At 40.6% G+C, this 513708-nt stretch overlaps 29 protein-coding genes and 1 long non-coding RNA gene across 60 annotated transcripts; 16 read left to right on the top strand and 14 right to left on the bottom strand.

Moving 5' to 3' along the window:
- The first annotated feature begins 519 nt into the window (after positions 1 to 519).
- hoatz (HOATZ cilia and flagella associated protein) lies at positions 520 to 3532 on the top strand. The gene has a single exon (XM_044181653.1). It carries the CDS (start codon positions 520 to 522, stop codon positions 994 to 996), a length of 477 nt encoding a protein of 158 aa, XP_044037588.1. The 3' UTR covers positions 997 to 3532.
- A 16434-nt stretch (positions 3533 to 19966) lies between these two features.
- Positions 19967 to 58535, bottom strand: gsg1l (gsg1-like). Its single transcript, XM_044181642.1, has 5 exons — positions 57896 to 58535; positions 41728 to 41775; positions 30209 to 30361; positions 25891 to 26002; positions 19967 to 21742 (listed from the first exon to the last, which is right to left on the bottom strand). The coding sequence occupies exons 1-5, from the start codon at positions 58230 to 58232 to the stop codon at positions 21370 to 21372; spliced, it is 1023 nt and encodes a 340-aa protein (XP_044037577.1). The 5' UTR covers positions 58233 to 58535; the 3' UTR covers positions 19967 to 21369.
- Positions 58536 to 109983: 51448 nt separating this feature from the next.
- Positions 109984 to 117810, bottom strand: si:ch211-76l23.4. Its single transcript, XM_044181641.1, has 4 exons — positions 117787 to 117810; positions 114650 to 114781; positions 112888 to 113017; positions 109984 to 111272 (listed from the first exon to the last, which is right to left on the bottom strand). Exons 2-4 carry the CDS (start codon positions 114765 to 114767, stop codon positions 111038 to 111040), a joined length of 483 nt encoding a protein of 160 aa, XP_044037576.1. The 5' UTR covers positions 114768 to 114781; positions 117787 to 117810; the 3' UTR covers positions 109984 to 111037.
- Positions 117811 to 120053: 2243 nt separating this feature from the next.
- Positions 120054 to 139003, top strand: flr (fleer). 2 transcript variants are annotated; one of them, XM_044181637.1, is made up of 20 exons: positions 120054 to 120246; positions 120817 to 120882; positions 121755 to 121964; positions 122639 to 122695; positions 122855 to 122990; positions 124216 to 124320; positions 124451 to 124579; positions 125853 to 125902; positions 126451 to 126603; positions 128006 to 128071; positions 128288 to 128341; positions 129132 to 129197; positions 129606 to 129682; positions 130346 to 130553; positions 130791 to 130838; positions 131444 to 131515; positions 132655 to 132758; positions 133365 to 133443; positions 134426 to 134555; positions 136087 to 139003. In XM_044181637.1, the coding sequence occupies exons 1-20, from the start codon at positions 120199 to 120201 to the stop codon at positions 136221 to 136223; spliced, it is 1995 nt and encodes a 664-aa protein (XP_044037572.1). In that variant the 5' UTR covers positions 120054 to 120198; the 3' UTR covers positions 136224 to 139003. The 2 variants fall into 2 exon arrangements, with proteins under 2 accessions (XP_044037572.1, XP_044037573.1); XM_044181638.1 differs by lacking the exon at positions 130791 to 130838.
- Positions 136664 to 148066, bottom strand: lg21h16orf89 (linkage group 21 C16orf89 homolog). Its single transcript, XM_044181639.1, has 8 exons — positions 147298 to 148066; positions 145487 to 145639; positions 144772 to 144922; positions 143682 to 143799; positions 142093 to 142255; positions 140765 to 140869; positions 139627 to 139716; positions 136664 to 138627 (listed from the first exon to the last, which is right to left on the bottom strand). The coding sequence occupies exons 1-8, from the start codon at positions 147473 to 147475 to the stop codon at positions 138524 to 138526; spliced, it is 1062 nt and encodes a 353-aa protein (XP_044037574.1). The 5' UTR covers positions 147476 to 148066; the 3' UTR covers positions 136664 to 138523.
- Positions 148067 to 149739: 1673 nt separating this feature from the next.
- Positions 149740 to 159953, top strand: alg1 (ALG1 chitobiosyldiphosphodolichol beta-mannosyltransferase). The gene is made up of 13 exons (XM_044181632.1): positions 149740 to 150070; positions 151276 to 151353; positions 152210 to 152313; positions 152676 to 152824; positions 153094 to 153183; positions 153796 to 153909; positions 154253 to 154374; positions 155629 to 155667; positions 155772 to 155831; positions 155962 to 156072; positions 157460 to 157574; positions 158545 to 158620; positions 159302 to 159953. Exons 1-13 carry the CDS (start codon positions 149782 to 149784, stop codon positions 159431 to 159433), a joined length of 1479 nt encoding a protein of 492 aa, XP_044037567.1. The 5' UTR covers positions 149740 to 149781; the 3' UTR covers positions 159434 to 159953.
- eef2kmt (eukaryotic elongation factor 2 lysine methyltransferase) lies at positions 159921 to 165937 on the bottom strand. Of its 4 annotated transcripts, none has more exons than XM_044181633.1 (8): positions 165798 to 165937; positions 164848 to 164910; positions 164662 to 164742; positions 164153 to 164254; positions 163522 to 163701; positions 163165 to 163435; positions 161085 to 161234; positions 159921 to 160060 (listed from the first exon to the last, which is right to left on the bottom strand). In XM_044181633.1, exons 1-8 carry the CDS (start codon positions 165888 to 165890, stop codon positions 159960 to 159962), a joined length of 1041 nt encoding a protein of 346 aa, XP_044037568.1. In that variant the 5' UTR covers positions 165891 to 165937; the 3' UTR covers positions 159921 to 159959. The 4 variants fall into 4 exon arrangements, with proteins under 4 accessions (XP_044037568.1, XP_044037570.1, XP_044037569.1 ...); XM_044181635.1 differs by having other exon boundaries at positions 163165 to 163409; positions 163568 to 163701; XM_044181634.1 differs by having other exon boundaries at positions 164153 to 164251.
- Positions 165938 to 166631: 694 nt separating this feature from the next.
- pigq (phosphatidylinositol glycan anchor biosynthesis, class Q) lies at positions 166632 to 184878 on the top strand. Of its 2 annotated transcripts, none has more exons than XM_044181630.1 (14): positions 166632 to 166721; positions 169042 to 169239; positions 169433 to 169619; positions 170175 to 170371; positions 171423 to 171619; positions 172951 to 173082; positions 174142 to 174262; positions 175139 to 175265; positions 175449 to 175602; positions 179596 to 179707; positions 179798 to 179878; positions 180843 to 180957; positions 181412 to 181473; positions 182550 to 184878. In XM_044181630.1, the coding sequence occupies exons 2-14, from the start codon at positions 169087 to 169089 to the stop codon at positions 182700 to 182702; spliced, it is 1791 nt and encodes a 596-aa protein (XP_044037565.1). In that variant the 5' UTR covers positions 166632 to 166721; positions 169042 to 169086; the 3' UTR covers positions 182703 to 184878. The 2 variants fall into 2 exon arrangements, with proteins under 2 accessions (XP_044037565.1, XP_044037564.1); XM_044181629.1 differs by lacking the exon at positions 166632 to 166721 and adding an exon at positions 167885 to 168018.
- A 2052-nt stretch (positions 184879 to 186930) lies between these two features.
- Positions 186931 to 209810, top strand: LOC122869067 (ras-related protein Rab-40C). 2 transcript variants are annotated; one of them, XM_044181628.1, is made up of 7 exons: positions 186931 to 187255; positions 188063 to 188412; positions 194771 to 194831; positions 198702 to 198762; positions 198959 to 199036; positions 202345 to 202567; positions 203968 to 209810. In XM_044181628.1, the coding sequence occupies exons 2-7, from the start codon at positions 188271 to 188273 to the stop codon at positions 204240 to 204242; spliced, it is 840 nt and encodes a 279-aa protein (XP_044037563.1). In that variant the 5' UTR covers positions 186931 to 187255; positions 188063 to 188270; the 3' UTR covers positions 204243 to 209810. The 2 variants fall into 2 exon arrangements, with proteins under 2 accessions (XP_044037563.1, XP_044037562.1); XM_044181627.1 differs by having other exon boundaries at positions 186931 to 188412.
- Positions 209811 to 210754: 944 nt separating this feature from the next.
- On the top strand, positions 210755 to 219995 carry LOC122869066 (gastrula zinc finger protein XlCGF26.1-like). 2 transcript variants are annotated; one of them, XM_044181625.1, is made up of 5 exons: positions 210755 to 211091; positions 213215 to 214652; positions 216365 to 216463; positions 217816 to 217902; positions 219860 to 219995. In XM_044181625.1, exons 1-5 carry the CDS (start codon positions 210896 to 210898, stop codon positions 219870 to 219872), a joined length of 1833 nt encoding a protein of 610 aa, XP_044037560.1. In that variant the 5' UTR covers positions 210755 to 210895; the 3' UTR covers positions 219873 to 219995. The 2 variants fall into 2 exon arrangements, with proteins under 2 accessions (XP_044037560.1, XP_044037561.1); XM_044181626.1 differs by lacking the exon at positions 216365 to 216463 and having other exon boundaries at positions 210758 to 211091.
- A 4985-nt stretch (positions 219996 to 224980) lies between these two features.
- Positions 224981 to 234887, top strand: LOC122869498. Its single transcript, XM_044182597.1, has 6 exons — positions 224981 to 225376; positions 225542 to 225801; positions 228071 to 228595; positions 229575 to 230069; positions 233021 to 233086; positions 234236 to 234887. The coding sequence occupies exons 3-6, from the start codon at positions 228081 to 228083 to the stop codon at positions 234759 to 234761; spliced, it is 1602 nt and encodes a 533-aa protein (XP_044038532.1). The 5' UTR covers positions 224981 to 225376; positions 225542 to 225801; positions 228071 to 228080; the 3' UTR covers positions 234762 to 234887.
- A 1527-nt stretch (positions 234888 to 236414) lies between these two features.
- Positions 236415 to 257332, top strand: LOC122869497. Its single transcript, XM_044182596.1, has 8 exons — positions 236415 to 236924; positions 237798 to 237890; positions 246042 to 246559; positions 248552 to 248792; positions 251743 to 251808; positions 252955 to 253460; positions 255464 to 255542; positions 256679 to 257332. Exons 1-8 carry the CDS (start codon positions 236425 to 236427, stop codon positions 257196 to 257198), a joined length of 2523 nt encoding a protein of 840 aa, XP_044038531.1. The 5' UTR covers positions 236415 to 236424; the 3' UTR covers positions 257199 to 257332.
- A 3374-nt stretch (positions 257333 to 260706) lies between these two features.
- LOC122869063 (xylosyltransferase 1-like) lies at positions 260707 to 303709 on the top strand. Its single transcript, XM_044181621.1, has 11 exons — positions 260707 to 261296; positions 275204 to 275753; positions 278705 to 278877; positions 279317 to 279519; positions 283521 to 283601; positions 284287 to 284503; positions 286113 to 286289; positions 291565 to 291833; positions 294772 to 294967; positions 296152 to 296488; positions 298578 to 303709. The coding sequence occupies exons 1-11, from the start codon at positions 261012 to 261014 to the stop codon at positions 298898 to 298900; spliced, it is 2811 nt and encodes a 936-aa protein (XP_044037556.1). The 5' UTR covers positions 260707 to 261011; the 3' UTR covers positions 298901 to 303709.
- A 5474-nt stretch (positions 303710 to 309183) lies between these two features.
- On the bottom strand, positions 309184 to 314313 carry kat8 (K(lysine) acetyltransferase 8). Its single transcript, XM_044181622.1, has 11 exons — positions 313896 to 314313; positions 313257 to 313331; positions 312865 to 313043; positions 312724 to 312777; positions 312319 to 312483; positions 311858 to 311947; positions 311496 to 311636; positions 311164 to 311257; positions 310358 to 310508; positions 310044 to 310198; positions 309184 to 309434 (listed from the first exon to the last, which is right to left on the bottom strand). Exons 1-11 carry the CDS (start codon positions 314203 to 314205, stop codon positions 309370 to 309372), a joined length of 1479 nt encoding a protein of 492 aa, XP_044037557.1. The 5' UTR covers positions 314206 to 314313; the 3' UTR covers positions 309184 to 309369.
- Positions 314314 to 315595: 1282 nt separating this feature from the next.
- On the bottom strand, positions 315596 to 322577 carry rnf25 (ring finger protein 25). The gene is made up of 10 exons (XM_044181624.1): positions 322368 to 322577; positions 322042 to 322113; positions 320715 to 320811; positions 319778 to 319845; positions 319590 to 319659; positions 319363 to 319434; positions 318236 to 318382; positions 318066 to 318155; positions 317738 to 317875; positions 315596 to 316514 (listed from the first exon to the last, which is right to left on the bottom strand). The coding sequence occupies exons 1-10, from the start codon at positions 322382 to 322384 to the stop codon at positions 315840 to 315842; spliced, it is 1446 nt and encodes a 481-aa protein (XP_044037559.1). The 5' UTR covers positions 322385 to 322577; the 3' UTR covers positions 315596 to 315839.
- Positions 322578 to 324672: 2095 nt separating this feature from the next.
- On the top strand, positions 324673 to 335102 carry anapc2 (anaphase promoting complex subunit 2). The gene is given in 15 exon segments (XM_044181614.1): positions 324673 to 324992; positions 324994 to 325053; positions 326048 to 326297; positions 326377 to 326698; positions 327766 to 327898; positions 328004 to 328220; positions 328646 to 328765; positions 328888 to 329005; positions 330065 to 330243; positions 330336 to 330477; positions 331361 to 331436; positions 332201 to 332404; positions 333117 to 333249; positions 334078 to 334319; positions 334412 to 335102. Coding segments are annotated over 15 exon segments (2439 nt in total). The 5' UTR covers positions 324673 to 324959; the 3' UTR covers positions 334622 to 335102.
- A 1097-nt stretch (positions 335103 to 336199) lies between these two features.
- Positions 336200 to 346584, bottom strand: si:dkey-16l2.16 (ras-related protein Rab-35). 6 transcript variants are annotated; one of them, XM_044181616.1, is made up of 7 exons: positions 346443 to 346584; positions 343211 to 344139; positions 340987 to 341037; positions 339399 to 339522; positions 339163 to 339287; positions 338525 to 338649; positions 336200 to 338164 (listed from the first exon to the last, which is right to left on the bottom strand). In XM_044181616.1, exons 2-7 carry the CDS (start codon positions 343263 to 343265, stop codon positions 338015 to 338017), a joined length of 630 nt encoding a protein of 209 aa, XP_044037551.1. In that variant the 5' UTR covers positions 343266 to 344139; positions 346443 to 346584; the 3' UTR covers positions 336200 to 338014. The 6 variants fall into 6 exon arrangements, with proteins under 6 accessions (XP_044037551.1, XP_044037550.1, XP_044037552.1 ...); XM_044181615.1 differs by having other exon boundaries at positions 345754 to 346477; XM_044181617.1 differs by lacking the exon at positions 346443 to 346584 and adding an exon at positions 346303 to 346374.
- A 1116-nt stretch (positions 346585 to 347700) lies between these two features.
- On the bottom strand, positions 347701 to 361079 carry srrm2 (serine/arginine repetitive matrix 2). Of its 3 annotated transcripts, none has more exons than XM_044181611.1 (14): positions 360861 to 361079; positions 359456 to 359707; positions 358652 to 358747; positions 357932 to 358114; positions 356700 to 356783; positions 356553 to 356621; positions 356430 to 356462; positions 355973 to 356089; positions 355318 to 355456; positions 352803 to 355123; positions 351362 to 352051; positions 351093 to 351167; positions 350133 to 350240; positions 347701 to 348222 (listed from the first exon to the last, which is right to left on the bottom strand). In XM_044181611.1, the coding sequence occupies exons 2-14, from the start codon at positions 359701 to 359703 to the stop codon at positions 348168 to 348170; spliced, it is 4218 nt and encodes a 1405-aa protein (XP_044037546.1). In that variant the 5' UTR covers positions 359704 to 359707; positions 360861 to 361079; the 3' UTR covers positions 347701 to 348167. The 3 variants fall into 3 exon arrangements, with proteins under 3 accessions (XP_044037546.1, XP_044037548.1, XP_044037547.1); XM_044181613.1 differs by having other exon boundaries at positions 350169 to 350240; XM_044181612.1 differs by having other exon boundaries at positions 356553 to 356618; positions 360861 to 361078.
- A 3302-nt stretch (positions 361080 to 364381) lies between these two features.
- Positions 364382 to 372613, top strand: arl6ip1 (ADP-ribosylation factor-like 6 interacting protein 1). Of its 2 annotated transcripts, XR_006376236.1 has the most exons (7): positions 364414 to 364578; positions 365615 to 365748; positions 366433 to 366552; positions 368620 to 368737; positions 369278 to 369362; positions 370778 to 370899; positions 371596 to 371674. XR_006376236.1 is itself a non-coding variant. In XM_044181610.1 (6 exons), the coding sequence occupies exons 1-6, from the start codon at positions 364543 to 364545 to the stop codon at positions 371712 to 371714; spliced, it is 612 nt and encodes a 203-aa protein (XP_044037545.1). In that variant the 5' UTR covers positions 364382 to 364542; the 3' UTR covers positions 371715 to 372613. The 2 variants fall into 2 exon arrangements, 1 of the variants encoding a protein (XP_044037545.1); XM_044181610.1 differs by lacking the exon at positions 370778 to 370899 and having other exon boundaries at positions 364382 to 364578; positions 371596 to 372613.
- LOC122869056 lies at positions 372195 to 376816 on the bottom strand. Of its 2 annotated transcripts, XM_044181608.1 has the most exons (5): positions 376658 to 376816; positions 376377 to 376587; positions 376116 to 376286; positions 375319 to 375511; positions 372195 to 374250 (listed from the first exon to the last, which is right to left on the bottom strand). In XM_044181608.1, the coding sequence occupies exons 2-5, from the start codon at positions 376524 to 376526 to the stop codon at positions 374102 to 374104; spliced, it is 663 nt and encodes a 220-aa protein (XP_044037543.1). In that variant the 5' UTR covers positions 376527 to 376587; positions 376658 to 376816; the 3' UTR covers positions 372195 to 374101. The 2 variants fall into 2 exon arrangements, with proteins under 2 accessions (XP_044037543.1, XP_044037544.1); XM_044181609.1 differs by having other exon boundaries at positions 372195 to 374257; positions 376377 to 376816.
- Positions 376817 to 379572: 2756 nt separating this feature from the next.
- On the top strand, positions 379573 to 401091 carry fus (FUS RNA binding protein). Of its 2 annotated transcripts, XM_044181588.1 has the most exons (15): positions 379573 to 379825; positions 381987 to 382011; positions 382097 to 382275; positions 382379 to 382559; positions 383980 to 384203; positions 385624 to 385819; positions 389975 to 390009; positions 393840 to 393875; positions 394620 to 394729; positions 395369 to 395498; positions 395867 to 395965; positions 396563 to 396713; positions 397045 to 397142; positions 397670 to 397802; positions 398589 to 401091. In XM_044181588.1, the coding sequence occupies exons 1-15, from the start codon at positions 379594 to 379596 to the stop codon at positions 398626 to 398628; spliced, it is 1869 nt and encodes a 622-aa protein (XP_044037523.1). In that variant the 5' UTR covers positions 379573 to 379593; the 3' UTR covers positions 398629 to 401091. The 2 variants fall into 2 exon arrangements, with proteins under 2 accessions (XP_044037523.1, XP_044037522.1); XM_044181587.1 differs by lacking the exon at positions 397670 to 397802.
- A 6300-nt stretch (positions 401092 to 407391) lies between these two features.
- Positions 407392 to 421462, top strand: LOC122869043 (transmembrane protease serine 9-like). Of its 2 annotated transcripts, none has more exons than XM_044181590.1 (10): positions 407392 to 407443; positions 411622 to 411642; positions 412542 to 412704; positions 414290 to 414558; positions 416400 to 416545; positions 416627 to 416897; positions 417334 to 417505; positions 418409 to 418662; positions 418809 to 418900; positions 420467 to 421462. In XM_044181590.1, exons 1-10 carry the CDS (start codon positions 407407 to 407409, stop codon positions 420764 to 420766), a joined length of 1725 nt encoding a protein of 574 aa, XP_044037525.1. In that variant the 5' UTR covers positions 407392 to 407406; the 3' UTR covers positions 420767 to 421462. The 2 variants fall into 2 exon arrangements, with proteins under 2 accessions (XP_044037525.1, XP_044037524.1); XM_044181589.1 differs by lacking the exon at positions 407392 to 407443 and adding an exon at positions 408433 to 408560.
- On the bottom strand, positions 414973 to 420560 carry LOC122869055. Its single transcript, XR_006376235.1, has 3 exons — positions 420433 to 420560; positions 417315 to 417547; positions 414973 to 415203 (listed from the first exon to the last, which is right to left on the bottom strand). It is a non-coding gene; the product is annotated as an uncharacterized LOC122869055 (long non-coding RNA).
- A 1898-nt stretch (positions 421463 to 423360) lies between the features above and the next one.
- si:ch211-198p11.6 (keratin-associated protein 4-5) lies at positions 423361 to 427192 on the bottom strand. 3 transcript variants are annotated; one of them, XR_006376234.1, is made up of 6 exons: positions 426514 to 427192; positions 426113 to 426135; positions 425491 to 425553; positions 425276 to 425386; positions 424484 to 424618; positions 423361 to 424148 (listed from the first exon to the last, which is right to left on the bottom strand). XR_006376234.1 is itself a non-coding variant. In XM_044181606.1 (6 exons), the coding sequence occupies exons 1-6, from the start codon at positions 426528 to 426530 to the stop codon at positions 424062 to 424064; spliced, it is 432 nt and encodes a 143-aa protein (XP_044037541.1). In that variant the 5' UTR covers positions 426531 to 426987; the 3' UTR covers positions 423361 to 424061. The 3 variants fall into 3 exon arrangements, 2 of the variants coding, with proteins under 2 accessions (XP_044037541.1, XP_044037540.1); XM_044181606.1 differs by having other exon boundaries at positions 425495 to 425553; positions 426514 to 426987; XM_044181605.1 differs by lacking the exon at positions 426113 to 426135 and having other exon boundaries at positions 425495 to 425553; positions 426412 to 427188.
- An 815-nt stretch (positions 427193 to 428007) lies between these two features.
- eif1 (eukaryotic translation initiation factor 1) lies at positions 428008 to 430109 on the bottom strand. Its single transcript, XM_044181607.1, has 4 exons — positions 429923 to 430109; positions 428947 to 429110; positions 428633 to 428734; positions 428008 to 428478 (listed from the first exon to the last, which is right to left on the bottom strand). Exons 1-4 carry the CDS (start codon positions 429951 to 429953, stop codon positions 428434 to 428436), a joined length of 342 nt encoding a protein of 113 aa, XP_044037542.1. The 5' UTR covers positions 429954 to 430109; the 3' UTR covers positions 428008 to 428433.
- Positions 430110 to 435274: 5165 nt separating this feature from the next.
- Positions 435275 to 440447, bottom strand: srsf2b (serine and arginine rich splicing factor 2b). Of its 9 annotated transcripts, none has more exons than XR_006376230.1 (5): positions 439831 to 440435; positions 438869 to 439223; positions 438126 to 438372; positions 436820 to 436891; positions 435275 to 435490 (listed from the first exon to the last, which is right to left on the bottom strand). XR_006376230.1 is itself a non-coding variant. In XM_044181601.1 (3 exons), exons 1-2 carry the CDS (start codon positions 440196 to 440198, stop codon positions 438890 to 438892), a joined length of 702 nt encoding a protein of 233 aa, XP_044037536.1. In that variant the 5' UTR covers positions 440199 to 440447; the 3' UTR covers positions 435275 to 436891; positions 438869 to 438889. The 9 variants fall into 9 exon arrangements, 2 of the variants coding, with proteins under 2 accessions (XP_044037536.1, XP_044037537.1); XR_006376231.1 differs by having other exon boundaries at positions 438217 to 438372; XR_006376229.1 differs by having other exon boundaries at positions 435275 to 436891.
- A 158-nt stretch (positions 440448 to 440605) lies between these two features.
- Positions 440606 to 452822, top strand: mfsd11 (major facilitator superfamily domain containing 11). The gene is made up of 14 exons (XM_044181592.1): positions 440606 to 441267; positions 441891 to 442057; positions 442155 to 442210; positions 442918 to 443025; positions 443115 to 443194; positions 443277 to 443373; positions 443489 to 443547; positions 443672 to 443831; positions 445750 to 445793; positions 445901 to 445966; positions 446067 to 446192; positions 446344 to 446518; positions 448364 to 448499; positions 449701 to 452822. The coding sequence occupies exons 2-14, from the start codon at positions 441962 to 441964 to the stop codon at positions 449860 to 449862; spliced, it is 1365 nt and encodes a 454-aa protein (XP_044037527.1). The 5' UTR covers positions 440606 to 441267; positions 441891 to 441961; the 3' UTR covers positions 449863 to 452822.
- A 1446-nt stretch (positions 452823 to 454268) lies between these two features.
- LOC122869040 (glutamine-rich protein 2) lies at positions 454269 to 477881 on the top strand. 3 transcript variants are annotated; one of them, XM_044181580.1, is made up of 20 exons: positions 454270 to 456137; positions 460781 to 460861; positions 462090 to 462167; positions 462452 to 462565; positions 463456 to 463930; positions 464551 to 464636; positions 464798 to 464931; positions 465488 to 465584; positions 467086 to 467355; positions 468691 to 468813; positions 469249 to 469317; positions 470683 to 470847; positions 470959 to 471077; positions 471901 to 471966; positions 472195 to 472296; positions 472571 to 472765; positions 473787 to 473937; positions 475441 to 475552; positions 476042 to 476171; positions 477391 to 477881. In XM_044181580.1, exons 1-20 carry the CDS (start codon positions 455742 to 455744, stop codon positions 477500 to 477502), a joined length of 3075 nt encoding a protein of 1024 aa, XP_044037515.1. In that variant the 5' UTR covers positions 454270 to 455741; the 3' UTR covers positions 477503 to 477881. The 3 variants fall into 3 exon arrangements, with proteins under 3 accessions (XP_044037516.1, XP_044037515.1, XP_044037517.1); XM_044181581.1 differs by lacking the exon at positions 472571 to 472765 and having other exon boundaries at positions 454269 to 456137; XM_044181582.1 differs by lacking the exons at positions 464798 to 464931; positions 465488 to 465584; positions 467086 to 467355 and having other exon boundaries at positions 454271 to 456137.
- A 6633-nt stretch (positions 477882 to 484514) lies between these two features.
- Positions 484515 to 496946, bottom strand: ubald2 (UBA-like domain containing 2). The gene is made up of 3 exons (XM_044181603.1): positions 496625 to 496946; positions 490809 to 490865; positions 484515 to 486507 (listed from the first exon to the last, which is right to left on the bottom strand). The coding sequence occupies exons 1-3, from the start codon at positions 496892 to 496894 to the stop codon at positions 486154 to 486156; spliced, it is 681 nt and encodes a 226-aa protein (XP_044037538.1). The 5' UTR covers positions 496895 to 496946; the 3' UTR covers positions 484515 to 486153.
- A 7497-nt stretch (positions 496947 to 504443) lies between these two features.
- Positions 504444 to 511654, top strand: foxj1a (forkhead box J1a). Its single transcript, XM_044181591.1, has 3 exons — positions 504444 to 504672; positions 505394 to 506022; positions 508308 to 511654. Exons 2-3 carry the CDS (start codon positions 505462 to 505464, stop codon positions 509172 to 509174), a joined length of 1428 nt encoding a protein of 475 aa, XP_044037526.1. The 5' UTR covers positions 504444 to 504672; positions 505394 to 505461; the 3' UTR covers positions 509175 to 511654.
- The last annotated feature ends 2054 nt before the right edge of the window (positions 511655 to 513708 follow it).

The raw sequence follows: 513708 nt of genomic DNA, 5'->3' as shown, positions 1-513708 counted from the left end.
ACTCTTTAAAGCTAAACCTCTTAAATTTTACTTTAAAAAGATGTCATGTTACTCAGTGTATTGGTGGGGGGGTGCTAGTATTCATTTGGCAAATTTTAAAGCCTGTAGATACTTAAAATCAAAATTAATAAATAAGTAATTTGTAAGAACTACATTTAATAAACACATAAACACATTAGCCCAAATCTGGGTTGACTTATGCAACCATACTATAAATAGGCTCCTGAAAACACATTCAAACATTTGTAATGTACCTTTTCAGTAAATACAGTTTTCTTACGGGGGCATCTTCCTCCAGTTTAACCTAACTGTGAACAAGGTGTGGACCTGCATTCATTAATTTTAAGGTTTATGCGGGAGGTTTGACTTTTGATCATGTTGGCTTGCCGTAGAAGTCTCGTTTCCATGGTGACCATACCAAACAACAGCGCACGTCACTCATGTCATTAATAATAATTGAATAATTGAACCTGGTCCTGATTTCCGGTGTTGTTAACAGTTTTCTGTCCTGACAGTAAAATGTCTGCCCAGGCTGCCGAGCAGGAGGAGCTTGATAAATTCTTCACCGTGTTTGACGGCTCTTCTCCGGAGGATGTGTCCCATGCCAGGCAGCTGTGGAGCTCGCTGTCTCTCCTGCCGCCGGCGGAGTCCCGGCTGGTGACGGCAGATGTCCGCCAGAGGCTGCCGGTGTCCCGGCCGCAGCACGGCGGCAGCACCGCCCCTGCCCCCGGAGCCAAACCCTCAGCCCCGCAGCCGCCGAGTGTCCATGCTCTCCGGCAGAGACAGGAGGAGAGACAGCGGTACGTGACTATGGCCGACCAGAGGAGGGAGATCCTGGCTCTGCTGAGGAGGCAGAGAGAGCAGAGGATCCAGAAGGAGCTGCTCTCTGTGGCCTTTAAACCCAAGGTGAAGGTCGGCCGAGAGAAAATGTCGAAGCTACAAAAACCTTCAGACTCTGAGAAGATGGACAAGGAGCTGGTCAATCAGCTGCAGTAGGCAAAGGGCCGTGATTAAGTGACAGTGTTGATTTAAAAAGGTTTCACACATTTGGGGGGGGGGGGGGTTATAGAGGAACAAATATGTCACACTTAAAAATCAGTTTATAACTGTTAAACACTTTATTGACCTGTTCAATTTTAAGCAGATTAAGTTCGGCCTTGTTCTGTTTCCAAATAGGAGAAACTCTCTGCTAAGTCTGCTTTTGATCTGGTCTCAAAAGTTAATACTTGTCCCAACTAAATGCTATCCATATTTTAACTGTAACTGTAATATTTTAACTGGACAAGTGAATACTGTAGCCCTACTTATCATGCCAACATGCAAAGCTCTTGATCTTTGAGTGTGTTGTTGATTGTCACTGTTGTTAACAGGCTGATGTTCAGCTGGTATGATGTTTGCCACGTCAACACTCTTAGATTTATATGAGGTAATTAACACAGAGTACAGTTTAGGCTGATGGGAATTGGACAAATTGAGATTTTGATCTGTGGATGGCACTAGATGAAAAGTCAGGGGACCACCGAAGTCATCAGGATATGTTTTTGGCCACTCTGCACACCCACACAGGTGTTTTCAACTACACCGGCTGATTGGACCTCTAGTCAGGTGTAAGTTGGGTGGAGCTTTGTTTGGAATAGGCCTTTTTCACAGCAGACATTTCAGCTTGTCACAGCAGGTAAAGCACAGGTGTAACTGATAACGTTAACAACAGCTGCATTCCAGTTAGGTGAGCTCGTTACAGGGTCTCGATATTGTGCGTGCAGGATCGCTGTCCTGACTCACTGGGACTTACTTACTGAGCTATCGTTTGCAAAATACAACAATAACAAGTTGTTTCACCTGTGCTTTTCCTGCTATGACAAGTCAAAATGTCTGCCGTGAAAAAGGTCCATTGCGTGACGTCACCTGAACGATAACAGGGTACAGGGTAGGTCAACGCATGCGCCCACACAGTCCCGAGAAGAGGTTTAATCAGGCGACATAAGTGAAAGCACCTGTGTGGGTGAACTATGGCTGTGCAGGGGCTTCCACATGTTTTTTTGCCTGATAGCACTTGCTGGTTCATTTTTCTGGTTCCAGCTTCTTGATTGTGAGAATCAGCTGTTTTTCTTTGTCTTATGTTAGTACACTGAATATCTTTTAGGCTTTGGACTGTTGGTCGGACAAAAAGAGACATCTGAGGACGTCACGCTTTTTTTTAGACAAAATGATGAACTGAAAACAATAATGGGCAGATTAATCGGTAATGGAAATAATCATTACACGCAGCCCTTTCTCTCAGTGTGACGTGAGAAAGGTTTGAGTCTATCCCAGCATGCAGTAGGGCAGCAGTCAGATAAATATCTCAGGCAGGTCACCAGTCCATCACAGTTAGAAATAAGAAGCCCAAATGCACTACTTCATAAAAATAGCTTCACCTTAATGATTATATTTGTCTCATTTAGACTGGAGCTTACTTCACTCTGATTGTTTATTTTTTAATATACATATATACATATATATATGTGTGTGTGTGTATTTTAAATCACCATGATTTGTTGATATGTTTTGACTGCAAACCACATTTTTTTAGATTTAAATTAAGCATAAGGGAGCACTCTTTTTCCATATTTATGTCAGATTGAATTATCTGGTTGTATTTCATGTCTTATACTCAGCTGGAGCCAGTACACAGTAGTTTGCTTCAGACAGCATTACGTAACGTGAAGTGAAGCCTGTGTGGATATTCAAATTCCAAATATCCAGTGAAGAAGGCCCAACCATAATAGGATAAGAAGAGGCCTGCTGACTGTTGACTTTAGCTAATTTGGTTAAAGTTTTCAAAGCACAAAGAGCACACAGAAGCACGTCATCTATAAACGCTCTTTAACCTCTCAAACCTCGGGTATCCGTGTAATTCACCCTTAAGTAGCTTTAAAGTGATCCTCCACCTTAAATCTATCTTGAGTATCAACAGTCCAGTCTTTGCTGGCTGTAAGAAGTTTATAGTTTCCTCACTGTTGAAGAATAGCATGTGATTAACTTGAGCAGCAGTATGTTTAGCCATATTCATCCAGTAGCCTATTAATTTTCATTTATGATCCGATTCCACCTGTCGCCAAGTGCTTGCTCGTGGTGGGATTTGTTGGGTCGCTGTAAATAATATTATAAAGAGTTCGGTCTAGACCTGCTCTGTAGGAAAAGTGCAATGAGAAAACTTCTGTTATGAAAAGGCTCTATATAAATCAAATTTAATTGAATATTCTGACAAAAATATGACAGTGTGGAACATACTGAGGATATGGACGAACAGCAGAAAAAGTGTGTTGTCGTTCTTCGTTCTGGAGAAACTTTTTACAGCCGCCTTTAATGCAAAGTTTATAGTCTGCATAAAAATTGAAGCGGTGGTCAGGGAAGATTGATATCAGTTATAAAAATTAGTTCTCATTGTAAAAAGAAAGTATCAAAACATCCACCGAAACTTCCATAAATTAAACCTGCAGCATAAAGCACTTCTCTGTTCATTTGTACGTTCAAGATGTTGCCAACATTATGCACCTGTCATGACATTTATTCATTGTTTTCAGTTATTCTATATTTGTCTTGTTGTCAACCAACCACATGAAAAGACCAACACCAGCAGTGAATGTATCCACTAACAAGTACTGTGTGTGTTTCACAGCCTGATGGATCTTCTTCCTCCGAGCCACAGAGCTCCACTGTTGTCCAGAAACTATTTGCAACATTAAGAGTCCACAGCCATGCTAGCAGCTCTTTGAGCTAAACGCTAATGTCAACATGCTAACATGCCCACATTGACAATGTTATCATTCTGATGTTTAGCAGGTATAATATTTACCATGTTCACCATCTCAGTTTAGCGTGTTAGCATGCTAACATTTGCAAATTAGCACTAAACACAAAGTACAGGTGAGACTGATGGGAACGTTGTTGCAGGTATTTAAATGTTGTAATTTTGACCTGATGATGGCGCTGGATGATAAGTCCGACGTCACAAAAGTTATTACAGTTCATCCAGAGGGGAACATGAATGTCTGAACAAAATATCATGACAATCCATCCAAAAGTTGTGGAGACATTTCACTCTAAACCACAAAAGTCAACCTGCTGGTGGCGCTAGAGGAATGAATAGTTGTTGTTGAGATATTTCAGTCTGGACCAAGGCTGTGGACGGACTGACAGGCTCGATCGATATGGAAATCTGGAAATAATTACTGGAGCATCAAATGTGTATTACAATAATCCACACTTCTGCTGGTCACTCTCAGCTGGAGCCTTCTTCAATAATTTGGGAACTAAGACCAAATCTTAATATTTTGGAACATTTATGCATCATATTTAGTCTTAATTCTGAGAATAAGAGCAAACTGATGTTATTCTTAAGACCAATAAACATACTGGTCCCGTATACGTACAGTACTGGGCCGGGTTTTAACATACCCAGTCTGTGTTGGAGGTTTGTGTAATGATATGAATTTGCCATGAGATGTCAGTAAAACATCATTTATGGACTTCACTTGATCTACAGCAACCTTAGTGTGTGTGAGTAGATGCTGCTACTACTAGAAGGCAAAGATTGTAAACTGTATTCCACAAATAAAACTGAATTTAAGTTGTTTACCTTCCACAACAAGCTGTGTGCTTCTGAGTTGAACCCTGACTGTCTTCACTCAAACACTCCACCATAAAATCCAGAAACCGCCGGCCGTGTTGGTGTCTGAAATCTCAGCCCAGCAGTCTCTTTTCTCAGAGGTGGAAACAGATCGCTGTAATATCTGTATGCCAGCTGTTGCTCGCTCAGTTTGCTGCACTTCATCACTGCTCATATGAGGGACGGAGCTCTGAGGGAGTATAATGGTCAGAGGGAACTGATGTTCCTGATATTTAACTGACATTTCATACAGAGCCTCAGGAGACTTTACAGGCTGATGCAGAGCTGATAAGATGAACGTTCAGCTGCACAACATGTTGCTTAAAGTCCAGCAGTATCTCTTCCTGTTGAAAGTGTGCACAAGTTTTAAAAAATACATCAAGGTTTCATTAATTCTTAAAGTGTGTAAACAAAATTTGCTGATAAGTCAAATGTTGAACTTGTTTTTTGGTAAATATTGTCTGATGTTTTGGATCAATGATGTTTTCTATTCTTTATGTTGTGAATTCACACTGGCACGTATGAGGTCTGGACTTGATTGATTCACTCTACGAAATATTTATCATTTTACAGTTTACAGACATATTAATAATTTAAAGGAGAAGGCTGGTGTTATTCTATATTTTTGTTATTGTCAACAAATCCCATGAAAGGACCCAAACTCACAATGTGTTAGTCCGTCCCTCAGCACTTTCTCACTTCCTGTCTGTGGCTCTCAGCTCCAAGTCCATTGGTTCTTAATGAAGACATGAATCTTTAAAAACAGCTCACAAATATATAGTTTCATTCTTTCAGAAGTCTCAGTAATTTCCTAAAACAGCTGCTCACTGTAGTTCTTATCAAATGTTACTTAAACAGGAGGAAGTAGCGCATTTGTTTGGGACTATTTCCAGCGGCGGATGAATCCACATGTGGTGCTGTAGTGAGTGTTTGGGGCAGCAGGACGGTGTGTGTGGGGCTGAGTCAGAATAAACTACAGTGTGTGTGTTCATGGTGATGAAGGAACATGTCACCCAGTGCAACAGAGCGGCTCACTGATGTGTTTTTAATAGTTTTTGACAACAATGGATTTGACAATTGTTGAATATAGAATATCGTCAGCTTTGTCCTTTTAACATGATGCACTGGACAATGTGTCAATCATACGCTACGCTAATAGTTTTGCTTTGAAGAACGCATTAAATTAACTATTTGGGCAGAAGGTTCAAAGGTGAAAATGTGAAAACCTTAGCGAATCAAACTCAGATTATACAAATGAGTAAATACCACCTGGTTTAAAGTGAGATCATATATTTGTGATTTTGGTGCAGTGGCCATTGAAATAATTCTCATATATAAAGTTAACTACCAGTGGACGTGAGCAGCCATTAGTTTACCCATAGTCCTGATACTACTAGTATCACGGTCCCGGATTAGCGTAAGCTTACTCATTGCAATGATGGTTTCCAAAAAAAAAATAAAGGAAGCAGGTCTGTAAAATAACTACTTACTAAAACGTTTTGCATGTTCAGTAGTTTTGACTTTTCTGGGGTAATAATACACTTGCAACTCAGCAGTACAACCAAGTAGCTGGTACAGTTTCACTGTGAGAAGGGCTTAGTCTCAGCAAAAGCAAAGTTTGTAGATAATTAACTCACTTCTGTGTTGTTACACCGCTCAGCTGTGGAACTTGCTGCCTGGGCTTTTTCTTAACTATTGGTATTTGTTGTAATTATTTTATCTTGTTTTATATCTTGTGTTTTGGATTTTATTTATTTACTTTTATTATTTGTTTTTATTGTAAAGCACTTTGTAACTTTGTTTTGAAAGGTGCTATATAAATAAAGCTATTATTATTACGCAGGCCGCCAATGTAAAAGAGTTAAAATCAGTCGCTGGACCACATGGCCACTGAAACGGAACAAACAAGTGAGTTAAAATCAGAAAGGCAGGTGCTCATTATAAACAATAACTACTGACCAGTGCAAACATGAATGATAGTGAACAGAGGTGATGAATGATATAGAGCTTTGTCAAATCAAGCTACGTTCCCAAAAATCAGTTCAAATCAGTGCAGTTGTACCTATAATCATCTGTTTCTGACATCTTCATCCCTCGGAGACATGCAGGGAATAATAATGACCTGTTGATCACAAACACTTAATTTCCAAACCGTCACCACAACAATGGGGCTGTAATTAAAATGGATGGTGTGTGTGTGTGTGTGTGTGTGTGTGTGCTGGTCTAACAGTGTCAGCCATTACTCTATGTGTCATGGTGGGGCAGCTGCTCTGTCAGCTGACATCTATGAAAAAAAAACCCACATTTACTCTTATTTATTTAGCTTTTTATTGAGTAAACTTTGGCATATAGTCGTTTGTATCCAATAGACACAAGTAGACATACAGACAGACACACACACACCAACCAATCAGGTTATCAGACGGCCATCTGAGAGGCTCGACACAATCAGCTGGATTTGTTTATAAATGACAGGCAGTCAGAACACACACACACACACACACACACACACACACACACACACACACACACACACGTTTATACTCGTGAGGACCCTCATTTACATAATGCATTAACTTTCCCCTTATTTAGAGGAAACAAGGACCCAACAAAATCCTCACTGTCAAGGTCTGAGGCATAATTGGTCCTAACAAAGGTGGAAGGACAAGAATCCACAGACACACACACACACACACACACACAGGGCTAACAATCAGTCCCCTTGTTGATTCATTTGGCTCTGAAGGGAGTGTGTGTTATCATTCGTTAATGTCACAGACAGAGGACTCTGATTAACAAACTGGCATTTCGCTCCATTTACACACAGATGAGGAAAGTTTGGTAAATGTATTTAAATACCCCAGTGTCCCTTCAGTGGCTGAATTATATTACATTTTTATTTCCAGGTGAAGTTTAAACCTGAAAACTACATGTAACACAAGCCAACGGAGCTCAACTGGAAAGAACGAAGTGTTCACTAACCAGAACTTCTTACTTTTGTCTGTTCCAAATGTGCAGATTTGAGTTTTGGTCCATGCAGGCGTAGTACAGGATAAGTAGCTCTAAAAGCTCTTAATCAATATTTTTTACTAACATTTAATCAAATGACTGTAATGTGAAAGGGCTCTCCCGTAGTGACAAGAATTTTCGCCATTTCTGCAGCTCTACGGAGCTTTTTGGCCTCTTTTAGCTCACACTTTCTCGTATGGTTCAGTCTCAGTGTTTCCAGCAGCAGCAGGCAGCTGTTTTCAGCAAACAAGCTCGGATAAACTCATTGTACACTACCTGCCCGGCACCAGCAGACGGACACAGTTAGAGACCAGCTGGTGAAGAAAGTGGAACATCTATCAGCTAACGAGCCACACAAATTTCTCAGCAGTTAGTTGAGACTAAACCAGAGCTAAAAGAAGATTGAATATTGGACTTGCATTCATCAGGTGGACACAAACACGACTCCAATGGGATGATAATGTTGCTGTATGTCTGCTGGATGTGGAAATACTGTAAATAGACTTTATTTACCTCAGTGGCAAAGAGAACCAGGCATTTATTTGGAACAGGCTGATATCAGAGACCCTGGTTAATGCAAACGCAACACTTCCTGAAAGTTCACCTGTTGTATTGATGAATTCAGTATAATGCTCACCTACATAACACTAATTCTATCAGTACAACAGACTCATGTCATATTAACCACTCTGCAGCTTTATCTTTAGTTTATCTTAAGTTTATCTTTTTAACAGAAATATTGTTTTCATTTGCTAATTATTTCCAGTCACTTCCATTTTGCAATTTTTATTGATCTGTGTCAAGAGTGAAACTTTTCCTGCAGATTTTTCAAATTAAATGTCTTTCCAGCCATCCCTTTATTGATAGCCTTTTAATGTAATAAGTACTCCAGTAAGTACTGCAGGAAGTAGCCTGTTGAGTTTCAATGATGGCAGCATCGATGGTGAACAATGTTAGGACTTAACTGGTGAATGAAAACAGTATTTGTGTTGCACTGACTGAAATAGCGCTGCGGATATGTAAATTATACTGAATTTACCATGTGAGCTGTCGCAGGAGACTACAGGTAATCCCATCCACCTCAGTGTGTTGGTTTTTAGCATTATTAGCGCCCATTCTTTGTTTATCCTTGTCAGCCATTAGCTAATGATTATCTTAATGCCAGCTTTTACGTGAGAATTTACAGTAGGCAATTGTTTGCTAACAAGTTAGCCATGACAACTTTCTCGGCCAGTGATATGTGATGGCAATGCATCTGTCAGCTTTTAAAGTTGTTTTTCTGCCCATTAGTGGCTGAAAATTGACAATCGCAGCTTTAAATCGATTTAATTGCTACGTCAGAGAAACAGCTTTTATCTGTCTGAATCCTCTGCTGTCAATTTTGGATCCAGATTAGCATGCATTTTCTCTTCACCTATATATAAAACACTTTCCCTTCCTGTTTTGACCTTTCAATGCTCCTCTGTGGTTAAATAATGCAACACTTAGTGCATCAAAGGGCTGCTCCCTGATGCAACCTCACAGAAATATTCGAGTTAAGTTGCCAATAAGCCTCTCAGAGCTCTGTAGGGTCCAGACTGTCGGTCAACTTTTGGGGTTGGGGCCATCTGTGGGGTCATTTGATAGGCAGATTGGGTCATAGACATTTCTAAAACAGATGTTTGTTTATGTATTTTTAATGAAATACTCACTTATATAGTAGATCCAAATATCTAAGCATGTAAAGGCTCCCGGGTTTGAACCTGAACCCAAAAGCACCACTCTGAGATCAGGCCTGTAAAATAAAGAGTTCAAGTTTAATCAAGGCCGAAAACCAAAAGGCAGGCAGGCAGGCAGAGAAAATGGCTGGACTGCTAAGGCAGAAGCACAATAGACAATCTATAAATATAAATGGAAGTGGGCCGTGGGCCAGTATATATGCTACTAGCTGATGGGGAGGTGGGAACAAGTGTGCAGGTGGGCGTGGGAAGTTCAGGTGATCGGGAATGGCTGGAACACAGGGGTTCCTGACATTGTGCTAAAGCAGTAGTAACAAGTGTTTGCCATTTAGTATGAACACACACCTGCATACACCAGTACACTGAAGTGCTTTATTTGCTCAGGTGGAGAAGAACACTGAGGATATTTATGGATCTGTCTCTGGTGTCTGTGACAACCTGTTGTGTAATACAAGAACAAAGACGCATGGAAAATAACACTCAATGACAATAAACTGGAGAGGGACACAAATCACAGTGACACATAAGCTTTCCAAAGGCTCGTCCCTGAGGTTGAGTTTAAAGGGAGGTGATATACAACTGTCTCCTCTCCAATAAAAGCTACGCACCCAGTGGGATGTTTTACAGTTGATAAGTACCAGGAGCAGTCTTGTAAAAAGTCTCACTTTTAATGAATGAGCTTCTTGGCTGCTCCCTGACTTTGAAACGTCCTGTGGGATTTACCAGCTTGGTCTCAAAGCTGTGTTAAACTGCTTCACTGCTCTTTTCTCTGCTGGATGTTTGATCGAGCAGCCTCACTGTACCTGCAGAGGGCTGCGACAGCTGAGACATTCAGACAGTAAAACATTTCACTGCTAATAAAGAGACATCTTTGATATGATTGGCTCAAGCTACTAGAACTGGTTTTGACAAGAAACCCGTCTTCCTGGTCCGCCCGAACAAATCATTTGCTCATCGTTAACACGAGAGCTAAATGTGTAACAAGACGTTTACTTATCTTTACCTCAGCTCAAGCTAGATTTAATTAACTTATAACTTTAACCAACTGCCTAAACACAACCTTAAAAAGTGTAGGCCTCCTGTAGGCCCATCATGCAGGTAAGCAGGTGGTTTGGAGCTCCGTGCACCACGAGTGAGCTAACGAGCTTGCTAACAGCCAGTTAGCAAGCTTTTAGTGATAGTGAGCAACTTTTTATTAAACTAAATGATGTAAAATGGTGAGCAAAATGCCAGGGGGGAGTAAACAGAACAGCAGAGAGAAAACAGAGCAAACCTCCGGTAGCTACGACTGAATTTATTCGCAGATTAATTTTTCTTTATGTTGAAAGAAAATGTAATTAATTCTTTCAAAACTCAAATTTTCTGTTGCAAATGAGTTGTGTATAGTTGTGTAGTTTTTAGGAGACAGTGCTGGACAACAGCATCATCTGAATCAAATGTTCATGTTCAATCATAACTATCATAACTTTACGTTATAATATCTACATTATCTGCATTATTTTAGTCTGTACTAAACTCTCCTGTTGGATGCGTGATTCATCTTAAACTTAACGTGTTTTGTGTGTTTTCTTTCACTATTATTCAACTTTTAGCAGTTAGGAGATTTTGTATTGAAGGGAAAATAAATCTCCTAACTGCTAAAATCTTCGTCCATGGTTTTAGTTTGTGAGTTGCTGTGAAAGCTGACATGAAATCAAACTGCGGGGATCAAACACAACAGATTCAATTTGATCCAGCACTGACCAGATACATAAAATATCATTGTTAATGGCAAAGGTTATGCATTGATCACCCTCTGAAAAGCCTGAGTAGTGGTGAGTCTGGGATGAAGGATGGGCAGTTCAATTCGTGAGAATAAAGGGTATTGATCGCTGGGATGTCCCATTGGATATGAATTGTATCATTATAAATGCCTCCTATTTTCCGATGACAACAAATAACCTGTTTCCCTTCTTCTTCTAGATGTTCTGTGACCAATTTATTTGTTTTACTAATGCCTGATTCACTGCAAACAATGCCCAGTGACATATATCCAACCTCAGTGCAGTGAATAAAAGCACTGTGTTGTCATTATTAGAGAAGGTCGTGCCTGTTTGTACTGACAGAAACATCCAGGTCCACCTTGAGATGAAGCATTACTATCATCAAGCCCCATTAAGCCCAGGAGCAGCACAGAAATATGCATCTAATGTATTCTCCAAGGACTGAAACTGTGCTGTACCTCATTTAGTGTCAAACAAGAGGTTCATACCATTATTTGGAGGCTGTACAAGTGCATCATGTTGTGCTATGAAATTAAATAAAAGTTTTAATCAACATCTCATCAAATATGTGACTTTTTGTCATAATTTAAAGCTGCACCAATCAATGATTTTATATTAACAATGAATCAAATGACTCTGTTTAATGCGAGAGGGGTCTCTTGTAGTGATGAACCTACAGAAAAAGTACCCCTCAGCTTTTTAGCGTCTTTCATATCTCATAGTCTCGTAGTTTTGGTTTAATGGCCCTCAGTTTTACTGTTTTGGTTCACTCTCTTATCGCTCTCATCTCCTGTTGACACAGTTAGAGAGCAGCTGGTGAACATCGTGGAGCATTTAGCAGCTAAAGAGCCAGATGTTTTTCTCAGTAGTTGGTGGAGACGAAATGTAGAGTGTTTGTCCTGCTCATAAAGCTCGATAAAATAAGTGACGCCGAGGTGGAAATATTTGGGGTGGCTGCCCCGTACCTCCGCAAATCAGAGCGGGAGAGAATCGCAGCGCAAAACATGCTGTTTGATGCCAAAACAGCCATGTTTGTGCCTGACCCGAAGCAGGAGTATGTGAAGGGAAAAATCAAAAGCCAAGACGGCTCCAAGGTCACTGTGGAGACTGAGGATGAAAAGGTGGGTGTATTTTGTAGTTTACTTTTAAATCTGCTGTATCTGACATTCACCAGAGGGCCAGAAACGTGACTCCAAATGAATGATCATGTTGGTCTATGTCTCCTGCATGTGGAAGCAGGCAGCCGCTAACTGCCACAGCAACTTTTTAAAGGTGATCATGTTGTTTACAGCTTTTTGAGCTGGCCAAGTGGCCAGAAATAAATTAATGCTGCTTTAAAAGGTGCCACATGTAGCATTTTGTGTCTAACAGCCAATTTACTGTATTTAATTTGTGTGCCACAAGGTAAAATTTGCTGTATTGTGTTTCAATTTTAATCTGACCTGTTGAAATCAACAAATTCCAGCTGGGTTTGTACAATATTTTGTTTGACAGGTTAAATATAAATATCACTATTAAACATCAAAAGTTAGTGTTACAAGCACTTTAAAGGGATGAAATTAGTACAACTGTACATCTACTAAATGTAAATGATAATGTTGCTCTGTGTCAGCTGGATGTGTAAATATGCAACTACATTTGCCATACCAACTTCATACTGTGAAAACATGTCAGTGTTAGTGCACTTTTAGTGTCACTTTAGTGCACTTTTAACAATTCTTATAAGCAAACTAATTCACTACTGAGAACATGACAGGAAACTTGTTGTGATTTCATTCAGCAGCCGGACTTGTCAAGCTTGACTAACTCATGCCGGATTATTTCCACGTGCGTGTGTTTGTGACAGGTTTGGGCCTAAAATATAAATATTAACATCCATCCATCCATCCATTTTCTACCGCTTGGTCCCGTTAGGGGTCGCGGGTGACTGGAGCCTATCCCAGTGACTTTGGGCCTTAGGCAGGGTACACCCTGGACAGTGGCCAACTCGTCGCAGGGCTAACACAGACACAGACAAGAACAGACAACCATTCACTCTCACATTCATTCAATACGGGCAATTTAGAGTTATCAATTAACCTACACATGCATGTCTTTGGACGGTGGGAGGAAGCCGGAGAACCCGGAGAGAACCCACGGTAACACGGGGAGGACATGCAGACTCCACCCAGAGAGATTGTGTGATGTTGGTCTGGTCCGGGAATCGAACCCACGAACCCACGATCTCCTTATTGGGAGGCAGGAGCTTTAGCCGCTCTGCCACCGTGCACTAAATATTAACATTAAACATCAAAAGTTTGTATGTTATGGTACACGTGGCTGGACCCAAAAGCACGACTAGCACAGAGGTAGTTGAAGTAATAAGTTTCAGTTTATTGTAAAATCCAGTGAGTAACCAGGAGTGGGGGTAATCGCTGTGAGCCGGTGGACTGGGTGAAGACAGCGGGCTGACGTGGAGCAGTGGAGATCCGAGGTGAGGTCTTCCTGGAAAGCCGGTGAGTAACTTGGAGGCAGGTGAGAGGAACGAAACTGAACACAGGGAGTCACAGAGTTAGTCAGGGTTTCAGATAACATGAAGGTAAGTCAGAGGCCGAGGCCGAGACGTAGTACCACTTCAGCAAACAGACGATCTGGCGAAGACTGGTGAGAAGAGCCGGGTAGACATACTGCCAGGTGTTGATTGGTGGATGGAGAGCAGGTGAGCAGCAGCAGATGAGTAGCAGGTGTGTCAGTCTCTGATTGGAGGTTCACCGGAGGCGGCGCCCCGCAGCCCGCACACACACACACACACACACACAGACAAACACGGGAGGGGAACCAACAGGGGACAGACAGACAGAGACACTAGGAATGGTACAGCTGAACCACGACATTCAAGTTCATTCTTGACCCAGGAAACAGCAGTTGAGAAAAGAATCTCACTAAAAGGTCCGTTGTTAATTTTAGTATTTGTACTTTGAATATTAAAATAACATTCAAAATTGAAATTACAGTTGAGATATTAGCGAAACACTAATTCGATGATTGACATCAGGAAGACTGTTAACACCTGTCAACACCTGCTCTGCCGTCAGCCTGTCCGTGATAAAACGAGACAATGTAGATTAAAAGGTCCAGTATATTCATCATACGCTGTAAAACATCTCCAGTGCTACTGTTCACTTCATTTGTCTTTAATGAAAACATGAACTTAATAAAGTGGGTCACCACGATGGATAATCAATGAGTCTATATTGATATTTCTCTGTCTGTGACACAATAGTGACGGAACCAACGGCCAGTTTGGAAGAGATTTAACATTTAGTGTTTAAAACACAATATCTGCTTGTTCCTATGAAGAAAACTATTCTTTGGTGTGATGTGTTAAATGTTTTACATTAGTGTTGAATGTTTGATAAAACATCTTTGATATATAAACTAGAAAACATTATGAAAGCCAGCTTTAGCAAAAGGTGTCTCCAATCTCCAAAATCTTGCCTGCCTGCAGATGAAGTTTCCTCACGTGTCAGTGTGCAGCTCTGCATGTTGTAACGGGGAAGGTAGAGACTCTCTCTGCGTCTCTTCTTTGTTATAAATCGTACATCTCCATTTACAACGGCCAGCGATGCAGCGAAACAGAAGCATTAACTGCTCAGCTAATCTTCCCACTCTGCATCTCTGCCAGCCATTACGGTTCAGAGAGTCCATTCATCACGTCTGTCTGTGGAGATATTATGGATCAAAGCCATTCTAGTTGACACATGTGTAAGAGATGGGAGGGAAAGGAATTCATAACTGCAGGTCAGCACGGAGCTCGATTCATCTTCAGGGGTCGCTACAAATCAGAAACGTTCAGGTAACAGTGCTGGTTTGTGTTTAGAATTCAAGCAAACAAATTATGATTTCATGCACTCAAATGAGTCATTTGTGAGCTCACATTACGAAATTCATTCCCTTGAATTAATCATTTGTGTGCACAAATTACCAGAACAGAAACGATCTGCTGTGTTTAACAGCCAAAATTTGACTTACATCCATGCACCTCATGAAAAGACCCAAACCAACAATGTGTTAGTCCGTCTGTGGCTCTCAGCGACCAAAGCCCACTGGTCAAAAACTTTAAAAACAACTTACGACGGTGTGTGTGGGATTGAGTCGAAATAAACTACAGTATGTGTGTGTTCATGGTAATGAAGGAACATGTCACCCGGTGCAACAGATCACATACATGATTGTCTCTGAGTTCGACTGAAAAGTAAGCAAAGAACGCCGCCATCTAGATCAGCTATTGTTGCTAACTGTACAGGGATCTACTTTCGAGGCACCCTGACTAATGTAACTAGCTATTTCTATAAAACTGAAGTTTATTTGGAAAGCTTTGGGAGACTCACGCTGCTTTCCCCGATATATGTTGTTTAAGAGCGTTTCCCAAATCTATATAACGGAGGCGGTTAGTGCAAAGTGAGCACGACCAATAGTCATAATGGAGCAATCATAGAATTCAGCCCAAGCTGAAACATACTGGAATTTCCCTGTAAGGTCTTTATCATGTTTGTTGATATTGTGTTGTGGTAGTGCATATTAGTATTCCCAAACAAATTTACAATAACCACAAACCAACTGCTACACAGTAAAACTGGGGCTTTTGAGCATCCGGGTCTGGGTCTGGGATCTTGCTTATTGCCCTTGGGTCTCGCAGCCTAACGAGGCTGTGATGCTCATTAAACGTGAGAAAACAAAACCGTTAGATGCTCATTTGATGACAAATTTGGGACATTTTATAGACTAAATACTAAATCAGTTAATTTGTATAATACTCAATTGATTCAATGATAATTAGAAGCTGCAGCATCAAGGCAGTTAGGGCTATTTTTGACCTGAAGCGACACGGGAGCACACAGAAAGCAAAGCTTACATTAGAGTTGATTACCTTGCGTGATTTGCAGCTCTATCTGAAATGTGCTTGATGAGCTGGAGAAATTAAATCGAATCCAGTCGGAAAAAAGACAGGAAACGGCATGTGTAATACATAGATAAATATATGTAAGTAAATACATTCAAACAGAACAGACTGTTTCAGTTGTTGTTTACATCTGCGTACAGAGGATTCATGACCTGCCACAAACCACCAGTTTACAGACAGGCGGCACAAAGATTTAGAACTTGTATTTGGATTATGTCGACCCCCAAAACCTCTCCGTTGCTACTGCAACTCTCCAATTTAATCCCTGCTGTTTACAATCCACCATGCTTTACATAACACACAGAGTATTCCCAGGCAGAGAAGTACACTGTAAGCATCCAGGAGAAACTGCAGTGACCAGAGCAGTAGCTTGGATTTCTGTCCATCTTACAGTATATGTCTGACTCATAGCAAATTTGATTACTTGATCCTAAACATCACAAAAATCCCAGACATGACTCATCTGTGTTTGTGAATGTTAGATTACTTCTCAGGGCAGTACTTTGCTTTTGTAATTGCATGAAATAAAATATGGCCGACATTAGCTAAAACCAAAGTGAAGAAACAACCATGTCGGTCTTTATCAAGTCTTGAAACATCATTTCCTCTATCGCTGGATGTTTTTTCTTTTTTTTGACAGTTGAAAATCCTTTTTGTTTATTTAACCCCAGCTGATGAACACACACCAAATCGACATCTACATTACATTTAAATTAAAATGACCCTCTTCACATTTAGTCCAGTTTTAACATATCGGCCTTTTCCACTGCAGGAACTTAACGACCTGTAACTAAACATGTAGTCACTTGTTCTGCTTTTGTTTCCACTGTTCTCCACCCTCTTTGGGGACAAGGTCTTGGAACTAAATTTCAGCACTACTCAGGAGACAATACTCAATCCAAGTTCCAGGTACTTTCAGGGGGGAAAATGCAACAACAATACGGCAAACACAGCAACTAATAACGCAGGACTTGTTTAGATAAGCCGGGGTGATATTTTGAGTATCTGTAGTTTGGCTGCCTTGATATAATTTTGTCTGTAAACTGTAGATTGTGGGCACAGTGCTATTTTTGCATTTTATTTTTGCTTCTGGCTCTGGAGAGCTGGTCAGCTGGGTGGGAGCTGTCTCCTGTCTGATCCATTCTGTTGATGTCCTACTGCGGTGGGGCCCTTCCTTTAATTAAATGATACTGATGTTTATCACATGAAAATGTGAAAGAAAATAATATTAGCCCCATTTCTTATTTCGTTGTTTCGTCTGTCCCAATAGCACTCGCCTACCAAACATTTGTCCTGCATTTTTAAAGGCGTATATCTGAAACATTCCAGTTTGTAAAACACAGTGAAAATGCAATGCAGAACCTAGCCCCATGTGTGACCTTAACACTATGTCCGTTACTCTGTGACTTGGTCACATAGCGTTCCCTATGCAAACCATCAAATTTTTGTCCTGTTATCCATCAAGAGGATTTTTGAGATGTTGCAGGTGTCTTTTTTCAGCCCAGAATGATGAAATGTTTGCCCGTTTAAATTCAGTATTTCAGAATACGGCACAGTTCCGCTCTGCTCTTCTCTCCTGCTGCGCTAGCTACGGCGGGCCGGGCCAGCGGCCAGCGCAGTCTGTCGAAATACTGAATTTAAACATTTTATCATTTTATCATTCTTGATAGTAGACATTTGTAAGATCACGAAAATAGCTTTGAAGATGCAAAACATAGGCCCTAATGTTTAGATTTGCCCCCTGTAGTTTGCTAACGAATGCTGTGAATAAGTGCTGTGGTTACAAATGTTCTATGTAGAACCTTGCACCAAAGCCTCACCGGTTCAGGTTTTGGGAGGCTCCAGGTTACAGGTCATTAAGTTCCTGCGGTGGAAGAAAAGCCTTTTCGACATGTCAGTGGCGCACAAAATCCATTTTACTTCAGGCCAGTGATTCACTACCTTCTGAACTAGGGACCAAATAGAGAGACATTCATAGATCATCTTTTAAATATCCACTTCGTAGTTGAAAAGAAACAACGCTACAGCGTCCGTTCAGCTGTGATCTATGGGTGTCAGCTGCCAACACAGCTGCTCAATTTCAGCTCTTTCTTTTTGAAATCTGGAGCACATAGGATTTATTTCCTAGGCGCAGTGCACATCCCTGTGAGACTCACATACAGTACATTCATGCTGTTAATTTTCAGAGAGGTCAGAGGTGAACGGTTCCCTGCAGCAGCCGGAGGTTCAGCAGCTTCCCCAAGGACACTGTGATGGTGGAGCACATTAACTTTCTGAGAGGATTGACCCTCTGACCTCTGGCTGTCAGTCATGTGTTTCCACACACGTGTGGTCCATCGGTTAAAAATGTAAAACCCACAGCTCTGCCAACAAACAGAACTTTCCATGAAATATGTTTCCGGTATAAGAATAGTTTGGTACAAGATTAATTAGCTTTGTCCTCTAATAATTTATTTTACAGGTGCATGGTGTCAATATTTGCCCAAAGCCCTTTCAAAACTACTGCATGTGAAAGGATCTACTACTAGGATAGTAGTAGAGGATAACTACTTTTAATATACAGAGACGATATGAATGAAGACAATGGGTCTCATACAAGAACCTTTTTGTATTCTCATCCTAAACCTTTCTTATTTTATTCCCTGTGCCTTGCTTGTAGGAGTGCTCTAAGTCAGATTCAGCAAACTCTCTTAACTGCACAGCAGGTGCCCATTTGTGCGGTTTGATAATTAACATAATAGATGCCCCCAAATTGCTCCATTTGTGGGAAAGTTTCATTCCCAAAAATGTCACCAAAGAGTTAAAAGAAGAACTTCACACTCCAGAGCTTCAAGTCCTGCTGTCAGAAATCAGCAGACAAACAAAAAACTAATTTAGCAGTGACAGGAGTGATATTAGGGGACCCGAAAAATGAGAAACTGTTATTAAAGAGGGAATGGTTTGATGTGATGTTAGATGTCAAGAAATGTTTTGCTAAATCAAAGTGGTCCACGATTAAAATGAAAGGCGGTCAAACTGAAGTGATGCAGAGATGGATGATAGATTCCACCATGTTACACATGTTGTCAGGTCCAATAACTGACGATGTTCACCTGGACGGCGACCTGCCAGGTGACTGTTGGAGTGTGACAATTTTAATGACAGCTACTGAACTGCAAGTTGTCATTCCAAAATCCTCATGCCAATTAAATTTTTTTTTTTAAAGTTCACGACTCATACGACAGGCCTGGAGCATACTTAAATTTTGTTTGTTGAGAAAAATCGAAATTCAACAAAACTGGTGATTGATTTCTTAAATCATCCATCCATCCATCCATTTTCTACTGCTTGGTCGTTAAAGGTACCTGGAGCCTATCCCAGTGACTTTTTAGGCAGGGTACACCCTGGACAGTGGCCAACTTCGCTAGTGACACAGACACAGACAAGGACAGACAACCATTCATTTCTTAAATCACTTGAACGTTAAAGGTACCCTGAGGAGTTTTTGACCACTAATAGCGCTAGTGACGCAATCCGCATTCTTGCCAATGATTTGATGCTATCACCACACACCGATCAAACAGTGGTGGTAGTGCGTCGAGAACAGTAGCAGTCCGCCAGGCAAATGCAAGGAAGAAAACTGCAAGCTAGAAAAATTGGATGTACTGTAAACAAAGCAGATTTAAATGTTTTATGAGGAAGGAAATGCATTCAACACATTTGTTAGGCCACAAGGATACACACAATGTTAGAAACATCAATTTGTTTGCTTAGAGGAAGACTCCACAGGGCACCTTTAGAGTGAATGAAATGAATTGAATTTGTTCTCACAAGGGATTCTTGCATGGGGCCCAGTGTGTTGTAATTGTTAAGCAGTGTGACAGAAATAATCCCACAACCACAATGCTGGCATGATGTGCATTTTTCAAATGGAGTTGTTTTACAGTTGTCAAATGGCTATAGGCAAGTATTCACACCTACACTCACAAAGTACACTATTAGAGGACAGAAAATATCAGCAGTTGAAAATACTAATCTTTGTTTTGCTCTGTAGGTGTTCGCTCTTGTCCTGAAGCAAGAACAAGAATGAAATGTGAAAACCATCACAAAGTTGCTGAGGACTGAAGAAGCACGTTGTCATTCAAACATTTTGTCATTATGCTCCAGTTTTACCAACAGGATCAACACAGCTGAAAAGCTAACAGACATGTAGTTTTAATAGAACTCTTAACACTAGTTTTCACATTCAGCGTCATAAATAGGGCATGGCCTGAACACGACCTGCTCAAAAGTGCTGTGTGTAGTATTTTGTGTTTGTCAGAGTTTCCTGTCCCGAGGCAGATCATGCTCCTTCCTTGTTCCCTGCTTCCCCACCCCTGAATCAGAGGAAGGATGAGCGATAATAGCCTAAATGGATCCAGACTGTGAAACCACAGTAAAATATCTTAAACTGCAGTTCTTCTAATGGCCACGAGACGCTGGCTTAAATAAACTTGTATAGAAAGCAGAAGTCCTGCTGTCAAATCTGGGCTAGCTCCTGTTCCTCTAACCTCTCACTGAGGTTTTCTTTTGTCTCTCTTCCTGAAAAAGTGTCACATGTTCCTGTGGTTTACTACCCATATTTGGATTTAAGATGAATGAGTATCTCCTTCGTGATTTTAAAAGACGATTAATTTGTCAGCAAACAAAAAAACTACAGCTCCCATTAAGTTTTTCCAACGAAACAGCATGCAATCGTTGGTTTCTCCCTTATCCAAGATATCCAAATGTGGCTAATGTTAGCTAACTTAAGATAGATATTGCTGTGGAACTGACATTAGTGAGTCTGTTTGCTGACTTTATAACGGTTCTCTTCCTGTGCCACTGATACGCTAATCTTCAGCATTCAACATTATTTTGTAACTGCCACTTCTGGCCACAGTGGGCGCTGTCCAGCAAAAGCTAAAATTGATAATATCAATGTTAAATACTACACATAGCACCTTAAAATATGCTGGAGAACATGTGCACAAAGATTCTTAATTCCCAGCTCTCAAAGTCAAAGATCTCAGTCTGTTTTTCACACTTCATATTGATTTCATTTAACATATAAAGAACAAAGCCGTCTGACTTCATTAATTTCCTCCGACTCTTCTTGCCAAGTTAATAATCTTCTTCAAATAGAAAATACGGGCTGCTGTGCTTTCGTGTTTGGTGGCAGAACCTGTGGCCGGTTCAGACCTAAAGGAGCAGTTTGCCTCATCATCTCATCACGGCTCATGTGGCCACACCCCCATCCCACATGACCCTCCCATTCCCGTGGATGGCTCAGCACTGCTCCTCCCCGAGCGAGTCTGTGTTCTCCCCCAGGTCTATGGAGGCTGGCGTGGCTCTCATCTTGCCTCGTCCAGGACCGGGACCCGGACCCGGACCTGGTCCTGGGCCAGGACCCGGGCCCCCTACAACGAGCCCGGCTCTGGTTCCACCGTGGCCGGGGTAGACCTCCACAGTGCTGGAGATGGACTGGAGGGAGCGGTCCCGGAAGTAATGGAAAGCTTCCTGGTCCAGGTAGGTCTGCTCCTCGCGCAGGCCCTGCTCAAACAGCTTGCGTTTGTGTCTGAACTCGATCACCGTCTTGGTGTAGGAGTTGAGGGTGGTGACGGAGGCGGCCATGCAGCAAGTGAAGGAACCCCAGGCCATGCTGGTCGGAGAGAGACACAGAGACATGGTGTTGATGTGAGAATGGAGGGAAGAAGAAGAGAATCGACTCACACTGAAGTATTTTAGCCACGCTAGTGACGTGGCTCTGGATGGAAATGTCAGTCTGTTGGTCGACCCACCACTTTGGTCCAGACTGAAATATCTTGGCAACTATTGGACAGATTGCCAAGACATTTGGGACAGATATTCATGTTCCACCGTAGAATTAATCCTAATGACTTTAGTGCTCTCCTAATGTTTCCTTTATCACCACCAGCAGGTCAGAGCTTTCACTTATTCAGCGAAATATCTTGCAACTGTTGGATCGAATGGCAACATCAGGTAAAATCTGACCAATACCTGCAGAATTAATGACATTCCCATCAGTCTCAGGTTTACTTTGTGTTTTCTGATAATTAGCAAATGTTAATGACATTTGACATTGAGCTATTTTGTAGCTACAAACGTTTGTTTTGAGGGTGTTGCTGTCTGATTTTGAGTGTTCATTTTGGCCTGATGGAGGTGCTGGTGAAAAGGGCAGGGGTTCCCAAAATGATTAGAAATCATCCACTGGGGATCATGAATGTGTACTGTGTGTTCTTACTTGTATTTTTCCTTCCATTTTCGTTTCCCCCAGTTGGAGAGACAGTTAACCAGTCAGAGCTTTGGTGGCGGGATCAAGAATTGGAACGTCACCTTTCTACATAGCTAGCTAGCTACAGTCATGAAAAGTAGCAACAGAAAAGTGGTGACAAGCACGGCTGAGATCGACGCAGCTGTGCAGGTTGTTATATCAGAATATTTCTTCAGTCATTGTGAAAATTTGATCCTTGCCATTAACCTGTTTATATTTTTCGGATTGCGTATATTTTGGATTTTCAATTTACAGTTAACCAGTTTATATGTTTTTTTGTTTTTTTTGGACGCGTCACTACTGATTGGTATTTTGGTTTGTGATTGTGACACAAACGTCCATGGTAATCTGGCCAGTAGTTGTTAAGATATCTTCCTCTGGATAAGAGTGTTGGACGGACAGAGGACAGAATGGAGAAATAAGACAGTTTCCTCAAGGAGTAAAACCACTCAGAGAAACATCTGTGGCGATTCAGTGAATACTCTGAGCTCTTCAGCCTCGGGCTCTGCTCCAATTAACGTTAGCGGACACATAACTGATGTAATGCTAATTGAAAGTTTCTCGGCTCTGAAGGGAATAGGTGTGATATTAGGTAGTTAAAAGACCCTCTGTGCCAAACACTGTGCGCCGAGAAAAATATCAAGCAAAGATCCATAAACATGCCGAGCAAGTAAACCATGAAGAGAGACAAGAACAAAACTCCAAAATGAAGCAAAATGACTGATGCAATCCATCACTCTTTATCTCACAAAACAGGAATCCAAACTTTGGTATAATTTGATATTTCGTGATTTAATGTCAGTCACAGCCATCCGTCACTTTTTTCTTTTCTGTTCATAATTTAACCATTATTGTCTCACAGAGGAAGTGTTTATAATAAAACACAATAAACAGAATAAAAATACAATAATAAATCATAAAGCACCAACACAGTAAAACACAATACAAATCGCCGCTACATATATTACACAGACAAACATCAGTCGATGACACTCAACCAAAAACTTTAGTTTCAAAAAGTGGACGGACTTTCTTTTCTGATATGAATATGATGCAGTTTGACTGATTACCTATTTATTATAAAATTGATTAGCGTGTCAGCTGTTGTCTCAGACAGGTTGTCTCAACTTTAATGCCATTGAATATCAGAAATGGATTCCTCACAAGCATGTTCACTGTTGTCAAGCTGGTTTCAGACCAAACACACAAGTGCGGATAGTTTGAGCAAGGTAGTTCTGTACATAATCCTATAAAGTAGCTAAAAAGGATGCAGCTGACTACTACTGTGATTTTAGCCATTTTCTGCCTTTATTAGACAGCCGACAGTGGAGAAATGACCAAAAATGAGGGAAAGAGAGACAGATGGGGACAGTTGTTGTGGAAATCAGCATTTTTGGGGTCAAAGTTCAATGTAGTCAAACTTTGGCCACAAAACTGCACCCTTTCTCTCTCTTTTGGAAATAATGGCTTTGTAATTCAGTGAGACACAGTGCACTTAATTGAATCTAAGTGATATTTATTCTTTTTGCAAAAAAATAAGGCAGCTTAAATGCAAAAAATATTCATTATTTAAATATTAAATGCCATATGGGTTGAAATTATATGGCAAATAAATTAAAGGAAAATTAAGGTATTTTTCTACCTGGGTCTTATTCTTTATTTATCTCCTCCTCTCTGTACTCTGCTTCTAATAAATGCGGTCGGCCATCAAAGTGAAATGAATCAAGATCGTCCTCATAGTCCACTGGATAACCATCTGTAGCACTTAGTTTTCTTGAATTTCCATTGAAGACAACGACGTAAGCTAACATTTTCTCATACAACGTTACTTCTCTAGCATGTATATAAATCAACAGTGACCCACAGCCTCACACATGTAAAAACAACCCTATGCAGTTAGCTACAATAGCTAACCCAGGGGTCTAATTTCTGTTTACTCTCAGTTGGACGCAGAGATAAGCGTTTGAAATGATTTACGTAAAACTGAAGTGTATTTGAAAAGCTTTGGGGAGACTCACACTGCTTGCCTTAGTGTTTTCCAAATCTGGACCTCGAGGTGGCGATTGCATTTATTATGACCTACAGTCAAAATTATGAGAATAATAGTTTCCCTTAACAGCAGCTAAATAAATATGGATTTTAGAAATGCAGTGTGAAGGAACACAACATACACAGCTACATGAGGAAGGAAATCCCAGCTTGTGGTGAAGATTTGTGGTGAAGATGTTGTAAAATATTCTCACTGAGCCTGTTTTCACTTCTCTCTGGCTGAAATGAAGCTAAAGCTCAGTTTCTAGAGAGCTTTAAACAGAACACGTGCACGCGCACGTGTGCTGTTTAAAGCGCCCATCGCCCTCAGAATAGAGCACATTAACGCTTTTTATTTGCCCTGAAGGAGCTTTTTGGCCTTCTGCTCCAGTAGGGGTTAATCATTCCTGCTGAATTTATTCCACTTTAAGGACCTGAATGACTCCCTCATGGTGTTGAATGAGAGGCCTTCACTTGAATGACTGACAGAGAAAATATCTTTTTAACAAATATCTTTTATTCTTATTTTCTCATCTTAAAATCCTTGTTTGTCAGTTTTTACAGTTTTCTGTCTTTTGTTGTTTTTGTAATCCACGTGTAATGCTGGCTGTGGTAACTACTATATACAGTAAATAAACATTATTATTATTGGAGTTCAAAGTACACTGTTGACTGGGAAACAGCAGTAAGGAAAACTATTTCACCAAAAGGTCCATTTAGTAGCTGTTCTGGAGCCTTTGAGCGTCTCACACGATCTTCATCAGCAGAGAGCCTGAAGCTCAGCTTTTAAGCCAATGTGGATGAGAAGTCCTTAAAAGTCCTCAGAGAAAATGGAAATATGAACGTCAACAATTCCATTACAACTGCTGAGGAAGATCATGTGATATGATCGAAAGCTCAAGAACAGCTACTGGTGAGATTATTTTTTCAATTGCAATAATAATAATAATAATAATAATATTGCTACTTATACGTGTGATTTATTAAGTTCACACATTCACAGAGACGTGATCGTCTGATGCTGTTCTTCTCTTAGACTCTCTGTCCTTGATCCACAAATGAGAAAAGTGAACTCAGACAGCAGCTGCAGCCTGAAGGGAAGGTCAAGGTGCGGCTTGTCTGGCTAATTATCCCAGAAACAACAGCCCCGTCGCTCCCTGTGCACCTCGACACCACCTGCTGAGTGCTGAAACACTCCTACAGTACATGTCTCCAGCAACATCCTAAAGAGGTGATTTATGGCTGAATAAATGGAGGGATGATGGGTCTGTGTGTTCCACATGTCGTGTGTGTGATGGACACCATTTGTCTGATTTTGCTGAAACACTGGATAATTATGTATTCTGTCATTTTAAAACAAGTGAAACATTCGTCCTTCATTAATAATGCCGGGGGCTTTTAACACAACAAGTTTTATCAAAATTAGGGCGTGTGTGTGTGTGTGTGTGTGTGTGTGTGTGTGTGTGTGTGTGTGTGTGCGGACTGACCAGAAGGACCAGCCGTAGTCCCAGCTGTGAGGCCTCCAGTCTTCAGGACCCAGACTGACTGTGATCTGGAACACCTGAGTGTACATCATGTGGGCCACCATACCCAGAAGACCTGCAACACACACACACACACACACACACACACACACACACACACACAATCCCAAATGGGCACAAACAACATTAATAATTATTCTCTATACATTTATGAAGCAGAATCATACAGTCCCGGGATAGGTGCACATTTTTGCGCTCAAGTTCAAACATTTTTGACTCGCATTGATGCATCTTTGTGTCTAATCACGCCGCCCCGGGTGAATTCACATTTACTCGCATCTTTTCATTGACTATGTATGCAATCACTCTAAAATTCACTTTGTGTTCTGTCTGAACACAGTGACAGCTTGTCTCCCGGTGTAAACTACTTTCAAATGTTTGTATGGAGACAGTGACCCACGCATTAGTATTGGAGCTGCTATTATTCTACTGTTGGATGATAATGCCATGTTCTTTTTAGCCATGTTAGCAGCATGGCTAGGGATGACAATGTCGATCCACCACTTTGGTCCAGACTGAAATATCTCATCATCTATTTGATTTAATGGTATGAAATTTAGTTCAGACATTCATGGTCCCCAGTGGGTGAATCCTACTGACTTCCCTGATCCTCTGACTTTTCATCTAGCGCCACCATCAGGTTAAAATTTTCACGTGTCCAATACTTTGGTTTATGACCAAATACCTGCAAAACTAATGACATTCCCATCAGCCTCAGCTGTACAACATGTTGACATAGTCATTGTGAGCATATTAGCATGCTGATGTTAGCATTTAGCTACAAGCACTGCTGTGCCTAAGTAAAGCCTCACAGAGCTGCTAGCATGACTGTAGATCCTCTTGTTTATTTATGCTCACTGTTAAGACAAAATTTTTGTAATTGCCATTTTCCCACCGACTAGAGCCTTTTTCTCCTTCTTACAGAGCCTCGGCTGGTTATGGACCTGTAAAGCCAATTGAGATACATTTGTAATATTTTTCTGTGAGTCTGCATTTGTATGCCTAAATTAAATTCCCCTTTTGCCTGGAAGTGGCTCCATCATCTTGTGTCTCTCAAGGTGAGACTAGCAGCTAGCTGGGTGAGGGTCAGCAAACAGCTCGGTCTACAAAACAACCAGAGAAAGAACTGCCACAGAATTTGTTATAAATATTCATGGTCCCAAGATGATGATTCAAAATGGTGATCCCTGTCCTCCAGTGTCATCATCGGGTAAAAATTGTCCCTTCGCCATGGCAAGGCATCTCAAAAACTAATAACTGGATTTCCATAACTGGTGCTGTAGATACTCATTCCCCCCAGAGGATAAACCCTTCTGATTTTAATGACCCTATGACCTTTCCTCTAGCACCACCATCAGGGCAAACTTACACGTTTAACCCCACTAATGGAAAGGCTCTAAAATAGTGTAGCTACATCCTCGGTATGCTTTCTTGTTCTTACATAACAACACTAACCCTCAGCACAACATAATCTGCCATGATAATTACCATTAACAAAGCAATAGTAAATCACATCACCTCTAAGTTGCAGCTCAACATAATATCAGTAATAAATCAGAACACATGTAACTATTATAATTAGTCATTATACAGTACCAATTGATTTAACTTGCCAGCTATGAGACATCTAATCAATTAGAGATCGGGATTTGATCACTCAAACACAGAGTAAATCAAAAAGACACAATGTAAATGAGTCAATGAGAAAGACATTAATTGAGGTTATACATCACCATCCACAGCAGACAACGCTGTTTGTTTTCTGTGTGTGTCACGTGGGAGTGTGTGATGGCTTAGAGCCACATGTCTGTGTTTGTAATCAGTCTTACCGAGGTTGTTGGTGTGTGTGTGTGTGTGTGTGTGTGTGTGTGTGTGTGTGCAGCATCGTGCCACAGCAATATAAAACTCAGCTGCTCCAGATTTACAGTTCACCATAAAGAGAGCATCATTTCTCCTCGACCTTGACACCCTGACACAGAGATTTCTAGGAAATTTCCATCATCTGCTTTACTGTATGTTTGGCTGTCAAACCAACATAGAGAAAGCAGTTTGACATTATCACTTTTAGCAGTAATGAGAAATAGATTTTGTGGTAATAAGAGTAACGTTACTAATCAAAGAAATCACTTTGTGATTACCTCCTCTACATTACATTAGTTCAAACAAAATCAGGTGTGACTATGACTAACAACACAGCGTGGTACAGCTCTAATTATTTTGATTAGAATTGTAATTTAATTTGATCTCACTGATATCAGACTCACTGTTCAGTCTCCCACAGACGAATCTGAGCTGTATTGAGTTACTGCTAATGCTAACCCAACATTTCCTACCTCTGCTGCTTCACATTAATAGCATTCAACTGGCAAAACACAGGGCGGCTTTTATGATGAAGAAGCCAAAGGACATGTAAAGTAGTTGTCATTGAGGGTAGCTCTTATCACTAATGCTAGTCTACAAAACTAGACAAGCCATTTCCGGCACTTTTCATCTGATCCTTTTTAATATTTGCAAGGGAGGAATGGAAGAAGAAGAAGCAGCCACAGTGGACAAGCTATTACTGCAGTTTGTGAGATACAGCACACCTCGAACTCGTCATCAAGGTAAACAACTCCTTTTACAGCTTTACATGCTGTTGCAGCATATATCAGATCGTGGCTGCTCACGGCATGATGGGAAGCGGATAATTATTGACTCTTACTTTACTCAAACGAGGCAATGAATCCTGTCAGCCCAGTTTGTTTAGCTGCGTTGTAAACACCGGTTCCTAAAAGCACTTGCCACTGTAAAATTAACCAGGATTGTAATCTTAAATATTTTAACTGTACGATAATAGATATATTACTTCAGCAACGGAGTCGAGAAAGTGAGTTCTTCATCTCTTTCAATAAAAAGGGGAATCTGTTTGTCCACTTTTAGAAAATAAAATACATTTATAAGTCACTGATGTTGATACACCCATAAATTATTTTTGTCTGCCAAAATTACATTGTTATGAGTTTTTTGTTTTAATTGCTTATAGTCAGCTAATTGTTTTTTTTTTCAAACTGTACGTGTTGTATTGTCTTTTCGAGCCTTGATCCTGTTTCACTAATAAAGAATGGGCTCCCCATGCCGCCATGATATTGATTTTCAAAACGTTGATTAACATTTTCCTGATAAAGGATATTCATTAGCATCTCATGTCATTAAGAACTGTGATTTAGATCAAATCTATCGCTTGTGGTGTGATGTGTAAAGAACAGGAATTGTGATCACAGCTTCTCAGGTTAGCAGTGAAAAGCCTGTAAAATGTCTGTCTGTTGGAAACATCCTCAGAGAGGCCTGAGGAGGAGACACAGAGCCAACTTCTTATGTAAGAGGTTTAATATGAGTTGGGAGAAAAATCCCTGGCATCCCACCCAGCGAGGGCTTCCAGGGGATAACCTCTGACCCTGGACGACCTCACAAATCTGCATCAGTCCCTGTCCACGCCTCGTTATTCTTAGAGCATTTCTGAAAGTGGAAGTGCGTTAGAGGAATATGATGTCTCATGGTGGTGATTTTGTAAACTCCTGCTGCTAAGTTAATACTTTAAATCATTGTTCTTATCGTTGATTATTATTTTTGTTTAACCAGATCCTTCTGAGATTACAAATTAATCTTTTACAAGGAAGATGTGTTCAAGACCGAAACCTCTACATGTAGTAAGTGACAGGACAGGACACACAGTGGGGATTTCTTGCAAACCTTCACCTACTTCCACAGTGGTGGAAGAAGTATTCAGGTCCTTTACTTCAGTAAAAGTACCAACACAACAGTGTAAAAATACTCAAATTACAAGTAAAAGTATTGCATTCAAAAGTCCTACTTAAGTATAAGTAGGAGTAAGTAGTAAGTATTATCTGCAAAATATAAACAAAGTAACTTTGGTGGAACTGCTAACTACTCATAGACATCTGAAACATGACAAGGAGACACAATTAGACACTTTTCTGTAAGGGTCACAAACTGAAAAGGCTGAAAACCACAGTTTTAATCTTTAACAATGTGTTTAACAATGTATTTTATGAGCTTATCAAATGTTTTAATGCAAAATCTTCAATTGAAAAGTAACTAGTAACTCCAGCTGTCCAATAAATGTAGTGGAGTAAAAAGTACAATATTTACCTCTGAAATGTAGTGAAGTAGAAGTATTAAGTAGCAGAAAATGGAGGTACAAGTACCTCAAATCTGTACTTGAGTACTCCTGAGGCATGGAGAAGGGAAACGGGTGTCTTACCGGACAGCACGGTGAAGACAGCGGCGAAGGCGTTGAGTTTGAGTCCGTCGATGACGTTGCTGGAGTGAAAAAGCTCGAGACACATCAGACTGAAGCCAACCACCAGCAGCAAGATGTAGAGCACCTCCGACACCACCGACAACCACAACACACCTGCAAACACAACACACACATCTCAGTTATACACAGAAATACACCAGTAGAAACACACAGAGGCATGGTAACAAAAAGAACTCTTTCCAGTGTGGTGGAGAAGTCTAATATCTGAAATGAGTGCTGCCTCATCTGCTATGAAGAGTTACTCAGGCTACTGTCAAATGCATAAATTCTTTAAACTCGAACTATTTCACTTCTTTTTTTTTGCCTTTCAAAACCAAAAACACAAGAGGGGATTTCCACAAAAGGGAATAGGAATCGATTAAGTCCAGTCCTGAATACTTTCAGAGTTTAACGTAATGTTTGTGGCTCTGTCCTGATCTGGGGAAGTTGACACTCCAGCAGCCCCAGCCCAATCGTTACCCGAGATTACATTCACCAAACACAGTACTTTTACTATCGTAAAAGCTTTTTCTCTTAAAAGTGAACATATTCTTTGGAAATACGAACATGAAAGCAGAACTTGAACCTCTGTCTTGCTTGTCCAAGTAAGTTTTTCTGTAGACATCTAAACAGGGTTATGACAGACAGCGTGAACTTACATTTTTCCTTATACTGTGCTGTCATTTTTGAATAATAAATCTAGCTGCCACCGTTATCATTGTAAACTGCATATGTGCCGTGCTAGAATGGACAGCTTGACAGTCGTAGCACCTAACTAGCAAACGGTCAATTATGATTTTTGTTTATTTGAATAAACGTGAGACTCTTCTACGTTTTGGGGCATAAATATGGTAAAATGTAAAGGTATCAAACAGGGCTAAAACAATAGATTAATTTGTCACTTATTTATTCTATTAATTGAATTGTCCATAAAATGTCTAAAATAATGCAATTCGTTTCATGCACCCGGGTACCTTTTGGTTTTACAGTAAATGTAAAAGTGTTTTTAATTGTTTTCCCTTTCTTTAGAAGTGATCATTTTGAGAAAACACGATATTCTCTGCTGCACAGCAGGGATTGCCACAGTGTGAATGAACCACAACGTTCAGCATTATGGCTTAGTTTAAAATGAATATGTTCTCAAATTAAAATCTTTTATTAAGAGTCTGTTCGGAGCAGGCATTGTCCTTCAGATGACACACAAAGACTGGGATTGGTGCCAGAAGAGGAAGTACATCAAACTGAATGCAGCAATGACTTGTGGGATAGCGCTCCTCTTATCCTAACTACATTTTCCCTTTAGCTCTGTGTCGCTTTCTCAGACATGCACACTGATACTGAAGTTCACAAAAAGAAACACAAAGTTGTGTTGAAAGAACTCCTGGACTCTGGAGGTCATGGTTTCGACTTGTCAAACATCTGAGGCTTTTCCACTCGGCGCTCAGGGAGAAAAAACGCAGAGACCTGCTGAGGAACCATGAGGTGAAATGTGTCTGCGACTGGATTCAGAGGGCTCATAGTTTGGACTGAAGGAGTTCATTTGAACAAACAGACAGCAGTGTGTCAAAGTGAATATGGACTGTTGTGTGACAGTATTCAACTCTATAGATGACAGAATATAAACAGAAACAGGAACACAAAATACTTTTATCATTTAACAAAACATGCCAAACTTCTCAGTGCATCAGTGTGTGTGGTGACTACTCAAAGCCATTGATTGATTGCTAGACTGGGTATAAACTAGTTTGCTCACCTATATACCTTCCTGCTCCATATGCCACCCAGTGTTAAAAAACTATTACAAAATATAAACAAATAATCCATACATACATAATGGCTGCAACAGTGTGTAATGCAGTCTTATAGAGACCTACATAAAACAAAGTGAAGCTGAAGTCCTGAAGCTAATCAGTTAAAACAAATCCATCACATCCACAGCTGACACAAGATTTCTATTTTTGTTTCAAATAAATGTTTGCCTGAAATTGATTTGGGCAAGATTTCACTTGACAACTACGCATCCAAGAGGACGAACAGGATGTGCGTCCACAGCTAAATCTTTGCGCCTCTTACTTATTATTTATTTGCTTCTATTTGACCAAATTATGCATAATACAAAAATCAACTATCTCAATTATGCAGACGACATCCACATTTACCTTGCTCCTGCACCAAACAATTACAGTGTTTTTGATTCTATATGCACTGAACAAATCATTGATTGGATGTGCCTGAACTTCCTTCAGCTAAGCATAGACGAAACTGAAATAATTGTCTTTGTCTTTGTTTTCATTTGCATTTTAATGTTTAATGCTGTATTTACTTGTTAATGTTTAAAAGTAACTTTGAACTGCTTTGCATATGAAATGTGCTCTACAAGTAAACTTGCCTTGCCATATCTTTTTTTCTAATAAAATGTCAGTGTTGACCTTCACTCCTGGTCCATTCATGTGCAGAGACGGATGTGGATATTAGATTTCCATTGTTGTATTTTTGTCCTCCAGGCACAAACTGAGGGCGGGGATGTTGAATTGTCCCTCCATTAATTCTGTCTTCATTCATTCATCCAGTGTTTGGTAACCCAGAAACTACTGATGAAACTTTGACAATGATGATACATTTCTCCACTACAGGCAGGACATGACACTTAGAGCTCAAACCAAGGTGAAACATTTGTTTCTGTTCAGCCCACAGGAGGAGGGGAGTGTGTGTTTGATTTCACCACCTGCTTGTTTGACACAATGATTGGCTCTTTATTGTGTCGGAGGGGCCCTCTGGTCATACAGGGCTGTACACCGAGAGGAAAAAAAAATCCCATCAGAGCAGAGAGAGACATTATGCAGGATGATGAACAAGTTTTACAACCTTACTGTACTTTTTCGCGCTCTGGAAATGTGAACATTTTTAAAGCAGAGTGGAGCTGTCATCCTGCACCGAAGCTGCCCTCGGGATCCACTCTCACTACTAGAACTCAGACTTTTTTTTCTCCACAGCTCTCCACATTTATAATTTCTAAAAGGCAGAAGCTCCTCTTAAATCGGTGAGGCTCACAACACAGCATTAAACAGGATTATCTACTCTGCTCCGCTCTGTTGCAGATGTAGATGAGTTGGAAGTACGACCTCCAGGCTGAGTTTTCAATTTGAACATCAGTGAGTTTGGGGGAGCTACAGGATCCTTGAGCAGCTAAAATTGATAGCTAATTTTGTGTCACACTTCTCTCTAGGCAAGGCAAGGAAACATTATTTTATATTAAACATGTTTTACATAAGACATTGAGTGTAATAACAAAATATAATGGTAGATTTTTTTTTAAAAAGAAGAAAAAATATGGTGCAGCCAAAAATGTAATTAAAAGCAATGGCAAAGAGATGGCAAGTCTCAGATTGTCTGGAAGTTTGTTCCAGTTTAGTGAAGCTTCGTGAGGTTGTGTTTCAATTCTAGGAACAATAAGCAGACCAGTGGCAGATTACCTGAGATGTCTGGTGGGTTGATATTGAAAAATATCACAATTTTCACAGACGTACCATTACAGACTTGTAATGAGGGGAAAATCAATCTCTAAGTTCATGTGTAAAGTTTTTCAATTACTAACTGGTTTCAAATGAGTGATTTAATAAATTAGGCTGCATCATTAAAACTTAAGAAATGTCTTGGCTAGTAACGACTTTAGTAATGTGTAAGCTTGTTGCTAAGAAACATCTGTAGAGCCATCCAGTCAGAAGCAATCAACTATGTAAACAGTCACTGTAGTGTCACAAGAAGTAACATCACAAGAATACCAAAGTACTGGACAAACTGAAATTTTGACCTGATGATGTATGGGATTATTTTCCTATCTTTATTCAAGAGCATGTTCATTTAATTTGAAAGCATGACTTATTGATTTCAGTTCAAATTTTCTTTCCCTTAAAACCCTGCCCTCAAAACCCTGCCCTCGCACTCAAATAGCCCCTGCTTGCACTTAGAGTTTCTCAAACTGTGTGCTTGCACTCAGATATATTGTTGCTTGCACAGATTTCCTGCACTCTAGCTTCAGCCCTTCTGCTTGCAGGCACCCAGGAGGTCAACCAAACACAGTTGTAGGAAGTGGGTGAGGGATCACTTCCTTGTCGCCACACTAGTAACTCCGTCTACACGGTCTCCTTCAGTCTACACATCCACAGGACAAGAGTTAGCAGCAACAAGGACAGACAGAAATGGCACACTGATTTTCTAAATATAGCCTAATAATCATGCCATTTTGGTCACTTGTGGATAAGTATTTTTGAGGATAAAACATTTTATTTTCAAGAAAGTGTAACTGTACCTTGACAGGTTATTGCCCCACAGGGATAAGCTTTTACACTCCAGGTTCAAGAATCAAGTTTGCTTCGACTCTGGGACAGTGAAGACATTGGTCTTCTTATTGAGTCCTAAAATCAAATTGTCTCTAAAAACGTAAAGAATATAACTAAATTCATTGCAACAATTTATGGATCAAGTGTTCTTTTGTTATTCTGAGATCAGTGAAACACTGGTGGATGTCTGTTTGTCAGGAAGAAATCATTGCCATCACACCCTAATTAGCTCCTGCATTTTGCTGCAAAACTATTGCTACCAGTTAAAGGACAGTATTTACAATTTATAGGCCGAGGTGAACAGTGCTTCAGCGTGAAAACAGACTTCCTAATGAAAGCAGACAGACAAGCGGCAGACAGTCAGAGGGAGCAGTGATGGATGTGAAACAGGCGAAATCGACACTCGGTTTTATGATACCAAACAACAAAGTTAGAGTAAATTAAAGATGGATGAAACCACTGAAAAATGATAAAGAGAAACAGGAGAGGAGAGAGGAGTGAGAGGATGAACAGAAACCTCTGGGGGCATCAGTGATAAAAGCAACACTAACCACTTTACGATGTCATGGTGCAAGGCTGCTCAGATCAGGCCATCTGAAGGAGAAACTACAAACCTGCAGAGTCTCAGCAGCTGAAACCTTCAGAATGACAAACAGTAACTGAGCCGTGTTTCGTCATGATGTTGGTTTTTTAGCCATGCTAGCAGCATCTATGGATGGCAATACTGGTCTGTCTGTCTGTCTGTCAGTCCACTGCTTTGGTGCAGACTGAAATATTTCAACTACTGGATGGACTGCCACAACATTTGTTACCTACATTCATGTTCCCATCAGAATAAATTATAATAACTTTGGTGATCCCCTGACTTTTATTGTAGCGTGATGTTGGCATTTTCAGATTAAAATATCTCAACAACGATTGGATGTATTGTCATGAAATTTGGTGCAAACATTCATGTTCCCCTCAGATCGAAAACTTTGGTCAATCATCAGGTCAATATTTTTATTCGTCCAATACTTTGTGGTTTATGACCAAATTCCTGCAAAACCAATGACATTTCCATCAGCCTCAGCTGTACTTTGTGTTTACTGCTAATTCACAAATATTAGCATGCTAACACACTAAACTAAGCTGGTGAAAAAGGTGACCATTATACCTGCTTATCATCAGCATGTTAGCATGTTGATGTTAGCATTTAGCTCAACGCACCACCGTTCATGCCTCACAGAGCTGCTGGCATGACTTGTCTTACATTCTGATTTGTTATACAAACATTTTTACCTTGTACAACATGCGTAGGCAACACTTTAATTATAGTCATGCCAATTAAACATATTTGAAGATGAATTTGAAAGAAACCTGTAACAAAGAGCTTGTTCCAGATTTGATATTTAAAATTAGGACCCTGCAAGTTACATGAATTACATCTTTGACTCCACTGACTGTCAGGACGTCTTGGTTTTGATTTTTAATGAAGCTACATCAACCTCACTCTCTGGTTTCTCGTTAGCTGCAGCTTTAATTTCCAACCAGTTGATGGAAACGAATTCCAGGGGTATAAAATGCCTGTAAGGGGAACTCACAATGCAACAATATTGACCAAAATAATTTTCTCCCCTGTTTCTATCTTATTGAATATGTATTAGTAGACGGAGCAGGCTGAGACTTCATTAAACCGAAGACCAGCAGAACTGATAACAGGAAGGAGGGAGCTCATCAGACCGAGCCTCATCTTAAATAATTACATCTTTAATTACTCTCTGTGCGTGTCAGTGGTGCGTGATGTCGACAGTTTCTGTCTGTTACACATTTTTGACACCATCTTTCTCAAAACATTTCCATGTCAAGAACGCAGATTTAATAAGATTTAGACCCACAGGGAACCTCACTGACAAGATTATTGATTAATTGATTCAGTGCTTGGATTTATGATAAAAAAATGAATCACAGGGACATTTAAATACACTGAGGTCATTTCTAGTGAATTTAATTAGGGCTTCAACTGATTTACGTCAATACTTTTTAATATTTCAATTAATTTTGAGAATAATGAGTTAAATAATTTACATTAAAAAATAGTGTATATATAGGAGAAATAGTTTTTTCTCAAATTACTTAATTTAATCTACAGTTATAAAAGCTCATAGGGATTCAATTAACAATATGAAACAGAGAAAAGGAGCAAATCTTAACAGTGAAGCTGCAATCCCCTAATGTTTTTTACTTGATAAATGAAAAACAAAACCATTAATCAATTCTTAAAACTGTCATAGATTAATTTCATAATAGAGAAATTAATTTATGCAGATGTTGTATGTCAGACACCAAGCTCATTTTATGTTTATTTAATTTTATTTACAGGAAAGTTTTTTGAGCTACTTCCATTGTAGTCCTTTTCTTTTCTGACTTTTTCTCTTTTCATTCACAACTGCACAACATGGCTACCAGAAGAAACTAAACACTTATTTTGTTACTGTAATTTCTAGTTTGCCTTCAATCAACTTTTTTTTTTTCAGCTATCGTAAGACAAAACAGACAGACGCACCTTGCTGCCACTGGATGGATGCATCTTTTGTTTAATTTTGGATTTCCTGATGATAATTCCAGTTTAGTTTTTTGTCTTGTTGTCTTTAACTGTCTTTGCCAAAGAGATCGTGTTTTCTGTCCCTTTTGTTTGATTGTTTGTTCGTCTGCAGGAGTTTGGTGAAAAGAAAAGCCAAGGGGAAAGTGATTTGTTTCTGGTGAGGATCTACAAACCAAACTAACTACTGCACTTGAATGAACCAAATCATGCACAGATCCAAATAAAGATGAAACATTTCAAAATATTTTCTAGGAACACAGATGTTTTCTCAGTAATATTTTTGTTTTTGGAATATTTTTGGTCGGTTTGACGACATGAAGAGGAGTTTCACATTCTAAGATTACACATATTGGGTTTTCAAGGGGGATAAATATCTTGAATATCTTGAAGCAGCACTAATCAATATCTCTATACTAGCAATGGATCGAAAGACTATGTGCAATGTGAAGAATGCTGCTCATAGTGACGAATCCACAGAGAATTATCAACTGACTCTGGCGTTCCCCACAGCTCCTAAAAGGCTTTTTAGCCTCTTTCTTCACATTGTTTTGGTTTCACAGCACATTTACTGTTTTGGATCAGCTGTTTAGAGCAAGAAATCTATGATAAACCCATAAATGATAAACCCATTGTAGACTGCCAGCCCAGCACCAAACAGCAGACAGACACAGAGACTAGCCGGTGAACAGAGCGGATAATTTAGCAGCTAAAGAGCCAGATATTTCCCTCAGGCGTTGGTGGAGACCAGAAACAGCTAAAAGGAGAGTGAATATTTGACTTACATTCATCAGGTGGACACAACCAAGACTCCAGTAGGGTGATCATGTTGCTCTGTGTCTGCTGTGTAAATAGGCAGCTGATTGCGAACACATTTGCCATAAGAACTTTATAAGGTGATAAAATGTATGTTTTTACAGCTTGTTGCGCTGCCTCCAAGTGGCCAAAAAAATCACTTAGAGCAGGTTTAAAACTGGACTTGTTTTTAGGCAAAAAAATGAAATAAATGAAAATAAAACAGATATAGTGTTGTCCACCAGAGTTACATACTGTAGCTGGCAGTGAAGAGCGAGATAAAATGTACAGAAAATGCAACTGAACGGTTAAATGCATAAATAAAAAGTGAAATTTAGTGATATTTTAAATAAGAGTCTGGTTGGTGGCATTTCTCAGGTGCACTCATGACCACAGTATTTCTAAAATCCTGGCGATGACCCTGGCTCTCTGAGTGTTTTCTTGTAATCAAATTCAATTTTGTTTGTTTCAGTTTTCATTAAGAACCAACTTGAATCTGGCTGAGGAGCAGCTGCGTGTTATAAAACACAGCAGTGAGCATGTAGGGCTCAAAGGAAGGCAGATTAACATATTGTATCCTTGTGTGAGAAGCAAGGTCGCCCCGCTCAATACATCATATCATCCACCACTGCTCCGTGCAACACTCCTGCTCTTCTTCCAGATGGCATTAACAGATGACACAATCAGAGAACTTTCATTATTAACTACCTGCTCTGCATGAAACAGCGAATTAGAGGCTACGCCCACATGCAGCCAAAATATTCCCTTTCTTCTGGACGCTCAAATATTCCTTTTATGAGCTGCAGGATATAAACACCAAGTGCTGGTAGAAATAACCTGCTCTTATCCTCAGTTAGGAAGAATCTGGAGGAGGTAACTGAGATATTCTTTCACTAACCAGCACCTGATACATAGATACATAAGGGTTCATATTAATGATGACAAAAACATGATAAGGAAGCAATAAAGAAGAATACAATACCTGGAAAATGAAGACACACTGATTTGTTATGGTAGAAAAAAAAACTGAATTACCTTTATAATTAAGAACAAGACTGACATGTATCAACTGTACAGGGTCAACACAGAAGAAATCAATTAATTCATGAAGGTAACATCATATCAGCTTAAAACAGTAATGAAATACTATGATGTAAAGAAGACCTGTGCTGCTCTAATAAGGTTAAATCTCTTTATGTATGTATATATACTGTATATATATATATATATATTTATGCTTACTATATTGTTGATGGAAACATACAATGATTTTCTTGTGACAAATTTGAGAAATTGGCTTAAAATCTGCTTAAAAGTTAGATGTGAACATGAGGAATCATCCTCATTTTTGTTAGGGTATAGGTTCCTATAACTTCCATAAATCATAAAACTGAAAACACCTGAAAACACTGAGCTTGTTCATATCAATTAATACATGTCACTTTCCTTCTGCTGCCTCCTCTGTCAATATAATCACAAAGAAGGCCTCAGGATGCCTCAAATGAAGTGCTTGTAGAATCGCCTGAGAGCATCTGAAACCATTTTTCCGATGACGGAATCAGAGGTTACGTCCACATAGTTTAATGTTAATTTGTGAAACAGAAAATCTGGCACTTTACATAGTGATTGGCCAGGTGTGTGGAGGTGTGAAAGTAGGCTGGATTTGAGCTTTCCTCTCAAGCTCTCTTTTTTATTCTTTACACAACACCATGAGTGTCTCTGAGGAGAGTCGGAAAGAATTGATAAACTTGAAATTTCTCCGTGTTTTGGTTTTTCAAGCGAACCAAAATGCAAACACAGGAAGACGGTCCTGAAGAAGCTCCTATCTGCAAATTAATAGGCAACATACTTCTTGTTAGTCCAGGTCAGACCTCACTTCGTTGTTTTGGTCTGTAGCCGAGTACAATTGCTGTGTTCAGATCTGCCCAAACGAATTGTGCCAAGGCGTAAAACGAGTCAGATTCAACCGGACTAAACAATGCAGGTTTGAGACACCCATAGACACTTTTTATGACAATCTACTACTCAGTTCCCCTCGGCCCCTGTCTCCAGCCTCTGCTTCCCAGGTTACGTTTTCATTGTGTTATTCATTCATCTATTCATTGTTTCCTGTTACTCACCTATCCTGTCGTTACTGATCAAATAACTTCCTGCCTTTGTGTGTTTCCCGCCAGTTTTGATTGTCTGCCCCGAAATGATTAGTTTCACCTGTGTCTAGTTATCCTCCCCTCACTAGTGTATTTAGTCTTTTTGTCTGTATGTCAAGCAGTCCAGCCAGATTCCCTGTGTTTGTTAGAGATCGCTGCGGTTCAGCACTAATGGCAGCAGCTCAGGACCTGCTCCGCCCTCAGCCGTCTGCCTGAGGTCTCCTGCTCCACCCCTGTCCAGCCCTGAGGCTGTCCGCCTGAGATCCACAACTCCAATCTTCAGCTTCTAGGTCACTTGCCCCTGAGGACTTTGTTTTCTTGGACCTTGCCTGTTCTTTTGGATTTTGGATTTTGCCTGCTCCCTGTCGGATGTGTTTGCCTTTCTGGACTGCCATATCTGGTTTTGACCTGCCTGACCATCTCGTAAGCCTGTTCATTGACATTGTTCCTTATTCCTCGTGGCACTGGTTACCCGGCTTGCCTTTAAATGTGGTCGGACGACATATTGTACAAACTAGTTTGTTTGAAGAATACTGAGACCTTAAAGCCGACTTCATCTTCTTTTTGTCCTATAAAATCAGGACAAACAGGGAAGCAGCAGCACACACTGCGCCTGTACGTTCTGGACAGTTGGTGGCTCAGACCAAAATAAAACTGTAAATGTTGAGACACCAGAAAACGACAGCATTGGTCATAAAATGGATTTATTTTTCAGCAGTGATTTGTCAAGGTTGTGCGACAGACAAATGACGTCAATAGGGGCGTCAGATCAGAAAACGCTTCCATGTGTCGTTCTGAAGGGCAGTTAAAAATTATGCATTTTGTTGTTTAATTTGGAGGACTTGTTGCTGAAATGACCGATTGTTTTTTTTTTTTCCTAACAAGTGCCACATTTGATCGAGCAAATTAAGACTACTGTCGGTCAACAAAGCATGTGACTTTGACACAGCAGACTGGTTTCTTTTATCATGACCACCATCTTTTGTTGACCTTCACCAAGTAGTTTTGTTTTTTTAACCAAAACCACAATCTGTCTTTGAAATTGACCGTCTTCTAAATTTAGAACTTCACCTATCATTTCTTGTTTTGGAGCTGATGTTCTGAAGTAATTAACCATGTCCTTGTTTTCATTTACATTAAGGACACGTCACACCATTTCTTTACAATCAGACGTCTTTACAGCCGGACACAAAACTACCCACTACTGAAGCAACATCTGCCTCATCTCGTTTGGATAAGATGACTATAACAGATTAATCAGAAAACTTTGTGTATATTAATATTTTTGTGAATTGTTAGATTATGAATTCTTAAGTAGGTTGAGGTACACCCTTGAGGTGAGCCAGTAGATGAGAGAGGTATATCTAAAAAGAAAACTCTTTGTTACATAATCCAGAATCAAACAATATGAACATCTTTTCTGCTGGTAAATGTGGCTAAATAGTGTTAATGCAGATGAAAATAAGCTTTTGAGAGCTCCTAACAAACACAGAAAGAGTCCAGAAAGGAGATGTGTATATATATTTTTTTGTTTTTTCCATGGTTTCCCCTGGGCCTGATGAACAGGTGGGGAGCGGCAGGGAGTGGCGGCGATTCCTAATGACAGTCATTACTCACCTCTCTCCGACGCCGGGGCCAAATCAATGAAGCTCCGACACTTCTCACCTGAGAGAGGGGAGAGGGGGGAGATGGAAGGGAGAGGTAGAGAGGGATGTAAAGAGGAAAAGAGGTGGGGAGAGGTGAAGAGCGCAAGGTGAAATGAGCTGGGAATGAAGCAGAGAGGAGGAATGAGAAAAGAAAGGGAGGGGAGAAAGGAAGGTAGCGAGGGGAAAAAAGATGTAGAGAGGATGAGGTGATTAATGAGAAGGATAAAAGGATGAAAAGATGAAAATGAGTGCACAGGGTGGAGAGAAAAGGATAAAATGAGCGTTAGTGTCAGTGCGTCAAACCGATAATACAAGCTAATAATGCGTCAGGCTGCCAAACAAGACTCCTGAATGTCACTCGGCTGTTATTCTAGTATCAACACTTTATTTTGTTGCAGATAATGTTCTGCTGCCAGGAAGGAGTTTGTCATTGCTGCTTATACTGACATTATGTGACAATATCATCTTCAGCCATGATGCCAGAAAGATGACAGACTTTTGTTTTTACCCACACTAGCAGTCATTTGGTTGCTCCACCCCTTTGGTCCAGACTGAAATATCTCAACAACAATTGGATGGATCTCCATGACATTTTGTACAGCTATTCATATTCCCCAGAGGATGAATCCTACTGACTTTGGTGATCCTCTGACATTTTTTCCTCTAGCGCCACCATGAGGTTGACATTTGTGGTTTTGAATGAAACATCTCAAGAACTATTGATTGGACTGCCATGAAATTTGGTTTAAACATTCATGTTCCCCTCAGGATGAATTGTAATAGCTTTGATGATCCTCTGACTTTTCATCTAACGCCATCATCAGGTCAAAACATTTTATTTGTCCAACACTTTGGTTTATAACTAAATACCTGCAAAACTAATGACATTCTCATCAGCCTCAGCTGTACTTTGTGTTTAGTGCTAATTAGCAAATGTTAGCATGCCAACGCACTAAACTAAGATGGTGAGCACGGTAAACATTATACCATCAGCATGTTGGCATGTATAGTGTGCTGAAGTATATCTTCACAGAGCTACTAGCTCGGTTGTATACTTTTTATATTCGTTTTCCTTCATGCTTTCTTCTCATGTATAATTCCGTTGTTGGTGTTGCAGATCTTCTTCAATTTTTCTCACAGATGTATTTTTAACCTGCTGATTGTTGATATAATGATGTGTCTTTTAAAAAAGAACTGATGCCTACGTGTCATGTATGCTCTGATTAAGGCTTCATCAGTTGTGAATAAAATGATCAAGACATTAGAATTACCTTAAAGTGTCTGGTAGCATAGTTACTTTACAGTGACCGTAACACATTTTAAATTACATATTGTCTCTATTGTCACCATAATATCATTGACTTGAATACTATAATCTTCATGTAGGGAGTGTTTTGCATAGTGCAGTATCATCTTGGCTTTCATTAGGTGTTTTCTGGCACACTCAGGCTGCAGAGGTTTGATCAGAGCTCGGTGGGACCCCGCAGGTCGCAGATCAGCGGCCACAACATGAGCCATAACTCTGCCTCTGCAGTGTCGCAGGCAGCAGGCAGACCCATCCATAACCAGCCTGAACACCAACACCCTCACACTGAACTCCCAACCCGCCCCCCCAAACAACAGATGAAGATACTCTGTTTGTCTCCCGGATACTGAGGATAATTTAACTTTCAGAGACTAAAATAGACTTGAACTGAAACTTGAGTCTATGGTGAAAACTGCATTGAAATACAACAGATATTGTCATTGCTGTTCACCCAACTGTATCTGCTCCGTATGATCAGATATACATTTTTGCACTAAATCAGTTGTACTCTCCTACTCCTATTCTGTGTCCAAGTCCCATACTACATACAAATTAGGAGAGGTTCTGAGAATATAGTGTTGTACACAGGAAACTGACCAGCTCCAGGAAGATCTCAGAAAACAAAAAATAAATATGAAATCTTTAAAAAGAGTTTCCTTTTTCTTTGTGTTTAATTTGCATTGGCATTCCAAAGTTACAGTTTAATTGAGATCTGTTGGTGCTTTTACTATATAATTTATCGTTAAAGCGGCAATATGTAAGAATTGAGACTACTCTCCACCTGTCAAATTCATACTCCAAAAAACTAGGGGGCAGCATATCACAAATCAGGTCATAACTGCTGTTAGCTAGTTAGCCATGCAGCTAACTTAGCGGTTCTATTAGCTGACTGAGTCCAGAATGTGCACCAGAACCGGAGCTGGGTGAGCGAGCAGACAACGAAACCAGGTTCAGCAGCCTCCCAGTGAACACGGCCAGACCGGGACCGAACACAGCCCCTGAGACCGACGGAGGCCAGTTTGACGACAGTGAATACAGTACCGAGATGATTTACAGCAGCTCCGACCGGGACTCGGACTCCGGGGGCCGAAGGAAAACGGCTGCTTCGGGCGGAGATAGGAGAGGCGTCAAGCAGGAGAGGAGTCGAGAGGAAGGTCGGGCATCAGAGGGGCAGCGAAAGCGTGTAGAGCCAGAATATTTTCCACATCTAACTCGGTGAATTAAGGATTTATTTCAACCAAACCAGAGTTGGTGATTATTGGAACAGTGGAAAGACTAACAAACACGATTTTGGTGAGTTTTATTTTGTTTCTGTCGAGCTTGAATGAAGTGTGTTTTACGATGAGTTAACAAAGCCGGACTTAGTTCGGTGAAAGAGAGAACAGTGAATTCAGAAGGTGTACGGTTGTATTTTGCTGTTTGATAAGGAAAATAGGTGTAAGAATATTTCCTGTTGTGTCCCTTCCAATGTTGAGACCAAACCTACGCCCTTGGAAGAGGACACGTGTGCTCCATCTTAAATCTTCTTTTAAGTGGCCACATGGTGTCAAGGCAGAGTGGTGGAGGACATGGCAAGCGATTATTGAAACACTGAAACACACCACCTGTCATGTCACATGTGCCCTCTGGTTTCCCTCAGTGAGTTTCCGTCCCGTAGACGTGACCTGACCCTCTCACCTTCCCGCTCAGCTGTCCGTCATTCCCTCATCAACCTCTCATTATTAACAGAGGCAAGCTTTCAGTGCCACATTTACAGGTCGCTTGTTGCTGTACTGGTCCAGCCTTTGCTGCCTGTCTGTTACCTGTTGCCCACATGTTGTTTATGTCCTGCTGATTCTTCTGTTTGTTTGCCTGATTCCACCTGTCTGCCAGGTGCAGACTGTAATCCAGGTAAACCAACTTTCACCATCTGATGTGTCTAAATTCTCTTTGAGTCATCCTTCTTGTTTGCCAGTTTCCCAAACTGGGACAACTTGACTTAACTAAAATTAAAATATAATGATAATAACCCCAGCTAAAAGTTGGTCTATGACCTCCCTGTTATAAATGCAGAACGCTATTTGACAAATACCTCAGAGAAACTTATCTGAGGTAGAGATAATTCATGTTTTCCAAGGTTAAAACTCGAGGGAAGTGAAGAGAGAATCGGGGAAACAGACGAATGTGTACATGACTTGGTGTGCTGCAGTGAAAGCGTCCCACAGCCAAAAAGTGAGCAGCACAGCGTCTGGTCAGGACATGAATCTAAAATGTAATTAAAGAGTGAGCGGGCTTGTCTGCGACCTGACAACAGCACTAACTAACAGCACAATCAGTATTCCTACACCTTCCCACTGCACATAGGACACAACAGTCCTCTAAAATGTCAGTTAACCAAAAAATCATTATCACGTTCCCAGTCTACCAGGTTGTGATGGAATAGATTCATTTTGAAGAGGCTTCAGGTGGTTTCAAATTTCTTTTTCCCGTATTTTTAGTTCACAGACCCAAATCTCACTTGCACACCACTCATTCATTATTCCCTTGCCCTGCAGCCAGCAGCTCTGTAGTCTATTTAATCAGTGATCCGATGTCATTTGGGGCTAATTGCAGCTGTAATGAGTATGAATGGTTTTGTGAAACAACGGCTAACGTACCATTACTCTGCTTTTATTCAGCCGGATCAGAGAGAACTAACTTGAACAGAAGAAAAGGTGTCGGTCTGCAGTCTCCTTTGATGTACCTTGATTTATTCACAGACAAACAAGTATACTTTACTATTTTGTGTTGCTGCATTTACAGGTTTTAAAAGAGAACTCCACCGATTTGTCATCGCACTTCTGCAACACTGTCAGACTCACGATGGACTGTTTAAAAAAAGGATCAAAATCAATGCAGCAGAACCAGAGATATTGTCTTTTTCCCACACATTCTTCTTCCTTGGCACCTACATTACCCACAATGCAACTCAACTCGACTGTTAATACGATTCAGGTGTGTTATGCTAGTAGCTACTAATGTAGCCTGGAGCCTCTAGCCTGCAGCAGAGATGAGGATACAGAGGTCTGGGAAACTTCCTAACTTTTTTTCATTTTCAAACTTATAGTCTTCAGACTCAACTCAAGTGACTCACTCACTCATACCATCCTGCCATTCACTCCTCTGCCACATGCTCACTCATCGTTTCCTGCTGTCATTTTCTGGGGCTGTCAATTTTGATATCAGCTGTTCTCATCAGCTGGTCACATCTATCCAATAGCACAGCGACACACCTACATATCATCTTGCTGCTGTCTTTTTATAATATGATATATATCATATCAGCGGAAGGCTCATCCCACCAAAAAGCACCACAGAGCGCCGCAGGAAGTCGTTCCTGCCTGTGGCCATCAAACTCTTTAACTCCTCCCTCTAAGTGTCAGTCTGTATGACCCGAAGTCACTAAACTGGACATTGATCATTAACATCTCCGCCATAATTGAATAACTGTGCAATATTCTGTGTACTACTCCCGTGCAATATTAGTTTCCCCATGTTAGTTTTTCTTATTTATTGTTATTGGTATTATATACCTCTATTACTCTCGACAGTACATGCACCTCTGCTTATTACTTATTACTTATTTTGTTACAGTGTATTATTATACTGTACTATCATCATCAACCGGTAAACCCACTTGGTACTTGGTACACTTAGTTTATCTTATACTTATACCGATCTGATACTTAATTTATTTTTTGTTTTTATAGTGTTTATAGTTTTATAGTGTTTATAGTGTATCATATTGTTTGCTAGTATTTTCTCCTGTGTGCACTGACGTAAAGGCGAGCTACTGTAACAAAGAGTTTCCCCACGGGGATCAATGAAGTATTTCTGATTCTGATTCTGATAATATAATATGATTCTCTCCCTGCTGCTGTTATGCGGGCCCCTCCACTTCCCCATCACTGCCCAATCTCCATCAGCTTCATCATTTCATCAGCCTCATCAGCCACCACCACCACCAGTGTCTGGGCTCCATGGGGGATTTATCTTGCTGCTGCTCAGGGCAGACATCCCTCAATTACAAAAACTCTCCCGGTAGAGTCTAAGCGCCAGAGACTTTCTGTCAAGACTTAATTATCACATATCATCTGTTATAATAAATAATTATCTTCACTTCGTTCACTTGTCTCTCCTGATTGAAATGTTAATAGAAAACGTAATCCGAGCGGTGTTATGTTTCCGTCAAAATGTTTTTGCTGTTGCAAATTGGTTGTATATAAACTTCATTCCTCGCAGACAGGGTTGTGATGTGGGGTTAACCAGTCGGAGTTTGAAACAGCCAGACATGGGGGACACGTGATCTGATGAACTGGGTGTACTACGCTGTCAGATAGCTGCAGAGCTGACGTTAGATCTGTAAGATGCCTTCAAACATGTCAAAAAATAATCCCAGTAAGCAGCAATATCAGGCCGGCTGCTGATTTTTAATATAAAATTAGAAACAAAGCCTCTTAAAAGGTAAAGCAGAGCAGGTGGCCTGATTTAAATAGTTTTAAAATGTGGGCATCGTGTTGATCTACTAGATTACAACACTGATGCCACTCTCATGTTTGTGCAGTAAATATGACGCTACAGCCAGCAGCCCGTTAGCTTAGCTTAGCCCAAAGACTGGAAACAGGGGGAAAGAGCTAGCCTGGCTCTGTTCAAAGGTAAATATATAATATATCACCTACCAGCACCTCTAAAGCTCGCTAACTAACACATACCTTGTTTGTTTAATCCGTACAAAACCAAAGTGGAAAAATGACACGTTGTGGGTTTAAGGGGGGTTGTGAGCCAGCACATAACTTCGGGGTCTGTTCGAGCTGCTCAGATCAGTTCAGGTTTGTTTGTTTGTTTTTTTAACAGTCCATCTCTTTTTTTCCTCACTTTAATTTTCACAAAGATATAGACAGAACAGCACATCAGCATCAACCCAGAAAATATACAATAAGATACATAAACAAATAAAAAATAACAACGAATAGTTGGCTGGAAATCTTTCAGTATTCATACAAATATATTTTAAGTAGGTATTCATTTAGTCTGTGTCATGTCTCATATAAATGTTTTTTGCAGTTCTTTTTAAATGTATTCTCTTTGACTCTCAAGAGGATCATCACAGGACAGGTATTTGGGATTTCATATCCCAAAATATTTTTAACAACTGCATTACCTTTTTCCCAACATAGCCTTATCTTTGTACAGTTCCAGAAAATATGCGAGTGGTCAGCCTCCAACAGTGCAGCAAGTTGCCTGCGTTTTATTTTGGGTGTTGTGAAAAAGCGAGTTGAATTCTTCCAGCAGAATTCCCTCCATACTAGTGAGTTTGTGGATGTCACATTATTTGAAGTTTCATCTGGTTTCGACCTTATCTCTTTTGTAAAGTAGTCTCTTAACTGCACATATCTAAGAAAATCTTTGTTTTTGAGACCAAACTTTGCCTTTAAATCTTGAAAGCTCATAATTTCACCATTTTCTGAAACCGTACATGTTGCCGTTATGCCTTTTTGTGCCCATGCTTTGAATACCGGATTATACACCCCTGGCTTAAACTTTGAGTCATGCAAACCACTTCAATGTGCATGACTCTCTTTAATTTTTATTTTTTCTGCTATAACATTCCATGTTTCTAGCGTAAATGCCACTATTGGATCCATAACATGTCTCAAAGCGCCTATCAAATGTTTGTTTGCCATCAAGATCTGGATGTGGTAACCCTGTATCTCCCTTTCCATTTCTTTCCATCGAGACTCGCAGTCAGGTCTACACCAACAGGCCAGGGGTCTGCGTTGAGCTGCATAAAAATATTCCCTAAGATTTGGAAAAGCCATCGCCCCCTTACTTTTAGGCAGTTTGAGTGTAAGTCCATCTCAAGCTCGGGTTAGATACTCATGGGTTTCCTCACATTAGAAAGACCTGAACTCTTCAAATTCTACTCATTAAACGTATCTGCAACTGGACCTACCAACTTAAATCTGTCCATTCAGTTTACAGCATGTGAACTGGAAAGCCTCCAGTTAGCAGCTTGACCTCATTTTGCTGCTGTCGACCAATCAGAGTCCAGTATGATTTCCCTGTGAAGACTCAATTGTCATATTATACAGTTAATACATATATAATTTTGCGAAACTTCATGAAGGAACCAATAAAACAGCAATTACTGCAGACACAGCCAAGTAAATGAAATGGTACCTTTTTAAAGAACTGTCAAGAAATTAAACTGGCTGCTGAAAGGTGCATTTAGTATGAAGAGTTTAGAAAAAGCTCCGCCTGGTGTAAAAGTGAACTTTCTGCAGACTAAAGCCTCTTCTTAGAGCAACAGACTCTGTTCTCATTACTGCCGCTAAAACAGTATCGAGCTGAGCTGCTTACGAGTTTCTTCACCCATCGTGCCAGATGTAGTGATGTAATGAAGTTAGTAAGCCTCACTGAAGTGATCGTGACAGCATGACTGTGTTTTTTAATTTAACCTTTAATTGCCCAGGTCGCTCTCTCTGCATTTGCAGATATAATATCACAATCAGATTCATACAGTCAGTCTACTTACAGTCACAGGAACAGAGATTAAAAAGTTCGGGACCTGGACAGAGAGAATCCGACTTCTCTACACGTCTGACTCGAGTTGTTTAATCATCCTTTTAAATTCTCTAAAGGACACGAAGTTGAAGCCATTTTCAAAGCAGGCTGCTTGTAGAACAGGAGAACAGGGACAATGAGGAGCAGCACAGTGACACTGGTGAATAGATGCAGTAAAGTCGTACAACATCAATCAGCCTGACCAGGCTTCAGTAACACTGGGACACTGAGAGAAGATGCTCATACTGAAACCCAGCGGCAGGATGTCTTTGTGCCCAAGGTGACATATTATTTTGCGCCACTTCCCCCCAAACTCACTCACCTTCCCCTGACTCCCTTTGTTTACAGGCTTTTGGCAGAGTCATGTCTTATTTGGGCATGTCATATTTTGTTATTTTTAGGATACGTTGGAGTTTGTTTAAGTAAACAGCAAATATCAGCAAAAATGTGTAGAGGGGATTGTCAGTGTGCCAGCGATAGAAGAACCATGTTAATGGGACACAATGAGCCTTAATAACTTAAAAAACAAACAAAACACTGATTTTCATGATTTTCTCACTATTGTATTGTTCTTTTTCTTACTTCTATTTTGGATAGAGTTTTGGAGCTACAGTTCCCATCATGCTTTGGGGATGTAAGTCTAATGTTGCCACATGTTGTAAAAATGAGAAAAAGAAAGTTTACTCGACTTTAGGGCCAGCTAGTTGTGTCACCTCAGTTTAAGAAGGTACACTGTTTGCTGATTCAGACTTCTGTTTTTATCCAAAATGACTAGTTCTGTCAATGGATCATTTTTGTTTTGTTAAAGTAGACAAACTTTAGCTGTTTACCTATCAAGAGTTGTTAGACTTGATTTCCAGTTCTTTTCACTGTAAAACAGGTTTGATTCCACTTGCAGCACACCGCCTAATCACTACAGCTTTTGTTGCGCTGCTGTTTGGATGTGCCCGATGGGTCTTATAAGTATATAAGTTCTAAAATGTAAGAACACAAGTTAAGAGAGCTTTCTAACTTTGTAATGAATCGCAGCTAAAGATGAACATGATGAGTATGAGAGTCTTTTGTTCTATGATTTTTAACCAGATTTAAAGACGTCTATCCACTATAACCATTGAAGACACACAATCTCTGTAAAGTGTAAATCATGCTGATTCCAGGAGTGTGTGTATAATGTCTGCATGTTGATTTAGACTCTGAGAAGGAGTCTCTGCACACCCCTCTTAAAAACAGAATTGTTCATTGTATTTGGGCCCGTGATCGTTGGTGTGATGGTTTACCTTTAAATTCAATTTGAAATCTTTCCTCACGCTGTGTCTGTTTCCAGCAGCCAGACATAATGGTGGAAAGTTGGGTGGAGGCCAATTAGAATCAGCAAATGAAATACGTACGAAACATAATGTCAGCTGGTGAAGCATAGAAATGTAAAATAATTTTGAAAATATGTAATTGTTTGTGTTTTACAACAGTTTCAAAAATACAGAATGCCCCTCCAAAATGGACTCTGCTAAGAAAGCACACTAATAATTAATTGCTGTGTAGTGTTTGCACATTTTTCAGGCAACCACAAAAGCTTCCTTTCATCTGGAATAATTAAAATGTGTTTAATATTTAACAGCAGAAATATCTGGAGCACCAACAGTGATCGAAAACCCGGATGGTTTTGTTCATCATGCGCCAGATAAAACTGTAAAATATACAGAAAATCGCTTTGTTCTTAAAGATAAAAGACACGTGCAGTGAAATTCTCTGTAAATATCTACAATAAAAATATTGGATTTTGGACAGCTGGAATCAAAACAGCTGGCATGCCACATCACTGAAAATCCAAAATTTCAAACTACAGTGGAAACTTCCAACAGTTTCAGATGCTTTGCAGTGTTTCTTTCTTACATTAGATCAGTGTTGAATTTATATTGTCAGCTTTGAAAGTTTATTTTGGTATAGGTGCATTTTAATTGGGAGATGGGGAAACTTACATTAGAGTTACGTTCATATGCAGCATATTTGCACTCGCTAAAATGTTTTAGTAAACGTAATGATGCCCAAATAATTTTCACTGGGTGCACAAAGCACATGACTTTAGTGTTTGGAGTTCATATCCTGTCTCATGCTTTAAGTTAGTGTTTACTTTTTCAATATTTAACAAAGACCACAATCTTTTTCCTGTCTTTAAACAAGTTATTTGTGTAACCATAACTTTAAAAAACATAAAAAATGTATTATCCGAGGCACATTAGTTGTATCTGAGCTGATGCATGAGGCAGGAGGTAAACTCTTTTTACTGAGAATGCCACACTTTTTGCTTATATTGTTAAATAACTTATGTTGACCAGGCAGGTTGGAAACAAACTCCCAGAAACGCAGGTGAATGGTAAAATGATGTCCCAAACTGTCAGTTGGAAACATCCATCACATTTCACAGTTGGACCTGTAAATATTTCAGATGGTTTGTTTACAACCTGTACGATCGTCTGACTGCTCGTGTTTTTGACTTCTTGTAGCGAAGTCACCGTGTTCCCAGACCTCAGATATTAACTTGGTGATGTTATCATTACTGATAGGCAGTGGTGGAATGTAACTCAGTACATTTACTCAAGTACTGTACTGTTCAACTTTATGTGGCTATTTCCGTTTTATGCTACTTTATACTTCTACATTTATTTGACAACATTAGTTACTTTTTAGATTCAGATTATTAACACAAAACATAAATCAACTAATAAATGATGATGCATTATTATAGATTAAGCAACCAGGCAGTATAAAGTAGTTGTAATCAGCTCCACCTTTATCAGCTGCAAAATTAAAGTGATGAACACATTAATGCATCACTAATTATAATCCAGTGATATACATTATCCTGAAATGGCCCTTTTCTGCATAATGACTTTTACTTTTGGTACTTTAAAGTCCCCCTCCACTCAAAAATATGTTTTTCTTCTTGTTCCTACAGTTGGATGGTTGAGCTTCAGAATCATGTCCGTGCAGAGTTTGACACTAGAAGGCTGAAAGTGGAAAGTTTCTCTGCGCTCATTGAAAATCTGATTTTAAGGGGTGGAGCCTACGAGCATGATTTGTGACATCACAAATAGTGTGGAAGCCAATCCTGATCCAATTAGCAAATTATACAAGTGTGATGTAGAAACTTGAAGCTGCCAGTGCACAAACACTGAGAAAGGACTTTACAGTGAAGGAGGAGACATCTTGTGTCCAGCAGGAAAACTTCAGAAATGAACTAAATTTGCATATTCATAGATCTGGAGGTAGAAGGAGTAGATGCATTTTTAAGGATTTTAATGTGGATATTCAGTACAATAGACACACATTATTGTTCCAAGCAGACAATTTGTATATACTGTATGTATTAATGCATGTCTGGAGGGGATCTTTAAGTATATTTTGACACCAATACTTGGCACTTTTAGTCAAGTAAGGTTTTGAATGCAGGACTTTTACTTGTGACTTGAGTATTTTTATACTGTGGTATTTCTACTTTTACTTTAGTAAAAGATCTGAGTACTTCTTCCACCATTGCTGATAGGAATGAAGGACAAAACTATGAACATAAGACCCTGGTTGTGATAAACTTTGAGGCACCATCTGGACCAACATTTCTTCTGCAGGCTCAACTGTAACGACACTGTGAATTCAACCTTACAACACATATTCTCTTCATTGTGTTTCTTATTATTGTCTTGAGTTAAAAGAATAGTCTGGAGAGTGAAGTCAGAGGAGAAGACGAAGGACAAATGAATGTGAGAGAGAGAGAGAGGGAGTCACACTGTAAAATGTTAATTAACATAACTCTCCGCTCTGTGATGTATGTGACGTCAAAACCATCTTTATCCTGCAGTGCCAATAAAGACACTGAAGAATGCTGTATAGATGAGAACTGACAGGTACTCCATATTTATTTAGTCCAGAATAAATGTTTTATCTTCATCAAAACGTTGTGGACTCGCAGGACAAAAACTCACCTCAGGTTAATCCCACAAACCTGATCTGAAACCGAGCTAAGTAAAGCGTGTTATCTGACAAAAATAGAAATTCACAAAAAATAGTGCCACCACTTTTTGTGTGATATATTACAAAAATGTATGGTTTGTGTGGGATATTATCATGTGAGCAATAACACAAGATGAATCCTTGATAAAATAACAGATGTGTTTGAGGCATGAAACATATATCAAGACCTTAAATACGATTTGATTTTAACAGACACCTGCCAGCCAGTGGCCATAGGTCAGACTAATCTGGGTTGAAGGAAGTAAACAAGCTGCTATTACTAAACTTGTGCAATAACACTGTAAAGTAGGAAAGGATTTTACTTTATAGCCAAGAAATATTAACAAGAGATCATTTCGAGCCTGTTACATCTTGAAAATATAGTCAGCAAAATGCCAGAACAAACGTTATCATCTAGACATCTTTCCACTTTTCAAATCCCCAAAACTGGAGGCGAAATCCAGCATCTGCCTCATAAAATTCACTTCATCATCATAACCTATATGCCAAACAAACGTTCTGACCGGTGTAATAAACCATGGCATCCAGGGTGCATATAGAGGTTATTCAAAATAGCAATAATAAATTATGTATACCTGCTTCATAACGGTCCAGACACCCACCATCATATATTTTGAATTTGTTCCAAAACTAGGAAAACAGCTGAATAAAACATATTTTCTCCTGGTGGGCTTCCTGTAGAGTTCCTCACACACCAGCAGGGAGAGAGGACACACACACACACACACACACACACAAGCGTACCAGAATCATGATCCACACACGTTCTGCCTTTCTTTTTTCCTAAACCTAACCAAGTAGTTTTGGTGCCTAAACCTCACCCATGTGCCATTTTACAGCTCTGTTGCATTAACAGGTAAATGTTGTCATGTTGTTTAAAGGCCCTGCACTCCCACACAGATGTTTTCAGTTATTCTGGCTGATTAGACCTGATCTCAGGCTGACGTTGGGCAGAGCTCTGATGGGAATTGTGGCTGCGCTCTATCTGGCCTGTTACGTAGTGGTAAGGGGAAAAATGGGGTGCAGGTGGCATATGAGGCGGTAGGTATGGCCTCATATCTTTATCAGCTGATAATTAAACAGCAGCAGGGAGTGGAGACACTGTGAACTTTAATCTTTTCACTGCTTTTACCTGTTGGCAGAGACACAACAGAACCTTTTCCATTTGGATTCAGCCATGAAATATACGTTTATTAGTCTGTGTTGTTTACGCTGTTGGTACACGTGGTATTGTTTTGCAGCACAAATCATCGATACAAGTCGGCACAAACTGCATGTGCAGTTGTACCTAAATCAGTGTATCAGCTGATCAGACTGCAGGCAAATCAGATTTGTTTCTCAGATCAGATCTTTAAGACAGACTGTCTGCACTGTTATTATTATTGTTATTTGCAAGTGATCAGATTTGTGTGTCCAGACATCACCAACCTGTCTGCATGGATTCTGCTCAGCCACTCTGGTGCAGTTCCGTCACGACGTCGTCATTGTGTGTCACGTTTGCTGTCCAGACTTTCTAAAATCAATCTGGATACAATCTGGATATGCTGGCAGTCTGAACAAGGCCTTAGAGTGATCACTGGAGAGTCAGTCAGGCGCTGTCTGTACACGCCCACACAGTTCTGAAAAGAGGTCCAGCCTTTAACTACATAAGTGAAAACACCTGTGTGGGTTTAGTGTGCAAAATCTTTCTTTTTAATGTCTTCATTGAAGAGTTTATAGTAGAGAGATGACAAGAAATGAGCGGAGAAAGAGACAATGGAAATGCAACAAAGGTCCCCGACTGGACACAAACATGCAATCACAAGATCGGCGAGGCCACCAGGTGTGCCTTGGGTCTTTCTTTAAAGAAACCAGTGACCTGCCGTGGCGCTCTGCAGGTTTCAGTCAAGGATCCACAAAAATACACAATGACCTCTTTGGATCTAAAGGGACATTTTACTAACCTCTTTGCTGAAATATAAGCACAATGAACATTTCTTTCGCAAAACACTACTGACAACAAACAAGACTGACAGTCTACAGTCCTGTGAAGGTTTTAATGTTCATTACAGCCACAGTATGTATGATTACGTACCACTCTGCTAATTTAGCTATTCTTACAGGTCTTCACAGGATGCCACATTTTTCAGTCAACCGCATCTACGCACGGCTGACAGAGCATATATCATTTTTAATGATGACAGCTGTCTGCACATGCAGCGTAAGGACTCGCGGTTCACTTGTGCTTCACGCACATAACCTCGACCTGAAGTCTTTTCAGGTTTTAAGTCTTTTTCTTTCATCTTCATATATAACTAAAGTGAGTGTGTTGGACTGTAAGCGCTGCTGAAACACTTAAAAAGTTTGTCTTGAGGCTAGAGCTACAGGTCATGGAGTTAAGAAAATCAACAGGGTTCATCCTCTTAATGTATTATGTCTGCTGCGTGTTATCACACCAACTTTCGCAACTTCACGCATCCACCTACGAGCCTCCGCAATCACGTAATTGCAGCTGCTGTGGATCTTTGTTAATGATTGACCCCCGGGCCACTCACCTCCTCTATCGCCTCCTCCAAAAACACACTGGCCACCAGGTAGCCAACGTATTTTTAAAGACAAGAAGAACATGCTCAAATCGCTTCACAGCCCTGCGCTTTTTAGTTTTAACCATCAGTATGTGCCTTCAAGACTCTAAACTCAGAACTCACATAGCCTTAATTTATCTGTCACACACACACACAGTTTTTTATACCCTTTATCTCTGTCTGTCTCACTAAGCTGTTTATTTACTCTCATACACTGCCAAAACACATCTTAACACACACACACACACACTCATTCTCCTCGTCTCTCTCTAGTTGCAGAACAGAAGCAACAGATCATGTTTGTTGTTTATCAGCAGATGAATGTTCAGCTTCATCCTCTCAGATGGACAAAATAACAGAAACCCTTACAGCACTACAGTGTAACCATCACAGAGCATCAAATGTAGATTCATCCGCTGCTGAAAAAGAAAACAGTCCCCAACAAATGCTCTATTTCCTCCTGTTTGATTAATGTTTGTTAAAAACTACAGTGAGCAGCTGTTTTAGAAATTACTGAGCATAAAAAAGAAAAAGAAACTATACATTTGTGACGTGTTTTTAAAGATTTCAGTAGGAACCAATGGGCTTGGAGCTGAGAGCCACAGACAGGAAGTCACGGTATTGAAAGACAGGACTAACACGTTGTTGGTTTGGGTCTTTTTATGAGATTTGTTGACAATAAGAAAAATATTGAATATCAAATATCCTTTAATAACACTTAAGAGAAAGTGACTAGTAGGGCTGCAACTAACAAATATTTTCATTATTGATTAACCTGACCATTATTTTCTCGATTAATCAATTCATCGTTTAGTCTGTCAAATGTCAGAAAATCGGGGGAAATGCTCATCAAGTTAAAGGTGACATCTTGAAATTAGTAGTTTTGTCAGTCCAAACCCAAACAATATTAAATTTATTAGAATGTAAGATGCAGAACAGCAACAAATCATCATATTTTCGTACTTTTGTATTTCTGCTTGAAAAAATAGCTGCCAATTAATTTTATGTCAATCAACTAATCGATTAATCTTTTCAGCTCTAATTAGAAGCCAGCACTTTCCATCTCTGAGTGTAATTTCCACTTTTTTTTAGATCCACATCGACCAGCTGAAGGACAGTCTCGGCTGTGTTCAGTACAGTGCAGTAGGCTACCCACAGTGTTCAGAGGACCTTAACGCATCAGAACGACCTTTAGAAACCTCCTGAATATGTTTGTTAAAACAAAACAAAAATAAACAAGAGTTTGGTTGAAACACAAACTAAAACTATGTCGATTTTACGCACAAAGATTTGTCTTTTGTGCGTGCGTAAAAATGACATGACTGACCAGTTTCATTTCATTTCTTCAGGAGGGACAATTCAGGAACCATAGTGCTCTGATTTAAAAGCATATAAACTAAACTAAACTTCTGGGAACAAGAGCAACAACTGTTGACAGACAAGTTGCCGAATTATTCAAAGTAAATCTTATTTTCACATGTTTAGAGCCAAACCTGGTCCTAAATGCGTCAAGGACACACTTTTATCAGTTCTGGCCTTCAAAAAGACTTGATCTTTATTTTTTTGGAACAACTTGTTGTGAGCTTTGCTGCCTTTAACTGCAGGATCAGTCCTAAACGCGTTTGATCTTTAGGGGACAGGCCCTGGACTGATGTGCCCACCTGCCTCATGGATGTTCTCCTCGCAGGAGTACCAGATGCCGGTGTGGAAGCGGCGGAAGAGAAAGCGGTCGTCCCCGGTCTCCCAGCTGTAGTGCACCTTGTTCTGGTCCGTCTCGTTCACGCCGTAATCGATGCAGTTGTGGCGTCGCTGCTTGCTGCAGTTGGGCTTGGGGACGCGCTGGGTGCCCTCGCACCAGTACGTGGTGATGAAGGCGGTGGTGGAGAAGAACAGGGCCACCAGGTTCAGACCCACCGACAGCAGCGCGCGACATTTCCGCGTCGTCTTCATGATCGCAATTCGAGCGGCCGCGTCCCCGCAGGCGGCGAGAAAGTTCATCCAAGAAGGACGAAGCAGGAGGCGGTCAGAGGAGGAGGAGGAGGAGGAGGAGGAGAGGCATGGCGCGGCACGGGCGCACAGAGAAATTACGCGCGTCTCTCTGCCTCGTTTCTCCTCTTTGTGCCAGTTTGTCCTCAGAGTGGAGAGAAGTGACAGGTGGTCCGGACTCTCCGAGAGAAGAGAGAAAACCGTAAATCATAAATATCGTCTTCCAGCTACTTCAGCATCACATCCAGCACCTTTCACAGAAGACCGTTCACTGTCAGAGAGCTGGACGCTCACTGAAGAAACGTGATCCCGAGAGCGGAGTCTCTCTCTCTCTCTCTCTCTCTCCCGGTTCCTTGTGCGTCATCACAGTGACCGGTCTTCTTTAAAAATAAACTCGAAGGCACGCAGAGAGCTGCTACAACTTGTTATCATTATCGATTTTTATGTTGATTAATCACTTGAATGTCAGAAAATGCTAATAAGTTCCCAGAGCCCAAGATGACACCTTCAGAATGTCCAAAACTTACTTTATCATATATGACAAATAAAAACAACAAAGGTTCACTTATGAGAAGCTGGAACCAGCGAATTTGTAGCATTTCTACTTGAAAAATATGAATTGATTATCATAATTGTTGCCAATTAATTTTCTTTTGATTAACTAATAATTTCAGCTCTACTTATTTTAATGGTAGAAAATGCTTTGAAAGGCGTGTATGTACACCTGAGCCACACAGTGACAGACTTTCGGGACCAGATTTAATTTCGTTTCACTAAGTGCAGAATTTAATGAGAACATTGTTAAAATGAAAATAGATAAAATTTAAAAAATCATCTAGCAATGTTAAAAATGTGGCATCACAGCTCTCAGGCTGCTGGCTCCTCCTCCTTCAGTATCACTTGTTTGTGTTTTTAGTGGCTCTTTAATTCTTCTGGAAAAGAGCTGCAGAGCATCTGGGCCAAAATCTCTGAACAGCTTCACATGTGCACCTGCAGACTGTAGGGTTTATAAGAGCTTACTAGCTTTTATTAGCGGCCCACCAACATTTGTAACAGCATTGTTATCAAACAGAAATGATTAATGGCAGCCAAAAGGATTTTTCACAACCTGGCAACCCATGTTCTTATTAATTTGCTTATAACTGATCTATAAAGAATGCATAACATCTTTATTAACCATAATAATGCCAATAGTTACAACTTTATAATCCTTTACAAAGTGGCACCAAAATCTTCCAAATAAATCCTGGTTCTGCACCACAACTAATCAGTTCTTCCTGTCAAATCTGTGAACGTCTTTTTCCTGCTAACTAACTAACAAGACACTGACAAAACCACTTTGGTGGAGGAAAAAGCAAACATTAATCTCCTCAGCTGTCATCTGTTAATGTTTATAGCGTTATATTTCAGTTGACATTGCTTTTACAAAACATCTTCAACTAAACGTTTGTTATAACAACACAGGGAGGGATTGGTTTTCTTTCTATTGGACACATAATGCACAGCACAGGAGCGATACAGTTTTGTTTCAGCCTCTTCTGAACACTAGCAGGCTTTATACTCCATGTCTTGTTTTATGAATGTTTAATATACGGTATCAGTCCAGCCCTACAGGAACAATACTGAAATGTAAGGTTTGTGCTCAAATACATCAATCAAATGCGGACAAATCTCTCACAGAAGGAGGATGAAAGATATTTCAGGTCTCTACTTATTAGGGAAACCCCCTGTCCACCATGACAGACCTGCATATCTGTTATAATGGAGCACACCTCTCTGTTATTTGTTTTTCCAGGTGGGACGTGCTCGATGGATATGTAGAAACCGGCCGGCCCTCTTATCGATCAGCCAGCAGAGAGCTCATATGCCCAGGCATGAAAATCGCCAGCGACAAGGCCGAGCCGCCCACCACACCCATCCATCACCTCTCATTTTATGGCTCCCACCTCCAGATCAATACAGCCTGCCTGTGTGTGTGTGTGTGTGTGTGTGTGTGTGTGTGTGTGTGTGTGTGTGTGTGTGTGTGTGTGTGTGATGTATGTTAGCTCAGTCGGATTCAGAGTGACAAAGTACTTCAGGAGAGTCAATAAACAGAGCAGAAAACGGTGCGTTGATAAATGTGTGACAATGCTGTTGGATTTATCTGCAAAACTCTGAACAGTTCAAATATTAACACTTACAGGACGTATAATGGCTCCAGTCAGGACTGTAGTAACACCAGTTTAAACACCGTGAGTCCAGACTGGGACTTCAGGGAAAGAAATTGATATATTTTAGTTTCAGAGAACATTTTATCTTCTGGATCAAAAATTTGAGGAGCATTTTGGTCTTTTTCACAGGCAATTTACAGACGGATGCAATAAACACTGTATATCACCCAGCTTATGGCTTGTTTAAAGGTACATTTCTAAATTTCACTTGATCCTTGGAGCAGGTCACTCAGTAGACTCTCTGTCCTCAAACACTTTGACCACCAGGGACAACGATGGAAATACGTATATATTTTAATAAATATATTAGAATGTTGTCAATAATCCACAGTAACTTTCAAACTCAAGCTGTGGAAGGAAATTGCTGCCTGGATTGTGTTTTCTAGTGACGGAAGCACTACATCTTTGTACTGCATGCTAGTTGTAGGGAGGTGGTCGGGGTGGATGATTGGTGTACAAAGTTCAGGACTTTGACACTGAAGACCAGGATTCACATCCTGAGTCCTGCGTGATTAGGTTTAGGCTTCTAAACCACTTTGGTAAGGCTGTATTCACAGTACAGGTGTTGCGGCGAAAACGCCAGTCCTCCCATTCATTTGAATGTGGGGAGTGCGTGCAGGCTGCGGCGGTTGGGACTGCAGGGGATGCCGAAAATAACAGAATCAACTTTTGAAGAAACGCAACCCGACGTCACTCAATCACTTAAGCTGGCGATCAGACCGGAAGAAGAACCTAACATTTTCCAGATATGCTAATTACAACGTTTCTTCATTATGTTGATAAAAACTTAGGATTGATGTATTCATGTGTTTACCCCCCTTCCCGGAAAAAGTCACTTCCGTGCCTACAGTACGGTTTGTGTCCTGGTGGACTTTTGACTTTGGCTCATTTTGTCATGCTGTGCTGTGCAGCGTGAAGCCAACATACATCTCCCTTTACTTTACCCATAATACCTTGCTTCCATCAAAGCTTGCAGTTGACCTCGATGACTCCTAATGAAAGACACTACGTTAATACGTAATATCGTGAGAAAACTTCAAATGAATAATGTAAAGTGGTAAATCTTTCCAAAAGGAACATTAGAATACATACACACAATATTTAATGCTTTTAACAAACACACACAAAGAATAGAAAATATATTTTTGTTGGTTTCTATTTTTACGTCAGCGTATAATTTCTTAGTTTTTAAGCTCCTGAAATGAGAGCTGTGAATCACTTTTTCTGTGTGACGATTAAATCCCCTTTCTGGCTTGAAAACACACACAAATATACACACACCTGCACATACACACACACACACACGCGCACATATTTGTTGCTGTGTTGTTGGATAGATGCCCCTGACAAGATTTCCCACTGGATATATGGGACCATCTGTGGGTTCGCCCCAGCTTTGTTTGCCGTCTGAATTAAATCCCGGCACCAGCCAGTAGATCACGACGTCCGAGTTAACACAGCTCACTGCAGCAGCAGTCTGTAACACGATACACCTCAAGCAACAACAACAACACACACCCCTGCTGCACCAGCTAACTCCTCTTCAAGTGCGCACTCAGGATTTTAAATGTCAGGAACAACAAACTTCAAGCACCTTTTAATGTTTATGTTGTTTTTTTTTATCGTTTTGCAGAATCTTTTGCTGAAGGGAAGGATTTACTTAAACATTATCCAGGTCCTTTTTGTCAGTTCTCTGCCTTCTGCAGGCTGCAGATAATGTTGATGAAAAAGGGGCAGATTTTCTACAGTATCTGTGAATGGCATCTACAGTACGCACAAGGTTAAGGAAAGACTGTGATTACGGCAAATTAACCGAACAATCACCGAAGAACTTTCCACGAGGAAAAGAGACAAAAACCAAATACAAAGTAACCTTTGAAAACAAAAATTATGACAAAATGTATTAAAAATTTCATCAACAAATGGACAAATGGAGAAATTAAATAATTACTGTTTTAATACAGTCAATCTGCATGCATCTGTGATATCACACATTGTAGCTCCTGATTGGTAAAATTATACTCACAATGTTAGATATCTTATTTTCCGACATACGTATGTGTTGGGGGGTGTTTTAGTTGCCTAACCATAACCATACCTTAACCATAGCACCGCATAATCTTTCCCTGTCGTTAAACATATTGTAGTTACCATGCACAGATATTGTGGAAAGCGAGAATTTTAATCAGCGTTTTGCAGAATCGTCCATGTTCAGCAATATTGTTGCTATTTGTGCACGTGTTTTGTTAAGTTGCAGTGCGTGGACGTTTTTCAGCCACATTATGGTTCCCATAGTCCTTCTCATCGTGTGTGTGTGTGTGTGTGTGTGTGTGTGTGTGTGTGTGTGTGTGTGTGTGTGTGTGTGTGTGAGAGAGAGAGAGAGAGAGAGAGAGAGAGAGAGGGAGCGAGTGAATTCCCTCCAGCTGTTCCTCACTGTGTACTGTGGGCTGTTATAGGACTCTACTGATCCTATTAGGACTCAGTTTATACACACACACTCATTAGAGGGGAAAATGACTCCACTCTTCAGATTAAACACACACACACACACAAACAAACACACACTGGTCTATTAGCCAAATTAAAGTTGACATTTTTATCAAACACAATCACTCACCGAGATAAAGATGCCTGAACATGCAAACATTTTATGTTTGGGAGACAAAGTTGGTTATTAACATTATAATTTTGACCAGTAAAGGCAAACAAAAAGTCTGAGGCCAAACTCACCAGAAAATAAATAAATAGTGTAATAAATATGGATATTTGCACACAGACGCCCCATGATTATCAAACTACTGCATGATCATTAAAATTCACAGTAATTAGATGGAAGTCACAAAATGCTAACAAGACCTGTCTGCCAGCCACGAGGTGTGTTGGCATTTTAAGATGTCAAGAAAAAAAGAAATTCAGTTTTCTGACAGTCAGAAAGCTGCAGCTGAATATCCACAGCATATAATGTGTTCAACAGATAATCAGACCTCAGAAAAATCTACACCAGAAAATACAAATCTTTGCTTTTTCTCATAGAAAGTCTGAAGGACTGAAGGCCCTGTACACTCACACGGGTAGTGGTGGAAGAAGTATTCAGATCCTTTACTTAAGTAAAAGAATGTAAGTAGTATCAACAAAATTCAATCAAAAGTAAAACTACTCACTCTGCAGTAAAATGTTCCCTGTCAGTGTTTTCTTATCATATCTGATGTTTCTGGATTAATATTCCTGCTGCATTAATGTGTATGTTGCATTTTACTGCTACAGATGTTTAAGGTTGAGCTAATTTTAACTCCTTTATATACTGATGGGTAGTTTAATCTACAGCAATGCATCCAAAGGGGGTTTAAATAGTTTATTTAGCTTAGGAAGTAGGAGAATTTTCTAACCACATATGGGAACACTTCATCCTTCAGTTTATCACAAATATTCACATTCAAAATCACCAAATTTGGAGATACGTGGTTTTCACTGGACAGGAAGGGTATGAAAAATTGTAATCTGAATGGTTAACTAGTAACTAAAGCTGCCAGACAAATGTAGTGGAGTAAAAACTACAATATTTGTATCTGAGATGTAGTAGAGTAGATGTATAAAGTAGCATAAAATGAAAGTACAAGTACTTTGAATTTGTATTTAAGTACAGTACTTACACCACTGCACATAGGTGTTTTCACTTATTCTAAAAGTACCTCTGCTCAGGTTGAGGTTTGGTGGAGCTATGCCAAAATTTACATGAGGTCACCAAAGTCCATTTACTGATTAAAAAAAGGAGAATCAGTAAAGGTGTCGGTTATCCAACAGATAAACACCTGTGGGGGTGAATCTGGCCTTTCCGTCTGTGTTCTTGCTGAGTCGTGAGACGTCATCAGGACGTCATCAGGCACTGACCCAATTCAAAGTCTGCATTTTACCAAGTACAGTCCACATGCCCACTGTGTTCTTTCTCACCAGTTTTTTTGAGGATACTTTGGGAGCCGACTTGTATCCCAGTATGCATTTTGTATCAACCAGGGTCAATGCTGCAGAATTTGTGGTCAGATACAAAATTGTTTTCAATTCTACAACTGTTGTTGGGACACCAAATTAAGTTTAGATATTTTTTGAGATCAGAAAGTTTACATTTCACATATGTGGTCGATTTGTCAAAATAACGGCTGTTGAAAATGTGCTCCGATGTTTTCAGAAATGTGAGGACTTGCAGGCAGGATGAGGCTGGCTGGTCAGCAGGTCATCTCAGGGAGAACAGTCTAAAGGTAAAGTTCAGGTTCATGCTTTTATTTAACAGCTTAATGTTGGACAACAGCACTGCCTCTGTGGACATTTAACTCCTTATATGTACAGATCTCAATACATTTCAATAAAAAATTATAAATATATATATACATGAAAACAAACAGAGGCAGTGAAGTGTGTGATATCAGATTGTGTATGTAAGTATACATAACAGTGAGGATAACAGGCAGATCTGCTGACTGCAACTTACGGTCCACATGGTTGAAAGCGTGGTGGACCTTTGAGATGAGATTAGTTTGTCACAGTGTAATCACCTGAGCCCAGCTGAGCCACTGATGTCAGCAGGAACACTGTTGTCCCAAATGTAAATTGAGCATATTGTTCTTGGGAGATTTTGTAAGTGTTCTGCTTCATGTGTCTTGTTGTAGTTTTACTTCCTGTCCTTGTTTGCTTTTCCGGTCAGTTTTGATTGTTTGCCCTGCCCTGATTTGATTCACCTGTGTCTCGTTATCTCCCCTCACCTGAGTGTATTTAAGTCTGTGTGCTTCCTTTGTTCTGGGTCAGTTCGTCATTGTCTACTTGTCCAAGCCTTTGTTTCCCAGTTTGTTGGATTTACTCTGTTTTTTTGTGGACCTCGCTTTTGAAAATTTGGGATTTTGGATTATTGCTTAACCCCTTGGACCTTTGCCTTTGTTGGACTCCATTTCTGATTGCGACCACTGCCTGCCTGACTACTCGTGTAAGCCCTTTTCTTTAATAAAGCATTGATCTGCACCAGCTCTGCCTCCGGTGTCTGCATTTGGGTCCTGTTCCCTTGTATTTCCCCTGCTACCCTGCTTGACTCATCGCAACAAATCTTGGCATTGCAAGATCAGTCAATGAAGATTGTCAGTGCAAGAATTTACCCCAAAAACTGTTGTTTTCCTCTTCACTCCAAAACTCTTATTATGAAAAAGCTGCATACTGTGTTTCAGACAGACGGGAGGCCAGGCAGCAGGTGAGGGTTTGTATGGAGGTGAATGGGGCTCATGGGAAAAATGCAGCCTGTCACACAGACGTCTTCACCACAGATTAACACCTCCAACAGGAAGTGATCAACATCTGGACTCCCTGCTGGAGACGTCAGAGGTGAGGAAACACACTCACTGCCTCTGACTCTGTACTCAGGTGTCACATTTCTACCTGACACACACATACACACAGGCTTCTGCAGGGAAACACACTGCTGGCCGCCACCCACCGACCTTGGCTGAAATTGACTGCAGCCTGTGAACTAAAGTGGATGTTGTGTTTAATCAAAGTCAGCGGTTCAGCTCTGTGACTCTGTATGACTGACAACAGGTTTCATGACTCAACACTGTGAGGCTGCAAATACTGAATACAAGCTTTCATTTACATAAATTATTTTCTGCTCTTTCAAGTAAAAACACAATCTGCACAGTTTGGAATTACTGTCGATATAGTTACATGTCATACAGTTTATTGTACAGTATAATATAGTATAGTGTATATACAACCAATATTGACCAGATACATATATATATCAGCTACTGAGGTTTATATTTGAATTGATGGATATAGTTCAGCTGGATTACATATTTACTAAAGCAGTGGTTCCAACCTTTTTACCTAATGACCCTTTACCCTTTGTGACTCCTCATCACATGCAATTGTCAATTAATTGTAGCAGTTCAACAAAAGAGTGATTTCCCCTACTAAATTGTTTCATCTGGATAATTTTTAGAGGCTTGAAATAGCAACAATCTAGTATTTAACAGAAAAGTTAAGATCAGATAAAAGTCACAAAAAATAATACAATTTTGTGTATTAGTATTTTGTGAAAACTGTGGACCATGTAGACTGATACCCTACCAAAGATTTATATATAACCAAAATATTTTAGCATACCCTTAAGCCCAAAGACCTGAGCCAAAACCATAATAATTTTATGGTATTATTACTTTCTACTAGGGCACCCATTGTGAAAGGTTGTTAAGTTATAACAAATGTCTTTTTTCATGGTTATTAAATAGTTTACTAATGCTTTTAAGCAGTGCTTCACAACTTTTTTTGGCTGGTGACCCCTTAAAATGACGCATTGTCTGTGTGCGACCTCCTCCTCAGAGGTTCAATATATCTTTGAGTTGTGAGTAGTTCAACTAAAGACTGATTTCTCTAAACCTCTTGATAGTTTCATCTGAATAACTGTTGGAGGCCTGAAGAGGTAAAACTGTCCAGTATTTCACATGAAAGAAGCACAGATTACAGAAAAGTCAGAAAAAGTCATCTGAATTTGATAAGCAGAACAATATTGTTCTTCTTCTGTTAATCATCTCTAGACCCCTGAGGTTTGTTCTGTGACCTCCTGGAGGGGCTCCAAACCCCAGGTTGGGAACCACTGCTTTAAAGTTCAGTTGTAAGCTGTTAATAAGAACAAATTTTGGGTTTCCAAGTTGTGGAAAATCCCTTTGGCTTCTGTTTATCATTTCTACTTGGTAATAATGCAGTAATAAATGTTGCTAATACATTAATAAATGCTCATGTGTTTCTCACTTTCTATTAAACCATCACCTCTGCAGTTAAAAACAGTAATGAGTTGTTAATAAATAGATTTTGTCGAATGGTCCAACCAGTCAAGATTTTCCACAACTTGGCAACTCAAAATGTAATCTAATTAAAGATTTAGTAAATGATTTATGAACTGTTTATAAAGCGGAGCAGTAATATTGATATTATGGAGTTTCATGCAGAGCTTGTGTCCCGTGATGAACTCTGAGATGTAGTTTTTTACTTTCACATGAAATAACCAGATTAAAGTGTTGTTCAAGTTTGTCCTGACGGTGGCACTAAATGAAAGGTTAAAGGGATTAACAAAATCATCAGGATTCATCGTCTGGGAACCGTGAAAATCCCCAGAACATTTCATGGACGTCTGACAGGTAGATGTTGAGATAAAAGTGTTGGATGCAACAACAGTGTTTCCATCCTTTCTTCTCGCAGGAAAAATAAATAAAAACATTTGAATTCTCCATCCTCATACAATTTACATACAGTGACTCAGAGCTGAACACATTTACATCTAATCTATTATCTCTCTGTCTCTGAATTCTCTGTAGAAATGTCCCTTTGATCACCTCAGAGATCTCTGAACTCGCAGGTTTGAAACTTCTTCAGGTTAATAAATAAAGATTGATGGTGTGAGACTGTTAAAGCAACCGACTGTTTAGTTTTGTAAATATTTGAAGCTCATCCAGGCTCATGCTTCAACAGTCCCATAACATCTTGCATAATGGATAAAAAGTAATTTCCTTTATCCATTCTGCCTGTTTGAACTTGTATTTAATTAAATCCAGAGTCTCACACTGCAGGCCGACAGAGGCACCGCTTTTGGGAATATTGCAAATAAATGTTTATAGTCTTTTTCCACCACTCACTGTCTGCAGCCACACACAGGTGGAGAGTAACAAAACATTTACTGTGATTCAGTGCAGTTTAAATGTTCTGGTATTTTACTGGAACTTTATTATTTTCTCTTTTCATTTCAATATATCTGACTGTGAGTTACACATACATCATTCTTTCTTTAGTTCTTCTTTATTTCCATGATCCTGCTGATCCGAAAGCTTGAAAATCCCCCAAAACTGCAGATACTTACGAGGTTTTCACTGACAATGAAATTATAGTCTTGAGATAAATGTGAGTTTAATAATAAATGTGAGCACAATGTACAAAATTACAAAAAGGCAACTTTTATTAAATGTTTACAATCAACAATTAGTGTGGTTCACTTGATATTATCAAATATCATTGTTTATTCAATATTTCTGTTTTTAGCTGCATTTAACAAACAGCATTTCCCATGAGCCCACAGACCATCGCAGGTTAAACGTCCCGCCTCCACAGGTGAGTTCAGACGTCTCTGTAATAACAGCAGGACGGAGCGGACTGAATGGTGTAGAAGCAGACATTACAGCAGACATTACAGTTAAAAGTTGAAAAGACGACATTAGAAGAGAACTTGAACTTGGGAGCTGTAGTTTTGGTAAAACTTTCACAAAATAGTTACAGCGGAACAAGTGAGGAACGAATCAGGAACGACATGATAACTGATTAATCCCCAGTGGTGGAGGAAGTATTCAAATCCTTTATTATAGTACAAGTACTAATACCACACTGTCCTGCATTGAAAATGTTACTTAAGTAAAAGTATGTAAGAATAATCAGGAAAAAGTACTTAAAGTATTCAAAGTAAAAGTACTCGGTGCAGTAAAACGTCCCTGTGGCTGCTGTGCTGTTATATATTCTATCATCAGATTATTATTCCTCGTGCATTAATGTAAAGCAGGATGTTGCTGCTGCAGCTGGTGGAGCTGGAGCTCATGTTGAACCGGTTTGTATCGGACTGCAACTGATGATGCTTTTCATTCTGGATCCACCTGCTGATTCTTTTCTCCATCAATCGATTGAGTGTTTGGTTTGTAAAACTTGTGAAAAAAGTGAGAAATGCCGTCACAACGACCCAGAGCCCAAAGTGACGCCTTCACAATGTTGTTGTGTCTAACCGACAGTCCGAACCTCAACATTATTAACCAAACATTATAATTATTACAATCATTCAAAGGAAAAGCAGCACAGTTAATGCTGCTAGTTAATCTACCAGTTAATCGTGAAGCCCTAAAAAGCTGCAAACAACACCCTTCGTCCCCAAAGACTGCAGAGAAGCAGCAACAATATGCTCTGACTCCAGCATCGGCTCGCTCTTTTCAGGTTAATAAATAAGACTCTCTGAGTCTCTCGCGGCGTTTGCAGTCACACCTGAATTCTCTTCAGTGTGTCCTTGAGTCTGCAGCTTATTTACATCACACTCTTCTTAAGTATCAGTCCTTATGAGTTTATTTCACTTCTAACACTGCCTTAATTTTATTTTACTACATTATGAATGCGGCACTTTTACTCCACTACTGTGCTATTGCTGCCTTTACTTGAGTAAATTATCTAAATCCCTCCTTACTGTTGTTGGTCGCCTTGTTGGGTACGATGCCCCCTCCAACTCTCAGCAGCCATCACAAAACATAAAAATAAATAAATAAAATGAACAGCAGTTTGCAGTGAAAATAACCTGCGAATCAATTCCACGCTCAGCAGATTCCTCCTGGTTGTGTTTTTCCAATTAAGTGTCTGGATGGGTGTATGCAGGGGGGAGGTGTCTGAGAAGAGGTAAGTTGTTTATTTTGGCCAGTAAATGACATTTATGCAAATTCCCTCAGGATGGATTGCTGACAAAGGTGCATGGTGTGTCGAAGCAGACATTTTTACAATCAGTTTGCTCCTCTGGACCTCAATATAGAGGCTGGATTAAGTGTCGGAGCAGCTGCGGTGCTGAGTCTTCAACTGTATGACACCAGGAGCTGAATGAACCACATGATGTGCAAGTTAGAGACTGTGATGAAATAACCGTGTTCATCAGAAAAGCCTCAAGTTCTAAAACCTAAGGCACAAAATAGGTTTGTCAGTGCTTTCTGTAAAGTCACATGCTTTGTAGAACCAACGTCCACCTTGACCTCCTCCCTAATGAGTCAGACCAGATTTCACCTCCCATGTGAGGACAGTGACAGAGGTTAATGACAGTAAAATGTCATTAAAACAAATGTGTGGACTGCTGCTGTTGTTAGCCTGATAGCCATGCTGCAGAGCTGCAGAGTCTGCTGGCAATTGTTGGTTTTGGAAAGTTACAAAAATTGTAGCACACAGATTCTGACGTCAGAAAGGTGCGGGGGTTTCAGGCGCTGTTCGACGATCTGACAAACAGTTGGTTTGAAGCATGATGAAGCCCTAATAATGTCACACTACCCTTTGCTACTGAGAGAGCCTGAGAGACAAAACCCAGGACAAAAAAAGTTAGTAAATCGCTTGCGCCACCACTGGCTTCTGCTTGTTAAGTTTATTTCTCTGAGCACATGGTAATAACTGAACTGAACTCCTCTCTTTTCTTCATTATGGTGGTTGGACAGTAAAAGGACGATGTTTACAGAGATTTCAGTATGAAAATGAACCTGAAACAATAAAAGTGAGGGTAACAAAAATGGGATTTTGAAAATTGAGGGGATATGTTCCCAGGTAATAATACATTTGTGAATCTGTCAGAAGTTTTTCTGCCCCCTAGTGGCCAAAGAAACGATTAATGCAGCTTTAAGGTTATGAAATGTTGTGAGGGGTATTTACTCTCAGAAACAGCTGGTGAACCTGAATGTTTTTAAAGAGAATGAGATTAAAAAAGAGAAACAGAGCGATGGCAGTCAGATGGCTTGTTAATCCTCTCAGTGACCAGCCGCTGATTTCTATAAGCTGCAGAGGAGCTGTGTGTATGCATGAATATCAGTCCATCTGTCTGTCTGTTGGCCTGTCGACACACTATAACTGTCAAAGTGTGTCTGTGTGTGTTTGCATCCAACACCCCAGCTCATCCCCACTTTTTCCTGATTTCCCCTCGGTGAAGAACTGTGGCTGTGTGCTGACCTGCAGCTCATTATACCCTCTGTTGAACCTCCTCTTCATTCTTCCCTCTCCTAATCTAATGGGACGTTCTGTCTGTCTATCTGTCTCCGCCAGCCATCCGTATCAGGGTTCCACCAAAATGACTTTCTGAATGCCAATGCCAGTATTTTCATTATCTTAAGCCATTATCTTCGACTGGTTTTATGCCAAAAGTTCCCCCAAATTACAAATATGATTCTCTGAGAATTTTTATTCTTGTCGAAGTAGAGAAGGCCTCTGAATCTGAATTTAAATCATAATATATGTATCAGTGTAACTCGGGGGCTTGTGCAAGGACATTTAAGGTCTGGGTGGAGGAAGTTAAATAGAATCAGTGTGACACAAACAAATGCAAACTAACGATGCAAACTAAATGTTGCCTGCTGTGGGTCGATAGGAAAGAAACAGACTGTGTGGATGGTTTTAATTGGTTCCACATAACTTTTATTAGCTTTAAAAAGGTCAGTGGGAGTTGCACACACACTGCACAGAGATTATAAACATTTAATAGTATGTGATGGTTTTGGCCTAATTAGGGTCATTAAATTTATGGTCAGACCTACACATGGGCTTCAGTGGATCACATGCACGTAATTTGGGCTGCAACTATCGATTATTTTTATGATCAATTCCACTGAATACTTAAGATGTCTTGCATTCCAAACCCGTACCTCACCAAACCTTACCAAACAAACGTCACCAAAAGTCCCAACTTTTGCATAAAGGAACTACATAAACCACAAATGTTGACCTGCTGGTGCCGCTAGATGAAAGGTCAGGGGATCACCAAAGTCATTAGGAGTCATCCTCTGTGGACCATGAATGTTTCTACAAATTTTCACCTTAATTCATCCAGTAGTTCATCCAAAGTGGTGGACCGACCGAACAACAAAAACATAAAAATGTTTAATAGTGCAGCTTTAGGTATTAGACATAAATAGTGTCAACAGCCGGCTAGCAAAGATACAGAAACATAAATCAAAGACAAGAAGATGTTGCAGTACCTTGTTGTGGCCAGCAGAGGGTAATACACCAGCAGTTCCTTTAATGCCTTATTAAAGTGTAATTTTCTTCTGTCAATCATTTTATTTTGCAGATGGCTCTGCATTTATACAACTGCGTCTCAGTTATGTCTTTCTGCTTCAGGGCACGATGTGTGGAGTTTGACAGCTTAACCTGCCACATAATAAGCTAGTTGTGTAGTGACGCAAGCGCTGTGGTGTCCATGTAACTCCAGCAATCAATCCAGCCACGCAGACTACCTTCAGAGAGCGGAGCGGCACAACAGGCCCGTGCTTGTACTTCAAATCACTGAAGCCATAATTTCATTTCACACCTGCTCCTGCTTTCATGGTATACAGATGAGCTCTTTCTCAGGTGGAAAGGGACTTGAACGGCTTCAGCACCTGCTGCCCCATCTCGTCTCAGCTCCAACTCGACTCATTTATTCAGCTCCACAAGAGGAAAACTTGTGCTTGAGAATAGGGGTGATCCCTGAGGGACCAGCATCAGCTCAGGATGGACCGAGATATCAGTAAGCTGGAAACACTCCACCGATACTGGTCTGTTTTAATTAACAGGAGTGGAAGAAGTATTCAGAGCCTTATGCTACTAAGGTCAGATAGCAGCTGACTGAGGGTGTTCACTCTTCCATTTAAACCAATCAGATATTGCCACGATCTCTTTGAGCCAATCATCTCGTTGCTGTCAAAGTTTAAAACTGTTCCTTTCTCTGCTGCTGTCAGCTGTCATTTCAGTGTCAGATCGACGCAAACCTCCTCCACACCATTCACCTCCGGTTTTCATCACAACCAGTCTTCCCAGTTGGTCCAACCGGTGAGCTCATCAGAAGTCTTACTGTAGTGCAAACATTTGCAAGTCAAAGTATTCAACCGTCACTGAAATTCACTCTAATTTGGTTTTGTTTGCCAATAGTGACTCTTTTTATTTGAAATGGGCGTCAAAGATAATTGACGCTTTGACTTGCTGTCTGCAATGTGTTTCAGCTGCAAATGTCTGCTTTAGGTGCACCAAATCTATCTGCTGTCCGAGGTTTTTTATAATGATTATATCAATGACTTGCATTTTTTCTCGAAAATCATCTGAAGGTTGTTGCTGATCCAGCAAGTATCTTCAGCAGGAGGAGAAATCTGGATCTTGTGAAAAAATTCTTTAAGGGAAACAAATCATGAGAAGAAGGAAAATGACAAGTGAGATGAATGACAGGATGGATTCATCAGTCAGCAGCATGGATCGATAGATGGATGGAGGCGCAGGAGTGGAACGTGTGAAAACTACATTATAGTAAAACAGAGTGTGTTAACTCCTTAGAGATGATGGACAAAACTCGGAGACTGCACAGGAAACGAAGTAAGCAGATCCTAATTACAACAGCTTTTACACAGCTGAGACAGCTGCAAACCAGCACAATGTAAAACACACTGTCAGTGGCGACCTCTTAAATCCCACGCTGGTAGTTTGTCCCAAAGACGACCTGCCTCGTGTCCTGTGATCCTCTCACAGACATGAACCTGCCATCGAAAGTAAATAAAGGTGCTGAGATAAAGGAGAGTTATTTTCCCACAACACAAAGAACCAACCTCAGGTCGATCACACCTCCTTCACAGCTGATGCACTGAAAGCTTTGCTCTCTCAGAGATTTATTTGATTTGGAATGAATAGATGTATTACAGCGTTGTTGCTCTGGTGATTTGATGTGTGGCTGGTTCTGCACTGGAGTCAACATCTAGTACTGTTTTTGTTTTGTTTTTTTGTGGTGAAGCTCAGTACTCATATTTGCAGATAATATACTTTTTCAGGGCAGAAGTATTTTTCAAGTCCTGAGGACAAAGATCTGTAACTGGAACAACACATTGCATGTATGATAAGATCAGTAGAAAAAGTATTCAGAGCCTTTACCGAAGTAAAAGTAGTAATACTGCACTGTGAAAATACTTAATTACAAGCAAAAGTCCTATAGTCAAGACCTACTTAAGTAATGAAGTATTATCAGCAAAATGTATCAAAAGTAAAAGTACTCATTATGCAAAAAAAAGGCATATTCAGTGGTGTTTTATTTTATATATTATACATGCATATATATATGATTGTGTCCTGCAAACCTCGTTTTCTTAAAATGAAAGAAACTAAATATCTGTTGTTGCATTTTTGTTTTTAATTAAAATAAAACTTCCTCTAGAAAGGAATTCCTGTGGATTTAAACAAGAAAGAAAAAAGCAGTTTGCTTCACTAGAATTGAGAAAATACTTGTATCTCGTTTGCTGAATCTGTAAACAAACAGAAATGTAAAAACAACTAGTTGTGGTTTTACCAGAAGTTACATGCTGGTCACTTCTTGGCAAACAAAGATACTGTGACTTCTGGGAGTCTTGTTGTCACCAGGACGTGAGGCAACCAGTGCACAGAAGTACTGGGCGGATGGATAAACTGTTGCTTGATCAATCAATTGATCTTCTCATTTCACTCTCAGCAAGAACAAGCGTTTTTCCCAAAATGTTGAGCCTTTCCTTTAAATTCAATTAGCACATTCCTGCTCTGAAGAGGATCAACCCTTTCAACGTCACTGACAGTATGAACTTGGAGCGTCTAGAGGACGTTAGCAGGACTAGACCGTTAATCTTATTTGTTGGCATACGGTATGTTTTGCATCAACCACTTAGTCTTCTTGAAATGTCTGCAAAACTTGCATGAACAAAATGTGAAATTGGTTATTTTCAGATCACATACACATCCGTGTGTGTGTGTGTGTGTGTGTGTGTGTGTGTGTCTGTACTTGTACTTGCTACATAGTGAGGATATTTTTGGAAAGTGAGGACATTTTGGCCGGTCCTCACAACTTCAAAGGGCTGTTTGAAGGTTAAGACTTGGTTTTAAGGGTTAGGTTAGAATTAGGTTATGGTTAGGGTAAAGGGCTAGGGAATGCAGTATGTCATTGACGGTCCTCACAAAGATAGAAGTACAAGGTTGTGTGTGTGTGTGTGTGTGTGTGTGTTTTGAAGCTCAGACAGCAAGGCTAAAGTTGTAAAACTGCAGTCTCCACTTGGTGCACAGAGAAAGTTGGCCATTACAGTAGAGGCAGATGTGATTGATGGCTGCAGCTCTGGAGAGAGGGAGAGGGGAAAGTGACAGACGAGGCACCGACAGCAGGAACTAGAAGGCAGATAGATCGTCCGTCTGCTCTCCCTTCAGTCTCTCTTTACTCCCAGAGCTCTGCAGATGTAGAGGCTCACCTAAAGCTGATGGCACACCAATCAGATATTCTCCAACAACAGGAAACAGTCTAATGTTGGCAGTTTTCTTAGGATGTGTTTTTAAAACTAACTACCCATGGCACACTGATCAAACAAATCCAAATAAAATTGTTGACCAAAGCCTTTGTCTTAGTGGTAGAGCGTCCACCAGTCGTCCACCAATCGGTGTGTAAGTGTGTGTGAATGATTAGTTAGTTTCTTTGGCCTGATGAGCAGTTAGCATCTGCCATCAGTGTGTGAATGGGGTGAGTGTGATTTGAAGTATGTGAAGCGCTTTGAAGACTAGAAAGGCGCTATACAAGTACAGTCCATTTACCATCAAGAAAATAAAGTGAAATAAAAAAGTACAAGGTGTTAAATATTGAGAATATGACAACGTAGCTGGGACAGTTTCAGGGGGAAAATCTCAGAATAAGGTCAAAACCTTATGAGGAAAAAGGTTGTAATATTTGGAGACAAAAATCTTAATATTTCCAGAATAAAGTTACGGAGGTGAAAAACCCACAAAGACCTGATCCGGGACCCAGACTGGTTACAAATTGCACTGAGTCTAATTGGGTCACTTGGGGTCTTGTTTAAAGGAGTTCAGGATTTTGGGAAACACGCTTATTCGCTTTATTGCCAAGAGTTAGATGAGAAAATTGATACCACTCTAACATCTGCATGTGAAATATGTAGCTGGAGCCAGCAGCTGTATACTGGTCTGAGCAAAGTGACACTGTAGTTGAAACCCAAGTCTTTGTACAGTATGGACAGTCAGGAAATGCAAAAACATGGACATGTAATCAATCTACCCAAATCAATCATAACAGACAACATTTTGTTCTTGATCTACTATGACTTTATTCTCGTAATATGAGATATTAGAAACGATATTAGACGACAAATAAATCTGATTGACAAGAGCTGTGACACTGTTTACAAAAAAAGGTTTGTAAACTTTTGAAGTAAAAGGCCTGGACTGGCCGTCCACCTCAAGGTGTAATTGTCAGTCTTTACAGCTTGAGCACTTGGTGTGGAAGTTAGTATGCTTTTCTGTATGCTTTTCTTGTAAAATTACAATTTTTTTCTCATAAAATTGTGACTTTATTTTCAAAATATTCAGACTTTTTCTTGTAATATTATAACTTTTTTGTCATAAAATTACGTATTTTTCCTTTAAATATTTCAACTTTATTCTCAAAATCTACCTTTTTCCTTAACAGTGGCCACTGATACCAACATGTCTTTGGTATCAGTGTTGAAAGCATCAGTCGAACCCTGAATGTTGCTGTGAGTCTCTGCAGCATTCATGGAAACCCTTACTTGAAAAAGTCTCAGCTCATTCTTGAGCCTTTGAGCTTCAATTGAAATTCACAGGGACCATTACCGCCCGGGGGCCTCGTCCAATTCAGAATCCATGCACCCCGCCGGGACCCCAGCATGAAGCCGGGCCATCCTTCTTTTCGGAGGGCACCTCTGTCATATGTCAGGATTAGTCAGGCGCTGAGGTGGACCTTGTTATTGAAAAGCTCACCTGTCTCGTTCACCTCTCTCTCTACTACCTGATCTCCAGGAGAGAGAAATGTCCAATTTCCGTGATATTTTACTTTGTAATGAAAGTGTCAAGGGGATGTGAAAAGGGGGCGATGCACCATAAATCCCTTCCTTGGGAAAACAGGGTGGCGTGCACACGCGTCTGAGCCGGTCCGACTGCTCAGTGAGTCGATGTTTAATTCACAGTCTGTCTGCGTTCACCTCTGGCTTTTGACGTACATGAAGAAGGTCCTTCAACTGGCAGGTAGAGGAAGACAGACAGTCCATGATGTTTCTGTTTTTTCTGCCTTCAACTAGAAGTTCTGTTCATACAATTATTCTAATCCCTCTACAGCAGGATTTCATAAAAAGGAAAGGCTAAAGGAATTGGTATTTACTGGGTATCGGGATTAGAAAAGGAGTGTGTAATTTGAAGTGGGCACTGAGTGTGCAACAGTAGTTACTCTTAGCACTAACTGTTAACTAGATAGTTACTGAATTACTGTTTCTTCAGTGTAACTTGTTCTAGAGGTCTTCACCGGTCCACTCACTTCCTAGGAACCAAGACCTGATCCAGGACCCAGACTGGTTACAAATTGTACTGAGTCTAATCGGGTCAGTTACGGGTCAGAGTTCAGCATTTTGGGAAACATGCTTAGTTGCTTTATTGCCAATTGAGTTAGATGAGATAATTGATACCACTCTAACATCTGCATGTGAAATATGTAGCTGGAGCCAGCAGCCAGTTAGCTTAGCTTAGCATAAAGACTGGAAACAGAGGGAAACAGTTATCCTGGCTCTGTCTAATTTTGTGTTGCGAACACACCCGTGGAGACATGGGCAGATGCTGAAAATGTTGCAGATACGGAACGTATCATTTGAAGTTAAGGCGTAAGAACCTACATGGCATCATGCTCTACAATCTGATGCTGGGGTTGATCACAGCCAAGAGACAGACTCATCCCATTTTATCAAAGCTGGATGGCTGAAATGGTGTTCATCATACATACAGAAACTGAAACTTTTAGACAAACTGTGTAGCACTTTCAGTGTTGGCAGCGTGTGTCCAGCTGTTGTATATTATAATTTCATCGTGTCTTTGGCTTCTTTTTAATGTTTGTTCATTGAAAAAAGTTCTCAAAATAAAGTATCTGGCAGAGAACTGCTGAACTTTGAAAAGAATGAACCTTTTAGCCAAAATGCAAAGTGCTTTATAATTTGCTGCTATTCACATCAAAAACGAACTGTGTTGATTGGCCCATGGCCTGCCTTTTCATCAAATTTCATTGAAACCTGTTAAGTTGTAGATGCATCCTGCTAACTGAAAACAAGGAAATCGATCAGGACTAAAAACAGAACCTTGATGGAGATAATGACACAGCAACCCTCCCCTGCCTTTTGTGCAATGCATGCTGGGATACCGTAGGTCTCCAGCTCCCCCCCGTGACCATGAACAGCAGAAAGCAGGTAAATCTCTGCTCTGCTCCGTAATGACACTGTCTCAGCTGTCCTGGCGTGTTTCCAGCAGACGGCCGATTGGTCAATTTCAATTACAGCCTTCCTTATCAGCCTCCAGAGAGCCGGATCTCTGCTGCTGATTGGACGGGACGTGGCTTCATCAGCTGATGGGAAACACAATCAGTCCTCACTTTCTACCAGTGTTCATCTCTGCTTTTGTGACGTGTCAGTGTGAAACCAGACTGGAAGCAGTGAAATATGAGCAGAAATAAAGTGAGAAAGAGTGAGAGAAGTGAGAATAGGAACATGTTTGTTTCAATGAACGATCAATAGCTAATCCTGAGCTTAATCTGGTGTCTTTGGTTCACAGCGTATCTGTCCTCCCTCCCTGCTGCCGGCTGCTTCCTTATGAAGAGAGCAACATTGTTTGTGTCTCACAAAAAGCTCCAGTGATTTAGGAGCTAATGTCTCCACCAGAGGAGTGTCTGCACACAGAGAGGAAGAGAGAGAGACGGCTTACCTCAGACTGAGCGAGAGGTAGACGTCTGAAGAAAAGATGATAACCACACAGAGGCTGTTAAAGTTTCTCACACTGTGAGCAAGCTGAGTACGTCACCGTCTGCCTGGTGGTCTAACTGGACGGCGTGTCAACATCACAAATTATTTTACAAAACTCAAGGTCCACTTAGTGGCTTCCTCTGGAGCTGTCAACCATATCACACTGTATTCATCAGCAGATAGAATTGCTCAGTTGTCCCTGAGATGGATCTATTGACACGATTTCATCCAAAGCACTTTAGGGCTTCTCGTCCATAGTAGTTTTGTAGTTACAATAAGTCAGTGCAGCACTTCTTATCGAAGGCCTCTCCTTCATCTACTGTGGCTGGAAAGATGATGTTTTAATAATATTGGGCAGCAGAGTGCAGCTCTCTTCTCTGTTCTTTGACAGCAATCAGTAGATTTCTCTTTCGCTCCCATTTTCAAAACTTGTCATACATATAGCATGGCCACTTTGTTGGAAAGTGGCTCTGCTATATGTTGGATAATATCCTTCAAGTTCTGCGGGGGCTAAGAAGGGAGGGTGGTTTGCCTCCATTACAATAATGGAACGTACAACTTGTCAGGTATTATCCCTTAAATATTCTAAGACACATTGTTCATAGAAACTGAAACCTTCTGGATTTTAACGAAGACAAAAAGTGATTACCTGGTGAGCGTACAAAAAACATGAAAACGTACCTGTGAAGCAGTTACGTTATCGTAACTTGGTTTCGCTACCAACGCTCTCTTCAAAATTCAATTGTCAAACTTTTTAGCTGTTGTTAAAGACACGTCTGAACTAACTACAGACACTCGACTCGCTCATGGACTCATCTGTGGGCTCATGGGAAATGATGTTCTTTAGGCTGCTAAATACAGAAACATTGTATTAACAACATTAGATCGTTTTTGATTTTTTTAATTACTATCCTTATGTAGACATATGGAGTGAAACACCCAACATACTCTTGAGAAAGACTTTGTTCCTAGGCTGAAGTTTTAGCTGTTAGTGTTTCACTTCAGCTCTTTATTGATTATTCTGATTAATCACGTAATCAGATAAGAATACTGGACCTGGTCTCTTATGAAACCAACTGCAGCGTCAGCTCTTTATACAATTATTACAGATTATTGATTGATTATTGTCTGTCTGCTATATAATAGTTCCGTGGATTAAATGCAGCTTTGTGGCAGAGGATTTGAATCAAAAGATTTTTATTATTCAAATTACTCGACTACATCGATTCATTGTTTTTCAAATTCTTTCTTTCTGCTACATCTGCGCACATGCCTATCCACCACCTCGTCCTCCACAACCTCTCTGACTGCCTCGCTACATAAAAGGCCTCACTACTTCCTGCATCAACACTGAATGCTGACAATGGACATAAATCGTGAGGTGCAGATTCATCCAATAAAAACATAATTCCTGGATACCGAGCTGTTTCTTTCACATATATGCATGGACACTCAGATTCACTCAGACATTCTCCCACACATGTATCTCCACCTCTCATATTATCTTTGAGTTGGTCTCTCCTCAGATCCAATCCAGAGTCAATGCTCCAGTGCTCAGACTCATCCCCCGGTCTCCTCCGTCACCCTGCCGCTTCAGTCCGTCTGCAGCTCGGAGGAATAACTCACCCACCGATCCACAGTAATATCAGGCTGGCTATCGATTAGAGAGCCGGCCGGGGAGAGATCGACTTCTTCAAACACAGACAGAGATGGAGTTGTTTTATGTGGATGTGTTGGAGGGGCACTTGAGCGCTGCAGTGGTGAACCGTAGAGTAGATGTTAAATGAACCGCGCTGAGGTCCCATCGTCATGTGGTGGATCACTTATTGATATGCCTCTTATATGTTCTGTGTGGTTCTCTTACTTTATTAAAGACAACACTTTTGGGTTAACAAACAAAGTCAAGGTTTAATCAGTCAGGTTTTAACTGGCTCTTTCTGTTTCCCCTGTTAAGGTCAATTGTTTTTCACAGTAAATAAATGCTGGACAGTTGGGGTTAGGTCAGTGTATTGTATAATATACCACTAGTCTGACAAAGACTGACAGGTCTGAAGGCTGTCACCTCTAACCCATTTGATTTGGTTCATTTGAGTTAGTGTGAAGGCTGTTAACCGAACTCTGTGTGAACATGAAGAAGTCCAGAACTAAAAGCCAACAGTGGATCCTTATTTGGCCAAAGGATAAACAACATGATCAATACTCAAGCCAAGTTTGTGTTAAAGATCTAAAAGAGCAAAGTTTTCTGGTGTCTAATGACCATCGCGGCCTTATAAGGACATTTGCATAACTACTATGGATGTTTAAGAGAACAGGATACCATGTTCCAAGATGTTGTAATGTTATGTTCACGAACGAGCCGATTCTTTTCAGCTCTTTGGTACGAACGAAGGGAACCGAATCGTACTTGGTGAGAGCCGTTCTTTTTATTGTTGTGCCCAAATTTCACTGCCTGCCCTAAATCCACTCCCCTTTAGGTGAACAATGCACCAGTAATGTTACCACTCTAGTCACAGACTGTCTGCTACTCACAGTGCAATAGTGGGTCGACTCGATTACTATCCCAGTGTATGCTGGTGTCGCATCTGCTGAGCTGAGTTAAAAGGTTTTCTAATATTAAGTGTTGCATGTATTGCATTCAAGGCAAGGCAACTTTATTTACATAACACATTTCATACAGAGGGTGAATTCAAAGTAATAAATTCACTGACGAAGCAGAGGGACATGGCGTCACCATGTGTAATGTTTACAAAGCAGATCATTGACATGAGGAATGGCAATACGAGTAATTAAGTGCTGGTAAAGCTTGTCCACACATGCAAAATTGAATTATATTGGTGGGATGTCTAAGTTTGAATCTGATCCAAATTTTATCATTAATCTAGTGATTATTTCGCAGATAAATAGTAACCCCCGCCCCCTAAAAACAAGAAAAAAGAACGATGAGCAGTTGGCCTTTTGAAAGGAACAGAGCAGTAAGATCCAGCTCCCTTCAAAGAGCTGTAACTCTCATCACTAAGATGTCGCGCCATTCATTCCAGATAAAGTTGCTCACCTAACACACCCCCCAAAGAAATTCTTCAGGCTTCCATGTTTGTGGACCCATAGAGCATTAGTGTACTTCTCGTGCCAGACTGACACCATCAGTCGTCCGGGTCACCAAGGCGTTGGACTCTGACACAGAGACCGCTGTTTGTTTCCCATTTCCTGTACCATAGTCATAGGTTTCATTTAACCATGACAACAACAATCATCTATCTTAACTTTTACACGCCTTCATCTCATCACGCCTGGATTACTGCAACAGCATTTTTACTTGCCTGAACCAAAAATCTATTGATCGACTCCAGACAGAACTCAGCTGCTAGGCTTTTAACCAAAACCAAGAAACATGACCGCAGTACTCCTGTTTTAGCCTCTTTACACTGGCTCCCATTATGCTTTTGAATAGATTTTAAGATTTTACTGGTTACTTTTAAGGCTCTTCATGGCCTCTCTCTCTGCTATATCTCTGACCTCTCACGCACCGGTACGTACTTTGAGATCCTCGGGCAGAGGTCTTTAATCTGTTCCAGTGGCCCGGCTGAAAACTAAATGGGACAGAGCGTTTGCAATCAGGGCCCCGAGGCTCTGGAACAATCTGCCCGAGGAAATCAGGTCGGCTGAGTCAGTGATCTTCTTTAAGTCCCTTCTTAAATCATACTTTTATCGGAGAGCCCTTCCTGATTTGAGTTGTTTTCATCTTCTTTGAACTGTCTTTTACTTCCTTTAAAAATGCTTTTCTTTTCTTAATCTTGTCTTTTCCTACACTGTATTGGATTTTGTACACCAAATTGTTTTTATCTGTTTTCTGATTTCATGACTTCTTTTATTTTGCTGCCTTTGTGAAGCACTTTGTAACATGGATTTTGAAAAGTACTAAAGACTATTATTAGTAGTAATATTATTATTATTACTGTATGTGGCCACTACACCAAAATTGCCATTCACTTTATGTCAAAAACTCCAAAATATCTCTTTAAATAATATAGTTCATTTAGATAAACTCCTCTCTGGTCACCTGTCACTACATGTTTGTATGTTGTCACTTGACTTGACTCTTTGAATCAGTTCGCCTGAATTAAACTGAACTCCTCACAAAGATAGACGCACACATGCACATGCACTCCACAGGTTGCACGGTAAGTTTCAGATGAAACTTTTGCTTCAATCGTGTTCAATCAGGATCACACTCGGCCTGATTGAATGTCATCTTTGTCGAATCCTGAGGCTTCATTAACCTTGGTCGGGCGTAAGCACAAAAACGAATCAGTGGAACTTGTCATCCTCCGCCGTCCGTCACCTTCCCTCTTTACATCTCCACAGAGTACAGAAGATGTGTGATTGTTTTCAAGGCAGAAACACACATACACACAGCTCACACAGCTGACACTCATACTTCATGTCAGGCATCCTTCAAAAAACAGAGAGAGTGTGTGTGTGTGTGTGTGTGTTTGTATCCTTCCCCCTCCCATTTCACCTTGTTTAGATTAGACCTTCCAATGCCACGGGGGCAAAATTAATCAAATTAGGGCTGTGATGTCCGATGGACCAATGACCTCCACTTTGTCTACAGACACACACACACAAATATATACTCTCTGCTTGCATACAGTACAAACACACACACCTCCCCCCCATCTCCTTCTCTCTCTAAACTAAATCAAGCCCCACTCTGATTATTAGCTCAACCAATTGAAGCTGGAGTGAAGGGAATGGCATAGACTGTATTTCAAGAGCTTGGCAGCATTCAGAGTTTTATTTACTCTGAGCAGTGTGACAGGTAATATTTAACCACTATATTCATTTATAAACCTTGGTCGTATTTTCCTCACTCACTTTATTGCTGACATTTGTGGACAGAGGATTGGACTTTAGTAGGGCAGCGACACAAACGCTCAGATGATCTTACAAAAAAAACAAAAACAGTTTCAGCATATTAGCTACACCAAGTTAAAATAAAGGTTTGTTGTAAATGTAAAAATCACTTTGCAGAGCTCCTGTAACTATGACCCTCTGTAGTTAACGTAGTATGGAGCACAGGTTTTCAATGCAATAAACTGAAATTGACATGGTTGGGTTCACTCATGTATTTACTTTGTTTCATACAACTTGGGTCTTATTTTAGTAGTTTTGTACATCATTTCTATGAGTTATAATAACATTGTACAAACCATGTTAAAGAATGAGGCTGAAATTATTCTATATTTTATTTTTGGCATGAAAACACCCAAACCAACAATGTATTAGTCTGTCTCTCAGTACTTTCTGACTTCCTGTCTGTGGTGCTCAGCTCCAAGCCCATTGGTTCTTAGAAGACACCTCACAAATACATAGTTTCATTTTTAAAAAAGGCTCAGTAATTTCCTAAAACAGCTGCTCGCTGTAGTTTTTAGCAAACAAACAGGAGGAAATAGTGCATTTGTTGGGGACTATTTTCTGCAGCAGATTAATCCACATTTGGTGTTCTAGTGCGTATTTAGGGCAGCAGGATGGTGTATGTGGGATTGAGTTAAAATAAACTACAGTGTGTGTGTTCATGGTGATGAAGGAACATCTTTTTGGACAACAATGGAGCTCTATGGCATAGAGGAATAAGATATATCAGGCTTTGGATACACACACAATACTTGTTAGTAGATACATTCATCAACTGCATCACACACTGACTGACTGATCAAAGAAGATGAGTTCAGACTTCCTGTGATGACCTTGTAGTGTTACTGACCAAAGACTGATCAGGAAGGGCAAAATGCTGGTTGACCGAGCTCAAATATGAGCAAAGAGGAGACACAAAGGGATTTATAGAAAGTAATTAGAGTAAAGAAGGAAAACCATTCAGGAGGGAGAGAGTGATTCGAGGTACTGATTGTGTGTGTGTGTGTGTGTGTGTGTGTGTGTGTGTGTGTGTGTGTGTGTGTGTGTGTGTGTGTGTGTGTGTGTGTGTGTGTTTTTCCTGTATCCCCATGTTTGTGTACTATAAGCTGATGAGCTATAAGCTGTACAGAGCTGAACACACATTATTAGACTATTTTAAAAATACAAGATTAAAGCAGACGGCCCTCCTAGTGTCCCCTAGGGTCTGCAATGTTTACTACACCCCGCAATACGCTTTGGGAAAGCGCTCTTTGAAGTAAAATTCAGCACTGCTCAGGAGGAATGTGATTTATGATAAACTGCCTATTAAATCTAATATTTCTTGGCCGGAGGCGACGATAGAGGAAAGGTCTGTGGCCACCACCATCATTAGGATTCATCCTCTGGAGACCATGAATATCCACATCAAATTTCACAGCAATCTCTTCAGCAGTTGTAGAGATGTTTTGCTCTGGACTGAAGTGTTGGACAGACAGACTGACATTTACTCTTGCAGTAAAAAAACAAAAAACACACACACGCCTAAAATAAGTCATCCTGACATGATTAAAACTCACCTGAACCCACACACACGCATGCAAATACATTGCAGACACAGACTGCTGATACTGTCTGCAGGGAATAAAGCAGTAGGAGGCGGGATGTTTGACTTCACCCACCCTGAGGTGTTGGTGTTGTTTGGGGCAGGACAGCAGGGTGCTGGGACCCAGCAAGGGGTCACAGCAGGGAAAGGTCGAGACCCTCCCGCCAACCGTACCTGACTGACGTGAATCACAGCCTCTCTGACTTCCACGAGGGATTCCCTCACACAGCACGACACAAACACAACCGCGTACAGACACCGTCGTGTTACAGAAACTACCTGATCGCCGCTGGATTTTTGATTTCCATAAGAACAAAGGTTACAGCCCACACTCAGCTGCTGCAACGCCTGAAGGAAATCATCTGCAAAAAGAAGATGCTGTATCATTTAAAAGGTCAAATGTGCAAGATGAACAATATAGTCTTTTTTTGGCAATATGCTAGTTTGTTTGTTGTTACCTGCAATTGTGTTGTTGCAGCAAATGTTAGTGTTGTGTTTCAAATGTTGGACTACGAATTTAACTATGCAGGACTGTGAGGAGCATCGCTTAGCTCACTCCTTGTGTTGGTATGGTTGTTCTTTGACAGGAAATTCACTGGATGAATTGCAATGAAATCTTGTAGATATTTATGTTTCTGAACAAATTGTAATAATGTTGATGATCCTGTGACTTTCCATCAAGCGCCATCATCTGGTCAAAATTTATATTTCTCTAATAATTTGGTTTATGACCAAATACCTGCAAAAGTAATGACATTCCCATCAACCTAAGGTGTACTTTGTGTTTAGAGCTAATTAGCTAATGTTAGCATGCTAACACACTAAACTAAGATGTTGAACATGGTGAACATTAGACCTGCTAAACATCAGCATGCTGCATTGTCATGTTGCCATGTAGAGCAGCGGCAAGGAGAGGGAGGGCGGCTGCTGCTGTCGTGAACGTGTGCAGCTCTTTCCCGCTGCATTCAGAGTTGATGACGGGTCAACGATGCTGCCTCTCAGGTTTAAGGCTGAATTGCACCGATAAACGAAAGTCCGGTTTTACTTGTCAAACAGTTGGTTTGCACTAAGGTAGTATAATGGGGTGGCACTCCCTGGACACGCCCTCTGTGTGTTAGGAAACCCACAGCAGCAAGGGGAGGACTGACAAACATCTTTTCCACTCTGAGGGGCGAAGCTGGTGAAATTCTGGTTACAATATTCAGGTTCTCAGCCCAGTGCGGTGTTTCAGCTGATCGTCAGCGAGCCGTGAAATCTTTCCACATTAATGAATCACCTCCTACGGTGCAAAGACAACGGACACACACACTTCCAGACCTCATGGGGACAATAATAAAGGGAGATGATTTCTAGGTGAGTTCCTGCAGTCTCACACCCACCCACACACACACACACACACACACACACACACACACACACACTTACAGAGTGCCACTTGCAGCAGGAAGCATCTGGTCTCACCGATGACACAGGTGGTGGAGTGTGACTCTGACCACCTGGCACTCTTTAAGTATCCTTTTATAGATGAAATGAATGACATTATGTCCGTGTGTGTGTGTGTGTGTGTGTGTGTGTGTGTGTGTGTGTGTGTGTGTGTGTGTGTGTGTGTGTGTGTGATCTCATCAAAGCTCTCACCCTGTGGAGACTCTTTATTAAAACACCTGTTGGGTTTTCTCTGTAAGATCACACCTGTCCATCATTGGCGAAAATGACCAAAGCTGCCGGGTGCAAGTGTGTGTGCTGACACATTTTCAGGGTCTGTGTGTTGTGTGTGTGTGTGTGTGTGTGTGTGTGTGTGTGTGTGTGTGTAATGGAAGCTTTTACTTATATACTTATACTAGGTAATACTACATTAACCAGAATTTGATTCGCCATACATTGTTTTTAATCTTAAACTGAAAAATTATTTGTTATTGTCATCCGGCGAGGCTTATGCTACGTTTATATGGGATGGAAGTGTTTAAGTCATTAGACATAATCCTTAAAATATAGATAGATTTCATTATATTATACCCTGTTTTTGATGCTATTGATGGTCGGCATGTTTTCAGTTGGACTTCTGCATCTCTGCCAGCCTTACCCCTTTTGGATAAGCCTGTTTTGTCTGTTTTTGACCACAAATAAACGTAAACTTTTACCTAACCTGCTTGTGTCCTGCATCTGGGGTTCAAACCTGGTTATCACCTGAGCCTTTACAGATCCGAGGTTACCCTGAAGCGGCGAGTGCAAAGTTAGCATGACTCAATTATGAGAGACGCTGGTTAAAAAATACTGTAATTTTCCTTTAAATTCATGATATTTGACATATATGTTGGAAAATGTACTACACCTTGTGATGATTTCATCCATATTGCAGAGCCCAATGCCCTTGGTGCATTTTGGGACTGGCTTGGAGGATTGAAAATAAACAAGATGACGTGAAACTGTCTTAATGAAGATCTGAGAATCTGTGTTGAGGAACACTCAGATTATTGTTTAAAATGAACTTTTAAATGTGACTTTACTGCGAGCAAAAATTCTCCTGAAAGAACTTTGACCACTTCACTACTGTAAAGATTTAGTCAAATAAAAGTTATTAGTTATTTAATATTTATTTAGAATTATTTTCATTCCTCCTTTGTGAATCAGGTAAAGAGGCTGCAGTGTTTATGAAAATAATGCAGAGAAGATGCATAATGTGGGACTTCTGCCATGACCGTTATTTTATATGACTCATCCTCAGCATTTTTCAAACCATATGTCGCAGCACTAGTGTGGCTCCATGTCAGTGTACTGTGGCGCTCCCGGGACACCCAGGGGTGCTGCTCATCGGCAGAATAAATGGATTATTGTTTGGAGAGCTGGAGGGTCCAGATGGAGCCCAGAACTGTGGAGAGTTTGGTTCTGATTATGAGAGACATGGACCGAAGACAGATGCCTGCACATATAAACTACAATGCACAACAACTTTAATGAACTAATTCCCAGTTAAGAGCAGATTATTTGTCAGATCAACAGGATGATGCTGTATTTTCTTGAGGGGACACAAAAATAATAACTAGTATATTTGTTATAAGGAAGTATTGATTAGTTTGTTTGGTTATTTAGATCCCCATTAGCTACTGCACCTACAGTAGCTACTCTATATTTTTCTTATTGTCAACAAATCCCATAAAAACAAAATCAAACTAGCAGTGAACGTATCCACTAACAAGTGTTGTGTGTGTGTCACAGCCTGATGGATCTTCTTCCTCTGAGCCACAGAGCTCCATTGTTGTCCAGAAACTATTAAAAACACATCAGTGAGCCGCACTGTTGCACTGGGTGATGTCAGCGTGTTCGTTTATTTGCAAAAGAAAAGTCTGGAGAGAAGCTATTCCTTAATTTGGCATTTATTAAAGCATTGGAGGATCGAAAGCATCTTGTACAAGGATCTTTTCTATTCAGAATACCACAGTCAGCAAGCTGTTAATCTGTAGCCATCATCCTAAAAAAGAACATCTTAACATTACACAGTTTTAAATGAGAATGTACAACTATCCGATAGGTTTCTACAGAGGTGGGGAGGAGCTGTGGTTTAGACTTAGCTCTCCCTTCGGTGGTGCACAGGCTGGTCCAGCCTCTTGGCACACGAGTCCACCCTTCGTGTGGAGACAGCGCCCTAATGGAGGACTCCTACACTTCCTCTGTTTGTAAGTTGCTAAAGTCTCTGCTTCGTTCCCCAAAACTGATACTTTTCCTCTCATGGCCATTACAATACATACTGTCCTCAGTACATGATGTTCTTTCTGATATCCCTGTTTCTTTGTATAAGTGTAAGCCTGTTTGCAACAGCTAATCAACTTTTCCCTGCAGTCAACAAGTCTGCAGGACAACACTTTGAATTGTTAAGCCTCATGCCCTGTGTGTGTGCATGTGTGTACAAAAGTTTCAACATGGTATTAATATAATAAGCAAGCAACCTTCATTTAAATAATTAATTCTCACAGTGACATCTTCCTTCATCACCATGAACACACACATTGTAGTTTATTCTGACTCAGTCCCACACACACCGTCCTGCTGCCCCAAACACTCACTACAGCACCACATGTGGATTCATCCGCCACTGAAAATAGTCCCCAACAAATGCACTGTTTCCTCCTGTTTGTTTGATAAAAACTACAGCGAGCAGCTGTTTGAGGAAATAACGGAGGCTTTTTTTTTTAAAAAAAAAATGAAACTATTTATTTGTGAGGTGTTTTTAAAGATTTATGTCTTCATTAAGAACCAATGGACTTGGAGCTGAGAGCCACAGACAGGAAGTGAGAAAGTATTGAGACTAACACATTGTTGGGATTTCTTTTCACGTTGACAATAACAAAAATATAGAATATCAGCAGCCTTAATACATCCTTTAACTTGGTATGTAGCAGTCTGTTCTCAAGTATTTAGGCAACTACATCTTAGCTAGTCGTTAATTAGTTAATAGTTAGTAGATCTACGAAAGTAAGACCAAAGTTGTAATAAACCAGAATGATCCTTTAAGTTGAGTTTTGGTGTTTCTGTTGGTACTTTGTTCCCTCTTATCTGAACAAACTCACACACATGAACACACACAAGGATATTCAGTGATGGTGGTTTATTGTGCGATGTGATGTTTGTGTAACACATTTACAAAAATGCACACACTCTGACATCCAGACAGGCCTGTGGATGGGCTGCGGTCCCACCGCCTGTGGGGCCCACATGGCCTTCAGTCCAGGGCCAACACACACACACACACACACACACACACACACACAGACCTCACCATCAGTTCCAACCTCCACCGTCTGCTCTGTCTTCGTGACTGGCCTATGAATGAGAGATACACGTGTGTGTGTGTGTGTGTGTGTGTCTCTGTGTGTGTGTGTGTGACTGTGTGTACATGCAAAGACAGTGTGTGTCTACATGTGTGCATGTTTGTGTGTTACTGTGCTCAGTTTGAAGGCAGCAGGTGCTGTTTATGTGGACTCATACAGTACAGTTAGCATGAATTCAGGTGTCTGCTCCAGCACAGGTGTGTGTGTTTGTGTGTGTGTGTGTGTGTGTGTGTGTGTGTGTGTGTGTGTGTGTGTGTGTGTGTGTGTGTGTGTGTGCATCTGTCATGGTTGGCATCAGATGACAGTGGAGGCTCCTCTGTGTCCCACTGGGAGGAAGAGTTTACCTCTGTCTGAGGTCTCACACACAAACACACTGATTTAATGAGAAAATTGAACTTAATTAATAAAAATAAATGTTTTCTGTCTGATATGTATGAAAATAACTTATTCATGGTGGTTCTTTTTCAACAAAAAAGTAGCGTATGCACATGAACATTTTTATTTATATCGCACCTTTCTAGTTCAGACGTCACAGAGTCCATCACAATAAAAGACAAAAGCAGGACATAAAATAGAGACACAATATAAAAGGGATAAATAAAATAGAGATAGAAATAAATAAAGTCTGAACAGGTGGGTCTCGAGCTGCTTTTTAAAGGTGTCCATCCAACAAGACCTGATCAAAAGACCTTGGGGACCTATTATTGACATAAGGCTGCGATAGATCTCTCATCTAGGCAGGTGTTTGACCACGCAGACCTCTAAAAATGAAGAATTTTGAATTGGATTCTGAATTCGATGGGGAGCCAGTTAGCCTGGCATCGCCAGACTAACTCATGAATATTAGTCTAGTTCATTTTCGATTTCCAAGGGGCGTTATCGACAGGCGCAGACCAAACTGCCTCTTGACGCAATCGGATAGACCTACAACCAATCAGAGCAACGAAACGTGTGACGTAGCCCCGAGCAACACATGCAAGTTGGGGCAGTGCTTGGTCTGTTTTCAAGCAGGAAAAAAATGGCGGCCTGGTCACAGACTTTCTCAAATTACAGCTAAACAGTACACTAAAATGTGTTTCTGAAAACATAACAGAATCTTGATTCATAGTTGATCAGCACTGCCTAGTTTGACAGTTTGATCTGAGTTTCATGAGCCTGGTACTTAGCACTGGATGGACCTGCAGACTGGACACAGGTCAACCAATGTGACTTCTAATCTGGACCGGTGACGCTCCTCTGTCAGTCATCGTATCAAACCCGCGCCATATTAGATGACGGCTGTGATTGGCCCGACCAGATCCAACGACGGGTGGAAATCTGTCTGAATGGGAGAGGGTCCAGACGTATCTGCCAGAGCAAATGAAACATGAGCTAAGCAGATTCGTCTGGTTACTAGGCTAGGAGCCAGTATAAAGAGATCAAGATCTGAGTCAAATGAGATCTTCTGTGGACCTGGTCTAAACGCTTGGCAGCGACATTCTGGACAACAATCAAAGGAAGTCTTGCTCAGACAGGTGAACAGGGAGTTACCTCAAAAAAGGATTTATTTAATTCTGTGTAACTGTACAGTTTATCCTCTCCTTCATGCTGCTCCTTTATGCATGCTGCCTGTTGCCGTAGCTCCGTCTCGTCGTCTGCAAAAGAGTTTCCCCTCGGGGATCAATAAAGTATTTCTGATTCTGATTCTGATTCTGACATGTGCTCCTATGTTTGTGCCCCTTTTCTAAGATACCATGACCATGAATAATATTTTCATTTCACATTTAAACATTTCTATATTTGTCTTTATTTCTTTCAAAAGAAAAGAGTAAAAAGGGGGGGGGACATAATATGTAAATGTGTGTGCACCTTCTTCCTTATCAAAACCCAAAAAAACAGAACTAAAGAAGAAAAAAATGTGTTTCACTACTAATCAGATGAAAATACTAATTTGTATTTGTTGTAATCTCTACATCTGTGTGTTCATTCATATTTTTGTTGCTGACAGGTGGAGTTTTATTGATCACAGACTGGGATTTATGTTGTTTCCAGTTCACCCAATTTAACACTCAAAGGACTCAGCAGCTTCGGTTTGGACTGATTGGACTCGGATAAATCCGTTCCTGCTGAGACGCTCCAAACAAAGCTAACAGGATCACAGACAGAAACGTGCCCCAGGAGGCAGAACTGTGATCCCCTCCCTCTAAACTCACTCATATTGTTTCCAGTTTTATAGTTTCCCTAACACTGGAACCAGTATGGGTTTTGAATGGAAGCTGGTGATATCTGTAGAATCAATGATTTGTGAATGTTTATCAAATCATCAACTCTGTAGTTAATCAGTCACAACCATTCCTACATTTTAAGTATTTTCTTCCAGTAGAGTTGGGAAGTGAGGAGTTAGTTAGTCTGGTTTATTTTCTCCAATGTCAGGTGACTCAAGATGTGTTCAAACAGATCTCATCATTTGTAGGAATTTGGCCGCTGGACCGTTTTTTTTTTTGCCCCAAACATCCAATTCACCGACTGTACGATAGCCAGTTAGCTACCGAACACTGACCGTGTGTGTTTGTTCAGCTCAGCCTCTGACTGATCACCGAACTCACCAGAAACTCCAGTTATTTCAATTTTTTTCTTTATTTCTCCTTAGATCTCCTAGATTAATAAATCCCCTGGATACACAGGAATTTGCTGCTCAAGTTAAAGACACAGACACGTCTTTGCGTCAATTTGAACCGCCTCGGGCAAATTCATGTGGACTCTAAAATTTCCTTTGCGTTTCTGTTGATGAGACATCTGAGACTCAACCAGGCAGTAAATGTGCCATAAATCCAAACCTAGGAGCTAAAAGAAGCTAAAAAAGCGCCGTAGGGCTGCAGAGATTAATGTGTCAGTTCACACATTATCGTTTTCACATGGTAAGATTTCCATTCACATGTATAGCTAAAAACATGTATTTTATCGCGTGAAGATACACGTCATATACTCTTATATCTCTTTCATATGTGAAAGATTGTATTAAAGATTGCTTTTTTCGTAAGGGTCTCTGTGGGTTTGTCACAGCAAACAAACCCCTGATTCATTCTTCATATAACAATATTGATTAGTGGAGGTTTAATATCAAACAAGGTATATAACTCCATAATTAGTGTCATACTTACGCAGTATGTTACATTTCTACGTTCTTCATGGCGAAAGCTCAAACTCAGGAAAAACAGATAATCTGCTTGGATTGTAGTTTTTCGAATGAATGAAGAGTAAACAGCCCAAACTCTTACTTCCTGAAATGATTTTGTTTGTTGTTGTGTTCATCCACAGCAGCAGCATCATTTACTTCCCCCTCTGTATCCCAGCAGAGGAATATGTGCTGCATATCAGGACTGTCTTAAATCAAAGGCAGTGAATCCCTGGCAGGTCAGTTACTGTCTGACCTTGCGAGTTCAAAGTTAAACACAGAGTGAATCACAACACAAGTCTGTGCTGACAGCTGACACTACATGCTCATTGCCACTTCTGTAATTTATTAGGATTGGAAAAAAAATGCTGTGTCTTGCATCACGCCATTAAAATGCATCTAAATGTCCTGTATGCAGTGTGTTTTCTCCCTTCCCACTTAGTTTATGTCAATGTTTTGATCCTTTTTTCCCCGTGATTCTGGGTTGCTGTTGGAAGCCATTTTAATTCATTTGAAGTCAAGTTGACCACCGCCATCCTAGTTGCCCAAACATAACCAACACTACCAGCACAGAGGTAGTAAATTAAAAAAAACACTCATATGAATCAACAGTAGCTGGGTTTCCATCCGAAAATCTCACAAATCTGATGTTTGCGTCTGCCACTGTTTTTCGTCTCTCCAGTGGAGGCTTCAGTGGATGTTTTGTGATTTTGTTAAGAGGACTCACTTTTCAACCGTATTTTGTTTAACCAGCCGTCCAGACATCTTTTGCCTTCAAATCACCAATGTGTGATTCTCAAAACATAGGTTTTGTTTTTGTTTTAAGACCATATTGTAATGTTACTTAAGACATGAAGATTTCTATCAGCCTAAAAAGGTTGTAAACCTGTATGTTCTCAATAAAAAAAGGTGTTTGAAGAGACTTATATTGAGTTTACCCTCAGCTACATCACAGATGGGCTCCAGCGGGCAAGAAAAGGTGGATGAGGTTATTATAGGGCAGTCACGGCTCAGTGCTTTCTATCAGGACCACAGTTAAGGCATTATTAGACAGGGATGACGAGAGAGAGCGAGAGAGTGTGTGTGTGTGTGTGTGTGTGTGTGATGAGAGAATCTAATTGACAAGGGAAATTTTCCGCTTCAGGTGTCACCTACTTGTTTATCAAAGTGTCTGTAATCAAACTGCCTCCGCAAGAAAATGGAGCTGCCATCGTATCTGACTCCTAATCACACTAACCGGTCTGTCTGTCCGCACAATCTCGACATCCTGCACATTTTTGGCCTCCAGATCACCTGTGACAGATGTGTCGTCCTGTTGAAAGACAGCCCCGTGCCCCGATGTCACCGGGGCCCCTGTAAATGTCAGCTGAGCCGTCAAGGGCCACTCCCGATGGGAAATACATGACGTGTGTAATGATTGTCCTCTTCTTCTTTTTTTTGGCTAACATTTTCAGGTGTCCTCTGATGAAAAGAGCCTCCTCCGTGCTTTGGCCTCACCTCTGTCATCTGACATTTCTCCTCAGTGTCCTTTGAAAGGCGTCTTGTCATGTTGTGTTTTCAGCATTTAAAAAGCAGACCTGTCACTTCAGGAATAGCTTTGGAAAAATCCCTGCAATTAATATTTTTTTGCCACCAAAGCTTTTAAACCTGCTCATGAAACTGAATCATTAAAGTGTACAAAAAGGATGGAAAATTGCATACAGACCCATCGCAAACCTAGTGACAGAAATGCTATGTTACTGTTTTCATCCAAAGTTTCCAAAGTGTCATCCAAAATATTTTGGATAAATTAGAGTCAGAATCAGAATCAGCTTTATTGGCCAAGTGTGTGAACACATACAAGGAATTTGACTCCGGTTTTTCGTTGCTCTCAGTGTTACACACAGGACAATTTACAGGAAGATAGACAAAGATAAGACAAAGCTGAACAAAGATAGGTAAACATAAACACAGAACTATTCTGTACATACAAGTAGGTGATATATAAAAAGCAACAACGAACAACAACGTACAATGTCTAAATACATGTCCAACTGTTTCTGTAAATTAAGAATGTAACAAGAATACGGTGCAGAGTGCAAAGAGTGCTGGAATAAATATTGAATGACTAATATAATAGATTATAAGTTGGTGTTTATGTACATGTTAAAAAACAGTGTGTATTTAAACTATAAAATATATTAGTTGTAGGTCCAGTGGATGTTTTAGTGTTTGACATAAAACCCTTCTTATAAAAACAATGACCTAAAAATGTTATTTCCTTCATCAACATTTTTGATGATATGGTTGCAGACCTAGATGTTTACTGATGAGTTTCTTCTCATGTATAGTCTCTATATTGAACACGTTTTCTCTCTTTAAAAAAATAAACAAAAATATGAATCACATACACGCCCGAGCGCATTAAAAGTAGAAAAGTCCTGCAGGAAAGTGCAGTTAAAGAGAAAGGGACATGGTTAATGTTTGATGATGGTGTTAGTATCATGATGGCTCTCCCTATATATATATATATATATATATAAAAAAAGTTAGATTTAATAAATACAACAGGTGTGTCTTTTTCCTTATTGGGATTTGATCTAGCTAACTTTTTATGAACATGAATTTAAGATTTGTTCTCTTTTACCTCTAACTTAATACAGTATACTTTTGAACGTAGGCGATGTAGAGTCATAAAAATGGGATGATGAATCTGATATAATGTTTATATATAAGATATATGCTTGATATTTTGAAGGATGGCTTTTGTATTACAGTTGTTCTCTATGTACCTTTTTCTATGTACTTTATTGAATTGTTAATGGTTTTCGGATGGACATTCCTTCCTTGGATGGATTGGACATATCACTCTGGCTGGTTTGGATGGTTAAACACACCTGCCACCATAGAGCTTGACAGACAATTGGTGTGCATGAAGTATAAATATGGGTGTGGTTTCCATTTCTCAAACATTCTGATCAGACAGAGATCAAAGTAGGATCGAAACGTTGTCATTATTAAACTTTTGTGGCATGGAGTAAGTGTGCAGGTGTTACTTTTTCTCATTAGTGTTTGATGATCAACACAAGTCCAGTCAGAGCTCTGAGGAAATGCCAGGTGCGAAACAAACAGTCCAAAAGTGCACAAAAATGACATATATGAATATTTATTCCTGTAGCTTTAGTTATGGACTCACATATGTCCTGGTTATAGTGGTTTATTCAGGACATTATATGTTTTTTTTCTGTCCTGTAACACCATTCTAGCAGGGCAGCCAGCATGCCCTGCTTCAAACCTCTAAATCCACTTTGGTAGTTACACTTATAACACCTTACACCTTTAGCTTTTATACTTATATCCACTTTGTACTTAATTTATCTTATATATTATAGTGTATTATATTTTGATTTGCTTAGTACTTCTGTTACTGTGTGCACTGACATGACAGTGAGCAGCTGTTACAAAAGAGTTTCCCCTCGGGGATCAATAAAGTATTTCTGATTCTGATTCTGATTCTGATGCACAGTAAAACCTTTGCAAATAGTCCTAAATGCAGCAGCACGTCTGATCTTCAACCAGCCAAAAGAGCAGCAGAAACACTCTATGTCTTCAAAAATCACTTGAAGACCGACATACTGTATGTGTTACTTCATGCACCTGCAGCCTTGTGGCATTTTCTGTCAGGTGGAACTTCTCGAAGGCTTCTCCTTGATCTACTTTGGCTTGGACTGAACCTTATTTGTACGTCGCTTTGGACAAAAGAATCTACCAAATTAATAAATGTAAATGTGTCTGTGCATTGTAGATCGTTTTGATGGTGGGTGTTCTTTTCTATCGTGATCTCCTAATTGTAGGTATAGCTGTCTCTTTTTTTTTTGGTCTGTATATATAACCTGCTTTTTGTTCACATGGATGTTTGTCTGATTTCAGTGGATGACCTTTCTTTTTCCTCTGTAAATATGAATTTATTGACTGAAGCGGGCCCCGTAATGCACCACATCTATTACACTCTGTTCTTCTTTTGCTGCATCATGATTCATCTCATCTTACCTGACAGTGAGCCAACTCGTTTACCAGTTTAACATGAAAGTTAACAATTAGCTGGTCTGTGCTGCTCTAACACCTTCTGCTGTTTGTGACTCGCATCCAAAGGTCTGCAGAGTCTCCAAACAAATTAACAAGATACTCAATGATTCCAGCTGTTTCCTGCTTTGTTTCCAAACAAAATCCCTCTGTTTGTGTGTGCTGAGCTACAGCTAACCAGCCAACACACACACAAACACACATGTACACACACAGAGTTGGCTGAAGAGCCCGGGGCATCTGGGACATGGATTAGAAGCCATGACAGGGAGATGGAGGAGGGATTACTCTGCCTGCCTCGTTTCAGCTTTCCTGCCTCAGTTTGTTTGCATGAGTGAGAAGGAAGAAGAAGAAAAAAAAAAAGATTCAGAGATTGAATGTGTTGACCCGATCGTCTGTTCCGTTATTGGAAAATAACAAAAGAAAAAAAACAAACTAAAGCTGAGAAACAGCAAAATTTAAACTGTTTCAAACCAGAAATGGTTGTAGATTATCTGTCAGTGAAACAACACCAACTCTCTCCAAATCTCCTGACTGCTGATCAGCACTGACACCACTGAAAACACAGGAAGTGTTTGTAGAGGAGGGGAAGCAAAATGTAGACAGAAAATGTTTGAGAGAGCCTACATATCAACGTAGGTTTATTTATAGCTATATTAACAGCGTTTATATGTTATCCTCCTCTCCATCTCTGATTATGGGAAATTGCCAGACAGAAACATCGATTTTGGGCAATTCTGAAAAACCCTGAATTACATTCTGTTATGGTATACCGGGGCTGGACCCAAAAGCATGATTAGGACAGTGGAAGTGAAGTAGTAGGTTCCGTTTATTTAGAGGAAACACAATGAGGAACCAGGAGTGCAGAGGTAATGCTGGAAGCTGGTCGGCTGGAGGCAGACGGCGGACCGACACGAGGCTGAGGAGAGCAGGCAGGCTGAGGCAGGAACAGCGGTCCGAGGCAGGGCAGGTGAGAGCTGTGGTGAGGTCCTCCTGGAAAGCCGGTGGGCAACTTGGAGGCAGGTGACACGAGCGAACCTGGGCACAGAGAGTCAAAACGTTAATCAGGCGTTCTGATAGCATGCAGGTAATCTCTCAGAAGGGGTCGTCAAGAGCCGAGGAGTTATACCACTGAGGTAAACGGACAATCTGGTGACTGGTGAGAAGAGCCGGGTAGACATACTGTCAGCTGTGATTGTGGATGGAGAACATGTGAGCAGCAGTAGATGGGTAGCAGGTGTGTCAGCTGCTGATTGGCAGTTCCTCGGAGGCCGCGCCCCGCAGCACAAACACACACACACACTTACACACAGGAGGGGAACCAACAGGGGACAGACAGACAGAAACACTAGGAATGGTACAGCTGTACCACGACACATTCAGTGACAACATTTTCTTTACGTCTAATACCAATGTTTTTCAAGTTCTTGCTTTCTGGCACCTGCAGTATGGTTAACGTTAGGGAAAGACTGTGGTTATTGTTTGATAAAAAAGGCTAATGCAGGTCTGTAATGGACCGTGAAATCCAGTCTCCTACATGAAAATCATACGTTCTTCATGTCCATTCCCCACCCAGACCTCCACACCCTTATATTCATTGACCATTAGCATGGGATGTAAATTGTGACGTAGCGAATCGCCCAAACTGGACGTACTGGAGAAATACAATATGCATACATTCAATTTACAAAAATATAAAATAGAGAAAAGCACCAAATGCTCACATTTTGAGAAGCAGGAAATGATTAGCATTTTTAGCCACACTAGTGGCCAGGCTCTAAAGAGCGCAATGTTGGTCCGTCACTTTGGTCCAGATTGAAATATCTCAACAACTGTTGTATCACTTTCCATTTAAGTTTGTACAGAAATTCAGTTTAGCTCAAAGCAACCATTGTGGCTCAGTACAGCCTCACAGAGCTGCTAGCATGGGTGTAGACTCTTATTCTTTTTACTTAATGACTTAAATGATTAATTATAAAAATTGTTGACTATTAACTTAATTAACATAATTAGCTAATCGTCTCAGTCTTAGTTAAAAGATCACTATGTGAAAAACTATAATTTTAATTTCTATTTGACATTTCAAAATCATAAGCTGTTCATTTATCTAACCAGTGCTGTGTCATTAATGGTCTTGTATCTTGCGTATTCACAGTAACAAGTGAAAAGGTGTGTAGGCATACTGTAAAATCTACTTACCTCATCAAATATATGTTATAGAAGTTAAAATATAAATTTACAATCGTGGTTAGATGTTGTTAGAAAATGATCAAATCTCTTAAAAATTTATTTTTAATTGTTCAAGGTTCTGACTCTTTTCAGCAAATCTCATATAGTTTCTCTCGCTTCACTAGGTTTAATAAAGCCTGTCGTTATTACAGTGTTTCACTGTTTAACCAAGCAGCAGAAATCTCGTTTCCTTATGGCCAACATAAATATTAATATTTGCTAATTCTTCATTATCAAAATTTAATTCCTTTAGGATGCTTCCGCTTCTTTTCACAACAATTTTGTGAATAATGAAAGAAAGAGTGTGAAGCTGTTTGAATGGGGCTGCTAACATTTAATTACTTTCCAGTAACTTGCCAAGCCTGTTGTCTGCAGGGCGCTAGTGGCTGAGGATGTCTGCAATTTTATCATTCCTGATCAGAAGAGTTGTTCCCTTTAATAACCATCCTCAGTGTCACAATGCTCATTATTCATCAGAGCAGCTTTAAGACAGCAGGTGCCTAAACAAACGGGACGAGGAGTTTCGGGCGTCCCTGTTTCCTGATGTGTGTGACGAACACAGAAACAAGGGAAATAAATGACACATGATCATTATACCTTCCAAAAGCGATGCTTCACAGAAATTCAATCATTTGAGTATCAAAATGGATTCTATTATTGACCCATTTCATCCCAAATAAGTATAAAAGTGTCCACTCCAATGTCCATCTGTTTCATCAGTATGTTCCAAACACTCTCATTTTAGCCTAAATGTGTCTAAATACACAGCTTCTGTCTGAATCCTCATGCACGACCCTCCTGAGCTCATAAGCAGGCACTGGCACAGAGAACGGTGTGGACGTTTGTAGACAGTTTGCAGAGACTACAGATAAAAAGTTGGAAAATGACTGCAGAGGATAGGGTTTCATTATTTTACTTTATTAAGATGAAAAAACGTCTAATAGCAAGTAGAGTTAGACTTATAAATCAGCTTATTACAGATGAATCAGCTTCAGTGTATGTGGCGGTCGATACATAACATGAAAATGTCAGTACAGAAATGCCAGACTAGGTTTGAGGTCATTTAGAAACAATGTCGCCATTACACCAGAGAGCACTGACAAGGTGATTTTTCACACAAAATATCCTACTTAATATGTATCTTAGTCACAATTTTAAAAAAGTCAAATCAAAGGGATCTGAATAAATATTGTTTATGTGTGTATGTTTCAAAAAAACACTATCATTCAGGCTATAATGGCAAGTGCCGTATTAGGTGGCCATTTGTAGAATAGAAGAAAATGGATGTTAAACCACAGAAACACGTTTCATTTTTGCAGAAAGACCACAATAAATACTGTATGAGAGATTGCATTAAGAAGAAAAGCAGCTAGCCTGGAGGTGATGTCAGGAATCTGGCTCTCTGCACATCATAGCGCCCGTCTCCTGCTCCTCCACTGGTCAGGACAGCTGTATCTCAGGTCATTAAAGCTGACATGAAGTTCACTGCGATGGACTTACTTAAACCACTCACGTCAAGTCTGCAAGTTGTTTTTTATACCAAAAGTTAAATGAATGAATTTTCTTTTATCTTGGTACTGAGGTTGCTCATCGATTATTTTATGTTTTCAGTGTGCATGTGATATAGCTGCTTTTGGTGATCATCAGTATGCATGGGAGTGCATGGGAAAATGCTGTCAGAACCTCATCTACATCCTTGACTTGAGTGAATTCAGACAATAAAGAGAACTGTAGATCTGCACCTGATAAATAATGAAATCAGAGCAGGATATTGATGTCTGTGCAGAGCTGAAACTGTGGAGCCTTTAGTAACTTCATGAAGTCAGGGCAGAGAAAGAGTTGGTTGAGGGAAGAGAGGATGAGGTGAATATTTATCCTCATGGCAACTTTCATATAAGAAATGCAGCTAAAAATGCTTTACATCAAAAGCAAAACAAAACTATTAAAAGTGAACAGTTAAAGAAATGTACACTAAAGGGGAAAAGACAGCGGACAACGTAAAGAGCTGTTATTATTTAACAGGCAAAGAAAAAGGTAAACATAAAACTGTAATATTTAGTAAAAATCGGAATAATTGACTAGATATTCCATGACCAAATTCAAGTTGCAGAAGATAATGGAGTGATGAATGGACAGTCTCTGGAAACAGGGAGGTGTATTTCAGCCAGTAACTGAGTGTATGCTGCCTCAGTGAGACTCACACTGACTGCAGTGAATGCAAACGAAGCTGACTCCTCCTGCCTTTGATGCCGTACAGCTGCTGCTTCTGAAGTTGCAGTAAATGACATCAGAGAACTGGAAAAGAAAAAACTCCAGAGAAGACACTTTGGAGCTCAGTGGAACTAGCCCGATTAGAAAAAGTCAGAGAAAAGAATCACTTGCATATAAATGATTAGAGCGGTTGTGGTTGCTAATCATTTTTAGCCATGCCAGCAACATGGTTGTAGAGATGGCGGTGTTGGTTTGTTTCAACAATTATTAGATTTCCAAAAACAAACTGGCATGCTGAGAAGCTAACATACTAAATGTGTGTTAGTTAATAAAGCCTATGAAAGGAATGTTTATTAATTAATACAACATTAGAAAGGAAGAGGTAACCCACAGCTTCTTAACAGATACACCTTTATCACATTCATGCAGCCACGGACACACAAGATGGGCGGAGATTCTCACCTGACCACCCCACTCAGGTAAGACACACAAGGAAACCAAATCCCATTCAGGTTCTGCAAGCAGAAAAATGCACTGCAAATAACTACACCGCAAACACAAACATGTTTTAGGAGCACACACGGATGACAAATAAGGGTCGGACCAATCCTACCACCCCAGTAACTCTATTATGCTGCTATATTATATAACCACTGACTAATAACAATTAACAATTATTAATATAATAACACATGGACAAACAATGAAAAGAGTCTCTGCTTTACTGGGGGGAGTTTTTCCTCATCTAAATTGAGGATCTGAAGACAGAAGGTGTTGTATGCTGTACAGATTGTAAAGTTCCTTGAGGCAAATTGTGATTTGTGATATTGGGCTATGTAAATAAAACTGACTTGACTTGAGCATCAGTTGGGGAGGCGGCAGTGTGAGGCCTCCAAGTGCAGCCGGAGAGCCCCTTCTTTGGCCACCAGCCCAGCCCTAACCAACTAACCAAGCTCCTCTCTGTGCGTGTTAACTATCTTCACCACCGCCACCCGTAGCATGCAAACGGTCCCCACCCTCATCAGTGAGTGCACAACACTGCGTTGCTAACGGCATGTTGCATCAGCAATTTAACATTTACTAGTTGCTAACATGCATGACAAAAGGTCGGTTTAACCAAATCACAAAAAACATAATATCCTACAGTGGTATCTAGTTCTGCAGATAGTTTTGTTTTTCTTTATCAAGTTATCAAGTTTTCTAGTATCTATCTTTACATTTACACATGGTGTTTGCATGCGTTCACGTTATCTGAAGTCTGCATGCTAGGGCCACCTCCAGATGTTGATTCCCTACTAACAAGAAGCGTTTATTTCACAAGTATCCTACAGAGCAACACACATTAAAATGTATTTTTAATATTATCCATACTAAGCCAGAACTGTGGCTTAAAGAGTTCCAGGTCTTTTTGTACCATTTTCTGATTTGACACTGTTGGATAGATAAGTAGAATTCAGATGAAAGCAGTATCAGCTAGTTTATTAACTTCATTTCTCCCATTTATGTTGCATTTGGGAGAGCAGAGATGTCCCTATGAGTCAGAATGGAGAGATTGTGGGACAGTTGCTCTGCAAACAGTTTGTAAAGCGTCTTCCAACTCACACAGATTAAGATCTTAAAATGAAGGGGGGCAGCTCGTCACATCCCTCCCACAGGCGAGCTGAAGATTTACCCTCTGATTTAAATGTGGTTCAAACGCGAGCCAAGAGCTGCAGCATCCCCTCTCTCTTAAACTGCCTGACTCTCTCTGTCACTCTGAAACTACCTCTCACTGTGGGAATCAAACAGGATGACAGGAAATATATCAAGACATTTAAGAGACAAACAGAGCACAAGACTAGCTGCCCTTTTTCCCTCCGAGTGCTGCCTTTAATTTATACATGCAAGACGTTGCTCCTCAACCTTTCAGAAACTCAGAGTACATTACAAAAAAATATGTCTGTGTTGACTTTTACATCCCCCTGTACACTGAGGACTACGTTCACTGCAGCTGACAAATTGACCTCCAGTGCAATATTCCCCTGCTTGAGTTTATGAAAGTTCAATCTTATCTTTCACCTGGTGTTTTTTTCTGTTAAGTCATACCCCAAGCTGTCAAGAAAATTCTCACCATCAAGCTATATCTAATAAAAATCTGTTTACTTTATCGGACAAGGGAACTGTTCTTGATTTCAGGAAATGCAAACAGCTCCACAGGGGCATGTCACCGGGAAAAATGATGCAATCTCCCCGTTTCCTGCAGACAGGTAAGACTGAAAGCATGCTCTGCTTTACAGCCAGTCGTACAAATGCTGTATACATCATCAGCTCACCTTTGGACAAGAACTTCCTGTGCCAGAAGATTCATGAATATAAGAACAGGTAGGTTTTTGAGAGCTTTGAGCTGTCAAAAGATGTTGTATTAGTTTAAATTTTTTTATGAATAAAACTGAGTCTCAATCAACAACTGGTCAGATCGCCATTAAAGGATAAGTCTGGTGATATTATATATTTTTCTTCAAAAAACAAATCAACAAATCCTATGAAAAGACCAAAACCAGCAATTAATGTGTCTACTAACAAGTGTTGTGTGTGTATCACAGCCTGATGTATCTTCCTCCTCTGAGTCATAGAGCTCCACTGTTGTCCAGAAACTATTAAAACACATCAGTGAGCCGCACTGTTGCACTGGGTGACATGTTCCTTCATCACCATGAACACACACACTGGAGTTTATTCTGACTCAGCCCCACACACACCGTTCTGCTGCCCCAAACACTCACTACAGCACCACATGTGGATTAATCCGCCGCTGAAAATAGACCCCAACAGATGCACTATTTCCTGGCCAGTGGCCAGCTCTTTAAGGAAATTACTGAGCTGTTTTTAGAAATGATTGACAAATTCTTGGTCCCCAGTGAATGAATCCTAATGTTTTTGGTGGCATCCTGTCTTTTTGTTTACTGCCACCATCAGATCAAAATTTGCATTTGTATACATGAAATATAAAAATCTAATGGCAGGTTGCCATGAAATATATATAATTTTGTACAGTACAAATACCTGCAAAACTAATTATATTCTCATCAGCCTCAGCTGTAATTTGTGTTTATTGCTAATAACTTATAAGCAAATGTTAGTGTGCTAACATGCTAAGATAAGATGGTAAACATGGCAAATTTAAATATGCTGCTAAATCTAAATCAGATAAAACTGATATCCATCCTCTCATCGGACTCCAGGGAAGACGGCTAACAAGGCACATTCTAACATTTCAGACTTTAAATCTGTTATTAAGAGCATCATTTACCGCCCCGTTCCAGCAGCTGATTCAAGGTGAATCCAATAGTGTTGAGTTAAGACTCGTGGCCATGGCTGAATTAAGAGGAGGGCAGCTTTTCAGATGGAGGTGGCAACTCTATTTGACCTCCAGATCAAGACGCCTTGAGCGATGAGTTTTAAAATCAATAGCCACACCTGATTGGTCCGATTTGATGGAGACTTGTGACATACAATGACGTATGACTGCCTTTCAAATGAAGGGTCAGAGGTCAACTGTGTTAACAGCGTCACAGAGAACAACGAGACAAAAAGAACAAGCTGTTTTCATGGTTTGTGTGGGATGAAAACAAGAAGAAAATTTGTTTAAACAGCTTCAGAAAATCATGTTTTATCACCACTGATCTCTCAGCAGGATTTCATCAGATATCAGACATTAAAGTTTAAAAGTGGTTCTTCTTCAGTCATATCGCCACCAGTGCAGCGTGTCGCTGACACCAGAAAGCATGAAATGTGTTATTGATCTGAGTGCCCCTTTGACACAGAAATGTGAGGACAGCTGAAGAGCTGCAGCCGGTGAATCTGCTCATGAACTGGTCAAGTGAGGCAAACCAATAACACTGTGTGACTATGAATTATGGCATGAAAGTGATTCCTGGGTTTGAGTTTTTCTTTCCACCACCTGCCTTCATGTTGTATTCATCACATGATTTACTGTACAGTCAGTTTATCAATGAGCCACCAGAATCTGGAGTTCATGGTTTAGTTTTGGAGCTGTCACACAATAAACATCAATAAAAACATCACACAATTTAGTTTGAGAACAATTCAACTCAAAACGTCACGGTAGCTTCTATGACTTCTGATCTGTTAGCATTAGATATGCTCATTTTTGTTTGAAGTAATTGGATAAATGCAATATTACGACTGACATACTGACTGTTAAAAAAGTTAATGATGAACAAATGGAATAAGAGATTATTCTAATTCAACAAGAACATAATAGACATAATCAGTTACATTAGAAAGTTTGGGGGGGTTGTATTTGTGTTTTTTTGTGTATTTGTTAGTTTTTAATAGTTTATTTTCCACTAAGTTTAAAGCTGCAATAATACTTTTAATTAACAGTGGATCAAATGACTATGAGAATGAGAATTATCACCTGACTGTAGTTTCCCTCAGCTTAAGGAGCATTTTAGCAAATTTTAGCTCATTGTTTTGGTTTTACAGCCCACAACTTTATCTGTTTTCAGCTCTGATAAACCCACTGTACACGACCTGCTCAGCAGCAGACAGACAGTCTGAGACCAGCCGGTGAACATAGTGGAGCATTTAGCTGCTAAAGAGCCAGATATTTCCCTCAGGAGTTGGTGGAGACCAAAAACAGAGCTAAAAGGAGAGTGAATATTAAGCTTAGTTTGATCTGATGGACACAAACACGGCTCCAATGGGATGATCATGTTACTCTGTGTCTGCTGCATGTGTAAATAGGCAACTGTTCGCATTTATTAGGTGGCCACAAACACAACTCGAAATGAATGAAAATGTTCACCATCATGTTCCACTTGCCGCCGAATGGCCAAAAAAACAAATCAATTATTGCTGCTTTGTCATTTTTGATAATAAAGTTTGTTGTTGAATTGTAAACTATCCTGGCATTACTATCAAATATTTGCTTACAGACTGAACTTTGTCTCTACCAATAAGTTTTGAAAACACTGAGTCTGAATCAAATTCCAATTCTTAGTCTTATGTATTTATTGTTTAATCAGATTTCCTGATTTAAAATCCCATTTTGCATATTTTGTCGTATATTTTACCTGTAATGTAAATCAGTATCATTACTGTACATGTTGGTGCCAGAAGAAGTACTGATGGTTTACTTAAGTATGAGTACGACTACCTCATAAAAATACATTCAAAATAAAAGTCTTGTATTTCACTAAAGTAGAAGTACAGAACTATTGTTAACAAAATGCACTGAAAGTATTGAAAGTAATAATACTCAATAGGCAGCAGAATGGTCCCTGTAATGTTATACTATATTATATTGGATTACTGCTGATGCATTAACGTGTAAGCAGCATTTTAATGTTGTATACTGTTGTAAACAATGCATCATATTTTATAAACTCATCATGTTTTGTGTGTAGAATCTTTAGCTGCAAAGTAACTAGTAACTTTCAAGCTGTCAAATGTAGTAATGGAGTAAAAAAGTACAATTTTGCCACTCAATTGTAGTGGAGTAGAAGTAGAAAGTAGCATAAAATGGAAATACTCAGTAGAGTAAATTTACTTATGTTAAGTTATTTTCCACCGCTAGTGCTCTGTCATTTTAACATTTTGTCAGCTCATGTTTTATGCTCAGCCTTGTTAGTGCTGTTAATTTAATGATTATAGTCTATTATAACAGATTTGATAACAACCTATTTATTTTAACTATGCTTGTGATGCTTCATGGCATGTTTATCAAAGTGACGAGTCAGTGACGTGTACACCACAGTTTTGTCACTTTTCTTCTTTAACGTTCACCTTGTTTCACCTCCTCTGCTGCCTCTGTGGGATCTGTCCCACATCATCTCCTGCAGTTAGTCAGAATTGAGAGCAAGGACAGATTACACACAGTATGTTACAGTATATGGGATTACTGATTTCTCTCAGTTGCGCTGATGTAATACAAATTGGGTCACAGCTCATGGACCCAGATACAGTAGAGTTTGGTTTGAGGTTTTTGTTGGGAGTATATTTTGAACTCATGTCTCTGACAGATAAGATTTCATGCCCACAGATCTTTATGCTTCATTTTTAGGCCACAATATCCACAAATTTCAGGCATTTAGTTCTTTACTTATTCTATCTAAATGGTTCTCTCATCAGGATATAAAAGCCACTAAAACAGCTTTGAGATCTTCACTGGACACGACGTTGTCATCGGTCAAACTACACTTTACAACAATAAGGTGGACAACACTAGACAATATCAGAGCATATTAAACTTCTGAGAAACGGTCCAAAACTTTGACTCAAGAGTCAAAATATTCTGAGTAAAAGAGGCTTTGTATAAAGAAGCTTATTGTAACTTTTACCAAAGTGTGATTCTTCAGCGCTGAATATAAAGACTACAGTCATGTCTACCCAAAATGCAATTCTTCAAGCACTGACTCAGCCAATAACAGGCCTCCAAAAGGTGATGTGTCATTACTGCACCACATTAGTCGTCACAGCTTCATGCACCCCTTTTCATGATTTTAACTAACCACCATTCATTGTATCCAGCAGTATAAAGCTTCAGTATATTAAAACATGCAAGAGGAAAGGTCACAGAATATACTTCCTCTATAGATATGTTGACAATATCAAAATATTCTATTTGGGATATTATTTACATTTGAAATCTTAAATAAGTTAAGGATATAGTAACCATTTTTTTAAAACAGAAAACAGCGACGACAAACTGGAAAAGAATAAAGGAAGCACACAGACTTAAATACACTCAAATGAAGGGAGAAAACGAGACACAGGTGAAACTAATCAGGGCAGGGCAAACAATCAAAACTGGCGGGAAAAGCAAACAAAGACAGGAAGTAAAACTGCACAAGACACATGAGGCAGAACATTTACAAAAAAAAACAGGAAATAACACAACTAAACCCCAAAACCACAACACACCTGAATTCTTGTGTTTCACAGCTCAGCTAATGTAATTATTGCTCTCATTAATAATTGATATAGATGTGGTGAGAAAGAGTCACATTAACATGTGAACATTTCATTGTATTCATGTTGAATCCATCATGAACTTTTTTAATGTTGTATATGTATTTTGGGTATATTGGGACAAACCTCGTATCTTTTGACTCATCATCATACATTTCCAAAATAAGGAAAGTTTGTCGCTGCTGCCTCCTCCTAACTGACTAATTAACTAACTGAATAATTTGGGAGTTTAGACAAAGTCGTAACATGTAGGAAAGTTTCTGCATTATCCTACTTTATTTATTATTTTATTTTGACACATTTAAGACCAAAATTTTACTCTCAGCAGCATTATTCACACCGGCCCTGATTCGTAAATAAATCAAATAAGAAACAGTATTAGCCCCATATACCCTACATACCTTGGCTAAAATCTGTATGAAGTAGAGCTGACCTTACAATCTAAAGCCAGGCCAGTGTCCACTAGAGAACAATATTTGACAGAACAAACAATTTTCTGATTATTTCACTTTTTTAGAGCCTTAGCAGAAGCAGGGATAAAGTTTGCCCTGAGGGTGGCGATAGAGGAAAGGTCTTGAAGTCATTCAATTCAAAAGGAAATGTTAGGGGTCACTAAACTCATTCATATTCATTTTCTAGGGACCATGAATAAAACATTTCATGGCAATCTGGCCAGTAGTTGTTGAGATTTCTCACTCTACCACATGGACAATACTGACCAGACCACATGTGATCAGCCTCACTGCCATAAAACTTTTTGCAAGTTCGAATCAAAACAAAGTTTAATATATCTTCCCTCCCTATTTACCGACACCAACATCATTTTAGAATTAAGAAACTTTACATGACCAATAAAACTTTACATGTATTATATGTCAATAATGAATGGGCAGGATTATTTTAAACACCCTTCATCTTAAAAAGGAAATCTGATATTGATCAAAATCCTGTTGGCATCATTAACCATCTAAAGCTGTTCTCTGTTCAGATCAAAGTGAAAGTTATCTTGAAGAAACAATAACTGAAATACTGAATGAATGCAATAAGTGAGTTTATTTGGAGCTCATATAATGCAGCAGTAAACCCAAACCAACAAGCATGTTTGTCCAAAAAGCATCCAGAACAAACAGAACAAGTGCTTTCTTACCAGCTCAACTATGCTGCAAGATATCATTCAGCATGTGTAGTTGAACTCGCCAGGCGCTTGAACAACAACAACAACCGGGAATGAGAAAATCTTTCAAATCATTGAAAATGTTTGTTGAGTTTTGGTGAGATACAACGTTCCCAGGCCTCACACTGTAAAAAAATAATTTTTCATGCGGTAAATGGAAACCGTGGCTGTGTCCGAAATCACTACATAGTTTACTATATTTTCCATTTTTGCCATTTTATTTGCATCTCTGAATTCTGAGTTTGAAATTTAATGGAAGAGAGAAAAGTTGTGTCAGATGGTATGGACTGCTTTCTGCTAACAATCCCACAATGTAATGCATCACATTTTATAGATAGAGAAAATTTCAGTCTCGTGGACTTTCACCTGTCAGCAAAATATGCGTTTGAAATCTCAGTTTACTGCTCAATCATTATTCAGTGTCTGTTTTACACAGAGGAGTGAGTGAGTCAAGTCATTTCAGACACAGCAGGTGTGTGGATTTCTATAACAAGTGCATATCTTACCAGTCTGCGTACACCAATTACACTCATTAGAAAATCAGGAATAACAGGAAAACAATATTTATTTGGAAAACTATGGAAAATATGAAACAGTGCTGGGTCATGGCAACACGCTGAGTGCAGCTGTCTTACATCTTCTTATATAATGGTCCACACTAAATGTGAGTGTCATCTTATTTACTCTTTATTTTATATTTTTAATCTTTTACTATATCCTATGTTTTAATTTTAAATGTTTTGTTTTAAATGGAGAGCACCTTGGTACAATTTCATTGTATAGAATATGATTATTATGAAATTAAAAGTGTATTAGCTTCAGAGTGCCGGCACTGTCAGATAAGACAAACAGAGACTTAAGACAGCCACGAGAAGAAGCAAACATCAAGATGGAGGAAGCGCATCATTGGCTGGTTAGGAGGAAGGGGTGGCCTTCTTCTTTAGCACCCTCCTCCCGGCCTGTCTGGGGACGGGGGCCGGAGCCGGAGCAGGGGCCGGGCCAGTGTTGGCGTTGCTGGCGCGGCTGGCCTTGACCTCGTCAATGAAAGTTTCTATGGCGGAGAACTTCTCGGTCAGGTCGCCCAGGTGAGCTTTGAGGGCGTTGAACTCCTTGTAGAGGTCGTCTAAGGCCTCAGACAGCGGCTGGATCCTGAACAGGAACACAGAGAGCAGTTAGTTCATCTGGTGAGGGTTGGTTTCATGAGGCAACCAGGCTTTTTGGTACAGTAGTATTCCTGATTCTTTCATAATAGTTGTCTGATTTGGTCCCAGAACACATCAAGTTCATGTTTTATTCTCATCTGAACTTCTCGTGCTTGGATCGACGGACAGAATTGCACAACTTGCCTTCTGGAAATTTTAAACAGGAGTGAAATATTCAATGCTGTTGATTCAGTGGCATTTAAATTTCAACTGGAGTTTTTTTTGTGGAAGACATACTGCATGAAGAGGCAGTATGGGGCGGAGAAATGTGAAGAGGCACTGTGGTAAAGAGGGCAGCTGAGTTAAGTGGGAGTTTAGTTCAGTAACTTTTGTCACAATTGACAGAGCACACGTCTTTGTCCTCCCATGTGCTTTGAATGAGCAGAATATTCCACATGAGTGAAACAAACAGTCTGGGTGGTGAGAGTCCCCACGGGAATTTGGTTTATCCTTCAGGCTGAAAATAAATTCAGTTTGTTGGGCACGCTCTGTGGCCGACGCCAGCAAAAGAAACTGCAGCTGAAACTGCAGTTTAAAGCCAAAATAGAAACGGGCAGGGTGAATGAAACAGGCTCCAGTTTTCCACAAGGAAGTCTGGTGTTTCCTGCATCTCGCCACAGTTTAGAGGACCAGACATCATTATGGTCTAGTAGTTACATAAACAGTAGTGTAGTCATGTATAAGGGATATTCTCTGCCTTATTTTCTTTTAATTTGGCCTCTCAGCTTAAATTTTTCTTTTTCTCACTTTTTCCATTTGCCTTTTCTGTTTCTACTTCACAGTCAACAAATTTTACTCGAATACTTTTTAAATGATAATTCTGTAATTAATTATAATGCTGTTACATAAAACAACAATCAGGTTTTTTTAAAAGTAAATCAAAGAACTGTTTTATATTCAGACTACCCGAGCTGTTGTTGGTATTTAATAAAAGTCTAAAAGATATGATCTTTTGATGCAGTTTGTTTAATTATAGGACTGATCAGTGCGACAATGGTTGTCTTTGAGAATCCCATCTGAACTGACTCTAATATGACACAGATTTTACATGTATGACTTCTTATTGAGTCTTCAGTCCTCCAGTCGCTTCTTCTTGGAAACCCTCATGGGTCAAACCAAAGGCTTTTTGCGAACGTTTCAGTCAAACCTCACTGAAACCGATTTTTTTAACAGCAGAGAGACAGAAAACATGCTCTGTGAGCAGGGCTACCAGGCTACAGTCTGCATGTTTGGTCCCAAAGGATAAAAGGAAATGAACATTCAATTTCATGACAATCTGCTGATAAAGATTATGTGATATGATTGAAAGCTCCAGAACGGCTACTAAGTGGATCTTGTGGTGAGATTATTTTGTTAACTGCTGTTTCCAAGATGAATCTCAACATGCCAGAACGTTAACAGAACTGTTTATATGGTGACCTGGTGTATTTTACATCTATCTCTAGTGCAAGAAGCGCTACATTAATGCAAAAATGTACAACTCGTCGGTTTATCCCACTAATAACCTCTGACACAGTTCAAACTCTGCCTTGGAGGCCCCCTCTTGCCCTCTCGCTCCCTACCTGGCGTAGTCGGGCAGGAGAGACTGGTGGTCATTCTGCAGAAGTCCTTTCATCTGGTTCAGGATGTCGAACCTCCAGTTATCCAGAACCTGAGTCAGGTTGGCCACGCCGCGCATGTTCACCCTCTCAGCTGGGACAGAAAATCCCAATTAAAACACATCCATGTTCATGCACAACTGATGATGAGCGTTTGATCTGGTGACACATAGTAAGGCACAACAGAGGCTATTCCTTAGGCAACACTGAGTTCACGTGTTCTGCTCTATCTCACTGAAAAAGAGTTTAAGGATAAAGAGCTACTATCTCCTGGGTCATTTAAAGAGTTTCTCTCTTGGTGAGCTATAAATGGTAATGAAAAATGATTCGCTCGACTCAACGCGAAAAAACATTTTGATACATTTAAATTTTTAGTTTAGTATTACCCTGAGTCAAATGAGAAAGTGAGGTGCATCACATCCTTTTCTGCCACAAAAATATAAAAGCAAAATACAGCTGAGGCTTATGGGAATGTCATTTGTTTTGCAGGTATTTGGTCATAAATGATAACTTTTAAACTAATGATGGTGCAAGAGGAAAAGTCAGGGGATTCATCTTCTGGAAACCCAGGTTATCTGTGCCAATAGTTCAGTCTGTGGACCGACAGAGTGACATTATCATCTACAGAGCCACGTCGCTAGAACTGTAAAGTAAAATAAAATTAGATCTGTAAGAATTCCACACAGAAAGTGTAATGTTCAAGTCCTACTGGGCAAAACTTTATCTTCAGTCTTTTATAGACAGTTGTAACTAATGTTAGCGTTTCAACATTAGTGAGGTGAGAAAAAGTATCCAACTTAGTGCTAACGTTAAAAATCAGTCAGCTAGTAGCTTGTTTTATATGGTGATACTGCGCCACCAAAGTTATGGCACATTTATCTTCTCATCTTGAGCTGGAAGTAATTAAAAAATCCTGTAAATATTTTATTATTTTTGTATTTTATGTATAAGTTTTAAAGGCTGTATGAGTTTAGGCACAGGTAATTCACTAAATTAAAACACTGACATTACCAACACAAGAGAGGTTTATGTTATCAGTTTTATTCCAGAGGATATATTATATTATAATCTGTTTTACATGCAGTCCTGGACTAACATATCTTCTCCAACAGGCTAACTTCACCTGCACTTCACCTAACATCAAGCAGGTAGTATTTATTCAGGTAATTTAGCAGAGTATTTCTTTCACACCAAACATACTACAAGAAAGAATATTTAGCTATTTTTTATATTATCATTACATGAATGCTAATGCTCTGTGAATGTTTTCAAATCTGGTTAAATAAAGTTCTTAAGAAAAAATGCACTTGATGCACCTGATGCACCTCACTTTTGGGGGACCTACTCTCTTCCCATTGGCTCAAAGACCTGGGGTCCCCAAACAGGTCTGCAGTTGGACCTTACTGATCACAGGACTTTTAGCTTGACTTAGCACAAAGTCTCAAGGCAGGGGGAAACTGCTCGCCTAGCTCTGTCAGAAGCATTTCTGCCAAAAAGTTCTGTTCATTGTTGTAAGTTGGTGGTCTGCACGTTTTCTGCATGTTTTCCTATATCTGCCTAAGGAGACCAATAAAGCTTAAAATCAAAACAAAGAGGCATTCACAGATTTACAGACAGGTTTGCTCTGAGCAGCGACGATCTTTCACCTCTAGCTTTGATATCATCATGATGAGACCTGAATTTGACCTTTGACCCAGAATAAACAGAGAGTAATCTGGGTGCTCACAGCCATCCCTGTAGTTCCACTCGTCAGTGTTCGTCGACGTCGGGCGCCGCCTCTGGGCCAGAACCGTTACTGTGGCAACAGCCAGTAACAGCAGCAGCACACTCAGTTTGGAGGCCATGATCAGACCAGCACCTGGGGGAAGAAAATCCCATTAAATTACCATTTTAAACACACACAGATCACATATCTGGAACAAATTTCCACTATTTTCTCAAATTCAAAGCCTTAAACTTTTCTGTTTTCCACTGCACTTTATTAAATTAAATTTGGGACCATTCATTCATGTCTTAACTAATTTTTGTCTTAAATCCTATTTACATGTTCGTTTTATATTTTATGTTTCATTTATATCTTTTACGTGCAGACACTCTTTTTTTATGTCAACTCATTTTTTGTTGAGCTCTTTGATTTACACCTTGCATAAACTGTGCAATGTAAAACTGATTGTTTTACTGACTGTTTAAATTTTAGAAATAATTGCCATCGTTTCAATGACGATTGAGCCCAAAGTAGCTTCTGTAGCAGAAGCTGGGCAAGTATATTTGTATGTTTAGTTATTTGCACTTTATTTATACATTAGTATAATTAAATCATGTATCTAAGTTCATTTTTTTAGCTTCAGTCTTAATGAATACTCCTCTTCTGTGCTTGAAGTGCCTATTATCCTCTCAGTTCTGTATGCCAGTCTTTATTTTAGTCTATACATATTGTTCTGCACAGCCTGAGTCAGCATGCTGCAGGGATTACACTATTCCTCAACACTGTGTTAAATCTTGTATGGCTTTGCTACCACTGTGGTTATCACTCCTAATAAAGCAGAGAAAAAGGAAATTTAACTTTTCTGAGTACAAACTTCTAAGCCTTCCAGGCGTGTCTGAGGGTGGAACAGGAGAAGAAGCCCTGAGGCTAAACGCTCAGCTCCTGCAGTCAGCTCACATTAAGGAATGAGTCCGAGCAGCAGTCAGAGAGCTGATAGACAAAACCGAACTGACAGAGAGACTTGGAAAACTTGAGGGAGAGCTGCAGAGACATGCCGAGTACAACCTACCTCAGCAACTTCAAATTTGTTCCAGTGATACACCCACACACACACACACACACAATCTCACACACACCTACAAAAATACACAGAGGCTCTAGAAGACTAAACAGTTGGTCATCTTGGACATGTGTGTTTAAATGAATTTCACATATTTGAGACCAGCTGGTCAGCTCAAGCTTGGAACTGAATGTGACAAAAAAAAAAATGAAAGACCTGTAATCTCTTCAGATTTCTGGTATTAAAGTGGCATTAAAAAGTTTGTAGTTTTGTCACTAAAAGAGATAGGTCGCTGTGGTCGGCTTAGCTTCAGTCATTTAGGATGGATTCCAAAAAGACAAGGAGGCAAAAAGTCAAATCAAAACATTCACACTTCTCTTCAGTCCATCTGTCTGATTAGTATGTTCCAAACACTCTATTTTAGCCAAAATATAGATAAATGAGTTTCAAAGCTCCAGAACATTTGGCCAAATTGTAGTATTATATTACAATAATGTAAATATACAAGCCCTGTAATGAAAAATGCAAATCACTTTATATTGCTACAGTCTGCTGACTTTAATCTCTTACTATTACTTAAAGGAGCAGTGTGTAGGATTTAGTGGCATCTAGTGGTGAAATTGCAGTTTGCAACCATTTGAATACCGCTCGCCTCACCCTCCCCTTCCAAGCGTGTAGGAGAAACTACGGTGGCCGCGAATCTCTCGAAAAATGTGAACAGCCCTATCTAGAGCCAGTGTTTGGTTTGTCCGTTCTGGGCTACTGTAGAAACATGGTGGTAGCAACATGGCGACCTACGCGGAAGGGAAACCGCTCCTGATGTAGATATAAACGGCTTATTCTAAGGTAGGTAAAGCATGTTCCTTCATCACCATGAACACACACACTGTAGTTTATTCTGACTCAGTCCCACACACACCGTCCTGCTGCCCCAAATACTCACTACAGCACCACATGTGGATTCATCCGCCGCTGAAAATAGTCCCCAACAAATGCACTATTTCCTGGCCAGTGGCCAGCTCTTTAAGGAAATTACTGAGCTATTTTTAGAAATGATGAATCCTAATGTTTTTGCTGACATTCTGTCTTTTTGTCTACTGCCACCATCAGATCAAAATTTGCACTTGTATCCTTGATTCATCCGCCGCTGAAAATAGTCCCCGGCAAATGCACAATTTCCTCCTGTTAGTTTGATAAAAACTACAGTGAGCAGCTGTTTTAGGAAACTACTGAGCCTTTCTAAAAAAACTATATATTTGTGAGGTGTTTTTAAAGATATACGTCTTCAGTAGAAACCAGTGGGCTTGGAGCTGAGAGCCACAGGCAGGAAGTCAGAAAGTGTTGAGACGGACTAACACATTGTTGGTTTTGGTCTTTTCATGAGATTTGTTGACAAAATGAAAAATATAGAATTGCCAGCCTTATCCTTTAACACAGCATATGCACAAGATATAACGGGAACACCTTGATGATTTTGGTGTCATCACTTACCTCATCACTTAATGCCGAATCAACCATCTCCCGAAAACTTGTTGTACTCAAATAAACACACAGAAACACCTACTGTCCCTGCTGGTATGCACACTCACACACAGACCCGGAAACATATTAAAAAAACACATAAACAGCCACAATGAGACTACAACTTCTCCTCTGCAGGTTTTCTCTAAAGGATCTGCAGTTTTTTAAGTAACCAAAATCTCATCAGCTCTCACCAGGCTCAATCTTGCAACCATGAAATAAGTTTGGCTCTGCGGTGAAAGAAGGCAAATGGAAGAATTACAGAATTTCCCAGTCACTCAATATTTTAACGACAGATGCCTTATTCAAATGCTCAACATTAATAAAGAGTCCCATTCAGTTTCATCTCAAGCATGCATTACACTTGTGCTTTTATGCAGCATGAATGCAGTCATATTTTCTTTCAAAGCAGCAACAATGCTTAGATTGTTAAGATTTTATGTCATAGCCATTTATTTAACTTTGATTGTTTTGGCTACAATCAAAACAAAACAAAAAAAAAGGAGAGCCCAGAAATCAAATTTTTTTTAAAGTAAAAGTACAAATGTGTAAATAAAATCCTGCTCTCTGCACATACCAGTGTAATAATAGTGTATACCTGTTGTTGTTCAGCTCCTCTGCTGCAAAGCTTCCCAATAGTCCCAACAGAAGGTAATGACAGGCATGCAAAAAGTGCAGAAAGAGAGACAGAGAGAACACACACCCCTGCTGCACACAAGCATGCATCCACATGCATATACACACAAAAAAAACATCTCACGCTTTCACTTTCAAACACACACATACAGATAGACAGACACACACACACACACAGGATCCCCATCATTATGGAGGCCCGGTGGTCAGCACAGTGTGGTTTAGGTTTGAGGCAAAGCTCCAGCACTGGGGTTGGTTTCCTCTGTTTTGACCACTGTTTGTGTGTGTGTGTGTGTGTGTGTGTGTGTGTGTGTGTGTGTGTGTGTGTGTGTGTGTGTGTGTGTGTGTGTGTGTGTGTGTGTGTGTGTGTGTGTGTGTGTTTTCTTTTTTTCTGTGACCCTTGGATGAAGTCACGTCCTGGATCCTTCAAATATGAGATCATTGGTGGATTTTACCAGTCTCTGCTTGTGCTCTGAACTCTAAAAGAAAAACAGAAAGAAAGAAGACATTATGAATATGATTAAAGACAAAACATGTAACCACAACATTGTCACGTCACACAGGAGAAGAAGTACTAATAGAATAGAAATAGACATAATAATAAATAAGTCTGCAATCAAATCGAAATATGATACACTATAATACACCTAATCAAAATAAATACAAGTGGGTATGAAGTATAAAGCTATGTAAGTGTACAGTACAATGTAATAATATAAGTAAGTAATAGTGCAATCATGTGTACTGTCAAGTTGAGTGTAGCAGATTTAACCAGCTTATTAGGTGGTGGATATTGCACAGCAGTAATATAGTTTAATAAATATCAACAAACATGGAATAATTAAACTGAGAACAGAGTATATTGCACAGCAGTAAGAGAATATTGAGAATATTGCACAATATTTCAGGTATTGCAGTGATGTTAATGGTCCAATATCCAGTTGAGTAATATCAGAGCCAGTTTCCCCGACACTTAGAGGGTAGAGTTAAAGAGTTTGATGGCCACAGGCAGGAATGACTTCCTGTGGCGCTCTGTGGTGCATTGTGGGAGGATGAGTCTTTCGCTGAAGGTGCTCCTTTGTTTGACCAGCGTGTCATGGAGCGGGTGGGAGACACTGTCCAAGATGGCGTGTAGTTTGGCCAGCATCCTCCTCTCTGACACCACCGCCAGAGAGTCCAGCTCCACCCCCACAATGTCACCGGCCTTACGGATCAGTTTGTTGAGTCTGTTGGCGTCCGCTACCCTCAGCCTGCTGCCCCAGCATGCAACAGCATACAGGATAGCACTGGCCACCACAGACTCATAAAACATCCTCAGCATTGTCCGTCAGATGTTGAAGGACCTCAGCCTCCTCAGGAAACAGAGGCGGCTCTGGCCTTTCCTGTAAAGAGCTTTAGTGTTCTTAGTCCAGTCCAGTTTATTGTCCACGTGTAATCCAAGGTACTTGTAGTCCTCAACAATGTCCACACTGACCCCCTGGATGGAGACAGGGGTCACTGGTGCCTTGGCCCTACGTAAGTCTACAACCAGCTCCTTAGACTTTGTCGCATTGAGCTGCAGATGGTTCTGCTCACACCATGAGACAAAGTTCCCCACCACAGCCCTGTACTCCGACTCATCACCACCGCTGATACATCCCACCACAGCAGAGTCAACAGAAAACTTCTGAAAGCGGCAGTACCATGTGTTGCAGCTGATGTCTGTGGTGTAGATGGTGAAGATGAAGGGAGAGAGGACAGTCCCCTGAAGGGCCCCAGTGTTGCAGACCAGGCAGTCTGACACACAGTGCTGCAGACACATATGCTGTGGTCTGCCAGTCACACACAAATACACACTAATATTGATAATAATAAATAAAAACTGCAGGAATGAAGTAAAACTGACCTGCAACACTATTATTGTGAAGATGAAATAACATTTAATATAAGGAACTGAGTTTTCTTATTTCTTAATTTAATGGTTATATTACATATTTTTTCAGTTGTTTTTTTAGGCCTATACAATTGTTTATTTCATTATAGCTTATTTATTTATTTATGTAACACCACATACATAGACTTGAAAAAGAAAGAAAGTAGATAGATAAAGTGGTAGATAAAGTTGTGGTTGATTTAATGTCTCTGTTTAACAGTTACATAAAGGTTGAGTTTAAAAAAATAAAAAGTTGGGTAGTAGATTCACCCTCCTATGTGATTGGCTGTTACACATGTCTGTCATTTTTTTAATTTCCGGTCTGTTACGTTGCTAAGTAACAGCTCCTAAGCATACGCTAGCTAGATGCTATATTTAAGAGTTTGGGAATACGCAACGTTTCAAGTAATTTGTTATCGTTAAAACTACTCGTTTAAAGCCATGACAGCTATAAAAGACGGGGAGTACACGGCTACAATCTACAAACTGGTGAGAATATTGTTGTTGTAGTTGAGGTCAGCTGCATAGCGCACTGTTAAAAGCTAACGTCGATACAGCAGATAACGCTTAACGAAACTCCATTCAAAACTCGTTCAATTTAGTGTTTTCTGCTTACTGACAAACATACACACCACTGACCACACTTTTCCGGAATTGTGAGGGATTGCTGGTAAATTCTGCTTACATTTAATCCAACGTCTAAGTAATTTCATAAAATTTAAACTTTTGTAATATGCTCAACCATTACATCTCTAAATAGTTTTTTGTCTGTCAAATAACGTTTTTGTTAACGTTATCAGTGCTGCAGTTCAGCATATAACAGTGTAACGTTATGCTGAACTGCAGCACTGTTAAATTGAAATGGTTTGTTAAATGATGCTTGTGGTATATTCCAGTAACGTTAGACCCAGTTTAGCATATAGCTTCAGTTAAACAGCTTGTTTAACAACAGCTGGAGTCAGTAGCGTTTTCCCTGCTAGGTTGTTAAATAATGCTAATAGTGTGTAATAGAAATGCAGTATATCAGACCATCACGGTTCATTCTCATCTGTCTTTTAGATTAAAGACTGCCAGTATGTGGAAGCAATTCACATCCTAAACGGCCAACTTCAAAAACACACAAAGGTAAGTGTGGAATACTATTGTTCATTTGTAATATACTGTATAGAGTATATGTTTTTGAGATGTCTTCAGGTCTTTTATAGTGCTTGTTTTACAAATATTGGACCTGAAAATTTATTTAATTGTCTTGAATTTTAATTAAATGTATTGAAATTATGAACTAGAGCTGATATGATTAGTCAATGAATCGATTAGTCCATTGACAGAAAATTAATCTGCAACTATTTTGATAATCAGCAAATATACCAGGGGCTGCAACTAACAGTTATTTTCTTTATCAGTTAATCTACTGATTTTTTTCTTTCGATCAATCAATTAATCATTTGGTTTATAAAAAAAAAACTTCCCAGTGCCCAGGGTTGTTTTGTCTGACCAAAAGTCCAAAACCAAAGGTTTTCAGTTTACTATGATATTTGACAAAGAGAAGCAGCAAATCCTCCCATTTGAGAAGCGGGAACCTGAAAAATTGAAAAACAACTAATCGATTATCAAAATAGGATTATTTTTCTGTCAATCGACTAATTGATTAATGGACTAATCGTTCAGCTCTAAAAATACAAAACATTCTCAGGTTCCAGTTTCTCAAATGCGACATGATCTAAAAACAACCACTTCATTAAAAAAATGGTTTATGTTGATTTACATTTCTGTATTGATTTATGACTTTAGTTTTTTCTTTGTTTTTAAAAGTACATTACATGTTGTGATAACTGCAGACACCCTGATTGATATTTCATTGTGTCTTAGTTACTTTGGGAAAGGGTGAAACTGGTGTTTCTGTCTATCTATACAACAAGGCTTTATATTACAAACATTACAAATGTCCTACAGATAACTGCCAGTTTAACACTCTCTTGAATTCAATTGTGTCCCAGTCCAGGGCAGCGCTGTCTCTGCTGGGTTACTGCTACTATCACATCCAGGATTTCACCAACGCTGCAGAGTGCTACGAGCTTGTCACCCAGCTGCACCCGGAGGTGGAGGAGTACAAGGTGTACTACGCCCAGTCCCTGTACAAAGCTGGTGCTTATCCTGAGGCCACAAAGGCCTCCTTCATGCTCGACAACCCCAGCAGTCACACCAAGGTACAGCACACACACATACACACACACACACACACACACACACACACATATTCACTACTGGGTTCAGACAAGCTTGATGATGTGAAAACCTTGTATCTCCAAAATGCCAACTTTTCAGCAGCTCCACTTAGACTCACTGCTTTGTTTTATGGGGAAATGAAAGTGTTTGGGTGCAGGTGCTTCAAATTTGCAATGTAAGAACTCCAACTTATTTACATTTAAATTTTTCACTCTGTTCCTCCATCTGTTACACACTTTCTATCACTGGGAGCACTGTTTCCACAGAAGTGCTTTAACAAATGCATATGGGCCATAAATGCACAATAAATGAAATAAAGCAAGCATAAATCTGTATAGCTCAGCAACAGGGAACACATTTTTATTAACAGATAGTCAAAATGTCAATGATGCTGCTTTTAAATTGAATATAAGATAATCTTGTCAATATGATAAAATCAAGTACAAACATTATGTAATTTTCACAGAAATTGTGTGAGTTAATTGTGGAAAAACAGGTTGCCGGTCATGAAAAGGAATTATGGATGACAGTTTGGAGTCTGTAGTTCATGTTAGTGCTTCATTTTTAGCCCCAAAGTCAAACCAGCACCTGGCTCGTCACATCATGTCCCTGTTTTACCTTTGGTTTATCCTCTCTCTCTCTCTCTCTGGCACAGATGGTCAAGCTGCAAGCCTGTATCAAATATTGTGAGGAAGATTACTCAGCTGCCAAGGTGACAAGCTCTCTCACATCATCTGTTAATACATACAAATTATACCATTTCTGTTCAATATGAAGGCAGTTTGAATCATTATTATCTAGAGCCAAACACACACATTCGTTCATTTTCAACTGAGACTAACTGCACCTGTTTGTGTGCGTGTGGGTGTAGTCAATGCTGGAGCAGCTGCCCCAGGACGACCCAGACTACGTCTACAATATGGGCTGTTTGCTTTACCAGGACGGCAAGTATGAGGAGGCCTGCAAGAAGTTCGTGTCTGCCATGCAGGTGCTGGGATACGTGCCAGGTAATCATCCAAAGACACACACACACACACATCACCTTCAGTGACACTGGCTCTTGTGTGGTTTTCTTATACACTGATTCAGTATTGTCTTCTGTGAGCTGTTACAGTATTTTACAATTCATTTGGCTCAGTTTTCACAACAGAGTTTCAATGTGCGAAACTGAAACCATCTGTTAAATTAGGTAATTGCATTATGTAGTGACTTTATCAAAGCATTACAACTTGGTGTATGTTTATCACTGAATTTTAATCAATGTTGCATTTTAAAATAAAATGGTCATCATCAAACGTATCTAATTCTCGTCAAAGTAGAGTGTGCAGTGGTAATTTCCTTAGAGATTATAAAATAGCACACACATGTGCAATATATGCAGAAGTCAGTATTTTAAATCATGTAGAGTAAAAATACATTTTTTAATTTTGTTTATTGAATTTAGAGATAATGTAGTCCAGAGTCTGACTTTACGCTACAGTTACAGTAAATCCTACATTCATACAAGGCAAAATGATGATTGCGTCTGTTCTTCACTGCATCTGTTTACTGTTTCTGTTCTGTGTTAAACATTTACATCACCTGTGAGTTTAATCATCTAAAATAAAGTAAGCTACAATCATACTGCAATGCTGGACACTCAATGCACTGCAACATTTTTACAGTAATCAAAAGGAAATATTATTTATTTTTATTTATTTATTTTTTTCTTTCCATCACTGCCATACATTTGAATTACATGGCAGTTTTGGTGAAGTCATTAGCAAGAATGTTCACCTTGGTAACGACTGAGGAGGAGTCTCCTGGTGGACAAAGATCTCGATCCGAGATGTCGGGAATAAGGTCCCAACAGCCAAAAAGAGATAGGAGAGGGGTTTTGTGTTATAGTTAATATTGTAACAGCACTACTTTTGGTTTCAGAACAAGATGTATTTATTCTGTTTCGTAAGATCACTGCAGGAGGTTCTAATTAAACGCTCAACAAGAAAATATACTTCAACACAAGTAGTTCAGCGATATAAAACTGTCTGAAAGACTAGGGTATGTTTTGCAGGTAAACCTTCTGAATATACAACCTCCTCGACTCCTCTGGAAAAGACTAAATTTGCTATTATCACAAATGTAAAGAGAAATTCAGTAGGCTGTCAGATTGGGATTGAGTTAAAAAAAAATGACTGGCACCATTATAGTTCATCTTGGTTTCTTTGTCTTTCTGCCTCTTCTCTCTGTCAGCGTTGTCCTACAACATCGCCCTGTGTTACTACAGCCTGAAGAACTACGCTCAGGCCCTCAAATACATCGGAGAGATCATAGAACGAGGCATCCGGGAACATCCAGGTAAAACCACATCTCAGTGAACTACCAGTTTTTGGTTTCAGCCACTCATACTGTAGTGATATGTTTGTGTTACATTATTTGATGATCTTAGAACTATTTTTTTGACCGACATGGTTTTTCTGCGTGCCAGAGCTGAGTGTCGGGATGACGACTGAGGGCATCGACGTCCACAGCGTGGGCAACACGCTGGTACTGCATCAGACAGCCCTGATCGAAGCCTTCAACCTCAAAGCTGCCATCGAATACCAGCTGAAGAACTGTAAGAACCTCACTCAGTGTCTCTGTGGCTTCATGTAGCATAAAAACAGGAGGATGGAGAGAGAGAGAGATGAGAGAGAGGCAGGATAGTGGACAGGAAGTAATGTATTTTATGTTTGACATGAACTAATGTCAAACTAAGTAAATTTGAGCTAAAAACCTTGCAAGTTAGTAATGGGTTGAAATCAGTCAAAAATAAATGTTTTTTTGCTAAATAAAAGGGTAGATTTCCACTATAAAACCCAATGATGGGCAGGAAAACGCAGGATTACAATTTACAGCTTAAGGTCTTAAGCCACTCTAATCAATATTCTTATATCATCAATGGATGAAATGACCATGTGTACTGTAATGTGAAAGGTGTCACTCGTAGTGACTAACCCACAGAGAATTATCTCCTCACTCTGCAGTTCTTTTCAACTCTACAGAGCATTTTTGTGTCTTTCAGCGCACTGTTTTCATTTTACAGCCCGCAGCTTTACTGTTTTCGTTCACTCTCATCAGGGTTTTTTCCAGCAGCAGACAGACACAGTTAGAGACGAGCTGGTGAAGAAAGTAGAACATAGAATTTGTCAGGGGTTGGTAGAGCTAAAAGGAGACTTAATATTGGACTTACATTTGTCAGGTGGCCAGAAACCCGAATTCAAATGAATGAAAATGTTAATTTGTGTCTTCTGAATGTGTAAATAGGCAACTGCTAACACGTTCACCATATCAACTTTATAGAGTGAAAGTATGTTAATGTTGTTAAGGGACTTACCATATAACCGCAACGTCCCCTTCTAAATGACTCCCTCTCTCCCCACGTTTCCTGTCTGTATCTCCACCATCAGCTGTCTATTAGAGACAAAAAAAGAAAAGTTCAACAGTGTTTAGAAAATGAATTAGACAATGAGAGCTATGGAGCAATGTTTTTACAAGGCAAGGAAGAGGAAGATTACAAGCTGGCAAAAATGGATGTAAACAATGCAGGATTTTAAATATTCATAAAATCAGCTTTGCAAATGTTTTATTAGGAAGGAAATGCATTCAGCACCTCAAGGATACAATGTGTTTTTGTGAAAAACACTGAATGTAGACATAACTTTTGTTTGTTTACAAGAAAACTCCACTGGGAACCTTTAAGTGTTGATTATAGAGTTTCTCCATAATCATTTTCAAGACTTTTCTATTGAATTTGTTCATCCAGCTAAGAAAAGTCTGTAGGAGAAATGCTTATACAGACTAAAACTAACAGCTTTCTTTTCTGTTGTGTTTCATGTGTTTTCCTGCAGTGAAAGGAGCTCAGGAGGCTTTGACAGACATGCCTCCCAGATCAGAGGAGGTAACCATCATCACCCATTCATTGTGTGTGTGTGTGTGTGTCTGTGTGTGTCTGTGTGTGTGTGTGTGTGTGTGTGTGTGTGTGTGTGTGTGTGTGTGTGTGTGTGTGTGTGTGTTTGTGATTATTCTGCTGTAATCTGAACTAAGGCTGCCTGGGCCTGCCCCGCTAACAGCCTGGAGATAACAGATTAATAGAATATTAGAATAGAGACATAGGTGTGAAGGCTCACATGGAGGTAATGATGATAGTTTTATCATCTTGCAAGTGCTTCATTAAAATTAATGTACAGATGGGGCACTGTCCTTGGTCCAGTCTGTAACTGCCACTGAGTCATGACTGTCTTTTTAACCTGAGAGAAGTGAGAGAAGTGTACAACTAGTGCCCCCTACTGGAATATTGAGTTATCCACCAAAAAAAATCAAACTTTTTTTCTTAATCTTAAAATGACCTCTCTTTCTCATCATATAGTGTGTATATAAACATAGTGTATCCCATACTATATACTATGATGTATGTGTGTGTGTGTATGTGTGTGTGTGTCTTGGCAGGAGCTGGACCCAGTGACACTCCACAACCAGGCTCTGGTCAACATGGACACGAAGCCGTCGGAGGGTTTTGAGAAGCTGGCCTTCCTGCTGCAGCAGCCCTCCTTCCCCCCCGTCACCTTCGGAAACCTGCTGCTGCTCTACTGCAAACACGAGGTACACAACAGACCGGCCTGCAGGCTACAGGCTGTCCTGAACCTGGAAGACTCCAGACTGGATCAGCTATGGTTTTAGATGTCGTTGAGCAAGGAATCCTAACCTGCCCAAGGACTGCTGTTGACCAATCCAGGTTGTAGGCGAAAGTAAACAAGCTGCCGTCACTGCTGTGGCATCTTAATTGTAAACCTGTGTAGTAATAGTGTAATGTAAGTGAAGGATTTAATGTTTTTTAACCACGTTTGCTAAGTAATACTGTATGTCCAGGAGATCCTGTGGAACAGTTACATACTAAAAGAAATGGCATTATAAAGGTTATAGGTTATAATCTATTAATCAGTTTTTAGTAGACCAACATCTTTTCATCTGCAAATCACCAAAACTAAACTTACTGGGCTCCAACAATAAACTTTGAAAAAAAGGAAAAGCAAACTGCAGAGGCCTCTGCTCCATGAAATTACTTTGGACAAAAGTGTCTTCCAAATGAATAAATGTAAATGTGATTCACTGCTGAAAACCAAGCGGCCTACCAACAGAGAGCCGATGTTGAGCTGTAGTCGATCCAGCCAGGCAAAATGTCTATTTTACAATTTCATGTGTTTTAGATTTTTACTAAATGATTAATTGTGTCTGATCACAATCATGGATCCCAAGTTTGATTTATAACCAGAAATTTGCAGGTAATGCAGGCTGAGCTTAATTACTACGCAGAACTTTCACGTCCAGCCTGTGGCGATTGGACAAAAGTGTGGGGTTTTTGTGTCATAACCAATTTCACAGTATGTTTCGAGACTGGAAAAACATCCACATTTACTCAAAATACCTTAATCTGTCAAAGGAAATGATTACTGACCGCAGTCAAGCCAAACATCTGCTTTTACTGTCAGTGAAAATATGTTTAGTTCGACTCCAGAGAGCTACTGAGCTTAACGTTGATAACATCCAACATCAATATACAGTTCTACAGCGAAAGAAACCCATGTTTCAAGAGTTTCAGTTTTTCCCTGAGTAAATGAAAAGTTTACTTCCATTACATAAACCAACAACTCCATGTAATAACCTTGTTTATACCAGGGTTGTTATACTGAATGATATTAGATTGAACAGGTCTTCATGACCCCGTGGAGCTGTCTTCATTATACAGAAAGTTATCATAGTGTTCTCCTTCAAAAACATGACACCCCTCTGTTACACGAGGGACCATGTCAGCATTTTCCACCATACGGTAGACCAGTGAGGGTCCATGCAGAGAGTAACAATGTTTTTAGAAGGATTTGGAGTCATGTGGTGTGAGTCTTAGTGGAAAGAGCTAAAAACACACAGAGAGCTGCAGAGAGGTGTGGGTCTTTCATTAAAATGGTATTAATGTCACTGCTGGATTCAATCTCTCTCTCTCTCTCAGTACTTTGACCTGGCAGCTGACGTCCTGGCAGAAAACGCCCATCTCACCTACAAGTTCCTCTCCCCGGTAAGTTACACATTCACACGAGCACTGGACGGATACATATGTTTTTGATGTTTTTATTAAAAATCACATGAGGTCCTAATTCACACTACATTATTGTTTCTGTCTCTGTTCTTCCTTAAGTTTCTTGTTTGCCTGCACAAATGTCCTTAATAATCAGGAAAGGTTTCCTATAGCTGGATCCATCTTTAAGTTGACATTTGTTTTTGTCCTTTCCAGTACATGTATGAGTTTCTTGATGCCTTCTTGACCTGCCAGACAGCACCAGAGGAGGTACTGCAAAGAAATGAAAAACATTTAGTGTAGCATTTGTAATTACAGTCGCATTAATCAATATTTTTATGTTAACAATGGATTAAATGACCATGTATAATGTGAAAGTAGTTGCTTATAGATTTTTTTTGCACCTTTACTTTATGAATCAGTCTCAGCGCTTTCATTGACTTTGTTGAAGCTTGTTTAAATAGGCAGCTGTTTGCTCACAAATTCACCATAACAGCTTTATAAGGTGATGATATGTCACTGTTGTGTTTACAGCTTGTTCAGCTTCCCCCAGGTGGCAGAAAAAATCCTTAATGTTGCTTTAAAAATAGTTAGTACATTTACTGTAGCTGTGAGGATGTCCACTGGTCCCAGTGATAAATCATTTTATTACTAACAAGCCTTTCAGTTTAAGTTGCATAAAACCTTAAACACTGGTGATCCCAAGAAGCAGAGATAAATCGAATTTTAGACAGTTTCATTTGGTCAAACATGTTTAAACTACTTGGGCTGGAATACAAGTATCAGGAGGAAGCCGCACACTGACATTTCATATGTAAAATAGGCTGTACAGGTGACATTTCGACTAATTTGGTCAAAGTCACCAAAGAATTACATAGGAGCTTTAATTCTCAATGTGCAGGTACCTCTTTATATGTTTATTGCATTGTATTTGTATCCAGCTTCTGACCCACTGAGACTTCATGGATGCGTACACAACTATCTGTGCTGATGAATAATAATCACTCATAATTAAGATCACGTATAACCTTTTTTCACCTGCTGCCTGTTTATTTCACAGGCTTTTAGGAAGTTTGATGAGATGAACGGCAAACTGACAGAGCAGTTACGGAAGCTGGCCAAGCAGGTTGTTTACCTCCCTCCTCCTCTTCCACTGTCCTCTTTTATAGAGCTTTCTTTATTTATTTCTTATTTATTATGTATTGTACTAAACTTATGTTTATTTTTCTATATTTCATGTTGAGATATTATGTATGAGACATACAGTATGTCATCCTGTAATTGGCTGCAAACGCCTGCTAATGCAGCCTAATCTGTCAGCTGATCCGCTTCCAGACAACTCAAACACTGACCTGCATCCTGAGTCACTGTAGCTTAAAGAAATTGTGAAAGACATATTTTACACTTAAAAGTGGACTTCTCAGGGATGTTTTCTAATATGTTGTAATTATTATGCCAAAATAAATGGTAGATTTTGATGTAAAGAAGCTCAGAGAGTTTTGGCTGAATGTTGTTTTTGTTCGTCTTCTCTAAGGTGCAGGAGGCCAGGCTGGCTCGAGACGATGAAGTGCAGAAGAAAGCTCTGCAGGACTACGACCTGATGCAGGAGAAGTGAGGACACACATTCTCACACACACACACACACGCAGATGTGAGAAGTAAAGCATTTGAAAGGAATTTGAAACAGATGGCAAAATAGTTAGGAGGCTGCTCGCTGATATTATTGCACACTTGTCTTTTTAGCACAACCTCAAGAGCATGCCACCCTGTATTTCACTGCACATATTGTATGTGCACATGACAAATAAAACCTTTGGATCTTGAATCTTTAATGTAGCAATTTTCGTGCCACATAAGAAAAAATGTGTTTGAAAAATGCTTGAAAAGAAACTTTTGACTGATCATGAGACATCAATACCCTCTACATATTATGCTTACGGTTTTAACCAAAGGCATCAATCCAGTTAAATTACAGCAAAGAATTATGATAAATGGAGAAATACAAAAAGCTATTCACCATCAAAAATCAAATCAGCTGTTCCTCGCCCTAAGGTTCTTCTATCTACAGCTTTATTGAAATTCACTTTAAAAATGTCTAAGATATCTAGCTGACATTTTGGGAACTCCTCTTAGCTATTACACATTTTTCAATATCCTCTCACACTCCCTTCTTTTCACTCACATGAAAACACTGCCAGTTCTTTCCTCTGCAGCGCTCCACCTGATTATTTTCCTCTCCATCCTTCCCGTGTAATTGGCCCGGTCTTATCCCAGGTACATCGTGGTCCTGATGGCCCAGGCCAAGATCTACTGGAACCGGGAGAACTTCCAGATGGTGGAAAAGATCTTCCGCAAGTCAGTGGAGGTCTGTAATGAGGACGATACCTGGAAGCTGAACGTAGCCCACGTGCTCTTCATGCAGAACAAGTACAAGGAGGCCATCGGCTTCTACGAGCCCATCGTCAAGAAGCACTATGATAACGTGAGTGCTTCAGGATGACTGGTCACATTCATGAAGAAAATAAATGTGTGGAGGGAGACTTAGAATATTAGTGTGACCTTTTATTATTGAGAAAATACATGTCAGACATCAGACACTTTCATTTAATTTATTGTATTTTGAAATAAAAGCTTAAATACAATGCTGTTAATCAGCACCACTGACAGGTGGTGACAGTCAGGTCAGGACTAAACGTTTACAGTTTGCCTTTCTGTCCAGGTGGAGCAGTGTAACATTCAGGAGTGTCCCTGCAAGTGCAAACCCTCGGTAAAAATAGAGACCAAGCAGCTCTGTACTGATTCCTCTGCAGTGTCTTCACATCAGTGCATGACTGTTTTGATAATTTTCTGCTGTTGCTGTTTTTGTGTGTGTTTTTGTGATTTTGATTGTTTGTTTGCAGTGGTGCCTATGTCATATCTGAAATTTCTGACGTCACAATAAATTGGTGAGGGCAAGAAATTATCAGAGTAGCATTGTTTAGCAGGGTTTATTCACAACCTAGAATAGTCTTAAAATGTCTGAAGTTAAGTTATGGTCTGGAGTACAGTCTGATATATCTTTAATTCAATTTTTAAATTTTTAAATTGTTATATCTTGTTGCTGTTCTGATGAAAAATAACACGTGTCCCGTATCCTCTGAAACCTCAACAGTTGCTTTCATTTTCTAATGTGAATGATTGTCATTGAAGAAATTTTCTGTACTGAATAGCATTAAAAGAAGTCTAAAATCAGCTTAAGGAAACTTGCATGCTCCCTGGGTTAGTTTCAACAAAGGTTTCTTAGAGGTCCGAGTGCTGTCTGGAAATGTTCTGTAAAATGAGCCAAAAATGAGTTGTTTAATGTTTAACAAACTGGTGTGTGTGTGTGTGTAGATCCTGAATGTCAGCGCTGTGGTCCTGGCCAACCTGTGTGTGTCCTACATCATGACCAGCCAGAATGAAGAGGTACTGTACAAAGAGGTTAACACAGTGCGGTCAGTAGTATCCTGTCAGCACTGTATATAACCATATCACACTGAAAGGGGTCATTCTGTGTAGTAACTAAGTACATTCATTCAAGTACAAACTTGAGGTACTTGTACTTTACTTGGGTATTTGTATTTTATGCTGCTTTATACTTCTACTCCACTACATCTCAGAGGTAAATATTGTATTTTTTATTCCACTATATTAATCTAAAAGCTATAGATACTAGTTACTTTTCAGATTAAGATTTTACACATATCTGCTTCTAAAATATGATTTGTTATAGTAAACCACACAGCAATATATAAAGAGTTAGCTTCACCTCAGCCAGTTACAACATTAAAATGCTGCTTTCACATTAATGCGTCAGTTGGGTCTCTTGACATTTTAAATCAATATCATGATATTTATGAGTGTTATCAGTGTGGTCAATGATGAATTAATACAGTATGTGACAGTATAATAAATTACATATTGAATAATACACTGTGTTCCACTGTTATGCATTACATGAGACAAAACTCCCCACACATGTAAATCAAAAACTTCAGTAACTCATTTTATTAGTATATTATGAACATTTTCTCAGAATCATTAACTCAACTTAGCGATAAAAATATATATTTGTATTCTCACTATTCTCTTACCATTCCACTGAAAATTGTTGGTATATAAATACAGTATATACCACTCTGCATAATGACTACTTTTACTTTTAATACTTTTAAAAGTAAACTTTGCTGATAATACTTCTGTACTTAAGTTAAAGTACAGAAGTTACAAGTTAACTTTTACTTGTAATGGAGTGTTATTATGGTGTGGTATTACTTTACTTTACTTCCACCACTGCTTTTACATTTGATACTTTACTGTAAGTACACTTTGATGATAATACTATCTCTGATTGAGGCCTACTCACACTGCAATAAAGGGCTTTTATTGTGTTCAAATGACAACGTTGATTTGCTCATTTAGTTTTGCTCAACTTTCATGTTTTGCCTATAAATATTGTCTCTTTGTGTCTTTGTATGGTGATAACCTCTAAAGGGATAATTAACATTCTTCTGACTCACGTGGTTTCTCCTCTGTTTCCTCCTCATGTCGTCCTGGTCTAACAGGCTGAAGAGCTGATGAGGAAGATTGAGAAAGAGGAGGAGCAGATCTCCTACGACGACCCCGACAAGAAGGTCTTCCACCTCTGCATCGTCAACCTGGTCATCGGGTGAGTTCCAGCTGCTGCCGCCTTTCACTGATCCTGCTGGAAAAACAGACTCAGGGCCTGATTACACAGGAGGCTTTTTTAGCAGCAGAGGGTTGTGAGTGAAGCTTTTTATAATCTGCTTTTGCATTTCTGTGCTCATCGTTTTTTTTCTGCTCCAGGAACCTCATGAATTTAGAAATATTTTAGTGTTGAAGTCTCACCACAACAACATGTTCTAGAGTACGTGTGTGTCCAAATTCCATGCCACAAGATTATTGGCTTCCCTACACCCAGAGTGTAGGTCACGCCTCAACAGCAGAGCCATCACAACACATAGTACTCACAGTATGCAGTACAGCCCACTGTTCACATTACTTCTGTCTGGTTGTAAATACAGGAAACTTTGTCCCTTCTGGTACTGCAGCCCTAAGAGATCTTGTTGAACACTATGTATTGATGTGTGTGTATATATGTGTCCGTCAGTACATGTGTATGCAAGTATATGAGCAAGTATAAGTGGGGATATATAGTATATGTGTATGTGTGACTACGTGTTTGTATGAATTGCATGTATCTGTCTTCTTCATCAGTGTCATTGTTTTGTCTGAAGTTGTGTTTTTCTTTCAGGACGCTGTACTGTGCCAAGGGGAACTACGACTTTGGCATCTCTCGTGTCATCAAGAGCCTGGAGCCTTACAATAAGAAGGTCAGACATTTAATTGTTCTCTGGGCTTTTTTCAGAAAGTTTGTAGCATATATTTTTAAGGAAAGTTGTTTGGCTTTTATTTTCAAAGGGCAGCAGGCAGTATTTTCAGTAATGGACAGGAGTTCATAAACACAACTACAAGAATAATTTCATTGAAAGTATTTAGCATTAAAATTTCAAATTTGAAAGACATGTATCAAGAGCTGCTCTTTTTGGGACCTTTGATCTGATCCAGTCACAACACCAGACTCTAGCTGCAGCTGAGTCCACTAAGCTCCAGCTGAGAACACAAGCCGTCATCCTGAGTGTTTCCCCTCTCATCCTCACAACAATCACCACCACAGAGTCGCATTCACAGTGAAAGCAGAGAGGAGTTCAGGAATGTGAAGCCTGGCGTGCCACATAGTCACGCCAGCTTCTCACAACCTGACCATCATGTCTGAACTCTGATTCCCTCAAACAGAAGGAAGAAGCCACTGCCACGCACCATCCTGTATAGTCAAACCATAACTTCAACTCGTAAGGTTAAGAACACAAAGACACTAGCGGGACTTTTACAGTCTGTTTTTATTAACATGAATGTTGCTTACATTCAAAATATTGTAATGCATGTAACTAAAAGTCTCTCTGTTGGACTGATTTATATATTTTTTTATATATTATACTATATTTATTTTTTATTATATCATATTTTATATCCCATACTATATAATGATGTACTATATTGTACTATATGTTAATATGTTATACAGTTTTATTACATTATATACTATATTATATTTCTATATTAATACACACAAACACTAAGTATCATTACTTACTACACATTATATATTATTATGTTGTACGCTGTTGATATGTACTGTACTTGCTGACTTATCTTAAAAAGTTGTCAGACAACAAGGAACTCTAAAGACTGTGTGTGTGTGTGTGTGTGTGTGTGTGTGTGTGTGTGTGTGTGTGTGTGTGTGTGTGTGTGTAGCTAGGGACGGACACATGGTTCTACGCCAAGCGCTGTTTCCTGTCTCTGCTGGAGAACATGTCCAAACACATGGTCATGCTGAGGGACACTGTGGTACAGGAGTGTATTCAGTTCCTGGAGCACTGCGAGGGTGAGCAGCAGTCACACACACACACACACACACACACACACACACACACACACAGCTGCACTACAGTACTAACATTTCATTTCTACACCATCAGTGTGACACAACAGACATTTCTCTTTTAATGGTTGACTTGTCTGTCTGAAACACAACTGCAGGATCCGTTTTAATCTGAGCAGAGCTCAGAGTTTTCTAATGCAGCGGATTTCACTTATCAGTTTTTAAATTATTGTTAACATCCTGTTTTTGAATGCACATATTTAGCATCCCATGATAATCTGAATCCCAGTGACCCCCTGAGCTTTCCTCTAGCATCACCATCAGGTCATAATTGACCATTCATTAACCCCTCCCTCAGCAGCAATTATCCAGTCATAGCTTAACTAGCTTACTTCCTACAGTATAACCTAGCACTACTTCCAAGGCCAAGAGTTACAATACATATAGCATATCATTAACTAACTACATTACTTTGTGGTTTACAGGTTACATACAATAACCTGTCCTGGATACTATCAGAGTGCAGGCTAATGTTAGCAGCTCTGTCCTGATCCTTTTGGATTTAGGGACATTTACACTCCAGCAACACCAACAAAATGGTTATCTGAGTTTTACATTCGCCAAACACATTGGTTAGACCTCATCCTAAAAGCCTTTTCTCTTGTTAGATTAAAAGTGTTTGAAAATACAAACAAGCAGGGTGGGAAATCAACATATTAAAATGTGAACATCTACCAGCCACTGACAGATAAATGTTCACATTCCCCAGCCACTCAATAGTAAATAACTATTTTGTGTCTGAAATCTACCATCTGCTGGTGCTAATTTCACACCCTGCAAACAAGTATGTAAGCTAAGCAGCAGAATGAAATAACAGCCTGATGTTATTTCCTCTTAAAAGGAAGTTTTTCCTTGCCACTGTTGCCAAGTGCTTGCTCATGGTGGGAATTGTTGGGTCTCTGTAAATAATATTATAAAGAGTTCGGTCTAGACCTGCTCTGTAGGAAAAGTGCAATGAGATAACTTCTGTTATGGAATTGGCGCTATATAAATAAAATTTTATTGAATGTTACATTTTTCCTTATCATACTTATGACAATAGGACTATTTAGCTCTACAGTGCAATACAAGAACAATGCTTGTCTACACCGATCAACTGGAGAGGATAATCACTTTTTGCCTGGGAGCTGTTAGCTTTAGCCTCATTCTTTTAGCAGTATATAATGTATGTAGCCATCTATTGCATATTTAAAGCCCCTTTACAGGATTGTCATTTTAAAACAAGTCAGCTGGAAACATTAAAAACTCAGCCGAAGACGTTTTCATCCAGCTGATCAAATCTGCTAGCGACAGTTGTCATTTCAGCAAAATTGACAGTCATAGACTAGAAATGAGAAACTGCTTTTGTCTACCCATTTTTAGAATACTTTCATAATGTGGGGTGTTCACACTAGTGAACCTTTTATATGTTCAGTCTTTTTCCGTTTGAGTAGACATCACTAGTAACGCTGGTTGTTTTCTTTCTCACCTGTAGCGTACGGTAAGGAGGTTCCAGCCATCATCGAGCAGCCTCTGGAGGAGATCCGCATTCACATCGGCAAGAACACCGTCACCTACGAGGCTCGACTACTCAAGGCGCTGTTCTACGAGGTCATTGGCTGGAACAACTGACATCATCACACAGGTGTCCCTGTAATGTGTGAGGTTTGCTGATCCCCATTTACCAGATCAGTAACATCACTGACTGCAGCCAGCGATGGCATTTTGTCAGTGTCTTCCATTCAAAGGATAATGGAACTTAACTGGAAATCAAGAGACGACATATACTGGTGCACACACACACATTCACTGATGTGTTTTGAATAAGGTCTGCTATGCAAGCTTTATATTTCTGGGACTCAAAACCATTTCCAGTTCCAGACTTCCTTTTGGACTCTCATCAACACACACACACACACACACCCCAGGGGAAGCTTTTATTAAGTTGAGTTGAGCTGGGGGAGTTCTGGCAGGAAGAGAGCTCCAACAGATCTTAGACAATCAGTTTGTGTTCTTTCTCATTTTGTGATCCGACCGAAGCTCCACTTCACAGACTCTCATAGTCAGCAATGTAAGCAGAAATGATTTTTATTATCACTATCAGTACTATTTAATGTTATACAGGATACATACAGCAGACTTTGTTTTATTGGTAGTTTAATCTGCTAACATAAAATACATAATAACATTTTGTATGTAAGTTCATCTGCAGGCATTAATAGTTTATGCATATATCCTCTTTGGTCAGTGCTGGTTGTACAGCTGCCTTCTGGCCCTGTTCTGTGGATTTATATTCAGTAGATAAAATGTTTGTGAAAATAAAGATATTTTCGGGGAGGAAAAAAGTAAAACAGTATCATGATGTTCAGATGATGATGATCAGATTTTCTTTCTTTGAAGTTACCTTAAATATTTCTTTGCCTTTTCAAATAGGTTGATTCTGAAAACAGTGTCCAGATGACTATGATTGAAACCTTTTCTACGATGGTACATTCCTGGACGAATGAGGGACTACACCGTCTTTCAAATAGGGATGCTCCAATCAGGCTTTTAATGGCTGATTTCTCCGATGCTGGAACTGATAATTCTGTATAATCTATAAACCGACAGTTTCCCCCTCTGTATGACAGCCAGCTTTTTGCCCCACCTGTAGCCTTTCAGAACAACTATAAACACTTTTGCCTTCCGACGTGTTCTGACAACATGTCGTACGGACCACTTTGTTTCAAGCGTACTCCGACTTTAAATGTTATAAATATTATTTTCCAAGTTGGACTTGCCACCGTAAACCAGGGTATTATTTTCATAATCATGGCCATTCTGACTATAGCTGAAAATAACTTTGTACCTGCAGCCTCCGTTTTCTGCTCGCCCTGACATATTTGCTGAATCTCTGTAACCAAGGTGACAAGTGCGAAGTTATTACAACTCATAGTCAGAATGACCACTATTATGAGAATAAGAACCAGGTTATAAAATAGAATAATTTTCCTTTTAATTCATTACAAGTCAAATCAAGTCAGTGTTATTTATATAGCCCAATATCACATTTTGCCTAAAGGGGCTTTTGTTATACTCTTATACATCCTCTAAAATCAGCAGGTGTAAATTCTGGACAGGTCTCTCTCCTCACAGAGCAGCCAGAAATATCAAATTATTTCAGACAAAAACTACAACCGGGAGATGACATCACGATTACAGTTGTCACTATTTATCCCTTCAACCATAACTCTCAAAAAACTGGTTAAGATGCTGTGTGGCAAAAAGCAAAATCGCTGACTCACTCTGTGCAAATATGAAACTAATATATTCCCAAAAGAAATCCCCCAAAACCCTGATTTCTTTTAGAATAGTAATAAATAAATTCTTCAGCTAGCTCGTTGCAGCTATCACTAGCCAAATAACAGCCTGAAGACGCTGCCTGCCTGACTGTACCTGGAGACAACAGCACCATCCCCATGTCCAGCTCCACGTGGACAGGAACATGCACTGCCCTGGACGATAGTTTGCTGAAGATCAGATCTACCTTTTTCTCACACTCAAGTTATTTGTAAAGAGTAACGGTGAATTCTGATTCCTGTTGGATTGGAGCATCACTACTTTCAAAAATCATCTTGTTAAATAAATTAATTAATTAGATAAATTTGATCCGTAGCTGTAGGTCAGATTCAGCACATGGGGAATAAAGCATCTTCCTCATTATAATCATAGAATACAATCTGAACAAAATATAGGTAGAAAAAAAACTGATTTTGTTTCCATTTTGTGCCAAACAGCCACATCCCAGCGTTTTATTAAGCATTTATCATCTTACGACTATGTTCATAATGCAACATATTGTGTCGGGAGTCAGTCTCCAGCCGTGAAGAGCATCTCTACCTGATGATCTACGTTTTGCTCGTGTGAACACACGCGTGGGGGGGTGGGGGTGTTCAGGAGAGCGGCCTCTTCGTTATGTCCTGTTCTGTCAGGTAGTAGTTCAGGTATCCGCCCAGAGCCCCGACAGCCACGGCCGTCATGTGACTGGAGCAGCCATCTGTGAGACGGGAAATGACACAAACAGAGAAGGACAGAGAGGGGGAGGAAAGAGTGAGGGAATCAGTTTCACTTGAGTGTACTGGAGCATTTTATGAGCATTATATCGTTTTTTTTCCCTCAAAGTTCTGCATTCAAGTTTTTACTTATATGAAAGTCAACAAGTTTTAGCAGTAAAATGACCTGTGATTCAAAAGTACAAGATAAAGAAGTGAAAAACAGGTTTGGGGGATTTTCATGTTTGCAGGTCAGATAAAGAAAAGATTCAAACTAACCCATCTCACAGCAACAGTGATCACTGACTCCTGTCCGTCTTTATTATTAATTAATTTGTTATTTCTGCTCAGCTTGCTTAGAATAAAATATACTTGAATGAGCCTGTGGGGAAGTTTGTCTTGGACTCTGCACTTCACTTCCAGAAACTATACATAAATATAACAAATATAATCTACAAACATCAAATGATACAAAAGACGATGAAATAAATTAAGAGAAATAGTTTCACAAGTAAATTCAGTACTAATGGTAAATGGTCTGCACTTGTATAGCGCCTTTCTAGTCCTCTGACCACTCAAAGCACTTCACACACTACATATCGCATTCACCCACTGATGGCAGAACTGCTCATCAGTACAAAGAAACTAATTAATCATTCACACACACCGAAGGCACAGGGTTCAGTGTCACCACACATGCACAAACCTCACACTAGCTGCATTTTTAGTAGGGATTCACCAATCCGATCCACCAGATAGGTATTGGGGCCGGGAGCGGATCAGGTATCAACCAGATGTCACCGATCCACACTGAATACAGGTTCTTTGTCTGTGGTGAAGGTCATGTCAAATTTGCAGCAGTCCCAACTTGTTGTACAGGAGCAACAATGATGTGACGCTCCCTGTTTGAGTTCTGTCACTAATGATTGTCAGCAGATAATAATAAATAAATAAATAAGCTCGTGTGACGGCAGACTTATTATATGTGTCAGTCACAAACTGACCTGGAAGTATTTTCTCCCTCCTCTTCACTCTCTTGTGAGGCTGCAGCTGTTCCAGCAGCTCGTCTCCAATGATCTGAGAGATGATGCTCTCTGAGAGAGGAAACAGCAGAGAATATAAACTGTTAGTCCATCTCCCCAGCTCCTGCATGGAGCATCTCAGCTATTGATCTTTGTCTAGTTCTGGCTGACGACACCTGCTAAGTGAAAAATAAGTCTACATTCACACCACCTGTTTAAATCCCGATTTTTTTGGCTCACGTGTGATATAAAGAACAAGGAACCTGATATTTTTAGATCTGTTTTGGAGCTTATTTATGTATAAATATACGTGGCAGGAATGAGATGTCAACTTTGATCTAAACAGACAGAAAAGATTGGGAACCACCGGGCTAAAATCCATCAGTGTGAAGAGTCAGTAAGAGCAGTGGTGGAATGTAACTAAGTACATTTACTCAAGTACTGTACTTAAGTACAATTTTGACATACTTGTACTTTACTTAAGTATTTCTAGTTTATGCTACTTTCTACTTCTACTCCACTATATTTTGGAGGCAAATATTGTACTTTTTACTTACATTTTTTAACCGATCAACAAAGATTATGATATATTATTATAGTTTAAACTTCCCATCAGTATATAAAGTAATTAAAATGAGCTCCACCTTTACCAGCTGCAATATTAAAGTGATGAACACATTAACGCATCATTAATTACAATCCAATAATATAATGTATATTATTCTGAAATAATGAGTACTTTTACTTTTGGTATTTTAAGTGTATTTTCATGCTGATAATTTTGTACTTTTACTAAAGTAAGAGTTTGATTGCAGGACTTTTACTTGTAATAGAGTATTTTTACACTGTGGTATTGCTACTTTTACTTGACTAAAAGGTACTTCTTCCACCACTGGGTACGAGGCAGGGTCATTTTTACAGGTCACAAATAATTCAGGCATTGTGGGTGAACAGGTGACAGGTGTTTGGTTAATTTATGACCACAAAACATTAACACAAGATATTGTATTTGACAACGATGGTACCTGGAAATAATAAGATAATTATGGCTCAGATTCAGTAGTATTCAACTGTTTTTTTTAACTGGTTATGATTATTATAATGCTGTTCAAACACTCACTGTCTCTCCCAAAGCAGCCCACTTCCTCATCCTGCAGCCTGAGGATATGCTGCAGCCAATCAGCTTTGTAGAAGTCAGAGAAACCAGCCAACCCACAAATCAGGACTGTTGACAGAGAGCAGAGGAACTCAAGTCAGTCAACACACGTCGAGACATTTAGGAACACCTTCAATTTTCTACACTGTTGGCCACTCTGCTGAATCTCCCGCTGTAGCTCATCCATTTTATAACAAGTCCTTTAGCTTCTGATTCAACCTTCAAGAGATTTGCATTTGTTCACAGTGCAGTTTCCCTTCTTTCAGCAGTTTTCTAGAAATGAGCATCAATATCTCATAAAAAGACACATTAAGGCAGATTGCTGCACTAGAATCAAGAAAGTCTTGGATTAAAGGAAGAAGAAGAAAACAGATATGTCACAAAAAGCAAACATAACACACTTGCAAACGCTCACCTAAACTGAAATAACTATCAACAAAAACAACACTAAAACACAATTCTAAAACATGCATCACCATTGACTTAACCCTGTTGTGGCCTATTTGATTAAAAAAGACTAATACCATTTGATCTTCTTGATATCTTAAGTCAATTTCTATTGGGAATTAGGCTGGTCAAACTTGAATAAACCCAGCAAAACACTAATACAGCAGACAGAAATGGGCAGTAATATAAAGAATGTGTGAAGAAGAAATGTATGAGGACGTTTCATATCTGGTTATAAAGATGAAACCATTAGTCAATTAACTGATTAGTCTATCAACATAAAATTAAACGGCAACTTTTTTAATAATCGTTTCAATATGCCAAATATTCACTGGTTCCAGCTTCTCTAGGAGGAGGATTTTCTGCTTATCTCTGTTTTATATAATTGGAAACTGAATATCTTTGCAGACGTCACCTTTGGTTCTAGGAAATTTTGATTGACATTTTTTCACCTTTTTTTTTTTTTTTACATTTCATAGACAAAACCGTTAATAATTCATCGTGAATATAATTGGAAGATTAATCGACCATAAAAATAATCATTAGTTGCAGCCATATCTGGTTAACAACAGTTTAACATACCAAGACATAGCTATTAAATTATAAACAAGGTCTAAACCCACAGAGGTGAAATTAATTTTCAACTTTTTGAGCATGAAGTTTCTCACCTGACAGGCATAATATGCAAAATATATGCAGTTTGAAATAAGTAAAGATTATTTAAACATTAGGAAACACATGTTGAAATACAAACTACAAAAAAGAGAAAGAAACAATAGAATATGAATTAAATTATGTAGATTTAATGATGCTGACTTTATGTGTCACAACCTCCTAACACTCACTGTTCTCAATGAAGATGTCCACCTTCTGTTCGGTCAGACCGTCTTTGATGATGTTCTGGTTGGTCTTCATCATGTTGGAGCAGAAGATCTTCTCGTAGCTGCGTTCAGTCATGTTGGCTCGGGACGCTCGAGTGTCGCCTTTCAGCAGGTTGGTGCAGCCTCTCTGAGAGGGAAACACAAACCAGGAGTCTCTCAGAAAGTTAGTGGAGTCCAGGTTATAAATAGAGCAATGATTCTACTCATTTCTGATAAATTACTGATCTCTTTTTATCTTAGCATCTGCTGTCAGTTCCTCTCCTTTTAAGATACTGTACAGTTTGAATGTCCTTTGCTTTGTTGGGTTTTTAGCAGCCAAGTCTGTAAGGATGGCGATGACAGTCAACACTTTGTTCCACAGCATGTTATCTCGAAAACTACTGACAAGGTTTATGTGAAATTAGCTCTGAATATTCCTGCCCACCGACCTCCTGACCTGTCCTCTAGCACCACCCACAGGACAAACATTAATGGGAAGCCCAACTATGGGAAAGGCACTTGTATTTAACTTGGTTTTTAATTATGATTTAAAGAAATGTAACGTTTTTTTGGGAAATACGCTTATTCACTTTCTTGCAGAAAGTTAGATGAGAAGATCGATACAACTGTCATGTTTGTACGTAACTATGGCGCAAGAGTTTGGAGGCAATTTGCTTAGCTTAGCATAAAGACTTGAGGTAGGGGGAAACAGCTAGCCTGGCTGTGTCCAAAGTAAAACAAATACACCTACAAGCACCTTTGTATACAGATTAAACTGACAAGATACATTGAGTTAAAGGTACCTTTGACCACTAGCAGACCTGTGGGGCAATGTCTTTTAAGTGTGGATCCCGTTAATGTTAGTATCGCGTGCACCAGTACGAGGACGCCCTGATGTGATACACAGTCCTGCCAGTTTCATGCTATTCCACTGATTGAGACTTGGTGGAGATAACGTGACAAGAAACGCAGCAATGCTCCAACAAAGGCAGAGAAGAAGAAGACTGCTAGCCAGCAAACATGGATGTAAACAATGCAGGTCTTACATTCTTTTAAATATTTGCTCTGGTAATGATTTAGGTGGAAGGAAACATGTTTATAGGCCTAAAGGATAACTTTAATTGTTTACAAAAAAACGTTACAGGGCACCTTTAATTACTGAGCTTTGGAGGTGTTGGTAGGCTAGCTGTTTCCAATGCTTCCAATCTTTATGCTAAGCTAAACCAATCGCCTCCTGGCTCTAGCTTGATAGTTAATGACTCTAGGCAAGAAAGTGAATAAAAGCGCCTTAGAAGTTTGATTGCAGAACTGTTTTATTGTTTCCAGAGTGCAAAAAATTTAAATGTACAGGTAGACATGTATTCACTCTAAACTAATGTCAATATTAATATCAGTTTGTTCTTTAGGTTTCTACCTGAGAGAAACATTTCTCTCATCAAACATATGAGGTCCACATAGGTCAATGTCATAAAACATCAACTTCACTTTAAAAAGCAATCTGTTTTCCTAAATCTGTGGTTTTAAATGCTGTTCAGTGATTGAATAATTTTGGATGATTTAGTTAGACGTCTCACCATTTTTCCGATCATGAAGTAGAGCAGCTGGTGGGACAGAGAGTAGTGTGGACAACCGAAACGAGTCATGGTGTCCCGACAGGGCTTGGTGACGATGCAGGGCGTCCCATTCATCTTCCTGCTCAGACAGACACACAGGTGAGACAGACAGGTGAGTTTCCTCACACTGAAACAACATTATTGTTTTGGTTTTTTTTTCAATTAAGCTTTTTGTCAGAAAGACAGGAAATAGTGAAAAATGCAACTTTCCAAATCCCAAAGGGTAACATTATCTGTTTTGTCCGACCAACGGTCCAAATTAAAATTTACAGTGACATGAAACAGAGAAACAGCAGTAAATCCTCACGTTTGAGAAGCTGGAACTAGCACGTGTTTGGCATTTTATTGTATAAATGAAGATTTCTTGGATCATTAAAGTTGTTAAAGTCAATAACAACTAATTGATCGACTAATTGTTTCAGGACTAAAACCTAACCCCTAGAGAATATGAACTGTAAATCAAAATATACCTTTTTTCTTTGTTTGTTTTAACTCATAAAACATGCTGAGGACATGGAATATTATTTTTAGCCCTCAGTAGCATCTGCAGATCCTCTCAGGCCGCATACAGCCCCCAAAAGCTCCACCAATCAGAGGGTAGGGCACCTGACAGGCATTACTCTAAGGGCGCTGTAATAACGGAAGGCAATAAGCAAATCAGCATTTACATTTTCTCAGAGCTCCTCTTATCCAGATTTTGACAGCTGGACAGTCAGAGGACTCTGTTTAGTAAGACATAAGTGAGGAAACTAATAGCGTAAAGGCTGGGGACAAAAATAGGGTTAAAAGGTGAGGAGGACAAACAGTCCTCATACCTCAGCAAGAAGACAGGTAATCTGTCAGTGCCTTCCAAAATGACATGATTGTTTTCTGATCTGCACCCTCTGAGGTTGAGGTCTGGTTAAGATTAGGCAACTAAAACATTTGCTTAAGGTTAGTGAAAGGCTGCAGTCGCGCTCAAAAGACATCAACTTTGACTGTTAGAAGACGGGAACCTGCGTCATCCCTGTCTTGTGGTGAAATAAAGTCACGCTACGTCGCGTGTTCGTACCAGGTTCCCAGCAGCAGGGTCAGACACTTGTCACTGAGCTGCTCGTCGTAACACTCGGTGGTCATGGTGGAGGGGTAGACCAGGCTGGGGTCTGTGGAGCTCCACTCCTGAGGAATCAACCAGAAACTCCACGACAGCAGGGGCTCGAACTCTGCATGACACACAGGAGAGGAAGGACGGAAGAAACTGTTAAAGGACATCAGAAAAAGGACACCAGAGGGCTCTGATTTCATGCAGGTAGTGCAAATAGTCACAGGAGGCAGTTTGTCGCTGGAAATCCCACTGCTGTGTCTTTTAGGACCTGCTTACTTTTGTCAAGAGATTCTCATCAAGGTTTTAACCATTTATTAATGATTATTTCTTTGTCCTTTAAAATTTTAAATCATGTTGACTGCAAAAACAGATGACTAATTGTGCTTTCAGTTGGACTTTAACCATTATAACCACTGTTACCATTTACTAATGCTCATTCACATGTATTAACCATTTATTTTATTAACAGCCTTCTGACTTGGCAGTTTCTCTTTGTTGATATTTTTTTATCGAAAACCTTGTATTTCCATTTTTGGGGGGTTTTCATGTGAGAAACTTGTGTTTACTTAGTAAAAGTAAAGTTTTAAATGCAGGTCTTTTACTTGAATAAACGGTTTGTGTACTTTTCAGACCGTAGTTGACATCACACAACAGGACTTGTGGGAAATGAAGTCACTCTCACCTCTGTAGTATTTGGGGTCGTTCTGCTGCAGGGCAGCGACGGCCTTGTCGAAGCTTTGGTCGAGACGTTTGACCAGAGCGACGGCGGAGGTTCTCTGAGCCCAGCTGACCGTGTCGGTGTGAGGCCACGTCCGAACTGCTTCCTTCAGTTCAGCTGAGACACAAAACAACGCAGAGAAGAATCAGGATCAGTGACGCGGGGATAAAACACACTCTTTGCACAAATAATGTTCATTTGTGTGACAGTTTATATGCAAATGATCATTTCAGACAATTTACTACAACTTAGACTCATCAGTTATTACACTGAGGTCATGTCGTATGTGTTTTAGCCATGCTAGCAGCGTTGCTCTGTGGATGGCAGTGTCAGTCTATCTGTCCACCACTTTGGTCCAGACTGAAATATCTCAACAACTATGGGATTGATCGCCATGAAATTTTGTACAGACATTCACGTTCCCCAGAGGATGGATCCTACTGACTTTGCTGATCCTCTGACTTTTCCTCTAGCGCCACCAGCAGGTTCACATTTGTGGTTTTGAGTGAAATGTCTTTATATGTGGTGCAGACTTTCGTGTTCCCCTCAGGATGAACTGTAATATCTTTGTTGATCCTCTGACTTTTCATCTAGCGCCACCATCAGGTCGACATTTTAATGTGTCCAACACTTTGGTTTATGACCAAACACCTGCAGAGCTGATGACGCTCCCATCAGCCTCAGCTGTACTTTGTGTTTAGTGCTAATGAGCAAATGTTAGCATGCTAACACGCTAAACTAAGATGGTGAACATGCTAAATATTATACCTGCTAAACATCAGCATGTTAGCATTTAGCTCATAGCACTACTGTGCAGCCTCAGTACAGCCTCACAGAGCTGCTAGCATGGCTGGAGGCTAGACACTTTTCAAAACAGGGGTTACAAAGTTTCACAGTTACAAATAAAATAAGGACAAATATTTAAATCAAAGAAGCAAAAATGGTTAAAGAATAAGAACAAATCAGATGAGATTTTAAACACTGACCCCCAGAGGAAGATTTTGAGCAGGGCCCTTGTTCTGCTGACCTGAGAGGCCTATTGGACCTTAATGGGATTATTATGGGATTAGCAACTCACTGATATATGCTGGAGTCAAACCAGTAACCTCTAATAAGTAATGAGAAGGATTTTGTATTTAACAATTTAATCATGCAGCAGAATTTTGAAGTCATGTATATGCATAGATGCATAGTTTGCTTCCTCTCATTCACACTGTAGTAATCCACTGTATTCTTATTTAAACCAAGAGGCTGTAGCACAAATTAACAATGCTGCTGTAATCTCGATGTATACTGATTGGCCAATGTTCATAATTTAACAGAATAATTTTTTTTACAGGGTTTTATAAAAAATAAAACGTTATTATAGCTATGCAACTCAACCCCATTATAGTTCATAGTATTTGAAGGAAACGTATTAAATTGTCTAAAAAGTAAATATATTGTCTTTGCTGTAAAAAGCACTTTAGGTCAGTGTCCCACTAAACCAGAAAGTCCAACAGGCCTAAAGGAAGTGGGTTTATTTGGTTCTTGAACTTTTAAATAAGTAATTCCCCTCAAACCTTTCCACAATAAGCAGGGTCGTACCATTTCACAAAAACGTGATGTGAGTGAATAGTTTTATTATTTGTAGCAGCGCTCTGTAGCACTGCAGCTGAACCCACCGGCGACAAACAGAAAAACTGCAGATATTTCCCAGATATTTCGTGCAGCTGAAAGGAAACGTCTGTTGTCGGGGAGGAGACTCTTTCTGCAGACAGGACCTGTTTACGTACCCTGCAGGATGAGGAACCCGACCACCCCGTCCAGGTTGATGTGCTCATGTTGCCGCTCCAGGAAGGATGCTCCCCTGGAGAGGCTGCTCAGGATGTCATCGATCACCTCCGCCTGCGACCCGGACACTGCGGCAAACAGAGCCAGCACTGCGGCCATGTGGTGCCCCGCTGCCCGCATGTTCTCACTCGGATAATCCCAGTGTGGAGGCTCCGGGACAGTTTTCTCCGACAGAAACTGAGAGAGGGGAGCAGGGAGGACAGGCCGGCTCTCTCTCTCCTCTAACAGCGGGGGGGAAAGTGAGGAGGCTGGGCGAGGAAGCAGCCGCCACGTCAGAAAGGCTGTCGTTACGAAATCCAAACTTAAGATGGTTTAAAAAAAAAAAAAAAGTAGTTTATTTTTGATTTCTGGGACACATACTAATGAGCATATTTGTGCACTTTCACCGCCACAATCCAACCTCAAAATATAATCAGCCCTCAGGCTACATAGATGCCCCTCCTCCTTAGAGAGATAAAGTGCATTACATTGTTTTAAGGGACCATCATATTCATTTTCTTGCTGCTTTCTGAAACAAAATCAGAAAACATTTGTGCAAGAGAAACGTATTGCAGCGTTTACAAAGTATGCTGTTGTGACGCAAACTGGCATCACTCTTCATCAAACTTAAAAAGTATCTGCAGTGCTGCAGGTTTTATTTTATTTTTTGAAAGCTGTGGTGACAGTAGAAGTCTGAAATCATGCCAAAAAAAGAAGTTAAACAGGCAAGAAAGGAAGGATGAGAAAGCTTTTGGGTTTAATCAGTTTTTTTTTAATGCACTTAATTGTGAAAGCTCATAGGTTATTAACACCACATTTACAAATAATAATCATAATAATGTGAAGGGGGAGCTTTGCTTGATAAACCAGCTGGTTCCCAATCCGGTTTTTGGATTTTGCATGCTGTCCATGTGCAGGTACATACTCCAGTGCATACACATACACCATACACGTCTAAGGCCTGCAGGTTGTGACCCCTTAGATTTATCTTGTGACAGTTTAGAGGGATCCGGCCCCCATGTTGGGAACCACTGTAAAATATCCCCCTGGTGGCAGAGGCCAGAAGCGTCTTTCCTACATCCGAAAAAAGCCGATTTTCCAATTTTAGGCATTTTTCAGTTAATGTGGAAACTCTTGATATTTTTGTCAAGTCTTTGTTATGTTTTAATGTTTCTGTTTGTTTTTTTAACTTAATCTATGTTTATACCATCTCTGCCTCATGTTATAATTCCATAGCTGCTATGTATGAATCAGAAATACTTTATTGATCCCCGAGGGGAAACTCTTATAGATACAGGCTAGATAAATTAAGCACCAAGTGGGTATAAGTATAAAATAAAATAAGTGTGAAGTACAAAGTGGGTTTACCGGTTGATGATAATAATCCGGTATAAGATAATAGTGCATGAACTGTTAAGTGTAGCTTTATTAAGATTATAATGAGACGGAGGATAATGCACAGCAGTAATAGAGGTATGAATAAATATCAATATTTATACTTACACACAAGTTACCCAAGTTTGGAAGAAAAAGGAAAGCTAAAAGTTGGAAAAAGTAAGACAGGCAAGGCAGGCACGTTGGCGCATGCGCACTCACCGCAATTATGGCTGCTGCACTGCATCAAACTTTATTTATGAACACAGAACATGCACACAGACCTGTACAACAATATGCTAGTACAAAGTTAAGATCATAGAATACCAGCAGATTGAAAATTATACAAACAAACTACAAATATACTAAAAATATAGCCTAATACTAAGAATAGCTACAGAAGTGGGGGCAGGCAAGCACAGGTTATACCAGAAAGGCGCAGATTAATAAAAACACCAAAGACATACAAGTACTATATTTTGACGGTTTTTCTTTTCGCACTAACCAGAGCATAACTGTTAAATACATTTATCAATGTAAAATTTTACCACAAAAATGTCTTATCAGCTTACAGGTAGAATTTGTCCTTATCATTTATAACATTTTTCCATTTAAGGCAAAAGCATGATAAATTCTCGAAATAATTAATTAAAAAAAATAATTAGTCAGATAGTGACAAGACAAGAAGGATAAAATCTACGAATTCATTTACTCATTCAATTACTTATTATTACATTGTAGTATTATTATACCGTTCATATTTGTCATCAACCTCTAAATCCACTTTGTACTTTACATTTATTTTAATTTATACTTATATCCACTTTGTACTTAATTTATCTGACCTGTATTATAGTGTATTATATTTTTTGCTTAGTACCTCTCTTCCTATGTGCGCTGACGTGACAGCGAGCAGCTGTAACGAAAGAGTTTCCCCTCGGGGATCAACAAAGTATTTCTGATTCTTTTAATACCTTTTTTTCTGTCTTGCACCTGAACGCATCGTGAAGTCTGCGGCTCCTTTAAATCTGAAGCCCCTCCTCCTTCCCTGGGCCACGTCATCACAAACAAACATGGCGACGTGCTGCACCTGCACCTGCACCGCTTCTCTGGCTGTATTTGCGCTGATTGCGGCGCTTTTAATGGTGTTTTATGCAGCAGGTTTAAATGTAACATGGCCGGCTGTGTCTCTGACTGTTATGGCCGTACTGGTGTCGCTGTGGTTGCGGCAGCGGGACGGTGGGACTGACCGGCGGGTGTGTGTGCTGGTGTTGGGGGATATCGGTCGCAGCCCTCGGATGCAGTATCACGCCTTGTCCCTCAGCAAACACGGATATAATGTTACTTTTGTCGGGTTTTTGGGTAAGACTGCCGCACACAAACACAGAGTTTCACACTGTCATTCATAGATTAATCTGTTTCCCTCATGTCGGGGCGTCTGCCAGCTCCCAGAAACATTACCTGATGCTGTCAAACTGTATTGATTACAGTCACAGCAGCAAAAGGTATAAAAATAACAACAATAATAATAAAACGTTATTTATAGAGCAGTTATCAAAACAAAGTACAAAGTGCTTCACAATAAGAGAAATAAAATACCACAGTGAATGATGAAATAATAAAGAAATAAAATACACAAGAGCAATAAAATAAACAGCAAGTTCAGGTAAAATCAGGATCTGCTTTCAGATAAAAATGTGTTTTTAGTATAAGTAGAGGTACTATTTCCAAAATGTGCCACACATATAGATACAGTACAACTAAAAATGCACTGCTACAACACAGTTCAATACAAAATTGAACATAATGATAAATTATGTAGATAAAAATGAATTATTTAGAAATGAAATCTAACTCAGTTGCACTAACTTAATGTACAAAGCGATGGATCTGTTAAGTCAGATTGCTTGTTTGTTTTTGTAAAGATAAGAAGAGCATATAAAACCCAAACAAACACTTCAATAACTAATTTTGATTACATCTTTAATTACAACTTGCCTGGAATAATTAATTTGGGAGTCGATAATATTGACACATTGCTCTTCCCCAGTCAGTCACTCCTGTTTTTACATTACATTCATTTGACAGACGCTTTTGTCCAAAATTACTTGTTTATTTTATTTTAAGCATGCCCACATCAGGAGAAATTTTGGGTTCAGTTTCTTGCTCAAGAGCACTTCAACATGTGGACAGGAGGCACTGGGGATCAAACCACGAACCTTACGATTAATGACTAACCCGCTCTACCGCCGCACTATCTGAAGTTGCTCGTAGTGTTCGATAAAAGTTCTGCTAATGCAAAGTTACAGAGCTCCTGTTCACGGCATGGCTGGGTAGTGAGGAAGTAGAGGAGGACAGGGAAAACTGAATATGTAACACACACACACACACACACACACACACACAAAATAAATAATAATCGATATGGGACATCAGGTACCTCAGATTTGAGCAGCACAAAAAATAATAAAAGAGATCAACGATGGAAACAATCCACAAAAATCCAATTTCAGTTGAGCTGTAAAAGTGATGGATTTTTTTTTTTCTCCGACATTTTCTCATTTCAGATACCAAACCTCATCAAGACGTGCTGAGAGAGCAGAAAATAAGGATCGTCCCCATAACAGAAGTGAAAGGTGTTCGAGGTAACTGGAACCACGTTACACTGTGTTTCATGTTCGACATCAGAGGTGGAAGAAGTATTCAGATCCTTCAGTAAAAGTATTAATACCACACTGTAAAATACTCCATTACAGGTAAAACTCCTGCATTTAAAACCTTACTGCAGTAAAAGTATGTGAGTATTATCAGCTAAAAGTCGTCCCTGTGCAGTAAAACGCTTCCTGTCAGTGTTTTATTATATCTGATGTTTCTGGATTCATATTCCTGCTGCATTAATGTGTGTGTTGCATTTTACTGCTGCAGATGTTTCAGGTTGAGCTCATTTTAACTGCTTTATATACTGTTGGGTAGTTTAATCTGCAGCAATGCATCATGGTCTATAAGGTCATCACGTGTTTGTAGCGTCGCCGTCCTGTGAGAACCACGTATCTCTAAACAGTCTTCCTGAGCTCAGAGAAACAGCCTGTTTCCAGCTGATCCGAGGGGGGGGGGTTAAAGAGTTTATTCAGCTTCAGGAGGAGGAGAGTTTCCTCAGCACATGAAGGAAACTCTTCATCCTTCAGCTCATCACAAACATCTGGAGATACGAGGTTTTCACTGGACAGGAAGGGGATGAAAGTAACTAAAGCCGTCAGACAAATGTAGTGAAGTAAAAAGTCCAATATTTCCCTCTGAGATGAAGGAGAGTATAAATATAAAGTTGCATCAAATGGAAATACTCAAGTAAAGTACAAGTACCTCGGATTTGTACTTAAGTAAAGTACTTTCCACCACTGTTTGACACTCTTGTCTGTTTGGAGATTTTTCAATGGGTGATGAAAAATCCCAGAAATGTGATGATGTCGTTTAAAAAAAAAAAGTTCTTTGCTGACTTTTCAGTGGGACCGAAAATCCTCACATATGTGACGAAGGTGATCGTTCAGTGTCTGCAGCTTCTTCGTGTGCTGCTGAAGACGGAGGCACAGTCTCATATTCTAATGCAGGTACTGGATTCGAGATTAAAGGTGAAAAATCTGATGCGCGGTCTGTATCTACAGACGGATGCACCTGCCACTGGCTTTAAAACGTGTTGCCATTAGCCAGCTGGCTAACACTGGCACATTTACAGAAATGTTGATTAACGTGTGTTGTCCTTACAGATAAAGAAATGAAATGATCTAAACTTAAAGGGCCATACCAGTGTTTTTATTTATTTTCATTAACTGTTTGTCCCATTTACTACAAATCATCTTCAGTGTAATTATAGTGCATATAACCCAAAAGTAACTTCTGCTGTAATTAGTTTTAACACTTTCTCAGTCCGCCCTTCAGTCTGATGATGATGATGATTGTGTTTGTATCCCAGAATCCCCCGGGCTTGCCCAGCATTGCAGTGGCTTGGCTCGTGTGCGTCCTGCGAGGCAGCAGATTCGTCATCGACTGGCACAACTACGGCTACACCATCATGGCCCTGAGCCACGGCCAGAGACACCCGGTGGTCAGACTGGCAAAGTGGTCCGTACTGAGCTTTTTAGATAGATTAATAATAGATTAATCACCGGAGTTACAGAAGCCAACATTATCTGCGGTTGTTAATTTTTTCTAGGCTGTTATCGATTTTATTTTATTATTTTATTATATAGATTTGTGTTGCCATGTTCCTTGAACTTTAAATGTTGTATAATTGCTGGGTTTCCAATGGGCCCAAAAGAGTCTGTGAATACTCTTTCATCTGTGACCGTGATGTGGTTTAGATATATTATTTTGTTCCTGTCTTCTTCCAGGTATGAACACTTCTTCGGGCCTCTGGCCACACACAGCCTGTGTGTTACCAACGCAATGAAGGACGACTTGCAGAAAAACTGGGGCATCAAGTATGATTTGTTTTGCTCTCATCATGTTTTATAGAACAAAATACAAGTCTGAAGCCTCACTAGCAGCTTCTAGAGGCTGTAATGTTCATTACACCTGACAGTGTGAATGTGTGGCATTGAAGAAACAACACAGGGACATTAACTGAGGTTTTGTGGCCCTTTTATGTGCAAAACAGTCAAATACCTCACTGACTTGAAACATTGTGGTGACACAAAATGTCCCTGATGGTAAGTTGGGTCAGACTTAGCAAATATCCCCCAAAGTGACAGTTTAGTTATTCTTTGAGTCTTACCAGTAGTGGAGCTAAAAAAAAAATAAGAGTTTGTCATGATGGTGGCGCTAATAATTAAAATCATAACCATTCATCCTCTCGGGGCAATAAATATCCAGAACAAAGGTTGTAGCAGTTGGGATATCTTGCTTTGGACTCAAGTCAAAGGACGAACAGAACAGAGTTTGGACCCAAACGTGAGCTGGAAGATAAAAACGTCCCCTGCCTGAATTATGCATGAGCTTATATCTACTACACCTGTCAGCCCAGTTATCTTAGTCAATAACATGGAGGCGTGTGAAGAGCTGGAGAGACCGTTTTGACTGTTTGATGTTTGCAGGGCGACGACTCTGTACGACAGACCAGCCTCCATCTTCAGAGAGACTCCGCTGAAGCTGCAGCACGAGCTCTTCATGAGACTGGCCAACACTTATCCTCAGTTCCAGAGCAAAGGGTGAGAAACTCTACGTCTGTTTATAAAAGTCAGGCATCGTGTTAGAGAAGCATTTCAGTCACAAACTTTAAAAAGTACCAAACTTCAGTTTTGTGCAGTCCATCATTTTGTAAGAATATGTAGACATTTTCTCTTTTTGTGTATCTTCAGCTCTGCTGGACTTAATGTGGGTCCAACACTACAAACAAATGCTTTGTTAAAGCCTCAGAGCTTTATTTAAAATGTACAAAGACAGGATGTAAACAGTGAGAGATGCTTTTGTAAAGCTCAATAAGTTTGTTGTTTGTTTTTTTTTACAGTTAGCTGTAGTACTACACTGTCACACCTGTCGTGTGTTTTGCAGGTCTGAGGAGGTGGAGGTGGAGGTGGAGAGGACAGTTTTCTCAGTTTGTGACCTCACTGATGACACAGTGACCTTGAGGGCGGAGCGACCGGCGCTGCTGCTCAGCAGCACCAGCTGGACAGGTGAGAGGAAAATCATCATTTAGATGAGCTACAAACCAATTGTCGTGATATTTGGTATAACTGTAGATTGTAGTACATTACACCATGGCCACTAATATTCTGACAGGTGTGGATTAACTTTTAGTAACTGGGCAATATAACCGGAGACCTGTGACGTAGATGTTTGGTGAAGACAACAACAGTGAGGCTCATAAAGAGCTTTGAAAGATAGATAAATAACAACGAGCGCGGGATGAATTCTGTTCTTACAGTGAAGAACTACTAAAAAACAAGGCGCAAAGCGAAGCTCACCCGTAATTATTTTCTACGGGGTACAGGCGAATAGATTCGCAAGGCATTGTGGGATTCCAGGCAACACAACCAGCAATGCAAAAAAATATAAATACTTTATGCAAATGAGGAGGACATTTGTTTGCCGGCTTTGCAGTGATTTGCTGAAAAAGTGATGCTGTGGTGGGTCAGTTAGTCTTTATTAGAAGTGCAACAATTAATTGATTAGTCCAGCAACACAAAATTATTCTGCAACTACTTTGATAATCGATTCATCATTTTAGTCATTTTTCAGGATTTAGCATAGTACATTTTTGGGTTTTGAACTGTGGGCGAATAAAACAAGCTATTGAAATAGATTACCTCTGGCTGTGGGGAACTTTAACTGGCATTTTCCACTATTTTCTGATTTTATTTTCTATTTTTCTGATTAATTGATAATAAAAATAACTTAGTTGCAGCCTTAATCTTTAATTGCTGTGAATAAATGTCTGTGGAGGAGAAGATTTCTGGGATCCCTGTTTTGATTGTCTCTTGCCTCCAACGAACAAAAAACAAAAGTGCTGCTTTGCACAAAGTCACAGAAATTGTTGCTCATTTACACAATTTTTGCTAGCGAGCGAGCTGCTCATCAGCCTACAGCGATGAGCGAGAAGTGGCGGAGGAAATGTCACTTCCAGTCGGTCTTCACCGTTCATCCAGTACAATCTGGAAACGTACAACTCGTTGGGTATTCTTTTCCTTACATAAAGCATTTTGATCATGTTATATGTGTTTGTGCGCTTTACATTATAAAGCCCCTATTTATAACTTTTATGTGATTATTGCATCTTTAAAATGATGGTATACGGTTTTGTTTGTAGGAAAATGAATCAGTCCAACCTCAAACACTGAATCAGACACCGTTTCATCCTAAAATCAGACATTTTAAAATTCTTCATAGTGACTCCAAACTAATCCAACACGCTGACCTTCTCTCCACAGAGGATGAAGATTTCTCCATCTTACTGAAGGCTCTTGAAGGTACGAGAGGTTTTAAACTGCTGTTATTTACCTTCTGTTACACACAGAGTAAAACATGATGCTGTGTGTTTCACTTTTCACCTCACACCTGTTTGTTCTGACAGAGTACGACGGTTTCATTAAAGGAGGAGCTTCCTTACCATCTTTAGTCTGTGTGATCACAGGTAATCCTCTGCTGCCTCACTGTTTGTCAAAATGTCTGACTTCAAAACAGGTTTCAGGTTTCATTCGAGTGTGTGTGTGTGTGTGTGTGTGTGTGTGTGTGTGTGTGTGTGTGTGTGTGTGTGTGTGCAGGTAAAGGTCCTCAGAAGGAACACTACAGGAAGCTGATTGACTCTCTGCATTTAGAACATGTGACGATCTGCACTCCCTGGCTGGAGGCAGAAGATTATCCCGTCTTATTGGGTAAGACCGATAAACATTACATACTGTGTGTGCTTGTGTTCAGCCTTGCAGAGCCTGCAGCTCTTTACGTAAATCATGTTTGTCTCATGTTTGAATAAAAGCCCGAGTCGAGGTCGGACATTTCCGTAAAACACGACTCAAGTCTGAACTGAATGCCGTCAGATTAACATAAAGGCTAAATGCACGTCTTGTTCGCCGTATTAAGCACCTTGAGGCAAATTATGATTTGTGATATTGGGCTATATAAATAAAATTTACTTGACAATTAAGAGCAGCGTAATTAATTCATCACTCAACTTTCTCACCATGAATGAGTTAGAAGATTCTTCTCTTGTCAGATTGTTGCATAAAAATGTTTATTCCCCTTGTGGTGTGGGACAAAAGAGAAACCACAGTCATGATTAGATCGACAGTCTCCTTCCTGTATTTTCAGTTTTCCTTCATGCCAACTGCGCGAAATTATGAATATTCAGCAAAACGCTTCATGTACAGCATGTGAGCAAACTGTTAAACTCGTTCTGTGAGAATGTGCAGTCAGACGTTATAAAACAGGCAGCAATTCTTTATCTAATAAATTATGAAATTGATGAGATTCTAGAGCTGAAGCAATCAGTTGATTAATCGATTAATCGATTAGTCGATCGACAGAAAATTTAAATACTTAATCGTTGTTTTTTTGGACTGTTGGTTGGACAATAATATATATTTTATAATATATCACTCTTAGCTCTGGGAAACTGTGCTGCAAATTTTAAACTTTTTTTCTGACATTTTATTGACAAACGATTAATTGATTGATATTGATCAGTGATAATGATCGTTAGTTGCATCCACAGGGAACTCACTAGCAAGAAACAGGAGCGCCCAACAGCTAAATAAGTAATGTTTCACAGAACATGTCATGCTTTACAATATCGTTGTATTAACTGTGTCCCAGTGAAGGTCAGACAGCGTTTTAACCTCTTGACCTCCTGATTTTACATTTAATTTCTCTTTAACAAATTAAAGTTAGAGAAAATGTTATTTTCACTCTGTCTGACAGTTATCAAATATATGAAACACTTTGTGGAGTTGAGTTATCTCCATTACAACAAACTTTACTGTTACTGTAGGAACTTGCCTAAATATTTAAAAAAAAATAAGCTAAAAGCTAAATGTATCTTTAAACACCAAAGGTTTACAATTCAAGAGTCCAATAACCTAAACATACTGGATTATGCAAAATACCACAAATAATTATTAAAATGTATCTTAAAGTGAGCGCACAGCTGCTTTATAATAGAAAGAACGCACAGTTAATTCAGTTTTATTTTCACCTTTGCCATTAAAAAGAAGACTCAGCCCAGCGTACACGTCTTTTTATATGTCTCTGTGTTTGTCTTGTCAGGCTCGGCAGACCTTGGTGTTTGTCTCCACAAGTCGTCCAGCGGTCTGGATCTGCCCATGAAGGTGGTGGACATGTTCGGCTGCTGCCTGCCCGTCTGTGCCATCCACTTCAACTGGTGAGCACCTTTCCTCTAGCTTGTGTTTTGTGAGATATAATATAATTTAATAATAATAATAATAAAACTTTATTTATAGAGCACTTATCAAAACAAAGTACAAAGTGCTTCACAACAAGAGAAATAAAATATCACAGTGAATGACAAAATATAAAGAAATAAAATAAACAGCCAGTTCAGGTAAAATCAGGATCTGCTTTCAGATAAAAATGTGTTTTGAGAAGAGACTTAAACGAGGACACCGACTCAGACAACCTAATGTCTTCAGGCAGGTTGTTCCAGAGCCTCGGGGCCCTGATAGCAAAAGCTCTGTCCCCCTTAGTTTCCATCCTGGACTCTGGAACAGACAGGAGACCCCTGCCCGAAGATCTCAAACTATGATCTCAAATTAAGGTTCATAAGGGATTACAGGGTCTAAAATACAGTCTGGAGCCATGAAGAGCCTTAAAGTCATCAACAAGATCTTAAAATCAGTCCTGAAACCAACAGGGAGCCGATGTAAAAAGGCTGAACCAGGTGTGATGTGGTCGAACCTCTGGGTCCTGGTTTACAGCCGAGCAATAATAAATCCTGCAGCCTGTAAGGGACGCTTACAGAGCTTTAGACTTTCTGTCTTTATTGTTTGTCCATTGCCTGTACTGAGGAGATGATGATGATGATGATGATGATGATGATGCGTCCTCCAGGTCAGATTTCTGTTTGTTTCAATGGACAGAAACTTCTGAAGAGGCTGAATGTTTTAGAAATTACAGATTGATTTCAGACTTATCGTCTTGCTTTTAGCCAGCTGAATCAAGTCGTTTATCGTTGACGTTCATATTGCTGCATTCTTAGTAGATTGTGACTGATTTGTGTCGAAAGAACTCAAAAATAAACTGTAAAATCCCACCTGAGACTCAAACTGATCTTTGGAAACTAATTGATACGTGAAATGTGTATCAAAGCTAACACGACGGCCTTTTTTCCCCAGTTTACACGAGCTGGTGAAGCACGAGGAGAACGGACTGATCTTCAGAGACTCTCAGGAGCTCGCCGAGCAGCTCAAGGTGAGAGGAAAACCTGTAAATGTGCCCAAAATACAGATACGTGAGCACGCGCTGTGCATGAAAAGGCTGCTGATGGCTCACGTTGAGGCACGATATAATGCATTCAGTATATTTGAACTCTGAACACCAAGAAACAAAGATTCAGCGCCTCACGTCTGGACAGAATTAAATTCATAGTTCAGAGTTAAAGAGTAACTTAACACCAGGCTGAAAAGCAGTATTTCTCTGCCCTCTGGCCTGTTTCACCTCAGCAGTGTGCTGTGTCGCAGCTGTAGCCACACCCAACAGTGATGTCACTGGGTCCTGGAGCACACCTGCACATCACTGCAGCAAGGAGAGAAGTACACCTGGATGTCAGCAAATACAAGATTTTCCGTGGGTGTTAAGTTACTCTAATTTAACATAAATCAGACAGGCTTCATATCGAACTGCTCGAGATCGATCAGAGTGGATCTACGAGCTGCCTGGATTTCAGACATATTAGTGTCTTACAGTTACTTTGGCTCAATCTTCAGGTTTCACACAAAATGTTATACTCCTAATTTTGACCCCTAAAATTTCACAAACATCTGCATCAAATGTGGTAACATGAATTTCAGTTCATTTAAGAGCTTTCAGAGGTCTGCTGTTACTCCTCCTTCACTGTTTAAGCTTCTTTTTAAATGGTTTGTGTGTTTGCAGTCTCTGCTGTCAGAGTTTCCCAGTTCAGAGGGCAGACTGGGTGTGTTCAGGAGGAACCTCCGCACCAGCAGAGGGCAGCGCTGGGACGACAACTGGGACCAGAACGTCCTGCCGCTGATCACTGCTCCCTGATAGACCCTGGTGGGATTTTTAAATGGCATACACCAATATTTTCAGACCACAATGCATCTAAAGTGTCCCTTTTAACTTCATTCTTGGCAGAGAAGTGTCATTTGAACCATCTGACGCCGTTTGCCTCGATGATTTTCAGTTTACGACTGTTGGCAACAGAAAATGACACACGGGGATGAACGGCAGAGAAGTCGCGTTTAGAATATTTGGGCTGAAAAGTCGGGACATCTTTTGTTTTAATGTCTTGTAGCTTGAAGGTAGAGGATCAGCGCAGACGGGACGATGATGGTGGTCTGTGGATCAACCAGAGAGTGAAACATCTGGGCATCACTCTGTTTAGTTTGAGCCCATTAAACTTTAAGAAAATGAAATGCAGCTGTAACACACAGGTGAGATAAAAGCTTCTCTAAACGCTCCACCTGTAAAAAAAACTTTCTAATTCTACTTCAGAGAACTTGAATGTATAAAAGGACACTTTGATACGATGTACATTTGTAAATAAAATCTTTATTGTGCTACAGTTGTGTCATCTGTACAGTTTAATCATTTCTATATCAGAGACTCTGTTGTAAGGAAACACGCGGCTGACGGGTCCTGGGATCACATGATGGCTGATTCCTGCCTTTTCTGTCAAAACAAAACATTTTCTGTCAGTTCACTGAAGCAAGAAAACAGAGAACAGCATCCAAAATGTATCGATAATTAATAAGTAAATTCACAAAAGGCCAAGTTTAGAGAAGAATTGAAGAGAATTAAAAACACACATACCACAATAAACACTAAATTATAACTAATGTTGCATTCATACCTTAGGATAATGTATGAATGCATCATATCCTCCTCATAACGAGGAATACGTCACCCTAAATGTAACAATATGGCTCTTTCATGTTTTTTAAATAGCTTTTGTAGAGTAGTGGAGGTCTGGATTATTAATTAGATTAACGAACAACATGTTTTATGTCCAATGTTAATGTTTTTAAAATACTTTCTACAATATCTCTGTACGGCAACCACAGTGTGGTTAATGTTAGGGAAAGTGGTGACCAGACGCAACATAAAGTCACAAAGACTCTACACATTCATCCACCAGCCCGACCTCCGCACCTTTAGTTTCCACCTCGTTATATTAACACCACTTCTTGCACTGGACGTAAATCGTGACCTGCATTATAGTCCAATATGGGCAGAATTCACAAGGATACTGAGCTGCCACAAACTAAATTCTGGTGAAGATTTATTGAATCCTTCTGTCTTTTTATAAAGAAATATGGTCTAATTTGATTCGGCATATTAAATACCCACCATATGAACGTTTTTTTTTTTAATTGTTGAGTGTAAACTCCTTTGTTTATTCCCAGAAAAAAATAGAGGCTTCGGTGTCCAGATGTGGACGTGTGTGACCCTGTTTGCTATCAGGCGGTGGCGACACAGACATTACTTGTTAGAATAAAGTTCAGGGAATTTGCTGATAAGAATAAAAATAAAACACCACCAGCCTTATCCATAAAGACAGGTCAACTCATGTTTTTGGCCTCAAATTAGTCTTTAGACTCGTAAGAGCAGAACTAAGACTCTACTACTAACAGATCTCTGTGCAGTCAGACTGCGTCGTCTGTAAGAACAAAACATCCTCTCAGTGGTCTCCTACCGAGCTGCTGCTTAAAGCCACTGTAAGTCTCTTGGTTTCTTATGGTGGAGCAGATGAGGACCTCAGGGGGGGCTCCAGGAGACGGACACCTCAGGATCTTGGACAGCAGCTTCACCAGACTTCCTACAACGTCGGGGTCATACACCACATCTGCACCACAGGGAAGAAACATCTGCTAGGTTTCATCGTTCACACTGCTGAATGAGGCAGGAGGCTGACGGTGTTCTCTGTGCAGCTCTGTGGGGTTTACTGCGGTCACCAAACGCCATGTAATCAATGTAAAGACTCCGTAAGTTGTCCCAAAACTATCAGGAGAGGGAGGGAGGTGTCAATCACTCAGTTCTGAGAAGAGGTCTAGTCAGCCGCAACATAAACAGTCATTTTTATTTGAGCTGAAACAATCTATTGATTGACAGGCTGTGACACTTTATCTTAATGTTGTAATGTGCTCTGCTGATCTATTTGTACTTTTATTATTATTTGTTATTATTTTTATCTTGTTTTTAATGTTGTACAGCACTTTGGTTCAGCTTCGGTTGTTGGAAGGTGCTATAGAAATAAATTGATTAATTAATCTATAAGTTAATAAACAGTATTAGATTTATATTTTAATCACTGATTACTGATTATTTGTAATTCTTTAAGCGAGAATGCCAAACATCTAATAGTTCAAGCTTCTTAATTGTGAGAATTTGCAGATTTTTTCCACCAATAATAAAAAAATAATGAGCAGATGAATCGATAATGAGCCCTAGTTTCTATAACTACCTGCAGTTTGTGACACACTGTGCAGTCGCTGTAGTATAACTGCTGTTGTTACGCATGCTCCCCAGAGGATGAACCTTTTTCTTTTTACTTTGGTGACTCCATCATAACATTTTGTATTTTTAAGACCAACTACTGTTAAAGCTGCACCGATCAATATTTTTATATTAACAATGGATTGAATTACTGTGTCATGTGAAAGGGCTCATTTGTAGTGACAAACACACAGATAATTATCACCCAAGTCTGCAGTTCCCCTCAGCTCTACGAAGATTACTTGATTACATTAGTACTCTGATAAAACCCACTGTACTCTACCGGCCCAGCCCCACGCAGCAGACAGACGCAGTTAGAGACTAGCCCGTGAAGAAAGTGGAACATTTGAGAGCCAGATATTTTTCTCAGGAGTCGGTGGCGACCGAACCAGAGCTAAGAGGAGAGTGAATATTGGACTCGTTGCTCTGTGTCAAGCATGTTCGTCATATCAGCTTTATAAGGTGATAATATGTCAGTGTTGTGCTTACAGCTTGTTTCTGCTGCCCCCAAGTGGACAAAAAAATCAATTACGGCTGCTTCAAAAAAAAAAAAAAAAAAAAACTATGGTGTCACTTTTTTTTGGTGGTGGCACAAGAGGAAATGTCAGAGGTCTTTTAAAATCATGAGTAATTATCCTCTTGGGAAGAAGAATATGCTATTTCAAATTTCATTACAATCTGGCCAGTATTTGTATATAGTATATCTCGTTCTGGACACGGACCAGCTGATGCTGCAATACTAAAGATCTAGATTTAGATTCAACTTTAATGTCATTACAAATGTACAAGGCAGCGAAATGCAGTTTAAGGTCTAACCAGAAGTGCAATAAGCAAGTGCAGGATAAAAAGTGTGTGCATAAATGCAGGATAGAGCAGTATTATGGAAATATTTTACAAGTGGTGCTATGGACATTATATACAGATGGCGTTACTATGAACAGAAGTATACTGATGCATATATACAATAACGAGTTGGACTGGCCAGAACAGCAGTGCAATGAATATTAAGTAGTGCAAATTATGGACAGAAATAGTTAACAGTGCAGTAGATGAGTTATTGCAGTATTCAGTACATAGTACTGGAGTGCAAATGATGCAGTATATGTATAAGCAAAAACAATATAGCAGCATTTAAAGTTAAGGTATATGAGGGGGCAGAGTTCAGTAGCTAAGAAGTGATCATTCAGAAAGGCTGTTAACGCTGGAATCCACTCTATAAGCTGGCGAGTGACTCAAAGTTAATTTCCCTTCTGGCACATAATAAGAGTGTGAACTCTGACCTGCAGCGATGACAGTGTCAGCCCCGATCTGTTTTAACCGTTCCTCTGTCGCTGCCGTCCAGTCCACGTCCTCCACACTGACTGCAGGAGACGCCTGCTCAGCCAGACTGTTCAGCTGGATGTTGTTTCTCAGCTTCTGCAGGACGCTGGGGTGACAGTCGCTGAAGACGTACCTGTCCGGGCTGCAGGAGCGACAGATTGTGATGCCGGTCAACCCCACACCGCTGCCCAGCTCCAGAACCGTCCTGCAGACAGGAGGAGTGAAAAGGACCTGTGTTGTGGAAATCCCCGACTCCCATTAGAGTTGAGGGATGCAGTCATAAAAAAAAAAATAGAAATTTGAATCTTAATTTTTACTCTCATAGGTGGCGTTCTTCTTGTGGAGGGTTTAGGGGTTGGATACCTGCCAGCGAAGGTCTGCCGGTGAGCCAGAGCCCACTCTGCCAGGTAGAGAGCGGCCTCCCAGGTCACCAGGCCGGTGGTCCCCTCTGAGATCAGAGCTACGTTTTCCAGCAGGCTGACAGCATCACCACTGGGCTGCGGGACAAAAACTATCTTCTAATTGTCTTTTACGACATTTTGGATCCCCAGGGGCTTCATTTATGAAACTGTACGTAGGATCCAAACCAAAAGTTATGTTTGCACAAAAAGATGAAAAGGGTGTGGTGGACGAATCTTTCAAGTCCCGTTTTGTGTGTTTAAATCAGGCCTGTGGTTACAGACAGCTGAACCCCCCTCTCCTAGCTAACCTCTGCTAAATAAGGCTCCGTAACACAATGTATTTTCTCATAGACACAAAAGCTCCATCAAAGCTTCATGGGAGCTGTAGTTGTTGAATTCTACCAACAAAAAAAAAAAGAAGCATTTTAGTTATATAATAAACTGATACTTTCATATTAGGACATGGACAGAAAAGCTCAGGATCATGTTACAAGAAGGAGCGATGACCGATCTGTGAGGAAATGTTTATTTGCAGCAGGTTCGGTACCAGTAAGTAGCTCTTGTAGCACTCGGCCGTCTCTTCAGCTCCCACCACCTCGGCCAGAGCGTCGTACAGCTCGTCCAGAGGATCGCAGTCTGCGGCCTCCTGCTGTGGAGGAACAGCACAGGAGCAACCGTGTCACTTTATGTTGTGATGTCGCTCTGTCAGATGGATTACCATGAACTTCTGTACGGACGTTCATGGTTCCCTGAGGATGAATCCTACTGGCTCTGGTGATTTCAAGACTTTTCATCAAGCGCCACCTACAGGTCAAAGTTTCCACTTGTCCCACAGTTCAGTTAAAACCAGGATACCTCCAAAATAATGAGTAAATTCCCATCAGCCTCGGCTGTACTTGGAGATTAATGCTAACATGGCATGCCAACGTGCTACATTAGCATGTAAGCAAAAGTTAAACCAAAACCGACTAAAATAACTTATTTTTCCTATAATTAGTACCAAATGATGTCGTTATTTCCTGTAAAGACATGATTAGGAAATAACAGACCACCAACCCGTCTGATGAGCTCAGAGAGGAACAGCCTCCTGAATCTGACTGATGGTGGAAACTTCCGGCACAGAGAGTGAAGACACGTCTGCCAAAAACAAAAGAGATATTACACTGTTGTTCATTTTATTGATAACTCAGGACCATTTCATGATTATAAGGCCGTGAAACGTTTGTGTGCAGGTCCACTTACCTGTTTCAGGATGTCTGAAATCAAGTCTGATGATTTGTTGCTTTCGAGGTCTTTTTCTAAAAACTGAAAAGTAGAAATTATCAGTTAGAAACTATGAAGAGGTCTCAAACCTTTAATGAGGTGTGTTTGCTAACACAATTAATTAGTGTTAACACTAATGTGTTAGAGTTTAGTTTCCTCAGAATTATAGATTTATCTGTATTTCCTGTCAGCATTTTGACTTTAATTTTAAAATAAAAATGACTTTAAGTGAAGAATTCTTTCTTCCACAGGCCACAAAACCTTCAGAAAACTTCCATGGTTGCTTTGCATACATTAATTTTACTTTATCTACTGTCATCAATACATACTGACATCGAATTAGATACTTATATTACATATATTTATATTTCATCTTTGAATCTGTATCCTTTACATTGTTTTCCTAATTCTTATTCTAATTATTATGAATCATTTTATTTCTAGTACATCCTTAAGAGTATGCCACCGTGCACATTTCACATATTGTTTGTGTATGTAACAAGTAAAACCTTTGAATTTAAATTGAAAAACTGAATTCGACCTTTTTTTAAATGCACATTGAAGCAGTCAACCGTGGGTCTCCTGTTATTTCCACAGTCTATTTACAAAGTTAAGAAAAAGGTCCTCCGAGTCCAGAACAGTTGAGACCAGAGACTGTATAAAAAGAGGTTGAGACAAGTCTGAATTGAAGAAAATCGAGGTTATTTGTTTTAATCCCGACCTGCTGGTGGATCATATGTGTGCCGGATTATGCAGAACAGCCCGCTGATGTGTGAAATAATTTCAGTCATATTCTGACGCCGAGCACGTTTTCCGCTGAGCGAGGAAGCACGAATAGACACATATTTGAATGGAGTTTGGCGTGACGTTCGCTCTGTGTGATGAATGGAGACGGTATAAAATGTCTGCTACCACCCAGTCATACTCACTGTCCAGGGAAATGAAACCAGGCGACTCATAGCGAAAAAAGACCCTTGAAAGTCCCGTAAAACATTTACTCTGTTCCTCTCTGAATGCTCCATCTTCAACGTGCTTTTGTTTACTTCCCGCTTACCCACAAGGCATCGCGGTCGTTTCTCGCTAGACCTAATGGGTAGTGGAGTTCTTTATTTAGATTAGTTTATTGGTTAATAAACAACATACAGACTTTGCATCTGTATAAAACATGCAGGAAATAATCTAAGCAGTATTAACCCATAAAATAATAAATAAATAAAAGAAAATAAACGAATAAATAACATAAACAAATAAAAGAAAATAATAATGAACACAATTTATATAAAGCAGGAGTAACTTATTAAATAAAACATAAATACAAGAAAAGAAATAACGTAAACAAATTGAATCATATAATAATTTATAAGAACAAAATGTATAGAAAGCAGTAACCCATTCAATACAAAAATAAAAAAATATAAATAAATAAACAAATTAAGTATAAAATATAAATAAGAACAAAATTAAAAAGGGGGCGTGGGTGCTTTCTGTTCACATAATCTGAAGGCATTTAAAGTGCTTTAAAAGTAATGAGTGTGATTTTTAAACTCACTGGCAACTTTTCATGAGGAAGGAAAGACAATTAAAATGTTTGTTTTAACACACAAAAGGTGCAAGAGCTCTTTTTTTTTATCTCCCAGCACTATCTGCCATTGTGGCAAAACATTTTAACCTTAAAGCGTTTGATGCTGATAATCTCTCAGGTTTATTTTGTTATTTTTAGTCTGTTGGAGGTTTTCATCCCGCTCTTTTCTTGCTGTGTCACTGCAGGAGGAGATAAATCTCCAACCTACAGTTGGGCCAACTCCTCATCCACCAACAACTCTGACAGCAGCACACACACCGGGCATTTACTGGTGAGTAACAAGCAGATTATTATCATTATTATTATTATTGTTATTTTTATATCATTCCTTTGTATTTTATTTTCTTGTCCTATTGTATTATAATTATTCATATTTTTGACAGTTCTCACTGTTGCACCAATAACTGTTCAAACATGATGTAATAGGGGTTATGAACCCAGACCGGGCATAGTCATGAAATTAATTAATAAATAAACAATAAAGTAGTAAAATTACTAGTCATTCAGTTTTATGTTTTTGACTTTAATTTTTCATTAGAAAAACAGAAAATAAGAAACTTTATCATTCTTAGACATGTGCATATCAGGCAAACAGCAGGTCTGCTTTTACAGTGGCGTCCAAACATAAGTAGACATATTTCCGTTTATGTTAATTACCTAGAAAAAGGTTTAATAAAAAAATTATATATATACACACTATACAAAAAAAGATCAAATAACTATAGTGACCCGAGGTAAACAAATGCATCAATGAAGGCCAGAGAGTTTGGTCCACAAACAGTAAAATAAGCTTCACAAAGGTTTATTTCAGAGTTTTACTTTTTTATATATATATATTTCTACTTCATTAGTAAACCTGTTTCCAGATTCCTGTTAACTTGTGAGACTATTTTAAATGTTTTGTTCACCTCCATATATATATATATATATATATACTATATATATATATGACGGGTTTTGGTCGTTTTATTTTGAAAGATTTTACCGGACGTGTTCGTTTGGGTTGTTGCCATAGTTTCTGTTTTGATACTGGTGACGTTGCCAGTTGAACTGAGTGTATTTAGAATCGCGAGTGTTCACTATCAGTGGTTGAGGAACTCAAGACAACGTTTACATTAATGGCTAACACACAGTGTTATTATCACTATCATTGTTTTTTACTCATTATTAGTGTGACACACTGATAATAAATACATTTTTCTGTGTAGAGATCAGTAACCTGTCAAATATGGTTATATCTGCGTCAAGTCAGACATGATGGCATACTAATAAAACTTCCGGTAAATACTTTAAAATCGACCAAAAAAATCTATTATATTCAAATAAACACATTAAAAATGGTTGAGAATTTTCAGAATTGCTGTTGTCCATCTTAAATCGTAAAATAAAAATTAAAAACTCGACCGGACGGACATCGTGATAAAAGGAACACACATGAACGTGTGTTTCTCACCGGAGCATTTTATGCAGTGGACTGTCAACAAATAACATGGCGCCGCTCTCTACTTAACTGAACCGTACTCGATGTTATAAATGGAAGGTGAAATCTCGTGTTGGAGTTAAGAAAGGTAAATATTGTATTTTCTACACACATATAACCTGTTCATACAGTTTTACCTCTCCGCTGTATGACGTAGCTTCATTCAAATAATTAAGTTTGATTTTGAACGCTTTTACTTAAAGGACTTTGGGGAACTTGGAGCAGGAATTTGTAAGCTTGAGGACAGAATCTTTTTTTATATAACTGTTTAGTAAATTTGTCTTATTCTATCGGTAATTCCCCACATTTGTTTTTCGCTAGCTAACGTTAACACTACAGCTAACCTACATTCCTGCGCTAGCTTGCTTGCTATTTGACATGACATCGATGGCAATCCTGCCCGGGGCTTTATATGTTGCCACAACAACACGCTCCAAACTCAATATTTGAAGGGCATAAAAAAGTAGGCCAACCTAGTCTAGTCCAGATACGTTCCGTTTTTTTTCACCAAACTCCCTACAGAAATCAGGGAATTTAATATTTTGTCTGCCGTCGCGCTAATCTGAAAAACACTCTTAGAACAGGAATATCTTTCATGAATAATAAGGATCCACATTTCGATTCGGCATACATCAGGTATTATCTATTTTATTACAATTCATTTTTATATATACTTGAAGTTTTAGTGGGTTTCGCATCTGGAAGCATGTTACAGTAGCACAAATGCAACATAACATAATAGTTTTCTAAGGTTACCCAGACATGTATAGACATTTCCAGTTATTCCACATTTAAACAGTCAAGTTACTTGTTTGGCATCTCGTTTCATCTGAATAATCCAAATTTCTATCAAAAATATCTCCTTTAACTCTATAAAGATAGGGAATTTTTACATTTTTTACATTTAGTACATTTACTGAACAAAATCAAGCCATTGCTCTTTTCCCGGAGGATCAGCTTTACACCAATTTCACTGGTGATATCACTGGTTTTGATCTTTTCATGGCTTTTGTGGACAATAGGAGAAATATAGAATAGCACCAGCTGGCCCCCCATTCTGTCCAGCAGAGGTAGAAGTCACCTAACCTGGTTGTTTTTTCCTCTTTCTCAGGTCATCGGAGCTGCTGGAGGCTGAACACTGAACTGCAGTGAAGTCATGGTGCTGAAGATCTTCTTCCCGCAGTGCTGTAACCGGGCGGACAGCGGACTGCTGGTTGGCCGCTGGATCTCCGGCCACGACTCTGCCGTGGTGTTGGCCGTCATCCACTATCCGTTCATCCCCGGACATGTCAAAAAGTACATCCAGCAGGTCAGTGCACCTCTGTAGATAAATACCTGGTGATATTGGAAAAACACAGAAGGTCGTTTAACATCAAATTAAATATTAAATCTGCTGCACGATGAAACCTGATTTTTGAACCCTTTTTCCAAGTCGCTCCTCTTTTTCCTAATCCAAACAAAGCTGCAAGCTAGAGATGCCTTCCTCCATCTTTTTCACCCAGATCCAGGCCCAGGGTGGGGTGGAGCTGTCGGTGCTGGGCTCATGGAGTTTACCCAAAGACGGTCAGGAGGGTATGGAGAGCTTTCTCAGAGACCTCAGCACCATCTTCCCCCAGAAACGCTGGCTGCAGATCAACCGCGAGGTGGGCAAGACCGGCTTCACCTGTCAGGTCCTCAACCAGGATCAAAGTAAGACCCTGAGACTGATATTCACTGGGTTTATCAGAATCAGAAATACTTTATTGTTCCCCGAGGGGGAAATTTTTTGTTACAGCAGCTCGCCTTTACGTCAGTGCACACTGGAATAGAAGTACTAAGCAAAAAATATAATACACTATAATACAGGTCAGAAAATAAATTAAGTACCAAGTGGGTTTACCGGTTGATGAATAAGTTTATACAGTAGTACTGGAGTGAGTTTAGGACAGACAGAAAGATCAGATATTAAATTCTCATCACTAGTTTCAGTTTATGTCTCACTGCAGAGGCTTTTTCAACTTGGGAAGAATCAATTTAATTGAGCACTTTAATAATCTGTGCGTTTTTTAGGGTGGATTTTGAAATATTAACCAATGGTACAAAAGCACAGTTCCCATCCATTTCCTTTATTTCATTTCATTGGAATTACTCAGTTTATTATCTGTGGCGAATACTTGATAAACCTCAGGAAGGACTTTCTGTTCCCAGTTTTTAATAAAGAAAGCTGTCAGGAGCCGATAATGAATTTATGTTTGTCGGGGCCAGATGGAAGAGCAGTTCAGCAGGAGACGAAGAAGAATGAGGAGGGTGATGAAGAAGAGCAGCAGCAGCAGCAGCAGGAGGAGGAAGAGAAGGTGATCTTCGTCCACTACGAGCAGAGGAAGGTGATGTTGTCGCAGCTTCACCCCATCGAGAACGAAGTTCCCGACCCCCAAACTGATCCACCATCCGAGCTCAGACAGGTACGAGACAGGGAAAAAAAAAGTGCTGGTTCTCGTTTTTAATTCCTGGTTGCTGGTTTTTATCATGTAAGTAACAAACATTAAGCAGTTGCTCGTTCCCTGGAGGGATCAGCTTAACAAATTCTTGTTGCAGTTTTTTGTCAGGTATCTGCCACCTGTACAGCCTCATCAGCACAGTTCTTTGTTATGGCATAGCCCATAATGTCCTTTATTGTTGCATTTAAATTGTCCCAGAAAGGCTTTAGGTTAGTGCAAATCCAGAAACCATGAGTCTGGTTTACCTTCTGGTCACCACAGAGCCTCCAACAGGGTCATTGAGTGGTTAGCTGTCTGCTTTTGATCTGGGGCGTTTGATTCTTCCAGCCAAACACTGTCTATACTCATGAGTTAGCTACCGTGAGTCCCTTGGCAGGATACAAACACCGCAACACAGCTTCCAGGTAACGTCTTTTATTACTCTGATTGCTCTCACACACACAATTCACAAAGTACTTAAGGTTACTCGAGCGACCGCGCCTCTGGTTTGCCCGGCTAGTGGCATTGCTCAAGGGGATTCTTCTTCTTCTGTTGACGATCCGTGCATACGACCACCACAATCTGTAGCCTCTCCAGCAGTCTGGCTTGGTCCGTGTGTGTGTGGCAACCTCAGGGCCAGCACGCTACTGCTTATAAAGGGGAGAGCATAATTAGTCAATAAGATACAGCTGAGGCAATTAGCTCACCTTAGACACTCCCCCACCTCTCCCTCTCTGCAGCTGACTGCTAACCATGCCCACCTCCACACTGTATTTGTGATAAACACATTTTATAACATTCTTCATCTAAAATGTCAATATTTTGCTCTGATTCCCAGTTGAATTTATTGTATGGCGCTGAGGCTTGGTGAAAGGTTGAGATGAGTTCTACCCTGGTTATATGGATCCACAATCATTTTAGTTATTGTGTTAGCATTTTGTTACAAAGAAAATACACGTATCAAATAAACTTTATACCAGTTCAGTTTGTGTAGTCATGTGTACCCCTAACAAGCTCCACCTCTCTTCTGGTCCAGATGTTCCAGACGGTGGCCCACAGCCAGCCTCTGTTCTTCCTGGACAAGTACGACGACGGGCCGCTGAAGTTGACACACTGGCAGTCTGAAGGTCGAGAGGCCAGCATCATCGTGGAGCTGCTAAAGCAGGCCTCCGTCCCGCTCTGCCTGCTCATCAGCTGGCTGCTCTCCATATGGACCTGGATCTGTAACATCTGGTGAGGAGGGAGGAAACTTAATGGATAAGGCTGCAAATATTCAATATTTCTCTTATTGTCAACAAAAAACAACTATGTGTTAGTCCGTCTGTCAGTATTTTCTGACTTCCCTAACCTCTCACCTCCAAGCTCATTGCTTCCTACCTCACAAATATATAGTTTCTTCTTCTTCTTTTTTTAAATGGCTCAGTAATTTCGTAAAACAGCTGTTCGCTGTAGTTTTTATCAAACCAACAGGAGGAAACAGTGCATCTGTTGGGGACTATTTCCAGCGGCGGATGAATCCACATGTGGTGCTGTAGTGAGGGTTTGGGGCAGCAGGACGGTGTGTGTGGGACTGAGTCAGAATAAACTACAGTGTGTGTGTTCATGGTGATGAAGGAACATGTCACCCAGTGCAGCAGAGAGGCTCGCTGATGTGTTTTAATAGTTTCTGGACAACAATGGAGCTCTGCGGCTCAGAGGAAGAAGATCCATCAGGCTGTGATACGCACACAACACTTGTTAGGATACAAAATATAGAATATTATTAGACTTATCCTTTAACATGGCAATACAGACCTTTTTGTAGGGGACATCTGGACTGGAAATTGTTTATGATGGCCAAAAGCAACATTTTGAGGTTTCTTATTCCATATATTTAATGCAGGTGTCCAGTATTATAAGTTCAAAGTTTTACTTCAGGGATTCCTAAAGATTTTGGTGCTGTTTTTTTGTTTTGTAGAATTTTACTCTTGTCAGGTTGGACAACTGGATTAAAACTCCAGGTGCTGAGACAAAGATTGAGAAGAGTCATTGTGCAGATCAACAGTAAGAGCATCTCGAGACTTGATACTGAGTCAAACCTGAGGTCTAAATCCGTGATTACGACCACAGGACACTAAAACGCTCCACCAAAGTGATGTATTGATCTAATTGTTGTGTGGAGGCAGCAAATAACATGCACACAGACACCGACTTACACAAGTATCGAGCAGTAAACACTGATATTAATGTTTTTGGATTGAGGGTACAGCCAGTAATTTGTGTTGCTTTCAGTATCTATGAATTTGATCATTTTCAAGAAGATATATACATGAATAATGAAAAAACAGTGTTTCTTCTAGAAACTGCTACGAATAATGATGATAAAATGTTCTGTCATAGTAAACCTAGATGTTGTATTGATCAGTTTTACTTATATATAAAACCAAGTTGTATTGTATTATGTAAGTGGTAGATGAGAATGACCCATATATGATTTGTGTTTTTACTCAAATCCAGACACTGTAACACGTCCACATTCACTTTAAACGGCATCATTATTTTCGTTTATTATATTTTATCTGTAGGATCTTCAGTCTTTACCCGCTGCGCTTCCTGTCCAGTAAGCTGTCCACCTGTGTCCAGCTCAGCTACAGAACCGAACACATGAGGACGCTCAGCTCAACGAAACCAGCCGCCGGACACACGCAGTTCATGAGGTGATTGTTTGTAAAAGCGACCTAGAAACTCTCTGATGTCCTGGTGAACAACTCAGTCAGTCACCTCAGCACACCTGCCTGTCAAAGCAGGGCTGATCCATCCCCCGTTTCCCAGCTTATCATGATAGGTGACAGTTTACACAAACTTTGGCCTGATGGTTGTACTAAAGTAAAGCCAAAAACAGTGGAAAAGGCTTCCCAAAGAGTCAGTGATAACTGCAACCCATCAATTAGATTTTTATATATGTCGAAGTGGAAGTTTTGTCCTGATGGTGGAGTTAGAAGAAAGGTTGGGAAGTAACCAAAATCATTAGCAATCATCCTCTGAAGAACATGACTGTCCACAGAAAATCCCAATAAAGACAATATAGCCAGTAGTAACGGGCAAAAATAATGGACAGACAAACAGACTACATGGCAATAGTGGGGCAAAAAGAGCTCATTCAGGATACTTAATGACATTGTTGTGACATTAATCAGCTGAGCATCTGTTTAAAAGAGACTCAATGTCATTAATTATTCTGAATGAGCTGTTTTTGTATGAAAATTTTAAATTGTCATGAATGTATCAGTATTAGAGCAGCTTCATTTCCAGTTAGTTGGCAGATAGATTTTAAAGTGCTGCTGCTAGGTTATAAATCACTTAAATACCGTGGGCCGATATACATTTCTGATCTGCTTGAGGAATATAAACCCAGTAGGTCTCTTACATCATTAGGAAGCAGTCAGCTGGTTGAAGCTCGCGTCAGAACTCAACGCGGTGAAGCTGCTTTTAGCTACGATGCTCCACACATGGAGCCCACTTCCTGATGATCTTAAATGATCCACAGCGTTATTCACTTTCAAATCTAAATCAAAAACTCTGCTGTAAATATTGAATTTGGGACAACTTATTACTGCACTGTAACCACACTAACTGTATATCTGATCTACAATTTTTTGTCTATTTATATTTTATTTCATCTTTATATTGATTATTCTATTTTAATTGCATTACCGGCAGAGAGATGAGTGCTGGAAGTGACACTCTTCTCCTGTTACCTTCATGTCTGTCTGTAGGAAAGCAAACATCTTGGTGTCGTTCCTGGTGGATGTGGCTCTCGGCATGTTGCTCATCTCGTGGCTCTACAGAGACAACCACATCACCATGTTAGCCAACACACTGGTGCCTGCAGCTGATGTAAGTGTGTTAGTTACATAAGACGGTGTAGTCCCTCATTCGTCCAGGAGTGTTCTATCGTAGAAAAGGTTTCAGTCGTAGTCTGAAACAGTGGTCTGAAACAGTAGTCTGAAAACAGTGTCCAGATGACTACGACTGAAACCTTTTCTGTTAGTTACAGCCGCTGAGATCAGACTACACAATATTTTAGTCTTTCTTGGTGATCGCTGTGTCAGATTGGGTGATCATAGAGTCATAACTTCTTGTTATCACGGTTGTCGACTGTCTTCCACCATGACATGCTTCACGGGTATAAAATGAACAACTGTCGCACTCGACACTCATTTTTCTTTTGTTTATCAGGTTGGGCCATTGTCAGGCTGATATTGTGTGGTCTGAAATAGGCAATGTGTGTCTCACATAATTACACTGTTACAGGGACGTACTGGTAGCCTAATGGTTAACCAGGTCCCCAGTTCAGTTCCAGTTGAGGACCTTTGTTGCATGTCATGGCCCTCTCTCTTTCCCTCTTACTTTTCCTGTCAGTCGCTACACTGTCGACTATGAAATAAAGGAAATATGCCTAAAAATTATCTTTTAAAAAAAAAAAATACTGTTATGGCACATCCTGTTCTCTTTTTCAAACCATTTACAAACAGAACAAATAACAGGATATCAAGTCATTCTCTCAGGACAACGGCCTCAAAATATAATATTAGTGAAACAGAACTATAATTTATTATCTCAAGACAATTAATTATTATTTATTATTATTATTTAATTGCCACTTTTGGCTTTCATTCAGAAGATGCCACACAAACTATATCCGCAGATGAAATGAAATGGTGTCGTCAGATTTCTTTGTCCTACCGTTAAACTCCTGTGATTCTTCCTCAGCATGTGGCTAAAGAGCTGGAGGAGCTGCTGCAGTGGCTGATGGGAGCTCCTGCGGGGCTGAAGATGAACCGGGCCCTGGATCAGGTTCTGGGCCGCTTCTTCCTCTACCACATTCACCTCTGGATCAGTGAGTCACAGCACAAAACACACTCAGGGCTTTATATTGTACTGATGTTCTCTATGTATCTTTACCATTTTCATGCTAAAATTTTTCAGAAAACATGACTAAAAGCTCTACTTGCATCCCCTAGAGGCTTCAAAGGTCACTACACTGGTCACTTTCACCATGATGTATCCCCTTTCCATCCAGGCTACATCCACCTGATGTCTCCCTTTATCGAGGGGATCCTATGGTACGGAGGCCTGTCGGCCTGCCTGGGCCTGAGCTTTGCCCTCTCGCTGCTCTCTGACATGGTCGCCCTGCTCACCTTCCACATCTACTGCTTCTACGTCTACGGAGCCAGGTGACACCTCAGCACAGGTTCAACTACTAGTTTATGTTCAGTTTTTTTCACTGCAACGAAACAAAGAACCAGGGGCTACGTTGAGAAAAAAAAAAAAAGAGGAGCATGTTAGACTTAAAATTAAAATTATGACTAACAGGGTTAAGAAGTATTGTCCTTGTAGATTTAGCCTCTCGGAAGACTGAATCACAAACTGTTGTAAGAGTGGCTGCTGCTAACTCATAATTGGGTCAAAGATTTGAGAGGTTTAATTACTCAGAGCTTTGTGTGTTTCACTTCCAAGTCCGTACAGAGTTTTTTTTTTTTTTTTTTCAAGTGGGGCTAGTTTATATCTACCTGACGAGCTAACGGAAGCAGCCTAGTGGTGTAAGTTTACTCTGCTTGGGAAAATGCAGCTTTCACAAAAGTGATTTGCAAGCGCTGCTTACACACAGATCGCAAATGGTGGCAGCATCCCGTTTCACAAATGACTGCCACTCACAAAATGATGATAAAGTTCTGCAGGGCTCTTGCATGCATGGGTCATACAAGAGCATGCAGCTTACATGTTGCAAATTTGGTGAAGCAGGCCCCTGATGAACTGGGAAGATCCCAGTTGTGCGTAGGTCACATTACAGACTACATCACACCGTCCATGCCCCTCTCTTGTCTTAAGTGTGTTTTATAAGAATTGCAGTTAGTTTGACAGTCATTATTGTACATTTTGATGAAATCCTTCACCATCTGTATGACCTGGTCTTAGTGGGGAACTGTTTGATCACTCTGTGTAAACGCTGCTCTTGTGCTCCTTCTGTTGCTAATTTTAAAATCAGCACATTGACATGTGATGAACTTGTGTTTGTGTTCAGTCTGAGTCCACACACATTATCTGATTTGATGATTCCATACTACATACTAATTGTGAACAATGTACAATCTTCAGTACACTGGTTTTGCGGTTAGTATTCCACAAATAATTTCATACTATCAGGAAATGATAAAATACTGCATGTGCGCCATCAGATGTCAATCAAACTGCAAATTAAACTTAAAGAGAGGGCAAAATGTTTTTCCAAAGATTTATTTTTTGGTTTTTTTTAAGATCTTTCTGCAGCCGTCTCACCACCATCACTCACCACAATTTACTGTAATGTTTTGCAGCTGTGGGTAGCACTTCCATTTCTTTTGTGCATCAATAGTGTTCATCAACAGCACACTCAAAAATCAAGTGTTTCAGTATGCATACTGACTTTCTTTCTTACTGTGAACACACTACATGCTCAAAAATGCTCAGAATTAGTATGTAGTATTGAATTGGGACACACTGTAGATTTGTGAGATGTTCCTTTCTATTCCCTGCAGGGGGCGTGCTTTTCCTTTTTCTTCCTTTGTTGCTCTAGTGAAAACATTTTAATTACAGTTCCTTATGGATCCGCACATTACAGTCTTGGTTTAACCTGTGTGAATGTGGGGGCTTGAGTGGAGGTGGGAGCACAAAATGACCATTACAGTGCCTCCATCTGCACCAGGAGAGTAACTGTCCAAAATGGAAAATGATCATCCTCTTGGGTTTCATTGCAAGCTGCCCTAAGATTTTTATAGTTTTCCTGTGTACACATGGACGTTTCTTCCCCGCCGTGGGGCTGGACTAAAGCATTTTCTGGGGATGTTGACTATCCATACCGAATGTCATGGCATTTGATGAGTAGTTGTTGCTCTGGAAAGTGATGGAAGGACGCACCGAGCAACATTAATGCCATCTTTGAGGAAATAATCATTACAACACTTCATTGCAACAGACCTATGGAATAAACAGCAGAAAAAGCCTACTTTTGCAGCAGCACACCCACTAGATTCAAATGCGTGTGAAAGAGAAAGAAAAACAGTCGTTATTATCTCTTTAGTTATAACTGGTACAACGACACATAAATCACCTGAATCCGACTTGCAGAACAGGATGTTTTGTTTTACGTCACTGTTGCATAACTGGGTCAGATGGTTGTATGAAATAATTTAGTGCTTCAAGTTGTTTCCTTCAGTCTGCCTCAGTTGGTACACACTCTGCCCTTCTCATCACTTCTAGACACTTTGCTCAAGATGTTTGCTGTTCCTGTGCTTTTCAGGACAATCATTGACGATAAGAGATAGTAAAGATTATGAAGATTTATTTGCCTGGACTCACTCAGGCAGGACGATCCAAACTGTAGGAGCCGTGATGGCGAAGAATTGAAACTCCTGTAATTGTGAAAGATCTGGTAGAATAAAAGAGTGACATTTAAACATGTCCTGGTGCATACTGAACCTAACGATATTGCTGCATCCTTAGGGAGTCAGATTTATGTTTGGATTTCCACCTTTTCAAAAAAAAGCTGTTTAGATGTTTATTTTTCGCCATGCTAGCAGCATGGCTCTAGTGATGGCAATGTCAGTCGGTCCACCACTGGCCCAGACTAAAATATGTAAATGACTATTAGATGGATTGCCATGAAATTGTATACAGACATTCATGAATCCCTCTGATTTCGGTGATCATCTGACTTTTCTTCTAGAGCCACCGTGAGGTTGACATTTGTGGTTTTAAGTGAAATGTCTTAGCTATTGGATGGCTCACCCATCATAACATTAGCATTTAGCTCAACGCACTGATGTGCCTAAATACAGCCACACAGAGCTGCTAGCATGGCTGTAGTCTTGTTTTTAATCTAAAGTGTGGAACATCTACTGTGTAGTCTGGTAGAGCAGCTCAAAAGCTGGCTTTTGCTCCATCAAAGAATATGAAATGTAAAAATGTCCTGGTGCATCATTAGACTCAGAAAGTTTAAACTGTGTCACTGAGTCCTCATGTTGTAGTGAAAAAGAAAAGTATTGTTTTGTTCTTTCACTTGATAACATGTCGGGGCGTGTAAAGCCATGCCGTGACATGCCACCACTGGTAAGTCCTGTTTGGGGGTTAAAGGATAAGTCTGGTGATATTCTAATCCTTAATATTTTAAAATCACGGCTGTTAAATTGGCTCTCAGGTAAACTCACCTGCTTTGATTTCCATTGAGATTTATTTTAAACGAGCAGGACTAGTGGCTGTAGAGCTCGGAGTCTGGTGCGTGGTGTGATGGATGGCTGAACACTGTGATAATAGTCTTGGATGTTGGAGGAGAGAGGGTTGACTAAATTATGCATTTGCTCTAAAGATAGCTTGGCTCCCTCGCCCGTGGTGCATAATGAAATATTACCCACTTTCCTTGTTACATATTTATGCTCCAACAGCTCTTGGAATATAGTGGTATGTTTTTTTTAATTCAGTTTGAGAACCTTTTGTCAGAGTAACTTATTAAATCTGTATGTGTGGACCTAAAAATATCTCCTGTCTCTCAATTCAGTTTCTTGGAGAGGATGAATAAAACGTATACTTGTTCTTCAGAACTAGCTTTACAAAGCTTCTCTGTCTGTCTTTAGAGAGGATAATGTAGGACGTTACGCCTGGAATGAGAACATAAATAATAACTGCCTTGTGACCACATTTTAAATATTTATTATTTATCCCCAGTTATTTCTCCCCAGTTGGGTAATAACCCCCCTCTCAATCTTATTTATCAAAATGAAATGAAATGTGGATTGAGTACATTACAATCCAAAGACAAGACTGTACATGAAACACAGTTGTATAACTTATCCCATTCCCTCCACGTCTATGTCCATAGTTCTTAGAAATATACATTTTTAATGGAGATTTGTCCTTTGGCTAAACCTTCTGTTGTAATCCAACACGGAGCAAACTGTCCACTGAAATCCACACTACTGAAATACCATTGCTGATCAATATTAACTGTCTGAACAGCCTCCTGGATCAATTCTCTCAGTACATAACTCTCACATAGTACACCCCAACCCATTTCTGTTATTATTCTATTCTCTCCCCCATTTCTTCTGTCTGTACACCTGCTGTTTAGCTCGGTAACAGTTATTTAGCTGGAATTGTTTTTTGCATGTAATCAGTTGCGTCTGTGTCTCCGTCAGGCTGTACTGTCTGAAGATCTACGGCCTCTCGTCCCTCTGGAGGCTCTTCAGAGGCAAGAAATGGAACGTCCTGCGGCAGAGGGTGGACTCCTGCTCCTATGACCTGGACCAGGTAACACACACACACACACACACACACATCATAGTCGTCATCATCACAGAGTTACAGATGTTTACTGTGAGTGTGTTTGTGGTGCTTCAGCTCTTCATTGGAACGCTGCTGTTCACCGTCCTGCTGTTCCTGCTGCCCACCACAGCGCTCTACTACCTGGTCTTCACTCTGGTAAGACGACTCACAAGTGAAGGCATTTTAATGAGCGCAGCAGCTCAGTTTGAGTTCATGTCAGTTACCGTGTCCATAGAAAGTTGTCCAACTACTTCTGCAGCATAATTCTCTTCTGTGCTCGCCAGGATCCAGACCTCTGAATCACGCCCACATCTACAGCCATAGACCGGATTCTAGAAATACTGAAGTCATGAATCAAAGTACCCCTTCATAACCCCACCCCCCGCATAGACACCAAAAGAGAGTCTCAAAAATGTTTTAATTATTTGGATTTTTCATATTTTATCTATTGAGTTGGTTGTTTTAATTATATTTTTTTTTTTTTTTACGTTTTGTTTAAATGAAGAAGTTCTTCCAAGGAAAATTTCAACCATTTTGTCTTAATTTTCCTTTTAATCAGCACCAGATGTTCTTCTCATTAAACTTCCTTGGAAATGATCAGGAAATTACAGACCCATTAATGTTGTTTCAAAGCCGTCTTCACACTGACCAGGAATGAAGCTGTGGTGGCGAAATACTGAATCATTTATTTATTTATTTAGTGGCCTAAAATAAGTCATTTGAATACACTGAGTCTTAAAATACAGGAATCAGCCAAAAAATACTTCAGTGAAGAAGCCAGTTACAAACTAACAAACACCCTTAAAATCTGCACGCGGTGTTTTTGATAGTTATAAATCGATTCTGGAAGGAGTATCCCTTTAAATTAATTATGAAATGTGTGCTTCAATTTGTTCACTTAATGCAAACTAAGAACATGTTCAAACAATAGATTATCGGATTGGAAACCGCCTTGTTTTTATCCACAACATGTGGATGCGTGGTTCATTGTAACAACGTGCGTGGTTCATTTCCAACTTGTAACAACATTTCAAGATGAGTTTAATATGCAACTCCAGCCCTAATTATTTCCAGTGCGATGGGTTTGTTTTTAACCCTTGTGTGTCCCTGTGTTGTGCAGTTGCGGCTGGTGGTGGTGCTGTTCCAGGGCGTCCTCCACCTCAGTGTGGACTTCATTAACTCTTTCCCTCTGTTCGCCATGGGCCTCCGCATCTGTCGGTCCTACAGACTGGCAGGTACATCACCTTTACCATCGCTCCACTTTATTTGTGAAATACTGTTCAAAACAGAGTTGGATGAAAGATGACAGTTAAGTGCTATAGGTTAATTAAAGTTTAATAAGTTCTTTAAAATCAGGATAAAATAGAAATAATGTATTCTATTAAAATATAAAACTGCATGCTAACACCACAGGTTGTCCCTGTAGACCAGATGATCTGGTTAGATTTTAGACTTTTCTGCTTCAACTTTGCTTATTTAGGGGGAACATTTAATGTGTGCAAACCTAATGAGTTATATTATATTAAAGCAATGTGGAAGAAATATTGGATAGACAGATGGATGACAACATGATGCAGGGTATCTGCAGGTCATTTAAGTGTCTTGAAACAAAAGGACTAATTTTATGGATGAATGGATTGATGATTAGTCTTATCCTCTTACTGATGCATGTGCCATGTACTATTACAGAGGGTGTAAAGTTCAGGGTGCTGTGTGAGGAGCCTGGGACGGCCCTTCACCTGCTGATGGAGGTGAGACTTCACATTTTGTTTCTGTTTTAAGATCTTAAATATAGAATTTGAAGTTTGTCCAGTGAAATTGGTCTAGTTTCCTCCAGCTGAAGGGCAATTTCCAAAATCAAGTCCTTCCACTCACCCCATAATCTGAAGAGAATTACTCCCACTTTTATTCCCCGTCACCTTGATCAATGCCAATTTATAGGAGGATACAGTAGTGTTCTGTGTCCCGTCAAGTCCATACACTCTCTGGGGGGCAGCGCAAAAATGAAAAAGAGGCACGTCAGTGTGTGTGATTTATGCATTTTAATCAAATCAAAAAGGAATTATACAGAGGACACTCTAGTCTCAAAATGTCAGCATTGTACAGTATAGCTGTTGTTGTTTTTCTAAAAGAGCTACAGATTAAATTCCCCATAATTTATTCACAAACAACGTTTAAAGTCCCCCTCTACTCAGATGTGTTTTGCATATCGTTACTACACTTGGATGTTTGAGCTTCGCTGTGCAGAATGATGTATGTACAGAGTTTTTTCACATTCATCTGCACCTCAAATTTCAGTTTAACACCTGGACATACAAGATGATTTTGGAACCAATCAGGGTCCCGTATGCAACTTACACAAGTGTAATATGGAAACTTGAAGCCTCCAGGTCACAAACATTGAGAATGGACTTTTCAGTGAAGTAGGAGACATCTTGTGTCCAGTAGTTAAACTTTTTTTGTGGAAAAACCATATCACACACAAATTATTAGTCAAAGCACAGTATTTTTATATGTCTTAAAATATGTATGGAGGGGAATTAAAGGGTTCTGGTCAGTTAATGCTTTTATTCTGAAGGATTTGGGCCTTCAAGTCTTATTGTTGTTACTGCTGGTGGGACACAAACAACATTTTTACTGAGAATGCAAAAGTAGAATTTCTTTTTTTTTCTGCCATCTAAAATATTTTCCTCCATGTTTGTTCTGAGGCTCGGTATAATGGAGTAATGAAGTAAAACCACACATGCAAATTATGTACGCATTTGTTATTTTTGTCTCTTTTTCAGTATTTGTTCATATTATCATGTTCTCGTGTTTTCTTCCCCAGATTAACCCTCTGAAGTGCAGCACAGTGGTTCAGACCTACCGAACCCCGACTTATAGCTGTTACCCCAAAGACTCATGGGCTGCCCTGGTCAAGAAACTGTTTGTTGGGGAGCTGATTTACCCCTGGAGACACAAAACCACCAAGACTGACTGAGAGACATCAGCCAGTAATGTGAGAGAGAGAAAGACAAGGGAGAGATGAGGGGACAGAGGAAAGGGAAGTGACTGAATAAATAATGAGATGGAAACAGACAGATGGAGGAGACATGGGGGAAACGAGGGTGAATTTGGCACAAAGCCCTTTGATTTACGCTGCTTTCATGTTAGATGAATGAAGAACGTCACAGACAGTGTGTTGTTGTTTTTTAACAAGACTGAAGCTGCCAAGTCACTACACTTTTTATCTGATCAGTTGTTTTCTGATCAGCTTGAAGAACAACAAAAAACGAGTCAGTGTTTTAGAGCACAACGAACATGGCAATGTCAGCCACAAACCTAAAAACCAGCAAGTAGTCACGTCCTGCTGCTGTTATAAGAACTGTGATCAAAAAATGACTTCCTTTTATTTTCATCATTTTATTAAGGAAATTAAATTAAATACGACTCCATCGTTACACACAAGCAGCTGAAAGGTGAGGAGAACAGTAATTTACTTACACCCATGGAAACACTAAAGGACCAAAACAATTTTTTTTATGCGTTTGAATTTGAGATTTGAAAATGACCCCACACTTTGACATTATTTTTAAAGGCCTACCGACCTTGTTTGTCCTCTACATGTCAGTGAAATCTTCACTGTTTGTATGACCAGCAAATGTGCACGAGTTAGTTCATGTACTGTAGCTCAAACACTGGACTTTTAAGCTCTCAGCTCAGTGTAATCAGCTATGAAACACTTAACAAATACATGTACGTATTAAGACGGTGTAGTCCCTCATTCGTCCAGGAGTGTTCTATCGTAGAAAAGGTTTCAGTCGTCATTGTATGTACATGTTGCTGTATGTTGTGTTTGGTATGATGCTGCTGTTCCACTGCCTTATGGCTCTGAAAAATAGTACATCACTGATCTTCCAAGATACCACTTCCCACTGTCATATACAGATTCTTATCGCCAGTCCAGCATACCAAAACCCAACAGTGACGTACCACTCAATCAACATATGCCACTATAACCAAAATGGCAGCAACTTTTCATTCTGCTTTACTCAGCACATTCATGCTCCCCACAGAGTAAACCCTTCCTGTTCTGGACACCCCATGAGTTTTCCTGTAACACCACCTTTAGGACAAAATGCCAACTTCCTTATGCAAGATATCTCATAATATAAGAGATATATTGTCATGAAATATGATATTTATGCTCCCCAGAGGATAAAAAAGGAGTCATCAAATCAGCGAACTGACTCAGTATTTAGAGTAAGGTCAGTATTTGACCTTGGAAACAGTAGTTTGGAAAACAATCTTAACTCGAGGTCCACTCCATAGCTTTTTTTTAAAGCCTGGGTTCACTAACAAAGGGACAGATTTCCAGTTTATTAACTGCACTGACCATGTTGATCATTTGAACCTTTTAGATTTTATATTATTAAATTATTAGCAAGAGTCTACTTCAAATGATACTAACTGGACAAACTAATTTTTTTTTTTTAAAACAACATTGTTGGTTTTTTTATCTTTTAAGAGTTTTAGTGAAAATTAAATGATTTGTGTTTTTATTTTATGTTAATTTGTTGCCATATTTCCTCCATACACTGGACCTATTTGACTCTGATGAATGAGTTTGTGTCTTAAGAGTCAGTTACAGAGGGAGATGAACAGTCATGCAAAGCAAATCCTTATAAATCTGATTCTGCTTGGGGTCAGTTTGTCAACATTTGTCTTTTTATTTATGTGCCTATTCATGTCATTTTTAATTAAATGTTGTCCTTAAATTCTTTGCAACAGTCAACCTGAACCGGCTTTCCTTAAAAGAAACAGTCCTACAGATTGGGACTTTGACACAGTCTTTGTGCTAAGCTAGGCTAAAAACATTGTGTCCAACATCTGTACTGGACATGCAAAGATGAAGCTGATATTCACTTTAGGCAGCAAGCAAGATTTCCCCAAATTTCAGACTGTTTCTTTAATGTGAATTATTGCTGTTTTATTTTACCTAAATCTTTACCTTTACACCCTGTTCTTTAGCGTCCTTAGCACCAATTTGTCATTTCTAATAGTTAAACTGGTAAATTTGCATTCTTATTTTTGTTAATCTTTTATTTTATCATCCCCTGTTGATCTGTTCTAAATGTTCCAATGCCATTTAATAAAATTCATACATATTTAATATACTGATGTCTCTGCTTTTCAGATGATCTGATCTTATCTGTTCATAAACTGCTAATAAAAGAATTGGAATAGAAATTGTGACAGTTTTACCTGATTTAATATAATCTGCAATGTCAGAGAGACAAAACCCGGAGGTGCTCCATTAATAATTAATTCAAAACAGAATACATGTTCTTAGATTTAATGGGATTTATTTTAACATCACATAACCAAAACCCCGGGTACTGCCGCAGCATGCACGTATAAGTCCAAAGTGACCTGTAGATCGTAGGAGTAGTACCTTAGTGGTTTTCACACAAATGGAAGAAAGTTGTTCCTGCAAAACTATGATGATGAAAACACTGCATTATAATGTTAAAGGTGGAGGCAGTTTGTACACATTTTCATTTATGACAGTAGCTAAATCTTGGCATAACCACAGCTTCTAAAGTTCCTAAAAATTATGCTATAATTTATAATGCTTTGTTCATTATTTATGTAGTAATTACACAGAAGATGGCTTCTGATGACTTTTAATGGTTTTTTGTATCTTAATTTTTAATGCTTGTGGGTTTATGCCTCTGCTTGCTTAGTGTGCATATTAAGGTTTTATGGTACAAATAATTCTTAATTTTTTAAAGCTATATATTCTCATAATGGCCCAGAAAGCAATTAGGGGAATAAGGGGAAAACACTACCCTTTAATAACCCATCTGAAGCTTTTCAGAATAAAAGCACTTAGGTAACAAAACAGCTCTAAACTCTCTAAAAAAATGTGTGCTGTGATTTTTTTATTACATTTTTAAATAGTTATTGGGACAAAGGGACAATTTGACTTTTCAGATTTCAGCTGAGTCATTTTGTGACTGTAGGATGCCCGTTTCTGTCGTTGGATGAGTTGTCAATTGCTTGTTTAATAAGTTTAACTTTGATTTACTGAATAACAGACCTAAACATAGTTCACATTATATACTTAGATGCTTAAAATAAATCTATTACTGATAGATAATAGATAAATAAATCTACTTTTAACCCAATCAATCAATCAATCGATGCATGAAGAGCATGTACAGTAGTGAGCTCCAACGGGATTAAAGGATTTTGTAGAAATTATATTCCAAACCTGTTACCGTAAATGTGCTTTACTCATCATATTCTCTTTAATGATCTCATTCAAGCTGTTGCTGCCAACACAAGTCGGTATGCTTCATTCATTATGTGTGTGTAGGTGTTCATCCTCGGGAGATTGTTCTGGCAAATCTAAAGAGAGGTGAGTCATGATGTTACACAAATAGATTTGACACAGATAGCATCAAACACACACTCAGCTTACTACTGTCTATCACATGTCATAATATTACTCATGCTCCCTTGCAGTTATGCTGTATTCAAACAACAGGGAGAAATGGCTAAAAAAAAATCTGATTTTTTTTTTCTCTCTCCCTAAAATCTGCTTTAGTACAGTGTTTTAAAAAGAGAAAATCCCATTGAATCTAACATTTTCAGCTTTGATTTCAAGAATGGTGATTCATAGCAGTCATATCAGGAAACAAATGTTTGTGCCAAAACAAAACCTGAATTTTAAAGAAACAGTCCAACATTTAAGGAAATACTGTGTGGTGTGGCAGATGGAAGGGTTTATACAATTTATAATTAGCTTCTTATTTGTGTATGCTAAGAGCTTAAACTGATATGAGGTTCATTTTATTGACTGTAAGAAGGCAAATAAGATTTCCTAAAATCCCCCAAAGCTGTGTATTTAATTTTGCTTAAGGCCCTCTAAGAGTGTCAGAGTTTCACTTTAATAAACAATGATATTTCAGAGCTTTAATTTAATCATGTTTTATCCACATGATACGTGGTCTTTGCCATTGTTCTGTACGTACTCAGTGAGAAATTAATCATCTTTGTTGTCCACGCATTCCCCTCACCATCTGCGTGTTGTTGACAGCAAACTTTGATGGACGTTTTGCTTTAGCCAATGTATGCCGCTGCGTATGTCACCGTGGAGTCCGCGTCCAATCATTGGGCGCGGAGGCGGGGCCTGGAGTGAGAGGGCGGGAACTGAGGAGACGGCAGCGCACTGTAACGAGCAGCCGATCTGTCAGCGGCATATTCAGTGTTGTCGTGCGGCACTGAGAAGCCGCAGCTGTAATTATGATTAAACATAATGGAGAAAAATGGAAAGATCACGGACTGAGATTACTGAGTACACCTGCAGATATTTGGACTGGACGTAAAAATTCCCCAGCCGTTTGATCCTACTGCTGATATCGGTATTTTCTGGATACAACGCAGCGAAGTTACAGGAATCTTTGTCATCCCGGACTAAAGAAAGACAAGGGGGCCTGAAATTACACGGACGTCGGTGGAAGTTGAGCTACGGGCTGCGCTAGCTAAGTTAGCATTTAGCTTGCTGTTAAAATACCAACAGTTTTTTTTTATCCAGTGGGAAGTAGGCTTATAAAGGATAATGCAAGGTTATATGTGGCTGTGTGTAGCGTGGCATAACGCATAACTAGTGACAGTGTGTTTAAATAACTATCGCGTCTGATGACTGCTTTGGTAACGTTCGCACCAGTGATAATAGCTAAGTTAGCTGGCTAGCTCTCTGGCAGGGCTAGCTTGTTGTTCCCCTTGCTAACATAGCCAGCAAGCTTCTCTTAACTGTGAACAAAAAGACAGTTACACCCTCCAGCTTTGCAGTTTGTTTGCATACTAGAAAATATATCTCAGCCGAGATATTTGCTCATAAAATTTGCAAAGTGGTAATAGCCACCTAGCTTATTATAATTCACCATTCCAGACAAAAAGCATGTTTTTCTTCCCTACATAGACTTTTGCCACCAAGTCTACAAGAGTCATCCCGTCCAGATACAGCTTTAGTTACCCTTTGATCGTCTGTGCTCTTACTCTTTAATAGATGTTAATCTGTCACTAAGATAAGGGTCTAAAGAAGGAACTTTAGTCTCAGATTTTGGTTAGATCTATTTATAACCTGTCAGTCATTAGTTTGAAAGACAGTACCAGTTGTTTACATTAGGTGAAGTTTTTTCCCCCCACGGAGCACCACCTGTGACATTATTTTTTTTACTTTAGCATAAGGGATGTTTTGCCTTTCAGAACCACATTTTTGCCACCCACCTTGCTTTTCAAGTAGGACATTTCCGTGAGACTGTGTTCTGAAAATTACCTTCTTGCACACAGTTTGGAAGACTGTTAAAGTTACCAGGCAAAACAAGGAGGTGGACCCCCATTCAGCAAGTTCATGGGATAACAAACATTGCCTTTGTTTTGGTCAAGTGAGTAGAATAATACACAAGGGGATTTGTTGGTTGGTTACCCATCCTTGTGTCTGCTGGGGAAGTTTACAGTCACACATCTTCAGTCTCCGCTGCCCCAGATGTGAGACACGATGGGCAGCCAGGGCAGCCCAGTGAAAAGCTATGACTACCTGCTCAAGTTCCTCTTGGTCGGAGACAGCGATGTGGGCAAAGGGGAGATCCTGGACAGCCTGCAGGATGGATCAGCCGAGTCCCCGTACGCTTACAGTAGTGGTGAGTCACTCTAATCTCAGCTGATTGGGACCTCCTGGCTCAGTTTTGCCCTCTTAGATGATGAGCTCCTTGTGTTGTGTCATGCTTGCTCATCACAAAAGTCCTGAACATACTAGCTGCGCATTTTGCTGTGTGGACTGTGGAGAATACACAATGAGCTCTCTGACGCTTATAACACAGAGCATTCACATGGAAGCAAGTCAGAGTCATGATTGTATGCGCATTGTTGTTGAGTTAGTGGATCATTTCACTTGATAAACAATAGTTTTCATGACCTCATAGTCTAATAACAAAACAATAGGTTTTAGAAGTATACATTAAACACTGAATATTTTCCAGTCAACATCCTCTCTAGTATGATGGTGGTTCCTTGTTTTTCCGTTAACAGCTACAGTGGTGTCCAACTATAAAAAATAAAGGAAGCTGCTAACCTAACTATAGCAATATGATTTGGTACTTGTATATACATGTATTTGAGCTGCGTAGCCATCTCTGCGAGTATGCTGCAAAAAAGAAATCTAGTGTAGGTTTGATTTGACCATTACTGAAACTGAACGAGATTCAGATTTTTTTAAGTCATCTGTATTTTTTACTTTAGAGTAGCTACATTTGGGACCACCAGCTCTTTTAGCTCCATCCACCATGCTGTAGAGGGGAAGGCTGATGGAGCTGTGCCCAGTCAGATGATCCCTCCCTGGGTGTTGCAGCTCAGATCACCTGGCTCTCTCAGTGCTATTGCTCTGGGGCTGACAGCCACTATCTGATCACTGCCTGCTGCTGCACTAAGCTGGTGGTCTGTGGCTGCTGTACATGCATACTAACACACCCCCACTCCCATCAGAGGGAAGCCCTAGAAGAAGAGCAGATAAAACAGAGTTTAAAACAGATTTTAACCATGTCCATAGTGTTCCAGTGTTTTAGATTTTTACTGTTTCTTCCAGTTATCCGGTGTTTTCCACAGATTGAGTATCAGTTGGTACACTGCACAGCATTGCATTGACAAAATAACTCATGATATGGTAGTGACTTTTCTATACTTTCTATAATAAAAAGCCTGTATTTGTTACAAGGCTTTGTCATTATAAATACCACATTGCTCCTGCTCCTATGCACGAGTGCCTGACGTTTGCTTTGTTGTTGCAATACTATTTTCCCTTGTTTCTTCAAAAAATAATTGGCAGCTTTAACTGCATTTCCCCAAGGGAAAAGAACAAATAATAAATGTAAAAATACAAAAAGAAATTGTCGTTAATTCTACATATGGAAAACATTTTATCACAATAAACATCCTCTTATTGGTGTTGGTTAAGTAGTGCAATCACACAAAAACACAAATTTAAAGCCCTAAATGGCTGCAGTATGCTTCAGAAAATATTCAGCAGTAATTTAAATAATATGTAAGTTAGCATGCAAAAACTCTGGCATGGTCCCCAAATAGCACAGGGTTACTCCTGCTATGCTAAATGAATCCTGTATCACTGGAATCACTCTGATGATGCTTAAAGACGTCGTATGAGTTTGTCAAGGAACAGTAGTGAGGCGCACAGCACGACAGAAAGATAAAGAGAGTACATCCATCACATGCGTGCAGCCTAGTTAGACTCTCTCCTCCACTTTAAACCACTGATCTAAGAATATACGCTGCTCAGTTATTTATTTCTTGAAGGTAAAATGTGCACGTGAACTGTATTTGTTAAGATATTTGCTCCAGCAAACTGTCCTCATCCGAGATGCTGTCGTAGATGATTCCCTAAATATCCATTTAGCTTTTCAGATGAAGATTTCCATCTCCTCCCCTTAGGATGAAAGCAACTCTTCATGAAAAATACATCAGTCAGCAGAGTGACCCCTTTTCACCAGTGCTTATCTAATGAATTCTGCCAAAGGGTGATGCTGCCTGTTGGCATTTGGCAGCAGTGTGGAGACCTTCCCAGGTCATGTGTGTTTTCAGACACCCACATTCACTGAAGGCCAAACTGTTTCTTTGCAGCGGGTGACAGTGATTTAAAGAGGGAGCTCATCATTACAAATAAGCAATAAAAGTCTCCAGTAAAAGAGATAAGAGTCTCTGCATCGTGGTCATAGTATTGCTCTATTCTGGTAGATTGTTGGTGGCTCTAATTGCACTTACTGCATGCACAGTAGGTTTTTAGACAGTTAAATCATAATGTTTTCAAATATCTAATTTAGAGGTGAAAAGATTATTCAGTTAGTCGATCAGCAGAAACTCAATCAGCAAGTATTTTGATAATCAATTAATGGTTGAAATCATTTTTCAAGCAAAGATGCCAACCATTCTCTGGTAGCAACTTCTCAAATGTGAGGATTTGCTGCTTTTAAAACAGTGCTAGCTGAATTACTTTGGGGTTTTGGACAAAACAAGGCATTTAAAGACGTTACCTTCCACTTTAAGCAATGGTGACGGGCATTTTTCTCTATTTTCTGACATTTTATAAACAAATAATTAATCAGAAAAACATGCAGATTAATCGATAAGGAAAATAATTGTTATTTGCAGCCCTAGACTGTAATACCACTTTACTGCCCAGCCCTAGATGGAACTCTATTTGACACGTAAACAGTGTTTTAAAATGTAACTGCAGTGTGGATGAGTGGACGTCACCTCTGACTTTAGGTTTCTGAACACCAAGCCCATGGAGAACCTGTCATTCCTCTGAAAACAAGCTCTTTGCCAAAATGTGAACCCAGGCCAGCTTCTAAAGAGTCTCTAAAAGAGGAAGATGTCCTAATTGATGCGAGCGAGATCAAAAGCCTTCAAACTGCTTCATTAAATATGGAGGACAGAGTGGAACTCAGCTGAACACGCTTCAGCTGGGATGTTTGTGCAGACAGAAGCTCAGCTATTGATTTCCATCCCTCTGGCAAAGAGAGGTTAGCATGGAGGGAAGGGGAATGCTTCAGAGGAACCTAAATATTTGAAGAGGAGAAAATCAGGACATAAGAGCAGATTTTAATTGGATGACATTGTCCTCAGGCTATGATTGGTTCCCTTCCTGATTTGGGGCAGACAGTTGGATAGACGAGTCTGTCACATTTCCTCCTCGGTGATCAGTGATTGTGTGCAGTGCTGACACCAAAGCTGAAACAATTAGATTTATAAATTTGTCGATCGTCGGAAAACTAATTATTATTAAAACTAAACTATTTTGGTCTTCGATTAATCACTTTAGTAATTTTTTAAACAAATGTGCCAAACATATTCAGGTTCCAGCTTCTCAAATATGAGGATTTTCTGCTTTTCTTTGTCATATACAGTATGATTGCATATTTAATATCTTTGGGTTTTGGACCGTTGCTTTAGAAAAAACAATCAGTTTCAAAACGTCACCTTTAGAAAATTGTGATGGGCATTTTTCACTATTTTTTGACATTTCATCAGAGCTGAATTAGTCAATTAATGAGTCGGTTGACAGAAAATTAATCGGCAACTGCATTGACAATCGTATAATCGTTTCAGTAATTTTTCAAGTAAAATGCCAAATGTCTGGTTCTAGGTTCTCAAATGTCAGAATTTGCTGTTTTTCTTTGTCATATTTGATAGTAAACCGAACATATTTAGTTTTGGACTGTTGGTCAGGAAAAAACAAGACGTTACCTTGGATTCTGGGAAATTGCGAAGGGCATTTTTCACAACTTTTCTGACATTTTATGGACAAAATAATTTGGGGGTTACAAATAAATTCTGAGGGGATCTCAAGATTAATTTTTCACACTTCGATAAGGTTTTGAATTTCACAGTCGGTTGATGTTAGCCATCAGATAACACCAGCCTTGGAGGAGTGAAGCCAATTAAAATGCAAAAGCAGCTTGAAAAGACACTTTTCAGTGCAGCTGCAAGACTCTTAAATCTTTTTTTCATCAGCACACACGAACAATGGAATATTCCCCCGGGGTCATACAGGCATGGCGGCCCATTGTTTGTCTATAGCCATGGACTGGCTGTTTTGACAGTGGCATATCCATAGACAACAGTTATCGCTGGATCCAGGCCAGCTCAGCGATAACCCCCTATACTGCCCTCCTGAAGGAGAGAGGGGTTCAGAGTGTTGGTAGGTAAATAAAAAGCTGAACCTGGTCTAATCCTCTTGAAAGATGCACAGACTAACACAAACCGGCTGTTCAATATTTCCACAGAGCTTAGCTGTAAATGCAGTCTCACTGCTGTCAAATGAGATTTTCTGCACTTTGCTTTCTTTTCTTCCCTATTTAATTTCTTTCCTCACAACCTCTACATGTTATGTACACCTGCAGAATTTATTTCATATTCCATGTTACATTAGTTTACATTAGTCTTTGCTGTTCTGGGTTCTGTTCCAGGTTTTAAGGGTTCCTACATGATACAGCTCCACAGCGCATAGTAAGGCTGTACCCAGTGATAGCTGTACTTTGGAAGAAAAGATAGCTTAAACCTTTCTTTTATGTCTTACTTAGTGTTGGACACTGTGACGATATATACCCGGGAGGCAATATACGAAAATGTGTCTGCTATCAGAAATGTTGTAGAACCATTCATACAGATGTTGCTATAGCAGCCATACTTGTCTGGTCACTGCTTCCATAAACAGTTTCTCAATTGATTTTCTGGAAAATGTACTAATAATAAAGTAGGTAATTACATATACTGTGTGTGAGGATTTTAGCCATGTTGCCCACTCCTATGCTTACTATAGTGTTTTGTACAGTGAAAAAGGCATCATCTCAAACATTACCATAGAGTTAAATCAACGCCTCTCTGACACAGTATGAACAAAAGCTGAACATTATAAGCTTCACACAGCTTTGAGTAGGCCTACATCCAAAGAACAAACAAAGTCAGCCGACTCCCAGAATAGAAGCAGCAGTATTTAGCTAAGACATCAGAGAAGCTATTGATTATCTGGGATATCTAACTGAGCCCTGGCGACGAGAGGAGAGGAAGCACTTGGTACAAAGCCCTGCACTCGCTCCAATTCAATTAGGCTAGCCTGAGCTCAGCACTTTAGCTCAGCAGCAGCTTTATGTTGCCTGGAAAATTGGAAGATATTGCTAATGTCGTTAGCCAGCAGCTGCTATCTGCCAGAGGCTGATTCAGTCATGTGTGAGAGTCTGGGAACTGGGAAGGCTTGCTCCTTGGCTGCGCTGCGCACACTACTGTTGTGTTAATGTCTTTTCTTCCCAGGAGTCTTAATGTTAAATGTTAAACCTAACGTTTCCGTTTGGTGGTGGTGCAAGGGTTTGTTCAGTATGGGCTTGTAGGCCAAAGCTAGAGGTGGAATGATCCGCTGAATGATCAATTCGTTGGCAGAAAATTAATCAATGTCACTTCTGAAAATCCTATTAGTCAATTATCGTATTTATTTCTCAGCAAGATGCATTTTGTAACAATTTCTTCACAATCGCACATAAAACTGTTGTGTAAAAAGATAAACATCTTATAGGAGGTGGAAAACACTGATTATCCAGTGCTTCACCTGTTTGCCCTCAGGTGGTACAAGACTCAGTGAAAACGACAGGAACCTGGCGAGCAGACTCGGGCGAACATGTGGAGACATGGGGCGGCAGGTGTAGCAGACAGGTTTGCCAGAAATTAGCTAAACAACGAGCCAGAACAGAGAGATTTGTTAGCTGCCTGAGGCTGTATACTGTTGCGTCCGTCCAGACGGTTAAACAGTAAACATGTTTTCTGTAACAGAGTTTAAAAGTGAAAGTTTAAAACTGTGTTATTTTTAGCTCAGTAGCAGCATGACTCTAGGGACGGCCGCGTTGGTCTGTCGGACTGAAATATCTCAAACACTATTGGATGGATCGACATGACATTTGGTTCAGGCTTTCATGTTCCCCTCAGGATGAATCATAATAACTTTGGTGATCCTCTGAGTTTTCATACAGCGCCGTCATCAGGTCAACATGTTAATTTGTATTTCTATAGAATTTTATTGATGGGTCTAAACCTACAATTTACATACATACGTGGCTGTTATTAGCAACCAAGAATTTAGTCAAATTTAGAGAGGAACGGAGAAGATGAGCCTTGTCATGAAGTGAAGGTTCAGTAAGAGTTTGTCTTATGTTCACGTTATGAGACGCTGAAAGATCTCCACTGTGATATCCTTTGTGTTGTCACCCGTAAATACACTGTTGTCATATTTATCGTAGCTAATCACAGTTCTCTGTAGTGTGTTGTGGTAAAATTTACACTTTGATTCAGTTTAAGTGGCTCAAATAGATAATGAGCCGTTTTGTCGAGCGTCAGCTTGTCTCTGACTGCAGCATTGTAATCTTGATTGATGCTGGCCTTCTTGATGCATCCATTTGCCTAATGCCTGTCTCTGTCTGCCCTTTGTCTCTCTCTGTCCAGGTATTGACTATAAAACCACCACCATTCTTCTGGACGGGAGGAGAGTGAAGCTGGAGCTTTGGTAAGTGCACATCACTGCTGAATAACGAATAACCTGTTGTTGTCTGTACAATAGAGAGAGTCACTGCTGCTCTTTTTCTGGCATGCACTCTTAAATCCCTCTACAGTACCGTTCTAGACCGACTAGACCTTTTTATTATGGGCTTGTCCAGCCAAATTATGAAAAAATATTTATAGAGTTTTGATTTTATCTGCCCATATGTTGAATATCTGTCTCTTGTGGTGCTCACAGCATTGACAAGTGACACAGGAACAATACAACAACATGTCCTTCAAGGAACAGTGTCCCTGTTACTCACGATAATCCACTTACTTCACTGTTAACTGTTTCCATAAGGAATTTCTTCGGTAGAAAGTAGCTCAATGAAAAATGATCTGTCTGTGGATTATCCACAGTAACTGGGAACATTTTTGAAAGTCATTTTTCGGTGCGTTTAGCACCACAAACAAAATTCCATTCAGCTCCATTGTATTGGGGTGGAGACAGAAATCGCAGAGACAGGTATCTCAAAATCTTTGTGTATGTCTAGGGACCCCTAAAGGTAAGTGAGTGTAAGTCTGTTCACAAAGAATCATTAAGAAATAAAATTTTCGGTTTTGATTTGTGTGAATTTGACCGCTCGTGTTTATTCGCTCCAAATAGCTGGTGTACCAATTGTTCAGAGGTTTGCTGTAAGCAGCTGACTTTGTGTATATGGGAGTGTGCCTGTGCTGTGTTTGTGTGACAGCTCCGACAATGACTGGAACCCTCCAGTCTCTTTTATTTTTTTGTCTCTGTATGTTCATGAAGTAGATTCATGAGAGCTCCAGGATAAACACGAATTTTTTTTACTCAAATTGAAACATTTTCAACTCAGGCAGCCGTGTCTTCAGCTCAGTTCGTGCCGCCCTGGGTAAATTCATGTCAAGCTGTGCCCACGCAATTTTGTAAATTGGGTGAACCGACCCTTTAACCTCTTTACTGACACTGACCTGCTGTTGGGCCAGCCTTTACAAACTCATGCTATGTAACCAAGCATTGTTCAAACCCACTAAATTTAATTGTAATTCTAGTGGAGGTCCTAAAGTTTCCAAAGAAGAAGAATATGTCAGGCTGAATTTTGGGGAAATGTTTATAAAATGATGCCCAATGCATCTTGAATATTTCTGTTTGATGGAATGGTGCAGCCATAAAAAACATGAAGTCTTGGGTCTGAATATTTCACTCAATATAAACATCATAGAGCTTCAATGAAGAGTTGGAACAACATGATACAGAATATGTCTGATACTGTCAGACAGTGAAAGCTACTTAAGGGAAAAAGGGGGAATACTGTATGTCAAGGGGTTTAATTTACTCTTTTTAAAAGCAAAAGAGCAAAACATAAAAATACACATAAGTAGGAAGGTTTATGTAATGGTTGCATACTGGCGCAGAAACAAAACATATTTGCAGAAAGGTCACACAGAGGAAAAGATGTTTAAGCATGTGAGTGTTTCACCAAACTGGATGACAGGCTTACTGACAGGCAGCAAAAAAAATATCCATCTCAAAGCACATTTGATCCACAAAACATAAAAAGGTATCCTAGTAACAGTGTATTACATCAAATGTTTACTTTTCAGTATTATATAGCACCTATCTAAACCAATACACTAGACACCTAATATTGGCATGACACAGAAAAGAAACCATACCCAACTGCAAGGTGCATGTACTTTACTGCCAGTGTTGTGGGTGCAAGTCTCTATCCACTGCAAATTGTTACATGCCTCACTAATAATCTTGCATCTGTAGAGATGCAGCAGATAAGTGTAATTGTCAGTTAAGACACACTGCAGTGCTAGGCGAGGCCTGTTTGGTGGAAGTAGGCCAAGGAATTCAACTACTCAGGGGAGAAGCAACGCCTTGTCTTCCCTGTGGAGAGAAAAGTTTAAAGGCAGCCCTATGATGCAGACTCTTCTTTATTTTTGCTGCCTCAGTCTTTCACCCTCTTCTCACTGTTGTTTTACTTTCTTTATTGTCCTTTCTTCTTGCTCAAACTCTTTACCTCCTCCTCTGCTTCCTTTCCATTTCTGTCTGTGTTGCCATCTGTGTTTGTCGGTGTCTCATGACTGAGTCTCTCATGACTGTCTCTCTCTGAGCTGGCAAAGGAGAAAAACTGAAACCAAAAACTTAAAGGATAAGTCTGGTGTTATTCTATATTTTGCTTATTGTCAACAAATCACATGAAAAGACCAAAACAAAAGTATTGTGTATATCCAGACCCTGATATATCTTCTTCCTCTGAGCCATAGAGCTCCATTGTTGTCCAAAAACTATTAAAAACACATCAATGAGTCACATCGTTGCACTGGTTCCTTCATTACCCTGAACACACACACTGTAATTTATTTCATTTTTCCTCTAAACTGCAGGTACAATATTTTAAAAACTCTACATCCTGCTAATCTGTGGTGGGAATCGTTTTGTCACCACACTCACCACCGACTTTTGGGCAGTCACCAAGTAGTCACTTCAGATGGGGGACTGACCGAGTTATGTTTCTCTTTAATTTAGTTTTTTGACAATCATATGCCTTTTATTAGAGGGATGGTGAGATGAAAGGAAATGGGGTGAGGGAGAGATGGACTCAAACCAGGGACGTTGCGTTTCACGGTCGCCGCTTTAAACCCCTAGGCCACAGGCATAGAAATGATTACTATCAATTAATTAAACCATCGCCAGGCTCGAAGACCAATACAGTACCAATATACTGTTTATTAAAAAGCTGATATTGGCCTGTCAGGTTTATCCAACGTCAATAAGACAGGTGAGCATGATTTAACTCTTTAATAGTCATTCATAAAGCCAGTGCTGCACCTGCCTTAAGAAGCGTAAACATTTAGTAGTAGGGACATCATTTCTGGTAGACTGCACAATAGATGATTGGCAGATGATTGTCTCTCAGAAATCAACATCTGACTGGATGAACACACAACTGGCTGAGCTGTAACTGGTCTTTGCAGACTGGAAAAGCACAGCAGGGGCAGCTGGTCTGAAATTGTCAGATTTCTTCAAACTCTCCACCAAAAATAGTTTCTAAGTCTGAGATGCAAAACAAGCTATGAAGTTGTAAAATTATGCTTTCTTTTATATCTGTAACGTCTGTTTTAAATAGCTGTTCACAAGGTTTGGGAGTGTAGAGAGGCGCCAGATCATCTAAACACTCTCCTTGGATCGCTGATTTGTCAGGCTCAACTAATCCTCAGTTATTCTCTTTGTAAAAACTGAAGACACATGATGAAAGATTTGCGAGGCGGAGAGTATGCGTAAGCATAACTGGCCTCTAAAATTTGTACATTTGGATTTTATAAGGTGGCCACAAAATCACGTGAGAGACGAGAAACTTGTGAGACAAAAAATGGCCGTAGTAATATGGTCATCCAGATATGAGTGATGGACATGCAGTAAAAGTACATAGAGTACATTTAAGTTAACTTGCTTTACCTTAAGATAATGCAGTTAGCTCTACACATTTTGACTGCTGTCTCACATTGTGTCCAGTGCTGAAAAATCTATCCCTCATATTTTTGTTTATGAAACTCACCCATGTACTACAAAGATACTGGTGATGAATATGAATACATTCAAGGCGTTGGCCTTGTGGTGCTCAGTTCGGAGAACAGTCTGCTCCTATGAGTCAATACAGGAAAGTTCACGGTTAAAACTGAATAAGGGATTTTTGAAAGAAAAAGTCAGACCAGTTTTCAGGCCAGTGTTTTTTCCTCGAGGCTGGAACCTGCTACTTTTTCTAGCTGTTGAGTCAAGAAAAAAAAGAGTTTTTACTTCCTGGCAAGCTGAACACATCTGCGTTGTCTATTAATCTTTCTTTCTACGTTTTCTCTTCAGGGACACCTCGGGACAGGGGAGGTTCTGCACCATCTTTCGCTCATATTCCCGTGGGGCTCAGGTGAGGAACAAACAACTTAAACAGACTCAGTAAACCTGCTGGACTTAATCTGAAGGTCCCAGTTTTGGTCACAGGGATTACAGACAGCATGAGTCTGTTGACTGTATTGGTCAAATGCAAATGTACAAACCAGCTGATCTGCCCACTTTGATACTCTGAGACTTGCTGTTGATCTTGTATGTGTGTCTCTCCTCAGGGGATCCTGCTGGTGTATGACATCACCAATCGGTGGTCATTTGATGGAATCGACAGGTGGATCAGAGAGATTGATGAGGTGAGTCTAGGAGATGGATGATTGATGGGTTTGATGGATATTGGCAGGGTTGATTTTATTTGATTTTATTTTTTTTATTTGCCCATATTCACCTTAGAGCTCAGGCAGATATCATAACTGGGGAGGGAAGTGAGAACGTTAGACTTGAAGAAGTCCAGGGTCTGTATCACAAAGCGAGATTGTGGGTTATCGAGCTATCTTTGTTGGGCTTAGCTCAGGTTTTGCAGTATCACAAAGTGGGCTTTTAAAAGTAACTCTTTTTTTCTTATATCTTATCTTCACGAATTTGAAAAATATCGTATCCAGAAATCAGAGTGCTCCTCAAGAATGACATGTTTTCAGGATTTCTTGTGGCTTTAGGGTGTAATTTTTTTGTTAGCTTGTTTTACCCTTTTTCATTGCTGCAACAATCAAGCTGGATCTTCTAATGATTCTGGAAGTGGAAATTTGATTGCACCTTTTTGTTGTCAGACTCCAGCAATTAGAAAAATGTTCCCGTTTATAAGATGGGACAAAGGGTCAATAGAAGGAGTTAAGTTAATCACTTAAGACAACCTGTGTGTGTGGGGGGGGGTTACTCTCATCATGTCCTTCCTGCTGACTTAGAAACAAAGAGGATGTGTGTGTGTGAGAGATATTTTTGGCCTGTGGAATGTATGTTTCACTTTGGCCTTTCCTGCTCCACCTCCACAGATGTGGTGTGGTCGGCCACTTTTAAGGACAGAACTAGCGATGGAGGGGTGAAAAATCTGTGGATGATGGAAGTTAAATGGTGTGTAGAGAAGATGAAAACAGATGTAGATGTGCAGTTCGAAGTGCACTGTTTAGATTTAATCACTGGTTATGTGCTGTATGTTTTAGTGATTACTTCATCATCCTGAACCGACCGTGTTTTGCCCATGTGTTGTCACAGTGTAGGGCTGCAACTAATGATTATTTTCAGTTTTATTATATCATTATTTTCACTTTTATTAATTCTATTCATCTTTAATTAAATGTTTTTGATCAATAAATGCATCAGTCTATAAAATGTAAGAAAATAGTGAAAAATGTCCCTCCCTTTTTTCAAGGCAACAGTCCAAAATCCAAAAATATTCAATTTATAACAATATAAAACAGAGGAAAGGATCAAATCCTCACATCTGAAAATCTGGAAACAGAAAATATTTGGCATTTTTGCTTAATAAAATGCTTTTATTGTGAGTTACTTGTATTCAGAGGCCTTTGAGGAAAACATGCCTTGATTTTCTTAAAAGACCAAACTGGTAAGTGATTACACAGCATCTTATCTCGTTTTTGTCATAGTCACCTCATCTTTGCATGATAGCTGACAGCGTGGACTCATGAACTCTTGGAGAAGTGTACAGTTGTTTTTTTTGTTGCCTTCATGGCTCTGAAATCTGAGAAAACCGAGTTGGCTGTTGATCACTGTGTTGACTGTAATTCATTAATATTTGGTGTTCTGGTAATCTGGTGTTACCTAAATACAAACACATATAATACACATCATTTTTATATGTCAGCAAATACTTCAACTTAAACTTTTTATTGTCCCCAGGTGAAACATGGAATAATAATGGAATAAAATACATAAAACATATCATAAAAATATGTAAAACATAACCACAAAAACTAAAACCTACCACACAAGATCACGGATAACAATACATCAGTGACAGCATAACAAAGTTAGCAGTACATTTAGCCATCATTATCAATCCAGTTATTAATAGTTAAAACAACATTATCACCCACCAGTTTTAAATCAAATACTTAGTTAGAGGAATGTCTCACCCTGTTAGACCTAACCTTTAGTAATCTGAATATCCATCCCGAGGGTAGAAGCTCAAACTCTCCATACAGAGGCATGAGAGGCCTTTTGAAATTGCTTTCTTGTGGAAAATGTGAGACAGATCAGGCAGTTTAACACCAATGATTACTTACTTGCCACTGGCAAAGTTCAAATCCTGGCGTCTGTAGAAACCCTCAGTATTTGCTGCTACCACTTTTTCCACCATCACCACTGATGCCGCTACAGCTGTTACTGTTTCCTTTGTGACTGTTGCTGTTGCTGGTACAACACGGACCTCAGTGGAGAGACTCTGAGCTTGAAAAGGCTACAGGGAGGACACTCTGAAGAGAGGCTGATGAGTGGTGACAGTCGGGAGGAGTGAAGGAGTAAAGGAGGAGAGAGGTCTGCCTCTCTCTGCCATCATGTTTCATTCAGTTTGTCAGAACAGATGGAGATGAATTAGAGAGACCTGAGCCTGAGTGGCAGGAAGAGAAACATGCTGCTTCCTTTTGAGTTGTTGAATTAATAACAAGCCTCCGCTGGTCACTTTGTGTGAATGTAATGTCTCTAATTTACTTTCTTTCTCTGTCTGATGCTTTTAATCAACTGGAGATACTGTATAGCAGAGATTCTTCTAATGTAATCAAAGCATGACAACTTTCCTGTTTAAATAATTTTAGAAAAACCAAGAGACGCTGGCTGTATTTACTTAAACACCTCAGAATATTTGTAGATTGGGAACCCTGCTGTTAAACCAACCTATTTCTCTCATATATTTACCTGATATTTTCCTGATCTTTGTTTAAAAACATATTTATTGAACATCAAGAACTGTGATTGGTCAGCTTTGGCTGCTTGTGTTTTCTCCTACAAGTTTCTGATGGCGTAAGAGATTATACATTAACATTAACACACATCTAGTCTCTGTTGCAACTCTGCTCACCACAATCACTGTTCTCCATGACAGTGAATGAAACAGCATGAACACAGTGACTGTTAACGCCTTCGTGCGACTACAAATCCAGCTTAATCACATTTTTATCAGATTCCACACTCAAGACATACGCAGGAATCTCAAGGCAAGTCAGTAACTGTTAAGATGTCTTACTCTGGATCAAAGTGTTGGTCATTGCCATCCCTTACCCCCAACTCTAGCGTGCAAAAAATGGAAATATTTTATTTATTTATTTATTTTAACCTTTTATTTATAGAAGGTAGTTTGGCTGAACATACATGCTCTTTTACAGCAATGCTCCATTAGCAGTTCAGTAGAATAATAGACAATAGACAAAATAACAAGGACAGACAGAGTTAATAAATAAAGAGAAAACTGACAGGCTCAGAGAACGCTTATTGAGAATGCTCTTAAAATTACCGAGAAGAATACGTTTTTTTTTTATATAAAAGAATGGTTTGAATGTCAAAACAAATATGAGCTATTAGGATGTTAGGTTCATAAGTGCAGCTATCAACCAACGTTAATTCTGTCCCCCGTTTGATTTTTTTTCCTTCCCAGCATGCTCCAGGCGTGCCTCGAATCCTCGTTGGTAACCGTCTGCATCTGGCCTTCAAACGGCAAGTTCCCACTGAGCAGGCGAGGGCGTACGCAGAGAAGAACGGCATGACCTTCTTCGAGGTGAGCCCTCTGTGCAACTTCAACGTCATCGAATCCTTCACAGAGCTGTCGCGCATCGTCCTGATGAGGCACGGCATGGAGAAGTTCTGGAAGCCCAACAGAGGTGAGTGGACGGGGGTGACAGTGGGTACACCAAAGAAATAAACTACACCGGTCAGAACTATTCCTGAAATGAACTGAACAACACAGCTCGTGGAGTTACTTTCAGACAAAAGGGGTTCATGAAGCTTCAGTAAATTCTCATATAAAGGCCACTATTCAAATAATAATAAAACAGTATTTCTGCTCAAAAGAAAAATAGCCGTCTGTTTAATTACACTTTAGTTTCAATTGGATTAACCGCACTCCTTTGGAGTCCAGAGGGTACAGTAATAAATCTGTGCCGTAGACAGAATTCGTGTCATTCTGTGACGCTCCGTGCTAATGTACCAAAATAGTCACCAGATGGATGACACACTCCCTCATATGCTAATTAATTCTCCCTCATTCCTGTCTTCCTTTTGTCTGCCTCATCTGTAATTACACAGGGCAGCAGGTGGAAGTGATGTCCTGCAAACTCTCAGAGGATTAATAATGAACTGACTCGGGCTTGCTGTGTCAGTCTGGACTTTATTTATGTCATCAGGGCTTGTCGTGTTGACACTGAAGTCATTTACAATTCAATTAAGATCTGACTTCCCTAACCTGTCTGCGGCTCGAGGGCATTTTTACACCTATCGTTTGTTTGCTCTGGTCCGGATCAGGTGAAGAGTTTGTAAACCTGGAGCGTTTTCCCCTTGGTTCGGTCTCTTTTCACACAGAGAAAAATCCAAGTGAACCAAAATGCCTCACTACAAACCACGTGAGAACGTTCACTCTGCTTATTGGTCCGATGTGTCTGGGGCAGGGGCAAAAAAGTAAATACAGGAGGAAGTGGACTAGTGAGTATTTCTGTGAGAGAAACATTGCTATGCAGTTTAACATGGAGCAACGGCACAGTTGGCTTTTGCTCATAACCGTGGTGATTATCTGGACAATATTCCAGGCAAAACTATACCAGCAGAATGCCGAACGCACTTTGAAGAAACGTCTTGCAAAGAAGACGTGCTGCCTTCAGACGGCTGAGCAGAACAAGGGAGCTAATGCTAACCGTCAACATGTTAAACTGAACGTGTTCGGTACGCGTGATATGATAATGGTAGTGTATGGTAGTTGGGTCGGATCACGTTCCCATCTCAAACGAACCGCTCCAGAGTTCATTTGGGACCGGACCGAGACCACCTCCTCTCAAAGGTCTCGGTGCAGGGAAAAAAAACGGAAATCTTTAAAAACACCTCACAAATATATAGTTTCTTTTTTTTTTTTTAAAGGCTCCGTAATCATCAGAGTTATCTTTTAAAGTTCCAGTACAGTTCGCAGACTCCGTGTCGAGTATGTAGGAGTTTGTGCTAAATATCTAACAGCTGGAAATCAGAATGTCACGAGCTCAGCCTAACTGTTAACCTCCTCCCTCCCTCTCTGCAGTGTTCACTCTCCAGGACCTCTGCTGTAGAGCCATCGTGTCGTGTACGCCGGTCCACCTCATCGACAAGCTCCCGCTGCCCGTCGCCATCAAGTCCCACCTCAAGTCCTTCTCCATGGCCAACGGCATGAACGCTGTCATGATGCACGGACGCTCTTACTCGCTGGCCAACCCGGCCGGCGGCTCCAAAGGCAACAGCTTGAAGCGCTCCAAGTCCATCCGTCCACCGCAGAGCCCACCGCAGAACTGCACCCGCAACAACTGTAAAATCTCCTAATTAACGGCTTCCTCGGGGGGGTCCGTTGGAGACGATGAATGATCGACAGCATGGGATCAGGAGACGGATGTACAGGATGTTGTTAGTTGGAGGAAAAGAGCACATCCCTGAACCTGAAGAGCTTAAGAGCATGAATGATGGATAAAGGGATGAGTGAGTGCTACTTCTCACCTTCATGAGATCATGTTAAAGAATATGAGCTCGAATGGTGCCTCAAGATATCGGAGGAGAACGACGACAAACATTTTGGTCTCCACAGACCTGATTCTCACTACTACCAACTGCTAAAATGAGAGAAATAGATTCACTCCTGTCTGCTGGAGTGTAACTACATGTACAGAAATCCCTCACCAACTCAAGCAACCATATTTAGTTACTCTACATGACGCACGCCGCTCAATGTGTTTGTGCATCACAGAAATCACCTCAGCATCACATGTCTTTCTTTTTCTGTCTGGTTATAATTCCACCTTTTTCTGTCCACATCTTGGTTTATTTGCTATTTTAATGACCAATAAGCTAATGATCAAGACACTAGTAACCAGTCAGTCCTTTACTGATCATTGTTTATCCTCAGCTGGATGTAACAGCTGTGTTTGAACACTCATTGAAGTTCAAATGTTTTATTTGATCCACAAGTAACACTTGCTGAAGGGAAATCTTGGTGACAAGATGAGTGAAGGCTCCCATCCGGTGTTATAGTTGGGGTGGAGGTCTTCAGGCAAACCTGACCCCCCCTAAAATCCCGAAAGACGCAACCTGAACCAGATCTCAGGTCTAGACTTGCTAGTGTGCCTTGAGTCAAAGTCAATTCTAAGTTTTGCCATAGAGGTTTCTTGGGTCAATATAAACCAAGTGTAATCATCAACAAACTGCATTTTTAATGAGCCAGTTCACCTGCAGCAAACTGGCTTAAAACATGAAAACAACCATGAATATGAAATTGCACAGATATGTCAAATTCCCCAGTAACCAGTTCACACATTAAAATTTTAGGTTTATAATATAACTCTGTGGTTTATGCTGCCACCTACTTCGACGAGGGATCCAATGATGCTTGTTGCCATGGATACCAAGTAGCCTACATAAGATCTCGCCACCTTTTTGTGAAATGCCTTTTTAACTTGATGCGAAATGAAGTCATGTTTCAAGGTAAAACAAAAAGAAAACTGTGGCGTAGTGTGGATCGGATAAGGCTGGAGATATTCTATATTTTATATATTGATGTTTTCTGTTTGGCCCAAGAGCTTCTGGGAGTTGTAGTCTGGATATGAGATGGAGAAAGAAAGCTTCACATCTGCGTCACCCAGGGGTGCTGTCTGGATCTACGTGGAGATTAATTTTACTGTCACTCCCTCCTCCTCCTCCATCTCCTCCTCCTTTCTCTTTTCCCTCTCTGCCAAATGTTTAGGGACTCCCACTCTTCGTGTTTCCAGATTTCACGCCTCACCTGTCATGTCACACCTGTTACATGCAGCAGGAACATGCACACACCACCACCAGTCCAGGCTAGTTTTATATAACGCATACGCACAGTGCACTCAGCTCTTATCTGCTCCCTCACAGTGATACTCTACTCAAATTCCATGTTTTAAGTTTCCTGCTCTGTGCTTAGTATGATCCAAATAATCACTGATTCACTAAAATATGTCTAAATATTACGTAAGTATTAAGAGTAAATACTTACATAATATTAAGTATTAAGTCGTATCTTTTCCGACAGTACGAGTGTTTGGAACATACTGAACTAGAGCTGAAACGGTAAGCCGATTAATCCGTCAGTCCACAGAGAAATAATCACCAATAGTTTTGATAATCGATTAATCGTTTAAGCCATTTTTTCAAGGCAAAATGCTGAATATTTGCTGTTTCTAGCTTCTCAATGTGAGAATTTGCTGCTTTTCTCAGTTTTATATAATTTTAAACTGAATATCTTTGGGTTTTAGACTGTTGGTTGGAAAAGACAAGGCGTCTTGGGCTCTGGGAAACTGTGATGAACATTTTTTCACTCTTTTCTGACATTTAATTGTCAAAATATTTATTTATAGATCATTTGATAATTAAACTAATTAATAATGCAGCCCTATACTGAAGATACAGATGTTGGATTTTTCCAACATGGGAACTGGTCTTTATTGGACTCTGTTGTATCACCATGAGACATGAATCCTAGCAACCCAGCTGTTCATGAAGAACAAAAGTACAAACCTTTTGAGCCTGCAGAGGATGAGTGTTTGATACTAAAACGATTTTGGGTGGAATATCACTTTACCTAGCCTGTGCCAAAATTTAAAACCAGTGACTATAATAAACACTGTTGCCACACCTGTTAGATTACCCAATTCCTGTTTTTCTGTAGTATGTGGAGTCCGTACTGAACCCCCCTCCCACCCATGGTATGCACTAATGTGTTTTCCATACATTCGTTTCAGTGTCAGACATGGAGCGTGAGCTTGAACCTGGAGGGAAAGGGAGAACAAATATTTGAGGCTGTCAGAAGAGCGTAGCTCCTGGTGTTCGGGCCGTCCTCAGTTGATGGCGAGAGCGACAGTGAAAGATCTGATGAGTGTAAACAGAAACCAGTCAGAGTAGCTGGACAGGATCAGGTGATACAAAGGCAGAAGTTGTCAGGTAAAGTGGAATATTTTAAGTGTTGATAGTAAACAGTGACCCGTGTTTCTCTGAATGTTACTCGCTCCTCGTTTCCCACAGTATTAACTTAAAGGACCAAACTGGTGGTTGATGTGGGTGATCCATGATAGTGAACTTGTTATTTAGAGCTGAAACTCTTTGTAAAAGATCGACAGAACTATTTTGATTTTCAATTAATCGTTTAAGTAATTCTTTCAAGCAAAAATACTAGAAATTTGCTGTTTCAGTTATTATAAATTGTGAGGATTTACAGTTTATGATAGTAAATGACAAAAGAGATATATCAGGCTTTGGATACACGCAGTTGTGTGTTAGTTTTGGACTTTCCATGGGATCTGTTGACACACCACCATTCGTCACCTCGAGATAACAATATAATGAAGTTGTGAACATGAGAAAACGGTTAACAGGCTTTATTATATTAGCAGCCACATGTTTCCCCCTCATGTTCTCACTCTCCGCTGCATTCATGTCCAGTGGGAAAGACAGATACAGGTGGACGAGTTGTAAATATTGTTCAAAAACAAGGAAACATCTGCTGTTTTGCTGTTTAAAAAAAAAACATTAGCTCCAGTTTGTCAGTCGCTTGGTTCGTCTGTGAAAAGATGATCACACTGAACCGAGTTCGAACACGCGAACTCTTCCGAGTCGCTGCTTTTTAAACACCAAACCATTCTGACTGGATCTCCCACAGGAATGAATGCAGCATGTCTTCTTCTCTCGCACTCTGATCTGCACCACCGCCTCCGCATGCTGTCCCATGATTCATAGCTGCTGAATAATAGATGCTCTTTTCATAGATCTCTGGAGGGCTTCATCAGTACGCCCCGGCTCTGTCTCTACCTCGCTGCTCTTTCATCCTCCACTCCTCCACAGGGAGCTCAGTGTGGTTTATTTCTTCGTCTTCACCAGTAGTCCTCCTCGGCTTCTGCCTTTTATTCTGCTTTGTCCTGTTTCCTTTCTCTATAATATATAGAATTAGCCTACCTGCTTGTTTTTAACACCACATTTTCTCCTCAGGTGTTTAGTGGGGTTGCCCTCCTAATCCTGATCCAGTCCGTTCAGCTCAGTGTTAATTCCCTGTTTTATCTCAGGGAGTTGTCTTTGCCTCCAGACTCACGCGGTGAAGCCTTCCACTGATCCAGAGTCAGATTAATGCAGTGTAGCCAACACCAATCCTTTAACTTGCTTTAGCCCATTTACTACACATGATTTATACTTTACATCAGCGGTTCTCTGCCTGTTTGTTTGGCTTGCGGCCCTTTGACACAGAGTCGAGTCTTCTTGTGACTCACTTGTCGCACATGTTCAGAGTTCAGTCAAAGTTTAGCTTCTCGGGTTGTTTTATTTGAATACTTTTTAGGGGCCTTGAGAGATTAAATTTAGTAATTTACTACGAAAAGACACAATTAGAAAAGAGTTTTAAAGAATTATGTTTTTTAAGTTGTTATTCATCTCACGACCCTTCAGATTAATCCTGCAACCCTCAGATTGGGAATGAGATTTTTTATTCAGATTTTCATTTTGAGGATGGGGATGTGAGTTGGTCCACCACTTTGGTCCTGATTGAAATATCTCAACAACTATTGGATGGATTGCTATTGAATTTTGTAGAGACATTCATGTTCCCCTCAGGATAAACAGTAATAACGTTGGTGATCCTCTGGCTTTTCATGTAGCGCCATCATCAGGTCAACATTTTTATTTTTCAATACTCGCAACAACATTCCCATTAGCCTCAACTGTACTTTGTGTTTAGTGCTAATTAGCAAATGTTAGCATGCTAACATGCCAAACTAATATGGTGAACATGGTAAACCAGCTAAACATCAGCATGCATTATCATTGTGAGCATGTTAGCATGTTGACATTAGCATTTAGCTCAACGCACCGCTGTGCCTAAGTACATCCTTAAAGAGCAGCTAGCATGGCTATAGACTCTTAGAGTTGTTGATACATACTGTAGTTAAATAAATAGAAACCAGCAGCTGCGAGAAGGCTCAGAAGAACACAGAGATTAATGTGATTCGTAGTAAAAGGGTTCAAATCTGTCTCTCACCGGGTTTGGTCGTTTAAAATAAACTGGCACCTGTCTGACCAGAAGACCATCTTATTCATGGCTGCGGTCTCCATGTGTCCCGAGTTTAAAAAGATAGATACAGCTGACACACATCGGACAGCTTGTATTTTGTGTTAGCGTTAGTTTCCTCATCATCCACGTTTTAAGTAAAAAGGAGCAAGTCTGTAAAATGAGCCGAAAAGGAATTTGACTCGAGCTTGTTGCCAAGATTTTTAGAAGAGGTTTCCCTCTCTGTGATGAACAGGAAAAGGCTCTTATTGCTGTTGCTGCTGCTGCTGACTCGCAGAGCATAATAACCCTCACCGGGTGTAATGATATTGTTTTTGTGTTATATTGTACATCCATCCTCTTTGTGTTACGTGATAACAACCGTTTTCCTCCATGTTTTGGTTCTACCTGTCCCTTTGTTTTTGTATGGACTTCCTTAGTGTTTGTTGACCCTTTGCAAAATTGTGTTTCTCCTGAACGGAGTTTCCATCTTGGATTTTCATTTTTAAAAGATGGAAATGTTTGTAGAGGATGGTGGGAGATTCAGGGATGCCCTCTGATATTGCCTGTTGGTGGAAGTGTTTGTATAAAGGAGCTGACTGTTGTGATAATGATGACAACTTAGACACAAAAAGAAAGAAAAACACCTGTAAAACACTATTCTGGTTTTTGGCAAAAGCTGCTGAGTAATCTGAAGCGAGTGTGTGAGTGTGAGTGTGTGTGAGGATGTTCTTCAAACACCAAGCTGAACATTTTTCTTTTTTTTAAATTATTGATTGTACAGTTTTAAGGCAAGGGTATGAAGAGAAAGACTTTTTCACAATAAAATTATTGAATGTCGAAGTCAAGATGTTGCTGCTGATTGTTTTTAGGTGATTTTTGTTGGACCGCAGCTTTAAAGGAGTTTGGCGTTGTTTCTTTTGGGAAGGCTGCCATCTACTGGAAACACCACATCACATCTCTCTTCTAGACAGAAACATCCCGAAGAGCTCATCCACATCAACACAATTAACCGTCCTTGTGTTTGTCCACATTAGAGCCAACAACTAGTTTGTGCAGATACCAGGTTAAGCAACACACGACTACATTTCTTCTCAGATGTATCTTGTTTTATTTAAATGTCTTTATTTGGTATTCTTAATAACGCTAAATATGAGTCATAAATGTTAGTGTCCTGTTAAAAGAACAGGTGTAAGTACTGTTTCAACATACAATTTCAAAGTCCAAGCTTCAGCTTTATTGTAATTTTACAATAAATTAGAATAAAAAACAAGGTAGTATAAGAAACACTATAGCAATAGTGACACTGAAGGAAGAAACAAAGAAACTATACTGTAATTACAGAGAAAAATATAAACATATAAACACTATATGTTCAATATCACTAAGTTGTGCAAAGAATTGAGGTAGAAGTGGAGCAGCACTGAAGGATGAACTATTGTTGTTATTATTATAACAACTGTGATCTCATAAAACATTATAGATTTTCAAAAAAGTTCAACAAATTAACATACAAACAAGTCAAAAGGTACAAATAAGAAAACCCACACCAAGACACAGTCGGAATACATCAAAATAAAATATAATAAAAATATTAGCAAACAAATAAAAATATTTGACCTCAGCAAATATAATTCAAGGTGAAATTTCTCCCCATCTAAAATCTCCATAAAGGAGCTCCACATCTTGTCAAAAGTAGTGTTTTCATTTTGAATATTAATCATTTGGTTTTATGTAAAAGTTGGGAGTCCGTTTTTAAACTCCTACGTTCTTTTATTTTGAAAAGAATTATCCCCAACCGGAAATGCTTCATGCCAAGCTGAACACAAGCGCCAACTTGACAAGAATGAAACGTTGCACGTCGAGCTGCAGCTTTCGCGACAGAAATAGCGAATAAAAACGCTGAATATCTGTCAGCTCGTCCGCTCGCATCATGTCCAGCATTCAGCTGCTCAGAGTGCTCGTGAACGAGCGGCTGTCTGCGGCCGCTGAAGAGATCTTCGAGGCGGTTAAAAAAACCATCGCAGGCTACGAGGAGGAGATCCTGCTCTCCAAACGGGAGATCCGCCGGCAGCGCAGGATGCTGCAGACAGTTTTAAAACCTGAAATAAAGATAAACAAACAACCAGGTTTGTGCATTATTGGCATGCATTTATTCTTTCACCATGTCTGCTCAGTGACTACGCACTGAATCGCTACCATGCGCCTCGCCAACGCACACTTTTCTGGAGAAAATTAAGTGGTGTCAGAAATATTTAGTGAGTTTAGCTAGCTTAGTTAGCTATGTCCTGTTTTCCTTTTAATTCCTTTAAAAGTCATTAATAAGTTGACAGCTACATTTGAGTAATGCTAAAGCCGGTTCGTTGCCAGGTTAACATGCCTCATATCAACCAGGCCCTTCCGGGGTAAGATGATACCCGCGTACTGGAAAGAACGTCAAGACGCCAAACTCCATAGACATATGTAAAAAAGCAATATTTCTTGTTTATCTACAAATGTATATACCTGATAGGCCACGATTTAAGATATATTGTTGATTGCAAAGGTATACTTTTGCATTCGGCATACAAGTGTTTCACCAAGCAGCTCTAAATTTAGGTAAAACTAAACTTTTCAGCGGTTACACAGCGATAGCTTATTTTGATGAAACACGACTGTCCGGTCGCTGTAGTGTTTATAAACACAAAAATATATAGCAATGTGTGTCGATTGGAAAGTTTAACCTATGCCGAATTAGAGATTGCATCCGATTAATTTGGGAAAAGCTAATTTTCAGGATTTAAACTGTCAATGTTACCTGGTAGGTAAAATAAAGAAAGATTCATTTGTCACATTGAATGGTGTCTGGTGTCACGTTACTATTGTCAGCCAAATCCAATGTAATAATGATCAGCAGACTGCTGTGCTGGCCAATTGTGTTACCATTATATATATATGTAATATGTTGTACAAAAAATACTCATTAACCCAGTATTGAGCCAATTAGTGTTTGTTAGATCATACTAACTTTAATCTATCTATTTCATGTGGCATAGCTAGATATTGCATGTATTGTTGAAACATTAAAACAGACATTTACCTTTTGTTTACAGAACAGTAAATATTTTGAGGTCGGACTCCTATATGTAGTTTTACCCTGTCAAGCCACTATGTATATTTTGGTCAAATCATATGAGTTTTCAGACATTTCAAGGAGACTGAGAGAGTTTGGGACTGTTGGTCAGGCAAAACAAGCAATTTAAGGAGGATTCAAAGGTTTATTTGTTACTAACACAAGCAATATGAGCAGTGAAATACAAAGTGAAGTGCTCCCAAGGTTGTGCTAAAAGATGTGTGAAAAATAAGAATTAGAAATATAAATAATAAAAGTTTAAGAAATTGTAAATATATGTGAAATTAACACATGTCCCAATTTTAAGTCAATACAATTAAATTTGAAGGTGTCACTGGGCTTTAGGAAATCACGATGATTGTCGCATTTTCACTTTTTTTCATCTTGTAGACAAAATTATTCATGATTTAATTGAAAAAGTAATAGGTAGATTAATCAATAATGAAAATAACTGTTAGCTGTAGCCCTTGTTGGAAGAGATCAACAACCCTACTGGCTGTATCTAGATTATAAATGCAGCTAATTGCTATATTCTGGTTGGACGGTGTCGTCCCTCATTCGTCCAGGAGTGGTCCATCGTAGAAAAGGTTTCAGTCGTAGTCATCTGGACGCTGACACAGGAAGGAGTCTACCTGAGTGTCTGCTGTTTACTCTGCCTAGTTTCACCTGAAACTAACCTTCTTTTGTTTCCATGATGGCCCAGTAATCAGTAATCAGGCCTATTGTTTTCTGGCTGCACCTCCCTCATCAAGTACCCGTTACTCGTTAAGTACCTGATTAGCATATGATTGGCGTGACCACGGTGTTAATAGAGATTCAACTTGCCAACTGTTTACCACAGTGTATTAACACCATACAAATGAAACAAAAGAAGGTCAGTTTCAGGTGAAACTAGGCAGGGTAAACAGCAGACACTCAGGTAGACTCCTCCCTGAGGGCGGGGCTTAAGCAACACAGAGTAGCTTAAATTTCTGAGTTCTCAGACCATTTTCACAACTGAGAATGACTTCCGGATGGGAGCCGAAACGTCGTGATTCTGAAAACAGCGTCCAGATGACTACGACTGAAACCTTTTCTACGATATATTCTGGTTGATATTCTATTTTATTAAACTTTCTTCCTCTGTTTTTTTTCCTGCAGACCAACCACAGCTGGCTCTCTCCGTGTGGGATGAGGACTTCCCCTCCGATCAGCAGCAGCAGGAACACTGTGATCAGGATTGGAGCTCCGGTCTGGACCAGGAAGACCAGGAGCCTCCACAAACTGAGAAGAGCCAGGAGGCGGAGCAGCTTCAGGAGCTGGAGGAGGACAACACCATCAGGTTCATCTTCACTCCTCTGTACGTGAAGAACAAGCTCGACCAGCTGCAGTCCGCTCATCAGAGCGCTAAAGGAGAAGGAGATCCTCTGCCGAGCACTTCAGCTGAGCAGGACCAGACGAAGGCGGAGGGCGATGACGGAGCTTCCTCCAGCTGTTCTGCAGCCGAACACGACGACAGCGACGAGGAGTGGAGGGGCAGCGTGGGCTCTCAGAGCGACGACAGCGACAGCAACCGCAAGTGGAAGAAGATGAAGGGGCCTCGTCTACCGATGGCCCCGAAACTGCATCCGACTAAAAAATCTAAATCGCGAATCTGCTGTAAAGTCTGTGGGAAAGCCTTTCACGCTAACGTCTCTTTGGTGAATCACATGGAAGTTCACCCCAAGGACGTCTGCGGCGTGTGCGGGGAACATTTCGAGACCGAGGAGAGCTTTCAAGCTCACCTGAAAACACACGTGAAAGCTGAAATCTGCAGCGTTTGCGGGAAATGTTTCGGGGCCTCCAGCTCTTTGGAGACGCACATGAGGATCCACACGGGAGAGAAGCCGTTTAACTGCAGCGAATGTGGAAAATCCTTCAACTGTCGCCACAACATGATGCGACACATCAGGATACACACGGGGGAAAAGCCGTATCCTTGCACCGTCTGCGGCAAATGCTTCAATGACTACTCCACGTTGAAACGCCACCTGCTGGTTCATGTACACAAGAAGAAACTCGACCCAAACAAAACATCTGCAAACGAGAATGAAAACGGCAACGACGACGAGAAGAAGATAAAGACGTCGTCACCAAAAAAGCAGCAGACTCGGACCATATGTGAAGTCTGTGGGAAAATGTTTCACTCCATGGTTTCTCTGGTGAATCACGCCAAAAGTCACGCCACAGACCTCTGCGGCGTTTGCGGGACGCATTTCGACTCAGAGGAAAACTTAAAACTTCACCTGAAAACTCACAAAAACGGGAAAGTTTGTGAAGTGTGCGGAAAGTGTTTTGACAGCCAGGCAAACCTGGAGATGCACATGAGGATCCACACGGGGGAGAAGCCGTTTCTCTGCAGCGAGTGCGGTAAATCCTTCAACTGCCGACACAACATGATGCGACACATTAGGACCCACACGGGAGAGAAACCCTACCTGTGTAACACCTGCGGCAGGTGTTTCAGTGACCACTCCACTCTGAAACAGCACAGCAGCACGCACACCGGAGAGAAACCACACCGCTGTGAGATCTGCGGGAAAGGCTTCCACCGAAAGACGTACGTGAGACTTCACATGAAGAGCCACGCAACTGAGAAGTGACTTTTGTGTAAATATGGCAGGGTGTAAATAAAAACTTTGAAACTAAAAGTTTTCCAAGTTTAATGTGCTGATATCACCTTTCTATCCTCACGTTTCATTGGCTGTGATCATAGAGGATCGTTCTTTTACAGTGCCCTAATCATTTTGTTTTATTAACATCAGATAAAATAGTTGCGTCTAATATGAGAGGTGTCACTCGCTCACAACCACCAGACTCTGCAGTTCACTGCAGAAAATAATAATGCAGGTTTAAAGTTGTAAACACTGATTTTTGGCTTCTTGGGGGCAGCAGAACAAACTGTTAACACAACATATAATCTACTTGTTAAGTAAGTAATGGCAAATGTGTTAGCAACCAGCTGCTTATTTACACATCAGCAACATTATCGTTCATTTGGAGTCGTTTTTGTGTCCATCTGATGATTTTAAGTCCAATATTCATTCTCACACTTGAACTTCAGTTTATTTAAAGTGCACTTCACCTGCAGAGTCTCTGCACCACCTCACAGGTAAAAATATAACATCAGACACCAGCAGTGGAGGAAGTATTCACATCTTTTAAGTAGCAACACCACAGTGTAAAAATATTACTTAAGTAAAAGTTTATAATAATTAACATTAAATTATACACTTTAATGTTGGAGCTGGTAAAGGTGGAGCCAATTTTAAGTACTTTATATTCTGCTGGGTAGCTTAACCCATAATAATACATCATCATTTATTAGTTGATTTATATTTTTTAATAATAATCTACATCTGCAAAGTAACTAAAGCTGTCAAATAAATGTAGTGCTGTAAAAAGCAGAATATTTCTCGCTGAATTGTATTGGAGTACAAGTATAAAGTAGCTCAAAATTAATAATCAAGTAAAGTACAAGTATCTCCAAATTGTACTCAAGTACATTCGTTACATTTCACGACTGTGAGACCTCACTTGTAAAAAAAAAAATACACATACACACGTGAGAATTTTAGTGTATAATATCAAGTTCACGTATCAACAGTGACAGAATTGAGGTAATTCGTTATCAAAGTAGAAATCAGCTGATCGGTTGTTAGTCAGCCAGTGAAACTAGGAGGCAGCACAGAGAAAGAACGTAAAGGACGTGATGTATGTGGAGTAACGAGACTGGAGATTAATTTAAGGCCCTGTAAGTCCAGCAGCTCCTGAGGGAAACATCTGGCTCTTTAGCTGCTTAATGCTCCCCTAAGTTCACCAGCTGGTCTTTAACTGTGTCTCTCTGCTGAGCAGATAGTGTACAGTATCAGAGCTTGTTTTAGTGAAAACAGCTGCTGCAGCTGGAAACAACACTGACGAGAGCGCTGAGATTGAACCAAAACAGTAAAGGCACTAAAACGCTCTGTACAGCCAAGAGGAACTGCAGAGTTTGGTGAAAGTTCTCCATTGTTAAAATAAAATATTGATTAGTGCAGCTTTAAATGAGTCTGCTTGACTCTTCAGCTCGTCTTCAGGGGTTTGGTTGTAGCAGGTTACAGCAGCATCTCCTCCAAGCAGGGTAGGTTTTTTAATATGTTGTATTTTGCTGCTCTTTTGGTAATTCCCGGGTTTATAGCCAGGATTTTATTTGTCACCATCCCTGTTGCCTACTTTCCTTTGCAGGAATGAAAACAATCCGTTAAATCTTTGTTCTTCGTGTGTCTGTTACAGGCTTGGCTGTGCTTCAAACTTAAAGACCAAAACCAACAACGTGTTAGTCCGTCTGACTTCCTGTCTGTGGCTTCGAGCCCATTGGTTCCTACTGAAGATGTAAATCTTTAAAGACAAATATATAGTTTCATGTTTAAAAAGGCTCAGTAATTTCCTAAAACAGCTGCTCGCTGTAGTTTTTATCAGACAAACAGGAGGAAATAGTGCATTTGTTGGGGACTATTTTCAGCGGCGGATGAATCCACATGTGGTGCTGTAGTGAGGGTTTGGGTCAGCAGGACGGTGTGTGTGGGGCTGAGTCAGAATAAACTACAGTGTGTGTGTTCATGGTGGTGAAGGAACATGTCAGCCAGTGCAGCAGAGAGGCTCACTGATGTGTTTTAATAGTTTCTGGACAACAGTGGAGCTCTGTGGCTCAGAGGAAGGAGATCCGTCAGGCTGTGATACACACACAACACTCGTTAGCAGATACGTTCACTGCTGGTTTGAGTCTTTTTTCATGGGATTTGTTGACAAGAGGAAAAATACAGAATCCCACCCAGACTTATACTTTGATTAAACGCCTTACTGTCTGATCACAGATTCATATGGTGCCTCTTTGCAGTTTCATCAAAGTTTTGTCGTCCAGTCATCCCACATTTGTAAAACACGTTTCATTTTGCCCACATGTCTAACTGGTCTTTCCCAAACCTGGTCTGGAGACAGTTAAGAGCTCAGAATCACCTTATCTGTAAAATAAAGTGCCATTTTTTTAAATCAGTGATGTTGAAGCAGTGCCAGCTTTTCTAATGTGTTGTATACTGCATATGTTTCTGTTTTCATAATTCCACTCTACTGCATACTTTCATCTCTCACATATTTTACTTTCATTTTTACTTTCTTTTGCCCTTATAATGACATAATGATTTAGTTTCCTGACACTTTCATTCTTAAATTATATATGTTTTAGTATTAAATGCTGGTTGCTTCGTGTTTAATACCCTCCATGTGCTGTACTCTTACTGCGTACTGTTACTGTTTGCTGCAGCAACAAAGAAATTCCCTTAAAGATTGCTGCTAAATGACATTATTTGCAATGTAACACACAGAGGCAGTTCTATGTAGTTTAGTCTAAGTGCAGTGTGGTCACAGCATGTCTCTGACCGGCTGATAACATCAGATAATAATGCCAAGGTTTTAAAAAATTCCTCTTGTAACATGGAGTTTATCTGAGGTCTCGTGTTCATCCAAAGACATTTGCGGAGCTGTGAGACTCAAACATTGTTTTAATAAACCTTCGCTCTATTATGGATCCTTGAGTCCACTTTGTCTTTTTTTACCACAGCGAGAAGACCAAATAGCTGCAGAGGTACACAGGAGAAATCACAGAAATTGATATTTAAACATATAATAATAGAAATGCTGTCACATTTCTAATTCCACTTCATTATCATTTTCCATCCATCCACCAGGTGCCATGGGACTTTCCCTCCTCCCCATCACCCACCTACCCCGCCCATCTGCACACCTGTTTCCACTTCCCTCGGCCTACACTGTTGGTACGAACATGAACGCATGTCCACACACAAAGCTCTCTACACAACATGGGGTTATTGATGTAATAAATAAATGTGGAATAGCTTGTCGGAGACAACTTACCCTAGAGTCTCTTTAGGTCTAGTGGGTTTTAACAGTAACACTACAACATTTAACAGTAATAACAGAAAAAAGTCATTAACTATGGTGGTTCCAGATGTCTCTGCCCCTCAGGAATGTCCATCATAGTAAAAACCAAGGGGAAATACAACATGGTACGGGTGGGAGCTGTTCAGCCATCACGTAACCAAAGTCTCCCAACGTGACCAGTTTCTAACTGGCACACACATTTTATCTCGACAGCTCAAGGTGAAAAAATTATACCAGTATCTGTTCCCATTTCTCCTACATCAAAACACACACATTATTTTCATATGACTTAGCACTCAGTAAGACCTTCAGTAAGCTGTGAGGACTTTTTTAAATTAATTGTTAAAATAATCAACCTTTTAGCTGCTATGCCACAATTTATTTCCCACAAAGACGAGGCACACACCAAATCAAAGTTTAAAAACAACACTTGGAGGAAGCTGTGATGCAAAGAATAGACAAACATCATCACTGATGATTCATGATGCGTCACATTTTTAAATTTGCATCAGAGAAACTGAGCAGAAACAAAGAGGTTCATGTGTCATCAGTTAATGCGGTGGCGCTCACAGAGGGAAAACTGTGTGTGTAATCAACCAAACCAAATGCCATATTCATATGTTCACTCATCCTTGAAGTAAAGTTGTGAGGTGGAGGGGGTTTCTGAAGTTGTTCAACCACCCGACAAGCAGTTCTGATGGTATTCTGGCACTTTATTGAACAGAGTCAGGGAGTAATCAATCACAGATGGGACTAACTGTTAACAACATCCTGCAACATCCTTGCCTGCCTGGGCATGTTCAGGCATGTTTCTGACACCAGTATTTTCAGGGTGTTTCAGTCTATATTTCTTTAAAAACTTTAATATTTTCACACATTTCATGTTTTAATACTCTTCTTACACCTACGGCTGGTTATATATAACAGCATAATTTGTCTGTAGATTTAGTCCGTACACTAAGTTGGTTATATGATATATTCGTAATATATTCACAGCACACTGTACATTTAATGAAATCCACTACGACACCTGCCTACACCAATATTGAGAGGATGCTGTCACTGCAGAAAAACAAATAAAACTCAAATTTCTTATTTTTGGAAATTACAATTCTGATCAAATGAATGCAAAAGTCAAAGCAAACACCAAGGATACATATACTGATTTCTTAGCAGAAATGAATTTGAATTTCAGTTTGACTTTAAACACACTGGAAAAGTTTTGTTACAAACAAACTATGCAGGAATGTGTGGAAGACCTGACAGGCAAGGGAGGGAAAAAATGATTTGGGCTTAAAAGCGAGCTGTGTTTTGGGAGTTTTGTTGCAACATGTCCTGAATTTCTCTCAGTTTTGGTGACATCTCAGGCTTAAGAAACAAAACTATAGCGTGACTTTGTTAGAGCAAAACAATTTGAAGCGGAAATAAAAGCCAACAATGATCAGTTGTTGATTTCATTCTTCAGAGCGAGTTTGTTTCAGGATGAGTCACATCAGACGAACATCCGTGGTTTGTTTGTTTTATATTACACTCAGAGCAAGAGAAAAGTGTCGTCCACGCAAAGAGCAAATAAGTGTTATTCATGCATCCACACACACACACTTTGAAAATAAGGAGGAATGTTGTGTGAGGCCATATTTGAGCAAAGATCATTTGAGCCATTTTGTGTATTTGTGGTTGTTTGTTTTGACTTTCCAACAAAAAATGTTAACAGTCATTTCAAACAGAGGTTCTGGCCAAGGGGCCCCATGACAATATTGGAAGAAATACAATGTTTAATTGTTTGTGAACACATTCGATAGAATAAAACTGCAATTTTCCTTTTTTAAGGTGGTCCAGATGACGAAGATGAGGAAAAAACAACCTGTGTCACTCCTGTGCTGAAAACTGCCTGTCAACACTTTCCAGCGGTTAATTATTTCACTCTAAACTAAACAGATGAGTACAAATTTATTTGATTAATTCACCTATGTTATGCAACTCATCTGCCACTGTACATGAGCCTCTGGGTAAAATAACCTAATAAGGGAGGGGAGGAAAGTACCATACCTCCCATACTTATATCTGCCAGTAAGGTCACTGATCACTGTGCTGGCTGGCAGGACAGAAAACACCACTGCTGTCTGGCTTGAAAGTCATAAAACTGCAAAAAAGTAAAACGAAACTGAAAGTTTTGTGGAATTTCCACCCAAACACTGAAGGCATTCAAAAAAGCGGAGTGAGCACAGCCTGCACTCTTGGAAGGAATCTGGAGAGAGAGGTACGTGAACACAAGCTTTGTTTTTTCCTTTTAAAAAGTCTTCTTTTTACAGTTAATATAATCAGTGCTGCATGTATGAGGAGATGAAGTTAGTCTGATGGAAAGTGTGCTCTTAAACCTTCAACGGAATATGTTGATGTGCCTGACTCAGCTGTGAGCTTCCTGACTGATAAAATGTGTGGATCCTGGTGTTGAGTCTACAACACTTCCGAACAGCGATTTTCTCAGAACCTAAATTATTAGTTAAATTGTGCCATACACTGTTATTAATGATGAAAAATTACAATTTGATGGAGTTAGGGTTGCAAAACTGAAGTATCCATTTAATAGAACATTCTATTAAAAAAATGCATCGCATTAAAGAGTAATCGAGTGTAAAAACACTCTGGAAAGTCTTTGAAGTAACTGCTAACTGCTGCTATTGTAGCTGCCGTTAGCTAATTAGCTCAGTTATCCAAGCAGCCAGTGGTCCTTTTAGCTTAGCTGACTGCCCGGACTGGTCAGCTAAGCTATTGGGAACGCCAGCTGCACAGCTAACAGAGCTAACGGTAGGTACGGCGATATTTTTATTTCCTAGGATGGCAAAGGCATGACCCACCCTACTCTGCCTCTGATTGTCTTATCTCATTATTCTTACCCTAACCAATCTCACTCAACCCAACCAACGAAGGCAACGCGTACTAGCCAATAAGAGCTAGGCCAACAGTTTACCTCTGCTTCTTCCCGTCTTTGTGCTAAGCTAGGCTAAACACAGAACTTAAGTTGGACCTTAAGTATTGTAGTGTGTAGTTGAATAATTTCTTAATTTTCTGGTTTCATTTCTGTATTGTTTCCTTTGCAATGATGTTTAGTTTCTTCACATGGAATCCTTCTGAAGTCTTTACACTAACAATCCTCTCTCCTACAGTGATACTGAAACCAACATGTCGTACCAGTGGGCTGAAGATGACTTTGATGTGCCCTGTGGGGTATGTCGACTGGGCCTTGATGCATCAGCTAGTGGTGAAAGGTGCGTCATGTACCATGGCACCTCCAGGCAGAACGCGCAATCCATCCTGGCCACAGGTTTTCACCAGTCTCCACGTGGGTTGCTCGGCTGCGGCATCTACTTCAGCAGAGACCACGAGAAAGCTAGCTGTTATCCCAGGAATCACCCTAAGTCTGACAGGGTCGTCATTAAGGTCGTGGTCAGTGTGGGGGAAGTGATCACCATCGATTATCAAGGCCACCCTCGTCAGAAGAATTGGCATGACCCCAGATACGGCGCGGTGTATGACACCGCCTGGGTGCCACCTGGGTGTGGAATGGTGAGGAACCCTTTGGAGGTTGTTTGTGTCTGGGATCCCAATCGAATCCAGATCATTAGCATCACCAAATCAAGCCCAGACTATGACTCCTATGGATATGGTGCACATGGCTACATGTGAGCTCTACGAGCTGTTACCAATTTATTTTGTATGCTCAAATGTATTTTTATGTATTTGGATAAAAAGTAAATGACGCTGCATTTTGTTACTGTGTCATTGTAACCTGGAAAATAAATGGGTCATGTTAAATCTGAGCTGCTGTCCAGTTTGTTGAAACGGAGTACATTTCTATTTTGAGATATCCGCCTCTGAAACGTCTGCTGCCTCATTTGAAAAACTCAAAAGCCACTCAACTTTCTAAACCATTTCCCTTTTAACTCTGGAGGACTCACTAGGAACAGTTTTCACTGGAACTACTTTCTGCCAAAGAAATAGTCAAAACTATTCATTTTGTCCAGATAAAAGTTTAACATGTCAAGGTGACAGATAACATTAATTTTGGAAAGTGTGTGAGTGTTTTCAAAGGGCTGTTTGAAGGTTAAGGGTTAGGCATTTAGTTGTGATAGCAGTACAAGCATGTGTGTATGTTTGGCAAAATTATAAAGTGTTATATAAATGCAGCCATTTACCTTCAACTAAGCACAAGGAGAATATATAATGTACAGGTACAGCGGATGCTTGTGTCACAGGGTTTTTGCACAGGGATTGATCCTGACACTGCGTGACTGGTGTTAACTGTTCATCAGAGCGACAGCATGTGGGGAGAAACTGTTCTTGTGTCTGGTTGTTCTGGTGTACAGTGCTCTGTGGCGCCTACAGCGCTGGAACAGGTTGTCTCCAGGGTGTGATGGATCTGCAGTGATGTTTCCTCCCCATTTCCTGACTCTGGACGTATATAAGTCCTGAATGTATGACATAGATTTACCTCTGATTACACATCATATATAAATCCGGACACACATGTTGCGTGTAAACGTGAAAAATTAGACAATAGCTATTATCGTCCATATGATTACATTGGAGATAGTCTGCAACTAACTATTATTTTTATCAATAAATCTGATGATTAATCAGATTAATCCTTTGGTCTAACAATGTCAGTGTGCTACAGTAGAGCCCAAAGTGTTGTCATCAAATGTCTTGTTTTATCCTTTAAACGGTCCAAAGACCAAACACATTACATTTACGGTGATGTTGGACAGCAGAAATATCACATTCAATAAGCTGCAGCCATCAAATGTTTGAGATTTTTACATTGTGATTATACAATAAACAAAACTCAAAAAAGCTGCTCAACTGACCCTGTTCCTGTACAGGTGTTGTGCTGCATGTCAACCCACTTATTTTGCTTGAAAATATCAGTGACACTGTTTGGCATTTACAGTTACTTGTTACTTACCAGCTGGCAAATGTGCCGATATACTGTTATAAGCTAATGGCAGCTGATATTATTAGTGTCCGGGCTGTAATTCAGAGAAATAATCATTTTGAAATAAACTACAAAACAAATCGATCTTACCGGGTATTCCCAATCAAAATTACTGAGGAAATAGGTCAGTCCACGTGCAGCCTGTCTGCTTCTCAGTTTCTAAAAGTTTGCCACAGGTGAACTGGCTTCCCGTGTGGATTTCAGGGCTTCTCCTAAAATGTCTTGTCAACACTATTCTATCAAATGCGTTTACAAACAATTAGATGTTGTATTCCTTCCAATATTGTATACCGCTTGACGAAAGCCCACAAGTTGACCCTAATTTTGGGTGCTGTCTAGTCTGGGTGTCTTGCATGTCTGTGTCCAGGACAGAGTTTAGTATTTTTCATTAGTTTTTATTTCGTTTTTCATTTTTGTTTTGTTTTAGTTAGTTTTGTCAGTACACAATATCGCTTCAGTTAGTTTTCATTTTTATTTAAATGTTTTTCTCACACTAGTTTTAGGTTGGTCCAGGGGTCCATTGTCTTATAATCCATCCATGCCCGGATGTAGATCCCTACGCAGTTAACCATTATGTCCATTCCAGGGTGCGACTTTCTGTGTCTACTTTCAGTCGGACTCAGAGACAAACGTTCGAAGTGATTCATGTAACAATCGTGTTTATTTGGAAAGCTGAAGGAGGCCCGCTCGGCTTGACTCGATTTACATTGTTTTGCACGAGTCCTCCGCTGCGTTTCATTAGTAGTTCCACTCGTTGGGCCACACTGCCCACCTCTACCTGCGCGTGGCAGCTGCCTCGCTGAACTGCTGACGCGTGCGGTGTCCGAACATAGGCCTTTTCCACCAGCATGGAACCGGCTCCGTTCTGGTTCGTGCACCAAATTTTGAACCGTTCGGAGCATTTCGACCAAATATAAATTGGTTCGCAACTCGAAAAGTTGGTGCACAACGCCCTCTGTTGACACATGCTTGATTACAATGGTTCTGCTCAAAACTGGTGGAAATGCTGGTTCACTAGACAGCACCAAGGTTCAAGGACCAGAGCTAATTTGGTGGAAAAACACTAACAGACAGCACTGCTGCTGCCAGCCCCATCTTTCTATTCCACTGAGCATGTTTTGCTGGTGTGATGTCGATATGACTTTGAACAGTGTGTGTATCTTTGCTGAGAACCGCGTGCGTGTGCGGAAAAAAAGCAAGACCTCTATTCTCTAGATGAAGCGCCGCTGCAGCCGCACAGCGGGCTGGGCGATGCACCTCTGCTCAGGCAGGCCTTGTGGCCGAGCTTCCCCGCATTCACTTCCCCTCAGCCCTTGGTATTACATAACAGCATCCGTCACATGGAGGCCACTTGCAGAGCAGAGGGGGCGAGGGATTTAAATGGTGCGCACCTGCCCTTGTACACTTTGAGCCCAAAACTATCATGGATCCACAGCGCTTTACTGCTTCTTACAAAACATCAGAAATACCTGCAGACTCACTTCAATGAGGATGCAATAGTCACTTTGTAATTAGCTGCATCACTTTCTGATTTTAGTATCATGATTATCACTTATTGCCACGGGTTTATGATATCTTACAAAACACCAATTTTCCATGCGTTTACAGATAATGTTGGTAATAAAGAAATCACACAAGTACTGCAATTAGTTATATGACATTTTTCAGTAAAATATCAAGCTATCACTGAGATTTTCTTAAACTATCTGCTAACTAGGAGAGTGAACACATGTAAGCCAACCATACAGACCTAAGAGATATTAGAAAAATTGAAGCTGAAAAGCAATGTCACCCGGCATTAGCTAGCTGACACTGATGTGTAAACTGAAATGTTGATTCATGAGCATTGTCCCTGGTAGGTAAATAGTTTTATGTGCATTACTGCCACCTAACCATGGATGTATTTTCTTGCAGCAAATGCAGAACTGCAATGCATTGGGGGTGCATGTTGTTGACTCGCTCCCTCAGCCCTCCGAGGGTCGATCTCACCCAGTTCATTTCAGTTTCTGAGCCTGCGGCAGGGATTCTCCAGAGGGGAAGGCAACTAGGGCGTGTTGGACGACTAATGACATGCAGCCCTGGATTTCGTCACCTGTGTGCACCCCCGGAAACACCCATTTTCACAATCAACTCACCGCAGATTCGATCCCGGCTCGCGCCACAATTCAACTCCCTTCCGCTATCTGGCTTTGTGTGTGTTTTTAAGGAGAGCAGGCGAGTGGGAAAGTATCGGATAAAACACACAGTACCCGCTACCGTCAGCCGTCCTCGCCACATCCCCGCTGCGCTCTGCTGTTTGCGGAAGCCGGTCAGTCACACAGCCGGACTGCGCTCTCACACTGACTGACTCCGTAAGTGCACAAAGTATTTTCTTTTGCTGGAAGTTTGTTTGTTTGTTTCGTTGCTATTCACTTTATTCAGTTATTCTTTGATTAATTGTCCCCACTGTTATGCAGCTCATCTGCCACTGTGCATGAGCGTCTGGGCAGAATTATAATTTTACTTCTTTCTTCCAGGCAGACAGCGGTAGAAACATAGTCCCATGCTCACAAGGCCCTAAAATCTCTGATCACTGTGCTGCTGCTGGCTGGCAGGACAGAAGTCCAACGTCACCACGTCCAAATAAACACATCATCTCTTACTGTAAACAAAAGTCATAAAACAGTGCAAGAAGTGAAACGAAAGTGAAAGACAAACCCACATTTATGGAATTTCCTCTCAAAGCCTGAAGCAGAGTGAACTCACAGCGTGCACTCTTGGAGGAAGCTGGAGATAAGTATGTGAACACACACTTAGTTTTTCCCTAAAAGTCTGCGTGTACGAGGAGATGAAGTCAGTCTGATTAAAAAGCGTGCTCTTAAACCTTCAGTGGAATATGCTGATGTGTCTGACTCAACTGGGAGCTTCCTGACTGATAAAAGCAGATTTGTCCTGGTGTTTGCAGACGTGAACGATCACTGCAGCAAAATAGTTGGTATTAGTATTAGTTAAATTGTACCATACACTAGTATAAATGATGGGAAATAACATTTTAATAAGGTCAGGGTTGGGAAAACTGAAGCAATCCATTTAACAGAACACTATAAATATATGCACAGAAGAATAAAGAGTAATCTTTATACTGACATGGGACAGTATTGTAGTAAAAACACTCAGGAAAGTCTTTGACAGCTACGGACGGTTACATTTTATTTCCCAGTTAAAGTTTTTTTTTCCTTATCCAAATCGAGGCTCTAAGGATAGAGGGTGTCGTATGCTGTACCGATTGTAAAGGCCCTCTGAGGCAAATTTGTGGTTTGTGATATTAGGCCTTTTGGGCCCAGTAAAAGCATTTTTGTCTATATCTTAGAATAAGAAAAGTTTACAGCCAGGCATATTAGCATTGTCATTGTGAGCATGTTAACATTCAGCTCAAAGCACTGCTGGAAGCATTCAGACCGACTTTAGCCCTGCGTTTAAAAAAAAAAAAAAAAAAAAATGCAGCCTCCTCATTCATTTGAATGTCACGAGTCCAGCGACACAAGAGGGGTACCAACCCAGAGGCTCTGGTTAAAACATGGCCGCAATCCGGCAAGGCGCTGCATTGGCCAATCAGATACATGCAAGCACTCATTCCTGGCAGATTACTTTGTAACATGAACGCTGTATTTCTACTGTTAACCTAGCGATTGTCGCAACAAAATATATAAATCTCTGTGCAGTAAACTGTAGAGCACCAAGGCAAAACCCAATGGTGCAATAACACTAAGTGATAATTACATTGGGATACAGTGTATTGAAACACAATATTGAGTTTATTTAAACTGTAAACTGAATGTTTGGCTTTTTCCACAAAATGCTGTCTGATTTTTTTAAAATGTGAATAATATATTACATTAATTGTTATTGTTATATTTTAATGATAGAATAAAGTCTATAAATAGGCTAAGGGTGATCAAAATTAATCTGAACAAGTTTCAACACCCATGCAACTATTAGTCTGAGATCATAGGAGTATTCACAAAAATGACTCAACTCGCTTCTAGCCTCCGTTGGTTAGCTGACGGTGGGAATGAGATGCGAACCGTTCCCAAGATTTCTCACTAAAATACGTGCTGGTTGGAGGATCAAATACACGCGAATTAAACACAGACTCGTAACACTGTTAATTCGCCGTCTGTCGTGTGTGTCAGTCCCAGTATTTGAGGAGTTTTCTTCGGCCGTTACCAAAGTAACTACCCGGTTTGCTGCCTCCCGTTTTCTGTTATTTCAACAGACAATACAATATGTGCGCTCCTTTCGTGGCATCGCACTGAAAAACCCCGTCAGATCTCACAAGTTATAGCTAAACTCTGTACGTTCATAGTTAGCTAACACTATGCAGCCATATCCTGGTAAACTTTGAAACACACGTATTAATACTGACACTGTTCAGTGTTGTTAGCTGTTAGCTAGCGGGTTAGCTGTTAATGTTTATTGTTTACATTAACGCGGTTATGTTTTCGCGAGAAATCTCGTGCTACTGTTGATGTCCAGCATGAGACGCTGGGAAACGTGAGTTCTCATTTAGTTTTAAATGAGGAAATCTGCAACTTTCTTAAGGGCACAACAGTCAGTTCAAAACAGGGCATGCCAAAGTGGCCGTGTGGCTAGTTCATTTCAGAAGGGGCATTGCGGCCACGCTCCGGGCATCCGCGGCACTGGCTGTTAGGTCATGGTATAATTCCTGCCTTGGTTTCTACAGTAGCCCACAACAGACAAACCAAACACTGGCTCTAGAGAGGGCCTTTCACGTTTTTTCACAAGTTTCGCGGCCACCATAGTTTCTCCTACACGCTTGGAAGGGGAGGGTATTCAAATGGTTGCAAACTGCAATTTCACTGCTAGATGCCATTAAATCCAACACACTGGACCTTTTAAAATGGACTTAAGATATTGTAGCATGTTCTTGTATCATTTCTTAATTTTCTGGTTTCATTTCTGTTTTGTTTTGTTTACAATGATGTTTAGTTTCTTCGCATGGAATCCTTCTGAAGTCTTTACACTAATAATCCTCTCTCCTACAGTTTAACCAACATGCAGTATCAGTGGGCTGAAGATGACTTTGATCTGCCCGATGGGGTAGGTCGACTGGACCTCCCTGCGCCAGTTAGTGATAAAAAATATGTCATGTACCACGGCACCACCAGGCAGAGTGCTCAGTCCATCCTGGCCACAGGTTTTCGGCAGTCTGCAGACGGGATGCTCGGCCCCGGCGTCTACCTCAGCAGAGACCTGCAGAAAGCTAGCCGCTATCCCATTAATCACCCTGAGTATGACAAGGTCGTCATTAGGGTTGAGGTCAACGTGGGGAAAGTGATCACCATCAATCGTCAAGGCCACCCTCGTCAGAAGACCTGGCATGACTCCAGATACGCCGATGTGTATGACACCGCCTGGGTACCACCTGGGTGTGGAATGGTGCCGAGCGATTTGGAGGAGGATTGTGTCTGGGATCCCAATCAAATCAAGATCATGAGTACCATCATCCCCCACCAAGTCCAAGCCTTCTATGGATATGGTGCACAGGGCTACATGTTTCCATTTTTACAGTAAATATCATTAATACTGCTTGTATGAGGAGATGAAGTTAGTCTGATGGAAAATTGTGATTTTCTCAGAACCCAACGTATTAGTTAAATTGTAGTCTCGCATAGCCAGACCTATCTCCTCACTTCTTTTCAGCGCTGGAGAAATGTCTGGCTGAACCCATTATCATTCTGGTATAGGGGGAAGAATGCTCTGGCTTGTTTGTGATTTGTTTTAAAGAAATACAATCGTTTTGGCAGGCGCTAAGCCCAGGTTTCAGCGACGTTGAGAAGGTGTAAACAGTAACACGCAGATAGCAGAAGGGGGAGAAGAATTCCGGCTAAAATAGTCGGCCAATAGCAGGCTTATACCCACAGCCTACTTCCTGTGAGTCAGACTAATTCAATTGTACCATACACTTTTATAAATGATGGGAAACAACATTTTAATAATATAATGGTTGGAGAACTGTGAAGCGATACATTTATCAGGACGGTCTATAAATATATGCACAGCAGAATAAAGACTAATCTTTACACTAACATGGGATATTATTATAGTAAAACACTGGAAAATCTTTGAAAGCTACGGCTGCTGTATTTTTACTGTTAGCATAGCGATTGTTGCAACAAAATATATAAATCTCTCTGCAGTATTTTTGCATCTGATGAGCCTTCAGATGCTTGGATTTATTACTCAAACACACCTCTATCAACACAGCCTGCTCTCAGTCTGAATGCTCACTAAGTAAAGCCACGCAGTGCCGCTAGCTTGGCAGTAGACTCTTTTGATCGAGCTAGGCTAACAGTTTTCCTCTGCTTTTTCCAGTCTTTGTGCTAAGCTAGGATAAACACATCCAGAACTTAAAATAGACCTTAGATATTGTAGCATGTTGTTGCATCATTTCTTAGGTTTCTGGTTTCATTCCTGTTTTGTTCTATTTGCAGTGATTTTTAGTTTCTTCACATGGAATCTTTACACTAATAAACCTTTCTCCTACAGCATGCAGTGGGCTGAAGATAACTTTGATCTGCCCGATGGGGTAGGTCGACTAGACCTCCCTGCGCCAGTTAGTGATAAAAAATATATCATGTACCATGGCACCACCAGGCAGAGTGCTCTATTCATCCTGGCCACAGGTTTTCGGCAGTCTGCAGACGGGATTCTCGGCCGTGGCGTCTACCTCAGCAGAGACCTGCAGAAAGCTAGCCGCTATCCCATGAATCACCCTGAGTATGACAAGGTCGTCATTAGGGTTGAGGTCAACGTTGGGAAAGTGATCGCCATCAATCGTCAAGGCCACCCTCGTCAGAAGACCTGGCATGACCCCAGATACGGCCCGGTGTATGACACCGCCTGGGTACCACCTGGGTGTGGAATGGTGAGGAGCGATTTGGAGGAGGATTGTGTCTGGGATCCCAATCAAATCAAGATCATGAGTACCATCATCCCACGCCCAGTCCAAGCCTGCTTTGGATATGGTGCATGGGGCTACATGTGAGCTCTACGAACTGCTACCAACTTATTTTGTATGTTCAAATGTATTTTTATGTATTTGGATAAAAAGTAAATGACATTGTATTTTGCAACTTTGTCATTGTAATCTGGAAAATAAATGGGTCATGTTAAATCTTAGCAGCTGTCTGGTTATGATTTAAAGTGTGATGAGTATATTTTAACTTTGAGATTTCTCCCTTTGAAATGTCTGCTGCCAAAAAAACTCAAAGGCAGCATGCCTTCCTAAACAATTCTCCCTTAACTCTGGATTCACAGTTCACAACAGTTTTCACTGGAACTACTTTTTACCAAAGAAATAGTCCCTACTATTTATTTTGTTCAGATAAGAGTTTAATATGTCAAGGTAACAGAGATTTATCTTATTTCCATTATCTTGGAATAACAGATTTTACATGGAAAAAACACAGTTATCTTTTGTCTTATGTCACAGTCGTGGCTGGTATACCTGGAGGTTAGCACAGCATATCCACCACTGACACTGTAGAGACAGCAGATCGAAGTGATCCATTAGAAGCAGCTTTACAACAGATCCCAGTGGAGCTGTCAGACGTCTCCACCAGGCAGCATGTAGGAGAAACTCCGGTAGCCACAAAAAATGCGAAAGGCCCAGTAGAGCCAGTGTTTGGTTTGTCCTTTCTGGGCTACTGTAGAAACATGGCGGTTTAACATGGCGGCCTCCGTGGAAGAGATCTGTAGATCTAAAGGGCTTATTCCAAGGTAATGAAAAGACAACGATTCTTATTTTCAGTTGATTATACACTAATGAAAACATACTTATTATTGCCATATTCTATAAATAGAGCCCCCTTAATATTACACACTGAACCTTTAAGTCTATTGTTTCACATTGTTTTTGTCAATATATTTGGATGTTAATGTTGTTCTCTTTTGTGTAGAGCAACTACAGTACCAAGAAATGCAAATAAAATCTAAATTGCTGTGCTTCCTCTTCTGTCTCTCGTCATACTTCAGCCTGCCCACTACAGGTTCAGATCCTCACAGGGGCCGAAGAAAACATGAGCTTCGGCTTTTAAACTGTCCAGTCTGAACCCAACCATCACATGCAGCTTTATGGAGGTTTACACCAATGGATTATCAACCTAATAATCCATTACACCTGACTAATCTCTGATTCTGAACCTTATATGCACCCATATACAAATATCAATATCTATAAGAGAAGAAGCATCATGATAATTACCATACACTGTAATTAGCATATCGGTCTATATATGCAACTAACACATATGCATGTACTGTATTTGTCAATATATGTGATGTTTATATATGAGGGTACCATACTGAACTGAATATAGTAATCGTTGTATATGTCATCATATTTACAGTGATGTGGGGTGATGTGGTTATTCTCATACAGTTAGTATGTATTAGTATACAACCGGGACTATATGTTTGTAGTAAAACGTTTTGTCAGCCCCTTATAAAAAAATTACTACACCATGTATCCTTTTTTAATATGAATGTGCAGCGTTACTGTAATGTATATAAACATAATCCTACATAGATCCTGTGATCGTGTACACTGAGGTGTGTAATACCTGCTGTTATGTCCAGGTGGCGCAGTGGCTCCATCGTTAACACTGCTGCCTCGCAGCAAGCAGGTCCTGGATGAATGAAGACGTGAACTGGATATTGTTAATCATCCACCGGTATGAATGTACCCTATTTAAATGATTGTAGATACGTGCATTTCTAATGCATTCTGATTGGCCAGAGGGTGTGCATTATTCTCGGATAACCTCACAGCTCTGACACATTATCCTCATCAGCTTTCAGATTAATCGTTAGATCTGCTGCTGGTTTCAGTTGCACCTTCTCGCACTCGTTGGGCAGGTAAAATGACTTATTCAAAGACAATGACAACATTTACAGTAAAGTAATTGCTGGAACATGTTGACAGGCGGCTTGTTGTCAAACAGGTCAGCTCTACAACACAGGAATGACACAGATTGTTTTTTCTCTGCCTCTTTCGAGATCTGCTCCTGGTCCTTTCTCGTCTTCATCACCTGGACTACCTTAAAGGAAAATAAGCAAGAATGTGATGTCTAGTCAGCACTATTCTATCAAATGTCTATCAAACAAACAATTAGACATTGTATTTCTTCCAGTATTGTATTCTGCTTGATCCTGCTTGATGTTAAAGCACAGACCCAGAGGTATGAGGGGTCAGGGGGAAGATTACTGCAAAGAGATTAAAAATTACCATAAAAATCCCCAAATCGACACTAAACAATCACAAAGAGGCACAAAATGGCACAAAGAAATGCAAAAGCACTACAAAGAGATGCAAAATGACCACCAGAGACACAAAATGTCTACAGAGAGACGAAAACAACATGTCCTTGTTTTTTCTCTACAACAGAGGTGGAGAGAGCAAAGTTTGCAAGACTCAGAGTCACAGTGGCCACATTTACAGGAAATACACCAGGTTTAAATATACTGCAGTTACAAGTTGCTTTATGTGATGGAAATAAAAACAGGTGCACGAGCACAATGAAAACCTAAGCAAATATGGTAGGAATGAGGTTCTGGGTGTTTGCCAAACTGCCAAACCGTTTCCTCTTGATAGTAACGTCTTTGATTAATTGTCTCCTCTGTTACGCAGCTCATCTGTCACTGTACATGATGTGCAAAAGTATAATTTTTTCTTCTTTCTCGAAGGCACCCAGCGGTAAAAACAAACATTTGTGCCCTAATAGGGAAGGAAAGTCCCATAAGTCCAATGCTCACATCTTCCTTTAAGGCCCTAAAATCACCGCGCTGCTGGCTGGCAGGACAGAAACCCAACATCACTGCTGTGTTGACCACACCCAAATAAATACATCCCTCTGACTGTAAACAAAAGTCATAGAACTGTGCAAGAAGTGAAACGAAAGGTGAACACACCTTTATGGAATTTCTTTCCAAAGCCTAAAGGTCCTTATAAAAAGCAAAGTGAACTCGCAGCCTGCACTCTTGGAGGAACCTGGAGAGAGGTATGTGAACACACACTTGGTTTTTCCCCTAAAAAGGTTGCATTTTTAAAGAAAATATTGTGAAATAAAGATGAGGAGATGAAGTTACTTAGTCTGATGGAGGCCTAAACAAATGCCACTTTCGAACTGTGTTTAGTCCCGGTGTGAAGCTGCAGCGAGACAGTGATTTTCTCAGCTATTAGTTAAATTGTTCCATACACTGTTATGAATGATGGGCAACAACATTTTAATAAAGTCAGGGTTGGAAAACTGTGCATTTAACAGAAAATTCTATAAACATATGCACAGCAGAATAAAGAGTAATCTTTATACTGACATGGGATAGTTTTATAGTAAACAGTCTGTGAAGTCTTTCACAGCTATGGACGGTTCTATTTTGTATTTCCCAGTTAAAGGGTTTTTTCGGGGAGTTATTATTTGAATCAAGGGTCTGAAGTAAAGGGTGTCGTATGTGTGATTTGTGATATTGAGCTATATAAAATTTACTTGACTAGACAGTTTAAAATCTCCACTTCACCTGACCATCATGACTTTTGGACTCCTTAAAAGCCACACCTGAATTTTTGTCTAAACCTTAGAATAAGAACAATCTATAGCCAGGCTAGCGCTTTATCAAATGTAATGGTTATCCATCCAATGGTTGGTGAGACATTTCACCAGATAAGTGAACATTTGGAGCTGCTGGTGGCACAAGAACAAATTTCAGGGGATCATCAGTCAACCTCTTGGTGGCGCTGGAAGACAATAACTTTGTGTTTGGTGCTAATCAGAAAATGTTCAAATATTTTGACCAGCTTAAGCCCTGTGTCAAAACATTCAGCCTCCTCATACATTTGAGCCAACCCAGATGATCTGGTTAAAAAACACAGAGTGGCCCAGCAGTTGAACATGGCTCAGCTTTTGCCCGACTGCAATGTGACATTTCGTTTCACTTTTGATCGAGCCGGGCTAACAGTTTCCCTCTGCTTCTTCCAGTCTGTGTGCTAAGCTAAACACAGAACTTAAAAATGGACCTTAAATACTGTGTGATGTTGAATCATTTCTTAATTTTCTGGTTTCATTTCTGTATTGTTTCCTTTGCAATGATGTTTAGTTTCTTCACATGGAATCCTTCTGAAGTCTTTACACTAACAATCCTCTCTCCTACAGTGATACTGAAACCAACATGCAGTACCAGTGGGCTGAAGATGACTTTGATGTGCCTGATGGGGTAGGTCGACTGGGCCTCTCTGAGCCAGTTAATAATAGACAGTATGTCATGTACCATGGTACCACCAGGCAGAGTGCTCAGTCCATCCTGGCCACAGGTTTTGAGCAGTCTGCAGGCGGGATGCTCGGCCGCGGCGTCTATCTCAGCAGAGACCTGCAGAAAGCTAGCCGCTATCCCATTGATCACCCTGAGTCTGACAAGGTCGTCATTAAGGTTAAGGTCAATGTGGGGAAAGTGATCGCCATCAATTATCAAGGCCACCCACATCAGAAGAATTGGCATGACTTCGGCTATGACACCGCCTGGGTACCACCAAAGTGTGGAATGGTGAGAAGTGGTTTGGAGGAGGATTGTGTCTGGGATCCCAAAAGAATCAAGATCATTAGCACCATCAAACCACGCCCACTCCAAGCCCCACGCCCAGTCCAAGCCTCCTATGGATGTAGTGCATGGGGCCATATGTGAGCTCTATGAACTGCTCCCAATTTATTTTGTATGCTCAAATGTATTATATATATTTGGATAAAAAGTAAATGACGCTGCATTTTGTTACTGTGTCATTGTAACCTGGAAAATAAATGTTAAATCTGAGCTGCTGTCTGGTTTGTTGAAAGCAGTAAGAGTGTGATGCCTCGGGAAACCTCTGATTTCCACATCTTGGAAAAACAGATTTTACATGGAAAAAGAGCCCAATTGTTGTTTTTCTTTTTCAATTTAAAATGTAACACTGTTCAGCTCAGCAAGACAATAAAGCAAAAAAGAAAAGAGAAAACAAAACACATCATTCACCACATGCACATTATTTCCCAGCTTTTTTTAATTTCCATCTGTTATATTTAAATTAAGGGAGCATGGTTATCTCTCAGAGGAGCAAGACCGGACACAGTCTCCGAGACGACGGAGGCCAATTTGCAGTTTGACAACACGACAGGGAATACAGTCAGGTTTGACTCCTGGCACCTCTGGAATCCAGCTCTGCCTCAACTCTCTGTGATTTATGGAGTTTCCTGATGGACAGATAGCTTCACTTGTTGCTGAAGTAACTGCTGCTAATGGTAGCTGTTGCTAACTGCTTTGTCTGAGGGGAGGCCCACAGTCTCAGATTTTGAAAACCCCCGCACTAGATGTTGTACTGTGTATGATTGTGTATGTGACAATAAACACAAAACAACCACAAAGAGACACACACTGGCACAAAGAGATGTGAAATGACCACAAAACGCAAAATATCTACAGAGAGACGAAAACAACTACAAAGAAACAAAACTATTGTCGTTCATGTCCTCGTTTTTTCAAATCTCATGACCCATAGAGTCACAGTGGCCACATTTACAGGAAATAAGCCAAGTTTAAATACACTGCAGTTACAAGCTACTTCATGTCATGGAAATGAAAACAGGTGCACAAGCACAATGAAAACCTAAGCAAACACAGTGAGGTATAGTGAATGAGGTTCTGAAAGATGTTCCCAGTTACCAAACTGTTTCCTCTTGATAGTGATGTCTTTGATGAATTGTCTCCACTGTTATGCAGCTAATCTGCCACTGTACATGAGCCTCTGGGCAAAAGTATAACTTTTCTTCTGTCTTGAGACGCTGGGAAACGTGAGTATATTTGCTGAGTTTTCATTTAGTTTTAAATGAGGAAATCTGCAACTTTCTTAAGGGCACAACAGCCAGTTCAAAACAGGGCATGCCAAAGTGGCCGTGTGGCTAGTTCATTTCAGAAGAGGCATTGCGGCCACGCTCCGGGCATCCGCGGCACTGGCTGTTAGGTCATGGTATAATTCCTGCCTTGGTTTCTACAGTAGCCCACAACAGACAAACCAAACACTGGCTCTAGATAGGGCCTTTCACGTTTTTTCATGAGTTTCGCGGCCACCATAGTTTCTCCTACACGCTTGGAAGTTGAGGGTATTCAAATGGTTGCAAACTGCAATTTCACTGCTAGATGCCATTAAATCCAACACACTGGACCTTTTAAAATGGACTTAAGATATTGTAGCATGTTCTTGTATCATTTCTTAATTTTCTGATTTCATTTCTGTTTTGTTTTATTTGCAATGATGTTTAGTTTCTTCGCATGGAATCTTTACACTAATAATCCTCTCTCCTACAGTTTAACCAACATGCAGTATCAGTGGGCTGAAGATGACTTTGATCTGCCCGATGGGGTAGGTCGACTAGACCTCCCTGCGCCAGTTAGTGATAAAAAATATGTCATGTACCACGGCACCACCAGGCAGAGTGCTCAGTCAATCCTGGCCACAGGTTTTCGGCAGTCTGCAGACGGGATGCTCGGCCCCGGCGTCTACCTCAGCAGAGACCTGCAGAAAGCTAGCCGCTATCCCATTAATCACCCTGAGTATGACAAGGTCGTCATTAGGGTTGAGGTCAATGTGGGGAAAGTGATCGCCATCAATCGTCAAGGCCACCCTCGTCAGAAGACCTGGCATGACTCCAGATATGGCAATGTGTATGACACCGCCTGGGTACCACCTGGGTGTGGAATGGTGAGGAGCGATTTGGAGGAGGATTGTGTCTGGGATCCCAATCAAATCAAGATCATGAGTACCATCACCCCACGCCCAGTCCAACCCTGCTTTGGATATGGTGCATGGGGCTACATGTGAGCTCTACGAACTGCTACCAACTTATTTTGTATGTTCAAATGTATTTTTATGTATTTGGATAAAAAGTAAATGACATTGTATTTCTTCCAGTATTGTATTCTGCTTGATCCTGCTTGATGTTAAAGCACAGACCCAGGGGTCTGAGGGGTCAGGGGGAAGATTACTGCAAAGAGATTAAAAATTACCATAAAAATCCCCAAATCGACTACAAAGAGACACTAAACGATCACAAAGAGGCACAAAATGGCACAAAAAAATGCAAAAGCACTACAAAGAGATGCAAAATGACCACCAGAGACACAAAATGTCTACAGAGAGACGAAAACAACAAGAAAGAAACACAAAACAATTTTCATTCATGTCCTTTTTTTTTCTCTCCAACAGAGGTGGAGAGTGCAAAGTTTGCAAGACAGTGGCCACATTTACAGGAAATACACCAGGTTTAAATATACTGCAGTTACAAGTTGCTTTATGTGATGGAAATAAAAACAGGTGCACGAGCACAATGAAAACCTAAGCAAATATGGTAGGAATGAGGTTCTGGGTGTTTGCCAAACTGCCAAACTGTTTCCTCTTGATAGTAACGTCTTTGATTAATTGTCTCCTCTGTTACGCAGCTCATCCGTCACTGTACATGATGTGCAAAAGTATAATTTTTTCTTCTTTCTCGAAGGCACCCAGCAGTAAAACATACATTTGTGCCCTAATAGGGAAGGAAAGTCCCATAAGTCCAATGGTCACATCTTCCTTTAAGGCCCTAAAATCACCGCGCTGCTGGCTGGCAGGACAGAAACCCAACATCACTGCTGTGTTGACCACACCCAAATAAATACATCCCCTTTCGTTTCGCAGTGAAACGAAAGGTGAACACACCTTTATGGAATTTCTTTCCAAAGCCTGACGGTCCTTATAAAAAGCAAAGTGAACTCGCAGCCTGCACTCTTGGAGGAACCTGGAGAGAGGTATGTGAACACACACTTGGTTTTTCCCCTAAAAAGGGTGCATTTTTAAAGAAAATATTGTGAAATAATGATGAGGAGATGAAGTTACTTAGTCTGATGGAGGCCTAAACAAATGCCACTTTCGAACTGTGTTTAGTCCCGGTGTGAAGCTGCAGCGAGACAGTGATTTTCTCAGCTATTAGTTAAATTGTTCCATACACTGTTATGAATGATGGGCAACAACATTTTAATAAAGTCAGGGTTGGAAAACATGTGCATTTAACAGAAAATTCTATAAACATATGCACAGCAGAATAAAGAGTAAACTTTATACTGACATGGGATAGTTTTATAGTAAACAGTCTGTGAAGTCTTTCACAGCTGTGGACGGTTCTATTTTGTATTTCCCAGTTAAAGGGTTTTTTCGGGGAGTTATTATTTGAATCGAGAGTCTGAAGTAAAGGGTGTCGTATGCTGTACAGATTGCAAAGCTCATTGAGGTAAATGTGTGATTTGTGATATTGAGCTAAATAAAATTTACTTGACTAGACAGTTTAAAATCTCCACTTCACCTGACCATTGTGACTTTTGGACTCCTTAAAAGCCACACCTGAATTGTCTAAACCTTTGTAGGAGCCTATTTTGATTGGATGCAGTTTTTGAATATTTTTGTTTGAGTTGGCTTCTTTTGTGAGCTTACTTTGTTTGTGTATACCATTTGGATGGGTATTCTGTATTTTTACACTGAAAATATGTAATATGTTAAAATTGCGTACTGGCTCTTTAAGAATCAGGACTGTGAAGCTTTGGCGGTAGTGCGCTCTCGGGAATACAGTGGAGTCGCACAGTTTTCTTTACCGCATCCGTGATATTGACGATTTAAGATCATAATTTGCCTTTATTATTTTATTTGTTTTATTTAACTGACAATCAAGATTAAAGAAAGATATTTTATAAGAAAACGGACTATGTGGATTGTTTTAGTGGACATGGAGCGAGTGAAACCAAGACGGAAACTAAATGCGCACTCACATTAGTAAAGAAAACTTCTCCTGAAGGATAAGGACGTGTTTGTCACGAAGATATGTGGATGTTTTACGGAACAGTGGATCTTGCAGTACATGTTATGTGGAGATTCGTTGGAAAAGGATGCTCTAGGATTACCTCAGAAGCGCGGCCATATCTACCCGCGATCTAATGCCGCAGTTTCTGCGGAGAAGATTTCTGGGGTAAAAAATTTAAACGTGATACTGCACAGTTAAGTAAATGATATAAGGACAATTAATCAGTCGTTTTGATGCTTTAAACTAAAGAATGGATGAAAGTACGAAGATAAATGAGGATTGCACTAGTGCTAAAAGGCCAATAAAAATGACGGAGAAAGCAAAGGAAGAAAAAGTGCAAAGGCTTTTGCAGTCAAGGAAAGCTAAACTTGCTCAGCTCACAAGTAAATCTAAGGAAATTGAACAACTTATGGATGATTCTGCACATATTGACATTGTTCGAACTAAACTGGAAACTGAGTACAAACATTTGTATAAAGACTTCTGTCAGCTGATTCATGCTGTTGAGGAGTTTATGTCTGATGAAGATTATGCAAAGGACCAGCATACATGGTTTGAACCAAGAGTCAACTCATGTGAAAGACTTATTATTGCAGTCAACAAGTGGATGAAACAGGTTGCAGAAAATGCTGAGCAAGCAATACAGTGCGATCTAGAAGTGAATCCTGATGATAGCATTTCCTCTGTGTCAGTGACTTCCAGTAAGAAGCATAAGAAACATGGGTCAGTAGATGGCAGATCTACAGCTTCTACAACTTCTTCTGCACGAATGTCTGCTGAAGCAGAAAGAGCTGCACTGCTTGTTAAACATGCTGCATTGAAGAAGAAACAAGCTATTGAACGACAAGAGGCTGAACTAAAAGCTAAAAGAGAAGAATTCGAGCTAGAAGTTGCCCTTGCAGTGTCAGATGCTAAGATTAAAGTTATTAAGCAGTATGAAAGCTGTCGGTCTTCAGCAGTAAGTCACAAGGAAATGGATCTGGAAACAGGTAACATAACGCCTCGTGAAGATGTACTAAAACAGAAAAGTCTGCTTGATAATGTTTTTCAACCTCTTAGGCCACAGTCAACTAATAACTCCATCCCAAATGAGTCTTCTATAGGTAGAGAGGGAAACATAGTTGGTACATGCTATGGAGCCACAAGCCAACATCACTGAGTGCTTAGTGAAGCATCAAAAAATGTCCATGCTTCCTTCAGTTGACATACCTATTTTCAAAGGAGATCCTCTTCATTATAAGCTGTTCATTCGGGCCTCCGAACATGGCGTTGAAGATCGTACCGATAATAATAAAGACTGTTTGTACTACATGGAACAGTACACAACTGGAAAGCCTAAGGAACTGATTCGTAGCTGTCTACATATGAATCCAACAGAAGGCTATCTTAAGGCAAAGCAACTTCTGAGAGAGCATTTTGGAAATGAGTATCAGATTGCAGACGCATACATGAACAAAGCTCTACACTGGCCCTTTATCAGACCTGAAGATGGAGAAGCACTTCACTCCTTTTCATTGTTTCTGTCAGGATGCTGCAATGCAATGTCAGATATAAGTTACATGGAAGAGATGGATAATGCAGCAAATCTGAAAGCCATTGTGGTGAAACTTCCATACAAATTAAGAGAAAAATGGCGATCGGTGGCATGTGATATTCAAGAGAAGCGAAATGCTAGAGTGAAGTTCAAAGATTTAGTTGATTTCATTAACAAGCAGGCAAGGATTTCTCTCCATCCAGTGTTTGGAGACATAAAGGAAAGTTCAAAAACTAAAGGACAAGCTAAGTCACAAGCAGAAGCAAACGCTTATAAAAAGACCAGAAAGGGTCTTCACAACTAGTGCTGTACCAGTTGACAAAAAGGTTGAAGATGATGACAAACTTGCAGTTCAAAGATCGCAAAATAAACATACCAGCAGCCAGAGGAAACCATGTCTTTTTTGTAAAGGACTGCAACACCACCTGGAATCCTGTAAAGGATTGAGAAGTAAGACACATCAAGAGAAAATTGACTTTTTGCGAACCAAAGGATTGTGTTTTGGCTGTTTAAAGCACGGTCACATGAGCAAACAATGCAAAGATAGAATGAGCTGCAGTGAATGTTCTTTGCCACATCCTACCATACTGCATATGAAGTCAAAGGAAACTGCTTGTCTTCAGGAAGACAAAACGGATAGCTGTGAAAGACAGTCTGTTACAAGTGCACTAGTCTGTGCAAAAAAGGACACAAGTGGAGACGAGGATACCTGTGAGAATGAGTGTACTTTGTCAATTGTTCCTGTACAAGTTAAGACTACTAAAGGTACACATTTGGTCAAAACGTACGCCTTTCTCGACCCAGGAAGTACAGAAACTTTCTGTACAGAAGCCTTGATGTCTGAGCTGAAAGTGAACGGAAGAAAGACTGATATACTTCTAAGAACCATGGGAGATGAAAAACAAGTCAAAACTCACATAGTGTCTGGGTTGGAGATTAGTAGTCTAGATGGTGATGAGTTTGTTCAACTTCCTGACATCTTCACACAGAGAACAATTCCAGTTCATAAGGGCAACATTCCACAGCAAAAGGATTTGGAGAGATGGCCGTATCTTAAAGAGGTTTGTCTCCCTAGCATCTAAGCAAAAATTGGATTACTAATAGGAGCTAATGTGCCTGAAGTCATGGAGCCTTGGCAAGTTATTAGTAGTAAAGACAATGGACCTTTTGCTGTTAGAACCAAGTTGGGCTGGACAGTTAATGGGCCTCTCAGGAATAGTAATGGCGTCACGAGAAAGGGAAGGTGCGCTCCAGTATTGGTGAATCGCATATCAGTAGCCAGATTAGAAGACTTGTGGCAACAGCAATTCAAGCAGGATTTCCCTGAAGTAGAAAAGGATGATCGAGTGGAAATGTCCAAGGAAGACCTCCAATTTATGAAAATGATGTCTGAGTCAGCTAAGCTTGTAGATGGTCATTACAGCTTGTGCCTGCCTTTGAAGAACAAAGCTATTCAGATGCCAAATAATCGCGTGGTGGCTGAACAACGGGCTCTGAATTTGAAAAGAAAAGTATACATCTTTCATGAACAGTCTCATCAAAAATGATTATGCTGTTGAGCTCACAGAAGACAACCACAAGCAAACAGATGGCAAATTATGGTACATACCTCACCATGGAGTGTACCATCCTGTCAAGCACAAACTGAGGGTTGTTTTTGACTGTGGGGCATCTTATCAAGGGACGTCGTTGAACCAACAACTTTTACAAGGTCCCAGCCTCACAAGTAATCTTGTTGGTGTCCTTACAAGATTCAGACAAGAAAGGATCGCCTTTATGGCAGATGTGGAAGCTATGTTCCACCAGGTTCGCGTCCATGAAGAAGATTCAAATCTTCTTAGGTTCCTGTGGTGGCCTCATGGAGATTATAATGGAGACTTGGTGGAACATAAAATGGTTGTCCACTGTCCTATGCTTTGAGGAAGTGTGCTGAAGATCATGGCACACTGTTTGAACCTGATGTTGCTGATGCTGGTCTTCGAAATTTTTACGTAGATGACTGTTTAAAGTCCACAGCCACTGAGACACAAGCCATAGAGTTATATCATGGTCTGCGAGCAATATGTTCCAACGGAGGTTTTCGCCTGGTCAAGTGGACAAGCAACAGTCGTGCTGTGCTAGCAGCTATCCCTGAGAATGAATGGGCTGATGGATTGAAAAACTTGGATCTTGATCAGGAAACATTGCCCATGGAAAGAGCATTGGGCATCCACTGGAATGTTGAGTCAGACACATTTCAATTCAAAATAGTCATTAAAGATCGTCCATTCACTCAAAGAGGTCTGCTCTCGATCGTCAGCTCTATCTATGACCCATTGGGTTTTCTTGCACCTGTGATTCTACCAGCAAAGATGATCCTGCAGGATTTATGCAGACTGAAAATAGGATGGGATGATGATCTTCCAGAGCAAGCAAAACAAAGGTGGACAGTGGACTTCATCAGCTTGAAGAGTTCAAGGTGAGCAGATGCATTAAACCAGCAGATTTCGGAGAAACTGTTGTGGCACAGCTACATCACTTCGCAGATGCGAGTGAAGATGCATATGGTACAGCAAGCTATCTTCTTCTACGTAATCAACAGGACCAGGTGCACTGTGCATTGATGATAGGGAAGGCCAGAGTTGCCCCTCTAAAAAGGCCTACAATTCCACGTATGGAACTGGCAGCTGCGACAGTTGCCACAAAGATGGATCTGATGTTAAAAGGAGAGTTACAGCTGAAACTTAAACCTTCAGTCTTCTGGACGGACAGCACAGCTGTACTTAAATATCTCAGAAATGAAAGCACAAGATTCAGAACTTTTGTGGTGAACAGAGTAACAACAATTCTGAAGGCCTCAAAGACTGAATAGTGGAACCATGTTGTAACTGGCTCAAATCCAGCAGATTATGCCTCGAGAGGGCAAAAGGTCAACACTTTCATGCAAAATGAAAAATGGATCTCAGGCCCAAAATTTCTTTACCAATCCACAGAGCAGTGGCCAAAGAGCATGGAAGAAATTCTGATATCTGCAGATGATCCAGAGATCAAGAAGTCTGTGTTGGTCAATTCAATACAGACCCAACATAATAACAGTTCTGTTAGACAACTGATGGATAATTTCTCCTCTTGGAAAAGGCTTCAGCGCATTGTAGCGTGGATTCTAAAATTTAAGACCATGCTGTTGGAACTTGTGCAAAAGAGAAAGACACTTACTGCTGCAGAGACTCTAGCCAACTCAAGTAAAGGCAAGCAGATAGTGAACAAAAGGATGGAAGACTTCAAAGATAAATGGAAAGGAAGTAACATTTCAGTTGATGATTTGAAGGAGGCAGAGCTTGAAATAGTGAAGTACTGTCAAAGAGAGAAGTTTGCTGAGGAGATATCAGCTCTGCAAAGTGGGCAAGCCATAAAGAGAAACAGTTCGATCTACAGGTTAAACCCCCAGTTGCACAGTGAAGTTTTATGCGTTGGCGGAAGACTCAGCAATGCTGCTATGCCGGAAGAAAGCAAGCGTCCTATGATTATTCCGAAGGATCTTCATGCCACCAACTTAATCCTCCAGAATATTCATGAGAAAACAGGACACAGTGGCAGAAATCACATGACTTCTACACTGCAACAGAAATACTGGATACCAGGTGCCAAATCTGCAATCAGAACAATGCTAGCAAGATGTGTTATTTGTCTTTGTTTACATTCCTCCACAGGAAAGCAAATGATGGCAGACTTACCAACAGACAGGGTGTTACCAGATGATCCACCTTTTACAAGAGTAGGTGTAGATTACTTTGGACCATTCATGGTTAAACGTGGAAGAAGTCTTGTCAAGAAATATGGTGTTATCTTCACTTGCTTAGCAATTCGTGCAGTGCACATTGAAGTGGCTTCTTTGTTGGACTCCGATTCCTGTCTGAATGCTATACATCGGTTTGTAGCCAGAAGAGGACAAGTTAAAGTACTCAGGTCAGACAATGGGACCAATTTTGTAGGTGCAGAGCATGAATTAAGACAATCCATTGAGAAATGGAACAAGGAAAAGATTCAGGACCATCTCAGCCAGCAAGGAATTAAGTGGGTTTTCAATCCTCCCACTGGGTCTCACCATGGCGGGGCATGGGAGAGATTGATAGGCTCAGTAAGAAAAATCCTTAATGCTACAATCAGAGAACAAGTTCTTGATGAGGAATGCCTTCAAACTGTTTTCTGTGAGGCAGAGGCTATAATTAACAGTTGTCCAATAACAGCAACATCAAGCGACATAAACGATCTAGAAGCTTTGACTCCAAATCACTTGTTGTTACTCAAGACAAAGCCATCGTTGCCTCCAGGACTGTTTGACAAAGACAACCTGTATTCTAGACGCAAATGGAAACAGGTGCAGTACATTTCTGATTTGTTTTGGAAACGTTGGTGTCGTGAATTTTTGCCACAACTGCAACAGAGACAAAAGTGAAATGACACAAGAAGAAACTTCTCTGTTGGAGACATTGTTCTGGTAGTTGATGACTCTGCCCCTAGGAATTCATGGATGTTAGCAAGAGTTATTGAAACTTTTCCTGACAAGAAGGGTCTTGTTCGACAAGTCCGCATTAAGACAAAAACCAACATTTTGGAAAGACCCATAACAAAACTTTGCCTGTTGCAGGAGGCAGAATGAGTAGTGAAGGCAATATGTCTATAGGAACCTAAATTTGTGTTGCTTCGGACTTTAAGAATTTACTTAGGATATTAAACTAATATGGCTCCTTCTGTTTAAATTTAAATAATTGTCTCAAAGAGTTTGAGAACAATTAGGGGCCGGTAATGTAGGAGCCTATTTTGATTGGATGCAGTTTTTGAATATTTTTGTTTGAGTTGGCTTCTTTTGTGAGCTTACTTTGTTTGTGTATACCATTTGGATGGGTATTCTGTATTTTTACACTGAAAATATGTAATATGTTAAAATTGCGTACTGGCTCTTTAAGAATCAGGACTGTGAAGCTTTGGCGGTAGTGCGCTCTTGGGAATGCAGTGGAGTCGCTATATATATAGCCTATAGCCAGGCTAGCGGTTTATCAAATGTAATGGTTATCCATCCAATGGTTGGTGAGACATTTCACCAGATAAGTGAACATTTGGAGCTGCTGGTGACACAAGAACAAATTTCAGGGGATCATCAGTCAACCTCTTGGTGGCGCAGGAGGACAATAACTTTGTGTTTGGTGCTAATCAGAAAATGTTCAAATATTTTGACCAGCTTAAGGCCTGTGTCAAAACATTCAGCCTCCTCATACATTTGAGCCAACCCAGATGATCTGGTTAAAAAACACAGAGTGGCCCAGCAGTTGAACATGGCTCAGCTTTTGCCCGACTGCAATGTGACATCTCGTTTCACTTTTGATCGAGCTGGGCTAACAGTTTCCCTCTGCTTCTTCCAGTCTGTGTGCTAAGCTAAACACAGAACTTAAAAATGGACCTTAAATACTGTGTGATGTTGAATCATTTCTTAATTTTCTGGTTTCATTCCTTTATTGTTTCATTTGCAATGATGTTTAAGTTTCTTCACATGGAATCCTTCTGAAGTCTTTACACTAACAATCCTCTCTCCTACAGTGATACTGAAACCAACATGTCGTACCAGTGGGCTGAAGATGACTTTGATGTGCCCTGTGGGGTATATCTACTGGGCCTCGATGCACCAGCTAGTGGTGAAAGTTACGTCATGTACCATGGCACCTCCAGGCAGAACGCGCAATCCATCCTGGCCACAGGTTTTCAGCAGTCTCCACGTGGGTTGCTCGGCCGCGGCGTCTACCTCAGCAGAGACCTGGAGAAAGCTAGCGGCTATCCCATGAATCACCCTGAGTATGACAAGGTCGTCATTAAGGTCGTGGTCAGTGTGGGGGAAGTGATCACCATCGATTATCAAGGCCACCCTCGTCAGAAGACCTGGCATGACTCCAGATACGGCCCGGTGTATGACACCGCCTGTGTACCACCTGGGTGTGGAATGGTGAGGAACCCTTTGGAGGTGGATTGTGTGTGGGATCCCAATCGAATCCAGATCATTAGCACCATCAAACCACGCCCAGTCCGGTCCTCCTATGGATATGGTGCACATGGCTACAAGTGAGCTCTACGAGCTGTTACCAATTTATTTTGTTTATTCAAATGTATTTTTATGTATTTGAATAAAAAGTAAATGACGCTGCATTTTGTTACTGTGTCATTGTAACCTGGAAAATAAATGGGTCATGTTCAATCTGAGCTGCTGTCCGGTTTGTTGAAACAGAGTACATTTCTATTTTGGGACGGTGTAGTCCCTCATTCGTCCAGGAGTGTTCTATCATAGAAAACGTTTCAGTTGTAGTCATCTGGACACTGTTTTCAGAATCAAGACGTTTCGGCTCCCATCCAGAAGTCATTGTCAATTGTGATCTCACTTTAAGACAGAAACTCGTTCACCCTAAGGACAAGTTACCCACACAGAAACAGAGCAATGTTGTCTACTCCATTTAGTGCAGTAAGGAAAACTGCAAAGAACGGTACATAGGCGAGACCAAACAGCCACTTCACAAAAGACTATCAGCACAGATGACACACTAACTTGGGATTGCAGAGCGCCGTGCATTTGCATCTAAAAGCTACAAACCGCACATTTGAAGACAGCGAGGTGAAGATTCTAAGTAGAGAGAAGAGTTGGTTTGAAAGAGGAGTCAAAGAAGCCATTTTTGTGAAAAAAGAGAACCCCTCTTTGAACAGAAATGGTGGTCTGAGAGTCAATCTGCCCAAAGTCTATCAGAGTGTATTATCACCTTGGTCAAGCCAATCACATGCTAATCAGGTACTTAACAGTGATGAAGTAGATGCAGCCAGAAAACAATAGGCCTGGTTACTGATTACTGGGCCATCTTGGAAACTATTAGGTCAGTTTCAGGTGTAACTAGGCAGGGTAAACAGCAGACACTCAGGTAGACTCCTCCCTGAGGGCGGGGCTTATGTAACACAGAGTAGCTTAAATTTCTAGTTCCCGTCCCATTTTTTCACAATTGAGAATGACTTCCGGATGGGAGCCGAAACGTCTTGATTCTGAAAACAGTGTCCAGATGACTACGACTATGATTTCTATTTTGAGATATCCGCCTCTGAAACGTCTGCTGCCTCATTTGAAAAACTCAAAAGCCACTCGACTTTCTAAACCATTTCCCTTTAACTCTGGAGGACTCACTAGGAACAGTTTTCACTGGAACTACTTTCTGCCAAAGAAATAGTCAAAACTATTCATTTTGTCCAGATAAAAGTTTAACATGTCAAGGTGACAGATAACATTAATTTTGGAAAGTGTGTGAGTGTTTTCAAAGGGCTGTTTGAAGGTTAAGGGTTAGGCATTTAGTTGTGATAGCAGTACAAGCATGTGTGTATGTTTGGCAAAATTATAAAGTGTTATATAAATGCAGCCATTTACCTTCAACTAAGCACATTTAGTACTAGACAAGTACAAATTTGAGGTACTTGTCCTTGATTATTTTCATTTAATGCCACTTTTTACTCCACAATTCAAAGGCAACCCTTGTAAAAATATGATGCATTCTTAACCTACCCACCAGTATGTAAAATACATTAAACTAGCTCCACCATGACCAACTGCGGTTATAAAATGCTACTTCATACAACATTAATGCATTAGTGAAAATATTCAATAATAAAATATCATAACACTCACTGGCCTCTTTCCTGTGTTGATACTTTTATTTTTGATACTTTAAGTAAATGTTGATGATAATATGTATGTACTTTTATTTAAGTAACATTTCCAATTCAGGACTTTGACTTGTAATGGAGTATTTGTGCTGTGTGGTATTGCTATGTTTACTGTACGGACTATACAAAGGAGGTATAACGTGTTAATTAGTGAGATTTATACCAAACAATGAAGAAATGCTTGTTGAGCCTGGGCAATATATGTGATGCTTATACATGAGGGTACTGCACTATATATAGTAATTGTTACATATGTCATCATATACTGTATACAGCGATGTGATGTGACTGATATGGTTATTCTCATATACAGTAAATCCATATATGTAGTAAAACTTTAGTCAGCTCCTTAGGCTCCTTAGGCCACAGGTTTGCAGACGGGATGCTCGGCCGCGGCATCTACCTCAGCAGAGACCTGCAGAAAGCTCATGACCCCAGATACGGCCCGGTGTATGACACCGCCTGGGTACCACCTGGGTGTGGAATGGTGAGGAGCGATTTGGAGGAGGATTGTGTCTGGGATCCCACTCAAATCAAGATCATGAGTACCATCATCCCACGCCCAGTCCAAGCCTGCTTTGGATATGGTGCATGGGGCTACATGTGAGCTCTACGAACTGCTACCAAATTATTTTGTATGCTCAAATGTATTTTTATTTGTTTGGATAAAAAGTAAATGACATTGTATTTTGCAATTTTGTCTTTGTAATCTGGAAAATAAATGGGTCATGTTAAATCTTAGCAGCTGTCTGGTTATGATTTAAAGTGTGATGAGTATATTTTAATTTTGAGATTTCTCCCTTTGAAATGTCTGCTGCCAAAAAAACTCAAAGGCAACATGCCTTCCTAAACAATTCTCCCTTAACTCTGGATTCACAGTTCACAACAGTTTTCACTGGAACTACTTTTTACCAAAGAAATAGTCCCAACTATTAATTTTGTTCAGATAACAGTTTGATATGTCAAGGTAACAGAGATTTATCTTATTTCCATTATCTTGGAATAACAGATTTTACATGGAAAAAAAACACAGTTATCTTTTGTCTTATGTCACAGTTGTGGCTGTTATACCTAGAGGTTAGCACAGCATATCCACCACTGACACTGTAGAGACAGCAGATCGAAGTGATCCATTAGAAGCAGCTTTACAACAGATCCCAGTTGAGCTGTCAGACGTCTCCACCAGGCGGCATGTAGGAGAAACTCCGGTAGCCACAAAAAATGCGAAAGGCCCAGTAGAGCCAGTGTTTGGTTTGTCCTTTCTGGGCTACTGTAGAAACATGGCGGTTTAACATGGCGGCCTCCGTGGAAGAGATCTGTAGATCTAAAGGGCTTATTCCAAGGTAATGAAAAGACAACGATTCTTATTTTCAGTTGATTATACACTAATGAAAACATACTTATTATTGCCATATTCTATAAATAGAGCCCCCTTAATATTACACACTGAACCTTTAAGTCTATTGTTTCACATTGTTTTTGTCAATATATTTGGATGTTAATGTTGTTCTCTTTTGTAGAGCAACTACAGTACCAAGAAATGCAAATAAAATCTAAATTGCTGTGCTTCCTCTTCTGTCTCTCGTCATACTTCAGCCTGCCCACTACAGGTTCAGATCCTCACAGGGGCCGAAGAAACATGAGCTTCAGCTTTTAAACTGTCCAGTCTGAACCCAACCATCACATGCAGCTTTATGGAGGTTTACACCAATGGATTATCAACCTAATAATCCATTACACCTGACTAATCTCTGATTCTGAACCTTATATGCACCCATATACAAATATCAATATCTATAAGAGAAGAAGCATCATGATAATTACCATACACTGTAATTAGCATATCGGTCTATATATGCAACTAACACATATGCATGTACTGTATTTGTCAATATATGTGATGTTTATATATGAGGGTACCATACTGAACTGAATATAGTAATCGTTGTATATGTCATCATATTTACAGTGATGTGGGGTGATGTGGTTATTCTCATACAGTTAGTATGTATTAGTATACAACCGGGACTATATGTTTGTAGTAAAACGTTTTGTCAGCCCCTTATAAAAAAATTACTACACCATGTATCCTTTTTTAATATGAATGTGCAGCGTTACTGTAATGTATATAAACATAATCCTACATAGATCCTGTGATCGTGTACACTGAGGTGTGTAATACCTGCTGTTATGTCCAGGTGGCGCAGTGGCTCCATCGTTAACACTGCTGCCTCGCAGCAAGCAGGTCCTGGATGAATGAAGACGTGAACTGGATATTGTTAATCATCCACCGGTATGAATGTACCCTATTTAAATGATTGTACATACGTGCATTTCTAATGCATTCTGATTGGCCAGAGGGTGTGCATTATTCTCAGATAACCTCACAGCTCTGACACATTATCCTCATCAGCTTTCAGATTAATCGTTAGATCTGCTGCTGGTTTCAGTTGCACCTTCTCGCACTCGTTGGGCAGGTAAAATGACTTATTCAAAGACAATGACAACATTTACAGTAAAGTAATTGCTGGAACATGTTGACAGGCAGCTTGTTGTCAAACAGGTCAGCTCTACAACACAGGAATGACACAGATTGTTTTTTCTCTGCCTCTTTCGAGATCTGCTCCTGGTCCTTTCTCGTCTTCATCACCTGGACTACCTTAAAGGAAAATAAGCAAGAATGTGATGTCTAGTCAGCACTATTCTATCAAATGTCTATCAAACAAACAATTAGACATTGTATTTCTTCCAGTATTGTATTCTGCTTGATCCTGCTTGATGTTAAAGCACAGACCCAGGGGTCTGAGGGGTCAGGGGGAAGATTACTGCAAAGAGATTAAAAATTACCATAAAAATCCCCAAATCGACACTAAACAATCACAAAGAGGCACAAAATGGCACAAAGAAATGCAAAAGCACTACAAAGAGATGCAAAATGACCACCAGAGACACAAAATGTCTACAGAGAGACGAAAACAACATGTCCTTGTTTTTTCTCTACAACAGAGGTGGAGAGAGCAAAGTTTGCAAGACTCAGAGTCACAGTGGCCACATTTACAGGAAATACACCAGGTTTAAATATACAGCAGTTACAAGTTGCTTTATGTGATGGAAATAAAAACAGGTGCACGAGCACAATGAAAACCTAAGCAAATATGGTAGGAATGAGGTTCTGGGTGTTTGCCAAACTGCCAAACCGTTTCCTCTTGATAGTGACGTCTTTGATTAATTGTCTCCTCTGTTACGCAGCTCATCTGTCACTGTACATGATGTGCAAAAGTATAATTTTTTCTTCTTTCTCGAAGGCACCCAGCGGTAAAAACAAACATTTGTGCCCTAATAGGGAAGGAAAGTCCCATAAGTCCAATGCTCACATCTTCCTTTAAGGCCCTAAAATCACCGCGCTGCTGGCTGGCAGGACAGAAACCCAACATCACTGCTGTGTTGACCACACCCAAATAAATACATCCCTCTGACTGTAAACAAAAGTCATAGAACTGTGCAAGAAGTGAAACGAAAGGTGAACACACCTTTATGGAATTTCTTTCCAAAGCCTAAAGGTCCTTATAAAAAGCAAAGTGAACTCGCAGCCTGCACTCTTGGAGGAACCTGGAGAGAGGTACGTGAACACACACTTGGTTTTTCCCCTAAAAAGGTTGCATTTTTAAAGAAAATATTGTGAAATAAAGAGGAGATGAAGTTACTTAGTCTGATGGAGGCCTAAACAAATGCCACTTTCGAACTGTGTTTAGTCCCGGTGTGAAGCTGCAGCGAGACAGTGATTTTCTCAGCTATTAGTTAAATTGTTCCATACACTGTTATGAATGATGGGCAACAACATTTTAATAAAGTCAGGGTTGGAAAACTGTGCATTTAACAGAAAATTCTATAAATATATGCACAGCAGAATAAAGAGTAATCTTTATACTGACATGGGATAGTTTTATAGTAAACAGTCTGTGAAGTCTTTCACAGCTATGGACGGTTCTATTTTGTATTTCCCAGTTAAAGGTTTTTTTCGGGGAGTTATTATTTGAATCAAGGGTCTGAAGTAAAGGGTGTCGTATGTGTGATTTGTGATATTGAGCTATATAAAATTTACTTGACTAGACAGTTTAAAATCTCCACTTCACCTGACCATCATGACTTTTGGACTCCTTAAAAGCCACACCTGAATTTTTGTCTAAACCTTAGAATAAGAACAATCTATAGCCAGGCTAGCGCTTTATCAAATGTAATGGTAATCCATCCAATGGTTGGTGAGACATTTCACCAGATAAGTGAACACTTGGAGCTGCTGGTGGCACAAGAACAAATCTCAGGGGATCATCAGTCAACCTCTTGGTGGCGCTGGAAGACAATAACTTTGTGTTTGGTGCTAATCAGAAAATGTTCAAATATTTTGACCAGCTTAAGGCCTGTGTCAAAACATTCAGCCTCCTCATACATTTGAGCCAACCCAGATGATCTGGTTAAAAAACACAGAGTGGCCCAGCAGTTGAACATGGCTCAGCTTTTGCCCGACTGCAATGTGACATTTCGTTTCACTTTTGATCGAGCCGGGCTAACAGTTTCCCTCTGCTTCTTCCAGTCTGTGTGCTAAGCTAAACACAGAACTTAAAAATGGACCTAAAATACTGTGTGATGTTGAATCATTTCTTAATTTTCTGGTTTCATTTCTGTATTGTTTCCTTTGCAATGATGTTTAGTTTCTTCACATGGAATCCTTCTGAAGTCTTTACACTAACAATCCTCTCTCCTACAGTGATACTGAAACCAACATGCAGTACCAGTGGGCTGAAGATGACTTTGATGTGCCCTGTGGGGTAGTTCGACTGGGCCTCTCTGAGCCAGTTAATAATAGACAGTATGTCATGTACCATGGTACCACCAGGCAGAGTGCTCTATTCATCCTGGCCACAGGATTTCAGCAGTCTGAAGACGGGATGCTCGGCCCTGGCGTCTACCTCAGCAGAGACCTGCAGAAAGCTAGCCGCTATCCCATTGATCACCCTGAGTATGACAAGGTCGTCATTAAGGTCGTGGTCAGTGTGGGGAAAGTGATCGCCATCAATTATCAAGGCCACCCTTGTCAGAAGACCTGGCATGACTTCGGCTATGACACCGCCTGGGTACCACCTGGGTGTGGAATGGTGAGGAGTGGTTTGGAGGAGAATTGTGTCTGGGATCCCAGTCGAATCCAGATCATTGGAGCCATCAAACCACGCCCAGTCCAAGCCTTCTTTGAATGTAGTCCATGGGGCCATATGTGAGCTCTATGAACTGCTACCAATTTATTTTGTATGCTCAAATGTATTTTATATATTTGGATAAAAAGTAAATGACGCTGCATTTTGTTACTGTGTCATTGTAACCTGGAAAATAAATGGGTCATGTTCAATCTGAGCTAGTTTTATGTATTTTAAATACTTTTGGGTAGGTTAACGATGCATCATATTTTTTAATCTCATGTAAAATCTTAATTTGTAAAGTAACTAGTGACTATAGCTGTCAAATAAATGTAGTTGAGGGTGCTGCCAGTTCCAGGCAGGAATGCTTGTTTTGTTCCACTTCCTGTCTCAGGTGTGATCAGGTGAGCCGCCTGGTGGAGACGTCTGACAGCTCCACTGGGATCTGTTGTAAAGCTGCTTCTAATGGATCACTTCGATCTGCTGTCTCTACAGTGTCAGTGGTGGATATGCTGTGCTAACCTCTAGGGATACCAGCCACAACTGTGACATAAGACAAAAGATAACTGTGTTTTTTTTCCATGTAAAATCTGTTATTCCAAGATAATGGAAATAAGATAAATCTCTGTTACCTTGACATATCAAACTGTTATCTGAACAAAATAAATAGTAGAGACTATTTCTTTGGTAAAAAGTAGTTCCAGTGAAAACTGTTGTGAACTGTGAATCCAGAGTTAAGGGAGAATTGTTTAGGAAGGCATGCTGCCTTTGAGTTTTTTTGGCAGCAGACATTTTAAAGGGAGAAATCTCAAAATTAAAATATACTCATCACACTTTAAATCTGACTGCTGACGGCATCACACTCTTACTGCTTTCAGTCTTGTTGAAAGCAGTAAGAGTGTGATGCCTCGGGAAACCTCTGATGCCACATCTTGGAAAAACAGATTTTACATGGAAAAAGAGCCCAATTGTCGTTTTTCTTTTTCAATTTAAAATGTAACACTGCTCAGCTCAGCATAGACAATAAAGAAAAAAAGAAAAGAGAAAACAAAACACATCATTCACCACATGCACATTATTTCCCAGCTTTTTATTTCCATCTGTTATATTTAAATGAAGGGAGCATGGTTATCTCTCTCCGAGATGACGGAGGCCAGTTTGCAGTTTGACAACACGACAGGGAATACAGTCAGGTTTGACTCCTGGCACCCCTGGAATCCAGCTCTGCCTCAACTCTCTGTGATTTATGGAATTTCCTGATGGACAGATAGCTTTACTTGTTGCTGAAGTAACTGCTGCTAACGGTAGCTGTTGCTAACTGCTTTGTCTGAGGGGAGGCCCACAGTCTCAGATTTTGAAAACCCCCGCACTAGATGTTGTACTGTGTATGATTGTGTATGTGATAATAAACACAAAACAACCACAAAGAGACACACAATGGCACAAAGAGATGCAAAATGACCACAAGACGCAAAATATCTACAGAGACAAAAACAACTACAAAGAAACAAAACTATTGTCATTCATGTCCTTGTTTTTTCAAATCTCATGACCCATAGAGTCACAGTGGCCACATTTACAGGAAATAAGCCAAGTTTAAATACACTGCAGTTACAAGCTGCTTCATGTCATGGAAATGAAAACAGGTGCACAAGCACAATGAAAACCTAAGCAAATATAGTGAGGTATAGTGCGTGAGGTTCTGAAAGATGTTCCCAGTTGCCAAACTGTTTCCTCTTGATAGTGATGTCTTTGATGAATTGTCTCCACTGTTATGCAGCTAATCTGCCACTGTACATGAGCCTCTGGGCAAAAGTATAACTTTTCTTCTGTCTTGCAGGCACCCAGCTGTAAAAACATACATCTGTGCCCTAATAGTGGAGGCCTGGGAAGTCCCATAAGCCCAATGCTCACATTTTCCTTTAAGGCCTAAAAATCTCTGATCACTGTGCTGCTGGCTGGCAGGACAGAAACCCAACGTCTCTGCTGTGTGGACCACACCTAAATATATACATCCTGTTTGACTGTTAACGAAAGTTATAAATCGTTGCAAGAGGTGAAACGAAAGTGAAAGATAAACACATATTTCCTCCCAAAGCCTGACGGTCCTTATAAAAAGCAAAGTGAACTTACAGCCTGCACTCTTTGAGGAACCTGGAGAGAGGTATGTGAACACACACACACACACACACAAAGAAAGTCTGCATTTTTACATAAAATATTATTAATATGAGGAGATAAAGTGAATTAGTCTGAAGGAAAGTGTGTTCTTAAGCCATCAGTGGAATATGTTGAGGTGCCTGACTCAGCTGGGAGCTTCCCGACTGATAAAAGCAGATTTATGGTGTTTGCAGATGTGAACGATCACCCTTTTAAACCCTGTTAGTAAAACTTTACCATACACTTTCATAAAATATGTGAAACAACATTTTAATAAGGTAACGTTTGGAAAACTTTTAAGCAATCCATTTAACAGAAAAAATAAATATATGCACAGCAGAATAAATAATAATAATAAACTGACATGGGATAGTTTTATAGTAAAAACACTCTGGAAAGTCTTTGACAGCTACAGACGGTTACATTTTATTTCCCAGTTAAAGTTTTTTGGGGAGTGTTTCCTTACCTGAAAGGAGGTTCTCAGGACAGAGTGTGTTGAATGCTGTACGGATTGTAAAGCTCCTTGAGGCAAACAATTTGTGATTTTGGGCCATTTAATAAAATTTACTTGACTGGACGGTTTAAAGTTTCCACTTCACCTGACTGTCATGACTTTTGGACTCATTAAAATATCTTATCTTAAAATAAGAAGAGTAAAAGCACTGGGTGTTTGGTGCTAATGTTACCATGCAAACAAGAAGCTTTACTATGAAGGTGAACATAGTAAACATTATACCTGTTCAACATTAGCATATGAGCGTTGTCAATGTGAGCATGTTAGCATGCTGAAGTTAGCATTCAGCTCAAAGCACTGCTGTGCCTAAGGAAGTGTTCAGACCGACTTTAGCCCTGTGTGAAGAAATGCAGCCTCCTCATTCATTTGAATGGCGCCAGTCCAGAGACACAATGGGGGTGCCAGCCCAGAGCTGGACTAATGGGTTCCCTCTGCTTCTTCCAGTCTGTGTGCTAGGCTAGGCTAAACACATCCATAACTTAAAATGAACCTTAAATACTGTGTGATGTTGAATCATTTATGAATTTTCTGGTTTCATTCCTTTATTGTTTCATTTGCAATGATGTTTAGTTTCTTCACATGGAATCCTTCTGAAGTCTTTACACTAACAATCCTCTCTCCTACAGTGATACTGAAACCAACATGTCGTACCAGTGGGCTGAAGATGACTTTGATCTGCCCCGTGGGGTAGGTCGACTGGGCCTCTCTGAGCCAGTTAATAATAGACAGTATGTCATGTACCATGGTACCACCAGGAAGGCTGCTCAGTCCATCCTGGCCAGAGGTTTTGAGCAGTCTGCAGGCGGGATGCTCGGCCCCGGCGTCTACCTCAGCAGAGACCTAGAGAAAGCTAGCCGCTATCCCATTGATCACCCTGAGTCTGACAGGGTTGTCATTAGGGTTGAGGTCAACGTGGGGAAAGTGATCGCCATCAATCGTCAAGGCCACCCTCGTCAGAAGAATTGGCATGACTCCAGATACGGCCCGGTGTATGACACCGCCTGGGTACCACCTGGGTGTGGAATGGTGAGGAGCGATTTGGAGGAGGATTGTGTCTGGGATCCCAGTCAAATCCAGATCATTAGCACCATCAAACCAAGCCCAGTCCAAGCCTCCGGTGGATATGGTGCACGGGGCTACAAGTGAGCTCTACGAGCTGTTACCAGTTTATTTTCTATGCTCAAATGTATTTTTATATATTTGGATAAAAAGTAAATGACGCTGCATTTTGCTACGGTGTCATTGTAACCTGGAAAATAAATTGGTCATGTTAAATCTGAGCTGCTGTCTGGTTTGTTCAAAGCAAAGTGTGATGAGTATATTTTTATTTCTGATATATTTGCCTCTGTAACATCTGCCACCACATCTTGGAAAAACAGATTTTATATGGAAAAAGAGCCTAATTGGTTGTTTTTTTAAATTAACACGGTTCAGCTCAGCATAGACGATAAAGCAAAAGAAAAAACAAAACCCATCATTCTCTACAGGCACATCTGTCAAACATGACGCAGGGTGGGATGGATCTGCAGTGATGTTTCCTGCCCATTTATTGACTCTGGACATGTATAAGTCCTGAATGTATAATATAGATTTACCTCTGATTACATAGATCTGCGTATACAGAACATCATATATACGTCTGGACACTTGTGTTGTGTGTAAACGTGAAAAATTGGACAATAGCCAATATTTGATTATGTTAGATATATGTGAATCAATATCACATTTTAGAAGATATTACCATTAAACGCTATTAATCAAATATCAAAATAGAGGCTGATTAGTTTTCTATCCATTGATTAATATTTGCAACTCTAAAACACATGCATGTCCTTATAAGGATAACACATACAGTATATATGTACATAGATCTGTTTCTGGCAGGAGCGAGCCAAATCTGATATGACCTCCTTTTTGATTTGCTGACTAATGATGTGCCTTCAATACATGCAGTGATTCGTACAGATACAGAGTGTGGAAGAAAGTAAAGGATGTAAGTAACCGAGAACACAGCCATGTGTGAGAGAAGGAGTAAATAAATAAATGACTGAATAATTAAAGATAACCGATCCATCGACTGGTTGGATCCTCTCAGGGAAGGCCGACCCCTTGTTTCATTCAACAGGATTTTATCTAACTTAATTAAAATTTTGAAAAATATGTCACTGAGTATTAAAATAGTTGATGCATTATGTGACTGCAGCAAATTGCAAGTCTTAAATTGACCTGATAGCAATTTATGGAAACCAGGGACTTTCTAAAACACTACTTCCGCAGTAATGTAAGATTTGTATGGGCTCAAACATGCAAATTTTACATTCAAAATACTACCCAACTTTTTTTTTTCTTTTGCCACAACCTCATTTGGTTAAACTAGTTTCTGGCAAAAAATGTGACCTTTTGGTGAGTTCACTGAACCTTTAAAAACCTTGAGAAATGTGTTTAAAAGAAGCAGAAGAAGTCAGTTCAAGTCAGTTTTATTAATATAGCTCACAGTCCAAAATCTTTGTCTCGAGGTGCTTTACAATCTGTACATCATAAGAGACCCTCTAACCTTAGACCCCCTTTTTTAACTAAACATATATGAAGAATATGGATCGGGGAAAACGTTGAGCAGCTTTCAGGTTCTGCCAAAACAGGTAGGACCTGAGCCACATGACCTCTTCATTGTGGAGACCAAAAAGAGGACAGAATACACATACAGTACAAACAAGAGGCAGAACACAAGGACACAAGTCACACAGAGGGAGACAAAGAGACAAAAGCTGAGTCTCCTGGAGGACAAAGATCCAGATAAGTCAACATGAACCATCTTTATTCAACGACTTTAAATATGTTTATGTTTCTGTGGAACAGTTCCTTATTCTTGCTTGCATTTTCTCTCTTTTCTCCATGTTTGTCACTTAACCCTCTATGTCTGTCAGCGTTGGGTATCTGAGAAATTGAGTGTGGAGAGCCTGCGGGATTTGGAGTTATTTGGAGGTGAGGTCCAAGACAAACTGAGATACAACTAAAAGGTTCAATGTTCCTAAACCACTGCTTACACATTAGGCCCTTCATCTGTTCTGGTTGAAGCTTTGCTCTGCTTCTCAGATGTCATCCTTGAATTACAATCTTGAAAGTTTACATCCAGTCAATCAGCGATCTGTTACCTGTCTTAAGTGTGTGCCATTTTAGATAATGCTTCTTGTGTTTATCTTGCGTGTGAAAAGGTTGCATACTCGTTTTTGGCTGTCAAATGTTTTGACTTGCCATTATGCCTAAATTTGACTTTATCCCTCTTGTGGTAACTCGTGTGTTTAACCACATTTTCTTTACTGAGCAACAGACTGAATTTAATCAGAACTTTTAGTACTTCAGATATAGATACGACAAAGTATAGAACTCAGTGTGGTGCCGAGCTTTGACATAGCAGTTAGGTTTGAGCCAGCATGTGCTAGTTTTCAAGCTTTCGTGTTGCACTCATGCTATAACGAAATTACTATAAATATGAGCTGATAATTGGAAAAACCTTTCACATCAGTGGTAATTACAAATAGTATGTACATGAATGAGGCCTCTGGAAGAAGATGGAGGGAGCAAAAAGAGGGCGAAAGAGAGGGCAAAGAGCGGAAGGGGAAGAAATCGTGTCTATTTTTAGATGTTCATTCAATTAGATTTCTGGCACTTCTCTGCGATATGCATGAAATCAGACTAATCTGGTGGAAAGTGTATTAGAAGGCGAGCAGTGATGGAGCAGAGCAAGATTCATACAACTGCTGGAGCGTACTGCGTGTGTGTGTGTGTGTGTGTGTGTGTGTGCGAGGAGGAAAGGTGGAAAGACAGTTTATCATACTGAATCGTTCTCTCATTTCATTTCCTTGTATCTCCCATCAGTTGGACCTCATCTGTCTGCACTGGTTAGATACATGTGAAGATTGGACTTTATTATTTATTTGTCATTCATCAATTAAAAAATTACATCTAAAAGTACAAGAAACGGTCTGTTTACCTTGTGTAAAGATGGATGCTGCTGATGGATTGCACTATTTGTATTTGTTTACAATCTACACAGCACTTGACTTGTATATAGACATTGTCATTGTTGCTTTTTATATATATTTATATATATTTATATATACACACACCTATTCTTCATCTGCTTGTATGTACATAATAGTTCTATGTTTTTCTTTGTTCAGGTTTGTTGTCCTTGTTTTCAGCTTGTATGTCTGTTTCTATCTTCCTGTAAATTGTTCACAAACTTATAATAAAGCTGATTCTAATTCTGATTCTTGCACTTTTGGACATAATGTGCCTTTGTGGTGTTTGGCCACTGCCATTAACTCCTGTGTATTTCAGCTCTTTTCTGGTATTATCATATCTTGTATATTTGGATTGTTTTTATGTGTGTGAATGAATTGTTTGCATGTGTTCCTGTTTGCCCCTTGAGGGACGAATTTTTACTTGAATTTATATTGAAGACAAGAAAAGAAGCAGTTGGTTTTCTTGTATTTTATCTTACATTTGTACATTTAAAAAAGGGGTTTTTAAAATGTATTTATTCTGTTTGATTCTATGTTCTGTGCTATTATTTGTATGCTGTTTATGGGAGGTAATAAAATGCTGCCCAGTGCCTGTAGAAATGCTGGGTTCGGCCCTGGCTGGGAGTCCTGGCGCTTCTCTTCTTCACTGGTTCACAAACTGCAGCGACGTCATTTGCTCTAAATGAGAAAATAAATGCTTTCACTAAACTGTTGACTCGTTAATGGCCACATGAGGGCATCTGCGTCCTCTCTGTCGCCTCCAAGCCTCTCTCCTCATTTTAAACCTTTGCCAAATTCCCTCCTCCTTCTCCTCCTCCTCCTCTCTGCCTGCCAGTAGCCCCTCTCAGGCCGCGTAGGGGAGCATTCATACCCCGCTGTCGGCGTTTAGCGGATGGGGCTCTCAGCTTGAGCCGGAGGGAGGAGGAGGAGAAAGATGAACGGTAACCCGTGTGCCCGCAGGCTTGCCCGGCGCTCCAAGTCCGCCCTGCTGGTCGCCGCTCTGGCCGTCCTGCTGGTCCAGACTCTCATCGTGTGGAACTTCAGCAGCCTGGACTCTGCCGGCGGGGACGGAGGCGCCAGGAGCCGGGAGAAGAGAGAGGACCGAGCCGGGGGGCTCAACAAAGCCGACACGGAGCACCCGCGGAGGGGGCTGCTGAAGAAGGGCGACCCGCCGCCGCCGCTGCTCGGAAAGGCGGCCGTTCGGTACAAGCTGCAGGCGGTAGGTTTGAATGATATCTGCTAAAGTATTAATGGTGAACAGGGTTATGTGAGTTTAATTAGATTTTTACACCCGCGTTTCCTCTACCGACTGGAAAATGAGCGTTTTGTCCCCGAGGGAAACCGCATGTTAGCTATAGAGAAGATGCGACTGAGTGGCTGCAGCTGCTCGCCTGTTGTTTTGGCATTTGCATCAACGCAGTTGGCCGCTTCTCGCTCCCTTGTATGGAGAGATGTGTCGGTAGGCCAAACTTAATGTAAAAATCTGCCAATTTAAGGTGTCGCTTAAGGGCCAGTATACCAGGTAAAACGAAACTCTCTTGCCTTTCCAGATAATTGTAGCTACTGTTCAGTTGACTGTAAGCACATCCAGTGTACAAGCAGCATTTAAACAACTTTAGAACTTAAAGCTACAATCAATTTGTTTGTGTCACCCAGTTTGACCTGTGATAGTTACCAATCAGCATGAACAAAAGAAGCATTGATGTTTGCTGTAGTTAAGTGCCGAGTTATTGATGATATCCTTGCCGAATGTAAGAATGACGCAGATAGTGTCACCAAATGTATTCGTTCGTGGTCGCCAATACATGTCCGATTGTCAAAAAACAACAGCATATATAAATGTGTGTTTTTGTTAACGGAATTTGGTGCGACATTTCTCCACTCACTAGATAAGAGAGCGTCTCGCTTGTAGAACGAAATTTTCGTTACTTTTAATGTAAAAGGTCAACATATTTATATGAATCCCTTAATTCGAAGCCTTAACAGCCATTTCAGTTTTTTATAGTAAGGTAACTGTGCATAAAACAAGTAGCATAACTGTAAGGGATACAACTAGGTGTAAAACTGATAAAATGTGAGTCTGTTGTAGATTTGTGATTTAGGGGTTTAATTAAAACCCTTCTCTTGGTGAAATCGAGGGACCCTACTGACACCACAGGATATTGGGAAATGATTAAGCCATTTTTTATTCATGGAACTGGGTCCCCTCTGATATTAGCTTGTAAAAAGACAATGGTAATTTATATTTACAGGGAAAAAACAACATGTTGCTTGCCAAGTCAAAGCTAAAGCTCTTCTTTCTTCTGTGTTTTTCCATCTTGCCACATTCAGGTCTCGATCCTGTCTCACTTCCATTTACTTCATTTGATTTCCAGCTCAGTATGCATCCTCTACATCACCTGTCAAGCTTTCCCAAGCTTACATTCACATAAGTGTAACGTCCAATCACTGCACGGTACACAGATATGATCTGCAGGAGATTCCACAGTGTGTTTGTGTTCAGAAAATAATGTTGTGCGTGTTGCTTTACCTGGTGGGATCCAGGTGTTCTCTCGTGTTGTTAAGACATGAACGTACTGTGTGAGAGAGAGAAACGTGGGCTGTATTGCAGGCATCCATTTTTACGTCCTTTCATTACAGTTAACCGGATACCCTGTGATCTTCCCCTGTGTGTGTGTGTGTGTGTGTGTGTGTGTGTGTGTGTGTGTGTGTGTGTCAGAGCGGTGATATGTCCTGACAGTTATTGGCTTTTAAAACAGTAGAGATACATGCCAGCACTTTTTATGGAAAAGGAGTTTGGGAGGTGAAGAGAGACAGAGGGAGAAAGAACAAAAAGGAGAGGAAATAGGACAAAATGAAACAAAGGCAGCGGTGAAGAAGGTCGATGTGAGAGCTAAATGAGTAATTAGAAAGATCTGAAGACATGGCTGAGCAGGGAACTAACTACAGTGTTTATTAGTCTGTGAAGATTGTTAAAGACCTGATCTGATGTTGAATCAAAACTACCAATATTTTGCTCCCGTATTCATCTTTTAATTTGACTATTTTTATAACCAAACCCTCTTTAAAAGACTCAGCAGCTCAGCGACGGCTCTGAATTTACCAGGAACTCCTGTTGTTTCTGTTTTCCTCCACATTGTCTCCTTCTTCCTCTTCTGTACTTTCATGAGGTGTCCAACAGCTTCGGGATAAGTGCTATTTTTATTTTATTTTTTTGCCTGTGCTGAAACATTTTTAATCTCAGAAAATGTTTTGAGTCCACTCACGTCTTTCGATCGACTCTGAGCTCTTGGGCTTCCTCTAAAATTTGCACACAAAACAGAACTTCTACTACTGGTCCTTAGAGGCTGCAGAGATGATTTAGCTATTCTTCTTACCAGTAGTAGCGCTGCAACTAACACATCAAATATATCATAATCAAATATTATTCTGATCATTTTCTCAATGAATTGTTTTGTCTATGACACATCAGAAAATAGGACAAAATGTTCATCACAGCCCAAGAAGACTTCTTCAACGTCACCTTTGCCCCGTTTTGTCAACCAACAGTCCAAATCCCAAAAATATTCACTGTATGATCGTAGAAGAGGGTGCAGTGTTCGTTACACCGCACGATGCAAAAGTGTCGGACAGATCGAATAACATGCTGATACAGGGATGCGACTAGCAATTATTTTCATTATCGTTCAATTGTTTTGTGTATAAAATGTGAGAATATAGAGAAAAATGCCGTTTGGAATTTCCCAGATTACTTGTTTTGTCTGACCAACAGTTCAAAACCTATTCTACTTACTATAATGTAAAGTCAAGAAAAGCAACACATTCTCATATTTAAGAACCAGCATCCATTGAATTTTTAGCATTTTTTTGACCACCAAACTATTCATCGATTTATCAAAATAGATAAGTTTCCTGTTGATCGACTAATCGTTTCAGATATGCTGGTGATTTAGCGATTCTTAAAGCTTTACCAGTACGGCTGAAAATGTAATCTTTGTCCTGAGGGTGGCACTGGAGGAAGATCATTGGCTCTTTTAAAGCTGATCAATCAATTAAACTCCAGTAGATTTTAATACGTCTGCTGTTGCCTTATGAAGTTCGGCTGCTTTGACTGTTGATTTCTGGGGCCGAAAAATAGAACTAATGCTGAAACAATGAGTCGATTGATCAATTCGTCTATCGTTAACCCTCAGTAGAAAATCAGCTGACAACAATTTTGAAATGTGATTTAGTCATTTACGAAGCAAAATGCCAAATATTCAGTGCTTCCAGTTTCTCAGCTGTGAGGATTTGCTGCTTTTCTGTGTTTTATATGATAGTACACTTAATATCGTTCTCTGGATATTCATGGTGGGGGTTGATTTAGAGACTCAACAACTGACTCGATTAATCAAAAGAAAAGCTATCGACTGACTAATCAATAATGAAAATAATCTCTAGGTGCAGCCCTAATAGAAGCACGTCCTATATTTTCTGTTGTTTTGTGTTGCAGCAATGCGAAACTCTAGTGAATGACAGTGAAGGCTGAACATGTGTAAAGGTGATAAAGTGTGTGTGAGGGGTGTGTGTACTGGTTTATTGACAGGAAGTAGCATCCTATTTCCAATAAAAGACTGGACATCGTTTGAAGGAGCTCAATAAAAACTGTGTGTGTGTGTGTGTGTGTAAGGGGGCGGGGGGGTTAAACTTTCACTGCAGCAGCTTCCACAGTACACACATTCACATTACAGATACGAGCAGTGTTCAGCTTTCCAGCAACCAGACTGCAGGAAGGGAGTGTTTACAGGTGTGTGTGTGTGTGTGTGTGTGTGTGTGTGTGTGTGTCCATCCATCATACCATATGTACTGACTGTTGATGTCCAGTTGAGGTTGTTTACAGCAGTTGAGGATGGCGCCACAGTTGCACAACTCTCACATTCATCACACCTTTCAGGGGATGGACACACACACACACACACACACACACACACACACACACACACACACACACACACACACACACACACACACAGAGTGCTGACCACATGTGTATCAGAGCTGATTCACATCCTAACAGCCAAGTCAGATCAGATTAGAGGATTGGTTTGGATCAGGTTTCTCTGATGGGATTTGAACTTTCTAATCTAGTTTAGATTGTTCAATAATTCCTAAATACTGTGTGTGTGTGTGTGTGTGTGCTCTTGTACTTCTGTATCTGTGAGGACCAATTTTGGACCTTGACAGTGAGAACATCTTTGGAAAGTGAGGACATTTGGTTGGGTTGGGATTAGGCAAATAGCTGTGATGGTTGTAAAGGTTTTTGGAGCTTAAAAGCACCAAAAAATGTATTTTTAAAAACTCAATAGTAACATCTCTTTCCAGAAATATTGTCCTTATGCTGTCATTATGTGTGGATTTTTTAAAGTTCATTAAATTTTGCTGAGTACAGATGTAAATTAAGCAGTAGGTTTCGAATAATTTCGTTCATTTCAAAGAATTGTGGTTACTGACTCTGTACAGTGTGTTTTTCACTTTTTTTCCTAAGCTAAGCGATCGCATCTCCGTTCAAATGTGCTTCAGTACGTTCATCAGGAAGTGAACGCATCACCGTTCGTACAGCCTGACGTTCATCGCTGATTCTGACTGTCTTCAGTTCAGTAGTGCGTCTGTTTATGGTCCAAGCTGTTACGTTCAGTACAAAACTAGCCGATACAAGCACTGCACATAAGGTTAATACCCTGTTATTTGTGACTGAGTTATCAGATTCTGATTGTTTCTGTGGCTCTCGCTGTCTTTTAATAAGCTTTTAACGAGGAAGTAAAGTACTGTGAATCACAGCTGAGCTGATAACGGTGCTCTCAGTCACCACTGAGGAGCTTCGTCAGTTCAGAGATTCGTTCGTACATGTACTGAACACCTCTAGAGATGTGGTACTTTGCTCAGTGGTGGTTCTGCCCAATAATGCCACTGAATGTTTTAACCTTTTTAACCACCTCTTTCATAAGGTAGGAAGAGCAGGGATAAGCGAAGCCTCGAGCACCTGTTATTCCAAATGAAACTATAAAACATCTGTTTCATCCTAGTAATAAAAATGAGTAGGAGGCCCAAGGGGAACGGGTGATCCTTGTTTGACAGGAATAAATTATCACGTCATGTGAAGACCCATCAATGTGGCTTCTACTACTACTACTACTACTACTACCACTAACAATAATAATAGTTTATGTTAAAGGTCCAGTGTGTAGGATTTAGTGGCGTCTAGCAATGAAATTGCAGTTTGCAACCATTTGAATGCCGCTCGCCTCACCCTCCCGTTGCATGTAGGAGAAACTACGGTGGCCATGAAACTCGCGAAAGACCATTCTAATATCAGTGTTTGGTTTGTCCGTTCTGGGCTACTGTAGAAACATGGCAGCCTCCGTGGAAGGGGACCCGCTCCCTCTGTAGATATAAACGGCTCATTCTAAGGTAACGAAAACACAACGATTCTTATTTTCAGGTGATTACACACTAATGAAAACATACTTATGAATATTATATTCTATTTCTGCTAATAGCTCCTCCTAAATGTTACACACTGGACTTTTTTAAAAGCACATTAAGAACTGATGCTTTGGTTTTGTTGATTCATGTTGAAAAGAGAGTAAACTGTCATTCTGACACCAGATATTCACCACTAATCATAGTTCTTGTCCTATTATTATTTTGTGAAATATACTTACATGTATACTTACTTTGCTTGTTTCTAAAACAGAGAAATGTGTGATTAATGATGATATTTATGATGATTTATTCTTTTGCATGTAGTCATGAAGGTGCAGCATCAAAGTGCCTTCAGTCAGAACTGCAGGGCGTAGTGTCTCACATGATTCCCTCCACACAGCACACATCATGCTGGCATCTTACTGCCTCTATTGGCGATTAAGCACAACACACTAATGTTAAAACCAGAAAGCTGCTTTGTTTTGTTTTTTTTCCTATTTTCTTTGAGATAATTCTCACTAAATCTGATATAGATAGATTTAAATCCCGGCTGTAATCCCGGGTCGTCCTGCGGCGCCCCGGGCTACTACAGCCAGGTTTCACAGCATCATCCCGTCTCTCATAATAGTCCATTTAGCTTACTTTCTGTCCATCTGGCTCTATTTTTCCTTTGTCTCGCCAGCTCTATTCTCAGCATTTTGTTTAGACATATAACTTCCATTCATTTCCTTTGGGACTGTTTTCTTCCTTTTTTTTTTTTCTTGAGCGTTTTGTGATCCTCATTAGCTTCTCAGTTTTTGTTTTCTCGCTTCATCTTTGGATGAAAAGAGAGATAAAGGAGATAATGACCATCGCAGCATGGGTTTGATGGTGTGAAGACATGAAAATTCCTGCTCACAGTTCAAAAGAAACTGCCACTTCGTTTCACAGTTAACATTTTCAGTTTCATGTTCTGTCCATTAGCAAAATCACATTTCTTTAAACCTGCTGTATGAATGACGTATAAAAGACAAGGTCTGTTTTTTTTTTTAAATCCCAAGATAATAAGACGTTTAAGTCACGGAAAACGTCACTTAGCTTCACATCCTGACGTTCTTCTTTTTGTCAGGACACCTTGTTGTGTATTTGTGCTTCCTTAATGGGCCGTTTGCAATGAATATACAGTATACTGAGCAGATTTGTGCTCTCCAGAGGCGAACCCTTTTGATTTATATGGCCCAAAGACCTTTCCTGTAGCGCCACCCTCAGGACAAATGAATGCATGTTGTTGTTTTTCTTCACACACCTTCATATTGTGGGGTGTAATGAACATTGCAGTGTTTAGGCGACACTACCAAGAAATTAGACTCTTAGTTGTTTTTAGTAGAGCTGAAGGGATTTATTGCGTAATCAAGTAGTCACTTGATAGAAAATCAACTATTTTTATAACGGATTAATCGTTTCAGTTATTTTACAAGCAGAAATGGCAAACATCTTCTGGTTCAAACTCCTCAAATGTGAGGATTTGCTGCTTTTCTGATTTATATCACTTTTTGCGCAAATTTTAACACAATTTCCAGAAACAAAATGCAAATTAATGCGCATTTCCATCCACTACTGTGTTGTGAATATTAGGAGTCCTTTGAAATAAACCAATAGTGGCGCTAATTCTCCAGTCAGGTGCCATTAAACCATCGCTGATGATCAACAAATCTGACACTGAACTATAAATGAAAACTGGTATTGTTTTGTGTTTTTAAGAAAATTCTCAGATGCTGGACATTCATAAAAACTCTTTGCCAACCTTTTCGATGGTTTCATGAAAAAGGCCTCATGTAAAAAGCTGTTTTTCTTGACGAAATTTTGGGCATGTACTGTAAGGTTTTCACTGGGCAACAGCAATAAATTCCAGGCTGTAGGTTAATTAATGCATAACTGGGGCCTCTTGATGCTGTGTACAGCCTGGTGAAAGAGCTCTTTATTGCTTGATATTGCTTGTTTTCTCTCTCTCTCTCGCTCTCTCACTCTCACACACACACTGTAACTGTTCATTATGAACCACTTGAGAAGAGACAAACCATCTTGTTAATTATCTGCCAAGGTAACGCAGCCCACCCCCTCCTATACTGTCTGCACTGAGGGGGAAAAAAGTGAAAAGTTTGCTGTCATTTAGGATTTGAAGCTGCTGTTTTGCATTATTTGTGCTGATATGTCTTTAAATGGAATATTTTCATGCAGGGAGATGATAAACATTTCCAAGTTTCTCTCAAAATTGTAGCTAGTGTTTAGAACTACTCTGGGCTCTTTAAAGCCTTGTAATGAAAGCCTTGGGAAATAATTACTCAGGATTGAAAAGGGAAATTGATATTTCAAAGGTGTGATCCAAAACTCTATTGAACTTTGAGGAAAATGTTCTCACATGGAGGGCATGACAAAAAATATGTAAAGAAAACTGAATTTGACTAATTATTTATTTTAATTTGTTAAAGAAACTCCACCCAGATACATACTAAATATATGAAGGAAAAGCTTTTTCACACTGACTTCAATGGATTGAGAATGTGCTGCACAACTGTGATGTAGTGTTGCACTTGTAGTTTCTATAAAACTGATTTGTGTGTAAGAATTAATAATATATTAGTAAATATATAGATGTATTTTAAGAGACCTATGAGCATCATTAAGGTAAAATCTGAATGAAATAAGATAAACACAAAGAAATGTTTTATTGCGTCACCCTCTGCTCTGAAATTAAAATTCGTGTTAGTCCACCTCTCAATGCTTTCTGTCTTACTAGAAAGTGGTCATACGGTTCATACTAAACAAATATATAGTTTCATTTAAAAAAAATGTCTCAGTAGTTTCCTAAAACAGCTGGTCACTGTAGTTTTTAACAAACGTTACTCAAACAGGAGGAAACAGTGCATCTGTTGGGGACTATTTTCAGCGGCGGGTGAATCCACATGTGGTGCTGTAGTGAGGGTTTGGGTCAGCAGGACGGTGTGTGTGGGACTGAGTCAGAATAAATTACAGTGTGTGTGTTCATGGTGATGAAGGAACATGTCACCCAGTGCAGCAGAGAGGCTCACTGATGTGTTTTAATAGTTTCTGGACAACAATGGAGCTCTGCGGCTCAGAGGAGGAAGATCCATCAGGCTGTGATATGCACACAATACTTGTTAGTAGATACGTTCACTGCTGGTTTATTCACATGGGATTTGTTGACAAGAGGAAAATATAGAATATCACCTGACTTATCCTTTTAAGATTCAGGTTGAGCATCTATTTGATTTAATTTAATTTAGATTAATTACTTTATCGCCATTTCAACAGTCGATATTTGGTTTGGTGAGCTCACACAAAACAAAAACGAGACACAGCACCTTACTAGGGCTGCACCATATGGTGTAAAAAAAAAAAAAAAAAAATTGAAATTATTTTGACAGATATTACAATTGCGAAGTGATTCACAATTAGTGGGAATAATAATTTTTGCATTGTAATTTTCATTTTCACTGAAAAAACTATTAAAATCATGATGTGACATTTGTTGGGGTCTGTACCAAACAAACATGTTTTCTTACATCTGGAGATTTGTAGGCCAGGCAGCTCTGCAGCACTACAGTACTTAATTATAATGATGTTTTGTCACACATTTTACTTTTTTTTTTTTTTATCAAAAAATTGCAGCTTCTGCGATTTGGATATTGCACTTGGCCATATTGCAGTTTCGATTATATTTCGATTAATTGTTTAGCCCTTCACCTCACATACAGTGACCACCTTAAGACATAAGAATTAATAAGTAATAATAATAAATAATTAAAACAAGCATTCCCATTTGAATGCCAAAACCAGCTATGATGTATATCATTGTATACATCCCCTTACAGTGTTTTACAGACAGGAATAATAACAGCACATTAAAGGTTTTAGAGTTAAGGGCACAGACGGCCTCTGGGTGCAGGTGCAGAACCTGGCTGTCCTGGTTCTGATACTTTTCAGTCTTTACATAGATAAACTGGAAAAGGAATATTGATTGTGATGAAGAAGTGATTAAAAATCAGCTAATCTGCTATAATTCAACCGTGAGCCGTCATGAGGCTTTAGAGAAACAAGCCCACCGTTAACTGTACAGGAAGAGTGCAGATGAATTACTGTCATTACCCACAATCCCACTGTCATTTACAGTTTTAGCTGAAGTGTTCCACTCGTCTCTCCCTCACCTTTCTATATCTCGTTGGTTGGTTGCAGACATGTTTAGCTCGTCTCCTCTGTTGTGGCTTCAGCTACTACGAAATTAACAACAAACAAACCCAGAATGTTGAGAAGAATCATCTCCAGTCAAACTTGGATGGAGCGACAAAAGGTTCATCAGGCTGGAAATGTTGTTTAACATGCCTAAAAATCTAAGCTAACAGTGTTTATTCTTGTGCTTAGATTTAAAATACTAATTTCATGACTTTGCAGCAAAGTAAATTAATTCACTGTGTCTCGCCCCGGGCGCCTGAGGGAACAGACTCTCTTGTTTCTTTTCTGTCGCCTTTATCATCCAGCCGCAGGAGGTCTGAAGGCAGCGTAGACGACTTCAATAAGAACCTGCTGAGGAGGAGAGAGGCTGAGCGCAAACTGACTCACACAACAACACAGTTAGCAAGAAACCAGTGACTCAGAGTGTGTGTGTGTGTGTGTGTGTGTGTAAAGAATGATGTCTTTGTAGGTAAGCAGTGGTATTTTAGCTGTGGTTGGTCTCCATGGAATGCACAGGCTTCTGGGAAAAAATGCAGAAGGATCTGAGTAGGAGAGAGAAACTGCAGTTTGTATTATTCTGTCGGCAAATTACAGCCAGAATCGCTCGAGGACATTTTTACAGTTTTACAGATTCTGAGAGGCTTTATTTAAGAGAAGTGAATTACTACGGAGATGTGTGTCAGTAAGAAATTTATGGGGTTTTTTTAAAGGCTGATGATAATACTAGGACTGCACCTAATGATTATTTTCATTATCGATTTTTAAAAATGCCAATTTTTTTTCTGGAATAATCAATTAGTTGTTTGGTCTCTAAAATGTCTCAAAATTTTCCAGAACCCAAACTGATGTCTTTAAATTCCTTGTTTTATCCAACTAACAGTCCAAAACCCAAAGATGTTCACTTCACTATCATGGAAAACTAGAACTAGAACCAGTAAAGTTTTGTTACAACTGTTAATTTTGTCAGTTGAGTAAATAACTGATTTTAGTGCTCGCTACTTTTTCTTTATTATCTATTTAATGTCAGAAAACAGAAAGATGGGCAGCTGAAACAAGTTCCCAGAGCTCAAGGTGAAGTCTTCAAATGTCTTGTTTTGTCCGAACAAAAAAACCTACAGATATTCCGTTTACAGCGAAAAGAAGCAAATAACAATCAACTAATCAGGGGGAACACAACAAAGTGAGGGGTTCTGCAACCAAATAAATAAGAAATAAACCTCTCAAACTATGTGAATTCTATTTCCTGCATTTATATGGTTTACATTAACCTAGCTAATCACACATTATGATGAAAACGATCATCTTTTCAGAATAATGTTTAACATATGGAGAAAAAACAGTATTTACTATGTATATTACTGTATTATCAATGCACAAACCCTGCTTAAGGTGACAGTTTGCTTCACTAATAGAGACCTGCTAATTGAAAGGAGATCTTGTTTTTGCATTCTTAAAGTACACTGTCCTTTACTGTCTTATATTTATCAATGTTCAGTTCAAGCATCTTCTAGAATAAAAATATAATTGCACATTGTCACCTGTAAATCACAGTACAGACTAAATGATTTTGAGTCCCTGGGGCGTCCAGATGTCCTCGTGGTTCAGAAACCGTGTAATTGCAACGTTCTCATTCTGGCTGAGGACATTTTTGTTGCACGTCATCCCCCTTTCTCATCCTGTCTATCTCTCAAGAAAGGCTATAACTGAAAAAAGATCCCTGATTGATGATTTTCAGTCCTGAGCAGTGACTGCAGATCTTCCTCTTAGGCTGCGTACGGCCCACACGAGATCTACCAACCATGTGGCTGAAGCTTGAAAAGCAAATGACGTGGAGGGAAAAAAGAAGTCGACCAAACACTTGCTGCTGCCGGTAAATCTCATTGTTATGAGCACGCGGCAGTAAATTAAGGCAGTGTAAATGAGCTTATCAACATTTTTAGAAACTCTTAGCTTCTCTCATCTGGATTATGGCACCTGGACAGTAAGAGGACGCTGTTTAGTGAGTAAATCAAAGAGAGAGCTGAAACAAGTAGTCGAATATTTTATTAGTTGATGAACAGAAAGTTAATTTAATTTTGATGCAAAAATGTCCAAAAAAATCACTGGTTTTAGGCTCTGAAATCTAAAAATGTGCTGGTTTTGTTAATTATGTATGATAGTGAAGTGAATATATTTGAGCTTTGGACTATTGGTCAGACAAAAAAATATATGTTAATAAGTCAGCTTGAGCATTTCTCACTGTTTATTATTTTTTTTTATAAAAATTATTTATTAAGTAATAGAGAAAATAATGTGCAGATTTTTAAACTTTGGTTAAGAGCAACATATCACTGTGTGTGAGCCTTTTGTCTTTGTCTGTACACTGGAGTTTATTCCTGGTTTCCTACTCTTACACTCACAATGATAGCAGGACAGCTGGAAATATTCACTGTGACTCTATACACACACACACACACACACACACACACACACACACACACACACACACACACACTGTCAGAGTGCCTGTGGGAAGGCAGTAATATCAGCTCTTGCCACCTGCTCCTCAGACTACCTTTCATTATCTCATCTGTAATATCAGTTTAGAGGAATGTGTGTGTGTGTGTGTGAGAAACACACACTTTATCCCTGGAAAAGGCAGATATAGGGTGATCTGTGGGATTAAAATACTCATCGAGGTCACAGGGCTTTGCCACTGAAACGCGCACACACACACACACATTCGTGTATATCACCACCTGACTCTGGAGGTCAACAGCTGCCTGTGTTTCAGTGCTCTTGAGGTCACTTATACTCAGGAAATCATTCTCTTTCTCCCTTGTTTACGTTTTTTCCTCTTGTGTCTCTTCACCCCTCCCTCTCCCTAAAATAAGAGAAAGTGAATTTGATGATTTATGTGCATGAGGAAGTCAGGGACTGTCTGGGAATTTCTTACAAATGGTGCGCTGCACAGGACTAAAGTAAATATAGATGTAGATTATAAATCTGCACAGTTCTGGATAAAATGAGAATCATATTTCCTTCAGAAAATAAGATTTTTTTTTTTTGTCTTGTGTAATCTTATTGTGTCCACGGGAGCGTATCAGGTTTGATGATGCAGTGAATAAGGATTATGGTAGTTAAGTCAGTGGCAGGAGATTTTCAGGTGTTTGTATGATGATGGTCTTGATTTCTTGCTTCAGTGAAAGAAGGAAGTAAACCTCTAATAAAAACTGTTGGTTTCATCATAAGGAACAAACATAAAAACATTAAATTGCATTAACTGATTTTCTTGTCTTTTTTTTTTTTTTATCGCGAACATGTGAGCACACAGTTATTTACACATCCAGCAGACACAGAACAACATTATCATTCATTTAGAGTCGGGTTTGTGTCCAGCTGATGAATGTTAGTCCAGTATTTACTCTCTTTTAGCCCTGTGTTTGGTCTCTACCAACTCCTGAGAAAAATATCTGGCTCTTTAGCTGCTAAATGTTCCTCTTTTTTCACCATTGTTAATATAAAGGTACTGATTCGACTCCTGTCCGGTCGTTTTCCTTCTCGAGCAGGAGGAGCTGCATTCCAGACTTTCAGCCTGATCTGTTATTGTGAAGGAGAGGGACAACACTATCATTCAAAAAAAAATAAAAGGGCTCACACACACACACACAGATATTATGCATGTACATGCATGTAGGCAGTTTTAATGTTTTCTTCAGGCAGGAGCTTAATCATTTTCTCTGGAAGTGGTTTGAGAGATCATAAAAATGTGTCTCTGTGTAAAATTTGATTTGATCTATATCTACTTCCACCTACCCTGTGGCTGCTTCTTCTTTCACTACTCCTCCTTTCCAATTTTTAAAACTAACCCAACAAATATGGATGTAGACCAGTTTTACCCAAACCAGGATTTAGGAGTAAATCCTGACCTCTGTAACAATGTCAACAGTTTCTTTCTGTAGCACCTTTTACAACAAAAGCCTCACAGTGGTTTGCATGTGGAAATCTTTTAATGTGAAGCCGCAGCAGGAAGTTTTTAATTAGCATTAAACATATCTAACAAGAGTCCACAGCCATGCTAGCGATTCTGTGAGACTGTACTGAGGCACAGTGGAGATTTGAGCTAAATGCTTATATAAGCAACACACTTACAATGACAATGCTAACATGCTGTTTAGTAGGTTCAATATTTACTATGTTCACCATCTTAGTTTGCTAAAGCAATAAACGCAAAGTACAGCTGAGGCTGATGGGAATGTCTGTTTTTAAATAAGCCAATGTATGACCAAAGTGATGCAAACGGCGACCGGCATTGCCGCACCTAGAGCAATGCTGCTAGCGGGGCTAAAAATGTTTATCATGCTAGGTTTTGAAATAAGAAGGTTTAGAAGTACTTTCAGGATTGCAGGAAGTCATTGTCATGGTTTTATACAAATTTTCTCTTCTCTCTCACAGGACGTCTACCATTCCCACCGGCCTAAAGAGAAACTTCGCCTGGATAGCAACAATAATGAGAACTCGGTCCCTAAAGACTTTGACACCATCGACAGCAACAGCAACCTGGGAGCTCGATCTCAACGCCAACGAATGCCGGTCGCAAACGCCAAACGCAAGCTAGAAAAGGCCCAAGCACAAAGCATGCTGGGAAAATCTTCTAACGAGGTTCTCAAGCATCCTCCCATCCAACCCAGAGGGATGGGCCATAATCACAACCGCACCCACAGCCGTAAACCCCACCCCCAGGTGCCAACCGTCTCAGCACCAGTCCTGGGGTCCAATCAGGATCCACCATTCTACCAGGCGAAGAAGTCGGCCACTCTGCTGCCACCTGGTTTAGAGCCGAGGAAGGAGCAGCCGCAGTGTGAGATCAGCGGGAAGGAAGCCATTTCTGCTCTGTCCAGAGCCAAGAGCCGCGAGTGTCGGCAGCAGATAGTAGAGGTCTACTGCAAACATAAAGAGAGAGCGCTGATGCCTGAGAAAGTCCCTCGCTACTGCCCCATAGAAGGTGAGCAGGTATAGGTATAGACTCAAAATCTGGGATATATTTTCTGTATTATGAAATCACAATTTTTCGCAATTAATTTTTAACTTTATGTAACTCCAGAAAACAAAATTCTTCATGTCCAATTTAGTAATAGTGTACTCTGATTTGCAGACAAAAGTCCTGAAAAACACATTTAGATTAATATTAAACTTTACTTGAGTTAACTATTAGCAACTAAACTCTTCCTTGTAAGTTCGTTTTCTTGCAGCTGTTTTAGGGAGTGTTTGAAAATTGTAAGGGGTTATCGGTCAAAAGGGGGCTTGGCTTATTTTATTATTTTTTTACACTTTTTTCTAAATCTTGGGGAGTGTGTGAAGAAAATGTTCGTAACGCTGGGAAAGAGTCTTGCTTTGTTAAAAAAGTTGAATGAAATATTTTGCCCCCCTTTCCACCCCACTCATGTTCGTACAGTCCCGTACAGTAAATGTCTTTCAGCTAGAGCTGAAGCGGTTAATCGATTAGTCAACTGATTAGTTGACAAACAGTCTGTAGTTGCAGCTTCTCAATGAGGATTTGCTGCATATGTCTGTTTTTATATGATCGTTAACTTAATATCTTATGTGATCGTTAATGTCAGTCAGCTTGGACTTTAGGAAATGTTGATGTACAGTTTTCACTATTTTCTGACATTTTGCAGACTAAATGATTAATCGATTTAATTAGAAAAATAGTTCAGAGAACGTGTTATTTGGAACCCTAAAAAAGCCTAAACATTTCAATTTAGAGCTGACATTTCTCAAGCTAAGTGTTAGCATTGTGTAGCCATCAGATGCTAACTTGCATCGTAAAAGATATTCGAAACTTAGACTTTTTTTCATATTTGCTCAGCAGGCACTGTTGGCCTAACATCAGTAGATGGATCCTCCTGGAAAATAAAGTCTACAGCACGATTTTATTTCTTGTAGCATGAGCTGCTTGCTGTGATAGTATGATCCATCGCTGTTAGCCTACAGCACACTGTTAGAGCACATTGCGCACTGAATACTATCAAACGGTGGTCCAAATTATTGTGTGGAAAATATTATCTTGGAAATATTACAGGAAAGATGTCAGTCAGGTCAGACAAAGTCTAGTCACACCGAAAAAATTGTGGCGATTTCTTTTTTTTTTTTTTTTTTTTTTTTAAAGAGAGACTGCTGTTGTACAGGGACTGATGTAGCATATTTCCAATTTAAAGTAGCCTATACTTATGGGTGTAATCCAGAGTATGAGCACACAGAAATATTGTACATAGTTAATTTAAATGTATTAACCTATGATTTAAGGACTGATCTATCCCTTCATGTTAACGTAGCTAGTGATTTGAGCCAGTCAACAAATGAAAGGGTGACAGACTGAAAGATAGAAAGTGAAGGAATTGGATGAACAGGCAGCTGCTTTGAAGTGGCAGCTTGCAAAAAAGTCAGAGTTTTTTTTTTTGTTTTTTTTCCTAATTTACCCTTTGAGAAACATTTTTAACCCGGCACGTGCCAGTGCCATGAAAAGGCATCCAGTTTGTAGCCAGTTCTATTTTCAGGGACTTAAAAAGCATGAATGGACACAGCGAGGCTGCTCACCACGAGGATGATACTCATCCAGTGTAATTACACCCTAATTAAACAAGCATTTTGTAGTCTTATTTTTGGAATGGCTGACTAATGATTTACTTGTAGTTGTGCTCTCGGAACCACCCTGGGCCGTTTGAGGTTTAATTCATATGATTATAGGTTGCTTTGATGATACACTAGTCATTATATTCACAGACTGAAGCCGGGCTGTAGCAGCAGTGAAGGATGATTTAGTTTGTGTTGACATCTGAGTTTGACTGACATGTGCTCAGTCTTTTAGAGAGAACACGAGTGAAGTTGAAACTAATTTTGGTGTTTTCTGTGCTCATGTAGGCATAACTGTACATCCCTAGCCATGCACGACATCACTCCCCCAGCCTCCCTCTGTCTGCACAGTAGTGCTCGACTGAGCCGCCTGATTACAGTTCTTTCTCCTCAAACTCTAATCTCAACATGCCCCACAGCCCAGGAAGGTCACTAATTAGGCCAAGCAGGCCTCAACCTGCGCCATCTTTAGATTGAGCGTGATGATGGAGAAGCATTAGGCTGTCAGAGGGTTTGTATATACAAGAGGCAGATTTAGCTCAGCCAGCCACAGACGCAGAATATTTCCAGCAAAGACGGACATGAAAATGGAGGACCGGAGTGAAGAACAGGGTTGACAGTTACAGGGACATTGTCTTAAACCCGCCCTTTAGACCAAGTAACAAAAATCCAGCAAGTAGTTTCTTGCAGTTCCATTCCTTTTTCAGATTTGTGATCACACAATGAGTTAACGATGTGTGCCGAAAATTGCTGCATTTTTGGACTGCAGTAGGGCTGCAACGATTATTTACAATATTCAATTAATATCATGATTATTATCTCGGTTAATTGGCTTGTGTAATAAAAGTCAGTAAATAGTAAAAAATGCACTTTATAATTTCCCAGAGCCCAATGCAATTTTTTCAAAAGGCTTTTTTTTTGTCTGACTAACTGACCAAAACCAAAAATTATTAATTTTCCTAACATATAAGAGAAAGAAAAGCATTAAGTCCTCACATTTGAGAAGCTGGAACCAGAGAATGTTGTTGAAAGTGACTTATTCGATATTTAAAATGGTTGCCAGTTAATGTTCAGTTTTTCCACTAATCGTTTCAGCCCTAGATTGCAGACATGTCCTTGTTGCAGATATCAGTATTCAGGAAAGTGCAGAAACAAATGAGTTCTCAGACTGTATTCACCGCCCAGGTGCTGACGTTAACTGTATGTCCAACAGGACATGAAAGCATCATTAAAAGCATAATTAAAGTTGAATCATTTTCCAGCTGCCCTGTGAAAAATGCTGTATGTTTCATGAGCTGATGTCCTTGTCTTTTTGTCCAGGTAAGGCTAATGTGAACGTACAGTGGGATGAGGACCCCGCAGATGCTGCCCAGCTTGTGCCTGTACGGATCGCCTTCGTCCTGGTCGTCCACGGCCGAGCCTCGCGTCAGTTCCAGCGTCTCTTCAAAGCCATCTACCACACGTCGCACTACTACTACATCCATGTAGACCAGGTGAGACCCCTGACTGTCATTCTGTGTCAATAACATGCAAACTACTTTTTAAAATAAATTTAAAAAGTGACAGAAAATTGTCGAGAAACGTGAATGAGATTGACGCAGCTGTATGCGTTACTTACAGATACTGTATAACACCTCTTAAAACAACATATTTCTTTGACTAACATGACAAATGTTAAGTTAGCTCCCAGCCACCACTTCGGCTAATAGCTCCTCTGTCGACCGAAAAAGACATGACGGGGCCAAAAACTGGAGATGTGGGGGCGATTTGGATATTTGGGACCAGGCTACCCCAGAACTGCAGATTGGCCTGTTAGCTCTCAGGGGAATTGGTAGTACTAGCAGTATGCCGATTTAAAAAGTATAGTTTTTAAAAATAAAAGCACACAATAACCTTCATTTTTGTTGTCTTTCCATTTTACACCATCCTCAGAGGTCCAACTACCTCCACAGAGAGGTCCTGTCTCTGACCAGCCAGTATCCCAACGTCCGGGTGACTCCCTGGCGGATGTCCACCATCTGGGGCGGGGCCAGCCTGTTGACTATGTACCTACGCAGCATGGAGGACCTTCTCAAAATGGCCGACTGGTCCTGGGACTTCTTCATCAACCTCAGCGCTGCAGACTACCCCATCAGGTGAGAGACTGGGGTCAACTCTTAGTAATTGGATTTAGTTTACTTTTTTATTGCAGGCAGTTTGACATTGTACTTAAAGTAAGTAAAATCTGAGCACCCATTGTTACCATATTTCAAGCTAACGAGGCCCCAAAATTATTATTCGCAACCATGGCTCTTATGAGATTTTCTATTTTTGCTGAAACCAAAAGACTAAAGGCCAAAAGATAGAAATGGTCTCACTGAAACAGACTCTCCATAAACCTCCATAAAGGTTTGGTTGAAAATCCCTCCATTGTTCCCTGTTTTGTATCCCTGTAGGAAATTTACCCACCATGTCAAGTTCCTGCTGAACACACAGCACATTGATTTGTTAAAGCACTGTGGCAACTAATGACCACTAACCAGTGGCCTCGCAGCCCTGCAGGCCTTGTTTGGTTTGTTTAAGGTCTTATGGATCAGGTTACATGGCCGATAGACCCCAAGTGTCTTGACTCTGGATGGATTGGGAGTCTATAGCTTTGAAGCAGAGCCCTTTAATGGCTGTCTTGCTGCTTGGGGATATGTATTGTTAAGGAAGGAGCTTGGCTGTGATCAGTGGTCATATTGACTGATGATTCACCCACTGTACTGTAGCTGCAGCAGTGAAGAAAAGAGGTACCATAAAGAGGTTTGTTGAGAAAACAGTCATTCTTGTGTTTGGCTCATCGGTGTGTTTTAACTGGTGAAGAGAGGTTGTGATTCTTTTAAGCAGGATGAGGTCCAGATGGTTGTGTCTTTACCAGATAGCCAGCGGAGTCGAGCCAGTTGCGGAGTGTCTGTGAACTCGGCTGGAAATGGAGGACCACATGTGAACTGACTTTGACCCATATGGAGTTCCTAGATTTTGGCAGCCATATATGCATGATTTGTGCTAAGAATCAGCTCCAGTAAGCAGCGCTTGGATTAGGTTTGGGCCAATGAATTCGGTATAATTCCATTGGCCGATTTATAGCCTACTTGTGCCAATTCTAATGCATCATTCATGACTAGTCTTGATAAGGGTCTGGCAGCCAGTCCTGCTGGATTTCCACCACTGTTGAGCCAAGCTGTCTTGGCTAACTGGGTTGGTATTTTAAGGAAAATGCAGTTTTTTAGAGCCATTAGTAAATAAAAGGGAAATTTTTTTGTCCAAAGATATTCAGTTTACAGCGAATTCTTCTCATGTTAGAGAAGCTATAACCAGAGAATGCTTTGATTTTTCTTCTTAAAAAATTACCTAAACGAACAACTCATTACCAAAACACTCCTGGACAGCTTTCAAGCTTAGGTCAGGATTTAAACAAATCCCCAGTTTAACCCAATTACCTAAACCAAATTATTTGGAAGTAGAAAAAAGTTGAAACTCAACCAAACTCTCAGTTGTAAATGTCCATTATATTTTGCAGAGCTACTTCATGGTTCAACTTTGACCTTTCATACCTAATGTGCAGCATGCACTGAACGTTTTAGGTGTGCTTTGGTTTTGCTTCCAAAAATAAGTAGCTTAGATATATTACCTGGGTTAAACTGGAGTTTGTTTACATGTAACATGTAACAGGTATGATCTTCTGACAGCTCATGTTGAATTAAGTTAAAATAAAGTTTATTGCTAAAATCTTATTACAGCTTAATCTTGATTCCATTCTTAACCCCAAACTCAAACCCTGATCCTAAACTGACCTCTTTCCCCAAAGTAAACCAGTGACTGTTTATCTTAAAAGTGCTAACTTCCTCTTTAAAGACTAACAAAATGTCTGCATTGTTCTTCATGAGGGCTCCTCATGAGGATAGAAATACAAGAACACACACACTGAGCCATTCTCTTCTGTCCTCCCATCAAAGTGACTGTTTGAACACCCTTCCAGCTAAAATCCATAGCTCAGCCACAGCATTAGCACCACGCCATCAATAGCGGTGACATCATGAAGGCGCATGGAGTGTGAGTCGATGGAAATGTGTGTGTGTGTGCATGTGTGTTAGTAGCTACTGTATGTTTCTCTGTATCCATTGAAGGTCACATAAAACACTGACATGAAATATTAAACTGAATATCGGCTTGGTGCAGAGGATCGGACATCTGACAGAAAAACAAACAACCAATCTTATTGCTTTTAGTAGTAGGCATAATATTGGCTTTTGTTCCTTATTGTTTAGATAGAAGATGGACACAATTCATACTTTTTACCTAAAAGCAAACGCAGTGAGCTGCACTCAAGTCTGTAGACAGAGACAAATTTAGGAAATTTAAAGGGATAGTCCCAACATACTGAGAGATAGATGATGAAGATGAAGATTGATGCCACTCTCATGTCTATATGGTAAATATGAAGTAACAGACAGCAGCTGGTTAGCTTAGCTTAGCATAAAGACTGGAAACAGGGGGAAACAGCTAACCTGGCTCTGTTACAAAATACACCAGCACCTCTAAAGATTACTGATTAACATGTTATGTGTAGTTTGTTTAATACGTACTAAAAGTGTAAAAAAGGCATGTTGCAGTTTTACGGGGTTATGTGCCCGACTATTCCTTGGCTGGGCGCAGTTACTGTGACAACAAGACTCCAGGAAGTTCCTGCACGCGGTCAAGAAATAGTCCAGCACATAACCTCCCATTACACTTTGTTTTTGTACAGATTAAACAAATGAGATACAACACGTTAATTAGTGAGCTTTAGAGGTGTTGGTAGGTAGATTTTTTTACTTTGGACACAGCCAGGCTAGCTGTTTCCCCCTGTTTCCAGACTTTTTGCTAAGCTAAGCTATCTGCCTGCCGGCTGTAGCTTATATTTAGTATAGAGATAAGAGTGGCATCAATCTTCTCATCTAACTTTCAGCAAGAAAGCGAATAACCGTATTTCTCAAAATGTCGAACTATTCCTTTAAGTATCCTAAGTCTAAATGCAGCTGTGACGTTTTGAAAGATCATCATTTGCAAAAACAAATCGTAGATGAGAAACATATTTTGTGATATATGACCAGTTTTAGATAAAATGGTTGCAAAAGCACAGCAGCCTCAGTTAGATTTAAATGTATGTGTGTGTTACTGACGACCACAAACACACGCATGTACGCCTGCAGTTCGTCTTAACGACTGTAATCGAATATAATCAAAGCATAATCTGTCTGCTGTCCCGTCTACTCATCAGGCATCAGGCTCGAGCCGTGTGCTTACAGCTCACACTGCATGCAGGGAGTGGCTGTTTGAATGTGCTGCCTCCACTTCAGGCCACACACTGCAGCTTACATGTTTTCTCTCAGTTGGAAGACGAAGCTAAATAAACTGGTCCAGCTGTCCCAAACAGAGTTACATGGAGTCACTTTAATTCCCCTTGATGGAAGATTGTTTTGAATTGTTTAAAAGAGAGAGTCGCCTCATTAAAATATTGAATTGCATCCTGCTTAGACATGTATCCATTTAAAGGGGAAAATCCTCCCTTAAACACTGTTAAAAACACAGCTATTGGGAATGTTCATTGCGTGAGTCTATTTTATGGTTTGGTGGTGTGTTTTTCTTTCTCTTGTGGCCAAACACGGATGACGACTTCCAGAGGTTGTTTGATAACACAAAATGTTTCAGCAATTTCAATTATGAAAGGTAAATGTGAACAAAATATGAGGTTGGGTTGCTGAGCATAGACTTATTCTTAAATTTGGTCATCACCCAGAGTATTAGACAAACTGAAATTTTTACCTGATGGTGGCGCTAGGTGGACAGTTAAAGAAGTTGTCAAAATTTATCCTGATGGGGAAAATGAATGTCTGCACCAAATTTCATGCCAATCCATCCAGTAGTTGTTGAGATATTTCAGTCTGGATCAAAATGGGGGACCAACCGACCCACATTGCCATCACCAGAGCCACTGTCACTCAGCTTTACATCTGCCCTGTAGATCAGTAAAGTGACATATTAGTAGACTCAGAGTTTACAGGGTGATGCTGGTCTGGAAGTGTGTTTCTGTGGTTGTCTGAGTTGATGATTGACAACTGCTGTCTCCCTTCAGGACCAATGAACAGCTGGTGGCTTTCCTGTCCAAGTACCGCAACATGAACTTCATCAAATCTCACGGCAGAGACAACGCACGGTAAGAGAGAGAGAGAGTCTGTCTCTCACTGTGTCTCTTTATCACAGTTTCTCTTTTTCTCTTCCTTTATGTGTTTCTTTGTCTCTGATGATGATGGTGATCTTATTTTTTGTAAGGGAGGTAAAATTGTCTTGAGTTCAATGCAAATTTTTGGAAAAAAATTTAAAATAGTATTTAATGTTCCCATAAGCAAGTTATTTAAAAAATTAATTAATTGTGGTAGTTTCATTTAGATTTTCTTTTCAAGCAAAAATGCCACAAATTACAGATTTCTAGGTTATTCCAACTCACAAGACATTGAATTGAACCGTTAAGACGTCTTTTCTCAGATGCCAGAGTTTTAAGGCTCTTAAAACTACGCCTGACTTGGCATCTATATATTAGCAATATTATAGCAACATTTTATAATTTTGGTTTTGTCCTCTTTTAGTTTAATGTAATTATGATTTATTCAAGTGGTGAAACTTTAGTCTGTTTTTCAGTTTAAACACCGGCTTATTCACAAAGGCACTTATCAGTCAGTGATCAGTGGCTGAATAGTGAGCTTGTATTCACTGATAATCTTCTAGAAATACAGTATACTTGTCTCTCTACAGTCTGATAGTACATTTATCTCCAGGTGTATTTGAAGCTTCATATATATATACTTTAGTATTTGAACCCTGGATGCTGTGTGTCCTCTCAGTTTCATCCGTAAACAGGGTCTGGACCGTCTCTTCTACGAGTGCGACACCCACATGTGGCGTCTCGGGGACCGCAAGATCCCAGAGGGCATTGCGGTGGACGGAGGCTCTGATTGGTTCCTGGTCAACCGGCCCTTTGTGGACTATGTGGTCAACTCCCGAGACGAGCTGGTCAGCAGCATGAAGCGCTTCTACGCCTACACACTGCTGCCTGCTGAGGTAACACACACATGCACTCAAGTCACCCTTCAGACTCTCTATACAAATACAAAGAACGCGTCTGCTGGTGTCCCCTAGAGGAGAACATGAATATCAACAGCATATTTCCACCTTGTAGAGGCTGTGTTATCTGTCTCTGGACTGACTGACAAATCAACACTGCTGCTGGCCATCCAAAAATGTTTTTATACAGTTACAGTTTCTGTATTCACCTGCAAAAAATCCATATTTGGCATCCCTGAAACAAACTAGATATATTTTTGTTATTTCTTCCTTTTAGTCATTGTACAGTAAAACAGTTTATATTGGTTAGAGGTGATACAATTAGTGGAATAATTAATTAGTCTATTAATAGAAAATAGCTCAACAAAAATGTTGTCCCCATTTACATTTTCAAGTGTCTTTTATGAAATGAGATTTAAGACGCTTTAATTCACACCTAGCCACATATACAATATGTGTCTTTGCTGGCCAGACCATTGCATCTGTCTTGGTTTTCCCGGGCTACGTGTAAATTAGGGTCAGATCTACTCCAGTCCAGATGTGGTGGTAATGCACCTGAAACTGTTTCATAATTGACAAAAATACTAGATGAAGAATAACTTCTTTCAGTAGTTACAACATTCAACTGTTAGCAATAACGGCTAGCAGTGCAGGGAGACCGACGGCTAATTTCAGTGTAATTATAGTTTTACGTTAGCTGCCGTTATCACAGGGGATCCTGTAGAGGCTGACGTAGTTACAGTTAGGAGGAGTAAAAGTTTACATATGTGTCTTGGAGAGACAGAAGCATTTACACCTTTTCAACATTTGGCTAGAATGTGTCTTAGCAATCAGATTTCAGTCCGCCTTAAATGCGTCTTGGATGCATTTACACTACGCTTTTTTGAGATTGGATATCTATCCGATCTGCCCAAGAAGCCTGAAGTGACTCAGTGTAAACTGGGTCTAAGGTAATCGATTCATCATTTGAGTCATTTATCAAGCAAAAATAACAAACATTTACTGAATCCAGCTTCTCCAATGTGAGCATTTCTGCTCATATCATTGTAAATTGCATATCTTTGGGTTTTGGACCATTGGTCGGCCAAGATTCCACACATTTTTTTTTATTTGTAGGTTAAACGGTTATAGTTTATTTAACCAGGAAAGCCTCATTGAGATAAAAAAAAAATTTTCTAGTTTTTTGGCCAAAGCAGCAATGACGATGAGTCACAGACAAACAAAATATACCATAAATCAGAGTTAGACAGAAATTATATTATAAAGTCCTGAATGAAATCTCTTAATACAATCATATAAAAGATTTAATCCTAGAAGCAACCTAAGTGGTACTTTTAAACAACACAGTTTTTTTTAAACAACTGTTTAAAACCATAGGAATAACTAAGACCAGTTTAAAACAATAACGCCATGAGACTAACACATCAAGATCCATCAAACAAATGATTATTAGATTAATCAGTATTGAAAATGATCATTATATGCAGCTGAAATATTTGTTTAAAATTTGACGTCTGATTTTGTATTTAGATTAGATATTTTATTGAGATTAAAAGACCGATGTGAATAAACATGTCGGCCTTTCTGTACTCTCTTCCACCTCCAGTCATTTTTCCACACTGTGCTGGAGAACAGCGCCCACTGTGAGACCATGGTGGACAACAACCTGAGGCTCACCAACTGGAACCGCAAACTGGGATGTAAATGTCAGTACAAGCACATTGTGGACTGGTGTGGCTGCTCACCCAACGACTTCAAGCCCTCAGATCTGCCGCGCTTCCAGGTGAGACTTAAAGACCTAAAAACATTTTTTGGCTAATTGGCCAAGAGACTTTTGAAAATTAAAAAAATCTGAGCAATATTGTTTGTCACAGATACTAAAAGAATCGTGCGTGCTTTCATATCCTTCTGCTTTGCTTACTGCATCATTTTGTTTACCTGCTTGAAAACTTGAGCAGTTGCTTCCAGTTGTGTGAAATTCTGCCACCACACTATTGACCAAAATTAAGGGCTGTGTTTCTGTGCAGGCGCCCAGTGCAAAGTGACGCTGTGCACCAGCAGAGACATTTTTCTGAGACGCTGAGTTTTTTCTTAGCAGCACCTTGAATCTGCCTCAGTATATGAGACGTGCTTTATAAATAAAACTGCCTTGCCTTGCCTTAGACATAGACGGCTTTGTGCAACCAAGAAACTTAAATGTCCTCTGTAGCTTTGTGCAGCCAGCCCCTGCTTTCAGCGTTTGACTACCATAACTGTTAACTCTCAGATGAGACAGAAAGAAACATAGCAGTCTGCTGGTTGTTGGCAATGTCATGTATGATTATTTCTTAAAAATAATAAGAAACACGGTTTTATTACTTGACTTTTCTACCACGACTGATGATATTTAATGTGACAGACCTTGCTTTAACTTCTCAGTGGTCACAAAGCTTTCCATGGGTGATCATTTTTTGGATTTTCTTGTTTCAAACATGATAATGTTGCAGCCCTGTAATGACTGGTCAGCTCAGCTACAAAGATAACCATCATCATGTTAGTAACCGTCTGCTTTCAGTCACTCTGTTCTGCCCACCCTTCCTTCTCAGGGCCTCGGTGGCCGGGGACCAGAATAGCTTCGTATTCACAAATTAGCAGTGCTGCTTTTACTTACAACAGGCGGCCCTTGGCTCCATGTAACGACAGACCTGAAGACAGCGTCTGTGGTCAAGCTACTGATGGTTTCTATAAGAAGAGCTGATCCTGGAAACAGCTGTACAGTTGAGGCGGTTGGTATTTTTAGAGCTTTGTAGCTAGTTGCCGCTGAGGTTTCTAAGGTTGTCATTATCATAATGCCCGGGTTTGCCAGCTAGAAAGACTGCTTGAATGTAAGGCACAGGATCACACATGTACAGTATATACAGTACAATACACACTTTATTTCCATTATTTAACCTTTGAGACTCTTTGAGATTAGGGATCTCTTACAAACTGGAGACCTGATATTAAGAAACGAAGAATTTTGAGTTGTAGATCAGCAACATCCACCACACTGCACAGAGTCAGTCACATGAACCAAAGAGTGAGGGAAATCTGTTTTAAGTTGGTGCTGAAATGATTAGACAATCGAAAGAAAATGAATCAGCAACAATTTTGATAATCTATTAATCGTAATTTTCCTGATTTCCTGGTTCCAGCGTCTCAAATGTGTCTCTCATTTAAATCATTGTAAACTGAATATTTTGGGGGTTATGGACTGTTGGTCAAACAAAGCAAGTAATATGAAGAAGTCACGTTGGGCTCTGGGAAATTATGATATTCATCCTTCAGTTGCCCGTCTCTCTGTTTTTGTACATTTTATAGACTAGTGTAGATTAATAAAAAAGAATGATTAATTGTTAATGAAACGGTCATTATTTGCAGCGCCAATATTGTTTAGAACTTAGAAAATAATTAGTTGGTTAGTCGATCAAAAGAAAATTAATCAGCAAAAATTTTGATAATCGATTAATCGTTTTAAGTCTTTTTTTCTTTTTTTTAAAGCAAAAATGCAAAAGATTCACTGGTTCCAGCTTCTCAAATGTAAATATTTACTGGTTTTTCTAGTCTTCTATAATAGTAGAGTTGGATTTATTTGGGTTTTGGACTGTTGGTTGTAAAAAAAACAAGCAGTTTGACAACTTGGGCTGACAATTTATTGATCAAACAATTAATCTTCTGATTGTTTTCTCGGTTAAATTGAAAAAACCCATCCATCAAACTCTTATTTTCAAACATTTGCCTGCTTTTCTCTGTCTCATCACTGTGAATTTGGGGTTTTGGACTGTTGTTCAGACAAAACCAGTTATATAAAGATGTCACCTTGGGATCTGGGATATTGTGGCGGGCTTTTTGCACAATTTTCTGGCATTTTATAGACAAAAGATATCTGTTAATCGAAATAATAATTAAAAGATTAATCAATAATGAAAAGAGATTTTCAGTTATAGCTCTAGTGTAAAGTAAAAATAAACTAAAACAACGAGAAAGTAAAATCCAAAGCAGCATGTTCACAAGGTTAAAACCTGTTAATTCTTGACTTAATAAAGTGAAACAGCTCCAAGAGAAGCAGCTGCTTAAATCATATTTGGCTGGCCTCTTTTTAGGGAGAGTAGAGAACATACAGTAAAGGCACTTTTATATAATTTCCCTCTGATCTTGTGATGAAGGAAACCCTGTAACTAGTGGTTTCCACTGTTGTCTTTAGCTGTGTAAGGACACAGATTGTTAGGTAACAGTCCCAGAATAACCACACAGATAAAACTGTCCTGCTGAATAAAGAGCTCCGCTGCAGCCGGGGCAGTCCTCGTGGTTCTTATTACGTTGGGGTTTCCTGGCTCGCTGGTGCTGCCGGAGCCCACCAAGAGCTGGTTTGGTGAGGTCACACCCTCCTGATGACATCAGAAACCCGGCCCTTCCTTCCTCCAGACTGGGCCACATGGTGTGTGTGTGTGTGTGTGTGTGTGTGTGTGTGTGTATGATTTGACAAATCCTTTCCTTGGTTTTCCACAGGCTGCAGGATAGAAGAGTCTTTTTCATATGTAAAGTGTCTTGAGTTTTGTGATGTAGATATAGAGACAGTAGAGTTTTGTGTAATCATAACCACATCGTTAACGCACAAGAGCATTAACTCGCCACAGTGTTGCTCTGAAGAGCTGAAACAATTAATCAATTAGTTGAGCTAGCAATTTTATAATTAAGATTCTTTGGTTCCAGAAATTAAAGTTTTGGATTGTTGGTCGGACAAAACAAGCAGTTTTATTATGTGAACTTTGGGAAATTGAAATTCACAATTTGGACACTTTATAGACCAAACAATGAATCAATGAATTGAGAAAACGATCGGCAGATTAATCGATAACGAAAAAAGTTGTTAGTTGCTGCCCTAGTTTACTCACATTGCAGAATCATCAAAACTTATAAAACACATTAAGTCAGAACACAACAACATTTACTCACATCACAGTTGCAGAGCCTGACCGATACTGGATCCTTTGGGCTGATAAAGATATTGAAATTTGAGAGTTCGATAGTCAGATATCGGCCGATGTTTTTTTTTAACATGAATGCATACCATAAACAAACATTTTTTGTTTCCTTAAATTTGTGACCAACATATGTACTGAGCATGACATTTTACAGTGGCTCTCTGTTGGAGAAACTATATAATGGAGACACTGTTTCTAAATTCCCTCAAACTTCAATCTTTGACATTCCTGTGCTGACATTTTTTGCTACTTATCGGTTGAAATACTATATGCCAATACCAATATATCTGCAAAAATATGTAAGCTGCTGATATATTGGCCTGGACAATTTATCAATCAGGGTCTGGACAGTAGCATAAGCACCAAAACAAAGCCTGTTGGTCACAGTGGAAGTGAGATGCAGCTCTCCACTTTTTGTGTTTAGGCTTCAAAATAAAGGACATTTTCTAATTTAATTAATTAAAACTTACTTTAAAATGGACATAAATTCAACAGCCTTAGAAGATATTAGGTATTAGGTATTAGAATATTGTGACATGGTCTTCTTATCCAGCAGTTCTCCAGGATGTGGGATGTGTGTTTCTGGGAATTCAAGGAGAGCCCTTCACTTCTACTTTGATATGCTGGCATGGTGTCAAACTGTGTGGGCCACAGACTCTGGATAGTATGAGATGATTAAAAACTCTTCTGTTTTTCTGTTGAGTATAAATAGTTTGTGTGTATGATGAACATGTGAGAAGGTCACTTGCTGCAGTGCTTTTGGCTCAAACAGTGACCACAGGTCGTACTGAACATGTAGAAAGAACCAGCTCTGAAGAGCCTCACCAGGCTCAGTGGGAACAGTAGCAGACCGGCTCTGAATCAGCCTGTAATCAGTGTTAATGAGCATCATTTAGGTGCAGTTTTACAGCAGCGTTGTACTTGAACGTCATGTCACAGACACCACTGACGCATCAGGCTCTGAGGCCGCTTTATTTAATGTTTTCTTTGGTACAGATCAGGTTAACACTAGTGGTCATGCAGGAATGTTGGATGTAAACACAGGATAGTGAATAAGCACATCTGTGGCAGCATGTTTCATAAACTCCATAGGCAAGATTCACCTCCCACAGTGACTGTTGACTCTCAAAATGATCCATATTTATCGAAGTGCAGAAGTATGTTTCCCACTCTTAGGACTATTCTCATTTACAATGTAGACTTATGATTTCAACCTGTTAATAACTGCATAACCCACAAAGTAAAAGTTCACATCAAGAAAACAAGATTGTTTTTGATCTTTCTCTTCTTTCTATAAAACACTTTGTAACTTCTGTTTTGTAAAGTACTTTATAGATGAAGATTGCGTGCTTGCTTATGGTTTATAATTACTGTAAAGTCATTTAAGCACATACTTGTTAAAAATATTCCTGCCTGGAATTTGATCAAAATATTACATCAGAACCATTTAACATTACAGTAAAATATTGATCAATTATACATTCATTTTGAGATCAAACTCACCATAGCAAGAGACGAAAGAACGACATTTTGAAATTATGGAGATATTTGCTCCTATTAATGGCATTAAATATTGCCACTGTAATTAATGTTTAGAAGTTGTTATAATACACGTCCTCCTATTGAAATGCTCCTTTTCTTTTATTGATTACATTATGGTCATTGGCCTCAGTCAGAATTACGCAGTAGGAATTATGTAGTCCTACTACGAAACTAACTGATGGATCTTGCTTGCCTGTTGAAGCTTTTAAACTGGCATAACGATGGAGATTATTTTAGCATTTTTACTCTTTGCTTTGCTTAAACTGTAATTCAGTGGTTTCACATCTGGACGAACAGAAATGAGCACTACTACAACCGAGATGAATGCTGCCAGTGTTGCCGGAGTTCATTTCTCTCTCAGGACTCGTGAACTTTTCCTTTGGGGTTATACACTTGTTTCTCCTTGTTTTATATATTATCTTCTGTGTCTTAACAATTTTTTTTTGTTGAAGGTCAAAGTTGGTCTTACAGTAATCAGCCGTCCTTGTCTCCTTCTGTCTTTTCTGACCACAGCAAGCATCCAGACCCACCTTCTTTGCCAGGAAGTTCGAGGCCAGTGTCAGTCAGGAGATCATCAACCAGCTGGACTCCTACCTGTTCGGGACGTACACCTCAGGCACCCCGAGCCTCCAGGCCTACTGGGAAAACATCTATGAGCAGGACACGGACGGCCCCGCCAGCCTATCAGACTCCGCGCTCAGCCACTACCACGCCTTCGCACGTATGGGACTGTCCCGCGCTGCGAGCTCGCTGCAGGGCCACCCCAATGACAACAGCTGCAGGTATGAACATGGGTACCAGATGAGGATTTATTGAGAGCTGGATGTGGTGTGAGTCAGCCTTGCAATCAGTTTGTCACAGTGTCGAACAGCAGTACTGAAAAAAAAAAAAAAACAGCATAAACCCAGAAAAGCTGATTTTTGTGTGTGATGTCATGTCATCTGTATGTGTAAGGGCCATATTTTATCCAGTTCTCTGCATGGTACCAGGTGGTTCTTGAGGAGGTTCCAAAAGATCTTGAAGGAGTCTAAAAGGTCTTAGGAGTTCCTGGGTTGTTGAAGGGATTCAGGGGTTCTCAATGTGGTTCCAGGAGTTTGTAGACGGGCTGTCACTCATATCACGAGTGCAGGGGATTTCCCTGATATGTCATAAAGTGAAAAAGATTTAAACTGGTTTTAGTGTGTGCCCTACTCTGTGTATTGCAGCAGTTCCTCATTAAAAATGTGTGAAACGTTGCGACCACACCACAACCCCCACCATATTTATGGTACAAGACCCTTCTTTTTTCCCGTTTGCCACCATTCAAGATATGACGTCAGTTGCCGTCTGGATTACTAATTATCATAATAATCATATTTATGAAATCAGAGAAGATAAATCAAAGTAAAGTGTAGCGCCCCCTCACATGGGTCCATGTAGTTCTGGTGATGACAGTCACCGAAAATGTCCAATCAATGAGTTACCTGTCAGTCCTTGTGACAGGTCCTTCATGTTTACAGCTCTTGGTTTGTTTGTAATTAGTCAGTGTGAACAAAAAATGGAGCAAAACTAAAGGGCAACAATTGATGATTTTTTCCTTGGTTCAGACCAAATGAACCGAATTACAGGTGTGAGAACAAAAGTCTGTGCTAAAATAGTTTTTGGCTTTGTTAAAGGCCAGTAACGGCCTCATCAGTCCTCACCCGTCATGAGTGTATCAGGGTGTATTATAAGTCATTTAGTCGCTGAGTCAGTAAATTTGGGTTTTGTGCTTTGTGCAGGGAATGAAACTGCACAATTACTGTCTGAGGGAGCGAGGAGGACTGGCAGATGAAATGTGTTTTTCCACTAAACTCACCACCACTGGTGTTTGTGAGTCCAAATTAAATATCTAGATAACGTTAGCTTGTCCTGGGGAACAGTCAGGCTACAGTGTCTGCACAGACTGGATTTTTCCAGCTGTGTGTGTGTGTGTGGGGTGGAGACCCACAGTAGGTACAAGGAGGTACTTGTTGTTGGAGTTCGGGTGGGGATTGGTGGCTCGACTGGGCCGGAGCAGCATTATTGGGTGTGTGTGTGTGTGTGTGGAGGGGGGAGTTAAAACAGGACTAGTCTGTTCCCTTCAACCTGTGATTTCAGTAAAGTAACATCTCAGACCACGTCTACACTAATGTGGCTACATTTGAGAACACCATCTACATGTCAAACATTAGTACTTTGAGATTTTGGTCCCATCTCTTCTTCCCTTTTGCTTTGGAAACACCAAAATTGTGCATTACTGCCACCGACTAGTAAGCAGTGTGTTCGTATGAGTTAAATGTTTAACAAACAGGGACTGTTCCTGCTTTTGCTCCATTCAATCTTCTGTGACTCTATGACCGCTTACTCTATGTTTCAGTACAGCTGGTCACATGGTACAGGTGGTGGTGTTCACATGTTGTGTTGCTCTTGTCAGACTGCTGCACCAGTAAAAAAACAAGTGATTTGATCGAGTGTTAGCTCATTGCTAACCAAGGCTCTGGCTAATTACTGGCCTTGAGATTAGTGGGTTAGCCGGCTATCTTTGATCTTAACTCAGGTTTTCTGGTATCATGAAGCTGGCTCACTTTTAACCAGGGTAGACCACCATGGTAACCTAGGCTGCATGGCTAATTTGCTCCAGAGCAGGTTAACTGCAGAGGATCAGAACCTGCCAACACCCAATCAGACCACTGACCAATCAGATCACTGGAAAAATGTTATCATTATTCCCACCGGATCCCGACATGGACAAAAGAGTTTACAATAAAGTGACAAGTAACGCAGAGCAATAGATATTTTTAGAGATCAGTTGAATCACTTTTCTGTTCCAGGCTTCCCATGTGTCCACTCCGGTTTTAAAACAGAGCTTCTTACAAACGGAGAGATAGTTCACCGCACTAAATATATAATGACAAGTATAGCTGCATTTTAATTGCACAAAGATTCTTTCAATCCCAAAGGGATTCCTGACAGTGTTGATGTTCTACACTGTTACTTGATCACTGCAGCTCAGAATAACATGAGATGACTTTGTGATGATAATTGGAAAGAAAAAGTATACCCTCTGTTGTCTATTAGAAAAATAATCCACACTATTGATAAGCTTGTATGACTATATAAATGCAACATTTCGGTCAGATAGACCTCATCAGGCATCAACTACTATTCTATAATAAAGACATATAATAATTCCCACACTTATTTAAAGCCTTAGCCTTACGTTTAATATTTGGAAATTATTTCTAGTGTTTCTACAGCTTCTTATTGTAATCTAGTCATGTGATTATATTTTCTACATTTCACCTTGTTGAATATCATTTTTTGCTGTCACATTTACCAAATTTTCCTGCACGTATATTCTGGCGATGTTGCTTGTAATTGACAACTCTGGTATCAGGAAGCTGGTTATCAACTGGCTCTGTTAACTCTGCCTCTTTCACACAAATGTGCTTGTAGCTGGATAGGAAAACCCAGTTATCAGGATCACCAATGTTAGGCTCAGTGAACCCAAAGAGAGTCAGACTACATTGACCTTTCTTCGTGGTACAGGCTGCTGTTCTTTGAGATTAGAAATATTGACTCACAGAATAAGTGATGACAGAGACAATCTGCCAGCTTTGTGTGGATGAACGGACAACACAGAGAGAAAAGATGCATTTTCAAATGTGTCCTCTTTATTGCAGACACAGTCTAAGTACAGTATGTATGTGTCTCTCTCAGATACGTGGCCATGAGCCACCCAGTGTCAGTCCACCTCTACTTCCTGTCAGACCAGTTCCAGGGCTACCTGGTGCGTCATGTGGCCACTAACCGAGCCTCCACCCAGCTGGAGAGCCTGGAGACCTGGGTGACACCCAGAGACCACTTCACCCTGGCCAGCCCCCCCCACCCCACCAACAGGCTGCAGCATGTCCAGGTCAGACAAACACACGCACTAATGTATTCATATTAACTTGACCAAATACATTGATATTTGTAGTTTTAGCCAGTAGCTGATAGTCTGTGCATATTTTAGATTTAAATGTCATATGTTCAGCATGTATTTATTGTTAAGCTGCTTGTTAAACATGTAAATTAGCCATTTTTAAATCTGCATTGTTGCTGTCAGTTGAAAATCTTGTGTCTCAGAATTTTTTCCTTTTGAGATATTTGGAGAAGTCTAACAACTACATGCTCCTTTATGGTTTGAGAAAACTTTTTCCGTATCCGCAAACACATTAGATGATAAAGATGTTGTCACCAAGCTTATAAAAGGCTGCTTTCCTTAGTTACTTCATAGTATATCTCTTGGATATACAGGGTTTTCATCAGACAGTTTTGCCCAAGCATTATACAAAACAATTTAGTTTCTATATTCTCATATAATCAGTGAATGGGAAAGTATTCTTCAAATCAGTACATTATCATAAATGTCTATAAAAGCAAACCTAAAAAGGTACATAATCATGAGCATTTATAAGATTAAATTGTCTCAAAGTGAGAAAATTCTATGCTCTTGTAACTAGCAATTAATTGTCCATATATCAAACTGGTGCAAGTTATGAGTCATACAATAGCTGTGATAATGACTTTTATTTGTAAAGCTTTTCTGCACAGAAAAACAAACAAAAATAATACATTTTAAAAAAGAACATGCCAATACAATAATCAGAAATACTTTATTGATAACAGACATAAGTGACAGATCGCAGAAAGACTTACGAACAAGAAAACTGCACACAGAATATAGAAATGAAAGTTTTTAGTAGAGATTGAAATGAAGTCACTGAGGTAGTAAGGTGAATTTCACCTGGAAGGCTGTTCCAGGGTTGGGAGCCTTTAGTTGTATGTCTGAAGGCGCAGGATCTGAGGGTGAGTGCAGGTATGTATGGGCAAATATGTATACTGGAGCCAGACTGTGGAGTGCTTTAAAAGCAATGAGTAAAGCCTTAACAATTCTAAAATCAACTGGATGTCAATGTTATATCATTATAATTTTTAAGCACCTATTGCCCCTACGTTGACTGAAACTGTGCACCCCTGTATTCTGAGACCACTACAGAGATGGAATTTGAGTGTCTGTCCGAACTGGACGATCCTCACCCTTTTCCTGTTCTTCAGGTTGGGACGGACTGGGATCCTAAGGAGCGTCTCTTCAGGAACTGGGGGGGTCTCGTGGGGCCTGAGGACGAGCCGGTGGCCGTGCAGCGCTGGAGCCGAAGCCAGAACAACCTGACGGCCACTGTGGTGTGGATCGACCCCACCAACGTCATCGCCGCCACTTACGACATCCTGGTGGACGCCTCCGCTGAGGTCACCCACTACCGGCCGCCGTTCACCCTGCCACTGAGGCCCGGCATGTGGACGCTGAGGGTGCTGCACCACTGGAGCCCGCTGGGCCAGACCAGCTTCATCGTGGCTCCGCTGGAGTTCCATCGACAACAGCCCTTACAGCAAGGTGAGCGATCCAAACACTGTCACTGCGTTTACATGCACACAAGAAAACGGATTCAGTCAGGAAAATACAGAGCACAAAGAACTGGAGTGGAGCATTTAACATTTCACATGTGAAAGTGATGGGCGATATGGAAAAAAAATAATTTTAATGGATATGTATCGGCTAAAATCCAGCTGATCCTTCTATACTGTACTCGACTGTGTTGTGTCCTCTCTGCCTGCTAGTGTTGCTCTTCTTAATGACAGCCAGGCACTACAGTGCGAGCATTTCGCTGTATATGCGAGTGAAAATCAGAGCGTGTGAATGTGAAGATTTATTTGGTTGCACCGATGATTGACTCTGTTCTGACACCATCCAATCTCTCCTCTCTTATTAGTCTACAAAACATTCAGGCAGCAGGTCATATCAGCTGTCACTAATTAATGTTAATTCTAATCAACATTTATAAGTATTGGATCGGACTTGGCAGATATTCGATATTTAAGGACTCACATCAGGATCTGGCCTTGATTGGGACATCCTTAATATTAGTGTATGTCGCTATATAGCAAAATTTAGAGAGCTTTTTGACGTAAAAAAAATTCTTATCACGGGGCCACGGACTTGGATTTTCTGGAGTGACATTTGTAAACTACTGCTTCCATATTACTAATTTGGCACAAAATCTGAGTATCAGCCTTCAGAAACTCATGGAAACACCTGTTGAAATGATATTCAAGAGCTTTAGAGGGGTCACTGTAGTTCATATGTCAATAGCAGATCTTAAATTAAATTACACACCCACACATGCATGCAGAGCCCTCCTGTCACAGCTGTCAACACCATGCATACGTATATTTATAGTGTCAGTATCCAGTCACTCACTCACGCACACACAGGGTCACCTCTATCCGAATTAGCCTTTCCTGGGTTAGTGTTTGATTTGTTTGACCTCCCCAGACGTGTGTAGGGGATAACTGCAGTAAAGCCTGGTGCATGAATAGACAGTGAGGTTTTATTAGCTGGTGTCATAAAGTGAAGGTGGCATGTGATGTGATTTGATCAGAGTGTGTGTGTGTGTGTGTGTGTGTGTGTGTTTGTGACATTGTCTTTTCACATGGCTCTGTAACTGGTACCTGTATGTTGAAATACAACATGTTCAACTCTAAAATCACTTTTTTGAAAAACCCAGGTTGTTTAACAGAACTTACCACTGATTTGTCCAGAATCCTCAAAGACTCTTCAAAACACTCTGGATAAAAAAATATACATATTGGCAAATTATTTTTTATCTCTGGTTCACATTTTACCAATTCACCAATCCAGCTACCATTTTTTGACCAAATTTAGGTGTAACTTGGAAAACTGGTTAAAAATCGTTTTCATTTAGCAGCAGATGGATTTTTTTTTTTTCATCCAAATGGACAAACGAGTATTTGAGGATTCAGAACAGTAAGTTTTGTTAAATAACCTTCTGGGTTTTTTTTTTTTTTTTTTTAAAGATTTCCAGGGATTTACTTTTTGGCAAATCAGTAGCCCAATTTCTGATGTTGGCACTCCGTACTTTACTCCACGACGCGCTCACTTAGACCTTTCAGTGCAAACCTTAAGGGAGAAATCCAAAGTTGTTGTTTTTTTTTACCTGTTATCCGGCAGCAGTTTGCATCTTCTAAAAAGGTATTTTTGTGATCTCTGTCTGCCTGGGATGAGAACATCTTTAACATTTCAATCCAGTAGTTCCACAGACTGGACTACCAACATGGCCCTGCTGTTCGTCTGTGGAAATACTTGATTTAAACTTTGGTTTCATTCCGGCCAGACAGTAAACACTTGTGAGATCACGAAAATACTGATGATGCAAACTTTTGTATTTCCCCTTAAGGTTTGCGCTGAGAAGTCTGTGACGTACGGAGTGCCGAGGCTAGAAAATTGTTTTTGTTTAGGCCAAGGTTATCCAAAGGTGGTACTGCTTTTTGGTGAATGGCTAAAAAGTTTCTGTCAAGTATGGAGGAGGAAAAAAAGGCTTTCCAAATCCACCTTCTCAGGCTTTTAAATTTGCTCTTAAAAATTCTCCTTTCCTCTTCTTCCTCCCCCTTCTCCTGGGATCCAGAGGACGCCCTGCGGTTGCACGGCGGCCCAGCCAGAAACTCCTACATGGAGCAGAGCTTCCACGGCCTGAACCCGGTGCTGCGGCTGCCGGTGAGCCTGGGCGCCGTGGAGGAGGCAGAGGCCAATGGTGGCCTGACTGGGGCGCCGCTGCGTCGCTGGCTGGACCGGCTGCTGGAGGGCCACTGGTCAGCCGCAGACGTCTGCTCGATGGGACCCAGTGCCTGTCCCGTCATGCAGCGCTGTCGTCTCACCGTTTGGAGCTCCGCCAGCCCCGACCCCAAGTCTGAACTGAACCCGCCCAGAGAGGACGGGCGGATCAGGTAGCAGACGGACAGACTGAGGGAGGATAAGTGGACGAAGGAGAGGAACAAATGAAGGAAGGCATGGGGCTGATGTCCTGTTTGTCTGGTATTTATTTATTTTAATTTGTGCAGCGTCAGTGAAAGGAAATGGTTGAATCAAGCAGCGATGGGAAGAAGAGAAACAGACTCAAACTGAGGAAAAATATTCTCCTTCAGTCCTCATTCAGTCTGCTGCTCTCACTGTTATTTGGGACTACAAAGCTCTGTGTGCATGAGTGTGTGTGTGTGAATGTGTGTGTTGAAACAGTGTGTCAGAAGAACTCTATACCTCTTGTGAGTGTTTCCCTGGATTAAGGTATGCAAGTATGTTTTACATGTTCAGATGCTGAAAACGGACGTGGTTGCTTATTCATAGGCCCATTATTGCGAAAACCTTTGATCAAGGCTTAGTTAGGTCTCAATTTCTTGAGATAAATTGTGTTTTTATAGTAATCATGTTCTATTTCAGACTGTTATCCCGATATTAAATTTAACTAAAAGTTCCCAGTCTTCCTGAAATCTTTAAAGCAACTTTCTAGTCATAGGACTTATAGAAAATGAACACTGATAAAAATATCCTGGAACATATTTAGGTAAAAGTTTTTCAAAAACAACGCTTCATTGGCTGATGGGAACGACAAAACATGAATACAGAAGCCGATAATTAAATTTCTCATCAGCACAATACAATGTTTGATTTCGTAATTAAATCTTGGGATAACAGGCCTGAAACACTAAATAGGAGCACTATTTGTTTTCTTGGGATAATAAGATTCTTTAGCTGTGACCCAGAGATAATGAGCCCAAAAAAAGTCATTAGCAACCACTGACGTTCTATTACAGAGCCCGGTAGGTGTCGGGGGGGGGGGTCCTGATAAATGATTCCCTCAAATTACCAATTTGTGCACAAAATATTTATTTACTTTAATTAGGTTATTTGTATCCTCAAATTAAGTGCCTAAAAATTCACTTTGCATTCAGTCTGAATGCATTTCTGGTGTTCTTTCAGTCTCTTGTTGGATGTTTATCGTGCAAAGCAGACTGACAAAATACCAGTGGTGGAATACGTACTCAGATCCTTTACTTAAGTAAAAGTCCTGCATTCAAAATGGTACATTAAATTAAAAAGTACCCATTTTGTAGAAAGCCATGATATTAAAATGGGTTATTATTGATGGAAACAGCATGTTAATGTATAGTTGGTCGAGGTGGAGCAAAGTTTTGTTTAATCTATAAAAATGCTTCTTTTTTTTAATGTAATTATGTAAAATATGAATCTGCAAAGTAACCAGTAACTATAGCTGTCAGATGTAGTGAAGTAAAAAGTACAATATTTGTCCAAGTACAGTACTTGAGTAAAGCTACTCAGTTACTTTCTACCAGTCAAACTACCAATTAAGAAGTTGTTGAAATTCTTCTCCCCTGACACTGACCGGCTCTGTTTCCTTGTTTTCTCTCTGTGCCATGTCTGAATCCTTCAGACCGCCTGAGCCTTGAAGTGTGAGACGTCCGCTATGCTGGAACTCAGAAGAGATTCACCTCCTCTTTGTTTTTTATCTGCTCTTTTCTGTAGAAAATGATGTGACTGTATCAAAGCGTACAACTGCTGCGTGAGTAATTTATTCAGTTTATTTTTTTTTTTAAGTCAGTGACTAATCTTTGTTATGCCGATTTGGTGCAGTGGGTGAGATTTGTCTTTAGGACAAAAACCTCTGCTTTTTGTTTCTAAAGGCCTTCAAGTGTTTGAGGACTGATGGTAAATGTTTGTCTGTTTTGGGTGGATCTCAGCACGGTTAAATGGCCTCCTCTCCTCACTGCCTTTTGACTTATCTGCTCTCATTTCAAACTACTTTACATTTCCGAGTTTATTACAACAACAAAGCTAAAGTACAGCTACATATTTTAAACTAAGAAGGATGTTTGTGGCAATGTCAGTAACTGTTACAATATGTTGCATTAATTGGTCTCAATTGTTTAAAGTAAGTTTAATCTGTAAAATGTTAAATATAATAGCAAATGCCCATCAGCAGTTTACAAAGCACAAGTGAGGCCTTAGAAATGCATGTGTATTGGATATTTCTGAGCACTGAGACGCAAAAGGTATTTCATTTATAATATGAAACAAAAAGCAGCTAATAGATATCTAAGAAGCTTTAAACAGCAAACAAATTGATTAGACAAAATGTTAACAATGTTGACATCACTGCAACAGTGATAAATATTTCAATATTTCAGATATGTTTTTGTATTAATCTCATCTTACATATTTCTGCATTTTAACCAGATTTCCTTCCATACTAAACATTACTTACATATGCATAAAATATTTAATTTGACTTTCCTGCAAGTTGAGTTTGGATGTAGCAGGTGAGAAGGGGAGAGGAGGAGGCCACCCAAGACATTTAGATGCACCTTTAGATTTCCATGCTGCTCATTGATGGACTTTGTGCCAAAACAGCTGGCTCACAAAATATTCATACCAAGTCTGGGTTGCACCAGTACGGATAAAAGTTACCCAGTGTGTTTTTTATGAGCAGTAATGCAAATAGAAAAGAGGCCGATGTAAACAGGTTTCTCAACATTTTTAAAAAGGCTTTGCTAAAGTTTTTATGGAGGTAGGACATTGATTCAAAGTTTTAGTGAGAAACACTGAACATAAACAACACTGTTAATTCACAATGACAACTCCACAGGGTACCTTCACGTCTAAAAATCAGTGCATCCGTTAAACCTGTTGACTAACATTTTATTGTGGAAAAAAAAAATCTAAAATCAAATCTAGGTTATGATTGGGTTTTGAATGTTAGCTAAACAGGCTAATACTACTATGGCTGTCCCTTTCAAAGCAATAGCTGACATTTTGAGAAATATGTTAATTCACTTTAGTGAGTTAGATGTTGAGATTGATACCACTCATGTCTGTCCGGTAACAAACTGCAGCCAGCAAGAAAGCGAATGAGCGTACTTCTCAAAATGTCGAACTATTACTTTTTAAGTTACTACAGGCTAGCCTAACTCCACCCTACACAGATGTTGCTCATATCTCCATGATGTTATACAGTGTCAAACAGAACAATCATTGCGATCAAAATGGTGCAAGGCAATCTCAAATTAGCAGATCTTAATGCTTGATGGTGCGATCCATCTTCAGTTAGTTATATTGCTCATTATTATAAAAACTAATAATTTTGAAATAAATTATTCCTGTGTGTAGTTGCCAAATGACATTTTTGGGACCAAAACTGGAGACCAGTGGGGTTTTCTAACCATGAGGGTGACGCTCAGAATTAACTGTTGTGTGACAGACAGCACTTAAAGTAAGGACATTTGATATTTATTCTAGAAACGATTGTGACTGTTTGAAATAACGAACGCATGGTGCAGCTGTTATACCACAGCCATTCTCTGTTAAACTGTACAAACAATACAGCAGTGCAGAGAGCATGAACATAGGTAATTTACTGCCACTAGATTAAGGATTAAACAGAATGCGAGAGGTACAGCCAGGGTATGTTTTAACCGTTTGATCTGCATCAGCATTAGACTGATCACCAGAAACGAAAAAAATACTTGTTTTTTGGAGAGAATGACCTTCGTTATACCTATACCTGTCAAAGTCCCAGCACAGGGCGTCATCAGGCAGGCAGCACACATGCTCAAACAGATCCACACTAGTGGACACCCTGAAGTTATTATGTAAGATACAACTGTCCTAATTAAATCTATATTTATTCAGGTATCCCGATACCAAAAAAGCTGTAAAATATGGCAAGATTTTGATGTGTAAGACGATGTTCTCCACACAGACGGGAAAATCTAATCAAACCACATTAAGAAAAACAACAAAATCAGACTGTGGCTGGGGATTAAATACCTTTTACTGTGGACAGCAGGAGAAACGAGTATACAAGTCGTTTTGTGATTGAACCCCAAATAAGGAGAGTTTGACTCATTTTCTTGTTTCTGGTGCTTTCATTGCTGAAATCAAACTGTTAAACTGAACCCTGACCAGGTACAAAACATGTTTTTAGTTACGATAGATTCCAGTCAGAATAACTCTTAAATAAACTTTAAACATTATTTATTATTACAACTATGGGTGCCCACAACTTTCATAATTTGATCCATAAATAAGGTTATTCTTTCAATATTTTTAGGTTAAAAAGAATGTCCTGAACAATCAAAAGTTACATAAAATGACAAATTCAGCTTTTATTTTCGGTTGCCGCATGATGTTGATTTGAAAATTAAGAGCCATTTTATGCCAGATATGTATTTTTCATACGACGAATGAGTCGATGTAAATCAGTATTTTGTAAAATACTCCTAGATGATGTACAGTTTTTAAGTTAATGACATAGAAAGGTCCAGCTCTTTGGACGCAGTGCTGTGATAGTGCCACAGAAGTCGTGACTGTTTTTAAGAGATTTTGATTTGTGAAATGTTCAGATGTTGATCAAGTCTTCAGATTCTGGAGGAAAATCCCAGCTGAGAGGTTTATTCTTTTCATACGCTTTATTTTTGCCTCACACTTTATTGCTGTTTGTTTCTTTTACATCCAATACCAACCTATTTTTGTTTTTGTTATTTTCTTGCTTTTCTTTATTGTCCTGTCTCTCTGGGAGTAGTGCTGTGCCTTAGCTGTACTCCTGTTTTAGGAAACCCTCTCTGAAAGCATCAGAAACGGTCTCAAATGTCCAAAAACCAAAATAAAAATTGTTGTGAATGCCTTATAAATGACTTTAGTGGTTTTGAAGTACAATTTTTGAAAATAAAACAGAACCTCCCTTTATTTTGTGCCTGTGCATTTTATTTCACACTTATTAGATAATTAGGTATACATTTTGAGTTCCTGAAGAAACTAGGCTTCCTGCATTGGTGGAATGCTACTACAGTAAATACATTTAAGTTATTTTGAGCTACATATTATTTGACAACTAGATTTACTAGTTATTTGCAGATTCAGATTTCACCTACAAAGCATATGATGGGCCTAAGAAATGATGCAATTACAATAGAATAAACTATTAAACACTTTATATAGTTAAGTAATTCCACTTTAGCCAACTACAACAGAAAATGTCTTCTTATACATTAAGGCATCAGTAATAATAATCCAATAATGTGTACATTCACAGGGCCTTTTTCTGCCTAACAAGTAATTTTCCTTTTGATACTTTACATAGATTTTTTTAATCAATGCTTAAGACTTTTTGAGAATGCAGGACTTTTATTTATATAATGGAGCATTTTTACTTCATTGTATTCCTACTTTTTCTACAACTTGCTTCCTGCAAGCACCTAGTGTGTGTGAGGTAGACTGACATTTAGATCATAAGTTGTATAATAACATAGCTGCAGTGTGTGTGTGAAATCATTAAATCATCATTTTAAAAAGGGGACAATTTGAAGTCTTATTTTGGTTGCTGCCATTATTGAGCCAGAAATTCCAAATTCAAGCAAAAGAGAGCAGAAACTGGGTGGAGTTTAGGAGAGACACTTTTTTTTTTTTTAATATATAAGAGCGCTTCAATACTATCACGGTTTTCTTTGAGCAGCATGTAGTGGCCATTAGAGAAACTGCAGCTTAAATTCAGGCCTCTTGGTTAACGATAAGTCAGGTGATAGTCCATCATTTTCTCATCAAAAATTTAAAAAAGACCCAAACCAACAGCGAATGTATCTGCTAACAATTTGTGTGTGTATCACAGCCTGATGGATCTTCTTCCTCTGAGCCATAGAGCTCCATTGTTGTCCAGAAACTATTAAAACACATCAGTGAGCTGCACTGTTGCACTGGGTGACATGTTCCTTCATCACCACGAACACACACACTGTAGTTTATTCTGACTCAGCCCCACACACACACGTCCTGCTGCCCCAAACACTCACTACAGCACCACATGTGGATTCATCCGCCGCTGAAAATAGTCCCCAACCTATGCACTATTTCCATGTTGTTTTAAAAGATTTACATCTTCAGTAAGAACCAATGGGCTTGGAGCAGAGAGCCACAGACAGGAAGTCAGACAATATTGAGACTAACACATTGTTGGTTTGGGTCTTTTCATGAGATTTGTTGACAGTAACAAAAATATAGAATATCACCAGCCTTTAAATATCCCTTAAGTATACATGATTTTTTCAGTTTCTCGACTCAGATCAAACCTGCCTTGTTTGAACTGAAAATATCTTAAAATCTTCCTTATTGAATTTATACAAAACGCTTCATATCGACAGTGAAGAGCACCCACAGCCGGCGGCGATGGAATCGTCAATACAGCTGATCGATGACACACAGCTGAAAGGACAGAGCTAATTATTATTTGTGTGGCAGCAGAGTTAGCTGCTGTCAGTCAGCATGTGACACTGACCATACCTTAAAACATACATACAGAAGCCCATAGAGGACTTGGGTGTAATTACTTTAAGTCTGTAATAACTTTCTTGCATTTGTGCTAATCTCGGCTAAACACGTCCTGCACCTGTCTCTGTAGTGAACGCACAGAAAGGAAACTGAAGTCCATGTTTTTCGCTAAATTTGGGTAAGACGGGTTTTACAAGAGAAATGTAGTGTAAATTTGTCACATTAGTAGGAATAATTAATAAACAATGATCTCATTAGAATCACTTTAGGTGAGGATTAAGGTTTCCGACAGATATCCAGGGTAGTACTGCGGATTGTACCCGGGTCGTAGGATTTAAGCACCATACACCAAAATAGATCTCTAAAATGTTGGGCAAGGGAGGGAATGAAGGAACGCAGGAACTAACTGTTTGTTTGGCTGGTAGGTACATGACTACAGGACATTATGTGCAATATCACGACATACTCATGAACATCTCAAATTAACCATATACACCTGTACTTCAGATATGATATTGTACATACAAAGCTTTATGCAACTCACCCAGAATGATCCTTAACGTTAACTCAGACAGCTGCAGCCGATTCAGAACGCTGCTGCTCGCTAAGACCAAGAAAGTGGATCACATCACTCCAGTTCTGAGGTCTTTACACTGGTTTCCTGTCGGTCAAAAGAAGTGATTTTAAAATACTGCTGTTGGTTTATAAAGCACTGAATGGTTTAGGGCCAAAGTACATTTCTGATCTTCTGCTACGTTATGAACCAACCAAGACCTCACAGGTGGTCTGGGATCAGGTCTGCTTCCTGCCCCCAGAGTCTAAACTAAACCTGGAGAAGCAGCGATCAGTTTTTATGCTCCACATATCTGGAACAAACTGCTGCAACTCTCAGTTCTTTTAAATTAAGGCTGAAGACTTTTCTGTTTGCTGCTGCCTTTTATTAAATCAAATAATGATTCATTTCTTACACTGCACTGTAACTTTTACTCTCCTGTTTTATCTTGTTTTGATTTTCTATTTAACTCCTTTTAAGTGTATTTAAAATGTCTTTTTATATTGCCCTATGTTGCTTTTATGTTTTCTGTAAAGCACTTTGAATTGCCTTGTTGTCGAAATGTGCTATAGAAGTAATCTTGCCTTTCGGCATTGTGTATATTTCGGATTTGCACCTTATTGATCTTATATATTTCCACTCTTTCCCACTTTGTACTGCAACTGCTGCACAACAATTTCCCTCAGGATGAATAAAAAATCTTATCTTAAAAAGTTTCCTCAATGGCAGTTGCAGCCCTGATTATATTATTAGTAATTCTACTGAACTATGTCTGATTTATGTTCATGGCGGGGGGGAGGTGGGGGGTCTAAACCTGAAATTTCACACAAATCCCTGTTTACAGCTCAGAGCATAAACAAGTGTTCCAGAGAAAAAGAACCTTCCATGTGTCATTGACCTGTGTTTATATTTGTTTGACTGTTTGTGTTTACAGAAGACGGAGATGCTTCTCATGGGAAAACGCTCTCATGGACTCTGTCCAGTTCTTCAATACCTCAGTAGTGTCACTGTTATCTTTATTAGTGCATTAAAAAGAGGGCTGACAACATCTTTGGAGATTAAAGCAGCATTTGTCTCTTCATGAATATATAATGAACACTACATTTATTTATTTATTGTGGCTTGTTATTTTATGAATATTTTATTTCTTCCCTTTTCCCTTTAGTGTCTAAATTTATATTCGATTAGTTAATGAATATGGCTGAATGAATGCTAAAACATCTGGGGGAGTGGGGAGTTTTAAAATTAAGTATTAAAATGTTCTCATGGATATAACAGGACTAATATTTACACTGTATTCCCACTAGGAAGATACAGAAACAGATCATTAGTATCTTATAGTTATGACAGTAAGTCAAAAACTTAATCTGCCAATATTATTACTTAGCAATATTATATATTTTATAATCCTAACAAAATATTTTATGGGAGTCAGAGTTCTGACTTACTATGTCATATGAAAGAGATACTAAGCTGTACTAGGTCATAATTAGGTGATACCAAACTGAAATTATTTTAATCATTCCTAATTATTCATATTCATTTCCAGGCTGCTGTAACTGTTTGCATTAGCTTAACTTCACTGTAAAAAACACTAATTTCTATAAAAACATATTGGATTATTATCGTAAAAGTGCTGACTGTGTGAACATGAGGAATATGGTTTGAAAATGTATATTAACATCTAGAAATGTTTAAAACCCTCTATATACTTCTGAACACAGCACTGGGCAAGAGAAAGGTGTTCCTGACTCACCTTCCCTGAAAACATGAGATTCAGTGAGTACACACACACACACACACACACACACACACACACACAGTATAATACTCATTTCTCTTAATCTAACTTTTATATATTTTTGCTGTGTTTGCTTTTATTTACAGAAATCATTTAACTTGGTGAGGTTTACTGTTCAAAATGTACTGTTAGTGTAATTACTACGGTGATCTTTGATATTGTTCAAATGTAAAATATCCTGTTTTAATAGGCCAGTAATCCAGTATATAGATCTACTTCTACTGTGAAAAACAGGTGAACCTAGTTTGTCTCTAGGAATAAAGTATACCATAAATTAAGGCTCCTATGAAAAAAAAAATCGTAGTGTACACATCATTATACATCACTGTATCAAACTGATGCAAGTTATTTTAATATGAGGTCTTTTAAAGATGCTGTTCTCAAAGTATAATTGATTATTTATATTCAGGGGTTAACTCAAACTGCTGTTTTTAAACCATCAGTGGTCAGAGTCAGAGCACTGCTGCCCCCTTGTGCTCATTATTATACAAGTCTTAGTAAAGCTGTATCTGTATTAAACCTGGAGTTTATTGCCTGGTAGTTAAATATATTTTGGTAACTAATCGAATCGTAAACAATATATAGACATATATTTAATACAATTTTGTTCATAAAGCAAATAATAACGATTCAAGGCTCAATTCATTAGACAATTCCTCTATATTTGAGACAAACACTGCATGTAACAGCACTCAAGAACACTCTCCGTGAATCGTAAAATTCAGACACTTCTGATATTAAAATATTATATACTATTGCTACCGACTCACCTGTTGCTGATGTCCACAAACGTCCAACAATGGAGGCGCAGGATGCTGCACTACACGTCGTCCATCCGCTCAGTTTGTCCTCACAGAAATACCAGCTGAAAATAAATCTTTTTCATTCGTCACTTGCAACATATTGTTTTGAATTTCTGTGGTGAAAAATCAAACCGAACTGAGGTTTCGCTGTAATACACCTTCCTCACAGCAGACATTTTGACGTGCAGGATTAGACTCAGGTGTGAGAAACACTATCAATATGGCTCCGTTCCGTTTAGCTATACCAGTCAACCAGCATGCAGAGTATCACAGTCCCGGAACTGAAACAACTGAATGGATTGCAGCCTTTATTAGTTACACCTGTGAGACAAGTCCAAAATGTCTGCTGACAGAAGTCTGCAGTCCTTCCACTGTTTGACTCTACAGAGGTCAGCAAGTGACCCTCCACTCTAACTACCTATTTAGACTAATGACAGTAATGTCAATTTAAAATCAAAGGAGAGAACAGAATTAGATATTATACTGTTCAACCCAGTGTTTAAAGAATAAAGATGATTAAAACAAATAAATAAATAAAAACAACATGAAAGCAATTGAATTACAGCTGAGATTACCATTAGACTGTCATCCATATATACAGGTTATATACACTTACCAAATCTGCCAATCACAAGGCAGCAACTCTGTGCATTTAGGCATGTAGACATGGTCAAGACAAAGATGGAGACTTTAGACTTTTGTAGATTGTAGACACTCAGGAAAGAACGAATCAGGAAACAAGTTGAGTTTTTTTCCATATATATTTTAAGAAAATACCGACAAATGCTACTAACAGCTATATACATTGAGGTTTCATAACAGCAGGGTTTTGCCAGTTGAGGAAAAAAGAAAAAGAGAGAGAACTTGGCAGATGATATAAACTGGTTGGTTGATTGACGGACAGATGTGGCGTCACTGGCTCCACCTTTCACTTCTTGGACAACTTGGCTTGTTTATTTTTGGGGGGCGCCCACTTCAAACACATAGTGTCCACTGTGAAAGAGACAAGACACGCCATGAGTGAAAGAAGACTCCATGATGATGATGATTTTTGGGAGGACTCCATCATGGTTGTTGCTAGGAGACGAGCTTCATGAGATGACACACAAAGACACAAAGCAAAGAAGAAACGCCACCATAGTGTTGTACTTCAGTACGACAACAGTCAGTGCTGCAGGAACATTTTGACGAGTTTGAGATTGAAACAAATTACATAAAATAAAATCCAAAATTAACACTAATACAATCAATTCACATCATTTAAAATGACCTATACACAGTTTGTTTGTATCTGGTTTCACTTGATAACAAACCGCTACAAATACCACAATAACACAGGTGTGTGTGGTGTCCATCATCTAGTACAAAAAAAAAGGCTAAGATTTCAACTAACGAATATTTTCATTCGATTAATAAACTTTTTTTTTTAAATAATCAATTAAATTGTTGGGTCTATACATAAAACGTCAGAAAATGTGAAAAATGGCCATCAGTTTTCAGAAGCCTAAGGTTGTGGTGAAAGTTACAACCAGGTTAGAAATGAGGGAAGAAAAGAGTGTAATCAATGTAAGTTTGTGCGAAATATAAAATGTCTGGACTTACCTGTGATTGGTGGTTTCTTGTACTGGGCGCTCTTCAGGTGCTCCTCCACCAGTTTGGGCGTCACACAGATAACATGCTGACCTTTCCAGTACTTCACCATATTGAGCGACTGCAGCGTGCTGATGATGTCACTCTGCGTGATGCTGGTCATCTGGCTGCGGAAAAAGAGAGGGAGGAGGGTCTGATATAAGCGTCAAAATCAGAGCTGTCGATGACAACAGTCTGAACTACCCGCATGATCGTGGTCAAAAAGTTAAGATGGCTTGGTGTCTGATGGTGTAACTTGTTATATCGGACAGTGTGTTTGTGTCTACCTGAGGTCTTTGATGGACAGCGTTCCCCTGAAGTCCCTCAAGATCTCTAGCAGGACCCAGGACCAGTAACTTCTGTAGCTCAGCTTCCCCAGATCAGACAGAGGCTTCTCTGGAGAACCGACTGCACTCTCAAGCTTAGAGAGCTCATAACCTACAGCAGCAAAAATAGAAATGTTAATACAAAAGTGATGATTCATTAGTGTGTCCCACTACTATCTGCAGTGGTGTTTCGCTTAAAATGCATTTATGCAAAAATTGTGCGTTAAGTGAGCTGATGTTCTTGAATTTGACATGGGCTTTGTCTGCAAGAGGCTGGCTCTATGAAGTGGGTATTTGCAAAAACTGATCTGCATTCCAACTGGAGTACAGTTTCGAGTGAAAAGCCAAAATGAAACCAACATGAGACCATGCTGAGTGCACAAATATATGCATATTCCTGCTTAAATTACTCAGTTGGTTGATTAGTAAATTGACAGAAAAATCAGACACTGATGTTGATTTGCAAGTAAAAATGACAAACTGATTTGACAAACATTTGAGGATTTAATTTTCAAAGATGCTAAGGTTACTTTGTTTTCTGTGTTTCATGTCACTATCAAATGAGGACTGTTTTTGTTTTACTTTTTGGCTGCTGTCATTAACAGGCTTTGGTTAATGATCATGATTATCATTCTGTGCAGTTCATATCCTAACTTATTACTAATAGACTCAATCAACAGAAAAACATATTAATATATTTAAGCATTACTGAAAAGTAATCATTAGCTGCACACAAATTATAGCTACTGTCATGGTCTCTCACTTACTAAAAGCTATGAGGAACTTTCCGTAGCCTCTGCGTTGGTAAGGCGGCAGTGTGAGAATACACGCCACATTATTCCCATCTGGAGACTCTTTCTCCTGAAAAACAAAACCAAAAAGCAAAAGTTAAAACAAACAGTTGTTAATGATTCCAGTTTTGAGTTCTCTCCACCTATGGTGGGGGCAATATGCCAAGAAACACTAAATGTAAACATAACTAGGAGAATAGGGCACCTTTAAGAGAGATCTAACATCAGTGAGTCCAAGACTGATTTAAGGCATATATTTTTCAATTGACTTGCCTAAAAAAAAACAACAACACAGAAACAAGCCTTACTTTGGAGAAGTAGCCGACGATGTGCGCTCCCTGTTTGTTGACTTCAGTGAGGATATAGAAGATAAAGGGCTCCACGTCAAAATAAAGCGTCTTGTGGTCGAGAAATAGTTTTGCTAGTAGACAAAGATTCTGACAGTAAATCTGCAAACAGAGACCAACAACGAATCACAACGATGAACATCGTCATCACAAAAATTCTCTTACAGAATCAACTGATGTGCTTTTCTTTAAGTGAAATGGCAGCCCTGTTTTATTTCCACTAGAGAGTGAGAGACAGATACCAGAAGCAGATGAATCCATATTATTTAGCATTAAACAGCTTACATCTTCAGTTGTGACATAGACTTTCCAGGTGCACTCACCTTGTGGTCCCGCCCATCCACTTCATACACTGATATGTTGCTCCTTCTGTAGATTTCTTTGCCTGGAGGCTGCTTCCACTGACAGTGGGACTGAGGAGACAAAGGTCAAAAGGTCAAACTTCTTGCATTCAGGTTGCAAGGGACGTACGAACATAATTTAATCACTGTTCATCTTGGTACTAAATTTTATAGGATTTGGGTTTCACAGGTGGAAAAAAATGCACCGATGGTTACATGTGAGTCACAGAAGAAAGCCACAGTTTTCTTCCAAAATAAATGCAAGTAAAGATTGAAGACATTCTGCAGGACATTTAATAGAACAAACAAAGATGGCAAACGGCTATTATTCCTAGTTATGTCTTTGTTTGCAAAAAACACAAACTTTTCACATTTGAAAAGGATGATTCCATGAGAGGCACAAACTTTCCTACATCCTAAACTGAAGCGAAAGCTGCACTGACCAGGTGATGTCTGAACGTCTTCTCGTACTTCATGTATTTAAGGCAGTACTCGCAGATCCACAGCTTGGGCTGCTTGCCATAGTCCTCGGGAAACGGCGAGAAGTACCAGGCATCGATCTCAAAGTTTCCTATCTGGATCTTATCCACATATTTCACTTTGGTGATCTGAGGGAGAGACATGCGAGGTGGTACAACGAGGGAAGTTATTTTCATCACACAAAGACTGCAAAACATTTAAGAAGGTAAACAACAAATACATAAGCCAGTTTAACCAAATGATGCAGAGGACACCGCAGGAGTGAACTGAACGTAAAGAGCAGCAGAACACGGTAGCTATATTTGCCCTCTACTTTTTTAATCTTTATTAAGAGAAACTAATAAGCACACACAGACGCGCCACCTTACCGCCTCATGCTCCTTCTCCAGGGCAGCTGTTGTTGGGTCCATCTCTGCATACGTCTGCAAAGGAAAACGCCATTAGATAAATATCGACCACTTGTCATCACAAACAGCACGAAATAACTCGGTAACAGATAATGTCTCTACCTTCTGTACATGGTTGATCTCATCATGCTTGCGCTTCTGGTTGCGAGTGATCTTCCTTTCAGGCTGTTCACCCAAATCACCTACGCCCCCGATCTCTGTGCTCTTCCTCACTGCATCCTTCACTGTCTTGGTAAGTGCCAGGCGGGCCTTACCCACCCACTCATCCAGGCGCCTGTTGACTACATGCCAAAGAAAAGGAGATTAAGATCATAGTAAAGCAGAAGGGGGGAGGATAGAGAGGGTTGGGGCAAATAAGAAAGGTATAAAATGAAGCAAAATGAAGGTGGAGCGGGGATAATGAGAACAAACATGAGACCTCAACTTTGAAGATGTAAATGTTTAATTATGTGCATTGCATTCATGAGCATATCAAGAACTAGTGATGTACTCACATCCTACATAGTGAACATAGAACTCCTCTCTGCCCTCCTGTTCATTCAATCGGGACTGAATAACTTCTGCAGTATCTGAAAAGAGAACAAGATCCATCAGTTAATGATAGTTTTGTCCAACAAAGCAGTTTTCGCCTGTAAGCCCCTATATCTTCTGGATGGGACGTCTCACCAAACTCCATTCAGACTTCTACGACTCGAATGTCTCCTTGCTCATTAGCAAAACTACTTACTGTTATTTCGCCTGATTAAAAACGTGGCCTGATGTGTTGAGCCATTATTTAATTCGGTAACAGTAATCACATAAACCTCCAAACTGCAACGTTAGCCTATTTACTCCAGTGAAATATCAACTTTTAGAATTGGCTTGCGCAATGTTGTTTGCAGTGTTATGGTTTCATCATCCAGCATAGCGTTATGCAGAATTTTCCAGAAAGCCCCAATGACCATTTGTAAATAACAAATGCGTCTTACCGCCACATACGTTTTCAAGAGAACCAATGAGACTTTGCACTTTTTTTTGCAATTTTTTTTTAATGGAGTTTGGTGTGAATTTCTCCCCAAACAAAGAGAGAGTAACTAACGTTAATCTGCTAACTGAAACCGGGGAGAAGCAGGCAGAACAGAGGCATCACTCACGCCATGTCTTATCGGCTCGTTGACATAAATACGTCTCTCCAATTTCGACCGACACCTCTTGCTCCCTGCCGCTGCAGAACACTCCGTCCTGGATGTGCTGACTACTAGAGCCCCCGGCTTCTCTCGTCCGGCCAACGGCCTCCGCGTCGTCCTCTTCCCCGCCACTGCCGTTAGAAGAACACGCAGCCGGGATACTACTGTCCAATTCACCCCGCTCACTTTCAATATGACTAGAATCCATGTCTACATCCATTCTAGGTTCAGAGTCCTTGTTATTATAGCTTTTGTGAAATTCGGTCCCGCCAGTCATAACCTCAGCCGTTTTAAAAACAATCCCACGCCTCTGCGACCCTGCGCAGTTTATTCAGAGGGGATGGTCTTCAACAAACAACTGCCAAGATGGCGTCGGGTTCCGCCTCTCTTCCTCCCAGGATGCGCCTGCTTCAACGTTCAACTACAACTCCCATGAGTCTTAGCACTGAGTTGTTTTCAATACAATAATGAGGTGCTCAACTTTGACTGTCCAACATTGAAGATAATTTAAATTTCGTGCCGGTGTTGATTGAAAAAATGAGCTGTGGTTTCTCCCACTTTCTGTGCATTGTGTATGTATTAATTAGAAATGTGTTATTAGTTTGATGGTACTTTATTGAACAGACATTTAGGAATATGTGGCATATAGACACAATATAAACTGAGATAATACAGATTTAAAACTATATTTTAACTCAGAAACTCCTTCTCCAAGATGCCTCAAGACTATGTAATAATGCTGGTGTCACCTAAAGCCCCCTGTTTATACTGTGCTTCATGTGGTGCATTCAGTATTAAATAATTTGTAATTTATCAAATTGCCACAAAAAACAGACTGTAAATGTGTAGCATTAAGCAGTTGCCCAGTTATTTAAAATATTGATAGAAAACTAATATTTCCGTGTTCCCGCTTTACAGTACTGAGGGCAAAATGGTCCCTTTCAGAGCAAGAACCAAATTCTTACAAGGCTGTGGGGTTTGGCCAATTTAGCCCCATCGACTGTAGGAATACCAGTGTAAAATAAGTTAAGATTAGAAAAGACTTCAATATAGATAAATGAAGGATCAATAAAGGCTTATCTTAAAATATACTCCTCTACAAGTAAAAATCCTACATTCAAAAATGCACTTCAGTAAAAGGACTGCAGTAACTATTATCATCAAATTGTCCTTAAATTAGGCTATAAAAGTAAAAGTACCCACTATGCAGGCAAAATGGTCTTTGTCAGAGTTAAAATATGCAACTTGATTATTTTTACTGAAGGATTAACATGTAAGTCACATTTAGATTTTGTAGCTGGCCACGGTGGAGCTGATTTATCCATTTTATTTACTGTTCGGTGGTTTAATTGTATTCCATAAGCTCATTATAGGATTTTACAAGTGTAATCTGCAAAGTAACCAGTAACTTTAGTTGTCAGACAAATGTAGTGGAGTAAAAAGTACAATATTTCTCTGTTAAATGTAGTGGACTAGAAGTATAAACAGGCCCCAGTGCCCTATGTACCTCTCTGGCCTCAGTCCTCTGTCTGGTAAAATTTCAGCATCTTTGTCAACATATTTTCAAATCTCAATACATAATTAAAAATAGATATAACGAAGCTGCAACAGTCAGTGTAATTGAACTGGAATGAACCTTATTACACAATTACAGGAAATACAAAAAGTGAGCTCCAGAGAAAATTTAATTTGTAGTTCTTTCAAGTCATATTGCATCACAACAAAAAGCAACAACCATCTGTATCTGATATTAGTGTGCATGAAAGTGCATACCAGAGAACAGGAAAACGGCAATGTAGAGGAGGATAGGATACTACGGCGAATGTCATTTCTGGTGCAGGGCTTTAATCTATGCAAACTGATAATGGAGGCACACATAAATTTGTTCATTGGCCCTCCTGTTGCCCTTTGTCATAGTACCTCCTCTCTTCCCCTCTCTCTCTCCTCCACCTTGTGTTGGAAACCCCTGCCATGACCCTGGCGGGGCCCCCCTCCTCTGCTGTACAGATTATCGGCCCCTCCCCTGCTTCCTGAAGCTCGCCCGTCCCAGTGGTAGTGTGCAGGCCCGGTGTGTGGGACATATCGGCGAGGACCCCTTCTCCTTCCACGATGACCGCGACCACCTGCAGACTCTGCAGCATCTTCTGGGCATTCAGTTTCCAAGGCTGCCTGGCATATTGGCTGATCGTCTGGAGACACCAGGGTCTCTTGTTGCTCTGCGTAGACGTCCCTGCCCGTCTTAGACTGACATAATTCTGCATTTACTTGCATCTGTTGGCCATGGTTATCCTGAGCTTTGGCTTTTACTGGTCCGTCAGTGCAGTGTGAGGACAGAGAGAGTTTGTCCAGGTGCTCTGTGATGGGGGTGGCTCTCCTGTGTTGCGGTCTGGACCTGCCTCCTCTCCTCGGCCCCCTCATTTGGTTCTGACGCCTGTGGCCCTGACCGCCTCTGCAGTGGGGCAGTCCAGGAACAAACCGGTCCCCTCTGACACCAGTTTCATCAGAGTGAACATTAGAAGCAGAGGGTCCCGGGGGGCCAGGAGAGACATCTGTGTCCAGGTTTCCATTTTCAGCAACAGATGAAGCCTGTGGGAGTTGACGTGCATCACTGTAAATGTTTTTGTAGAACATTATATAGGAACAGTGTTAATAAAGGCAGCTTTTAAGTTGTACTTTTTCCACTTTTGATAGAGGCAAGCAGTTTGCACCTGCTTTCAGTTTTTGTGCTAAGCTAAGCTAGGATAAACATGTCCCGGGCCTCTCTGTGCTGGAAACTGATATCCAGCTTCTTATCCGACTGGGTTTGACAGCAAACAAGAGGTTTTCCCTCATTGTCAAGTAGCCTCAAGTTTTTATGTTTAAACTGCAGCTCAATGCGTGTAATTTCTCCAACAGATATATTTTGTAGACTGATCAGGATTCAGTTATTTTTCAGTTCCCATCTTGACTACACTGAATATTAAAAATATTACAAAACAGAGGCCTAAAACTCAAATTTACTCAAAGTTGTCCTGTTTTTTTTTTTAAACAATAAATTTCAACTATATACAGTCACTTAAAGGGTTATTCTGGTATTTTTTTTTATTTTTTTTTACATATTTTGGGGTCTAAATGACTAATGGGTACAGAAAGTTTTGGAATCGGTCCAGCAGATTGTCTCAGCTGGCAGCTGCGAAACAGGCTGCAACATAATCCTCCTTGGGGGCAATTGAGCCCATCAAAAGTACATCCACTAAAAGTCTTGTTTTTGCCACTGACAGGCTCCGATTGTTATTCTACGTGTCTGACAGCATTATGGAAAGGATCCCTACAGAGATAAACCTTTTTGTTAAAGAGTAAGATGACTTACTGACTCACGTTTCCACCGTTGTCTTGCAACAACTCACCTCTCGCAAGATTTCAGAGCAAGACTTCTCCTTGAGCGAGACTTCGTTTTCTGGTCAAACAAAGCGGATCTTATTCTTTAACAAAAAGGTTTATCTCTGTGGGGATCCTTTCCATAATGCTGTCAGACATTTAGAATAACAATCTGAGCCTGTCAGTGGCAAAAACAAGCACTTTTAGTGGACGTACTTTTGACGGTACTGTATACATCTGGAATAAAAAAGGTACAAGATCAGAAAGGTGAGAGATGCAACATGTATCTGAACACTCCAGCCCCAATTTGTCAGACACAATTAAAAGAAACAAACAATTTTACTCGGACAGACCCCTTTAGTGACGTCTTCAGTTACAGATACAGATACAGATATCAGGTATGGCTTGCAGCCTGTCTAAATGTGGCCATATCATTTCTGGTTCATTCTTACCTCGTTGATATGGATGAGAAAACGATTCGATTCCACCTCCGGGTCGATGATCCCACCTTTAGACCTCTGTCTTTCCAAAAGCTTCTGGAGTTCACACCACTTCTGTTGAAAATTTGAACCAATCGCTGCTTCGTCCAGCTGTAAAAGCATTTTGAAGACTGTAAAGATTGTCTCTTTACCACGGAGACAGCTAAAATCTCTCACCATAGGGTCCTGGTCCATTAGTAGCTGTAGCTGCTTTCATTCGAAAGCTCCAGACCAGCTGCTAATGGACCTTGTGGTGAGATTGTTTTGTGAAGTAAAACTGTACATTAGGAGATGGTCGTACCTCAGGCAGCTGGGGGGCAGGGGACAACAGAAGCTGATCAACGTCATATGTTAGAGGCTCTCTACACACCGGACACACCACAGTCAGCTCCTGCGAGAAGAGTCAGTGATTTAATAGCTTATAGACACCGAAATAGTTTTTTGACCAGAAGTCTCAAGCGGATATCTGACCTGATAGTCTGTTCTGTCTCTGGTCTTGTCCTCCTCTAACTCCTTCTCCCTCTGGCGGAGCTCGCTCTCTGAGTGGCTGACGTAGCGGCCGAGGCAGTGGCAGTGGAAGTAGTGGTAGCAGCTTGTCTTGGTGAACGTCTCTCCCTCCTGAAGACGTACGGTACACACAGAAGCATGAATGGGCTTGCTTACATTTTTAGCAGAAGCACATTTTAGGAACATTTCTGGAAATATCTGCAGACAAGAAACTGTTTAATCCTGCATTAAATTATTTTTTTGGCCACTTGGGGCAGCAGAACAAGCTGTAAAACACAACACTGACATATTATGACCTTATAAATGAATGATGTTTTTATTCCTGTCAACTATGCGCAGCCTGCAAAGGCTCACAAGACACCACAAATGTATACAAGCCAGATCCAGCCAGTGCTTTCAAACAATACAACAAAAAATAGGGCTGCACCTAACAACTATTTTCTCGATCAATCAATTAATTGTTTGGTCTATAAATGCCAGAAAATGTCCGTCAGTTTCCTAAAGCCAGAGGTAAAGTCATCAAATTGCCTGTTTTGTTTGACCAACAGTCCAAAATCCAAAGATATTGAATTTACTACAGCTTAAGACAAAGAAAAGCTGCAAATCTTCACAAATGACGGGCAGCAATGTTTGGAATTTTTGCTTTAAAAAAAAAAATTCAAAACACATGCATACATGTCCTTAGTTTTGTCTTTGAAAGTTGAAATAAAGTTGTCAGCAGCCTATTTACACAGGCAGCATACATGGAGCAGCACAAGCTGCGTTTGTGTCCACCTGATGAACGTAAGTCCAATAGTCTTTCATTTTATTGTATCAGGATAAACCGCTTGAGATGAATCATCTCGTTTTCAAGGAGTCCCAGAAAAAAAACACTCACAAAAACAAAACAGCACAAAGCACAACACAACAATTAGAGCAGCTTTAAAACTTGACTGAACTCTACTTTTACTTTATAGCCAAAGCCGACCAAAAGAGTTGAGAGTGCAAAATTAAACAGGGCTGATGATTAAAAATAACTTCCCAAATGTTTCTCCTAGTTATAGAGGGACCGATGGGACAGAAGACAATGGGATGGATGGGAAACAGCGCACCTTAAAGCCATAGAGGCAAATGACACAGTTTCCATGAGGAATATTGCTTTCAGTCAGGATTTCTTTAGCTTTCTGGAGGAGAAGAAACAGGAGAACAGTTAGAAATATGACTTTAAAAAGATCATTACCTAATGTAGTAATTCAATAATCATCCACTGAAATCATATATTCTCTCTTAAATTATATATATTTATATAAATATATATTAAAGGACTATATATAGTGACCTCAATGAGCTGATACAACACAGGTGAACCCAGACAGGACTGAGCCTCCAACTGAAGACACTTCTGGACACTAAGAGAAAGGGGTTGCACATGATTATATGATTTTACACTCAATATTAAAATTTCCTGAGCAGAAAGTAGTGATACAGGTAAGTGAGTCTGATCGGTCCACAGCTTCAGTTCGTTACCTGCTGAGCTTGTCGTCAGAAAGCCCCCGTGGGTTATGAATGGAGATGGCCGGAGAAGACGAGGGATACTAAGCACACAAAACAGGTAAGACAGAGTCAAAGATTACTTATGTTCATTAGTATTTCTTGATCAAGTGAGGTGGGCTTTAAGGGATAAGTCTCTACATTTTCTTTCATTGTCAACAAATCCCATTAAAAAAAAAAAAAAAACCCAAACCAACTTTGAATGCATCCACTAACAATTATTGTACAGCCTGATACATCTTCTCCTCTCGGAGCCATAGAGCTCCATTGTTGTCCAGAAACTATTAAACACATCAGTGAGCCGCACTGTTGCACTGGGTGACATGTTCCTTCACCACCATGAACACACACACTGTAGTTTATTCTGACTCAGCCCCACACACACCGTCCTGCTGCCCCAAACACTCACTACAGCACCACATGTGGATTCATCCGCAGCTGAAAATAGTCCCCAACAGATGCACTGTTTCCTCCTGTTAGTTTGATAAAAACTACAGCGAACAGCTGTTTTAGGAAACTACAGAGCCTTTTTAAACATGAAACTATATATTTGTGAGGTGTTTTTAAAGATTTACATCTTCAGTAGGAACCAATGGGCTTGGAGCTGAGAGCCACAGACAGGAAGTCAGAAAGTGTTGAGAGACGGACTGACATGTTGTTGGGTTTTTGTGTTTTTAATGGGATTTGTTGACAATAACAAAAATATAATATTTACCAGCTTAATCCTTTATGATACACTACAGATACATTATCACTGAGAGTCACCAGTGTATCAATAAACCACAACTTGCCAATTCCACATATATCTTTCATTTTGTAGCATCCGATGCTTGTCATGGTGTTTCTCTGTACACAGAATCTCAGTACGTCAGGCTGCACAGACACAGAGAGGATAAGATAATGGAGAGCGTACCTGCTGATCGAGGGTCAAAGTCAGGGTGAGTCGGACAAACTGGGAGACAGAGTCCTCCGCTGTGGACGGGTACAGGACCAGACTCACCTCCCAGCCCCTGGAGGACACAACACACCAGCACCTTTAACAACAGTATTTAAAAACACAGAGACAACACGCTGGAGCCCGAGGAGACGGGTGAAGTCTTAAAAATCAGTGCTGACGTGTCCGGTTTTTTTTTTGCTTAGTGCTTCTGTTCCTGTGTGCACTGACGTGACAGTGAGCTGCTGCAGCAAAAGAGTTTCCCCTCGGGGATCAATAAAGTATTTCTGATTCTTCAGATATCAACAAGGCTGCTGCAACAAAACAGCATCACAAGGCTCAACAGGCTATACAAACCCAACTGCTCTGTGCAGACACTCTGTGCCAAATTCTATTCAAAAATATGTTAATTTAATGTTCAATTATCTAAAGTCTCTTACTGACAGGTATATGAATCTGATAAGCACCATCCCTTGTTACACTGACAAATAATTCAATGGAGACTGGTGTGATACTATCCCCATGAGACAGCAGAGCTTTGGTTAACTTTTATAATGTGAGCTAATAACAGTCTGTCCTCCAGCTCTGCTCATCACCACAGACCTGAGGACAGTTTTGGTTTTCTGCATGTATTTTTGCTGACAGCCGTTAGTTTAAATGGAGAAGCAGAGAAGCCAGAACTGTTAGCTGTAAGCTGCAGAAAGCTCTTGGGATGGTGTTACACCAAATTCTGTGACCCATCAGATTCTGTGACCTGATTAGAAATTGCCACTGCAAATGTTTACACCACACTTTATCACATACTGTTTAAAAATGGTGCCAGCATAGTATTTCGACAGCTGTAATTTTAGTGTACCGCAATGTGTGACCCATCAGATTTTGTGACACCAAGTTACATGAAAAAGACCAGTTATTGGCAGTGTTAGTGCTCTACAGACACACCTAGGCTACTCACTAAAATGTTGGGACACAAAACGTGTGACTCTCTCTGTTTCTGAATCTAATATCTGAATATTATATGGTCACATATAAGCTCACAGCTTTCAAAATGTGTGACCCTATCTTAATACTATGGGGGCACTTTGCAGAGGTGTGGGGCAAAGGTTTGCGTTTAGGTAAAGTCAGGGAAAACACACAAATCTGGGGCATCGTTAACATCCAAACTCTGGTTTAATGTCTTTATTACAGAGCTTACCGACTTGTATGAGTCCTCTCATCTGTCCTGTACTGCCAGGCACTAAATAATCACGTCAAAGCCAAAGCTAATGAAGCAAAGTGATGTTATTTCAGCTAATTGTTGTCTCACCCGTCCTCTCTCCTGTTGACCAGCAGTTCATCCAGGTAGATGGACTGCAGCACCTCGATTTCAGACAGCACACTGCGGACAAAACAATATAGCAGTTAGCTTGTACAGCTGCCCGTCTGTGCTGCTTTCTAACTAGTTAACGTTCACACAAATTAAGCTAACGTTAGCGTGTTAGCTCACACTGTGTTGCTAATTTGCGTTAGACCTGCTACGTTTCATCAGATTTTACTCAGAGGCGCAGTGGCCGTCACTGTTTAGATGAGCTGTAGACCAAATACACCGGGTGTCATGATGTGTGTTTGAGGGGAAAATTCAGCCAAACTCACTCGCACTCCGCTGCCATGACGGTGTTTCTGTGTGAGCTGCTAGCTGCTACTGAGCGCTGATGTAAGACGCAGACCTTTCAAAACCGAAGTGTCGCGGTAAGAAGTATCGTTAGCTCGATTCAACACGCTAAAAATCACGTAACCACACCGCAAAGTGAGCCACGTTACGTCTGCTACCAGCGTAACGTCCATATTCCTGTAGTCAAATGGCGTACTTGACATTTTATTTTGAATGTCTTCGCCGGAAGTCTTAGCATGCTATTCTATCTGACGTGACGGGGTTGACGGTTATCGTTGAGTTCAGTGCCCTCCAGTGGCCGCAGCGCGTAACTGCACCTCCGTTTTGGAAGCATTATGAAAGGGGTATTGTTACATTTACTGGTTACCATGTTGTGTTATTTTATTTTATATGTGTTATTTTATTGTACAGCAGCTATTTGATTTACATTTATGAATTTTTAAAAATAGCCGTAGACTTTGGCCTCATCATTCGTGCCTTTGGTCAATGAAAATAAACAAGATGTACGATCTTACATCTGGAATTTGTGTTTTTCACCTAAATTGGAAATATCTTGTACATGGCTAGAGGGATCAGTCCTGAGTATACACTGCCATCTAGTGGCCGCGATATGTAACTACACTTACTGTAAAGGCTTTATTTATTTATTTTTACCGGAAGCACTACTACACTTAATGTTTGTAGCTTGATGCTAGTGGCGTGTAATTGTAGTTACTCGCCGTGGCCACTAGATGGCAGAATTAGTCATGATTATAAATACGCACAGATTGCTATCATGTCTGCTTAGGTACATGTCGATCAGAAAAATTATTAAAACAGCGCATGCGATTAATACAAATATTGATACTCCTGTTTTTATTTGCAATAATACATTTTGATATTGTACTGATATTAATAATATTGTGGCAGTTCCCCACTGTGACCACTGGAGGGCAGTGAACATTCATGATTCTAAATACGCTCACAGATACAATTTCATACAAGCACGTCCAGTGAAAATTTTCAGATCAAAAATATACAGTGATGTTCCAAATATTCTGTCCACTGATTTGAAGGTGGAAAAAACTTTCACAAATGTGGTATATATTGAAATGCGGTTAATTGGAAATCATTAGATGATGCAGGGTTTAATATTATTTCATAAAATAGTGCATATTACCTTAGTATTAATAGAATACCCTTATTAATACCTCTTATTGTTTTTAATGTTTTCAAATAAAAAAAATTCAAATTATTGTTTGAAATTGGTCACTGGAAATTTTGCTTTCACTGTCTGCCCTGGGCGCTGGTATGAACATTTCTAACAGGTTAGACCAGAAAACTGTTATTGGACACAATATTAATTTAATTAGCACTTTTACGGATGTTACAGTTGTTATTTGTAATACCCACAGTTATTGCGTAAATTGATTTTAATATCGATTATTCAACACTGTGTGTTGTTAGCCACATTTTGACACACAAATTGAGTGTTGCAGTTCCTCACTGTGACCACTGGAGGGCAGTGAACACTCATGATTCAATTAATGGTATAATATAAAAATACAATACTATGTTATTGGTATTTTTTTCATATTACTTATTACTATTGTTTATTATTAAAACCCCAAAATTTTTAAAAATGTTTTGATTATTTTTGTATGTAAAACTGGCATTTTCTGTACATAAACCCTGCACAATGTACTGTCATGAATTATAGTCGTTGTATACAGTTGCCCTCCGGTGGCCAAAAATCGTAACTACAGCTGGTGTAAAGTTTTATTTTGAATGTTTTAACCGGAAGTAGTTCTATGCTTAATATGTCTAACTTGACGTTAGTGTAGTTGTAGTTCCACACTGTGGCCACTAGAGGACATATATACTCTTATTATACATATACCACATGTAATAATCATGTCTGCTTAACAATGGTAAGTAAATGTTATAAAACTGTTAAATATTGATGCTACTATTGTTGTTTGTAATAATCACACTGATAATGATTCGTACATATTAATATCAATAACAGTTAAATACGGATATTAACGCTGTGTATAGCCAGAAATTTAAATAGAGTGCAGTTCCTCACTGTGACCACTGGAGGGCAGTGAACACTCATGGTTCTAATGACACTCAGCCAGCTGTCAAGACAATTAATGTATTATAAGACCTAAATTCTAAATAATACATCCATAATCAAGACAGAGACAATATCACGCTTAACACTTCATGTGGTCGGTAAAAAATGCAATGAACTGCAACTAGCTATGCGTGATGTGAACTGTGGGGGCAGCGTTAAGCGTGCTGGCGTACAGTTTGCCGGAAACTCGTTAGAAAAAAGACGACGAAGAAGAAGAAGTAAACCCGCGATACGCAAGTTAGGGCCATGTTACGTTATTTCAAATTCATAACAGAAGGGTTTTACTGATATGAGCGATTATTGTTTTTAAATAAATAAAAAAACACCCACATCGAAGACATAATGCGTACTTGTACAAAGATGTGTGCGACGTTATAATACGACAAAACAATCCGAGGTTTAAATGTTTTACTCACACTAGCTAGTTGGTTGTTTCTGAAGAAAGTCTAAGAAAATGGAGGAGATGGTGATGGAATCGGACTCAAATATCGGGATCAGCACCGCAACCAGGGGTTGCTGATGCCTGGGAAACTGTCACTGCAGCTTTGGTGAGTAGGCTTTATCACTGGACTCGTGTAGCCAAAAGACACAGAAGCGAACATGGAGTGAACCGGAGATGCCGAATTCCATTCAAATATTTCATTATTTAATGTTTTCTTGCTTGTAGCAATGGTTCATACCCGGTTGGACAGGACTTAGGACAGTTCACTAACTTGTTAGGGGTATTCGGTTAAATTCGGCATACATGTAACGCTGTCTTAGCCTTTCTCTTTATTTGTCTGTCTTCTTTATACTTCTGCACATATGTGCTATATTCTACTAGCTAGCTGTTTAACTTCGTCTCTATGCACAACCTACTGACAACTGATAACTATTAATATTCACTGTCACAATTGTAATGTGAGCCACTCTCCTCCTGTTTAGTTGATACTGTACAATGCTGTAGTCAAGACCAGTCGACTGGAACAAAAGAGTCCAGGTCCCAGGACAGTTTACTCTGAGTCAGTCCAGGTCTGCAGTTAAAGTCAACCCTAACCCATCCCTGGCAAACACACCTTTAAAAGTGTCCAGTGTACCAACCACTTCCCATCCTATGTGCTTTGTGTATATCCTGTCACCTCCAGGTTCCAAGGGGTCTTGGGGCCCCGGGGCTTGGTAATCCGGGCTTGTAGAACAGAGACTGGCTGAGATGTGTCTGTCAGTAAAAAATATTGTTGTAAAGTTGGTCAGAATTTAAATGATCATATTGTTAACCTTATACTTTAGATAATCAGCCGGACCAATATGTCAGCCACTATTATCTTAATGCAGATTTATAGATATCGATATCAGTCGATAAGAAACAAGACGTATCAGTACAGAGATGCCAAAAATATTTTGGAGATCATTTAGAAATAATGTCTCCATTACATATTTTGTCCAACAAAGAAGTAGTAAGTAGTAAAGAAGTTTATTTACATAAATATACATACAAACTGCACATCTTGGTATCTCTACAGCCCTGCCAGAACAGATCCTTTATCTTGGTCCTTGTTTTCTTAGCTGTCTCCTGGCTGCTCGGTGACGGAGCAGAGCCTCTCGGACTCGTTGGCCCTGCTTTGTAGTCAGGGTCTGGGCCGGCTGCTGGGCGGCTGGCTGCTGGAGACTTTGCAGATGCGTTTGTCCTCCTCTGTGGTTCCCGAGTTCTGGTCCGGACTCAAACAGCCGGAGAACGAGCTGGAGGAGAGAGGCAGGGCCTGGGTTCTCCTCACCGCCTTTCGGACTCTATTAGGCCGACTGGAACCTTTCTTGGGCAAGTCGCTAAGTTCAGTTCTGGTTTTCTTCGTTTACATCAGCAACAATGTTCAAACATCCCCTATTCCTCCTCCTAGGTGCTTTGGAGAGGCTGGGGACGTGGCAGGACGAGGGCCGTGGCAGTCTCTGTGGCCCGGGGTCCAGGGGCCTCCAGGAGCGGGCCTTCACCATCATCAGGGCCCTCCTCCTCTTCTCCCCCTTCCCTGTTCTCCAGGAGCGAGTGCTGGAGTTTTACAGCAGGACCTTCTCCGTCTATATGAACCAGGAGGGGCAGGCCGAGGACGGGGCCGAGGTCCCGGACGGCCCAGAGGGAGGGGTCTGTCGGGGCTGCGGGGTCCCGACACAGCAGTGCTGGTGTCAGGAGGCCCTGGAGCAACTGCAGGAGCTCAGCCACATACTGTGAGTGGACTCAGGAAGAGGGACAGTGAAGATAATTCAGGAACAGATGACACACTGCTGAACACCTTATGCTGTTTCCACTGCACACCCTCTTTAGTCATAGTTTTAATTTATAGCTTATCTAATATTTATAATACATTGCTATTTTTCTTTTGTCAGTACTCTCTGCTGCACTAATCAATACCTTTTATATTAACAGTGGATCAGATGACTATGTGTAATGTAAAAGGGGTCACTCAAAGTGACAAACCCACAGAGAATTACCACTAGCTCTGCGGTTTCCCCTCAGCATTTTAGCCACTTGTAGCTCCTAGTTTTGGTTTTACGGCACACTTCCTGTCTGGTTCATCTCAGTGTTTCCAGCTGCATTAATCAGCAGTTTTCATCAAACACGCTCTGATAAAGCCACTGCACACCACCTGCCCAGAAGTACACAGCAGACAGGCCCAGTTAGAGACGAGCTGGTGAAGAAAAGTGGAACATTTAGGAGCTAAAGAGCCAGATATTTCCCTCAGGAGTCAGTGGAGACCAAAATAGAGCTTTAAATGAACTTAAACAAGCTTGAAATTAAAAATGAATATGAGAATGGCCACCAGAAGGTTACATAAAACCAAAGCAGACAACCGCATGCGGCAATAAAATACAGATTACAACAAGAATAAAAGAAGACAGGCTTACAGTAACATTGGAGCCGAATTAACTAAAATCAGGGTAAGCTATACTGTACAATAAAAATGGGATTTGAGAAGTGATTTAATTGACTAATCTATCATCAATGATAATCTTAAATTGAGTTGATAGTAGATGTTATTTGGGTATTTAAAATGTAGCCTAGATCACGTTAGTCCAAGTTTGTAATCATAATTTTGTAACATCTTACATTATGCTGCTGATTTAGTCAAAAAAAATCATTAGTGAAACTCTGAGCAGTGTGCGTTTCCTTTCCAAAGAAAGAAGAGATGACAAACCCCATGTGCAGACCACAGCATAATGCACGTCATGGATGTGCTTACTTTATGTTATGCGCTTCATATGAGGATGAGTGTTTTATTTTTATGTGGTTGTAGTTCCAAACTACAGCAGCTGGAGTGGGTCAGCTCCGAGGCCGTCACCTCCATCCTCCACAGGCTCATCGAGCAGCGGATGGAGCAGCACTGCAGGGGAGAATACGAACGCTCGTTCCTGCTGGAGTTCCAGGAGGTAAAACATCCGTTCGTCTTTCCACGATCAGAGAAAGTTAAGTCACGTGGAGTCTTTGTCTGGATGAGCCCTGTATTTTAAATACGCTGTGTTCTGTGTGAGCAGTGGCTGGAGCTGGTGCTGGGCTGGCTGAGCAAAGTGTTTGCAAGCAAGGTGGACGGAGACGGTCTGGTACCTGCTCCCGGTGTTCCCAGTGCTCCCAGCATGCAGGCGGGCCAGCCTGCCAGCTCCGTCCTGAAGCAGTGGAGATGCCACATGCACCAGTTCTTCTGCAGGATCTACGTCAACATGAGGATCGAGGAGCTCTTCAGTATTATCCGAGGTGAGAGAGAAAAGTGTGTTTTTGTGGTCTCCCAGCATGTCTTGGAGGTCAGTCCGTTTATCTTAATCAGAATTTAACTGTATTTGCATTGTAATTGTTATTTTAGTTTTTCATAACTGAAGATTTTGTCCACAAACCGTATTTTAACAAAAAATAATCACTCAGTTTTGGAAGCTGTATATTTTCACCTTTGACAGTGCTAGGTTAGCCGTTTCCGCCTGCTTCCAGTCTTTGTGGTAAGCTAGGCTAAATACGTCCTGGACTTATCTCTGTACTGAGACATGAGCCTGTGGGTGGGTGTCTTGTCCCCACTTGTCCACCTAAAATCAGATAACTGCAGTTGAGTTAGGAGCAGAAATGTCTGGACTTTAAGTTTTTACATGCACAGATTCATAGGCATGGGCTGTCTGACTTTTCTCTTTCAGACTTCCCAGAATCTAAAGCTGCCATCGAAGATCTGAAGTTTTGTCTGGAAAGAACCAACCAGAGACAGCAGCTCCTCACCTCACTCAAATCTGCCTTTGAGAGCCGTCTGCTGCATCCAGGCTAGTTGGCGGCTGGGGGCCGAGTGCAGCACAGTATCTGTTTGGTAATAACACAGCGGAACAAGAAGCCACGTTAAATTGAGTTTTAATCGTCCTGTCTTTGTTGTACCTTCCCTTCTCAGGAGTTCACACATCTGACATCCTCACGGTTTACATCTCCGCCATCAAGGCCCTCAGAGAGCTGGACCCATCCATGGTCATCCTGCAGGTTGCCTGCCAACCAATCCGCAAGTACCTCAGGTGTATACTCTTTTTTTAAACATTATTTTTAATATAAGGTTACATTTCTGTAATCCTGCTTGATATGAAGTGTAACTGTTTCTGGCTGATATCTTCAATCTCTCCCTGATCTTTGTGCTCTAGTTTGACTTCAGTTGGTAACAATAAATAATAATAATAATAATAATAAACTTTATTTGTATAGCACCTTTCATACAAGAAATGCAGTGCTTTACAACAAAAGAAATTACAGGCACCAAGTGCTTCACATAAAAAAGACATAGCATGAACATAAAAACAGGGACAGAACATAATTATTGTAAAATAAGATGGAGAATAAAACCCACTTGATGATGATAATAATAAAAATAAAGTAAACATACATAGAATGCATAAAATCAACTAAAATACAGCATAAAAAAGAGTTTCATGTCTGGATCAGGAAAGTCAGAGCTAGATAAAGGCTAAAGTGAAGAGATACGTTTTTAGCTTTCATTTGAAAATATTTAAAGGTCCAGTGTGGAGGATTTAGTGGCGTCTAGCGGTGAAATTGCAGTTTGCAACCATTTGAACACCGCTCGCATCACCCTCCCCTTCCAAGCGTGTAGGAGAAACTACGGCGGCCGAAAAACACGAAAGGCCCGCTAGAGCCAGCGTTTGGTTTGTCCGTTCTGGGCTACTGTAGAAACATGGCGGTGCAACATGGCGGCCTCCGTGGAAGGGGGCCCGCTCCCTCTGGAGATATTGATACTGATATACTGATTCTAAGGTAACGAAAACACACCGATTCTTATTTTCAAGTGATTATACACTAATGAAAAAATCCTTAATACTTAATATTTTATTCCATTTCTGCCGATAGCTCTTAAATGTTACACACTGGACCTTTAAACAAAGATTATAGAGCACTTAACGGCAAAAACACCCGTGAAAAATAAAATACACGGCATAAAACTTGACAACGATTTGAACCAAAAGAGCAGGTGAAACGGATAAAATAAGGAAGCTGCTACTTTTATAATGGTTATTATAATCATTACTAGAGTTGAGTTTTGTGAAAGCTTCTGTGGGGTGTTTTAGGACTCGGGAGGACACGGTGAGGCAGATCGTAGCCGGCTTGACTGGAGACGCTGAGGGCTGCACGGACTTGGCCTCTGAGCTGTCCAGAGGAGACCCGGTGACTCTGGAGATGCAGGACAGTGATGAAGAAGGCAATGACCCAGAGGACTGGACTCCAGACCCAACCGACGCCGTCCCCGGTCAGTAACACATGATTTGTTATTTCTGCAGCTTGTATTCATCGTCCTCTGTTTGGTGTTGGATTTTACTGGGAGTCTAATGCTTCTTTCAGATAAGATGGGCTCGAAACGCCATTCGTCAGACATCATCAGCCTGCTGGTCAGTATCTACGGCAGTAAGGACATCTTCATAGATGAATACAGAGCCGTGCTGGCTGACAGACTGCTGCACCAACTCAACTACAACACTGCCAGGTACAACTGAACTAACACTTCTCTGCTTTTCCCTCCATACAAATAATCAAATTAAGTACACAAATGCCTTAGTGTATACTGCCATCCCTGTATGTACACGTGTAGAAAAACAAATTCCTTACCCATCATTCCACTCAGTCATCACAAAACAAAAGGCCGCATAAAGGTTTTCTCTTCTTTCAAATAGAGTAGAGCAGCAGAGTAGGCGGGTTTCATCAGGCGCCCAGGGTTATGTCTGTTGGAGCATTTCCAACACCTTCATGAAACTGAAACAACGAGACAATGTGCTAGAAATGCTGCCTAACTGAAGAAAGTACAAGATAGGCAAGTCTGTCTATAACAGCTTAAAGAGAGAAGTCAAATACGAGTCCCAGCGGGCATTTCTGTAAGAAACAACAACTCAGAGCTTCAGATTCTGATGCCGTGCTGCGTTCATGTAATGTGGGACGGGTGTTAGAGGTGGGCAAGATTCCCATGTTTACGACTCCCCCGGGTGTATGACTACAGAGCTGGTCATGTGAAGGTTCAAAATACTGTGCATTGACGATATAGCGCCCTGTCCATCAAATTTGGGTTTAATTGCCTTGAATGATGTGAGACATCCATGTTTATTTGGAGTTCCCAGTCGTAATTACGACTTGAATGTCAATCAAATTACTTGCAAGTTGGAAACAGGTAATTACAATAACTCCAGTATGACAGGAACGCGGTATAATGGCGAGTTGAGCTTTATAGACCTTGATGGAAAAATGTACAAATTTAAATCGATTCACTTTTGGATTTTGGATAATTTCAGTATTTCGCTTCTGATTGTAGTGACGTGTCCAAAATGTCATCGTGTGATGTTCTTTAAGTAGTTTTGTCCTCTGTTGTGTGTTTGCAGGGAGATTCGTAACGTGGAGCTGCTGAAGCTCAGGTTTGGGGAGTCTCACATGCATTACTGCGAGGTCATGCTGAAGGTAAACACTGTCTGACACGATGTTGTCACTGCGTGTGTCATTAAACAGTCCAACGCGCAGTATTACCTTTACCACAAGCATCAGCTCTGACACATGCACTGATCTTATAACATGAGATGATACTCTTGACGTATGTGGCAGATATTTTCTTTGTTTTTTGTCTTCTCTCCTCCTGGGTTTCCATGGAGAATTTTACTGTCAGTCTAGTTTGTAGTTTCCCTAACCCTCTACTAAGGGAAATTAATGTTTAAAGCCCCAATCTAAGATGTTCCTCCATGCGAATATAGACACTGTTCATAATTTACAGTAAAAAAAACTTGTGTCCAGATGACATGAGTCGGCTATAAGTCATAAAATGTAGTAAAATAACATTTTGAATTAGATGCGTTTAAACTGAGTAAAAGAAGACAAGTCGATTTAATTGATTTGTCAGTCGACAGTAAATTAATTGGCAACAATTCTGCAAATCAAGTAATCTCTTAAACACAAATGCCAAACAATCTCTGGTTCCAGCATCTCGCGTGTGAGGGTTTGCTGCTTTTCTTTTTGTTATATCGTAGTATTTTTTAATAACTTTGGGTTTTAGACTGTTGGTCAGACAAAACAAGCAACACTTCCCTTCCACCTCGGGCTCTGGGAAATTGTGACAGACATTTTATAAACCCAACGATTGATCTATGTATCTAAAAAAAAAAAAAAGTAACTAGATTAATTGATAATAAAAAGAATAATTTGTCAACCCCTTTCTTCTGTCACCTGTCCAGGACATGGCGGACTCTCGGAGGATCAACAGTAACATCCGTGAGGAGGAATCGAGGCTGAGCGAGGAGGAGCAGCCGCCGCTGTCCCTGTCGTCCATCATCCTGTCCTCTGAGTTCTGGCCTCCGCTGAAGGAGGAGAAGCTGGAGCTCCCTCCGCTCGTCTGCCAGGCCATGGAGGCCTACACACACCGCTACGAGAAACTCAAGGTGGAGTTCACCTGCTGCTCAACACCAAGCCATTGGTTGTTCTGTTAGGAGGAATTGGTTGCACCGGGGTGGTTTTGCATGTTTTAGATTGTTTTGTTTTAGAATTGCTGACCGTTTTCCAAAGTGTATCATCACTTTTTAGTTCATTTCTTTCCGTTAATTTCAATACAATCTGAAAATCAATTGGTAAAATTAGGTTTAGACATGAAACTTGCTGCAGCTAATTAATCAGTCAACATGTCATCACCTTTATCTTTTGCGAGAGGTATAATCATCATTTTTTTACGCAGGGACTCTTTTTAAAACCTTCACTGTTGGTGCATTCAAGGACACTACGACAGCTGAGGTTTTAGAGTTGACTGCTGAACAGCAACATTTTAACACTAGTTACACATCGTATCGTTTTCAACCTCCATGTCTGCTTATTGCTTGTCCTCAGGGTTAGATTTTGAGACAAACCACACAGCAGCTCTTTGTCCAGTATCAAATACTGTCCTTGAACACACCACCACAAAAACATTACTGTTTTTCCTTTTTTTTGTAGTTACATTACATGCAGTCAGTGCTGTCTTCCCGGTGTTTTCCATCAGCTGTCAAAGGCAAAATACGTCACTGATTTGGGCGTGGCCATTAATTCAACGCGCAGTTTGACTGGTGCGAGTGAAGCTTTGTGTGTGAACGGATGGTAACAGCAGTTTGTCTTCTGTTTCAGGCCATGAGGACGCTGAGCTGGAAGCCTCACCTTGGTTCTGTCACTCTGGACGTGGAGCTGGAGGACCGCACCCTCACCAACCTCACAGTGTCCCCCATCCACGCTGCCATCATCCTGCACTTCCAGGAAAAAAGTACAAGCTTTCATTTCAAACTGATTTCCTGTCTTGGTTTGTTTTCCTCTGTATGTAAAGGAATTATAAAAATTATGAGTGAGATGTTGTTGTAACTTAACATTTTGGTAAATCGTCTAGTTTGCCATCTTAATGAGAGACAGATCAGTTACATTTTTGTGGTAGCACTCATTAACATGTCAAGTGTTGATTAAAATTACAGTATAATCCAATTATGGGCATGACTTGTGCTCCTGTGCACCCTGCTGTGGGTGTGCAAGATGAGTGACCCAAATATATGTATATATGTTAAAACACTAGTTCAAACACTTCATGCAGCTGCTTCACAGTGAAATCCTTCCAGTGGCGCTCCTTCCTTCAAATCTTCCGTATGATTTCGGTATATCAACACACAACAGTCAGAATCATGGAGTTGATTTTTAACTACAACAATGAAGCAAGGAAAAATGGAAAATTAAGACCAAAAATACATTTTACAAAAAGTAGCTGCCAGCAGAATATTTGGATTTATATTTTTGTTTGCGGTTGATATTGGCTACAAATACAAGTTGCTATTTGTTTCCTTTGCTGAATTTACTAAATGAAATTACAACTACCAGAAATCAGGATTTTTTTTTAACATTCACGTGCATTTATAAACATTGCACCCTACTGCCATTCCAGTTTTTGTCATCACGTATGCTTGGAGAGAAAACGCCTGGCACTTAGGCGCCAGTCAATATTTCTTAGTCGAGGCCATGACAGCTGAAAATTTAAGTGGAAGCAAAATTTTCCCACCAAAAATTCCCACAATGACCACATCAGTGATGTCTGTTTGTCATCCATCAGATTGTTGGACTCTGGAGGAGCTGAGCGCGAAGCTGGGCGCCCCGAAGGAGCTGGTGCACAGGAAGCTGGCTCTGTGGCAGCAGCACGGCGTGCTGAGGGAGGAGGCGGGAGGGCGCTACTACGTGGTGGAGACAGGCTCGTCCAAAGAGAAGATGGAGAGAGGCGTGATGCTGATCGACAGCGACGAGGAGCGAGACTCCAACACCACCACCCAGTCTGAGCAGAGGGAGGAGAAGCTGCAGGTACACACACGCACTCAAACATACAACACAGTAAATAAGATGAAAAATGACCTAAAGAAGCATCTTAAAACGCTCATTCTTCGTCTCTGCAGTTGTTCTGGGCCTACATCCAGGCCATGCTGACCAACCTGGACAGCATGACGCTGGACCGCATCCACTCCATGCTCCGGATGTTCGTCGCCACGGGACCCGTCGTCACAGAGATGGATGTCAACGAGCTGGAGGCCTTCCTGCAGAGGAAGGTCAGGGATCACCAGCTGATGGTCTCTGCAGGTGTCTACAGACTCCCCAAATCCAACTGATGGAGGAGGAGCATGAGCGCAAAACAAGGAGGACAAACCGCTCAAGTGTGACGCTGCATTCATGTGCTGTGGGAAATATAGGAATATGCTGTTCTCCTCAGCTTTTGGGAAGGAGTGCTACTAGAATTGCTCACTTCAGCAATCAGTGAACTACTGTTTTCCAGATTAATTCTGACATCACCCACAAGTAAGTATCAGCAGCTGAAAGAATGGGATCAATTCTTCAGTTTCAGGGTAATCCATCAGAATTTCCACCGGCGTGTCAAAATGGATTTTCCCGTGATATGAATGCAGCATAATTTTAAGAAGGCTATTCCTCTGAAAGGTTTGATTTTCAAAATAAAAACACTTCCACCTTCTTAAACATCAGTGCAGACAGTGTTGATGCTGCAGCTGGAGATTAAGTTGTTGTGAAGGTTATTGGTGTTGAACACTGATGTATAATACTGATTTATTATAATTATAAAAGCTCTTTAATGTCTTGTGTGTGTTTGTCTGAACTGGATCAAACAGGGACACTTAATATTTTTCCTCCTTATTTCATTTCAGAAGCATGTGACAAGTTTCCAGCTGTTCTTCTGCAGACTGCACATTGTAACTGCAGTGTGAAACACACAACACGTATCTCCTAAAGCACAGTTTCTCCAGTTGTTGCATTCTTTCTGCAGCATTTGAATCCTTTAAAACTTGCGATATGAATGGCTGATAAGAGTTAATTAAGAATTAAACAGCAAGGCGCTAGTTTATAGAATGAGTTGTCGAGGCCAAACTACAGTCCTGTTGGTGGTGCGGAGTGCAGTTCAGTACCCACTTTAACCAGTAGCTGATAGGCTTCACAGATCTGGGTTTGGCTGCTTCTGCTCAGCGGTGGAATGTAACTAATTACATTTGCTCAAATGCTGTACTTGAGCGTGGATTTGAGGTACTTTACTTGAGTATTTCTACACCACAACATTGCAGAGGGAAATATATCTTATATTATGCCATCCGACAGCTTCATATTAAGATTTTATATCAAAAACATATAACATTGTCAATGCAGAACTTTTACATGTGATGGAGTATTTGTAAGATGAAGGACAAATGTGGGATATTGGGGACCCTATTGGGCGCTGAAGCAAATTCAGGGTTTCATATATTTGAACACAGTTTAATCTGTATTAAGTCATCTCATGAGACACATGACTCATCAGGATGATTTTCTGGCTCAAGTTAGTTTAACGTGTTAAACTCTGCTGGACTTTAACTCATGTACAGCACATAATTGTTCAAACCCAACACAACTATTTGAAATTCCAGTGAAAACTATTTGATTTGACGGTGCAGCAGTGAAGAAAAGCGTTCGAGGGTTAAGCTCACTCAACTTTAAGACAACTTATAGAGGAATCTTAAGAGGTGGATCAAAGTAGAAAGTGTCACATTTTGAGTTAATTTCAGAGAGGCAGCTTCAACTGTTTCTTGGTGTTATTTTTATTTTGGGAAGGTTAATCCTCTCTAGTAATCCTTTGAATTTTACATTATCGTTCCACTTGAAGCACTGGCTTGTAAGAGGAAATAATTTCTATTACAAACACTAACTCTGGATTTATTGCTTTATTTGGATTTTGACACATTTGCTAGGCAACAGATTTACATTAAAAAAAACAACATACTTGAACATTTTGGGCTTGTACTGTGTCGAGGTTACACATACTGTAGTCTTGGATTACTGGCCTCATTTGAAATAATTGAAATAAGGCATACAGACGGACTGCACTCATCACACCTGTTAGTGTGTCAAGGTTACAATTTAGCAACAAATGCAAACAGTTCCCTTTCAGTGGTAAAATACTTTTACTGTATTAAGAAAAAAGAAAAAACTACAACATCGGCACATAACAGTGGTTCACTAGTGGAAAGTTAAAGGATCATCAGTGTTTTTGTATGTTTTAGCTCATTCATCACTATCATGTACACTTTATATCGCACCGCCATATTTCAAAGCAGATAGTTGTTTTTGATTTATGAATGTATTTTATGAACCTTACAGGCAGCAGTTGTATCACTACAATATTAAATTCAACTGGCAGAGATCTGAAACTTAACTGAGTTAGATTACATCACGTCTACTCTGACCTTTTCAGGTATGTTACTTGTTTGTGAAAATGAAGCGCAGACTTTCCACTTTTGCACGATGTTGTGATGGATTATCTCGAGCCAGATGTCAAGCTAAAACTGGTGGCTGAAAAACACATTTCAACAAGACAGCTGGCCCTGGAGGCTGCGGTGTTCATCCCACAGTACAATTTCTGGTGGACAGAAAAAACATCCTGATGATTTAGCCATTTTTAGAGCCGAACAGAAGTTGGGCCAAAAGTGAAGTTTAACCCGAGGATGGAGCTAAAAGCTCACGAGATTCATCCTCTAAGGAAAAGGCTCCGTCATTTCATGACCAAGGCTGGAGGTCGCCAACACTATTAGGATTTATCCTCTGGCAAGCATGAATATCCACACATTTCATGGCAATCTGGGTGGTAACTTGTGGAGACTGTGGTTGAAATGTCTTGACCCAAATGTCTTTGGGTTTTGGACTGTGGGTCAAACAAGACATCTGATGACATCACCTTGGCTTCTTGGAAATTGTCATGGGCTTTTTTCATTGTTTTCTGAATTTTTTTATAGACAAAATTATTAATAAAGAAAATCATCTGCAGATTAATAGATTATGAAAAAGAATCGTTAGTTGCAGTCCTATAACAAACACTATTAATTAAACCAGTCATAGAACCTTACAGTAGGTAGTTGGGCTAAATGATCATGAACTCATTCAAATCAAAAGTGTATGTGAATGTGCTCTAAATTTCATGGAAACCTGCCCGATAGATACGTTCCAGTCAAAATTTTGACCTGGTATTGGCACTAATTAAAATACCAAGGATGAAGATATTAGGATTCATCCTCTGGGGAGCATCAACAGAAAATTTCATGGTAATCTGGGGAGTTAGTTGCAGAGATGTCTCAGAAGGACCAACCAACTTCTCCATCCTCAGCAAAAATCTGAAACACTGCAGCATGCTTAAAATGTGATTTGTAGTAAACGGACAAAAAGTTGCAAAAACACCAGAATGATCCTTTAACTCGTGCAACCTCCAGGCTGCTACACGCAGTCAGTGCTGACAGACTGTAAATCCCTCTGCCTCGATTCCACTCACAACCAGCAGTTAAGCAGACTGACCTGTAGCCTGTTGTGTTGTAACTTGGCATAGTAAAGAGCGAACCGCAGAGTATCAAACATTCATATCTGCAGTTTGACACACAGAACACTTATCTCCTAAGGCACGGTTTTCCCAATCTTGTTTGAATGCTTTCTGTGCATGCGATGAGCGATAAGTGGCTTTGTTGTCCGTCTGGGTCTCAGCAGCATTTCTTCCCTCTCTTCCTGCGGTCTCGGTCTCTCTGGGCGTTGATATTGACGGTGTCCTTCTCCCGCTCTCGCTCCCTCTCGGCTCTGTTCTGGCTCTGCTTCTTGGCCCGGAGCACCATGTTTGTGAAGGCCATGAACATCTGTACAAAGCAATGAAACAACAGTGACGCTGAGTCTTCAGAGTTGAAACGATTCATTGATTAATCGATTAGTCAACTGGCTGAACATTAATCTGCAACTAGTGGGATAGTTGATTAATCATTTAAGTAATATTTTTAAAAAAGGTAAAATGCCTTCCGTAAAAGTAAAGTGAAACTTTTGGGGGTTTTGACTGTTGGTTGCACAAAACAAGCAATCTGAATATGACTACTTGGCTTTTGAAAATGTGAGGGACACATGCAAATACACATCAGTAAAATTAACTAGGTAACAGAACGCCAAAACGTATGTATAAGAACATTGAATACAATGAATTTTATATTAAATAATGTTAAAGTTACCTCTTCTACATTGATGTTATCTTTGGCACTGGTCTCAAACACTCGAACCCCCATCGACTCCCCAAAACGCACAGCATCCTGGGTATCCACCTGTTTCCTGGTGGGGTCGTCATTTTTGTTTCCCACTGAGAGAATAAAACAGGAAAAAGTCTTTATTTCTACTCTTTCAGGAGTGGTGCAGGCTGGTACTATTTCAACTTTATTATTTTCATCAAATTGCATGAAAAGACTATATGAATTTATCCTACTAATAAAGTATTTAATGTAGCCACAGCCTGATTGAGCTAATGCTTTGGTGCCATAGACCTCCACTCCAAAAAGTGTCTAAAAAAAACTTTAGAGTCTTATTTTTATACATGGGTGTAATTGGGTTTCTTTCCTGTTTATTATAGAACACACAGGAAACCCTTTTCATCAGCAGGAACTTTTCCAGGAACCTTTTTACTCAGGAACTTTATTTTTATTTCAACTACACAAACCTTGTTTTATTTTTGGTTCCTGGTTCCTAAAAGTCCCTGCTCCAGAGCAATGAGACTTTCCAACCAACAAATGTACCAGTCTGAACCTTTAACAACACTCCAACATGGAGGTAACATGAAATTATGATTCTTCTAAACTCATTAATACAGTTGACTTACCCAGGATCTTGCAAACGCTGTCGCAGTTCTGGGAGATTTCATTTAACCACCTCTTAACATTTACAAACGACTCTGGATTTGTCACGTCGTAAACAATAATGACACCATGGGTGTTTCTGTAGTACCTGGAGAAAGAAAGATGAAACGGAAATTAACTGAGCAATACACCTACAGGCTAAAATGAAAGTGAGGAAAATTCCTGAACATAAAACCAGTTTTGGTCTGGAGATTATTACGTTGATGTGATGGTTCTGAATCTCTCCTGCCCCGCTGTGTCCCAGATCTGCAGCTTAACCCGCTCTCCATCGATGTCTACTGTTCGGATCTTAAAGTCAACACCGATGGTGGTGATGTAGCTGCCTGCAGGAGGCCGGGGAACCATCAAAAATCAGAATGACAGACAGCACAGACACCCTGCGCTGTATCTGTGTGCGGGCACATGACCTGCCCGCATCAACTCATGTCTCATGACAAAGACAGCAGATACAAGCTTCAGCATTTACATCAGATTAAGATCCAGACAAACTGATAACATCTTGTAGCTACATCTGAATCACAAACACTTACGGGAAATTCTTTCTTTTTTCTTTTTTTATAAAAAACCCTGGGTTTTGTGTTTGTGATTTTGGCCATCATTCCTATCTGCAACATGAACAATCAGATGATCTCAGACTGTAAACAATCACCAATTTTACAAAAAAGTTATTTGGAAGACAAAACAAAGGTAAAATTAAAATTATTACCCAAACTATCTGTTGTAAATGTCTGTTACAATTTGCAGAGCAACTTGTTGTTTAAACTTTAACCTACATTCTTACAATTGTTGGACACACTTTTTCTATATACTTTGGCTTCCACCAACACAGATGTTTAGATAACTGGGTTAAACAGCGGATTTGTTGAAGATCACACTGGACCCAGCCTGCATCTGCAGATCTTAGCAAAGACATTACTGAGTAAAATGTTACCGTAACTGATGAAACTAACCAGAAACTAACATTAATGTGCAAAACATTCACTTCAGGGATTTGATAAACAGAATTTTGGGGATGTGCATACTTTTTTCCTCCAAAATGTAGTTTTTGGCCACAACAAAGATTTTGCATTCATAATCAGTTATATATGTCGATACTGTGTTGAAATTACCTGGTAGGCATAGGGCAATTATATTCACAGAGATGGTTCCAGGAAGTTACCAATTTGTGAAACCCCTTTTTTTTTTTTTTAAAACACACTGAAGTTTGACTTAGTAGTCCTTGCTGTTACAGCTGCATATACTTCACACAGATGTTTTCACGTATTTTGGCTGATTAGGCTTCTTGTCAGGACTGTTTGAGTGTGTACAGACTGATTGACTGACGTCGACCTCTCTTCTCCTGATAGTTTAGTTGCACTTTACAAGCTCACACTCACCTTCAACTAGAGCAGAGGTCTAATGAGCCAAAATAACTGAACTCATCTGCGTGGTATGCAGTGGCCTTGAAGCGGAAATCGCAAGAAATGTGTTTTCTACCAAACGGGCCAAGTTTTGTGGATGAAGTGATTACAGGTCGGATATTTAATCCAATCAATTTGTTTGAGGAATATTCGAAAGCAAAGGTTCCACATTCAATATGTCCCCCAAACGTTTGTCTCCCTCTGGAGCTCCTGACAAGTTTGGACAGCTCTGCTTAACCCTGAAGGAGATAAGATGACTTGACTTGATAAAATGCTTTTACTTCAAGGCCTTTCCTACTCTGGGGTGCTCGATAAAGATGATAAAGATGAGCCTTAGTATTGAGGCATTTACTGTCATTTGACTTAGAGCAAACTGTGGTAACTCACCAGAGAAGGAGTTGTCTGCAAAGCGGAGCAGGAGGCTGCTTTTCCCCACATCTGAGAGAGAAACAGATCAGGGACAAGTAACTCACTTTGAGGAAATGAATGCCAGCCAGTTATTCCAGGTTTACTCTCATAAAGACAAGACCACCTGAGTGACAGCCTCCCTCCAGCCATGTTGTACAAAATACATGGGAGGAGCAGGATAACAAAAGTGAAACAAAGCAAGAAATAAGGGCAAAGGTTGAACTCACTCTGGAAAAAAATTAGCTTGAACTGTGTGATTAAAAAAAAGAGACTACAATCCTGAAAATTCCCTAAATAAAATTGCCCTGAGAGAACCAGTGGCAACTTGTTTGAAACAGACTGGACAAACCAGAATGAAGCAGCAGCAGGCTGCGAAATAACAGCATAATTCACAATTATCACTATATTTTATCCACAATAACAAATATATCTGTGTAACCAAAGACGGAAATAAAGAGAATTCTTGCTTTGCCGTAAACTGGCAAAAGTCTGAATGTCTGCAGGCAAAGAGGAAAACACCTTAAAATTACTGGTGCCTCTGTGTCAAAATCATATTGCAAGAGAAATATCACGATTTATCACAATATTGATAATTTGTTCCACATTACTATGGAGTCCCAGAAGCGACAAATGTCACAAACAGGCTGCTTGACACATCAGAGCATTTTTTAATACATCAATAAGTAACACAGAGGGTTAAAACATCTAAATGGTTTGTTAAAACAAGACTAGGCAAGCCCAGATAAGCTCGACCACAGAGAAAGCTTGTGGGAACCATTATCAGAAACTGAAACCTTAAACCCCCGACTACCTTTCCCCAAATGACACTGAACGCTGTCAACAGGCAGGAAATTCATCTTGCCAATTCAGTCAAACAGATCATCCACACAACCAGGCATAAATCTGGGAAATATTTCATGAATACTCTTCAAGCAAACCTCTCGAAATTGTTCCACGTAAAACCCTGATGATAATATCACTAGGAATTCACCTTGTACATAAATAAATCCTCACAAGTCAAAAGTAAAACAAGGCTATGAACAGAGTTGAGTAATGAGAACCAGTTCTGTATTTCCAAATGTATGAAAACTGTAAATCTGTAGGCCAAAAAAAAGCAACGCTTCCTGAAACCATCTCTCCAGAGCTTTCATCCACACCACTGGTTACAACACACGTGTGTACAATATGGTGGACTGGAGCAAGTGCTCAAAAGCGTATATTGGCTTCACAGCAGTGACACAATGAAATCTAAAATCACTGTACATAAATGATTTGCTGCAGGGAGGAAGGTGATCTAAAATGACTCAGCAATTTCTGCAGCAGGTCTAAAAATACAGATGTTTTTTGTTCCCAGTCGTAGTCACAGAATCAGCTACATCCAACTCATGTAAGAACACGTGGAAAACAGCCCGCCTTCCAAAGTAATCAGATGTTTTGTGACTTTTCATACTCAACTAATGAGCGAGAAGAACGACAATCTGAGCTGGAATTCGTTAAGAATCGGAATCAGTGAACCTAAAATGTGGACAACTCTCTTCCAGAGAACAGTGGTGATGACGTCTGATACCAAAGCTCTGAGACTTGTTTAAATAATCCAAAGCAGTGATGCTTAAAACAGTCTGAAGCAAGTCTGAAGCACAGTTTTTGCCGTCTGAAACTTGCGTAAAACAAACGTGTGACTGATGAAATCTGAAGAGGTTAACTTGACAGCGAACCAGTGGGTGGTTTGAAACTTGGTGGCGCGCAGCTGTTGCGGTGCGGGGGCCGCATGTGACGGGGGGAGTGAAAGTAAAGTTAAATAGGCCGTTTTTGAATTGTCAAACAGTCAAAATGTCTGATGTGAAAAAGTTATGTTTTGTTTCTTTTGTGTCTTAAAAACTCAGGATTAACTTTTAGTTTAAATTTTCCAGCAAACTAATGAGAAACATGCTTGGAAAGAGAGAGAGCTCATGTTCTTGATAATGTTATTTGAATAAAAATACACTCTGCTTCTTTTGTTTCTAGCTTTCCCAGTATCGTTACCAGCTGAGAGGGACATTCATTTTGGGGCTTCCAAAGCATTCCCAGCTGACTACCACTGACTTCAGCTAAGTCTTCACTTGCAGGTCACCTATTAATGCCCTTTGTCACTTCTGGGACTCCAAAAACAACATGCTTTGCATACTTAAGATTAATCTTAATGAATGAATCAAAATGTACTAACTGGAGTCTCCAATGATGAGCAGTTTAAAGAGATGATTGTAGTCTTTCCCCGCCATTTGGATGGCCTCTTACTGAATTCCCAAGTAAAATCAGTTTCATAGGAGGAGGTGATATTCCTTATCTCCCCAGTGTTTGTATTCTTTTCCACCTCTCAATGCTACGAGCTCAGAGTAGAACAAGAGTTTGTCCAAAAATCACAGGCATTCCCGCGCCAATAAGAGGACATTTCCAGTTGAATTTCTGCACTTTTTAGCTTTGGTGTATCCTTGAGTTTCAGTTCAAATGCTCACATAATGTTCTTTGGTTTCAAAGTGAAACCACAGCAGCCAGCAGAAAACGAAGCGCTTCTTGAGAGCTCTGCATTTATGATTCATGCTGGACAGCTGAGAGCGATCGCATGGTTCCACCTTAGTACCAGTGCCACGAAAAGACACTCCTGCAGGGGATTTCCAACTTGTGACAACTCATAGACTTTTACATTCACAGTTCTGTCAGTGCAGTGTGGACACTCCCTCCTTTCTCCTTTGGATGCAGTCCCAATGTAATGTCTTCACAGGGGTCTGTGCATTTAAACACTGACAGTCGCACATCTAAGGCTCCATGATAGAGGGATTTGGCCTTTTGTGGTTGTTGCTCTGACAGCCAAATGGACAGGTGACTTGACAACTGATCAGAAATCCAGTTATTGCCCTGGACTCCTCCACCGCTCACTCATTAACTCCATCCCCTTTTAAAAAGAATCGAGAAACTGACACGTTCCTCTTTTTCACTGCAGTTCAGTAGTGGTTACATCTGCTGAGGTTCCTTTAAACTAATATCTTGACTTCACTTCAGTTCCTCTGGTGGTTGGGTAAAAAGTCAACCATTCCCTGTTTCATTACATGAGGAGGACTTTCGCTTCTTGCTTCTTTAGCCCAGGTTTAAAAGGTGCTGAACAAAGACAGAAAAAGAGGTTAGACAAAGATCACATCAATCAGGCAGCTCACCACTGTGATTGACTTGTTTTTTTTTTATTGCTCCATGCAGTGTGTGTCCCTCCTTACCTCCCTCCCTGGTACTCAAACAACAGCTGAGTCACTAAATATAACTTCCTCATCCTGCTTTATCCACCCCCATCCTAAAACTTAGCTGGGTTAGCTAGGTAGCAACAACAAAAGCTCCCTGACAGTCAGACTGGCTAGCTGTCATTGACTTTCTCTGGCTGGCACGAAGCTAAAGGGGGAAGTAAAACAGTGAAACTGGCTAGCTAACGTTGGGACAGTTTTCCATAAAAACAGGAAAAGGCTGCCGCTGCCTTTCAAAGTAATTAATGGGATCTTGCTAGTGCGAGCTAATGTAGCCCCAGTATGTTATCTTGTGCGTGCGTACAATAACCGCCGTTTAGAAAACTTGCAATTTAATGATTCTTTGTATATCAGCAAAGATAAACACCTTGTACAAAACAATTCCCGATCTTGTTGAGTCTTATATTAGCCATCATTCAATTCGGTTAAGTTTGAGTCCCCCAAACTGAATTTGTTTTAATAAAAATATCGCATATGAGTCTTACTTTTTGCCGTTTGCATCAGACTACGGCTGTGCGTTTAATGGAGCACAGCTATGTGTGAGGTACAACAAATGATTTACTACAAGTTTAATTTAGTGCATCATTATATATCTATAGATGACGAATTGAAGTATAATAGCTACCGTTTGAGAAAAAGTCTTAATTAATTTAATATGGGGTACTAGTACTTGCCGATGGACAAGCACATTTTTAGCAGATATTCTGAACGTAGTTTGGCGTAACATTCCTACGAATGCGGGACTGCATCAGTAGCTACAGGTCAACCAGAAAACAGAAGGACATCTACAGCGCCACTGGTTCAACGGAAGGTCGACATTAAATTAATGTATACATGTTGTAAAGGAACAAATGCAATTAGACTAACCTTTATTAATCTTGTTGTAGTTGAGCCGTTACAGCAAGGTTTGTGTGTCACTGACCAACCGCTCACCCTGTCCGACACGTTCTAGGTTTATGAGGACGTTACGCCAAACTTGCCCCGAAAATCTCTTACGTTTCGGAAATTCAATTTAATGATGCTTCTCTTAGCCTTTAAGTTATTGGTATGGACATTTGAACAACGACTTAAAAAAAGCGTTCTTCAATTCGGCACATAAATGCGAGCTTGTCTGTACGTTTAACTGCAGTTTATTTCAATTCTCACCTATGGTTTCGCTACTATAAACACACATCGTTGGTGGTACTGCATGAGCGGTATAAAACAGCGAATTAGGTAAAATGTTATTTAAGTAAAGCGCTGACTACTTCAACCGGAGTAGCAAAGAGACCATAACAAGTCATTAAAATGTGAATTCGTGTTTGATAAGATGTGTACCAAAGCAAGAAAACTTTAAAACTTCCATATTTCTTATCCAGTCTGGAGCGACGGTCTCTGGGCCTGACCCTGGCCTGCCGCTGACTTCCTCTCGACACCAAGACGTCGGAAAACTTCTCACTCCTTGAAGGAACTTTGAACCAGCCATTTATAAAACACTTACTTTGGTCACTTTGGCGTACTTGGTGCTCTGTCGGTGGGTCATGTTTACAGATCCGCGGTAGACGTTGTTTCTTTGCCCCCCCGGTTAAGTCCACTAGATCACCGCTCCGGTCGGAATGTCTCCCCGCCGACCACACCTGACTGTCTGCAGCTGATGACCCACTCTCATCATCTGATGCTGCGTTAAAGTCATGTGGGAAAAACCTGTACCGTGCAACCGCTGTGTGCCAACTCAGGACCTACTACTAGATTGTTATTATTTAATTTAGTTTAGTTCGTGTAAGATTACACAAAAATAAAGGATAACACAAAACAAAAGGAAACCACTAATAAGAAACAAAAACGGCTAATAAAGGAATCCTTACTGTCCACAATTTTGAGGGATTTTTTTTGTTCCCGTAATGCTTTAAAATTATATCTCATCTCAATCTTGAACTACTGGTGTCAGCATTTACAGACCCGGATAATTCATAAAGGGCTGATTAAGCCTGTCCCGTGTTAAACACAGTGCAAACATCAACTCTGACAAATCAGTGAACAAGATACAAACCATTTCTAATTAAGTCTAGGTCCTTTCCACCAAAACTAAAAAAGGTACAGACATTCAGTTCACACACAAAAATGATAGTATGAATAGTAATTAAAAACTGAAGTGGTGTGTGTGAAATTAAACTACCAGTAAAGACACACCTAACACTGCTGTCGTCATCCCAGTTTCAGCATTGCAACAGCAGCCAAAACCAGTGTCCGGTCACAGTTAACATTGTGTAACCTTTCCGTCCACAGCCTGTCTCCCCCTCCCCCTCACACAAACAGCTTTGACAAGTTGTAAAAATGTCATGAAATACATTAGTAACTATCAGAATTTCAAGGTGAGTAAACTACTGTATTAGAAGTAATAATCTACTCCTCTTTGTACAGGATGTAAAGCAGCACAGTAACTAAAATGTACCGTATATATCTCATTATATAATCTAATACGCAACAGCTGTGAAAATGTTTTGTAACATGGAGAGAAGATGAATGAACTCAGCCTCCTAGATTTCATCTAATTACAAAGGTTTATGCTTATTACCTCTAGCCTTTTCTCTTCTATCTCCTGCTCCCACTATCCTCTGTAATGATGGGGACAATATTATACATACAGCTAAGTTGAGCAGCAACCTCTTTAAACATGATTTTCACCTTAACCTTCCTATTTTAGTCACTTCAATATGAGGGGGATAAATTTCACACATTGACAGTATCATTGTGTATCAGTCTGTTTAAACATATAATTTAAGCTATACATTGTTTACACTGAGACATTAAAACCTAAGATACCTTGCAATATTCTACATTTTTGGTAGTGTAAGCAAATCCCATCAAGTCCAAAACCAACAATGTGTTAGTCCTTCTCTCAATACTTCCTGTCTGTGCCACTCAGCTCCAAGCCCATTGGTTCCCACAGAAGACGTCACAAATATATCGTTTCACTTTTAAAAAATTTAATTAATTTTTTTTTTAAACCCGCAAGTAGTTTTTAAATCAAACTTTATTCAAACAGGAGGAAAAAGTGCATTTGTTGGGGACTATTTTCAGTGGCGGATGAATCCACATGTGGTGCTCTGGTGAGTGTTTGGGGCAGCAGGACAGTGTGTGTGGGACTGAGTCAGAATAAACTACAGTGTGTGTGTTCATGGTGATGAAGGAACATGTCACCCAGTGCAGCAGTGCAGCTCACTGATGTGTTTTAATAGTTTGTGGACAACAATGGAGCTCTGTGGCTCAGAGGAAGAAGATCCATCAGGCTGTGATACACACACAACACTCGTTAGCAGATACGTTCACTGCTGGTTTGAGTCTGCATATGGGATTTGTCGACAAGAAAAATAAATAAAAAATATCACCAAACCTATCCTTTAAGTTTTATGTCCCACAGTAACCAGATGGACAAATTCCACACAAATAAAATGTACAATTGCCTTTTATTATTATTAACCATTTTCAACAAAGAAATTATCCACGTTTCAGTTTCTGCTTACATTAAATGGAAATCTGATATCTGTTACATGATAACCAAAATACAGACAGCTCATATCTACAGGTAGAACGCAACAAACAGTACAAGTACAGAAGAACATTGTTAGAGTCACGTTTTACTTTACTGTGTTTGTGTGTGTGTGTGAGTGCGTACGTTTCTTATTCAGCTCATAAAAAGAAATGTACAAGCCAGCCTCTGGTCATCGTTGCTTAAAAAAAACAAACATTGTTGATAACTGTGTGGTGGCTCAGAACCAAAACGAGTCCCCTGACACTCACAGATGTATATCTACTGACCGCTGGCTGTGAAGTCCACGTTGTAGTCCATTTCAAACCAGCCAGAGGTGACCAGAGAAACAACACATAGGAAGTGAAGCGTCTCGAGTTGTCAGCTCATTTCCTTCGCCTGCTGCTTGACGATCGGCTCGGTGACTGCCTGCTGCCGCTCCTACCAGGAAGAAAAAAAGAGGAAAATAAATCATCATTTATAAAAAGGCTCAGGGGCGTCACCTTCTCACCGTTGGACAGGATATTTAGTGTTAAATAGACTTTATTTGTGTAGCACATTTCAAGAAGCGCAGGTTCTGCGCAAGATAGGATGAACGGAAACAAACCCGAAGAGGTAAAAAATACTGTTCGAGTCACTTTTCGCAAACTTTGCATATTAAATTTATTCTTCATCTGGTGTCAAATTAAAGCGCCCTGGAAAGTCAGTAAGTTTACATGCACTCACGTATCTACTGAATAGCTAAACATTAGGACGATACGGGAGCTTGATAAAGGCATGGTTTGTCTTTCTACATACTTTGGGTTTCTTTTTGTATTGAAACATATGACAAGAATTGGAACTATATTGCTGTTTGGCCCTAAGGAGCTGCCATACGCTGAATACTGAACTAGCAGCAAGTCTGAATACTGTTTTATATACTCATGTGTACAGTGTTGCATTGTGAGGATAAACCCCGTCAAAACTTTGGTCAGCGCGCTATTAATGACAAAGGTTCATGAAGACAGTTTGACATCCTCTGGTTAGGTCGAAAAACCCAGAAGTGCAGTCTGTGGACAAGTCATCGTCGACTCTTGCCAAACACAAAAAAATAAAAAGACTAATGGTACATGTAGCAGTGCTTGCTGACAAGACAGAAAAAGGAACATGCCAGGTCAAAAAGCTGACAGAGTTAAAGGAGCTGGCTGCATTTTCAAAAGGCCAAGACTTTAAGTACCAACAGAGAACTCGTCCAAAGGTAAAGCTAACTAGCTGGCCAGCAGTTTTAGCTGCTTAATGAGAGACTCTTCTGACTGGATACGTGTGGTACACGACATCCCTAAACCCTGACAAACTAGCCTACACCTCATCTTAGTTGAAAAATGTAGGTCACAGTCGACAGAATCTTTTCTTGAGGACTGAAAATAGGACAAGATCTGGCTGCGTTGTGTTCCGGCTCGGTCGCCAGGCCAATGTCAAGTGAGTTGTTTTGCCAACATTTGTTATCAAAACAATATTTGTGATGACAGTGAGCAGAAGACAGAACAGGTTTAATTGCCTCCCTTTGTCACTTTTTACCCTTCCTTTCTCTTTCACTCTCGCTAATTACAAACTTGGAAAAAAAAAGGTTTTGTTTGTATATGTGACGAAGACAGTAAAAAAATGTACTATTTAAATTAAATATAAATGTATAAAAAAGACATGTATAGATAAATATAGGCATTTATATACATTCACAAGTAAAATTCAGCGCAGTGCATCATCTCCCGCAGCCACGACATACTTCAATTGGTGCATAATGCAGCGGCTATGCTGTTAACAAAAACTAGTCGTCAGTCCCACATCACCCCAGTTCTTGCCTCCCTTCACTGACTTCCAGTAAAACGCAGAACTGACTTCAAAATCGTACTAATGATGTCAAGGCCTGGCCCCTGCATATGTGGCTGAGTTGTTGAGCCCCAATTCCAGCTCTCGGCCACTCCGATCATCTGATCAAGGCGTTTTATCTGTTCCCCGTTCCTATTTTAAATGCAGAGGTGACTGCGCTTTTGCGATTGTAGCGCCTAAACTTTGGAACAGCCTTCCCCACTCCATCAGATCTGCTGAATCTGTGGTTTGTTTTAAGCGGCTGCTGAAAACTCTGTGTATTTTGGTCATGTGCTTTAATTTTTGTCTATGTATCATGTGTGTCATCAAGTGTGTGTGTGTATTTTATCCTATATGTGAAGCACTTTGTAAATTTTTGTTATTTTTATTGTGAGGGTCAAATTGTTGACTGACACTCGTGGCATCACTTATATCTGACACCACCATTTGCACAGGTTTCTAGTTCAAGCTCTTTGCAGTTTAAATGTCACGCGGTGGCTACAGACCTGCGACGCGGCGAGGGCGGCGCTGCTCTCATGTACCTTGGAGGAGAATAACTGAGTGAGCGAGAATCTCTCAGCGAATCAGCCGGCACCCTCCCAGATCCGGCAGGGCTGTGAGGAAAACACAACTGTCAATCAAAGTCAAACGCTACCACACTACTGTAGAACTCTACTTTAGTGCAGTAATAGTTTATCATACATTTCACAAAAATCTCAAATAAAAGTTGGTATTCAAATAACAGTTTGGGATGTGGTCAGTGTACAACTAAATTTAATATCATTACAAAAAAAAAAAAAGACGATTTAGTTATAATTCAATTTTGAGTATTTCCACCCTGTCATGGACGGATCCTTAAAACGCAGCATGAAAGGTAAACGCTGCCGATACAAGAGCTGCTGATTCACAGCAAATCGATACGGTTTGACTCAATGATACCATGGTGGATTGCTCCAATCCAAAGCATAAACATTATTACTCCTTGTTCATTTTAAAACTATGCTTCCATACAGTCATGTGTAGCTTACTGTTAAGTGACTCAGAAAGGAAACACAAGAAGTCATGTCGCTGGATTTTAGACTGGTGGGTACAGTCCGACTTTTTAGGGCTGATACCAATATTTAAGTTAAAAAATCTGACACCATTAAATCAGCTGATAATCATTATTTAACGCAAACCCATAAATTCTTTTCATAAGGATCCCTTAAATTTAGTAATCAAAGAACTGTGACCAAAATATGTATTGAGTGGGAATTTTTAGCGTGAAATCTAACTTGTTAGTGCTCTGACGGACAAACTATGTAATGAAGACACTGTTTCTAAATGACTTCAAACATATCTTCGGTATTTCGTTGATAGTAGTAAGCACTATTTCTATGTACATCAGCTCTTAATAAACCAGAAATGAAGTTCTGAGTAATGCTACACTTTGAGTGACATCAAGTGATCAGTTCTTCTCTTCTTACCTCTTTTTCTTTGTTTCCTTTTCATTCTCTGATGAGGAGGATGAGGAAGGAGAGCTTTGAGCTTTGTCTGTCTTCCTGTTAAAAAGAAAACATAGTAGTTATTAATAATTACCCTTGCCTTGTTACTAAGTAGTTTATGATGAATCAGTAGAACAACTGTTTTATTATGACTTGATCATAAAAAATAAAAAGTGTGCTGCAAGATTATTCTGGATTCTTCTGTATCTAATGTTCATTTATCTCACACAGCTCAACTTTCTCCTGCTCACCCTTTTCCTTGCTCTACTTCAGAGTCAGAGCTGTCTGAAGAGGAGGATGACGAGGAGGACGAAGAGGAGGATGACGACGAGGAAGAGGAGCTGGAGCTGCTGCTCCTGTTGGCTTTCTTGTTTGCAGTTGCCTCCTTCCCGTTTACAGCGCTCTCACTTCTGACTGTTTGGTCTGACAGTTTAGGGGGTGTCACTGGTGACTGCTTTCTTCTTGGACCTCGTGACGACTGTTTGGTTTCTGGTTGGCTGCCAGCCGGAGACCTTCTAGAGGCCACATCAGAGCGCCTGGAGTCTGACTGGGAGCCTCCTCTACCTGAGGTTGGAGCATGGGATGAGTGTGTGGAAGGGCCCTGTGAAGAAGAGGAACGACTTTTCTGTTCTCTGTCCTCTCCCTTCTCGCCCACTCGCTCTGTTCTTCTGTCTCTCTCTGTTAGTGCTTTTGTGTCTTTCCTCTCCGGCGGCGGTGAAGGTGAGGCCGAAGAGGAAGAGGAGGAGCTGGAGGAAGATGAGGATGACGAGGATCGGCGGGGTTGGGGAACATCTTTTGGGTGCAGATGCTCCTTTTCCCTTAGTCGCTCTTGTTCTACCTCCCTCTGCCTGATCCTCTCATGTTCCCTTTCTCTCACTCTCTCTCTGGAGAGGGAGTGACTGCTCCTCCTTCGCCGCTGTGGAGAAGGAGAGCGACGGGACCTGGAAGAGGAAAATATAAAAGACAGTTCAGCCATTAAAATTTGCTCCTTATGGAATCAGAGTAAATGATGCTGTTGATGTAACATCAAGGAATTAATCTATAAATCTACAATCTTTTAAAAATGAATGCTCCTAAAGTCTTTAGTTCTGACGGTTAGATTATATCTTCATCCGGCATATTAAAAAGTGTAATCTTATAAATTGTTTGTCTACCTAAGTACATCTAGCATTTATAAATAGCTTTATGTATTAACTTATCCAGAAAACAACATCCTAAATTTGTGTAAGGTGCAAAATGTTAAACTTCTTTGAACTCAAAATAAAAACATAATGCAGTAAGTTTCCTTGGAAAAATGGGTGTTTGTAATTATACTTGATTTTTTTGTAAAAGTGACAGCCTGAATTTACATTGAAACATAAGTTTTACTTATTTCTTTTTCCTTTAGTACCTTCTTGAATAAAGCATCATAAAAGGTCAATAAATGTAAGTGACATTTACTGACTTCTGTGTAGTGAAGGTTTAAAAAATTGGTTACCACTCCTATGTGGCATTTGGGGCACCAAACATGTTACAGTTGTGTAGTAAACTTTAACTGCATGTAAGATTCAGTGAAGGCATTAAGGTCAAGCCAAACCATCATTTCATAAAAATCACCCCATTTATCCACTCTCAGATATAGCAGTCTTTAAGGTTAGCCAGGTGTTAAGACAGCAAAGACCCAGCATATGTACATGCAGGTTCTCATATTACCTGCTGGGTGGGCTTCGCCTCCTTGGGCTTCTGGACCTGCTCCTCCTGGCAATCCGCTCACGTTCTCTGTCCTTCTCTCTCTCCCTATTCCTCTCCTTCTCCCTGTCCCTCTGCCTCTCTCTCTCTCGGTTTGACCAGGCTGGAGGAGGAGAAGCTCTCCTGGATCGGAACGGGGGTTCCTGATATTGCCGTGGTGGGGTGCGACGGGCTGGGGAGGTGGTGGAGGTTTTCTGGGGCGGAGAGCGTGACCTCCTGGCTGGAGGGCTAGACCTCACAGGCCTCCTGGCGGCATCCCTCTCCCTCCCTCTCTCTCTTTCCATGACTTTTGTCTCCACCCTGGCTTTGGCCACAGGTGGGGAGTACCTGTTGCTGCCTCTGCTGGCGTCCGCTCTGTTGGATGGGGAAGGAGGCGGACTGGGGCTGTCCATCTGTGTGGGGCTATATCGCTCCTGACCTTTCGTCCGGGACGGGTAACTCTCTGCAGGAGCTCTGTGGGACGGTCTTTCCCTCTCACGTTTGTCGCCTCCATCTTCTCTTTCCTTCTGGGGTCGTCTAGGTCCTTCGCCCTCAGAAGCAGAGGCAGGGCTTTCCTTTCTACCATTGGCTAAATACTTCTGAACTGCAGCCCCGATGGCAGATGGTGAACTTTTCGAGGGGCTACTTTTTTCCCTCCCTGCTGACCCAGCCTCCTTCGCCTTGCCCTCATCTTCAGAGGATGAGGACGAAGAGGAAGAGGAAGATGATGAGGAGGACGAGGAGCTATCACTGTCACTACCGCTGCTGCTACTGCTGCTGCTGCTACCGCTACCACTACCACTGCTGCTGCTGCTGCTACTGCTGCTGCTCTCTCTTCTTTTCTCAGCCGGTTTCGCCTTGTCATCACGTTTCTCCTTTCTTGGAGGGCTTCTTGTCTTCTCTTGGCTCTCGTTGATCACTGGTCTTCTGCCTTTCTCTGCAGGTGTCGATCCATCTCGCCTACTTTCTGCAGACGATCGGAGAGCCTCATCTCTCTTTCTGCCGCCTTCTTGACCTCGCTCACTGTCTTGTTCCCTTTGCTTGTTCAGATGTCTGTCCCTCTCTTTAGTACTCTCCCTGTCTTTTTCTCTTCTACTCTCCTCCTCCCTTTCTCTTTGACGCCCATTGATGACAGGTGAGCGAGAGGCGGGTGACAGGGAATCGCGGGACGGGTGTACATCCCTTCTCCTGTCATTTTTCTGCTGGCAAGGAGACATCTCTCTCTCCTGTCTCTTCCCAGCGTCTTTCCTGTTGTCCCTTTCATTTGGTGCCCTTGAGTGCAGATCTCTCTCAGTCCTGCGCTCCCTATCTACACTCCTCTCCCTCCTTGCCCTCTCCTTCTCAGGGGGAGGCGACGGCGATGAGGAGCCGTGTCTCGTCTTTTTGTCCTGATTATTCCTGTTTTTTCCCCGCTCAATGTCTCTGCTTCTTTCCCTTCTAGTCTCCTGTTTAGGTGGAGGAGAAGGAGAAGGGGACGAGGAGGAATCATGTCTGGTCCTCTGAGGAACACTCTCCTTTCCTCTGTCCCTCTTTTCTCTGCTCCTGGAGCGCCTCCCCTTCTCCACGTCTCTGCTCCTTGAGCGCCTCCCCTTCTCCACGTCTCTGCTCCTGGAGCGCCTCCCCTTCTCCACGTCTCTGCTCCTGGAGCGCCTCCCCTTCTCCAAGTCTCTGCTTCTGGAGCGCCTCCCCTTCTCCAAGTCTCTGCTTCTGGAGCGCCTCCCCTTCTCCACGTCTCTGCTCCTGGAGCGCCTCCCCTTCTCCACGTCTCTGCTCCTGGAGCGCCTCCCCTTCTCCACGTCTCTGCTCCTGGAGCGCCTCCCCTTCTCCACGTCTCTGCTTCTGGAGCGCCTCCCTCTCTGCCTCTCGTTTTCTCTGCTCCTTGAACGCCTCCCCTTTTCCATTTCTCTGCTTCTTGAACGCCTTACTTTCTCCACCTCTCTGCTTCTGGAGCGCCTCCCTCTCTCCCTCTCATTTTCTCTGCTCCTCGATCGCCTTCCTTTATCCATCTCTCTGCTTCTGGAGCGCCTTATTCTCTCTCTCTCCTTTTCTTTGCTTCTCGAACGCCTCCCTTTCTCCCTCTCGTTTTCTATGCTCCTAGAACGCCTCCTTTTCTCCATCTCTCTGCTTCTGGAGCGCCTGCCTTTCTCACTCTCCTTCTGTTTGCTTCTGGACCTTCTCCCTTTCTCCCTGCTTTTTTCTGTCTGTGGTGGTGGTGGAGAAGGGGATGAAGAGTCATGTCTCCTCTTGGCGGAGGTCTTCTCCATCTCACTCAGTCGCTCTTTCTCTCTCTCAAGATTGGGCCTCTTCTAGATGACAGAGGAAAGATTTGCTGGTGTCATTTTACGCACAATTTTATGTTAACGATGGAGTAAAAGTAAAATACCTATTTATGATCAAATAAATCAGTTAAATTTTAGTTTGGGATACTATGAGCAAAAGAAACATATCCAAATGAAAGTTTCAAAGTGTGATTAGTCCAATGCAATAGCCTCAGCATTACCCCTTCGCCTCCCTGATGATGTGGGCTGTGCACCTCGTAGCCCCGTCTCCTCCTGTCTGGCGATCTCCCCTTTCTACCTTCATCAGCTTTTCTTGCAGTTTGATCCTGTTGACGTGTTCTCAGTGGAGCTGGAGACTGGCTGTTGACATCGAAAAAAAACAAAAAACAAAATCAGATCAGGTTTAGCCCAATACAGTCAAGGGTTCAGTATGTTTAAACAAACTAGTTTGTAAAAAGTGCCCAAAAATGTCTAAGTCAAGAGTGTTTATAGTTGTTCCAAATGGTCAGACTCGAAGCCGGGGCAAAAAGCCTGCTTTCACTGAGTGGGGCAAGACACGATGAATCGTACAAATGGGGGCTGAGCATCACTACTCGCTAAATGTCAGAAGTTGGTCTACATCTTCTGGAGTATGGAAAAAAATGAGTGCTCTGCTGAACTGTTACTACCGTTATTAACTTGTCTGGTCTTTTGAAATGTTGGCTGAGGTTTGGTACAGTAAATGGCAGGCTTGTTTGCTGATTACAGATACATTCACCTTGAAGTCAGTCGTTACATTCTGGTACACGTCTACCAGGAAATGAAAGCAAATTCTCAATGGAAAAAAATATTTTTTATCATCATCATCATCATCATCATCATAATATCATCTCATACCTGTGAGCAGAGCTGGAGGAGACACTCCTGTTTCGTGCTGCCTTTGCTTTTGGCGGACTCAAACTTTCACTCTTCTTTCTTTTATTCTTTGACACCTTCTGCTTCTCATCTGAGGAACTTTGAGTGGGTGAGGGGGGACAGAAATTTTAACATGATGCTGTGCATTATCCCATACATTCAGTACCCCTTAACTACCAAAAGTTATCCCCGATTTGTTATAAATGTATAACAAAAGCAGGTTTGGTGATCTCCAATAAAAACAATATTCAAGAAAAGAATTAAACTTTTATAAAAGTGGTTTTGGAGCTACAGCTGACGAAGAGCCAAAACTCAGTCTCTTTCCAATAAACTTTTCTATTTACAGTATAAACTGTGCCAGAACAAGAACAAAGCAACAATGCTCTGCTGATTGCTTATGAGGCAGGACTGATATGTGGACAGATTTAAAAACACCTACCTGTCTTCTTCTTCCTCATCTTCTGATGCCTCACTGAAACACAAATTTTCCAGTCAATAATCACTGTCAACGTGAAATAATTAAATCAAAACGTTAAGATAAAAAAATCCAGCGATGGAATACCGTTTCTTTTTCTTCTTTTTGGATTTCTTCTTCTCTCGCCGAGGAGATGGGGAGGGACTCTCTGAGCTGCTGACAGAAGGCACACATAACTGTCAGACCATTTCTTCACTGTCAGGACCTTTTCTGCTCATCAATTTATTTTCTCACCTGTCTCTGTTCTTGTTTTTCTTTTTCTTCTTCCGACTACGCTTCTTGGGAGGAGAATCTGAATTGTCTGAATCTTCCACCAACCTGAGAGAGCAAAGGCAAGAGACCTCGAGTCAGGGACAGAAATAATGCTGGGTGATAGGTGATGAGTGTACACTGTAGTAAGTGAGCCTACTGGTGGTGTTGTTTCAGCCCATTAACTACAAACTGGTGAACTTTATACTACTTCCAACCATTTTCCAGAGCAGAACTGTGGTTTTGGGATTGAAAAAGTATTACAATGACTTGCAGGTGCACTTTAGACAGGCATGCAGCATGAGCTTTACTCCCATCAGCTGACATTTTGGTAACACCGTGCCTTCTTCAGAGCTTGAAGCTTGTTTTTCAATTCTGTATGGTCTTAAAATGGATAACATCACTTGAAACTACCCTTTCATAACAGTCCTCTCACAACTGCATTTTCATGCAAAAATACCTTTGAAAAAAAAAAGTGAAAGGCAGTTAACTGAATTGGATTAGGTAACTCAAGCAGGTTTCAAATCTCGGAAAACACAAACCAGTGACTGCCTAGAAGGTAGAAAACCAACCAAAAAACATGTGGTATGAATTGCAAATTGGTCAGTATAAATAAGAATTATACACATCAAAATTATCCTTTAAAGTTGTACCAGTAAATTTTACACGATGGCATCACAAAACGGCAGTGATCGGACTGGAGCAACACACACACTAGAAGGGTATTTTGCATATTGTTTTTCATGTATGTATTGATTACAATCTGAAGACTGTTGTACACAAATGTGCCCTTACTAATTAGTACACCAACTGCTGTTGTTACGTAAGCCTTTGGCCCATCGAAAGTTTTCACGAGCCTGAAAAAGCACTGAGCAAAACACGCTGCTCTTATACATGTTTAAAAAAAAAAAGACTCTGGATCATATATTTTCATCGTCTGAGTGTGCAGTCACTAACACCAACATTTGTAGTTTATTTTTTTACTGACTACATGTTCATCTTGCAGTTTCCAACACCTCTAGCTGTGCAGTACATGCTATGCACAAAGCTCTTTTTCACTGTATATTGAATGTTCACTTCGTCCTTTTTAAAGCCTTTTTACCACTGCTGGAAATCATTTTTAGCTACAATGTCCAGCTCTGTTACTTTGCTATGTTGAACATTAATTTGATATGCACACCAGCACTGCGGGTGTGTTTTGTGCTTGTCCTACTCACGTATATTTCTGCTGCAGCCTCTCCTTCTCCAGGCGTTCTTGCTCTCTCTTCTCCTTCTCTCTTTCCTTGCGATCGGCTTGGAAGGACGATCCGTCCACATAGTCGCTGGCAATGCCAAAAGCAGCACGAAGACGGTCATTCTTCTGCTGGTTGGCTGCAGCCAGAGCATGAGTCTCTGTCACCCTGAGAGAAAACAAATCAAACAGCTTTGTATTACTGACACTGTGCACTATGAACCAATGAGATGCACTGGGTACTTAATGTGGCACAGCACAACATCTGATATTGTTTGTGTTGCTGTTTCAACCTACAGAGTTTGATAATGACATTTCATATTTTCTAAATTTATTGTGTTCTGAAATCAAAAACGTGTATTCAAACAGGCTGAGACACAGAGTACATTGTGACCAATGCATAATGAAATATTGATATCTGTCATTAGAATTTCTAACAGTATGTCGGTTCAACATTTGGATATTCAAATACTTCAATATTTATATGCTGTAGTATTTGACTGCACCAAAGATTACTAACAATGCATTAGGGTGAAGCCACAGTGATCCATTAATGAAAAGACACGAGTATCTGGGGTTTTTTATAATTTCCACACACTCTCCGCACAGCCTAGTCTCAATAGCTTTTTATTCCATCAAAGCGTTTTGTCTTTTTTAATAAATTGGAGTCACATTAAATCTTGTTGTTTGTTTGTGTTGCACTTACGTTGGTCTTTCACTGGTGGCGGGAGCCGGCTCCTGCTTCTCCTTTAGCATCATACGGAAACTGTTCACTTTCTCCTCAATTTCCTCAGCTGAATACCTGCCCATCCAAACAGAGAAGAGTATTTAACACTGTACAGATTAAAAGCAACAATCTATTCCTATTTTACTCCCACTGCATCAAGCTATTGTCTACTGTATGTCCGTGTTATACAGTACACTACAACATTTACATATGACCAGTACTAGTACATAATTTATCAAATTAATTTCCCCACATCGTCATCACAGTTGCAAAGAAAAGGTAATGCCGTTTAAGAGGTGCTGAAACAATTAGTTAATGCATTAACAAGCTGAATTGATAACTACTTTAAGAACTGATTAATCCATTAGATAATTTATCAAGTACAAAATCCAAAAACTTGATGGTTACAGCTTTAAAAATGAAAGGTTATGCAGCTTTCCAAAGTATTACATACACATAAATGAATTTGTTACTGTTAGAAATAACAAGCTAAGCAATCTGAAGACATCACTTTTGGCTCTGGTTCTTGTGATGGCCATTTGTCATTACTTTTCACATTTGACAGACCAAATAATTAAAAATCAATTAATTAAATCAGTAATGAAAATAACTGATAGTTGTGGCCCCAGGTTTAAGATATTATAAAACTGTTTACAGCCTGGAATTCAGTAATTGCTTTGACCTCTATATAAGGACTTAACACAAATTCTGGGCAGCAGCAATGGTACATTTATTTTAAATGTGATTACACACAGGAGCCTGATGTAACAGCATGCGTCTTACCCTTGCTCCTCCATCATGTCCTGCAGCTCGGCACACTTGACCTCCAGCTGCCTCTTCCGTTGGTGCTCCAGTATGTCAGCATTGGGCTGCCTGTTGAGCTGACTCTCCAGCCTCTCCCGGTCCTTCTCATCCCGCTCGCCGCCACGCTCATCCCGTGGCCGTTTGACCCGCAGACTCGACAGGTTGCGCTGCACATAGCCATTGGTGCCGCTGCCCCGTGGAGTTGTCAAGCCAATCCCATTATACATGGCTCTGCAAAAAATAAAAAATAAAAAGAGAGATACAGTTAAGTGGTCGGACCAACAATAGGATTTAGGCGTCATCATGCCTTAATATTAAAATCAAAAACTAGAAATAAAAGATAATGAAAAACTGTAAAAACAGCATTAATCAGCATCTGTTTCCTCTAAGTCACAATCCCATTTGATCCAGTTTTTTTTTCACCGTTGTCTTTCTGTAGTTTAAGGGTGGAAGTCATCTTTTACATGAAGCTTAGATGGTTGACAGTGTTTATAATGTTTATGAATAGGTCCATAGTAGGGGGCCAGCATTTGGTAATAATTTTCCGTACTTGCAGCTATAAAGCTCTCCAGGATCTCACTTTAACACAAATCTTTATGTAGGCATATCTCCAAAATACAGAGAAAAACAACCATCAAGACTAAAACCCCAATATCCTTGACATTAAAACGTAAATGACGTATTTTAACTTATTTTTGAAAAGCTATCAGCAAACTGCTATCTGCAGTTTATCACTTTGCCATTTTAAGCATTTTAAATTATTGAGGGACTTAGTATTCTAAAATGGCTGACATAAATAAACTAGTAGTGAATATAGACATTTGAACTGACTGTATTTTAACTATATGAAGGTGGCTGACATAATAGCAGAAATAGTAATACAGTTACATGAAATCACTGAAACACGAACACAAGCAACTACCAAGTTAATTCCGGCGGCATTTTGTTGACACAGTTTTGTGTTTAGTGTGGCCCAGTTTCCTCGCAACGTATCGCAGTTCCTAAAAGGCTTATGAAACTTTGAGTGGATCTATGTTTCACTTGTCAGGTGTAAATACCCATTCTTGTTCGTATGCTGAGAGTTTATTCACGATAAAATCAATTTTGTCGCGCATTAACACGTGCGTCAGAATGGGCCTGTTGCTACGTCTGAATGTAAGACAGCAAATTTATGATGACTAAGGCTAAGACAAAGCATCTAATACCACATTAGGACTCACTGGATAAGGCTAACAGGACTGAAACCCACTGCTCTAATATTTAGTTTAATAAGCAACAGTGTGAATTTAATGCTATACATTTCTAAAGGCCCAACCACACTTATGCGTAGCGAACAATTCCTATCTAAGCTAGCTAACTGTTAGCTAACGTAATTGTTACGTACCAGTGTTTTCTCCGGGAGCGGAGAGAAAACTGCGTCGGAAGGAACTTGACGATAAATAAGGTCCTGTAGAATCAGACGCCGAAACAGACCTTATAATGGCGACGTCTTCAGAACTGTGAAAAATAAAGAAATGTGGCTAGTTAGCTACCAGCTAGCTGGTCTGGTCTCCAACCAAAGGAGGAACGAGATGAAAACCAAATGACGTCAGACGCACGTCTGAACTGCGATGCGTTCAGGTGCTAGGGGGCAAGACTGTACAATTAGCTTAATATAGGTTTAATCAGACTTTTGGTGAAATAATGCATAAATTATGAAATGATCGATTTACATTTAATGATAAAAATGTGTTTTGAGAAGAGACTTAAAAGAAGACTCTGACTCAGACAACCTAATGTCTTCGGGCAGGTTGTTCCAGATCCTCGGGGCCCTGATGGCAAAAGCTCTGTCCCCCTTAGTTTCCATCCTGGACTCAGGAACAGACAGGAGACCCCTGCCCGAAGATCTCAAATTACCTGAAGGTCCATAAGGGATTACAAGGTCTAAAATATAGTCTGGAGCCATGAAGAGCCTTAAAAGTAATCAACAGCCGAGCAGCTGAGTCCTGTACAGTCTGCAGGCGTGTCAGAGTTTTTAGATTAAGACGAGTGAACAGGCTGTTACAGTAATCGAGGTGTGAGGAGATAAAAACATTTGGGCGTCACTAAGATTTAGAATAGATCGGATTTTTGCAATATTTCTGAGGTGATAAAAACATGATTGGACAAGCTTAGTGATATGTTGCTCAAAACATAAACTGCTATCAAACAGGACACCAAGATTTCTTGCAACAGACTCGACATGTTGTGACAGGTAGCCAGTAGATGGCAGTATGTGTTTAGTGATGTGTTGGGGCCCAATAACAAGGATTTCAGTTTTATTTGAGTTGAGCTGAAGAAAATGTATCGATAGTCTTACAAGTGATACAAAGCTGGATTAACAACGGAGCAAAGCAATGAGCCATTTTAAGCATTTTGAAAGATGGAGGGTCTTTCTACTCTAAAATGGCTGACATTAAAAACATCAGAAGTTAATCAAGAGTGCAGTTTCCGTCCTCTGTGTGGCAATTACTTTGTGCTAAATGGTTTAATTGTCTGTTTTTCACCTAATCTTGTCTAGTCTTGCAGAGAGGCCTGTGTAAAAATATAGTTTTAATACTTACAATATTTCAGTTGACATTATATTCTTACAAAAATTAGTTTTTAACTGAACTAACTAGCTGTCTTACAGCAAACCTGGGACTGGATAGTATTCCAGTGTAGAAATACTGGTTAATATTGGGGGATCTGAGCAAAATGTGCTGGGAAAACATGTGTCTGGGGCTCAATATGGACCCACGGCAAATATTTGCCTCAGGACTCCCTAGTGAGTTACTCCTGCACTGAGGTTATATAGTGTGTAAAAATATGTTTCCACCTCAAAAACGTATTTAGGGGAAGTTAAAGAAGAGAAGAATATATTTAGTGTTTCCTGAGACAGTGTATGTTTGCCAATAATATCCCCTAAATCACACCCCAATTATGTTTTATCTTCAATGAAGTCCAGCATGTAGAAATGAAGAAGTGATTAGTGGGAAAACCCAGAGTAAACCCTGCTGAAGCCCGAGTTTACGTTTGAGCGCTGACATGAAGATAATTATGGTCTGGGAGACCATTGATTTTTCCCAGTTGTCTCAAGTAATTCAGTAAATTTTGTAATTATTGTTAAAGTGCCATTAAATTATAACAAACCAGTTGAGAAAAAGGCAAAGTAAGAACTGCAAGGACTGCATGCAGACATACCGTAGTACAGTAGACCAGACTACATTCAAGAACCAACTTTACTCAGGAAATGTGGGTTTCACATTTAGAGTTTAAAGCAGATCAGAGAGTTTGTTCAGCACTACTCATGACTAAAGCATTATGCAATGCTTTGTAATGACAACCATCTAGGAGTATGTGTATTTTGTTTGAATGTGAGAATTCAAGCACAATAAATAATAGTGAAAAGTACTTGCCAAATGACTCTAAATCCCCCCACAATGCACCACAGAGCGCCACAGGAAGTCATTCCTGCCTGTGGCCATCAGACTCGTTAACTCCTCCCTCTAAGTGTCAGTCTGTATGACCCGAAGTCACTAAACTGGACATTGGACCATTAACATCACTGCAATACCTGAAATATTGTGCAATATTCTCTTGCTCCTGTGCAATATACTCTGTTCTCAGTTTAATTATTCCATGTTTGTTGATATAAACTATATTACTGCTGTGCAATATCCACCGCCTAATAAGCTGGTTAAATCTGCTACACTCAACTTGACAGTACACATGATTGCACTGTTACTTACTTATATTATTACATTGTACTGTACACTTACATAGCTATATACTTCATACCCACTTGTACTTATTTTGATTAGGTGTATTATAGTGTATCATATTTCGATTTGATTGCAGACTTATTTATTATTATGTCTATTTCTATTCTATTAGTACTTCTTCTCCTGTGTGAGGTGACAGCGAGCTGCTGTAACAAAGAGTTTCCCCTCGGGGATCAATTAAGTATTTCTGATTCTGATTAAATTAATGTTGTTATTACAATCGGATAAGCCAAAAGTTATCTGTGAATTCTGAGGCTTCTTGAAAAATGTTCTACCTCTGTTAAAGTAATTTATGTTGCTCTTCATTCCTGCTGGGTCCCATTGTTTTGTCATTATTATAATGTATATGTTGTTTGTACGCCACATCATGTAATCATGGTCTTGACTCAGTAAAAAATCTGAATCTAAAATCAAACTGAATTTATTTTACTAGACAAGGACTTGCAGGTATTTTCTGTTTTGGCATCCCAGATTGTAGTTTATATAGCTGCATGTATATGCAAACTTTGATGGAAAAATTGCCTAAACTTTAGGTATGAGCTAAATTAACAATTATTTTTTGTTTGATTTAATCATAAAAATGTACAATACACAATTAATTTACAGAGTCAGCGTGGCAATTCTTCTACAATCAAAAACAACATAGAAAGTAAAGTTAGAGGACAAAACAATAGTTAACTATATACGTTGACACAACAATTCATAGTAAAGTAGAATGCTTTTTTACTATTAATTTTACTCTCAGTATTGCTGTAACATTTACATTTATCATAACCATTTTCTTTAGTGAATATGATTTTTCCCAAGTAAAATAAACAAACAACAACAAATTACATGCTTTTAGCTATCATGTTGATGTCAAAATAAAACAAAACATTTAGTCAAAAAGTTTTCTAACTCAAAATTCAAAATAGATCAGTCCGCAAACGTCACATCCGTAATTCATAACAATTTAATTAAATCTTTCAAGTACACGTTTTTTTGCTAGCTTTATGTCATTGCATTTAATTAAACAAGCAGACCAAAATGCTAATGTGACACTTCCGGTGTGACAAGAACTCGTGCTTGACAAAAAAAAGAAGGAACACAAAACTACATTTCCCAGAAAGCCATCGGCTGATTTTGACGCACATGTTGTGATTTAAAGGCATCCTGCTGCCAGAACACGACGGTTAGTGACGCCGAAACCAGTAAAGCAGGCGTGTGTGCAGCTGCTCTGCGGGGGTCGTTTCCCAATACAACCAGTTTCACAGTAGAAACCAAACCGATACAGGTTCGATAACGATGGCTGAAGGCGACAACAAAAGCGCGAATATGCTAGTGAGTATTTACCAGATTTTCTTTTACTAGCGAATTTGAAGGTTTCTGTCCGATGTGGGTGTGTTTGTAACATTAACGGTAACGTTAGCATAAACTGCTGTTGCTAATCCCACGACGTTCACGCAGCCGATGATGGCCCCTATTTGTAGATTTGTCCAGTTTGCACCGCCGACTAGCGAGTTAGCTTAGCTTAACGCTTATCCGTCAAAGTGCTGCCGTTAGGTTGTGACGGTGACAGCAGCCAACGCCAGCTAGCTAGCTAGCTAGCTAGCTTAATACGCCTTTCTCAGTTAGCTTCAGCAGAGACGTTTCCCTTTGTAACCTTGCTAGCGGGCGCTAACGCTTACCTTTTCAGCGGTTGCAACTAAGCTTAAAAGCCTGAAATCGAGTTATGACATTTTCACTCGACGTAACTTGATTGTGTGTGTGTGTGTGTGTGTGGTTTAGCGCTGGCCATTTCCCTTTTCATGCATGGAGGCATATACTGCACAGTCATAGCAATAGTGGAAAATACCGTTATCGTTGCTTAACGTTACACACACACACACACACACACAAGACTTGATACTTAAAAGTTATTTAAATTTAAAATACACTGCATTGTTACCAGCTTGTTTCCACAAACACCTACGACCTGAAACACGCACAGGTCGAAATCTAGCAGAATAAAACTATTGTCAAGGTTGAGTATTTTAATTAAATTTAAATGTTGCAAAAAAATATTCCTTGAATGACAGATATGTTTGCAACAAGCCAAACTGTAATTAAATTCCCGATTTTTATTTTTTTTTGGAAGGGGTTTAAGACGAATACACGTGTCGACTATAATGCGGGACCTCTAGATATATGGCAGAATAATTTCACATTCACGCCCAAGGTGCATGGCCCAGGACAAACTCCTGTCCTCGACTTCTGAAGATGTGTCCGTGTTCACTCCCAAACTGTGCTGATGTTGACATTTTGTTGCTAAGTTTCAAGAACAGACTGATCAGTAATGTGGTTGTTAGTGTGGTAATGTGTATAATGTTGTGTTCAGGCTCAGGAAACGGCCCAGCTGGAGGAGCAGCTGCAGGGCTGGGGTGAAGTGATCCTGGCCGGGGATCGCGTCGTGCGCTGGGAGAAGCCTTGGTTCCCTGGAGCCCTGATAGCTGCCACCACCTTGCTCTTCCTGTGAGTCAATTTTACTGTGTGCTGCGTCACAGGGTTACACTAAGCTGTGTACATAGTTGGCATAGCACACATTTCCTTCCTCTCGGCAGTGAGATATCTGTAACAAGATGAAAGACAAGAAGTATCCACGCTAACTGAGCTGCTCTACGCTGGTTCAAATTCACAGGTGGATGAAATTGTCTTAAAACACTCGGGTTCAAAGGGTTATGTTAAGCTTTGCCACATTTTTTGAAAAACAAACCCTGAAGAAGGAAACAATGTCGATTATAGCAGATTAGATTTTGTTAAACGAGCTTAGGTTGTAACGTTCTCTTGTTCGTTGAGTAATTCTTGAATAACGTTGTAGGTGCAGAATCCAGACTAGAACACCAACAGACAATACAATGCATTCCTTTTTTTATATTCCCAAATGCACACTCCCTCCCTCTTAATGGTTCTCAGCCTAGTGCAGGGCCTTTTGTATTGTCTTTGCAGATGTTTTGTAACACAACAGCTCCAGCATACATGTGCAGTGATCTCTCGATCGTGACAAGCAACTATTTTGAAACCACTATAAGATAAGGGAAAGTGAACAACAGACTTCTTAATGCATGCATGGATGATACAAAATGCTCTTAGTTCCATTGTGACCACTTGATATGAAACTGGGTCATAACCATGACTGTCTGCTTTGTCCTCCTCCAGGATGATTTACTACTTGGACCCATCAGTGCTGACTGGACTCTCCTGCTCCGTCATGCTGCTCTGCCTGGCCGACTACCTGGTGCCCACCCTCGCACCCAGAGTCTTCGGCTCCAATAAGTGGTGAGAGTCTGAGGATGAAAGTCATGTTTGTTGGGGGGAAAAAAATTAAAAGGTTTTTCCATTAGACCATTAAGTCATGTTTATTGCCTACCTACAAAATATGTTCTTCTATTTTGACTTTCAAGGTCATTTCCCTGTTTTTATGTAAGGGTTTCTGCTAGTCATGGAATTTGAAATGGGCTTTTCTGTCAGGAGTGAAATAGGCCATAAATCTTGATAGTGTGAGAGAGAAACCACATAACTTTTCTTGTTTTTCTAGCAGCCAAATCAAAACAACCTTGGTACAAGAACTGAGCATGCAAGATTTAGGCAAGGTTAGCCTAGGAAATAATGGACTAACACTGACATTTAGAGATGTGTATTCCTGAAGATTCAGTGAATTTGTTTTTTGTGTTCTTACCAGAAAATGTACCTGCTTAGTCCCTTTTTAGAGTAAATGGTACATTATATTTTCCTTTTTTCCATTTTTGACATGCTCTGCATAACACGGAAAGCAGACTGAAAATCAACAGTAAACTATAAAGGAGCGTGTAGAGGAAGAAGTTATGTAGTTCTACATCAGCCAATGCTGTAAATGAAGCTGGGGCTTGAACTCAGGACTTTATTCGTTTGCTTTCTTGTTGGTAGCAGGGGCCAAAGCCAATAATAGTGGTATTAAATTGGAACCAAATAATCAGTTGGAGATTTGCTCAGTTCTTGGGCTGATCTGAACCAAAGGGCCATTTTCAGTAGTTCTCTCTTACTGGCAGGCTTCTTTTTTGCTGTACCTAATATGACAGTCTGAATGTTGTCACCTGAAACCTGTCCTATAGGGTGTCCAACCATTTCATGGAGCTTTGACATTATACAGTGCTTACCGAACAGCCCCTTGACTTAGCTGTGTGTTTGGTGAGAACCAGACACCCAGGACAGGATAGAGTAACAGCCTGCAGTTGGCACAGTGTGTTGGATGTCTGTCCTCCACCAGACTCCTTCAGCCTCAATATATAACCTTGCATCAGCACAGCATGACCTGCACACTTTTGCACTACTGCACATTCCACAGGCCGAGGCAGCAGCCATGCTGGGGCTACTCAGCGATGTGTAGCAGTGAGTGTGCTTTTAGATAAACAGTCAAGAAAAGAGTTTTCAGGATGTTTTTACATGCTACACTTCACATTCAGTGGTGTCTGAGTAGGTTAAAAGCACCAGCCTCTTGTCAGGTTTTGTTATGGAGGAAATGAAATGGGGGTACTAACTCGCACATCGTGATGTAAAAGGCAGCTTTGTGTTTTTACATATAGGCCAGTTGTTCTGAAGAGTGTGGTCAAGATTCTTTGAGATTATGCTGTGTACCTCAGGCTGCTGCTTAGTCGCTGAGCCTGCAGCGTCACAAGGCAGCAGAATCGGCCAGATAACAGCAGTGTGTCTGTGAGGGCTGGTTAAATGGAGCTATTAAAGTCTGGTCATGGTCCCCGTTTGGCTCCCTGACAACAACGATGGAAATAGGGAACGATGGCTCAGCAGAAAATGAAGGCCACTTTTCTCAGCTGCCCCTCGTTCCCTCCTCCAGTCAACACTGTAACATACAAATGGAGGATGTTCTCTGTTCCTTCATACCTGACTAGTGGTTATAGGGAAATAACAAATTGCCACTTCTCAATCAGGTCTTTGTATCTAGTGAAAAATGCTCATCAGTTTCCTGGAGCCAAAGCTGATTTCTCCAAATAGCCTGTTTTTTGTCCTTTCAACGGGTGAAAACCCCAAAATAACCAGTTTACTATACTATTTTTAATTAAAATTTATTTTAAAATTTTTTTATCAGAGTAGTTGCCAGTTTAATTTTCTGTCAATTCACTAAACGATTAGTACGATAGAGCTATTAACGAGGGGATGGCTGTGTTGGTGTGACAAACCACATTGAACTGATCAGCTTCCTCTTGACAACAACATTAAGAGGTGTTGGTGGTGAATACAAATCATCCTTTTGGCCTCTGCTTTAACTGAACAAAAATCTCTTTTGCCCTGATATAGATAGTGCTGTGTTTTTTAATCACACCCTTGTCCTCGACCTTTGCTCGTGCACAGGACCACCGAGCAGCAGCAGCGTTTCCATGAGATCTGCGGTAACCTGGTGAAGACCCAGCGTCGGGTCGTGGGCTGGTGGAAGCGTCTGTGCGCCCTCAAGGAGGAGAAGCCCAAAATGGTAAATGGAAAATAGAAAAGTTTTTAATCCCACTCCCCCCCACCCACACAAAGAAACTGAATCTGTCACTAAAAGTTAGCCATTACATACTGTAGACATCAGCCATAGAGCTGTCTGCAGTGCTGCACTGACTGCAGTAAATGGAGCCTTCCTATATGTATATTACAAAGGTGGGCCTTTCTCTGCTCCAGATAAAAATATCCTTAGCTAATTTGGCTTTGCTGCTCCACTTAGCAGACCTCAAAGTGGGTTACAGGCTGTGATAACCAGGTTTTTCACAGCGTGCTTTAACACTATTAGTTGTTAAAGCATGCTATTGTTAAATCATTCTTTAATTCAATGACAGCTTTGTTGGTTCCTTTTAAAAATGACAGCATATGTTCTGCTAATAATGAATAGCTGCAGTACACACGGAGTGATTCTTTTAAACATTATTAATTCATTAAATGATGCTCTGTGTGCAGTCAGGATGCAGTTTGTGTGTTTGAGTAGCTGAACTGCTGTGGGTTGAATGTAATGTGACCTCCCTGCTCTCCACAGTACTTTGCCTCAGTGATCAGCAGTTTGCTGACAGTGGCCTGGATCGGACAGCAGGTGCACAACCTGTTCCTGACCTACCTGGTTGGTGAGTATATAACAGCATACGGTAATTGGGCTGTTTCAATGACTAATTTCCCTTTTTTTCCTTTGTTTTTACAATGCTTCGCCCTGCACATTTTACTATGCCCGCATCCGCTGGGCTGACTGCGCCAAATTCACTGGTATATTCTGCAGTTACATCACTATGATATTATATAAAATATTTTTGCTTTTTTGATCTGCTTAAGCATAGGCTATAGGGAGGAAAAGTAAGGATGGGCTCAAATGTGCAAAAACTAGTAATTTACATACGTACATACAAAAATTGGAATTTCACATGAGGAATCAAATCCATTAATATGGGAGGCCTGTCTAGAAAACTAAGCTTTGAACACCCAAAGTCAGGAAATGCTCTTTGATTATCTTTAGCTGCATTCAGTGACTGTGTAGGTTCACCCTTTTAAATGTGGCTGCTGTGGTGTGACAGATCTGACGATATTCACACATGACATGGCAGAAACAGGAAGTGATAGTAGTTGTCTTTGTCTGCAGTTGCAAATGTCGCTGCTTGTCATCAGTTCTTGTGCTTCTGCTGGGTGTGAAGTGATTTTTAAAGCATTTAATGCCTTAAGAGGCAGCTGTTTGCAAGTGTGTTGTAACTCTGGAGTTGAAAAACTGCAGTACCCCTGCTGTGTAAAGGTCGTTTACCCCTCCCCCCCATTACATGAGCTCTGCCCATGATTAGCCCTGGTACTGTGACTCAGAAGTGCAGCAGTAATGTAGATCAATACCTGGATCCCTGAGACAACAGACAATTACAGTAACAGTAGTCTTCAGCTAGCACAGTTATTTTCTTCTTTAATGACATACATTGAGGAAGTTGTTTATCGCTGCAGTCTGTGCTGCAAAATGGGAGGAAAATGCAGTGAAACGTGAGATCGTCTCTCGGCTGAACCGAGGACAAACCTGTCGGCCTTACAGCGCACAGCGGTGCCTCGGGGAAAGCGACAGTTGGTGAATCAGCAGGTCTGTCGGCTGTGTGGGAGCCAATCATCAGTTACATAAGCTGAGACATGTCAAGTATTCATCCGACGGGAAAACCATGGAGTAGAAACGACTTCAGCGGGCGCATGACTCAGAAACAAAGTATTTTTTATTTTAACCTCAGTTTGATTAAAGTGCTGTCTGGTCACCGTCTGACCTGTACTGAAATAGATCATGTACAGGTTAAAGGCTCTATGGTGCCTTCAGATCAGGTCAAGTGAACCGGTCACTGATCAATTAACTGATTGAGGAGCTTTCTGATATTAGTTATGTGTAACATGTTGACTTCATCCACTCTTCTTGTTCCTCAGTGTGGTTTTTTTTTTTTTTTTTTTTTTTTATAAATGTGAAACATCCTTTTGATAAGACATGGAAGTTATGTTAACAGTTCATCTGTTTTGGGGTTTTTTTTTTCAGTTGCCTAGCAGCAGTGTTCATGATAATCACTTGAACATCAAGCGTTTCATGTGCTGAGCTTCCTGTGTCAAAAACAAGAACTCACAAGTTACTTTTGAAGGCAGCAATTTCAGCTCCCACAGGTCATAACATTTCTGCAACTAAGAATAAAAATTCCAGTGTGGAATACATGAGAAGCATTTAGTAAACATTTTAGTGTTAGTGCTGAGCTTTGTCAGAAGGTATTTGATATAATGTTTGGTTTTATTAATGTGAGTAAAGTCTCAGACTGTCGAACAAAGATCTGTTGTGACTGTAAGAGTTTATGAAGTTCTCAGATAAATTCAAAATAAAGTAATATCTGATTACTGGAGGGGGCGGGGCTAACAATGTAGAAAAACACTGACATGATCAATACTCCAATGGTTGAAGAAATCAGACAATATCAGGCTCCCAAATAACTCTATTTACCAGCCTGTCATACAATACTTTAATAAAACTTCTTTTTTCCAAGAGGACCCTAGAAGTCTGGATTAAATGGTCATTGGGACTATCTACACTATGCGTTTTTAAAGATGTGGTTATGTGTTACCTTTCAAACTAATCCTATCAGTACAAAAACATGCACCTTCTTGTGCCCTTTTTATTGCTTGTTTTATTATGCTCCGATGGAAGAAGAATGCATGTAAATTCCAGTGTCATCTTGAGCACAGTAGTAAAGATTTAAACACCTCCACATTTAAAACCAATGGCCACATGGTTGGACTATATTATTAAAAGCTTAACTTGTGGCGCTCCTAAAGCTGACAACTTAATTATTTTTTTTGTTTCTTCGGCAGTGAGTTTCCTGCTGCTGCTGCCCGGCCTGAACCAGCACGGCGTCATCACAAAGTACGCATCCATGGCGAAGAGGGAGATCAACAAACTGCTCAAACAGAAGGAGAAGAAGAACGAGTAGATGGAAGTGTGGAGGGGAATTTCTGAAAGATGAACCGCAACACAAGGTGGAAGGAAGTTGTTGGAAGAAAAGAGAGGAGAGCAGAAAGTAAAAAAGAGCCTCCTGCTTCCTTTGGTTTCTGCCAGAGGAAGACATCATTTTTTTTAATTTTCACACATTGGATAAGTTTCATTTGTCCTTCCCACCGGTTGACATTTCAACCTCGTCACCCACATGATTTTTATTATTTTTTTCCCTTTTGAATCGATTTGCCATGCATGCAACTAAAACGTGAAGTTTATCTGATTGTCACACGTTCACAACACTGAAATGCTCAACGACACACGCACTCCCCTGCCACGTACACAAAGTTCCTTCTGTTTCTTAGTTTAATTGTGCTTCAATTTAAGATGTCAGTAATGCTTTTAAGCCATTCCCTCTACTTAGACAAAGTGACTACTGAAGTTTTTTGTAGCATTACAGCATAATTTTAACCTCCTCATAGATTCCTCAGTAATGTTTTTTTGTTTTGTTTCATAAGAACAGGTCATGTACATTTTACTTTTTGTGCTTATTCTGCTTTGGTTGTATTTAAAAATAGCGCTGAAAACAAAACTGGATTTAAAGCAGAGCTCGTCAGGAGTCAAACTGTGTCTAGATTCAAGCCTACTGCTGTACTGCTGCTAGCCGGACTGTGGTTTTATTAGCGCGTCGATAAAATCCCCCAGTGTTACTGGTGTGGGATGTCTCTGTGTAAATAGACCCATCCCTCACTCTGTCCCTGTCAGTCATCCTTTTCTCTGTTATTTATCTGTTATTTCCTTAGTCTCGTCGTGTCTGATCACTGTCTTTCAACTCATTTTGTTATTTGTCTTTATTGGAGATCTTTACAAATATGAATAAAGTTCGATTTAAATTAATTTTCACTGGCCTTTTTGTAGGTTGTTACTTGGTAGCTGCTATAGGCCTAAAAATGTAGATTTTTGTCCTGAGAGTGGTCTAGAGGAAAGGTCAGAGGTCATTAAAAATTGAAATGGTTTATCCTCTGGAGAGCAGGTATGTGCTCAGTAAATTTCATGGTAATCTGCCCCCTTAGATTTAAGATTTATTTATTTTTTTTTTTGTGGAAATCTTGGCCTGTCCACCACCCTATAATTAATATTTAATTTTTTTTGTCATAACGGATCAAATGATTATGTAAAAGTGTCACTCGTCATGACAAACCTACAAGAATTTTATAGCTTATTCAGCAGGATGCTGTCTGTTAGCGACAAAGCTCTTTTAAAAAAAAAAAAAAACAAACAAACGAAACAAAACTCACTGCACGCTACCTGCCCAGCAACAAACAGCAGACTGACAGTTAGAGGCCAAGCATTCGGCAGCTAAAGAGCCAGATGTTGTTCTCAGGAGATGGAGACCAAAACCAGAGTGAACATTCATCAAGTGGACACCAACACCACTCCAGTGGGACGGTCATGTTGCTCTGTGTCTGCTAATAGGCAACTGTCTGCAAACACAGAAGAGGTGGCAGAAAATGGATGAAACTGGATCAAATTTAAATTTCACGTCCCTCTCAGAGGATCAGAGGTCCTTTTGGGTAAGCTGTAAACAGGAGCGAGACTTTTTATATCAATGCCTTTTTTGTGAGAGGATTTACTCTTTTCCTTGCATGATGAATTTCGCCTGCTTGTCCAAGATGAAAAGCTGATATTGAAGAAACATTCTGACAAGAAATGTGGGCGAAGTGACAATCCGACCCAAAGTTGAGGGTTTTTGAATTTATTTGTCCTGTTTCTTTTCAAAGAAACAAACAGGACAAATAAATCTTCAGTTCATTGTCATTCCAAACAAGGAAGCATGTCAGTTGATGTTTACTGAAAAGTTTAGCCATGGCTTGTTTGTCTGGCTGCTCAGCTCAGGACTTTTTATTTATTTTTTTTATTTGATTTATTTATCGATCTACAAAACGCACCAATCCAAGGGATAACATGTTAAAGAGAGAACACTTATTATGTCTGTTGTAGCTGCATATCTGACATGACTGAGACCCCATGTTGTTCCCAGTTTTCATAACAAGTTCTTAGAGGAAGATATCTGGAGAGATGCCGTGCTAAATATTCACTGGAATCTGCTGCAAGTCTGTCACACACCCTGCAGTTACGATTTACTTTGATCAGATTATCGTGGATATTCATTGAGCTGTATTACAGAGGGGAAATCAGTGGAAGTCAGGCATTTAAGGAATTTTACTAATGAGCCACTTTCCAGCAACATATGAGAAGGTATTTCCCCTCTTTTACCTTCATTACAATGTTCATCCTTTAAGTAAAACATCATCAAACATAATATAATGGATATAAATATTCATATATTTGATGGAGGAGTGTTGTGCAGTCATTTCCTGTCAGTCAGCGCAGTGTATAATCCATATAGTGTGTGTGTGTGTCAGTAGAGTCTGAGTGCAGAGCAGTCCGTCTCCCACCGCCTTGCTGCCCACAGCAGCTGGTCTCTGGTCCGCCTGCTGGGCTTCCTGGACCAGCCGTCTGCCTCTGCTCACCTGCAGACTGGTTTGTTTAGTCATGATTGATTTACAAACAAAATACAACTCCAAACGATCAGACAGACGCATCGGGTCCAACCAGTACTGTCCACTGCCTTATAGTATAACATAGGTACATGTGCACAGTAACATATCACCATCACTTTGCATAGAGGATTACCATCAATTATTTTATATTCTAATCAAACCCACATTACCAACAGCCCCTACACCATGTAGTACTAGGAGTAGGTGATCAATTGATAAACTGTTTATGGATCAAATGACCAGATGAGTGTGTTTATGGCTGAACCAGCCAGAACAACAAAAGAAAAACGCTTACAGATCAAGGGACTTAATCACAAACTCATAAAAAAATGCAATATTTTCATAAGTTCTGTAAACATTCTGTTGTACATATTGATAATAACGATTATCCTGATATTCTGTTTAAATGGAGTGCTGCAGTTCCTCACAGTGACCACAGGGGGGCAGTGAACACCCATGAGTCTGATGACACTCAGGTCAAGTATTTCCTGCCTGTAAATACTTTAAAAATAAAACAGCAATGTTTTTAATATTCTGCCCAGTATGTAAATAAAAGTGGCAACAACATTCACAAAGTAGTTTTTACTGCAGGGCTGTTTGCTGGAATGCATTACATGCAGGGGTTCATGTTGCTTGACAACAAAGTGTATATTTATTAATGTCAGCCTAAGACTGACACATCCAAAGAATTATAAATATCTGTCCTATTCCAACTGAAGAGTGTGGGAGTTGTAGTTATCGTGGAATGATCGTGTTCGTTGTTCTCTAACGGTGAAGCCTGTCTCAGACATGCACTTCATTACAGTGTTCTGGCAATTTTACAGGTCAGTCTCATGTTTGAATAATTTAGGTGAAATTTAACCCATTCAGAGTGACGTTTACAACATGTCAGGTGTACCTGTAACCTTACTGATCACGCTGGGTGTCATGTCATTTTTGTGAACCAAAACCTGACTAATATTGCAGTGACTAAACACTAGTGTAGCCGAGGCTGACACAAACTACGAGCTATATGAATCTATGCAGAGTTCACACTACCTGTCAGTATGTTGTGTTGGTGCCACTGTGTTGGTCTGCCGCCAGCCAGATGAGCCGAGCCATCGGTTACTGGGTGTGTGTGCTCTGTTTTGTAGGTGGTCCAGTACTCAGATGGATCCTGTGGGTTGGTGATCTCTCTGACGGCCTGGCCACTGCGATACCGAGCCCAGTTTTCCACCTTCGGGTCGGTCCTCTGAAGCAAGACGGAGATACAGAAGGGTGTGAGGGAGCAAGGCAGAAAAAGTCACAGGTGTTTCTTAAAAAGGGGGTTTTATTTACTGAACTAACTAATTGTGAATTAAGCTTAAGGGTCCGAAGAAACACCAGAACCCAATTGTGTTGATACATAAACAAAAATAATTAAATAAGACAAAGCAACATATCTGATCACTAAATCCTATCAATAGAAAGACTGATACAAGGCTGACAAGGCTGAAAACCTCCACAGGGAACCTTTAATGGAGCACGGAGCACCAGAGCCAATATTTCACATTTATTTAATCAAGAAAGCCTCACTGAAATTACAAAATCTAATTTCAAGATTGTCCTGGCTAAGACAGGCACCAATAACAACGTGTTACAGACAAACAAAAGACCAAAACAAAAATCAGAAATAATCAGAAATGTGATTATAAAATCTCTAATAGAATCATATAAAAGATTTAATCATAGAAATAACATAAATAGCACCTTTTAAAACAACTCAAAAGCTGTCTAAAACCACACAAATACATGAAGGGGATGCATGGAGTGACTGTGATGTATTCCTGATGTTATGTTTGAAGCTGCAACCTTACCGGAGTGACGTGTTTGGGCCTGTGCACCTCTTTAGTGTGTGACTGCAGCGGACACTGCGGCGGCGCGGTGTTGTGACTGAGATCCAGCCGGGTCTGATGCTGGGACGGGAAGCTGGGATCCCTCAGATGGAAGATGAGAGGACGTCCGTCGGTCGACCTTCCAGAATAACTCTAACAAACATGAAGAGAGCACTGCAGACCGAGTATCATCCTCAGACTGATTCATGTGACTCCAAAATCAGTTATTAACAGTGGGCTGACCTGGTTGTGGGTGGTGGTGTAGCAGGGTGCCGTGTCACCCAAGTTTAGCGTGCTCTGATGCAGATGCCTCGGCCTGGAGGTCTTTACTTTACTCTGACACTGCCAACCACGGTGGGCCAACCTCTGGTCACCGTCCATCCGACTGTTCATGTCGAGTCCTCAGCCAAAGCTTCTGAGAGTTTCTTTTCTTGTCTGAACTACAGTAGATAAACTAGAAAATACAGAAAATGGGTTCACAGTTCCTGCTTGAATCTCAGAGAGAGGGAGAAATGTGTACATACGTTGTAAATCTTAAACATCTGCTTCACCGTGTAGAAATGTAGTCTGTAATCAACAGAAATCACAGAGATCAGTGGCTGTCTTCAAGTGCAACGTATAAAAGTCCAAATGAAATCTTTTGAAATATGTAACAGAGTAAAGAATAAAGAGAGAAATTAAACCCGCATACCTTCATCGTCTGCTCTGTTGTTACTTACCTGAGATAAGTCAGGCTGCTTCTGAGCAAACTTTGCTGTCATGGTGACGAGAAAACAAGAATGCTGCGGTGTGAATTTACACTCTGCGATTTCAAACAAACATTATAACTGGGTCCAAGTTTACTTTTGAAGTGTTTGAACTTCAGAAACTGTCCTCACTTTATTCTGAACGTTGTCACACAGATTCTGGAGGACTGCATTGGTCTGCCCCATTAGAAAATCTATACATACTCATAATCAGTGGTGGAAAGTTACTAAGTACATTTACTCAAGTAGGATACTTAAGTACAATCTTGAGGTACTTGTACTTTACTTGAGTATTTCTTAAAACTTCTGCTCCACCATATTCCAGAGAAAATATTGGACTTTTACTCCACTTCATTTGCCAGGCATAGTCACCAGTTATGTAGATTTCACATAAAAATCATCTAATCAGATGATAAAATATGATGCATTGTCATAGATTAAAGTATCCAATCGTATACTGTATTAAGCATTTAAAACTAGCTCCACAACAAACAGGTACAAGATAAGAGTACTGTGTTAATGCATCAATATTAATGATCCAATAATGTAATTCTATAACATTTACAGTGGTGAACCTACATAAAGAATACTTTACGTAGGCTACCTCTGTACTTAAATAAAATGTACTTATTCTTCCACCATTGCTGCAAATATTGTGCTTTACCAGTGTCTTGGTTTTAAATGTCTTTTTTACTTCTCTTTCTAAATATTTTCTGCCCCGTTTTTAATGTTTCTACTTTTTGCCTCTGTAGAGAATACAGAAGACGCAATACTGTTGCATCTTTTTGTATGAAATTTGCTATATGAATAAAGTTTTATTGTTATCGTGAAGCCCTGAACTCTATATGAGCACCATGTTTCAGCTCAGCAAACACACTTTTCCTCAGACAACTCAGGCTTTCTAGTTCAGAGGGTTTTCAGCCTGCCTTTAAAGGCTAAAAACCATTTTCTCTGCTGCTGTCTAATATTCTGTTTATCATCTCTGACAAAGTCACCTGTTATATTAATAACTGTGTCGAGTCTGTCATTCCCTGTAAACGAATAAAAATGTTCCCTAATAATAAACCTTGGGTAACAAGGGAGGTCAAGGGAGGTTTTTGCTTCTCACGTGAGCATCCTCTCATCTCTAGCACAGAGTAGTCCTGAGGACTGTAGCCCAGGTGTTGTTGTTAATGTTGATGGGGTTCGACAGCAGTTAAGGCGCCTAAAAAGGCAGCAGGCCCTGATGGTGACGATCCACGCACCCTGAAAGTCTGTGCTGACCAGTTGTACTCAGTCCTTCATTCAATTTTTATCACTTTTATTTTGTTTTCATTTTGATCCCAGTATCAAGATTGCTTCTGAATTTGTATATTTGTTCATATTTTCTTTTATTCTCTCTTTCAAAGTTTATTTTCAATTCCTTTTGGAGTTTAAGTGTCTATAAAGCACTCTGAAACTGTCTAATGTCTGAATTGTGCCATATACATTTAATATTTATTATTTGTTTTTAAGCACAAGGGAGATGTGCAGAGCTGTGGCAACTACAGAGGAATAAAGCTGATGAGCCATACAGTGAAGTTGTGGGAAAGAGTAGTGGAAGCTAGGCTAAGGGCAGAGGTGAGCATTTGTGAGCAGCAATATGGTTTCATGCCTAGAAAGAGTACAACAGATGCAGTATTTGCTTTGAGGATGCTGATGGAGAAGTACAGAGAAGGTCATAGGGAGTTGCATTGTGTCTTCGTAGGTTTAGAGAAAGTGTATGACAGGGTGCCGAGAGAGGAGCTGTGGTATTGTATGAGGAAGTCTGGAGTGGCAGAGAAGTATGTTAGAGTGGTGCAGGACATGTATGAGAGCTGTATGACCGTGGTGAGGTGTGCTGTAGGTGTGACAGAGGAGTTCAAGGTGGAGGTGGGTCTGCATCAAGGATCGGCTCTGAGCCCCTTCTTGTTTGCTCTGGTGATGGACAGGCTGACAGATGAGGTTAGACGGGAATCTCCATGGACTAGGATGTTTGCAGATGACATTGTGATTTGTAGTGAGAGCAGGGAGCAGGTGGAGGAAAATCTAGAGAGATGGAGGTCTGCTCTGGAAAACAGAGGAACGAAGCTTAGCTGCAGTAAGACAGAATACAGGTGCGTCAATGAGAGGGACCCAGGTGGGACGGTGAGGTTACAGGGAGCAGAGGTGAAGAAGGTGCAGGACTTTAAGTACTTAGGGTCAACGGTTCAGAGCAATGGAGGCTGTGGAAAAGAGGTGAAGAGGCGAGTGCAAGCAGGTTGGAACGGGTGGAGAAAAGTGTCAGGTGTGTTGTGTGATAAAAGAGTATCAGCAAGAATGAAAGGAAAGGTGTTGGAGACGGCGGTGAGACCAGCGATGTTGTACAGCTTAGAGACAGTGGCACTGAAGAAAAGACAAGAGGCAGAGCTGGAGGCAGCAGAGCTTAAGATGCTGAGGTTCTCTTTGGGAGTGACGAGGACGGACAGGATCAGGAACGAGGACATCAGAGGGACAGCTCATGTTAGATGTTTCGGAGATAAAGTCAGAGAGGCCAGATCGAGGTGGTTTGGACGTGTTCAGAGGAGAGACTGTGAATATATTGGTAGAAGGATGCTGAGGTTGGAGCTGCCAGGCAGGAGGTCTAGAGGAAGACCAAAGAGGAGATTTATGGATGTAGTGAGAGAGGACATGAAGCTAATTGGTGTGAGTGAAGAGGATGCAGAGGACAGGGTTAGATGGAGGCACATGATTCGCTGTGGCGACCCCTGAAAGGGAACAGCCGAAAGGAAAAGAAGAAGAAGAAAAGACGCTGCTGCCCGCCCCCCCGCGGCCGCAGGAGGAACTGCAGGAGTGGACCGAGAGCGGAGCCCCGGTGTCCGTGCATCCATCTTCATCTTGGTCATCCTCGGTTCAGTCGGTCCGTAAACAACGCGCTGGTGGGGAGAGAAATCGAAATGTCGTCTAACGGTAAGTTAAAACAGCGAACTTCTCACCAGTGATCGAAAGGCGTTGTCACTGGTAAAGTGAAGGTTAACAAGCTAGTTAGTTAGCTAATATTAGCAAATATCTTCGCTAAAGATGTAGCGTTACCGGCGACTAGCTAGTGACAAGCCGCTAGTTTGTATTTAACGTTAAGGTCGATAACGGTATTAGCTGCTAATTAACGTTATGGCTACCTGTTTAAATTAACGTTACTGCTTAAAGGCGTTAGAATACAGAAGAAACTCGTAGCATCGCTTGCCCGACTGGAGAAAAACCTACCCGCAAGCTAGCTAACACTGACTTCTGTATTGTTAGAATGAAGCTTGCTACCGTTAGTTAGCATTTAGCTTAGCGGGCTCCTAGCTATCGGCTAGCTACAGCAGGTCGCTTGTGCTACTGACCCAGTTTCATGGCGGCCCCCCTCTCAGCCCACAGACTGCGGGTTTAACACGGTTTGATGGCGATAAGATGACGAGATGCTATTTTACAAATAATGCATGCATTTTTCTTATTAAAGAAAGTACATCACAATAGGCGCAAGGTGCAACAAACCACATATTGTAACGTTAACAGCCTCAGCTATCACTTAATTGCGCCGCTGGTTAATTGCTCATCCAATTGTATTTATGTGTTAGAAGATCAGAATCAGAAATCCTTTATTGATCCCCGAGGGGAAACTGTTTTGCTACAGCAGCTCACCATCACGTCAGTGCACACAGGGATAGAAGCACTAAGCAAAAATATATAATACACTATAATACAGGTCAGAAAATAAATTAAGTACCAAGTGGGTATAAGTATAAAATAAAATAAGTGTGAAGAACAAAGTGGGTTTACCGGTTGATGATAATAATAATACGGTATAAAGTAATAGTGCATGAACTGTCAAGTTAAGTGTAGCTTTTTTATAATGAGACAGAGGATATTGCACAGCAGTAATAGAGGTATGAATAAATATCAATATCAATAAATAGGGAATTTTAAACTGAAAAGAGTATATTGCACAGGACTAATACACAGGATATTGCACAATTATGTCAAGTATTGTTTCTGAGTCCAGGATGGAAACTAAGGGGGACAGAGCTTTGGCCATCAGGGCCCCGAGGCTCTGGAACAACCTGCCCGAAGACATCAGGCTGTCTGAGTCAGAGTCTTCGTTTAAGTCTCGTCTCAAAACACATTTTTATCTGAAAGCAGATCCTGATCTTACCTGAACTGGCTGCTTATTTTATTGCTTTTGTGTATTTTATGTGTTTTATTTCTTTATATTTCGTCATTCACTGTGGTATTTTATTTTTCTTGTTGTGAAGCACTTTGTACTTTGTTTTGATAAGTGCTCTATAAATAAAGTTTTATTATTATTATTATATTGCAGAGATGTTAATGATCAATGTCCAGTTTAGTGACTTCGGGTCATACAGACTGACACTCCTCCAGCAGGGAGGAGTTAAAGAGTCTGATGGCCACAGGCAGGAATGACTTCCTGTGGCGCTCTGTGGTGCATTGTGGGAGGACGAGTCTTCCGCTGAAGGTGCTCCTTTGTTTGACCAGCACGTCATGGAGCGGGTGGGAGACACTGTCCAAGATGGCGTGTAGTTTACCCAGCATCCTCCTCTCTGACACCACCGCCAGAGAGTCCAGCTCCACCCCCACAATGTCACCGGCCTTACGGATCAGTTTGTTGAGCCTGTTGGCGTCCGCTACCCTCAGCCTGCTGCCCCAGCATGCAACAGCATACAGGATAGCACTGGCCACCACAGACTCATAAAACATCCTCAGCATCGTCCGGCAGATGTTGAAGGACCTCAGCCTCCTCAGGAAACAGAGGCGGCTCTGGCCCTTCCTGTAGAGGGCTTGAGTGTTCTTTGATGATGATGATGGTGTTATTTTAATAGAAACAGACAATAAAACGTGTCTTATATAGTTTCTGTTGGGTTAGACTACAGCCCATGTTTGCCAAACAGAAACCAGCATCCCCACTGAATCAATTTATCATCATTAAAATGTACTTATATATTTTGAGGGTGATTCCAATGTGAATGAAGCTTCATAGCATAGCAGCCATATTAGATCTGTACTTTTAAAAATCAAGACTATATACATATATTTTAAAGAATATTAACTCTCCATTTTGTTTATTCCATAGATTATTCCCAAACATCTGCCCAGGGGTAAGTAATGTAATACTTAATTAATTACCAACTGTAATTTGGTGTGTGAAAGTAATTTAATTTTATTTTTTTTTACCTCTTGCAGCTATGGGTCCTATGGTGGAGGTGGTGGGGGAGGTGGTGGTGGTGCTAACCAGGGCTATGGTCAGTCTTCTGGCCAGAGTTATAGCCAGCAGGGCTACGGAGGCTACAACCAGAGCTCTGACAGCAGCTCCGGCTCCTACAGCCAGGGAGGATATAGCAGCTATGGTCAACCCCAGTCAGGTAGAGGAAGACTCAGTAACTGTCCAAAACCACACAGTTTTTCTGTCGCACATTGTGGTGTAGTTAACTTTTATTCCATGTCCTGTGTCCTCTCTTCTCCCAGGAGGATACGGTTCTCCACCCTCTAACCAGGGTGGTGGTGGTGGTGGTTATAATCATTCTGGTCAGTCTTATAGCTCTGGAGGTTATAACAGCAGCAGCCAGCCCTCCAACATGAGCTACAACCAGCAATCATCCTTCTCTGGGTACAGCCAGCAGCAGCCTTCCTCTTCATCCTCTGCAGGGTAAGACGCAATCAGCTTCTGCTTCTCGGCTTTTAATTTACAGACTTGAGCCCCATTTGGAAAGGAGCAGAGATTCTGGGGGGATGTGGGTGATGAAATATGAAGATGGCAATGATCTGGACAGCATCTCTGACAAAGTCACCTGTTATATTAATAACTGTGTCGAGTCTGTCATTCCCTGTAAACGAATAAAAATCCCTATTAATAAACCTTGGGTAACAAGGGAACTTAAAGCTGCTATTAATAGGAAGAAAGCTGCTTTCTTAAGTAGTGACAAAGTTAAGATTAAAATTGCTCAAAAGGAGCCAAAAGCAATAATCATCAGGGTAAGCGAAAATATAAGGAAAGGGTTGAAGGACAGATGTCCAATAGTAACACAAGGGGCCTTTGGATATGGGACCAGTAATCCCAGTTTCCGTGGTTCTTGGGTAAATGTAAATTAGGCAAACCAGTTCTTTGCAAGGTTGATGGTGACGATCCACGCACCCTGAAAGTCTGTGCTGACCAGTTGTACTCAGTCCTTCATTCAATTTTTTTCTTTGCCTGTCTTCATCAAAAATTCCAGTGACGTGGAAAACATTTTGTCTGGTTCCAATTCCCAAAAAAACAATGTGAGTCGCAGTCTTAGTAATCGTAGACATATAGATCTGACGTTGCACATAATGAGGTATTTTGAAAGGTTTGTCCTGGGTCACCTGAGTAGACCGGTCTCAGTCTTTCAAGATCCCTTGCGGTTTGCATACAGGAAGCGTGTTGGAGATAATGATGCACTACTTTTTACAGCTGCCAGCTCTGTTAGGATAATGTTTTTTGATTTTTCTAATGCGTTTAATACAATTCAGCCACACCTTTTTAGCTAACAAATTAATGAATTTTAAACTGCACAACACAACTATCGCTTGGGTCTTAGATTATCTCTTGTCTCGGCCTCAGTTTGTCAGGCTCGATAACAAACTGTCTGACATTATCTTAGCTAAAACAGGAGCCCCACAGGGCACGGTTTTATCCCCCTTTTTATTCACACTTTATACGGCCGACCCACTGGGGATTAATAAAGTTGTCTAATTTAATTTTTAATGTGTAAATTATAGACATAGAAATCACCATATTAAAACCCTGTTAAATATGCAATTATGCTTCAGCTAAGGCTGTTCATGACAGCTCACAGTTACCGGTTCTCATAGTACTGAAACGATTTAGCGACTGTCTGAGGAACTAATGGAAAGATTTGTGATTGTAAGTAGAGCTAAAAAAAATGCAAAAGATTACTATGAAGGGGTCTTGTGGTTTAAGAAAAGTTTGGAAAACAACTAAGAAAGGTTTCTCTTCCGGCAAGCTGCGGGGCCACAATTGTGTAGCTTTGGTGGAGGTGTTTTAAGTGCTTTCTTGTTTTTTTAATGCTTCTCCCCACCTTCAACAGATATGAAGGTAACTCGCAGGCCCCTGGCTACAACCAGCCACCGAGCAGTGGACAGAGTGGAGGTGGTTATGGCAGCAGTGGAGGGCAGACTGGTGGCTATGGGGGCAGCGGGAGCCACCAACAACCATCCCAACACGGAGGAGGTCACTACAACCAGCCTCCGAGCTACAACTCGCCCCCTCCACAGAGCTACAGTCAGCAGAGCCAGTATGGTCAAGGTGAAGGTAAGTTATGTGTTAATATTAACTTTTTATGTGAAAGTTGTATGTTTTTATATATTTTTCCAAGTGAAAAGAACTTAACATGAACTCAACAGAGGACACAATTGTACATGACACATTTCTGCAAATTTTACAGGATAATACACGGAACAGCTTTCATAGAGAGTATTTCTTAAAAGTAGTTCCAGTAGTTATTGTTTCTGGAAAAACATGTTGCTGCTGGGTTTTTCAAATGTAATATTTTAGTGCTTTGAGCAACTCAAATTCCATTCATCTCCATTTCATTTCATTCACCTTAGGGCTGCAGATATCGATTATTTTAGTAATCAAGTATTCTACCGATTATTCCATCGAGTAATCAGATAAGAAATACTTGCTTTATTAAAGAGCAATAGTAAATATACAAAAGAGAAAATGAGACTCTTAAAATGAACAACTAATTGGTTTCCTTTTTAGAAAAATCTACATTTTATTGCTTAAATTTCATACAATAATATTACCTGTCAAAACTAAACCCATTTAGTGCTTTTAAGTGCTGTATTACATTCTGGGTTTTAAAGAAAACATGTTCTGAAATGCAAAAGCAAACACCTTTTTCTTTAAAAAAGGTTTATATAGTTAAGTTTCAGCCTGACTGCAGCTCAGGTGAAACGTGAGCCTTTACTGTCTTCTTCGTGGCTTCTGTAGGAGGCAGAAACGAGCGGACAGGAACGGCGACTGTCATAATAATAAATATCGTGAATGAAGCTCAGGCTTCCACAGACTGACTGCAGCATTTTATTTTCTGTGGTTACTAACTTGAAATAAACCCGGCTAACTTAGGGACATTATAACTAGCCACCACACTGATTTACGTTGTTAACTAGCAGCCGTAGTTAACGTAGCCTACATTCTTTACTAGCCTTCGTACACCGTGTGTCGGGTCGCTCTGCGGACTGGATGCAGAGACTAACGCTGAGCTTTCTGCTGCTGAAGCAGATGCTGTTGTGGTCGGCTAGTTCAGGTTTACAACAGAGTTTTCGTGTGACACTTCCTGTCTCTTCTCTGCGCCTCGCTACTTTCTCTCTTCCTCTTTGTAATCAAATCACACCAAAGCCGCTCTGAACCGTCTCTGATCATGCAGCGTCAGCACGTTGTGCGACAGTAATGATCACTGTGCCAAACACAGTGCGCTGTGTGCAGTTATATGGATTAAAAGAAGCTTCAAGGCAAATAATTTGAATCAATGATTTTTAGTACTCGAGTTACTCGAGGAATCGTTTCAGCCCTAATTCACCTCAACATACACTTTGTCTACAGTGTACCACACAGTTTTCTAGAGTGACTTGGATAAAAATAAATCAAACAATGTTGGCATTCAGAGTGTGTCGCGCTCTCAGATGGGTAAATCTGTTGACGTCTGATTGTCTCCACTCTCTCTCAGGATATGGAGACGACAGCCCACCGATGAGTGGAGGAGGAGGTGGAGGCTACGATAGTCCTGATGGAGGTTACTTAGGTCAGGATAGCCGTGGTAGCAGGGGCCGTGGGGGTGGATTTGGAGGTCGCAGTGTTGGTGGATATGATCGCGGTTTTGACCGAGGTGGCCGAGGTGGACCAAGAGGAAGAGGAGGCATGGGGTAAGTGTTTAAAAATCATCCAGTGTCCATGTTATCAGTCCTGTTTTACTACATCTCTTGGACTTATGAAAAGTGCGCTCAGTCTGAGCACAGTGATGCATGTAAATGTTTCCTCACCTTTTGGTTACATGTGGAACTGTGTTTCAGGAAAATGAATCCCAGGGATTCTTAAATTGCCATAAAGCAATTGATATGTTTTCTGTCTGCAGTGACGACTGCACAAATCTTGGTTTGTTTTGTACATTCACCTTTCTTAGGTGAACACATACATTCACATTAAAAGTTTGCTGTGTTTCACAGCACCTCCCTGAGTTAAACTGAGGACCGATACAGTCTAAGTCCTGTGCTGCAGCTCTGGGTGTTTGCCCAAAAAGGGTGAGCAATAACATAAAATTGGTTCTGATCCATTACCAAATAATACCAGGGCAGGAATCAATAATATCGATCCTGATACTTTTTATTATTAAAAGCCGCTACTGTACTATGACAGAGGGAGAAGCCATGTGTCATGATTTATAAGGTGAATGCATCATCAATAGGCTACTTCTGAATACGTTTTTATTACCTCTGAGCGATTTGCCAAACATCAGGCATTTATTTTTACTCTTTTATTAATCACATGCATGTTGAAACACAAGAGAATTTTCAATGATAAATCTAATCATTAAACACGGGGATCGCTGCACGCATGCACACAGCAGCAGCAGAGTGTGCATGCACTAAGAAGAGTGTTCATGTGCCCAGAACGTGATCTAACGTGAGACAGATGGCACAGTGTTTGTTTTTTGTAAATCACTAGTATCGATTCTCAAAACAGGACTTAGTTTCGGTAGTTTTTGGTATCGATCCGACACAAACCCATCATTGCCTGAATGCTGTGGCTGGGTGATATAGTAGAAATAAATATCACAATATTAATAAGACTTTTTTCCGATAGAATATATATATATACAGTGTAATGATATGGTGCAAAATTCTATGTAAAAAATTTCAATTGATATTTATGCAATGAACTGTGCTCCCCATCAGGAAAAACTGTGTGTGTGAAGCAGAACCTTCAGCAACTCATTCTGGGAATTTTTAATTACGGTTTGCTTGGAATCGTTCATTAAAACCACAGAATTTCTTAAAACAATAACATAATATAATCATATCATCATGATATGATACCACTGAAGGTAATACAGTTGAATTATGCCCAGCCTACTGGATGCAACACATTGAAACATGGAAAATATCTTGAAGTTTACATCTCTGATGTGTTTGATCAGAAAACATAAAATGCCCAGAGCTCACAAAAGGAAATTGTCAAAACACGGTTGCCTATGTCTAAGCACAACATAAAGGTAGTGTTTCAAATGACGAGCTTGTAAACTGGGTAAAATTCAGAGTTGACATTATATCATATAGGGGTTTGCAGTCTGCCTTGTTGGACTCATTAAATTAAGGTCCTTGTGGCTGAATGCTGGTCAGAAACCATATCCTCAAAGTCTACACTATTATTATTATTAACACCAAAAGCAAGAGGGCACTTGTGTGAAGTTGCTGAGCGTGCTATTGACTCGTATGAAGCATTAAAAATGGATCCTTGAATGAAAGTGCTACAACATGAACCAGGGTAAATCACTGCGTTGGGTCCAGCATTCAGTCAGTTCAGTTATGGCCCTTTACCACTGGACTGGCTGACCATGGCAAACAGATTTAAGTTTGCTTCTATCTCTGTTTGTGTTTGAAATCTTAAAAATGACAGTTTTGTTATGAAACATGACCCCTCCCTCACCGTCAGTCATTTGGTCATCAACAGGAAGCGAAAATGTGGGAAGGATTGCGGGAAAAGCCAAAATGTAACCATGAACAGGATTACTACACGTGCCTGTAAGTTACATTTGTAAAAGTCAACAGCACAAATATGAAGCTTTTAACGGCAAACATCTGCGCTACCAAATCACTGTCTCATTGTAAAAGTTTTACAGAAAGAGACAACAGCACATAACAAACCCTATTTAAACTGAAATGCAACCGTATGATGGTGGTTTTTAATGGTGATTTGGCTGTATATGGTGCATGGTGGTGTCTATATTATAAAATCTTTCTGCTGTTAGTGGTCTTGTTTCCTTTTTTATATAAACACAAAAAACCTTGTGTACAGCAGACCTTCCACTGCCAGCGTGATGATCCAAACACAAACGAGATAGGTGCTCTCTCGTGCTCGAGCAAAGAGATTTTTAAAGGACAAGATTTCTGGTCCCAAACTTTCATTCCATCATTATTACAGATATTATGGTATGGTCACACTAAAATTCAGCATTGCATGAAAGCCAAGTTAAAAACAATACTAAACTGAATTTATTTTCAAAATCTGCACGGTTTTTGCTAAGAGAACGTTCTGTTAAACACAAAAAAGGAAAACTCAACATGTAGCATCGAGAACGGGTTGAATGAATTTGTGGTGGCTGTTTGTGTGCAGCTCAGAAATGCAACACTTGAGAGTTGATTGCAACACAGCGTGCCATTCGCAAGCTACTTTCCGTTTAGAGAAGTAATCTGTCCGAAATGATGACAATTTTAGTAAACCTAATCAAACTGTATTTCTGTGCAAATTCAAGAAAGAAACATATAAATGCAAAAAAATACAGAGAAATAGATTTATGTGTTGGGGCAAACCTTTATAACCCAAATAAATTATACAGGACAGAACAGAGACAAATCACAGAACAAAGATTTCATCATCATTGAATGAGTGAAGCTATGAAGCAGGAACTAGTATGGTAAGTTGATGTTTTCGTTTTTCTTATAGAGGTTGTACAATATCTCACGTACTTCCTTGTAACCTCATAATGTTAGTGACGAACTCATAGACGGATTAGTTTGCCATTTCATTGTATGTCCTCTCATCCATCACGGGCTATATTTGAATCTCCTTCCCCACCATTACAATATGTGGAGCTCAATCCCCATTAGGCAGATGGCGCTGAACACTAATCAGCCGATATCCTCCTGTGTTGTTCAACAGAAGCATTGTTAAATGATGATACCTTTTAATCTTTATGTATATAAGAGTTAAAATGGTTTTTGAGTGATCTTGGTTCAAGATTTGAAAAATGGAGGAACATGTAAGTGTGAGTAAAAAAGCGACTGGTGCTTGTGTCCTACCACACCTCAGTTTTTTCATACTAGATGCGATATCTTGGTATAATAAAGTGTCTGTAATATTTATAAGAGGCACAAACTAACAAAAGTGGTTAAGCGTAAACTAAAGGCAGAGATATAACTCTATTATATAAAGACAAATGTGCCCAAAAGGATTGCAAGTTGTGTAAAAACATTCAGCTAGCTTGGCCTCTACGCACCGTAAAGTCCAAAGCCAATATGGTGTTTTTTCCTCCTCACAATTGTCTTTTTGTCTGGCAAGTAGACTGTGGCGTTGACTCCCACACACTAACACACCACAATACATTACCATCGCCTTTGTCACCTGTTACCACTACCTTCCCAACCAGCCCTTACAGGATCACTGTGTCATACTCTGCTTTAATCAATCTTTGAATCTTCTCCTAGGCTTTTACCTTCTCTCCAGGCTGGCTTTCTGCTCTTAAGCCATCATTTGGGAAATTGCAAAATTGGGGACATCTACAGACAGTTAATAGTCTTCTTGTAGTTGGAGGAAAGAATGATTGAAAATACAAATAATTTGGGAGATCATGAGAAAAGCATCAAATAAACACCTGTTTTTGGATTTGCTGTAATTTGTGTAAAGAATAAAGGTTGTCAGAGACCTAAAAATACTCAACACCCATCCAGGGATCAAAGGTGTTAATGTTTGGGTTGGTTAATTGACACACAACCAAGTTATATGATGAAATAAAATGGGTGCACACAAGTCACTTAAAGACTTGCTAGAACTTTGGGGTAAAAATGGCAAATTTCAGCTGCTTGTGAACATATAATGACAAGGTCTTTAAACTGGCCTCTTGTCCTCGAGGTATATTCAAGAGACTCCGAACAAGGTTAAGCAGGGGTTCAGTAGGACAAGTGCCAAATGAAGAAGGGTGGGTTTAATTGAGAGACTGAGAGTGAAAGTTACCCACAACCCATTGAGAGAAATCGCTGTCAGCACCGGCCTTCAATGCGTGTCGTTTCTCTCTTCCTCATCAGAATGGGCGATCGTGGAGGATTCAATAAGTTTGGTGGTAAGTGACTAAAATAGACTTGAGCAAAAAGGTTTGTTGAGTTTGAAGAGTCAAAGCTAAAAAGAGGGGACATCAGTATACTTAAAGCATGAAGTGGTTAAAAATTTATAATTTAAGTGTGTGGTTTTTGAAGTAACTTCAAGGAAAAGGAAAATTCTGTATATACTACTGCACTGATTTCCCTGATTATTACAGAGGAGTGTAAACACGTGCAGAGAAAAGCATGATTATGTGAGATTTACAACTGTTGGAAAAACATTAATATGACATATTTGCAATATGCTACTCAAGGTGTGATGCATATCATGTTTTCCATAGCACGACCTTACAGGTAAGAACCCACAGTGTGCTTAGGTGTATAATATCTGCGTATAATCTCAGGTACAGCAAGTGTACTCTTACTCAGGGATTGCAAATCTCCAGCAGAGGGCGTTAAATGGTACATTATGGCTTTATATATAGTTCTTCTGCTACTCTATCTTGCATCTTTGGCTTTGGAATTTGATGGATGGGTGTTCAGAGCTTTTGCCCAGTCATAAAGCCTGCAGTGTTTGATGGGGTAATGTGTCGAACTCAACCAACAAAGAAAAAAGTATCGATAGGTATGACATCATGACTCAGATTTTGTAAACATGATGCAGGTTGTGTGTCACACATGAATGCATGAAATAACATTTGTTTCCTTAAAGTGTGAGGAATTGGAAACTTTGCCCCATACCAACATTGCTTTAAAACTCGTGGAGGGAAGTTTCGGTGCTACTTTTCAGAAATGACAGTTGAATAGCGAGAACTGAGTTGATTGCACAACTGTGGACAATGTTATCAAATACCAGTAACTTGATATGGTACACAGTGTACAGTAAATGGAAGGAAAGTTTGTGGTTGCTCAACAATGTGGGAGTTCATTTGGAACAATAGACCAGGTGATATCAAAGCTAGATCACATGACTCCTCCTATTGAAATGGTAAACCACATACATACGGGTTGTTAATCATACATTTGGTTCAGTTAGTATGATTGTATGTTATAGGTTTACATTGTAGTTAGTTTGCGACCGACTGTTTTCTCTCAGGTCTGTGGTGGGGACGGAGAGATACCTGGCCTTTACACTGACATCGCTCAGCTTGAAGTGTGTTTTTGTTTTTTATTATAAACCAGCAGAGTTGGTGCAGTAGTGTTGTCAGTGACGTCTACAATAGTTACTTTCACAGTGGTGACATGATGTGTTTCACCATCAAAAGTACAATGTTTGCCAAACATGCTGCGTTTTGTATGCTTTACTTATCTACTGTAATTTACAATATTAATTTTGTAATTATTAGGGGCTCCCCGGTAGCTCACCTGGTAGAGCGCACTCCCCGTGCATTTCCTGTCTCTCTTCAGCTGTTCCTATCAAATAAAGGCCAAAAAAAAGCCCAAAATATAATTTAGTAATTAAAATAATTATTTTAGTGCGACAGGGTCCAATGTTGGAAACAAAATCTGTCCGGTTGCAATTCTAAACTGCCCAGTGATGCTGAGGATTCAAAGGTTTTATTTGTTACATACACAAACAGTGTGTAGTAAAAAACAATTAGAATAAGGGTAGAAATAAGAATTAGAAAACATAAGAAACTATAAATATGTAATTCAAGTATTAAATGTGTGTGTGAATATTAGCCCGGTGTGTAGGTGGTCTATTCATTTTTATCAGTGTATAAAAACGTTAACTGTACATACAGTATGTCACAGTTGTGTGTGTGTGTGTGTGTGTGTATACACCATGAAATTTGGTACACGCAAAAGTGCAAAGGATTAACAGGACAATGTGCTAGACCAGGCCGAGGATAACCAGAGGTCAGAGTTCAGCATCCTGATGGTCTGAGGAAGGAAGCTTTTTCTGAGTCTCTCTGTGTTGGACTTGTGGCTGCAGATGCGTTTGCCTGAGCGTAAAAGCTGGAATGGTCTGTTTGCCGGGGAGGTGAGGATCCTTCATAATCCTACTAGCTCTGGTTCTGCACCTTCTGGTGTGTAAGTCCTGCAAAATGGGGAGTGTAGATCTAATGGTGCACCAGTCTGTAGGGCTTCATGGTCCTGAGCAGAGCAGTTCCAAGACCTGTTGGTGCTGCCTCCAGTTAGGATGCTTTCCACTGCCTTTAGGACCCCCAGAGAGACTCTTTATTACTTCAGCTGATCTTACTTTAAATAACAACATAAACATCACAAAACATCAATAATAAAAAGCTACAACAAAACACAGAAATAAGCACATGTTTTTTGTAAGAATAAAAACACTTTACAGCAACAGTTTTCTGAAGGAACAACTCTAGTTTTTTGTTTGTAGTTGCAGTCGTTCGAATTATGGGAAAGGTGCCACTGTAATGAAAAATCTATAGACATATATTGAGACCGTTGATATATAAAAACAAACATATTGTCAATTTCTTATCTCTAAGTACTCATACTGTATATTGAAATGTCAGGTATGGTTGTTGTACATGAAATTAATTTACCAATCACTCTGTCCAAAGTGCAAATGAGACTTGAAATCTGACGACATTCAACCAAGTTGAAATCTAGAGTTTTACTTGATACCTGAGACACTGTTACCTGTGCATGTAAGCCATGCAGTGCCATGGAAAAGACAGTGACACACCCTGACAACAATAATGAATCATCTACCCGTTGTGCCAAGATAAGTCTGTCTGGTCAGTTTTCAAAGTAGAGAATCATCCTTTTTAGTAATTTCTGTGTTGCTGCGAAGAAGGGTTTGCCTGGTTTCACAGTCACTTGCCAGATTTATAATCTAAGTGGTTCAAGTGTTGTCTTGTGGTTGGCTCTGGCTTCTGATGACAATGCAGTTTGTTTTAAAGAAGGGAGTTTTTCCCAGTTCCTAGAAACTGTGGTAAATCACGCTGCCAATGACGCAGCATTCAGTCCATTTTTTGAAAAGGTGACAGGATTTAACACACCAAAACATTTCTACGGTGTTTCAGTTAACCTCTAAAAACTTCAACGTTGGAAGTTGGTTTTATGAACGGGTAAAGTGTGCGTAACTGTTGTACTAAAGAACAAAATGTTCTCTGAATGACAAACGTGTTCTTATTTACAAGATGTATGTTGGGAAAATTTCCAAGAATCATTCGTTACGTTGTGTGAAAACCAAAGTAGACAAAGGAGTGAATGAATGACATGGATTACCGTGTCAGTTGAAGGTGTACATACTCAAAAAAAAAAAGGGATTGTGTTGCAGTGTGTCGGAGCTGGTAATGTTGGGTGAAAGAAAATGACTCGAGTTTATCAAGAAATGCATCAACACAAATGCATTGACTTGTCACAAAGAGCCCGACCTGTGTGGCTCTGCATGAAGTGTCATAGAATGTGTTTACTTGTTGGATCAAAAAAAAAAACAACCAAACCAATGAAATGGTTATTCCGATGCACAAAATCAACTTGAAGGCAGTATCTCAATAATGTGGGCAATTTTGTTTCGTACACTTGTTCGTGGGACTTCAAGAGAATGTCAGCTACTTTCTGTCCTGTGCGTACAAGTGCTGTGAAGTGCGGTAATCACGAAAGATGTGATTCCATAATGACACGGTTTAAAGACAGGATGGTAAAATGCGCGTTTCTTTTATTTGCGACAAATATACAGGCTGTCATGGTAAGCCCCTTAGATCCTATCTCCACATACAGCGAGACTACTGTAGAAGTTTAATACTGGTGCTGTTTGGTTGGAATGAGGAGAGAAAATTAAATAAAGAGTTTACAGTGTGTGTGAGGTGTTCATGTGTGGTTTATAATTTGTTGTTTTCCACAACTAATTTCTGTTTTTTTTTGTCCTCTCAAGGACCAAGAGACCCGGGACATGGAGGACCCGGCTTCAGTAAGTCTTGTATTGTTTTATTTTTGCCCCGCTGGCAACAAGACATAACACTCTACTACACCGGACATTTTTCAGCCGTTCAGGACAGATGCACTTTGATTTTAACTAGTGCAAAAACTGCTGGTCATATTTCCTTGACATTCACCATGTATATTACTGTCCAGATGTTCTATTTTCTTGACCCCCCCCCTATATTTGCACATTTCACCTTGTCCAAACACTCAGTTTAAGACAAGGTATCTTGATAACAAATATACTCCATCACATTTAATTTAGGTTTTAATGAACATTCATTGACCTTTCCTCTAGCTAGTTAGTCAGAAACTAGCTGGAGAATAAAGTCAAGAACATCAATAAGCTAACGAGAGAGAGATTCTCCTCAGCAGTTGGTGGAAACCAAACCGGAGCTAAAAGGAGAGTTAACATTGGACTCTCCAATAGGATGATCGTGTGGTTCTGTATCTGATGGATGTGTAAATAGGTGATTGTCGCTAACATGTTCCCCATAACGACTTTATAAGGTGATGATATTTCAGCTTGTTACACTGCCCCCAATTGGCCAAAAAAGATCAGCTAATGGTGCTTTAATACCAAGTTAATGGCAATAATCAATTTGCATTGCTTCGTTTTAGTGCCAGTCGGTTATTGTAGTCAGAAATTGACCTGCGCAGAGTGATAGGTGAACATTTAAAGGGGTGTCAGCCTCTTGTTGCTTTAACATCTCTTCCTGTTTTCCTCCAACAGTGCAAGACCAGGATAACTCTGATAATAACACTATCTTCGTGCAAGGCCTGGGAGACGACTACACTGTTGAATCAGTGGCAGACTTTTTTAAGCAGATTGGGATCATTAAGGTAGCTCTCCAGTGCTACATGTGTGTGTCATCGATCATCTGTATTAGTAATTTCTAAGTTTATTAATTCATGTATTGTGTTTACAGTATGGGTAACAGACTGTAGAATGGGATATGGTGGCCCCTCAGTAGCATAATAATAAAGGAGCCTCGGTCCTGGGATCAGTGCTAATTTGTTCAATCCAAATTTCAAAATGTGAAACTTTTTATTAACATTTGATGTTGATTTTGGGCAAATTTGAAGAGTAAGTAAGATTTATTGAAGTTTATTGACGTAATACAATCTTGAAATAAAAGCTGAAATTATTGCAGCACATTTAATTACTAATTTAGGTCTTCAAATTCAGAAAAACTTCGATACAATACATCCAGGAAAGTGGGAAAAGCTAACAAGCACAGAATTTGTACTTGAATGCTTTTTACTTGGTGCGTGGATGTCGTGTCTCAGAAAGCGTGAATCTGATCAAATTCAACTTGGAAACTTGATGTAAAAAATGTATAAATTCAGATGTCTGCCCATATTTGACACCTTTTTGCAACTGCGTCGTTTATTTTTCTTTCTCTAAATCGCTATCAAAGCTATCATGTGACCTAATTTATTCACCGCATTGTCGCTGTCTCCGTCTGTCCATTCTCTTAGGTCAACAAGAAGACCGGCCTGCCCATGATCAACCTGTACACAGACAGAGAGACGGGGAAGCTGAAGGGGGAGGCCACAGTTTCCTTCGATGACCCCCCCTCAGCTAAGGCCGCCATCGACTGGTTTGATGGCGAGTTGTTCATCTTCATCAGGCTTTGGCTCACATTGTATTTAGCAATATTTTGGTTAATATATGTGGAACATGCCGAGCATAAGGATGGGCAGCAGAGAAAGTGGGGGAGTGGTTTCAGCACCTCAGAAACTGATTAAAGCTATTGGAGTCTGTGGTGACTGACATGAATGCAAGCTGGTCGCAGCTGCTGCGCTCTTTAAAGGACATAACTACAAACGTTTTACAGTCATGTTTCAGTTTTTCTTGTATTCTGTTAAATTCTGTACTTGTTTTAATTTCTCTACTTCATCCATTGTGTGAGCACATTCATTTCGGGCCTCAGCTCAGCTCCTTATGACCTTTTGATGTCTGTCTTTCCTCGACAGGTAAGGACTTCAATGGAAATCCTATCAAGGTGTCTTTTGCCACCCGCAGAGCCGACTTCGGAGGCCGAGGTAGCATGAGGGGAGGTCGAGGACGAGGAGGTGAGCCCGTTTTTTTTTAAAGGTTGGCATTTTGCAATAGCAGTACGAGATGTTTTTTAGAAGTCCATTTTAGACAAATTGAGCTTGAATATTCATTCTTGTCAACAGTTTGCAGAACAGTCTCACCATAAGGTTCATTTTGCAGCTGTTCAGCAGCTTTCCATCGAATCACACGATCTTCCTCAGCAGATGAAGTTTGCTCAGTTGTCATGGAATTGTTTATGTTCAAATTTCCTTTTTTTTTTTATACGCACTTTAAGGACTTCTCATCCATGTTGGCTTAAAAGTGAAGGTTAAAAGTTCATTCTTGACCTTGGCAACAGCAGTTGACTAAAACACTTTCAAGTCTCGGTGATTAAAAATGTTCTCTTATTGCTATTTCTACATTTGCAATACCATCCTGTTTGCAGCCACAAGTCTCTTATAATCACACGCAAAGGTTATTTTACAGCTGAAAGTTACAATACCTTCAACTTCACAAATTTAACAAACACCCGCGAGGGCATAAACACTTGATATTTGCCTGGGAAGGCATCACCAGTCACGTGTGTTACGCCGACAGAAGATCTGACTGGTTTGGTTCTTTGCTCTGTGTAGGGCCGATGGGTCGTGGTGGATTTGGAGGGGGTAGAGGTGGAGGTTTCCCAGGAGGCAATGGGGGCGGCGGTGGTGGAGGAGGAGGAGGAGGAGGCGGAGGAGGAGGAGGAGGAGGACAACAGAGAGCCGGAGACTGGAAGTGTTCAAACCCGTGAGTCAGGATTTGGCGATTCCACTTACAGCCCGTGTGTTTCTGCACAGCTTTTGTTCTACAGTATTGTAGTATTGAATTTTTGTTCAAGGATCTGAATGAAAGCTCTCCTTTTTATTAAATGTTTGTACATTTGCACACACTGTAATGTGTTCGTAATTCATAGTACAACTTCATACAAATACTGTAAGCAGATTTTTTTATTGCTTTTGTTTTATAGAACACATATTATACAATTGTGCAAAAACTATCTAGAATGCATGACAGAAGTATAAAGAAATGTTTGTGGTTATTCTTTGATTTCTGTCCTTTTCTGCACATTTCTCTTCAGCAACTGTGGCAACCTGAACTTCTCGTGGCGTAATGAGTGTAACCAGTGCAAGGCCCCTAAACCTGAGGATGCTGGTGGGATGCCCCCAATGGAAAGAGGTTAGACCTCTGCAGTCTTCATATCACACACCACTTGCCATGTTTAAAAAAGTCTGTCAATGGAGGTAGATATTGATAATGCTGTTAATGTGAAGAGAATGTTTTTCTTTAATTAAAGAGGTAATTCACCAAATTACCAAAAACAACACATTTATTCGCTTACCTCTTGTCGTTGTCTAGTCGTGCAGATAGTTTTGGTTTCATTTGTACAGATTTTGAGTTTTCATTGGAATAACTTTCTACTGGAGAAATAGTTCCTATAAAAACAGTTTACTTCACTTTCTCTGATATTAATGATCGTATTAGTAATTAATAACAAAGAGAATATCCTTTACACAGGAGTCATTTTGTTTGTTGTTGTTTCTTTTCTAGCTTTGTTATGACTCACTCCACTGATAGCAAGTCATAACTTGTAATAATACAGTAGAGAAATATATTATTACTGTGAGTCATCACAAACATAGTAAAGGTGACACTTTGTGTCAGCAGTTTACAAATTCTCACCAAACTGCTTGTTCTGCCGCCAGGAGGTTACGGGGGAGAGCGCAGAGGGGGGTTTGAGCGGGGCGGCTTCAGGGGCCGAGGTGGCGACCGCGGGGGCTTCAGAGGGGGTCGAGGAGGCGACCGGGGAGGATACGGCCCTGGAAAGATGGACGCAAGGTCAGATACACTCAAACAAACAGAACTCTTTGGTAAAAATTCATCTTGGCTTCTAAGTTTGGAACTGGGCTACATTTGGTTCAAAACAAGCGAGTCAGTGTCAAAGGTAAAATATAGAGTTTCCCACAAACTGGCTAGACTTAACGGATAGGTTCACATTTTTTAAGACAAGTCTTAAAACAATACTCGTGTCCATTTGTAGAATGAAACCGTTTTTGGTCGTTGTAATTGTTCCTCCTGTCCATACTGATGGTAAAGGTTCCTAACGTGATTCCAGTGTAAGTGATGGTGGACAAAATTCCTTATTTATTTTTTTGTAAAAATATGTACAAAATACAGTACAGCTATAGTGACTGACTAGCACTAGCCTGGCTGGCTAAAGTGTTAGCCGTAAACTCACCAGCCACTAGTATAGCCACTACGTCACTAAACTTATTATAACTTATTATAATAATTTAGCTGTGTGACAGGGCCTTAACCCAGAGGCCCTGATGTCTTCACCAGCAAAATGACCAAAAGTGTTTCCACTGTGTTGGCTTTGTCTGAAATAAGTCTATCACTAATATTTTTGCATGATGCATGGTGTCACATAAGTGAAAGTTTGAATACTTCTTCAGTCACTGGGAGGGTTTGACCTGAATGTCCCTGAAAGGTCCCGTGTTAGCCCTGTACACCAGCACATCATCTATGTGAAAGCCTCACTGTTCAAACACACACCTGTTCTTCCTGTAGACGTTGCTCATTGGTTGGATGCTGACGATGTAATTAGTGTGTTGTTATTTTCAGGGGTGACCACAGACAGGAGCGGCGGGGCCGTCCCTACTAAATCATCAAACCACGGACAAACTCTCCCCCTCCCACCTCGGTATGAAGACCAGTGTGTGGACCCTCGTCCACACTGGGCCCAGCCCACACCTTCCACCTTTTCTATAACTCCGTTAACTTTGACTATTCAGTGTGTAGAAAAATGTGACTATCGCTGTTTTTTGTGTTTGCTTTTGTTCATGTCACTCACTTCGTTCACGTCGATCCACACTCCCTCCTTCTGCTCAGTGGGGCCTCATTTAGAAAAACTATCTTAGGATCAAATTCCATCTTAAGAAAAAGAAAATTCCCCTTTGTGTGTGTTTTTTTTTTTTTTTTACAACCTGAGTTCATATATTTGGTCCTAATGATTGTGATATTTTACTCACCAGCATCATCACTGGAAACAGCTCTATAACTTAACACGAGCAATCAGAAATGTTTCAAACAAGTCCAATAGTATCCAAACTACTCATTACTTGTGCAGTGAGGATGTTTTGAATCTCATTTCCACCACGTTGAAATGAAATTTAATAGAGATTTGGGCCAAGGAACGAGTGTTTCGTTTTTGGCGTGGATTCATTAAGGGAATTCTTAACATTGGGATTGTGATGGCGAATGTTTAGTCAACATTATTATTTTCTCATGAACTGCTGCACTTGCATGAATGAAACAAATCTGGCACTTTTCCCTATAGTTCACATGTGTATTTTGTTGCGTATCCACATGCAAATTAAACATTTAATAAACAAATTTATCACTAAAATAAATGTATAAGATTATGGATAAGCTGTCATTCTAGTTCGGAAGTGAAAACAAAGGTGAACGGTAATTTTTTTCCACCCAAACTGTCGCTGTTAACATCAGAACTGCATCATGTTTAAACTTTGACCTGCTGTCCTTAACAGAGCACAGATCTACAGTGTAATGGATGGTTTTACACTGTGAGTACCTTTATCTTTGTTTTTACTTTGAGATTTAGCAACCTGGGGAAACCTGTCTGATGGCTCGTGTTGTTTTCACTATTACACTCCTTTGAAAATGTCTAGCTACTGAAGAAATGATTGCCCAAGCTGTGGAAATAAGTATTATAATAGTATACTTATTTAAAAAATCATTTTAAGTTGTATCTCAAAATCAAGAAGTTATTTGTAGAAAATGACTTTGATGTGAAAATACTCTTCATCTTTAATCAAACTGCTGCTTGTGTCAGATCACAAGGGAACAACTCAACAGCTTAACAGTTAGGGGTGTAGGTCCAACACAAGCCTCATGCAAGAACCAATCTTACAAACGGGTTAGTATGAGTTTGTCGCATTCATCAATTTTCTGGTACTTAAAATTTCCCCCGAGGTACCAACGAAACTCACGAGGGGTCCATGCCCGTCCTACGTGTCATGTATGAAGGCATTAGCATACGTTTTTGGGGGGATTTAATTGAAATATTTTGGAAACGTAGACAGTTCAGTAGTTGTTAGGAAAATTCTCTAAACTCCCTCCGTTGTACTGAGTAACATTTAGGGCAGCAGCTAACAATTATTTTCATCATTGATAAATCTGCAGATTATTTTCTACGTTCATCGATTAATCGTTCGGTCCAGAAAACCGATAAACGGCCCGTCACAATTGTCTTGTTTTATCTGACCAACAGTTCAAAACCCAAAGATATTCAATTTGCTTTCATTTAAAACGAGGAAAATCATCAAATTCTCATATTCGAGATCCTGGAACCATCAAATCTTTTGTTGTCATTTTCTGTTGATCGACTAATCAATTAATCGACTAATCGTTGCAGTTCTAGCAACAGCACCTACCGTGTTCAGTCATCCTTCTCCGTGACTTTTAAGTCCCCTCTAAGTTATGGACCACGTTGCTCTAGCAAAACTTTGTTTCACCGTCTAACTTCATGTCAAACCATGAACAAATGAAACAGTTCGTCTTTTATAGCAATTTGGGGGTTTCGATTATGCTGATGATCACATCTCACAGATGCAGCACCTGAAGAGATGGCATTCATCACATTTGTGCAGTGAGAGAGTTCGGTGAATCAGACTCGGAACTTACGAGGAAATGTCAGAGAAATGCAGGTTTAGCATAAAAATACAGAAATGTTCTTGCGTGAGGCCCAATATCTGTTTTCTTTTGTGTTTGTCAGCAGAAACTGAACTAAAGCCGCTCCTTCAAGTTCAACAGGTGTAAAGTAAACATTACGGTCTGGGAATTCGGTGTAGCAATAGTCACTTGTCAAAAACGAATCAGACTCGTGCCGCCATCACACCTGCCAAACTGAATACCAGTGTCATAGGAGAGGATTTTAAGATTATGATCAAGTAAAATCCACTTTTGTAAATGAGGCCTCATGTCTGCAGATGCATTTAAGATGTTTTTGTTGAGACAGAACTCTTACTAGTATATTTATTATTTTTGAGTTGTTTTTGTACTGTGCATGTGCTGGTTTTCAAATTAAAGTGTTGATAAAACCAAACAATGCATCTGTGGTTCTTACTGACTTGTTTTTGTGCAGCTTTCGAACTTTCGGTCGTACAGAAAGTTTCTGATGGAGCTCAGATGTCAGAACCTGTGGGCAGGGTTAAAAGGAGACACGGCAGCTAAGAACAGTCGGTTATTACTTGACTGAGTATTGTTTCCCATAATATCAGCTGTCAAGCATCTAAATACCCATGCTTAATACGTCAGTTTGTGTAAAGCTCAGGGTAGTTTTGAAAGGTTGTTGGCTCTGAAAACTAGGTGAGTTTAAGTCTTCATAATCCTCAAAGTCTTTTTAGATGATTCACCTCCATCTGTGGCTGTGGCACTGTTTCCTTCTCGCCAGCATACGGTTTATCTGAGTTTACTTTTTGATTGACTTGTTTAATTTACTGCTACTCCTGTTCAAACTTGGCACACTGGTCAAATTCACAGATGACACTGCTTTTAAGTTACAACATTAAAGTGTCCTAACCACTTCATTCAGTATGAATGGAATTTAGCACGTCATGCCTACTGCTACGTTTTAGTCCAATTTTAATTAAACAAACTTCTTAAGAAGCATGTTGACAATTTCCAGAGCAAGAAAAAAAATGCAGGCTGACTTTTTTTAGCACGACTACATTTATCAGATCTTGTGGCACCATTTGAACAAGTTCATCAGGTATTATTTCTCTCAGGTAAACAAGTGGGCACAGCTGTTGCCCCGATGAAGAACATCTAAATCCACTTTTTAGTTAAGGGGTTACATTTAGAAGGTGTTTAATTACAGCACATAAATTAGCTATTTGCAGTTTTAATACCAAAAAATAAAAATAAGCCTTTAAAACCACATTACAGGGTTTCTGTCAGGGTTTTGAAGGCTGACATTTTTTATTTTTGGCTGAATTTTTGGCTGCAGCTCCTCTAGTGGCCACTAGAAGCTGGATCCAAGAGGAATATCTCGTAGAAACTCAAAGTCTGTCATTTTCCTCCACTTTGTTATGGTCTCAGTGGCCATTTTCTGTCCTCCTCATGTGACTGTAAAAGCTGTTTCATCTGAAATATACATTTTAAAGTATGTAATAAGAGTTAACTGGATTGACGGGTGTCTCTCATTGTCATCGAACCCCCTGAAAAGACCCAAACCAACAAGAACTGATCCTGCAAACTAGTATTGTGTGTTTTCAAAGCCAGATTAATTTGCGAAGGTGGAGCAGGTTCAGTCTGAGGCTGCATCCTTTCCTGAACTGGGATCCAGCTGTATATTCATTTGATATTTTTCTGCTGAGCTGCAGTGTTTGCCAGACTTGACTGACACCAAACAGCCCAATCAGAGCCTTGAACAAGCAAAATCGGTATAAACGTAGCTCAAGTTATTTTTATTTCCTCTTGAAGACGAATTTCTTTCATTTTTTCAGTTAAAATAACACACACACATCTGCATCTAGACCACAGTTGACACTTTACCTCAGTAAATGTAACATACGTATCAGCCAGGACCGGGTTTGCCGAGTGGTTTTCGGAAGGAATCTGGCCCTTCAGAGCCTCGCCATTATGTCTCGTGGCTGCACACGAGTAAAAGAAGAAAAAGGAAGCACCTCTGGTCTTCTGTTTTATTGGTATAAGTTCAGGTGAACGTAAAACCGTGCTAATATAATCAAACATGATCTCCCCCATGTGTTTTGGATGATTGCATTACTATAAAAAGTATTCACTGAAAGGAACAAATTCATTTTTTCCAGGTTTAGGCTTTTATAGAGAGCTATGACAGAACAATAAGCTACTGCAGCCTACTTGTAATGAACTGAAATGACATTTGTTGGTCCTCAGTTATTGTATGTCTAGCCCCCGAGCTCAGTGCCCCGTCAGTCTCCATCATACTCTTCAACGTTTCATCAGGCGAAACATGGAAAACATGCAAACTCCAAACTCCACACAGACAGAATTTGCATGTTTCTCCATGACCGCACACAAGCAGCAAACATGAATCCAGGATACCAGCACTGATCACTGATCATCGATATCAAACACTTGACAAGCCAGTTTGACGGCCGACGGCTGCTCGTTGCATTTGGGCCTCGGGCAGTGTGAGTGAGTAATCCTTACCACAATGCTGCAATTATGAATGTATTCAGTTGGACTAATGTTCTGACACCTAGTAGAGTGGATATTAAGGATTTTCAGCTTTTATCTGTTCTATATATATATATTTATATACTGTATACAGTTTATACAGACATGCTCAAATATACCCTTACAGCTCTGACGTAACGCTTCATTCCCCCTGAAAAAGTGATGAAATTCAAAGCTGTTTCATGTATACTTGCATGCCTTTGGTATGTCAAAGAATAAAGCAGATACGCAGTGAAATTAGATGAATTATTGTTTATTCTTTAAAGATATTCTAAAATGGCCTGGACATATTTGTAGGTACTCCTTAGAAAAGATAATAAATATTTGGATTATAGTGATATTTCAAACTGATTAGTTTGTTTATGTAGCATCACACGTGCCTCCAGTCTTGTAATCAGTCATTCGGTCTATTTAAATGGAGAAAATGGTCACTGAGCTGTTTGGTGTCATCGTGTGCGCCACACTGAACGTGGACCAGAGAGAGCTGTGTGCGGAGATCAGAGAGGAAATAATAAAGCAGGGTAACGGTGAAGACCATCTCCAAGCGGCGTGATGTTCCTGTGACAACAGTTATTATTATTATTAAGAAGTTTAAGGTCTGCAGCCAGCCGACCCCAGCTTCAACTGAAGGATAAAAGCCGAACTCCAAGGTCAACATAAAAAGCCAGATTGGAATTAAATTGGAGTTGATTATGCTAAAATGCATATTGAGCTTTTTGGTAAATCACATCAGCTCTGTGTTCACGCTGTTTGGTTTCTGTATGTGGGGTTTGTTTGAATTTGTGTTGTAACAGTTTGTTTTTGTCTCCTGATAAAACAGCTTCTGTGTGTCAATGGTGGATCCAAATGCGCGCATGTAAGGCCTTTAACAACATACTGACAGTGCACTGCTGTTTTCGCTCAGATTTCTGGTCGTCTCACTGGTTTATCCGGCTCGGGGTTCGTTTCCCGGTGCCGTGCAGAGCTTTTTCAACATGACTGTACTTCTGCATACCTGCACATTTCCAGTAGGTAGACCTGTATTTTACTGTCAGTGAAGTCTTCTTCGATGAGGTCAGTGTGTCTGAATGTTGTGGTCTCTAACTGGCAGATCCAGTTTGCCATGTGAAAAGGTATGTGATACTGGAAAAACACAAAAATCCCCTTAACCGCTACGTTCAACACATGTTATATATATATATATATATATATATGTTATATATATATATATATATATATGTGTTATATATATATATATATATATGTGTTATATATATATATATATATATGTGTTATATATATATATATATATATATATATATATATATAGTGTGTGTGTGTGTGTGTGTGTATATATATAGTGTGTGTGTGTATATATATATATATGTGTGTATGTGTGCAAAAATTAATTTACAACTATATTTTACCTGTTATGCATTTTAATGACTGTACTGTTACATCAAATGAAACTAATATATAGTATTAAATACAGGGCCTTTAAAAAGTATTGCCTCTCTTGGAAGTTTTCATGTTTTTTAAATTGAATTATTGAATTAAAGTAGATTTAATGTGTTTTGGGGTTTTTTACGCTGATCAGCAGAACTTTAATGTCAAAGTGAAAACAGATCAAATTAATTACAAACATAAAACACAAAATACATGTTTGCACAAGTATTCCTCCCCTTTACACCTGAATCATCACTGGTGCAGCCAGTGGCTTTTAGAAGTCACATTATGAGTTAAGTGAAGCTCACCTGGCTGCGTTTAAAGGGTTTCAGCTGATTGCGGTATGAATGCGCCTGTATCTGTAAGGTCCGACGTTCAGCGAGTCAGTATACCTTGAAGAAAGGAACGAGTCGGTGCTCGCCAACCTTTTGCTGTCTGATGTACCGTGCTGTTCGTGGCTACAGCTGAAGCAGAAACTGGACGTTTCAGTCATTTATCCTTCATTTTTAGCTATTTCAACCATTTACTTTCAGCTTTTTAACTATTTATCCATTATCTAACTATCGTATCCATTACTTTGAGCTATGTTTTAAGGATTTATCCATTACGTTTAGCCTATTTCAACCATTTATCCATTACTCTGAGCTGTTTAACTGTGCACCCATTACATTCAGCTAACTCTTTTGAATGGGAGATTCTTTTATTTTGGATCCAGTGAAGCTGAAATCAGTCAGACCACAAGTCGGTTCTTAGTTAAGGCTGGTTTATTACATGCGGGGTCAGACCCAGGATCTGCACTGAGACAAAGGGAGACCCAGCTTATGTGTGTGACAGGGGTCTGGCTTTCCTCCAGCTAACCCAGGGACCCTCCTGGTCCTTCCATGCATAATTCAACCATTTTATTTGTTACGTAGCTTACTATTTCAACCATTTATTTATTGCTTTTAGCTAACTTAAACCATTGCTTGCTAACTAGTTTTCACACACTCTCAATGGCAACATGTGTTTAGGTGTTACAGCTGACTCAATGTGTGGATATATCAAATTATAACTTCTGTTTTTTCAAAGTAGTCAAGCTACTCTACAATCTTTTTAAGTACCACCTGGAGTACAAGTACCCCTGGTTGGGAATCACTGCGAGCAACTGTGTGAGAAGGTGATTAAAAAGCACGAGTCAGAGTCCCTGAACATCCCTCGGAGAAGGGATGAAATGAAATGAAAGCAGTCGCAGTGGGCGCGATCATTGAAGTACGTGGGAGACTCTGAAGTCAGCTGGCTGAAGGCTTTTGTTGTTTAAAACAATAAAACATGAAAACGTCCAGGGGAGAGCGGAAAGACTTTGTACAGTCACTGTTTTGTGTGTCAAAATACACACATCCCTCTCATTCAGCCTGACATGTTTCCTACTTCTGGACACTTCTGGGTTAAACTCGTTTGAGTTTGAAATAAAGATGGGAGCCTTCTGAAAAGCTCAGCTGAGAAGCACAGAGATTTCAATTAATGACGTTTGGCCTTCATGGTGCTGACAAGAGGAGATTGTTGCTGTTGACACTGTTGACTGGTTCCTCTTGTTCCAAAACATTCACTATCTGATGGAAGTGAAAATGGCGTTTGTTCACAGGACGTCGGAGGCAGTTTAACCAGTTCATGAGCAGGCAGGACTCCTCGGTGCCTCCGTCCAGCTGTCAGTGTAGATGGATGGAGTTAAAAGGTGAATCAGCTTCATGCAGCCGCTCTGCGTCACCTACAAGAACAGATCTGTGGTGTATATTTCCTCATGACGCTATCCTGTGGAAGAAACAAGAGCTTCGTGGTTAGAGACGTCCGTGTGCAGGGTTTAAAGTCTGGTCCTGTCAGGCGTTTCTGAGCTTCTTCACGTCCATCTTGACCTTATGTTGTGTGTTTCTCATCCGATATCGGCCTGTTTTCCTGCTGCGTTTACAAACCTTTAAACAATAGGTTCAACATGGTTTCTAAAGTTTATGTGAAGCTGATATGAGGCGTCAGCTAGTCAAGAGAAGCTCTGCCAAAATGAAAATTCCCTCTTTGTGTTTCCACATACAGTGTTTCCTCGAGCTGCAGTGGTCGGATGGAAACACATTGTTGTGAAAAGACTGTAACTTTGGAAAATATCCAGTTGTTTTGACTGTGAACAGGAGGAATTATTACAGCTAATTATTACAGTTACTCTCTTAGTGCACATGTAAGTATTGTATCAGCGTTAGTCACTGTATTTAGTTTACTGTACTCAGTTTTGGAGTGACAGCAGGTGTAATTCCTGCAGTTTGTTTAGTATTGGGTGGGGCTGCCCTTTGCTTTACATTTTGTTCCTTTAATGTCTTTCACTTCTGACATTTTACACCTTTAATTAAGTTTCTTTCTCTTCATCCTTTTGTTTTGTATTCCGATTTGTTTACCTGCTCTTGTTGTTCGTGTTTGCTTCGTCTCGTTTTTGATTACGCTGCATTCATTTTGTCCGTAATGGAGAGGACTTTCTCCAAGCCCCTTGGCCTCCCTCCTCCCCAGGTTTACTCCAGGTCGTGAACTTGTAAGCCTGAACAGAACAAAAACATCCAACATTTTTATTGAATTGATTTAACAGTTAAAAGGACCAAACCGTGTTGTGTTTTTGCAGATTTGACTCCAATCATTACATGTTTACTTCACATTCCTGCTGGTTTCCAAATAATCTTTTGTTTTTCAGATTGCTTTCTTTCCTTAAGGCAGTCTGTGGTTTCAGTTCATCGTGTCTGACTCACTGATTGATTTGAAAATGAAGCAGTGGTTGGAAGTGAACCCGTGCCGCTGCGGTAAGGACTCAGCCTTAAAGATACGTGCGCTAACTGCAAGCACTGAAGCACTGACTTCACTGTCTGAACTCCTCAGGGGGTTTAAACAGTGGTGGAAGAAGTGTGTAGATTCTTTACTTAAGTAAAAGTACTAATACAGTAATGTTTTCCATTACAAGTACGAGTCCTTCATTCAAAATCCTAGTAAAAGTCAGTTAAATGTACTTAAAGTATCAGCAGTAAAAGTATTGGTTCTGCAGTAAAACGTCTCCTGTGACTGATTCTGATTCTGTCTGACATTATTAGATTATTAATACTGAAGCATCAACGTTAGAGCAGCGTTTTACTGCTGTAGCTGCTCGAGGTGGAGCTAGTTTTAACTGCTTTAAATACTGTTAGCTTGTTTAGTCCAGTGGTTCCCAACCTAGGGGTCGGGCCCCTCCAAAGGGTCACGATAAATCTGAGGGTCGTGAGATGATTGATGGGAGAGGAAAGAAGAAGAAACAAAGTCCTGATACAAAAACGTGTTTTCAGTTTTCTCCAATATTTGACATTTTAAAAAAGTGGATCATTCGAACTCTCAAACAAACGAAACCATGTGAGAAGCTTAGAGGAGAAATGTCTCTTTGATGGAACTGATTACAACTCAGACATCTGAAACGTGATGAGGAAGCACAACTAGACAAAAAGGTTAACAATGCATTGTATTTTATACGTAAAGGCTTTATCTAAAAAAGTTACTAGTTACTACAGTTGTTGAATAAATGTAAAAAACACATTTCCCTCTAAAATGTAGTAGATTTGGAGTAGAAGTAGGCTATAAGATAGCATGAAATGGAAATACTCAAGTAAAGCACCCCAATATTGTACCTAAGTAAGTACTTCTGATATCACCTGTAAAAAACAGGTGATATGCAGTGAGGTGTTGGGTGTGTCGTTAGACAACAACGTTTGTCAGAGCAATAGTGAGAGGTGTGTTTGTGTTGGAGGTAGACCGAGAGAGAGGGAGGGAGGGAGGGAGGGAGGGGAAGAGAAGGATATATTATGCCGTCGCAGAGCTGTTGATGTTATGGATTCACAGTTATGGCTTTCTACAAAGTGATCTGTGCGGTGGCTCTTCTGACTCTCCTGACACAAGGTAAGGACCCTCCTCACTGTACACACCTGAGCCAGTCACATCTGCGATCTGATGACTGCTGTATGAGGAAGAAGTAGAATCTTTTAGTTAGGTGAGAGTAGCTGTTACACAGTAGAGGGAAAAGTATCACAAGTGCAAATCCTGCATTCAAATAATAAACTTTTTACAATATTGTAGCAATAAAATGTACAAAACCAAAGTGGACCGTATCACACTGAATCAAAATATGCAGGAATAAATGTATGAAAATGATCAAATCTAGAGAAATAGAGTAAGAAAAGTCTTGTCCAGGTTGAGTAAATTCTCTAAAACTCTTTAAAGTCATTGAGTCATCTGACTCAGAGATACATTTGCAAAAGTGAGCAGTAACTATCATCAGATAAATGTAGTGGAATAAAAATAGTTTTGCACTGAACTCAGGGCTTCATTTCGCCTAATTTACAACTTGGCCTGGATGCATAAAAGCGAAACGATAACATTTATTCATTCAGTGCCAACGACTGCGTCACTGTAATTGTTGTGAATATGACAATTAAGAACTGGAGCTACTTTCTGTTTATAGCAGGTATTTAAATGGCAGACACTCACTGCTGTATGTACTGAAGTGCATGACAGCATCATGGTTATTTCTAAAACATTATACAACGGGCTGAGTACTACTCTTCTTAGAGAGCAAACTGAACTTCATGTGTAAAATAAGTGGAGTTTAACTTCTGCTCCTGTAATGTTTTTTATGACATTCAGGCTTCATCGGGGACAGTAACAGCAGTAATGAGACGAGCAGCAGTAACAGCAGTAGTAGAATAACATACATTAATACAGTATATTTTGGGATTGTCGTGTCTGTGTGTCAGAAACAGCTCAGTCAGTCAGGGATCATCAGCGGTCCTGTCAGGCCCGAGGCATCAGTGGATTCCACCTCTCCGTCTGCCGACATCCCCGTCTGTCAACATAACAACAAACTTTTCACGTTACAACGTGATAACTATAATGCGAAACGTTTTATGTTATAGCAAGATAAATCATATATTGTTATAACAGGAAAAGTTTCTTATTATAACATAAGTTGTGTCATAATAATAAGATGAATAACATATTGTTATAATGTGAAAAACATCTTGTTGTAACAAACTTTATAGCGTGATACTGATCCGTTTTTCTTTTTCTGGCGTGGCAGCAAAACGCTTCGGTACAAAACAACCCATATGTGTTCATTATTAAACATCAAACAGTATGTAAGACTAAAGTGAACGGTCACCTTAGGGTGGGGCTCTACTGGCTCTTCTCTTTTTGTTTAGTTTTTTCCCAATGAACTTTAATTAAAAATGTTTTTATTTTAAGCACCAACAGTAGAACATAATGCCACAGTATATATACAGTATATATTGATATGAAAATAAACAAATATATATAGAATAAAATAAATGCATAATCAAATTAAGATGAATAAATGATGCTAGTGCAAAAATAAACATAAGAAGAAATTAAATAAAAGTAGAAGAATTGAAAATATACAATAAGTTGCATCTATTGAAGGGGCACTCCACCGATTTTACACATGAAGATCAGTTTAACTTGTCACGATGAGTGCTACTAACTGAGTAGCACTCACTGTGTAAAAACGGTGATGTCTTCTGTGGGAGGAGCTCTGTCACACCTGAGAAAACAACCCTGATGACGTCACAGCGATGTCACCAGGGTTATCTCAGCTTGGACTTGAAGACAAGACAGAAAGTCTGAGATACAAATTGGAGGTGTGGAGTTTAAAAGACATGGCTGCTGATTCTAATGAGTTGCATTATGGGAAGCGTAGGATCCAGTGTCTTTGGAGTTTGACCCCTAAAGACTAAAAGTCACTTCACCGCTGTTGCTTTAATGCGTCTCTTGTGAGTCCCCCAACTTTACTGAAGCAATACGGGTGCATGCTCATTTTAATAGTCTGACAGTTTTTGGGCAAAAAAGAAGAAATCATGTCCACGTAGCTCTTGACATTTTTGACATTCACGAAAATAAAAGCTAACCTCTGTTACAGTAAATTTCAGTTTATGGATGTCGTATTTAGCTAGAAGCAAAACGAGTGTCAGAGCCCTCTCTCCTGATGTTATACAGCCAAACGAAACATTTACAAATTTTAAGGAAATTTGAGGGGAAAACGCAAGAAATGATGTCCATGACTTGTTTCCAGAATCTCTTATATCTTGTATAATCACAGCACCAAAAGCAAATGGGAAACGTCTTCATGACGAAGGTTACACCTTTTAAAATACTGTTGGGAAAGGTAGCAGAAGAGCTGAAATGATTGGTCGATCTATTTATCAGCTGATTCGCAGAAAATGTATCTGCAGCTATTTTGATGATCAAATAATCATTTTGAAGTCATTTTTAAAGCAAAGACGCCAACATTCAATGCTTCCAGCCTCCCACTGGTCAAGATTTGCTGGTTTTCTTTGCCTTCTATTATAGTAAACCGAATATGTTTGCATTTTGGAGTGATGGTCAGACAAAACAAGACATCTGAAGACGCCACTTTGGGGTCTGGGAAACTGTGATGATGATAATACTGACTTTTTATAAAACAATCAAGTTACTGAGAAAGTTATGGGCAGATTATTTGATAAAGAAAATAATTGCTATAATATGAATAAGCTTATAAACAGTTTCTTTCACTTTATTGTCTTTGAGGTATGGCAAACATATCTACGTGTTTGATCCAATATAAAATAGTTTTATCAGCAGCAGTATGCGCTAAATTACAGGCTGGTACAGCACTTACATTTTGTTTATTGAAGTCTTTCATGGTCATAATGATTTGTAGGGGAATATTGAAAACAACTGCAAACTCCTTTTCCGTAACTGGAAAATGATTTTCCCTGTCTCGTATCTGAGAGAGGACAGTCACTTGTCAAAAATCTTTGTGTTTCAATGAGTTTAGTAATAAATGTCAAATGACCACAAAATTCCTGCCATGTAAATATCACATGTCAATATAGCACGAGACATATCAGTAAATACGATTATAGAATTGTTGTTTCAAAAGTGTTTTTGTGTTTTCTACTTTCAGAGTCTCACTCACAACTAGATGGTAAGTCAAAGTTTCTATGCACACTTTATTACTTCCTGTCATTTATGACATTTTAAACATGTTGTTGGGACTTTTGCTATTTTCTTTATAGTTTCATTATTGTTAGTGTTTACTGTCAAACCCCAAATACCAGACTTAAAGGAGCAGTGTGTAGGAGTTAGTGGCATCTAGTGGTGAAACTGCAGATTGCAACCATTTGAATACCGCTCGCCTCGCCCTCCCCTTCCAAGCGTGTAGGAGAAACTACGGTGGCCGCGATAATCACGAAAAACCCACTGGCTATCTACAGCCAGTGTTTGGTTTGTCCCTTCTGGGTTACTGTAGAATCATGGCGGTCCAACATGGCGGCCTCCGTGGAAGCGGACCTGCTTGCGAATCCTACTATGGCAAAGGCATGACCCGCCCTACTCTGCCTCTGATTGGCTTACCCTGATATTCGTACCCTAACCAGTCTCACTCCTCATGCCTAAACCTAACCAACCCAACCAACGAAGGCAACAAATACTAGCCAATCGGAGGCAGAGTAGGGCGGCTCATGCCTTCACCTTAGCAGGATTCGCAAACTGGCGACCCGCTCCCTCCGTAGATATAAACAGCTCATTCCAAGGTAATGAAAACACAACAAGTCTTATTTTCAAGCGATTATACACTAATGAAAACATACTTAGAAATATAATATTCCATTTCTGCCGACAGCTACACACTGGACCTTTTAAGACAGCAAGTAAAAGCAATGAAATGTCTAGACTCATTATGAAATGAGAATAGTTTTATTACCTTTTATTACTCAGGAATGTTAGGTTAGCCACACCTGAGAGCATCCCAGCACACTCAACCAAGAGTTAAAGTTGATAATCCTAGAGGAGTTCTCAGTGTTGTTGTTGTTTGTCTCTCCTCAGTGTGTGGTAAGGCTGTGCTCAACACCAGGATTGTTGGTGGACAGGTGGCCCCTCCAGGCAGCTGGCCCTGGCAGGCCAGTCTGCATCAATTTGGGAGCCACTTCTGTGGAGGATCCCTCATTAACAGAGAATGGGTGCTGACTGCTGCTCACTGCTTCCCAGGGTAAGCAATGAGGGAAGAGCCGTGACAAAAAACTACATGCCATGAAGTTGCATAAACAGCCTCTCTATGGCAGTGGTTTGCAACCTTGGGGTCGGACCCCTCCTAGGGTCGCAGAATAAATCTGAGGGGTCTCAAGATGATTAACGGGACAGGAAAGAAGAAAAATATTGTTCTGCTACTCCAATTCATCAGGCCTCTAACAGTCATTCAAATTAAACAATCTGTGTTGTTTCAACCTGTGATGATGGGTAGCAAGCAGACAATGCTTAATTTTAAGTGGTCACCAGCCAAAAAGGTTAGAACTACTGCTCTAAGAGGCAAAATGAAAAAGGGGCACTCTACAAAGAGTTTAGGCTGCATTTTAAGTTCATGTTTGCCCTAAGTGGCACTAGAGCTAACCAGAAGGGTATTTGAGAGGCCCAAGAGCCCCTCTGGTGTGACAGAGGCCACAGACACGTCCTGGTTAAAGCAGCTATAGTTGCTATTTACACCATAACAAATGTACAAACGTGTGACAATGTGAAAGGCGTCTCTGGAAGTGATGATAAGCTGATCAGCTGAATCTGCAGCTCCGCTCGGCTTTACGGAGCTTTACAGTGAGTTTCAGCTCGTGGTTTACCTGCAAACAACCTCACTGTTCTGGTTCCCTCTCAGCTCTCTCAGAGCGTCGTTTTCAGAGAAAAAGCAGTAAAAAGCCTCTGAACACGAGCTGCTCAGCAGCAAACAGCAGACAGACGCAGTCAGAGAGCAGCTGGTGAACCTAGTGAAGCGTTTAGCAGCTGAAGAGCCAGATGTTTCTATCAGGGTTTTTTTAAAACAACACTACTGACAGAGCAAAAAGGGTAAGGGAGGTTCAATACCTAATGTTGCTGAAAATAAACACATTTTGTTCCAAAATCATGTATTATCACACACATGCTCCTTAACTTACTGTATCTTCAAATCAATTTATTTGTTCCCTCAAACTAATCTCTATAAACAGATATCTGCATGTGAATGTCGTCAGACGATAGCCGGTCGGTTCCGAGACTGCCGTTAACCTAACAAGTTGTGTCCATTAATGAATCGTGCCGTCCAATTAAAATAATTATTTTCTTAATTCCATTTATCTTTGTTCCCTCTCCCTTTGGAGTTAAAACAGTTTACAATTTTGGACTGAGATACAGGGATATGCCTCAAGTTGTGGCTGTATGATCTTTAAAACTTTGATGATAATGCAGATGTCTTTCGGGTCATAAAAATTCAGCTTTAGTTTTCCAGAGGTCTGCACGGCAACAGATGCAAAGAACATGGGCTGTATGTGCAGACTGAAGGTAACAACTTATGTAATTAGGACTTACTAAATAGAGGTCATGAAAAAGTATGTTGAGCACATGAATAAGTTCAGAGGATTATTTATAATATAATGAGGATATAAATTATTAACGTGTGGGAATGATCTCTCCCTGTTGCCACATCTATCAAGCTCTGTACAAACTAGACTAGATGTGGTCTTAAAATGGACTTAGTGTCTGCTAAAGTGCTCTTGACTACAGCTCTGCTTTCATGTCTTTGCACTGTTTTGTTTCTCTTCTGATTACCTCAGCGTCAGCACAAGCAATCTGATTGTGTATCTGGGTCGCCAGAGTCAAGAGGGATCAAACCCCAATGAGGTGTCTGTGAGAGTAACACAGATCATCAATCATCAAGACTATAACCCCAGAACTAAGAACAACGACATCTGCCTCCTGAAGCTCTCCTCACCGGTGACTTTCACCAACTTCATCCTGCCCGTCTGCCTGGCAGCAGCAGGCAGCACCTTCTACAACGGCACTGACTCCTGGGTCACCGGCTGGGGCAGAATTGGATCTGGAGGTGGGTCAGAAAGCATCTGAATTACATTTATTTTCAGAGGTAGCGTGACTACAATGGTGGCAACAACGTTGGTTGTTTTCTCATATATTTCAATGCAAAAATGCAGTTCCTCCTTTTACCCGGGGGAGCAACAAAATCTTCCTGCAACTTACTGTGTGTAGGGATACTTTTATTATAATCTGTCTCTGACATTAGCCAACACACAGGTTTGTAAATAAGTTTGAATATTTTATATTACACCCCACGATACAAAAGTGTTGGATAGAACAAACAACGTAAAGATAATTGATCTTGGAGCTTTCGCACTAAGCAGTTTGTTCTGATGATGGCGTTAGAGGAAAGGTGACCTGTGTTCACATCAAGAGTTTCTCACCAAATCACATAGTGTGTATCCTTTAGCTCTAACAAATGTGTTATCTTCTTCATTAAACATTTGCAAAGCTGATTTTTTTAAATATTTGAAATTATGCATTGTTTACATCCATGTTTGGCTGCAAGCAGTCTTCTTCTCTCTACGTTAGTTTGTGCGTTAATGCCACCAACTGTCGATCAGTAGAACAGAGTGAAACTGTTTATCACGCCGCCCCGGTCCTCGCCCCGGTCCTCGCCCCGGTCCTCGCCCTGGTCCTCGCCCTGGTCCTCGTCCTGCACACGATACAAACAAACCGGTGACTCGCTTGTAACATTGCTCCATAGCACTACTAGTGGTCAAAAACTCCATAGGGTACCCTTTAAAATTTAAAAAGGTTAATTTATGTGAGGAGCATGCTCATGGAAAACTGCTGAGTACATTTTGTCTTGACGGTGGCAAGAGGAAAAGGTCAGTGGTCAACTGAAATATTAGGATACATCTTCTTGGGAGCGCGCAGCGTCTTGGCATGGGAACCTCACAGTGCAAAACAAAAATCGTTTGCTTAGATTTTTGTTAAAGTAGCCAGAAAAATAATTGGCACGCAGCAGCTTTCTTTGGCAGATATCTATGACAGACAAGTTTTGCAGAAGGCACGGCCGATCTTAGCCAGCTCTGACCACCTATTGTTGGAGGAATTCATGCTTCTCCCTTCTGGTCCCCCATGGATACAGGTCCCCCATGGTAAAAAGCAGCAGGTTTAAATTTTCCTTTGTTCCAAGTGCAATAAATGCGCTTAATTTGCACTGAACCTTGACTGCAATGCTCTGCAGCACTGTATCATGGCTACCATTCCAATGGTTTGATACTTTTAATGAACAGACACATCTTTTTTATTTGTTTGTTTGCTCTAACTGTTGTGATTAATGTCCTGTGTCCTCTTGTATGATGTGTTTCTGTTTTTGCCCTCTACTGTAAATCAAATTTCCCCTCGAGGGGCAATAAAGACCCGATCTGATCTGAATATCCACAGCAAATTTCATGGAAATCTGCCGAGAGATTTCTTTTTACAAACTTTAGTGATGTGAACAGCATAAACAACTTTTAACAGCACCAGAAGATCAATAATAGCATTGTTTTTACTTGGATCTGGTGTTAGTCCCTGTCTCTGACCTGTCAATTTCAGTATTTTTTCAAGTACTGGAAGTGTTTTGAAGTTTGGTGGTGGACCTGTCCTTTGGTTTAACGCTGGAATTACTGATTGTACCTTTAATGGGCTAAGACTTTGTTAAACCACTGGCATGGTCCTTTAGGCTCAGGTAGTGAGAATATTTGCTTGATTCATAGAGGAACACCAGGCAATACTTGAGGTGTGCCACGGACCTACTGCTGTAGTAATTAATTAATTAAACAGTCCATTTTGTGTGAAACCATTTTAAACCATATTTCAGCACTTGTGTTGTTTATTAAACTTAAATTTGTGTCTCTTTAGTGCCCCTTCCTTCCCCACAAAACCTAATGGAGGTGGAGGTGCCGATTGTGGGGAACAGACAGTGTAACTGTGACTATGGAGTCGGCTCAATCACAGAAAACATGATCTGCGCCGGGTTGCGTGCTGGAGGGAAGGACTCATGTCAGGTGATCATTTTTACACCTGTGTTTGTGTCAAATTTTACTTCCCGCAGAGATTCCTTCTCCTAAATGTTTCTTTTCTTGAAGGGGGACTCAGGCGGTCCGCTGGTGAGCAAGCAGGGCGTTCGCTGGATCCAGGAGGGAGTCGTGAGTTTTGGAAAAGGCTGTGCCCTGCCGAAATTCCCAGGAGTCTACACCCGAGTGTCCCAGTATCAGACCTGGATCAATAGCCAGATCAGCAGCAACCAGCCGGGCTTCGTCACCTTCACGTCCACTGGGACTGATAGTGACCTCAGCGTCACCTGTCCTGGCCTGCCACCACCTCCAACCCCCCCCGCTCCAACAACCACAGCCAAACGTAAGTGCCTGCCATGTCCAGACTTTGTAAACACTGATTTTTAACCCTACATTTCCCCTTGGAAAGCTTTCAAATTAGATTGTTTTTTCACAGTATAACACTTTCATATATATTCTGTATCAGCTTGTTTCTGGATCTTCATTGAAGGTAAACTATGTTTACACTGAGGGAAGTATTCAAACCACAGACTTATGGCTGCACTATTCCATCAAGCTGAAATATCCCAGATGTTTTGTGTATAACCCCAAAATTCATCCTGACCTGTTTGGTATATTTGGAAACTTTGGGGTCTCCACTATAATTTTGAACAAAGTTCTGTGGGTTTGAACAAAGTTTGACTAAACAACGTCACGTTGTAATGATGGATCGACAGTATCTGGTCCGAGTTTACAAGCTTTACACTTATTAATTATCTACCTTTTGCTTCTCTCTCCAGCTGTGGTCTGCGGCAGAGCCCCATTGAATTCACGTATTTTGGGAGGAAGCTCGGTGGCGACAGCTGGTGTGTGGCCATGGATGGCGAGCCTACAGAAGAATGGAAGTCATGTGTGTGGTGGGACTCTGGTGGCTGTGGACGCTGTGTTGAGCAACGCCAACTGCTTCTCAAGGTGAGACACCTGGAGTGATGTCATGGATGGTATAATTCCAGTCTGTTTAATGTTTGAGAACAGAAAGAAATGTTTTTAAACACTCTTTACAAAATAGGAACAGGACTAAGAGTCTGCAGCCATGCTAGCAGCTCTGCGAGGCTGTATTTAAGCTCAGTGGTGCTTTGAGCTAAACGCTAACATCAGGATGTTACCATGCTCAAAATGATAATGCTAACATGCTGATGTTTAGCAGGTATAATGTTTACTAGGTTTACTATCTTAGTTTAGCATATTAGCAAGCTAGCATTTGCTAATCAGCACTACACACAAAGTACAGCTGAGGCTAGTGTCATTAGTTTTGCAGATATTTGGTCATAAACATTAGAAGTTTATTAAAGTATTGGACAGAGGATCACCTGAGTTATTAAGAACTGTCCTCTGGGGAACATGAATGTTGGTTCATCTCGTAGATGTTGAGATATTGCACAGGATAAGTTAAACTTTAAGGATAAACTTTGACCTGCTGGTGCTGTTAGAGGAAAAGTAAGGCGATCCCTAAAGTCAAATTAGGATTCATCCTCTGGGAACCATGATTGTCTGAACCAAATTACATGTCAATCCATCCAGTAGTTGTTGAGATATTTCAGTCTGGACCAAAGTGGTGGACGACTGACTGACAGGCGGACATCGCCGCAGACCGGAAGTCAGAAGAGATTTATGTTAATGAGAACAATATTGATTTTTTTAATGTAATGTACATGAAATTTGAAGTAAACTGGATGAAAAAAACTGGCCTTACCCTTTGAGAAACACTCTAAGAAGCCTAATCTGTAAAGGTCCAGTCGTTGTTTTAAACCAGTCAGAGATTTAGAAGTTTTGAGTTCTCCTCAGTCCTAATTCTGTTCATTTTATCTCCCACAGTTCACCCGTAGCGTCTGAATGGACTGTCGTTTTGGGTCGTTTGAAACAGAATGGATCCAACCCCTTTGAGGTGACACTGAATGTGACAAATATCACTCTGAGCACCCTCAATGGGTCTAATGTAGCAGTGCTGCATCTGGCAACCCGACCCACCCTGTCCGACTTCATCCAGGCCATCTGCCTGGACAACGGACGAACCTTCACTGTGGGCTCGACGTGCTGGGCTGCTGGCTGGAGATCCGGGCAAGGAGGGGGTGAGTCCATAACACAGTTTGGCACAGTAATGCTAACTCTCTGCATCATTTCACCTCTTTAGATTAAACATTTAGGCCATTGCACTTTGTTTGATTCAGATGTTTCACTTATAATTTTCTGATTTTCTTATTTTTCCCAACTTTAGGCGTTCTGCAGGAGTTCCAGACCTCGGTGGTAAACTGTGGGAACACGTCAACGAGTGACAGCATTTGCACAGGATCTTTTACACTAGAGCAGGTGAGTAATGAGAGCAGGAGATTATTATACTTTCATATGTCTATGTCTGTTTTATCAAAGTGTTTGTGGATCCTTATTCTTGACCTTGGAAACAACCGTTGAGGAAACAATCTCAAAACAAGCTCAGTTTAGTCGCTGTTCTGAAGCTTTAGATCATATCACGTGATGTTTGTTAGCAGATGGAGTTTGCCTGTTGTCGTGGAATTGTAGATGTTCAAATTTCCATTTTTTTCTGAGCACCTCAAGGACTTCTCGTCCATGTTCGGACAATGTTAGAATATAAAAAAAATAGAGTGCTCAGTGTTCATTCCATGGCACAATAAGAAAGTTTTCTAAAACCAATGTTGGGGCTAAAATGTAATGTTTGTCCAGAGTGTGGCGCTAGAAGAAAAGTCATGGGTTTATTAAAGCGAGACTTCATAACTTAAGGAGACATAAAACATTCTTCCTCTCACAAACGAAAAGAAATAAAACACACCCTTGCCAATACAGTCTTACTTGGTCTGGTTAGGATCCACTGCAATATAGTGGTTAACTAGCTAGCTAGCTAATGATAACAAACTTCAATTAGATACTACTGAGTCAGATCACTGGCTTTATGACTGTGCTATACTCTTACTGCTGTTACACTACATTTAATCATTCCCATTATTCTGTAATCGCCACCTGTGGCCACAGTGGCTGCTGTTCAGTAAAAGTTGCATAGTCTTGCTTTAAAATCATCAATTACTGGAAATATGCTTATTCACTTTCTTGCAGAGAGCTCGATGAGAAGATTGGTACCACTCTTATGTCTGTATGCTAAATATGAAGCTAAAGTCAGCAGCCAGTTAGCTTAGCTTAGCTTAGCGTACAGACTGGAAAGCAGGGAGACACAGCTAGCCTGGCTCTGTCCAAAGGTAACAAAATCTAGCTACCAGCAACTCTGAAGCTCAATAATTAAAACGTTATATCCTTTTTGTTTAATCCGTGAAAAACTAAAGTGTAACATGAGCTTTAGAGGTGCTGGTAGGTGGATTTTATCACCTTTGGACAGAGCAAGGCTAGCTGTTTCCCAGTTTCCAGTCTTAATGCTAAGCTAACCGGCTGCTGGCTGTAGCTTCATATTTATGTTATTTTATCTATCTATTTATTTTCAGGGACAATGGCACATTTACAGTGATGCTGATCGATGTGCAGTTTTAGCTAAAAGACAAATTTTCAACTGCTGTACCTTTGCCAGATGTTAAATTAGCCATTAAATTTACCAAACAAACCGGAGAGAGGTATCGAACTTCTCATCTAACTCTTAGCGAGAAAGTGAAAAAAAGTATTTCAACTATTCCTTTAAGGCATAAGAAAGTATTTTCCGTATAGCACATTTGATGAAAATTTATCATAATCAAGTTGGACTTGAATTTTTGTCTCAAGACACTGAGGGCTGTGCCTTCGGTGTGTGAATGCATTACTTTCTTTCAACTGATGAGCAGTGTGTGAATGGGTTGAATGTGATAGTAGACTAGAAAGGCGCTATATGAGTACAGTCCATTTACCATTTTACCATACCCGTCTGGCTTGTTTGTTCAGGGTGAGTCTGGCGGTCCGCTGATGTGTAAGCAGGGCGGCTCTTGGTTCCAAGCAGCAGTGCTGTCAGTTGAAAACAACGCCACCAGTCAAACACGAGCAGACCCAGTGATGGTCTTCACCAAACTGAGCCGTTTTCAGACCTTCCTGGCTCGGACAGTGGGGTCGTTCTTATCTCCAGCCTCCACCACCACCACAGCTGCTACCAACCCGACCACCGCCACGGGGGGCGCTGCCACTCACTCCCCCTTCTTCTTCTTCCATCTCCTCATCTTCTCCGTGTGTCTCCACCTCTTCTCATAGAAACTCCAACTTTACCTGTAAACAGTGATTTATGTGACAAGCACAAATTAACATAAACAACCTTGAATGTGAGGCTTAAGGCTGCATTAACTAATCTATGACTTGTTCCTGCCGCTGTTGGTGGCCGCTAGGAATAGAGAAGTGCAATCAAAACATGATTCGTGTCGGTATATAACTAGGACACAAACATGATTAATCCTGTTATCTTTTATCAGGTCACTGTCCCCACAAGCTTGACTTGACTGTTTTAGTTCAAAGAAGAGATTCTGGAAAATGCAGGGTATAAAATGAAGAATTATTTGTAAGTAGCACTGAACACATGTATGTATATGTAGCCTAGCATTCCAGCGTTTTTTGTAAGCTATGGAATTTCCTACAGTTAACAGATGGATTGAAGCATTTTTTAGAGGTCTCAGGAACAGTGACAATGATCAGCCTGTCCATCATCTACCTCATTATCAGAGCTACTGTACCATAACGTACATTTCTATCTGAAGTATACATGGTATTTGCTCTAAAAATACTTGAGCTGTACTTTGATAATTATTTGGTTTAAAAGATAAATATTAATTTAAAGTCTTAGTAAGCTTTGCCATGGAACTGTACGTGTGAAAGTACTGAACAATTTACCCCTTTTGTCTTTTTGTCATAATGACCTGGTTTTAAATGAAGTAAAAATTATTTCTGTTTACTTGATTCAGTGACATTTTCCTTTATGCCATGAGCTCACATATGCTAGTGCTCTGTTTTATTTCTGAAAAGCAGCACATTAATATTGGTCTTTAGTCGTTTTGGTTAATATCTACAAAATTAAAGTTCAGTTTGTGCTGAAACTGTTTCACAGACGTGTTGATTTAACTGTATGATCATTTAGGAGGCTGCAGTTTGTGATGCCAAACTGTGTTGCATTATACAGAGAGGTGAAACACCTGTCAGCATAACGCAATACTAACAGATGTTTCTGTGAGGATGTACTTAGCCACAGCTAAGCTAAATGCTAACATCAGCATGCTAACATGCTCACAATGACAATGCTAACATGCTGATGTTTAGCAGGTATATATTTACCATGTTCACCATCATAGTTTAGCGTGTTAGCAAGCGAGCATTTGCTAATTAGCACTAAACACAGAGCGCAGCTGAGGCTGATGGGAGCGTCAGCAGCTCTGCAGGTGTTTGGTCAGAAACCAAAGTGTCGGACACGTTAACTTGTCGACCTGATGGTGGCGCTAGATGGTAAGTTTGAGGATCAACAAAGTTATAACAGTTCATCCTGAGGGGAGCATGAATCTGCACCGAATTTCATGGCAATCCATCCAATAGTTGTTGAGATATTTCAGTCTGGACCAAAGTGGTGGACTCGAGACATCTTTACATTTAAGCTATCATGGAGCAGAGCCTGAAACCATTAAAGCAGGGCACATGAACTGTGGGAGCAGAATAAGACAAAATGGAATAACAAAAAGTAAAATATAAAACCCTTTATTTAAAAGTATAAAGTCTCGCAAATTAGAAAATACTCAAATACAGTACAGGACCTCAAAACTACTCAGCAAGACAGTTGGCAGTACTGCGCCCTGTCGACATATCGATATATTATTCATAATTATGCTAAATGTTTTCTGGCCATGGGAACTTCAAGGTCACATCTACAGACAGAGTAACTTTGGCACCGAGCTGAAACCAAAGATAAACTGATGGATCCATGTTTAAAACGTTTCAAATTTAATACAAATTGCAAAAACCAGAATGTGTAAAATAAGTACAACATTTTCTAACATTAAAGAATAAGTCTGGTGATTTTCTGTTTTTAATTTAGACAACAAATTCCATGAAAGGACCAAAACTAACAATGACTTGAACCTACAACACATGAGTGGATTAATGCGCCGCTGAAAATAGTCCCCAACAAATGCACTATTTCCTCCTGTTTGAGTAACGTTTGATAGAAACTACAGCGAGCAGCTGTTTTAGGAAATTACTGAGCCTTTTAAAAAAAAATGAAACTATATATTTGTGAGGCGTTTTTACAGATTTACATCTTCAGAAGGGAACCAATTGGAGCTGAGAGCCACAGACAGGAAGTCAGAAAGTGTTGAGAGATGGACTAACATGTTGTTGGTTTGGCTCCGCACATGGGACTTATTATCAATGACAACAATACTGAATAACGCCAGCCTTAAGCTTTAACTTAAGGAACCATTGACAAAATATACAATAGAAAAGGCACTTCTAGCAACATCAAAGGCAGAAACAAAACCAGGTCTCAGTTTGATCAGTACAGTCAAAATGAAAGCCTGTGGGACGTTGCTCCAGCTAAATGCAGTAAAAACAAGGAACAATTTCACTATTTGATCAGAAATAAAAGATATCATACAAAAAGCCTCTCATCTTCAAAATTAAGTGTTAAACAACAGGTGGTGCTGACAGATGTTTTTTCTGGTTTTATGTTGAGTTTTAACGTTCTCTGACAATTTAAAAAACGTTTCGGAGTAAAGTTCTGATCACTGGGGTTGTGTGATGTGACGATACAAACTGTTATCTAAGCAATCGGTGCAAAACACACGCACATCTTTCTTGTCCAGGTACTCATAAACCAGCAATATCTATTTTATTACATTAGAAAAAGTATGTTTCAAGCCCAGAATGGTTCTTCATCAAGTACAGAGGTATCAACAATTTTGTCTAATGTATATAATATATTTTTATAATAAAATTAAAGGGAGTGTCTTACTGTACTGTGGTATCTAACGCGTTAATATCTCCTGGTGTATTAGACCATTGTGGGCAATGTTGCAAGTCAATGAGCAGAACTGTTTTATGGTCACATTGAACTTTTATATAAGTCCCTTGAGTTTTACCTAGATTTCTCAGGTTTTTAAATTGCTAGATTGGCCAAAAAAACAAGACAGTTCCTGTCTGGTTATTTCATCCATTAGCTCAATTAATTTTCCAGAAAATGTATTATATCACAATATATACAGTATACATATCCTGATACAAAATCGCAGAGGGGGATGCCATCTGATGGCAGTAACAGAATGAGTTTCAGTCTTCTTTAAAAGGTCGAAAGAAAAAGTCATATTGACGCTCAGCAAGAACTCAAAGACAGGGAGCCCTGGAGGCCCTGGTTCAAGTCCGGCCCGGGGACCTTTGTTGCATATGTCATTCGCATCACTCTCTTCCTGTTATCTCTCCACTGTAAACTCTCTGACAAAGGCACACATTTAAAGGACTCAAAAGCTGAAGTACTTGTAGTCACTCAGCTGACAATGGCAGCATCCATCCTCTTCTTCTACTTGATCCTGATCTCGAAGCAGAGACAGTTGCAGGAGTCACACTCAGGAGGCTGACAGGTGCAGGCACAGTCCCATTTGACACACTGTCGGAAAACATAATCAGACAATTCACTGAGGAGAAAAACAAGAGTTCAAGCCATGTTTGTGAGACACTGACAAGCTTGAACTCAGAAATCCAGACTACAACGTGAGACTGGTGTTTCTAAATGAACGACCCATTTTAAAACACTGGTTTTAATTCTTATTCTTGTGAGTCAAAGACAAATGTCCAGCCCTGGCAGGACAATATCTGCCAGAGAAATGGATCGGATGCTATGCTTTGGAAAATGGTCAGGAATGTCAAGAACACATGATTTGATTTGTGGTTAATGTGCTAAAACCTTTCTCGATAGAGGCAGAGTGTTTGGAGGTTACTTACAGAAGGAGAGGGGCACGAATCGGCCCGACACGAGCGCAGGGTTGGCAGGCGACAGTCACACATTTCTGCCAATCTAAAGCACTGCTCACATAGAGAAATGTCTGGACAGCAATCACCACACTCACAACAACGGTCCTTTGGGAGAGAGAAAAATATCACTTTTAAGAGTGAAAAACTAGAAATATTATTGCTTATTACTCAGCAAGAAGCTGAGTGTTTTTTGTATTGATGGTTTGTTTGTCTAACTTTATGTAGATGTCATTGTTTGTAATTGTGATATGTGATCTTGGTTCTGAATGCATCTGTAACATTTACATCTAACATTTACTTTTTAGAAAAATAAGACAATCCCCAGTGATGATTAACCAATCGTATGCCCTGCCCTTTTCCCCAAATGTTCTAATCACACCTGAGAAAGAACCTGAATAAACTCAGACAACTTTCCTGGAGTAGTGCACGCCTAAACAACTCAACAGAGATACTCAAGATACTGAAGAAAATGAATAGATGTGTCTCAAGGCCTGGTTTGTCCAGTGCTGTCGGTTTCTAACACCGGGTGGTGCCAAAAACAAGACTTCACACTCTCCTCATAGTGACTTGATGCTACTGATTATAAATAAACTGGAGGTCAAAGTCCACTTTCCTATTTGTTTTCCTCTACACCAGTGCTTCTTAGTTTAGCACAACTTCCAGTAAACAACACATTTTATTTATTCTACATTTTACAAACTGTAGTAAGGAGAAAGGCCTCCTTGTTCTGTAGGTAACAGCGACTGGGCCAGCAGCACCGACCTTGAGGCAGGATCGGATCCACAGCCCAATCCCCAGGACGATCATGTAAAGACTCAGAGTAATCATCAGCACTGCTGGGAGAGGGATGGCAAGCCCCCAAACAGGCAACACCTGAGGAACAGGACACACGAAATGTATAACCACATCTAACAAGAGCAGAGCGGAGTAGATATTTCATGAACGGTATCCGGATAAAAGATCCAGATGTTGCTTACTTGCATTGTCTCTTTCTGAGAAGGCACCTTTAACTGTCGCAAGGCTCACGTCATATCTGGGAACTGTGACAGGAAAAAACAAAATGATTTAGTGGATTTAAAAGCTGACAATTATTTAGGCCTCTGTTTATTTTCTTCTTCTGTGAATTTTCCATATATATATATATATATCCCATGCAGGGACTCACATGCACCACATGTTATGAGTGGGGTATGTTAAAATGTTGTTTAGCCAGTTAGTCAAGTAGTTTAGTCAAGTTACTGTACTTAAGTACACTTTTTGAGGTAAGTGTATCTCCATTTTGTGCTACTGTATTGTACTTTTTACTCTGCATTTATTTAACTGCTATAGTTACTAGTTAGATTTCCGATTTAACTTTTCATCAAGAACACATGAGCTCATAAAACATCAGTTCAAATCAGCTCTTTCTCGAGCAGTAACAACATTGGTTAACATTAACGTGTCAATAATAATAATAATAATAATAATAATAATCTAACACTCTGAAAACAATGCAAAACTTTTATACTTAAGAAAAGGACCTATGTTAAATAGTTTTTCCACCACGGAGTAAAACGTTAGGTTTGTACAAGTACTAAAAGCACTGAAATAAGCAATTACCTTTGCTAGCTAACTCCTTGAAACTGGAGAAAGAAAATAAAAGGTTGGTTTCTGGTTCCGTTTAATATCCCCGGCTTTCAGTGGTGGGAAAGTACTTAAATCTTTATTCGAGAAAGGTAGAAATAATACCAAAAGGCAAAAACATAACGTTACTGCTTCCAAAATGTTACTAACTAGCTAGCTAGGTAAAAGAACAGTAGCTATTAGCAGTAAAATTGACTCGAGCTTCAAAAGTACTTGTAGTGAGCAATTGTCCCTCACAGTGCTAAATACTAAAAATTCAAAATTAAGAAAATTACCCAAATTGGAGATAATTTCAGTTTTGTAAAATGGAACAAAGAATAACGTTACAGGGCGAGCGATTTGTATTTTTACGGCAGCTAACACTGCTAGCATCTTACCAGTCCTGTGCTCTCATAAATGCGTGTTGTGTAATTAATATAGACTTTGGTATATTTTAAGTAAAGTCACATTTTCCTGTTTTATCGTTAATTGTAGAAAAAGAGCAGATTCCGCCGTCTGCAGTTAGCAAACAAACGGGTTTAGCTATGGCGGTAGCTGCGTTGCCATGGAGTCCGGAGGGTCCCTACAAGGGACAAAATACATGCACGGCAGGGCGAACGGAAAAATAACCGCCATGAGGTGATATTACTATATTTAGCACAATAAACGTCTATTAAATTAAATTAAACCATTATGTAACGCTCAAAATCCGGCAGATTTACAGTTATCAATGTTCTAAGGTTACTAAAAAAATTTAAACATTTGGAACATATCTGATTTAGTTTTTGTTCAGCTTTGACTTATAGATAAGTCTTGAAATTTCCCAAATTCCTATAAAATAAATACATATACAAACAAGGTATCCTTGTTTTGTATGTAAATTAATATTTACCCCATATTCAGAATATGAAATACAAGAAAAAGTTGTTTGTCCTTATAAAAATTTAACTTAAAATTGTCTATGTCTGGATTCTAGTAATTTTGTTTTGTGTGTAAAATCTTCACCTGCAAAAAACATGTAGTGAAGTATAATTATGGAAATACTAAAAGTACCTAAAATTGGTGCTAAAATAAATGTACTTGGTTACCAGATCTACATGTCCCTAAAGAGAAACTCAGTCCAGTGAAACAACTTGATTAGAAGCATCTCACACCCAGCAGTGTGATGAGTCATTACTAGAAACAAAGTGTGGCATTGATGTGAAAAGGCAACTACAAACTGAAGTAAAATCACCCACACGTACAAAAAAAAAAACAGGACATGCTTATCAACTACAGAAGTTTTATTGAACCAAATGTGAATTTTGCAAAACGGGCTTGCTCTCCATCAGTCACAGAAGCCCAGTATGACCTGACCATGGCTTTGATCTAGTATGTTACTTCAGCATCAATGTCTTAACTCGCATTTATAAATTATTGCATTATAGTAGTTAATTTAAGATTCAAGTGTCCATAACAGGCCTCACTTTGACCAACCAAAGTAAGACCACAACTGAATGGCCATTTAGTTTTAATACTTGAATTGGCAGCAAAAAAAAAAAGGAAAAAAAAACTTTAGAAAAATTTCCATTAAATATAATAACCAAACAAAACATGCACATTTGCTGACAAGATGGTCAGTAAGTTACACTCCACTCTGTAAGAGCAGGCAGCTGGGTATCTTAATGTCGTGTGGAATATTTAAGAAGACTGAAGAGGGAATTCACTTGTGTTGACAAAAACCACAGAAACCAATTTCTGCAGCAAATGCCTTAACAAAAATCCCTTGTCCCCTCCCCCCACCTGCAGCATGTTCTTCCAAATTTAGCCACAAACACTGCTATGAAGTCGGTGACCTCTCTTTACACACCCAGCCCCCACCCCACTTCCCATGACACCACTCCACTCCAACATATGGACACTCATTGTTTTATTGAAACACCTTTAAAGTACAAAACAAAAAAGTTACATGAAATGGTGCGTCGTTATTGTGGCACCACAACCTAAAAAGGAAAAATTAAAAAAGGAAATAAACAAGGGGGAAAGGAAGGAGCAAATGTGTGTGGGAGGGTCATCACCACTCATCCCTGATGTTGTGTGGAGCTGCAGTGGTGCGTCTTTGTGAGAATGAGCCTGCCCCCTGGTGTTGTAGGGTGGGCGATGGTGTTACAGAGTCCCATGTTTGTCAGAGGTAATTCACGTGTTAGCTAACAGGAGCTGGTGGGGCTGCAAGGGGGAGAGGAAGAGCAACAGCAGCACATAGGAGGAGGGGAGGAGAGTGAGGGGGGAGTTTAATGGCCTTCCAGGAGCGAAGGGGGGGAGAGGGCTGCTAGCAGCTTCTAGAAGCCGTGGACTTTGAGCTGCTCCTCCTTGGCCAGGTCAACCTGCAAAGTAGAGTCAGGAGATCAATTAATAAAAATAAAAAAAACTACCTGACACCCTGTATCCACCTTAACTCTGAAGTCAGCGCTGTTTCCCCAGAAAGCAGGAAAACAATCCTGTAGATTGAATATATTGTTTTTAAACCCCAAGACCTACCTCCATGATGAAGTGGCAGATATTCTTACGCTGGTCTCCCTGAAGCTGGATCACTTCACCATACTCTGGATGCTCAATCACTGTCCCATTGCAAGCAAACTTCTGTTATGGTCAAAAAGAGCAAAAACAATGCGTCAGTGTATGCTGGGCCAGAAAACAAGGACACACACACACCACCCTGACATTAGCATTTGGCAGAGGCTGGCAGCATGCCAGAAGACAAAAACTACAACAGATACTGTTCATTTTGGTTGAAAGTGCTCTAGAAACGCATAAGCAGCATTTCAACACCAGACCCCAGCCCAGGGTAGCACCTTTTTGAAAGCCTTGACTAGCTTCTTCTTGTCATAGTCGGCAGCAATGCCCTGAACAGTGGTGAGGGTCTTCCTGCCGTTCCGCTGTTGGATTCTTATGTGAATGTAGTCCTCTGTCCCGGCTGGGAGGCGGTCATCACCCTTAGTTGCATCAGCAAAGGGGTCTGGAGGGGGAGACAATAGCATTGTAAGAATAAAATACAACTTTAAAAATATATAAAATAAAGATTGGGCCCAACAAGACTCCCACACAAAGAAAATTAACAGCACCCCTATCCTAACCAAATTTTATTCATGTACGCAGTTGTCTGCCGTATTATGCCCACTGTCATTGTAGTCTAAAGACAACGATGCCAAATCAGCTCTTCATCTTCTGTGTGTTGTCATCTAGCAATCTCTTTGGAAGGGTCATGTTTCAGTTCAACTGCGCAGACGTATGAGCTAAATACACAGCTTAACGGCTTACTGGCGTTAGTTAGCCACTGCTAATCGGCACCATTAACCCCCCCCCCCCTTAATTTTTTGTAGAAAAAACAGCCGTCATGACACGGCGACTTTTGTTTTCACTGCGTGAACCAAAGCCTAAAATAAAAAGTATAACCTAGTGTAAATAAGAGGTGAGTTTTTCCCCAGCTGTAACACGGTTTCCTTTCTCAATCGAACAGATCTGAAGAATAAGCTAACTCGTTAGTAGCAACATTTAGGCCTAATGGCGGCCGTTTTTTTTTTTTTAGGCCCGCTAGTCGACCAAAATCGAAGAATATACTGTCTCCGTACACAAGACATTACCTGCAAGTTACACATTTCTGTCAAATTGATTACTTTGAGGATCAATCGTTGTAATAAATAGTCAAATCCGCTACAAAGCAAATAAAACGTCGACGTAAGTTAAAAGCTTAACATTAGCTTCGCTAACATTCGCCCTTCCCCCACCTTACCTAACGGTTGTTTGATTTAAAAAAAAAAAATGACTTACCAAAAGTTTGGAGGTTCTGGATACCGGACATACGATAAGATTTGCTTTACTTTCGGATGATAACTTGGTTAGCGAGCGGTTTGTCGGCTAACTGGCTTTTTTTTAAGTCGTTCTAGGTTTTGCCTTTTAACTGGGACGACGCTCGGCTCTGCTTCTTCTGCTCTCACAAAATGGAGATTGTCAAGCTCATGAGACTGAAAAACAGGGCTATATAGCCCCGCCCCGAAAAAACGTCAGCACGTCGCTGACGCACGAATGGGACGTCGTCGGCAGCCACGCCCTATTATTTCTCAACTTTACTGGAAAGGTGACGTCATCATGTCATAATATGGTTGTCTTTGCAACGCGGAAGTGACCAAAACATATTAGTGACTTTGGTAACATTTATTCCTTAAATGTTTGATGTTTAAATTCAATAGGATCAGAGAAAGTCACTGTGTCATTATCATGTGAACATAAACGGATTTTCCCGCTAGTTTTAACAAAATGCTTCACTTGATACAAGTGGTGGAAAGTAACAACTACATTTACTCTAAGTACTATAATAAACTTTATGAATTTGAGCAGGGGTGGGCCATACCATAAAATCTGGTTCCTATCCGATACCAAGTAATAAGAGATATTGATACTATAAGTTTTTTTTAATAAAGGGGGCAATGAAATACCACGTAGAGAGCCATTTGTACTTTGTACTCTACTTTTACTTTCCATTTTATGTTGTTTATTCTTTTACTCCACTACATTTATTTGACAGCTATAGTTATTTACTTAAAAACATGTTACCAGCATATAAAATATGATGAACTGTTATACATTAAACTACACAACAGGATGAACAGTTAAAATTAGTTAAAATAAGTTCCACCTCCACCAGTTACAACATTAAAATCTTGTTAACATGTTACTGCACCAGTAGTATCACATATTATAATACTGTATATAATAATATACTTCCAGTACATTTTGCTGATAATTCTGTATTTTATATATGCTCCTTTCACCCAAGTAAAGGATCTGAATATAGCTGCCCCACTATCACCCCAAAATCTGTGCTTTCAGTCAACTTCTCAGGTAACAGGTGATGTGATGTGTGATTCAGGGGAGGGAAAGAGAATCAATCAATATAATGATGTAAATGAAAATATTTGACATCTAAACATCAGCACTGGCAGGGCATCACAGCTCAGCTGGCTTTACAAGACAAATATGAAGTATATTTAATATACAGCGCTATTACTCAAAATATGGCTTTGATATAAGTCAGCTAACTTTCAGGTGTAACGGTTGAAAATGAAAGAGGTTGCTGTTGTGTTGTGATAACTCACTCTCAAAATGATATACAATGTCTGACAGTGTGGTGTTATTTATTGTCTATGCTGAGCTTTTGATTATTATTATTAATTGTACAGCTTTAATTGTGTTTTCATGTATTTCTGAGGTAGCATAAATAAACTTTTAATAAACTCAGCTGTTGTCAAATGCTGGGCCTAAGGGACAGATGGAACCTCTTTCTCTTACTGCTAGTAATAATAATAATGATATATTTTTGCTTCAGGTTTCATATTAGTTATCCATGTGCAAAAATAACACAATCCAAGACCAATATGGTGATAAATTCTGACCAATCACTGGTCAGCTCTCTTCTAAAATATGGTTTCCTGGTGTGGAAGGGAAAGCTGATATTCGCTGCCTCCTGTGGATGACAGAAGCTGGCGATGTGCCTTGATGGGTGCTCCTTGGAGAAGAATATAACCAGTCTCTAGCAAGGTGTGGTGCTCGGTGCTGTCAAACAGCGAGCAGTTACTGCCTCTTGTACTGACGATGGCCTAAAATGCCAACATCAGCGGTTGGAGGAGCTAACAGGAGGCTAACATCGCACACGGTGCCACAATATCAGCCTGATTCTTGCCATTTTCCTCTCCAGCCTGTTCATTTACCTGCATACTAACTCTGCTGGCATTTCAGACCCTGCCACTCCCTCCTGACCTGCAGTAACCCCATGTTCCTGCCATTCACCTGACCCCCCCCGCTCACCTGTTCCCACTTCTCCCTACCCACGCAGTATTTAAACTGGCCCATTTCCACCTGTTCCCTGTCAGATTGTCTTATGTGTTCCTTACTAAGCAGGTCGGCACCTTCAGCTGCCGGCCCTTTACCCGCCAGCTCGATCCCCTGCCTGCTCCTTGCCTGGTTAAGTTTGTCTTGTTTGTTTGCCTGGTTTCCTAACTCCTGCCTGCTTTGTGACAAGAAAAAGTAAAGATGGACTTTCATATTTATCTGCTTGATCTCTGGGTCGTGCTTTTTGGTTCTTAAACCTGCGTTTTCTTTACACAAGGTCTATTTTGTGTACTGGCTATTTTGATTTCATGGCAATATCACAGTTAAATATAATTGTAGGTTTTAAGATGTTTTTTTTTTGCAAAAATGTGATGCATTTATGGCAGAACGTGGAGATGAGAGTAATGTTTGGCAGAGACAGGAACTGGAGGATTTGGTTTTATTACTTACTTTTTTGCATGTTAATAAAATAGAACTATTAAAAGGTATATGGACAAAGTCATTCACATACATAATATAGATTAATTTAAAGTAATCAGTCTTGTGCAGGACAGGTAGGAAGCTAAAAGCTTATGCAAACACCTCTCATAATAAGTCCAAGCAAGATGAACAGGATTGAATTAAATTAAAAACAATGAGGAGAAAATACTACTACAAAATAAGAGATAAAATACATATATATTAACAATTATTTCTCACTCCAGTTTCCAACAGTCAACACTGTAATTGGGAAATTATTGTTTGTTAAAGAGGCTTTTTTTAAAAAGATGATGGAGAGTAACGATGTAAGACTGAATCCAAGAAACAGCGGCTCTGTATCAAACTGAAAATTACTGGAACATAAAGGAAGATGTTCAGACTGTCTATAAGAACATGAATGACTGAATTAGTCTGGAAGAAAATTAAGAAGTCATAGGTACCAGTGTGTGTGTGTGTGTGTGTGTGTGCTGAAATCAAATTTTAGAAATAAACATACTTGGAGTTTGTTGATAAAGACAATGAATGTCATCTGCAGTTTGCAGATTCAAAGTTTTGTCGGGTGAGTGGGCGGACCTTTCTAGCTATGTAAGACCGCTCGAAGTAAAACATTGGAAGTGCCTGTGGCAATCCAGTCTGACTTCATAAAACACATTTAAGGTTTTGCATGTTATCAATACAAAGTGCCAAAAGTTGGGTTAGCGTTAGCGTTAGGCCAGGACTCATGTTAAATGGTGTTTTGACCCATCATTAGGCCCTGCAGTGGGTGTCACGCAGCCTGGGAAGCAGACGAATCGGCCGAGCCCGTGGTAAAATGCTCTAGCAGATGATGTTTAATACGCATGTGCGAATTAGTCTGGTGATGCCAGGTGTCAGGTTGTGCCATCACAAATCTACTGAGCCACTGAGTTTACAGGAAGGGCCAGAGCCGCCTCTGTTTCCTGAGGAGGCTGAGGTCCTTCAACATCTGCCGGATGATGCTGAGGATGTTTTATGAGTCTGTGGTGGCCAGTGCTGTCCTGTATGCTGTTGCATGCTGGGGCAGCAGGCTGAGGGTAGCGGACGCCAACAGGCTCAACAAACTGATCCGTAAGGACATTGTGGGGGTGGAGCTGGACTCTCTGGCGGTGGTGTCAGAGAGGAGGATGCTGGGTAAACTACACGCCATCTTGGACAGCGTCTCCCACCCGCTCCATGACGTGCTGGTCAAACAAAGGAGCACCTTCAGCGAAAGACTCGTCCTCCCACAATGCACCACAGAGCGCCACAGGAAGTCATTCCTGCCTGTGGCCATCAGACTCTTTAACTCCTCCCTCTAAGTGTCAGTCTGTTTGACCCGAAGTCACTAAACTGGACAATGATCATCATATCTCTGCAATACTTGAATAACTGTGCAATATTCTGTGTAATACTCCAGTGTAATATTTAGTTGTTTTTTTCCTATTTATTATTCATACCTCCATTACTGCTGCAGCAATACTACTTATTACTTAATTTTATTACATTGCATTTATACTGTTTTATCATCATCAACCGGTAAACCCACTTGGTACTTCACACTTATTTTATACTTATACCCACCTGGTACTTTATTTATTTTCTGACCTGTTTTATAGTGTTTTATATTGTTTGCTAGTACTTTCTCCTGTGTGCACTGATGTAAAGACGAGCTGCTGGAACAAAGAGTTTCCCTACAGGGATCAATAAAGTATTTCTGATTCTGATTCTGATCCACAGGTCTTCCAACCTTCAGGAGAATATAAAGCATATTTTTCGGGTGGGGGTGTTCGGTGGGCCAACACGCTACACAGAAAGGTGCAGCTCTAATGGAAGATCTAACGTCTATACTTTATATTAGAAATAAAAAAAGATTTAAAACAGCATGAAAAATCATTATTGATACATGTTTCTTTGCCTTAAAACACTAAATTAAATAGCTAATATTTATTACTGAGTTTTTTGTGTACTTTCTTAAAAGGACATGTGGCTGAAGGCATGGATAGTAAATTTGGTGCAATGGAAATTAAGTGTGCCAGTGTTTTTGATCTTTCTTCATTGCTGGTTTTTTGGCATGCAGCACCATCTTGTTTGTCCACCTACAATAAAAACAATTTTTTTCAGTGTCTCTTGCTGTTCTGGTCTGAGACACAACGAGGATACAGAAGCAAGACTCTGCAGTGATTAGTGGCTCTGAGGCTTTAGTGAACAGTGCTGCTTTGAGCTAAATGCTAAACATCAGTATGTTTACCATGCTCACCACCACAGTTTAGCATGTTAGCACGCTAACATTTACTAAGTAGCGATCAAATTGATTACAAATCTGGCTGAATAAGTCAAAAACTTCGATCTGCTGGTGGCAGCAGAGGAAAGCCCACTGAAGTTTATTACAACTGATCCTCCGGAGACTTTGAATATCTGTAGCAAAACACATGGTAATCCATCCAGTAGCTGTTGAGCCGCTTCAGTCTGGACCAACTGACATTACCATCCCTGCAGCCATGCCGCTATCACTGTGACTAAAAACTTAATTTGGGGTATACTTATTGATGAACAGCTGAGTAAACTGTACTGCTCAGGAGTTCTGTGTGTACTAAATACTGCATGTGAAAGTAAAGACGCTGCTCAGATCAGATGCACGCCAGCCATCTTTGGAGTCTGAGGTCATTTTCTTGTCAGCACTCGCCTTATAATTTTGAAGCATGAAGCTGCCATGTACAACTTTAAGTAGTACCACAGCGGCTGCCCCTTTATTGTATCTTATCAACTGCATGTATGCAAATACACAACAAAACTGAGTAATAAAAGAAGAGATCGTTATAGACAAAACACCAAAATCTTTAATTAAAGTCACATTTGTCATCCATGACCATGTGGGGAAAGACATTTCATTGTACAAAGGGTGAGACTGTAGCAACCGTACCACTGGTAGTCACAGGAGCATTCTGGAGAATACTGGATACATCCAAGCACTCAGCAGAGCAACGCGCCACCTTAACAGCTAACCAGCAATACTCAACTGCTACACAACTGCGCCTAGTGCACAAAAAAATAAAAATAAACATACAAGCAGGATTAGGATAAGAAAAAAAAATGTAGAAGAAAAGAACAAGACACTGTGTCTTGAGTCCTGTAAAATTAAACCAACGATTTAAGGAGATGAGCTTATACCTTAAAATGACCTTTCACTGATCTGAAACATTCAAACTGATGTCTACTTAACTTTCAGTTCACATCAGTCATTTTACTGTATATGCAATTACACCGAACACATTTATCACAGGAGTTAAAGTGATCTGCTGTCCCGTCTAACAAGACACCCTGAGATGCGAAAATAAAGACTGTAAGGAAGCAGACAACGCTAAGTTTTCAGGGATTACTTCAGTTCAACGAAATGTTTGCACTGATTTGAAAACAATAATATAAGCAAAGTTTAAAAGTTGGTGTGGATTATGTCACTTTGGATGCTTTTTAACTCGGAACAAGAAATGAACATTTGTAAATGGCCTCTGGATGTGAGGAAAACGAGCCTTGGTGTGTCTAACTATCCTGACACCGCAGGCCTGTATCACAGAGCGAGATTAACGCGTTAGCCGGCTAACTTTGGGTTTAACTCGGGCTTTCCGGTATCACGAAGCCGGCTCACTCACCAGGACAGATCATCGCGGCTAACGTGAAAAATTCTACGGGAGCTCGACGTGGACATAAAGTGAGACGTATTAACAAGAGAGTGGAAATGATCCATCAGCAACTATTCTCATAACCTTTTTGTCATTCTTCCAGCAAACATCACTGACATTTTATAGACCAAATGATTAAATCGAGACAAACGGTCCACAGAATAATTGATAATGAAAATAATTTGTAGAATCCCTTTGCTTTCCGCAATAATAATTTGTCCCGTCTGGGTTTAAAACACGGCTTCTAACATCAGGAAGAAATGCGACTTTCCCTTTTAGACTAAACTCGATGAGATGATAAAACGATTGTATAGCTTTTACCGCAATAAGAAGTCAGTTGGTGACCACATTTATGCCACCGGTTATCCAGGATCAATGTGCGGCGTAGGAAAGCTAGACTATGTACTCGCGTCTTGATACAGGCCATGGGGAGAAGAACTAAAAAGGAAAGAGGCAACTTAAACCACTAGTACCAACTTAAACGTGAACATACTCGTACATTATCCCGTGTAATCGTTACAAATGCAGGTCAGAACAGAAATTTCTCTCCACATTGAACCAGATTATTAAAATCATAAACATGTTATGAAGAACAAATAAAATCACAGCACATCAATAAAATGAAAAAGCCCTTTTGTGGCCAAATGAATAAAACAAACCAAAGCGTGGAAGACACAATAATAACCTTTTACAGCAGGACACTTGCTTGCGTGGGATCCAGTCTGGAACTCGACGTTCTGCGATCTTCATCTGAAAACTGTCAAAAGAGCAACAGTTAGGGCATTTTCTTACTTGGACAATGTGCAAATCCCCCACGAACACAGTGTCAACTAGGACTGGACCACTAATTTTAAGGCGGACTGACATTGATCTTTAGAAAAATCCGATACCAATCAGGTGTGTACGTTTAATGCGATGCCGTCTGTTTGACTGCGTATTGTTGTATACAGGAAGCGTTGAACCGGGGCTGATTTTAATGTAACATTTAGCTCCAGAGAAAGCGATTTATTAGAATTATCAACTCATATCCCAACGCGCACACCTGCAATATTTTCCAGTAACTTTCATGTCATGCATAGCTTGCCTTTGTTTTTAAATAAGAAGTATTATTTGTGCATTTTATACCTTTATTAGACAGTCAACAGGTAGAGGGATGGCAGAACATTAGTGGGTGGGGTGTGCAGGGAATGACATGCAACAAAAGGTCCTCGACCCGGTCAGCACCTTAAACCCCTATTCCACCAGGGCGCTCCACCCCTTGTGGCTTGGATGCAATTAAACAATAACAATTCATCAATGATCAAAATAGTTTCCAATCAATTTTCTGTTGACTGATTAATGATTTCAGGCATTTTTTTTTTTTTTTAAGCAAAAATGCGAAATATTCTCTGGCACCAGTTTCTCAAATGTGAGGACTTTCTGCCTTTTTCATATTAAACTGAATCTTTGAGTTTTGGACAGTTGGCCGGAAAAAACAAAGACTTTTAAAGACAACATCTCGGGCTCCGGGAACTTGTGACGGGCATTATCAGTATTTTCTGACATTATAGAGATGAAACGATTCAATCCCAAAAATAAAAAAACAAAAGAAATCAGCAGATTTATTGATGGCAGTAATGGCTAGTTGCAGCCCCAGTCACAAGACCAGGTTTCACTAAAAGATTTGAATTTGACTTGAATAACTGAGCTCTGCATCGTGCATCTGCTTCATGAGGAACTCCTACTGATTAACAGCATTAATTTAGGGTTTGAATTGGCAACGCTTAAAGCCGGGCGTGGCAGGACACGAAAAGCTCTTATCTGATTACGGCTTTCTTATCTCACTACAGTCTCTCTCAATAAATTCTATTTAAAATAAATAAATAAAAATAAATAAAAAAGTTCTTACATTGGAAATCTGTCATATTTAAAATGTGGTACAAAAACAGATGTTAGCAAGGAAATGGAACTTAAACAAAGTGGGACTGACATGGGAGTAGAGTTGGACAAACCTCGGTGCCCCTCCAACACCAGCGTCCCCCCCTGGCTGGGGACGCGACCTGGAGGACAGCTTTATGTCCAGTGGCGGACAGACAGACGTACCTCAACACCAAACCCCAACTCTGACTGCCTCCACCCTGCTGCACAGAAACCCTCACCAGCAGCAGGCGGCCTGTGGGCAGCTCACCATACACCTTCTAACTGCTCATACTGCCTCAGCTCAGCTCAAACTCCACTTTAGCAAACAGGATGCCGCAGCTTGGGAAGGAGAGAATTCCAGATTTGGTTTACCGTCAGAACTGTTCTTAAAAAACACTTCGCTTAGTATTCAGTGAAAATTATGAGCTTGTACACTGGGTATGACAGAAAATGTAACTATGAGTTCAAAAACTTATGTTGCAGATCAAGTTTGCAGGAAAAAAAAAAAAAAAACCCCCACGATTTATATTTACAGGGCAAAAAAAATAAAATAAAAGTTTGTGTTTATGAGCAACTGTTATTTAAAAACTAAAATTTTAGTTTTAAGAGCTAACTAGTCTATTTCTAAAATCCCTTCAAAATGATGTCAGTGCCTTCTGAATTGGCTGGTCAAGGGGTCAAGGGGATAAACTTACCGGCTACAGCCAAATGGTAACTAGACCGTCTCTGACCCTGGTACTAACAACTTTTAAAAATAAAAATATAAAAAGACACTGGAAACAAAACCTTAACAGAAAATATCTCTTACTGCCGGTGAAACAGCAACAGAACTCACCTGTTGCTGAAGTGCTGGGCTCTAAGGAGATTCGCCTCCATTTTCTGCTGCGGACTTGGGCGGGCTTTTGGATATCGACCTTGACCCTCTTTTGGAGGAAGGGGTGCGGCTTCTGGACCTGGACCTGGACTTGGACTTGGATTTGGATTTGGACTTGGACTTGGACTGACCCCTGGATCTAGATCTGGAACGAGATTGGGACTTGGCCGTGGTCTTCTTGCTCCTGGGAGAGTGGGACTTGGATCTGGAGTAGGACCGGGACCTGGATCTGCTGTAGCGGGATCGGCTTCGGGAACGAGAGCGGCTCCTGCTGCGGGATCGGCTGCGTCTTCTGTGTCTTGGGCTGGGGGAAGAGCTGGATACATTCAGTGGGTTGAGTTATCATCTACAATATGAAAGCAGCTGGTACTGAAGTGAGGAAAACATGACCTGCAATGGCACTCCTGACTATATAGACGTGGTCATGTTTGCTAACTTTTTCCATTAAAAGATTAAAGAGCCAGATTAGCTGGCATTAGCAGATACTACATCCTAAAGAACACCAAGTGAAAAGCTGTTACTTGTGGCTGCTTGTCTCTATAACAGGAAGAGACTCAAACATCACTACATAACAGAATAGATTTGATGTAAAGTTATGGATCAGTAGGTTCTCCTGGTTGGGTCGGCATTCAAATGATCCACCAAGAAGATGATTATTTACAGGTTAAGTGTTGTGTCACACTACTCGCACCGCCCTCCGAGGTCTTTGGTAAAATCATTTCAAAAAGTTTTGTTTGCTGTATGGGATCTGTGCCGGATCGTTGAGTCAATCTGGCTGGTTCGTAAAAATACTTTTGTAATGCGTATTGGTCAATAGACCGCGGCCACTCTGAATAGCCAAATTTTTCAATGGAGTCTGGCAACTGACTGCGTCCATACAACTAAAATGGGCTAACTAACGTTAGCTGTTTGCCTATTCTTACCTCCTGCTTCGGCGTCCATGGCCGCCGTGCCTCCTGGTCGGCCCTCCTCGCCGCCCTCCACCGTGGTGGGAATCGGGGGGTCTGCCATACCGGGCCATCTGGACCCGCAACTCCCGCCCATCCAGGAGCGCGCCGTCCATGGCGTCCATCGCATCCTCGGCGTCCCTTTTGTCGTGGAAACGCACAAACGCGAAACCCCGACTTTCTTTCGTGTAGCGGTCTCGGGGAATGTAGACGTCCCCTACCCGGCCATACTTCTCGAATACACGTCTGAGGGTTTCGGGCGATGTTCGGTATGTTAAGTTGTCCACTTTCAGAGAAGTCATGCCGTCGACGTCTGGCGGAGGCCTACCGTAATTCATGGCCATTATCCTGTGAGGCCTTGTTGCCTTCCTCAAAACAGTTTATATCTTGGCTACGATAGAGCCTACCTGTTTGTAAAAGTCCACACACGCACGCACGAGGGTGTAATTTAAACGAAATCGCCTTGCCTGTAGGGTTTTGGGGGCTGCACAATCGCAAAATGCACGACTTCTTCCAGCACAACTCCGCACGTCCGCCTCATGGATGTGTACGTCCTCCTCGTTTTCAACTGCCCCGAACCAGAGTCTTCTTCTACTCTAGAATTAGGCGCTCCTCGGTATCCTATTTGCCGCATTGGCGCCCTCTTGTGGAATCACTTTAATTATGTTATTCTAAAATAAAAGCGCCAAACACATCAACAAGCAAACAGAATAAATAAAACATTATTTTTTTCTGGGAGGTGTATTCTTTGGCACTGATTCATTACACGGAACGCGTTTACAATTTGTTTTTTTTTTATATTCAGTTGTTGGTTTATGTTGGACCGGAAGTAGTTTTACTTGTAGCGCTAGCTTGCTCGCTAGCTGTAGCATTACCTCAAAATATTAATTGTTTTTTTAAAACAAGAAACCCCTTAGTATTCATATAAGGTTATTAACACATTAATAAACGTGGTTTAAAATGTGTTACATTTACGCCTGCCTTTTTATGAAGTAAAATTACTAAATAACTGCCCGGAAGTAGAATCCATTTTCCATAAACAAACGAAACAAAACTGGATAAGTTTAAGCAGATTCGCTGTTAGTGCGTTTCCGCTGAACTGAGCGTTTGTAAATCGACGATTTTATGCCAAACTCATAGTTAGCTAGTCACGCACTACAGTCAGCTGATTCATTCACGTGACAACCCTTTCTAGTTTCGGGCAAGTCCTGTTTACCGGTGAAAGTATTCCAGAGAATCTATTTTACAAGACGGAAACCGGCATGTTGAAGTTAGTTTAGGAGCCACACGGAGAAGATAAATGGCTGAGGACATCGGACTTTCCACAAAGAGCTAACTATGGTACTAATAACACGCTGAGTCCGCACAAAGAGGAGCAGCCAAAGGGTTAGCTAAGCAGCTTCAGCATTGTTGGTAAGTTGTTTGTTGTGTCAACCCTGCAGTTGTTTTCTTAAGCTTAACGTTACACAAGAAAAGACACATCTTTCTCTTGTGATCAGTCATTGTCCTGATCTTTCCTCTTTCTTCGGTTTAAGAAACACTGACAATCCCCCTTTAAAAACCTGCCAGTTAAATGCTCCCTTGCTTATAGTCAGACATACATTGATAGAACACATATTTATGTCTTATGGGAAATTCGAATGATCTATTTTATAATCCTGCATACAATTCATTAACCAAACAGCACTTATTTAAGTTTAACTTTAAGTTAGAAGGTCATTTCTAGGCTGTCATCCACGGTGGCGGCGCGCGGTGGGAAACAATTCTTAGTTATTATTTTATCTAAATAAAGTAGTTGTTGTGTAGATCTACTGTATGCCGAAATGACCAGTGTGCGCTGTCAAATCATAAATGCCGTGAAGCATTTATGACTTGTCACAGTCTTTTAAGTGTCTACGTGTTTGTGTTGAAACAACAGATTTTCGAACGAAGTTTGGTACAAAAAGAGAATTTCAATGAGTGTTGCAGTGAGTGCATTAATGCTGTGTGAATATCACACGCTCTTCTGATTTCAACTTCTCTTCTTCTTTTCTCAGATGTGCCATTCACTCCAGTAGATTTGTTTTGTATTCACTTCCATAAAGGAATTTGCTGCATATCCTGCAAAATGAGTCCAGAGGGGAAGAAGCTGTTAAACATCATTATCCTAGGCTTCGGCTTTATGTTCATGTTCACTGCTTTCCAAACATGCGGCAATATAGAGGTAGGTTGGATTTACGGATGTACATTCCAGGTTGATCACACATATCTTCAGATAAGATACATCAGTCCTAAACAGTCCTCTTTCTTCATCTTTACAGCAAACAGTTATCAAGAGCTTCAACAGCACCGAGTTCCACGGGAGCGGATACACGAGGTAAACCTTTGGTATCCTTACAGCCACATGCGCTTGGATTATGTTTTTACATTTTGGTTTTTATCATCTGATGCCCCAGTACACAATATATCTGTGCATATGTTAGGCTGAGCACGACATGCTGTGGATTCACAGACTCAGATTCAGACTTTCCCAGCATTTAAACAGACCCGGTGGCACCTTCTATAATCAAATCTGTCGCACTCAGAAGCCCTTGAAGGATAATTCAATCTTCGGTAAACTATTTAAGGGAACAGGGGCGGCGGTTTGATCTCCAGCTCCTGTTGTCCACTTGTCAAAGTGTCCTTGGGCAAGACTCTGAACCCTAAATTGCTCCCGATGGTCGGGCCAGCACCTTGCATGGTAGCTCACTGCAATCGCTGTGTGTGTGTGTGCTTGAATGGGTGAATGAGAGGCAAAATATATAAATGTAAAGTTTTTTAGAGAAAAGCACTATATAAATGCAGCCATTTAACAAAGTTTACTCTGAGTCCAGTCAGGGTTTCAGCAGGAAACATCCTACATGATCTTGCCACTTAAGCAAGGGAAGTCTTTGAAAGCACAAGGAAAAAAAACCCTCCCAAAATGCACCAGTCTTTCTCTAAATCACAAAGCTTCTTCTGTCAAGAAGGCTCTCCATGGGCTGGATAGTATACACACTGTCCTTTACTGTATGCATTAACTGTCCTGCCGTCTGTCACTTGCAGCATGGCCATCATCTATGGCGTTTTCTCTGCATCCAACCTGATCGCCCCTTCAGTGGTGACTGTCATTGGGCCGCAGCTGTCAATGTTTTTTAGTGGGCTTTTGTACAGGTAAACCAACACTGGCTAACACAACCCCCCGCTCCATCCGTTTAATGCCAGTTCAGGCTTCTAATGTCTCTCAATGTTGGTTTCTACAGCGGCTACATTGCTATGTTCATTTACCCGTACACATGGAGCTTCTATACAGCGTCTGTGTTGGTTGGCATAGGAGCAGCAGGTAAAGAAACATTATCTAAAGACCATTTCTGCTGCGTCTTCTCCACGTTTCTATTTTCGGATCTTTCCTCTTTGTGTTTTAGTCTTGTGGACTGCTCAGGGGAATGTGCTTGCCATCAACTCCACTGACACCACAATTGGAAGAAACAGCGGCATATTTTGGGCACTGCTGCAGTTCAGGTGAGCCTTTGTTGCCAGCATGTACCTGAATCTACATGAGTTTCAACTGTGTTGCTTGGTGTACGTGTTGAGCTTTGAATGCAGGATGTTTTTAACATCCCTCGTCTCTCTGCAGCTTATTCTTTGGAAATCTGTACATATACTGTGCCTGGCACGGACACGTCCACATAACAGGTAGGAAGCATTTTCTAACATCTCTCCCTCTGTGTGTTTCTTGCTATTCATAGAGCTCACTTCCCATGCCGACGTCTCATGTGAAGTTTAATTTTAAGCGTGTGACTCATGTTGTGTGTCTCAGACAAGGACCGCCAGACGGTGTTCATCTCTCTCACCGTGATCAGTCTGGTGGGTTGCTTCCTCTTCTTTTTGATCCGGAAGCCCGAGCCTGAACCCGCTCCCTCTGAGGTGTCGGAGTCGCTGCTGCAGGCCGAATCCACAGAGAGCTTCTCCACAGCTAGGTGAGTGTTATCAGGATTCCCATGGGTCCTGGAAAACCTGGAATTCAGTTACTGTATGCCGCTTACGAGTCTTGAAACGGTCCTGGAGAAAGCAAGTTTTTAATGTGCAACAGAATTATGATCCGGTTTCTGTGTAGAGGGGTCAGGGACGAGGTAAAAATGCAATTGGATGATATCATGTTTTTCAGCTGATAATGCCTCTTAAAGGTGAATGAAAACATGCGCAAATCAGACTCAACTGACCGAAGGTCGGAGACCGAAACTCTGGAAAGTTTTCCACATCTGGCGAAAAAGCGTAAGCTTCCGATATGTTGAGCGATAACGGCCAGTGAATCCAGAAAAGTGAGAACATTTACTGCTACAGACATTAAGAACACAGAAAAAGGCTTGGATCAGCAGCTACTCTGCTTTGCAATGTGTTTGAAGCTCGGCGCTCTTCCTCAGACCTTTTTATGCTGACGTGTGTCTAATAATAGAGGAAAAGCGGATAAACGTCACAACTTTAAACCACGAATACAAACCAGTAGCGGGATGCTTACACTGGAGTATTGAACATGTGATCTCCAGACATAATGACATTTGAACACGTAAACGGTTTATAATAATCACAAGGATGCACATGCTGACACACGTAATAACACGTTATTACACATCATTATCAGAGAAGCAGCCAGTAAGAGACAAAGACCGACCAGGTGAAAATCCCCATTATACAAATATAGCAGGGCTGCTATATTTCTATAATGATCTGTCGATCATTTTCTCGATTAATCGATTAGTTATTTGGTCCAGAAAATGGTGAAAAATGTTGATCAGTCCTCAGATGTCTCGTTTTGTCCACAACCCAAAGATTTTCAGTTTACTGTCACGGAGGAGTAACAACACCAGAGCATATTCACATTTGAGGAAATCAGAGAATTTGGACATTTGTTTCTTAAAAAAATGACTCAAAACGATTAATCAACTATCAAAATAGTTGGCAGATCATTTGATAGCTGATAACTAATCGATCGCAGCTCTATAATATATTACAAGTAGATCGTTTGTGCTGTTTAGATGAAACAAGCTAGATCTAATTTCGCATTAAGCCCCTGAGGCGACACTGTGCCCACACTAAACATCCATTTAGCCTCAGATTGTAATCATGATCACCGCCTCTGCTACAGGCTGTGATGACTTCACTTTCCCACAACTTGAAGTCCATCGAAGAGCGCCGCTGTTGAATAAAATGTGCTGTTAATGGCGCTTTGTGTCCGATAAATCAGCGCGTTTAGTTTTACGGATGTGTAATTTGGGGCGGATGCTCTCAGTGGCATCCGTGGATTCTGGATATGTTGAGCCCTGCGAAGCTGTAAGGGGCGATTCCTAAAGCATTCACTGCACAGGGACACTGGAACTGGCCATTGATTAGAGATATTTATTGTGTCATCGCTGTTGATCTGTTGTTAGGGGGGCCCACAATGTCAGCAGTGCCCCTGCTTGAGCCTCTTTTCTGGGATAGTCTGTTAGTCTCATCCTGGCGTTAGTTAACAAGACTTCCACAAAAAAACCTCCATAGATTGTGGAAAGTACCCTGGAAATGTCCTGGAAATGTCCTGGAAAATAGTTTTTTAAAAGACAGATGGTAGCCCCGGTCATCCCACCCGGAGCAGGAATGATAATTTTTTTTGTGGAGCAGCACAGGACGAGACAGGTGACCTTTAACTGCAAATGCTATCCTTTGTTGTCTTTTCTACATTTCTCTTTGAAACTGCTGCGATACAGTCGCCACGGCAACCAAGTCCAGTTTAGGGATTAGAAGAAATATGAGCCTGCGAAAGGTCGAGGGGACAGGGTGCTTTAAGGCAAAAAGATCCATGCCGTTGTATCAGTACCATAATGTCTTCATCAACTTTCCTCCTCCTCCTCCTCCTCGCAGCTCGCCTCGCTCAGGCCTCGGCTCACAAGCTCTGGACGCCTTTGGTAGGTTTACTAAAATAACCTCCGTTTCACGAGCTTCTCACCGTTGGCGTGACGGAGCTGCCTCACGTGTTAACATCCACCTTCTTTCTTTCTTTTTTTTTTTGCAGTTAAAGCCTGTAAAATATTTATAACCAAAGAGATGCTGCTGCTGAGCGTCTCCATAGGATACACAGGTGGGTGAAACGAGACGAAGACGTGTTAAGGTGTGTGGTGGAGGTCAAACTAAAATGCACGTGGAGAATGTAACTGCCATACTGCTCTGTCTGCTCTCAGGCTTGGAGCTCACCTTTTACAGCGGGGTGTATGGGACGTGTATCGGAGCCATGACGCGGTTTGGCCAAGATGCGAAGAGTTTGATCGGCATCTCTGGAATTTTCATCGGCATAGGCGAGATCTTAGGCGAGTCCTCTGCGCTGCATCTCTTCTTCTGCTTGTTTATGATGCAGTTTGTCACGTGAAAGCCCTGCGGAGAGAACGAGGAAACGGCCCGAGGAAGGTCACGAGGCGGAAACGTATTCACTTCCCTCCTCTCTCTGCTCTGTCTGGCCAGGAGGGGGCGTGTTCGGGATGCTGAACAAGTGCAACCGGTTTGGGAGGAACCCGGTGGTGCTGCTGGGGCTCATCACTCACTTTGTCGCCTTTTACCTGATTTTCCTCAACATTGCCAGCGACGCTCCGATAGCCCCGGAGGCAGGAACGGATCTGCAGGCCTACATCACCCCCAGGTACAAAGACCACAGAGACCTGAGGGGTACTTCATAAAGCAAGGTTACCAGTTAAACCAGGCTCACTTCAGTAAATTATTTAGAGTTATTATTTGAGTCACTGAACAAATCAGAGACTCAGAGGTCTGGAACAGGCTCTGTTTTTATACAGGAAGTTTAAATAAGTCTGACTCGTGGAAGCATGCTTTGCTTTTGGATGTGCTGCTGATGTACACTATTGTCGGCACAAAGGAAACAGAGGAGCCACTCGCAGCTCCAAATAATTCAAATGCATTTCATATGGTGGTGAGACCGCTCGAGAAAGACGTTGGGAAACAGAAATCAATGAGTAAATCTTTGGGAAAACATTTTGCTTTGCTTTGTCTGTCAAAACACATACTGTTAGTGCAAAATGCTAAAGTACAGTGATTTCTTGTGTACTAACTACGGAAACAAGACACTGTGACAGCTGGTTTATAGTTCATGCTGTACATTCTTTTTATATATATTGTTTACTTTCCAATAAAGGTTAATTTTAAGTGTAAAGTGTGTAAAGCACCAAAAAGGAAAATGCTAAAGGAGAAACTGGTGTCTCCTGATGTAAAGATGTCACACTGAAACACTGTTTTTCTCCAAAGTTCCTCTTTACTGCTGCTTTGTGAACATGAGTCAGTTTAAGGTTCATCATCACATTTATCACGTTTCGCCAAGGCCGGCACATTGTTCCAGTCAGCTGATGAGCTTTTAAATGCACTGCAAGTGTTTTAAACTATTTAGACTGTGAACTGCTGTAGCCTGATAAATTAAATGAAAGAAACAGACACCCAGTCTAAAGGTATTTAAACAGTATTTCCATCATGAATCAGAAATCCTTTATTGATCCCCGAGGGGGAAACTCTTTAGCTACAGCAGCTCACTGTCACGTCAGTGCACACAGGAACAGAAGTACTAAGTAAAAAATATAATACAGGTCGGATAAATTAAGTACCAAAGTGGATATAAGTATAAAATTTAAAGAAGTGTAAAGTACAAAGTGGATTACCGGTTGATGATAAGTATGTACGGTATAATAATACAATGTAATAATATAAGTACTAAGTAAAAGTGCAATGAACTGTCAAGTTAAGTGTAGCTTATTAAGATGATTATGAGACGGAGGATATTGCACAATTATGTCAAGTATTGCAGAGATGTTAATGATCAATGTCCAGTTTAGTGACTTCGGGTCATACAGACTGACACTTAGAGGGAGGAGTTAAAGAGTCTGATGGCCACAGGCAGGAATGACTTCCTGTGGCGCTCTGTGGTGCATTGTGGGGGGATGAGTCTTCCGCTGAAGGTGCTCCTTTGTTTGACCAGCTCGTCATGGAGCGGGTGGGAGACGCTGTCCAAGATGGCGTGTAGTTTACCCAGCATCCTCCTCTCTGACACCACCGCCAGAGAGTCCAGCTCCACCCCCACAATGTCACCGGCCTTACGGATCAGTTTGTTGAGTCTGTTGGCGTCCGCTACCCTCAGCCTGCTGCCCTCAGCCTGCTGCCCCAGCATGCAACAGCATACAGGACAGCACTGGCCACCACAGACTCATAAAACATCCTCAGCATCGTCCGGCAGATGTTGTTTCAGTGCTCTGAAACAGCATTGTCCTGTTTCAGAGTCAGGAACGAGCAGTTTTTAAGCTTGACTCGCTCTGATGTTATGAGCTCTGAGTTGGCTTTATGCAACTTTTTAATCCTGGTTTAGTGCTTTTCTGAAACACTCCTCTGATGTCCTGAATCTGTTTAATCAGACTGTGTCTAGACCCAGTTGATAGGACTTGATTACATGAAGTCTTTTTAACTTGAATGTTTGTGTGTTGTGGTCCAGTGTTGCCGTGGCATTGCTGTGCAGCTTCTTGCTCGGTTTCGGCGACAGCTGCTTCAACACTCAGCTCCTCAGCATCATCGGCTTCATGTTCCGCGACAACAGCGCCCCCGCCTTCGCTGTCTTCAAGTTCATGCAGGTGAGTTTCAGACCCAGCTCACTGTGGCGATAACAACATACAGCGGTGTGAAAAAGTGTTTGCCCCCTTCCTGATTTCTTATTTTTTTTGCATGTTTGTCACACTTGAATGTTTCAGATCAAACAAATTTAAATATTAGTCAAAGATAACACAAGTAAACACAAAATGCAGTTTTTAAATGAAGGTTGTTATTATTAAGGGAAAACTAAATCCAAACCTACATGGCCCTGTGTGAAAAAGTGATTGCCCCCTAAACCTAATAACTGGTTGCTCCACCCTTAGCAGCAGCAACTGCAATCAAGCGTTTGCGATAACTTGCAGTGAGTCTTTTACAGCGCTGTGGAGGAGTTTTGGTCCACTCATCTTTGCAGAATTGTTGTAATTCAGCCATATTGGAGGGTTTTCGAGCATGAACTGCCTTTTTAAGGTCATGCCACAGCATCTCAATAGGATTCAGGTCAGGACTTTGACTAGGCCACTCCAAAGTCTTCATTTTGTTCTTCTTCAGCCATTCAGAGGAGGACTTGCTGGTGTGTTTTGGATCGTTGTCCTGCTGCAGAACTCAAGTTCACTTCAGCTTGAGGTCACGAACAGATGGCCGGACGTTCTCCTTCAGGAGTTTTTGGTAGACAGCAGAATTCATGGTTCCATTTATCACAACAAGTCTTCCAGGTCCTGAAGCAGGAAAACAGCCCCAGACCATCACACTACCACCACCATATTTTACTGTTGGTATGATGTTCTTTTTCTGAAATGCGGTGTTACTTTTACGCCAGATGTAATGGGACACACACCTTCCAAAAAGTTCCACTTTTGTCTCGTCAGTCAAAAGTCTTGGGGATCATCAAGGCCTAGTCAAAGTCCAGACCAAGTTCAACCAGTTATTAGGTTTAGGGGGCAATCACTTTTTCACACAGGGCCATGTAGGTTTGGATTTTGTTTTCCCTTAATAATAACAACCTTCATTTAAAAACTGCATTTTGTGTTTACTTGTGTTATCTTTGACTAATATTTAAATTTGTTTGATCTGAAACATTTAAGTGTGACATCAGGAAGGGGGCAAACACTTTTCCACACCGCTGTAAGTTAAAACAGTGAATAGAAAACGTGTAAGAAGTAGGAGTGTGAATATATTATTTTGCAGCTACTTTCATTCAGTTTCACAGATTTCTTGGAACATATGGTTGTATTTTCTCTCCAGTCCATCCTGGCCGCTCTGGCCTTCTTCTACAGTAACTACCTGCTGCTGCACTGGCAGCTGCTCATCCTGGTCGTGATGGGTTTCCTGGGCTCCGTGACCTTCTTTGTGGTCGAGGGGCTTGCCGAGACCAGCAGGCGAGAATCGGACTACGACAGCATCTGATGTGTGTCTGGTGAGGAAGAGGAGGGCACAGCTGGAGGTGTTTCGCTCTCCACAGCTGGAAGAATCACCCGGGGATGATGATGATGATGATGATGATGATGATGATCCAGCCTCTGCAAACAGAGACTGACACTGTGGTATGTTTGGTTTTTACACCTGCCATCTGGTACCAAGCATTAATCTCACTCTCACCGTTTATCTGTACTAAATCAAAAGGCATGAGGAGGTACTGTGCACACAAGATATACCTCATTTTGGTTCATTCCTGGCCTCGCTCTTATTATTTTGTGCACATAAATTAGAAATTAATCAGAAGAAATTATGAAAACGTGCTTTAAACAGACTTCACTGAGGCATGGTGGACAGAGATTTGTTAATCAAATAAAAAGCACTTTTGATTCAAGGCTTTTCAACAATTATATACAGAGTGGGTGGGTAATGGGTAATGCTAGTGCCTGTGTGAAGAGATCCTGAAGAACGACACTGACTTTAGGTTTTAACAGAAATATTCCTGTTTTCATTGGGTGCAGCTGCTCTGACTGCATGTACTGACTTCAAGCGTAAGTCTGGTGATTATTCTATATATTTCTTCTTGTCAACAAATCCCACGAAAGAGACCCAAACCAGCAGCGAACGTATCAGCTAACAGGTGTTGTGTGTGAACCACAGAGCTCCATTGTTGTCCAGAAACTATTAAAACACATCAGCGAGCCGCTCTGCTGCACTGGGCGACATGTTCCTTCATCACCATGAACACACACACTGTAGTTTATTCTGACTCAGCCACACACACACCGTCCTGCTGCCCCAAACACTCACTACAGCACCACATGTGGATTCATCCGCCGCTGAAAATAGTCCCCAACAGGTGTTTTAATATTTACGTCTTCAGGAGGAACCAGTGTGCTTGGAGCTGCGAGCCACAGACACGAAGTCTGGTTGCTGGTTTTGGTGTTTTCGTGGGATTTGATGACGATGAATAACTTGAATAATGCCAGGCTTATCCTGTAAAAGTTCTTTCACTCTCTTGTGTGACATCTCTTGCACTCATAAAAGCATGTTATGCACACGAATTCAACCTTGATGACAAAGAAGAACAGTATTATAACGTGTGTGTGTGTGTATATATATTACTCCATACGTCTGTTATAATATTGCTCTTCCTTCTAGCGTGTCGAAGACTGATTCACACCACGTGAAGCAGTTGTGTTGCGTATTCGCTGCTGTTCTCCCCAGTTTGTCCTACATGTTCAGCTGCAGTCACGAGCTAATCACGACCGTAAAATGAACTTTTACGACGGATATTCTGCAATCTCAAGATATTTACGAGCCGACCCTTCCTCGTCATCTGGCAGTGACTTTCATTTAGAGACAAATTGGGAGCAAAGCAGTTAAAAGGGAAACATTATCAAGAAACTGAACTCCTTCTTTTCGTTTTTGTTTGAGTGTTAAATTCATTTTCAGCCTCATTCTTCTGTTATGCTGTTTTTCTTCTGTTCTTATTCCTTCATCATACACGATGTGCTATATAATTGGTTTAGGTATAATCAGATCCAGATCGTCTTGAGGGCGACCCGTGACTCTGCATTCCAGGAAGCGTTTCACCGTTACGAGTGGGCGACTGCAGTTAGTCCAGATGAAATTAGTTTGTGCCAGAAGAAAGAAAAAATGAGTCCTTTTCTCTTCCTTACTACTTTTTCTCACCTCCTAATAAGCGTTGGAGGATGTTTCAGGGGGAAAACAGGGACAGCGAGATGGTAAATCGGATAATTTAACGTTTTTTTTCACATTGGTGACAACAGACAGAGTTTTTAAGCTACGCTAGCAGCACGACTCAGTCTCCGTTCAGTCGCCAATTGGGTTCAGATTGAAATATCTCGTCAGCTATTGGATGAATTGCCATGAAATCTGGTACAGACATTCAGGTTCCCCACAGGATGAACTGTAATCACTTTGGTGATCCTGAAAGTGGCTCAAAGGGGTTCTCCAGTGATTTAGTTTCGCTAAAGTTGAGACACAAGTTTGTAAATCGGGCTTTCTGTTAAAGGTACCCTGTGGAGTTTTTGACCACAGGACAGTGCTACAGAGCAATGAGTCCCCATTTTGTTTGAATCATGTGCTGAGCATGCAGGTGCCAACAGAAGCAATGAGGAAGAAGACTGCCAGCTAGGAAACATAGATGTAAACAAACTATGGAGCTTTTTTTTTGTTTAGCTCCACAGGCGCGTTTTAATGGATTCGAAGCCCGAGCTGAGATAGCCATAAAGGACATTATATATGTGTTTACAGGCTGAGTAGTAACTAACCGTGACGAGTAAATGAATATTAGATTTGTATAATCAGTGGAGTGCCCCTTTAACACGTTGACCTCTCTGCTTCAAACAACAAAACTGTGTAATGCTGCCCCACACACGATAAACCCTTCTGATATCAGTTACCAAAGACCGTTGCTCTGTCACCACAGTCTGTCCAGTTTTTTAACATTTACTTCAAAACAAACTGAGGACCTGAACTTTTATCTTTCTCACACTTGGGTTCCTGCTGGCGTTGAGTCAGGTTCCCCTCGAATCGTCACTCGTTTTAAACCGATCTGATGCCAAACGCACACAGTGCTAAATATGGGCCTTAAGACATGTTGTCTTTTCCAGACAGCTGTGTGTAATGTTGTTGTGGGAAAGGGTAACAAAGAAGTATATCTTAGATGCTGTAGTCTTTTCCTTTTGTTTACAGTGTCAATTTATGAATTACAGTACATTATTCTAGTTAATTTATTGCTACATGAAACATTAGGGTTTTGTTTCTTGTTGCGACTGCAATGGATGCAATCAGTCTCAAGGATATTAAGGGAAATGCATGTTTACTATGAAGGTGATTTTATACTTGAATGTAGTAAGTAAGAATGGCACCCGAACCTTTGCTTGCTTGTTTTTATTATCAATAAAATATTATTTTGAACATTAGTTGTGTGCTTTACCTGGATAAACCACAAACTGTGAGATATGTATTGGATAATCTGAGAAGAGCAGCGGTTAACAGGAATGTGCTGGGGGTCAAAATTAGTTTGATTTATCAGATTTCACACCTCTCTCACCTGTGTGTGGTTAACGTTAGTATCGGTCTATCTGCCGAAAATCATGACCTTTAGTATGACACAACAGTTTACAACAATGCTTTGACGTGAGAAAACATCAAGTATTCAGACATGAAGTCGCTCCCATCTGACGATAATTTCCTTTATTCGTGTTTGACTTGCATACAAACACACATAGCCTTCACAAAAACAAATAAAACAAAGTCAAATAGAAAATGAATACAACTTAGAGACATTGTGCAGGGATATTATACAACAAAAATCACATTTTAAAGATTTGAACAGATAGGAAGGTTTAGTTAGTTAGGTTTTGGTATCCAACAATAGTATTAAAATGTATTTTTTAAATCATTCTCCTGTCTAAGCTGTCTACATTCAGTTTTTCTAAACAAGCAGTTGACTGGTTTGAGTCATATCTTCACAGTAGAGATCAGTGTGAGAAAGTCATCCCTCCAAACAACAGAATGGCTGCGAGCCTTGGTTTATAAACGACCTGCCTACAAGCTGCCCAGAGGCCGGCTGCAGGCGGCGCGGCCATATACGCACCGGCTAAATCACCTCGCTGCACACTTGGATACTGTCCATCCTGTGGCTGCAACGTCGTCTTGTATTGAATTTGAATAAAACCAGTTTCTGTGTGTTTTGCCATTGAAGAACAGAGCTCACTCGAACATTTTAAAATCAAGATACGGAATGAAGAAATAGGAGGAGGTCACTGATTTCAAGCTCTTAGCAATAATCTTAGATCCACAACTCGAATTCAGTTAACATGTTGAGATTTTAAAAACACCTTAATTAACCCGGCCTTAATTGTTTCTCATTTTTCCTGTTTGAGCTCAAGCATCACCATCTACAGTCAGACACCTCACATCCTTATACAGGCACTGAAAATAATGGACAAAATAATCATAATAATAAAACTTTATTTATGGAGCACTTATGAAAACAAAGTACAAAGTGCTTCACAACAAGAGAAATAAAATATCACAGTGAATGATGAAATATAATGAGATAAAATACATAAAATAAGCAGCCAGTTCAGGTAAAATCAGGATCTGCTTTCAGATAAAAATGTGTTTTGAGACGAGACTTAAACGAAGACTCTGACTCAGACAGCCTGATGTCTTCGGGCAGGTTGTTCCAGAGCCTCGGGGCCCTGATGGCCAAAGCTCTGTCCCCCTTAGTTTCCATCCTGGACTCAGGAACAGACAGGAGACCCCTGCCCGAAGATCTCAGACTCTGTGAAGGTTCATAAGGGATTACAAGGTCTAAAATACAGTCTGGAGCCATGAAGAGCCTTAAAGTCATCAAGAAGATCTTAAAATCAGTCCTGAAACCAACAGGGAGCCGATGTAAAGAGGCTGAACCAGGTGTGATGTGGTCCAACCTCTGGGTCCTGGTTTACAGCCGAGCAGCTGAGTTCTGAAAAAGGCCTGCCGGGTGGCGTCGCTGTCACACACTAAACCTACTGAGCTTTGAGAGCTTTACTCAAATTAGTTTTCAAATGTATCAAGAGTCTAGCCCCAGAGCCTTTTCCCAGTTACATCCAAACACAAGGCAGTAACTGGTGCGTGGTGAATGGCAACTGTAAAATACCACATCGTAGATCTAAATTTGGACAGTCGGCTTTCTCCATAAAGGGCTGTCAGCTCTGGAGCACATTACCAACAGAAATCAAATTAATTCCAGATATAAAATCTTTTACAACAAAGGTTAAGTGCTGGATAAAAGCAAACCAGAGCTGTACCCATTTTTAGCTACCTGCACTTTAAATTACCAAGGTGTATCGGTGTATGTGTATTTTACTGTATTTCCATATCTTTATTGTGGTTTTATGTTACTGAAAGCTGTATATTTTACCTACACTGTACATGTAAAAGCCCAATAGGGACAAGAGTTGAAAATTAGCAATAGCTATAAACTCTCTGTGCAGCAGTTACATCGTCCCAATCAAATTTAATTAAAATAAAAAACAAACAAACAAACCGAATAACAGTTTTCTTTCTGACTATTTGGTTTTATGAATAAAATATCTTCCCAACAAAATAAGAAGATTAATGATGAAACATTTTTTATTGGCAGTTTTATCATAAAAACAGAAGAGCATGTTTTCGTACGTAGGAAATCCGACAATTTTCCCCATTCGGTGAACGCAGCGTGATCGCCGCTTGTTGCCTAGTGACCGGTAACGCTGCGAGTTGATTCCAACGTGGGAATCCGCAGAGGGAAGTGGCGTCAAGCCAGAACGAATGCTAAACGCTACATCCGGTCACAAGCTTGAAAATAAAAGCTGGCGAACGCCAATGAGAAAATTTCACAATATGCCAGTACAAATTGTGGAAACTAATTAGCACAATTATGTTGAGAATTAAAGTATTTTACCGTTTTCGTTTAAATTAAAACACCGGTGTTCTTAAGATTTTCTCTTTTGTTTTCGTTAAAGTTTTACTTTGAAGGGTAATTCACCGTGTTTCCGGTAAATCCGTGCGCGTGACGCAGCTGTTTGTCTTGAACATTAATTCTACTACCAACCTCCGAGATTACCGCGGCCGGTGCGATGTTGGACACGGTTACCAACGTTAGAGAAAGACCAAAGTGATTTTTTTTTTATTTTATTTTTTTATACTTTATACAGTATATTCTCGCTGTTAATCAAGGCAGGGGTCGTCACAAGCGACATTTCTTAGCTAAAATATGGACGCAGCGGTGCGGTTTTAAGTTTGATAAGCTAGCTAACGTTAGCTTAACTTTAACTAATTAACGGCTGTGTTCTCGCACACAAACAAAAATGTCGGAGGAGAACATCAGCTTGTATGACTTGTTGAACTTATCCATCGGGACACCTCACAGGGGAGCTGTCAATTTCGGCGCCCTACACGCCCTGCTCCACGCCGTCCTGAGGCAGCTGAATATCCGGGACATGAAGACCCGGTGGAGGGACACTCCTCTCGGCCACGGGCTCCCTGATGCTCCGGTGGGTGTCACCGCTGCCAAGCAGGACCACCACGCAGAGGAGGAGCACCAGATTCAGAGGGACCTCTCCACGGAGGAGCAGGACGACAGGTCCGACACAGAGCTGCAGGAGCGGATAGCCTCCTCTTCACCTCCGACCCCCTCCTCCGGCCCCGCGGCGGACCGGAGGCTCCGGTCCCGCATCGAGACCTGCGAGGACGACGTGTCCAAGGTGAGAGCGACAACTCATTCAGTCAGTTAGCGTTAACATCATTCAAATAAGAACTTAAGTTTGCATATTTACTGAACCCAAAGTAGCATTTCACCAAAATCAAAACTGGACTTTTATCTCTTTCCAAAAAAATATTATCAGTATTATAAACAGGGGTGGGATGTAACTAAGTACATTACACATTTGCTGTACTTGTACTTTACTTGAGTATTTTCATTTTATGCTACTTTATACTTCTTCTGTCTCAGAGGGAAATCATTTCCCCTTTTACTTCTCTACATTTACTTTAGATTTTACTCGCACTGTAATAGATTAAACTACCAAACAGTATTTAAAATAGTTAAAACTGGCTCCACCTCGACCCGCTGCAACAGTAATAATAATCTAATCTAATATATAACAGTATAACACTCACAGGGGGCATTTTTCTGAATTATGAGTACTTTAACTTTTCATACTTGAAGTACATTTTGCTGATAATATTGTGACATTTTAAAGGTAGGACTCGTACTTTTATGTACTACTGCTACTTGTACTTTTGCTTAAGTAAATGATCTGAATACTTCCTCCACCACTGATCATAAACGGTATTATTATTTAATCAGATTCGCAACTTTAAACAGAAAATGTGAGAAAACAGAAGCCACTTGGTGGTCCAAGTAAATGTTATAATGGAGGGAGGTGTGCTCATATACACTCCAGATAGCCATGAGCAGTAAGAAAAAGTATTTTTCATCTCAGATGTTACTAAAATGTTGTTTTAGTTGTTGTTTCATTTACAGCGTGTACAGAAATGGGAAACGAACCACACAGGGATTTCTATAGCCGTCAGTGAAGTTGTCCTGTGCACACTTCAGGGTTTTAATGAGACCTGAGCTGAAATTCGGTTTTATCCTTTAAAATCTTCTTTGCGTGCAACAAATGTACATTAAAATTCCTTTTGCACAAAACATGAACATGCATCACCCCAACATGTTCTTCTTATGACACTAGATTAGGGTTTCTGTTCATCATCAGTTCATCTGAAGATTATTTTCTCATATATATATGTCCATACAACGTTCGAAAAGTGCCGTCACAATTTTCCAGAGCTCAAGGTGACGTCAACAAATGTTTTATTGAACCAACAGTCCAAAACACTGATATTTAACTACAAATACTATAACGTAAGAGAAGCAAATTTAAGAAGCTGGAACATCAAACGTTCATCTCAAACGATTAATAAATAATCAAAATAGTAGCTCAGTAATCTAACCGATTAATCGACTAATCATTGCAGCTCTACACTAGATTGTTACCTGTTAGGACGCGATTACTCAGCATGTTAAGGTGTATTGCTCATCCTTGATAACGCACACGAGAGACTGGTCGTTTCTGTTTTCTAGCGTTGAAATGTTCAGGTATGTTGCACCAGTGGCCACACCCCAAGCAGTGATGTCACAGCAGGTGTTTTGCTTTTGTCAGATGATGAAAACACCTACTGTGACAGATCAGAGGTGCAACATGCCTCACAGTTTAAGCCAGACAGAGCAGGACAGCAGCTTGTTTCTGTGTGATTTAGTGTTGGTTTGTAATTCCTCCTTACCCTGCTCACTCCGGCTGTTCGGTTAAATGCCGTTTTCTTTAAAGACTGAAAGACCTCTGAGTCTGAGCCAGCAGTGTGCTCTTATTCTTCTCTTCCATCTCTGGCGGGCTGCGGCGAACATTTCAGCGTAGTATTAAGCCGTTGATGAAAGAGCGGGGGACAATAGGAGATGGGCGCCACCCTGACATCTCAAATGACCTCTGCGTGTCTCTGTTCAGGTTTCTGTCAGGCCACTTCCAAAAGAGGCATAGGAAGAAGTGAGGATCTTCAGCATTACGCAAAACTCAGCTTTTATCTTAAAAAGACAAAGTAGATTGAATTTCAGTGAAGGAATTACAAGAGTTTGATCAGAGCAGAATATGTTAAAGGTGGAGGTGTTTTTTTTGGTGACGTCGTCCTTTTCCTATCTCGCTCCTGATCTCCCCCCCCCCCCCGTGTGATAGGGGGGTAATTAGTCCCCTGCAGAGATGACTCTGGTTGTCAGGGGATGAATAGCCCTCAGATGAAAAGCAGGACATCAGGCAGGTACAGGTGATGCTGCGTCTTTCAGAAGCTCACCTGAATCATTCATGTCCTCTGTGGGCATCATTCGGGTCAGCTGCCGTATCCGCTGACCTAACTCTGATGAGGTGACCCGGCGTGCCCTCGTCCACCAGTGTCTTCCCTCTGAAGGCCCATGTCATGGGGTCCGGGCCGTTACGCCATGGTACACCTATTAACCTGTCAGAGGAATTGTTCTCATAAAACGTCTGTTTGGCTGTGGACCCCCCCCCCCCCCCGTGGTGAGAGCAGCTGAGTGACGTTTGTTGCTCAAAGTGCAACAACAGTCAGTTCCAGTTAATGGCTGCTTGTTCTAAATGAGGCAGCAGCTTAAAGAGTAACCAGGCTGAAGCTCGAGGCTACTTCCTTTTCTGTTGCTGAGTTATGACTCCTGCGCAGGAGCTCATTTTTCTGGCCCCGTTTGTTTGTTAATAAGCAGAATATCTTTAAAAACTCGGCTGAAAGTTGGACCACGGGCCAAGGAACAAATGATTCGTTATTGTCCAATTTTAGTTTTAGTTTTCTAATCCTTTTTTAAATAATTCCAGTTTCCATCACTCAGTACAGTGTATGCTGCTGTTTAGAGCTGACATGAGTAGTCCATTAATCCTTTAATCAATCGACAGAAAAGAATTAGCTCTTTTAATAATCGATTAATCATTTAAGTAATTTCTTTTAGTAAAAAGAGCACATTTCTACTGGTTTCAGCTTCTCAAATGTAAATATTTGCTGGTTTTCTTAGTCTTCAGTGATAGTAAATTGAATACTTTTGAGTTTAGGACTGTTGGACGGACACAGAAAAACATTTTGCAGACTTTAACTTGAGCTTTAGGAAACTGCTGGGTATTTTTCACAGTTTTCTGACATTTACTGCCCAAAAGATTAATCTATTAGTCAAGAAAATAATTGTTAGTTGCAGCATTATTACTGTTCACATCTTAAGATTATAAATAATAGCCTCGGGCCTCTCGGGCATCGCCCATTCAGCACATGTGGAAAAGGTGGAGACGACACCTGAGTGGTGTCCAGCGCGGACGTCCGTCAGCAGGCAAACACACTCTGAAACAAACCTGATGTTCTCGCACTTCTCTCACACTTTGGGAGAAGAGTAATCTACTGAGTGTAACTTAAAAATGTTCAGAATACTATCTGGAGGAAGGCAATGCTTCATGTTGGAGACAGCCAGGAGATGAAGCGATCAGGCCCGCAGGACGGTGTCCTCTGACCTCTGTATGTCCTCGGCCTCGGCCCTCCTTTGTACAGTGCTGCACATTTGCATATTTGCACTTTTTATTGTATAGTTATATGTACATTTTACATTTATATATACTGAAAAACTGCACAGCCCTTAAGCATTTGAATACTTGTATTACATAGATTTATAATTTTATATCTTATTATATTTATTATTCTCTATTGCACACTAGTTTCTTTAGCGCAGCCTTAAGAGTATGCCACCCTGCATTTCGCTGCACTTATTGTTTGAGTATGTGACAAATACAACCTTTGAATCTTTGAAAATGATACAGTACAGTACTTACTGGGTCTGTTGCCTGATTTTGGGCACTTAGCGAAAGCACAGAAAGCTGTGATCTACCCGCGACACGTGATTGACAGACTGACTTAAGGCTGAGAATCAATACCTGCTCCTGGGATGATGGTGATGTCTCGTCCCAAAGGTGACCTGACAGAGATGCAGGCGATGTTTACAGAATTAATTTAATATAATATAACCATGTGAGAGCACAATATTGTTGATTTAGGCAATGTCTTGCTTGAAGCAGTAGTTGACATAAAAGTGTAGTTTACTACGTAAAAATATCAAATCAAATAAATAGTCCCGGTCAGTAACAGGCCATATGTGTCATGTAATGCGAGTGCACTCATTAACAAGCTGTTAGTCATTCGGACTGCTGGTGAAGGCCGAAGCTCTGTGGGGTCGCTATGCATCGTTTCATGTGCATTTGACACAAGTTAAACACCGCCTCACACGCAGCTCAGGAATTTCCTTTGTTTCGGTTTTCAGTTTGTCTCAGGTTTGTGAGAACACACATGTTCCTAATTTACAAAGAACAAAGCAAATGTAACCGTTTGCTCGGCCAACAAACCCTGACAGTCTCACAGCAAACTTAAATAGCCTGGTTAAAGAACGGATCGTCAGCTCGAGGCAACACATGTGAAACGAGTGTAACAGCTTGATTTGTCTCATCTGTAACCCCTGGATTGTGCTTCACCCTCTTTGTCAGCTTCTGTTAAAGTCCCGTCTGCTTTCGTTGGGGTCAAAGGTCAGAGGGATGGCCCTAGGAGTCAGATTCCTGAGAACTTTTTTAAATTTAAGTTGTTGGGGAACATCAAAGTTTCTTAATGAGTTCTCAAATCAGTGACTACGATCCGTCAGGAAGATCAGACCTACATATATGCAATGAGAAGCTTTTTTTTATATTATACATGTTGAAGAAAAAAGTAATTTAAACTATATGTCCAGTGATTGATTTATAAATGTCTGTTGTCACTGTAGGCCATGAAGCTCATACAGGAGCTCCACAACCAGAAAGACAATCTGAAGGAGGAGATTAAGAAGCTCCGCCACCAACAGAAGGTGAGACTGCTCAACAGGACAATTACTGACAAAATAATCCTCATCATTCTTCTGTGAACTGGTAGCAGCGTATAATGAACCTGAAACGTTTTGGTGAAAAGTGAGACACTCATCTTGGGATCTACTTTGAGATTCAAGAGCGTCTCCACTAGAGCTGAGATAAATCGGTCGATTGATCGATTAATCTGCAACTATTTTGATAATCGCTCAAGTCGTTTTTCAAGCACAAATGCCAAACTTTCTCTGGTTCCAGCTTTCTTAATTTTGAGGGTTTGCTGCTTTTCTTTGTGTTATGTGAGAGTAAATTGAATATCTGTTGGTCGGACAAAGACATTTGAAGACGGGACCTTGGGCATCAGGACATTTGTAATGGACATTTTTTTTATTTTAGATTTTACAGACCAAATGATGAATCAATAAATTGAGGAAATAATCTGCAGATTATTTGATAATGAAAATAATTGTTGGTTACAGCCTTAGTTTCCACTGTGGAACATGGCCACGTGACGAGTGACCGAGGTTCATTGCTCCTCTCTGAGGAATCTGCAACCTGTAGAAATCTGGATGCTGCTGAGATCCTTTAACACATTATTATGAATTTGGTTATCATGCTTTCCAGATGAACTGTAGTCTAATAAAAACGACACATGCTATGTGAATTGCTGTATTATTGATACACTAACACTACTTACACATTTAGTTTTTGTTTTTGAGACCTCATATTTTAATAAATATTATATGTGCATTCTCATTAAAAAGAGCACTGCACTTTAGTGCCTTATCTCATATTTGAAATTTGCATATTTTTAGGAGAATATTGACTGTGATTGAAAATATAGATTAAGTAATTTATTTTACCCGAAAAACATGCAGAGGAGAGGAGTCTTCCTCTCAGGCTGCAGGTACAGCCTCCACCAGTCAGAGGGTCGGGCAGCGGCCTGTCCTGTATCTAGCCTGAGGGGCGAAACCCAGGGCAAAGAAAGACTGCAGATCACTCGCTGCTGCTCCTAAACGTTAAACTTGTTGCTCTGAGGACACGCTAATAACTGGATTTGACTCCGAGGAGCACATCAGCTCCTCTCAGCTCTCATCTGGATTATGGCAGCCAGAGAGTCAGAGGAGATTTTAGTGATTAAATATTGAGACTGTAAAAAGTGAGGGGCATGTTTCCCACCCCCAGTGGAAATTGCGCTCTTGCAGTGGGGTATTCCCTCTCTCCTGTGTCCAGGTGGCTGGTGCTGAAGCAGAGGCGGTCACCGCTGTGGAGAAGTGCTGCCACCGTGTGGACGCCCTGGAGGAAACTGTGGTGAGTGTGTGGAAGGCAGAATTTTCTCCACCTTGCTGGAGACGACATAATATCACTCCCAGCTGCTCTTACTTCATACTGTTTAAACTGTTGGCTGGTTACACGTCCTCTTTGTTTTTCTTTTCCAAATTTTGGAAAGTTGTTTGCCTGATATCAGACAGAATTGTCAACCCGGTGGAGTGGGCGGATTTGAAGGTCCGGACGAAGGCAACAAAGTTGTTGTAGTGACCTATCTTCCAAAAATGATGATTAAAGCTTCATCTGCTCTGTTCTCACTGCGACAGAGCTCACTGAGGGACACATTTCAGAAGTATCCAGACCCAGAGTTGCTGAGTCAGTGTGTGACCTGGGATGTCATGCAGTCAACTCTGCTCAGTGAGAAGGAAAACCTTCAGAAGGTAAGATCCAGAAGTGTCAGGAAGAGGGAACTGCAGTAATCCAGCCGGCTCATGACAAAGGCCAAAATCCACAGTCCTTGTTCTGTGCAAGTGTTTTCTAAAGCTTCAGCATTGAGGCCCCTTCACACTGTGTGAAAGTCGACAATCTTGGTCTTTGGTCGTCAATCCAAAGCGGCGGTCCTCGATCGCACTGTGATTCTGAGCTTTGGCGACCAAAGACAGCATCAGAAATTTAGGACCAATTTCTCACCATGAAACCCACGTCTACAAACCGACCAATCAGAAGATGACATGAAATGACGTCTATAAACTGGCTGATGCAACATTTCTTAAGCGCCATTTTTGAATAAAATTTAGGGGGAAAAAATACGCAAATACAAACCAAAACGATGGAGGTGAAACTATGTTTTTGGGACTTTGACAAAGAAGACCTGTCGCTCCAAAAGACATATTGTATAACAACAACATAAGATGGATGACGCGAGCTGATGACGTGCCTCCGCTCTCATATACTTTTTTCTATTTACATCAAAGCGTACAAACTGACACAGACTGCAACTTCGATTTTATCAGACGCATCTCAGAGCAATAAGCTTTCACAGTCGTTGTTGTCACGTAGTACAAAGGCGCCTTTAGACAAATCAAGTAGGTATCTTCCAAAGTCGCTGTTAATCATATTCTGATAATCCTAAACTCGGATATATCAGTCTTCGTGTTTATGTGGAAAAGACGACAAGCATGACATTTTATTGCTGTGTATAAATTCAGTTTTGTGAACATTTCGAATTATTTGTTTAACCACCAAGTCTTTCCAACAGACTGACAAAAACACACTTACGTCAAAATCTATTAAATTAACAGTAAAATAACCCAGAAACCTTTTTTTACAGGAGCGTGTAAATTCAGGGGTTGTTGATCCAGCCACAGTGGTCCAACCCGCATACACACCTTTCAACAGCAACTTCCCTGCTGTAAACACTGCACCTTCTCACACCAGCACGCCCTCCTCCTCCCACCCTGTCGAGGATACCGGCAGGCCAGCAGCTCCTAGTTCTCCATCGATTTCTGGACAGATTTCCACTCTCCAGGAAGTGACGGACGCCCGACCAGCCACAGAGGCTCCTTCGGTCCTGTCAGGGCCACCACAGCAGACTCATCCTAAAACAGGCCAGACGGCTGCTGGTATGCCCCTGTCTCGAAAGGCCAGCGGCTCAGAGCGCTACCCCGAGACGGTGGAGGCCCTGAGGAACATCAGCAAACTGAAGGAGAGGTTCAACAAGCTGGAAGCTCGTGTTGCGGCGCTGGAAGAAGGAAAGGTGGACCATTCGCAGCTGACGCACCTCAGAGAGCTCATCACTAACAAGGGTAACTTCATATCACCCTGATTGTGCTCTTTTAGTTATCTTTGGGTGCTGACTGACTTAAAGGCCCTGAATCAGCTTCTCACCATGAGCGATAAGGTCATACATGACACAACAACATTTTCAACCAAAGTTGGAACAGTTTTGAGAGATTTCTGCGTTTTTTCTTTTACCTGTACCTTTTGTCACTGATTTGAAGCGTGCAGGGCTCAGTTGGAAAAGGGCGATGTCATCTACTTTGTGCACCAATCAGGATTTAGCCAAATTTGATGACAGTTGGTGGGTTGTTTGCTTTTTTGCCAGGATACCGTCGATCAAATCTGATCAAATCACACCAACACAGTCCTGATGGGGCAGATTAAACTGAGATATGAGTGATAAATCCTTAATCTATAATACCTAAGGATGTTAGTTCTGACTACTTTAGCTTCATTTTTATCGTACAGACATGAGAGTGACATCAATCTTCTCTGAAACTGCAAGGAAGCAAATAAGGGTATTTCCCAAAATGTCCAACTATTGCTATAAAACGTACTGCTGGAAACTGCTGGAGATTTTAGCAGATTAAGAATCTGTTACTTCCCTGACGTGTACTAACGGCTTGATGTCATATTGTACATTTAGGTTCACAGGATGCGTCGGATAACCTGATGGATCAACTGAACCAGCAGAGAGCTTTAATAGACAGCTTGATGAGTGACCGGGAAAAGGTGGGTGAGAAAAACAAAACACTTTTTTAGAGGCAGCGAAATGCGATCCAGAGGTTATTCCTGCTTTCTTAAACTCAACATCAGCACCGAGACAAACTCCTCAGTATCACATACTGTCTTTTCTGGTTCTGGTTCTGATGGTATAATGTGTCCTTCCAAAGCTGGACAATTTGGAGGACATGTTTATGAACCTAACGAGCCAAGACAGAGAAACCACCTCAGAGGCAGCTTCGGGGAGCGCAGACTCAGACAGCAAAGCCTCTCATGAGCTCAGACAGCAAATATCCTACGTCAGGTAAAGACAGATGGAAACACACAGGGAGAGGGATCAATATCTAGAATATATACAGTACCCAGAGTTTTTACAATAACACCCAAGCCACAAAACTCACTACACTTTTTCTGTCATAACGTCCTTCGTTTGGGTTAAAAACTTAAGCAGGCAGGAAAGATGCAACAGAGTTTAGAGGAACACTGTAGTGGATGTTCACAGTTCTCAGTCTTAGAAACATTATATGCAAGCAGAGTTTTAAATTCAGTAAGGAAATAAATTATTAACAGATATTTACATGAATTTTTTCTAGTTTTATTCTACTTCCAGCTAATAAAATACTCCAGTGGATTAGTGGAGAAAACCCCAAGTTGCCCCATCACCAGTGCACTTAATTTTTCTGATTATTATATATTCTATCAGAATATAAAACTTTTAGAGTTTGTGAGCATCACTTGGATACTGGGTCACGCTTGTTTTTGTGTGTCCACAATCACTTTGTGTTGCTTTAGCCCTTTGTGAGTGTTTAGATCAGTTCAGACGTTGGTCTGTGCTTTCATGCTCGTACCATCATGTCCAGGACGTCTGTGAAGAAGCTGGAGGAGGACATGGAGCAGCTGAAGGCCAAAAAGGCTTTAAGTGAGGAGAGAACAACAGACCCACACCTGCAAGATCAGGTCAGACAGGAAGACATCTTACTGAGGGACAGTTAGGGGGAGTCAACCACAGTCTGTCAACAAACAAGGACACACAGGGTCATTAATGCCAAGGCCCAGCTACTGTTATCCCACTGCAGAACCACCTGCACCGCTTACAGGCAAGAAAAGTAACAGCAGCAGCCGTTTAGACCTACAGTTTTTTTAAAATAACTGCTGCTGTTGTGTGTGTTTATGTTTGGGTTTTTATATTTAACATTTTAAACCCGAAAAATGTAAGACTTTTCTTAAATGGAACGTACTTGTACGGAGTATCATCGTGTTTCCCTCAGGACTGTCCTGCTGGCTACTACAGAGACGAAAGAAGCGGAAGATCTGATGTTTATTGGTGAAATAGTTTGCTCTGAACAGCTGACACCTTGCTCAGTTGATGGTTAAGTGCCTGAAAAGTGAGTTTCAGCTCATTGTTTAGCTGTCTGGCACGCAGCTTTACTGTTTTGGTTCAGTCTCAGCGGTGTTACCGCTCTCTTAGCGGCATTTTTGGCCACAGCAGGCAGCAGTTTTCATCAAACAAGCTCTGATAAACCCACTGTACACTAGCTGCTCAGCACCAAGCAGCTTTCTCCAGCGCTGGCAAAATGAAGTTTGGCGATAAGTCTGGGTATGCAGGACTACCAAACAGCAGACAGACAGTCAGAGAGCAGCTGCTGAACATAGCGGAGCATCTAGCAGCTAAAGAGCCAGATGTTTCCCTCAGCAGCTGCTGGAGACCAAACCCAGAGCTGACAGAGAGAAGACCGGACTGACGTCCATCAGGAGGACACAAACACGACTCCAAATTAACGATCATGTTGCTGCTGGATGTGGAAGTAGGCAACTGTTTGCTGACAAGTTCAACATATCAACTTAAACGGCGATGATATGTCAGTGTTGTGTTTAGAGCTTGTTTCTGCTGCCCGCAAAAAAAGAATCTATTAAAACTGAAATTAAAGTAATTTCAGTTTTAATGTTGAGCCCCGTTTGTAGATATTTAGAATAGGAAATGAATGAAAAAATAATTTTATTCAAATTAATTTACAAAATGTAGCATTTGATGTTTAGAGTTGTATTTCTGTCTGAGCATTTATCATCCATAAATGTTCCATTTTAGTTAACAAGTTGTAAAAAGTGCAAAATGTAAGACCTCACTCGCAGAGCAGCAGCTACCAAAGAGAAAAGGTGCTCCAACAAACACTGCCTGCAGATGGAAACATCCATCTTCAGCTGCAGGTCTGAACTGCTGCTGGTACTTTCCTTTCATACATGTGGTGCAGGAGAGCTTTTATAAAACTAGTCTGACAATGACCAAACAGGCCCCCCCTGTGCAGAATCTGCAGCCTGCTAAACCTGAATTAGTTTGAGTTACAAGCCATCATATCAGCATGTATAAAATAATAAAAGCCCAGTATCAGCCCTACATATATCAGCCTAGTCTGTCAGTCTAATCTCAGGTATTTGCCCTCTTCCTGCCCTCTGACCTCAGCTGGACGACCTGCGAGGCATGTTGGAGGACATGATGCTGTCCTTGACCTCTGAGCTGTCCAGCAGCCTCCAGGACGAGGCTGGGCAGGATGAGAGCGATAGCCAGGGCCTCGGTCAGAGTAAAGCGAGATCAGCGTCCACCACCAGCACAGTAAACACTGGCAGGAAGCTCAGCCGTCTGTTCCAGCACTACGAGCAGCTGCAGGACACAGTGAACAGCCTTCTCCAACAGCAGACTGGAGGCAGAGCAGGGGCACTGAAGGACATAGAGGCAAGCTAAATCAGTACAAGGAGACAGTTTGGTTAACTAGAGGTAGATGTGTGTTGATTCAGAGCTGATTCACCCAGTTCACTGTCAAGAACATGTCTACTAAAACCACTATATTGAGCTCTGGACTGTAGGCAAGTACCATATACTCAGTCAGTGTTAGTGTTGTCCAAACATGATACATTTCACCACTATTGTGCAAAAACAGTGCTATCTCTCTCCATCCATTTTCCATACCCGTTTATCTGGTTCAGGCCTGGAGGCTAGAGCCCATCCCAGCATGCACTGGGTGGGATACGGGGTATAACCTGGACAGGTCACCGGTCTACTGAGCTCACAGTTTAGAGTTTCCAGATCACCTAACCTGTGTGTCTCACCTCAAGGTCCAGTCAGTAGCTGTTCTTGAGCTTTGGATCATATCACATAATCTTCCTCAGCAGATTCTGAGCACTCAGCAGAGTACTCCACTGATCAGCACCGCACTCCTATAAAAATATATATTAAAAAAATCTAAATCGATGCAGCAGAACCAGAGATATCATGTTTTATTTATTTTTATTCCATCATGATATATTGCATTGTTTTGGAAGATGAAATCGATATCTTTTAGATATTCTGAAATACAGGCACACATTGTAAAGGTTAAATGCCTGATGAGGCCCGGGGACTCCCCATCAGACTGACTGGGAGGGACTCCCAGGTGTTTAACATCTTTAGGACAGGTCACACCTTGAGAGTCGTTGAGGTCACATGAGGGTCGTTAGTCTCTCATATGAGACATCTTTAAGAATCTAAAACAAGTCCAGTTGCCTTTGACTTAGCTCTTGTAGATATCTATATATATATGAGAATTGTCATAAACATACATGTAAACCCAGTTTACCAACAGAGGTTTCTACAATTACGTGTGTGTGTTTGAAGGCACTGTTTTTTATACGAGGTTCGGTTGTGACTGCCCAGTTAAGAAGTATCTTATCAGATAGTGTTTTACAACTTTATTTCCCCAGAAATGCTGCAGTATATACACGAGACCTACAGCTTAGATTAAAAATCACTGATGATGAATGAATAATCAGTTTGTCTCTCAACCAATAGGACAGAAATTAGTGTTTGTAATGTATGACTGTGTGTGTGGGAGGGTGTGTGTGTGTACATTTAGATTTGTATGGATAAAGTTCTGGTAGGTGATCACGGGGCGAAGATTTGGACATGTTTTCATTTACTGATGCAACACTTCGTTCACTTTCAGCAAACTGATGGTGAGCTGTGACTGCTATATATTTTAACATGACTGTGTGTGTGTGTGTGTGTGTGTGTGTGTGTGTGTGCGCGCCTCAGAAAGTGGAGCTGGTGAACGATGTGCAGAAGGCGATCCTGCAGCTTCAAGCAGAGTGTGAAAAGCTGCATGAAACCACCAGGTGTCTGCACGAGGACAACAGAGAGAAACAGAGCCACATAGAGGTAGACATGTTGTCATGTACTGCCTTTGATGATGCCAGATAACTTTTCAAAATGTAATATGTCCAACTAATTGGCTTGACAGTGTAATAATATCTGTTGAGATAATCAATCGTCACTCACTTTTATTACTTTAAACAAGGTGTTAGTTGTAATACTGATATTGATACTGAAAATGTACACAAACTCTATTTATTGCATTATTTGTCCATCCACTCATTACAGAATATCAGTTGGCTTTCGACCCGTTAAAACGAAGCACTGTCTGCTTGTTTGAGTCCCGAAGAAGTAAAATTAGCGAGTAATTTACAAGAAAAAAAAAGGACAAGAGGAAAGTCTGAAAAATAAGCTAAACTTAATACACCAGAAATATGTTTTTCTGCTTTCCTCTCCTGCTAATTGTTGCTTAATATTACCGTTGAGCTCTTGTTTCCACAGGAACTGTACAAGACGACGGAGGAGCTGGAGGAGAAGAAGGCTGACAAGCAGATGGTTGAGAGTGAAATCGTAAGTGGGTTGATTTGAACTTATTAAAGATTAAATTCTGTGGATACCAGAAGAAAGGGTCAGACAGGTCTGTACAGATATGTGCAAAATACACAAGTTTATGTTCGCTCCAGAGGCAGTGACTCATTGGTTATTGGCAAGTATCATAATATTAGTTTTACAGGAGCGGTGGAAACAGGCCTCTATGTCTGCAGTGCGTTTTGTTTGCTTATTTCTTTTACTTCATTTAAGAAAAAAGCAGATATATAAAACTCTTTGTTTTAGGATTGTGTCTGAGGGCTGCCAGAGTTACAGCAGCTTATATTAATACGTGAACATATGTTCTGTGTTGCACTACGAGACCACAGATGTAATTGATAAGTTGTCCACACATTATGAACAGCGGCCTGCTTCAGTTAGGGTGAATGAAATTACTTTAGTTGTTGCTGCCATTAATAAAAAAGATGCCATCGGTACAAAGTCTGCCAAATGAATAAATGTTAATGTCAAATCTGCCATTTCTGTAAGACGTAAATCTGTTCTGGTCAGATTCAGTTTTATTTCTATACTTTAGCACCAGTTCATAACAGAAGTTATCTCATTGCACTTTTCCTATAGAGCAGGTCTAGACCGCACTCTTTATAATATTAACTGGGAAAATAGGCTAAAGTCTTAGAATTAAAAGTGTGTTATTTAAAATTAAAACACAGGGTACTTGTTTCAATTAAATTAAATTTACTATGTTAATATTTTGTGTTATTCTTCTGGTAATTTTACCGGACTTTATTTTAGCACCATCTGCAAAATCAGACGCAGTAGCTGCGGTTTGCAGTCCTCTCTTCCCGTGGGGGCAGTTTGTGTTGCATTACATGAGCCTTGTATTTACATAGTTATCTACAGTAAAATTGGGAAAAATTTACAAATTGGTGAAAATTTTTTGCTGAAGGCCCAAATTTGACCCACAGGCCACAATTTACTAGTTCTTTAATATCACCTGGCTGGAAAAATGTGGCGCTCAGGGTTCATTTAACCATTTATATTATTCCAGCCTCCACAATGGCTCTGACTCTGTGAGATGTATAGTACAGATACGATCTTTATTTCTGTTGCTTGAAGTCTTAAACACTGACCAAACCCACGGCTTACAGGCTGTATTGATTATTATCAAGTTGCTGGACAGGTATGAAAGGCCTATGGACAAATATTCACACCATGTATTTGTTATTATTGCCATTAAACGCAGACAAAAGCAGCTGAATGATGCTGATCATTAGTTTCTGAACAGATTGTGACTCTTGTATCACACTCGCCCGAGCGGCCCCTGAAGGCCTCGCCCAGCCCGTGTCTTTATATCCTAAACTCGTTGTTGTCTCTCCACACCTGAAGAAAGCAGATAAATCTGCTCTGGAGAGCAAAGTGAGCCGTCTGCAGTTCGACTCTGTGACAGAGCAGCTCAACACCATGTTCCACGAGCTGCTGAACAAGGTGACCGGCCAGGAGCAGGACTGGCACAAAGTCATCGACAAACTCTCCACTGAGATGGAGTGTAAGGTAAACAGTGTTCAAACAGGAGCATCGTGGTGGTGACATCCCAGCGATAAATGTGAGGGTTTGATCTGCGATTATCTGTGACGTGATGTTTGACTTCGGATCTCACCGTAGTTGAACAGGATTGAGTTGGACTCGGTGAAGAAGCAGCTGGAAGGTCGCTGGAAGAATATCCACGAGAAGCTGCAGGCTCAGGGAGCTCCAGAGCTCGATGACGCTGCTGGTTTAAGAAAGTAAGTGTTAACATGTCACTCATTAATTCACTCTGAAGCTCGTGGAGTGAAAATGGGATCAGTAGAAGAGTTTTGGATTGTGTTGCAGCAGCAACTCGTAAATCCATCACTAAGTGTGTGTGTCAGGTCCTAAACTCTAAGGGACTACTAACTAGTTTCAAACTAGTGATTTACTAAATCAGGTTGCACCATTAAAGCTTGAAAATGTGTTGCTAGTTACGACTTAAGTGATTTGATGGTTTTAGTGTGAATTGGTTGTCAGGAAACATCTGTTGCACAATCCAATCAAAAGCAATCAGCTATGTAAACAGGAAGTCACTGTAGCGTCACAAGCTGTGCCATAAAGAACATTTGTAGTATGCCAAACATACATTAAACTTAATAGCCAATCGTTTGTAAAACGTAGGTATTACTTTGTTTTAGCGGAGTGTCGGTCGCGAACGAGTCGGCTCCTTTAAGTGAACGATGGGAGCCGGCTCCCTTCGGAGAGCCGTAATTACCATCACTACTTTGTTTTATTTATATCTGCATACATGGAGATGTGTGTTTCAGAGTTAGTAGCATTCATACAGTTTAGAATAAGTGGGAAATATCCGATTACATAACTTAACCTACATTATTTGGTAATTTAGTCAATCTAATCTTTGTATCACACTGTAATAACAGCATTTACCAGATTTGTGTGCCATTGTATCGTCTTTTAAGTAGTTAATCGTGCCACATCCATCTCAGTTCTCCTCGTAGGCATCACATACTGTGAAAATCAAGACCTGTGCGAAGTCAGCTGTAAGGAGAAGTGACGTTTCTTTGTGTTTGTTTCCAGACAACTCGTGGACAGATTTCACTGCCTCTCCTGTGACCGACCTGTTGTCAAGTACACCCCCGGACCGTGAGTCAATACTTATAATATATAGTACTAATAATATATTATTAGATTTACACACTGGGAATGTATCCCGAGTTGAAGATATTTGCTACTTACATTTCCAATGTCTTGTATTTATTTAATTGTTCCCCAGATTACAAAATAAAATGACTTTACCCTAAAATATCACTTAGCTGCTCTCTAAACTCATCCTCTCTTGTATGTTTGTGTCGTCTCTTACGGCCATAAAAGGCATTCGGTGAAGCTGCCTTCCTCTCCTGGATTCCCCTCGCACAAGTCCATCAGGCCGTTTACTGTGTACGCTCTGGAGCAGTTTCGACAGCACTACAGGAGGTGAGATCAGCAGTTACCTGCAGTTCACCTTCTCTCACTTTACACATGTGTCCTCTGGTCACCAGCAGGTGGCACGAGAGGCTTAAAAGCTTAAAGTAATTCACTCGCAGTCCAAACAAATAGGACTATGAACATAATTTCTATGGAAGTGGTAATGTCATATAGGCATACCTTCGATCCAGAAACATTTTACATAGTCTCAGCCTTCAGACACCCAGATCATTTGTTAGAGTCTCAGTATCTGATCCATTGTAAGCTGGTTTTGCCGTCTCAGCCTGAAACCAGGGACCAACCGCTACAACTTTGAGGTAGCTAACCCTGGCAGGAGAAGGGAGCAGCTTCAGAAGAGCCACGCTGTGATGTGCAGGCAGATAGAGAGCGTGCAGAAGCGGCTGAAACACTGTGACAGGGCCGGCAGCTGCGACACCGTGAGCAACAACCTGATCCAGAACCAGCCGGGAACGCTGCAGTGAGTCAGGGCCAGGAAAGGGGAGAGGACAGGAGCAGAGGCAGAGCTCACTCTGCTAGATGTTTAAGTCTAGAGCCCCATTTGGACGGGATTTATGTCTCTAGTGAAGGCGGGGTGGTTTCATTATTACCTGCCCTGATCAGTGATTGTTCAACCCGCTCCAGTAATAGTTACCTTCTGTTTTTCAGTGAACAGCTGGCCCTCCTGTAATTTCAGTCCACAGAGTTGCGTTTACTGTTAATACATTTCATCGGCTCAGTGAAAGTGCGACAACTGAAGGATTTTACTAAACTGATAGATAACCCAGCAACATCACTCAACTCAAGACAATGAAGGAAAAGAAATGTTATGAGACCAAGACAATGCAAGTCCATCAATGTCATCTTACAGGTGATTGTACAGCCGGACTGATGTGATGTGTAGTGAGCTTCATGTATTTAACACTCCTGCAGATACCAGTCAGACACTGAGACAGAGACACCGAGTTATTTTGCAGCTGTCTGTGTTAATAATAAAACCTCAGATAAATAATTACCGGTAATTAACACAGATATTAAAAGTAATTCTGGGCCTGTTGTAGTGACGGTGTTCCGCAGAATATCACTGTCTGCTACAGAACCAGCTCCTGTAATTTGTTTAAATGCCGAATGACAACTTTTATTACGACGGAGGATTTTATTACCCAGCTGCCCCTGTAATATTAATCCTGTCCAAATAGGGCTTAGGACAAGATGACACTTTAATAATACCTGTGGGAAAGACACAGGAAAATTAATTAGGACATGTAAAAGAAAAAAGTAAATTGGGTGAGAAACAGCACCTACAACAATAGAAGTAGTGACTAGAAATACATGAAAAAAAGAAATAAATATATATATTTGCATATTAATTGCAGGAATGTAAACACAGCAGTTCTTCTCCTCCTATTGATCTTGTCCAAATCTGAAAATCAGTGGTAACAGCTTTTAAAAAACACACAGTTTGTGTTCTCATGTCTTGATGTTTCTCTCCGACCGAGCAGCGAGCGTATCTCTGAGGTGACGGACTACAGTCACCTGCCCGTGTCGCGGAGCTGCGGCGGGATTCACACAGTCACCTCCGCCGGCCAGCGACGCACCGGCCTGCAGTACATGAAGCACCACACCCAGACCGAGGTGGACGGGGCGATTCAGGTATGACAAATAAGAGCGCATCCATCTTTTATTCTGATGTAAAGTTCCAGTATGCATCACAGCAAGAATCAGAGTGATGGTGTTCATGTAAAGAAGACGGTCTTCAAATATATACAAATGAAATTGTTCTAATATGTGGGATCATTTATAACCTCTGTTGGTGACGGTGCAGTTTGCAACTAAACTGATAGAATCTAAATTCTCCTGCACAGCTGTCTGTTGCAGTTTTTGGGACCTTTGCTTTCTTAAAATCACCATCTGGAGGTCATACTGGCTACCCACACATCCTGGAAAACCTGGCATTCTTTAAGCTTTCCAGTCCTGGAAAAGTCCTGGAAAATGGCAAGATTTGTCCAAAACATTACAAATAACGAGTTGTCCTGAAAAGGTTATTTGTGTGCAACAAAATGATCATGAGATATTATAGCAGCTGAAGTTACAGCTGCTTGGAGTCGAGGTAGAGTTGTAATTATAGAGGCCTCTCGCAGTTTGAAAGGATGACAGCGTTTTGGAGGATGGACAGTAAATCCAGCATATAACACATCAAACATCAGACATTGTGCTGTTGTTCAAGACTGTTTAACTTAGGTTTTTATTTCCAAAATAATCTTCCACTAGTTTTCCTTATGTCATGTCTTAAAAAAATGTCTGCACATCTGAATATGTGACAGGTGTGTCGAGGGAAAACACAGCTTATATATAAATAGATAGATAGATAGATAGATAGATAGATAGATAGATAGATAGATAGATAGATAGATAGATAGATGCTGCCTTAATTATCCAATCAGAGGACTAGGAAACTGGTCTTCAACTAGTGAATGAAACACACACACACACACACACACACACACACACACTGCCGTCCAGGTTAGTAGGTGGAGAAAACATTAGAAAAGGATTAGATGACAAAAGTAAATAAGGGAAAAAGTGCCAATTCATCATAACAAATGTATAATACTTTAATAGTAGATAATAGATTTAACATACAAAACGTGATTGTTTTATTGATTATGATGCATTGCTATAGATTAAACTATTTAACAGTATAAGTAATAGTTAAAATTAGCTCCACCTGGAGCAGATACAACATTAAACTGTTGCTTACGCGTTTATCAGTAATAATAACGAGTACTTTAACTACATGAAGCTGATAATACTTCTGTACTTTAACTTAAATAAGATTCTGAATGCAGGACTTTTACTTGTAATGGGATATTTTTGCACTGTGGTGTTGCTATTTCTTGTTTCATTCATCCCACAGGACTGTACAATATGAATGTTTTTAAAAAGAATATTTCTCTCTGTTTTTAAAATAATAGACTGATGGATCTATCAGATGTTACCGGCTGTCTCCTAACCATCAACTGTCCCCTCTGTGTGTGTGTGTGTGTGTGTGTGTGTGTGTGTGTGTGTGTGTGTGTGTGTGTGTGTGTGTGTGTGTGTGTGTGTGTGTGTGTGTGTGTGTGTGTGTGTGTGTGTGTGCGTGTGTTGACTGGTTAGTCGGAGGAGATTGATATCGTCGGCCTGGACGGGCATATTTACAGAGGTCGCCTGAACGCACCTGCCATGAGAAATACAGAAACTAAACTACCTACAATTTCTACCAAAGACGGTAAATTTATTCTATTTAAACGTCCATCAATGTGACTGACCTCATCAGACCATAACACTCTATTATGAAGCGAAATATCTGTAAACTTATGTGAAGTCACGGCATCATGCACGCGAGGGCAGCAGAACGCTTACTGAGAGACTCTACAGTGTAAACACTGTTTTTACATTGTTCTCTTTATTTTATTCTCAGGTGCCTGTAGGTATCAGTGTTTCTATATTATTATTTTCATATTATTATATGAGCTGTCTGCACCTTTAGAACAAATGCGTTGGTGGCTCTTTTGGCCTTGAACCCGACTAAAAATGAAAGCCTGGATGGTTTATGTGAAACACGAAGAAGGGATTTCACACCTGCTGAGTCTCTGCCTTCAAATGATTTATGAGAACAAATGCCGTTCAATGTATTTTGGCTGAGAGCTGGAAATGTCAAGGTAAGATACCGTCGGTGGTTGTTAACCCGTGTCACATTGTTGCACTCTTCCTGCAGGCATGTTCAAACCTAAAGACAAAGCCAAGTGCTCCCTGTCCCACAAACCCACTACTTCTCCAGGAGGTGGGACACGGCGCTCCGGCTCACCACCCCCACAGTGCCAAGAGTGCCCAGTGCAGCCGCTCAGGTGAGTCTCTCACACAGGTTAAGGTGTGACCCAGTTCTCCCCCACGTCTCCCCGGGTTTCCCCTCACAGCCGCGTAGTGCTCGGATCCAGTTTACTGGCAGGACCCTGCGTTGTGTTAAATATGGCGAATATCTGATACCTGTCTGAACAAGTCAGCGTCGTGAACTGATCGGTTCATATTCAAAACAAAAGACAAAGACATCGCACTCAGGGCCGGCATCACAAAGAGAGCTCATCTTAGTCTGGCTCTTCTTGGCCTCACTGAGCTTAACATCCTGGATATCAGCTGGCTCTGCTCGCCATCAGAACCGCGAGTGGAGTTCTTAATATGACGTGATAAAACGGGATAGGGCTGCCACTAACGACTATTTTTCTATTGATCAATCTATTGACTATTTTATCGATTAATCTAAACAATACATTTTCCTCCAAAGAATAAAACTATTTAATTTTAGTTCATTTTATTTTGACAAACCGTGTGTCATTATATACTGCAGCACAAAAACGAAATCTAAACAAAGGTTTACATGTTAAAGTACAAAGCTGCAGGTTTAAACTGGCCACTCCGACTTGATAAAAATAAACACACACACAGCAAAAAGTGACATTCAGCCCAGTAAAATATACAATATATTCACACAACTAGAGTAGAATATGAAGCTGTGAAACAGAAGGAATAACATCCAAATATTAAAAGTAAGGCTAATTGATACACGTAAAAACGCTGATCATTTACTGAGCTAATGAAGAGTGTGTACCGTTAATAATCAGCTATAATCACCAGCCATTCAGCTGTTAGTGTGTTTTAAATCCAAAGCGGACACATGGTTGTGCAAAAAATGAATGTCAAAACAAAACAAAATTTCACAGCAATCCATCTAAAAGTTGTTGGGTGATTTCACTTTGGACCAAAATGGTGGACCAAGAGCGATATCGCCAGCATGGCTAAAAAATGTACAAATGTTATAATATAGTATAAAAAAGAAATGAAAGATATATACAGATAAAAACATCAGGCCAGCGATAAATATATTTGTAGGACAGTATTCTACGTTCATTCTCTGTCCAAACTCTGAAGCTAGGAGATGTGGAAGTGTGAAGGTGCTCGTACATCACACACACCCATGACATCATTCTCCACCAGGTGACCCCTGGTACGTCTCACCTAACCCCCCTCCACCCCCCACCCCCCACCCCCTCTCCTCCTCTGTGTGTCCAGCCTCCAGCAGCTCGGGTCGGGACTGGCCCGTGTCAGCTCTGGGCTGCACGTCTCAGAGCTCCCTCACTCCGGCTTCACCTGCAGCAGAGAGCAACGCAGAGCCTCCGGCTGACGAGCTGCTCAACCTGTAGGGGGCGACACGAAGCCCTATACTGTTTTTGATATGTAATTAACTTCTGCAGAGAGAAGGTAACCTGCTTCCACCTTTTTCTAGTTGAAGTTTATGCACTACATGTCCCATAAATCACCTGTAAAACACTGAGTCCAGCAGTGCGGCGGCTCTTTGGATTTTTTTTTATTTTTGTAACTCTGAGTTTCTGTGATCAGCCACTTTAAACATTGTTATTATTATTAATAATAATAATTATTATTATTAATAAACTTGAGTGTAAATTTGATCGCTTCCTGTTGCTCCAGAGGATTCTTCCAATCAATGGGACACAAAGGTTTATAAGTTGTAACTAATGGCTTTATTAAAGGATAAGTCTCGTGTTATTCTGTATTTTTCTTATCGTCAGCAAATCTCACGTGCAGACCCAAACCAACGACGTGTCAGCCGTCTCTCAGTACTTCCTGTCTGTGGCTCTCAGCCCCGAGCCCATTGGTTCCTGCTGAAGACTAAAAAATATTTAGTTTCATTTTTAAAAAAGGCTCAGTAATTTGTGCATCTGTTGGGGACTATTTCCAGCGGCGGATGAATCCACATGTGGTGCTGTAGTGAGTGTTTGGGGCAGCAGGACGGTGTGTGTGGGACTGAGTCAGAATAAACTACAGTGTGTGTGTTCATGGTGATGAAGGAACATGTCACCCAGTGCAGCAGAGCGGCTCGCTGATGTGTTTTAATAGTTTCTGGACAACAGTGGAGGAAGAAGATCCATCAGGCTGTGATTCACACACTTGTTAGTAGATAGAGTTGCAAGATGTATGGGACTTAACGGGAATAAAATGGAAATATAGGGGTTATTTCCTTGGGCTGTATTTACCATATCATAAGCAGACATAATTGTAAACCCTTAGTTGAGCTGAACTTTAATCAAATTAGTTGACTCTAAGCCCTTTGTTCACGAACAGAACAGAACTTTCTTTGAAGACACAAATCCATTAATATGCCAAATACATATAATGTGAAATGTGCCATGTGCTGAGTTAGCAAGTTAACTAAAGGGGAAAGATACTAGCCGACAATGTGGGCTGTGTGCAAACGTAGGGTTTAAATAATTAGTAATTATTAATAATTTATAAAATAATTGTTTTACAATAAAGAATGAATGGAAATAGATTAATTAAAACTCCTCACTTAGCATGCTACATCCCGCATGGCAACAGCTAGCTAGCGAAAAGTCGCAGAAGGTGTTAGCAAGTTATAAACGGTGTACTTTGCTTTAGGCTACTATCTGCTGCTTAACTGAAATATCATAAAAAGTACAAAATATATTCACTGCAGTAATATAACCGTCTGAAAGCATGTCGTCCTCTGGCTCGGACAGTGCAGCGGTGCTGGCAGTAGCGCGCGCTGCTGAATGGTTACAATTCAATTAAATGGGGCGTATTTTTAACCAAAACATGCCATAAGACCTGCTTTTTTATGTGTATTTAAGTTAACTATTAAAAGGTAAGATTTTTATCTTGAAATTGTTTAACATTTCCAAAATTCCTGAGCTTAACTTCCCTTGGAAATGCACTGACCCTTCGCAACCTGATTGGTAGGCGCAGTCATTGTTGGTTTTGGTCTTTTCACTGGTTTTGTTGACAAGAAGAGAAATATACAGTAGAATATCACCAGACTGATATTAATAATTTATTAATGATTGTGTGGTCTGGTCTGGATGACATGGGAGGGGTCTTCTGCGTGATTAATTAAACCTTAATTAAAAACACCAACCTGAATACGCAAATGTAATTCTTATGAATGCTTATTACTGATATATATATATATATATATATATATCATTAAACTGTTGCTATAACACCACGTAGAGCTCTGTTGTAAAGCCGAAGACACAAATGGCTGCTCCTGTCAATACCAAACAACTTATATACACAGCCAGAGCGATAAAACTTTCCCATGGGTTGTTCCCATCAACTGTCAGCATTGAACCTGCGTGTTGCATCACGAGGGGAAACGCACCGCTACTACTAGCAGAAGTGTACGTCCTGTTCACAGAAACACCGGGCTGAGAGCAGGAAGGACACACTGATGAGTCAACATGAAAGCAGGAGCGAGGAGTGAACTTACTCTGAACTCGCTCCGTATTATTTCCCATTACTGAAGAATTTAGTTTTATGTCAGCTGACTTTTTAAGTCGATGTCCATCATTCTGAAGTGTTTTATTTTGAAGATGTTCGACTGAAGCAGGTATATTTTCAGTGGTGGAAAGTACATTTACTCAAGTACTTTATTTAAGTACAATTTTACTTAACTTATATATTGTCTTTTTATGCAACTCTATATCTTTCTACCGTACTACATTTAAGAGGGAAATATTGTACTTTTTACGCCACTACATTTATCTGACACCTTTAGTTACTGGTTACTTTTCAGATTAAGATTTTACATATGAAAAATATAATACATTTATGAAATACAAAACACATTGTTAAAGATTAAACCAGTGTTTCTCAACCTTTTTGTCTTGTGACCTTTTATACAGAATCAGTGTTTAGTTGGAACTCATTGTCACATTTCAGATGTGTATGAAAGTAATGGAATAAGTCCTTTACTCAAGTAAAAGTACCAATACATCAGTGTAAAAATACTCTAGAACAAGTAAAAGGCCTGCATTGATAATCCTACTTAAGTGAAAGTACAGAAGTATTATCAGCTTCATGTAGTAAAAGTACTGGTTCTGCAGTAAAATGTCTCCTGTGACTGATTCTGATTCTGTCTGACATTATTAGATTATTACAGTTAGCTAGTTTTAACTACTTTATATACAGTTAGCTAGTTTTAACTACTTTATATACAGTTAGCTAGTTTTAACTGCTTTATATACAGTTAGTTAGTTTAGCTACTTTATATACCGTTAGCTAGTTCTAGCTACTTTATATACGGTTAGCTAGTTTTAACTACTTTATATACGGTTAGCTAGTTCTAGCTACTTTATATACCGTTAGCTAGTTCTAGCTACTTTATATACGGTTAGCTAGTTTGAACTACTTTATATACGGTTAGTTAGTTTTAACTACTTTATATACGGTTAGCTAGTTTTAGCTACTTTATATACGGTTAGCTAGTTTGAACTGCTTTTTATACGGTTAGCTAGTTTGAACTACTTTATATACGGTTAGCTAGTTTTAGCTACTTTATATACGGTTAGCTAGTTTGAACTACTTTATATACGGTTAGCTAGTTTTAGCTACTTTATATACGGTTAGCTAGTTTGAACTGCTTTATATACGGTTAGCTAGTTTTAGCTACTTTATATACGGTTAGCTAGTTTTAGCTAGTTTAACTATATATACTGTTAGCTAGTTTGAACTACTTTATATACGGTTAGCTAGTTTGAACTGCTTTATATACGGTTAGCTAGTTTGAACTGCTTTATATACGGTTAGCTAGTTCTAGCTACTTTATATACGGTTAGCTAGTTTGAACTAATTTTTATATGGTTAGCTAGTTTTAGCTACTTTATATACGGTTAGCTAGTTTTAGCTAGTTTAACTACTTTATATACTGTTAGCTAGTTTGAACTACTTTATATACGGTTAGCTAGTTTAGCCCAGTGGTTCCCAACCTACGGGTCGGGCCCCTCCAAAGGGTCACCAGATAAATCTGAGGGGTTGTGAGATGATTGATGGGAGAAGAAAGAAGAAAAAACACAGTTGTGATTCATAAATCTGTTTTCAGTTTTTGGACTTTTCTCTAATATTTGATTTTTCAGTGGAATATTTCAAACAGTTATTTAAATGAAACCATGTGAGAAGTTTAGAGGTGAAATCTCTCTGGTGGAACTGTTTAACAGATTTGTTTATTTAAATTAAAACAAGTTTAATAATTCTTACTGCACAAAGGTTTTTAGGACAGAAATGTCATTGTAAGATTGAGGTTTCATAAGATGAAATTGCCCATAACTTTATAAAGTTATGGGCAATTTAACAAAAAAATGCCGTTCACACATTAAGGCATCTGTGTTAATAATCGCATAATATACAGTATACATATATCACTGGGAATAAGCATTTACTTGTGTTATTTTAAGTACATTTTGCTGATAATATTTTTGTACTTTTATGTGAATAGGATTTTGAATGCAGGACTTTTACTAATGGAGTATTTTTTCATGAATGTCTTGGTCCTTTTATTTTAGTAATGGATCTGAATACTCATTCATTCATTTCACACTAACAAAATGTGGTTTGTTTATATAACCTTTTTTTTTTTTTTAGCAGCAGCCCATGAATCCACTTTTTGAGTTTTGTCATTGAATGTAACTCTACACTTTCTCTTTAAAGCACTCATGTCATGTTAGGACACTCGGGTCTATCACACATCAACTGATGAGAAACACAGACAGCTCAGTTTGACACTCTGCTCCGACCACATCCTTCCTCAATCTTCAGTCTCACTTATGCAAAGACGAGTATCTTCAGAAGAGAAGTTTAGTTCAGGAACCGCAAGTTTTAGTGTTCTCTCAACCATCCTGTAGCTCTTACAGTAAAAACCAAAACAAGCGTGATGAAACGCTGTCAGCAGTGAAAGATGAACCCACAGAAGGTAGCAGATCATACCTTGTTTTATTAAACATATAAATACAAATTTCAACAGAGGAAATGAACACAAAGTACTTGAGAGAAATCTTTATAAAAGAGCCATGGATAAGAACAGAGTGAATTTCTGAGAAAAAATACCGTCATCCACTTGGTAAGAGCAAAATAAATGTTGAACTGGAGGTAAACTGCCTTAAAGAAAACATCACCCAGTTTGTAAAATCTTCAGGCTGGTTGAGAAACATCAGCTGAAGTATGGTTACAAATCTCCAAGGGAAAGTGGAGACGGGGTCAAATCCTCCATAATCGCCCTCCACCGCTGCATGGATTTCCATAACAGAGCTAAGCCAGTAATCCACTGTGCAGGAAGCTCGTACAAAGGCTCCCCTGTTGGCCGAAACCCCCAAAACCTGCGGCCCCGTTCAAAATATACACAGCAGCAAAGTCTCCGTTACAGCAGACGACGCGTCCCGTCACCAGAACAAAGCATTCAGGAGTTCAGCACATTTCAGACATTCAACATCGGCCTCAACATGTCCACAAACGGCTGTTTGATTTAAAAAAACAAAACAAAAAAACCCCAAAAAACGTCCCTCGACCTGCCTGATTTTAAGGACCACACACACACACACACACACACACACTTTTCATCACGGCCAAACATTTTCGTTGCTGTGTTTTAGAAATGTTAATGTATTAAGTGTCCATTGACTTCCATTCATTTCACTAAGGTATAAAAATCAGTTTGCAGACCTTTAACAGTTGCTCCAGTCGGGTAATCCATCACAGCGAACAGTTCAACTATTTCAGTTTTAGAAACAAAATGTACTTGAAGTATCGAAAGTAAAAGTACTCATGCAGAATGGTCTCTTTCAGAGTTTTATATTATTGGATTTTTATTATTGATGACATGTAAGCAGCATGTTCAGGTTAACTTTAAATATTGTTAGTTTTTATTAATTAATCACAAATCATAATAGTTTTTGCATGAAAAGTACAATATTTCCTTTTGAGATGTAGTGAAAATTCTCAAGTAAAAGGACCTAAAAATTGTACTTAGTTACTTTCCACCACTGGAGGTAATCAGGGTAATGTAAAGATCAGTCTTCAGCTATTTTGATAATTGATTAATCCACAATGTAAAGTCATTTTTTAAAGTGAAAGATAATAAAAGTCGTAAAACATTCGATGGTTTCCGGCTTTAAAATGTGAGAATTTGCTGCTTTTACTTGTCTTACACGGCAGTAAACTGTCTTTGTGTTTTGGACTGTTGGTCGGACACAAACCAAAACATTTGATGACCTGTTGTCGGCCACCTGATGTTTCACTGAGCACACGGCTAGCGGAGGAATCGAGAAACAGCCTCGGAGGCCGCAGAGTTCACAGTGATGGATTACACGGCTGAAGGAAGCTTCGACAGTCTGCGAACTGACTCTCGTACCAAAGTGCCAAAGCGAATCAAAGCCTCGGCTGCCTGCGACAGATAATCTAAAAATGTAAACCTGTCTTTCTTGAATCCAGAACGGTCGACAGAAATGTAAAGTGTGGTCCTTTAAAGGTCAGTTACCCAGAGAAAGGGAGGTACATGTCTGTGTGATGGCTGTGGAGCCATTTAGGCAGAATGTTCTGCTGAAAGAAGCCGTGTTGCTCTTTGGGATTGAGGTTCTGACACCGAAACCAGAAATGTACACAGCTCCAGCAAGAAACAACCGAGCTCAGGGATGAAAAAGACAAAGTGTCAGGGTGGATCGTTCCTTTCACGTGACCGATCATTCGATTCATTTCTGGAGCAGACGTTAACAATATAACCTTTTAGCATCAGGTTGTTGGATTTGAACAGTATTCATTTGGCAGTTTAATGGAGGGGAAATAACGGCTCTGAGAGTGAAGCCCGACCTCCCGGAGACACCTGCGCTAAAGGTGAGCAGGTGCGACAAGAAGAACAGGAAAATCATACAGAAACAGCTGATTGTCTGTGTGAAGCTGTGAAGAACAAAATCTGTGTTTAAAAAAAAAAGAAAGAAAGAGAAGTTTGTCCTTTATTTCTGGATCCATCGCTCTCCGACAGCTTCCTCTTTCTCGTGAAGTGCAGGTGACTTTTTGTTTTTCACTATTAAAACTAAATCTACTGGTGGTTTTCTCGTGAGACATACATGAGATCCTGTGTGAAGAGGACAGTTGTTGTTTTTGTGTTTTTTGTGGATCTGAACAATCATCTACGGCTGAATTCGCATCAGAGGTCTGAACACAGATATTTCCCCCGCCCATCGAGCTCTGCTGCAGGTTCTTCAGCAGCAGTCTCTGCTGGTTTGAACCGTCTGGTCCTGTCTGTGTCACATGTGTGGCCTCTCCCGTTCACACACAGAGGTAGGAGTGGTTGAGCGTCTGAAAGGTTGTGTGGAAAATCACTGAGTTGGCCTCTAACCCCCCACAGACAGACAGACAGACAGACAGAAACATGGCAGCTCACCGCCCATCTACGTCAAAACACTCTTAAATCAGATTAACGTGCGTTTTCTGTGAGTTGCGTAACTGAAAGTCTTTTGGCTGAGGTTTTATTTACAAAACTGCCTCTCATTATCAAACCGAGCAGGAAATCGATCTGCCCCGGCAAGCCAGCAATCAGGAAAATTAAAAACTACACTTCCGCTAAAAGTCTGGTCTCTGACAGTCGGGGCGAAACGATTCAGAACCAAAACTACGCTATAAGCGCCGCAGCTCTCCGTCAATCAAGTGAATGCAAACTCTTTCAAATCATCAGATTTGAACTGTACAGTTCGTCTTTCTCCGTTCACCAACCGAACCCCCCCCAGGTCTCAGAGCGCCAACACGTCCTGGTTTTTCCAGGATCCTGAAAACGCTCTTCAAGCATCTGGATGAAAGAATATTCCGTCTGCTGCAACGCGAAGATCTGCGGCTGTTTTTATGCGTATGTTATACACGAGAAACATCTGAGCACAAGTTCTGTGTGTAAAAAAAAAAAAATCTAAAATAATGTAATGTCAACAGACAGCCGACGTGAAACCGACATTTGCAATAACACAAATGACTAGAAATCCAGCATTTAACCGTTCTCAACAGTACGTAGTGTGGTTCACTTCATATGTTTAGATAGGAACGGTAATTATTTAAAACAATGACCTAATATCGTTTATCAGAAGCCCGTGGCAAGGCAGGAAGTGACGTCATGACTCCGGCTCCATCGAACTGATAATAAAACTTTTTTTAATTTTGCGTTTCACGCCGTACAAACTGAGCACGTTACTTCCAGCAGCAAGCCTGTGATTGGATCAGCAAGCTGTCTTAGTGAGCAGCAGAATAATTTGTCATCCAGATTATTTGAGGAGTGTTTTTATTCCAACGATCACCAGATGTTCCTGATGCTCAGGTGTGTGACTGCTGTGACTCACACCTCAGCTCAGCGTTTCGCTGTGTGAAGCACTTTTATGGCTGTAGATGAAACTCCACTTTATGGCTACAGCGTTAATACACATCTACAATCCCCCAAAAAAAAACATAAACACACGTGCGGAAACATTCTCTGATTTGAGCTCCGCTGCTTCTGTTTATCTGCTGGTTGCTGACGACTTCCTGCCAGAGTATTTCTGAACCTCATGAAAGAAGAGTTTCTAAAAAAACCAAAGATCACATGGCTCCTGTCCTCGGTGCTCTGGTGGGTCCTGGGCTTGTTTGCATTGATGATGAAAAGAAGTTTCTGCATCATCCCCCCAAAAAAAAAAAACCGTGTTTCTGGGCTCAGAGACTTTGAAGTTTCTCGTGTCATCAGTGACCCTCCAGGTTCTTCCTCGGCTGGATGACTTGTGATGAAGACAGAGAGGAAGCTGCTCGTCTTCAGTTTAGAAAAACAGGAGAGGGAAACAGCAGTTTCTTTGTCTTTTCTCCTCTCATTTCACACATGAACCCCCTCCACCCCTGAAATACCCACCCACTCGCCCCCCCCCTGATATCGCTCCCCCTCGCACTCCCAAAACATAATCATGTGGCTACACTTGAACCAGGCCTCCCTCCCTGCCCCCCCCCCCCCGCGGCTCAGTCTCATCTCTGGCCGTGGAGCGCCGATACGACGGGGGGCTGCTGGGAGCCGCTGGGCTGAGAGACGGGGGGCCACATGGGAGTCTGTTGCATGTGGTGGTAGTGGTGGTGGTGCATGTGGTGGCCGGTGGGCGACGACGGGGGCAGCCAGGCCGGCTGGTGGCTGGGCGGCGAGGAGGCCCAGAAGGAGCCGAAGCCCGACGTGGAGGAGGGGGCCGGGGGGGAGCAGGCCATGGACACCTGGGAGGGGCCGCTGCCGGCGCTGGAGCCGCACTCGGATGCCCGCAGTTTGGAGAACATGGTGATGGCGTCCGGGAAGTTCGGCGGCGTGGCGGGAGTGTTTCTGGGGGTGCACATCTGTGGGACGGACACAAGAGGAAGGAAATTAACACAAAGTAGTTTTTCTTTAAAACGATCTCCTCGACGTTAGAAACACGCGACTCTCCTGCATGATGTCAGCATCAGAGGTTCATGTTCTGACCAACAGCGTTAATTATTTCAACCTGAGCGCCCGTTTGCCAATCAAAGTTACTCAGTTTATCCGAAATTGACCCAGAATCCAAAAGTGAACCGATTTACTGTAAGATGCCAACTTCTCAAATATATATTTTTTTAAAAATGCAGGGCACTTTGTGTTGCGTCATTTCTTAACGATTAACCGGCTGTCGATTGTCAACACGTTCGATAATAAATGAATGAACTTTACATCCGCAAAAAGGTGAAGGAGGGCGTTTTTAGCTTCGGCTGCCTCAGGACCAGCGGGCGGTGGCTCACGAAAACAGACGTGTAGGCCAAGAGCTCGCCCTCAGTCTGATGCAGGGCTGCAGCCACGACGTCACAGGTCCGAGTCCCACCGATACTTGGACTTTTCATATTTTATTTATTCAGTTAAATTAGTTCTATTTCCCAAGACGAAGGTCTAAATGCTGTAACACAGTTACACAGTTCTGGCTGAGAAATCCCGTAAAGGACTGCATCACATCACACGTGCTGAGCGTCCGTCTGCACAATCAAGAATTGAAAAGTGCCAGATATCGAAGTTTGGTGTTAGATGCTTTGTCTGATTCTCAGGCTGCTTTACTTATTATTTGATCAGACGTTTCCTCTTTTTAAAATCAGGAAACTTTTGTGACTTTAGACTAAATTTTATTTAGGTGAAGGTTTATTTACCACAAACGGGGTCAAAACATGTTTATAGTCTCCAAATTAAGGTATCATTAAAGCGCTGATAACGAAACCCAGCCCAAATCCTTTATTTATTTACTTTTTGTTGGTCTAAAAGATGCCGTATTTAAATAAGTCAGGTTTAAATGTCGTAATCGGCCTTTAAAATACGCCCCGTGTGCACGTTTTGGACCGTAACCTCACAGATGTCCCCTCGACTGTGGATACGAGAGCCGCGAGCGACACGCCGCTAAATGCCAAAAGTCTGCAGTGAGAACATCAATTAAAGTGTAATTTGAAAAGTCGAAACACACACACACACACACACACACACACACACACACACACACACACACACACACACACACACACACACACACACACACACACACACACAGAGATCAGGTAGCAGCCAGAAATAGAGGGGGGGTCCTCTAGAGCAGACACACTGTGCATGCACAGAAATAACACACACACACACACACACACACACACACACACACACACACACAGCTATAATTCAGTCACACTACTCAACTGTCCACATTGCTGTGTTTGGATTATGACACACAGCTGGTGTAATAACTGTATTTCATGCTGCTGTCTGCAGACACATTACTCTCCACCTAAAGTGCAATTTTTGTATTTAATTTTTATTGCAGCGTCCCCGTCTCCTCACCATTTACGCTGGATGTGTTTTGTACTCTCTTAGTTGTTTTTCCATGTTTCATTTAAATGTTTCTAGCGTTCGAGTTTTCTAAAGTTGCTTATTTACACTGCACATCTGTTCTTGTACTTGTGCTGCAGTTCCCCTGCGTGAGATCAATAAAGTTTATCTCATGTTGCTGCTTTGCCAAACTCACCCAAAGCAAAAAAACAAAACAAGCAAACAGTTTTATCTTTAGAAAAACAGTGTGGACCAATGTTCAGTGTTTCAATATTAAAACACTTTCATGCTAAAATTCAGTGAATTTTTCATTTCTAAAACCTTTGAAACATCATTTAGTCACCGACCTCTTTCGCTTGTGTCTCCTTAAAATGAAGAAATGTCTGTGTGAGATTTATTCTAACAGGTTTAATAAAAAGTGAATTTCAATTCTCAAATTGCTTCATTTGAATAATTTTTGGGGCGCCTGAAAGAGAGAAACTATCCGGCATTTCACCAAAAAGACAAAAGTCAGAATTTTGTGCAGAAGAAATATGTTTGTTTTTACAAAACCTGAACATTTTAATCCTGTATAACCATGAAAGTAGGGATTTTTGGCTATGTGTATCTAATAAACACTAACAGCAGAAATGGCCGTGACCTGCTAAAACCTTTTAGCCAGAAATGATTCAGAACTGAACACAAAAGCTAGTTTTGGGGCTCAAATGAACAAATCTGGCAGATTCAGAGCTGAGCTCGAATCAGTTTCGTGCTCGCTCAGTAGTTCTGGGCTAAATGACCTTCTACACTCGCCGAAACTGTGAGAAATCTTAGTTTTCACTCCAAAACATGGCAGCTGTTCAGCGCGTGTTCGGATGCAGGCTGAAGGTTTCCAACAGACAAACGTCATTATCGACCGGTTCCGGCTTTGAACGGCATCATATGAAACGTGAATGACACTAACTGGATCTGACGTGGTCACGAATGAACCCGCATGCTGTCCGGTGCATCGACACATCGAGGATCGGAGCCCGTGGCCCGGTCCCGCCCGGCTCCTCGGGGAGCGCTGGTGTTCAGGCCGGATCTCTGCGTACGTTATAAACAATAACTCATGACTCAACATCACGTCTCACGCACACACACACACACACACACACACTAGTATTCCCACTACACCCATGACCTCATGCATTGACTCCCAACAGACAACAAGCCGCAGAGCCGGTTCTCTGTCCGATATTTTATTCTTCGTGTTATCTTTTAAATATTGGCTCCGTGGCTGCAGACGTCACGGTTCAGTCTTTACGGGTCTGCGCCTGACGTCTCACGAAGTGAACCAGCTTGTGGACTCATTAGCTCCGAGTTGTTTTTATGAAACAGTTCAGTTCAAGACAGACTTTTCACAATAAGAGCCGCCCCTCTGGGTTGACAGTTCTTCTTTGTTTAAGGGCTCTTTATTGCTGCAACACTGACTTCTTTCTCCTCCAAGCTCATGGCCCTTGGGACCGTCCTGGAGCCATGTTGGGACAGCTTGAGCGTAGGAGAAAGTGGATGAGGGGGGTGGGGTGGGGGGTGGGGGTCTACACAGGAAATGGAAACAGCTGACTTGCAGCTGATGCTCCCCCCGAGTGTCTAGCTGCTTCACTCCTTCTCTCAGCCCCGTGCAGCCCTGTACTCTTCCACACACCAGAGCCTCGGGCGAGATGATGTCACCGCACTGCACCCAAAATAATAACAAACCCGGGCTGCCGCCGCCTCACACACACTTCCTCACTCTCTCAAGCTACGACACACTCCTCCCAGAGCCACGGACAGGCACGTACACCAACACGAGGGCGGCGGGAGGAGGAGGAGGACAGAAAAACTGCTGCAGACTGAAACCAAAACACGGCGGCCGCAGATGTTGGCATGCTGTTCCTGCGTGATCGGGTTCAGACAAATCCCAGGATGCAGCGTGGCGGGTTAGTGGGAGAAGATTCAGACATGCAGACGGTTAAGAAACAGGATTGCATAAGCAGCACTGGGCCAAGGACATCTCTCTGTACAGAGTGACGCAAGTCTGCACAGCAACACAATCATTATTCCATTCAAACGGAGTTTTGTCAAGCGAATCCTCCTCATAAGCCGCTAATTATTGCGTTACAGGGCCGCAATTACAGATTAAACAGCTATCACGGCTGCACACGCCCTTCCTTATAGCAGAAAGATCCTCTTAATGCAGCTGTAATCAGAGGCAGACACACCCTCTGTGATGTGGTTTCAACCCAAACGAAGTGAGACGTGTGAAGAGTTTCCTGCCCGAAAGCTGGACGGCCACAGATCATGCGTGACTTTTAGAAGTTTCACATTAAGGAGAACCGATGAATAAAACACCGACGCTTCAACAGTATGGACGTCTGTCCGAGTCCAAAGCTCCCTTCACCTTTAAATACTATAAACGTGTTCACAAGTGCACTGTGGGTAGTTCAGGGGGCCTGGGAATTAAAGGCTTTGGGTTGTTTTATATTGCTACATTATGAGTCTATAACCTGTTCAACCATTTAGCCTTTGCACAAATGCATGTTTTCTACATTTAGTTTAAACTGGACTTGCTCGTATCTTTTTTAGCACCAGCACAGTACCGATCCCTGTTCCTTCCTCGTGTAGGAAAAGCTGGACCGCTTCAGACCGCTGGGAGTCCCGCTGGTGTGTAAAGACCAGCTGTGAAACACCGGAGTCAGTCCAGCAGGTCAGCGGGTGCACCCATCCACCCATCCCACCGTCCGGTACGAGGGAGTCTGCCTCCGCTCAGCCACACATGCCTTAAGTCTCATGTTGTTTTCTTTTTAGCGGAACCGAATGCACTTACCATCTGGTGGTGGTGGCCGGGGATGTTGGCCTCCTGGAAAAAGGAGCTTAAGGCCGTCTGCAGAGAGAGAGAGAGAGAGGAGATTGTGTTTTGAGTACTTTGATTTATGTAGACCACAGAGAGGCAGAGCTGAACCGTCAGCCTACGGGTCAGTGAACACAACTGGTCACATGAGCTCGGGGTTAAAGCTGTTATCTCCGTGCTGGGATCTAAAACCACACAGAAGCTCTTTCAGATTAGCTACGAGCCGCCTGGCTGACTGATACAGAGTGCGAGAGTTTAACCGGAAGACGTCAGCTGAGTTAAACTGGGACTTCCTCCGAGTTTGCAAATATCACAACAAAGTTTCAGTCTGAAAAAGTACAAACAAATGTTCATTAATAAGAAAACTGAAAACCACGAGTCGACGAGTCTACGGCCGCAGCTAATGATTATTTTCGATTAATCGACTGGTTCAGAAATCAGCAAATATTCACATTTGAGAAGCTGAAATGAGTGAATTTATGTAAATATTTACTTTCGTGATTAAATGAATTTTACACCAAACAAAGTTTTTGTAAAAAAAACTTCTCTCTCAGGTACAACAAAGTAGAGCTGAAACAATTAGTTGATTAAACTAATTGGCAATCATTTTAATTATTGTTTAATTGGTAACTTTTCAGTAAAAATGCCCCCAAAATATCGCTGGTTCAAGCTTCTCAAATATGAATGTGTGCTGGTTTTCTTAAGTCTTCTGTGACAGCTAACTGAGTTAAAGCTGAAACGATTAGTTGATCGACAGAAAAACAGTTTTGATAATCGATTAATGTCGTTTTTTCAAGCACAAATGCCATAAAACGTTCGCCGGTTCCTGCTTTTCTTTGGTTTACGAGATAGTAAATGGAATATTTTGGGGTTTTGGACATTTGAAGACATCGCCTTGGACATTTTATACACTAAACAATTAATCAGTTAACTGAGAAAACAATCTGCAAAGTAATTATTGATGGAAATAACCATTAGTCTCTGCCCGACAGCAGAGACTCTCCTGCTGGAGGTGGAGAAGGCGGCCGGCTGGAAAACGGACACACTATAAAAAGTAAACAGCAGGTTTCATGGCTGCCTCGCTGTGCAAACAAGGAAATGAGTTGGCTTCTTGTATTGTTCCTCTTTGTTGTGAACACAGCCAAGGCCGGCGTGAACAAACCACACACACACACACACACACACACACACACACACACACACACAGCAGGCCGATAACAGAGCCGGCCTAAACACGTCGGGGAGGGGAACACATTCCTCTGAATGACTGCAGCGTGATTCATGTTAATGATGGGAAAGCCTCGGGCTGATGCCGTTGTTTCGCCAGAAACTGTTAACTGTTAAGGTTATTCTGCATTATAAGAAAACAAACAAACTGTTTCAGTAGTTTTTGCTGCCGTCCCCTCAGCCGCGGTTTCACTTTGTAAAGCTTTTAAAAAGGACGAATGGAAGTCAGCCTCTAATGCGAGTGAAAGTGCTGTTGGTGTGTTCAGACAGGAGAGCCAAGCGACCGCGACCGTTTGGGATGTTTGCGTTTAAACCAGATTTCGTGACGATCCATCAAATACTCGTCGAGATATTTCACTCAAAAGCCACAAATGTCGGCCTGCTGGTGGCGCTAGACGAACAGTCAGTAGGGTTCATCCTCTGGGGACCGGGAACGTCAGTCCGAACCAACGAGGCGGGCCGACCGCCAGACCGCTCGCCGCTGTTCTGAGGTTATTTCTTCTGACCGTCTGGATGAAATAATATTACGTCTGTGGCAAAATTAAAAACGATTCTTAACCCGTTTCCTAAATTGTGCCTAAACCAAACGAAGACGGTAGCCGGAATCTCCTTGCTCAATTTGTATGACGTGAAACAAAAGTAAGTTGTGTAATATATATATATATTATATATATATATATATATTTATAGATATATTATATATATATCATATATATATATATGTGTGTGTTTCTTTCAGATATTTTATATTTTCATACTAAATCCCACGATATATTTTGCTTGTGTTTTACACACTGAGCAGGGACACGTCGTTTCCAGCTACTTGGATTAGGAAACAAGTCAAAATCTCTTTTTTTTTGTTGCAGTAAATGTTGTTAACCACCTTTTTTTTTTAGTTTTACAGGAAAACTGGATGTTCAGGCCCGAGAATCAAACGTAATGGTAACACGAAACGGGGGCTACGCCAAGCCATGTTTATAAAACAGACAGCGAGTGTGAGCTTGTTTTACTGCTCAGCGTAGCCTCCGTTTCCCCTTCACCCGAGGCCTCTTTCTTGCCAACACTTCAATGAATGCAGTGGTTTCCCCCCGGCCCCGGCCCCGGCCCCCGCCCCTGCCCCCGCCCCCGCCCCCGCCCCCACGGTCTGGTTGTTTGACAACAGCAGCAGCAGTGCAGGAATGTCTGCCGTACAACGTGACACACATAGCAAAGCGTGAAAGTGCTTTGCTGCCATTGTGTAGAGAGCCTCCGAGTCCACGCTGTTCTTTGTCTCCCCTCGGTTTGTTTTTCAGGACCAGGTTTGGCGAGCGTCACTCACTGATGTCACGCCGTCACTTCACATTTCCTGCTGCCGTTAACACGAAAACGTCATGTGTCAGAACGCAGTGTAACTGGCCTGCGACTGACTGCCAGGGTTTAGCACCGCTTCTGTAAAAGTCCCTTTGCTGGAGAGAGGATCGTTTCGTTTCCTCAGCGGTGACAAAGCACCACAGAGAGAAAACAGTCAAGTTTATGTAATATGACCGGTGGTTCCAGCTTTCTCCAAAGTGACACATTTTTACTTTTAACTCGGCATGTTGTTTCCAAGTGTTGCACGCTGTCACATTTTAAACAACACAGATTTTAAAAATAAAAAAGGTACAACATGTAAAAAAATCTCCTTTAGTAAAAAGTTGGAAAAATGGACGTTCTGCTTACAGCAATGAAGAAAACATTAAGTTAAATACATGTATCCATGACGGTAGTAAACATTAGCTTAGTAGTTTAACTAGTTCTGTACAAATTAACCACAAAGTCATCCAAACATTATCTTTTTAACTAGCATGGTTCTGTTTCCTTGCTAGTTTGCTGAAATTTTAAAAGCAAAACACTAATTTAATGCTAAGAACAAAGAACTAACCGATGTTTGTTAAATAATAATGGCTACTGTCGAGTGACTCCTGTGTACTGACCACAGTGTGGCTGCTAATAAATAAAGAATAATAATAATAATAAATAAGTTTTCAGCTAAACAGCATGGCCTCGAAGGTGTTTTGTTGCCCCCCGACGGCTTCAAAGTTAACTGGCCGAAGTTTCCAAACACTTACAGTAAATGTGCGTGAATACATTTCAAACCATGTCACTTTAATGTGAAGAGGCGTTTCTAACATTACTTTGAAAATAACTCATCAAATAAAAGTGTTGCTGTGGGGATGCAAAATGGACACGATGCTGCATTCAATGTCACAATATCAGCAATTTCCGTCACAACAACTCAATGGTTTGTACGTTTTCACGGCATCCGGTTACAATACAGTCTCCTCTCTTCGCACGGTCGACGCCAGCAGAAACAAACCCGCCATCTTCCTGTCGTCAGGAAGATGTCGCCTACGGCTGAATCATTCCTGGTGATGTCACATTTGAGGAAGTCGAAGGAATCAAAGTCCAACTAAAATAACGCTAACCCGCTGACACGCCCTGAAACGCCCACGTCCAAGGTACTGCGCTATTTTCAAGCTCGCCGTACTGCACCTATGATGTCTTCCAGATGCGATATGATATGAACGCCGCATTAATGTTGTTGTGGCTCTGGACCGATGGGCCTCTCGGGGGGGGGGGGCGACGGCCGAGGACAGAAGACGCCTTCGGCTTCAACTCACTGCGTCCTCACGCAGCCAGACACACCGCCACCTGGTATTCTCCAACCTCACAAAAATCTATTAATTTATCAAAGAAAAACAAACAATATCTGGATCCAGCTTCTCAAGCGTGAGGATTTGCCGCTTTTGCAAACTGAATATCTTTGGGTTTCCCTTTAATATATTCAGCATTCAGCATTTTGGCTAACTGACTAATTGTTTGGGCTCTGCTTTACATCTGAAAGGAGATTCTGTAAACCCAAATACACCGACTCCCTGACTAAGTCTGACTCCTCTGCAGCTCCAGAGACAAAGTCCACCACTTAGCGCCCGAGCAAGTTCAGAGGAAGGAGCCAATTAGCAGCCGCCGGGGCCGAGCCGCCTCCTCCCAGCCCCCTGGTGAGCCACCTGGCCCGGCTCCAGTCAAAGCAGGAGAACCGTCCGGAAGCTCGGGCTCCGGCTCCTCCAGGCGCCCGTCAGCTGTTCAACGGGCCGCTTCAGACCAGCCTGCCGTTTATGGTCCGTGAGTGACGGTGCGCCTGTTATTGTTTGGTGGACTGAGAACATGTTACCAGCAGCCAGGCTGAGGACAACCAGGCTGAGGACAACCAGGCTGAGGACAACCAGCAGCCCGGCTGAGGACCACCAGCAGCCAGGCTGAGGACAACCAGGCTGAGGACAACCAGCAGCCCGGCTGAGGACCACCAGCAGCCAGGCTGAGGACAACCAGCAGCCAGGCTGAGGACAACCAGGCTGAGGACAACCAGCAGCCCGGCTGAGGACCACCAGCAGCCCGGCTGAGGACCACCAGCAGCCCGGCTGAGGACCACCAGCAGCCAGGCTGAGGACCACCAGCAGCCAGGCTGAGGACAACCAGGCTGAGGACAACCAGCAGCCCGGCTGAGGACCACCAGCAGCCAGGCTGAGGACAACCAGGCTGAGGACAACCAGCAGCCCGGCTGAGGACCACCAGCAGCCCGGCTGAGGACAACCAACCGGGCTGAGGACCACCAGCAGCCCGGCTGAGGACAACCAGCAGCCCGGCTGAGGACCACCAGCAGCCCGGCTGAGGACAACCAGGCTGAGGACAACCAGCCCGGCTGAGGACAACCAGCAGCCCGGCTGAGGACCACCAGCAGCCCGGCTGAGGACAACCAGGCTGAGGACAACCAGCCCGGCTGAGGACCACCAGCAGCCCGGCTGAGGACAACCAGGCTGAGGACAACCAGCAGCCCGGTTGAGGACCAGCAGCCAGGCTGAGGACAACCAGCCTGGCTGAGGACAACCAACCCGGCTGAGGACCACCAGCAGCCCGGCTGAGGACAACCAACCCGGCTGAGGACCACCAGCAGCCAGGCTGAGGACCACCAGCAGCCAGGCTGAGGACCAGCAGCCCGGTTGAGGACCAGCAGCCAGGTTGAGGACCAGCAGCCCGGCTGAGGACCAGCAGCCAGGCTGAGGACCAGCAGCCAGGTTGAGGACCAGCAGCCCGGTTGAGGACCAGCAGCCCGGCTGAGGACCAGCAGCCAGGCTGAGGACCAGCAGCCCGGTTGAGGACCAGCAGCCCGGTTGAGGACCAGCAGCCCGGCTGAGGACCAGCAGCCAGGCTGAGGACCAGCAGCCCGGTTGAGGACCAGCAGCCCGGTTGAGGACCAGCAGCCCGGCTGAGGACCAGCAGCCCGGCTGCGACACAGTGGCTTCCCGTCGAGAATGTAAACAAAAACGGCCACTGAGTCGAGCACCACGTCCTCAGTGCAGCTAGCTTAGCTCATGCTAGCTACAGGAGCGCATGGCCGCAAGGCAGGACGCTAAAGACGCACAACAATCAACACAAGGAAGTGATTTAAACGCGTCGACAGCTCACAAACAGCCGGGAGACGGATAACCGGCCAGCCGGAGGAGGAGATTAGCTGCAGGCTAAACAAACCGCTCGGCGTTCACACTCACCTCGAACTGCCAGTGGGCCGCTTGAAGGAGCTGCTTCGCCTGATCGGCGGCGCAGCCAGCCGTCAAAACAAACTGGTTGATCATGACTTGATGTCTGAGCTCGTCCATATTCACCGACATGGCCACTTTCCACGCAGCACGCAGTTGCCTTCGAGTCGAAAACAAAACAAAACAAGTGAAATCTCCACTTCGATCGACCCCTCCGGACCGTGAAGCCCAGTCCTGCGTGCCTGTCTCCGCAGCCTCCAGCAGCAACAACAATATTTTCATGTCAGCACCAACAACAAAGAGGACCGCGCTCCTGATTGGACGGCTCCGCGGCGAGATAGTACTAGAGACGCGCTGATTGGCTGTCACGGGGGAAGCGTTTACATTTCACTGCCGCGCTTGTTTTATCTCTCGGCGCCGCCGCCGGTGAGCGGAGTGGAGCAGAGTCGCAGTCACCGGTAACCGCCCCGCCCTCTGCGGCCACGCTGCAGCGCTGTGCACGCGCTTTTATTCCCGTCCGTTACACTGACGTAATGCGTTTGATTGGATGTTTGGCTGAATTCAAAGCGCCGATTGGCCGCTTCGTTTGGCAGGTATGTGAACTAAGCAACAGGTAAACACAGGAAATAGTTTTAAATTTACTTAGATTTTTTTATCATATATTTATTATTTTTAATAGATCCTATTAGTGGGCTCGTTACGAGAAAAATATACTGAAATTGTATTGTATATATACGTAAATGGCCAAATATTAACATATATATATTAAATCATGGACTATATTCAGTATGTTTACAGATATGGACACATAATTATTGCATATATAAAAACTACATGTGCTAAACACTAGTTTTGTACACATAATATTACATAGGCATGCATGTATTTCTAACATGTTGTGATTTATGTTATTTTACTTGTTCGCACCTTATGAGTGTTATGAAAGTATGGCTAAGTATTACATTACTTAACATAGGTATGTATAATATGAATTACAGCTACGTAGCCCACAGGTAACACGAAGAGTCATATGCAGTTCTCAGCTTGTTCTGCAAAATGTTTGAAAATTAAATAATCTTTTTTTATCTAAAACATGTTTTCGAGTAAAAATGATCCACCGAGCATTCAGAGTTTCTCTTCACACAAAAACAGAATTCACTGATGGATAAAAAAGGCCTCATACAAGCATCCTATAATAAAAAAAGAAGAAGAAGCAGAACAATGACAACAAACATTAGATAAAAGATAATAATACACATTAGCTCATAACGCAGAGAGGAAAACAATAAAATAAGAAGTGATCTGCTGTTAACTGTTCACTGTTCTCGTGAGCTCTGGTTTGGTTGAGGAACAGGCGTCTGTGCTTTGAAGGTCTATTTCGAAATGAGCGTTTTGCTCTACAGCCTCGCGGTGGCGTCTGTAACGAATGGGATTTCCTACAGCAGTGTTACCTTGAAGGCATCAGTTTAAATGTTAGAGAAACCAGGAAGAGCGGTGGTTTTTAGGTGTTTCAGGACGGTTCACGTGTGTTCGTTAGATGTCAGGTGGACATTACAGCGTGGTCCTGATGGACTGAGGACTGGCTGGACCAGAACAAGTGAGGGCAGCCTCCGCAGGCTGCCCAGCTCTCTTCCTGCCTCCGGCCTGAATAATTCAGCTGCAGTGTAGGTGAAAGCACAGGTGACAGAGGGAGCCTATCTATTATGTATTGTTGGAGGGTGACGTTACCTGAAGGATGTTTGGTGCTGCTGGACATCAGAAACCTCACATCTCCTGAAGAAAAGACAGACCACAAGCTGTGTATTTAACCCCTTAACCTATAGTTTCCCCTGATATCTTTAAGGTTAAAATCATCTTTTTCCACACCTGTACGTTAATGCACACACACACACATAGACACGTGCGTATATACACCTGTGGATGAGTTCACGGAGGCTGTGGCGTCCGACACCGAGCTATGAGTCCTACTGTCGACTCTAAAGTCAACGGGTCAGTCCTGACACCGTCCCCCTTTAACTGTTCGTCTCAACAGGTAAATAAAAGCACATCAGGGCCTTTTAAAAACCCGGAACTGGGATCTGTTGGAAACTCGTTCAACAATGTTTTACTTTCTCTCACTAAACACGTTTTTATGGGTTAGATAAGAAAATTTAAACTGCTAAAACCTTTTTTTTTTTTTAGATAATGGGAGCAGATTATAAACTCTTTCCATGCGCAGATACATTTTCCCCACAAAATAATCCTCAGACAACCACTGAACATTTACTCTGGGTTTATTCTAACATCACACCAATAACCACACAGCTGTTTCATTCAGGGTTCAATCTCCTGTCCTGTCAAAAACATGAATATTTGCACTTACAATGTGGGCATCGTATATGAATAATGTTTTATACGCACAAATAAAATAGTTACCTGCTGTATAGGTTTAACATTTCCTTTCTACCACTTGATTTTTTTAAAACCCTACTTACCAATGAAGCTGCATAATAAAACATACAACCTCTGTTACAGTGAATCAAACAGTACATGGTTCATTTATATACATTCAGCTTGTTCCAGTTCTTCATTGAAGGTCTCATCGTGTTTACAGTGAGTGAAACGTTCAAAGCCAAGACTGCATGTTAATGCCAGGCGTAAAGTGTCACACATTCCCCCCCAAACTCACTTCACCATCGATGGTGTCTTTGGAAACTTTGGGACCTCCGCTAGAATTTACAATAAAGTTATTTTGGTTTGAACCAGCGGTGGAAGAAGCACTCCGATCTTTTACTTCAGTAAAAGTAGCGACTCCACAGTGTAGAAATGCTACATTACAGGGAAAAGTCCTGCGTTTAAAAGTAAAAGTACAAAAGTATCAGCATCAAAATTTACTTAAAGTACCAAAAGTAAAAGTGCTCATTTTGCAGAATGGCCCATCTCAAGTGTACTCATCTTAAGTCCAAATGTGAGGTATCTGTACTTTACTGGAGTATTTCCAATTTCTGACTCTTTCTACTTCGACTCGGCCACGTCTCTCTTTTCACTCCACTACATTTATCTGACAGCAGCTGCTTCACAAACAAAACACATCAAGAACTTTGATGCACTGTAAAATATTAAGCAGTAAATACAATTTCAGCTCAAACAATTAGTCATTTATTAAGAAACGAATCAGTGGCTGAAGTAACTATAAATGCCTGAAACGTTTCTCGGTTCCAGCTTCTCAAACCTGAAGATTTTTCTTTGTCATCATTTGCAGTAAACTGAATAATGTCGACTTTTGGATGTTTTCCAAACCGAACGATCGATTTCCATTTTCTGCCACTTTCTACTCCGCTACATTTATTTTAAAGCTTCAGTTACTTTACAGATTCAGATTATTAAATATACTCAACAAATAAATTCTGGTGTATTTTTACAGATTAAACTTCCCAGCAGTATATAAAGTCATTAAAATGAGCTCCACCTTCACCTGCTGCAACATTAAAGTGATTAAAACATTAATGCATCAATAATTATTCTCCAGTAATATAATAAACATTAATCTGAAATGGACAGTTCTGCATAATGGGTACTTTTACTTTTCATAGTGATGCTGATACTTTTGTACTTCTACTCAAGTGACTTTTACACGTAACAGAGTATTTTGATGTCGTGGTGCTTTTACTTCTTCCACCTCTGTGACTTCCACTCTCTCGTCTGTCATTAAATGGCGTCTGACGCCCTCATCTGTCCAAGAAGAAGCGTTACTCCTGAACAAGAGCAGGACACATTTGCTAGATTTGAAAGGATTCTAATAATTTAAATGAATGATTTGAATAATCGTTTTCAGAGAAATCCTGTTAATGGAGAACGAATACAATCCACTTTACAGAAATGGCTTCCAGTCTAATTCCTCATTTAAACCCTGGTGGACTTAAAGGAAGCGAGTTCTCCAAATCCGCCCCTGGATGTGTTCAGTTCAAACGCAGATGGACTTTGGCGTTAGTTTCGGGTTGTGGAGGAGATTTAAATACATTGTGTTTTGAAAAAGTAATCTGATTAATTCGGCTGAAAGAATAAAGAATTTGTTTACTTGTATTGAAAATTCAAAGGGTTAAGATGAAGTTTAAGTGTGTTTGTCAATGCGAAAGTTAAACTCTGTATTTATGGTTATAGATATCTAAACTAAGGACAATGAGATTTTAAAAGTAAAGTTTTGTGTTCATGGTATCTATGGTGATGCATCGCTCACATGACAGATCAATGTGTCGTATATAAGGAAATCAGAAACAGCCTCAGGCAGTGCTTTTATTTAACAGTAGTGAAGTGCTGTCGGCTGCTTTAAGGTTACATAAGTTACGTAATTTGCCTCGTTTATAATATCCAGTATTGAGACTCTCCTAAGCCTGCAGGATATTTTGTATTTGTTTAATTATAACAAGAAAGCTGTCTGCTTGAAATGTCTGTATCTGCATTTGTTATCTGTGTGTGTCCTCCTCTCTGGCTGTCTGTCAGTCAAGTCCACCAGCAGGCTTCTTTCTCTGTAATCCCCCTGAGTCCTGAGTCGAGGCCGGCCCTCCCCGGCCCCCCTCGCTGTGAGGTTACTGTGGTTGGCTGCTCCAGCGCTGACCTCTGACCTCTGCTGGAGGTGATGTGATGGGGCCGGGGGGACATGAAGGAGTTTGTCTTGTCGGGGGCGCTGACCCTACAGGGTTTGAACAATACGATGGGACTACAGGCCAATGTAGGCTGATCAGAAACAAGGATGTCAGGAGTAAAATAAAGACCAGGACCTGGTCCTGTTCCCTCAGGCTGTCTGGTTTTACCGGTTTGATTGTCCTTCTTTGTTTTCTATCAGCCCTCACAGACAGTAGACCGTATGGAGAACCTCCAGTCGGCCCTTCTTCTAGTCTTGACCTTGATGCATTTCTTTCTTTTTCAATATATGCCTACTTTAGTGGTGGAAAGTGACTAAATACAAGTACTTGTGCGTTAATAATAATAAAAATAACCATTATTTATAGAGCACTTATCAAAACAAAGTATAAAGTGCTTTATAAAATAAAATACCACAGTGAATGATAAAATACATGAATGGCAAAAATAAAATACAGCTCAGATAAGATCAGGATATACTTTCTGATAAAAGTATTTGAGTATTTCCATTTTATGCTACTTTATACTTCTACTCTACTACATTTCTGAAGGAAATATTGAACTTTTTACTCCATTATACTAATCTGACATCTGGAGTTACATGTTATTTTTTCAGATTAAGATTTTACATTAAAAAATGCATGATAAACTTAATCAGTCAGCTAGTTTTAATCACTTAAAGTGATTAAAACTAGCTGACTGTATGATAAACTTAAGAAAATACAACACATTGTTAAGTTTGAACCAGTGGTTCCCTTGTTTCTGAGTTATCAGTTCCACCAAAGAGACATTTCCCCTCTAAACTTCATTTCAATAACTGTTCAAATGATCCAAGATTTCACTAGAAATCAAAAATTAGAGAAAAGTCCAAAACTGAAAACAGCTAACTGTATATAAAGTAGTTCAAACTAGCTAACCATATATAAAGTACTTAAACGTATATAAAGTAGTTTAAACTAGCTAACTGTATATAAAGTAGTTAAAACTAGCTAACTGTATATAAAGTTGTTAAAACTAGCTAACTGTATATAAAGTTGTTAAAACTAGCTAACTGTATATAAAGTAGTTAAAACTAGCTAACTGTATATAAAGCAGTTAAAACTATATAAAGTAGTTAAAACTAGCTAACTGTATATAAAGTAGTTAAAACTAGCTAACTGTATATAAAGTAGTTAAAACAAGCTAACCGTATATAAAGTAGTTAAAACTAGCTAACTGTATATAAAGTGATTAAAACTAGCTGACTGTATATAAAGTTCTTAAAACTAGCTAACCATATATAAAGTACTTAAACGTATATAAAGTAGTTTAAACTAGCTAACTGTATATAAAGTAGTTAAAACAAGCTAACCGTATATAAAGTAGTAAAAAACTAGCTAACTGTATATAAAGTAGTTAAAACTAGCTGACTGTATATAAAGTTCTTAAAACTAGCTAACCATATATAAAGTACTTAAACGTATATAAAGTAGTTTAAACTAGCTAACTGTATATAAAGTAGTTAAAACTAGCTAACTGTATATAAAGTACTTAAAAGTTAAAACTAAAATAACTAGTATATATAGTAAAGTAGTTAAAACTAGCTAACTGTATATAAAGCAGTTAAAACTATATAAAGTAGATAAAACTAGCTAACCGTATATAAAGTAGTTAAAACTAGCTAACTGTATATAAAGTACTTAAAAGTATATAAAGTAAAATAAACTAGCTAAACATATATAAAGTAGTTAAAACTAGCTAACTGTATATGAAGTACTTAAAAGTATATAAAGTAAAATAAACTAGCTAAACATATAAAGTAATTAAAACTAGCTAACTGTTAGCCTACTTTTACTACATGAAACTTAAGTAGGATTTGAATGCAGCACTTTTACTCGTAATGGAGTACTTTTCCATGGTGGTATTGGTACTTTTACTGAAGTAACAGATCTGAACACTTCTTCACACCTCTGGTGTGCTCGTTGGTCCATATTCTGCACATATGCTGACAACAGAAGATGGAAACACCGTGGCGTCACCTCTGAATATATTTAATCAGTCGCAAACTAAAAGTTGGACCCAGCGTTTGGACTTACAGGGGAGGGGGGGGGTGAGTGTGAAGGAATGTACTTTTGTTCATAAGACAGACAGAAAGAGAAAGGCGAAACAAAAAGGTTTGGCCCCTTGAACGTCCTGTTAGTGTGGCTGAGTGGTTTCCTGAGGCCCTCACAAAGGCAACTGTAAAGTAATAAAAAGGCTTCCTCATCTCTCGAGTCCTGACGTCTCTTCAAAGTTGGACCTGGAGGACCGTCTGCTGCTGACAACTGCTGCATGTAATGGGTCAAACGCTGCACAGCTGCTCACATGATCCAGAAGAGATCCAAATCAGGCCTCCCTTCTCTTATAGGTGAGAAAAACACACATGTTTCATCCTCAGGTGTGTTTCATCCACTGAGAGATCCACCTCAGAATCAGAAACTCAAACACGGCGTAAAAACAGAGAGAAACTCCCCTCTGAAAATAAAAAAAGATCATTTGTACACATTTTAAAGTGTGGCCCCTAGTGTGCAGAGAAAAGCCTGTGCAAAACAACATTACATGTAGGGAAAGCGATGTTATATTTTCTGTATTTTTAGATAAAGAGCCGCAACTACACACTGGATTTATGTAAGAGGTCACAAGCCAAAAAGGTTGCTTTAAACTTTGACACTGTGTTGTATTTCATAAAGTCACCATGTGTTTGTTTTTTTGTTTTTAAATGTCTGAAATGAAACAAATAACTAAAGTTGTCAAATAAAAAGCACAATATTTCCCCCTGAAATGTAGTGGAGTAAAAGTATAAAGTGGTTTAAATGGAAAAGTACAAGAACTGCTCCAGTAAATGTACTTAGCTGCTTATTTGTTTCTTATTTAACTAAAGTTCTTCACTGCAGCAGGTGGGAAAAGAAAAGTTACACTTAGGCAGCAATCAGAGTCACTCTTTGCTCTCAGTTTAATTAAACTGTCAGAGTTTCATTCCTGTAGAATTACAGTAATCCTTAAGTTTGCTCAAGCAAGAAGCGCACGGAGGGCCCCTGGTGAGTCCCTGGGCCTCAGCTTGGGAACCTGCAGCCACAGTTGACTTGAGAGTGATTAAAAATGAAGCGCTATAGAAACCAGCAGGCCAATAGAGGGCCGGGAAGCTGTTTACAAGGGGGTGTACCGTTTCTATGGTTGCTGGACAAACCTCCTGCACCAGGTATTAAACCGCCTCCCCGACGGATCCCGCAGCCCGCTCACACCCGAGATAAAGACCTCCACGGCGGGGAAGAAGCGCCCGACGCAGCGCCGAACGCACCGCGCAGGAATCTCTCTTTCTCTTCACTCTCACGAGCTGGCAACAGGTGCTCTGCAGGCTGCGCAACAGCTGCTCGCTTCAAAAAGGGGATTTAAAAGCTCTCTGCTCGACGTAACAGCAAAAGGTGGGTTTAAATGTTATTCTAAGAAGAGCATTTTCAGGTGTTTCACACCTGAGCTGTTTAACGTTTCCGCTCCAGAAGGCCTCAAATGTCTGTCTTAATTACCTGGGCTGTACTTGCACAATAAGCAATATATTACACTGTACTTACAAGCATATTATTTTATATAATGGCATTAAAGTATTGACTGTAAAATAATCAGATAATTGTTTATTATATATATTAATTAAACCGCGTCCTTGGTGCGTAAACACAAACATTTGCGGATTTTACGCGTAAAAAGTCCTAAATGCGTCCTCAAAGGTGACATTTCAGCTGAAGTATAATAACGCAGTTTGATAGAGTCGTTTTTAAAGTTTTTTTTAAACCCATTTAATAGATTTGTGTGGGTTAAAAGCAGCAGGTGCCGTTAGTTATTGTGTGCGCTCTTCTCTGCGCTCAGAGACAAGTGCGCAACACTTTTCTGGAAAGTTCTGAGACGTGGACAGAGAAAAGGCTGCCGCTCATCGAGACCAGGGATCTTAGATTTGAAGAATATTCTTCAGTTGTAGCTTTCACGTCTTCCCATCACCCAGACATCCAGGTGACAGACTTGATTTAAATGGGAATTGGAAATGTGAAAGTCTTTACGCGCACACAGGGGCTCTGTTTTCAAATAGGGCCATCATTGTCCTTCCCTTTCGCACTTTGTTGAAGTTTGGGTGTATATTTTCGGTCCTGTCAGGCGGTGGCAGGGGGAGGAGGAGGAGAAGGAGCTGGGTGACAGAGAGGAGAGAGGTGTTGCGGAGAGCCATGCTGTCTTTGAGCTGCGCCGACCCCTGGCCGGAAGGCTCGGTGGGGCTGGAGGAGGAGGTGGTGACCGCCGCCGCCCAGGCTGAGGAGCGGGACAGCGGCAGCAACAACAGCATCAGCAGCTGCTGCAGCTCCATCAACCTGGACGACAGCCTGACCAGCCTGCAGTGGCTGCAGGAGTTCTCCATCCTCGGTGCCAACGTGCCGCAGCAGCCCCACCACCAGCCGCACCTGTTCGGCCACCAGCCGCTGGGCTCCGACGCCCCGGCCTCCCCTCTGGCCGGGGATCCCGCCTCCATCGGCATGCCCCTGACCCCGGGGAAGCCCACAGCGGCGGCCTACAGCAGGCTGCAGTCCCTCCCCGGCATCGTTGCCCACGGCCACTGCCCAGATGAGGTGGACTACAAGACCAACGCGCGCATCAAGCCGCCCTACTCGTACGCCACGCTCATCTGCATGGCCATGCAGGCCAGCAAGAAGAGCAAGATCACTCTGTCCTGCATCTACAAGTGGATCACTGACAACTTCTGCTACTACCGACATGCTGATCCCACCTGGCAGGTAAAAGACCACACACACACACACACACACACACACAAATGACCTCACACGCACGCAGTAAACACAATACATTTCCAACACACTCTCCATTGTATGAAAATGAGTTTCTCTCAGGTCTGCTTTCTGCAGTGGGGTCAGCTCACAGCTGGGCACATGATTTTTCTATTTAAAGGAAAAATCCATTCTAAGGAACTGAACCTAGTGAGAGGCCTGGGCCTGCTGCCACACTCCGATGAAGCATTAGTGACTTAGCTGGTAATTAATAACTCCCGAAGCCAGAAACGCTTCCACAAAACCTTCATAAAACATGAATTAAACACTTAATTCACTTCTTATTTTTTTATCACATTGCTTTTGTTCATTCAAAGTAGCTCAATGGTTTTTCCGCTTGAGCAGAAACAAGTGATGGAGGGGTAAAAGGAGGGGCAGCAGGACCCCCCCCCCCCTCCTCCTCTCCAAAGGGCAGGAATTTTTGAGAAAAGTTTAATTTTGCTGGATAAATGATTGATGAAGCTGTTAGCTGTACTCCTGCGTTTCAGCGTCTGGCTTGGACATTTCAGAGCATTTTGTTATTGTAAGGCAGTACATGGGGCTGATAATATTTAACAAAGGTCAGCGGGTCACTGCTCTATTTAGACTGCAGTGAAGGGGGGGTTGGATGAATGCAAGGGTGCACGGTGTATTAACGCGATGTGTGGTGCTCTGCCGCCTGTGCTTCCTGCCTCACAACAGGCTCATACAGTACCATCAGTTTAAAGGCGGCTTCCCAAATAGGCTTCGGTTTAAAGGAACCGACTAGCATGACAGTGTACAGGCACCTCTGAAGCTGAAACAGCCTGTTCAGCTTCAGCAGCAGCTTTATGTCCATTAGCAAGGCAGCACTGCCCTCTACCGGCCGATATATTACGTGCAGGGTGAATTTACCAATGGCTGCCGAAGCTGCTGAGTTACATAAACCGTGCATGTCTTGTTATGTAACGAGCTGTGCACTAATTTGCTTCCGTGCAAGAGAGAGTTAGATGAGAAGATGGATGCCGCTCTCGTGTCTGTACGGTAAATATGAAGCTATAGCCAGCAGCTGGTTAGCTTAGCTTAGCATAAAGACTCGATACAAGAAACAGGGGAACAGCTGTCCAATGGTAACAAAATCCACCTGCAAACACCTCTACAGCTCGCCGATTAACATGTTAACCTGTTTAAAGTGTAAAAGCTGTGGTTTTACTGTGGGTTATGTGCCGGACTATTTCTTGGCCAGCAGCAGTGACTTCCTGGAGTATCAGCTGGTTGACTGGCAACCTCGGCGCTCATAAGCGGCGCTAACGTGAGGCTAGCTGGTGCTCAAGCACCAAGAATTACAATGAACCCACCGTAGCCCCACCAAGACATCACCAGACTTTGACAAACTAAATCCTGTCTAAATTCCTTTATTCGGCTGTCCAGTGATCCGGTCCAATAGCACCTTCAATTGCCATAGCAACCGTCTATGAACTGAAGTCACCCAGACAAGTTCACGTCGCTCATGTCATGATAGATGAAGTTCCTTAAGTAAAGTTTGGTTTTGCTTTGGTTTTCTAGCAGTGTGATAAAAAATGTATTGTGTCGCCAGAAACTAGTGAAAATGAGAAAGTGGAGGAGAAAGTTAGTGTTTGTCGAGATGTGAGCTGTGTAATTTGTTATTCTGCCTGTCAGTTTCCTGAGTCCTAGTTTTTTTTTTAACTTAAATAATGCGATTGTTATTGTTTTTTTGTGCACTGTTGTACTTCTTAATCATCAGAAGCGACTTCCAAAGGCCACATGTCTGCAAGCAGTCTTGTTCATGTATTATTTACAAAGTCGGCAGCCCCACTATAAATAATTAAGGTCCCAACCGGCCGCGCAGTGATGACAAGACTCCAAAACGTCACTGCTCCTGGCCAAGAAATAGTCGGGCACATAACCTCCCGTAAAACCACAACTTGTCGTTTTTACAGTTTGGTTTTTGTACTGGTTGAACGAATGAGATATAACATGTTAATCAGTGAGCTGTAGAGGTGTTGGCAGGTGGATTTTTATTACCTTTGGACAGAGCCGGGCTAGCTGTTTTCCCCTGTTTCCAGTCTTTATGCTAAGCTAAGCTAACCAGCTGCTGACTGTAGCCTCATGTTTACCGTACAGACACGAGAGCGGCGTCAATCTTCTCGCCTAACTCTCAGCAAGAATGCCAATAAGCGTATTTCCCAAACTATCAAAGATTGATGAAGCCAGCATGTGAGCTCTCACGTGAATATATGCATCTCTATTTTCAGAACTCCATCCGACACAACCTGTCGCTCAACAAGTGCTTCATCAAGGTGCCGCGGCAGAAGGACGAGCCAGGGAAGGGTGGTTTCTGGAAGATTGACCCGCAGTACGCTGAGCGTCTCCTGAGTGGCGCCTATAAAAAGAGGCGAATGCCACCGGTCCAGATCAACCCGGCCCTGCAGAACAGGCTCAGGGTCAACCTCCAGCCCCAGTCCACAGGCCCCTGCAGCCCCACAGGAGGTCAGAGCGGCCTGTGCATCAACCCAGAGTCCCAGCGGCTCCTCCGGGAGTTCGAAGAGGCGACCGGCGCCGACCAGAACTGGGACCCTCATCTGGCTGAAGGGACCATGCTGGGGGCCTGGCCAGTGGTCAGGGGAAGAGGTGGGTACAAGAGGAAACAGTTGCTGGGCTCCAGAAATGGCGGTGCCAAAGCCCCCCGGCGCTCCAGCTCCCCACTGCTCTCCGTGGACGAACAGAAGGAGATTGGACCTCTGAAGGGGGACTTTGATTGGGACGCCCTGCTGGACTCGGCCCTCAGCGGGGAGCTCAGTTTAGAGGGAGGAGAACCTCTGAGCCCCATCATGAAAGAGGAGGACCTGACAGTGCGGGGGACCCACATCTCTCCTGTTGAAGCCCCGCCAGGGACAGCGGACATCCACGTGTTGGTGGAGACCCAGAGGAATAATGACGTGTCAGACTTTGATGAGGAGACCTTCCTTGCCACGGCCTTCCTGGAGAGCCCCTGGCCAGAAGAGGAGGAACAAGGTCGCAACGATTTCCTCTGTAGCTCCACCGTCAACCTGGACCAGCTGTTTGACCTCGGAGACTCATTAGGCGGAGACCCGAGCACCCGGATTGACACCCTCCTTTGAGGAATAGTTGCTTTCCAGGTCCTCTTTCACACAGAAAAAGACTTTTTTTACGCTCAAGCAACCCTTATTGTCCTTTTCAAGATGTTTAAAGTATTTTTAGAAAGGCATTTTGATGCTGATTCATGCAGGAAGCACATCCCCAATGCCTACTGAACAAAGATGCCACAATGTAGGGCAGCAGTTCACGGGGGGAAACAAAACTGTGTCGAATTACTTTTGGTGAACCATGAAATGACTGATTTTCAGAATTAGGGCCTGGTCACACCAAAAAAAAATGTCACGGCGAAATTATTATCACGAAATATTTAGTTATAGAAGCTCAGTGACGTAGTGACTACTAGGCTAATAGGCGAACCACTGTAGCAGGTGAGATAACCATTAACATGCTAGCAAGCCAAGACATGCTAGTGCTAGCCAATCACATTAGCTTTTCTCTGCACTGGGCTGTTTACTCCCCCCTGACATTTTGTTGTCAGGACTGCACATTATTTAATTCAACAAAGTTTTATTGAAGACAGGAAAAAAACCTCTCTGAGCTAGCGGCTTTGCTAACTGTCCGTTAGCAACACGGATGAGTTAAGAGAGCTGCTGCTCAGCCTTGCTGCCAGTGGCCGACTGCGGTACTGCAACAAAAAGCATCTTTCCCGTAGACCACCATTATAAAAGAGACGCGGTAAATCTGTCGTTACGACAAAGTCAGTTACTACTTTTTGTATGATGAATTTTTCATTAAGCGTGTGACGTCTACGAGCAGGGTGGGAGAAACACTAATGAGCATGTGCAGTGAGCCACACAACCCGGAAGTTAGAAAACTTATTTGGCTCATGTGCTAGCAAGCAGTTAGCAAGCTTGTTAGCTCTTTGCTAAGAGGAGAGTAAGTTCATACATTTGTTTGCCTGTAACAGCACGACGTCCTCCTGCCGCCTAAACAGAGGAGCTTCAGTAAAACTGGATGGTGACACACGGCTAATAAGCTACGCTAGCTTCCTCCATTTTGGACTCTCCGGCTCTCCGTTCACTCTCAGGTCAGCTCTGTCAACACGGCTTGCTATTGGTCAGTGATGCTAATTTGTGTGCATGGATTTACTTCGCCACCGCGAGCTAATCCACTGAGCGTGACGATGCTATTTGAATTAACTGATTTGTTGCAAAATTTCGGCGTTTTAAATGCAGGTGTGACCAGGCCTTTAGGATGACACACCGCGGTCTCTGTTTACATCATAAAAAGTGTGTGTTCATGTTGTTAGCACGCGCTACATCAGGCTCAACTCTTGGGGGCAAAGATAAGACAACTGATCCACAGTTCTTTTTGTTTTCGAAGAGGAAGAAATAACCGAGCGGTATCGGCCGAGGCTGTTACTGACAGAGATCATTTGTTGCTGAGGATTGTTTTAATATGACTGTAAATACTGTGACAGCAGCACTATGATGATCAATAATGAGATATTTGCCAAATGATGTTTGGTGTAGGAGTGATTTACCGTATTAAGTTTTTTTTGGGTGGGGTATTTAGTACTAACTATTCTCTGTATGCATTTTTCAAAAATGATTAGGACCACTTTAACTAGATGCATGATAATAATTATGCAGGAAAAGTTGCTTTTTTTCAAGAGGAAGGGAAAGAGAGATGTCAGTTTTGTTTCATATCCGACTGAATATTCTTTATAGACGTTCTTAGTAACCACTTTCTTTGATCCTGTGACTTAGCAGAGCAGTAGATGCAGAGCAGTAGAGGACACATCTGAGCTTCATGGCGTAAACGTTAAAATGGACACGAAACAGCTTGAGGCAAAATTCTCCATGAACTATTAAGACCTTAAAATGCTCATTTTAGAAAGGCCACGGTGCCTTGTAAATGAATACCTGACCTTCTATGTGCCAAGAACAACACTTGGGACTCGACAGTGTTGAGAGGTTTGTCTGTGGTCTGTGTTTTTTATTACAAAGAGGAAATGTCTGTTTTTTTTTTTGTGTGTGAAGAGATGCAGAGACCGAGAGTTGTTGGCACACGAACAAAAGACCTGCTGCAGCTTGGATATGCGTATTGGATACGGACTAATTAAACCAAATCACTCCATATGAATACAAGTAGTCTGAACTTTAAAGATACAGTTATTGCTCCTGTTTTCCTCTAAAATGTGTGAAAGTGCAATCAATGTACGGTGATACTTGTTATATTTTACATTCAGCTGTAGGAGTCTATACGTGCAGTTTACTTTAGAGACCAGTTTCACTATGTTGTGTATTGTGCGGTGCGAATACGCTCTGACAGGAGAAAGGACTCTTTAAAAGCAAAGCAACCACCAAACATTTGTGTATTAGCTCTTCTCGATCAAACGACACGTTTAAACAATAAAAAAATGGCGTCTTACCCCATGATTGGTTCTGTAAAGTCAGAGACACTGTATGCATTCTTTTACTTTCCTATTTTATTTTATTTTCCACTTTTCTTTGACAATAAAAAACTAAGTTTTACTGCATCTTGCTTGTCTTAATAACACATTTGACTTATTTCAATCCATGCCAGTGGCACGGCTCTACGGATGGCGGCGGTGTGCTGTTGGATTACCGTAACATTTTGTTCAGATATTCCCCGCAGGATGAATCCTACTGACTTTGGTGATCCTCTGACTTTTCCTCTAGCGCCACCATCAGGTTCACATCTGTGGTTCAGTGTCATGACATTTGGTTCAGACATTCACGGTGACCAGAGGATGAATCCTGCAGGCTTTTAGTGATCCTCTCACTTTTTCCTCTAGTGACATCATGAGACTGACGTTTTAGTTTTTTATTGAAATATCTTGACAACTATTGGATGGATTGCTGAGAAAGTTTGTGCAGACCTTCCTGATCCCTAGAAGATGAACTGTAATAACTCTGCTGATCCTCTGACTTTCCATCTAGCGCCACCATCAGGTCGACATGTTAACGTGTCCGACACTTTGGTTTCTGACCAAACACCTGCAGAGCTGCTGACGCTCCCATCAGCCTCAGCTGCGCTCTGTGTTTACTGCTAATTAGCTAATGTTAGCATGCTAACACGCTAAACTAAGATGGTGAACATGGTGAACATTATGCCTGCTAACCATCAGCATGTTAGCATTGTTATTGTTAGCATGCTGATGTTAGCTTTTAGCTCAAAGCACCACTATGCCTAAGTACAGCCTCACAGAGCTGCTAGCATGGCTGTAGACCCCCGCTTTAGTGTGCCTGTACGTGAGATTTACGTCGCTCTTTTCCTGCTCATCTCTTTTGGGACTCTTGCTGTGATCAGGCAGTGGATTGGTAATAGTAGCAGGGGGGTGGCTGGGTTTTTCTTTCAGGGCTTTGTCTGTGCTCAGTCAGACTCTTGTTCCCCATGGCGCTTGGATCTGTGGTCCTTCATTGGGTCGGTGTGGGGTCTAACAGGGACAAGTGTCCCACGGCCCCATATATCACCGCCTGTCTGCCCCGCTGTAGACCACACCGTCTCTCTCTGACCCTGCTGCAGATTAGCAAGGTGGCTCGCGTTCAGAGAGTCAGATGAATAGCCCCAGTAATCAAATGCAAATACGTAGAATTTAAGAAGCCTGCGTCCCCCCGGGGTCGTAAACAGACGGGCTCTCTGTCAGCGAGCGTGTCTGACTGTGGTCACTGATGAAGTAATGACGGCTGAGAGACGAAGGGCAAAGATAAAGTGCTGTAACGCTACACCTCTGTATGATGGACACCCAACACTCTGCTGGAAGGGCAGGATCCTGCATCTTCATGCCCAGCACGTGTGCTTTTTTCCTGGAAAGGAGAGCTGACGTTTACCCTTCCCCCCAGCCTGAGCTCCGTGCAGGCCCCCCTGGACAGCTATTACCTGCTGGACTTAGCTCTCCAGCTGGATTGCAGGGCTCATAATTATAATGTGGCAGGCCGGTTAGATGAGAGGCCCCGCGGTAACCTGATGCAGGTATTATTCCCTGGCCCCGCTGACGGCTGCAGGTAAGAGGAGCCTCCCGGTGAAACGCTAACCCTTCCTGCTTGTTCCAACCCAGAAACGCTGCAAACTGAAAGTGCTAAACGCCAACACCCAATGTGGCCAGGACGATGATGCAGCCATTTACAGTAGGTTTCAACTGATGTGAGCTTTGGAAGGATGATACTAATGGCAGTAGTTTGACATTATGTGACATATTTGATATTTTTACATTTGCTGCCAGAAGGATAAGGACAGAGGGAGGCGTCTGCTGGACAGATTGTAAAGCCCTTCGAGACAAATTTGTGATATAAATAATATAGACTTGACTTTTAAACCATTTATGTGACAACTGACAAAACAATCTCACCACAAGCTCGACTTACTTGCTGTTCTGGAGCTTTTGATCACATCACATGATCTTCCTCAGCAGATGGAGTTTGCCCAGTCATCGTGGAATTATAGATGTTCAAATTTCCATTTTTCTGACCACTTTAAAGACTTCTTGTCCATGTTGGCTTAAAGCAAGACCATGTTATTTTTGCACAGCAGCCAACGTGGCCACAAATAATTATGGAATAGTGGTATAAT

The sequence above is a fragment of the Siniperca chuatsi genome, linkage group LG21, assembly GCF_020085105.1.
Source record: "Siniperca chuatsi isolate FFG_IHB_CAS linkage group LG21, ASM2008510v1, whole genome shotgun sequence".
Classification (NCBI taxonomy): domain Eukaryota; kingdom Metazoa; phylum Chordata; class Actinopteri; order Centrarchiformes; family Sinipercidae; genus Siniperca; species Siniperca chuatsi.
The sequence above is the reverse complement of the archived record's forward strand: the minus strand, read 5'-3'. Positions and strand labels throughout refer to the sequence as shown.

Coding starts and splice junctions, on each gene's coding strand:
- hoatz (XM_044181653.1), top strand. CDS start 520: ATGTCTGCCCAGGCTGCCGAGCAGGAGGAGCTTGATAAATTCTTCACC.
- gsg1l (XM_044181642.1), bottom strand. CDS start 58,232: ATGAACTTTCTCGCCGCCTGCGGGGACGCGGCCGCTCGAATTGCGATC. Junction 41,776..57,895: donor GGAGAACATCCATGAGGCAG/GTGGGCACATCA, acceptor CCCCTCTCTCAG/GTGAGAAGTGTCGGAGCTTC. Junction 30,362..41,727: donor GGCCCCGGCGTCGGAGAGAG/GTGAGTAATGAC, acceptor TTGTGTTTGCAG/GTGTGTTGTGGTTGTCGGTG.
- si:ch211-76l23.4 (XM_044181641.1), bottom strand. CDS start 114,767: ATGGCCTCCAAACTGAGTGTGCTGCTGCTGTTACTGGCTGTTGCCACA. Junction 113,018..114,649: donor GTGGAACTACAGGGATGGCT/GTGAGCACCCAG, acceptor TTTCTGTCCCAG/CTGAGAGGGTGAACATGCGC. Junction 111,273..112,887: donor CTCCTGCCCGACTACGCCAG/GTAGGGAGCGAG, acceptor GTTCCTGTTCAG/GATCCAGCCGCTGTCTGAGG.
- flr (XM_044181637.1), top strand. CDS start 120,199: ATGACAGCTATAAAAGACGGGGAGTACACGGCTACAATCTACAAACTG. Junction 121,965..122,638: donor ACCCCAGCAGTCACACCAAG/GTACAGCACACA, acceptor TCTCTGGCACAG/ATGGTCAAGCTGCAAGCCTG. Junction 131,516..132,654: donor TGACCAGCCAGAATGAAGAG/GTACTGTACAAA, acceptor CTGGTCTAACAG/GCTGAAGAGCTGATGAGGAA.
- lg21h16orf89 (XM_044181639.1), bottom strand. CDS start 147,475: ATGCGGGCAGCGGGGCACCACATGGCCGCAGTGCTGGCTCTGTTTGCC. Junction 145,640..147,297: donor CGGGTTCCTCATCCTGCAGG/GTACGTAAACAG, acceptor TTTGTGTCTCAG/CTGAACTGAAGGAAGCAGTT. Junction 138,628..139,626: donor GAGGGAGAAAATACTTCCAG/GTCAGTTTGTGA, acceptor CCCGTCTCACAG/ATGGCTGCTCCAGTCACATG.
- alg1 (XM_044181632.1), top strand. CDS start 149,782: ATGGCGACGTGCTGCACCTGCACCTGCACCGCTTCTCTGGCTGTATTT. Junction 151,354..152,209: donor AGAAGTGAAAGGTGTTCGAG/GTAACTGGAACC, acceptor CTGACTTTTCAG/TGGGACCGAAAATCCTCACA. Junction 152,825..153,093: donor GTGGTCAGACTGGCAAAGTG/GTCCGTACTGAG, acceptor GTCTTCTTCCAG/GTATGAACACTTCTTCGGGC.
- eef2kmt (XM_044181633.1), bottom strand. CDS start 165,890: ATGGAGCATTCAGAGAGGAACAGAGTAAATGTTTTACGGGACTTTCAA. Junction 164,255..164,661: donor TCTCTGAGCTCATCAGACGG/GTTGGTGGTCTG, acceptor GTTCCTCCACAG/CAGGAGGCCGCAGACTGCGA. Junction 161,235..163,164: donor TGACACTGTCATCGCTGCAG/GTCAGAGTTCAC, acceptor CCTGTGGTGCAG/ATGTGGTGTATGACCCCGAC.
- pigq (XM_044181630.1), top strand. CDS start 169,087: ATGGTGCTGAAGATCTTCTTCCCGCAGTGCTGTAACCGGGCGGACAGC. Junction 169,240..169,432: donor TCAAAAAGTACATCCAGCAG/GTCAGTGCACCT, acceptor TTTTTCACCCAG/ATCCAGGCCCAGGGTGGGGT. Junction 174,263..175,138: donor CACTGGTGCCTGCAGCTGAT/GTAAGTGTGTTA, acceptor ATTCTTCCTCAG/CATGTGGCTAAAGAGCTGGA.
- LOC122869067 (XM_044181628.1), top strand. CDS start 188,271: ATGGGCAGCCAGGGCAGCCCAGTGAAAAGCTATGACTACCTGCTCAAG. Junction 194,832..198,701: donor AGAGTGAAGCTGGAGCTTTG/GTAAGTGCACAT, acceptor TTTTCTCTTCAG/GGACACCTCGGGACAGGGGA. Junction 202,568..203,967: donor GTTCTGGAAGCCCAACAGAG/GTGAGTGGACGG, acceptor CCCTCTCTGCAG/TGTTCACTCTCCAGGACCTC.
- LOC122869066 (XM_044181625.1), top strand. CDS start 210,896: ATGTCCAGCATTCAGCTGCTCAGAGTGCTCGTGAACGAGCGGCTGTCT. Junction 214,653..216,364: donor AAAGGCTTCCACCGAAAGAC/GTACGTGAGACT, acceptor TGTCTGTTACAG/GCTTGGCTGTGCTTCAAACT. Junction 216,464..217,815: donor CATTGGTTCCTACTGAAGAT/GTAAATCTTTAA, acceptor TCCATCCACCAG/GTGCCATGGGACTTTCCCTC.
- LOC122869498 (XM_044182597.1), top strand. CDS start 228,081: ATGCAGTATCAGTGGGCTGAAGATGACTTTGATCTGCCCGATGGGGTA. Junction 228,596..229,574: donor TACATGTTTCCATTTTTACA/GTAAATATCATT, acceptor TTTCTCCTACAG/CATGCAGTGGGCTGAAGATA. Junction 233,087..234,235: donor TTGGAGGAACCTGGAGAGAG/GTATGTGAACAC, acceptor TCTCTCCTACAG/TGATACTGAAACCAACATGC.
- LOC122869497 (XM_044182596.1), top strand. CDS start 236,425: ATGCAGTATCAGTGGGCTGAAGATGACTTTGATCTGCCCGATGGGGTA. Junction 246,560..248,551: donor TGGTGCACATGGCTACAAGT/GAGCTCTACGAG, acceptor TAGGCTCCTTAG/GCCACAGGTTTGCAGACGGG. Junction 255,543..256,678: donor TTTGAGGAACCTGGAGAGAG/GTATGTGAACAC, acceptor TCTCTCCTACAG/TGATACTGAAACCAACATGT.
- LOC122869063 (XM_044181621.1), top strand. CDS start 261,012: ATGAACGGTAACCCGTGTGCCCGCAGGCTTGCCCGGCGCTCCAAGTCC. Junction 278,878..279,316: donor ACTACATCCATGTAGACCAG/GTGAGACCCCTG, acceptor CACCATCCTCAG/AGGTCCAACTACCTCCACAG. Junction 283,602..284,286: donor CACGGCAGAGACAACGCACG/GTAAGAGAGAGA, acceptor GTGTCCTCTCAG/TTTCATCCGTAAACAGGGTC.
- kat8 (XM_044181622.1), bottom strand. CDS start 314,205: ATGACTGGCGGGACCGAATTTCACAAAAGCTATAATAACAAGGACTCT. Junction 312,484..312,723: donor TGGAGAAGGAGCATGAGGCG/GTAAGGTGGCGC, acceptor TCTCTCCCTCAG/ATCACCAAAGTGAAATATGT. Junction 310,199..310,357: donor CTGTCCATCAAAGACCTCAG/GTAGACACAAAC, acceptor CTTTTTCCGCAG/CCAGATGACCAGCATCACGC.
- rnf25 (XM_044181624.1), bottom strand. Junction 320,812..322,041: donor GTCAACAGGAGAGAGGACGG/GTGAGACAACAA, acceptor TGTGTCCTCCAG/GGGCTGGGAGGTGAGTCTGG. Junction 317,876..318,065: donor CTGCCCCCCAGCTGCCTGAG/GTACGACCATCT, acceptor ATGCTTTTACAG/CTGGACGAAGCAGCGATTGG.
- si:dkey-16l2.16 (XM_044181616.1), bottom strand. CDS start 343,265: ATGGCGGGGAAAGACTACAATCATCTCTTTAAACTGCTCATCATTGGA. Junction 338,650..339,162: donor CAGCGTTTGCAAGATCCTGG/GTAAGTCAACTG, acceptor TTATTCTCTCAG/TGGGAAACAAAAATGACGAC. Junction 338,165..338,524: donor ATAACATCAATGTAGAAGAG/GTAACTTTAACA, acceptor TGCTTTGTACAG/ATGTTCATGGCCTTCACAAA.
- srrm2 (XM_044181611.1), bottom strand. CDS start 359,703: ATGTATAATGGGATTGGCTTGACAACTCCACGGGGCAGCGGCACCAAT. Junction 356,784..357,931: donor AGGCTGCAGCAGAAATATAC/GTGAGTAGGACA, acceptor TTGCTCTCTCAG/GTTGGTGGAAGATTCAGACA. Junction 355,457..355,972: donor TCCTCCAGCTCTGCTCACAG/GTATGAGATGAT, acceptor CGATGTCAACAG/CCAGTCTCCAGCTCCACTGA.
- arl6ip1 (XM_044181610.1), top strand. CDS start 364,543: ATGGCTGAAGGCGACAACAAAAGCGCGAATATGCTA. Junction 365,749..366,432: donor GCCACCACCTTGCTCTTCCT/GTGAGTCAATTT, acceptor GTCCTCCTCCAG/GATGATTTACTACTTGGACC. Junction 368,738..369,277: donor AGGAGGAGAAGCCCAAAATG/GTAAATGGAAAA, acceptor TGCTCTCCACAG/TACTTTGCCTCAGTGATCAG.
- LOC122869056 (XM_044181608.1), bottom strand. CDS start 376,526: ATGAACAGTCGGATGGACGGTGACCAGAGGTTGGCCCACCGTGGTTGG. Junction 376,287..376,376: donor ACACCACCACCCACAACCAG/GTCAGCCCACTG, acceptor CATGTTTGTTAG/AGTTATTCTGGAAGGTCGAC. Junction 375,512..376,115: donor GGCCCAAACACGTCACTCCG/GTAAGGTTGCAG, acceptor GTCTTGCTTCAG/AGGACCGACCCGAAGGTGGA.
- fus (XM_044181587.1), top strand. CDS start 379,594: ATGGAGGCACATGATTCGCTGTGGCGACCCCTGAAAGGGAACAGCCGA. Junction 384,204..385,623: donor CCAGTATGGTCAAGGTGAAG/GTAAGTTATGTG, acceptor ACTCTCTCTCAG/GATATGGAGACGACAGCCCA. Junction 393,876..394,619: donor ACATGGAGGACCCGGCTTCA/GTAAGTCTTGTA, acceptor TTCCTCCAACAG/TGCAAGACCAGGATAACTCT.
- LOC122869043 (XM_044181589.1), top strand. CDS start 408,506: ATGGCTTTCTACAAAGTGATCTGTGCGGTGGCTCTTCTGACTCTCCTG. Junction 417,506..418,408: donor AACGCCAACTGCTTCTCAAG/GTGAGACACCTG, acceptor TATCTCCCACAG/TTCACCCGTAGCGTCTGAAT. Junction 418,663..418,808: donor GAGATCCGGGCAAGGAGGGG/GTGAGTCCATAA, acceptor TCCCAACTTTAG/GCGTTCTGCAGGAGTTCCAG.
- si:ch211-198p11.6 (XM_044181605.1), bottom strand. CDS start 426,508: ATGCTAGCAGTGTTAGCTGCCGTAAAAATACAAATCGCTCGCCCTGTA. Junction 424,619..425,275: donor GGATCCGATCCTGCCTCAAG/GTCGGTGCTGCT, acceptor TCTCTCCCAAAG/GACCGTTGTTGTGAGTGTGG. Junction 424,149..424,483: donor ATTCGTGCCCCTCTCCTTCT/GTAAGTAACCTC, acceptor GTTTTCCGACAG/TGTGTCAAATGGGACTGTGC.
- eif1 (XM_044181607.1), bottom strand. CDS start 429,953: ATGTCCGGTATCCAGAACCTCCAAACTTTTG. Junction 428,735..428,946: donor TAGTCAAGGCTTTCAAAAAG/GTGCTACCCTGG, acceptor TGACCATAACAG/AAGTTTGCTTGCAATGGGAC. Junction 428,479..428,632: donor TCTGCCACTTCATCATGGAG/GTAGGTCTTGGG, acceptor TCTACTTTGCAG/GTTGACCTGGCCAAGGAGGA.
- srsf2b (XM_044181601.1), bottom strand. CDS start 440,198: ATGGCCATGAATTACGGTAGGCCTCCGCCAGACGTCGACGGCATGACT. Junction 439,224..439,830: donor CATGGACGCCGAAGCAGGAG/GTAAGAATAGGC, acceptor GAATGTATCCAG/CTCTTCCCCCAGCCCAAGAC.
- mfsd11 (XM_044181592.1), top strand. CDS start 441,962: ATGAGTCCAGAGGGGAAGAAGCTGTTAAACATCATTATCCTAGGCTTC. Junction 442,058..442,154: donor AAACATGCGGCAATATAGAG/GTAGGTTGGATT, acceptor TCATCTTTACAG/CAAACAGTTATCAAGAGCTT. Junction 442,211..442,917: donor CACGGGAGCGGATACACGAG/GTAAACCTTTGG, acceptor TGTCACTTGCAG/CATGGCCATCATCTATGGCG.
- LOC122869040 (XM_044181580.1), top strand. CDS start 455,742: ATGTCGGAGGAGAACATCAGCTTGTATGACTTGTTGAACTTATCCATC. Junction 464,932..465,487: donor CAGCAAATATCCTACGTCAG/GTAAAGACAGAT, acceptor CATCATGTCCAG/GACGTCTGTGAAGAAGCTGG. Junction 473,938..475,440: donor AGGTGGACGGGGCGATTCAG/GTATGACAAATA, acceptor TTGACTGGTTAG/TCGGAGGAGATTGATATCGT.
- ubald2 (XM_044181603.1), bottom strand. CDS start 496,894: ATGAAAATATTGTTGTTGCTGCTGGAGGCTGCGGAGACAGGCACGCAG. Junction 490,866..496,624: donor CGGCCCACTGGCAGTTCGAG/GTGAGTGTGAAC, acceptor CTCTCTCTGCAG/ACGGCCTTAAGCTCCTTTTT. Junction 486,508..490,808: donor CCGGCCACCACCACCAGATG/GTAAGTGCATTC, acceptor TCCGTCCCACAG/ATGTGCACCCCCAGAAACAC.
- foxj1a (XM_044181591.1), top strand. CDS start 505,462: ATGCTGTCTTTGAGCTGCGCCGACCCCTGGCCGGAAGGCTCGGTGGGG. Junction 506,023..508,307: donor ATGCTGATCCCACCTGGCAG/GTAAAAGACCAC, acceptor CTCTATTTTCAG/AACTCCATCCGACACAACCT.